The 435,789-nt window shown below is 37.7% G+C and overlaps 1 protein-coding gene across 2 annotated transcripts; it reads right to left on the bottom strand.

The window, feature by feature from the left end:
* Positions 1–12,690: 12,690 nt before the first annotated feature.
* On the bottom strand, positions 12,691–309,027 carry PDE3A (phosphodiesterase 3A). 2 transcript variants are annotated; one of them, XM_064479084.1, is made up of 16 exons: positions 308,958–309,027; positions 128,203–128,253; positions 69,750–70,007; positions 67,483–67,637; positions 63,072–63,196; positions 52,809–53,028; positions 49,432–49,517; positions 46,962–47,116; positions 45,420–45,557; positions 40,870–40,981; positions 34,641–34,754; positions 34,293–34,492; positions 32,438–32,641; positions 31,589–31,744; positions 29,523–29,778; positions 12,691–21,061 (listed from the first exon to the last, which is right to left on the bottom strand). In XM_064479084.1, exons 1-16 carry the CDS (start codon positions 308,958–308,960, stop codon positions 20,820–20,822), a joined length of 2,475 nt encoding a protein of 824 aa, XP_064335154.1. In that variant the 5' UTR covers positions 308,961–309,027; the 3' UTR covers positions 12,691–20,819. The 2 variants fall into 2 exon arrangements, with proteins under 2 accessions (XP_064335154.1, XP_010987140.3); XM_010988838.3 differs by lacking the exon at positions 308,958–309,027 and adding an exon at positions 291,563–292,642.
* Positions 309,028–435,789: the final 126,762 nt, after the last annotated feature.

Here is a 435,789-nt window from a genome sequence, read left to right as displayed (position 1 = left end):
AATAAAAAAAATGCATTGCAAATAACAAAGCACTAAATGACTAAAAGTTATCATGACATAAATAATTGCAGTTCACACAATGGTCAGGATCATTAATTAATAGTCGGTTGTTATAAAACATTTTACAACAAAAGAAAAAAGAAAGATAAATAATAAATCTTATAATGAAGCAATGGTATATCTAGATTCTAAAAGACTGGACGCTTGATTTTGGCAATCAGTCCACTTTGCCATCAGAAATAGTGAGCAAATGTCATAACACGTCCTACACTTTTCAGTGTGTTGGACAGGTGACCACTGGGACAGTAAAGGGGAGATACTATTTACCAGACAAAAAGCACAAAAGACCTACTTTTCCTCACCACGAGGTGCAATTCTCCCCCTGAGGGTGTAATTTGGTCTAGTCCCAATGTTCTCAAATTAACTAACATGATTTCTTTTCTGACCCCTTCAGTCCACAGTTCATGTTTCTATTTTGAATGTGTATCAGACTTATTTAAATGACACCCAGAGTTTCTAGACGGCCTTGCATCGGATTGCATCCTGCTTTCACACTCTAGACCAGGGTTCAGCAAACTTCCTGTACAGGGTCAGATGATTAATATTTTAGGTTTTGCAGGCCATGCAATCTCTGTCACCATCACTCAACTCTGCCACTGTGGTGTGAAATCATCCATCAGTGAGTTAATCATGAATGAATCCGTTTCCTCAGGTTTTGTAATAAAGTACCACAACCTGGGTGGCTTCAAACAATGGAACTTTATTAATTATCCCAGTTCTGGTGGCTGAAGTCCAAAGTCAAGGTGTGAACAGAGCCAGGCTCCCTCTGGAACCTGCAGGGGAAAATCCCTCCTTGCCTCCCCTGCCTTCTGGGATTTGCTGACAGTTGTTGGGATTCCTTGGCTTATGGGTTCATCACTTCAGCCTCCACCTCCATTGTCACACAGTCATCTTCTCCTGGTGTCTCTCTCTCTTCTGTTCTGAAAGGACACCAGTCATATTGAATTAGGATCTATGCTAAGGGCATCATCTTAGCTTCATTATATCTTTAAAGACTAGTTCCAAATAAGGTCATGTCCATTGATTGAAGGGGTTAATATTTCAATACATCTTTTTGAGGGGACACAATTTGACCCATAGCACTTATATTCTCATTTCTTTCCTTTTCTGAATTCATGCAATCATTTTATTTATTTGTGTTGAAGTATAGTTGGTATACAGTATTGTGTTTATATCAAGTGGACAGCAAAGTGACTCAGTTATACATATATATATGTTTCTATCCATATTCTTTTTTTCAATTCTTTTCCATTATATTTTATTACAAGACATTGAATATAGTTCTCTATGCAATACAGTAAATCCTTGTGGTTTATATTGTATATGGTAATGTGCATTTGTTAAACCTATACTCCCAATTTATTCCCCCCACCTTTCCCTTTGGTAACCATAAGTTTGTTTTCTATGTCTGAATTAGTTTGTTTTGTAAACAAGTTCACTTGTACTAATTTTTAGATTCCACACGTAAGTCATATATAATATTAGACTTTCTCTGACTTACTTCTCTTAGTATAATAATCTCTAGATTCATCCATATTGCTGCAAATGACATTATTTTTCTTTTTTATGGCTGAGTAATAGTCCATTATATATATATATATACGTATACTACTTCTATATACATTCATTTGTTGATGGACACTTAACATTGTTCTGTGTCCTGGCTGTTGTCAGTAGTGCCGCTATGAACATTGAGGTGTGTGTATCTTTCAGAATTAGAGCTTTTGTCTTTTCCAAATATAGGCCCAGGAGTGGGATTGCTGGATAATATGGTAATTCTATTTTTAGATTAATTTAATCACTATTGTTTTATAATTACTCCTGAACCACCTCAATTCCATCTAGTTAATCTGTCAATTTGTTGTTCTCCCATAGGAAACTATATTTGGGTAAAATCCAGCTTCCTGTCTACTCTGTTTGCATCTACAATGTTTTAAATAGTTGAAGAAAAACTCATTCACATGCCATCATGTCTTATTTTAAATTTATGACCACTGATCTCACTGGGCCTCAGGGGCATTGTTGTAACTTATTTGTTTAATTTATCAAGCAATTAATTTATTGAAGTCTAGTTGATTTAAAATATTATATTAGTTTCATGAGTACAACATAGTGATTTACTATTTTTATAGATTATACTCCACTACAAGTTACTACAAGAGAATGGCTATGATTCCCTGTAATATGCAGTATATTCTTGTTGTTTATCTACTTTATACATGATAGTTGTATCTCTTAATCACACACACTTAAAGTGGCCCTTCCTCCTTCCCTCTCTCCACTGGTAACCACCACTGGTAGTTTGATAGGAATTGCACTAAATCTTTATATTGTGTTGAGTACTATGGCCATTTTAACAATATTGATTCTTCCAATCCAAGAACACAGTATATCTTTCCACCTGTTGTGTCATCTTCAATTTCTTTCACTAGCATCTTATAGCTCTCAAAGGACAGGACTTTTGTCTCCTTAGGTAGGGTTAGTCCTAGGTATTTTATTTTTTTGATGTGATGGTAAATGGTATTGCTTCTTTAATGACTCTGATAGTTCATTGTTAGTGTATAGACATGTGACATATTTCTCTGTTTTAATTCTGTATCCTGCAACTTTATGGAATTCATTGATGAGCTCTAGTAGTTTTCAGATAGGGTCTTTAGGATTTTCTATGTATACTATTGTATCATATGCAAACAGTGACAGTTTTAATACTACTTTTTCAATTTGGATTTCTTTTATTTCTTTTTCTTCTCTGGTTGCTGTGGCTAGGACTTCCAAAACTTTGTTGAATAAACATGGTGAAGGTGGGCATCCTTGTTTCTTGTCTTGGAGGAAATGCTTTCAGCCTTTTACTGTTGCGTATCATGGTAGCTCTGAGTGTGTCATATATGGCCTTTATTATGTTGAGGTATGCTCCCTCTATGCCCACTTTCTGAAGAGTTTTTATCATAAGTGGATGTTGAATTTTGTCAAAAGCTTTTTCTGCATCTATTGAGATGATCACTGTTTCTATTCTTCTATTTGTTGATGGGGTTTATCACACTGATTGTTTTGCACATATTGAAAAATCCTTGCCTCCCTGGAATAAATCCCACTTGATCTTGTTTACAAACTCTTTAATGTATTGGTGGAGTTGGTTTGCTAGTATTTTGTTGAGAATATTTACAAATATGTCCATCAGTGATATTGGCCTGTAATTTTTGTGTGTGTGTGTGTGTGTGTGATATCTTTGGTTTTTGTTTCAGGGTGATGGTGACATCATAAAATGAGTTTGAAATTGTTCCTTCCCCTGTAATTTTTTGGAATAGTTTCAAAAGGATAAATGTTAACTCTTCTCTAAATGTTGGTAGAATTCACCTGTGAAGCCACCTGGTCCTGGATGTTTGTTGAGAGTTTTTAAATTACTGATTCAGTTTCACTACTGGCAGTTGGTCTGTTCTATTTCTTCCTGGTTTAGTCTTGGGAGATTGTACCTTTTTGAGAATTTGTCCATTGCTTCTAGGTTGTGCATTTTATTAGTGTAGTAACTTCCCCGTTTTTGTTTCTGATTTTTTGGTTTGGATCTTCTCCCGTTTTTCTCTTAATGAGTCTGGCTAAATTTTTATCAATTTTGTTTATCTTTTCAAAGAGCCAGCTTTTAGTTTCAGTGATCTTTTCTATTGTTTTTAAATTTCTTTCATTTATTTCTGCTCTGATTTTTATGATTTCTTTTCTCCTACTAACTTTGGGTTTTGCTTCTACTAACTCTGATTTTTATGATTTCTTTTCTTCTACTAACTTTGGGTTTGGGGTAAAGCAACTAGAGAAAAAATGGCTGCTGAATTTTTTTTTCCACATCTATTGAGATGATCATGTGATTTTTTAATTTTATTTTTTAATTTTGAAAAGGTTTTTGTACAATTTTAAAAGGTTACTTTTTATTAACATTTTTAGAAAATAGTGGCCCCATGGTGTGTAGTACATCCTTGAGCTTGCCTTACACTCCATAGCTTGTGCTTCCCACTCTTCCAACATTATATCAGCCCTCCCCTCCTCCTCACTGGTAACTTCCTGAATGTTCTCAACATCGTGAGTGTTTTTCTTTCTTCTTCTTTTTTAATATTTACTAGTTCCTTGTACTTTTTAGATTCCGCATATAAGGATATTCTACAGTATTTGACTTTATCTAGAATTACTTATTTCACTAGCACAATGCCCTCCAAGTCCATCCATGTTGCTGCAAATGGCAACATTTTGTTCTTTTTTGTGGATGAGTATTATTCCATTGTACATATGTACTACATCTTCTTTACCTATTCATTTATTAATGGATACTTAGGTTGCTTCCTTATCTTGCCTATTGTAAATAATGCTGCTGTGAACATTGGGGTGCATTTTTCTTTTCAAATTAGTGTTTTTGTTCTTTTTGGATATTATCCAAAAGTGGAATTTCTTGGTCATATGGTAGTTCTAGTTTTAGTTTTTTGAGAAAACTCCATACCATTTTCCTGAGTGGCTGCACCAATTTACATGCCCACCAGTAGTGTACAAGGGTTGGCTTTTCTCCACATCCTTGCCAACATTTTGTAATTTGTGGACTTTTTGATGATAATCATTCTGACTGGTGTCAGGAGATACCACAATTTTGTTTTGCATTTCTCTAATAAATAGTGATACTGATCACCTTTTCATGTGCCCCTTAGCCATCTGTTTGTCCTCCTTGGAAAAATTCTATCCAGGTCTTCTATTTTTTGATTGAATTTTTTTCTGATATTGAGTTGTTTATGTATTTTTGACCTTTCCCCTTGTTGATTATATCATTTGTAAATATTTTCTCCTGTTCCACATGTTGTCTTTTCATTTTGTTTATCGTTTCCTTTGCTGAGCAAAAACCTTTCATTTTAATTAGATCCCATTTGCTTATTTTCATTTCCTTTACTTTAGGAGATAAATCCAAAGAAATAACACTGTGATCTATCTCAAACATTGTTTTGTGTATGTTTTTCTCTATGTGTTTTATAGTATCCAGTCTTACATTTAGGTCTTTAACCTTTTTGATTTTACTTTTCTATATGGCGTGATGAGGTTTTCTAATATCATTTTACATGTAGTTGTCCAGTTTTCCTAGCACTTCTTATTGAAGAGACTGTTTTCTCTATTGTGTATTCTTGACTACTTTGTCATAGATCAATCGATCATAGGCATGTGGGTTTATTTCTAGGCTCTGTATGCATTTCCATTTATATCTGTGTCTGTTTTGTGCTTATACCATACTCTTTCAATTACTGTATCTTTGTAGTATATTTTGAAATTAGGAAGTGCCGTTCTTCTGCTGAAATCAGGAAGTGCTATTCTTGCTCTGGTCTTTTTCTAGATTATTTTGGCTCTTGAGCCTTCTTGTGTTTCTATGCAAAAATGTATAAAATTATTCTAGTTCTGTGAAAAAATGCTGTTTGTATAATCATAGTGTTTATATTGAATCTATAGATTTTGGGGGGGTAGTATAACTATTTTAACAATATTTGCTCTTCCAATGAAAAATATGTTATATCTTTCTGTCATCTTTAATTTTTTCCTCAGTGCCTTATTTTCAGAGTATAGGTATTTTTCTTCCTTAGGTAAGTTTATTCCTACATATTTTATAATATATAAGTGGAATTTTTTCCTCAATATCTTTTTTTTTGTTGTTGATATTTTGTCGTTAGTGTATAGAAATGCAGCAGATCTCTGTATGCTTATTTTGTATCTTGCAACTGTACTGAATTCATTGATAGCTCTAGTAGTTTTCTGGTGGCATTTTTAGAATTTTATAAGTATAGTGTCATGTCATCTGCAAACAGTGACATTTACTTCCTCTTTTCTGATTTGGATTCCTCTTATTTCTTTTTCTTCTCTGATTGTTATGGCTAGGACTTCCAAAACTATGTTGAATAAAGTGATTAAAATGAGTATCTTGTTCCTGATCTCAGAGGAAATGCTTTCAGCTTTTCACCATCGCATATGATGTTAGCTTTGGGTTTGTCATATATGGCCTTTATTATGTTAAGGTATGTTTTCTCTTTGCTGGCTTTGTTGAGAGGTTTTACCATATATGAATGTTGAATTTAATATAAGCTTTTTCTGCATCTATTAAGATGATCATATTGTTTTTATTCTTCATTTGTTAGTGTGTTGTATCACATTGTTTGATTGTGGATACTGAAAAATTCTTGCATCCCTGGGATAAATCCTCCTGATCATGGTATATGATATTTTTAATGTATTATTGGCTCTATTTGCTAGTAATTTGTTGAGGGTTTTGTTTCTATGTTTATCAGTGATATGGCCTGTACTTTTCCTTACTTGTGATATCTTTGTCTGGTTTTGGTATCAGGATGATCCTGGCCTCATAGAATGAGTTCAGAAGTGTTTCTCCCTCTGCAGTTTTTTGGACTTGTTTGAGAAGGATAGATACTAACTATTCTCTAAATGTTTGTTGTAATTCACCTGTGAAGTGATCTGGTCCTGGCTTTTTTGTTGTTGGGAGTTTTTGAATTATTGACTCAATTTCATTACTGGTTATTGGAATTCATATATTCTGTTTCTTCCTGGAACTCAATATTGTAAAATAAACTTAAAGAAAAAAACTGCAAAAAACGCAAATATGTGGAGGTGAAACAATATGCTACTAAACAGCCAATGGATCAGTAAAGAAATTAAAGAGGAATCAAAATATACCTAGAGACAAGTGAAAATGAGAACACAATAATCCATTTATTGTGGGACAGAGCAAAAGCATTTCTAAGAAGGAAGTTTCTAGTGATAAAAGCTTATCTCAGGAAACAAGAAAAACCTCAAATAAACAACCTAACTTTACACCTAAAGAACCTACAGAAAGAATAAGAAACAAAATCTAAAGTTAGTTAAAGGAAAGAAATCATAAGGATTGGAAATAAATGAAATAGAGACTAAAAACAATGGAAAAGATCAGTGAAATTAAGAGCAGGTGCTTTTAAGTGAAAAAACTGATAAACTGTTAGCCAGACTCATCAAGAAGAAAAGAGAGGACGATCCAATCAATAAAATCAGAAATGAAAAAAAAGTTACAACTGACAGAACAGAAACACAAAGGATCATATGGGTACCATGAATGACCAAAAGCCAATAAAATGGACAGGCTAGAAGAAGTGTAAAAATTCTTAGAAAGGTACAATCTCCCAACACTGAACCAGGAAGAAATAGAAAATATGATCATGTGATTTTTATTCTCCTTTCTGTTAATGGATTGTATCACATTGATTGAATTTCTAGTGCTGAACTGTCTCTGTGTCCCTGGAACAAATTCAACCTGATCATGGTATATGATCCTTTTTATATATTGTTGGATTTAGTTTGCTAGTATTTTGTTGAGGATTTTTGCATCTATATGGTATGGGGTGGTAATACTAATTTTTTTAGTCTTTGTCTGGTTTTAGTATCAGGGTAATTGGGACCTTGTAGAATGAATTTGGGAGTGTTCCATCCTCTTCAGGTTTTTGGAATAGCTTGAGGATAAGTATTAGCCCTTCTTTATATGTTTGGTAGAATTCCCCTGTGAAGCTATCTTGTCCTGGACTTTTGTTTTCTGTTTTTTTAATTACAAATTCAATTTCTCTACTGTTTATTAGTCTGTTCAGTTTGTACTCATTTCAGTCTTGGCAGGTTGTATATTCCTAGAAATTTTTCCATTTTTTCTAAGTTGTCTACTTTGTTGGCATGTAACTTTTCATAGTATTTTCTTATGATTTTTTGGTATCTCTGTGGTATCAGTTGTTATTTTGTTTATTTTGGTCCTCTGTCTTTTCTTGCTGAGTCTGGTTAAAGGTTGATCATTTTTAACTTTTCAAAAAACAGCTCTTGGTTTCATCAATCTCTTCTAAAGTTTTTTGTTCTCTATTTTATTTATTTTCTCTCTGATCTTTATTTCCTTCCTTCTGCTGATTTTGTTCTTCATTTTCTCTTCTTTTTCTGATTCATCAAGGCGGTAGATTAGGTTGTTTATTTGAGACTTTTATTTTTTGAGGAAGGCCTGTATTGCTATAACTTCTCTCTTTGAAATGCTTTTGTTGCATCCAGTAGATTTTAGAGTGCTGTGTTTCCATTTTTTTTTTATCTTAAGGTATTTTCTGATTTCTTGATTCATTGGGTTTTTTTAGTAGCATGTTATTTAATATCCATGTGTTTGTTCTTTTCCCATATTTCTTTCCATAATTGCTTTCTAGTTTCATGCTGTTATGGTCAGAAAAAATGTTTGATAGAATTTATATCCTCTTAAGTTTTTTGAGACTTGTTTTGTGGTTTAGCATATGATCTATCATGGAGACTATTCCATACGCACTTAAAAAGAATGTATATTCTGCTGTTTTTGGATGTGATGTCCTATAGATATCTGTTAAGTCCACTGGTCTATTGTGCCATTTAAGACCACTGTTGCTTTATTGATTTTCTGTCTGGATGATCTGTTTATTGATGTCAGTGGGGTGTTAAAATCTCCTGTGATTATTATATTATTGTCAATTTTTCCCTTTATGCCTGTTTGTATTTGCTTTAACTATGTGTTCCTGTATTGGATGCATTTGTGTTAACAAGTATAATATCCTCTTTTGTAATGATCTCTTTATCATTATATAATACCTTTCTTTGTCGTTTGTTACAGGCTTTGTTTTAAAGTGTATTTTGTCTGATATGATATTGCTACCCCTCTTTCTTGTCATTTCCATTTGTATGAAATATCTTTTCCATACCCTCACTTTCAGTCTTTTTGTGTCTTTAGCTCTGAAGTGAGTTTCTGGTAAGCAGGATAGAGATGGGTCTTTTTTTTTTTTTTTTTTTTTTTTTATCAGTCAGCCACCCTATGTCTTTTGATTGGAGCTTTTAGTCTGTTGACATTTCAGGTAATTATTGACAGGTATGTGCCTATTGCCATGTTATTACTTGTTTTCTGATTGTTTTTGTAAGTACTTCTCTATTTCTTCTCCTTCTTGTTTCTTCCCTTGTGGTTTAATAATTTTCTTTACTTGTACACCTGTTCCCCTCTAGTTTTTGTGTACCTGTTGTAGGTTTTTGATTTGTGGTTACCATGGGTTCCATACATGTTGACCTGTAACTATATATACTTGTTTTAAACTGGTAGTCCTTTAAGTTCAAACACATTCTAAAGATCTACATTTTTTACTCCCCTCCCCCTCATATTGTGTTTTTGATGTGTATTTTGCATCTTCATGTTTATCCACTAACTGTTTATTGTAGTTGCAGTTATTTTTTTAAATAGTTTTTTCTCTTTTACTCTGTACAGGCTTATTTAAGTGGTTGATCCTCAGTCCTTACTATATATTTGCTTTCCTAGTGGGATTTTTTTTCCCTTTTCTATAGATTCTTCTTTTTCACTTGTGAAGACCCTTACATATTTCTTTTAGGGTTTAGTATTGATGAACTGTTTTAATTTTTGCTTGTCTGAGAAGTCCTTTATCTCTCCTTCTAGTCTAAATGATAAACTTGCTGTGTAGAGTATCTTAGGTTGCAGGTTTCTCCCTTTCAGCACTTTGAATATATCATGCCACACCCTTCTGCAAGGTTTCTGCAGAGAAATATCAGCTGATAGCCTAATGGGGATTCCCTTGTATATTACTCTTTGTTTTTCTCTTGCCACCTTTAGAATTTTCTCTTTAAGTTTTGCGATTTTAATTATGATATGTCTTGATGTAGGTCTGTTTGTGGTCATCATGTTTGGGACCCTCGGTGCTTCTTATACCTGGGTATGTGTTTCTTCCTTTAGGTTTGGCAATAATTTTTTCATATACATTTTCAGTCCCCTTCTGTGTCTCTTCTGCTTCTGCAACCACTGTAATGTGAATGTCTATTAAATTGCTTCATTTAAAAAATTTTTTGCTGTTTTGGTTGCATGAGTTCCATTATTCTATCTTCCAGATCAGTTAAGGGTTCCTCTGTATCACTTAGTCTGCTAGTCACTCCTTCTAGTGTGTTTTATATTTCAGCTATTAAATTCTTTATCTCTAATTGGGTCTTTTATATATTTTCTAGTTAAACTGTTCAGTGTTTACATCAATTATTTTCCCTAATTCAGGTTATATTTTTGCTACCAATGCTTTGAAATCTTTGTCTGGTAAATTGTTTCTTTCTGTTTCATTATTTTTCCAGGTGTTTTCTCTTGCTCCTTCAATTGAGAGTAGTTCTTCCGCCCTTTTATTTTGCTTAACTTTCTCTGCCTCTGAGAATTTAGGTGAAACAGTTACCAGCTAACGATCTTGAAGTGGCATCCTTATGTAGGAATGTCCCTATACAGACTGTGTGTGCCCAGTGCCTTTTGGTTGGAGAGCTAGCTTTCATGTGGATGCAAGTCATATTTTCCTCAGGGTGTGCTGGCAGCTATCACCATGGTAGGGATTGGGGCTGGAGACAGGCTAGAACTGGTGCTGAGTGAGATGTGGGCCTCGGTGGCTGTTGCTGCTCTGTTGTGGCCAGGGTCTGATCCCAGGTTGCTGGAGCAGAAGCCCTGAGGGTTGGGCCCAAGCTGGCTCTGCTCCCTTTAAATGTTTTGTTTTTTTCTCTCCCTGCACCAGGACCCTGTCCCAGAGTAGGGGTGTGCTGAAGCAGGTGGGGACGGTGCACAGATAGAGGTCCAGGGCACTCATTGTATGGGTGCCTAGGCTCCACCCAGTTGCAGCTTTGGGTGCAGTCCGCTTTGTCCCTCACAGCTGGTCACTGCCCAGCCTCCGCCTCCTCTGCCCCCTCGTGGAACCACTCTGCAGGGCACCGGGGACTCTCGGCCTGTACTGAGGGCTGAGCTGTGCTGGAGCAGCAGCTGTCAGAGATCTGGGCTGCTTCCAGGGCGCTGCTTGAGTAAATGCCAACAATGGCTGCTGTCCCCGACCCAGGCCCCACCCAGGACTGGGCTGCCTCTGCGTCTCACAGTCAAGTCTTTTCCCTGGACCTGACCGCCCCAGATCCAATGCCATGTCTCAGGGTGTAAGGAATCATATGCCATTGCTGCTTTGAAGGTGGGATGGGGTTGGGGTGAGAGGAGCAATTCCCTGAGGACTGAGGTGACATTAAGAAGCTGAGAAGGGTTCCCAGAGGATAGCCAACAAAGAAACAGAGCCTCAGCCCTGTAACTGGAAGGAACTGTATTCTGCCAACAAGCTGAATGATTCTAGACTTCAGAAAAGAGACCAGGCTGGCAAATACTTGATTTCAGTCTTGTGAGAGACTCCAAGCAGAGTCCAGCCAAGCCCATCTGAACTTCTGACTGACAGAGCTGCAAGCTAATAAATGTGCATCGTTTCAAGTCACCAAGTTTGTGGTAACTGATTACAGCAGAAACAGAAAATGAATACATCATCTTTACCTACTTTTTGAAGTCCCTGAAGACCAGAGCCCAAGGCTTCAACGAACTCACCTCTGGCATTTGTTGAGGAAAAACCCAGTCAGTTTGACAGTGAAGCAAGGAGTGAGCCCATCTCCTGAATCCTAAACTACAGAGTGTGAGGCAACACCTCCCCTCCCCTGTCCAGCTCTTTCTGGTCCCAGAGCCCAGAGGATCCCAGACAGCATGGGCCGCTCAACTCTTCACGCCTGTCAGATCTCAGCAGGGGTGGGCCTGGGTCTCCTTTCTTAAGCCAGCAACGGTGTCAGAAAAATGATCTGGACACGAAGTTACTTCAGGATAAAAGAAGCAAGAATGTTGTCTAGAGCTATACTAATAAGCAGAAGGTTTCCTAATTATTTAAGAACTGGTCTCATTTTTTTCTTTTCATTGGTCAGGGTGTGATACCCATTTCCCAAGCTCCACCTCATGTGGTTCGTGGGTGTAGGGGTGATCTGCAGAGTTGGACCAAGTGTGGATTAGTGTGACCAAGGACACACTATTCTGATCTCTGAGGCTTTCCAGGCAGTTACCTTGGCCATCCCTTTCTTCTGGCCTGGATCTCAGGCTCCATTAGAACTTAACTGTCATCATGTCTTACACCCTGTCAGGTAAATTAACTTTCCTTAGTTAAGGCCAATTTGATAGCGCCTAACTGAAGGGAAGGTGATTAAGGTTCAGACTGTACCATCTACCGAGTTATTGCCTCCCTTCCACTGAGGACCAGAGCATCACCATAAGAGGAAAGCCCTGGGGGAGGGGCAGAACCCACAATTCAAGAAGACATAGTCAGTCTTGCCCTGTTGTGCTGTGTGTAGTTGGAAGAATTCGTGTGTGTGTGTGTGTGTGTGTGTGTGTATGCATACGTGCATGAAGGGAAAAAAATGTATAGTGTGTAAATACTCCACTAATTTGATTTGCCTAAGATATAGAAATATAAATGATAAATGGCTGGTTCTTTTGATGGGGACATGGTTTGAGGCCAGAGTGAGGGGAGCTTTGAATATATTAGGCTTAGAAGTTAGACTTTTGTCTCATAGGTAATGGAGGAAATCAAACTATATTTGAGTGTTTTCAAATCATTCAGAATTTTATAGTGCTTTTAAATACCCAGAACAAAAACAATTCTGACTTGGTACAACCAACCATCCCATATATTGGGAATCCATAGATAATTTTTATAGGATAAATTGTAGCATTCATGATGTAAATGGCAGCACTATTTCATAGGACTCTGAATTTGAATACCAGAATTCCAGGTATCTTGGTTTTGGTGCTAACTGTTCATTAGAGAAAGGGCACTGCTTAGCTGCAGAAAATTAGATGACAATTAATGCAGCTAAGGATTCATCAGTGATAGAGGGAGGGGTATGACCATGGGAACAGAAACCCCCAGGAGTCCTTGTCTCACTGCGGTGTAGGTGGGAAACAGCCTACTGCATTTGGATATGAGAGCAAAGGATGCCTTCCAAACTGGATGAAGGACTTGGGTTGTACAAATGACTACATCAAACATGATACCACAGAATTATATTTGTTTGATACATTATCTTCACATTATAACATCCACATTGATCATCTGTGACACAATTCTAATAATTTTGAGTTCTGTATTTACCATAACATTAATATATATGTATATATAAAACCAAGAGGCACTTCCAGTAATTCTGGGAAAAAGGAGCATCATTATAGTGTCTAAGCTAAAAAATAATAAAAATAAATACAGTTCATCTAATATTTTTTCTGTACAGATTCTACATTTTACAAAACATTTATCAGCCATTAACTAAGTCACGTAACAAATACTTGTGGCACGATGATAGGCAGTATTGCTATATATAGTAAGTGCAAGATACAGGTGCGAGGGCAGGATTTATTTCCATTGCAAAATGATCACGTGAGTCCAGTGCCTCACTCTTTTGTTTCTAAAAGTCGATGGATTTGGAAACTTATTAACAAACATTCAGGTTTGTTGAGAGTGGTGAGAATTACATTGTTAAAAATGATCATGTACAAATGACGTCCCTTACACTGTTGCTTTGGTTGGCAGTTATTTCAAAATATTGCTTTTTTAGGAATACTAAATTAAATTAATTCAACACTTTCTGGTTTACAAATATCCAACAGGACAAATATTTGGGACATACTAATTTGAACTTTCCAAGGAAAGTTTTTAGCAGGAAGAGGTAATGACTGATCAGAACAACTGCTCCATCGAGAATCAGAAAAAAAAATTTTTAACACCAAAAACCAAATGAGTTTAACTGAACCAACCTAAACCCAAAACACTCTGAATTCAAGTTAAAGTTCTTTCAGTTGCATATCCTAATACTGTTATAGAAAGCTAGGGAGAATCTTGTTTTTATTCTTTTGCATTGAGAGTTTCAGAATATCTATAAAATATAAAAGCACCAATTTTCATTTTGTGATTTGTATGATTAAAAAATTTCTAGGAAGAAATATCAGAAGGTGGTAGGTTCAGTGATATTTATTTCCAGTGCTTGTCAACTAACAAATTATTCTTGTTCAAACCAAAATGGTTTGCTTTCTTCTGTGAGGATGTATTAGGAAATGAACTGAAACTCATAAATGGGAAAAAAATGGAAAAATATACATATGCAAATATAATACGGCAAAAATCCCATGCACATATTTTACAGAGTATTTAAAATAGTGATTTTTTTAAACTAATGAACAAATACATACTTAAAATCAAGCCATTGAAACCCCACTGACAGGTGATAAATAGGTATGTCAGGGTTGTTATTTAAAGATAGCAATACTCGAGTACTGGATTATTATACATAGCTAAATTGAAATATCTGGTATAATATGGGGTTTTGAGTCATAAAAATAATCAGTTCATTTTTAAAGGAAACGTGATGAGAAGTCTATTCACCAACAGCTTATATACACAAAACATCTTTAAACAATTTTAATTTCACATTAAAGCATCTGAATATTTTGCTCTTAGATAGAGAGTAAAATTAATAGAATAAAAAAAAAATCCTTTCCTTCAAAAGTTACTCAAGCAGCAGTTTCCAAGAGCTAAGGGCTAGTTCACAATCCGAATTGTATAAGTGCTGATTGTCATAAAGGAAGTCAGAGTTGAAACAGGGACTCATTTAGTCCCTTTACTCCAGAGTAACTGATAACTAAATTGGTTTGCCAGAAGAAGGACGGCGAGGTGTCCTGGGAAGGCCCTTCATATTTCATGTAGTGTTCACTCCCAATCCACAGCTGTTTTTTCTGCTGTTCAGTACCATGGGCTGCACAATGGAGACTGGGTGTGGGGAGTTAAAACTTGGACTGAAAGGCATCTTTCTCCTTATTTTAGCAGAAGAGAATTTCTGATGAATTTTCCTTTACTAATTTTGAGTTAGAGAAGTAAAATTGGAGAGAAGTCATACTTTGCTCCTGAGTTTAACTTTGTTTTTCCACTTTAAAGAAGAAATAATTCTCTGCTATCCTGTGTTTCATTTGAAATAGGTATTTCTATTGACACCAAAAATTTAAACTGTTTAAGCTTTAAAAACATTTTTTATCCGTTTTCTATTGGTGAATTTCAAATTCCAACCTGCCATTTGACTGCTCTTGGCAGATGAACGTCGTGTGTGTGGTTTATTGGTTGGTCAGTGTTTCCTCTATGAAAGTCAAGATTAAGATTTTTCTTAGTAATGAAGATAAGTATTGGGGTTGTTGCTGGTGTTAGAATATAGTAAAACATAATCTGTATTAACAAAACATTTATTTTGAAATAACCTAATCCACAACAAATCACTGGATAATACATTCCTTTTTAGGGGGGAATAACTCAAGACTATAATCTGTACACTTAATCTAATTTAATTATGGGGACTAAATTTATTTTTACCTATTTCACATATTTATTGGACTCTTCATAAAACATTTTCTTCCCTGAGGCATGAGGGGCATTAGAAAAATAATTAAATATTCTTCTTTCCAGTTTCCTATTACATAATACTTGTGATTATATCAAAATATTTAGTGTCTCTATACAATGAAATGTCATTTTATTGGTTTCATTTTAGCTGATTAAAACATTTTAACAGCTTTGCTTCAAAAAAATAAATTTAAAATTCTTGATAGTACTTCCATAGGATTTAATATTCTTCTCTTTGAAGCATTTTTTATTAGAATTATTAGCATGATCAAAAAACCACTTCTTGATGTGAAATAATGAAGGAATGTGTCTGAACTTGGATATGTTCAGTATTTCTTATCAATAAGAAAGCTTGCCTTTTCTTGGCTCCACAATGCCTCAGGGAAGCAGAAATCCATACCAGTGCCCGTCAAGGTAATCAACTTTAAAAGTAGGATATGGAGAAGAACTAGCTGCCTTTAGATGGGAAATTTGGATTCATAAAAGCTTTCAGCATATGTCAAAAGCCAATTTTGTTTTCCGTCTGTACATCATCACATTATAGCCTATAGTCTTAGCTCTGCTAACACAATTTATACTGATCAGTAGATTTGAATCAGCATATTGAGTTCCACTAACTAAACAATGCCTTAGTCTTCAATTTTGTGTCTTCAAACATACTTAGCAACAAAATGCTCAATTATTTTTTGTCTCCATTGTTAGCCTACTGTTAGAGTGATCTGATTGTGTGAACTTAAGGATCAGTGCAGGTAGGGTAGAAACAGCATCGCACTAACAGATGAAATCTGTTAGGTAATAGGACAGACTGCCCAACGTCCACAGTGCGTACAAAAGATTGAAAAATATGTTCTTGTTCCTCCCTGGCCATGGTTCATCAGTGCAAAACTACAACAGTTATGCAAATCCCAACTTAAGTTCTTTATCGAATGCATTGTTTGTAATTAATTGAGTCAGTGCTTAAAGTTTAATGTACTCCCAAATTTTCAGTAATTTGAATATTTTTCTAGAGAACAAACTGATACTCCTGTAGGACCTAAAACTGGTATATTTCGCTCTGATTAGAAATGCTAAGAATAATTTAACTTTGGAACACTCTTGACCTAAAATGGCGAACTGGTCTCCTAAAGTTCCGTTTTGTTCAGTAGGTTAGAAAAATGGACTGACAGGATCAGAAAGTTCATAGTTTTACTCATAGAAAACTCACGAGAGAGATGAATGACTGGTCGTACACTGTTTTGCTGCTTGCTAGGAGAGAGGGCAAATGAAAGAAACTGTTTGGTTTCAGAGTATATAGATATTTTAGTGCTGAAATGTCTGGAGTTGAGCTGTTAGCATTTCAGATTTTATTTTTTCCCACACCCATTCATTACCTGATCATCTCTAGAGTACAGGGAATTCGATTTCCTCTAGACCCTGGAAGTTGACAGAACCCTGTTTTACTGGAGCCTTCTGCCAGTTGGAAAAGGCAGTTGATTTCCAAAATGGCACATACACCAGGAGAAGCATCAGGTGGGAATCAGACTTAGGATGGAGAGAAGGACAAGACCTTTTCTGTGGTTTTCATTATTATTTTAGAAATGCCCTAAATGACAAGGACAGGGGCGATCCCCACACTGACTTGGAAGCACCAAAAATACCTGCCAAAGTAGAACAGAAATGATGTTTGGATGAGTCACTTCTCATTAGTCAGGAGTTGTTCACCACACAAACAGTTCACTTTTGTAAAGCAGTCAATTCAAACTTTAGACTTTATTTACAATGATAATTTTCATAGCTTTATTACTTAGAAAATAATTTATATTTTTCCATCATTTAAACAACAAAAAAAAATAGGCCTGAGTCTCATGCCTTTTGCACAGCTTTTACCTTCAAAGAAAGTCCTCTGGGAAAGTGACAGGGGGACATTGTAAAATTGCAAATCAAGAGAGGCAGGGACATGAGGAAATTATAATACATACATGTAATATGACGTCTGCATGACATACAGTCCCTTGTCTTTAGCTTTATTGGGACTGCAATGGCTGGGATTCGTTCTGGGATTGCATCAAAACGGAACAGACACAATTGGGGATTCTGTTTTTAGAAAGTGGATATTTTCCTAACCATAATAGGAGGAAATTCCTTCACTGCTCAGATGAAGACCAATATAGATAAATCCCTGTACAAAGCTACCGTATCCATCTTCAACTGAGAGCAAAACCAGGTCTTAACAGAAATGACAAAAAACAAGTAATAGTGTAAAAAATATGCTAAAGTGGTGTTTTCACCAAGCAAACAATATTCTCAAGACTGGCTTAGATAACCAGAAAGACATTCCATTAGCATGCTGGAAATGACATCAATGAGACTCTCAGTCTACCTGGTCTTTTCCTTAACAGAGGAGCAAGGCCACCAGTTCCAGCCTTTCCTACCTTAGTTCCATGGCTGTCTATACAATTACCCTTTTCCCTAAATGGGCGAGACATTCCTTCATTTGAAAGACCTGAGTTTACCTAATGGCACCTATATAATTAGGCTCATATAAAAATGTAGTAAATTGCAACAAATACACTGGCACCACAGGAAGTAAGCTCCAGAGTTGGAAGTGAACACAGTCATATTGCTGTCACCGAGGGCGGGGAGACTATCACTAGCAGAAAATAGGGTTTCATGTCCTGGGGCATCCTTTGCGATGTACCAGGTGTGTATGAAAGTCACACCCTTGATGATTCTCCATTCATTTATTTGAATTGACTTCTAGCTTTAATACGTTGGCAATTTATTTTTGAAGAAAAAAAAATGATTCATCTGCCTAGACTGATGAGGTTCTCACTGCTTTGGCCATCATTATTTCACGTCTTGAAAATAAAACAAAACCAGGCAGTGTGTCCTTAAACTTCTACTCTGGCAGCCAGGCTGGCCCCTATCTGGGGTTGTATAGCTTTGATGAAGCTGCCAGTATACAGTTATGAACCCACAACTATTTACCATTCTACTTGCACACCTAGATTTTCCCTTGACTTTGATTTATTTTAGAGACATATGGCATTTGGAGCAAGGGAAAATACTATTCTTGTTAATTAGATCCAAGAGGTATATGAGTATAAATGCTTTTTTCCCCCCTTCTGTTATTTGCAATGGAAGGAGAATAGTTATGTTCACTGGGGAAATGTGTTTGACTCACAGTAAGTTTTACAAACAGAGACACATAGGCAATACTTAAAAAAAAAAAAAAAAAGGAATAATGAAGACCTGGTGTTAAAAAAAAAAAGAGAAAGGATTTTCATTATTTAGGTAGAGTCTGCATCCATTTGATCCTTTTCATATTTTCCTACTTATTGAGAAATTTGCCTGAAACCACATTTATTTTGATTGTATTATCTTTACCTTATTTAAAAAAATGCCATGGATTATTGTAAAAATCATTGCTTCAGAAGGGAAGCCTATCCATTTATGAGCAATAAAGGCATTTTTTAAATGTAGACATGCTTTTTTCTCTGATTTCAGATGGAATATAAAGTAGAAACCAGCAGCAGGGTTTACTGGAAGCTGAGATTGTTTAGATGATGAGCAGGTCCGGGTGTGGTACTAAAGGAAGAGTTATAATGAAAAAATGCTGGGAAGAAATGGACACCATTTATAAACATTTGATATTAAGAAAGTCTTTCACTTGCGTGACATGGATCCAAAAGTTACTAGCGAAAAAACATTCTTTGCAGCATCCTCATTTAATTGGCATAAAATAACTGTATCAGGTTATCATTTAAATTAGAATATGTAGATGAGTGGCTAGTCATAGACCTCCATGCAAATAAGTCATCACTCTCTTACTGGGCTTGGAGATAGTTACAATGTATCAAAATGGTGATTAAAATAGAACTTTATAAAAGTTTCCCTTTTCCCTTAAAAAAAAAGTTTACTATCTACAGAAACAAAAACAAATCTTGTATATTTACACCAAGATAACTATTCATGACAAATATAATAATTAATATGAAATAAAATATTGAACGTGAGTATCAACTTTTTAAATAGAGGTTTGGCTCACAGCATAAACAAGTGTAGATAAACAAACCAAACAAAACAAAACAAAACAAAAAAGACTTTCCATTATAGGCCCAGTCCCGCCACATCCCTCTGGCGTCTTCCTTGCCACGAGAAGCCACCCCAGCACACCGCGCTTGGAATAAATACCACAGCAGGGCTGTCGCTGCACCCTCGCCACCCAAAAGCCACTTGTCAACAGTGGCCAAGAATCAGGCTTGCACTGTGTCAGAACCACCAGGCCCTAGGTTGAAGCCCTTCACCTTTCACTGCTGATCCCAAAGTGGTTTCTGTTTACCTGCCTGCCTTTTTTCTTCTGTTCTGCAGCCAATTGAGACATGGGAGAGCCCTGTTAAGAGCCATTTCCCAAGTCTTCTCTGGCAACCTTTTAGAACTCTAACCTGATGGGAAGACCCGACTCCAGCTCCTTCCTACGCGTCTCCACGTGAAGAATGCATCCCCTTAACTGGTGACCTGATCTTAGGTGAGTAACAGACATACTCACAGACGAATAGCTCCTTTACATTCATTAGGCGAAGAGACTGGAAAATGCCTGTCTTCCTGGTTTTTAAGGCTGGTGACAGAGAGCCTCCAAGTGGTGCACGGCAGTAGTACCAGTCCCAGGGCCCTCTCCCCCAGCCTGCCCATCCCCTCCCTCCGCAGAGGGGCTTTGCCTGAAGCCAGATGGAAGGTGTTTGCAGTGGCTGTCTGTCAGAGACCCTCCAGAGTGAACTTCATCCTGTTTGTTCACATGTGCTGGGTCGTCGGCTGCAATTCTGTGAACAACTGAAAGCACAAAAATCTCTACATACGCACAGACGTACATACACGCGAGCACCCTTTCCATCTTCTCTATCTCAGACACACGCGCGCAACGTTGGCAGGATGTGTAAGAATTCAAACAATGCTCTGGAGCGTTTATCCCTCAGTACTAAGAGCAAAAGCTGCTTAGTGTAACCCACATTTGCTGCACTGGTTTCCTTCTAAGCCGCACCATCTCCTTTGTGGTTTGTTTCTCCTTCATCTTTCCCTTTATGATTTACTATATCATATCACAGTGACCACTATATATCTTAATATGAGTGTTACTAAACTGTGGCGCCAGTAATCCCGGCTTTCAGTGGGTATGTGTGTGTCTGTGAATATGTTTTACATGTATGTACGTGAGAACTTATATACACACACACATATCTATGTCTTCCTTTGAAAAAAAAAAATCCGTTAGAAGCTGGTGTTACAATGTGAAAGCTTCTCTGAGCAAGAGTTGTTTTTTTTTTTAAACCATTAACCTCACTGTAAAAATAAACACAAAATGCGAAGAATCCCAAAATGCAAATAGCCGTTTGCCCATCTTCATGTATTTCTACAGTGTTGTGTCTAAGTGTTGTGCTGGCTTGAAAGGAGTCTGTGACAAGTCACTCTGTTCGGAAACACAGCTCATCCTATCCACTGTCACTGGTTTGGCTTTGGGGGTGGGGTCTCCTCTCCTCTCAGCTTCCCCTTCTCTTCCTCTTCTTCCCTGATGGCCTGGATCTGTTCTGAGGAATGCGGCTGGGGGCACTGGTCCAGGGACTGATTCTCTACACCCGCCAGCCGCTGTTCCTCTTCAATGACTTTCTTCCACATCTTGTGGTTCTGCAGGAGGTGCTGAGTTATTTGGCAGTAGATTTTTCTCCCTTTGAAAGTTTTCTTTCCTGAGAAAACACCAAATTAGACTACTTATTACATGACAGTTCTCTCTCTTCACATTATTAATAGGAGTTAAGTACCAAATGGATACATGCATTTATCACCTGACTTGTATATTGTGAATAATAATTTTCGAGAGGAGGGAAAAGAAAGGGAAGATGGCTTTATATCACTGAGACGTACTGGGAACAGTATTCAGTATCTGGTAACATCCACTACAGAGTTCTGTTTGTATCTTAGAGTTGTGACTCCCAAGATTTTCTACCTAGATTATTGGAATAACTAACTTCTTGTTATGTCTTCCTTTGCTTTCTCAACCAATTCAACTCACCAAAGTCTACCAGACTAATTTCTTTCTGGGGCACACACACAGTCCTCCTCTGCCTGCAACCTGGCTTCTGTTTATCCTTCTCTGCTCTCCTTTCCACCTATGCAGTGAACTGCCCCTCACGCTGAAATGCTCTTCTCAGCCCAAGACTTCATGTCCATTTATGATTATTCCTCTTCTAAGAAATAATTTGTCTCTTCTAAACTCTCTTGATACTGTTTCTTTTCTTCTTCTTTCTCATGATCATTCTTTCTTTTTCTGGTAACTTTGCACCCAAAGTCAGTCACGTGGGGGAATGCTCACCCTTCCTTTCAGTTACGCATTTCTAGAAGTGGTCAGACTCTAGTTCCTCACCCCTCTCCTGACAACATGACTGTGTCACATAGTGATTGGCCAGTGGGTGGGCATGTGACACAAGTCAGCTGAGATTTTTCCCAGCAGCACAGAACAAGTATGGGGTCAGGAAATGAGGTTTGGGGCTCTTCTCTGCTCGTGTGTCTGGAATGAAGTGAACATAGAGCTGACTATTTAATTCCAGTTTCATGAAAAGAAAGCAAGGTTAAAAGAACATGCTGTCAGGCAGGTAAGTCACAGATAAGAACAGGTTTTACATGAACCAGAACATTGCCCTTTGGTATATACTCATCTGAGTGTTTTTGTTACAAGGGACAGAACTCCAGTGTCCTAAATAATGTATATACTCTAAGGCACCTATCTTGTTCTCATATATTCTAAGAGTCAACTCCTTTACTAGACTGTAGCCTCTTTAAGGGAGTCTTGTAAAGACCTGAACATTTCTTATGCATGACGAGGCTCAGCAAGTATGCACTTAAATAATTATAGTCGTGCGACCATACAGTTTAATGCTTTCGATACGGAAGTTCTAAAGACGATTTTCACAGAATTACAGCTCTTGATTGAGAAAGTGTAATAAAAACCAATTTCAGATTTCTGGTCAAGATGGCGGAGTTGTAGGACCACAAGCTCACCTCTCCTCACTACAACAAAGCCACAACTGACTGCTAAACAACCACTGGAGAAAAAGACGAACCTAGCAAAAAAGATCTTCAACTGGAAACACAAAGAGGGAACCAGAGCTCCAGGATGGTAGGAAGGGCGTGCTTGCAATTTAATTGAGCACCATGCCCCCTGGGGTGGGTGACCCACAAGCTGAAGAATTAAGTTGCAGAGGCCATCCCACAGGAGTGAGTTCAGAGCCCCACATCAGGCTCCCCAGCCCGAGGTGGCATTGGGAGGAGGAGACCCCAGGACATCTGGTTTTGAAGGCCAGCAGGGCTTAACCCCAGGAGCCCCACAGGACTGTGGGAAACAGACTTCATTCTCTTGGGAAGTGTACACAGAAGCGCATGTGCACTGGGTCCAAGGGCAGAGGCAGTGATTTCATAGGAACCTGGGCCAGGCCTGCCTGCTGGTTTTGGAGGGTCTCCTGGGGAGGTAGTGGATGGCTGTGGCTCACCTTGGGGACAAAAAAGCTGGTGGCAGACATTCCAGGAGTGTTCATCTATGTGAGCTTTCCTGGAGGCTGAAATCTTGATTGGATCATTAGCACCAAGACCTAGCCCCACCTATCAACAGATTTCCTGAGCCACAAACACCTCTAGACACAGCCCTACCCACCAGAGGTCCAGGGCCAAGCTTCACCCAGCAGAGGGCAGACAGTGCCTCCTCTTGCACAAGCCTCTAGTCCAGCCTCATCCACCAGGGGGGCAGATACCAGAAATAAGAAAACAATCCCAAAGCCTGTGGAAGGAATCCACACACACACAGACCACACTCTATACTGGGACCAGCTGGATCCTGGCCCTTGAGTGACAAGAGAGGAGTGTACTGCTGGGACGCACAGGATGCCTCCCACAGAGGGCCTCTTCTCCAAGGTCAAGGAACGTAACTAACCTACCTAAGAATACAAACAGAAAGACAATATGAGGCAGCAGAGGAATATCTCCCAGGAAAAGGCACAAGATAAAATCCCAGAAGAAGAAATAAGTGATGAGGAGACAGGCAATCTGAGAAAAAGTTTAGAGTAAGGATGATGTTCCGAAAACTCTAGAGGAGGATACATGCACAGAGCAGAGTTTTTAGCAAAGAGTTGGAAAATATAAAGAATACCCAGAGTTGAAGAATAAGATTACTGAAATGAATGAACCAAGAATAGATTAAATGAGGCAGAAGAACGGATCAGTGAGCTAGAAGATTATTGGAAATCACTGCTGCAGAATAGAAAAAAGAATGAAAAGAAGAGAACTCTGCGACAACATGAAGCACACTAATATTTGCATTATAAGGGCCACAGAAGGACCTGAGAAAATTTTTGAAGAAATGATAACCAAAAACTTCCCAAACTTGGGAAAGGAAACAGTCATCCAAGCCCAGGAAGCACAGAGTTCCACACAGGATCAACCCAAAGAGGAATATACCAAGGGACACAGTAATCAAATTGACAAAATTAAGGATAAGGAGAAAATATTAAAATCTGCAAGACAAGATACTGTAAAACTCCTAGAGGAAAACATAGGCAGAACGCTCCTGGACATAAATCACAGCAGTGGTTTTTTTGGATCTGTCCTCTGGAGTAATGGAAATAAAAGCAAAAATAAATGGGATCTAATTAAACTTGAAAGCTTTTGCACAGCTAAGGATACCATCAACAAAACAAAAAGACAACCTACAGAATGGGAGAAAATATTTGCAAATGATGCGACTGACAAAGGACTAATTTCCAAAGTATACAAACAGCGCATCCGCCGTAATAACAAAAAAACAAGCAACCAAAATATGGGCAGAAGACCTAAATAGACATCTCTCCAAAGACGACAGACAGATGGTCAACAAGCACATGAAAAGATGCTCACCACCACTAACTGTTAGAGAAATGCAAATCAAAACTACAATGAGGTATCACCTCACACCAGCCAGAATGGCCATCATTAAAAAGTCTACAAATGATAAATGCTGGAGAGGGTGTGGAGAGAAAGGAACCCTCCTACGCTGTTGGTGGGAATGTAAACTGGTGCAGCCACTATGGAGGGCAGTATGGAGGTTCCTTAAAAAACTAAAAATAGACTTACCATATGATCCAGCAATCCCACTCGTGGGCCTATATCTAGATAAAACTGTTAACTTGAAAAGATACATGCACCTCGTGTTCATAGCAGCACTATTTACAACAGTCAAGACACGGAAGCAACCTAAATGTCCATCAACAGATGGACTGGAGAAAGAAGATACATAAAATGGAGTATTACTCAGCCATTAAAAAGAATGAAATAATGCCATTTACAGCAACCTGGATGAACCCAGAGATTATCATACTAAGTGAAGTCAGACAGAGAAAGACAATCATACAATATCACTTTTGATACAAATGAACTTATTTACAAAATAGGAAAACACCCACAGATATAGAAAACAAACTTACGGTTACCAAAGGGGAAAGAAAAGAGGTGGGGAGGGATAAATTAGGAATTTGGAATTAACAGACACAAACTACTATATATAAAATAAAGAACAAGGACCTACTGTACAGCATAGGGAACTATCCTCAATATCTTGTAATAACCTATAATGGAAAAGAATCTGAAAAAGAATGTATGTGTACACACACATATATACGTAACTGAATCATTTGCTATACACCTGAAACTAACACTGTATATCAATCATACTTCCAATTAACAAACCCCCCCCAAAACTTGTAATTGCAAGTTCTTTCTCTGCCCTTTTGTAAAGGAGATAAATCTTCTCCTGGCCACTAGCCAGTCTGACAATCCAGGAACATCTTCCCCCAGGACCTGGGAGCCATCCCTTTGAACAGCAATTATTAAGAAAGACAGGGTCCCTATCGCCCTTCTCCGTAGGAGGGTAGGAGCCTAACTTTAATAAGCGCCGGCCAGCAAACACAACTGGCCTAAACACATTGACTAACTCCCCTCTGAGATCCTCCAGTACATTTTCATTAGCTCCCCCCAGGGCTTAAGAACTCTCCTGCCTTTGTTTTAATGGAGTTGAGCCTGATTTCTCTCTCTCCTGTTGCAACAGTCTTGAAGAAAGTCTTCCTTGCCATTTTTAACAGGTGTGCAGTGTAGTTTCTCTTGACAGATCAAAGTGTGGCAACCTAAGAGACTCAACCTGTGAGGGAAGAGAACAGACTTTTTCCAAAGGACAGGACACTTGAGCTGAGATGTAAATGATGAGAATTAAATACACTGGGTGAAGAAGTGGCTGGCAACATCTCTAGCAGTGACCAGAACACGTGCAGGCAGAGGGCATGGGCCCTGGAGCATGACATTAATTTCTTCAACTGAAAGCTTTTTAGCAAGGGCACATAAATGAAAATCTAAAGAAGTCTGAGTTCTTTCCATAAAAATCAATAAAATACATTAGTACATTTGATTTTCAAGAGCAAATCTTTAAAATTACTCTTCCACCAAAGTGATCTACTTGTCTCTTTCTACGTTGTTTTTATTGTAGGTAAGTACAAATCAGCCACTGTTGAGAGATCTTTAAATGTTAATATACTTTTTAACCTAATCCTTTGAGTCCAGAGAGTTACAGATGATCACTGGCTGAAGGATGGACTTGAATCATAGTTATAGGACCTATTCTACGGCTCAAGGTGATTACTCCATCCGAAGGTTATACACATTCATGGCAGTGCATTCCCAGAGAAGAAGCTAACAAAAGCTCAGTTTTTCTTTTTCCTTTCAGGGCAGTCCCCGTGAGAGCAGCTGTTCTCTTATTAGTGCTGCTAAACGTTAGCAATAAACCTCTCTGGAATTAAATTGAATAAGGTGACGTAGAAGAAAGTTTGTACCAAATACATTTGCGTAGATTAGAGTCTGCAGGTGGTCTAAAACATGCCTGTATTGGGAGCCAAATTGTTCAGCACTGGAACCTTTTGAAATGAGAACAAAGAGCCTTTCACTGCTCAAATTCTAAATGCAGCTTAGTACTTCATTAGAAATCTCTTAGTTCGCTGTGGGAATCTTTCAGATTTAATTATGAGGTGGGGAAAAAGCCTTCTTTCCCTAGGATACCATATTGAAACATTTTATTCTGTGTTTCCTGAGAGATCTCCAAGTTTTGCAAATTACTGAAATTATCAGTGCGTACTTAAATTTTTCCCCTGAAATCTAAGCTTCAGGCTAAATCAAGTTAACCGTCTCAGTCAATCTGAATCCTGAAATGAAAATTACTAATGTCAGTAACAATGGAGTTAAAAACCTGGGTTTCCTTTCTGGTCCTGCAGAAACCATCCATACCTTGGGATGTCACTTAACTTGAGCCTCAGTTTAGACTTCTGCCCAATGGAGCAGCTGAACTGAATGATCACCGATTCCCCTTCCATTTCTAGAATTCCACTATGCCATGTGGCCAATTTTTACTGACTACTAACAGTGCCCAGCATTTATCACTGTCTTGGCCATAAAGGGATACTTCAAAGATAATTTTTCAAAAGCTATGGTTATCCAAGCATTGTTGATGGATATTTTAAATTTTAATGTAAGGTGACGAGTTGACTTTTAGATGTCTCTAGTAAACAGAATCCACAGAATTTCCATTCCCGCTTTTGTGAGCTTGATAAAAAATGGGAAGGTCAGGAGAGTCACAGATTGGAACCTGGATGTCACTACGGCAACCCAAACCTTAAAGGACAGACACAAATCAAATATTTGGTTGTTGGTATTTGCTGCTACGGCCAGTGCTGACAAGTTGAGCCTGTTAAATCTCCTGGCCTAGGTTCTCCAATTCCTGATGCCTGGATTATGAGTGTGTAGTTTCAATGTGTTTGAGTCCAAATAGCCATCAGGTAGGACCCATGGGAACAAAGCTCTTCCAGAGGCTAAGCCTACTCTTTCCAATAACAGTCAGTGGAAAAACTGTCCAGTCCTTAGAAAGTTACCTGGCTCTTTGGATGAAAAAAAAAGTTAAAAAAAAAAAAAAAAAACTAATGCATGTTTATTAAATGAGCAAATGAATAAATAATCCATGAAGCCCATCTTGGCTCCTACCTCTGACTCCCCAGATCAGCACAAGGTTTTTAAATAGAAATCTTCTTACAAGCATCGGAGGAATAAAATAAAATTACTTTGATAACAGAATATTGCAGGAAAACAACTCTTGATTTTCCTCCCATTCTCTACAAAAGTTAATATATGGGTTAGAACATAAGCCAAAATCTGACCTGAAGCCAAATTTGCCCGTCTCACCCGCCTATGGTCAATAATGAGTTCTTTATCTCAGCTTATGTGCGCTTACAACAGGGCACTTATATGAGGGCAAAATGCGGTAATACCCGTGGCAGAGTATCTCTTTACTAGATGGCCAAAGAGAACTAAGCGTGCATTTTCCTGACTGCTAACAAATAGAAACAAATGACCATAATGTCTTTCGTTGGTAATATTTTTGGTAAGGGCTTTGAAAATGATCAGTATTACAGCTGTACTTCCTTTAGGAGGGTAGACAGAAACTACACACCATGTTCTCAAGAACACAGGGACAGCATTTGTGCAATGTCAGTATAAGGGTTATTGGTTTTACTAGTTATGCTCCTGGGGCCTTCTCCCTATGGCAGGAGAAACAGCAGAGAATATGTCGAGATGAAGAAAAATAATCTGACTTTATAGTCAATTAAGCTGAATGGAGTAGAATGGGGACATGATGCACTCCAAATCAATGGCCAGATGGGACCATTTCTCATTGTCACTGTGGCCACTAGCCTGGTCCAAAGCCACAGTCGTCTCTCACTTGGATAATTTCAACAGCCTCGTAACAACCCAGGCAAGAGCAGAGTGAGCCCAGCAACTGCTCTTAGACTTCGAGCTTCGTTCCCATTGAACCCGTCTCCTCTGACCATGAATTCACTCCACAGTCTAGCATGTCTCAATCTGGAGTTCCTCAATGAAGTCTGAAAACATGCATTTCTAACTTTGTCTCGACTGCCAGTGAGAGCAAGAAGGAAGTGGACACTAAAGTAAATTTAGGGATTTGTTAAATCTATAAAAGCAGATCAAATGAGAGGTGCTCAGGGGGGCAAATCAGAGCCTGTGCAGCATGAAGAATACAGAATAAGACATCTGTCACTATATTTTGTACCTACTGCTCGGAATAAAAACACTTGGAATATGAAAAAAAATGCCTTGCTTGTACCCTTGCTCCTACCCCAAACTTGACAATATTTTCAATTCAGCAGCTGAAGCAATCCAGTTAAAATGTAAGTTGAATCACTAAGTCTTCTGCTCATAACCGCCAATGGCTTCCCATCTGACTCAGAGGAAAAGCCCGACTCCATGCTGGGACCTACAGAGTTCTACCTTCAAACCCTCCATCATCTGGCTCCCTACCGTCTCCCCCTGCTGTCCCCACCTCCCCACACCTTTCCTCTCCTTCAGCCTCCCCGCGCTCCTGATGCTCCATGAAGGCCCAGCCAACAGCCACCTCAGGACCTTGACGTGGCTTGCTTTCCTCTCTCCTTGGAATTCTTGGTCCGCATCTATTTCCATGGATCATTTCCTTGCTTCTCTCCTTTTTTAAAAAAAACCTATTTAGACCTTCCATGGCTATCTTATCTACAATTTTAATCTTTCTGTGTTATTTCATATTCCCCTTCTTTTTAAAATTTTTATTAAGGAATTTAAGTCTAACAGGGCAAGGATTGATCTCTGCTTTTGTCTATCTTCAGTAGCTGAAGAAATGCTTGGCAGAGTAGGTATTTAATAAATATCAGATGAATGAACGTGTGATTATTACCTCTTACCACTTTAGGGCGCCCCCACCCCCAGTCAAGCCATTAAAAGCCAATGGTTGGTCTAGATGGTATCTGAAAGTCCTTTCATTACTGCATCATTAAGATACTCTGAAGAATAGGTTTTGATTATTGAGTTTTTTTTTGCTTCATGGCTGAGAACGTATCTTTGTATGAACATGATATTATGATGGATTCCATAGTCTGTGATTCCCATTATTATGCTATTGGGGAAGGGGTGGGGGCTCCATAGTAATGCAGCAGATGGTATTTGGACTAGAAACGGTGATTCAAAAGAAGCATCAAATTTATCGGGACCTAAGGAAGAAAATAACCCTAGGAAAAACCCTCAGAGAGAGATTCTGTAACTTACTTGGAGATTCATTGTTTTCGCAGGTTTCCTCTTCATTGGGTGCTTCTTCCTCCTCCTCTTCTTCTGGGTCATCGGTATCTCCTGACTCATCGCTGCCTTCCAGCCACTTCCCTGGCATCAGTCCTGCTGAATCATAGGAGTTGCATAGAGGACCCACAATGTGAGAGATGAAGGATTCCTGAAGGTTGGCCAACTGAGGAGCAGAACGGTCCATGAAGGGGCTTATTGGTAACCCAAGGCTGGCCTCTTCATCACCCTGGAAATAGGAAGGCAGCAGGAACAGTTAACTAGAAAGGCAAAGGAAAAGTTTAAAATCTACATAAAGCTCCCATTCACTTGGCACCCAAAATGTGCAAATATGCAAGAACCCAGACATTGACGTGTGAACGCTCCCCTGACTGCAAGGACACTTCACTCAAATTCCAGGATTCCAATAGGACTGCTTGTTGCCATTGAACACTTTTGTCATCTTGAGGGTTTGGTGGGAAATACAAGAAGTGGCTGAATGTCTCAGGAGATGATCTTTCTTATCACACTAGTCAGTGTTCCTTATACTAGAGTGTAAATTCAAGTATAAATGCATCTTAAAAGGCAGCACTGGATTTCATTATCAAATACATAATCTATCATGTTTTTCTCTTTTTTTTTTTTTTTCGGCCTTGGCTGCCAGAAAGCTTAAAATAATTTATTCCTCAAAGTTGCTATCTAACCCAGCTTTTGGTTGAATTATGTCTTCTGTGATTGTATGATTTCTGATATTCTTATTAATCTATGTTTAACAGTACTACTGTGTAAGTATTTTTATTTTGAACTGACTCATCTTTCTGGGGAAAAAAATACCAGGTTATAAACCAGAAGTTAGCTAGCAAAATAATGAAGAAATTATACCAAAATAACAATAGTTACGCCTAAGTAGTGAAATTATTATAAGTGAATTTTCTCTTCATTTTTTCTGTATTTCATTATTTCAGGATTGCTTATGAATGAATGAATTCCAAGGAAAGGCAATACATTATCTTCTAGAAAGCAAACTCTTAATTTTACAGGACTCCTGTCTATAATACTCAAAAAAAGTTGTTTCTAACCTTTCTTTAAATATGTCCAGTGAAAAGTGATTTCCTAATAATTTCCTAATAAGGTGCCTTATCCTATTTCTGGATGGCTCCAATAATACAAATTTCTCTTTGACATTGACCTAAAATCTATCTCCCTGGAATTGCTATAGACTGGCTATAGTCATGCCCTTCTTAGGGAAACAGAAAGAAATCTAGGATTTTTTTTTTAAATAAATCAAATCCTGTTGTATCTTATATCATTTACTTCCTTGCATCTGTACAACAAGGTCATGATCAACCCAATCCTAAATTTGTACGTCAGTCTTTTAAGTATCTGAAAAGTTATTACATTACCTCTGTCTTTCCTTAAGGTAAGTGTCTTCACTTCTTTCCTGTCCTTCTGTGTCGCTGATGCCTGTCCTTTACTCATCCTCTACCACCCCAAGATTCCTTTTAAGAGAGTGGTTCACAGCACTAAACACAGAGTCTCAGGTGTGATTCGGTCAGGGCAGGATAATGCAGGGAAGACACGCTTGTGCTTACGTTTTTGTGGTTGGTTTGTTGGTAGTGCACTAACTCTTACATTATCATGTCAAAAAATGCCTATTTTTCACCTTTTTCATATACTGCTGTTATGAACTCTATTACAAAAGTAAATGAACTCAATCTGATACACATTCATCCATATAAATTTAAACTAGTCTGCTACTATAACCAAATTAATGAAAGAACAACATTTCAAAGGTCTTCCTAATGTTCCTGGAGGTCATTCCATTATCTCAATACCTTCTTCTCCTAAGACACTTGGAAATAACTTGAAGAGTTTGTATGGTTACAGTTCAGTCCAATTATTGTCATTTTTTAAAGTCCTCTGATTAAAATTGGCCAGTGCATTTTCTGATGGTAGTATGAATATGAAATAGATTGATCACACTTTTACAATTTTGGGGAGTTCTAGGGAATTTATGAGCAGCCTAAATAAGGATTAAGATAAATAGGTAAGTTTGTTACCTGTTCATAAAATTCATTGACAATACCCTCCGTCCACTGAAGATGGAGCTCTTTACTCTTGGCTGGCCCATTGATATCAGCCAGCTTTATACACATTTGACAAACCAGGAGACGATCATTCTCATTGGTCCAGTCTATTCCAACTTCATCATTCACCTGTTCGAGGGGCAAAGTTAAAATGAGTTTTGTCTCAGTGAAAGCAAAAGTTGAGCAGGAGAATAAACAGAAGTAGTATTTATTGTCTTCCTACCATGTGCACATCAGAATGCTAAGTCATGAGAAACATCCCAGCTGTTTAAAATAATGTTATTGGATTGCATAAATTCATAGTAAAATAGTTCATCAAAAAAGCAAAATACTAAATGGTGGATAAAATAATGATTAACTATGGAATTGAAAACAAATGCTACTTGATATTAGCATATATTATCAATTACTATTAAAATAATGTGGCTACAAAGAATAAGAAATTTTCTTGACATTTGGGCATTTATCTTTGCTGTATGAAATTTTGCTTCAGGTGTTTGAAGCCTTTACTACTGTCAGCTAACTTATGTTAGTATCCCACAGAGATGAGAGCAAACTAAAGTGAACAAAAACACAAGGCTAGTTAGAATTTTATTATTCCTCTGCAGTACAAAGTACAATATATACCGATACCATCTCAACTTACTAGGTTTCCAGATTGGGACCAATGCCTTTGTATCTGCCTCTGATTAAATACTTCACTGCATTTCATTTTCACATTTGACATATATGAGGTGACAGCAGTGAGTTTTGTTCAACACTTTGACTCCATGACATCCTTCAATGTGACCATAAAATGAAGACTGGTATAAATGTAGTTACCTTGGCATTAAATTTGGCTATGAAGTCAAAGTGCTTCTTCAGGTCAGTGGCCAAAATTGCTTCAATGACAAGGAAACGGAAATGCTTAAATTCCACATGGTCAAGGTTAACTAAGAAGTTATATTCTGGCCGGGACATGAAAAGGTTCCATGCGGCAGCTGCATGATGATTCTCCAAAACCGAACGATCGTTGTAGAGGACCGCCTGGGCAAATACGAGAGTGAAGAGTCCAACTTTTTAAATTAAAATAAATACATAAAGATAATTGGGAATATGCAAAACTTCTGGAATCCTCTTTTTTCGTGAAACACAGAAACATAATCTTATGACAGCTCATTATTAAGAATCACTGGTTGCTGTACACTGAATTCATTGATTACTTTTCTTGGTGAAATGTTGTTTTTTATAAAATAAAATTCATTTCCTTGGAACTTCATTTCAAATTGTTGCAAGTTAAGGGCTTAGACTTAGCTTTTATCAGGTTACTATAATTATTATTTATTTTTTGCAGGGCACAGGAATTTAACCATAAAAATAGGCAAATATAGTGATACCCCTGAGAGGTAACTCAGTTACTTCCCATCTAGAATAAGAATGACTTCCTTTTAGTTACACACATGCAACTAACACAGAAGAATGGAATCCCTGAGAAGCCCATAATTCAAAACATTCTTCACCCAGAATCAGCCATAGGAAATAGCAACCTCTATTTAGTAATTGAAAATATATATAGTAAGTACCTACTTGCTTGAAATTCTCTAATAATGCTAAGGGAAGCTGCAAAGAAAAGGAAGTCGCCTAAAAAATGCTTGACAACTAGTGTGGCTAGGGGGACGAAGAAGGGACAAAAGGTGCAAGACAAAAAGGAAAGACTAACAAGCACGTGGAAATTAATACTGAAGTAAAACTGCATCACGTGCAGGGAAGTCTGAATGGTAAATGGTGCTGGCAAAAGGATCTGCCCATCTTTAGGGATAACAGATTCTGGTGTATGAAGGAGACGCTGTAAGAAATTAAAATAAGTAGTTAAAAATATCAGGACATTTGTACTGTATCTGGATTAGAAGAAAATTCTAGACTCGTATTTGAGAGAGGCTGTGGAAATGAGGGGGAATGGAGTAAAAGACAAAAAGCAAACAAGGTAAAAAAAAAAAAAAGGTATTGGACCAGATTGGCCTCTAGAGCCTCTAGAAAGCAAAATAAGATCTTGGGTCCAGCTGATTAAACCAAAGAGAGTCTTATTAAGTTTAATTACATAGATGGAGAAGCCTAAATAGTTAGCGATTAGTATTTGACTTAAATTTAAAGACATGCTAAGATGAACTTCTTTAAAGTTACTGATTTTGGAATACTATGTTCAGATAAAAAATTTTCCCTCAAATGAATGAAATAAATTGGTTTTTTATTCCTCCTAACCAATAGAAATGCCATCAGAATCGTAATTACCATAATGAGTATATTTCAAAGGAATGGGATTTACATCCAGAGAAGCCTTTAATTCTTAGTCTTAAATGTATATACGGAGAAGCCTTTAATTCTTAAAGAACCAAGAAGGATTTGGTTCTCTAACCTTTTCAGAAAGAAACTTCTGTATAGGTCAGGTTTTCTTCATTGAGGAAGCTCCTTAACGCGTTTTCTTCTTAAGAAAACTGCGAAGGGGTCCCCATCGTCTATAACATTACATACCCACCATTATGACAGCTTTTCAAAATCAGCATGATCTCTTAAGAATTTTATCTTAGGGCTGAATATAGTTTGGCTCCTATTCACTTGGTGCTTACGTCAGATTTATCAAATTAATTTTCTTCAGAGAAATCTCTGAATTATTTCTCTGGATCAAACGCAGAAGATTTACCTGAGGGGCACTGGTTGCCACCAGGAAAGCGTTGGTCCTTCCTGGGTGGTCGTAGTCGTGCATGGCTGCAGCCACGTACAGAGCCATCAGCTCTAAGGCAGGGATGTTTCCAGACAAACACCCATATTTATCATCTGACAAATTATACATTTTTGAGAACACATATCCCATATGTCCATGTGTAAATCCACTGTCAGAATCTGAGAAGAGAAAATGAAAAGAGAAATTTTTTAAGAAAGTGTTAAACCAGATATCTGTTGTCTTGGCTTCCTTTAAAAAACAACAACAACAAAAACACCCTTCCGTTCCCATCATTTACAAGGGAGCACAGAGGTACTTCATACAGACCCGAATCGCTTGCTGATCCGTGATCATTAATCACAGTTGAGAGGCCTGGAATAGGCTGCGTCGTGAGATACCAGACGGCGTGTAAGACGTCGGTGGCATGGATTCTGTTATGATCTGTAACCGGTGCAAAGCAACAGTCATTCATCTGTGAACTCCGGGGTCTAAGGACTGAGAGTGCCACCTACTGGGTAAACAGCTAGTCCCAACATTTTAACGCTCCAGGGAAAGACAGCCAAACATTCTAGGACAAATACTCCGGGATTACTCCTCCCTTACTCCAGAACTAATTCACTGTAAGAAAAAAAATACCCAACACTTGCAACACTCATTACACAAGCAGATGTTTGAAATGAAAAAAAAAAATCTGCATCCAGAGTCCACCAGACGCTTAACATATTCAGGAAACTCACTATGTGAATCGACTGTAGTATTTATTCTTGCTCTTATTCCCATGTTCCTGTACAAGACTTCACAGAGGACTGGACTAAAACAACCCCCTGACACACTTCAACTAGGTTAGACCAATGGTCTATACCACCCAACATCTTCTCTCTGATAAAAAGAACCCAAATAGCCCCTGGGAACTGAATACAGTATTACTCTTTTCCATCCAACTTAAAACACTGTAATAAAATGAGTAACTTTTATGTATAGATTAAATCTACCAAGCAAAGTCAAAACCAAAATCCATGTTCTCTGATGCAGAAATTCTAATTACAGAATGCTATTCTAGGACCTACCTAGAGGGAAAAAAATTAAAACCTCTTCGTACAATAATTAGGGAATCGAGCCATTTCAAAGAATAACGACGACGGGGGAACCACATCTCCTAGGGATAATGTCATTATCACGGGAACAGGGTCCTACGTGGCAGCTCAGTACCACGGAACCGTGACAAAGGTCCAGTGTGCTCTTGGCCCATTTTCTTTCTCCATGCAATTCTTCCATACTTCCCTCTTTTGTTTACCTGGCCCTTCATAAGACTTCATTGATTGGTATGCTTTATCCTAAATATGCTAACTTTACATATTTTATTTCTAACGACCAGCCACGATACAGGTTCCTTCTCCAATGAAAATCTATCACATCTCTGAGTAATAACTGATGAGGAGAAGCAAAGCAGAAGAGAACAAGCAAGATGATGATGGGAACTAGAGAGAAACACCTGCCCCGGGACTGGGGGAGAAAGAAGACACTGTGACGTCGGTGATGCTGGCAGCGCACCAGAACGCAGAAAGACGTGCCTATTTTCCTGCATTTCGGGCAACTCCTAGGAGTCAGTCTTTAAGTGATGACGCGTAGCTACATCTTGGCTAAATACTCCAGGAATTCAGTGAGGGGCTCTGTGAGGGCTCGAGAAGATTTCTTCAGAAGAGCTTTGAGAAGCAGACCTCCTAGGCTCCCGAGGGGTAAAATCCACTCATGGTATCACTGCAGACGTAAATACTGATACTGCCTAGTCTCCAAAGAACAATTTTATTCAAACTGGAGTCTCTATCCCTGTGTGTGGGAACCATCTCAAATGATTCAAGACGATTACATTTTATGTCTATACCTGTGCCACAAAGTTGATCATGCTAGAAGTTTCTGGATTTAATACAGATCTCATTTTGTCTCTGCTTGGATATTTATTACCTGTGTCACCTTGAGTGAGTCACTTAAAAACTTTAAGTCTCAGATCCTCATCTTAAAAGGACGGAGACAATCATCGTGCCTATTTCAGGGGACAGTTGTGAGAATTACAGAAGGGAACGTATGTCAAAGTGCTTGGTATATCGTAAGTTTGTGATTGATGCGAATATCATTCACATAAAGTAAATGATTGTTCTTAAAAGAAGATGAATAAATGCAGATTTCTGGTCTTCTTTCAAAATTAATGCTGGATTTCTAAGAAGAGAAGTGAGGAGCTAAAATAAAAGTGATGCTAAGCCCCTGGGGAGGGAGAAAACACAGCCTGGTCAGAGAGGGTCACTGTAAGGGGATAAGTCAAGAGAGATCTTCTGGGTTAAGTTCTTTTCTCTTCCTTTGTGGCAAGCTGGGAAGATGCCTGTGTGGATGTAACTACCATTACTGCCGAAGGTCGCAAGTTGGGGAAACCCGCGCATGCGCCCAGCATGACAGGGGTGGGAGGGACAGTACCAGGGTGTTGGTGGAGCCTGTTTGGGGTGAGAAACAGACAACATCAAGTACAGGTGACACAGCGCTTGAGTGATACTGGCTCCTGCCCCGTTCCCCACCCCAAGGTCCAGGTCCAGGAGGCTTTACGGATACTTCTTGCAAACTTTCAACGAACAAGCAATCTATCTAAATAATTTAGTGCTAAAAAGGTAAAAAGAAAAAGCTGCCAAACATATTTTATGAGGTTAGTATAGTCTTGATTTAAAAACTAGGTAAAGGTAATATATAGGAAAAATGAAACCCCTCCTGCTTTGGAGCATAGGTTTGAAAGTAAAAAATAAAACAATAGTTAACCAAATATAACTCCTTAAAAATATATATACAGTGATGCATGTAGATATTTAAATGAATTATGTTGTCATTATCACTTAAGCAGGATGGAAAAATCATTTGCCTTGTAAGCAGTCATTAGCATGTTTTTTAAACAAAAATTGACTTAGCCTGTACTTATGTGCAAATATTGTGCCAAGCGTTGGTATCACTGGTGACCAACTCAGGAGAAAAAGGCACCCAGGAAAGACGCTAGCTAGGGCAACACAGGGGACTGACAATTTTCTGTAGGACATGCAAGTATGCTCAAAGATTGCTCTTCTTCTGGCCATGGTAGGCAACGGACAGGGATAAGCAATGACAACAGAGCTCTCCCGACTTTATCATGATCATTCTCATCCTCTTCCTTCATCTCTGCATTTTGGACAAAGCCCTCAATAATTCTCTCACCACCGGCAACCCCCCTGCCTCTTTGACAGTACGTAAGCCCAGCGTGCGCACACAAATACGTCACCCACTCCACCCCCTCCCAGAGCCTGCCCAGCTCCCTCCTCCGCCTTGACAGAGTTGTTCTCTCACTTCCTCCTTATCCATCAAGCACAGAGGTGAAGCCAGCTGGTATGGAAGGTTGCCGTTGTACGTAAGATTTAGAGAGGTTTTTTTCCACCTAAATTTATAGATGTTTCCATTCAAAATTCTGTCTATGCTCCTGTTCACCAAAAGATAAGGGAAGTACTAAAGACTAGAAAAGAGATTTGAAACATTTTTCTCTCTGGAATACAGCTAATACTGTGATAGTTTTGCCCCTGGAGCTTGCAGCATGTCACATCAGTGCCTGGCTTTAAAATCGGCGGGTACATTGTCATCCAACCGAACTAAACAGAGGTCCAGCAAGACTATTCTAATCTCCGCCATTAGATGGTACGTGGTCACGGGCATCTCTGAGGCATTCTCCCCACTCCTCAAACTTGACATGGAAAATGAGAGGTGTTCGCAAGAATACATTTTAGAGATGAAAGTCTTTGAAAATAGAAAGTACTCTCAAAAGTAACTTTGAATCCATGAATGAAAATGACCTGATGATTTATCATCTTTACTAGCTGAACTGCCCAACTGAAAGGGACTATGAATGATATCAAACATTGTTTTTCCCCTTGGCAATTGACTTTAAAGTGTAATTTATCCTAATCTTTATTGAACAAATATATTTTTGATATCATATTTTTATCAGTGAGTTGCCTCTATGTGTAATCTTACCCACTACAGTTCCATGAACTATCAATCTATTTATGTCTACTTTTTTTAATTGAGATATAGTTGCTGTATAATATTATATGTTTCAGGTGTGCAGCCGAGTGATTCACAATTTTGAAAGGTTATATTCCATTTATAGTTATTATAAAATATTGGCTATATTCCCCGTGTTGTACAATATATCCTTGTAGGTTATTTATTTTACACATAGTAGTTTGAATCTCTAAATCCTCTACCCCATTTATGTCTATTTTTAAATATAGATTCTTCAAATTTTAGTAAGGTTCTGAGTACAAATTTAAAAGCTTGCATTCTTTCCCTCTTCTTTTGGAAGTTTGTAAAGGTGTTCTTAGAACTACAATAAAAATTCTGTTTCTAAAAATTCTAATCTAACCCCATTTTGGTTACTCTTAGGCTTTTTTAATTTTGTTATGGGTTTACTTAAATAGAGCCATTAGAAATACAGTTCTCTAGGAATTAAATGTTAAATAAGCAGACATACTACAAATTTCTGTACATGCTAATTTTAGTTAATGATAAACAAAAGTTTTAATTACTATCCATATTAGTCTAAACTTGCAACCCCACAACATGCAAGGTAGTAATTATTATTTAAAAGTGATCATCAATTAAGCTAAAACTTTTCTGTGAGAAGACGTAAATAAATTCCCTTTATGGACAGCGTTTGGGACTTAAGTAAGGTTAGTAGAACAAATTCTTTTCACATGGAATGAACAACGTATTTCAGGAACAATACCTATTTATACATAAAAATATGTAATAAGAAAATGTGAAAAGGAATACTAAAATTAAGACTCTGAAAACTTCTTTTTACACTTAAAGACTGGTCAACTTTCCCTATGATTTAATGATACACTATCTAGAGCAAAAGTTAGTCGTTATGTCAATTTGAATTCAGTGGAGCTTGGAGAGAGCTGATTATATCACTAAAATATATTTGGAAATATAATATTTATTGGTAAATTTAATCTGATGACTAGCTGTTCCTTAGTGTTTTCAGTGGCTTCCTTTCTATAAAAGCTGGCTCATGTAACTCCTCAGCCTTTGAGAAATCACCAACACTCAGGTCAGTCACTGGCATCCAACCAGGGTGAGCTTTGGGAAAGTATTATTAAGAAAGCAGGGCTTATCTTGAGATCCTTTCAAACTAGCCCTTTTTCCTTTCTCTCTCCTCACTTTCACGGCCCCACGAGCTACTTTCTCACAGCGTCCCAGGCTCCTAAGCCCCCTCTCTACTCCCGCTGTCCTATTTTGTCTGCCTTTGGCCCCATATTCTCCAACAAATCTCAGCTGAAGATTTCATTCTTCATTCTCCTTTTCTGTCACACATTTTACAGACTCAGTAACTCATTCTCCTTTCCTATCACATAGCGTCAACTGTGCATTTTCATTTTCCACTGTTGCACGTGCGTGGCATTTTGGAATCAACAACACGTTAATATCGGATCACCTGCTTAATGCACCACCCCTTTCTGAAAATACCTGTGTTCTTAGTCTCCATATAATTTTTATTTAACTTTAGCTCTTTGCAACTACAATCAGACATGGGGTTCTAAAGTCCAAGGTACATAAAAGCAAATTTAAAACTTAACACAGTTTAAATAATACACACTCCAACCAACATATGATGCTTGATTTGTTTTCTTTTTATACATTTACTTCCTATATGTTTCATGTGATTTCTGTACACGTCTGATTGGATTTACAGGCATTTTTTTCCAGTGCAATATACTTTGTAGCATGGAGCACAATTCTATTTACATGTCCTAATGATATCTGAAATGCTATATATTGAAGATTTAATTCACTATCTCCTCTGTGCTCCAGTTCCTCAAGATCATAAATGACAAACTTATTCTCTCAATATTCAAAGTTCATAAGCTTGAACACTTGGTTGTATCCTTTCCTTTGGTCTTCACATCTATCCGATTTTTAAAATGTTCCTAACACTTTCTCCACAACAAATTCCAGATGTCTCTTCTCTTCTATTTAATTAGACCATCATCCCCTCCTGTCCTTCTTCCCCAGACACATTTATCTTATCCTGAAAAACTTCAACAGTGATTTAACTCTGCAGATACCAGAACAAAGGTTGAGAATTCACCCAATAAAAGGAGCATATTATAACATGAGCAATAAATACAACATTTAATTATTTATTTAACACACATTAAATTGGAGCTATTATGTGCAAGGCACTATTATCACCCCTTTAGAATTTTCACATCATGTTATCCTCATGATAATCTTACGAAGTAGCTACTGTGATCCCCATTTTACAGATGAAGAAATCAGGCATGTGGAGCTTAAATAAGACCCGGGGTCCCCTACAGCTGATGTGTCAAGGGACCAGGATTCTGGCATACACTATTACCTCCTAATCACAATACCATGTAGCCACATGGGGTGTTTCGATGTGTAATGCTGTGCTAGCTGCAAATAATTCAGTATCTGATTATCTATAGCAAATTCAAAGGATTTTAAAAGTATTAATTCTTATACTTACAAGGAATTTCCCTGTAGCCAATTTCCAAAGCATGAAAATAATTCATAAATTCCCTAACTGGAATTTTAAAAGCTTCAAAGAGGCCCATGTCCTCAAAAAGTCTGTATGATACCTGTAAAGGAGAAAGACAGAGTTTACGAAACAGCCCTTGGTGTGGGTTAGACGTAAAGAGAAAAAGGGGGAAAGATTATATATTCCATCAACCGTATTAATTTACTGCCTATAGAGACACTTATTGGGAACAATAAATCAAGCAGATATTGAAGACCTCTATGTCCTACCCCTGAAGTCCCTGATGAGGGGTATAGAATCTGTTTTTAAAGATAGAGACATATGCCTAAGAAACTGCCAATCAAAAAATCCAGTGTCACACTACAGAAACATATCAAGGCACTGAACTATGCGTGATAGCAATAACTAGAGATTAATATTTACTAAATTGCTCATTGTATAATATACACTGTAAGTGCTAAGTAAAGAATGAAGGAAAGCTTTACTGTGGACCAATTTTATAACTAAAAATAAACAAATAAATAAAAGCTTTCTGGAGGATGATGGATGCAGAGTTGTGCCTTGGTGAAAAATAAGGGGACAGAATTATGAGAGAGAAAAAGATTGCCTTGACTGAAACGTATAGAGAAAAAAAAAAAAGATGTGTCCTAATTCAGTATAAATAAAAATGTTTAAAATAATTTTTCCTCACTTGTCTTCCTTCTTTCTCCTCCAAGTATCTATTCCTCTTCTAATTACTTTCATAGCCCATAGACTCAAATCAAGTAAATATCTTTGGATGTAACTGGCATAGTTGATACGCAAATGATGGAGAAAGAAAAGAATGATAAAGGCACAGAAGGAGGTGATGGGAAGAGAAATGGTTATTCTTGAGGCAGAATGGAATACAGCCCCATTCATAACAACAGAGCAGCAACTGTTGACATATATAAATAAATATATATATGTGGCATTTAATAAGTGTGATGCCTGCTCTAAATAGTTTACACATATTAATTATTTACATTTTAATTAATTCACATAGCATTTTATGAGAAAGATACTGCTAATTACCAACATTTGAAAGCAGAGAACACAGAGGCACAGAGAAGTTGACTGACTTGCTGAAGATCACACAGTAAACACATTACGGGACCAGAATTCAAGCCAAGAATTATGGCTTCAGATTGTATACTGCTGCAAATCCTACCACCATTATTTGAGAAGTAATATTGTTAGGATTGCAATGACTTAAGTTTCCTGTTATTTTCTTAAAACATTTGAAAAATGAATTGAAAATTAAGGCAAGATATTTTAGAGTATTATTTTAAAATAGAAGAATTTTCACCAAGAAACTGATAAATCAATGGCCAATCATCTAAACTCACAAATAAAGAAAAGGCACTGTTAACAGGGTAAATATTGGTAACCGAAAAAAAATACTATTCCAAAATCTGAATGATGTCCTTTTAAATTTGTTAAAATAAACACGATAATCATCAAAAAGGCAGGCAGTACACTGAGGCTGAGAAGTCATTTCCATTGCACATATGTCTCTTTAGAAGTCTTTTGAAGTGAGACCTTCTCTATGTGGTCTCAGCCAAAAGGTGATTTCTTGGAATGCTAAAGTTAATTCATTTCAGCTGCCCTGAAGTCTTACTGGGGCGCAAAAAAAATATGCCTTTTACACAGTGAAAATTTCACGATTTTTGTACTTCCAAACTCAAATCAAAGGAAAAAACCATAAAGTTCTACTTAGCAAGGCAAATAAAGTTGCCTTTTCTCAAAGTTCAGTTATATAAATTGGAAAAATAACATAGTGACATAGTAAGAATTATGTAGTTATGTATTTGTTTTTGAAAGATAACTGGGAAAAAAAGATACATTATTGAATTTTGCCAAAATCTAATTGTTAATTCTCTCTAATCTTTCTGTTGTCTATGACTCTTAGAAAATATTTTGCGGCTAAGATGGTCAAGGTCCCCCCCTCCTGCCCCCAGCTCACAGAACTTCAAGGGGACCGAGGTGTGACACTGTCACACCAACTGCTATAATAACCACTGTCTATTTGCTCAGACTCTCTATTCAGAAAGTTTGAAAATATAATACATAAATGCATTTACGAGGGAACTGAAAAGAATTTGCAATGAAGGTAAAAAGTCTGGACTTCCAATATGCACATATCAGGTCCTGGGTCCATGTTTACCACATGGCTTTAGATGAACAGTTATGTTTTCTCTTTTAAGTCTCAGTTTCTTCTTCTGTTATAACTAGAGATTAAAAAAAAAAACCTGCATTAAAGTTGCTCTGAAGATTAAGCTGTCACGTTTCGAGAAGTCTGGGACATATACAGCAAATACAAAACAAGGGAACACAGTGTCCAGTAAAAGAGAAAGTCTGCCTCCTGGCCCACTGTCCCATCTTCTCGTGGCACCGTTGCAGGCAGATTTCCAGGTAAAATCACTCCCTCAGCGTGCTGGTGTGCAGTGGGTTTCAGAGAGTGGGACACAAAAGGTCCCTGGGGGACCCCTGAGGCGTGAGGTGGAGGTGGACTGGGTAAAACGGCTGCCCTTAAACTTGCGCTCAAATCAGTGCATATAAAGATGCTGCTCAGAGGGGAGGGTATAGCGCAGTGGTAGAGTGTATGCCTAGCATGCACGAGGTCCTGGGTTCAATCCCCAGCACCTCCTTTAAGGTAAATAAGTAAATAAATAACCCTAATTACCTCCACCTCCTCCCCACCCCGCCAAAAAAAAAAAAAAAAAAAAAAAAAAAAAAAGATGCTGCTCAGCATTGAGGAGGAAGGGAGAATAAGACTGAGACCACTAATGTGTAAAAACATGCATGGACCTTGAGGATGTCATGCTAAATGAATTAAGTCAGACAGGGAAGGAAAACACCACTGACTTCACTTATACGTAGAATCTAACAAACAAACAAAATTAATGAACAAACCAAACACACACAAACATGTAGACACAGGGCACAGCACAGTGATGGGGGGAGGGCAAGACAGGTAAAGGGGGGTCAACTGCATGGCGACAGATGGAAACTACATATCTGGTGGTAAAGATGCCCTTGGGTACAAAGGAGAAATATAATGCTGTGCACGTGAAACTTGTATAATGTCATAAACCAACATTACTATAATAAATTTTTTTTTAATTAAAAAAAAGAAGGAGTATTAACTCCCAGTAAAAGTACAAGGGTCCCCATCCTAGTTCCCCATGTGTTCGTGGTCAGATCAGAGTCCAGGAGAGGCACCAGCTGCGTGTTAGGGAGACTGTTGATTATTTTGCGCTCCAACAGCCATCCATCATGTTAGCACACTTCTGTACATATCAAGTAGGACTCTCATGATCTTGACACGTATCTAATTTCCCTGTTGGAAAGGGAGTTCCTTTAAGGCAGGGACCCATTTTTCTTCTTGCAGACTAGACTAGCACTTTGTGTCTGAGGGACTAACGAGTGGAGGAAAAGGCCCCTCTATCTTCTTCCTTCAAACCTTCACAGATCAGGGATTCTCAGCTCGAAGTTCCACACTCAAGACACTCGCTCAGAGGTCTGAAGAAAGCCTGCCTCCGATGCACGGAGCGGATATCAGTCTAACAAGTGATTTCTCTTCTAGCGTTTTGCAAGGAAGGGTTACTGGCCCCCCATAAATCTGGGTCCTGAATGCTCACCTTAGTCTTTTATTAACAAATCTGGTTGTCTTTAGTATCTCTGCCGTGATATCTATTCAATCTTTGAGAACTCACCTAAAACATTTTTAAAGAAGCTGAGATTATTACATCTTTCCGATTAATTAAGAGTGTGTATTTTGCTAAGTGCTTGATAACAGCGCAAATCCGTTTCATTTTATTTATTGAAAACAAACATGTCCAAATTCTTAATTTCTGTATGTTTTCTTTCTCCCTCGGAGAAACAAAACATTTCTATATTTAGGAAACCTTGAAAGTAGTCTAGCTTAAGGAAAAAAATACTTAAGGGGGGGGAAATATCTTGTTATTCTGCAGTAGTTCACATTCTATATTTTGTATGATATTATACAGTTGTTTTCCATGTTAAAATACAAAGAACTCTATTTAATATGTTTCTCACCACACTGGGGGAAACATATTTCAGCATATCATCGTATTTTTGATAAGTCCTAAGCACTGTATTAATCAAAAGTTTAAAAAAAAGTCACTGGAAATACAGACAATAGATTGGTGTTTATAAATTGGCAGGTTTCTTCTTTTGAGGGCTTGTATCAGCTTTTCTTTTGCTGAATTCTACGACTTTTAGATCATTTCTCCATCTTGCTTGTGTGTCCCTGCCCCTTCCATTTTGTCTTAAAAAATACACAATATTTCAGTTGCAGAATATGATATTCTAGTCCCTTGACGTTCCGGTTTCTTTTCTGATCCCACCGCCAAGGACTCTACAGAACGCTGGGCATTAAAATTTCCTTTCTCCACCTCATACTCACCACTGACGTTAAGCACATACGGAGCTGTAAACAACCAAGGAATTTTTCCCCCTACATTTAAAGTCATATGTGTGAATGTATTTCTTACCTGACTAAGGATACGGCCACATTTTCTTCCTATTTTTTCCACCAAATCAAAAATTGGAAAATTCCAAGTATTTAGCTGCTGCATGATTGAGTCCAAGTTACCCATGACAAGAGGTTCAGGAGCAAGAATTGGTTTGTCCTGCAATGAAGATACAAATGTTTTAACAACACGTTTAACAGTTTTTCTATAAAGTAATCTGTGCTTCCTTTGGTAAGTTCAGTTCAACAATGGAGTTTACCTGAAGTAAATGACTTAAAACTTCAGGGTGAATGAGTGATCTTCCAAAAAGAAAAATAAAAAAACGATCAAAAGAACAAAACATTGGTCCCAAAGTAAGGAGAAAAGGTCTTAATGCTCTTTGATGCGTTGAAGTTTGCATTATGTCACTGCCTATCGCTGGTTCATACATGCCGCAGCAAAAACAGGATGTTTCTTTCATACATTAAAACAACTGCTTTCTAGTCTTCTGTGGAGTTCTTACATACAGATTCAAGGACTTCAGAACACACTGCAATTGTATGCAAATTTATCTCTTTGTATGTTTATGTAAATTTTGCTGAGATGAGGATTTCTGGCTTACACTGGATTCTCAAAAGAAACCCAAGTGGGAGGGGGAGTTAATCACCCCAACTCTAATTGGTTCAATTTGTGTTACTACTTCAAAATCAGCATTAATCCCGTAGAATTACAATTACCACATTTTTCCCCCAGGGATTTTAATTTAATTCATGCAATGCATGGTTTCTTAAAAAAAAAAAAAATCCACCACATAAATGTAAAGACATTTTATAATTGGTCCCAAATGAAGACCTTCGTAAGAGTTTATTTACCAAAAAAATAGAAAATAAAGATAATGAGGATAAAGAAGCATTTAGGTTATTTTCTCTGACAATCTCTTTGACTTAAAAGTATAAATTAGGTGAAGAAAAATGATAATAGCAACAATTGATAATCACATGACAGTCAACTAGTTCCTACCACTAGCTCCCTCCCCAAATTAGCCAGACTCAAATGGAGGCTTTTATCCTCTCTAAGGGGCTCTCTTTAAACACATAAAATAAGTCATCGTCAAAAGATATTTTAATGGGTAGCAATATAAACCTGGTTTAATATAACAAGGAAAATAAACATTGGTTCCCTTTCTAAATCAAGGAGGCGCTAGAGAAAAAACCAACAGAAGCCCTAAGATAACGAACATGTTTCATTTTGATCAACGGACATCTATAAAACATTGTTTCACTGAATGAAATAATTCATTTCCTTACACACATTCACATTTTCAGCTGGGTTAGGAAATATCTGTAATCAGCTGTGCAGATGGATACTTCTGTTTTTAATCACTACATAACGGAACCATTAAGAGACCAGTAAGACTTGGATAGAGAGAAGTTATACTGCTACATACAGGGAGGGTTACGATACACGTGTAACCCACAGATGGTATCTCTGCAAATCTGATGATTCAGGGATCTGTTTCTAAGCCAATCCCTGCCATAGAAACCAAGTTCTCAAGCAAATGAACGTTATGTCATAGGGAGCTACCAGGAAGATCATGGTCTCAGGAGTGTAGGTGCTGCAAGCTGATGCTTTCCTCAGAGGCTCTCTTGGGCACTCGGTATCGTCTTCATTTTGTACAATATCACTGCTGTCACTGTTGTTATTGGTCTCATAATCAGAGGTAACTTGAGTGGTATCATCTGCAGTTCAAAGAGAACAAATTAGGAAACTTGCAATGGAAAAAGGCATCCCATTTAAGTGTATATTCCTGAAATGCATACAGTAAAGTGTTTAGGGAGTAGTGCTTTTATGAGCTTACACACCACGGATATAGGATCACGGGGTGGCAGAAAGCACACATTTTTTTAACCCAATGAAATAGATGGAATTATGATCTGTGACTTCCATGGCATTTAAGAATTCCTCTATAATCATTCTCAGGTCAGTAGTTCATACCTTCTAAAAATCCCCTGACTTTCTATTTCTTTTTCCTTTCTGCATGCCTCGACCCACTAAACCATGAGTAACTGGCTAAAATCCTAACTCTAGGATGGGCACGGGAGTGGGAGAAATTGAGTTGACACCCGAGAACAAAGTGGTCTGCAGAACACGTGGCAACAGTGTGTGCTAAGATGCGTGGGAGATCCTATCTATCCAATCTCCATCCCTAGGGGTCTGTGGCTTCCTTCTCTCTCTGCCCGTCTCCACTAACTCCCACTGCAGTCAGCACTACACTGTGCTCACCAGAGGGCCAGTCAGGTAGCATCAAGTGTCTGAAGAACATGCTTCTTGGGCAAAGACCTCAAGAAGCTTCTCGTCACTGCAAAGAGTGCCTGAAAGAAGTTTATGGCGTGTTTGTTGAGTGCCAGGTACCACTGAAAGCACTTTATTTGCACTAACGCATTGAATCTTCTCCCCAGTCCTCTGAGGTGGGTATCACTGCATCACTGCATCACTACTGCCCTCACTTTGCAGATAGAAAACTGAGGCACAGAAAGGTTAAGTAAACTGCCCAAGGGCACACAGCTGGTAAATTCTGCCACCAGACTATCCGATATCCTATCCTCTACTTTTGATGAAGTCTAGGTTTTTTTTTTATGGTTATTGCTTTCCATGGCCTAAAAAATCTTTGCCTTTCCCTAAGTCACAAAGATATCTTCTAGTGTTTTCTTTCAGAAGTTTTATTGGCTTAGCTTTTACATCTAGGTCAGGCGCTATCTCAGAATAAAGTTTCATACAATGTGAAGTAGGGGATGAGATTCATTTTTTTCCCAAACCCACTGGACTGGAAAATTGGATCTTTGTTGAAAGTTCAGTGAGTCTGTAGGCTTGGGTCTAGTTTGGGGCTTTCTACTCAACTGCATCTGACCTATTTGCTGGTCCTTACGCCAGCATCATACTCCCTCTATGACGTTTGAGTCTTGAAGTCAGGAAACAGTTCTGCTAACTCTGTTCTCCTTTCTCAAGACTGCTCACCCACCTTTCTCCCATCTTTCCGTGCAACTGCTTCTATGTTAGAATCAGACACCGTGGGGCATAGAGAAGGGACTATTTTGAATCTCCAGAGCTATGATATCAGATAACAGCCACACAGAGAGTTCTCCTTTAGATTTTTCCTTGCCTGTGTCCCTGGAACTTTGTCCGTTACCACAGCACACCACTCTTTAAGGCAAATAATCAATGAATATCAATGAATATTTACTGAGTATCTATCAGGAAATGCTGGTGCAGGTAATTAAGGATCATTCTTAGGTAACTATTGTCCTCAAGGCTGAAGTTCAGGGAAGTTATTTTTCTCCCAACTTGTCAACGCTCAGCACTAACAAAAGCAAGTCCCTAGGGTTACATCAGTAAAAGTAAAATGATAATTATTATAATAATTATGGCAGCAAACACTACTTACAGTGGCCCAGATATTATAATAAGTGCTTTATATGCTTTAATAATTTAATTCTCACAACAGTCCTGTTTGGTAGGTACTATTATGACTTCCATTCTACAGATGAAGGAAGTGGAGCACAGAGATGATAAATGAGTCAGTAGCTGAATCAGGATATAAACCAGGCTCCAAAGCCTGTCTTATGAACCTTTCCATAATACTGCTTCCAGGAAGAACTATGAATTTTTTTTTTAAACAAGCTTACAGTGATCTAAGCAGGGTCATTTCTTAGGGTCTGCAATGGAGATCTCCAGAGAGCACCCTAAAATCGATGCCCCTCTAGTGTGCACGATAAAATAACATTTCTATATAGTGGTATCCATTATATAAAATGGCTTCGCACTTTCAAAAGTGTACATTTGTGTACAGATGTATAGAAACATTTTGGACAGCTCTGCATCAAAATTTAACCTACGAGTAACTCTCGGCCATAGGGATTATGATTTTTATTTCCTTCCTTGGCTTTTTTAAATGTGTAATCTAAAACATCAGAAACATATGTTACCTTTTGGATCAGGAAAAAAAATCAAGTAAAGCAATTTCCATTCTGAGGAACGGAATCCAATAAAGAATTACCTGTTCTGCTGGGTGTCTGGATGGTTGCCCCACTTCTCTCCAGGGGCCCGTCAGCAGGTGTCCCTTGGGAATATGGTCTGCCACAGCTGAGAAATAATGGAACAGCTGTAAGAAGAATTTTTTCTTTTCCAAAGATCCCAGGCATGCACCAGGTATGGATACATTAAGAGAGAGAATAATCATCAAATATTTCCACCTTCTACTTACTCGTTTGATAGAAAAAAGTTCATTGTGTTTTATACACGGATGCTGATATGTGTAAGATAATGTCTTCTTTTTGGGGGAAAGCACATTCGATAAAAAGGATCAGAAACTGTTCAGCTCTCATCTTCCTCCACAGCCTAGGCCACACTTTAGGTCAAACCACCGGCAAAATTGAGCTACACTATTTAGAGAATCCTGGGGTAGTCTGCTACCTACTTCCAGGAGTGATTTTGGAGGCGCCCAAGTGTATTTGATCAAAAATATCTTTCCCAAGAGAATCCTCTGGAGTCTGTTTAACATTATTAGATTTATTTTTATGGCTTAGGAGATTTAATGTCCAAAGAGCCCTTAAGAAAAGACTGCATAAGAAGAGAATGATAGTATGTTAAGTTGTTTTTGGGTTTTTTTTTTTGCCACAAAATGAAAATTACTCTTTTCAGATTGATCAGTTCACCTTTTAAGGCCCTAAGGAAATGAATAAAGTAGACGTACTTTTTGATGAAGAGTTAATGTAACATTGACCACCCAGGATGCTAGCTGAGCAAAACAGGCCAAGGGAGCACACTGTGAGGAACGGAGGACAACGAAGGCACTTGAAAGGTGGGCAGGGCTCTTTGACAGAGGAGGTTAGAGGATGCAGGATGCCTTTGCTTTCTCAACAGTTTTGACCGTTCAATAAATCAAAAAGTAACCCCACAAATGGCCTGGCAAGTTTCCTCTCTCACTTATCTTGTTTAGAGACTTCATGAGTAGGTTTTAACTCTGCATTTCGCTCTGGGTTCTTTCATTTGCCTACTATTACAAAAGGTCTCAGAGGGTTTCTTGTTTATTTGTTATTTAACCACAGACGACTCTAAAAGTAAAAGAGTGGTCATTTACAATTTAACTTATTAAACATCTCATCGCTTTTTCCCCCATGAATCACATTTATACGTGCAGTAGAGATAAACATTTCCCAGTTAAGAGTATTTTCATCCAAAGTAAATTTATTTTTCAAGCCTTGAATGTAAGTGGAAAGCATCACACATACGCTATTTCTAAATATGAAATCCCATCAGTTTGATTTAATGATAGAACCAAAGGAAAAAGACAGTAGATGTAAATGCTGGGTTTATATTCCCGGATGACACTTGGTAGAAGTAAAGTGTGTCACTTTGAAGGTTTTTCACTGCAAGGTAATACTTAAAAGGAACATTTAAATTAGTAGTTCAAATATGCCAAAAAACCAGCTTGTTGCATAGACATTACAGCAGCCAAGAGACTGGGATTCAATGCCAAACCCTTCAAGTTCAGCAGGGGAAACCACAATAATTAGTCGTGTATTTCTGGAGCTCTTTGTGCCTACATGGGTGACTGCCTTGAAGGCAATAATAAAACATGGTTTGAATTATAGATTTAAAAAGCCCAAACACATAAAACACACACTCCTGGATTTATTAACATTACTGAACAAGTAGGCAGTGAAATTCCCTTGTTTTTCTCCCAAACTTCTTAAAAAAAAAAAAAAAGAAATCCCATCACATACTTTCTGCAAAAAATACAAAAATACAGACTGGTGAGAAAAGTTACGTGAATCGTGCATCTTTCCTGAACATCCTTGTTATACCTTCAGGCTACTTATTTCTCGCAAGTCTGGAGCTCACAGTGGGACAGTCTCCCCAGAAACCCCGGGAGCAGATGTCCCCGAGGCTGGTCACTCCACTGGGCTTCATCTTGGCTCAGGACACACAACCACACACAAAAAATGTTCCTCAAAGGTGTTCCGCCAAACACTAGCTCTATGGGCAATTATGGGATGTTAACCTAAAGAAATTGGTTCTGTGGTCAAATAAATTCAGAAAATGCTAGAAGGAACCTAAATCATGATGTCTTCTTTTTTGCAGGACTTCTCAGTGCTTGTAATAAAGTGATCTGTGTTGTGAATCACCAGGAGTAGAATATGAGCCTACTTTTAGCTCAGAGCTTACTTTTTGGTGGGGAGAAAAAGATGGAATTAACCTCCCTCAGAAATTACTGTCAAAAAAAAAAAAAAGAAAGAAAGAAAGAAAGAAATTATTGTATTAAAAAAAGCCATTACAGAGAGGGCAGCAGAAGAACCTTCAGATGGCAGAGTAACTTTTGACTGTAGTCCTGGTCCAACAAACACAAATGATTTTCCCTTTAAAAAATATTTGCAAAGAGAAAGGAAGTAAAAATAAAGATAATTTAAAAGATACTATCATTTAACTTGTAGAGTTTATGAACAAAGGATGGAAAAATGAAATCTGTGAGGCTTAAACGTGAGTTTGTCGATCAGGTCTGGGTCTAACCCAATATTTGATATTAGAAGACCAACATGTAATTAATTTATTCAGTTATCCGCATTAACCTTGTTGGCAGGGGGAGCTTTTTAGTCAAGACACTCTCAGGATTATGCTCAGTTTAAAAACACTCAACTCTTTATTACTTAAAAAAAATGTAATGCTTTAAGATTAGTTATTCACCATGAAGCTATTAGTAAAGAATAATTTGTTGATCAGTAAGAGGAGGTATTTCTTTCAAGTGGATCAAGGTAAGAGAACTGCTCTTACCATGCTAGGCCCTTTTCTGATTCTGTGGTAGACAACACTTTGCCATCCTGTTTCAATACGACAGAGCAGCCCCAGCAACTACTTAATCGCATTCAGAGATCCACTTGGGGAGGTCCTAATGGGCCATGTGTTATCCGCACATTTTTAAAGCTTTAAAATGGGAGTTATAGACTTAAGATAAAATAGTACCTTTCAAATCGATACATAATCCTCCCTGGAGAACAAGTTAAAAAAAAAATCCCAATAAAATATCAACTTATATCAAACTAGTTGGAAGGATTTTTTAAAACTAGAGGTTGTATGCATTCTCCATCAGAAAGCAGACAAAATATACAATGAATTATTTTATATCATCTCCAAAGGGTAGCTGTGTGGACCATATGGCCTCTAAACTTTCTGTTAATGGAAAAAAAAGCACCGAAAAATTAAGTTTCTTTTCTTCTAGCCTAGTCAACACAAATCATATTACCTTGCATTTTCTTGTCAACTACGTGGGCCAGCCCACACAGAGCTGCGTGGACTGCTGGTGAGTGTTCCTAAGCGGAAAACCAGAACGAGTTTTGTTATTAGTGAACCTCCAGTTAACAGTGATCAATTCCTTACCTGCTACAGATAACAGGCGGCGTCAGGATCTGAGGCGAAAGGTCAGGGGCACTCTGCGTGTAAGTTAACACCCGGTGGGAACGCAGGCCTTGTCTGGCGGCTGTGTCGGCCGATTCTGGAAACTGAACTGCAGAAATTTTGCTGACCGGGCTGCTGGCAGGAGTCCCTTGGAGAGGTGAGGAGCAGGGCGATGAAAGAGGTGAGATTTTCACTAGGGAACCTAAGAAAAAGAGGTACGATTAAGTTACTAAATAAATCTTTGGAAGTCAAAACTGCAACTCGTAAACTTCACCTGGGACTCCTTTTAACTCAGTAAGGTGAGGACTCAGGCCACCGGGGGCCGCCTCCGCTGCGTGCTACCATCTGGAGAGAGGATGTACGGGCCGGGGGAGGGTGTCTCTGCAGCATGGAATGGGAACAACGCGTCATCATGAAAAAACTGGTGGCCATGCTGGCAAATTCACTTAAAGCCTCGGTGTCCTGGAGTAACTTCAGGACAGAAGGGTATTATTTTCTGCTCCCATTTTTGTTTCTTCTTGGCATTCTGACCTGATGACAACAGTTAAAAATTTCTCATGCATTTGCCTTCTCTTAGGTTGTGAGGTTTTCAGCAGCAGCAGGACCTGCAGTTGTTTGAAAACTTTAACGTATCTGGAGCGGAGTCTAAGCACGCAACGGCTGCTTGAAATAAGTAAATAAGGAAGATACATTTTTGAGAGGAAACTGACTTAGCTAACCATCCATGTGTTCAGTGAAACTACTTTCTGTGTGTGAAACATTACTTCGATCGGCGTTAATTTCTAAAGGAAACATTTAAAAAAGTTAATATGATCCATTTCAGATCAAACGGTGGGCCTAAAGCTCAAATGAGAAGTGTGGATGTTTATGCCAGACCGTGTTTGCTCTCAGCTGTGAACATTTTCACAAAACACTGGCTTAGATTTCAAAGTGATGATGTCTGAGCACAGGGATAACGTCTTTTGAAGTTCCTCTCTCCAAACACGGAGAAGGCAGCCTGCACTTAAAATTGAAGAAAAGAGAGGAAAAAAACTTCTGAACAACTCCCTGCTTACTGATTTTCATGATTTCAGGCGAAACAATCTACTGTAAGGCAAATGAAATGAAATCTTAAAAGTTGCCTTCTGTTTCTCACCGCTCCGGGGAAATGTGGAACCAGCAACATTTACATCATCGAATAGATTATGTGGTGAACCGGCCACTGGCTTGGTTTGCTCCAATGTCCAATTTTCTCAAAAGTTGTTATTTGTCATATCCAGAGGTTTTCTGGTCCACCAAGAGGAATATTAAGCTTGTTGAAGGGCTTTTGTTGGCACTGTTATGTTTTTATTTTGTTTTGTTTGCTTTAAAAGATGAGAAACTGTACTCTTCCTGTGATTGAATGTGGAGGCCAGCTACCTTCTAGTCTTTTGCTCAATATTTCTACTGATTTCTGGTCACCAGATCAGTCCCCCGCCTTGTACTTGACAAATGGAACCACTCAGACGAAGAGAGATGAAACAGCCTTCCCAGAGTTCCAGTGCAAGTAAACAGGAGACTATGGAGTGAGCCCAGCTATTCTTAGTAAACTGTGCTTTATTCGTCCAGTGTTTGATGGGAGATTGCCCAACGTGGAAGAAAAATTCATTATCTGCTAGGTTGCATTTGTATTCCTCTTTACAATGCCATGCCTTATGGTTTTCATTCTGATTTCTATTTTTATTGAAAAGATTTAGCTGTTTTACCAAAGATCCTGACAAACCTTCACATTACATCATTTCCTGAGCCAAAAGAAAATTAAGTTCTTAACTCAGAGTTCCCCAGCCAACCTATCATTGTGTGCAGCAAGTTAAGTTACAGATGTGCTATAAAGTACCAATGGCTGTAAATCTTTTTCAATAGAAAGATTTTATTTGGACGTCCCAGGCTAAATTTAATTTTTAATATTATCTCTAACATTTTATAATTAGATTTTCTTCTTATAATTTTATAAAATAAAGGAAACACAATTTTCACCAAGCTGTAAATCCCTTCCCATTTCTCCAATGCTATATATAACATTATCGGATTCACACACACGTGCATGTGCTCTCATGTAAGAAAGGTTGGAAAGGACTAGATTAATTTAGACTATTTGATAGATTAAGGATGATGAGCCACCAGATTACCCTAGAAAAGCAGTTTAACCATTAAGGAGCTGGATGCTGGTCTGATGTGGTTTAAAGGTTATCAAGGTGTTTGTTCATTTAACAAATTTTTTTTCTTTTTTTGTTTGTAATAATTTATTCTCAACAGTTGTAGTAATAATATTTTTCTGATTAAGTCCAATGATTATGCTTTTCCAAAGGAAAAACTCAATAAATCTTTTTAGCCTTAGTTGAATCAAAATTATTCTTTATCTGAGGCAATTCCAGATGATTCATTTAGAATTACCAATATTTTATAAATGTGTGTGTGTGTGTGTCTGTGTATGTAAAACACACACTTCCAGAACCCTCACATATTTCATTTTGACTATCACCATTTTATCTGACCACAAACTAATAAGACTTCTAAATTAATCATTGTGCCAGGCTTGTATATTCAAATAATGTTATCACTCAAAGTAAGTACATTCGGAACTTCTTCTTTTTCCATTTTTGTATTAAGGTATAACTGACATACGTCAAGATGACTCCTTTTGGTGTACCGTTCCTGTGAGTTTTGACAAAGGTGTAGAGCCACATCACCACTACCACAATCAGGAGTGGACTGGTTCTCTCACCCCCCAAAATACCCCTTGTACTTTGCAGTCAACCCGTCTCCCCACTCCCAGCACTTAGCAACCACGGATGATTGCCGGACCTGTAGTTTTGTCTTTGAAAGAACATTATGTAACTGGTATCTTAGAATTTGCAGCCCTTTGAGTCTGGCTTCTTTCACTTAGAAATCATTTAACAGATACAGATGGCGTGCCTGATTGCGGGACTAAAGGAGGTGGTCGTGAACAAAATAAAATTCCCTGGTCTCAAGGTCTCCTCTTTCAGGGGAGACAGAAAGTAGGAAGAGAAGAGGAGGAGGAAGAAGAAAGGAGGGGAGGAGGAGGAAGAAAACAAAATCAGATGGTTTTAAGCGATACAAAGAAAAAATATTGCAGAGGACAGGGAAGCACAGAACACACTAAGGTAAAATTTGATCAGAAGTCTGATGATATAAGAAAGACATTTAGACAAGGGCTGGGGAAAGAATGTTCCAGAAAGAGGGACCCACCGGGGGGGGGGGGTGTCAGAGGATCAGTCAGGAGGTCATTGTGGCTGCAGCTTAGCAAAGAGGAAGAAGAGGGGCTGGGAACGGGCTCAGAGGGGTTCCTGGCAAGACGGCGTCGGGCTGGCCAGGTCAAGGCAAGGTTTTAACTGCTGCATCTTAGACTCCTGATGGGCTCTGCTTTAGGCAATTCTTTAATTATTTTGATAAGTAATTCTGAGTTTTCAGATAGTTTCCTACCACTTTTTTTTTTTTTAGAGTAGTTGAAAGTCTATGGGAACATTGCCCATTTCTGTCTTGACACAATCTATCTTCTGAAGGCAAATGATGAGCGGAGTGATTTTCTTCATTGCTAATTTTTAGTAGCGGCCAGCTGATACTCTCCCAAAAAGCCAATTCACTCTTAAAATACAAATGTAAAAATCCACTCAACGATTAGCGTTCTTGGAACTCATGGATTAACTAAACTTAAACAAATAAGCAGAACTTAAGACTCCAGACTTACTGCCTGAGACGAAATTTCACATAAACCTTGAAGCAGAGGAAAAGTGCTTTGCTTCTGCAGTGCTGTTAGTCTACATATTTTGAATGCTACTAACAAGCATGGGTCCTGGCAATATGGTGAAAAGGGGGGGTGGTTTTATTCTGTGGATGAGAAGGCAACGGTCTAATATACACATTTCTTTTCTCCCAAGCCAACTATTTCTCACAGTGTGCCTTATCATAGTTTACTTAAAGTTTTAAAAACAGAAAGGATTAGGAATGCTGTAGGAAATGGGCATTTATTTACATATATTAGTCTTCAAATAGATGGAGAGATGTAAGTAGAGATAATAACCAAATACTCTTTCTTTCTAGAAAGGAGAGACTGAAAAAAATTATTTCACACACAGGAACAGGATATTCTTTTAAGTCTTCAAAACCAAATTATTTTCTAAGATTTTTTTTAAAGTGTAATCATGTTTAAAGTTAGAGGGATGAAGTTTAGGACCTTTGGAAGTCTCATTCAACTTTATGTTGCTTGCATACACACACACACACACACACACACACACACGTAGGGACTCAGAGAAATATGCATGCTCTCAAATATATTTACCTTCATTTTATATTTAAATAATTTTAAGAGACTTCAGGAAAAAGACATAGCTTGTGAAATTCAAAAATCTCTGGATGATTCAAACTGCTGTAACGTGAAATACTTAAAATTAAAACATTTAAAACATGAAAAATGGAACTTTAAAGCATTCTAAAGTACCAAATTACTCCTTTGAGTAATTGAGTCTTTAATTCCTTGCTCCTGAGAACAAGAGAAAATGTGTGTCAAGACACAAGAAACTTTGGGCAATCAAAGGGAGACAATAAACAGTCCTGGAGGGAAAATTAAGTGAATCCATCTGTCTGTGCTGTAAAACTCTCTCCGTTTAATTTTAACTGAACAAAAAAGGAACTAGTATGTCTGATAAATCCAAGCCTCTTTTTCATGCCCACAGGAAATGGACAGCCGTAATATTTTTCCAAAACAAAAGAAGTATCTAAAGTATAGAGAATGCAAAAAAAAAAAAAATCACAATGCTATAACTAAAGTTCTTTCTCATTTCAAATTTTCTATAGGAAAAACTCAGTCTGACTTTTAGGTGCAGAGATATCTGTAATCACCGTAACAGGATTATAAAAATCTTACAAAAATTGTAAGGATCTGGAAAGGAACTGCAGCAGATGTGATAAGGATGAATTAGAAGGATTTTAAAAGCAGAATGACATAAAGGCCTCTGTACATATTCAGTGACTCATAACAGAAAAGCAAGATTGAAAATGCAAATTGTATTTAAATCTCCTGTTTTTATGCTTTCATCAAAGGACTCCTGTGTGATTTCATCCATTTATTTTATACTAGTAACTGCATAATAATTGTTTGTGTTTCAGCTGTTTAAATGAATGCCGACTGACTGAGCTAGAAGGACACACTGTTTACTTGATTTGCGCAAAGAGGAGATTTCATTAGTCCCCTCTGGACACAGGTCATTTATCTTCCAGGGTTTCTGTTCTCTAAATTTACCCCCGTCTCTTTGGCCCACTGCTGCTTACTTCCCTCCTCAGGCTCTTTTTACACTTTGATTCCATTTCCTCATACCCTGCCACACAAAGGGGCTTTCCTCGGCCCCTTTCCACCATTTCTGGCAAACCAGGTGGCATCACTGTCACTTACTTACGTCACACCCACTGAAGCTCAATCAGCCCCAACGTGCCATCTATGCCGGGAAACAAGAGTTTCCAAACGGAAGGGCCCGTCTGGTCCAGGAAGAACAGTAACTGAGCTTCAGCTCTCTGATTCTTGATGGATATTTTTCTCCCTTTTGGCAGACTTTCAGGGATTTGTTTAGTTGAATTCAATAAGCATAGGACACAGGTCATTTCAGAAAGATTTAGTGCTGTGACAGCAGTCTGAAGATGGTACAACGCAAAATCCCTTCCAAAGTAAAGACAATGCAGATACTTCATGTACTTCATGGCAAGAAGGGAGAGGCTCTTACCCCTCCTGGGGCTCTGTTCTCTCCCATCTGCCTGTATGGGATCCTCTGTGGACATTCTGCTCCTTTTACACTTTGCCCTTTCTTCTCGAGCGCAGGCATACAAAGTAGAAAGAAGAAGGCAGATTATGAGGCTGTTCCTCATGTCTGTTTCCATCATTTGCTCTGTTATTTCCAGTGACTGCACTAACCATGACCTTCATTCTTCTTGACTCGATCATATTGGTTACTTTAAGAATTTTAATTTTATTACTTAAATGAAGAAACTGAGAGGCAGAAAACTGAATCATCCCATTATCTTGTCCTCAGCCAAGGACAAGACCCCCCCAAATCCTGATTTCAAATGATCTCAATTTGTTGTCTTCAATTTTTTTCCAAGTCTTTAGGACCAAAGAAAAAATTCTGGATGAATTCTGTGACACTGGGCAAGTTACTCAACATTTCTGTGTCTCAGTTTCCTCATTTGAATCCGTTTCTTGAGCTATACAAGAACACTTAAAGAATGCTTAAATTCATACTTCATCCTGTGAGTTACATATTATTATTGTCTAATATTTTAATTATTTCCCTTAAAAATCTTTAAAAAAAAATAACTACAAATCTGGAAATACTATTATTCATGCATACAATGCTTGTTTGGATGGAATCATGGCTTTCAAATTTATTTGTTTGCCCTTTCAATTAGACCTCAGACTTTTTCTCTGTTTTTACTTTCCCTTCTAGAATACAACCATCACAAATTTCTTTAGTTAAGATTTGGTAGGTGGTAAAGTTTTTATTTAGCTGAAGATGTCATGAATTCATTCCTATTCTTGAGAGACAGATTTGCCAGGCACACAATTTCAGGTTGACTATTACATTCTCTCAGAACTTTGAAGAATTCGAATACTTTCCTGGGTTCCGACACCCTTTATTTCTGACAGTTCTGTTCTCAGACTGATGGCAAGATAATGAGGTGTCTTTTCTGCAGCTAATTTTTCTTTCCTTTTCATCTTTGGTGTTCTGCAGTTTCACTATTAGGTGTCTGCGTGTGATATATATGTATTCTTTTACCCTTATTCTCTTCTCCTCAAATAGTTTATGTTTTCTACCCTCTAATAAAACTATGATTATGGATTTTAGAGCCTCTAACTCCTTCTCCCTATAGTGCTTAAAATCGTTTACGCTTTCAGTTTCTCATCAATGTTTCATTCTGGGTAACTTCTGCACGTTCTCTCCCTTCCAGTTTACTGATTATTCCTTCTGTGGTCTCTTACGCCATTTATCCTATCATATTTCTCTGATTACGCTTCCAAAAGATATTTAACTGCTCTATAATTTTATCTTCTCTCATTGCCATTTTTGTGACCTCATGTTTTTCTTATTTATTTTTAAATTAAATGAAATATTTAAATATTTTAGCACTTAAATATCTCAACCCTTTCAGAGATCTGTAAAGTTGTGTTTTTTCCTGTTTTTTTCCTCATACTGATTTCCTACTCATCCAGTAAGATCTGTAAAGTTGCTTTTCCTGTTTTTTTGTGTTTTTTTTTCCTATTTCCTTGCATGTTTAAAGTGATCTTGGTTATAAGCTCCCGTTTGTCTGAACATGATATGTTGAAGTTGCAGGGACCTTAACTCATGATGCTTTCCTCCAAAAATTATCTATACATATTTTTGTGGGCAACCAAGGGGTCCTCAAGGAGTCCTCAAGGGGTCCTCCTGACCTAGGGCCACTTTAATGCCCCTTTAAAAGCCTCAGGTTTAATGTGGAATCTTCAAATCCAATTCCTCCATCTTGCTGAAGTCCCAGACGAGTGTCTGCATTGTTGAGCTGATCTGTTTTTGCCCTTAGTGTAATCCTGATTTAAGTATTTGCCCACACTGTCCTGTTCCTGACCCTAGTAAAAGCTCAATTCTACTCATCAGACCATTAGTTACTTCTAAGTTACAAAAAGTATATTGAGTGAAGTAAGTCAGAGAAAGACAAATACCATATATCACTTAAATGTGGAATCTAAAGAAAAATGATACAAATATTATTTGCAAACTAAAAACAGATTCACGGACATGGAAAACAAACTAGTGTTACCAGAAAGGAAAGGGTGGGGGGGGGGCATACATTAGGGTCAGGGATTAAGAGACACATATCACTATGAAAGAAAACAAACAACAAGGACCTATTGTACAGCACAGGGAACTATATTCAATTTTTTATAATAACAAATAATGGAAAAGAATCAGAAAAATATATATGTATATATGTAACTGAATTGCTTTGCTGTACACCTGAAACTAACACTGTAAATCAACTACAATTCAATAAAAAATTTTTTAAAAAAGGAATGAATATATCTAAAGAGTAGAGAGAACTAGATTCATTTCTGGAGAACCAGACTACTTTTAGTGATTTCTTCCAGTGATGCAATTTCAATAAAATGGTACCCTGTGCAGGAGGTGGCTTCCTATGCTAAACAGTAAAGATGTAAGCAGAGTCAGTGCTTGAAGTTTCAAGGAATGGTTACCAGTATAAAGTGGGTGATCAAAGGGGAAAGAAAGTACAAAATTTTCTTTCCTAGATGCGAGAAACAACAACAGAAGTGATTCCTTAAGTTGTGCCTCTTGTAATTAAGATTGTATTTCATGGTGGGCTTTTGAACTATTAGTGAAACGTGAGTACTGGTTCCCTAATCCTCACAGAAACACTGCCACTTTGTGGACTTCTGCTTCTGGCTAGGATGCAGTAGTCTGTAGTGTGTCTATGCTTCTCTGGGAACAAATAGCAAAGCTGAGTTAAAAATTAAAAGAGCTATCCAGGCAAGGCAACCCATTCTAAGAGCCTAGGCTTCCAAAGAGAAGAGACCCTCAGAAGGGCGAGCCAAAATCCTGTGAACTGTTCTTCCAACCGGAGCATTATTTATTGACCACTGGCATGTAACAAAAGGCGAAGAATCCAGGCAGACGGACACAGCTATTAGGAAGACAAGCCAACAGAGCTTTTAGTAATGTCATGAGGCTGATGACACAAGTATTGGAGTCTAGGGCTGCCATGGCAGCCAGAACTGAATGTCTAACAGCCCAGTGGGAAGAGGGCAGCTTTCCCCTTGAGCCATTTGGTGAATTCTTTAGCTGCTATTAAGGCAGAAGATTAAGAAGCCAAGCAGAGAGCTACTGAAAATCTCAGCAGAGTTTTCTGCAGTGCTGAGAGGTGAAAACCTGGCGTGAGAACCTTCCAAGAAGGAGAGGTGAGAGTAAATACCCCAGACTCTCCACTGGGATTCCAGGAGGGGGCCCAGCCTGGACGTGGTATCAGACAAAAACTGTATGCAAGTTTTGACTCAGCACAGATTCTGATTCAATGAGGTGATCTTCCCCCAAATCATTTTACTTTCCTTCTCTCCCTGAAACTTCACTGATAGCCAGACTCCTTCCCACAGCTCGCTGTCCTCTGCCCACACACCCGCTTTCATCTCCCTTTCTGCCTTCAGTGCTCTCCCCTTCAGCTGGTTAGCTTTGCCAGCCACATACAATCTTAAGTCCCTGAAGCGTTCCCTCTACATGCTGGGTCTTGTATCTCTTTTCTTCTTTCACTATTTGAAAGTTTTCCTTCACTTCCTTATCATAGCCTTTAACACACTAAGTCTATAGTAATAGCTGGCAATCTGTTTATAGTCCCCACTAGAATGCAGGTGAGTGTTCTGTGAGAGGAGGGGCAGGGAGTGGCTGAATCACCGCCATATTCCCTCAAGCTAGTTCGGTGTCAGAAAGAGTGAACACTCCACACGTATTTATTGAGTAAATGACACTTGAAGGGAAGAAGCTGATGCTTAGAAGCACAAGGGGCGCACTGACACCAACCTGGAAATCATCATGCGAATCCCAGATGGGAGAAATCACATCAAATTTCACTTTGCACCTGTCTGAACAGGAAGGACAACCTCCCACTCACAGTGCTGCTGGGTCTCTTGGTTGCTGATTTGTGGGCTTTCTCAAAGGGCTCTCAAAGATCCTGAATTATATTTTCTTCAAATTGAGAAACCTCTTCCTTTCCATATTTATATATTTGGAGGGAGGTGGTGAGCGACACAGAGTAAGAATTCCTTTGAAAAAATCATAGTATGTATAGTAAATGAAGCATTTCCTAGAATTCATATAAATACCATACTCCTGGGAAATAATTTTCTTTCAACAGACACTAAAAATGAAATTGAAATTTCTTAAGTACTTCATTAGCTTTTATATTATAAGATGATGCTTCCAGAGATTATCCACAATGCTGACACTGACTTCCTACTCATCTAAAAAGTTCACGGTCGGATACTCGGTACAGCAAACATAAAAGACTCTGTGTCATCATACAAAGTGGAAATTTACGTAACTAACTGGTTGTGGAGGTTTTTATTTTCAGGACAGTCAAACCAAACACATCGGAGTGTTTCAACACTTAAGGTTTAGTTCATCCCATGACTGCGCACTCAGTGAATATGAACTGTTTTCCCAATGAGTTACTTACCTGGTCGATTCTGCTTTTTAGCCTTTACATGATTAGCCGCAGAAACAGCATAGGACGAAGTGAAGGACCTGCTTTTGGTGAGAGTCATCATCACCGGGTTTTTCCAAGAATCTGGATTAATAGCACTATAAAGACAGAGCATAAAGAAAAACGAAGAAATTATTCATCAGTTACAGGAGCAGACTGTACCAGAACCCAAGCATCATTTCTGTAATAGACTTGCCAATCTGAGTCATGGCTCAGGTTCAATGACATTTTATCTCCAAATGACAAACTAGGTTAACTAAATTCTATCTCTACTGCAGGGATGTGGCAGTCACTCTTCAAGGACACTGGGTTAACAAAAGGCAAAAGACAGCTTTACTATTTATCCAGTTAATAGGAATCAAATACTTCCTCATTTTACTTCTATAATCATGTTACATTTTCTAAAAACATGGCAAATTAACTGGTTAAGATGCAGGTGAACTTACATTAGGTATGAATATCATGATGCTTCCTTCTATGCTTTTTTTAAAAATTATTCTTTCTATATCTAAACTCAAAAATTAGGTGTTTGTAAAGTCATTCGAAGATAGTATTTTTTGCAGTATTTCCTTGTGAAGGAAAAGGTTAGTAACAGGCTTTTAGCCTACAGTTTCTTTTACTGATGATACCCTGAAAAGAAAAGATTTGATGAGTCAAATCCCCCTGTAGACATACTAATGATGGACCTGTTGCTAAACACACTGATACTATTTACTAGGAGAAAGGTGACGACAGTGAGTCTTCACCTAGGGAATGCTTTTAGCAGGATATCCTTGGTCTGTCTAGGCTGTTACTGTAAATAAATCTGGAATCAATAAATCTCTGGAACGTTGGAGTGGAAAACATTACAAAGCCATGTAATTAATGAGATATAAATTTTGAAGGTGTTCCAAACCAAAATTTACCTGCAGGCATTGCTCAAAACCTTACACGCTGAATCTGAAACAGAATTCATTGTATTTTGAGACAGAAAAGAATTTAGGAAGGTATGTTGACCATCTTGGACGGCGCCAAAGGAAAAGTGCTTGCTTTGTGTTTTGCTAACTAACACCTGTGTGCTTTCAAGCATTAGTCAATTTGGTACTGGTTAAAATCTATCATTTGCATGAGTAAAACTGGACAATATGATCCTTAGCCAATCTCAAGAGTGGCACTGTAAGCAGGATGTACCTGGTCTCTCTGGGTGGCGTACTGTAAATCAACTTGAAACGGATGGAATTATAGGGTCATGAACGGGTGGAGATTGTCATGTAATTAAGTGCTAATGTGGGATAGGACCTGGCAAAGGAAAACACTCTGAGCATGCATGTTGCTACTGCCTGGCCTTAGTAAATGTAGCGATAGGTATGACCTTTAATTTGTGTTGAGTCTGATTTGACATTCTGACACTTGTTACCTCAATTCTTTCCTCTTTTTCTTTTTTGGAGAGCTCTTTCTTCAACTATTGACCTAGGCACTTCATCTTTTCTCCTTACTTCTAATAGAGATTTACAAAATATACCAAAGATATCTGAAATGAGGAATAAGCCCCGGCAATTATCAAACGCAACTAACAAAAGCATACAAAATATTTGTTTCTTATCCTTCTTGGAAATCTCATCCTAGGCATTTCACAAATGCCTGTAATTTTGAAACAATAAAAACAAACAAAAAAACTTTGAATCTTAGATAACTACATCTTATTTCCTTACAACTCCTTTTGCTCAACCGATTGACTGAAAAGACCTACTATGAAAAAATTTTATGTAATGTATATGCAGCCTTGGTGTTTTCTCAGTAATGATACAATAAAAGGTTGTGACTTTTCTATGTAGATTTTAAAAGATGAGATCTGAATAGTAACTATTTTATAACATCTTAAAAAGTTATATTATGAGAGCCAGCTCGAAAACTGCCTACTACTGTTTTATATTTCTTTAATAAAGACATTTATAATATGCATTTGAGAAGTTTTATAACTTAAAGTGCAATAATGGAGTATCTTTAATGTATAGGGAGTTAATGAATTTCAAGATAAATAAAATTCTAGCATATATCCTTTCTTAATATAATAAATATTAATGTATCACAATTTATTATTATATATTATAAATATTAAGTTATTACAATAATTATTAAAATAGAAAACCAATAAATATTAATTTGCTAAAATATATATTATTAATAAATGCAGTTTCAAATGCATTGCTTTGTGTGACCCTTGTAATTGTTTTCAGCCACATATTGACCTTCACCTTGATTCCTGTTTTGATCTCATACATATGTAATGATTCGGATTTGGGAGAGGAAACTAGCTTGGGGAAACCTTTACTTGGTCTTCGCACACTCACACAGCAGGGGAAAACTCCCTGTGGGTCTGCTGTGGAAGGTCTCCCCCCTCCTCCACACAAGTGCGTTTTATAACGTTAGTTTTACCTGTAACAACTTTATTCTGGGTCCTAAAAGTCTTACCAGGTCCTAACAGTTGCTTTTACTAAGTTTACAGCCTTCTTCCTGCCCAATATAACAAGGGAGGGGTCAGTCATTTCCAAGGCCAACGTGGAATGATTAGGGTGATTTATTTCGGACTATTTTATTTCTCTCGATTACTTCTTTGTAAAAAGCACCTACTGCCATTCTTCCACCTAATTTTATTCCAATTGTGCCAAAGTACTCCCTTTCCCTAAGAATTCCTTAGAGTGGGCACCAAAGCTCAAGCTAAGGACCTGCTTCCCAGGACACACATCTCTGAGAGGTAGGGTGAAGACACGCTGATTCTCAGGCCAGTGTCCTTTCTACCCAGCTGGATTGAAAACTACCCAGGAGGTGCAGGACTTCCTTATATATTTTGGATAATAAGCCTTTATCAGATATATTTCAGAGGAAAATATCACCAATGAATTTTAATTTCAAACTTTAGGAAATGTTTATGAAACAGATTGGGGAACATCCTCCAATGGTGACGTTCAGAAGTTTTATGAAAGTCCAGGTAAAAAGACAGGGTGGAATTACACTATGGGAAAGAAAGAATCATTCAGGCTTACTTCTCATTCTATAGGTTTAACAGACTCCCCATAATATGTTACTCTGGAAGAAACCAATTATATTTTTAATCAAGAAAGCAAGAGAAGTCGGCAGTCATTAAATTCTTATGATATGAAAGGTTTCCATTTCTCTGCCAATCTCAGAATGATGCTTTATTTATATTCAAGGTCAAGATCAAGAGAAAAATCACTTCTAATATTGCCTTCATGTAATTCGACAAAGATGTGGTAATTTTTCAGCCATTAGGTCATTGATAAAACTGATGTAAATGTTTCCAAAACCCGAACTCATATGGTAAACGTTCTCATAATTTTTGAATTCATATAAAGTATGCTATGTTTATTCTAAATAGAAATAGACAAACACAACAGCTCCCTCTGAAAGCAGCCCTTTCATGATGTTTTCTCCAAAACTCTCTAGATTTTAGCACCGTCTTTCCCTTTTGCATTGGTGATTCGGACTTGTCAGTCACTTTATAAAATAAGAATTAATATACTAAAGTTTATTCTATTTATTTTTTATTGAGGTACAACTGACATATAACATTATATTGGTTTTAGGTATATAACATAATGATTTGATATTTGTATATATTGTGAAACGATCACCACAGTAAGTCTAGTTAACATCCATCACCACACATAGTTATAAAATTATTTTTTCTTGCGATGAGGACTTTCAGGATCTACACTCTTAGCAACTTCCAAATATACAGTACAGTATTATTAACTATACTCACCATGCTGTACAGTGCATCCCCGGGACTTACTTATTTTATAACTGGAAGTTTGTACCTTTTTGACCTCCTTCACCCATTTTGCCTACCCTTCTCCCCCTGCCTCTGGCAACCACCAATCTTTCCTCTGTCTAAATAAAGTTTAAATTACTGATTGAACATTTCTAGGTGCTCTTAGAATGATAATCTACTTTTTGATCTGATCTTCTGCCTTTCATATAATGCTAGGATAGCTAACCTCGTGGGCTGCGGGAAATCTAACAGTCATTTGCAAATGTCAAGTTGGATACTTTTGATTTAAAGATAAAATGTAGGTCTCCGAAGAGGTGAAATCTAGCCTATGCCTTTGGGCTCAATCCTTCCCATCCAAAGTCACAGTAGCAGGCATCACCTCAAGTGTCACAACCCCCTTTTATATTTAAGGTCATACAACACAGTGTAAGCCTAATTATCTGATGTTAATCTCTGTTCTGCTCTGGATTTAAACCATATACCTTTTTCCTTTTTGAAAATGGCCTGTGACCAACTATAATCGGTTGGGCCTCCCTCCCCCTGTAATTTGTAATTCATTTTTGGTAAGGAACTTCTCCAAGAGTCATGAAACCAACAGGAGCGTTGCCTAACCTGGATGAAGGTGCTTCGTGAGCTTTGATGCTGGCACTCCGATCCCTCCTCACGGGGGCAGGCTCCAAAGTGGGCAGGCCTGTGGCTGAGGTGGTGGTTGTCCAGGTCGATGAGACTCGTCTCAACAATCCAGGAGGCAAACTCCTCCTCAGACGCTAGGAAGAAGGAGCAATGGTTTTATTACCAAGCACATTTTCTATCACTAACTTGTATGTCATATAATGAAAGAAAGTGGGTTTTTAATTGGCAGTAAATTTATTAAACTCTGTTGTTTGAAAATCACTTATCTAAAATGCGGGTGACTCAGAAATTCAGTAAGAAACTCTGGGCAAAATGAATGAATATTATCAAAAGAATATTTTGGGATCTTCATTTCAATGACTATACAAATATGGGATTATGGGAATAGGGTCAACTACCTTGGAGATAATTTTATAGTTGTGTTAGTTCAATAGGGTTTACGCACCTATGCACACATGGTATTAGCTATTATGAGCAGAAGTTTTTCCTCCTAAGACACTTGTTTGAGCTATGGCTTAATTTCTATCACCTTGCACAACAGTCACTACACTGAAGTGTTCACTGATTTAATTTTAATTTCTTGATTTAGAAGTCACAAGAGCTAAGAGTGACACTCACAAACAGTACCACTTCTCTTGTGGTTAACACGACAGACATCTGGCATATGGGTGATGTCATCAGGACCAGCTCCTCTTAATTGAAGACTCTGCTGATCAACCTGGGACCCTCTCTTTGTTAGTTCTTCTCCTGCCATATCCTAAGCAGAGTATGTGGAATCAGCAGCACTGTGGCAAGATTCTGGGCTCACCAGGATGAGCACCAGCCCTCCAAAGAGAGTCTGAACCTTAAAAATGAAAGTGAAGGTGACCTAATACAACTAAAGCAATAGTCTTAAGAGGCAGATGCTCAACCCATTCTTATTTGTGGCCAGTGAGTCCTAGGAGAACAACCGCGTAGACAGAGTTTACAAAGACCCATCTGACTCTTCTGAAGATGGTGAAAAGCCCAAGAAGTAAATATATGGCATCTTGGGATTCAAGAATAGCTCTGATACTAAATAGCTGCCAATTATTTCTTAAAGATCTGGATACGCATCCCAGAAGGTAATTCATTAGGAAGACAAGAAGTCAAGCACTGCACACACCAGGATTACTGTCTGTAAATCTGTCCCTGACCTTATGCTTGTTTTGAGACCTAAAGGAATCAGTTAATCTCTCCCCATTCTTTTACTGTCATATCATGCTTAGCCATATCTTTCTCAGAGAAGTAGATGCAAGAAAGAAACTTAAGTATCTAGCTGACAAAGTTGAGTGAAGGACAAGAGGCAAGAGACTCACAGCCACATGCTACTGGTTGACCATGAGCCCCAGGGGACAGTAGCTTGTCTACTAAATACATAACTGTGCTGCATGTATTGAAAACTCCAGTTTTTTTCAGTCTGTAACATGACTTGTTTTCAACTAATGTTGAGTTCTGAACTAGGTACAGAACCCTATCTCTTACAGCTCATTTCTGTGCAACTCTTATATCTTATGTAAAAGAAGAAATTATATAAATCACTAAGGCCATTGTTTACTTTAAAAATCTAAAATCAACTAAAAGCTTTTCTGAGATCAAAACTTGTTGGGTTTGGGGGGAGGGTGTAGCTCAGTGGTGGAGCGCATGCTTAGCACGCACGAGGTCCTGGGTTCAACCCCCGGTACCTCCACTGAAAAACCAAATAAATAAATAAATAAATAAATAAACCTAATTGCCTTCCCCCTGCAAAAAAAATTAAAAAAAACAAAAACAAAAACAAAACAACTTGGGTTTGAGAAAGACTCGAGGGTACGAGGAAGGCTACCACACTGTGAAATTCAAGAGCAAAGGAATCTTGCGTTTCAGAAGGCAATGCACTTTCAACAGAATCCACAAGAGTGGGACCAGGGATTTTTGCTTTTTTTTTTTTTCCCTACTACTGTATCTTTATCCCATAGAACAAGGCTTGATAGAAAGAAAAAATTTCTTGAACTTCTGAATAAAAAAAGGTAATGTAAAAAGGTAAATGTTTTATTTACAGAAAGCTATCAAGTAGAAGGACGGGTCTTTAGGATTCAATCTGTATGACTTTGGTCACCATGACAGATACATCTTTGCGGAGTCATGGATATGAATCTGCATGTGGGTGTGGGGTGACAAGAAAGAGACCGAGGAGATGATGGAAAGAAAAAGTGGAACCTTTCCAGGAGCATGTTATTAACACCCACCTTGGGAATAGCCAGCTTGTCTTTGTCCGAGCTTTCTTCAGAATCGGAGCAGGTGTAGTTTTCACTGAAGGTGATGGCTGGGTTCACTCTGGGCTTGTGGATGGCCTGGAAGGTGAGCTGTGTGCTGAGCAGGTGGCTCACGGCCCGCAGGGATGTGCACACGTTGGGGGGCAGAGAAGGGTCTGCCAGGAGGTCGGTGATGAGGCCATGAGCCTCACCCATCACGGCAATATCCACAGTGATGCTGGTTCCTGAAGACTGAGACACCACACACAGGCAGGCGGGTGAGAAAGGTCTGAAGCTAAAGGCACAGAGACAAACAGCTTTTTCTGCAAAAATGGACTCAAGTGGTGCTAGGGTGACAGTAAAACAAACTTCGCATCACATTCCTGTTTTAAACTTTCCCAAATTTGCCATGGCTTTTTCCGCATTTGTGTTCAATGCACATTTTTTAATGCTAGAGACTATGGAGGGGCAGGACATATTTGAAGAGATAAAAAGATACACAGTAGTTTTTCAAAGGTAAAAAGTTTCAGGAAACCAATAAAACCCTTCATATCAATCATTCTTTACGAGCAGCAACATGGATGGACCTGGAGATCATCATTCTAACTAAAGTAGCCAGAAAGGGAAAGAAAAATGCCGCATGATATCACTTATACATGGAATCTTAAAAAAAAAAAAAAGGACACAAATGAACTTATTTACAAAACAGAGACAAACTCACAGAAATAGAAAACAAATGTATGCTTACTAAGGGGGCACAGGGGTGGGGAGGGATAAATTGGGAGTTCGGGATTTGCAGATATTAACTACTATATATCAAATAGACAAATAACAAGGTCCTATTGTATAGCACAGGGAACTGTATTCAATCCCTTGTAATGGCCTATAATGAAAAAGAAGATGAAAAGGAATATATATCTATAAGTATAAATGAATTACTATGCTGTACACTAGAAATTAACACAACACTGTGGATCAACTATACTTGCAATTAAAAAATCATTCCTTATGAAGAGCTCAACATTTTAATGTGTATTATTTAGGAAGTGTTCATGAATAGATGGGATAGAAAAAAGATGTGGTATATAGACACACAATGGAATCCTGCTGAGGCATAAAAAAAAAGAAATTTCACCCTGAAAAGTTAACATTAATGTAGTAGAAGATTTTCATTTTAGGAATATTTTAATGCGACGTTTGAGTCTGGTGTGTGGTCATTATTCAAGTAATATTAGAGGTAAGCACAAAAACAACTCAACTTGTGTTCAGATTCACGAAATGTCCCTCTTCTTGCGGTGGGTACGAACTCCAGAATTCAGTTCTGCAAATCTATGGCACACTTGTCATTTTCTGCCAAACTGCCTATCGGATTCAGAGTCATTACTCTCTGTTTGCTAAAGAAATGAAGAGCACCAAAAAACAGAGGACAAGAATGTTCCCAACCCTGCTGGTCAGGCTACAATGTAGGCTGGAAGATATGGGGGCAAGGGCGGGCATGGGCAGAGTCAGGGTTAAGAGAGTAGCTGAAACTTAAATACGGCATGCGGACGACTATTATTACTGGAATGTTGCCACAGTGTGAGGCACCAGGAACTCACATAACACAGTGGGTTTAAATTGCATAACACAGTGATTGGCGTGGTTCTGGAACGGGGCTATTGACATCCAAGTCCTGACCCCTGATCCCAGCACTTTCTCGCTGCATGATCTCTGGCAAGTTAATAAGCTCTCAGTGCTGTGATTTCTCCATCTGTAAGATGGATATAGTGCAGCATCAATCTTAGGAGTTAATGATAAGAATGAAAAGGGATATTATATGTAAAGCACTTAATATTGTGCTGGCAATTATAAGTGTTCAACAATGATATAAATAATAGTACTTATAATTCTGGAATTTTTCAATAAGAGATTATTAGAAGTTTGTATTTGGAAGAAAATACAACTTAATCATTCTCTCACAACAGACTTAAATATAAACTCGAGAGAGATGAAAAATTTAAATATATAAAATTATAAGATCACTAAAAGAAAAAAATGGGGGACTATTTTATAATGGTGAGAGTAGGAAGACTGTTAAAAATAATATGAATGGCATAAGCTGTCAAGAAAACATCTAACAGATCTGACTAAATAAAGACCTAAACTTTTTCATGAGAAAACATGCCACAAGCAAAGGTAAAAAAACAGTCCGTGAGAAAATGCTTACCGCACAGAGAAGATAAAACACATGCAAATAAAAGGCCTCTAAAAATTTTTTAAAAAGTGAAACTTGGATAAAGGCAATGAATAAACAGTTCAAACAAAATGTAAATAATCAAATCTATAAAAAGGGACTTGCCTCCCAAATATTTAAGATGCATATGAATGTAAACAAAATGCTTACTTATCAAAGTGGCAAAGTGATAAAGGACTGACAGCACCAAGTGTTAGCAACGGTCTGGGGAAGTGAGCAGTGAGTAAAAACAATCCAATATCTTTGGAAAGAAATTTCTGCCAAGTCTATTAATTTATAGTTTGAATGTATATATCCTATAATCCAGCAAAAAAAAAAAAAAAAGTAGACATCTAGTCTAAAGAGAAACTACACATACACAGAAATACAAAATCAAGGCCCCAAAGGGTACAGCAGTGCTCTGATAACAAAGAATGTGGGTATAAATGCATTGTAACAGAAATTACTTTTTTTTTAAGTTGTACTATAAATATTAAGTATCGTGTATTTGTTTAAAAGATTTGGGTCGGCCTATAAATGATTATTTGGAAAAATACTCATAAAATATTGTTCAGTGGGAAGGGAAGCACATCACAGCAAGAGGGAACATGTATTTTTTCGTAATCAGAAAAATATGATAATTATGAAAACATCCAACATCTATGAAGGTATCTTGTCTTATAATAACTATACGCAATGGATAAATTATTCTGTAAAGCCGTGATACAGAAGTTACATCCTTCTGTACTAGAATAAAAAGAGTCAAGCAGTAATAATCATGGTGACAGCTGATATTTATTTAGCACAAATGGACAAGGTTGGCACTCTTATTACCTTCATTTTTATGAGTCAAAAATAACTTGCCAAATAACCGAGTCAAAAATAACTCCGAATCAGATAGCTGGAGCGTGGAAACGTCAGGCTGCAAACCCAAATCCATACTCCTTTTCCACAGCTCAAGAGCAGGCTGAAAAAAATGCCGAACTTTCTCATTGTTGGTTACTAAATACATCTGTAATTATTTAATGCTTTATTTCATCATTGTGTCATGTTTTTCTCTGCTTGGAGGTTTAAATATCTTTTATGAATCAACATGAAAGTTTAAGTGCAATCTTAATAGTTCTAGGATATATGATTATGTGTATTTCACATATTTACTTACGTTGTTAACTTCAAAAGTGTTCATGAGAAATGCTACTGAACTGGGTTAATATTCCCTTTTAGAAATGTATTTTCAAGTGCATGTCTAATTATTATGCTTCTGAAAAACTCATCCAGTGTGATCTTCTGAAACAGTACTATGAATTCCTAACCATGTTTTTCTAATAAACTTGAACAAGTAAGTCACTGTACTGTTTCCCTAAAAAAAGTTGAAATTATGTATGCTGGACTTAAAATTTTAAGATGTTTTGACAATGAAATTAACAGTTTATGTTCTAATAGTTAATAATTAAAGAGATTTTTCTCAAAATGTACTCAGTATAAAGGTTATAAAACATAAACCTGAGGAAAAAGTAGAACATGTTTGTTAATAATCATAATTATAATCTTTAAATGAATTATTGGTGAGAGAACAAGTCTTGTAATTCTCTTATTTTATGTCTTTTTATAATACATTTTCTTTTTTTTTTAGTAATGCATGCATTTCTTATATACTCAGAAAGAAACACATAATGAAAAAATTTAAAAAGAACTTTAAAATAGAAACAGAACTGAAAACTCATCCTTATAAGTCAATGTCAGTGTTACATAAGAATTTACAAAATAAGCATATTATGAATTTTAATGCTTCTGGTACTGCAGCTTCTATGAGAGCAAAGGTCTTCAAGTGAAAACAAAAGCAATTTTCAAGCCAATAAAAAGCGAATTATCCACACTGGAATCGGCTAAGAAACCAAACATTTTTACTATTGGAAAAGTCTCCCTACTGCTATGAAGTCAGGCCTTTGTTTTATTAGTTTTTTCTATTGAAAAGTTAAAATTGTATAACACTTAAAAGTTGTACCACACATAAGAAGTTATCATCATTTTTTGGCTCAAATAACTAAAGGCTTCAATGAGGCACGAAATCTAAAACCAACAATCAGACTCGCTTGCCACAAAAACTCACCGAAACTAACCACACGTGAAATGCTGAAAGACTGAAAGAGATGGGCTGCTATTTCAATAAATGGCAGGCAAGTTAAAAAGACTCAGGCATGTCCAGGAATTTCAAGGGAGGGGGGCTTCGGCTGATTGGTAGAGCTTTTTCATCATATGATACAAAATGTGAAACAATGGAGTGACTCACACAGATGGTACTTCCACACCTATTCAACTTTAAAAGTAATCTAATTAAATTTCTAAGTATACCAAATCACGCTCAGAAAAATTTCATCTACCTGGTGAAATCTTAGATAGTGATAATAAATACAATAAATACTACAGGTCAAGTTTATTTTAAAGCTACTTTAAAGGAAAATCTTAAGCTGATAGCCTGAAATCATTTTTGAGTGCAGTAATGAACTACACGGAGCATAAAACCACAAGTTGAGTCTTTTTACGGTGCATATGATCAAACAAATCTTTTCCTTAAAAAGAGTGAGCCAGCAATATAAAAAATTTTCACTTTGCGGGCTCTCCTTATAATGGAAATATTTATATTGAACATTTGAGAAAATGCAAGTATAAGTCTCTGGGTACTATTCAAATGACAACCAAATTTGAATTGCCACCTTTAAACGGAAAATCTGGAATTAAAGTCTAATGAACAGTGGAGTAAAGTGCAGTTTTATATATCAAACCAAAAATAGCCGATTCTTTCGGTAAATCCACCACTTTTCAAAGCACTCCATTCTTTCAACATCTTCTTTTTCCCCTTTATCTCCTTCCAGTCTACTTCCCCATCTCCAGGATGTCCTACGGAATGCTGGTTGCTACGGTAACAATCTAGCTTGCTCCAAGTTACTTTACTCGTTGTGAACCAAAGGCCCAGAAAAGCTGACGTTACAGCTAAGAAGTTAAAGAAATAATAACAAACACACTTAGAATCAACATAAAACGTAACTTGTAGCGTAGGCATGTATCAATCAATTCAATTACAGAACATGTATTTTTACTCTCACTACTTCTGTGCTAAAACTGTGAAATTGCACTGCTGGTATGATAAAGGGGAAAGCCTTGAATATGCAGAGGGGTCAGAAAGTGTTTGCATTCTATGAAGGGCGTCTAAGTTTCTGAACTACCCTAAGTTGCAAATTATGAAAAATTCTAACAGATAAATCCATGTGATCAAATGACTAACAGAACGTAAAACAAAGTTAGCTCTTTAAGTAACATGACACATTGTTTCCTGCAGGCCTGTGTCTGGCTTTCTATCAAACTATTACTCAGAAATGGAGAATCTCTAAAAGAAAAAAAAAATTGTTAGGAAGTCTCAGGAAATAACAACAGGAACAAGGTAAGTGGAAATAAAGAAGTAAACAAACATTATTTCACTTGAAGAAAGTGAAGGTGCCCAGGGGGAAAATCAGAAAAGGATTGGGAAAGTTGACGTGAACAGCAATTAGCTGTTCAAAATGATCAGAGCGATTATCTGGTGTAGGGGGTGGGGTGAAGTGCATAGTGCATCCAATGCTTGACAGATTTTGTTGGGGGCAGCACCAGAATAGTCAAGTTACAGCTCTTCTCCCTACACATTTTGAAGCAAAGATTAAATTGATAACTTCATGAAAAAGGTTAAATACATCCCTGCCCAGAAGCAGAAGATGTAATAATTCTCAAGTCTTCAAGCCCAGAGAATCATTTGTTGTGTCACTTGCTTTGGAGATTAATTTATTCTAACTGGAGGAGAGGAATTGGAAGCAGCACAAAAGTCTCTTTTTATAATTCTACATGAAACTCAAAGATAGTTTACAAATACAAAAGCTCTAGGATTGAGATAATTATCCAGATAACCTAGTTGAGATGCTTTATTCCTCAAATGAGACTTTTTGTTGTTGTTGTTCAATATTTTAAAATTTCTGATGGTTTCCAAAATCAACCATGGATTTTCCCTAGGCAATACTATATCCATTGGAGCACCCAAGCTCTCCTTTTGTAAAATCAGAAAACTAGCCTGGATCTTTCTAAGGTCCCTCCAATTCTGTAAGTCTAAAGCATTTCTTTACATAGCACACACACACACATATATATCAAAGAAGAAAGACAGAAATGATTTAAAAACCTTTTTCTTGGCTCATGAAGCATTTCAAATTTTTTAAAAAAGATTTTAAAGTTATTATGTAGACTGAAAATCCTTGTTTCAGTGATTGCTAACCTCCCGCCGTCTTGACACCCATCGCTAATTGCTAGTCTTATGCAAGCTCCACTTTCTAACTTATTACTGAGTTACTGATGTGGTTTCCTCCCTATGGTAACGTACCTCATGTATGCTGAGGACTTTTCGGGGGATAGACTGTTATCTGGAGCTTCAACCCCCAGTAGCTGAGTTGCACATTTGCCAAGTATCAGCTTTGTTTGGCCCCAAATCCGTCTAGGTCAGTTCTAGTGGTCACTGTAACTTACGTATGCTAATAAAGTACCTATAAACCAGCGATACGCAAGTAAACAATAGAACAGTTTCTTTAAAAGCGAAGTTGAATACATTTAAAGACCTCCTTACAGATTCATAAGGATGAGGCCCTAACATCGATTTCTGCTAAGCAGGTGAGATACAACTGGAAAGTTTCAAGAGGAGAATGATAACGTGCCTTAAAGATTTTCAACTCAGAATGCTTCCAACTGCCTGAGTCATTACTACTGTAAATAAAAAATAAATAAATAAGAAAACAAACAAACAAAAAAACCCCCTGAAACTGGCAGTCATATACAATGAAGTCTGGATATGCTGCATGTAAGAAAGATAACTCTGAACTCCAATTAATATAATGAAAAAATACCCAAAGAGAAACATTCCTGGCTCTTCATCGAAAGATGTGTGAAAGCTTGCATATTTATATGTATCAAGTTAAAATATACTACTAGAGGCATGAAAACCATATATTTTTATGATTCTCTGCTTTAAAAACGTTTTAAATTAATAGACCAACTACTGGTTAAAAGTGCTCCACAGTATTTTAAACCCAACACCTTCTTTCACTTGAAATGAGACAAAATATAATTGCTGTGTCAAAGGTATTCATGACCATTCCTGGAATAAGGGGCAGGAGTGAAGTCTGGTTTACAAATTTAGCATGATGTACAAAAAGGTACAAGTGTACATTTTCATCACGTACATATGGAAGGTTGTATATGTGAGAGGTTGGGAGCAAAGGTACACAAAACTGGGATATAAGCCAGGAAGTTTTATTCACTCATCATATCAAATTTCTATTTTATGGGGTAGTGCATGGGGATTTTAAGAACTCTGGATCTAGAATCAGACTGCCTCTGTTCAAATTTCTGATCTGCTGAGATTTGAGGAGATTCACTTATCTCCTTAGCTCTTATTTCCCCATCTCTAAAAAGGGGGTAGTAATAATAACCTACTTACAGTATTGTTGATGATTAAATGAGATCATGCACACAAAGACCTCAGTAGAGTGCTTGGCCCCACAGTACCTGTTTGAAAAATATTATATAGCGCCACTATCATCATTATTATTATTGCCCTGAAAAAGGGATGCTTACTGTGTGCCTGGGTGTTCACACACACCTGGCCCGGTGGTCTCTCTGTAAATGAAGGCAGCATAGAGATATAATTTCCCTACCAACAAAAACAAAGTAAAACAACAAAAGCAGAAACCTAAACAGTTTCACTTTTCCACTTTTTATTCTAGGTAAATACAGTCTGTATTTCCTCCTCCCATAGACTCAGAGCAGTTCTGAGATTAATTTCAGGCTCTTAGAAAGTAATTGTCCAGAAGTCCTGGTTTCAGTGAATATGGCTGATTGCACCGGTATGATTTATCACAGACCATGTGAAAGGAATTCTAAAAGCAGCCATCTTAGCTCCATTGTTGGAAGTACTCCCCCCTCTTCTTTCTATTTAGTCATCCTGAGAGGCACCCTGGGAGGAAAACACAGCATGGGAAGAACATTCTCAGGGTGGAAAGGGAGCTGGGATAAGGGAGGGATAAACAGTATAAGGGATGACACAGAAGGGGAGCCACTGGGACTTTTCCTACCCAACTTTGGTCCTAATGCTGGGAAAAGATGCCTGATGGGTGTCGGGGCACCGTTTCACCCCACCTCTCTCAAACAGTTTGCCACCCCTCACCCCCACCCCAAATCCTTCTCTGTGCTACCAGGAAGTAGTATCTTGGTCTTGAACGTACTAAATTCATTTAGAAGATGAGCTGGATTCGAGAAATGATCTTTGGTGTATTACTGGTTCTGACCTCAGGGCCAGCAAAATTGCATATGTGTTTATACTTTCATAGGACCCATTTATAATTTTAGACTTGAAGTTGGTTGGGAAATATTTTAAAAATGAAATCATGTGAAAATTTTGCAGTAACTCATTGTAGGCTGAACCTTGGCTAAATGTCATCCTAAGGAAGCAGATGTTTGCTTATTTTAATTTTCTGGCAGGGAATACGAGTTGACATTTGGATTTTCTCCTTAAGATAATATATATGTACAGTAGGAGGAAAACATATAGGGCCCTTCATCAAACTGCGTTCTAAAAACATCACAGTTGGCCAGCCCCATTTGAGATGTGAGACACAGCAAACTCCAGCAGTTACCAGAATTCTTAACCTCCATCTCTTTTGATGTTCAAAGAACATTCCATGTCACCAAATAGGATGTAGTATGCACTCTCGGGTCCTTACATATTGCCCTACAATCTATCTGTAAGTCAGTCCAAAACTGTTAAAACTGTCCCTCTGTTTATTTTAAGATCTTCCAGATCCTAGCAAATTCGCCCAACATCCCCCCAAAATAACAATTATTACAGAATACTGCTTTACTATTTAGGAAATAAAATATACTTATGAAAGCGCTTACTCAAGTAAGCATCCTTATCTCTGAGGAGATAACCTTAGCTGCCTTTGACTTTCAGGCTGGTTCTGTTTCTCCTAATTATAAAAGATGAGGTGGCTGGCAAAGCTTGAGGAATTCAGGTAATGGATGGTTCCCAAGACTGCTCACGCAGATGAAAATGGGAAGGCTTGGTTAAGTATGAGTTGCTATGTAGATACAAAGAATTGTTATTTCTGTTAGTGGGAGAAACTGGATTCTCTGAATCCAGTAAATATTATTAAAAAAATTCAGAATCTCTGAAATAAGTATGAACTCACAAAGGTGATGAATTTTGATGATCTTTTGTTTGTTGAATTGCTTTAAAGCAATGCTATTAAACTTGAACTTGAGGTTTCTGTTTGCTTAGCCTACAAACAATTTTACTGAACAACAGATGGCAGTATTCCACCTTTTAAAAAGAACTCCAATTGTCTGAACATCTTTTTGAATGAGTGCGGCTCCCTCATTAACAGGCAGAGTTTAGTTTCTTTTTTCACAGAAAAAAAGAAAAACACAAAAGCTAAAAACAAAACAAAACACAAAACTCTCACATAAGACTACTGGTAAAAGCAATAAAAAATCTGAAATTGGGTCATATTCCTCAGGATCACTGTTAAAGTGAAACTGTAATTATCATGGGATAATTTCTCTAATCACAAACATTGCAGCTCTGTCACCTTTCTCCATTTTTATAAGCCACTCACTGTAAACATGACCCATTTTTTCATAGGCAATTTGATTTAAATTTTTCCACCTGGAACTTTCTATTGTGATTAAAGTATTCGTAAGACAAAACCATCAAAATGCACATTCCAACAATGGTTTTGTGAGCCTTCATTGGCATTTGCTCTACTCCCACTGTGGGATCACCAGACTCTCACCTCATAAGCAATGGCCACTGTCTATGGTAGTGCTTTGTTTCCACCACTGCTGACCAGGGAGACCCCCCCCGGACCACTGCGGTAAGCATCCAAACTGGCTGCCGTGTGAATGCCTGATGGGGCCCTCCGCTACTTCGTACAGTGGAAGCACCCAAGCCAAAAACAAACAGATGAAAAACCCAGGAGATGTAACTTCTGAAAACCCTTACATCTCTGACCAGTTTTCACGTGTATTCAGAGAGCCTTTCTCACAGCATCTGTGACAAGTGTTCAATTCAACTTTTGGTGTGTGACCATTTGATGAAAGTTTGTCTGCCTCTTCTAGGCTGAAAGTTTCAGCACAAAGGCAATGCTAATTTTCATTCACCAGTTTAACCACAGAGTCTAGTTCAGTGGTATTTTTTAGGAACTTGATGATATCAGAAATAAATGAAGTCATAAGCCAGCATCCTCTAAACCCCCAAAGAGAAGTAAATTTCCTCTCTCCAGTTCTGTGCCTTAAAGACATGTAAAAAAGCCAAGTTACACTGTCCCAAGTTACTTCCTTGAAACAAACAAATGAACTTTCTAAAAGTCATCCTAAAACATTTAACTTTCTAGAACAATTTCATGTTCTAATATTAAAAGTCAAATAAAAATATTGAGAACTGTTAGACTCTAATGTTGAAATCATGAATAAGAATTCTATTTAATAGGCTGATTCTGGAATAACCAGTCCAGAAAATAGTGAAATTGCCAAAGAGAAGAAACAGAGCTGGTAAAAGAAAGCAAGTCTACATTTTTCTATAATCTGGTACCCGTATGACAAGAATGGGGGCACAGGACTGAGGTACATGGATGAGTATTTACTGGGAAAGAGAAAATCTTAAAAGGACTGGACGTAGAGAAAGAATGGCCCTTTGGGGACAAAGTTCAGTGACGTACAGAGGGCTTCAGGTTGAAAAGGACGTGTCTGGGTATGGCATGCTGACTACAGTTAATAATATTGTGTTGTATATTTTAAAGTGGCCAAGACAGTAGCTCTTAAAAGTTTTCATGACGGGGAAAAATGCGTAATGATATATGGTGATGGATGTTAACTAGACTAGTTGTGGTGAGCAATTTGCAACGCACACAAATATTGAACCATTATGTCATAGACCTGAAACTAATATAAAGTTATATGTTGATTATATCTAATTAAAAAAAAAAAAACGAAGAAAAGGATGTGTCTGGCTCGGTTTGAGGGACCATATCAAGACAGGATGATGAGTCAAATTCAGGAGCTTTGGTGAACTGCTAAAGGCCATGAGAAACCCCTGCGGGATGGTAATTTTATCAGTATGGATGGAAGAAAGAGTGAGTCAGGCTGGGCAGATGGGTAGCTAGAATCTTCCCCTAAAGATTCCCTAGGGATCGCTGGAGAAGAAGAAGTTCTGGCGTGGTTGCTGATACTCATCTGTGAGTAACTGTGTGATGTTCACAGGATGATTCAAGCCGCACATCGGGAGGAACGACTGGACTGGAAATACACATTCAGGTATTGATGCCGCAGACACGGCCATTTCGGTAACACTGCCATGGGAGTGCGTAAGGAGAGAGAAGTGGGCCGAGGGCAGAGCCGTCATCAATACCAACTCTTAAGGGCCAGGGAGGAGAGAAACCCACAAAGGAAAATGAGAAGGGAGAACTGAAAACTAAAGAGTGGCAGGGTCAAACGGACCAAGGGAATGCTTTCGTCAAGGGAGGTCGGAGTTGGCAGTGAGAGACCACTTCTGGGAAATATCCATTAGTTTAGTGTATGGAAGAGCACTGGTAACACTGGAGAGAACCGTTTCAGGGGAGTCCTGAGGTTATAAGTCACAATGCAATAGACTGAGCAAGGAAAGGAAGATAGGAGAATGGGGACAAGGGAGACCACTAGCTATACAAGGGGAGATAGAAATATATCTGTATCGAGAGAGGAAAAAAGGTCTAGAGCTGGTGAGAAAGTGAGCAAGCAACACTGTTGAAGAGGTGGGGGGGTCTCACGAGTGTGAGGGATTTAAAATGCAGTAGACACAATGAGACGATAAACAAACCAGGGTCCAAGAGAAGGAAGTAAAGGCTTGGGGTGGGGGGCTACCACTGGGGACCTTTCTCATGGTAACAGTGAGAAAGAAGAATGTTCATAGATTTGCAGGTGAGGAGTTAGGGTCCTTACATTTTGGCTTTTATTCACTCTAGAACTTAGTCATATGTCCCTTGTTGAGAAGCTGAATCAGACAGTGTTGCGGTTAGAGGTACAAAGAGAATGAAGAACGTTTGAAAGAGGAATGAGAGTGAGCTGGCGAGCTGGCTAGATTTTCTGGCAATACTGAAGGTCCAGCTGAGGCTTGAGACCATGAACTCCAATATGTTTTTGTTTTTTGTTTTAATATACTTTCCAGTGGTACTCAGCATGAAATTTTACATGAAAAGGCAATGAACTGAAAACAGGAGGGGTCTGTGAGAGGGAAAAGAAAGGAAACTGGACAACTGGACTAGAGATCCAGGTGGAAGAACTGGTCAGAGGAGGTGAGAGACAGAGGAGAACAGCTCAGAGAAGCATGATGTCAGAGGTGGGTGGAGTGTCTGCACAAGAAAGCCAGATGCGGGATTCCACGAGTAGACTTGTCTCTCAGGCATGAGAAGTTTCTGATTTTTATTAGCAGAAAGTAAGGCTGAAAAGGAAATATGAGGCCAGATTTCAGGTGCTCATGAATGAAAGATGAAGTTTTCTATCAGCTGGTGAGTGAGTGATGAAACATGTCGGAGAAGGAAAATGATGTAACCTAACAGTGCATTGTGCTTGACGAGAGGTAAGGTACGGCAAAGAGGAGGACCGATTTGACCAAGGCTGCCACAAATATCAATGTGTGGAAACTAGGATTCTTGCAGCATGAGTGACCCAGAAGGGAAGAGTTAAGAGTAATATTAAGGAGGATCAATCACACTTGTAAACTGATTCCATATTAGGGCCTGAAAAAAATGCAGCGTATCTGTTCCTGTAACATTTTTCTTTACCCTGTCCAAAATCTTCCCTCAGTTCCTTCTTTCAGAAATGTCTTCAAGTGCTTCTGCCCTCATAAAATAAAATATGGGCATTTCTCTTGTGAATGTATAAATCCGTATTTGGTCTGACCCATTGTCTAAAAAAAAAAGTTCTCTTTTGGGTAGATTATGCAAGTAGGCCCCCACAACGTTAAACAACCACTGGGGGGAGTGGAAACTCTTAAGAACCCCAAATAATTTGGCAAGTAAACACTTCATAAATGGATTTTAAAAACTCAATACATTTCAGTTTCTACAAGTAATCAAAGATACCATAAATTAAGTAATAAGGTTTCCAAACTTTTAACGAAATCAAATTTTAAAAACCCTTACAAGTCAATTTTGGGGGAACTTAGAACTCATTTTTCTGGAGAAGTAATACATAATACTAGAAACAGTGATGAAATCCTAGGCTGGCTCACAAAGGCTTCTACAACCACTTGATAGATAGGATAGTATTTTTTTTTTCATTTTTTCTTGCAAATGCACCCGATTTCAATCCCATTGCAATATTTTTAGAGACAAAATACATTTTATCAATGGTGTGATTCAAAAAGGGAATATGGAGGCACTGGGATATAGCCATTTCTGTCTCATTTATCCAGCAAATATTAATTGAACATTGACCAGGGACCTGGTACTGTCTACACCTGTCCAGGCTTCGGAGATGAATGGGTCTGGGGTGCAGCCCTCAAGCAACTTGTGGTCCAGTGGAAGATGTTCAGGGGACAGAAGGGGATTGGAGGATAAAAGAGGAAACCAGGGGAACCCTGTGGATGTAGGACCACAGCCTCTGAGTGAAAGAAGTTGTTTCTCAAAATGGAAGTAAGTCTCAAAACACCTACGTCCAACCATGTGGCTCTTCTCCACACAAACTCTGAAAACGGCGGCCCTGAACTGAGTTGCCATTACCACCCACACCTCTCCCCCAAGTAGGATCTTAAAAAAAAAAAAAAAAATCAATTCTCCAGAGAAGAGACGAGAGAGAGGGGAGAAGGGCTGCTTACAAAGAGACTTGTCAGTCAGATACGGAAACCTCTGACTTCTTGGCATTTTCCTCAGTATCTTCAGCCCCCGGAACCCTCATAGCTCCAATACCCAAGCCTCAACTTTGAAACACGGATTCCAGGCCTTTCCAGGCTCCCATTCCCCCAATAAAGAGTAGGAAACTTGAAGCCCCCCTTCCTCTCAGGGTATTTGAGGGTCTGCTCCTTGCTAACTGGTTTTAAGGGCTGGGATGAGCTTATGGTGAACATTTTTGCATACAGAGAAGATCCATGTAAATTATTAAAAGTTTGTAATATCATTTCTTGATTTTCCAGAAGGCAACTCTCACAGCTCTACAAATTACCTAATAAAGGGAATGACCCTCAGAGTTTGAAACCAGCGCACAAAGGGTTAAGTCACTTGCCCAAAGTTATACAGATAGTCAGTGGCAAAAGTGGAATTCCAACCCAGGAAGTCTGGACCTACACGATTCATCATAACGTTAAACTGCCTGTCAGTATTTCGGGTAACTGTTCCCACGTACGGTCACCTACTTTTGACGATATGGAAGTTTGTTCCACACTGCTAGCTTTGCAAATTCTTCCTTCAGTTAATTATCAATTTAGGCTCTTGTTAGCAAGGAGAATGTACTGACATCATCAGCAAACTCCAAGAATGCATGGCATACTCCCTTCCTTCACATCTTTTCTGAAAGCCAAATTAGACTCTTCCCAGAACTAAGTCTCAGGGAAGACCCCACCACTGCTATTTCTCCAACAAGAAAAATGCCATTTATCCTTTCTCCCTACTTCCCCTACTTAAAGCCAGATTTCTTATAATATTTGCCTCTGGGAGGAAAACGAGTGGGCTTTTGTGGAGACTTCTGTTGCTAATAGAAAAGCATCTGTCTTCATTTTCCTTTTAGGTGGTAATGAAAATAAAATTTTATAATGTGTCTGTCTACAAGTCTGGGTTAATTACTTCAGTTTAGGAAACTGGTTTCAGTTATAATCTGATTATATTCAGAATGCTACGAGACATTCAGATAATAAATACGATTATCTTTGAGTCAGCAGACTCCGGTAGCTCACCGAGATGTTTACTAGGCAGATGGTGGGCAGGATTATAAAGGTTTGGTATGAGATGCCTTTCAGAATGATCCCCTCCTCCTCACGTTTAGCAACAATGTGTTGCTGAGTACAGGAGGAACTCAGGCAAGAAAATAAGTTACTTGGCCATAATGATGAGTTACTCATCATTAATGTCACAGATTTGTTTTCTTCCTTGTGGACATAATTGCGAGTTCAGTGAATGGTTCCATATGCCATTAATTTAGCCATAATAGCATCCTTAAGACACGTAAGTGACTAACAATTTGTCACAATTCAACACACATTTTTTTTAAGACAAAGACCTATGCAAAGAAGACAAAATAACTTCAAGAATGATCTTTTAAGATTATAACCTTAAAGGACTAATAAAGTTCTGATTAAAAATGTGGGCTACTTTTTTTCCCCTGGGGATCAAGAGGAAGGATTTAGGGATAAATTGCTAGTGAACTCCTCCTCTTTAAATTGTTTCAGTTAATTTTAGATTTCTTTTTTTTTTTTCATCTTAAAATAAGGAGATGAGAATGGAAGTCTGGTACAAGAGCTTTAATTAAAATCTCCCATAGAAACAAATAAGGAAGGCGTTATTAAAGCACACATAGGGCAGAAGCAATAAATGCTTTCACATGCTGATTCTGACAGCAAACTAAAGACTAAAATTAATACAGAGTGAGGTCTAACTAAAAATAGCCTCAAACTGTCTTCCTCCTAGTTTTAATATTTCTACCAAATAATTTTAACGTATATAGTATCTCTATCATCAGCCACAAAGGACAAAAAAATTGTAAGGGCTTCTCAGATGCCCATCAAGCAGGTCTTGGAGCTAATCCATCGACAGGCTTAACAGAAGCTCCACGGACCACAGCAGCACTTTGGCATCAAGGAGAGTGTGTCCAGAGACTTTAAGAAACGCCCCTATTCTGAGCTTTCTCCAAACCATATGCAGTGGATGTTGTAATGACTACACCAGTCATGGTGATTCCACCCTCCAAGGGCAGGAATTTGATCAAGGATGGGAGCCTTTAGTCAACGTAAGTCAGTGAGACAGGAGAGGAACTTTGTTTCGTGTTTTTAGGAAAGGAAATTCTCTCTCTCCAGAAGGAAGTAATGTTGTTGCCAGCAGCCACCTTTGGGTCTTAAGTGATACCGGCTTTAGGATGGGGACAACAGGATAACAGTAGTCAAGTGGAGAGAATTAAAAAACCTACGTCCATCACAAAACATCACTGAGCCATGAATTCACTAATCCTTAAGACTCTTCTCCTCTGACCTTCTTATTATGAGAGACAATAACTTTTCTTTATTACTACAGCTAGTCTGAGTAAGGTTTTTTTTTACTCATAGTTAGAAATAAACTTTATCCAGTGTATACGGAATTAGTCAATAAGTAGTAGGTGGTCATGAAAATAAAATCTTACAATGAATCTGTCTGCAAGTCAGAGTTCATTACTTTGGTTTAAGAAACTGGTTTTAGGTATCTTATTCCATTCAGAAGGTTTTGAGAGAATTAAAAATACGATGAGCCTAGGTTCGGAAGATCTGTCTAACGCCAGCATCCAGCACACGGTCCTCAAATGTGCCTTCCGTGCTTGCCACGTGCCATGGATCTTACATGACTTGTAATAATCAAATACCAGTCTTACAACCTTCCTGTGCAAACACACTCTGCTACACGTGTGTGGATTTGTGAGGTTCTTCAAGAGAAGAATCATTTCGTATTGACTGTCTCCTTCCACAGCGACGTTAACCACACTCAGCAAAGAGATGCCTAATTGGTTTCAATGAACTGTCTTTCTCCAGTTCTTCCTGGCAGAAAACATCACGTTTAGACAATCCTTTGCTGGCAATTTTCATTCGGCTCTATATACGTTTCTAAATATAGGCGGGATTTCCTAATTCTTGATTTTTCTCCCGACTGTTTCAATGAAATATTCTTTCTTCTATTTAATATCAGTTTCCTCCTTCTATGTACTTTTAATCTCATCCTCCTAACATGGACAGCATATTTCTCCTTCTAACTTCGGGTTTTCTTATTTGATCTCTTCTTTCTACCCCTTTCTCTCTCTCTCCTTTCATCCTAAGAAAATGGTTAGCATTTCCCCTGCTTATGAAATTGTTCTCTGACCCCCATCTAAGGTGCTGCTCATTCTTTTTTAAATTCTAATCTATCAACCCCCTGGAAAGAGCCCTCTTTTCTCTTTGGAAAGGCATGAACAGTTTTCCACTCCTGGCAATCTGATTTCTGTCTCTTCCTGGTGAAAGAAAATTCTCTACTCAATGCAATCAATATCTTAATTCAAATATCTCATGGCAACTTTCTTGGCTTTGTCTCCCTCCACAGGGCACTGTGATCTCTTCCCCCAGCCTCGGCTCTGCCCTGGCCTGGCTTTCTAGTCTCTCCAAGAAGGAACTCCCCGGCTGCTTCACTGGCTCTTCCTCCCTCCTTAATGGCTGTTCCTTGTTATTGTTTTATCTCATCCTTCTAGCCCTCACATGGTGTTATAATGAATACCCCACCGCCCTATCGAGAGCTCCAGCACGGACCATTTCTCTGGACCTCAGGCTTGTGTTCTTATCTGCTCCCCGATGCCCCACTCAAAAGATCTCCTGATTATTTCAGACTCAACTTTTCCAAAGAGAATACTTCCTCTCCTCCATCGGAAACTCCTCTTTTCCTTCTTTCTTTCCTTCCTATTTTGGCAAACAGCAAATCACTCACCAAGACTGGATGCCCTGACTTTTTTTTTTTAACTGATTTTTTTTCTTTCTCATCCTTAGTATCAAATAGGTCACTGCATCTGGAATTTTCTACAGAAGAGTCTCTGTCAACTATTTCTTTTAACATCCCTTCATCCTGGGCTTAACTCATCTCTCCCTGTTTCACATGAGTGTGGCTGTGGTTTTTTTTTTCCTCCCAATTTTTTCCTACCATAAACTTGGTTTTCCCTGACACAGAGATAAGAATATGTTGTTATTTTCTTTGATGGTTTCACAAACTTACAGAACAGGATTCAACTTCTTGGCATAGCTTTAAGTGTCTTCAAATTTAACCTTTAACCCTCTTGGTGTGGAGAAAAAGGAACCCTCCTACACTGTTGGTGGGAATGTAAATTGGTGCAGTCACTATGGAGGACAGTATGGAGGTTCCTTAAAAACTAAAAATGAGACTTACCATCTGATCCAGCAATCCCACTCCTGGGCATATATCTGGAGGAAAATATAATGTGAAAAGACACATGCACCCCAATGTTCACAAAAGCACTATTTACAACAGCCAAGACATGGAAACAACCTAAATGCCCATCAACAGATGACTGTATAAAGAAGATGTAGTATATTTATACACAATTGAATGCTGCTCAGCCATAAAAAAGAATAAAATAATGCCGTTTTCAGCAACATGGATAGACCTGGAGATAGTCATTCTAAGTGAAGTAAGTCAGAAAGGGAAAGAAAAATGCCATATGATATCGCTTATATGTGGAATTAAAAATAAAGACACCAATGAACTTATTTACAAAAAATAAACAGACTCACAGACATAGAGAACAAACTTACGGTTACCAGGGGAGAAAGGGGGTGGGAAGGGATAGGTGGGGAGCTTGAAATGTGCACCTCTTGGGGAGTGATGGAAATGTTAGCTATCTTGATTATGGTGGTGGTTCCGTGGGTGTGCACATCTATCAAAATCCAGCAAGTTGAACATCTGAAATATGTGTAGTTTGCTATACAGAAATTATACCACAGTAAAGTTGTTTTAAAAAATTAAAACAAAACAAAAAAATTAAATTAAAAAAAATGTAACCCTTAGCCTCTTTTTCCCAGTCACATTCCCACAGACCCTACTAATGTCTTTCCTCCCAGAAATCCTGGATTTCTCTAAAATATGCTACAAAACCCCTTGCCTGTGCTTATGGTGTTACTTCTGCCCAGAGCTTCATTTCTCTGGTATACTGATATTCATGATCACGATTCAAACGGTAAAACATGAAAACATTTCAGCTTCACTCTCAAACGAACACCACATTCATCACCTCAGCCTCAAAGCCTCCACAGTATGTTATCATCCTCTGCTATTGCTAATCGTTTGCGACTAAAGTCCTTGCCAGATTGTGAGAGCAAGAATGATGTTTATTCCTTTTTTAAATAATCTTAGTATTCAGCAGACTGTAAGAGCTGAACAAACGTGATCATGAAATGAGTTCCGCCTTCGAACGCGACATGCTGCTCTCACAAATGGTTCTCCCAAGTTCGGAGAATCCTCATCATTCAAATCAGTCTGAAGAGTGTGCCCAGCCCTTACAGTCAGACAAGACCCCCTTCCTGTCCTCGTCACCTCCTACTGAGTATCACTTTACCTGGGATGAATGCCTGTCTGCAATAAACACACCCGCCTGACGGGCGAACAGAATCCCAGGAGCGATGGACAGACAGGGAGCGCTGAAGACAGGGCGGCAGCCTGGACAGACGTCCCTCCCATGTTCTCCCTCATTTCCATTACTCTTTGATCCTGTAGCCCACTGCTTATTTTCAGGGCTCCCCGTATCTGTGTGTGTGTGTGTGTGTGTGTTTGTGTGTGTGTGTGTGTGTGTGTGTGTGTGTGTGTGTGTGTGTGTGTGTGTGTGTGTGTGTGTGTGTGTGTGGCTCGAACAACAGAAATTTATTCTCACAGTTCTGGAGGCTGGGAAGTCCAAGATCAAGATGCCAACAGATACGATGTCTGGCGAGAACCCACTTCCTGGCTCACAGACAGCTAGCTTCTCCCTGCTTCCTCACAGGGCGGCAGGGGGGTGAGGGAGCTCTCCAAGGTCCCTCTTATTAGGCCACTAATCCCATTTGGGAGAGCTCCATCCTCATGACCTAATCACCTCCCCAAAACTCTACCTACAAATACCATCACATCAGGGGTTAGGTTTCAACATATGAATTTTAAGGGAACATATTCAGTCCAAGAATACATTCATAGTTATCTTTTTTTGTTGTCGTTTTGAATAGCTGATTTTATGTTTTAATTTTTTTACAATTTAAATCAACAGGAATTTCTTCTATGGTAGCTATTTTCCAGGCCCTGTCCTAGGCCTGATACACAACAGTGAACCAGACAGTTTCATACTCTCAGACCGTTCTCCTGATTTAGTCTCTCATAAACAACATTCATTACAACCTCCTTGGAATAAGTTTTACTGTTTTACTGGTTCAGGTCTCCCTTTTATGATTAGTATTGAAGCTTAGTTGCACACTTGAGAGACAGTGATTTGCTCTGTAGTAACAGCACATTTACATCATCAGAAAATACTGGGAAACAGAAGGAAAAAAATAAGAGTGAACGGATTTTGACTCACTGCTAAAATAGTAGTTTGATACTGTATACAGTGTGTGATTGCATTCGATGACTAAATTCCTTTGACTTAGTGTAGGCTGATCATTTATATTTTTAATGAAAGGGAATTTAATGAAAGGTAGTCAATCTCTCTCCTTCCTTAAAATATGTATATTATCTTTTCAATTTTCCACTCAAATCAGCACATAAGCATCCTGTATGCTCTTTGAAGACAATATTCTTTCTTCCTTCGGATTTGAGAAGTTCAAAAAAAGGCCTCTTAAATCAAATCTATAAAGAGATGAGATCTGCCACCTTTTCACAGTATCATCCAGCTAAATAAGGTGGTGAATGATTGCTTTTCTTCCTGGGAGGCATACTGGTAACTGTGCTGTGACGCTCGGCATAAACTGAAAATGCTATACTGAAAATTCCGTGTGTCATGAGGCATTTACTGTGGTAAACATGTTGGTAAATATTAGTAGTGATAAGGGATATCAGAAAGGAGCAGTTGAAAAGGAAGAACTTGTTTCAATGCCACTCAAATGTTCCTAACCGCCAGCTTGAGTTTTCAAAAGAAGCTGGCAGATCAAGCCCTGACATTGAGAAATACACATTAAGCTCAGGGCAAGATGGCCGTAACCATCAAGATCATTTGAGTTTCTTTACCCTGAAATTGCACTTCCCAGCAAACTTCTGATACCAGTGTCTGCTCCTCAGGCTATAAGTCTACCCAGACAAACTCTCATCTCTCCTTTGCTCGGACGGCCCATCTTCCTCTTTAATCCCATGTTTTTCCACCAGTCTCCATGCCCGCCAACTACCATCCCATCTCTCTACCAAAATTGCTGAAAGATCAGTTAGCATTCACAGTGTCTTCACCTTCTCACCTTCCACATGCCAATCCCCCGGGGCGGGCTTCTAGAACAGAGGTTGTAATGGCTCTTGCTACTACCATGGGTTTTAATCGCCAAATTCAAGGATACTTCTCAGTGTCTGCCTTACTGGACTTCTTCATAGAAGTTTAAGGTCTTGGTGACTCATTCTCTGAAAACCTCTCTTCCTTCAGCGCCCATGTCCTTCTGACTCTTTTCCTGTCTCTCTGAACATTCTTGTTCTGCTTCTTCTGGAATGTTCCCCTCACTTCCCATCCCTCTCAACATCTGAAACGCCACGTCACCAGGTTTCATCTCTCAGCCCCCCTTCTCTTCTAATTCTATCGACTGTTTCTAAGCATGTTCACACTCTTTCTTGGGAGCCATGATCATCTCTTCCCACTAACAACTCCTGAACCATCTCCTGCCCCAAACCTTCAACTGTTCCTGGACTCCTTGGAGACATGCATCATGGCTCCTCAAAGGCCAGCTTCCAAACCCCACCTCACCCAACTCTCCCAATCTGCTTATCTGACTGCAGTTATCTCAGTCAGTGCCTCCCACATCCACCAAATCACGCACGCTAGAAACCTTAGCTCCCCTTCCTCACTTCCTTCATTCCATTAGTCAGAGCTCTGCCATATTTACCTCCTAGATAGCTTGCCACTCTGTTCACAACTACTGCTCCAATAACAATTACTTATGTTTTCCACACGCTAGATTTTAATCATCTCCATCTTGCAAATATAGTTACTTCTGCTCCTTGCCCGACCCCCACCCCTCACCACCATCTTCATTTAATTTATTCCCACAACCCCATTACCATCTAATTCTTCTAAAAACACTTTCTGATTCCCCGCTCTGCCCCAAGCTGGGGTAGGTACCCATCATCTGTACTCCTGCAACACTCTAATTATGTACCAATCACTGAATTTAAGTTGAAATGATTTGTCTGCATTATCTTTCTTCATTACCAGACTGTGTATTTTATTTAACTCTTTTCCTCCAGTGTTTATCACAGCATATGGTACCCACTATGTTTACTGCATTAATAAATGCATTTATTTATTCAGTGACGTGTTTATTCACTGTGTCTCCTACTCTGAAAACAAAATTCTGAACAGCCAACGTGAGTGTTCTAATCTGTCTGGCAATGATATTTCTCAAGAAAAATGAGTACACTAACATTCTGCTTTATTCATCAGCCTCTCATAAGTTAAATTGCTTATGTTCTTTGAAACCTGAATTCCCTTGGTGAAGTCAGTACACAGTTCTTGCGTCTGAGGGAAAAATAACACCTCTACCAGCCCTCAGCTGGACTCATGGGACTCAGCCCAGAATAGCCCGACATCCTCGCTGCCTCTCATCTCTAACGAGACACACATCCTGGCCATCTGCCACAGGTGGAGGACGGTTACGTCTGTGTGTCAGGATGTAGGTACTCCTGTGGTTTCTCCCTGGTAAAATGCAGTTCTGTTTTGGATTTTGGCATGAGCACGGAGAAACCAGGCACTGCAAAGTCATATACAAATGGCTTCTCATTGAGAAATGGTGTTGGTATCATCACAGTAATACTGGATGGTGGCTGGACTCTAAGACAGCTTGACAAACTGATTATTCAATTCTTTGTCCTGACACTATATTCAAAACTGACTAAAATATATATATATTTAACTTCTTTGAGCTGTAGCACTGCCCAATGTATTTAATATATTATATTCCTGAACAATCAAAAACTTATTTCATAATTAAGGGAGGTAAATGAACAGAACAGGATTTTTTGATAGCTGAGACAAATGAATCAATAGCTTGCTGTTTCAGGACTTTTGGGGGGGGGGCCAAGGGTAATATGGCAAAAATGAGGATCACCTAGAGTTACCTTCAGGAGCATATTGTTTTAATTGTAATGTTCGGGCAAACCCTAGCATGTTAGATAAAGGATGATGAATGACAACCATTGTAATATCAACAATTGCAACACTCATGCCTGGGACAAGAGCTCTGTGCTTTCAGAGTGGATGAGGAGCTGGGTCATGCAAAGTAGGACACTGCTATTAACGCTCTAGCTTTCCTAAGGCTTATTCCTGGGGGAATAGGAACATGAACATGACATATAACAGATCTGAACATGATTTGCATCCTCTTGAGATTCAAGACCAAGAATATCCTCTGTGAAATACGTGTTTGTGAATACACTTCTACTCTCAGGTCTACCTGCAAACCACCTTGATGCTGCCTAGGGTGGAAGATGGTGACGTATTTCTACCCCTCCCTTTTGAATTCCCATCAACCTTCCCATTTGGATTGTTTCTCGAGATCTCCTTTTTCCCTCAGAGTTATCCCTTGATGATGGTTTGACATTCCTTGCCTCTGACCTCACACCACCTCTCAGACCTGGATCTGCCCATGGACACATACAAGATATTGATCATGCCCCTCCACGTGCCCATCCCCTGCAGCAGGGGTGGGGGAAGGGATCAGAGGAAGCCGAAAGGTACTGCTTACACTTTCATAATGTTCACCATCACCTCCCAAATCTCCCTAAACCCTGGCAGCAGAACCAGAAAGTGAAATTACAATGAGATGAGTGCACTCCCCAGGAACTCCACTCGTACTGTTTATATGTGGAAAGTATTCCATGGCCGAGCCTGTATATGTGTTTGGAGCCGGGAATGGCAAAAGTGACAGCATTTGTTTCATTTGCAACATAACAGGGCACCTGGAAAGCTGCTTGAGGTCTGTCCGTTACTGGAGCCAGTGGTCTTAACATCCAAGTTACATGTCGCCACTGACAAGACGGCAAAAAGATATTTCACTAAACTGGATGATTAGTCCTATTTTAAGCATCCTATTATCCCTGCCAGTGTGGGCACGAGACCAAAAAATACCTAATCTTTGAGCCTTTCGAGTTCCCAGCCGCCAATTCCTTTGGTACACTAGATGCTTCTCATTTCAGCCCAACACAGACCTACTGTCACCAAAACTCCTGCTTCTGCAGGGTATCAGACTGCTGATCTCAGGTAAGTCAGGAAGAAGGAGACCTGGGTAACACAGCTCAGAACACCCTCACAATATCAAATCATTTACCGTGAGGAATAGGAGTTGCAGCGACAATCGCAGAAACTTCCTCTGGCATAAGCACTTTATCCTTTTTATCGTTCTCAAATTGGCTGTAGAAATCAATTCATCCAATTAACCGCTACAGAAATAGGTACGTTACAAAAAGAAATGCACTCGCTAACCCAGTGGATTAGACATTTGAGAAATGCCAGGCATTAAAATACAGTAAAACATGAAAACTTCTGAAGGTGGGAAGGGATGAGCTAGGAAGAGGACAGGTCAGCCTGGCCCAAGGCAGTGGCCCTGGGATCATTTTCCGAGAGCAGCTCCTGGCATTTCAAGATGCCTCTCTTTCCTCTTTCCTCTATGTTGGGACTCACACATTTTCTACAAGTTCCTATTTTTTTGTTGTTGTTGTTCTCCAGATGGCGTGGGGATGCCACAACAAGGATCATGGGGCAAGACAGTAAAAGCAAAACTGTCTCTACGTATGCACAGGGTCTGGCGTATGTTCGGTATTTGCCAGTACTGGGATCTATTCACAGAAGCTGCGCTCTTGTTCTAAGGCCTGTTTCTGCCATTTCAGACCCTTCAGGTGCTACTGAGTGTGTTTCTGGGGCTGTCAGGATGCACAAAAGACCTTCTGCAGAGAAGATTTTTTTGAATGATCACATTAGAGTCCTAATTGAAGCAGAGTGATCCACGGCCCTCTGAAACTGACAGTGAAACATGCCATCCTCTGAGCACATGTCCCTTATCAGAGCCACTTAAGGTAACAAGGTCCCACAAAAGGCCCTCTAGGTCCCTGAAGGTACACAGCCCTCGTTACTCCTGCAGTTAGGAAAGGCTTCAGACCACTTCTGGGAATGCAAATGAATGAAACCCATGTGACAGCTGTAATAAAAGGCTCCTGTCTTTTTGCAAAACATTCAAATGCCATCTGGCAATTTCGTTGACGTCAGCAGGCACAGAAAAACAACTGCCCCCACTGGCTTCCTCCTCAATGCCTTCCACCCCCAACCTTGCTCTCCCCTCCTCCCTGGCAAAAAGCTCCGACTTCTACTTATAGAGAAGGACAGGAGCAAAGCGCCCTTTTAAACAGATTTTTCTCTAGTTCTTGTTCCACTCCCGTTTTCAGAAACAGCTTCAGCATCAAGGCAGCAGTGGTATCTGGCCCCCAGCTCTCCAAATTCCAGTTAGAGGTTGTACAGATCGTTAGGTTAGACAGAAATCTTAAAGGCTTTTCTCTTTGTGTTTTAGGACTCGAAGGACCTTTGTTCCGAGGCTAGAGGTGTTAAAGAAAACTATTCCTCTGACTTCTGATTCAACACATGCTCCCTCTCTTTGATCACGGTAAATAAACACCCAGTGTTATCCTGAGAACATGTCTGCAGCCGGAGGGTGAAGACATCGGCTTGAGAACTCACACATCATACATATGTGTTTCAACAGTTCGCCTAAATAGACAGATTTTTTTTTTCAATGCTGAAATCATAGGATACAGTTATCAAGCTATTTTGCCTAAGACACATTCCATGAAAACATACTTTTCTAACTTGTTGAACAAAGAGCAAACAGAGCAAGGGAATGTCTGTATACCCCTATCAAAGAAACAGCAGAATTATAGGAAAAAACACCATCTAACATAAATGCTTTCCAGAAATCCTAATTAAAAAAAAAAAAATCCTGCCTTGGTATTTGCACACAATATAGAAGGACATAGAAATTTTAAGTTATTATTGCCTAAAAAAAAGTATGGCTTTTTTTTATTTACAAGGGAGAAGCTGAACACTCACAATACCTAGTCTGTTCCTAGAAAGGAGCAGGCACTATGAACAGTAAAGAGTCAAATGGCCTCATTAAATGAGCCAATTAATCAGCCCCTTTTCAGGCTCCAAATGGTTCACTCCTCAAGGTAAACAAACGCACATTTGAATGAGATCCGATAACGTTAACAACCTTACAGAGAAAATTCAGGGTAAGTCTGTTAAGTAAGATGAACCAGTCTTGGTATTGTTTAGATGCATTAATCCTTTGTCTTTCCTAGAAGTTTTGCTTTATCACTTTTTCAAAAATCTTAAATATACTAATATTGAAAAGTTTTAATTACTCATGCAAATCCATTTATCACAGGAGTTAGCGGTTTTAAAGTACAGATGTGATGATGTTGCTCCCAGACTACATTTTTTTTTTCTCCAGTAGCTCCCTCTTATCCATTAACCCTTTGTCCTGTTCCAACTCACTCGAGGAATTTCCCCCATTGGTGGAAAGAGCAAAGTTAGCATGTGGGCTTCGGGGTTGGGTGGGAAGAAATAACAGGGGGGCTGTATAATTTGAAAATCTGTTCCCACTAACTCTCAAGAGGAGAGTGGCCCCTCAAGTCGAGACCTCGTGTGACTGAGCTCTCCTCTCCCCACATTTTCACCTCAACTCCTGCCATTTTCTCTTTTCATAAAATGTTCGTGGTGTATTCCTCTCAACAGACTGGGGCTTTAGATCATGCTGTTTCCTCTCCATAGAAGACATAACTCCTCCTCAAGCCTTCCTACTCATCCTTAAGGGTTTAGCTCTGCAATTCCTCTCCTCCAGGAGGCCTTGGCTGACCCATGTCTGCCTGCTCTACTTTGCCAAAGCTCCTGCACATATCCTCATGTTAATTCCTACAGGTGATGGTGAGTGTCTATTTTCCCATAAAACTGTGAACTCCATCAGTGGAGGGAGAGAATCATTCACCTTTGTGTTCTCAGTGCCTAGTGTGGTACGATGTGCCCAACGGACAGTGAAGGAAGGGATCAAAGAAAGAAGGTAAGATGAGCAAAGAAATGGAAAGGCAAGGCAGCAACCAAAGTCAAATCTGAAACGCCGTTACTGAAAAAAAAAAAGGGGGAAAGAAAAAGAAATGCAAAAGATAGCTTAGTCTAGTTGAAGGAGAACAGTGAGGATTTACTGACCATTTATCACGTGCCTAGTAGCATGCTAAGCATTTTCACACATTATCCCATTTAATGGTCAACAAAACCTCGGAGGTGGGAACCACTGTCATTTACATAAGAGGAATCAGATTTAGATTTTGTGAATTACTAAACACCCCCTTCCCCCGCCCCGGGTTGGCAAATGGCGGCGGAGAATGGAACGCAGGTATGTGGAAGCTATAACTTTGTAAGATATTTAATACCTTATTGTTGTTTTGCTTAAGGTAGAAGGGGGGATGGGGAAAGAAGGGAAGGAAATGAATAACCTATTGTTGAAGCTGAGGTGAATCTTGGAACAGTCTAAGAATAAATCCATTAGGGCGTGAGATAAAAACTCAAGAAGGTACATTTGGAAAATACCAACTCGAGACTAAGCCTAAACTAAGTTTCAGTTCCAGGACTTCATCTGGGTTTCCAACAGCTCCCTGGAACAAAAGGTCATTACTAGCTGCTGATTTAGAGGTAATGTCTTCACTGAACATATAAACGAAGCAAGTTTTTCAAAAACACCTGTCACTTGGTAACTACTGTTTTTTATGAGCTGTGTGTATCGGTTTAAGGATGGAAAATAAGAAATCCAGAAGGCCCTGGCAGAATCGGGCAAGGGAAAATGTCAATTTAGCAAATGGAGAAAGAATGAGATCAAGGAACTATTAGGAGATCTGTACTTTTAAACTTTCAATAGCGGGCAGAAAGGTCTAACGTTCTTTGTAGAAAGTATTAAATAAAACATAGCAGCAAAGAACGTTCTGAGTGCCTTACCTAATCACAACTGCCTTTAAGTGAGAACTGTTTTTCTTACAATAAGACAACAGAGAAATCAAGAAAACAGATTCTAAAAGTGTCCAGAAAGCAGTTAACATGTTTTTAGAGCAAAGAAAGCAACAACACAAAAGATGAAAATGACGACAAAAAGAAGATACACAGAACTGTAGCCCTGGAACAGGTCTTGTCTAAGAACGAGTCTGAGCTTGAGTCAGTGTAAAACAGCACATATTCAGAGCAATGCTTTTGGGGGTTATTCCTAGGGTTGAGTGGTAACAAAGGACAACAGAACTTACACGGTAAGTTCTTACCATCAGTCTAAAGAAAAGGGTATTTCAATCCAGAGTCGCATTCAACATCAAGTGAGGAATACTGGCTGCTATCAAAGAACAGTCAATACATAAAAAGCCTGTTAAGGTGAAGGAGGCGGTTCTGACTTGGGGGAATAATGCTGCTAAGCTCTACCTAGATGACAACATCCCAGAGATACAAGAAACTGAAGTATATACCACGTGCACGTTGTAATAATTTTATGCTCCACTCCCTCCGATCAGCGATGTGGGATTCTGAGTCGTGTCACGCACTACATGGTGAAATTTCCTGGGCAACTGTCCAGAATCTGTAATTTCCTGACAAATCTATCACATGATTTGAGTTGATAACATTTCATCCCACTCCTATGTAAGTCTCTAATGAGTTCGTGCTTTCAGAGTTTGATTTTCTAGGTGACCTCACAAAAAACGAATTTCTGGAACTGCAGAACAGAGGGCCGTGCTCCTGACGAGACTGCCCATCTGTGTGACCTCGCTGGACAAGAGCAACCAGTCTTTCTTTGGATTCTCTTTTGCTGAGAGCATCAAGGACGTCACCACTTCACAAACCAGTTTCTCATGGTACTTAGAAGGCTGTGGTCCTTAGAGCACTTTTCTGAATCTGAGCTGAGACCGACCTTCACTGATAAGTTCCTGTGGTCTCAGAACTCTCTTGTACCTCACAGATCTTTATAGAAATTAAGCCACTCTCCTGCCCTCTATTATACTAGAATGAACACATATCTCACACCATTTGTGTTTTTTCCGACTCTTTGCAGTCTATAAAAATGAGATCTGCTTTGTTTTGTGGGAATATGATGAGTAGCTTCTTCAAATAATTTCCACTGATCGATTCAAAAAGGCAAACAAAAATAATGGTAGGAAATGAAATCAAAATTAGCACTTACTGAAGGTTTATCTTATGCCAGGGACTAGTCTAAGCACTTCATACACATTATGCCATTTAGTCCTCACATCACTCTGGAAAAAAAAGGTACTAACATTATACATATTTGACAGATGAGCTCATGGCTTAAACAACTTGCCCAAGGTCACGTATGTCGTAAGTGATGGGGCCAGGATGTGATGCCAGGCCGTCTCTGACTCCACCGTCTGAGCTCTGTGAACCATTATCCTCTATACTGCCTCCTTATTAAAAACCCAACGTAAAGAGATTATCATCAATCCTCTCATTCCTAACGAACTCACTTGCAGGAATTAAGGTAGGGCAAAGACTGCAGCTCCCTCAGGATAGTCTGGAAGTCACTGGAAAAATTACATCCCTCCACTTCATGACCTCCTGATTCCCAACTGTTTCTTGAAACCGTAGAAAATGTGGGATATTTAGACTACACATAGCTTCTAGATTCAAGAATTTACACCCTTAATGAAGCAAAGGAGGGGTGAGGGGAGTATCTCCGAACCGAAGTTCTTTGCAGGGGGAGGGCAATTCCAGCCTTCTGGCAGGCCTTGACTCGGTAGAATCTGGGTATGTTACAAGCAAAAACCAGTATGCAGACAGTGAGAGGGGAGGGAAAAAGGGAAGGCCCAAGGAATTAGCCTGCAATTTTGAAACTGTTCGGCAGAGTTCAAGAGTTCCTTAGGGGATAGTTTCTCAAGAACAGTTTAGTTTTAGCAAATGGTCTTTGCTCCCCTCTGCTTAAATTTTTTCTATTATTATTATTATTATTATTATTATTATGTTTTATTCTTTTTTAAATTTATTTTTGGGGGGTAGGGGCAGGAGGTAATAAGGTTTGTTTGTTTATTTATTTAATGGGGATACTGGGGATTGAACCCAGGACCTCATGCATGCTAAGCATGTGCTCTACCACTGAGCTATGCCCTCCCTTCCTAAATGTACTTCTTTTTTATTCTTTTACCTCTGTGTTCCACCATGAACTTCATTCTGCCACGGTGTACTTGTTTTCAAGTGCAATACAGGATCACGGCAGAATAAATAGTCCCACTTACGGACAGGCAAGAGCAAACACAAAAATGAGGAAAGCCTACAGTCCCCCAAATACTGCTCTCAATGTCAATATATACAGCTGCAACAACTGTTGTTTCAGATTCTAGCCCACACCATGGAGCAGTGGTGACAAACCATTCTCAGTTAAATAATTTACCATCTAAGTGTACATATTTGCATTATTATAATTCTATTACTTCTGGAATATAATTTAATAATAATACCGCCAAGTGTATTATTTACAAAATGACTAATTCTTTACATCAAAATCATTTTCTTTTACAACCATTTTTAAAGCAACAGATCATGGAAGGATATTTCCATTAGATCTTAATCTGAAGAGGCAAAGCCTTTTTGTAAAAATGCATCTTTGGAAGTCTCTGACTCAAAGAAGAGAGATGTGCTAAGAGGATGAAAAAATTTTAAATCCCCCAAACTAAACAATCCAAATACATGTTTTTAGAATCAGAATTAAATCTTTGAAAGGAGCTTCTACTTCTTTATCTTATGAGTCAACGAAGCTGTGCTCCATTTTAAAATAGTGGTATTTTACCATTTCTCTGTAGATCTTACATTTAGACACATGCATTACATATGTAAATACTGTATGCTCACTTCCAAAGGAGGAGAAAATTGCAAATAGTGCAGTGTAATGGAGCTTGCAGTCTTTGGATGTGTGTATTTAATGGTTTAGCAACAAAACCTTACATGAGAGAAGAGGCAGCAGGCGAGGCAGAAGTGGACATACCCTACCCCCAGCTATCCAATTCCATCTCCTTAGTTCCTCATAACTTTTTCATACAATGACCTGAATCAATGTTAAGGAGTCACTTGTTGCTTGATGACCCTTTAGGAAAACAAAACAAAAACTAGAGTTTTACTCCAAATAACAAGAGTCTGAAAGTACTGGGCACAAAGCATTCCATTTGGCACTAACTTCGTACCTGCTATTCTGAGTTAAACTTGATACGTTTGTCGTGGTGATACACTATTTCTAATTTGCTTTATTTTATGGGTGATGGAGTCCAACATTCTGAGTGCCTTTCATCATTTTAAAGGGAAATTTAGAAAGCGCTGTCTTCTGCTATTTTTTTCCCAAGCCCAAATTAGTTCATTGTAAGGAAGGTTGTTTGAAAATCTCTGTAATAAACAAACCTAGAGGCTGTAATTTTCTTGACAGTGGAACCCTCCATTTGCTTCTGAGAGCTGCAGGAGGGCACGCTGCTCTTCCTTCTGGTTATTATTCATATTTCACCACTATCTTTCATGTGCCACCATCATTTTGAAAATGACAGAAGCAGACTCAGGTTAATTTATACCATTAAGCTGTCAGTTTTAGGAAATGCTTTCATATTGGCATGTTTGTCAGGGAAGCCACGTGTGAGTGTGGGGAGAGGGCAAGGAGCATTACTTTTCTAGCGGGCTGTGCATTTATTCCTCTGACTTAGCGTTCATCATTGCTCTTGGTGTCACAAAAGATAAATAGCAAAATACAATGTGCAGGAATTTGCCCAGCTACGTGATCAATAGAAACAGAAACAGAGAAGAATCAGAAGGCCCTTGACTGTCAGAACGCACAGTAGCTCACTGATGGCTATGAACACAGTGCTAAGATGACCAAACACTTTTGGACCTTAGAATATTGTGATTATTACCAGGGGGTTCCAGAGTTGAATTTGGAAATGACCCCTTCTGCTCTCCCACACTAATCACCTTTCATTCATCCTTGAAAGCCGCCAGCTTCTATAAAATTATCTCTGAAGACTTCAGCCTATCCTCATCTTTGTCTTTTCCAATTTCCATCTGCTCTGGTTAACATTAGGCTACAGAATATAAACATTATAGTCTGTTGTCTTAACTTTGATGAGTGCCTCTTTTTCTTCTAATCCAAATGTTAAGTTTTGAGAAAATGAGTTCCTCATATCTTTGCTCCCTGCCCCCAACTCCCCATCCCCAAGTCATGGGATTATTAAAACTGGCACAGAAGCCCCCCCACCCCATCCCAAAGGCGGCTTACTACGTAATAAATATGGGTGTAGTGAATTTAATTTAATTGAACAGTTTTCAGTGCTAATTATGCAATTTTAATTAGTCATATTTTGTTTTTATATTATTAACTTTTGATCTAATATGCACAGTCTCATTTCTCCATCCCAAATAGCAAGGTCCTTCTTAAAGCTTTTACAGTTTCCTTTATGAATGAATCAACTCTAAGCCAATCTTTTAAGTAGCTTTTTCTTCCTGTAGAAGATGACTCCACCCACTCCATTTCTACTTGGCTCTTCAGTTATTTCTCTGACCCAATTTGAGCCGAAGATCCTTACTTTGTTTTTCTTTTTAATTTTTTAATGAAGTGTAGTTGATTTACAATGTTAGTTTCAGGTGTACAGTGAAGTGATTCAATTATACATATACATATGTACATATATTTTCTTTTCAGATTGTTTTCCATTATATGTTATTGCAAGAAACTGAATATAGTTCCCTGTGCTATACGGTAGGTCCTTGTTGTTTATCTATTTTCTATATAATAGTGTATGTCCCTTAATCCCCAACCCCTTATTTACCTTTCCCTACCTTTTCCCCTTCGGTAACCATCGTTTGTTTTCTTAACTTTGATTTTTAACAAAGCATCACCTAAGGTGCACCTCCAAACCACTGTATATACACTGCTGACTACATAATAAAAGTCATTCAGGAATTAGCACACAAAAGTGGGAAGTTGCTGTAAAAAAATCACTACTATATAGGAGGTTAGGGACCTGGTGGAAGATGGTGAGGAACCTGCCATGAAGCCTGGAGCGAGGTGGTCCATGTGATGCAGAGAAAGAATACATGGTAACACTGTCCCCTCCAGTATCTCAGAAGGTAGATGTTGGACCTAATGAACTTGTAGCTCTAGTAGAGATGGGAGAACAGGATGTGAATAGCATGCGTTGGTTCCTGTGAGTTGTATCTGACAAGGTAGGACAAGAAACGGATGATCTCAGAAAAGACCAGTATCATTTGTGAGGAAGGGAAAAAAGGGAACAGAAAGGGTCAAGAACAGAAAAGAGACAAGTGCTTCCCATTCTCAAATGGCCAAAAAACAAACTGAAAAGGACACTGAGCTAAAAATACCTGCTAGGACTCAGCCTTGGTAAGAATTAATTGAGAATATGGTCATTACGCCCATAGTTAAAACCTCTGAATGGATGAAGACGTCTTAGAGCAAAATCACATTAAGGTGGTAGGACTCAGTATACCCTTTTGGTGGCATAAGATAACTCAGAGAAGAGGCTGAAGATGCTTTTCTCATTAAAATTCTGCTAAGGTCTCCCAGCAAGTCTGACAGACTCCTACTGTCAGCATCTACATTGGGAGCGAGAAGGACACAGAGAGAGAGCAAATTTGACATATCTCCAGGAAAACAAAAACAAAAACTCTAGATGTAATGATTAGCGTATGAAGCTGGATAGAATCTATTTTAAAATATTTTAAAAGGAACTATGTTTTTGGAAGGGTTATATCACCGAAGGAACCATTTTTTCAGTACTTAACACAACCCTTCAATTCCTAACACTCTACGGGTACTAAGTCATCAAATAAAAGCACTCGGCCCCTAAGGAGGGCATGCTCCCTGATACCCACTTCACAGGTGGTCCCAGGGGATAGCCAGATCAGGGGAACATCTTTGGTTGGAGTCTGGGGCTCAGAGAACAGTGGGTGGGGGCTTCTCCCAGGAAGCAGAACCAAGGTCTAAAAAAACAAGAAATGTATCTCATCCCAGGTTATGGGACCTCAAAACCACTTCCCAACAAGATTTTGGAATGGCTTCAGGTTAGGAATGCTGTGTGACCTCCTTTCTCCCTTTTCCAAATGATAGCATTTATTGTGCTGATCCTGTCTGTCCTCCACCCGAGCGTGAGTGTGTGCGTGTGTATTACTTGGGGTAGGGTGGGAAGGCGTTGGTTTCTTGATCAATAGGAGCTCATCCAAATCTAATACAGAAATGATGATTCAACCCTCCCTGTTATGGGTTAAATTATGTTCCTCCCAAACTTACATGTTGAAGTACTAACCCCTAGGACCCCAGAATGTGACATTATTTGGAGATGAAGTCTTTAGGGTGGCCCTAATCCAATATGACTGACATCCTTATAAAAGGGGGAATTTGGAGACAGACATGCACATAGGGAGAATGCCAATGAACATAAAGGCCGAGATTGAGGTGATGCATATACAGGCCAAGGAAAACCAAAGATGGCCAGAAAGCCACCAGAAACCAGTAAGAGACACATAACAAATTCTCACAGTCTTAGAAGGAACCAGCCCTGTGGATATCTTGACCTTGGACTTACAGCCCCTAGAAGTGTTGTTTAAGCTGCACATTTGTGGTACTTTGTCATGGCAGCTAGAAAACTAACACATTCCCAAATGGGGAAACTACTGTGCACCATGGGGTCATGAACTAGATGCAACTTTCTGGATGTCTCCCTTGAGAAGGACAATTTGCGCATTTTCTTACCCTGGAGAGAATAATTTCTTTTACCCAGTAATGACTAGACAGGCAAACTAAGTGGTGTTTGTAAAATATTTCTAACCCCTGTCTTCTGGACACACGGAGGGATGACAGCTGCCTGATTCCTCTGTGATTAGGTGGGGCCAGGTCACGAGCGATGGCCATCGAGTTACGAAGAGAAGTGATGTGTGCTACTTCCAGGGTGTAGCACTTAATTGCCAAAGTGAGACCTGCTTTCCCTCTGCCACTGTGATCGGCAGTGTCTCCACCGTCTCTGCGTTGAGTTGAGAACAACACGTAAACAGAGCCTCAAGCCACAGCATGACAGACAACACACGACGCGGCAAGCAATGACCCTCATGGTTTGGAGAGCTGGGGTCCGTTGCGTACTGCAGTACCAGTTTGTCTATCCTGACTGATGCTCTCTGTGCGTTAAAAACAAAAATCAGAAGGGATGTAACTTATTTATGGAAACTTCCTTGGGGAGTATAGTGAGATGAAATCCTTCCTTGTTCTTTTTTGAAGTGTGAAACTCCCAGAGGAAGTGAAATCAAGTGAACAAGTCATCTTTAAGAATTCCTTCTGCCTCCGTGAACCCTCAGCTATCCAGTTTCTCCCCCGAACAAGTGATGAAATGGGTGGAATTCTCATAGGGCAGCTCCTCCCCCACTCTGGTCAATGTTCCCGACCTACATTTGCTACAACTTTGTTTCTGATTTCACACCTCCACTTTTGTCCCATCTTTTAAGAACTACTTCTTCGGTTGTCTGTATATTTTTCAACATCTTTTCCTTAATTTTAAAATTAAGGAAACCAAATTTTAGATTAAAAAACTAATTTTAAATTAAAATACTAAAGACATTTCCCCCCATACTTTTGGTAAGTATGACCGTACATTTCCAGTAAATGTCAAATTCTACTTCCAAAGCACATGATACAAGTATAAAATTTTAAAGCAAAGAGGGACATCAGAGATAATCCAGTCAAACTCATTATGAATGACACTGGGCCATAAAGATGCTATTTAATGGATCCAAAATCATGCTGTTAATAGTTAGGAGCTAAGCCAGGAGCTAAGCTAACACAAGTTTGGGTCCTGATTCCCAGTCTTGTGGAAGTTATGCAAAAATAGACACAGACTTGAATATGCACTGATCCAAAAATACAGAGTTCAATGGCTGTGGGAGGAGGAGGGACTGAATGCAGCCAGTTTACCTCCCTTAGAATCCTCTAATGATCTTTATCACCTACTGGCTGCATTCCAAACTCCTTATCAGGTCGAACCAGGTACACCACAGTGGTCCCTAACTAGTTCACTGTTTCCTAACATGCTTGCCCCAAGGATTATGTGCTCTGGCAGGTTGGCCTACCCTCGGCTCTGCCCTATTCCCCGGGCTCGCAAAGACTGCAGTTCACGTCTACTCCTGTAACTTTGCTGTAGCTAGCTCTTTCAAACAGGAAAGCTTTTCTGTGACTCCTTGTTTGCTTGGGCAGTCTGGGTAGTCCTTGTTCCTGTTTCTCCTTGATACCATGGGAAGATTTAATACCTTCTGCCTCTGAAACACGTCTGATACAACGTCAGTGTATGTACTGCAGCTGCGTTGTCTTACGGGGTGCCATCTCCTAGTCTCCTCACTTTATTTGGGCAAACTTACCTGGTTTAGCTCATAAATTTCCAAATCTGTATTTCTAGTGTGGCCCTTTCTCAAGACTCTCACCATCATATATGTGACTGCCTCTTGGATGGTGATGACTTCTAAGTGAAACCATTTCTGTGGGCTAAAACTTGAATCCGTACCCTCAACCCCCACCAAAATCTGCTCCTCCTCCTGGATTTCCCATCTCAATGACTGCTTGAATTTCAACCTATACCTAGGGGCCCCAACTAAAAAAATGACAGGATATCTTTTGCTTGTTCTTTAATTATATCGGTAAATATTTATCAAGCAACTATTATGTGGCAAATATTTTGCTAGGCATTGGGAACACAACTGTGAACAAAGTATATATGGATTCAGTCCATTTACAGGTTATAGCCTAGTGGTGAGATAAATGGGTACATCAAAATTCATTACAAATTAGGATGAATATTAAAAAGGAAACAGAAGCTTGTGTTAATAAATCATGGTTATGTATATGGGGAGGGAGTAGCACCTAATTTAGAGGAGATTGTGAAAAGAAGGTTTCTCTGAGGGCATGCCATGACACAACCTTCCTCTGCATGCCTGCAACACTTGGTCCAGCTTGTATTTTATCTGGATTACTGTCATAGTCCTAACTTGTCTCCTGCCTCAAGTCTCTTGCTTTCAACTAATCTATCACCTGAGTGCTACCAGAGTGACTTTTAAAAGACTTGATCAATCCACCTTCTAGCTAAGCTGCTATCAGAATAATCTTCCTAAATTTAGATCTAATTATGTAACAGAAATGAACAGATCTGACTCCATATTAGATCCGTTCCTTTGGCTTTAACCCTGTGCCCTGTTTCCTAGGCTTACTCTTGCCAGCTCGGCACCTTTTGTAAAAGAATGTCGCCCAGAGCCTGAAATATACAGGAGAGCCCGTTCTCAAGGCTCTGACCTTTAAGGATATTAACACTTTTGCACTTACATAAATATAACAAGTTGCAGAATAGAAAATAACATTTGTTTTGTTGGAGATTTTATGGGGGCACCATGACCTGACCCATGTGGACAGCTGCAAGAACAAAGAATTCCTACACCAAGAAGTATTCAACAACCAACTACACCCCACCCCCCTTTTTAGTATAAAAGGAGCCTGAATTCTGACTTGGGGAAGATGGTTCTCCAGGACATCCATTTGCTGGCTTTCCGAATAAAGTCACTATTCCTTGCTCTAACACCTCGTCTCCTCATTTATTGGCCTGCTGTGTGGCGAGCAGAACGAGTTTGGACTTGGTAACGATTACGTTAGTACCCAATCCAAGGTCCTTCAAAAGCTTCAGAAAATTATCATCTAAAACTACAAGGACTCATAAGATGTGACCTCCCTCAGTCTCAAGCCACTTCCTGCCTGGAAGTTTTTGCCCTGTTTTAGTGAATAACAACTCTACTAAACCTTTACACCCTCTGCCTTTGCCTGGGGAGTCCTCCACACCCCTTCCCTAGTCTGACTCCTAATTAACTTTCAAGAATCAATTCAAATGTAACCTCCTTTCTACCAGGCATTTCTTGACTAGCTAGTTAGTGTATTTATATATCTTTTTATAGGCTTCCATCATTCTCAGACCATACTTCCAACATGGTATCAATCATACTCCATTGTTTGTATTTCATCTATCAGATTCAGAACAGGGCAGTTCCATTTCTGTGTTCCTATTTCCAGTGCCTGCCATGCAGAAGAGACACAATGTTGAATGAATGACTTAATGAAGTGATGAATAATGATGTGTATCTGTTTTTATTTTCAGGCATGCAAGAATCATGCTTACTGAATCTTGTATTAATGCACTTACAACATAGATACTGGAAGGAACACTCCGTTCATCATACAGATGTGTGCTATAATGGGAATGTAAAGAAAGATCTGACAAAAATTACAAATAACTAATTGTAAACTTACGTGTGGCTCTGAAATTCAAAGATCTAAAAGTGGAAACTGGACAGTAGAACGTAAATTTTTGTCAACATATTCTTTCCTTTAGCCTTTGTATAACTTCGTGTGACCCTGGGTTGCTGAATCATATATTCTAACAAATGGACACACTCCATTTGAAAAATGATAAAGTCCATCTGTGCCTATAACAACACATGGCTAAGAAAGAATATATAATATTTTCATTATCAATTAGGTAACTGACAAGAAAACTGTTTTCTGCTAGATGAATTATATTTTTGTGAATTTACATAAATTGAGCATACTTAAAATGAAGACTGTCTAATGTCATTTCCACTGGTAAATGACTTCTTAATGCTCACAGAGTCAGCTCCTCTTTTCTGTTTATTGTTAGTAGAGGATTTAGTCCTTGTACATTATGTAAGACCACGGCAAGCCTTATTTCCTGTTTTCCAGATATCTTAATGCTTCTGCCAAGCTACTCATCTCTGTTTTTAATTAGTTTGTATATAGTACTGTCTTTATTTCAGGATGTTCACATTTTAATTTTAGTCAATTTTGCTATTTCCTGCTGATCTAACATTCAGGAGACAATGTAAAAATTACACTATATGAAATACTGCTCACAATTCAATTAATAAGTGAGACTACTTTGATTCTCAAATTCCTTGCTCAGAATGAAACATAATATTTTACTCCAAACCACATTTTAAAAACTTAAAGACTGGTACTGCTGACATTTAACCAATTCTCTCAGTAAAATTCATTTAATAAATTAATATAATGAAAAGCTCAAATTAAGATGTGGCAATAGTTTCTGGGTGTGAATTCTTAGATTTGTGAATATATGCAAGTTTGCCCTAATTTCTACCATTTTTTTATGCATTTGAGTTTGGCTGAACATAAAAAAATCCTTCTCTTTAATCATCATGTATATAAAAAACTAAATGAGATTTTCAGATGATAATTTGTAATTAGAGCATTTGTCAGGTCAAATCCAGTAATGGGCTTAAAAAATGGAAGGGTGAAAGAAAGGAATAGCTTTCCTAGTGAAAATTGTATAAACTGCTAATTTTTACAGAATCTTAAGCTATAACTCAGAATAGAGTAGAAAAAAAAAAACCTCTTTTCACATGGATGGAAGTCTGTAGATCGCTTCAAACAATCTAGGAGATTAATATATGTCATATATTAAATCATGTAATAAATTATACATAAAATGTAATAAATCATATATAAAACATACACAAAGGATTTCCAAACACTCTCCATCTAGAAGGCCACATTATTACCAGTAAACAGCATCAGGGGACTCTGGAAGTTGCCTGGTTAACCAACTAGTACCCAAGGTGTCTATCAAAATCAACTTGTGGAGTGCTTATAAATTCTGTCTTTGGTTAAAGTTTATTTTTTTTTTGTAGTTGTTTATTTAATCGGAGCTTTATTTTCCTCTCCTGATTTTAACAGGGGCTTTTGTACAGCATTGTCTTAATTTTATAGCTTGATCTTAAATAATATATTAGCCCTAATGAAATGGTTATATAGCTATCAAGGAAGCTAAAATTTACTTATTGTAAGTTCACATGTGGTTTGATGTGAAGTAAAAATAAAAATGATGTCCATTTATAAAGTTAAAATTCAATTTTAGCAAGGACAGCTTTGTCTTCACTTGTTTTGCAAAATATAGGCCAATAGAATTAGCATTCTCATGGAAAATGTCTGAGGAATATTGTCTGGGTGGTATTATATTCATTCCCATAAATTATTTGAGAAGTAGGCATTCCAAATGAGACAAATAATTTATCATCCCCACATAATCAGAGGTGACTCAATAAATAATATGTTAAATGACATTTACAGAAGCGTGGAAGGACGATGTTTCCATTTTGGAGCTGGGTTATAATGTCATTTCTTGTTTATCAAACCAATCTGTGTAATGGTAAACTCAAGCTCATCATCCTTTCAGCGGAATAGGTCATGAGATAGCACCATCTCTCTTTGCCAAAAGACGACTGGGAAGTATCTTTCTCTCTTCGGAAAAGAGAGACAAGGAAAGAAAATGCTACCAATCAATGTATTCAGAACATTTTGACAAAGGTGACCAGGTAAGTTGTTTCTCTGTGGCCTAAGGGAAAGTGAGGAGGATGTATTATGGGGCATCAGATGAGAGAGAAGGCCTGGGTCCTTCATGCCATGCAGTGTTTAAAAAGCTGCAGACAGAGGTGATCGAGGTGGAGGAGGTGGAGGTAGAGGTGATGGTGGTAATGGTGATGGCGGTGGAGGAGGTGGTGATGATGGTGATGGTGGTGGTGATGATGGTGATGATGGTGATGATGACGATGGTGGTGGTGGTGGTGGTGGTAACGGTGATGGCAGTGGAGGAGGTGATGGTAATGGTGATGGTGGTGGAGGAGGTGGTGATGATGGTGATGGTGGTGGTGATGATGGTGATGATGACGATGGTGGTGGTGGTGGTAGTAACGGTGATGGCAGTGGAGGAGGTGATGGTAATGGTGATGGCGGTGGAGGAGGTGCTGATGGTGATGGCGGCGGCAGCAGAAGCAGATGATAATGGTGTTTCACGCTACCATTTAAATGAGCACATTTACTCCAGATACTCTTTATGATTCAATGCTTTTATAATGTGTTACAACCACAGAACAATCCTACAAGGTATTCTCTCATTTTCCAGATGAGAAAAGTATGCCTTCTAGTGGTTAAATATCGCATTTTCATGGTGGAGCCAGGAACATTTATTATGTCAAAGATCACCCACTCTCCTAACCATGACACCAACCTGCCTTTCACTGCAATGAGTGTGGAATTCTGCAGGACTATAGTCTAAAACACGTAGTTCCATGAAATTCCAAGCAAATTTAATTACAACCTTTTGCTTTCACAGATGTGCAGCTTTAAGAAGATGAGTTAGAATAAATTTGACCTCAGTGGGCTGCTGTTGGTTAAATTAGAGGTTGGAGCCCTTTTAGAGGTCTTCCAGAGTTCATATTCAGAAGTGATTTCTACTCCATCATAAATAAACTAACCTCCTTAACAGTCCTGCTGCCTACGTGGTAAGGTGGAAAGGTTAGAGTGCTGTGCAGGTTTGGGGTAGAACTTCTTCATGCGCTGTACATAATAAATCTAATTTATGTAAGGCAGGCTTGGCAGCGGAAAATAGAGTGGTGTATTTCTGTTGGCTGGAACCACCACTTTTTGTCAGAAAAGCAATTCTAAAACGTTTATTCCCTGCACCTTTATTATAAGGCTGTTTGGAAAACCCACCACTCAAAGGTTGACCTTGCTGTTACTGAAATATTTCTGAGACTCTGAATTTATAACCTCCATCACGATACAGGGCTTATGGTTCTAATGAAAATTCAACATTCGTAATTCATTAAATGAAAATGAAAATTATTTTACATGATAGTAATTAGTATTGGCATAAAAAGAACTCAGTTTTTACCTTATCTGGTAGTGTTTCGATGGCCCCATGACAAGTCAGATATTAAATATATCTCGGTGAGAGGTGAGGCAGCACAGGAGAGTTAGAAGCAGCTCTCCTGAGTCAGACAGACATGGGCTGGAACACAACCTGGCCTCTTTCTAGCTCTGCGACTTTTGGCAAGTCATATAAACTGTTTACGTCGGTCTCTTCATTTATAAACGTATAATGCTATCCAGAAGTCTAGGTTACGAGCTTCCTGAAGGACAAAATTCATCTGCCCTGTTTCCATGGCACAGCCTCCCCACCAGCACTGCAGCCACACCAGGAGGTGCTCAAAACCTGAGATGAATCATTATTACCGGCCTTCCAGAATGGTTTCGAAGATTACAATAAATCAGGTGAATGAAGTACCTGGCACAAGATGCAGCAAAAAACAAAAAACAAAAAACAAAAAAACACGTTCAACAAATGTTAGATTCTTTTTCCTGCGGTTAACTCCTGATAGTTTTAATTTTTTTTTCAGATCTTTTCTCTTCTGTCACAGCAAGCAATGAGAAATTACTTATCAAACAGGGAAAAATTCCCATCAAAGTCAACAAAAAAGATGAACCAAGGTTCATCCAGGTTTGGGAAGTCCAGTAAGATCAGAGATGGAGAATCAGCATTTTGACTGGGAACAACTGATTAAAACCAATCAATACAACACTGGGCGATGGTTCCCACACTGACATTTCTGATTTTGTATTTCATGCTTCTTACAAAGATAACTTCTAATTAAAGCAGGAAATACATGCTTGAACTATAAAATTGGAGTTTAACAGCCATGGTGGAGAACAGTCTTGTCCGAAACACTAAAATCAGCCGCATATCTTAAGTATAAATCACCTGTCTGCACAAGTTGTTATTCTTTCAAAAGATATTTATTACTCCTTGTTATGGTGACAGGGTATTATATATTTTTATGTTCTTCCATAAATTTTAACAGAGAACCTTAAAAACTCTAAGTATGCAATCAAGGCAGAAGGAAAGTAGAGAAAAATGCACAAGGAAGGACATTATTAATCTTTAGATAAATGGAGATTTAGTACTAAAGATTATCAAGTTTCACATTTTATTTGGGGGTGAAAAGATTGGGTTTTATTTGGGAGTTTAGTGAAGTGTTCTAAGCTAATAAAATATTCTGTTTAACAATCTAAGATAGTTTTGTAACACCTTAAAAATCATTCTAGAACTTTGGCTTTAAAGTTTTTTTGGTTTGTTTTTTTTTTGCCCCAGGTCATATTTTGGTTAAAAATTAACATTAAAATTAATAAAATACTTAAGAACTAAGGTAAACAAATTTATCATAAACTTGATTTCTGTTACTTTCTGGGTTCCTTGTTTTTAAACGTGTTTTAATTCCCTTTCTCTAATATAACTTCTGTTGAAAATCCTTATAGAACAAAAAGGTAATTCAAACTTTTTTTTTTTTACCTGCAGTAAAACAATCTGGTCAATCCTGTCACCATGTATAATCAATAATAAGATATTTTTTAAGTTCAGCCTCTGTTAGAACAATTTGCATTTCTTCAAAATAAACTTTTCTGAAAACCGACTGGAACTCCAGTTATCCTCAAATTAAAGCAAAGCCACACCAGAGCCAAACTGTGATGCAGATTAAATGAACGTTCTGTGGGCTCAGACTTCACACTGGACACCCCACTTACTCATTCCTTGATTCAGTATTTCTTGCATAACTTCTGAGTGGCAGTCACTGTGGGAGGTTCAAACAAGACACAGTTCCTGAATGTGAGATGTTTGAGTTGGTGGGATATTCTGCATAGTTTTCTAAGTTCTATGATAAATGCATGATGGATGAAAATGTATCATGGGAGCACAGTTAATGTTTAAATAAGAGTTGGTGCTCAACGCTTCAACTGTACTGAAGAAGGATTTAACAAGATAAAAAAGGAAAAAGGTATTTATTACAGGCACAGAAGAGTGGAATAACATAATGCCATCCAAGGTACAGGGAATTAGACCTATTTTGGAGAAAGACAGAAGATGTTCGGAGAGAGCTGGGAGTCAGAAACTCACAAGGCTTGTGTCTTTTCCCTGAGAGTTAATCGGGGTGACACAACCAAGCTAAGTTTTAGAATCATCCTTCTGTTAAGGGTGTCGAAATAGATTTAAAGGTCTGCATAGAATCATGTGTGCAGCTGTGTGTGTTGTACACTGCACAACCCCAGGGAGTATCACTCATGTAACTGCACTGTGAATGGCTCTCCTGGGAGTTGTGTAAATTCCTGCCCTGGTGCCAGAAGAGAAACAGTATTAATCTTCAATGTTGTTTCCCTGTCTTTCAAGTCCACTACCACCATTGCTTTGCCCTTATACCCTCACCAAACATTCTTCTCATTATGCTTCATTCATACTAATAAATGACCAATATCCACTAAAAAATGTAAGCTCCCACCATTTATAGATAAATAAACAAGGAGTAGCAAAGGGATTTAGCTCTAATACTCAAATTTCAGGCAGGCATGAGACAAAGGAGATTCTTTTAGGCACCGAAATCCATTACCATCCATTCCATCTCTCTTAAGTCGATCGTATAATAACATGGGCACTCTTCACATCACCTGGGACACTTCCTAAAAGGAAAATCTCCTAGGTCCATCTAAAACTTGTCAATCAGAATCTCTCAAAAGCTCCCTAGGTGATTCTGAATGGGTATCTTATCATCTACTTTAAAATTGCTCCAAGTGGACGTGACCATTCTACTCTGTACAGAATACAGTCCAGATCTGAGCTTAAAACTTAGGGCTTGCCTAGGCGTGGAAATTTCCATCAAATGAAGACCACAATTAAACGACTCTCTTCTGAGGCACACTAATTTCAGAGATTGAGATTTTAATATCTCGGACTTCTCATCCATCACTGTTCAGAAACAATCAGGAAACATACAGTATGAAGTTAGTCTGTCTACTCTAATAGGAACTCTGCTATGTCACAATCATTTAAACAACTTCATATTCAGGAAAACCATTACTTGACTTCTGTTATCAGTCTGAATTGCCAGAATTGACTTCCACATTTGCAATCGAAATCTTACTGCACTCATGCTTATCCATTTGTCCAAACAGCATCTTACAGGGCTAAGCAGAAAAAAAAAAAAAATCTCACACTTCCTTCTACAATCCAACACTTTGGACAATTCAAGAAAACACACCTTTTCTCCCACATGGTTTCTAAACATGCAGATCTTCTGTGTGAATGAATCCGCTTTTCAATACCCGTCTTGAAATCTGGCATTCACAACACCACAGATGTCATCGGGCCAATACAGGTTTTGCTGAATTAACCTTTTTGCTCTGTTTCCATAACTGTCACTGCTAACGAAGCCTGAGGTTGCACCTGTTGTTAGAAAAGCCTCATGATACTGGGCTTGAAGTCAACCCAGATCTCTAAACCTTTTTCTTCATTTGTTTGTAAACAAATATGCAGGCATGTTCCATACTAGAATTTTAATAAAATTTTATACGCAAAATTTTATTTCCTCCCCTTCAGTTTAATCTCATTAATTCAGCACTTTAACTGGAATGTAATGAGAATACATTCTAGCTACGTCCTTATCTTGTCTTTCACGCATTAGCTACCTACCTCTTTTTTTAATGCCCAACTGTAAACGTGCCTTCTTTTGTCTGCATTAATCACTGGGGAAAATCCTAAAATAGAGTGTTGTCTGAGTAGGTTTTACAATTCTTTTTTTACTCTTTGATTCTACTTTGCAAACACTATTCTACTGTGTATGCAAATATGACAACATATGTGATAAATACACAACCTGTGATCCTAACTCCCAGATCAATGATTAAATAAACTTTTAAAATAAAAATGTAGAGGCCATCTTCCTCTGTGGCTACAATAACCACGAAATATTTATACACCTTGTAGAGAAAGTAACATTTTTAGAAGACATTGTAGCACTAGTTAATCACATCAGTTTTCAGCTTTATAGTTTCTGTACAAGAAGTTGATTTTAAGAAGTCTGATCTGACGATCCAGTCCAGGAATGATTTTCTAAAATAAGATTTTTAAAAATTTTAAGTCTGGTTAAGAAAACTAATCTATTTGGCACAGAATGTTTAATGTTAATAAAATTTCTAGTATTCTTTCCTTAATATCTCCAAAGAGATAATGATTTTATTTTTAATACAGGGCATCCTTATGACTATACTTAGGAATTTACGTTAATGCATTTCTGAATACATATGTATTAATACAGGGGTCACAGACCAGCTTGTGCTAAATGACATTAAAGTAGATATTACTTATATACATATTTATCAATGTACTCTGTTTAAAAAACAAAGAAAAATGCATCCTGTTTGTCTCCTTGAAAAACTAATCTTGTCCATATTTCTTTCCATATTCTCTAATTCTTTTCCCTACTTTTCTTTTTTTCTGTATTATGTTAATTCCCACATGGTCAAATATAGTGAAGTAAATTTATCTAAGCATTTATCTATTAATGAGAAAATACTTATTATGAAAAAGTATTATAAGAAAATTTCTAAGCAGTTATCTATCAATTAAAATTTCTGAATCAAACACAGCATTCAAGGTCAGTGTGGCGCCTTCCTCCCCTCCCCTTTCTTCTCATGATGGACTTTTTAAGTGCAGGAGTGATTATGTCTCATACAGCACAGAGATCTGAAATTTATATAAGGACTTTAATAGAAACTTATGACACAGGCTGTGACCAGGCTTTTCACTATTTTTTGCCATTTCTTTGGCTTAAAACCAATGGAACAAACTGAACTTGGCATTGCTATTTCGGTTCAAAAAGAAGAAAAATACATAATTTTACTATTTCTTATGTTTTGGTCTTGGCACTGCAGCTTTTGTTTATGGAAAAAAGACAGGAGAGGAAAATGCATTAATTTAACTTCACATGATAAATAATCATACCAAACTAAAATTTCCTTAAAAAGCATTTGTTCTTTTTTTCCCTTATTATCACAATGCAGACTGCTACTAATGCAGTGCAGGCTTGAAAAAATAAATAATATTCATACCTTCTTCAAATAACGTTATAGATTTCAATGCATGAGAACGTGGTTTTTGTACATTGTTCACGGTACTTTGCTGCATATTTGAAATATTTTATAATACAAAAAGAGAGAAAGGTTCCAACTATGTGATATTTAATGTAACACAGCATCTCACATGCTCTAGCTATGCACATAATTTGTATAATACACTATTCATTCTGGGAAAATTCTTCACTTCCCTCACTGCATCTACCAATTAAAAATTTCATGACCATGGAGGTGCATAAAAAGGTGAAAACAGAATTTCCTTTAAACACTGGGAAGTGAGAGAGATTACTTATATTCCTATTTTTCCTTATTAACATTTGGCAGAAATTCACTCCAGATAAAAATAGTTAAGGTTTTAAAGTAGCTAATAATATCCATTATCGGGAAGAAAACAAAATTGTCCCCGGACTAGATTTCACAAGCGCACTTGGTACACTGGAATATTTCTTAAAAATCATACAAAGGCCTAAAAATACAATAAACATGCACCACACTGCCATGTTTTTGAAGAAACAGAGAACTCAAACCCCCAAATCATGACATTAAAAACCTAAGGGCTTTTATGTATGTTTCTAACTTTCTCAACTATGGCCTTATCTTGTTTCATGACATGGTCTTTTCTCTACTTGCTAACTCTTCTTCCCTTGGGTCTCTTTTGTATCGTCTTTGATAGACAACTTCTTTCCGTTCCTCTGTTCCCAACAATCATTTGGGAACTAGAGCTTTTACGTCTGGTCCGTTCGCACTTTGTTATCTTCCCAACGGATCGCGCTGGTTTACTTTTGAAATACCTCTTCTAAATCTGTTTGTCTCACCCACAATCTCCTTCTGAGAGTTTTTTTTTGCCCCAATTTTAAAAAAATTGTTCTTCTAAGTGTGTATCACTGACACAATGTAAACAACTTTCTGTAGGCCTGGGGTTAAAATGATTAAAAAAAAAAAAAAAAGAACATGGTTACAAAATGCTAAAATGGAAAGAGTTGTGGAGATCCAAGTGTGAATGGTCACCCAGAAGTATTTAACCATCAGGCCACAGAATCCAGCAAGCAAACTATTTTAATTCAAGTTTGATAACCTGCAGATTTCCAATAAGAACAAGCGTTAACTCGTGACACTCAGAGTTTTTCCAGAAATCGGTCATTGCATAAGCCATTACCACAAAAGCAAAAACAAAACAAAAAACAAAAACTCCTATGATCTTGACAATCAAATGTGACAAGAAGCTTAATTTTTGTGACTTTAGAGATAATTGCAGTTCACTAATGTCTCTCATGTTGTTCCAGGATTTTGCTTTGTAATTATTACCACCAGTGCTTTGAATTTACTTAATTTTACACAACGGGTGCATTCTATACAAAATGGGACAATCATTTAGTGCTGAGGACAGAATGACCACGCAATCTTCACTGTCTGGTGTAAAACAGTGTAAATAATCAGTAGCTTTGATGACATGATAAAATCATGTGGGGAATGCTGTTAAATAACCCTTTAGCTTGTCCCCTAGAATGGAAGCAAAGAAAAATTCCTAGACTATAATTAAGACTGTTACATATCAGAAATATAGATTTTTACATATGACCTGGATATGCACAACAAGGAAATTAAATGAAAACATTTATTCTCTCCAATTTTCTATACATTGTACCAAGAAGATAGTAAAAAACCGGCATCTTGGTGCTTTTTTGTTAGTACACCAGAACAGATGTCCATATTCACCTGAAAAGAGCAACGATTTCCCACAACTATTTCCTTTTTCTGCTGCCTTAATTCACCCCTTCTAGTTAACTGGCGTTTCAACTGTCATATGACCTTCCTCACCTCGCCTCACCGCCACCTCCAGCTCCATCTGATGCTTCGCTGTGGTCACTGTAACCAACTCTCAGATTTTTGTCTCCTATGAAAATCTAATCATACTCAGCACAATCTTTTCCCACCAGTTTTATCTAAAAGTAAAGTAAAAATGTAAAAACCTACCCCCTAAACTTTCCTTTTAGAGAGCATGTTTTCACAATTAATGAAGAACGAGATTTACTCTATGTCAGAGATTGCATAAGATCCCCCAGCGTGCCAGAAAAATGATTTCCCTTTGTCAGGTATTGCAACCAAAAGATAAAAAGGACAGTTCTCAAGTTCACGTATCTTTCTTCTGTTACACCAGCAAGTGTAAGGCAAAACTTTAGAGACGTAAGATTAGTTTCCAAAATGTCTACATTTCCTTTATGGGCACTTACATGAAAAAACATTTGCATTAATTAATTTTCTGAATGTTTACACCAAGATACCTGAAAAAAAAAAAGAATATGATAACAGTTTCAAATGCAAAAGTGGGCAGAAATGGTCTGTAGCTTAAAGTGTTAGGTAATACCGCATTTATCTTTCTCAAAGTATGCTTTTATACATTTAGTAAATCTGACTGCTGCTGAAGCTGTTTACAGCTTCTGCAGATAAACAGCTGTCATCAGTGGTTGCTTACTTCATTTTTTTGTTTTGTTTTGTTTCCTATAATGTACCAGAAGGTTCTGATTTGGCAAAAACAAGGATAAGGCAGTGCGCATGTCATGTGAATGGTGTCCACAGTTCCCAAGAGAAGAGGGTCATTCAGTAAGTATTAAACAGCATGTCTATTGATCTATAAACATGGGAGGAAAAAGCATAAATGCCAGTGGCAATTTCCCCTTTTATTTCTGTGGACTTGTTTGATTCCTGTTCATTGATGTCCTTTTAGAGAGACTGGGGCATTTACTAAAGAGTGACTTACTCAAGGTCACCCATCTGTTCACCAGAAAACACACACTCTGCACAACCACTGCCCGGACAGAGCCATGCTCTCTCAGGCTGCTGCCCTGACACTTGAATGCTTAAGTGTAGAAAGAATGCATTTTTTCCTCCGAGTTTCCTAGCACATGACTCTACTGGGACTATTACTTCACAATGAAATGACTATGATCTTTAAAATTGCTGTTTGGAGGACTTAAAGACAGAACCTGAAAGCTTGAAAGCATCCGTAATTGAAGACGCATCTTCCCATCTTCCTATAGGATATGTTGAAATTAATCAGTAAATACTTATTTATTCTCTTCCATGTGCATGGCAAAGAGATTATGCTATAATCTCAATAGTTCTCAACCAGAAGCAATCCCCCCCCCCAACTCCCCACCAAAGAACACGTGACAATGTCTGGAAGCATTTTTCATGATCACAGCTGGAGGTGGGGAGTTTACCACTGGCATCTATTAGGGAAGAGACCAGAGATGCTGGAGAAGTAATGAACTACTGGGTTTAGTGGTTAAAGAGAAACACTATTTTCCCTTTTCTGAACAAAACCAAAGAGAAATTTTTCTTGCACCCTTTTGACACTGTGGATGTGGTGGACATTTCCAAAAATATCCCCATCGAGACAGGTTTTCTAAGACTGTGTCTTGTAAAGTTTCCCAATGTGAATTAAAGGCACAACACTAAATTGTAACTAGAGAAAAACAATTTCACAGGATGAGGGGGAGGGTAAAAAAGACTATCCAACAGTGTAAATCTAACTAACAGGGAAAATTTTAAACACCTAGAGGAGGTATGAAACACTTACCTTTGTTCTATTTTATATAACGTACCAGAAAGTTCTGATTTAACAAAAAAAAACAAGCATAAGGCAGTGTACGTGGCATACGAATGGGGTCCACAGTCCCCAAGATAAGAGTCATTCAGTAAGTATTAAACAGGCAAGTCCTTTCCTGCCACTATCCTATGCGATGACAAGGCCACACCTAAGATGTGCGTGGCTCTGTCCATATAAACAAAATTGAAACAACTTTCACAACATAATGATTAAAAAAAAAAAACTTTGCCAAAAAATGAAATTATTATTGGAACAATTTCTAAACCAGTGGCAACAGTTATTAGATTAATATAGAGAAAAAAGAAAAAAAGGAAAAGGAAGTGCAAACAAAAAACACTATGACTGCAGAAAAAGTAACCCTGGCAGCCAGCTTTATCTAGGGCATGAATTATCCTTGGTAACTCATCAGGCATTTGGGTGATGTAATAACGAACTCCCAATCTGCTCACGATAATCCCTTGGAATGAATTACATGGGAAATCTGGATGGTAGTCTTTCTAAAATGTATTATACGGAGTTAACTTTAAAAAATTTTTGTAGGATTATTCCAGGTATGCCTAGAAGACATACAAATTACTTTTCACACTCTCTTGTCAAAAACAAATGATTTAGAATATGAGATGGAATATATATATATATATAGATATATATAGATATATAGATATAGATATAGATATAGATATATATCTATATATATATACATAGCTGAATCACTATGCTGTACACCAGAAACTAAGACAACATTGGAAATAGATTATACTTCAATTAAAAATTAAAACTAAAAATTAAAAAAAAAAATGATTTAACCCAGAAAGAACTGACCTGTCACCAAATTAGACCACTAGGAGGCAAATGAATTTGGTTCATCAACTTCAGTAGCTTTACCAAAACATAATAACTTCCAATAAAAATTCATAGCTGAGACTTAAAATATTTCTGCAGAAGTGAAATGATGCAGGTCTATGCTGCTTATGCTAGAAGTTTTATAGTTTGGAGCTTGTAGTGGCAGATAATTAAAGCCATGCTATTAAGGGTTAAATTTATTCCTAGATATTTTATTCTTTTTGATGCAACTATAAGTGAGATTGCTTCCTTTATTTCCTTTCTGATGGTCTGTTATTAGTGCAAAGAAATACAACTTATTTTTGTGTACTGTTTTCATATTCTGCAACTTTAATGAATTTGTTTATTAGTTCTAACAGGTTTTTGATAGTGTTTTCGGAGTTTTCTGTATCTGATGTCATGTCATCTGCAAACAGTAACAGTTTTACTTCTTCCTTTCCAATTTGGATGCCTTTTATTTCTTTTTCTTGCCTAGTTGCTCTGGCTAGGACTTTGAATACTATGTTGAATAAAAATGGAGAGAGTGGGCATCCTTGTCTTGCTCCTGATTATTAGAGGAAAAGCTTTCAGCTTTTCACCACGGAGCATGATGTGTGCCTGTGAGCCTGTCCTAGATGGCCTTTAGTACATTGAGGCATGTTCCGTCTGTACTTACTTTGTTGAGAGGTTTTTATCATAAATGAATATTGAATTTTGTCAAATCCTTTTTCTGCATTTATTGAGATGATCACAAGATTCTCGCCGTTTATTTTGTTAATGTGGTATATCACACTGACTAATTTGCAAATGTTGAACCATCCTTGCTCCCCTGGAATAAATCCCACCTGATCATGGTGTATGATCCTTTTAATGTGCTGCTGAGTTCAGTTTACTAATATTTTGTTTAGAATTGTTGCATCTATGTTCATTAGGGACACTGACTTATAATTTTCTTTTCTTGTAGTGTCCTTGTCTGATTTTTGGTATCTAGGTAATGCTGGCCTGATAAAGTGAGTTCATAAGTGTTCTTACCTCTTCCATTTTTTGGTAGAGTTTGAAAAGGACTGATGGTAACTGGTGCTAATGTTTAGTAGAATTAACCAGTGCAAACTTCTGGTCCTGATCTTTTCCTTTTGGGGAAGTTTTTAATTACATATTAAATCTCCTTACTTATTATTGGTCTGTTCAGATTTTCTATTTCTTCATGATTCAGTTTTTGTAGGTTGCGTATTTCTAGGGATTGAACCATTTCTTCTAAGTTGTCCAATTTGTTGGCATATTATTATTCATAGCAGTCTCTTATGGTCCTTTGTATTTCTGTGGTATCAGCTGTAACATTTTCTCTTTCATTTCTGATTTGATTAATCCGAGCCCTCTCTTTTTTCTTGGTGACCCTACCTAAAGGTTTGTCAATTTTATCTTTTCAAAGAACTAGCTCTTACTTCCACTGATATTTTCTATTGATTTTGTAGTCTCTTTTTCATTTATTTCTGTCTAATCTTTGTCATGTCCTTCCTTGTACTAACTTTAGGCTTTTTTTTTTCTAGTTCCTTGAGATGTAAAGTTAGGTTATTTGAGACTTTTGTTTCTTGAGGCAGGCATTTATCCCTACTAACTTATCTCTTAGAACTGCTTTTGCTACATCCCACAAACTTTGATATGTTCACTTTCTATTTTCATCTCATTTTAAAGTATACCAACTGCCTAATACATCTATTACCTTTTTTTTCCTACCAGAATATTCAGTTATCTTCTTGTATTGCACATAAAATACTCCACTGACTTAGAAACATATAAACTGGCGTCTCATTGTCTAACAAAATACTTCAATTATTTGAAGACTAGATAGATCATACATAAATTGTCTCTTCAATAAGTGGTCTTAAGTGTAATTGATAAAGCTTGGCCAGTAGTATATACACACTAATATATATATTTTATACATATATATATACACACACACACATCATTTAGTATATATATATACACACACACATACACTCACTAAATGATTACAGAAACTGCTAGTCTCTGACTATTGATAAATAAAGGCTTGCTGGTTTCTAGCACATTAAAATGTTAAGAAGTACACAAATGGACAAACAATCTTTCCCACAATGACCCAACGACCCATAGCTAACTGATAAGTAAATTATTGGCTTCTTAAAATCTCCTACCACTTTTAAGCTTTTCAGAGGACAGCAGCTTTCTCTTGTCTCTCTTAAATTCCCACCAAAAACCTTTTCTTCAAGAATTTAGAGGAAAGAAAAAACAAGAAACCTAATTGCCTTCTGAGAATTTTATCCCCTGACTTCGTTTGGTGTTACTGGGAATGCTGCCAGACAAAAGAGCTCTGCACGCTGCTGGAAGTTTATCATTAGCATCTTCCCTAATTTGGATGATCTACTATTTGAAAGCACATGCTTAAAAAAAAAACAAAAACACCAAGAAAAATCAGCCTGAAAGCTTTAAGTGAGCTGACAAATTACGTCACAGAAGTATTGAGAATAAAGTAAATCAATTTTAATGAAATTCTTGCTGAATTTGAAGAGTCATATGCAATTAAGTATTCAAATTTACTTGAAGTAAGACAGGCATTTTTCTACAGAAGTATGTGATATGAAAGGTACATTTTATCATTTATGATAATGCACGTATAATTTTGGAAGACTACGTCAAATTTGAGAAAAACTTTTATTTAGTAAGCACGCAAGAGGAAAACCCGGAGAAATTTAGCTCTATCCTGGTAATGAGTAATGCCCTCAGTACAAGCTGATCATTTTTTACCCTTTGAGCTAAGGCTGACTTTAGATTAAAAACTATATGCTTCTTAAAGGCAAAAGTCATTTAGTTCATTTTTGACACCTCAAAGGCTAAAAAAAAAAATGTGCTGACATATACTGGTGCTTTTTGAATAAATGTAACAAGGTTAAAATTTGTCCTGTAGGCTGCCCACTCACGTCTGTGACAGCCCACTGCTTTCCACCTGATACTTCTTGATGTTTACCCAACAAGTCAGCACCCCCTTTTTTTAGGTATCTAAAACAAATTTACCCCATGTATTTTCTGCCATTCAAGATTTTCCACTATAACTTCCCCCAATTTATGTATCCTTTCTCTGCCAAGAAAACTGAAGTCATTAGGCTCACAATATTTCTTTCATTTTCATTACTATCTGTCCCTATTTCTTCTCTCCTGTTCTGATATAGACATCTCTACTTCCTTTGCAAAACTTCTTCATGTGTGCTTTTTGGTGGATTTATCCCGTAGTTTATTTGAGAACATGGTCAGTTTTTCTGAACTGGGGGAAGAGTGGGGTCTGGGGCAGGAACTGATGGAGTATTAAAAAAAAAAACACATAAACAGGTGTCAAATGGACCTGCCAAAAGGACCACTTGGGGAAAAAGAGCACGCCCTTCCCTGAACTACACTATTTTTCTCAGTCCTTAAACAGGACACTCTTGAGAATTATCAGTGTTGTCTTCTCTACGCTGTTTCTCTTTCTTCCATTAACAGCTATTGAGATATACATCTTGGCATAAAAAGAAATTTTCCTCACTTCCGTTGCCACCTCTGTCTTAATCCTATCTTTACTTTAAAACAAAATTCCTCCAAAAGACCTAATATCTTACACTGTTTTCTTCTAAATGTTTGTATTCTGCTTTCCACCACTTGATCAAAACTGCATTCTCGGAGTTCACTAACGTCCCGCTGCTCACTAAATCCAAAGGCATTTGCCATGTTTTTTGTTTTCTGGAACCTCTGGTTGTGGTCTCAGCTCTCCTCCTTCTAAGTGTAAGCTGATAGCACACTCACTACTTTTGATTCTGCATTAAGTCTCCTTCCACTGGTCTCTAGTGAGACTTCGTGTGCATGCTTTAACTCTCTCCCCAGAATCCTGCCAGCGCTTCTATTGAATCTCCCCCAAGAGTCAGCCTTTCATCTGTCTTCCTCTTTTAATATCTTCTGGGATCTATTGCCTGATGCAGTTCAACTGTCACAGTATGACTGGCGTTCCTAAATTGACATCTTCTGCTCTAATCTGGCTGCAGAGCACCAGAACGTCCCCTCAAGTATTTGTCTGAAATTCCTTTTCGGAACTGTCATCTTCACTTACCACTTAACACGGCTAACACTAAACTCATCATCTTGCCTGTAAACTAGGCTGTGCTACTGGCACTAATTCTTGAAGCCCTGAATTTCAAACTCCTGACCCTCCTTACTTCCTCCTCCTGTCTAATCAATAAAGAATGACGTTCCCTGGATCATTCCTTCACAGCAGTTCCTGCCAAGCCCCTGGCCAGTAAGTGTTTATAAAGCAGTTATAAAGAACATTCACATGTAGCCAAGCATTCTCACACTGTGCCAGCTCAGACTTCTACCCCAGCTTTTCCTGTCCCTCTGTGCCCTTCTGAAACCTTACAACCCCACCTTGAAGGCTCACCCCGGATCACCAAATTTCCCACTTCTACCAGGGATAAACAAATACTCTGTCCCTCCTAAACTCTGATTACAGCTTGTTTATACATTAAATTTTATACCTACCACTCTGCTTTCTATACAAATTATATACTCCATTATTGCTCTATTTCCAACCATAACCGTAACTTGTGAGCTCTTGGGATGCAGAAACACTTGTCACTCAGTTTTTCTTCAGAATGAGACCTCCCACAGTGCTGTACACAGAGTAAGTGCTTAAAAACCTGTTTTCAATTAAACTAAATTGAGATGGGATTTGAGCAAGGCCTTGGAGCACTGGTAAAACATTTAGAGATCTGTGTTCAAATGGAGTCTGTCTGAATTCCTTTTGAATGGTGGACAGACTTTAGACATATTACCCAAGTAAATAACAGCAAGATAAGAAAGGATCAATGATCTAAAACATAAATACAGCGACTTTTTTTTTCCCCTCAGTGGGGAATTAGAATTAGTTAAAGAGTTTTTACTTTGTGCTTACTTTCTTTATCTAGAATTTCCAAAGAATGAAGTATGTTGTTGTAATTGTTATCTTTTTTTTTTTTTTTTTGGTGTGTGCTTTTGCATTTTACATTGACAGCTTTTATCTGAGTTGAGGATCAAAGTGAGACAAAGGTATATACCACGTTTAGAATATTTACTTAGCTGGTTGAGAGGTCCAAGAAAGACCTGGATGCTGATAATGGCAGTTCATGCAAGAACGTTCTAATGCCTTTGCTTTTAAGAATCATCTCAGGCTCTCAAAAATAATCAAACTTTATTTATGAAAATATTTTGCATGTGTGTGTGGAATTCTGAAGTTTCTACCTAGGTGCAGTATCTGGAATTGTAAAAAAAAAAGAAAAATTTCCTTTCTGGGTTTTTTTGTGTGTGTGCTTTAAGTTAACTCAAACAATGCTGTGCTTTTGTGACTCTTATTTTTTTTTCAACTTACCATGACAGAATGATCAATCCAAACTACATAAAATATATCCAAATAGGTCATTTGGGGAGAGTGTTATATATATTTTAAATAATATATTTAAATATTACATAATTTCAAACTTAAAAAAATTAACACTACATTAACTTTGAAGGGACATCTTCTCATCAAGTTGCCTGGCATGTTCTGAACATCAAAACATCTTTGGTGGCCATAATCAGAAACCACAGAATTTCTTACTGGTGTTCCTCTTTGCTTTTTATTGGTCTAGAATTACAAAACATTTTCCTGCATTGATTTCATCATCTCATTACTGACTTTCCAGCAAAATTTTATTTAAAATATTAAATGTGTACAGAGGGAAGGAGAGTTGCCAGAGAAGACAGAGATGGAGATGGGGAAGTGAGAATGATGGAAAGAGAGGCATACACTCTTTCAGATAATCCTAAATGAATCGAACTGGTTGATATTATCTACTAATCAAATTGATAATGGACAAAAATAAAACCACAGCTATTCAACTCTCAACTAAAAACAACTGACTGACTTGGGTTATTTTCCCAGCGACTTAAATTAAATTGTCATCCATGCAAACTTAGTGACAGCACAGATTGGTGTCAGCTTTGTAGAACACTTGGGAGAAACTTGCATTTCATAATGGACTTTCATATACCGCATTTCACATTCAACTCTCTTTCCCTTAGCCATATTTTTTAGTGGCAAATACAAAGTGTGAGACCCACAGAGGTTAAAAATGTTTCACCCACCTGATTTGGCAGGTTTATGGTCAGGTAAACACTGACTGCCAAGAGATAAATGATTTTTTATTTCTTTACAAAATACCCCAGGAGGAGAGAGAATTTTCTTAGTGTAAAACTCAGCCTTTATCCTGTCAGGCAAAGTAATTATGGAAGCAAAACAAATCCACATTGTCTAATTAGGTCATTAAAAAGCATAAATGCGTCACGGAAGCTTTTCTTCTTCCCTAAGACAATGAAAACAGTCTGGTAATATAGAAAGGTTCAGAATTTGTTTCTTTTCCAAAATAATAAGTCCTTTCATCTTTCTTTTTCCCAATGATGAAGACAGTTAATTTAGAGACAAAAATCTGTAATTAGTTCAGGGTTTACTCTGATTATATTTCAAAATATTTAACCAAAAACAGGAAGATAGAGAAAGGAAGAAAATACACAGACAAATTATCAAAGGAAGTGATTAAAATCAAGAGCGTGGGTTGCTGATCAAATGTATTCTGCAGAGACAAGATGAATATAAAATCTACATTCATATAAACACAACCAATCTGGGATACCAGAAAGCCCTTAGGAGGAACACACTGGCATCTGCCCTTGGGATGTGAGACCAGACTTCAATTACAGCTAACTTAAATAAAAGCAAATGGCATGATGATTTTGCCTCTTCTTCTCTTTCCTTATTATTATTTCTTGAGTTTTAGAAAACTCATGGCTCAAGTGGTAAGACACAAAATGCAAAAAAGGCAAAGAAACTTACCTGTGATCCTCTTGGCCCTCGTTTGTGGTCCCATTCTGAATGCCCCATGAGCTGTAAGATAATTTAATAATTACAGTAAATAAAATGATACCTATTTTGCATGACAACTATTTCTACTTTTTCTTTTAAAGAATAATTAGGCTTTTGACATCTATGTTTTAATAGTAATGTATTAAACAGCCCTCATGAATAAATTAACATACTTAAAGTAATATACTTCTGATGTGATAGCTTGTATTTCAACTGCGAGTTGTTTTGAAGATATTTTAATATCACTGTGTGACAAAACGAGTCTGCTGATGTACAGATATAGAGTTCTTTGTCAGGAGCGTGCTAGATAGATGTTAAACTGTGTTAAGCTTTATTTGCATACCATTAGTTTCTAATTTACTAAGAAAATATGCTGAAGAAAAATCTACTGGGGTAGCTTAGTCTACTGTCATGAATGATAAGAACCAGAAGGCCAAAATATTTCAATCATTTAAATTTTGTTTTGATAATATCACAAAAATACGAGCTTTCTAAGGAGGAAAGTTATTTTATGTGAAATACGCCCCCAAAGTCACAAAATGTAGATTTTCATAAAAACAGAGGCTACAAAAAATATCAAGTTATTCCCATAGTTTTAATAGTCCCAACTACTTTGCTTACACAGCATGATATTTATTTATTGAAAACAACATTTAACCAGAGAATATTAAGAAACTGCAAGATATCAACTGAGAGAAATAAAATTCCATTCCTCTGTCCAGTACACTCACCACTCAAGTGTACCAGTGGGAGAAACCCTTACCAGCACACTAACAAGACACTATAAAACATATTTATATACATTAGCTCTTCTATACAACAGCAATGACTCTTTAGTAGATATAAAAAATAAAGAAACTGTTCAGGAAAAAAAGTAAAATAGTTTTGACCATTATCAAGAAATGTTTGATAACCATATGCAGAAAATGATAAAACTTTACTGATGGACATACAATGCTTCTGGTTAAGAAGGCTGAATTCAATAAAATTATTGTGTTCACTTTTACCCCAATATATTTACAGATTTAACTCAATTTCAATCAAAAGCTTTTTGTATTATTTTTCAGAAATTGAAAGAACCTAAATTTTATCTGCGAGAATAAACTTCTAAGAATCAAAATATTAAAACAGATGAAAATACTTTAGTGGTTATTAAAATATACTATAAAATTTAACCCAAAGTTAAGTCTCAAAAGAATGAATAAAAAAAAAATACATATATATATAAAATGTAGTTGACAGTTTTAAAATAAACTCAAGTACATGTAGCAACAAAATATGAAAAAGAAAACATAAAAATCAGTGGGTATTTGATGAATTATTCATTCAACAGATGAAGAGAGAAAAAAATTAGAGCTGAACCTTACAATATACACAAATATAAATTCTAAATAGATAAAAAGAGTTAAATTTTTTAAAGATTAAACTGTAAGTATAAAGTAGGAAAAAATTCAAGCAAATAAACTACCTTGGAATATAAATAGATTTCCCAACTTAAAAAAGAAAACACATAGATCAATTGGTCAAGCTACATGAAGTCTTCAGATGGCTGAACAAATGTCATATTGGAAAAATATCTGCAGTAAATGGCAGCTAAAGGACAGTATCTTCAGTGCCCTGAGAGCTCTACGAATTGGAAAAAAACACAACCCCAGCAGATAACTGGAAAAAAGGATCAGGATAATTTACCTAATAAATATCAAGTCAAGAGGCTCATGGGAAACAATTTTACTAGAATTGAAAGAAATTGGAAGCATAAACAATAACAAGATACTACTATTGCCTATTAAATTATCAAATCGATCATGTTGAGTATTTGGTGAGGATTTAGAGAGGTAAGTACTTACCTCTGTTGCTAGTACACAGCAGATACACATATTGAGATATATATATGTTTATACAAACCTATCACACTTACCACACATAGAGACTCACACCATATACATCAATGGTGTATACATAGTACATATTCCTAAAAAATCATATCCTTTGACTAGTAAATAAAAATGTAAAAATCTAGTAGTTACAATGTGCTAATCACAGTGTTACCCAACAGAAGGGGAACTATTCAATAAATTACAGTATAGAAAACAATATCATACAGCAATTAAAATTAGACTTTCAAAGCCTTCTTAAAAACTTACATGAGAAATGCTCATGGTATAATACATGAAAATACAATAATTTAAAATTACTCATTTTTAATAAGATGGTCAATTATTCCAAGCCTTGGAATTATTATAATGATTTGATTATAGTTTGGCTAGTATGCAATTTTGGATAAATTAGCCCAGATAGTTATTAAATAAAATTGAATGCTTACCTAGTTGACATTTCTTTAATGCTTTAATTTTTTTAATTTCTAGATTTACTGGCAATGTATCTGCTAGTAAATATTCATTACTACTAGTTTAAAGTTGATTATAATAAGGTAAATGAGCACTAATCAACTAATGAAATAGTCTGATTCAGAAGCATAAATTAGGAGTATTTAATTAACTGTTCATTGGAACCACCCCAAACAATTTTTGACATATTTCAGTCATCTCCCTTACTGACACTTTGGAAACACCTCTCATTAATAAATGGAAGATGAGATGCTTGTTTTGGCAACTATAGAGAGAAAGCAAATTTGAGTACTAGCCTCTCAGAGAAAAATGAATTTTAAGCAGAAGGCCTACCTTCTCCTCTCACTGTTTCATCTAAATCTTCTCACGTAAATGGTTTACAAAAGGTTATTATGACTATTATCCCCCTGCTAGTAAACTTTAACAGGGTCACTTGCTGAATTCTACTGTGCATGACTGTCACAATAAAATGAGGTAAATAAATCACCAACATGAATCGTAATCCACCTGTATGAATTTGAGAGGATATCTGATGATGACAAGTCCTACGTCAAGAAGGTAACATTTCTCCAAGATCAGAACTAAAATAAGGAAAACACGAGATTCACTGCCCTCTGCAGTCAAAGAACAAAAACATTCAATATGTAGACTCGTTTGGGTCATCTCTTCCTATAGAAGAGAAGATAATCTGACAATTTACAAACCAGAATTTACAAAATAAACCTCCAAAAGTTTTACTCTCTGGCTTCTTACTTTCATGCATAAAATAGTAAATTTGCTAAATGTGTTATGTATGAGACAGTTATTCCTTAGCAGTATTCAATAGACTAACGAGAGAGATTTACGCTAAAGGAATTCTATTCTGTTGTATTATACGTATTTATATTCTATAGTAATGTCATTATTATAATATATTTGAAAGTCTGAGTTGACCAAGCTTGTGGTAATATTTCAAAATGTATTTTAAAATGATATGACTACCACTTTTTTTCAAAGTAATGAAAAGTTACAGAAATCTACATGCTATGTGAAATGTCTAAAAACTAACAAACTCTGAAATGATGAATGAGAATACTGGGATGTTCTCTATTCAGTAAGAAGAGAGGCAAAGGAAATCAACAAAATTTTTTTTTCCCTTTGGGCTTGACAAAATCATACAATGGCTTCACCATTAAAAGATCTATTTTTAATTAAAATCATCTGAGCCAAAATTTAACATTAATTATTTCAGTGTTGAGTGTATGGGGTTTGTTACAGTATTTTCTTGCATTTATTTTTTAAATGTAGATCAAGTGGGATGGGCTGGATAGGGGGGTCAGAGCTCTGCTTCTTCCCCTGATTATTACATACCTGGCACAGATTGGTGGGGGGAAATGAGTAAGGATCAGTTTCACATTAGCACATGCTAGCATATGAATTTCTACCCTATTTACACATAGAATTTATTTTACTGTCATAAAAGCACTGTCCTCAGCTCACGGATGAAAGCACAGTATTTTCAGGATTCTTTTAAAAAAAACAACCCATAGTACGATAACCTGCCTGACTTCTTGAACAGTACAGATTACTTAAATTAAAATGAAGCATTTAGTCGCAGGTAAGGATCCCTGTTAAAGCAGAACCACGGGGCTAAATGTTTTGGGAAGTACAAAGATAACTAGCCCCACTCTCTTAACTAATGATTGGCTGGGACAAATGAAAAAAACTGGCCAGTTATACTAAATAGTACAGAGGAGAGCTTGCATAGTAAGTCAATGAATTTCAGAATGAAGTGCCAACCGATGTGCATGTATCAATAAGAAAGTCAAAGTATCTTCTGAATCAACAGGGAGGATTAGCGCCGAGTTGCAGATGACCAAAGCAGTCATTTGACGTCATCATGGGATTAGATGAAAGACAGAAGTGGGTCAGGGACAATGAGGAACAGAAGCGGGTACTGCAGAATCTTTTTTTTTTTTTTCTTTTGGCAGTTGAATTCATCTGGACTAGACTTTCAAGATAAATGATCAGCAGCATGATACCTAGGCCACTCTGGGAAAAGAGACAGGAAGTTTATTAACATGATATGATACTCCTTCTGGAGGAGGCATGCTTCTGATTTTATGATCAGTTATATAAAGGTTCTAGGAAAGTAAAACATAGAGCGATTAAAACTAAATGAATAACAAATAGGTAATTCAAATGTATTCTAGTTGATAAAGAGTACCTGGCTTCTTAATTCAGGAAGAAAAAAATATATGTCTTTCATCTTCTAGAGAAAAATACCCTCTTGGCTACTTAACTATGATGACTGCTCTGGGTAAAGACATTTTAATAAACATCCAACCAGAAGGTCTGAGGAGATATAGGTCACCAAGGTTATGCCTACACATGGCAAACAAAATCTTTCCATCTGATGAAGGAATTCTCTTTAAAAATGTTTATTTTTCCTTCTTTTTCAGCTCCCATGAATCAGGATGAGCAAAATGAAGATCCTTAGATTTATTCCTAGGACACAAAATTTATTTCCTTGAAAAGGAACACACTGTTATGCAAAGCATTTTGAGAAGCTAACTTCCTTGACACTAAGTCATTTTCCTCCTTATGGAATAAATTCTTCCCTCTTTTATTTTTAATAATAAATTTCTACATCACAGCCTTCAGCTAACAGTATGTTACACAGTACTCAGTTCCAAGGAAAACAAAACTGCGGCCAAACACCAAATTTAAAAAGTTCACAGGAGAAGCAAAGGAGAAGTTAGCATGGAAACAAAATGGTTCTATCCAAGCAGAGATATTTTTTAATAATAGCCTGAGAAATGCAGATAGTTGCAAGTATGTTTCTGTATGTAACATATTTTCCATTCTTGTTGATATTTTCCCCTGTGCTATGTTCTTCTTTTTGTTTATTTGTTAATATAAACATTGATGCCTTTTTAAGGACTTCTGGGGAAAAAAATTCACCAGAGCTATTACCGAAGGGATGAAAGCTGCAGGAAACCACCAACTAGATGCAAATTCTTTGCATGTACTTAAAGAGCCGAGAGATTTTAAATAGATAGATAGATAGATAGATAGATAAAAATACAAACGAACTTATTTACAAAACAGAAACAGACTCACAAACATAGAAGACAAACTTATGGTTAGCAGCGGAGGAGGTAGGAAGGGATAAATTAGGAGTTCAAGACTTGCAGATACTAACATATATATAATAGATAAATAACAAGTTTATACTGTACAGCACAGGAAAGTACATTCAGTATCTTGTAGTAACTTATGGTGAAAAAGAATATGAAAAGGAATATACGTATCTTTCTATATGACTGAAGTATTGGGCTGCACACCAGAAATTGACACAACATTGTAAACTGACTATACTTCAACAAACATATATAAAAAAAATGAAAGCAAATGCAAAAAAAAAAAGAAGTAATGATGGAGATCAATAGTCACAATGGTATTCCTCACGTTACTCTCAAGTAAACCATTCTTCTACTTCGTTTGTTGAAAATTATTACCATAATATATTTTTGAAAACAATAATATATATACACAATTTATGTATTTATATATGCATATATAGATATACTTATGTATATAGTACATACATGGAAGCTAATATAAAATCCTCTTTTTATTTCATCATTTATTCATTAAACACATATTTACTGTGTACCTATTACATGAAGGAACTGTTCCAGACATAACCTACACATTAGTAAACAAACCAAGACGCATCTCTGTTCTCCTGCTCTGACAATTCTAGTGAAAGGAGACAGAACATAAACACATAAAGATATAATGCTCCAGGAGACGCTAAAGAAGCCTAGAGTAGCGTAAAGGATAGAGATTGAGGGGGAAACGGCGGTCAGGGCTGGGAACAGAGTTAATTTTATGTGAGTAAATCAGGGAAGTCCTTTCTGAAAATGACATTTTATCAGAAATGTATAAAGTGGGAGAGGCGGACACACAGATATCTGGGGAACGGGCGTGCAGGACAGAAGAAACAGAGGGTGCTAAGACCACAGCACGAGAGCAGAAGTGGCACCTTCAATAAACAGAACATCCTTCAGTTAAAACTTTAAAAAGGCTTGGATCTTCTTAAGCATAGGTATATATTGGGTTTTGACTCCCTTCTTCTGGTATGAAACTGTTTAAAAGTTAATCATTAGCTCCATTAATTAAAAATGACAAAAAAATCCACTCTCTAGGGAGATACTATGGACCAGGGGTTCCCACTTCCCTAAACTCCTACTCAATTTTATTCAATACAACAAGAATTTATGAAGCCTATATACCACACTCCACAAAGGCACTCTTGTATTAGTCATAGTATTTAATCTAGTTTTGTTGTCCCTTTACACATGGGTTTTGCTTTTCAAGAGTCATAAAGCAAGAGCTGGGGTGCCTTTTAACTCCAGGTACTGTGAGAAACCTGGGACTTTCCATTTCATAAGCAAATTAAAGGTCTTGCATACCCGTGGCTTTCATTGTAAGGTGGGTAGATCTTTTTCAGTGCCATTTATATTAGGTCCTTCCAGGCCCCAAACCCCAGTGAAGAACTCAGGAGGGCTGGGTGACAGTGTGTGGGAGACTCAGGGATGTTCTTAACACCTTTCACCCAAGGCCCAAATCCCATACAGGCTTCTATCAGCCTCCTCGGAGACTCCACCAGCCTCCTTTGGGCTCACTGGGTACAATCCGCAGCCTCAGTTTCTCATCCACAGCCTACCTGCAGCACCGCCACCTCATCACATCCCCCCGCACGCCGAATCCATCCCACTCTACAAGGCATTATCAAGGGGACGCTACTGAAGATCCAAGGGGAGAAAGGACATGGTTACATTATACAAAACACTGCACACGCCACTAAAATATCCATCAGGTAACTCAGAGGCTGTCACAAAGCATTTTTATTTTATTTTATTTTATTTTTTGTAGTTGTCACTACCTCTTGCCCTTGACTCGTGGCAGGGGTTGGGGGGGAGAGACAAGGGAAAAGACTCTCTTTCAGCTTAAAGGTCTCAACCTTTCATGCCTCAAGGATCTTTCCCAAGATCATAATCTCTTTTTCATCATTCCGAACATCATTTCTCCCCAATTTGAACCTTCAGACTAATTAGTAGAAAAAAGAGATTCTTTAGAAAGGACCCTGCTTCGAAAGGACCGAGCGCCTGAAAACAGTCCAGCACCACATGTGACTGAAATTAAGGGCTACTTTTTCCTTTCCAAGTCGGTGATAACTACCTAAATTCCATTTACTTGGCAGAGAACAAACCCCGGATCCTGACTCTAAGTGTTCCAACTTAGCAGCCAGTATAAATTTTATAAACATGGGGGAATAAGAAAACTTCAAATAGAAATTCAACTACTCTGGACTCTGAAATTCCAGCCTCTCTATTGTAGGTCCTGTATCTCTTTCTGATAATGATGTTCTCATACTTTGGTTTAGAATGTTCCCACAATTCTATTTCTGTCCCTGTTATCACAATGACAATCTGTATCCTAAACCTCTGTGTGGTTATTGATGCTACAAAGATTCCTTTTTCATTTTTCTTTTTTTACTTAACACATCTTGACCATCTTGATTACAGGGGATTTTTGTACTTTTACTGCTGGTTTGCATTTTTGGTACTATACTAGTAATAATGCAATCATATCAGTCCTGTACTTAAACAATGTTCCCTGTGAGATATTTTATAAAGAAATGGCAGTACAGTAAAACTAAATTTGTGAAATTCTGCATAATATAATTACTACTCGAATAGTTCCAACACATATTAGCACTGTTAAAGTTTGGCGAGGTATTAAACAAAGGAACTCAATTCAAGTAACATTTGCAAAGTATTTGATCACAGAACACTTTTACTTCGAAAGTGATTAATTCTGACAAACTTTTTTTTTTTTTTACAGTTTTCTACATGCTTTACTTAAGCATTATTTTCTTTCTTTATTAAAAAAAATAGAGGCATATAATCCCTACGTTATAGATATGGAAGTGAGTAAAGAAAGGTGAAATTAAAATACAATCAGTGGGGAAATATGGATTAAAATTTAGGCCCGCTGACTACAAATTTATACACTTTTTCTACTGTACAACTTTTAACAATAATTATTGAGTTCAAACCATGTATCAGGTCCTGGTCAATTAAATATATTGGCAGGGAAAAAGAAAAAGATATGGGGTTTGATTTGTCTTCATGGAACTCCTAGTGGTAGTTAATGTGATAGACTTACTTCTCCAAAATCCATGTTCTACTCTCTAGTCTCCAGCTCCTTTTAAAAGTACGAAATAAGAGAAAAATGTAATTTCTTGGAAAGTCCTATGTAAATACTATAAATTATATTTTTCAGTGTTGGGTATGGAATTACCTCAAAATGTATAGGAAATGATATATCAGAATTTAAGTTATCCCAAATTCTCTGTTAGCATATCTCACTAGTACATATTATTCACCCCAGCATTCACTCACTCACTCACTCTTTCATTCATACATTCTTTCCACAAATATTTATCGGGTACCCACAATATCTAGCCCTGTGCTCTAGGTACACATAACAAATGTTGCTTTTGCCGATCCCGAGACACCACAGGATCCTGAAGTACCTTCTGAATCAGTTAATAAACTGGAGCATAGTGGTTAAGTATGTGGGTTCTAGAGGCTGGATTTACTGGTTCAAATCCCCCATCAGACATGATGCTCAATCATACTAGATATATAACCTTGGACAATTTAATGTTTCTGTGCCTCAGTTTTCATATCTCTGGAATTCACGATAATAACAGCATCTAACTCATGTGGGTTTGGGGAGTGCTAAATGTGTTATTACATAGGGAAGGCTTAGTATGTAGTATCTGGTGTATTAGTAAGTATACATTAAATGTTAGCTATCATTTTTATCATTTTTAATAATTATACAATTTTCTCTGGGTGTTACTAGATTCTTATTCTTTAAGAAAAGTATAATTCAAATGTCATGTATATGGCTGTCTTTTATTAATCCAGAATGCGAGAAACCCATTCACTGGCCACGTCAAACCACGAATTACAAAATTTGATCAAATTTGTAAGTAAAACAAAACGTCACGCATCATTACTCAGTGTAACATGTAACACATGGAACGTAACTATGAAGTCGACTAAGTGTACTGAATCAGATTCAGATTTATTTTCTGTGTAACATTTGGAAAATCCAAATTTTAACATCACTACGTCCCCTGGGTGACAAGAGGCGTGCAGACACGTGATTTTGGGGTGGCTTAACTTTCCCGGGGCACACAGAGTAGCAGAAGGTTGAGTATCACAAATAAACATTTGATACAAAAACAAATATATGTATGTATATGCGTGACTGGGACATTGTGCTGTACACCAGAGACTGACACATTGTAACTGACTCTACTTCAATAAAAATAAATAAGTAAATAAAGAAATAATAAAATAAAATAAAATAAGAAAAACAATTGAAAAGATCAGCTGGGGAAAAAGCTACTCGAGTCTGTTCAACACAAACAAGACTTGCACCTTCAGGCAGATTATCTATTAGTCTGGAAGCACAACCAAATTTCCAGTGCAAGGAATAGTTAGGCCTGAAAAAAATAAGCAAATTAAACGAGACAAACCTCACGAATCCATGGCAAATGTTTCTATAATCACCACAATAAAAAAGCTTTTAAGTTCTGAGCAGTAAAACAAAAGGTGGTTTTCTTAGGAAACTTTAAACAAGGCATTACGGCTTAAATTTATTAACTCTATCAACTCTACTTCAGGTGAAACCCAAATCTCTGAGCAGCACAGAACGTAACGCTAAATCTGCATTTTACAGCTGGTTAAACTACTGCTCGTATTATTTCTGCCAACTTGGGTAACTGCGTAGAAATCATAAAACAAAGTTTTATTCACTGTTTCTAGCTCTTCATCCGTTGTCTTTAGACCGAATCTTGCTTATACTTCTCAGTTTCCCTATGAATTCTGGTTCCATTTATACAATGCCTCATTCAAGGCAATTTTCCCCAGAAAATTATTACAACTCAGTCAAACCTCGTGGCATGAGGGCAACTTCATGAATCTAATCTATAAAATTGATCTTTCCTTAGAAGAAGAATTTCAAAATTCCAGGGTAAATAATGAGATCCAGACACAGCCTCAGCTGTGGCAGGAGCGTTAACGCACAAGATTCAAGAGGTGTTACATTTGGATGGCTTTAAGTTTCTTTTTTCTCTTTTTTAATCAAACGTTCTCAATACTGCATGTGGCGTAAACAACACACAATTTCTTAAATTGCAGCATTAAAATTAATAATGTGTGCTGAAAAAGGGAGAATGACTTTGAGACCCAACTAGTTTACTTTTGTGGACCTATAGGAGTTCAGATATGTTGTTACCACTTCATTTTCAAGCTGTTATACATAGCGACAAAACTAACGCAATCAGAGGAAAATTCCACTCAAACCATCTTTCTTAGAAATGTCCTTAAAAATCAATAGTAGGAATATTTAAAATAAATCTCAGCAATTCACATTACTTTAAAAAAAATTAAACTCATTTTAAGTCTTATAAAGGACATAAAATACTGAATTCATTTTCACCCAATTTCCTCTTTAAGTTACATTTTTTCAAAAAAGGTCTTTGTAAAAAAAAAAAAAAATTAAAGTCTTATTTTTTTTCAGTGCTTAGCTACATGTTTCATCAGTGCCAGAAAAACTTCAGCAAAATGACAAAATTCCAAACATTTTCCATGCTCCTTCTCTTCCTCAAACAGCATCATGTTGCAGGGGGTGGGGAGAAAATGATAAATGACTAAGTGAATATATACCAGACCCATTACACGTCTTGTGGGCTGAACTTTCTTTTTCGTCTGAACTTGGTATTGCCAAAATAATTTAGTCCTACTTTCTACAATTTGTAAGTTTTCACAAAATATGTGCCTCTTGTCTTTAGCTTCTTAAGTGCTGCTGGAAATAATTTATTAGAAAGCCTGAAGACAATCTCTCAGCTCAAGTTTAAGGTACAGTATATCCACACCCCCAAATCTGACATAGCTCCACAATTCTTGATGGTTCCAAGACTCATTTAATATGCCAAAAGTCATTTCATGGCTTTGTTTATACTACAACCAATGTTCTTTTGCAGAAAGAAAAGATTTTCTTGGAAATTTATTCCCTTTGGGGACTTGGGGATGTAATGTGGCTCCCCAGGGATGAAGGAAAAGTAACTGGAATGCAAGATGATGTAGCAAAGGAAAGGGAGAGGAAGAAGGAAGAGCAGAGTATGATGCATAACTGTTTGTACTTTTTGAACGGAGGTGGGAAGAATTACAAGCTCAAAAAGAATTACAGTGTCTTTCTCTACTCTGTTCTCACCTCAAGTTTCAGAGCTGAGAGACTTCTTGCTTTTACTGTTTTTCTTTTTTTTAAGCAACTACTATGTTTCAGAGTCTATATTAAAGGCCAAACATAAAAAAGGGGAAGAACTTTAACAGCGAATCTGGAGAGGAAAAAAACACAAGGAAACAGACAAATAGCTACCTAACAATGGCTGTTTAAAAAACAAATTGGATTCTGGGTTGTAGAAGAGGAAGCTTGATGAAGGTACCAAATTACCACTGACTTTGTGTATTGGAATCAATAATATATAGTGGATGGGATTCCTGCTTTTTTGAATATTTATCTAAACTGAAAATTCCCTGGACTGTTTTTTCGGGTAAGGGGACATATTAAAGGAAGTATGCAATAAAACATTTTTTCTATTAAGCACATTTTATTTGCTTCCAACCATGGTTGGAAGAATTAAATATTTCACCAAGAAACATATTTCAACATAAACTGTGATCGAGAAAGGGAATTTGACAAATAAAATATCTGTACATTATGGCTGTGTCATAATCAGAGTTTTTCATGAAACTGCCACAGAAAACTCTTTAGTTTCTCATCTTTTGTTGAGGCATTTAAGACTTAGACTTGTGGGATTCAAAAATGATCAGAAAGTCACATTTGAAAATTGAAAATTATTGTCTTTGGTGATTTTCTTCTTTTTTGGAAGTGGTCATGAGGGAGTGAGTGTTCTAACACTGTTTCTGGCTGCAGGGTGTGTACAAAATGCTCAAGATAATATCTTTAGAAGATGATAAATTCAATTTTTCAGAATCAATAAATTGCACATGGTATAGAGTTTTAGAAGTATAGCCAAGTGAACTGTCCAGCCTGAATGTGTAATATTTTCCCTCTTTCAAGCTACTGTTATTCTAAACTTAAAGGAAAATTTATTTTTGCAAGTCCCATATATTCAAAGAGCTCATTAGAATCATAAACTACACTCCTTAGAATAATATAACTTATGATATATTACACAAACACAATTTTGACTTCAAAAGATAAAGTCAATCAGAGGAGGTTCTGAAAGACTTTGCTATATATTCAACTTATAAGTCAATCTAAGAAATGTTTTTTAAAATGCTTGAAAACAGAATCCATTAAATTAGCAGAGATCTTATTTTCAGCCTCTCTCTTTCTTGCTGATTTAAGAACCCAGGTCTTGTTATTCAAGTTACTGTACATATTACAGTATATTTATTGAGTCTTTATAACAATTGCATTGTGGTTAAGAATAGATTCTGGAATCAAATTTCTTGAAATCAAATCCTATTTCACTCTTACTAGCTCCATGAATCTGGGTAAGTTATTGTATCATCTCTAGGTCCAGTTTCCACATTGTAAAATGGGGATAATAGTAAGATTAATAACTTCACATAACTTTGATGAAGATAAGATGAGATCAATGTAAAACCATTCAATGGCTTCTTGTTTCATTTAGAATTAAATTTGAACTCACTGTTATAACCTACTAGGCTTGAATATTGTTTGCTGTGCCTGGAACAGATTTTTCCATTTCTCAGCATTGTTGGCTAATTCTCATCCTTCAGGTATCATTTGAAATAGTGCTGCCTCAGAGATACCTTCAATGACTAACCAGTAACCCGTCCATCCATCCATCCATCCGTCCATCCGTCCATCCATCCATCCAACGTCAACAAATATATACTAAGTACCTACCCTTGGCCAGGCTTGATACTAAATATTATGGTTAGGAAATAAAGAGGCCAGCCTTACCTTCTTCATCCCCCATCACTTTTCAGCACAACCATCTGTTTCCTGTACTTATGGCGATCTGAAGTTATCTTGTCTATTTATTTCAATATTTGCTTTCTATCTGTCTCCCGTTCTAGAAAGTGAGTTTCAGGACAGCAGAAATCTTTCGGTCTTATTTGCTATCTGCACTGTACCTGGCACCAGTTAAGGGATTCAATAAAAATTTATTTAAAGAATGTCTGGTTTGTCCAGAAGAAAATTAAATAAGGGAAGTTACCTAGTTAGGAATTTAAATAATGAGGAGTTGATTAAAAAGTTCTAGAGTTATCAAAATACTTCTTTGTCTTCAATTTCATTCTCCCTAGAGTTCTCTTCCTATAAAAAGCATCTTGTGAAATATGTTGGTCAAATTACAACAAATAAAATGCCTATTATTTTAGTTTTAAGATGCTGTGGTACCTCTTGATGGAAATGCAGACATCGTGAGTTGCTGTGAGCGCAGGATACAAACAAGAGAATACACATAGTAAAGAACTTTGCCCCTTCCCTCTCTAACTCATAATTTTCTTTCATCCCTTGCCTTAGGTGGCTAAAGACGGCTCGTTTCCCACACCACGTATGTCTTTCTCTTCTTCCTTCTTCACAAAACCCCACATTTCGTAGAGATGGCGAAGTTCCCAGCTTAAACACTACATTTCCTGACCTCCCCTCCCTTAAAGATCAAGAAACCCTGGGACACAGTCTTGGCCAATCAGATGTAAGCAGAAGTCACTATGGGAAACCTCCAAGGAAGTGCTTTAAAAGGGCAAAGACCTGGCTCACTTGTCTCTTTTCCCTCTCTCCCTGCCTGGAAGCGGTTTAGGATGCTGGAGGTAAAGCAATGACCGTCTGACGCAGAGTAGGAATGAGGAAAAGATAATTGCCTCTGTCCCAACATTCCAAATCCATAAAAATAACATCAAGTTCGATCTGAGCAGACACGCACAAATGCAAACACACACACACACACACAAACGCACGCGCACACGTACACTCCACATGGAAGAGCAGCGATAATGACAGGCAACCAGTATTTACCAGGAAAGGCTTTGGATGAGAAACAGATCCACACGTTAACTGAATCTGGATTCGCTCCAAAGCAAAATCATAACATTCTAACTATAAGATTGGTACACAGAGGAACCATGTATGTCACTAGTTTGATTGCCATTATGTATACGGAACGTATCAAATTCAACCTCATGAATTAAATAAACACGGTGGAAATAATTTGTGGATGTCTCAGTTTCCTTTGTTGCCATATATGTGGTTCTTAAATAAAAAATGACCATTACGCTTTTTTTTTTTTTTAAAAAAGAACAAATGCCCAGCATGGTGAGAACCACGTGAAACTAGTTTGGAAAAGAGATTAAAACAATGTTTCTGAAGTATGTTTCCTACAACCCGGGCTAGCTGTTTTAGGGGGAAAAATCATTAGTTGTTAATAGTTGTTTGGGGGAAAATCATTTTAAAAGATTGGAAATATTGGTCTAGACACATGTTATTTTTAATATAGAATTTTATATGTCCTTTAATATTATGACCTCAGAGTTAGAAATAAAACAAGTAAATTTCTCAGTAGTCTTGATTTCTCAAATATACCTTACCTCAGAAACTGAACTCATTTCTCATGGGGCACCTGTACATCGTAAAGCACGGTCTGAGAAACAATGAAATGAACTGTGTTTTTCAAAATCTTAAGAGTTGCAATTCCAAACACAAAGAATTTCAGAGAAGAACAATACAAAAGTATGTACATTTCAACATGGGTCATGGAAATGAACATTAATCTAAAATCTCACTTTTAGAATAATTTGTCAGATTTTTGTTTTAAAAATCAAGATGTACAACAACCACATGAAAAAGGTGAAAAGACGACCCAGAGGACGGGAGAAAACACTTGCAAATCACAAATCTGATAGGGGGCCTGTATGCAGAATACTTGTACCCAGAAGACAGAATCCTGAAACAATGAAAAGAAATGAGCCCAGTTAAAAAGTGGGCAGAAGATTAAATAGACATTTCTTCAAAGAAGATATACAAATACCCAACAAGTCCATGGAAAGATACCCAACATCATTAGCTACTGGGAAAAAGCAAACCAAAAGCACAGTGAGAGACCACTTTATAGCCACTACCGTAGCTACAGTAATATTTTAAACACACACACATACACACATGGAGAAATGAAGTATTGGTGAGGATGTGGAGAAATGGGAATCCTCATTGTAAAGTGGTGTAGCCACTCTGAAAAACTATTTGGTAGTTTCTCAAAATGTTAAACATGCAGTTACCTTATGATCCAGCAATTTTACTCCCAACTGTATACCCGAGACAAATTAAAACCTATGTCCATACGAAACTTTGAACATGAATGTCCATAGAAACACTGTTCGTAATGGCTGAAAGGTGGAAATCACTCAAATATCCATTAACTGATCAATGGAGAAATAAAATGCGGTCTTTTCAGTAGTTTAGTGCAGCCATTATGGAAAACAGTATGGAGATTCCTCAAAAAAGTAAAAATAGACCTACTATATGATCTAGCAATCCCACTTCTGGGTATATATATGGAGGGAACTCTAATTCAAAAAGATAACATGCGCCCCAATGTTCATAGCAGCACTATGTACAATAGCCAAGACATGCAAGCAACCTAAATGTCCATTGACAGATGACTGGATAAAGAAGTTGTGGTATATTCATATCATGGAATACTACTCAGCCATAAAAAAAAGAATAAACTAATGCCATTTGCAGCAACATGGATGGACCTAGAGATCATCATTCTAAGTGAAATAGGTCAGAAAGAGAAAGAAAAATACCATATGATATCACTCATATGTGGAATCTAAAAAAAAAAATTCTTTTTAAAAGGACATTATGAACTTATCTACAAAACAGAAACAGACTCGCAGACATAGTAAACAATCTTATGGTTACCAGGGGAAAAGGGGTGGGAAAGGATACATTTGGGAGTTTGAGATTTACAAATGTTAGCCACTATATATAAACATAGATCTTAAAAATTTTCTTCTGTACAGCACAGGGTACTATGTTCAATATCTTGTAATAACCTTTAATGAAAAAATATGAAAATGAATATATGTATGTATATGCATGACTGGGACATTGTGCTGTACACCAGAAGTTGACACATTGTGACTGACTATACTTCAATAAAAGAAAAAAAATGTGATCTATTCATACAATGCAATTTTATTTGGCAATAAAAAGGAATGAAGTACTGAGAGAGACTACAATGTGGACGGACCTTCAGAACATGATACTAAGTGAAAGAGACCAATCACTAGGACCACAAATAGCTGACCCCTTTTATAGGAAAAGTTCAAATTAGGCAAATCTAGAGAAACAGAAAACAGACGAGTGGCTGACCAAGGCTGGAGGTGGCAGAGAGGGAGGAAGAAATGGGAAGCGACCGCTGATGGGTAGAGGGGTTTGGGGTGGGGGGGGATGGTGAAAGTGTCCCGGAACGAGAGAGTGATAATGGCCCCACAACTCTGTGAAATACAAGAAAAACCTCAATGAGTTGTATACTTTAACTGGATACATTTCATGATATGTGGATGACATCTTGATAATAAAGCTGTTTTTAAAAAATAACACACACATTTCATACTCAAGGAGTATCTCCTTAAGGAAAAAAAAATCATAATCATTACATTCACCTTCATTTAAATTTGAGGTGTGCTATCGAAAATATTGTGGCATAGGGGATTACAATGACCTCTTTATGTTCAAGTTATTTTAGCCGTATTGAACAGTGAGTACAGCACGCTCATTTCCAGTACAGTGACAAGGACACGCCTGGTGATGGGTATTCACATTGCTGGCTACTCTGGAATTATTCAGGAAACTTCCCACTAATACTAGTTCTACCTGCAGAATCTAAACCAAAGGGAGAGTTCACAAGTACTGACATTGTTTTTATTTCTAAATTGGCTCCAGGAGTCATTCTCCACTAAAAAGATACAATATCTGACATTTTGGGATTTGTTATTTTAAACTGTGGTTCACATAGTTCCTTTCATTTTCCTTTTCTCTGTGAGCAAAATGCCTCTCAAAATATTTCAGCGTCAACTGCAGCATTAGGATGGGTATTTAAACACTTATTTTAATAATCTTCTTCTAATAATTCTTCTTCAAGTAATTAATGTTTTGACCAACAGCTGACCTTCCATATATATTAACATCAAGAACCATATAAGCCAATATTATAGGTCAAGAGTTGTTGGATGCTTTGTGCACAACGAAGACAGAGATGGGATTCTGGCCATTTCATTTTAAAAAAAGAGAAAGATACATAAGCAAGTTAAAATAAAATGTAAGCACACATTTGTTTTTCCTACTAGTGGCTGTGTCCTTACTGTGTGCCAGGCATGCATTAAGTATTTTCTATGATATTTTGAAAATCCATGAAATAATCCTCCTGGAGTAGTATCATTTCCCCTCTTTTACAAATGATGGGACTGTCACATACAGAGAGCTCCTTACTTTGCGGAATCTGTCAAAGGCAGGAAAGCGTACAGCAAGGTCTGCCCGTGAAACACTAGCTCTTACTTTATTTTACTTCCCACCTATCACGAACGAACAAGGTGCTAATGGAATCACACATATGGAAGCAATGACTTCTTCCTGGAGAGGTAGCAGCAATAGCAAGAGCTGAGCTAAAGACAGGATGTGATGTCTGAGATGTTTTTCTTATTTTATTTTATTCTTTTGGTAAGCACAGGAGATGACCAAGGATTCAAGGTACGCTGGGGTCAAGATATACAGATCTCTGTCCATGAAGTTAAAGGGTTCAGAATGTATTTTAAAGGCAAAAGGAGACTTCAGGCACTTTAAAGTAGGAATTATACGAGCATGTGTGTGCTTTAGAAAGCCAAGTCTATAAACATGGTTGCAGACTGTGTGATCGAGCAACTTGAGGGAGGGAGGTTGGTGGCAAGATCACTAAGAAGACCTCTGCTAAACATAGAATTCAAAGAATATTTTTAATTTAAAGTCCACACCCATTTCTTTCTTATTCCTAGAAGAGAATGTCTCATCACTTCCAGATACATTTGAATTGGGATACCCTTTCAAGGTCAAAGATGGAGGCCATAAAACACGATCTCATCAGTATTTACACCTGACGATGCCGTGGATCAACAGGTATAATTAACCAGAGAAAATCAAAGCCAAATAAATTAGAAACCAAACAAAAGGAAACAGAGAACAAAGGGAGGAAGGGAGAATCTTACTCTTCTTCCTTTAAATAGTTAATTTAAATCTCAACTGCAGCTTGAACACCTTTGAAGGATCCTTGAGCTATAAATTGTGTCCAAGGTCTAGAGCAGCTGACAAGCCCTCAGATCTCCACATCTTTAATTACACAGATTAGCATAAGGGCTCCTCCCACTGAGAACATGCACTTAAAGTATGAATGTGAATACAGATGAGATGATAAAAAAAATTAATCTCATGATACACACCGCCCATCAGAGGTAGATCATACTCACTTTGTCAGTTGGGTAGCTCTGGAAAGAGCAAAGGATGAAGGCCTTCTGAAAGCCAAGGATACGCGTGCCTTGATGAGGAGACCTATATTACATATGTAATACTCACTAATTCAACAATATTAAGTACTTACTACCAGATGCTGGGTTATGTAAGAGCAACAAAAAACTAAATGAGTGTCCACCTCGAAGGAACTTTCGTTCACTAGGGGGTTACAAGACGTGTAAATAAAGAATTAAAATATAATGTTATAACCAGTAAAATATCTGTTCCTCAAAGACAAAAGACTGTATAAACCATGTAATATGTGTTTTGAAGGTTTAAGAGGCTTTTGATAAAAAGAAGGAAAGAAATGGAGGGAGGTCAAGGTGTTTGAAGGGTCATTCCAGGCGGATGGGACACCAGTGGCAAATTTTCAGAATGTGCAAGTACTTGGACTGTTTGTTCTGGGAAAGAAGACTAGTCCACTGATGGCCTCTATTCAGGATGTACTAAAAAAAAGGTAGACAGCAGGGGTCGGGGGTCAAATGTTGAAGGACCTGATATGGCAGGCTAAGGACTTAGAGTATTTACACCATGGGTTTAAGACAGTCCCTGCTTTGTTCAGATTTGTTCTTCAGAAAGATCCCATCTAAAGATCCACCTGGGGTCAGGTGAAGGTGGGAGCCTGCACGAAGACCAGTTAAGAAATCCTTCTATGATCTGGCAAGGGATAAGCAGGACCCAAGCCAACGCAGAGAGAACAGGAAGGGAGGAAATGGGGGAGAGGGAGATTCCAGAGGGGGGACTTTATTTACTTAAAGACCACAAATAAGGGCAGCTTCAGAAAAAGGAACTACTCACCACCTATGCACTTTCCATACTGTACTATAAACACCTCCCTTAAAAAATGCGAGCTCCTTGACGGCAGGTCCGTCTGCCACGCACTGAGCCTAACCCTGTGCTTGTCCCCGAATGAGATGTTCCAGAGCTGACAGATTAATTACTTAAATGCTGAAATATCAAGGTACTCACAGAACATGGACAAGAGAGTAATAAGAATCCGGTGAAAACAGTGGTACAGCTTGAGTTCTAATATCTAGTGAATACCCCGACTGAGCTGTTTTGGAAGTTCCCTTGATACAGCATGGGACCCGTAATCCATCCTTGCAGATTGTTTCGAGGGAGCTTCCATAAAGAAGTAACTGATACACGGAAACCTGCCATCCATGTGCCTGTTCAACCCAAATGTTTGCTTCTCACATCAGCACTGCTCATGTTTGCACGGAATGCTAGTCACTTACCTGTCACATCCAACCACATCAATGTGTCAATTTCGGTTTGGAAACTCAAGAGATCAGAGACCGCCTAACTCACTTGACACATAAAGCGGCACTGTTAGCTTTTAATAAATGCTACTGATTATGTTTCTTTAAAAGAATTTCCAAAGCAAAATGAAAAAAATTTTTCAAATATCTAGACAGCATATCTACTAACCACTCAGGGTTAAATGAGAATGTGACAAATGTCTGGCATTCATAGCTGCAAAGTCCTTATCACAGATTTTGCCTTCCTGTCCAAAGCACCTATCATTACTTCCATTTATAGCACATCATAGGCTTTTGATAACGATGACCCTAGATGCATAATTACATAGTCATTCAGAGATCCTATTAGTAAGTAAACCAATTAAAAATAAAATTCCCTAAACTGTCCAATGTATTTGCTTCATATTTTGCTGTTTGCTATCTGTATCTCTGAGGGCGGAAGCTGGAACTTCAAGGTACAAATCTATCCATTTTGCAACCACAGGATACAAATCTATCAGATTTCGACATGGGCATAAAATTAAAAACAACAACAAAACAAGCTCTTGCGGGGAGGGTATAGTTCCGTGCATGCTCGGCATGCACAAGGTCCTAGGTTCAATCCCCAGTACCTCCTCTAAAAGTAAACAAACCTAATCATCCCCCCGGCCCCTCGCCAAATAAAACACTCCCCCAAATTAAAAAAAATTTTTAAAAAAAGCTCTTATTTCATAGTTTATAAAACTGAATTAAAAAATAGAAGCCTAAGACACAGAATGAACGATTTAAAGATCACTCAAAACTTTCCAAGTAAAACAAGTCTTCTGAGAACAGTCTCTCTGAGTGTCCACTTAACCTCTTAGGTCTTTTAGAAAGTCTTCCTTCTGTTAAAAGAGTGGTGCCGTTTATTTAATAATGGCCCGATACCACAAGTGACAATAATTGTCTAATGAGACTACGCCACTCCAAGTTCACATAAACTGTTACAGTGCTTTTATTCCCCCGAAGGACAAACTTCGCATTAACGTTTAATTCTAAGCTTCACTATGTAAGAGAACTTCAGAAAGTCATTCCACTTTTTTGAGCTTCAATGTCCACGTAAACAGGGGCACTGCTGTCTTACCCATTTCACAGGAATTCTATGAAGGGGCGAATGAGAGGATGAATATAAAAGTGCTTTCTCACCCAGTGTAATAATTGTGAGTAAAATACATCTCCTTAAATTGTGAAGGAATTCCTAAAACCACTGACCACGTGTTTTGTAAATTTAATAGGTGATCAAGCATCAGAAATACAGAATCATCTTTTAGATGACTCCTCTCCACATCAAACAAACGTCATCTCACTCTGTCATGATGCATAAAAAATGACTATGTTACAAACTATCCTGCAAGAACAAACATGGGATGTATGCTCACACAGATGTGGTTTTGGAACAGAAGAGGCACTGATTTTGCTGAAATTAGTAGAACAAATGGTGCACTTCTGTTTTGGGATGTCAAAATAAACAGAAAGTGGTCTAACAGGATGAAGTTAAGAGGAGAGCTGTGTGGGTATCAGAAATATGTCCTGATAAGGAAAAACGCTGTTAGCCTTTGGGAACTTCAAGCAGCCTCCCTGTGGGTAATTTTCTAAGGATCAGACCTCTGGATTGTCACAAGAAACAAGTGTTTTTCTTGGCTGAAATCTGAACCAGACAACAATAAATCTCTTCATTCTCAGGATCCTGATTTTGATACTATAAGGGTTTAATTAAGCCCAGTCCCAACTCAGACTGAATGGAGGTGTTTAAAAACGTGGTCACTTTCTACAAAATGAACAGAGCAGTATTCCAAATTACGTACCCAAGATAAAAAGGCCTGGGCGAGGACTTGACTGCTCCATGCTGCATTTTTTAATTCGTTGAGTTTAAAGAGGCATGCATATTTCTCTTCTTAATTTACTAATTAATTTTAACTTGAAAAGAAAGGGGGGACTGTAATGGGATTTTCCATGATGCCAAGTCTTAATAAAATGTATTTTATAGTCATTAATATTGACTTTTAGACTCAAATCCAATCCTTGAAAAATTACATTTGCATCTATTATCTGGCAGCCCTATTAGATTTAGCTCATGAAACGTACACGCTGAGTCTCACGAGCACTTTCTGAAGAACTGTGTGCCTGTGAGATATAGGAAGCCGAGTTCAGCTGACTCTAATTCCTTGACCACTATGGATCGTGACGTATTTTACAAACTATGGTTTCAGTGTTCACACTAAGTAAAGAAAAGACATAGTCACGATGGCGTTCTCTGGATTTCCCTGCTTGACTGTGAAAAATGGAAGGAATGACCAAAACCTTTTACCTCCTCAAGCGTAATTTTTCAATTTTCATACATAAAACCCCATCCTGAAATGGTTACATTTCAAGAACTTGTTATAAATATAATCAATTCACGTACAAAGATAACAAAAAATGGGCAGTAGGACAATGACAGCCCCTTCCTAACGACTGGTTAAGGACACTCTGTTCACCTTCACAGGAAGAGAAATGAAACGTTTTATTTCTAGAGGCAGGCACTGAGCACCAAACCCGGGACACACAGAATGGATTCCAGACTTGACTATCTTACTAATTCATTCCCTATGAGCCTATGACAAGTACTTTCTATGATGTATTAGTTTCCTAGGGTGACCGCAACAAGGTCCCACAAATTGAGTGGCTTAGAACAGCAGAAATTCATTGTCTCAGATTTCTGAAAGCTTGAAGTCTGAAATCAAGGTGTCAGAGGGCCACCACCCTGTGACACCTACAGGGGACGACTCCTTGCCTCGTCCTAGTTCTGATGGCTTACTAGCAACTTTTCATGGTCCTTAGCCTACAGATACATCATTCTAATCCTCCGTCTTCACACGACTGCCTTCCCTGTGTGTGTGTCTGTTTCTGTGTCCAAATTCCTATTTTTTATGAGGTCACCAGTCATATGGGACTAGGTCCCTCCTAATGACCTCATGCTAATTTGATTATTCCTTTAAAGACCTAACTTCCAAATGAAGCCACATTCTGAGATCCTGGGGGTTAGGATGTCAACATATCTTTGCTGGGAGACACAATTCAACTCATAACAAATGAATCTTAGTTTTCTCAAATATAAAACTGGGACGACTGATGACCTAACAGGGTTCTCAACCATTTATGGATGAAGCAATTTTTATTTCCTCAAAATAAAGTATCTATTTGATGAGTGGTTTTGATAGGCCATGTCAAATGGAGGATCCTCATAAGAGCTGGGCTGCCTTCTGCACTCTCTAGAAAAACCTGAGTAGGATCAGTTACGTTCAGTGATTGACTATATAATTCCTCTGGTAGACTCGATTTAGAGATTGAGGACTCTTGGATTACATCATCTCCAAGTCCTCTCTAGCCATGACTTTTATAACTCTAGAACAGTTTTTAGACTCACATTCTTTTTACACAGATGAAATGAACAAGACAAACATATTGGTCTTACCCAAGAATTTTTAACACAAAAACTGAAAAAATTAGGAAAAAATCATTCTCGTAATTCAGAGCACTTTTAATACTATGCTTATTAACACCCTTTCTAATGTTCTCCAAGTTTTCAAAACTATAGTTCATTCTCTGCATATACTGTTTCTTCTACAAATATGCACTTCTCAGGATACACACACTTTAGTAAATCAGAAGTGTCAGCGGACACCTACTTACTAGGTGTTCCAGTCCCAGCTCAGCCTGCCTCTGCTCTGGGAAGGTCGTGGACCACTCCCTGTCTCACTTTTCTCAGTTGTCAAATGGGAATGTTAATAAAAATGCTATCAGGTACGTAGCGTGAGCACACCTTACTGAGCAAGAACTTATCGCTAAGTTATTCTGGGTGCAATAAGAACGAGGAAGATAAGAGCCAAAGATTTTGAATACTAGAAATATCATCAAGGTTACAAAGAGTCAATAATAAAAGGAGATGGATAATCCCAGTAGGAGCAGCAGCTTCATTCATTTACCTTGGTTGGCCACGAGACAGAACTTGTCAGTTCCCGTGCGTGTAATTCAAAGTGTCATCGTACCTCCCGGGGCAATGGCACAACTGCCACCACGAGAAAATTTCACTATCTATTATTCAGCACCAGTGTGCTCGTGCAGATCGTGAAACGTGACCACGTTCTCCTTAACGCTAGCAGCTGGGGTTATGAAATGAAAGCAGGGCTGCAATGGAAAGACTGCGATACAGCACATCAAGTGAAAACCAGTGTGACAACCTCCGAGGGGACAAACTATTCTCAGCCTCAATTTTGAGCAACTGAGGGCTACTACCCCCAGTCTGAAGAACAACAACACTGACCGGAGGAAACCGCTGCAGTTGTCAGGGCATTCCGAAGCCTGCAGACCTTCTGGTGGCTGGCTTTAGTCCTGCTCAGAAGGACCTGGGCCATTCTCGCAAATTCCCCTACTCGCCATCTGAGCTCCGGCCGCAGAGAATAGACCATTTCCAGCTGGGCAGACAGAGCCTGAGAAAGTTTTCTGGGGCTGATTTTTTTTTTTTCTTTTAAAGTTATATAGGCACACATAAAATGTCTGCTTCTACATTTGAGCCAGCTCAGCATATGAAACGATGGGGTTTAAACAGTAAAGTAACAATATAATGGGGGGGGGAGCAGTCTTGCCCCTGGCATCAGGTATTATAAACATCAAGGGGTGTCAATGTAAACCTTTATTCAAGAGACTGGCTTCTTTGTCAAGCGATGCCTTTCTTCCAAAACATCCTCGCTGCCATATGTCTGCACCCAGCCAGCTGCGGATCTAATAAGAACGTTCTTATTCATGTTGTATAATGTTTTACAGGTTTGCCACAGGGGTCACTCGCTGTGAGTTCTTTACGTCAGAGTCGGAGCTCTAACAAACAGAGAGGGGAAAGATGCCAAGAAATGTAGGTTGGGAGGAGGGGAGGAGCAGAAGAAAGGAAACAGCACATCAAGCTCACAGCCCTTCTCTTTCTCTTGCCCTCATTTAATGCCAGAAGCAATGTCTTCATTATTAGGAAAGAAGAGACGAAAAGGGGCGACTATTAGGTTATATAAATACGATCATCAAATACAAGACTAGAAATGTTTAACTAACACTCTCCTGGCTATCTAATTTGGAAAGGGGAGATGCATTAGTTGTTTCAGATGTTGGGTAGCTATTTAATTATGCTCCTGCTGTTGCATTCATCATGTTAAAAAATACAAAGAAAAAAAATGTTTCCTAATGGCCCTAAAACATGCACATCTTATTAGCTTCATAATTTACTTCACTGAGGGACTTGGAAAAATCATTAATTACAAATACTACATTATCAGTATAAACTCACGTTGATATGAAATGAGATCCAACAATCAACAAAAAAAAATCAGTTTCAGACTGGCAGTAAATGTCTTCAAAAAGCAAATGGATGATAGTTTTGACTGAGTGTTCACTACCCCAAGGACCACGCGCCTTGTTGTGAACTCATTAAGTAGATTTGTGGGATCATTCACGAAACACAGATTTCTTTGCCAGATGCTTCAAGGTTGAGAAGGCACATTGCACACGCCTGTATGACTTGTCTTTCCAATGTTGACTTGCTTTAATTGTAACATTTTTTTCCTTAGCAAGGGTGATTGGAAAGCCAATTTTCAAGCAAACTTTTAGATCCTGGATACAGTTTAAAAACTTAATCACAAGTGAGTTCCTTGAAAAAAAGATACAATACAATCTCAATTTAAAAAAGAAATAATACTAGCTCATTAAAATACAGAATCTAAAAGTTAAGAGGCAGGTGCCTATAGAGTTGCTGATTACAAGTCAACTTGAGAATAATAAATATCATTAAAGGGAAAAGTAATTTTGTTGGGAAAAAAATTGCATGAACTAAGAAGAATTTAAGAAGTTTCTATGGGGTGTCTAAGCAGGGTGTAAGGGCAGGGAAGGTATGAATCAATCATCAAGTGATGTTCAGGTCACAATAAAGACCTCAGGCAATAATCACTGCATGAAATGAGAGGGGAAGGAAAAGTGGCACCAAGAATTTCCAAATATCTTATTGGTGAATTTTATATTAGTGTTCACAGCCTCACCAACTTCTAAATAAAGTCCTAGAGTAGAAGGTCAGTTTCTATTGCTTCAAAAACTTCTTATTTTTCATCCTGATTATTTATAAATACTCAGAGAAAAAGCAAAAATGTCCAAGTGGGAAACTTTTCTTGGGCTCTTGATACGCGTAAGATAGCAATTTTTAGTAACTCATTCCATTTTACAGTCTTCTTATCTTGCCCGCTCTCCTCTTGTCTCTTTTCTAATCATTAATTCTCTCATGCTCTCAGAAAGACTCTTTAGTATTTCACGCTAAGTAAAGGAAAAGATACAGTCATGATAAACGTTCTCTAGATTTCAGATCAACTGTGAAAAATGGAAGCTCACTGGCTATCCCTGCAGCTCGGATGGTTGACCAGCTGCCTGTAGCACATGAATGTCAAGAACGATTGTGTGGGCACCAAAGTCACAGAGAAAAATGGCAAATTTAAGAAAGATGTTGAACTTGGGCATGAGGCAGGATGCTGCCACTTTAATGTATCGACCTCAAAACAGGAGAGCAGATGATCATTTTTCATTCGTTGAAGTATCACTATCTGTGCCGTATCCCTCTTCCCCCCCAGCGCTGGTGTACCCTGGGTCTTCAGAACACTTTCCTTCTCTATATACATTCAGTCCCTTGCTGATCCCATGGTAGCTCATTTGTCTGAATACTGTTCATAAGACTCTCCAGTTGGTAATCCCAGCCCCAACCGTCCCTCTGAATGGTCAGCTCATACACAGCTTCACAGATCACGAAGCAGCTTCTGAAACTCCACATTTCTGAAATCAAACGTTATTCCTTCCCCCAACATCTTCTTTCCCCTGCCCCACCCCGTGTCCTTGTCTCCCATCTTACCAGGAGGTACTTACTGTCAGCCGATCACAAGCGGCTGAGGCCAACAACCTTATCACCATCCTGTAAGCTCACATCCCCTTTCCAATTAATTCAACAGTAAATTCTAGAACCTCTACCTTGAAAATACATCACAGTTTCAACCACACCTCAATTCACTGAAATCTCTAACCTGGATTAGTGCAAAGCCTGCAGCCGGGATATTCTCACAGTTTGCTTCCTCGCATGATCCCAGAGCTCAGATAGCACCTCAGAGAGGCCTCCCCTGACCATGCCACGTGACATTCTACCCTGTCCTGCTTTATCTTCTTTCCCTGCTTGCTTTTCTTCCTAGGAGTCAGCGTTTCCTGGTGCACGTAATCATCTGTTTCTTATCTGGCTTTTGTTGTAGCTCTCAAACTCTCACCATCACCAGGACAGCTTGTTAAAAGGCAGATGACTGGGTCCCGCCCTGCAGAGTTTCAGATTCAGGAGGTCTGGGTGGGGCCTGACAATCTCCATTCCTAAGGATTCCCAGGTAACACTGGTACTGCTGGTCCGGGGATCACACTTTGAAAAACACTGTTTTACAGAGTGTAAGCTCCTCCAGAGCAGGGCCATTGTGGTTTTGTTGTTGTTTCGTTTTTAAGAAATTTATTCTATTTAATCCACGAGCTTCAGATAGCTTATTAAGATAAAAGGAAACAAACAGAGTTGAAAACAAGGCACTTTCAAAGTCTGGGCCCTTCCAGCCTTCCAAACACAAGAGCTCTGAAAGCTGTGTATACCAATTGGAAGAGCAGAACAAAATCATGCATGGAGCCCCGACGTTTCATAAAAGGAACCATCACCACGTCCCCAGCACATGGAAGGGCATCTGGCCTCGGACAGATGGACGATGTCCATTAACAGTGGTTGAACAAATGAATGAGTAATTCTAGAATAAACCTGTTTTAATGTAATAGACATTTCCATGGACATCAGACCCTAAACAGTTCATACCAAAGCATTCCTAAAACCAAGTGAGGTAGAAATACACACGTAACATCTTTTTTTAAACAGGCTATTCATCCAATGGGAAATCTGGGTATTACCGATCATTATCACACACACTGATAATCAAGACAGTGATACACGTTCAATAATCACTAATTCGTAACTGAGGACTCAATTTACTTAACCTCATTCACTTCTCAAAATGATGAGCTAAAATGCCTGACTGCGTTCCTAGCATCTATAGTTTTCCAGACTTTTAAAATAATGTCCCTATTACTCATGTCATCAACTCTTCTTTCCTAACATAAGTTCTTATCCCAGAGCAGCGAGATTGTACCATGGTTCCCGGCTCCCAAAGATGTGCACATATTTAAAAACCAGGTCTGCCTGTTTCCCTCCTGTCCAGGTAGCCTGCTTCTAGAAACCTGCAGGTTAACCGGATGCTTATGAGCCCAAGAAAAGAAGAAAGGTCCTAGAGAGACAGTCAGGAGTTGGGCAAGGAACGGATCTGAAGCAGAAGGAGAAGGAATACAGCAAGCAAATGGAAAGGAAAAACATGCTTCTACACTTGGAACAAAGTATGTGCTCATCTGTGTGAGGAGCAGGGGTCTTGCTCGAGTCCCTACTGCAGGTGGGCATGAAGAATGTTCCAGCAGAGGGGTGGGGGAGGGGCTGTGCCATGAGTCAAGCTTTCCTCCCTGGTTCTTCTCCACCAGTCTTGGCTCATGACCCGCGCTTGTAGCATGAGTCTCACGAGGGTCACCACCAAGAACAAAGCAGAGAACCCCCAGAACGACACTTGGCTCTGGTGTCTGCTTGCCTGACTCTGATCATATAACTCGTTCTGCCTCAGGGCTGTGAACGGACGGAGGGTGGTCCTGAGCCCATGAAGCCAGGAAGCAGCAGAGGGATCATCCAACTTTGGGCCAAATCTGAGAAATGACTTGGCAAGTTGATGAGATATCTGTTGCCCTGTTACTTTATGTTTTCATAAACACACATTAAAACAAACCAACAATTTAAAAAGAACACACAATACAGCAAAAGCTTTCCATTCCATTGGCAGACATACGCAAAGCAATGAAAATCATTTTTAAATTAAGTATCCACATGGGTCTCTGGGATGATGGTGGATGGTGAATTTTTACCTCGCTGTTTGGCTGTTAGCACACACACGAGGAGACCTCAACCACTTCCCAGCAAAACTGTCCCATTCAGGAAATAATAAAGCCAATTAAAATAGAAATTCAAGTCAAACAATTAGCCAAATCTGATGCTGATTTTAGCTCCCGAATTTTGGGGGGAACCATGATGTCATTGACTCATCTAAAAATAACCCATCCAAGCGTCTACATTACTTACAGAAAAAATCCCAATGTGTTTATCACGGCACTGAGGGTTTTCCATGACCTCAGGCCTCTGCCCTACCTCCTCGGCCGCTTCTCCCTGTATCCTGCGCTTCAGTGGTACCGCACTTCTGAGTTCTCCAAACATCTGGGTTGTTCATTACCGATCCCAATGACTTCGGGCGCAAGGCATGGGATTTGGCGCTGAGAAGACCTAGGTCCAGGGCTTGGCTCCTTCACTGAATAATGTAATTACCTTGGGCAAGTGTCTTAAACTCTGAGTCTTAGCTATCAATCAAGCAATGATAAGGACACCGACCTCGGGGGGAATACTGGGAAAACTGAAGTGAGATCATGTCTCTACAGTTCTTAGCAAAATCTCTGGACCACAGCCTGATTGCCCTTAGTCATCACCAGACCTGCTCCTGCACATCTTTCAGAGTCTGCCTCAAAAGTCACTTGCCTGATGCAGCCTTCTCTGCCTGTGTCCCCTCCATTCTGCCCTCAGTCAGAAAAAAAATCACTTCCTCTTCCTCTGCTCTCCGAAACCACACTGTGCCCAGACCTCAGCCGCGGCACTGGTTCTTTCTGACAACGCAGCACGTTTATTTCAGTCTCATCTTCATTAATCAGCAGTAGATTCATAAAGGCACGTATGTGTCCACATTATCTTTGTGTTCCATAATACTTAAAATTAACACTTGCTACAAAGTAAGCTCTCTATAAATGCAGAACAAATCAATGAACATAGAGAATCAAAGAGAAAATTCAGACAATGGGCTCTACCAGCACATAGTAAAAGATGGATTTCACACCATATGTCACTATCTTTTCATATCATATGTATTTCAAATTGCAATATGCATTTCTGTTTTACGTGAACAAAGATTTATCAGGAACCAAGTGCATGCCAGGTATGGTAGATTTCAAAGTCAATGAGGCATTTCCTTGAGCAGTGGCACAGCTTACAGGGTGCTCACGGATGCTGGGTGCATGATTCCAGGGGCGGCATTCATAACGTGGTCACTCCAGGTGTTGTGTACCACCAATCTCCTGACTCACTCTAGAACATCTCCTTGCTTTAAGAGAGGGACTTTCAAAATAAAAGTGGGAAATAGTAACTGTCTCTCTAAAGAAGTCAAAGGACTGCTCTGTTAAGAAGCCACCTTTACATACTACAAATGCTAAACATTCATTGAGCTCTCGACTCTCTACAGAAGTCAGTGAGAACCCCTAGAGTTATGAAATGTGCATATTCCACTTTCTTCTAGAACAGTACGGTAGGTACTTGCCACAGGTGGCAATTTACATTAAATTAATTAAAATTAAATAAAATTAAAAATGTAATTTCTCAGTTGCATCTCACACGTTCCATAGCCATATGTAACTAGAGGCTTCCAGACTGAACAACATAGATATAAAACATCTTGATCATCACAGGAAGTTCTATTGAAATGTGCTGCGTCTAGAGAATTAAAATGATAATCTATCTTTTAAAAATCTGATTATGCCCCTCTATTCATTTAATCCATTATTAAATTGGGTTATTTACTGTCCATTACAAAAAATAATCGGTCACCATCATCTTTTACTTGAAGAGGAAAAAAAAAAAAGACAGGGTTAAAAAGTCTCAGGGGTGTTAATCTTTGTTTACAAACACAGGAACACTCCAATCCACTATTAGATTTTTCTTGATGACAGCAGTTTGCTTAAATTTTAAAAAGCAGTCCTCTATTCATACTCGGTTGCTCTTGCTTTTTTTGTCAGTTATTTTCTTAGTAATAAGCAAAGGGCTAAAGGTTGATATACTTCGAGATCTTCTCCCAAGTGGATCTCAATTTTTCTAGTGTTAGTCATCCCTAGGAGCTTTAAGTTTGAACACGCTAAAAGTTCAGTCATAGTCATAAGCAAGGATTAGGAAACTCTGAAAAAGTGTCCTATAAAAATCAACTGATTCATAGTCTTCATAAAAATTTCTGTGCCCATAATATATTTAAATACTGACAAGATAGATCTCTCTTTGCAAGCAGTCTTTGATGAATAAATAACCAGTCCTTTCTGGGACACTGGAGAATTTTGCCTGCAATTTACCCTTCTGGGCAAATGTATTGTATCTCCCAATTCTTAGGGAGACATAAATATTTAGATATTCAAATAGTGCATAGGAACTGCCCATGCCAAGGACAGAGAAAGGTAAGTTCTTGTTCATCTTCAGAAAAGAACATGGTAGAGTTGGCATTTCTTAAAATGTGGTCTTGGACCACCCATGTTAGGAGTCCTCTTATCAGGAGGGTATTATTAAATATAGATACCTGCAGGCCACTGTCTAGAATCCCAGGTCTAAAATTTAGGTATAATCCTAAGGTTGGGGCCTGGGATTCTGCATTGACAAGTTAGCAAGAGATCGATGTGCACATTGCAGTGTGATGACCTCTGCCATACTGGCAGGGCCAAGAGGAAAGGATCCTATACTACATATCCCTGACCTACCAAGCTTGAAGAGTGAAGAACCTGCTATTTCAGGCAATTTGCAAAGGTTTGCAACACCAGACTCACAAATTACACCCCAATGACTGAATATATATACACACCACACATACACATTTATATGTAGTTAAATATAAGATATACATTTTTCTCCAAGGATATTCATTAAAACTAGGGCATAATGTTTAGTTTGCTGCAGTGAGGGAGCTAGAAGAAACAGAGGAGAAAATCAGTAAAGAAGCTAATTTATGTCATCATGGTCCCTTATCATATGATTGAGAAAAGCATGGCAAATATGAGCACTTGTAGTCACACATTTGTGAAACCAAGCAATCCAAACACACTCCGAGTACAAATTTACCCTCCTTTCCCCACTGTTCAGAGTCACTATAACCTCCAGCCTCCAACCCTTCCTTCACAGTATCTATTGGCCAGGAACCGGGGCCAAGTCTTATTTTGTTAAGTCCTGCTCTATTCCTGAACCACTTTAGTTATTAAACTAAAACCTGTCGAATAGATGGATAGCAGCATCAGTGATAAACAGGAACAATAAATGGCACTGATGCTCTGAAAGAAATCAAACAACTTTCAAAATTACTTGTCATTCCTAGTACTGCATTACGACATATGAAACAGAAGAAAACGCCTGTCACTGATGGAGTCAAAAATTCCTGGTGGTCAGAATTCCTACTAGATCTTTGTAACTACTTAAGCTTAACTACATACAGCAAAATGTAACTCAACAACTCAGAAAATAAAAGCACTGGATGTTGCAAACAGCTCCCCATTCTAGTAGCTGTAAAGACCAGCATTAGACTCACAGCTTCTAGAAAAGGGCAGAAACAGATGTCATTTTTACTCTCATTCTATTTGTTTCTAAATTTTCGAAGCGGCACTAAAAAGAAGAAAAGACATTTAACAATCAAAAGGAGAACATGAAATGCCATCTGGTAACAAAATAATCAGAAGAAACAGTACCGTTAAGTTCAGGATCAGACATTCTACAAGGATGGAGTGGGCTGACATACCTGTGGGGACTGCCGTAGTGCCAAAAATCCCTCTCAGAATATTTCTACCAACTTATTCAGATCCAGCTTCTTAATGGGAAAAAAAAGACTATTTATTTCATTGAAAATTAGGCTGTCAAAGCAAATACTGTCAGGATAAATAGTTCACACAAAGACCTAAATGATAGATTGTTTCTGGAAAAGAGGTTTTTAATGAGAGAAACAGAAGGCCAGTAGGTACCCCAAAAACCAAAGTGGGCACTCTGTTAGGGGGAGACAGATGGTTAACCAGAGGCCGAGAACACTAAACACAGGCTTTGCCTGATACCTCAAATTATGTTTTATGTACAGACTCTTTACAAAGCCCTTGTCCGGAATATTATGCTATGGTTCTTGCCTGAAAGGAAGCAGCTGTGGACACAGATGTGGTCGTGCTCTGTTATCCAAGCCCCCGCTGGACGAAAGCAGGTTAACAGAGATTTAATGGCGGCAGATTAGATATTTGGCCTGTTTGTTCAACGTAATTGAATCTGCGTTTTTGAGAAGAGCTCTTGATGACGCACAGCGTCACAAATCCAATGTAAGACGGGCAATTTAAGATCTGGTGACAGAATGCATGGGTACTAACACAAAATAGACAAAACTGCTGGGTACATATCAGAAAAGACCTATGTAGATAAATTATGGTGGAATTTCTGTTTTGACTTCAAGCTATAATTCCTTTATCTTGAAAAGATGGCGTCTTCAAAGAATAAAATGAATGTCCACCATGTATGGATTTTGGATGCTTAAGAAAAACAAGTACTGGGTTAAAAATATTTTTTTTAAATCAAAATTTTTGAGGGGGACTAGCAACTACATGGCTCATTACTTTCAGGTATCCAGATTGATAAGAGAATCAGAGAGCTAACCATTCCAATGAGCTTTTTATGTAGCAGAAACCGGAATCAATCTCAGGGAGTCCAGTTCCAATTCCAGAGCTACCACCATATCCTAACTGCTTGAGCGATGCTGCCTTTCCAGGTGTTTTCCAAATTGCAGACTGGCTATTCTAATTGTTATTCTGTCTTAATGGGTTCCTTTTAAACAAACAGTATGAGATAAAATGTAAAGAACACTAGGAATGCATTTTTAATCTAATTATTGTTTACCCAATTCATTCCACCAGTTTTTACTGAGCATCTATTATGCACCAGACACTGTTCTAGATGCTTGGGAAGTACTAGTGAACAACCCCGCCCCCAAAAAAGTAGCTTGACAATGGTGCTTTCTAGTGAAAGAGGCAAAAGTCAACAATTCCACCCCCGACCCCCTGCCCCGGTCCAGGACCTTTAACACAGCACCTGCAAGGCTGGCGTTGCCATCAACTGAGATTAGGAAGGCTGCTGATAGAGCAGGTTTAAAGGCAATGACTGGGATTTCCACTTGGGACACATGGAATTTGAGATGTTTCGACGTCCAAGTCAAGAGGTCAGTTACTGCAGCTGGATATATGAGTCTGGAATTCAAGAGATAGGTCCAAGCTGGAGATATAAATTTAACAGTTGTAAGTCTGAAACTTAATTTCCAGTTAACAGAACAAGGGAAGCAAAGCACTTGTTGGTCACTTAACGCACGCCATGCACTACACCATAAACTTTCACGTTCCTTGTGTCACTGAATCCTTGTAACTCCCGTTTTTCAGACTAGACCATTTTACAGGCTAGTAAATTAAATTGAGAAAATCTAAGTAACTCCTTGAGACTAACCAATTTTCCTTAGAGCAATGAATTTTGGAAAAGGCAGAACGTGGACTCATATATACACTTTTCCGTTAGCTTTATAATCTCTCAGTGGCCCAATACAAACAGAAATGTGCCTTACATTTGGGCTGTCATAAAGAAAAAGAGGAATCCAAAAAGCGGATACAAAACAGTGTACAGATACCCCTTAGTATCATAATAAATGCCCTTCATGATACGAATTAAGTGTAATAATCGTTTATAAAGGAAGAATAAAAATAGACAAAGTCTTTCAAGATTTGAATCAAAATGTTTAAAACATTTTACAGTTTTGTTTCTCAAATAAGTAAACTGTTTTCAGGAAAAATCACGTTTCTCACAAGTCACTTTGATATATCAACATGAGACCAATTATATACACATATGTGGAACATTAAGTAACTCATTTCTTCAAAACAGAAATAAAAATAATGGCTTATTCATTTGATATCTATATATTTTAAAATTGTAATGTTCCCTCCCTTTTCCAATCATTTGGTTTTAAAAGTTTCATGCTGTTTCTCTTTTACTTTTTAAGTATATTCAATTATCCAAGAAACAGATCCTCTCAGACAATGAATTAGGTAAGAGTTTCAAATGTCATTTCTGAAGATGTTTATGAGCCAAATTATAAATTCTACTGTAAAATTATAAATGTGACTATAGAAAACACAGACAAGGAGAAAACAAATAGAACTATAAGATCCGTTATTATAAACTAGATCGGCTATTCTGACAGAAACTCAGTTTTCCACTGAAAAGATGATCAGTAAACATTAAATACCCAAGAGCAAAAGCTGTCACGTCATGCCCTCTATTTCCGCTGTTCACGGTGGCTAGATGCAGAAATAGAACTTTCAAATTTATAGAGATTATATTTTTCAATTATATACATATACACATACACAGTGTGCATACTAAAATACAAATAATATATAGACATAGTTTATGAATTTACAATGTAACTTTCAAGAAAATAATTTTAAATATAAATACTCACGTGGGTTATAGGAGAGGTTAACTCAGAGAACAAACATTGACTTAGCATTAGCATTTACAAAATAAACTTGTGGAGAACTGATATTTATTTAAGCTACTCTACATACACACCCACACACACACACAGAGTCCCCATAGCTTCTTGACCTGAACGTACTATTTATTATCTTGTACAGCTTAGAACTTACTGAATACTTGACAAATAAATAACCATTGGTCATTGAAACCCACAGAGGATGCCTTAGCAGACATTGGAATGTGTATCTGTGGGGGCACAAACCAATGGACTTGATGCTTCTCATCTTCTTGTTCAACGAGAGCTCCACGTGGAGTTACTTTGCATATGGCAGCGCCATGTAATATTTTGCTGCAGAAAGGCTTCTGATACTCATAAAGTAACTTGGAAAACCACTGTCCTAGAGAGCTCTTAATTAAAAGTGTATTTAGAACTATTGAGGCATCAATGTTTCATCTTTATGCAAGAGAACTACAGAAAGAAAAGTGGGACCATCCACAGATTCACATTACTTTTCCAAAAGAAACATGGCAAAATAAATCTGCTTTGTATAATCTGAAAGTTTACCATTTGAAGCCATACCAAATACTGGTTTTACAAAACGCTGAGTTACTTTCAGTAATATGCTAAGATTCACCGTTGTGTCTGTTTACATCAATGTAAATAAAACAGTTCAGTACCAAAGGGGCCTTCGATAAGGCCTCAGAGAAATACTGTATATGTAGAAAGAGAGCTCTACACTTTTTACCACATGTTTCATTGAGATCTCATTGGTTCTGGGAATTAAGAGAGGTCAAGTTATCATATGCAATCTATACATAAGCAAATGAAGTTCAGTAACAAAAAATTGATCACACAAGGTTGCAAAGTTACCAGGAGGAGTGAAGGAGTCCTCTAAGTCCAGTTCCAAGAAATTAGCCATCTACCACGCAGAACTGTCATTGTGAGGAACTGAAGTGTTAGGAATTTACAGTATTCTGAACTTAAGTGACAGTCCATCAATACAGGGTTACAGAAAATTACTGCTGACTATACACTTGAAATCTAAAACTAAAGAATGGAGCTCTTTTTACTGAGCTAAAACCTCAGGCAGGCTGGGTCAAAGCACTTGCATTTGTTAACCAGGAAACAGGTTCCCTGTGTGGTTACAAGGAGATGAACTCTGGTACTTAAGCCTCTGACATACACTCAGTGTACAGAATAATGGCCCCCAAAGATGTTCACAGCCTCATCTCCAGAAACTCTGAAGGCATTACCTTTTCCATGGCAAAAGCTCTGTAAATGTGATTAAGGACCTTGAGGTAGGGAGATTATCCTGGATTATCTGGCAGATTCAATATAATCACAAGGGTCTTTATAAAAGAGAGGCAGAAGGATCATTTAGTAGGACATGTGAAGATGGAAGAGGTCAGAGTGACGTGATGTAAGAAGGACTTGGTTCATCTTTGCTAGCTTTCAAAGTGGAGAAAGGAGGCCACAAGCCAAGGACACTGGGAAGATTCTTGAAGTTAAAGGAAGGAAATGGATTCTACCCAGAGCCTAGAGAAAGGAAAGCAGTCCTGCCAACATCAGGATTTTAGCCCAGTGGGATCTGGGTCAGATTTCTGACCTACAGAACTGTAAAATAATACATGTGTGTTTAATGCCCTTGTAGTAATTTGTTATAGCAGCAATAGAAAACGTATACACTCAGTTTATAAAGATACGTTTTCTTGACGAGTAAAGAGCTTTATTAAAATTCATTCAAGAAGCATTCACTGAAAGAATGAAGATGTGCCCAGGTGAAGGACCTGGGACTGAAAGAAGACTTAGATACACTCTTTGGAGTTAGGAGTGAATAACTCTTCCACGTGTATGAATTGGCTTGTATGGACACATTACTGCGGGTACACAGGTGTTTCTATCTCTACACAGAATGACAACAGAATGACTAAGAAGAATATTTTAGAAATCACCTTAAGCCAGTTGTACAAATGAGGAAACTGCAATACAGTTGGGCATTCATAAAGTTTGGCATCTACTTTCTCAGATCCAACTAGCACTTCTTTTGCTCAATTTATAGGGCGGAAGCAATCTGAAGACTTTCTCCTAAGATTCTGATATGAACAGTCCTTAAGTCTCAACTATGAATCAATCAGCCAAAGACTATTCTGAAGACAATCAGCTATGGTAGCATTTTCCTCTTGAGCAAAAATGTCCAAGCTAAGGAACTGTTTTATCTTTTCTAATGGTAACAATAAATTATTACAGATCCACTACATTTGAGAAACTGCAATTTAAAGATAGTGGACCTCGGGAACAATCTATAAACTCTAATCAATATCAAAAATGATGTCTCTTTTAAAATTAGAACCTAAAAGGTGCAAAGCTACCATGCATGGAAACTTATTGATATGATAATTACGACACCTTAAAAAATATGCACCTTAAAAACTTAGTTTCTTAATAGTATCAATTATTCCACATGACTCCATGCTCAAAAAATAGAAATTCAAATCAGATGACACTTTTAGATAGAGAATGATCCAATAAGTATCTTTATAATTTATCTGTCTAAAACATCATCCATGCCTTCTCTTAATTGATTCCTGACTGATAGAAATTTTTCCATTTTAGACAGGAAAGTGGTAAGGAGACAAAAGGATTTTCTCTTGAATTATATTTTTCAGAGTTTCAACCTCTGAATGTACTACCTGAACTTACATCCTGCCTGTTTCTAAAATCCACTGGCATAAGAGAACAGTCTGTGGAAGATCTATAGCAGCCCCAGGAATCAAAAACACTGGACTCATGAATATTTAATGTTAATTAGTATTAGAGACTAGTAACTAAATGTTATAGTAATATCATTTAGTATTCAAAACCAGTATCTCAACCTATTAAACTGCATACATCATCTCTGATAAACTAAGGCGCTCCAGGCATATGAAGTTCAGGGAGAAATAATATAGTAATAGTCTAGGAAGTAACAGACTAAACATCTCTAAGATGTTTATGATAATGACTAAACGGTGATGATGACGACGACGACGTGAGCTTCAAGCCAGTTGAGGAAAATGACTTAGAAGGATTAAGGACCTTTCACAAAGTCACAAAACCAGTTAAGTGGGAGAGCTAGGACTCAAATTCTGACAAAAGCCAGGTCCGTCTGGCTCCCAAACGTCAGCTCTTAACCCTCTCCTATGCTGACTCTCCCAGGCAGAAGTGAACGTCACAGAATGAAGCACTGAACTGGGATTCTGTTATTTCTTCAATCTTGAGCTACAGAACACGGAGGAAAGCCGTTAACCAATCAACCCTAGGCTTAGTTTACTTCATATAAATTTGAAAGATGAGACAAGACCATGTCAGCAGTTCTTTTTAGTTCCATAATTCATTCCTTCCTAAAAGCCTTTCGTTGGCCAGACCTCTAGGGACGAAGGATACCACAGTGAGCACAGCAGAAGGAGGTCCTCACTGATCCCGCTCTGGTGAGAAAGACGAACAACAGACAAACCCGCTTTGGGCGGGCTGCCTCAGGGGAGGGATTTTCAGTGAGGGATATTGGAGTTGTGACCTGAATAAAATGAGAAATTAAGCCATAGGCATATCCCAGGGAAAGGGCTTTCTAGGCAGGAAGACTCATTCCAAAGATCCCTTCAAAGTCTAACCAGGTTGGGCACCCTTTCGACTAGACATTTTTTCTGTATGAGTGCTGGACTCTCACTTCAAGTGACAAATTTAAAATGATTCTTTTAGAAAGTGGAAGTGATTAGTAGCATTCAGCTGGTCCTAACTGTTTCCCAGATCCCTTCATCTATAAACTGAAAACACGGCAATGGAGCTGGTGGTGTGATTCAGTAGAACATATCAAATTGATCATCATAATTCCTACAAAAACATGAAATTATATATTATATATACACAGGCATATACATATGTATACACACATGCACACATAACCTCTCAAGATCCATGTGAGGATAATCTTAGATTAATATTACTTTGTAAAGTTTTGTTTACAAATAGGTGAGCAATTATTTGTATTCTCTGGTTTCTTAAAGTTCACTCCATACAAACAGCCTAGTGTTACAAAACAGAGTTTACTGAAGTCAGAACAGAGGCTATAATACTGTAAGAGGATGAGCTGCATGAAGCGAGGTGAATTACTTAGCTTAAGACTGGAATAATGACAGCTTAATGAGCTAAATTTGATACGTCAAAAGCAATAATGCTTTCATTTCTATCACCATTATGTTCTCAAAAGTCGAGCACCCTTTTTCAATTTTAGTACCATGGCGTTAAAGGAACTTGGATTTTGTAAAATAGTCTGGAATGATCATTTAGAATACTTAAGAGCACTACAAAATTGCTTCATTTTTGGAAGAGCTCAATGGATGAAGAGGAAGCAACTCCTTTGGTATAATTTTCTAGGAAAATAAGAATGATAAAATTTAACTACTTCATTCTATGAACAGGTTCAAATCACTTCCACTGAACTTAACAGAAAGTCTTACGCCATTTAAAAACCCCCAAGTTGATGTAAACAGATTGTGAGAATAATTTTACATCTCTTTAGAGTAGTAGCATTGCTCACAGCTGGTTAAAGTAATAAATCTTTTACTCCTTCATTAATTGAATTTCACAGATATTTTCTTAGCACTTTCCTGACAATAAACAAACCCCTGACGTGGCGCTGAGGTTACACAGACCATAGAACTGTAGACATTTAAATTTAACTAGAAAAAGAAAATATTGCCTTTGACTCCATGAAGAGCTGCTCGTTTCTGATTTAATTATTCCACCTTACTGTTTCAGGATGCTCATACACCCCAAGGCAGAGCAAAGTATTGAAACTTCCTGCTCACAAAATTGTCAGAACACAGTATTAATTAAGGAGGAAATTCCTATGCTTGGTCATAATTCCATACTAATATTCTACTTTTCTCTTGTACCTATAATACTTGTAAATTCTCTACAATGAAAGAGTTAAAGCCTTTTTCATTTTAATCACTTTTTTTTTAAAATCAGAGAAATAAGCCCCTCCAAGTAAGATACAATATGCATATTTTTAAAGACCATGAGGACACCCACTTGAACAAATAACTTGTTATATTCTTCTGCTTAGCAAACTGGCTGAAGAACAGTCCAAATAACAAACAGAAAAAAAAAAAATCCTGAAAAAAGAAAGGAAAAAAGAATTTCAGATTATATTAATCAGAAAAAAAAATTCACAGTCTGAATGAGAAATGGTTAGGGGAGCAATTTTAGATTATGGACTATTTTTTCAGCAATATGGGTAAGTACTCTATTCATAGCATAAAAATTAATCATTTTCTTCTTTTAAACAATGTATTAAAGTTTCCTTCTTGTTATTTGAGTATCAAAACATATCGCCATCAATCAATGGCAATTTGCCATCAGGCAAAAATAGCAGATAATGCAGACTATAAATGAAGTAAATAAACTGCATTAAATTCTAATTAGAATATTTCACTCATGATACATTCCACTATATATATATAATATGGTTTACGTTTTCAAGAGGTCCCTTCACTTACAAGAATACTGTTCAATGTCTCTCTATATATTGGTTCCCATTTTGATTAAAATATGTTTATAAAACAGAAAGACTAAGAATAGTTACAAGAAAATTAGTGTCAATTTCATTAGCATGAAAAGAAATCGTGGTCCGGCTTCTACAAGAGTGATAGAGAGATGGTGGTCAAAGGCACAAGCTTATGGTCTAAGGCAGGCTCTGTGACTTAAGCACAGGCAGTGACCTCAGGCAAGTCATTTCACCCTGCTCAAATCAGTTCTTATATAAAAAACGGGACTAACAGTAGCTTCAAACAGGGAGCATTGTCAGGAGGACTGATGAAGACATCAGTAAAAGGTTCCATGTATACCCGACACTGGGTGTCACTCAGCGGGTGCTGCATGCTGTTAATGACGGTCAAGAAAATGATGAAATGATGGTCTGAGCAGAAAGAAAACCTGCACGTTGTATGCATTTGTCCCATTCCTTGAAATACACACGTAAGATCTGTGCACCTTACAGCATATAAATCGCACATCAATAAAATGACTAAAGAAAAACACAACACGCATAAAGGTAGGAAAACAGAAAAGATAAAGACTACTTGATTCTATCAAACTGAACAAGTCTAGTCAGAGTGACTGGTCTGAAAATGGCTTTGCATTCTTAGTCTAGTTATATAAACACTAGCATCGACTCTTCAATCTGTTTAATATAATCAAAAATCAGTTTGTTAATCTCATGTTTTGTCACTATAAATTCTGAAATGGACATAGGAAAAAGTTCAAGAATATTCCACAGTCAATTCGTAATTGCTTGTGGAAGTCTTTATCTTTAATTGCTTATCTCCAGGCATTTTGTAAGGGGTGGGTGAATGATACACTAACAAAGATGACTAAGGATTAATAACTTAAAGTGCATGGCAGCCACTGAGAAGCTACTGCCCATTAAAACCAAAAATTCTACAGAAGTATGTTCTGCAATCTACCAACAAATATGAAGCTGCAGGATAGTCAGGCTAAGTAAAGTGCCCAGGGTTTCCAAGGTTCTGGTGCTGAGAGCATGGATTGGAACCCAAGCCCAACTCCGCAGGCTGGGATTTTAATCACTACTTTCCACAGGGCCAGAAGTGCCAAAACACACCCAATGTGCCAATTTTCTACCCGTCCCTCTAACACAAGCACGATGGACTGAAGTCCATCTCTTTCTTGTGTCAGCAGGAGGGGGCAATCAGATACTTCAGATTCTTGTTTTTATTGCTGCTGCTTTTTTGTGTCTACATTTAAAAGGAAGAGAGGGAGACAGGGATGGGGGAGAGAGAAAGGGGAAGAGACAAGAGACAAGCAGAGAGAGAGAAAGAGAGGCAAAAAAAAAAATTCTGTTTTCCATCATGCTGTTCTGTCTCAGACATATAAAGTTGAGTCCTATTGGTTCTAAGTACAAGAGATAAAGAAAAATTAAACATGATGAAGTCAAGTAAAAGCTTTGTTTTTTAAACTTTTGATTTTGAAATCAATCTGGATACAGAGTTCCAGAGTACTTCAGTCAGGGATGCCTCATATTTTCATCTACAGACTTCACAGTGCCCACCAATCTAGGAGATTTGGATCTTAGATGATTTAATGTTAGGGTAAATTTGGTTTTAACAGAATAGGTATAGTAACAGACATTATAACAGAAATTGCTTACTAAGGATTTATTGGAAAACTAGAAAACATAGGTTATGATTTCCTTTTGTCCAATTTTCCTTTTAGTTAACCATACAACCTTAGTAAGTCTTTCCTGCTACACTGCATGCTTCTGTATAGTTCATCAGCTCACACACAATTAATTGCTAAAAAGGGGACCAGCAAAAGATGTATGGCTCATGTGAGGTTTTCTTCCCCGGCAGGTTAATGTGTAACTACCAAGTCACAGCAGCAAAACACGAGGTATACTAACTAGCACAACGAACAGGACAACACACTCCCAAACAAGATGCCCACTGGCCACACCCCATTCTTCTCTGTTCAGTCTGATTCCCGGTTCTCTCTTGGAAGCAAGCAACGTGTGTTTCCCAAGTCTCCATGTATTTTGCCCTCGCCTCTACTTCTAAGAAGCCGCAACTTTTCTTTTCATCTCCTTCCAACAATCTACCTTCACCTTTTCTTACATTAAGGTAAGGTTTTATATTTAATGTGCCATTTCTTTAGTTATCTGTACTAGCACATCTTCCTAACGGCACTAGGGCAGTGCTCGGAATTATTGTTTCTGTTAGTACTCCGGTTACAAAGTTGTGTAAATTTTGAGTGGTCTGTCCAATATCTGTTTTTCTCATGGTCCCCGTTTTGCTTTAGGGCACAATTTGCAAAACCTAGGTTTTTCAGGGACTCATACATAATATTAGAGCAGAAATACCGGCTCATGACTTTAACTTGTTAGCAAGAACACTGAAGTACACAAATCTCTTAAAATTCCCTTATCCAGTTAAGAAATTAGAAAGAATCCATTACATTTCAAACAATCACATATATACATATATTAAATATATATTATATATATAAAATATATATATACACACACACACACACACACACATATATTTAAATCAAGACAAGTTATGTTTCTGGGATTGGCAGGTATAAAGTACTTTATCAATTGTAGCAGAATCACATTAAGTTTTCTTTTTTTGATTTTATGAAGATGGTTCCTAAGTAAGCACATTTTCTTCAGGGAACTACCATTGGCAGCTTCTGTCATAGGTCTCTTGAGAAGAAGGATCTAACGACTACTTTCCATTATGGAATAAATGCCCATCTCAAAATGTAAAATAAACAACTATGATAACACTGAGACCGTCAGATCACACGGACAGCAGAATTCAAGTACAACGCTTCTTCATGAACTTCTCTTTCATTTCCTGGGCCCATCCTCTTCCACGTGGCAAGAGTGGTATTCAGGGTATAGCTGTTAACATGAATGACTCTCTCTTCAAACCCATCAGCCTCCTCTGTCACTTCCATAACCATAGATATGTAATACGTGTGTGTGTGTGTGTGCGCGCACACACACATGCGTGGTGGGTGGTTATGTGACCTGAAAGGCCATGATGTTCTAACAAGCATAATTCTGATTGGCTAAACATGTTTTCATCAGCAGTAAAGAGAGCTGACCATCTATACTACCTGCAAATGACAAAGGATGGCTCTCGGCTTTGGATGTCAGCAGGTTTGTGAGTTTATCACTGCACCACTTCATTCATTCATCCATTATGCATCCATTTATCTGCTGAATATATCGAGGGTCAGACACTCAGCTACTGCCTCCCTCTCCACTGAAAAGGCAAACACTGTGGGCCAGCCCAGCACAGCTGTCTTCCATAACTTAGAATCAGTCCCCACTTCTCACCACTGACTCCAGTCCAAAGCAAAGGGGTCAGAACCCTGGCACATTACTTTTTAACCTCTGCTGACTTTTATAGACATTAAAAGTCCCAAAGAGGGAGAAGTAGAATCAAAGTCAATGTATTACTGCAGTCAGATGACCTAATGAGGCTAAAAATGATATAAAATTTATTTTAACACACAGAATTCCTTCAATTCATAACAGAAATCCAGCAGACTGAAATGCTCATCTTGATAGCAAAATGCCTGTAGAATTACGCTCTCATTTTTGTTTTTCAGGATCAGTTAAATATTGTCCATTTGGCTTTTTAGCAAACATAACCAATTAAAAACTTACCAAGTGCTGTCCTACACTGCTGGTGGGAGCGTAAATTGGTACAACCTTCTTGGAAAGCAATTTGGCAAAACATACAGGAAGTTTTAAAGTGTTCATACCATTTAGCCTAGTAATTCCACTTCTAGGAATATTCGTAAAAAGATCTGTAACTTGAGGGTTTTTTATACAGTTTTTTAAATCTCATTGTTTGTAATAGGGAAAATGAGGAAACAACACACAATATCCAACAAAGAAGAAGTCATATCATAGCCATAGAGTAAAATGGCACATGACCATTAAAGATGTTTCTGAACATTAATATCAGAAAAAAATGCTTATGAAATAGACTTAAGTTTGAAAAGAATGTTCAAAATTAAACGCACTGTATTGCTGCACCTACGTCAAATATACAAAGTGATACATTGAAAATATTAACTGTTTATCTCAGAGTCGTAAGATCATGACAGTTTTCTTTTCTTCTTTATACGATCCTAACGTTCTAACACTGAGCTTGTGGTTACAAATGAAAGAAATCCAAAATCCGAAAGCATTCCAAGTTTGGTTGGATGTTACACTAAGAGCCAGGGATAAAGGGTCAAGGCTGAGCCCAGAGGCAGAGATGATCAGATCATGTGTTCAAGTCCACAAGAAGAATAGCAAAATGGGCAGGGGAGGCAGGGACCGGACCACAGAACCCCGAGTGGCATCGAATCAACACACTTCCCACCGGTAGAGTTAGGGCAAAAGAAAACTGCATAGAAATTCATGAAACATTTCCTTTTCCACTGTCTGTTTTTCTGAAATTGAATGGTTTTAGACAGAAGGTATATTTAAATAAATAAATATTGTAGAATTCCTTTTTTACAACAATCTCAAGGGTGTTAAATCACTTAAGTGATGAAATCGAGTCGCATCGTACTTAGAACCGCTTGCTACCAGTGCCACCAAAGCGTAGTTTGTTTGTTTGTTTGTTTTGGGTTTTTTTTTTTTTTTTGCAGTGTTGTATAAAATCTCACTTGTTCCAATCCTCTTCAGTGTATTCTTAATAAACACTAAGTAGAAACTCTTTTTCTTCTTGGTTGAAATTCTCCACTACAGGGCAGAATATACTTAACGACTTCAATACAGAATGACATGTATTGCTATCCCTGTTAAGTAGGGAAAGTAAATAAATGTCACTTTTCTTCATACTTGGTCAACTGAATTTTAGAAAAATATACTCCACAGTAAAGGGAAAATTTACTTCATAATTTGTCCCGTAAGGATAAAAAAGTCCTAGGGCAAAATTTTATATATATATAACATATATAATGTGTATATATATGTAATATATATACATACACAAATACTTATATAAATATATAAATACTTATATACATATATTTACATATGTGCATACATACATATACTTGTATACATATGTGCACACACACACATATACACATACATATATATAAACCACAATCATAAGATACATCATCACAGTAAAAAAGTACATACACCGCATGAGGTTCCAGTTAATCACCCATAACTGTGCTTCTCTGACCTCATTACAATGAAATCAACTAGATCAAAAATTTGCCTCTGAATTTGTTAACACAATCATCAACATTCTGATAAAACATACGAAACCTGAGTGTATGAAGGATCACAGTATCAGGAAAATAATATTTAAAAAGTTGCCCTACAATAAAGTTAAAGGTCACTTAAAAATCTGTAAACCTTTTTTTTCCTCCTCTATAAAACTGAATGAGCTGAGGACCTAGAAAAATAAAAGGCTTCAGCCACTTCCGGAACAGCTGTCCTAAAGTCACTCATTTATATCCCTTCTCATCAGAGACTGGCCTGAAGAGGATTTAATCGAGATGGCTCAAGGGCACAAAACTCACTTGCTTCTCTAGAATCCAAAATTAGCAGTTAAAACGCGAAATGTGAGAACAGCATTTTGCATAACAGTGAAATGAAGCTGTCTAAATCTCCATCTAAAGAGAAAAGTTTAAATATATCAGGGCATACCCATACAATGGAGCACTCTGAAGCCAATAAAAAGTAGAGTTCATGAGCGTGTGAGTGAGGGGGCAAAAGAGAGAGAGGAAAGAAGTAGCTGTGCACTTGTGTATGTTCATGCGTGCATGTGTGCGCGCATATGGATACACAGTGTACGTGTGTATGCATGTCTGTATATATAGAGACGATCAAGATATATTTCTGAAGTTAAAGTCACAAGTTTCTGAACAGTGCATAAAAAATTAATTCATAAATAATGGTGCTGTTAATAATACCTGCTGATCAATTTCTCTCCATGTGGTACTCACCTACACACTTTGTATGTAGTAATCATTAAACCCTCACAATAACCCCGTATTACTGGCTCTGTCATTCTCTCCATTAAACTGACGAGGAAACTGCAGCCCAGAGTTACTCGTCCACACTGTTTCTTAGATCATACAGCTCGGAAATATTTTTGTTTGTAATTCTCCATTAACTTCGTCCCCACCAACCTTTCTCCTCTGCCCTAGGGAGGCGGATTTCTATGCATTGGAACACTTGGATTTCTGAGTCCCTGGATTCTGTCTGGATTCCAAAAGCTAGAGGGACCCTCAAAGGTGGGGGTAGAGAAAGGCGGCAGAAGTGGGGGATGTATCCCCACCCCCCACCCCCGCGGCCCTCCCCTGCCCTGCTTACTGCCATGCACTGATCCAACAGGGGCTGCCTTCCTCCCACTCGCAGCCACAGCTTCGGCTCAGTAACCCCTTTCCTACAGCTTCTACCCCCACTGGATTCCAGTAACAACTCCCTTTCTCCTTGTGCCTTCGCGTCCAGGGCTGGGAAGAGCAGCTCCCTCTCACTAACCCAGGTGGCCTCACCATCCCTTGTTTCCCTTCATTTCTCCGCAACTAGTCTCCTCCTCAAAGTTTTCAGTGGCCCCTTTGATGGGGTCTATTTCCTGCCAGGACCCTGGCTCCTACAGCAGCAGAGACAGGATTCAAATCCAGGCAGCCCTGTGCTAGAATCTGTGCTCCACCTCTACCCACCATGCAATATGGCCTCCTCACTAAGCTAGTCCACATGCCTTTTGTCGTATTGAGAGACTACACACTAAATTATCAATAGGAATTTTATCTGGAAAGTGGGATCACAGGGGAATATGAAACTTCTGTATTTTATAGTCCTACGAAATTGACATTTTATTTTATATTTTTCCAGTAGAGTATTATATATGAATCATTAATGAGATGACCACAATAGGATTTGATACCACTTACCACTACTGACTACGCCTTTAAAGCAATTTGGTACATGTAGAATAACCCTTTTAGGACAGATACCCACTTTGTAGTTGAAATTTTATTTTACAATTTTGACTACAAGCTTTTTTATAAAGTATGGAAAACCATTCCGTAGCACAGAGGTCTAGACAATGTGCTATGTATCGACACTCCTGGGTTGCAAAAACAAAAAAATCTTGACTAGGAAAATAGTAAAGTATTATTTCTCCTACTGATAATGTGCCAGAGAGATATTGGCTCTTCTGATGAGATGAGAACCAAAAGAGAGAAACATTTAATATTGTACATTTCACATTATACTCCAGAATTTAATAATGATGGAATCTTATAGCTACCTCTGGGGCATTGTTAATATACAATAGAGGAAACTTGCTTCAGATTTCATCAAATCTGCATGATCAAACTATAGAAGCACAGTTTTACAAGGAACTGGAGTCGCAGTCACATTCCAAGCTCATTATGCATGCACGGCTCGGCTTAGCCACAATGCAGAGAAGCCCTCTACCTTCTCTTTTCCAGGCTGCAAATACAACATTCCCACACAACCTCGTCAGTGCTCGTGCAGTTTCCCACAGTACGACAGCCTCGAGGAAAAAAACGGATTTCAGCTACTAATAACTTCACCTCACAGCCAGATCCTTCTGAACACCTCCTTTCTGAACACTCAAGAATAACTGCTCTAATTTTCCGATAGCTTAAAAAAAAACCCTCAGTCTTCACTTTCAGATTGTAATGATTGTAATTAATAACAGATATGTATTCCTGACACTGACATAGCTCAAGCAATGTTTTCTATTAGCACTTAACATCAAATTAATTCCATTCGATGGAAGAAATCATAAAAGACCAATGTTTCTCCTTCCACTCTTCTGATCTTTCAGCTCCTCTCAATGCTAAATGTTAAATCCATCAACTGCTCTTGTGGTATTCCCTAGAAGCCAAATCTATCTTACCAGAAAAACATGCAAACCCAGAATTCCCCCCACATCAGGGTACAGAAAGCCTCCAGATGTCACTCAAATCCAACTCTCCCACCAAGGATTTACTAATGAGTGACTGCCAGCAGCGGATACACCACAGCCCCAAATCCTTGAGCCTCTGTGACGTCAAGACCTCAAACATGAGAAAAATCCAGGTCATTCATTATTAGAGCGTAAATGTTAACAATCAATGTCTCCAAGCCATAGACGTTATCCTGCCCTAAGACCCATCTGTCATCAACATCTAAATCAGTGAACATGACTTTCAGGCTTGTTTTTACTGGACTAGCACTATGTGGTCAATGGGTGAGGCAAGAATTGGAATTAAACTATAAATTTTAAGTAAATGCTGTATCTTATGATCACATATGATTGTATATAAAATAGTTCAGTTAAACATTCATACATTTAGGCACAAATTATTTCCTTTCCTCTATAGAGATTGGTAGAGAGCTACACATTAACTTCCCATTCTGCTAATTATATGGAATATACATAAGAGAAAACAAACAGTTAGTCTGTCTTATTTGCATGGCTACAGTAGTATATTTATACTCAAAACAACATTTTTTGAATCAAAATGGTAGTAAGGCACAAAGATGGTCATCATTTTTCATGCCCACCTCAAGGCTGGCTAGTATTGTTAGGGTTTGACTGCCAAGTTTGCTAGTTATGTTACTCTGACTACAGACTACAGCCAGATGAAATTCTCAGTAGAAACTGTCTATTAATAATTTAGTATTAATTGCTAGAAAAGACAAAAATGAATGCCCTTTTCTCTTCTCTTGCCCATGCACTGAAATGAAAATGAAATAGAAAAATCATTAATGAAGGGGAAAAAAAATGACCAGGAGAAATAACTGTTAGTAAAAATCTATGCTTAAAAGCAAACAGAAAGTAAGTTCATTTTGAGATAGCCATAGTCAAATTCAGAATGTGTGTACCGCATTTGCAAGAGAATCTTTTTGATGATTCTTGAATTTTTAGCCCCTGAAGAAGTTAAAAATATTCTTTTTTATTAAAAAAAAGTTATTAGTTAAAAATATCTACTAAAATATGAGATATGTCGTTGACCCTGAATACTTTAGACAAAATAATGGGATTAAACACTGGGAATGCCATTTCTTGCATTCAGTGCTAACGAAGCTAATTGTCTTAAAAGCCTGCTCATTTAGAAAGAGATTTATTTCATGGGAATAACAACGAAGATGAATTTTTGATAAGGTGAGTGAAGATTGGGCTAATTTGACAATATAACTGCAGTTAAATAGAAGCTTTTTAAAGGTCAATGTTAAGAATTCATGTCAACAACAAACAATATTCTTGTATGCGTTTCTCAGATGGTGTGACTGGTATCATCCACTGAAGCAAGAAAACCTACACACTCCAGAATCAGGACTGGACTGATCAGGCGGCCCACGTGTCTGGGGAATGGGACAAACTGCACAGAAGGAGGGCAGGGTGACTGGGAGAGAGCACAGGGGAGGGGTGATGCACGGCCCTCTCCCAGAGCAAAGAAAAGGGAGGGGAAGGGGGGAGTGTTTTTGTTTGCTTTTGTTTCCTTGTTTTTGTGTTTGGTTGTGCATTTCACAATGCTCACTGGCAACCAAGTGGAGAGCAGTGATGTCAATGGGAAGAAATACACGTTTTATTTTCCATTGTATTAGATTTAGGTGGAAAAAATGTAAAGCTGTAACTCCAACTGGTGAAAATAAACATTAACATAATGATCATGGAAAAACTGTGAAAGGCTATGAAATGGGTAAAACAAAATAAATCAGTGGGCGTCCTGACCAACTCACACATCTGGATAGCTCTGGCTTTCACTGTCTGTGAGCCATCTGAGGACTCTGGAAGTTAGAAGAAGCAGAGAGCAATGCAGAATGCTGTCAGAACCCGGATCCTAATGGAAATGCACGCTGTGTCCACTGGAGTGAGAATGTTTCTTGCCCTACAGATAATGATCAGCTTTGCATATTTTTAAAATCCATTCCATTGTCCTTTATCTGATGATAAATATGTGACACATAAGATTTCTCTGAATCAGTTGCACTATCTTATCTCTTCCCTCAATAGTTAATCAGTTAAATAAAATATCTGGCATGTATTCATTTTATACTTATATAAGTCATGATTTACTTTTTAAACAAATTATCCTTTAGCTCCACACATAGGAATGTGCACACACATTCACAGACAGATACACACACCAGAAAGATTTAAGATTATCTACATTGTGGTTGAACTGCAAGTCCTTTTCCCCATATACTCTTCTGCACTTCACAAAATGTATTTAATAAGCATGGATCACTTCAAATAATTAGAAAAAAATATTGTTAAAACATAAAACCCGCAAAACCTACAGTCATCCCCTGAGAGTGTCTACACTCCTCTCTAGTGCTCAAACATATTTTTAATATCTATGATTAGGTGACCCCCTTGAAAGCAGCCAGTTGTAAGCACTATACTGATCACGTTTTCATTTTTAAAAACATGAGGAATATATACACCAGGAACCAAGAATTACTGATCCCAATGAATGTGTATCAGTATATTAATATAGATGTCAGAGCAGTGTACTTTAATAGGCCTATCAGAAATATGCCAAAATGAGAACTTATACTGTCTGGTTAGTATTTTAAAAAGAACTATAAACTGACTGCACTTCTATAAAAAAAATAATAATCAGAAAAGAACTATAGCTTGGGTTTTATTTTGAGAAACAATGAAATACCCATAGAACCACTAGCTGTGGTGTCCAGGTATTAGGTAAAATCCTTAACGTGGTTGTGCAGGCCACAATCTCCCCAGTTATTTCCAAGTGCTCATCAAAATTTCTCAGATTATTTATTTTTTGCTAACCTAGAAAAACAAATAAATCTTTGTACTCCATAACCTGTCACATCATAAAAGAAGAAAGATGTACTGAAGTCAGTATGGTAATGAGTAATAACGCTGAAAGATAAAGCAAATAAGTAAGTACATAGAAGTAAATATCACAGGGTATGAAACACTGATTCCATAGCGAGTGGAGAGAGGTGAATCCTTTTATTTTACTAGTTTTCAGAAAATACCAGTATCAGCACAAAGGTGCAGAAAATAGGTAATTTCACTTTGTAACATTATGAAACGTCAAGCTGTTTTCCCACTATATAAATCAATAAACTTGGATGGATTTTTTGTCTGATTCTGAGCTCTCAGAATAAAAACAAAATGCACTCTGAAAATTTATCAAAGATGAATCACAAAGGAACAAAGCAGTATTTTAAGAACTGTTATGGGTTGAATTGTGCTCCTCCCCTGTCCTGCAAAAAAAAAAAAAAAAATTTAAGTCCTAACCCCAGTGCCTTTGAACATGACCTTATTTGGAAATAGGGTCTTTGCAGACGACCAAGTTAAGACAAGGTCATTAGGGTGGGCCCTCATCCAATATGACAGCATCCTTAAAAATGGAGCAAATTTGGACTCAAGGACAGATGAACACAGAGTGAAGATGATGTGAAGACACAAGGAGGACACCACCTACAAGCCAAGGGACACCTGAGACCACCACAAGCTAGGAGAGAGACAGAATTAGACCGTGCCCTCAAAACTCTCTGAAGAAACCAAACTTGCTGACACTGGTCTCCAGCTTCTAGCCTCCAGGACTGTGAGACAATACATTTCTGTGGTTTAAGCCATTCAGACTGTGGTGCTTTGCTACAGCAGAAAACTAATGCAAGAACTGACATTTCATTGCCCAAGTTCACATGCTACTTATGCTCTCAACATAATATGCTGAATCTTTGCCATCACGTTAATAATGACTGATCAAGACATTTTCTGAGTACTCAGTACTTTCTCCCCAACTCATCCTCCACACACACACACACCACACACACACACACCAAGGAAAAGAGAAACATAAAAAAATTTTGAAAGGACAACAGTAATTTTTAAAATACAACTTAAAGTGACTGGTCATTGTAACATCAATTATTATTATTAATGATGTTCGACTAACACCAATTGTCTCACATTTTGCTACCATACTTTTAAATATTAAGAATATGTCAAATTTTATTTTAGTTTAGATATCATTAAAAATAAAACTGGGATAATGGGATAAAGAACAAAGGGTTACAGATAAGGCAGAGAGTTAAAAGTAAATCAAGTTTTCTGAAATGTTTATTAAACTTAATGGAGTTCATTATTCATTAATAGATACTAATACTAAAATGAGAAAGAACAAATCTACTGCCTTCTACAGAGAAAGCCCTTTCTCACAGAGATCATAGGTAAGCTAAAAATCGTATTTTCCTTTATCCTCAAAGATTGGAAACTATAAATAAAAGTATCATTGATTTGGAGGGAGCATACAGAGCTGTATCTACCTCAGTTAACTATGCCTGGCTTACTCTTTAATAAGCAAAAATTAAAATGTTAAAGAAAATATTATATAAAAATTAGGACAGATTTTGCTTCTGACTTACATACTATGCCACTAGCATTAAGCATAAAATACTTCTGAGAAACGAAAAGCTTCAAGGTTATCACAGTAACTAGTTCTTCATTAATTTTAAACCTGGGCAATAACCAGATAACTAAGAGGGACTAGGATTTAGGCTGGGGAAATACAAATTCACATCTATTACAGACTTCTGCCCACATTACCTACTGTACAAAGAAATTAAGAAGTACCTAGGTAACATTTCAAAAGATTCTAATACACACAAGTAGATCTTTGAAAAAATTTCATAAAGAAGGTGTAACAACAACAACAAAAAAGGCTCTATAACTAAACCACAAATCGAGTGGGTATGTGAGCAGTAAAAAACAAAGTCTAGGAGGTTTTACCTAGCAGACCTATACACCTAGAACTCGCCAGCCAAGACTTGAAAGATTAAAGAGTGTTACATATTTTTCAAATCAGGTTTTTAATTTCTATACATCTGTGCTCCTAGTTCTATCTCAAAGCTGAAAGACTTTGAGAAATAAAAGATGTTGAAACTGAGATAAACTGAAAATACTGTAACATGAATGTTTACCTTTTCTTGAATTTTTTTTCTAGGCTTAAAAACGATTGAATTTTAAGGCACATAAAAGGATGAATTCTCCATAGCAACTAAGCCAGAAAGCAGATTTTTAAACGTTATAAGAGAAACAGAACAACATAAAGAGATGGAGGAGAATGACATTTTTACATTTTTATTTAATTAAACACATAGAGATAAAAGTATCTCTGTGTTGAAAAGTTAAGGTTCTAATTCAAGCAATAAATATGTGGTGATGGGTAATTCTCTAGTAATCCCACTCCTGGGCATGTATCTGGAGGAAATTCTAATTTGAAAAGATACATGCACCCCAATATTCATAACAGTACTATTTATAATAGCCAACACATGGAAGCAACCTAAATGTCCACTGACAGATGACTGGATAAAGAAGTTGTGGTATATTTACACCACGGAATACTACTCAGCCATGAAAAAGAATAAAATAATGCCATTTGCAGCAACACGGATAGACCTACAAATCATCATACTAAGTGAAGTAAGCCAGAAAGAGAAAGAAAAATACCAGATATCACTTATATGTGGAATCTTAAAAAAAAAATACAAATAAACTTATTTACAAAACACAGACAGACTCACAGAGATAAAAAACAAATTTATGGTTACCAGAGGGGAAAGGGCGTGGGGAGAGAGAAATTGGGAATTTGGGATTTGTAAATACTATTATATATAAAATAGATAAACAAGGTCCTACTGAATAGCACAGGGAACCATATTCAATACCTTATAATGGCCTAAAATAAAAAAGAATATGAAAATGTACAAACGAATCACTGTGCTGTATACCAGAAATTAGCACAACATTGTAAACTGACTAACTTTGATTAAAAAAAAAAACTAATGGATATCATTTTTTTCTCATTTTCAGGTCATTTGCCAGAATTTTCTCTAGCTTACAGTGTTTTAGGAGCTTTCAGATGAAGATGGACGTGTGGACATCCTATCTCTTTGTTAATGTGATACGAAAAAGATGGCAAGGAAAATTAGTGCCAGAAATATAGGAAATATCACTTTCATGTTTTCAAAAAAAAAAAAAAAAACCAAGCAGAAATTTTTATTTGCCTCATTCCCCTTCATATTGTACTTTCTAGGAAAAAGAAATCAAGGCTTTCCCTTCCATGGAAATACTGCTTTTGAAAGACTGGAAGCAACTGACTAAAAATTAAGCAATTGTTGCCAATTAAATCTGTAGTACAGCTGCACCCATTTATAAAAAGAGCAGCTGTTGAAGAAATAAAAGTACATTCTCCGCATCAAGCTACAAATCATTAAAAAAAAAAACATAGTGACATTTGATTAAATGGATATTTATTAGAGACAGCTCCATATGGCTCTTTACATAGATTCTTCTACATAAACACCAGCTTCTCCTTTTACACTGAAAGTTGAGAAATGCTTATCTCTGAAACAGACTCACTAAGCTCCAATTTTGGCCTTTGAGAAGACAACTTTTATTTTATTTTAATGCATATTATAGCCAGGCCAGCTCAAGTATGCATAACTGGGCTCTAATATTTTTGCATTTTTCAGCTCGGTGTGCCAGAATCTGCTTCTCTTCACCCAAAACTCAGTTTTCTCATCCTCAATGTGCACTTGATTTTTTCTCTCCCACATGCTCCAAAGGAAAGTATTATGTGGTCATTTCAGAAAATGCCCACCCACAGGAAGAGAGGGAATTTCTCTAGGCCATAGCTTTCTAGTCAGTTATTTTGGAACAAAAAGATTTTTTGCTTCTGTATGGGTTAGAAATATTCTTCTATATCAGGTTTGCTAGAGCACAGGAAAAAAAAAACATGTGCAATGCATAATTTTAGTCATTAACACAGTATTTTTCATTTTCTAGCTAAGTGATCAATTACATAGTTCTAAGAGTCAGAGCAGCAAGGAGAAATAATGTGCTTTCCTTATTTGACAGAAAAGAAGTCATTTGAGGAGCTTGTTAAAAATACGTATTTACCAGGTCACTTCCCTGGAGTTTCTGAATCAATTGTTTAAATCAAGACTCTGGGTAGAATTTGGGGAATTTGAGAAGAGATGCTGTGAGCAATAAATGGGATTCTCTTAATGTTTTTAAAAGTACAAATAAAGATTAAAATGCTTCATATATTTATTTTTTTTTCAAGCTGCTTCATCGTGTTACTTTATATGCGATTCACAAAGACTGGCTTCAGGGTTAGATTTGGTCAGGGCTAGATTTCACATGGCAAAAGTCATCTTATCCCGATGACCAGCACAGGTAGTTGGTAAACAAAAAATCAGTCAAGGCAGCTGAGTCATGTGGAACAGAAAAATCCCTTAACCAAATTCAATGTACATATAATAAATATTTGGTTTTTAACTTGAAATGCTCATTATTCATACACTCATTCACCAATCTTTCTATGAAGGACAAGACCTTACAAGGTTTAGGTCTACTTGGTACTCCAGGTCACTTTTAAAAGGAAGATAACAAACATCTGGAATGCAACAAGGTTATCTGAGCTTTACAGTTCTCCAAATATTCTACAATTATGTCACCTACACTTAATTTAATAATATATATGTTATATCCAGTTGGCCTTCATCAAGTCTCAAAAAAAGCATTTAACCAAGGTTTCATAAAAACAGCCACAATATTTTTCTGATTCTATTTCAAGAGTTAATACAATTTTTTAAACATTTTTAATTGAGTTATAGTTATTTTACAATGTTGTATCAAATTCCAGTGTACAGCAGAATTTTTCAGTTATACATGAACATACATATACTCATTGTCACATTTTCTTTTAACTGTGAGCTACCACAGGATCTTGGTATATGCTTCCCTGTGCAAGAGTTAATATAATTTTTAATTATCTAATTATACTAGTCAGCTTAAGTGGGGAAAAAACACAATTGATGGAGCAGTCAGTGTAAGCTTGGGAGCAAACACGGGCGATGGTCATCAGCTGGTATTTCCAACAGAGACTGCAGAGCGCTGGCTGGTTAGGTAAGCTGGTTAATTAACAGGAGGTCAGTGAAGGGAATTTTTCCTATGGTTTCATTTCATAACTTGAAATGGGTTCTGCCTTCACTGCCAGTGTCAGTTTGGTTTTGACTTTCTTTGATTAGCTTCTCCCCCTCTAGAACTTATCTTTGTGAAAACATGGTGGGAAACGTTATTCGCAAATAGTCTTCTCTTTACTGTCCTATGGTTTTTTAAGCTGAATGGAATAGCTTCTGGGCAAATCATCGTCCTTTTTTTTTTTTTTTTTAAATAAAGGAAGTTGTGCAATCCAAAGCAAATATTAAAAACTTCCTTCCATGGGATGAAAATGGTCAATAGACCAAGTTACAGAAATGCATTCTTAAAAGACTTGGCAATTAATCAAGGCATTTCTTTAATAATACAATTCTGTTAGTTTTGTAAATGCTCTTATTTCTTTGAGAAGTAACACTTTTAGAAGATGGAATGTATCATATTAAATTATGCAATGCCTAGCATATACAGCAGCTCATCCATAAGCAAGACAATTTTAAATCCTAGATGCTCTGCTATGTGACTGATAAAGAAGTTTAGAAAATAATTGTAAAAGAGTTGAAGTCAGAGGGCCTCTGTTACACAGCTAACAAATATTATACAAGCAAGATGTTTTATCATTTTGATTTGGCTTTCTACTCTGTAATTTTCTACTATTAACTGTGTCATTTTACAGCAGTGACCCTAATTGCCAATCCATTTTACTGCCTGGCCACTGACACAACTCCGAGAAGACCCAAACTGCACATTCTCTTCGAAGATGGTGGAGGATTTGGCCTCACAGCTATTAAAATGAGGCCAGAAAGCAAAAGCAAGAACTTCATGGACAGACAAACTCATCTTTCTTGCCAGCCCTGTTGCCAAAAGAAAACATTTCCTCAGATACTTGCTGTTGTCAACATTGATAAAAAGAACTCAGAAATGATGATTAAATCTTGACAAACTGAGCCACTGAATCATCCAGGGACTTCAGGTTTAGAGAGTCTACTTTCTTGGTTTTGCTCTCTCGCCTCCCAGCTTCTTTGCTGTGTTAGCACTAATCAACTTAAAATCGTTTTAAGGTTTTATTATACCATGTTCAACTATTAACATACAAAAAAGAGTTCAAGTAAATGGCGAGAATCTTCTAAGCAATTCCAGCTGCAGAAGTCTCTGATCCAAGTGTCCTCAGTGTAATCTGAATCACTTTCTAACCACAGCTTTTGCCATGCTGGCCCCAGGAAAGCATTTTATAAGTGTGCTCATGTTTGATCACAAGCTCAAAGGACCAAGATTTGGCTAATATGATGAGCAACCAAAATATTTTTCTGCAGAGATTCCTTTTCCTTAACTTTTACTCCCAAACCAGGGTAATTTTTCAATTCTGACCCTCAACAACAGACACGAGCTATGTCATGGTATAAAGCACAGGAGAGTAAACTGAAAGGAATTTAAGTCGAAAGATATGTGAACTTTGGCACTGATCAAGAATGGGGACTTGTGACAGTATAATCACATTACACCCATCAAAAGAGGGGAGCCCATCAGTACCCACTGCAATGAACCTTTTAGAGCACACGGCATTCAGTAACACTTCATATAAAGGAAAAATAATCATTTCAGTGTTTTTCAACTTCTGTTGACTGTGTTGGTTATCTTAAGAGAACTCTGTAAGAGGGAAGAATATTTAGAAGTAACAGAAACCATAGCTCGGCTGTTATTCCTCTAACAAGTATTACAGCACTACCTCAAAAATCGTAAGTCAACCCCAGACAACTGCCATTTTTCCAAGAGAAAGTATAGGTAACAAACCTGGCTGTGAGAAGCTGGGAGTTTAAGTAAATGCTGAAAATTCACAAATGAATGTTTTCAAATTGGCATAATTACTTTCGGCTCTTTTATTAAGATCGTGAGGAAAATGCATGAGAAAATTCAGAAGGGCTGAAAGACTTTTCAACTATCCAAAAACCTGGGCAAAAATGCACATGCCTGAACTTGGACCTGGACATGATTTGAGATCCATCAGAAGAGGAACTTTTAACATCAGTATTAACAATATTGAAATACAACCCCATAAAATCCTGGCATTCTCCTGGTGCTTAGAAGGATTTTGTCATATGTAATATTCCATCAGATTTTGTTCTGGTTACAAAGGAGAAACGTCACTTCAATTGTATTTCAAAATAGGTAGTACATTTAGATGAAAAGTATTCTCTCCTGGAAATTTTTACAGTTACAATAAACATTTATGCAATCCATGTACAGGCAATTTTTAATTTTGCAGACTACATCCAGTATTTACTGAGCTCTTACTGACTGGCACACCCTGAACTAGGTACTGAAAATGCAAAAAAAAAAAAAAAAAAAAAAGAAAGAAAGAGCGTATACACCCATCAGGGGCTCACCGAAGGCAGAATGTGTAGTGGGCAGAGTTACGGGCTCTGGATCCAACACTTATTATATGACATAACCTAGGTGTTTCCAAAGCTTGATCAGATGAAGCTATATAAACTGCAAATGGCGACCTAGGGTACTTAGGTCTGATTACAACCATCATTCTACCCATTTTCTCAGTATCCTCTTTGGAATCACCGCTCCTTCCAATTTAGCAGGCTGCCTCCAAACGTGGCTCCCCTATTTGTTCCCAAGGACCAAGCTGTCAAGAGGAATAAACCATTTCTATTCCTCAAGCTCATTAAAATAAAAGCTTAACCTGAAAAAAAAAAAAAAAGACTCCTACAGTTAATTAGCCCTCTCTCACAATTATTATTCTGAACACTGCAATTGCTGACAGACTATTCTGGAAGAACACGCGTCATCTGCAGACTCTTAAAACCTTCAACATTTCATTCATTTGCTTTTATTTGGGAAACAAGCACTTCCGAGATTTCAAGAAGTCAAATCTGTGGCTTCTGGCAGAAGACCAGATCTGGGGAGAAATCCTTGCTCCGGTGACAAAGGAGAAAGGCAAGCTGATGGAGAAGATGAACCACGAAAAGGCTTTTCAAGCTCCATCTTTGGCTGTTTTATAAAGGAAGGGTGGGCGCTAAGAAGTTCCTCAAAAACGGAAGGAGTTGCTGTTTCAGGGTCTCACGCCCGAGGCTAACATACTCAAGGACGGAGAAAAGGAAATCTTCCAAGGTTTCTCCCTCTTATACTTCAGAGTGTTTCTTTAAGTCAAGAATATTTTAATGACTTTAAAATACACAACTCTTTCACTCCCTTTAAAATTCTCTAGCACACTGAGTTACATAAGGAAGGATATGTAATTCTGCACAGATTGTGTATCACATGCACAGGCTGTAAGGTAGGGCGGGCTTGAGAATGAGGGAACATGCACTCTCTAAACGTGAAACAAATGCACGCTCATTTTTTCGGCTAAACGTTTTTAAATGAGGCCTTTGGATGACTCAACAGTGCATGGCATTTCTTCAGGTAGGATTTAGTTGACCTAACTCTACCTGGCACCTTAATTCGTAACATGTTGAAGGACATTAGCTCCATAAGCATAATTACATATTAATGTGTTAAGAACTAGTTCCCCACACCCCCCTCTCCAAAAAAGGCTGCAAGCTGTGTTAGAAGTCTCTCTGCTAGAATTCAGTACAACAAAGCTTACATCTGAAATAAATTCTCTCAGTGGAAATTAAACTGTTTCTCCTATTGAACCTCAGAGTTAAGTAAAGGAAATGCTGATAACAAAATTTAATGATCTTTTTATTAAAAAAAAGCATTTTTTTTCCAGTTTAATACAATCAGTGTTTCCCTTAGGGATACTTATAGCTAAAAAAAGGTATATTAATTAATATTCATAATAATAATTGAATGCATCAATCCTAACCTCAGATTCTGAACAGCATTTAAAAACAGATGTAACTAAAATAGAAACAGATTCACAGACACAGAAAACAAACTTACGGTTACCAGGGGGGAATGGGAGTGGGAAGGGGTAAATTGAGAATTTGAGATTTGCAGATACTAACTACTATACATAAAATAGATAAACAAGTTTCTTCTGTATGCACAGGAAACTCTATTCCATACACTGTAGCAACCTATAATGGAAAAGAATATGAAAACCAATATATGTATGTACATGTGTGACTGCACTACTATGCTTTACACCAGAAACTGACACACTGTAAACTGACTCTATCTCGATTAAAAAATGTTTTTAAATAAAATAAAGGCAAATACAAGTTCCATCATTTCAAAAAAAAAGATGTAACTTAAGTGTGTGTGTATGTGTGTGTGCACATACATATAAAATCAAAAAGGAAAAATTAAGATATTAGAAATGAGCATACTTCTGAATCAATGGTATACTAGAAATAATCCCTTTAAGAGAAAATTGTCAGGTTTCAACATTTATAGTAGAAATTAGCTTTCATGTAATGTCAAATAGTTTAGTATCAGCCTATAAACAACAGAAAAAAACAGAGGCACAAATTAATTGAGAGTGCTGTTATTTCTATCTACTGCAAGATGACGGAGAAGTTTAGAGAAAATGTTTTTTTCTAAGTGTCGTATCCACAACTGGAAGTAAACAGAGGTTCCCCTTGGGTAATTTTGAAAGGATGCCATATATTTTGAGGATATCTTTACAGAAACATAGGGAGTATCTCAATTTTTTTCATTATCAAGAGGCTGGTTTTAAAAAAGAAACACACATAAAAAGACACAAAGTCCAACACATGTGGATGTAAATTCCAGCCTTGCTGTATACCCTGGACAAGCGATTTAACTCTATAAACCTCCATTTTCTTATAAAGAACACAAAGATAATAAAACAAATTTATACGGTTGTGAGGATCAAATCAAATAGTATATATAAAGAGCTTAGCATGGTAAGAATAATTGAAAGCTGTTATTAAAACAAACAAACAAACAAACAAAAAACCCTGCTCTTTTCTGGTCAAATCTCAACTGCTCTTATTTTTGGCAGGTTTTTCTCCCCACAGGTTCTTTATTCAGCCAAGCAGCTTTAGACGAGTTAAGTTTAAAACATAACTATTTGTAAACACAAATTGAATTCTACGTAATGATATGTATGCTGATAGATTTCAGGGAAGTGTGTCCATATTTGCAACTTACTTTGAAATTCATCAAAAAATGTAGATGCACTGGTGCACTGCTAAGGGATTGAAGAGATGGATGGATATGTGATTAAGCAAACACTATAAAACGTTACTGGTAGAATCTAGCTGATTGTACATGGGTGTTCAACATCAAGTTCTTTCAACTTTTCAGTATGTTCGACATTTTCCATATTCAAAGTTGGGGTGGGGGGCATAACTACTCATCACACCTCACTGAAACCTCTGGATCTTGAGAAATTCCAAGGTTCCATTCCAGATAAAGGAATGGTGGGGAGGAATGTACTGCCTTCAAGTCAAAAATAATGTTTGGACGTTGTTATTAAGATGTTTAGAATTTTAAGCACAACACTGGAAACCTGAGTTGTCTGGCTAGGTATGAATCACAGACATGAAATCAATAATTGTTTTCCTTTTTCTCATAATGTAAAATATCATGTCAGCTGGTCATAAGATGCCCTCTAACTTAAACTAACCCTGCTGAACAACAAACCAATACTTGATGGCACTAGAGAGCATGTATTATAGAAAAATGAGCCTTTGTACCTTCTATCTTAACCTTTAGGAACAAAGCCATGTGTCTGGAACTCTGGAAATCACATCTCCACTGCCTTCCACCCTACTTTCCTTCCTCTAAGCCCAGGTCAGCAAGTGTCGGACACCATCACTTGTTTTATGTTAAAGAGAGAAGATTCTAGCAGAAACTCAGGGCTCCTTTTTTTCCCCTCCTGGTTATCTAGCTAGATATTGAATTATTTCTTTTGGCTTGTGGCCTTAATAATTTGCATATGAGGTAGGAGTATTCTTTTTGACTTCGTAAAAATAAAGCATTTGTTTAACAATGGGTGCATTATTTCTGATCAGAAACTGGAAGGCTACTTACTTGCAAACTGCATGATAATTATCATGATAATTATGGGTATAAATCTGCCAGCATACAGTATTTGTTTTTCGCTATGGTATTTTTTAAAATGGGGAAAAGAGGTATTTATGAAGAAATATTTAACTCACGCTTCTAGCAGTTCCAAATGTCACAGGCAATCAAACGTATAGTACGTTTTCTGCTCCAGAAAATTATACAATGGACTTTGAAATTCTTGAAAATGTCAGGAATACATCTTTCCTTTTTTGTACTCTGCTGCTGAGGAAGGGCCGAGTGTTTGCTGAAGAAAGGGATTTCCTCAAAAGGTAACTCACCGGTGAGGATGTGGGTGGAATAAGGGGGTGTCCCACCTGCACTAAATTCCTGGACAGCATTTCTAGGAGACAAGGCAATTTCTCCATGTTCTGTTCTGTTTTTTTTTTTTTTTGTTTGTTTGTTTTTTTTAAACTCACAACCAACAGTGACCTTATAGCAAAGAAAGCTCAGCTCAGCTGCCACTGCATTGCTAATGGCAGAAAGGAATACAGGGCACTCAGCAATCATATTCTTAGTAAATTTCAATGTATAGTTTAATAAGTACTGACATTTTCAGCCCACAGATTCAAAACAATTTGATGGAATTTGCCAACGGTCATAATCTTGTTGACGTATCTTTTTGCTCTTTGGGGAAGGACTTTCCATCTAAACCTCAAGGCACTGGTTTGAATCCCTGTGGACCCAAGCATATGTTCAAGAGACTCAGAGTCCAACCTTCTTGGATAATTTAGATAATTCCATGTAACGAGTTCCCCTTCGATGCCAACTCTATTCCCCTCTATCAGATTCAAAAGACATACGATGCCACAAGATGGAACAGGACAGGCAATGATCAAAACAGACTAATGATATGAAATTTGCCTTTAAGTTCCCATCTTGAGGGCAGAAATATCATTGAACTACTCATTAGGCTCAGTCGACTTTCCTAGAATGCTTCTTGAAATTTTATTTCGTTTTAACCCAAGCCCCTACAAAAACATGTAGGATCAGAAATAGTTTCTAAGTAATTGATATGCTTTTATCTAATAATTATAAATTGATACACTGGGTCCTGTTTTTCACAGTGCCTACTAGGAAATTTAGAGCAAATTTAGGCTACCCATGGAAACTAAGTAGGTTTTGATAATTTTTATTAATGTTCCTGTTATTCTTAAAATTTTTGCTTCTGGCTCCATTTTTACACCTCTTAGTACATACTTTTAATTTCTACACTGTCTTGTTATACTGTATATGTTCATATAAGCAGAGATATGGTTGTGAATGTTTTGACAATGGACTCTCCAGAGAGAAGGGGCATGTATGTGTATAATACTGATACAAGGATATGTAGCACATATTTTGTAAGTACTAAAATTATATATACCATACTTTTTATTGTAGACTTCATATACTCAGTTGATTCTCAGAGAATATTTTTGTTGATTTTTCCCTAACTTTTGTATCCTTAAACACCTAAGGCTGTATTTTCCTTTTTCTAATTTTACTTTTTCATTAGCATGTATCTTCCCTAGCCCAATGCTGTAAGATTCAGTCATGTACATCCTCCTTCAAGATTGTATGGAGCTTTGCTCACTGTTGGAACCCTCCTAGGCAGATCTTCAAAAATTATAAATGAATAAGTAAAAGAATGAAGCCACGATTTATATAGACACACACACACACACACGTGCTGGGTCAAAAATACAGATTTCATTTTTAAAAAATTTTACTTCTCCCATGTCCCATCCCTTGCCTCTGGTAACCACCGATCTGTTCTATGTATGTGTTGTTTTTTTTTTTTTTTAAGATTCCATATATAAGGGCAGTCATACAGTTTTGTATTTATCATTCTGTTTGACTTCTTTCACTTAGCATAATGCCCTCGAGGTCCACCTGGGTTGTCATAAATTGTAAGATTTCCTTCTTTTTGTGGCTGAGTAATATTCCACTATATACACATATACACCACATCTTCTTTATCTGTTCATCCATCAATGGACACCTAAGTTGGTTCTTTTTTTTTTTTTTTAACAAGGAACTGGGTTTTTGTTTTTGTTTTTTAAATTTTTTCAAATGGAGGTAGTGAACTTGGGACCCTGTGTATGCTAAGCATGCTCTCTACCACTGAGCTATTTCCCTCCACCCTAGTTGGTTCTATTATCTTGGCTATTGTAAAAATGCTGAAATGAACACAGAGGTGCAGATATCTCTTCAAGAAAATGATTTCATTTCCTCTGGATATATATCCAGAAGTGGAATTGCTGAATTGTAAAGCAGTTCTATTTTAAAAAAATTTTTTTTGAGGAACCTCCATACTGTTTCCCATTGTGTCTGCACCAATTTATATTCCCACCAGTAGTGCACAGCTTTCCCTTTTCTCCACATTCTCACTAAAACCTATTGTTTCTTGCCTTTTTATTACAGTAGCTATTCTAACAGGCATGAAGTGATACTTCATTGTGGTTTTGATTTGTATCTCCCCAAAAAGATTCTAAACATCATTAATCATCAGGAAAATATAAATCAAAACCATACACTGTATACTGTATGACTGCTCTTATATATGGAATCTTAAAGCACACACACACATAGAAGGCAAGGAATGGGGCATGAGAGAAATAAAAATTTTGGTAGCATAGACATTTTAACAATATTGATTCTTCCAATCCATAAGCACAGAACATCTTTCCATTTCTTTGTGTCTTCTTCAATTTCCTTTATTAATGTCTTACAACTTTCAACACACAGGTCTTTTACTTCCTTGGTTAAATTAAATTTATTCCCAGATATTTTATGCTTTTTTGACACAGCTGAAAAATGGAATTGCTTTATTTCTCTTTCTGATAGTTCATACTTACCGTATAGAAATGCAACAGATTTATGCATACTGACTTTTGTATCCTGCAATTTTACTGAACTTATTTATTAGTTCTAACAGTTTTTGATAGGGTCTTTAGGGTTATCTATATATACTACCACGTTATCTGCAAATGGTGACATGTTTTATTTTTTCCTTTCCAATTTGGATGACTCTTACTTCTTTCTTCTAGCCTAACTGCTCTGGATAGGACTTTTACTATTATGTCGAATAAAAGTGGTAAGAGTGATCATTCTTGTCTTGTTCCTCATCTTAGAGGAAAGACTTTCAGTTTTCCATCATTGAGTATGATGTTGGCTTGGCATATGTGCCCTTTATTATGTTAGGGCATACTCATTTTTTCAGAATTATCATGAATCAATGCTGAATTTTATAAAAGTTTTTTGTATCTATTGAGATGATGATGATTTTTATCCTTCATTTTGTTAATGTGATGTATCATTGACTGATTTGTGGATACTGAACCATCCTTGAATTATTTTTTATATTCCTATCAGAGAAGAATTGATAATAAGTGAAGATTAGGATCACAACACTCATAAAATCCATTTCACAAAATTCAAATGTCATAAAATCAAATATTACATACACAAACTATATATCAGACTTGTCTCCCCTTTACCACCCTGCATAGACATTACCAAGGTACAGATTTTCCTAGTCTAAAGGCATTATAAATTGATTAGAAGTTTGTGACATTAGTATTTTGCTTGCTAATAATAGCAATGCTGTGCTAGTAATTTTGTAAATATTGCCAGTCTTCAAAATAAGAATAAAAACCAGAACAAAATCTTTCTAGCTCAAAAGAAAGAATAAGTTATATAAAATGCAAATGATTCAAGCAAAGAGATTTAAGTTTAAAAAGCTGCCTGATTTTTTTAAACTCCATTACTTCTATCATGAGCTAAAATACAAACTGAAGTATTTAAACATTTCTTGTGCTTATGGTGTCTTGTCTCCAACTCACTCCACTCCTGTTTATCTACTTCAATGCTTATCTAGCACGAGTCTCTTGCATTTCTCATCAATGGTTCCAAGGAACACCTGCTTTTCAATTTCTTCCTTTATTAGAATAGCCTGTGTTTTCAGTCCATTTAAATTTCAGTGTATTTCCAGACACACAGAACCCAAAGCATTTACTCTTTATCTATTTACCAAGCATGCTTAGAATTAATACATCATTTAATTAGGCAAAAAGGTTCCAAAACATTTTTGCATCATTTTTCTCACTCTTTAGATTTTTCCATAGGACAGAACTCACATGGAAAAATAAGTGTGAGCTCATGGAGGACACTCAGCCCAAAGATTTGGACAACTTACTGATTTCAATGTGAGAGAATGGAGAGGAGTTCAGGAATTTGAAACTAATACTTATTTTTCCCTACATTTAGCACCAAAAGTAGATGATAAGAGGAAACTTCCCTCATAATTAAACAACAGAACTGTTTTTGTTTTTTTTTTTAACAATGTTTCAGGTGTACAGCAAAGTCATTGTTGTTGTTTGATTTTTGATACTGAGTTATTGAGTTGTATGAGCTGTTTGCATATTTTGAAAATTAATCCCTTGTCAGTTGCATCATTTGCAAATATTTTCTCCCATTCCATAGGATGTCTTTTTTGTTTGTTTATGCTGTCCTTTGCTGTGCAAAAGCTTTCCAGTTTAATTCGGTCCCATTTGTTTTTGCTTTTGTTTCTACTCTAGGAGATGGAGCCAAAAAAACTGCTGTGATTTATGTCAAACAGTGTCAACAGAACTATTTTGTCACTCATTTCTGATCAACAGTGATCTAAAGAGATTAATTAACAAATCATTCAGCTAATCTGGCCTGTGAAGAGTCAACAATCAGCACACTCCCATCTACACCAAAAATAAGAAAAAAAAGAAAAAAGAAAAACATAACTTTCTCTGCTATAGTAAACTGAATAATGGCCCCAAAGACATCACATCCTAATCCTTGGAACCTGTGAATGTTATCTTATATGGTAAAAGGGACTTTGCAGATGTGATTAAATTAAGAATCTTGAGATGATGAGATTATCCTGGATTATCTGGGTGGTCCTGAATGTATGTCATCGCAAGGTTCCTTGTAAGAGGGAGGCAGAGGGAAATCTAAGAACAGAAGCAGAAGGCAATGTGGGGACTGAAACAAGATGTTAAGCTGCTGGCTTTGCACACGGAGGAAAAGGCCAAGAGCCAAGAAATGCAACTCTAGAAGCTGGAAAAGGAAGAGAAAGAATTTTCCCCCTAGAATCTCTGGAGAGAGCAAGGCCTGCTGAAACCTTGATTTTTGCACCAGTGAAACTGATTTTATACTTCTTACCTCCAGAATTGTAAGAGAATAAATGTGTGTGTTATTTTAAGCCACTGAGTTTGTGACCATTTGCTCTAGAAGCCACAGGAAACTAGTACAACTACATTAAAACATGATGTTTGTCACCAAAATCAACTTAGAATGAAAATTCAAGACAATACTGAGAAAGACACTCTCAATATGTATAACTGACATAAGATATGCATCTAAAATAATTTTAAAATCTAATAAGTAAGACAAACCACCCACAATAAAGTAGGCAAAAAACACAAAGAGGCATTTCATGAATGCCTCTAAATATATGAAAAGTTCAGCCTCACTAAGAATCGGGAACGTGACAATGAAAACCACAGTAAGTTTCATTTTACACACATGAAATTTGTTAAAGTGCAGAATAACCGGAATTCACTCTATCTGCTAGGGAAAATGTACTGTTACACCCACTTCGGAGTGCAGTTTGGTTCTGTCAGGAAAACTGAGCATGCACATGTAATACGACCCAGCAACTCACTCCAAGGTGCACACGTGGAAAGAATACTTGTACGTGTGCCCCAGAAGCCACATATAATTTTATTCGCACTGTGAGACTGTAATATACTAAACATATTGGGAACCATCTAAAAGTCCATTACTACTAATAAATAGTGGGTAAGTGAGTGAACTACAGTTAAAGACATCAACATAGTCGAATCTCAGTTACAACACTGGTGAAAAAAGAAAGCCATAGAAACATACACATAGTATGATTCCAATATTATAACTTTCAAAAACAGAACTAAACATTTTTCAAGAATTCAGACTGTAAAGAGAAGCAAGATGACTATTTTTACAAAGCTCAGGATACAGATCAACCCTGCGAGGAGGAGGGGAGGATGGATTAGGGTAGAGCCCCAAGGGAGATATAAAACCACGAGTGATGTTTTATTTCTTAAGCTGAACAGTAGCATACGAGTGCTATTCTTCAAACCGAACACATACACTCTTTCAGGTGCATGATACTCACAATTAAAAGTTTTACCTATAAAAATTCAATGATACAAAGTGGGGAAGGGTATAGCTCAAGTGGTAGAGCAGATGCCTCGCACACACAAGGTCCTGGGTTCAATCCCCAGTACTACCTTTAAACATAAATAAATAACCTAATTACCACTCCCCCAAACTAAATCAATCAATCAATAGGACAAGTCACCAGAACAATTATAACAGCAAATCGGATTCCATTCCTAAGATCTACCTGTTTGAATTGTTCATTATTGATTGTTGAAAAAGCAAAAGGTCTTACAACTTAACTACATGTAAGATCACATACAAGAAGCTTGCACTGAGTTTCACTCATTTTAATATGTTAATTGCAAGACATTTAAAAAGATTTACCCTATTCGTAAGTCATGATTTAATTGATTTAAAATGTGGATCTGAAAATATACACTCTTCAGTATCTCTGGATAGTAGGCTGCTTATGTGCCCAAATATTTTGCTCTTCAATCCAAGCCAATTTTTAAAAATTCCCCCAACAAGATTCAAAGCTACACATTCCAACATCTTAAAAATTTCAGAGGAAACCATGATAAGATTTAGACTTTAAACCGTTCTTTATTTTTGTACAGGGCACAGAAAGTCACTAGCTACTTACTGGTTTTCTGAGACACAGTTCTTGAGATGAGTTGCAGCTGAGATAACGTGGTCATTTCAATTAATAAAACCCCTGAGGGGTGACTGGATTCAGAGAGAGATTTAAGAACTGAAGAGTGGAGGATTTTACATATAACTGAAGAGTTGTACCTTTAGGAGAAAAAGGAAAGAAATGGTCTCTCCAAGTTTCCAAATTTCCCACTGATTAGGGTTTGGAGTGGGAGTGAAAGGAGGAGCTGAAGTTGCTGGAATGTACAGAAGCTTCCCCCCTCCCCCCATAAAACTGACATCAAAGATGTCGACCATCAGGCAGCAAAGATTTTGCACTAAAGACCCTGAAAGAAATAGAAGACAAATACATGATATTGACTAGCATTTGTTAAAGACGCTTTGAATTCCTTTCCAGCTGTCTTTTCTTATCCATTCTCTCAAGAAATATGCTTAAAAAAATGCAGATTCCTAAGGCCCACTTCTGATCTCCTGAATCAGAATCTCTGGGATTTCTACCCAAGAATTGCCTGAATTACACTAATACATATTAAAATGAAAGACTCTGCAAGGGTCTTTTCTTTTTAAACTAGCTTGAGAGTATGTATTTAAATGAAGCTATATTCACTTGCTTTTCTGTTTTATTTATTTATTTAGGTCAGCTTTTTGAATCAAATTGAATTAGGCACAAGAATAATTCAGTGAAAATTCATGTTCAAGTACCAGTGACCTTTTTAATGCATATTTTTAAGGTATTCTTTTATCTGTTTCTAATTGGGGCAGTCACTTAATGTTTTAATAATCTACTTGGAAAGTGAAGTACTGATACTTCTAGAAAAATAATTGTACTCCTTTGTTTATTTGAAAAGGCTATTAAAACATGTCTCCTGCAGTAACACTTGTAAATAAGGAACTATCCCATATTCAGTAGCTGTTTAATGGGGCTTTTTTTCTGGGGGTGGTATTAATAAACTTTAACGTCTTTCTGGAAAAAAAAAAAGGGGGAGGCAGAGACGTATCTGTCCCTTTCAGTGTTAAATTTGGGGCCAATGCTCACCTGTAGGAACATAAGGGCTGTTTATGTTCCACGTCCTTTCTGACTAATCATGTCAGCAACACACTGGTAAAATATATATATATATATTCTAAATGTTACCTTCTCCCTTACAACCTGAGTGCCAAATATAGTAGCTAGCAGACTTATAAAAGATACTCAGTAAGTATTTTTTGAATGAGAAGACCAGAAAAATAGTCTTAAGAAGAAATAAATATTAGTTTGGTAGAAAATCTAAAATGCATTACTTTTTTGAACTGTGCAGCTTTAAGTAATTAATACCAACTTTCAGAACCCAAAATCCTACAAAATGCATACACATATTTTTTTTTACTTCTTCAGTCATGATTCTGGGATTTTCAACTACTGATGAACTTGAGGCAATAGAAAAGAGATGGCTTTTGGAACTGGGATTTGCTGCTCAGAAAATCAGAAAATAGTAGCACTGTGGCTCTGAGATGTAGAAAAAGGGGAAAGAGACTATGATCAGACTTGACCTCTAGAAACCTGAATCTGTGGAGCAAAAGCACAGGGGAAAGGGGGTTAATTTAGCGGTCCTCTCTGACTGCAGATTAAACTCACTTGGGATGCCCCTCAGAACGCCAGCCCTGACCCCACCTTGGGGTTCACTGACCTGGGCGGGAAGCTTGCCTGAGTCATATTTCAAAAGCACCTAAGGAAGGGGCTGAGCCAAGATGGCGGAGCAGGGAGACTCACAGCTCACTCTCTTCCACAGATACACTGAGAATCACATCTACAAACCCGCTGAATCGCACAGCAGAGTGTCTCTCACGTTGAAATACAGGAGGATTCTCACAAAATCCGATAAACAAGTTTATACTGCATAGCACAGCAAACTATATTCAATATCTTCTAGGAACTTATGGTGAAAAAGAATATGAAAACGAATATATGTATGTTCCTATATGACTGAAGTATTGTGCTGTACACCAGAAATTGACACAACATTGTACACTGAATATATTTCAATAAAAATATATTAAAAAAAAAAAAAAAGCTCCTAAGATTTTAATGTTCAGGCTGATGGCTGAAAACCATCTGCAGGCAAATTAAAGCTTAGATTTTTCCCTACCTGAAATGTACACTACAAAATTCTATGGAGATCTTGAAGAGTTCCAATGCCAGACTGCTCTCCAGATCTGCTGACTCAATCTCCAGGATAAAGCCTAGGAATCTGGGATTAGTCGACGCAAGCTGTCATAACAAAATCCCGTACTGGTGGCCTGAACAACAGGAATTCATTGTCTCACAGTTCTGAAGACTAGAAACCCAAGATCAAGGTGCCAGCATGGTCAGATTCTGGTAAGAGCTCTTTCCTTGGGTTACAGGTGGCCACAGGCCCTACTCCCATCTAATATACTTTTAAGTGCAAAAAGACTGTAAGCTACAACATACTTTCCTGCCCGTTTATATACTGTTATGAGAGGCAATAGAGACTAGCTATTTAATAATTTGAGCTTTGTAGTCAGATGGTTCTAGGTTCATCTCCCAATAACAGTAGTCATACTTGAAAGCAGGAAAGGCCCCTGGGACACCACCCTCTTTCTGAATGTCTGCCAGCTCAGACATCATTTTAATTCTTACCTCCTTCTTTCCCACTGAGCCTCAGAGCCCTTCTTAACACTGCATTCCAACTCAAATAGAAACAATGCTCAAGATGAAACTTATTTTCGAAGGCTACTCTAAAAACTCCTATTTTATGCCACAAAGTCCATCAACAATTTTTTTCTTTCATTAGACAAGCCTTTGTGTGTATATATATATAAATTTAATATTTAATAAACCTAAAAATAAATAAATATTATATGTATTTAATTATCTAAAAGTTAAGAAAAATAATGGATGATTCCTGTTATGCAAGTCAGAAAAAACAATCTTTTTGCAAACCCTTCTAGCAGGGATAGAACAAAGCAGGAAAGAGATTGATTTTTGTCCAGCTTTCCTGAGATATAATTGACATACAACATTGTATAAGTTTAAGGTGTAAAACATACTGACTTGATATATTTATATATTGTGAAACGTGTACCACCGTAGCATTGGTTAACACCTCCATCCCCTCAGAAAATTACCTTTTCTTTTTTGTGGTGAGAACATTTAAGATCTACTCTCTTGGCAACTTTCAAGAATTATTAACTATAATCACCAGGCTGTACATTAGATCCCCAGAACTTATTCATCTTATAACTGGAACTTTGCACCATTTGACCAGCATCTCCCCAGTTCCCGTGGTGACCACCATTCACTCTGCTCTCTGTGAGTTTGACTTTTTTAGATTCCACATATAAGTGGTATCACACAGTATCTGTCTTTCCGTCTGACTTATTTCACTTAGCGTAAAGCCCTCAAGGTCTATCCATGTTGTTGCTAATGGTAGAATTTCCTTCTCCCACATGGCTGAATAATAGTCCGTTGTACACATCAGGTCTTTATACAGTCATTCTTAGACACTTAAGTTGCTCCCCTATTGCAAACACTGTGAATAATGCTGCAGTGAACACGGGAGTGCAGCTATCTCTTCAAGATCCTGACTTCATCGCCTTTGGATAAATACTCAAAAGGGGAACTGCTGGATCATACGGTAGTCCTATTTTCAACTCTTTTGAGGAAACTCTGTACTGTCTTCCACAGTGGCTGCACCATTTTACATTCCCATCAACAGTGCACAAGAGTTCCCTTTGCTCCACATCCTCGCCAACACTTGTCATCTCTTTTCCTTTTAGTGACAGTCATTCTAAAAGGTGTGAGTTGATAGCTCATTGTGGTTTTAATTTGCAGTTCCCTTGTGATGAGTGATGTTGAGCACCTTTGCATCTATCTGTCCACCACATCAATGTCTTCTCTGGAAAAAGGGTCTGTTCAGTTCCCCTGCTCATTTTTAAAAATTTTACTGTTTGTTTGCTTTGCTATTGAGTTGTGTGACTTCTGCATGTATTTTGGATATAACTCCTTTTCACATAGATGATTTGCAACTATTTCCTCCCATTCTGGAGGGTGCTTTTCTCATTTTGTTGACGGTTTCTTTGGCTGTGCAGAAGCTTTTCAGTTTAACGTAGTCCCATTTAAAAAATTTTTGCTTTTGTTGCCTTGCTTTCAGAGTCATATCCAAAAGACTGTCGCCAAGAGAAAGAGATTAGATTTAAGATATGATTTCCAAGAAGAGGTGGAGATGGAAGCAAATTTAGAAAAGAAGACACAACTTTCCAAAGTCATTCTTGGCACAGAATGTCACTTAGAGGTCCCCAAAATCCCATAAAAGAACAGTTCTGCCATGGAAATATCTATTTTGTCTGTCTTCATTCTTCAAACTGAAGTTTCACTTCAAAATTTAGACATTATTTACAAGTGCAGCACAGTTAAGTGGTTTTAAATAATTTACTCTGTTTTGACTTTCTAAATAACTATTTCCTTACTTCTTCCTCATAAATATTTCCTTTCAGATGTCATCAAAAACATATGCTGTGCTTAAAACTATTAAGCTTCTCTAGATATTATTCAGTATGTGTCATTGAAAAATATAAAAGAATTTGTGTTTATTGGACGAGAATTTTCGGTGTTTTTAAACCCCAATCGTTTCTAAATAATTATTACTAATGACACAGTATTTGAATTCATTTATCAAGTTTAGAAAGAGCCCATCAGTTTCTATGCTGAATAAGTATCCAGCAGCTGTGTATTTTAGGAAAGTGACCATGAAAGCAATATCAAAGACTGATGGGGTGGCGGGGCATCAGAGGCTGGAAACAAAAGACCATGACCACCAGCTGGCTGGGAGGTGATTAATCTGGGCTAACATCGCAGGAATAGACAGGAGCTGACAGGTATAAAATTGACAGGACATTACAACATATTAAAAATGAGGAGAGGCATTCAGAGGGCAGGCAAAAAAATGGATCCTGGAGGGCACACCCAGGGAAGTCGAAGGATACTAATTGCTAGGTTACTGATTTCCTAGCTACTTGGAAACTCGGAACATTTCAGCCACTCCGAGGCTTAAAGGATGACTTAGAAGTCTTTCAGGGTTAAACATGAACATATGTCTCAAAATCTGCCAAGGAAATAAAAATGAAAAATAACCATGAGAGTGGAGTGGAGTGATCTCTGCCTTCTCCTACTTGATGAATGGTTTTTAAGCAGAGCATCACTGGGTTCTGAGGCACCTGGCCCACGAGTGCCATGGGTCTGGATTCACTTCCCAGTTCAGCGTGGCAGTGTGAGGGCTCAGATCCTCAGATCGTGTTAATGATACACTTAGTGACAAAGCGGCAGCCTCACAGTGTGCAAAATAAGCTATTTAGTAACCTCTCCTCTGGGGTCATTGAACAAAGTAACTCCTGCCAGTAAAGACTTCTGAAACTTTGAGACGGTGTTTAGTGGTCTTTCCATCCTTTGTGTATAGAAATCACAAAATCCAATCACGGTGTGTGCCAATCCACCACTAATGTGCATCGAACAAATACTTGTTAAGGACTCATTTCTAATTTCCCTCAGTGGTAGTTAGGTTAAAAGTCGTAACAATAACAACAGTGAAGTAATTCTCTTAAATCTGGCATGCTAGAAGCTGTGTGATGGTGGAAGAGGTTGTGCAGGGCAAGATTATCTGTAACCTGAGATGTCAGGCAGACCTTTGCCTAGCATCCGTGTCAGGAGACTTCCCTGCATAACTATGATTAGCAAGAACTTACTGGGTTTCTGATGCCATGCCAGGTAATTTATCTTTATCATTTCATTTAATCTTTCCAATCCATCTTACAGATCCATATGACTGAGGCAATTTTACAGATGATAAAATAAGATCCAGAGATTTTAAATAACTTGCCCCAGACCACAGGCTAGCACTGAACTTAATCTTATCTGCCTTTGTAATTTCCAAACAAAAGGTTAATGATAGTAAGTGACAGATACAAAGGCAAAATATATGCGTAGTATGCAAAATGTAATTAAAATGCAAGAAGACAAGATTCTGAGACAGTTCAGAATACTCAGAAATCAACTGCAAATGGAAAAACAAATACCAAAATGAATTCACAAATAGATCCTAGTAGAACAGTGTTGCTATTTTAAAATCTAAACAGTACGATTTACTTTGCTTGAGCTTAAAGGACGAAAATCACAAAGCTGGCTACAAAAGGCAGACTTGTTATTAAGTTTAAGTGAATGTTGCAAGAAATGTTCTTATCTACTGACCAACATTCCACTGTTTAATTAGCCCAAATATTCAGAGTAAAGTGGATGTCCTAACAACGTAAGAAAGTTCAAAACCTAGTAAAAGATGTCAGAAGGCATGTTTCCAGTGCATTTGAGAGTAGCACACACTTAGAAAAAGAAAATCAAAATGAGAGATTTTTAAAATTCTCTTATATAATCAAGAATAACAATTCATTTTTATAAAACATTTAATCTAGGTCTTTAGGTTATTGGAGAGAATGCCAGGCAGGAACACAGGACATCATTATACAAAGCTCTGGGGGTCTGGATGTCCTCCTGCATTTAAAAAGGAGGTTGGGCCAAACCATATTTATGATTCATTTCAGAATTAAAGATTCCCAAATACAAAGTAAGAGTGGAATGACCAGTGACCTCTTATCTGCTTCCTTAACAAATCTCTTCTAGAGATTTCACGTAGTCTATCGTTTTCACCAAGTCTGTCTGCTATTTCTCAAACCAGAATTTTCTGAAAGACGAAAACAACCAACAACTTAGAATTTATGTTTACCAGCTGTCTTCTTTTACTCCCAATTAGATAAAAATTGAGTGTACTTGTTAAAAATAACATGCAGGTCAAGTAGTTCAACAACCAAGAAAAAAACTCCGGGAGGCACATTTAACAAAAGCTGCCCACTCAACAATGAGAACAACAAAGAAGTCTCCAAAAAGCTAATGAAATGTGTGCTTATTTTGGCAAATTTTGAACTCAACTCTGGAGTTCAAATGAGCTTGAACAGCCACAGGATGAGAAGCAAACACTGAAGACCTCATTCCATCAGTGATGGAGAAAGACAGGTCCCTTCAGTAACTGGAGCAGGTGGTGACCGTTAAGAAGGAGAAAAAGGGAGAAACATTCCATCCTAAAATTCAGACTTCATCTGTCACAAAGCCACAATCAGGTGATCATTAAGATACTGTGATTTCTATATTCTGACTGGATTTGTTACTAAAAAACAGAGCTGGAAACACAAAAATAAACAAAATGGCCTCACTGTGAGACATGTTTAAATAATGTAGTCATAATTTAATCTTAAAATAATTTCTTTAAAGATACGCTCAGAATAAAAAAGCATTTGGATTCAATGCATTACTCAGGACCACTCACGCTGTCACGTTATAGTCACCTGAACACAACTCCAAAGCCCCATTTAAGATGATCTGCCAAATGATACCTTTTCATGTCTTCACTACCCCTTCACCGCATTGAAATGCAGAATTATTGCTTCTCACTCAGCAAGAATTCTTAACTATACAAGTTTTTAGTTTGGTTGATAGGCTTCATAAAATTAAATCTTAAACCACCCCCACCAACTTATTTGTTCATTAAAAAAAAAAAAAAAATCACTTCATTCACAGATCGTAACTGTCCGTGCAAAGTGTTTGGGTTTCACAGAAGCATCCTGCTGCTTAGCTGGACTTCCAAGGGTCTGGCTGTCAAAACTGGGGCAGGAGCAATGTCCCTGCTGTTGCACAACACAGTTCAGTGTACTGGACAAAGGGTGGGGCTTCAGGACTCCCTGTGACTGTTTGGACGGATCTCTAGGGAACATGCTTTTCAAGAGGCAGAAAGGAGAAAAATAAATGGGCCAGGAGGTCAGGTTTTAATTTAACCTGCTGACTTAGTTCACTGCTCCCCACACGCAGCAATGGCCTCTCCACAACTCCCACTTAAACACGGTTTCTTCATGATCTAAGATATCAGAGAGGGAGATCTCAGATGAGTAATATTTTTTGCACATGTTTGTACTATTTATAATGTTTTCTTCTTCTGGAACATTCCTTTCTATACAGTCTCTCAAGTTCTAAGAAGTAGGAGCCACTTGTCCTCTGTTTTCCCACTTTATCCGCCTCCAGGACTTTCGACTTCAGTTTCTGTTTTATTCAAGCCATGCTGCCAATTTAAAAATTTATAAATAAAAGAAGTAAAGGTACTCAATGTTCTAGAACATGTAAGGACTGTTCCGGGGAGGGGGGAGATCAGTGTAAAGGGAATCATATCAGAGGTGTAGGTATGTGTAATGTTACGACTTGGTATGAACTCCTGTAAAGGCCCTTCTGGGCTTGATATACACACACTGTAGAAATGGAAAATGACATACTAATGATGAGAAGTGTGGAGAGCAACTTCCAATTTTATTGACTTCTAGCTCCATAAAGGAAGGTTTGATCAACTAAGAAAAACACTTAGAATTTTTATAAAATATATGTAACTTCAAATCTTCAAAAAAAAAAAAAAGATTAAATAAATGGGACATCATGCATCTAAGAAGACAGAAGTCAACAATCATGCACAAAGAACCTAAATGTCACAGGTAAGCTAATTTCTTCTAGGGTTCTTCTATATTCTTGTATGTTTTTAACTGCTTGTTAATACAACTGAGATTTGCTTAATGGTATAACTGGAGCGTGATATTTAATAGGTTCATAATGTGGTGAGAGTACTTCTCTGAAAATATCTGATTTACTCCCTATAAGATTAGGTTTGAAGGTAGGAAGTCAGGGATGTCTGGGAAGTTTTGGGTAAACCATTTCAAAGACCAGAATTTATTCACACATGAGAAACTAACGTCTGTGCCCCAGTGTCTCATTTCATTCAATGCCGTTCAGTCATTCACAGTCCTCGAGTCGAGTCTTCAAGAAGAAAGAAAATTCACATCACACACTATGCTGGTATGGGCTTAGAGCCTACACAAAAACAACTAGGTTTTGAAAGTAATTATAATTCAACTCACGGTAGACATCTTACAACTACAAACATCCAAAATAAAATCTTACATAGATAGTATACCTTAGTATACTAAGTATACTTAGTATACCATAGATAGTATACCTTACAGGCTTACAGAATCACAGACTCACTATAATAAAGAATAGAAGGGAAAATTGTGATGAAAATTAACTGATTAATGGACAAAATGATGATACACTCAACACTATACTTAACAGATTTAAAGAACAGACCCCAAAATAATATTCCAGAAATTGGTCTACCAATTGCCAGTAGACTTTATTAGGTGAATAACATTGTTTTCTAAGTATATAAATCCCCATTTTTAAGAGGGTATATTAAATTTGTGGCTCGACTGAAATACTATTTAAAATATCACAAGCCTACTTCAATGAACTATTATGCAATTCCACTTGTGTATGTTTAATATAATGCTGATAAGGCCAATGAAATTTCTCATCACTTCAACATAATTAATACAGGGCACACTCCAAAAACAGAGCCATCTAGTGGCCAGTGCAGAACCATGATTATTACATCAAATTACCAAAGAACATAAAAGCTTGAGTGAATATCATTAACAACTTAAACTAGGCAGAAACAAATTTTAAATGGTTCTGCTGTTCAGAAGAAAAAAAGAACTAAGCGGAAAACTCAGCTACAAAACATGTACATACTCTTTATTGAGTAAGGTCCTCATTTTGTAAAATCAAAAAAAGCCTGAAAGAACTACACAAAGGTGCTCACATGCACTGACATGCACACACGATGGAAGAAATTATACCAGAATATGAACAGTGTTTAGTCCTGGGTAGTGGGATTAAGTGTGATGTTTAATCTCCCTCTTGATACCTTTCTGCATTTTTGTCAGTGAATACACATTACTTTTATAATTAGATAATATAATATTTCAAAATACTCTGGGTAGGTACTGAAACAAATGTAGAAAGGAAAAACAAGAGTAAACTGAGTCACCTTTGAGAACATGTGATCTTTCCTGTTTCTTAATTCTGTATCTTTTCTAGTCTCTTCAGCAAGTGGTGTTGGGAAAACGGGACAGCAGCACGTAAATCAATGAAGTTAGAACACTCCCTCACACCATACACAAAAATAAACTCAAAATGGCTTAAAGACTTAAATATAAGACAACACACGATAAACCTCCTAGAAGTAAACACAGGCAAAACACTCTCTGACCTAAATCTCAGCAATGTTCTCCTAGGGCAGTCTAGCCAGGCAATAGAAATAAAAGCAAAAATTAACAAATGGGACCTAATGAAACTTTTAAGCTTTTGCACAGCAAAAGAAACTATAAGCAAAACAAAATGACAATCTACAGAATGGGAGAAAATATTTGCAAATGATACAACTGACAAAGGTTTAATTTCCAGAATATATAAACAGCTCATACAACTTAATAACAAAAAAAAATAAACCAATCCAAAAATGTGCAGACCTAAACAAGCCATTCTCCAATGAAGCCATACAAATTGCCAATAGGCACATGAAAAAATGCTCAATATCACTAACTATCAGAGAAATGCAAATCGAAACTACAGTGAGGTAGCACCTCACACTAGTCAGAATGGCCATCAAAAGTCCACAAATGATAAATGCTGGGGAGGGTGTGGAGAAAAGGGAACCCTCCTACACTGCTGGTGGGAATGTAGGTTGTTGCAGCCATTATGGAAAACACTATGGAGATTCCTCAAAAAACTAAAAATAGACTTACCATATGATCCAGCAATCCCACTCCTGAGCATTTATCTGGAGGGAACTCTAATTCGAAAAGCCACATGCACCCCAATGTTCACAGCAGCACTATTTACAACAGCTAAGACATGGAAACAACCTAAATGTCCACTGACAAATGACTGGATAAAGTTGTGGTATATTTATACAATGGAATACTACTCAGCCATAAAAAGAATAAAATATTGCCATTTGCAGCAACAAGGATGGACTTGGAGATTGTCATTCTAAGTGAAGTAAGCCAGAAAGAGAAAGAAAAATACTATATGGTATCACTCATACAGGGAATCTAATTCTACATCTTTGTAGCTTCAGAGTTTGTTTGCTATAATCTAAATGAACTACTGCCTCTTGATATATTTATCATAGGCTTAGCTGATTCTTTATCTGAGCATAAATTACAATATTCTTACATATTAGGCACACAGTTATAAGCCAAGATTTAATTGAGCAAGATTAAAAATGCAACATTAATGTGGAGTTTTAAAAACACATATAAATTACTTACCAACATACTTAATACTGCAAATAGCAGAGGTAGAACAGGAAAAGATAATTATTTTCACTTTACAGATGTTGAAATGGAGACTGAGAGAGATCACATATTTGTATCCAGCTCTGCCATCAAGAAGCTAAAAGTCTTCTTTTCTGACTCCTGGTCTATTGCTGTTCATACTGTAATAATGATGATGCCTGGAACTTAAATTTCCTGTTAACTACTTTCGTATTTATTCTCAAAAGGTCTGGTTGGAGGCAGCAGCAACTCTTTTTATTCCTAATTTAGATGGACATAGACAAAGTACTATCACTGAGAAAATTTATCTTGGGTATAATAAAAATATAGATTTTACTCTCCTATCATATGTTGGTATTTCACCAGAGCTTTTTAACTAAATGAATACTGAATTGTAAGAAACTTGCAGTAAATGTTTAATAAATTGAGAATAAAAAGGAAAACACTGAAATACTGAGACATTGAAAATAAATTTTTTAGCAATTTTTAAATACATTTTTAAAAACCCAAACTAAGATTAAGAATGAACCAAATTTGGGGAGGGATGTAGCTCAGTGGTAGAGCACATGCTTAGCATGCATGAAGTCCTGGGTTCAATCCTTAGTACCTCCATTATAATTAATAAATTAAACAAATAAATAAATAAAATTGGGACTTTCTTTTTTTTTTTTTTTTAAAGGAATGAGCCAACCAATTCAGAATGTTGTAGAGGGCAACCCCAAGGAGAAGGATACAATTCTGATCAGAGACCGAACCCTAACCCTAATTCTTCATAAACAACCAAGTAATAGTTTAGTTCTTAACCTTTTCGATGTTCAAAATTGATATGGAAATTCTGGGGTTAAGCCTTGTCAAATAATACTTTTAATATATTTTCTAACTAAAATTACAAGTTATAGGTAAGATCCAGGACTGGTAATAAGTCCTGCTTAGTGGTGTTTTGGACTGTTATCTATATATTCTATACACAGCATCCAAAACAGAGAAATTCAGCAGTGAGGAGACCAAAAGAAGTACTTTATCTCTCCCCTTCTTCCTTTAGCATCCCTTTTACTCCTATTCTGATTGCTATTTTTAAAAAATCTTCCGATATTATCTGTATTTTGATATACCATCTATCAAGTAAATAATAATAAATCACTTTTGGAATAAGGCTACCACAACTTGTCATTTGACATTTTGACACATATCTGCTCTTATTCATTTGATGAACAAAGTGGTCAAAATTTGTTTAAATTTGCAAAGTTATTTTAATAGGAACTGTGGTTTTAAAAAACCAGTAATCAATAATCAGCATCCCTTTTAATTCTTGGGTTAAATCCAAAGTTTAACACAGATTACCTAGGAAGATAATAGATGAAATGATTAGTTTAATCTAACTCTTCAAGATGTCTATCATTTTATGCTTTATATCTTTATGTAAATATAACTAGAAAGAAGGAAAAGATGCAAGTAAATGTACTCTATATCACTCTTTTCAAAATTTAAATTATTCACGTAGCAATCACCTTCATGATTCTACCATATCAAAGGTCAACTATCCATAATATAGTGTACTTAGGTTGGAATTTTCTTCAATTGAATTTATTTTCTTTTAACCTTTTATCACTACTTAAATGGAAACTCAATAACATTTTATATAAGTAGAAAGCTGCCATACAATTAAACTCAGTGAGAAACAATGCCACCCCATTTCACTCCAGCAAGATGCTCTTCCCTGACAAATACTCTGAGACCAAGGCTCTCTGTTACAAAGGAGTGCTGGAGGGACATGAAAGGCATGCTAATGCCAAACCGAGATCTGCTCCCCTTTCTTCCATCAGCAAGATGTGAACAGAACTGAAACGCAAGTAACTTATGAAACACATATTATCTATAAGCATTCCTAGTTACATCTAGAACAATCTTTCACACGACCACCGATAAGAACTTGACATTTCAAGAAATACCGCAGTATATCATACTAAACACGCATTACTTAAATAAAAAGTTAAAGTCATATTTTATCAAGAGTGATGGTAGTTCAGCTAATAACAGACTGGCATTCATCTGTGATCTGAGTGCCTGAGGGAGGGTAGCGCTGGATTACATGAAAGGGAGCAGTGAGCCCAAAAAGGAGGGGAATCTAAACACCACTGAGATCATCAACTCCCATGACCCTACTTCAACTGATGGACAATGCAGTCTTGAAACTAACTGAGCCAAAGTCATGTTTTCAGGTAGCAAATGTTTTAAAGAGGTGTTGCTAATAATCCTGAGAAGACTACTAAAATTATTTTCCATGTCGAAAGATGAAAATGGCATTGTCTTTGTTCTAACAGATGAGTTATGTGAATTCTACCCTAATATTGACAATTTTCGTGTTCCTCCAAAAGCTTAAAAAGATCTCATTTACCAGGATTTAAATTCTTCTGTAATGCATTCTTCTTATAAACTATGCATGAGGAGCTTCAGAGCAGTACATCTCCCTTTCTTTGCTAGCATTCTATTTCTCTAACCATTCATTTCCTAATTTAATAAATAATTCTGCCAAACGGAGGCACTGGTTAGGGATCCGAAGGTGGAAGGAAGGAAAAGCTTTTTATTTTTTTTCCCCCTATTTCTAAGCAAGGAAACAGCAGCAGAGCTCTGAGAACCACTGCAGGTGACTGTGGTATCCAGTCTCCTTGTTTCAGAAATTTTAGCAGTTTTGGCTCCTGGGAGTCTACTCGGTAGCACCAGTACTGTTCCCACAGTGGCAGCCACGGTGGCCCCCCCGGCCCCCCACCTCCAGAAACTCAGTGCCAAGTGTACTTTCCTGGCCTCCAGCCCTGGGTGGTGGCAGCTTTCTGACTTGGGGGGCAGCAACTCTTCACTCCCTTTTGGCACCTCTAGTTCTTTTGTTATCAATGTAATTGATTCTTTTCATTCAGTTTCTTGCTGCTTGTATTACAGTGGTTTTTGATTTTCTGAACAGACACTACTGATACACAATAAAACCAGTATAACTCAAAAACATATTCTGGCATTCAATTGGACTGCCATTAAATTGGAACATTTTGATGTATACATTTCAGGTTAAGGCTACAAAATCTTAGAAACAGATACATGTTTACATAACAATATACATACCTACCACATTCAACACAAATACAAAGAAGTTAAGCAATTTCCTTACAGTCAAATTATACTTGATTTTTTCCTTATATGCTATTTCACTAAAAAGAAAACATTAAAGGGTATACAAAAATTTTGAAAGAAATTATGTTACTAACTTCAAAAATGTCTTTAACATTTTTACTCCACAAAGAAAATATTAAGTGTAGACAAAAAATTTTAAAGATATAAATTATGAGGGGGAGGGTATAGCTCAGTGGTAGAGAGCGTGCTTAGCATGCACGAGGTCCTGGGTTCGATCCCCAGTACCTCCATTTAAAAAATAAATAAACCTAATTACCTTCCCCTCCCCTCAAAAAAATTTTTTTTAAGAAAAAAAGAAATTATGTTAATAACCTTAAAAAGCCTTTAAAATTTTCACTCTAAGTATCCTTTAGTATATTTCCTACCTTTGAAATTTTCCATTCAGACGATATTGTTTGCAACAAGGTGCAATGGAAGAAGCATGGTGTTTGGGGTCAGACTGCACTATTATCCTAGTTTGACCAGTTGACCACTTCTTAATTGTGCAATGTTGATAAAAGTCCACCTCACAGAAATGTTGACAATTTTACACCAAGTCACATATGCAAAAAAATGAGGGTACCCTCAAAATTTCTATTTCTTTTTTTGTTCGTTTAAATAGCAACTCGATGCACACTCAATGGTCATAAAATTACGAGTAACAAATGTTCATTATAAAAATGTTGAGAAATGACAAAGAAACATTACATAGGGAAAAAAGACATTCCTAACTCCTCCATCTGACATGGAATCACCGTGAACATTTGAGGTATTTCCTTCACCTTACAACTATGCACTGTTATTTTCACATGTTTTATTCCCTTCCATACTCATTTTTTAAAAATCCACCCTTTTCCCCTTAAGGTTTCACCATAAGCATTTTTCAATCACTCTGTGAATCACTGTAAATACCATATGATTGACTGTAATAATAGAGTGGGAGGTATCTCGGTGGCCTCAGAAGGCTGAAGCCACGTAAAAGATGAGCAGCATCCTCACGTGTGTCTTTGATTTTTACTGCAAGAGCTCTGTTTCTGAATCTTTGTAAAGACAGATAGTATTCTTATTTACCTTCAGAGAAGTAGAACAAGGCTGGGGGAAGGACTATGAGTTTCATTCTGCTTCTATCTTCCTGACAGTTAGTGAAAATGCCTCCCAGATCCAGGCCAGAGGCTGAAGGTCAATGGCAGTTTTCTGCAAGTATCTTTTCCTTTGTTTCTCTGGGCACATCAGCAGGAAAGTGGGAGAAGGCTAAGGACCAGATGCCATTTCTGGACTATTATCCAGTTCACTCAAGTCTATACAAAAAAATTTTCCCAACATTATATATTCACCCCAAAATAGGTTTTTGGAAGTTAATATTTATACTAATTGATGAAATTCAGGATAAATAAAAGGACTGTTTTTGAAGAAAATGAAAACAGTGGCAACAAATTCAATACGACATTGAACAGAAATGGGAAATCTCAGGTGGGCTCTCTCTGTAAGAAGCCACCAACAGAAGCGCCTCAGGAAATATTAACAACCTTGAAACAAATCTACAAAGTCAGCAGGCACCGCCCTTCAGACTTTCGTGGTAGCACACCTAACTGGTCTATAAATAATAAACCATCCACATGAAGATAATCACACACAGGAAGATGGAAATTCACGAACAGACTGAAGTACCCAAGTTCCTGAAATCCAGGAGGAAAAAAATATCTGGAAATATTTTTTAAGAAAAAGATGTCAAAGATCACATCTGCGAGTTAGTAAAGTAAATATCTAACAGAATCACCAGAATAATCATAATGCCCAACTGTATAAATGAAGAATACTGTGAAAACTTGTGGAGAAGATGGGGTCAAGATGCAGCAATTTTAGGGAAATGAGAGTAACTCTTTTCAATGGTCATTTATCTGACATGTTTACTCATTTAATCAGGGCATAGTTTAGAAGTTCTTCTTTTTTTTTTTTCAATTTTACAGCATTGCCATAAACCAACTATGACAAATTTAATGACATTGCAAGTTATTTTTTAACAGATATAAGAACTCAGATAATAAAATGTCCTAACTTCTAACCTGCCAGAAGTAGATTAACCTTTAAGATACCTTTGAATAGAGAAATTACACCCTTTTCTACCAATTGAGTTGTGCGTTTATGAAACCAGTATTCCATTCTGGATCTACCACTTAAATATTATAGAGGATAATGCTATATTATAATAATTTATATACAAAACATATGTATATAGAATTATAATATTTCCTAAATGGATAAAACATACAAGAATTAAGGTGTGTATATATATTCTTGACACGTGTTGTGTGTTCACATGTATGTATGTGCTCAAACTCATATATATATACCCTTAATTCATATATGCTTTATTTTAACAAGTGAAATACTGTAAGTATAATACTATTAGGAGTCTCAGAGAAATCCAGGATGCCTGTATAAATCTAAGGTCTGAGTACATTATTATTATTTAAAAACAAAAGAAATCAAAACATTTTCTCCTTAGAATTAGAAAACAGATTCCTTCCCTTGTAAGTGCTTCCATATTAGGAGGGAGATTATTTCTCAATTCAGTCTCAATCAGAATTTACTTGAGATCTTGATCTCTCTATGAATTTCTAGATTTGTTTTTTGTTTTATGGTTTTTGGGGTTTTGTTGAAAGTAGATGCATCTCTGGGAAGGAAGTGATTGATGAGCCTTTATAGAAGGGATTAAAAAGATGCCCTGGAAGGAGGCTTTGGCAGACATAACTCAGGCCAAGGGAGGACAAAGCAAAAATTAAGGTTAACTGACAAAAGCATCTCCATGCCCAGTCAGGGAGGGAGAGCTCTTTCACAATGGTCCTCAACTGAAAACTCATCTAAACGCATAAATCCTTTGCTTGATTCTAGTGGGCAAATCCATACCTGTGACTCAATGTGACACTGTAAAGAAGGGAACTACAAAGGATCATTAAAATTGTATACTAATAAACCAAAAAAAACCCCAGCACCTTAGTTGTTCAACTGCCGTGCAATGCGTAGCAACTCTACCCGTGGACACACACATATATGCCTAATTGGATTTCCAGCTAAATTTTTGGTAAAAATTCTTTAGTACCAATATCTCAAGAGTATTGTCCTACACTTGTCATAATTTTAATTGCTCTAACTCGGACCTGTTATTTATAAATTGGCTTAGCTTTGGAAAGCTGAGGAAAACTGGAGCAGAGACTTCAAGGAAGTAAAAGAATAAACCACGTGGATATTGAAAGGAAGGACAGTCCAGGCAGAGGAAACAGGAAGTGCAAAAACCCTGAGTCAAGGACAGGCTCACCAAGTTCAAACAAGAGCCATGAGCTAACGTGACAAGAGGAGAAATGAGGTAAGTGTGGGGTGATGAGGTGAAGGACAGAGCAGGCAGGCAGCTCACAGCCGCGCTCATTGGCTGTGTTAAGAACTTTGACTTCCATTCTGAATGAGTGGTGAGGCAATCGTGAGATTGCAGAGGAATGACATCATTGGACTCATCTTTCAGAGGATGTGTTCTGGTGCTGTGTGATGAATAAACTACAAGGAGGCAAGGGCAGAAGCAGGAACCTTATAGAAGGCTATCCCAGTAACACAGGTAACAGATGATGCTGGCTCAGACTGGGATGGTAACTACTCAGGTGGTAACGAGTGGTCAGACTCCAGATAGCCTTTGAAGTTGGATGAGACAGGCTTTGCAGAGAAATCAGATATGGGATGTAAGAGTAACAGAGCTAGGAAGGATGACTCCGAAGTATGCACCCTGAGCAACTGGACAGGCACAAATGGATAATCAATATATCAGCAATACAATTTCCCGAACAGGATCCCTATTTAAATTCAAAACAAGGGCAGAAGGTATCTAACATTTTACAGGCTGTCCTCTCTGGCCTCTCTAAACGAAAGTTGAATTTTCTAATTTACTTAGTTCTTAGATACTCTGACAAATCAAGATTCTCTCTTTCCATAGTTTTTGCTGCCTATATACTTTTACTTTAAGCAAAAAGGTGGGTGGGTGGATTGATGGATGGATGGATGGAAGGACATACAGAGAGAGAGATATCTATATTTACAAATCTGAGAAACAAAAGCCCATAAGCCTTCTACCCAACTTTCTTCAGGCTGGCTTTTTTAAATCCCTTGCACCTGCTGATTCAAACCAATGATGTAGGCAGGCAGTAAATAAGAACACCGCAGCATTTTTTCTGAAGATACCTGAAGACAGAAGATGTCAACTCTTCAAAATCTTACCAAGGCAGCATCAAGGAAGGCAAGCAGTCCACAGCACCGTGAGAAGAAACAGAAGGGTCTTGAGCAGGAGAATAAGGTATGTACTTCCCCTATTTGGAGCTCATCACTTAAGCCAGATAAACTGGTACAAGGTGCGAGGGTGTGTAAGGTCAGGGGTCATCAATGGCTGGGATCTGGTATCCTTTCTTTTTATGTGTTTGCTGTCGATGGCTGATGACTGTCATTAAGTTACAGCCGAACGATCCTCAGCCCTTGATGAGCAGTTTGCTCCTCCGCAACCTCCGCCAGCAATTCCCCAGGTAAGTTCTGCAGCTCATTAACCACATCAGATGCTGGGAGACTGAAGACAACTCTCTGATGGAATATATGGAGGAAAAGCTCTGACCCATATTCCTCCTGTAGAAATGGACCATGCTCCTTCATTAAAGGTTTCATCAAGCCCCGCAGTAACTCAACCATGGGCTGCTTAACCAGCATTCGCCAACCTTATTTTACCCACAGGTAAAGAATACAAGGACCTTAATTAGGACAATGAGGACACTGAGAGACACACTGTGAAGGAAAGGGGTCAAAACTTGGTGTATGATTAAATGAATGGGTGACAAAGAGGCAGTTATCAAAGGTGACTTCAATTCTAATATGATCTAATTGATGACCGGGAACAGTGCAGGGGAACAAACAGATTAAAACAACTGACTGCCAAATTTAAAGAACTATTTTGATTCAGTTATACTCACAGGCATGTATGGATTGCTGCGTTCCATACACTCAACCAGGCACCAAGAACAAGAATAATGAACAAGATAGAGACAATCCTTGCCTCTGCACAACTTAGTCTCCCTGGGTCCTTACAGCTCCACATAAGAACAGCCTGATAAGCACAGAGGACACCCATGACTCGGGAGCAGCAACACTCAACATGAGTTTGGGAATGTGCGACACACTCCAAGAGGAAGCAGTATCTCAGCTGAGACTTGAAGGAGCATTGCATGTTAACAGGGGATGAGAGAGAAGACTGTTCACACACAGGGAGGGACAAGGCAGATTCAGCAGGTGTAGGGCCGGGCGAGTCACGTTGGAGCAAGGTAACAAAAAGACATCTATGAGGAAGGGATGGGACACAGGGTTAAACAGTCTCTGTGTTATATTCAATGGCTCATGTATCACAGGCACAGATATTTCTAAATAAAGTTTGAATATTTCCAAAAGAAGTCCAGCACTCTCTTTTTGTATGTGAGGAAAGCCCTTGAGGCACCAGGGGGTCATGGGATGTGATGAAATGAGAGAGAGAAATGAATCCCCTTTTGCTTCAGGATCTATTGACAGCCAGAAGATCACTCGTCCTTTCCTTAAAAAAAAAAAAAAAACAAAAAGACAAAAAAACCCACAAAAACTTAAAAGCCACAAGTGAATTAGAAACCATGAAGAGTGACCAGGAAAGCTGTGAACACACTGAGGTTGAAAGTTTCCTGGACTGGAGGTCTGAACTACATTCTTAAATACCTGATATTTTACAATGACTCCTGCCCTCTACAGCCTTTTTCAAGGGATCAAGGCAGACTTCCAAATACTGAATTTTTGTTGACATATCTGAAGGGATACAAAGGTTAGATTTAAATTCTAGATTTAAACAGCAAGCTTTGTTAAGAAAAAAAAAAAGTGACACACCTCCCTGCAAGGAACTGGGCTCTGCACCTCCATACTCTGGCTCAGCCTGAGTTAAAAAGCCTATACTGGGGGGAGGGTACAGCTCAGTGGTAGAGCGCGTGTTTAGCATGCACAAGGTCCTGGGTTCAATCCCCAGTACCTCCATTAAAATAAATAAATAAACCTAATTACCTCCCCCCATATAAATAAATAAACACAAATTTTAAATTGTTAAAAAAATGAATTTTAAAAAAGTGAAACTTAAAAAAAAAGTATACTGCCTTGAACATGTTCTCAGCATCACAAGGCAGATGCTCATGCACCCAAGTAAATACTCTTTCTCTGGTGCCAACTTGCTGTTACTACACTTCTTACCGTCCAGCAAGACCTGATCAGCTCTGAATTTTGACATGCCTCTTCCTCTGAAATAAAAATACGTTTGATGTATTCATCAAACTACCAGCACATGCCTGTCTCTGCCCATCAACAGTCTACGTTCCACGTTCCTCTTCTGAAGAGCATATCAGATCACGCCACCCCTCTGAGATGGCACATCTGGGCCAGAATACAGTCCCAAGACCTCAACAGGGCCTCCAAGGGCCTCCGTGGGCATCCTACGTCCTCTGTGACCTCTTGTCACAACCCCTCTCTCGCCCTCTCTCCATTGTATCCTCACCTGTGAGATTCACACCTGCCATTCTGTCTGCCTGGAACCCATCTCCCCCCGGCGTGCACACGGCTTGTTCCCCTGAGAGAAGCAGCTGTCCCCCTCTCAGTTCGCTCTTCCTTGAGCAACCAATAGAAGACAACACACACGTTCCATCAGCACCTGTCGACAAAACTCAGCCTGCTTGATTTTTCCTCACCACCCTCATTCCGCCTAAGACATGACCTATTGGAATGAAATTTAAAGTAAACAGAAGATTGGTTTACTTGTTAATTGGTATTCTAAATGCTTAGAATAGTCTGGTACATAGTAGGCATTCGATAAATATTTACTCAAAGAGAGACTTAATGGTCACTCAAAAGTTTTGATAGACTGAGAACCAAGCAACGAATGGTTGAGATGCAAGACACAACTCTTGGATGACAGGCACTGCCTCTGCTACTTGCCAACCTCATTCCCAGCCTTCCCCAAAAGTGAGATGATCTCTAGCAATTAACCCTCTTGGGGTGGACTCGAGATCACAGTTTACAAGGAAAGTGAAGAAGCTGAAGTCGAGAACACAGAACGATGTTCCTCCCACATCCCATCTCAAAACACCCAATACACTGTCCCCCACACGGTAGCCACTCAGCAATAAATGACTGTCTGGAAGCATGACCATGTTTCTGTTACTGGAGAAGAAAGAGGAATGAGGGAGATGAAATTTTCTCACGATGTGAGCTGCTATGATTGAACAAAGAGAGAAAGCAGAGACGTACTGTACTGGGGGATGGCGCCGGCTCTTCAAATTCTCCCAAAGCACTCTTGAATGGGAAGGGCTTCATTTCAGGCGTGTAGGGGAGCAGGAGTGATGGGGAAGATGTTATTTTTAAGCTATTTGGTAGGAATGGCTGTTTTTGCCTCTGCTATTCTCGTGTCACTCAAATGTCACATTTCCACGCACTGCCGTCTGGATGCTATCAAAGGCACTGCTTTGAGGTGAGAGGAAGGGGTCATATGTTCAACTCCTCACATGCTGCTACTGCGGCTGATTTTTTTTAAAAAGCGTTGTGACCTAGAAAGGAGATGTACGATATGAATGATGCTCATGCTGCAGGGCGCGTTGGGCGTCATCAGTCTATTTATACCTCCAGGAAGGAAAAAAAATGAGTCCAGGCCAGTAACTCTAGTCCATAGACTCAGGATGCAAAGATTATCCGGAAGAAACAATAAATAACACAGCAAGAGAGGCACGAAGGCTGTCAGTGAGAAATAAAAGGTGAGGCCACGTTTGCATTTTCCTTGGTCTTTCCAAACTTCTGTTTGCTTCCAAAGAATTTCAAGTTGACCCCTATGGTGGAAAGCATGCTGAGTCCTCATTAAAGACACTGCCACCCACATTTTAAAAACTGGCTTCACTCCATAAGTGTGCACGTGTTCGTATCTGGCTGTAATCGGCAGCCATTTGGACACGCCGTAAGTTTGGGGAAAACGTTTCTCAGGCCTAACAATTTGCAAAAGCCCTACAGATACTTGTGTGACTTAACTCTGAAAAGAGTAGGGGGAAATGAGAAGATGGACATGGATTTGCACAATATGGTAGAGGAATTGTTTTTCCCCCAAGGTATAGTCAGTTCCTCTTAAATGGTGAAACATTTGCAGGACAAAGCAGGGGGAAAAGCACCCAGGCACAAATCTTAACACTCACTCCAGCATCAGCGGAGAATTTAATGCCAGGCTTTACCTCACGACTTCTCATCATTTCTGAAGTAAGCAGTGGAGTGTGGGGCCCCATGGAGATGATGCCGTAAAACTCACCCATTTCGATCTTTTGTCACTCATTTATTTGTGCAATTTCTGCCAGCTGGATTTGCTTTTGGAGTTCTTTTACTAGCTGTGGTGATGGGTTCGTTGACAACTCGTGAGAGTAGGAGATGGTTTCTAAGACTCAAGATTAGGTACTTCTTAGTGTGAAATTTATTGATACACACAGGCTCAAACCTGGAGCCTGGATTCCTTCTTAGAATGCGAACTGATTTACTCTGAGTACACCCAAGGTTCATAATAAAACACTTCCTGTTTCTATTAGTGTCCAAATCTCCTCCCCATCTCCGAGGCAGACAATTTAAGGCACGCTTCACCCTTTCCCTTCATTTGCTGAAATCACATTTGGTTTTTATATCACCGAGCACACATTTACATCTTAACACATTCACTTTTTCCACAGCTTCACCCATAAAATGAGGTGAGGCTGTGTCTTGAATGGTTCAGATTGAAAGAGGATTAATGCTTTAATTCTTTAATTTCAAAAACTCACAAAACAACATTTGAGCTTGAAATGTCAGTCATCTGTGGTTGAGTCAATGATACGCTTACACCCGCTGCTACATACAGGACACAGTGACTGATGGATAAAGTCAATGAATTCAGACAGAATAACAGACTTCTCTGATCGATGAGATTCCTCAGAACATAAATGGGCTGATAAAAAACAATACAACTAACTGGTTTTGTTTTGTGTGTGTGTGTGTGTGTTTTGGTTTTTGCACAAGCTTGCAAGTTTAAGAGGCACTGCTACTAGTTGTTCATGGGTCTTTGGTGTCAGGAAGGAAAAGCGAGCGGCGTGAGGCCAATTAGAGAGAAGACACTTACTGCACATGCAAAACTGATATTTATGATGGGAGAGACGGAGCTGCTGAGGGAGACAGGACAGAGGAAGTGTGGCAGAAATAAAAACTTAGCCACTGGTATCTTAAATTAAGAAGCACTTGATAAATAGTTGCTGGTTGATCATACAATACAGGGGAAAGGAATTATGGGATGTAGCATCTTTGAAATCTCCCCTACTGCACCACTACCGAGAACAGGAACTTAATTTTCACATGCTCAATAATTTAAATTTTTCTTGTCCTTTAACTTGCCACTGCATAAACCAACACTGCAAGGTTCTCCCTCCTTTTTCTTCCCTCATATTGTCACAATATGGAGACAGACATGGTTCACCCAAAATCAGATGTTCTTTTCAGACGATATGGAAATACAAACATTCAGCGGGAGTTTTGAACAATTAGGCAAATTTTCTGTGAGGCAGAAGAATGATGTTCCATAAGAAGATTGGCTAAATGAAAAAAAAAAAAAAACAGACCAACAATTAATGCCTATTTCCCTTTTAAAAAAATAAATTTTGTTTTCATGGACTAGGGTATTTTATGATTTCCATATTGAATCTTTTATGCCATGGCATCTCCTGATAATGTTCAGCACAATTACTGTGAGAAAAAGGAAGCTAAGAGATCTCCTCACACATACTGAACTTACACACAAGAAATGGAAGGTGATACTCTTGTTGTGCAATAAAAACAGAACACAGGAAAAAGCAACTACTGGTCAAATTCTATGGATCACACAGATACTGCTTTTAGATTTCCTCATTTTATGTGTGTATACTTGATCATACAGTCATTCTTCATCCCAGAAAACAATGAGGTACTTCCTGCGAAGCTTATATTCATTAGTAATTCTGGTATAACTCAATTCTTAATTTCTCCCCTCACCCACATCCTCTCACATGCCTGTGCAGGTGAGGATGCCAGTGATGTAATTTAACAATATCCATACATAAGAAAGATTCCTCTCCATGTTAAGTGCCCAACAAATCAATGTCTATGTAACTTCTTGTAAAAGGAAATAAAGATCAATGAGTGTTGACAATTGCTGGTTGTCATTCGTGCTGACAACTGAAAATACACCAAAGGAGAATAAATATTAAGAAAAATGTTGTTTTTGTACATTCAACAAATCTACACAGTACTTTAATGTGGAATTTTGACTCATTCAAACTCTGCTCAGTGCCTTTGACTGATAAATTCTGAATGATGACCATGGTCTCTCCTGGAAAAGAGGATCCTTCAAGATGATATATACTCAAGGATAACTCAACCTATTTGCTGGGACACTGCCCTTTTCTTTGACATTATCAGTGGACAAGATTGGTTTAGCATCCATTTTTGTGCACCAGCCATTAAGTGTTTACATTTATTAAAGTGTAAGCATATACATCGAATTCAGTATTTCCCACTGAAATGATTTTGAAAGATGCATAATCATGCGTCTAAGGGTTTTCAAGTTTTAATTTCCAAACTGCTAGGTTTGACTACATTTTTTTCAAATTGCTAATGAACATAAACTTCAAAAGAATTGGCACGAAATTTTTAATCTTTTAACACACTGCAGTGCTGTTGACAAAATATTTCCATTTGTCCTCCAACTTTTCCACCACTTGGTGGGACTGTAGTTCCCGTCTCCCGGATGTTCAGTGAGGCCGTGTGAGGTCAGTGAAATGGATTCATAAGTGGCATGAATCACTACCAGGCTGAAGTGCTATGAGCCAATACTTGACTTACCCGGTTCTCTTGCCCTATGATTAGGGAAGCACATGTCAGGTGGAGCTTTCTTTGGAAGTAACCATGATAAGCATAGCCTTCCTGCCAAGCCACATGAATGTAAAAGTCTTTTTTGCTATAAGTCATTACGATTTTTGTGATTGTTGTTACTGCAACCCAACTTTGCCTACCCTGACTAATACACATACCTGGTTGTGATTCTACAGCACACGCTGGAAGTTTGAAAAAATAAATAAAAAAGAGAAACAACCTACATTAAATAATTTAAGGAGCCATTTTAATATGGAATCTGGAACGTCAGCAGTTAAATTCCATTTTGATTGAGAACTGCATGTCTGGAAATTTTCAAATGTCATATGAACTAAAGAATTAACAAGTGGTTTAATATTTAACAATAAATGAGAACAGTGGGAAGGGGGATGGGGGACCCAGAAGTGAGAAAGGCATCCCAATGGAGGCGCCAACCTAGGAAAAGTAAAGAAATGAGAAGACAATATTTCAGAGAATGGAAAATAGTTCCAAATGAAGCTACAGAGATTGGGAGGGCCTTGTACACAGTATCACATGGGAAGGGACAGGAAACACATGCTGTGAGACCTGGAAACACTAAATGCACTAAATGATCAGATCTAGAATTCTAAAAGGTTTCTCTCTGTAGTTTGATGGCAGGATTTGAAGAGAGGAATGAGTAGAAATAGGAGGGTGAGACGAGGTAAAAAGAAAAACTGGGAGGAACACATCATTCAACCTGAGTGACCACAGCTTACAGAATAAAATGCACCTCATTCTCTGTGGTACCAAAGGTCTTCCAACATCAAGGAATAGAGGCTAATTTTCAAGGCACCAGTCTCCAGCTTCAAGTTCAACTTCTGCCAAACACCAGTTGTACGATGTCCTGGTTTCTTTATCCACAAAATTCTACTTCTTAGGCTAATCTTCAAGATTTAAATAAAATAATAATATATGTAAATGCTTATTTTAGCAAAGTATCTGGCTCTCAGTAAGGGTTAACCAGTTAACCCAGTGCATTTTATGACTGGAACATAAGTAAGCCATTATTGCCTGATACCATATTTTTTCATTCTTCCTCTATTAAAGATGTTGCTTTTGACTGTCTTTCCCCAATATCCACCTCCTCAAATTCCACTCACCCTTCAGGATCCAACTCAAATACTATCCACTCCACAAAGATTTTTCTAAGTGAATGCTCCCCACCTCCCAGGAAATAATCTTTTCCAATTCTGAACTGTAACATATTTTGTAACTGCTCATGACACTTAAGTATAAACTATCTGCTGGATAAAAGGTAAATAAAATAAAGCTTATTTTTCTCAGCTACATTGTATCTTCCTCTAGCCAGCATTACTTCTTATCTATCTACGTATAGTTCCAATGGTATGTAGTTGTAATGCCTTGAATGTATGGACCTTCAGCGTTGAGTAATTTAAGGAATTAGATTCAGTTCTAACAAAACCTGATTAAATGTATTAGTATGATGTAGAATATTTTCACTCATAAAGTTCAGAAACAACAACTATTTCACAAAACTGGTAATTTTTCCCTTCATCTATAAATAATCAAAGATTAGACAGTCTGAGTGACTATTCTAAATTCCCATGGGATGTTGATGATAAAACCTAAAGGAAAATTCAAATCTCTGATGGAAAACCCCTAACTCCTATATTCCTGGAGCAGAAAGGGAAGAAAGTAAGTCTTCCACAGCTGGTCCAAGAGCATCCTTCACTCCCTTAGCCCTCAAGATGTCACCAGGTAGACAGGGATCCTTGTAAACAACTGGCCATCAAAAAACAGCTTCCCCCGCCCCAGATTTCACCAACAAATAAGCCTAGTGTTCCTTGATACCCTTTGTGTCTGCGTAGTAAACAAGCATTCAAGAAGTGTTGTGTAAGTGATGGGACTTATTGAGAAATAGGTTTGAACTTGAAAAGCAACCAGCCCAGTAGTTTGATCATTACATCCTGAAAAATACATGGCCTGGCCCAGGTCTCTTTGGTTAAGTGAGCAAATAAAAACCCAAAGGAACTCAGGGAACAGTTCCTACTAACTGCAACTTTTCTAAAACAGACTCTGACTTGTGAACTTTTTAATCTCCACCCCGTGAACTTTTGTAGAGCCGGCCCAAGCAACCTGTAGGATGATAGAGCCATCTCACCAATTTTTTTTTCCATTACAAATTACTCTGGAATGTAAGTCTTTTGGAAAGTAAAGCTTAAAAATGAAATCCTAAATAATCCCTGCAAAACACAAAAACCAGGCAGCATGACCGACACGACACATCACTTTAACTTTCCATACCTCACCACACACATTAACTCTTTCAAACGTCCCTCGTGTGGATTGTCCCCGGGACTCATGAGAGTCAAACCTTAGTCAGGTTTCTTGGGATCTGACACTGCACTACAGTTTTAAAAATTTTTCTTATTTGTATAGAGTGTCCAAATAACAACAATCAGAAACAACTAAGCAAACAAAAATTGATTTTGAAAGTATGTCCGAATAGGAAAATTATAGCTTACGTATAATTCTTTCAGCAAAAAAAAAAAAAAAAAAAATGTTGTCACAAAGCAAAGTTCTATGAGATGATAGTGCTAGCTGTCTATCCAGATCTTTTCCAGGCTGACTTATGCAACATCCTGATGGTTAAAACTATTCTGTCATGGAAAATCTGTCTCTAGGGTCGGGGGTGGAGGAAGGGAGTCCCATTTTCTTTTTAAAGTTATAATTTGAAACAGACAGTTAAACAATACAATAAACTTCGTGTACTTTGCAAACACTTTGAATTATGTGCTGCAAGACTACAAGGTAAAGACAGAAATATGCATTTGAAAGTAAAAACTCAGCAGACGCCCCTTCTGCCCCACAGCACTTACCATACTGTAATATCAAAATATTTTGCTTTGCAAAATAAGCAGTCAACAATATTCAGTGATCTGAATATTTCCCAGTGTAATATATATACATCAAATAGAGTTTTTCTTTGGTTTTCTTCCAATGTTACTGGAAAAATTTAATAATTATTAAGAGATGAAGAAAAGAATCTGCCCTTTCATTAATGTAAAGACTCAATACCACTGGTCTAAGAAAACTTCATTCATGTTTCTCCTCTATTGACTAGAAGATAAGTTGATACAAACAGATGAAATTCATATTGCATGTCATACATGAATGATTTTTTTTAAACCCTCAGCACTTAATGATCTGATTCTGGGTGTGCATATATGAATGTTAGGACAAAAATAAATGTAGAATACTAACTACTATATATAAAATAGATGAACAAAAAGGTCCTACTGTACAGCACAGGGAACTATATTCAATATCTTGTAATGGCCTATAATGAAAAAGAATATGAAAAGGAATATATATATATATATAAATGAATCACTAGAAATTAATAATCATTGTAAATCGACTATACTTCAATAAATAAATAAATAAATATAAATTTTAAAAATAAGTGTAGAATATTTTTCCAATTTAGTCTTAAAACTTACTACTCTCAACCCCTTCCTTCCAAAACTACCCAAGATGGGCAAGGCTGTTAAAGTCCTATTATCATTTTAGGGGTGATTACAGAAAAATGACATTTTGAAACTACGGGAAGATTTCAAGTTTTTAACTTTTGAAGCAGACCTAAAGACAAAACATATTAAGTGACAAAAGAACCCAAGAATCAGGGGTCTGGCTCAGTGATTAAAAGCAGTTACTGAATTAGAACCAAAGCACATCATGTCTGGACTGTAGCTGCATTAACAGGAAACAGGCTGACTCAGAACACAGCACACTGCATGTCCTATGTCACGAAGATATGACAGAAGGCTAAGTCACTCTAACATTTCTACATCATAATAGATGTCCGAATGCACACTGCATTTATCTGCACTGCTTTTTAGATGAATGACTTTTGAACCAAATTTTCAAGCGCTAAGTGCAACATTAACATCTGAAAACAATTATTTCTGTGTATTCATATAACCTTGGAATGCTGAGAAATGTATTTGGCTTAAGACACAGAATAACAGCCACGACAACGCCGCCTTAACATTATATACAGCAGACCTCTTCAAGGGAGAAATTACTATGCGGTTAAAGCCTTATAGTAAACACTCAAAAGCAGGTTGTGCTGAAGATAAACTGACACTTTAGGAGGCCGAACACCCGTGGATAGTTAGCAGCTTCCTTATAAGAGAAATCTGAGTAACTTGCTGAACTCTGGAGAAAATGAAACAAATTCCTTCTCACAACTTGCTCTGCTTCCCAGAGCAGGAAGCCTTCTTTGCTGATGGAATCAGCTGTAGGAGAACTTGAGGAAAGTCTCCATGTGAGCAATACCCTTGTGCGGGTCCACTTTGCAAGACAGTTATGATAAAGTAATTACCTGTTTGACTGGTAGTCTTATTGGCAAAAACAGTCCTTTTTCTTTACATAAAAGGGGGTTAGCTAAGACCGAAAAAAAAAAAAGCTTTAATCAAAGCAACAGGGTGCTCGTCCTCAATTTAGTTCATTTCAAATGTCCACCCTGATAAAATGGGAGCTGTGTGAATGAGTTCAAATCTCTAGTCTCTACAGTAAGCCAACCACCTATACAGTTAGCAGCATATGCTGAGGACACAATCAATATCTGTTGAATAAATGAGTGAAGGCTGAGTCAAGTACAACACTGGCTGGGACAAAATTTCTCTACTTCATAGCAAAATTGGAAAAATAAGGCCGGAAATTTCATCACGAGCCACCCATCCATTTGCAGTATTAAAGCCAATTTCCCTTGCCTCGCCCAACACTCTCCATCTCTGTTCACAAAGTCCAGACCTAGAGTCAACACACAAAGGAATCACATAACCTCCAGCTCAAAAAAAAAAAAAAAAAAAAAAAAAAAGAAAGAAAGAAAGAAAAAAAAGTCATATATTTCATCCAGCACCCCAGGCAGAAAAGAAAGAAAAAGGAGAAAAGAGTAAAGTTGCAAGAACTGTAATTACAAGAGGAAAGATTAAAAATGATTTCATCCATCCTGCAAAGAAAAGCACTGTTCTAAGGGAAAAGCTTCCTCAATTGTGTTTAATCCTAAATCTTGCTAGGGCTGGAAGTGAGGGTTAACTTGTAATTATATACAAAAAGTTTGGGTACTGCATATAGAATCTGGAGAACCAGTTGTCTTCAAATATGTACGGGATCTTTACTGAGAATTTAAGCCACTCTTGGTCTCAACCGACTTCATTCTTCCCTTTATGATAGAAAAAGATATTTTTTGCAAAATGCCCTGAGCCCCTACGATGTGTGTGTCGCGGAACTCAGAACAAGCAGAGTACGGAGGCACTTACCATCCTCGGAGAACAAAGGTGACTAGAAACCAAATCCCAGAGATGAAATCACACAGCTCTCCTGATAAATTCTCAGCTCCTCTGACTAAATATTTCCCTCCTTAATCCAAGACACTATAACTGTCAGTCATTTTTGGTCTGTTTTTTCAATATGAAAAGTCTGACTTCAGCACCATAAAAGTCTTGGGAAAAAACATTTTTGAACACTGGTGGGCTCAGGGGACTGATGATGGACTATGAACCTTTCAACCCTAAAACGGTTTCTTGGGAACAGAAAGGAGCCTATTTTTTTCCGTCTAACCCTCCTGCGCGCCCCCATTCTCCCAGGTGGTGCTGAAGCATCCGGCAGGGGCTGGCTGTCGGCATCTCTCTGTGCAACATCCCAGAGAGTCTTCTGAAGGATCAGGGCAGACCAAGCGAGAAATCTGTCCAACCCAAGGCTTAAGAAAATTTGCATAGAATTCCCTGGGGATTTGGTTAAAATGCAGATTTTGATTCAGTCATGGAGTGTGGGAACCCGGAGTCTGTATTTCTACCAGCTCCCAGGTAATTCTGATGCTGCCGCTGACCCACAGATCTACCTCTGAGGAGCCAGGTTCTAACCCACTTTCACTGATGTCATTTTATTGGAGGGACACCACGAAAATTCCTCTGCACTAAAAAACCCCAATCTTGCCCAATACCAGAAATACACACAAACACACACACACACAAAGTGGGAGGAAACATTCCAGGTTCCCTTCTTTCACTCATTTGCCCAGATCCAGCACTGCATTGTACCAAGAGTGGGTACCCCACTGCTGGGGTCTGAAATCTGCCCCTTTCTAGCTTTGCACCTTCACTACGATATAAAAGCACCTGCACGGTTCTCATGTGATCCTTACAACAGCTGTGAGCGGAGCGGAGAAGATGAATACAATGGCTATGTCAGAAAAGGAGAAAACAGATGGGTCAAGTTAAGCAACCTATTCATGGCATCTCATAACTAGTAGGAGTCAGATCCAGGAATCATATTCAGATCTGGGGACCCAACCACCACGTCTAGAGTCTCTCCACTGTAATATACCATCTAGCTGTTTCAGTTACCTTTCATATCACACATCCCCACCCCGACTCCCCACTGCCTACCAGACAACTTTCCTTTGATGTTTATTTCCCTACTGTTCCCCTACTTGTAGAACAAACAAACAAACAAAGGAGTGTCAATATCATATGGGCTGGTTTGGAGTTTGCTGTTTCAGAATAAGTCACATCGTAAATGATTTGTTATCATCTGGAAGAGATGCCTGGATTCTGCTGGGTGACAGAGCTGAATCGAAGAGAAGAATTAGGATTCTCAAGGTTTGATTCAACAGCAGGGTGATGTTTTTGATCAACCTGATACAACCACTAGTCACAGATCATCAGTGTCAATACCTGAAAATGCCCCACCATCAGGGCTCTCACACTGACTTACCGGTAACAGGGAATGCAAATGGGATATTGCTCTGGCAGAGTGAGAAGTGAGCGAGCGGTACCGCCTGCCTATCAGGCAATTCTCACACGGAAGTTCTCCCTGGAGCATGTGTCCAACAGCCCAGGCCCTTTCTGTTCTGTTTGCTACTGCACCCCACCCAGCACCCAGAGGAGTCCCCTGTGTGTGTAGCAGGTGCTCCATAAACATTCTTTAAATCAAATGAAGAACCTGAAGTCTTATTATAATACACAGTATTATAAATGTTCAATGTTAAGACAATACACAGTGTAATAAATGTGACAAAATGTTAAAATACTCTTCTCTCTTTGCCATTAATGTGAACTAATAATTGCTGTAAAAATTTTCATCCTTTGGACAACTTTTAATTTCTGATGTTCCTTTAGATCTTGGCTCAATCAGAATTTCATGAACAAAGTCTATTATAGGCTCTTCATAACACAATGTACCTCCCCTTCTTAAACATCATATTTTATATGTACTTGCTTTACCCGTGTTTACCACCGGGCTACACTCTCTCGGAACAGGGGTTGAGTCTGTTTTTGCTCACAACTGTATCCGTTGTCCCCGCCTGCTCATGAGCCTTACCAGGTCTAGGAGTTACTAAAAACTAGCAAATATTTTCTAAACACCATTCTAAACAGCCTCTCTGGCCCTCCTCCCACCCCATAAAGAGAGGAGTAGAGGCTTCTTCAATACTTCCTACGGAGGCACAATACACCACACCAATTCAAAGCTTACAGGGAATTTCGATGGTAACAAATTATAAACTCACAACATTACAAATCCATGCTCCCCTCCTGGTCCACAGACGATTTGGGGCACACGCCTTAGTCATGAGCAAGAATGGGTAACAGATAGTAAAGGCTAGAATAAGAGATAAACTCAGCTGAAATGTACAAAAAGGAAAAGGTCACTTCAACATTCAATAGTCCTTCGCCGATTTAACAAATCAACAAAGATTATGTACTTTCTTGATATTTTACAAGAATATCAATGTTGTACATCATTTTTACCAACGAGGGAAACTTGAACCCCCTGCATGAGACACAATGAGTCTAGGGAAGAATAAATCAAATTTGGGTTAAATGAGAACTAAGCCCAGTGTGAAAAAAAAACTGACCACTCCATTTTTCTACAAGCAATTCTTACTCAGTGCTGGTCAGAGTGGAGGAAGACAATGGTACTTACAGCATCTCGACCATCTAGGAATTTTACCTATGCGTGCTCTGTCCCCAAAACCCATCAACGAAAACTTTGATTATCTGTTAGATCAGAAAACAGGAAACAGTCTATAAACAATGAATTGAAGGCAAAAATTGTGACAGAGAAGGCATAGATTTTATCTATGTAGATTCAGAAACCTTTCTTTCCAGGAGCCACTCACCTAAATCTCTTTCCAGTACCCCCTACTTTTCTCAATCTTACTAAAATTACACTTTGTGCATTTATTTTCTTTGATTTTTAATGCTGTTCCTAGAATTCTGACATTGAAATATGGTACAGTATTTATTAAAAGTTTGCTTAATTGGGTTTTAAAAACCAAATAATTAAACAATTTAAATAATTAGAAACTAAATAAATTGGAAATAAACAGCTATCTTGAGAAAGCCATGTTGTTTGTCAGAATTTTCATAATATAATTTTGTAAGTCATCCTTCATATAGAGACCTCCCCCCAAGCAGAACCAGAAGGTAATAGCACATATCACCACAACTGATAAAATCTCTAAGGCTGTACACCACTTTCGCATCCTATATATTTCAACCTTTCTTTCCTACTTCATCATGGATCCTCAGAATTGCATGCTTGCCTCTTCTAATATTAAGAATACAAAATCTCCAGTTTTCCTAAGGCCCAAGGTTTCTGGTCTATCAACTGTGGCCCCCACTCTCTCCTCCTCCTTAATAAGAGTCCCAATTTGTTGCAGCATCTACACCTCTCTCATGTAACCCAAGTGTCACAGGTCATCTGTGTCCTGCCAAAGGTCAGACTGGTCAGGGAGCCATCCCGTTGCCCTTTGCACAGAATGTTTCAAAGAACATTATCCAAACCAGTAAGATAAAAGGATGACTTCTGGGGGCTGCTGGGAAAGTTCCACCTCATCCTCCCCCATCCTCATGATGTGTGGATATGAGGCCCAGAAACGCTTCAGCTACCTGGCTACCCACCAGAGGGGGGCAAAGTCAGGGAATTCCAGGGAAAATGGAACCAGAGCTCCTGGATGAAGCCAACCCTGAGAACTTCCAGACTTCCATCTGTGACATAATATATATTTCTGTTAATATCCCATATATCATTTTTGCGTTTTCTACCTCCTGTACACAAAAGCATACGAAAAGATACATTTTAATTCTTTCATAACCTTTCACCTAAATTTCAAAAACAATTTTAACTAGCAAACAGCATAGTACCAAACTGAATATTGCTTTCAAAACATACTGTAGGGTTTTTTTTTTTAATGTCGTTTAGAAAAGTAGGTTAAATAAACCAAGGAATTGGCCATCTGAATTTTTATAACATGGAAAAAGGGAAGAAGAGAAAATAATTTGAGCTCTTCCCCTTTTTTTAAAGAAATTTCCCACCATTCTTTTTTAAAGAATTCCCACACAGTGAGAATTCAATAAATGTTTGCAGAGTAAATTTTTGGCTTTTTGTCACAGAAAAAAAGTACCTAAGTATCTGGTGTGCTGGGAAATTGGATAAATCCACATTTGTATTTAACCACCTTAGGCCTTAGCTTGCACATCTGTAAATTAAAACAACTTTTCTAGGTTCAAATGCTTTATCAACATTGGCGCTCATCACTGCTTTTCACAAAAAAAAAAATTTGCCAAAAAAAAAAAAGATAACGATGCTCCTAAATGACTATGATATTGTTTTATTTTGGGGGGAGGAGGTAATTTGGTTTATTTTTAGAGGAAGTACTGGGGATTGAACCCAGGACCTTGTGCATGCTAAGCATGTGCTCTACCACTTTGCTATACCCACCCCTGCCTAAGTGATTATGTATTTTTAAAGTGCTTATAGATTAAAAAATATCTGAAGTCAGATTACCAGGACACATAATTTCATTTGTCTTAAAATTTTGCTTTAATTCTCAGCAGACAGCAAGTTATGAATGCCACAGCCACTGCATAACGTATATTAAACTACTGTATAAAATGGAAACATTTTCTTTCAAAAGATGTATATACAACGGAAAAGATAAGCCACATAGATTATCTCTGATTTCATGATTTCCCTTAGTTTATGTTCTTCAATTAAATTTCAAGGAATTGAAATATAATCTAACATCATGGAAAATTTAGGCATATTATAGCTACCTGTATGTGTTCTGTTTTATTTTTCCCTGACCAGTCACTATCCGACTGGCACAGTGTCCTAACACTTAGCTTATGTGATTTAAAATCAGCCTCACAGCAACTCAAATATCCTCATCTTAAACAGAAAGAAATATTTTCAGAAAGACTAAATTACTTTATGGTCATGGAGGGAGAAAAAAAATCTTTCCCCTCCAACACTGTATACAAAATCCTCATCCTCTCAGATGATAAGATCTTTTTTACCCCATAAGAACCAACATGGCAGAATAAGATTTCCATGAACCACAAAAATATCATCTATCACCCTACATGGAGAAACTATTTTCAGAAATTAAAACTTGTGGTTCACTTATTTTGTTTATAGGAGCCTGGTGCCTTATGCGTGCAGAGCTAGTCTTAGCTCTATAGAGAATCCCCCAGTAGCCTCATTTTATTTTCAAAACGTAAAATCAATCTACCTGTTTTAGATGAAATCAGAGAATGGCCAACAAACAAATAAGCAAACTTTTATATGAGGGTTGGTAATGCAGATGGGCAGACGTTTCCCTCCACGCGTGAGACAGTCCAAGGGAGATATTATTACTGAGAACTAAAAAGATAGAATAGAGATGCAAAAAAAAAAAAATCTTCCAATGAATCCAGAATATTTAAGTGTTGCGGGACAAGCACAGCACAGGATGAGCGCTTGGAGTCAGGGAGTAAAATCTGCTTCTGTCCTGGACAAAAACATCAGTATAAGGTAGTTTTCCCACTAAGCTTAACCCGCTCTTACAGCAACAATACCAGAACGGCCAGAAATATTACCTTCACTGCAACATAATTCTTTCAAGAAAATGTATGTATGTATCAATGCATGCATGTATCTACCTACCTACCTACCTACCTGCCTCTATAAAGTAGGGAATGGAGGTGCCCAAGGACTCAAAGCAGCCAGTGTTTATATATATATATGTATGTGTGTGTGTGTGTGTGTGTGTGTGTGTGTGTATATATATATATATATATATATATATATATATATATGGCAGGGACCTATTTATTTCAAAATATGATATTTTATTTTATTTTTTTAATGGAGGTCCTGAGGATAGAACCCAGGACCTTACGCATGCAAAGCACAAGCTCTACCACTGAGCTATTAACCCTCCACACACTCAAAATACCCCAAATGAGAGTAAAATGTGAAGTTGCTCTGAGTAGCCCACTTCATGGTTTTGCAGGTCCTCCTTTCAGGGTTTGACTTTTGCTCTCATGTAGTAAAATAACGCACCCTGACGCCAAAACAAAGGATGACAAATTTGAGTCATTTATCTCTAAAACAAAATGGACAATTTTTCTTTCCAACAAAAGAATATCTTGCTAAAATGCAGAAGCTCATGTGAGGCACGGTGTGTGTTAAGAACTAGGGGATTATGTCAATTTAGGATGAACAAAAACTTCCTTGATTCAAAAAAAAATCTGCTTAAAGGATCTAGTTTGTGAATTTGCTACACCAAGAACCAGGAGCGCTTCCTTCCTCCCAGAAGAGGTACCTGAAGAAGCATTTACCTGACACGCTCAAAGTGTTGCTGAATAGAGACATCTTTGTAGGGGTCCCAGCGTATGTGGGCATGAACTGATGCGTTAGGAGAGGCAGCAAAAACACAAACCAGATAAGGATCTTCTCATTGTGCATCTAAATGTTAGTAGTAAAAGTTTCCAATTATATTCTTTTTAGTCATTAATCATTGGTAATAAGTAGCATCTTCTAAATTTGAAGCAAGAGCACCCGCTTCTATTTTATATATTTTAAAGAAGTTTTGGGGTTTTTTTTCATTTTTATATTCTTTTTCATTATAGGTTACTATAAGATATTGAATATAGTTTGCCTGTGCTATACAGTATAAATGTGTTCATCTATTTTATATATAGTAATTCGTATCTGCAGATCTTGAACTCCCAATTTATTCCTCCCCCTATTCCCCTCCCCCAAACCGTAAGTTTGTTTTCTGTGTCTTTGAGTCTGTTTCTGTTTTGTAAATAAGTTCATTTGTGTCATTTTTCTGGATTCCACATGTAAGTGATACAGTATTTTTGTTTCTCTTTCTAGCTTACTTCACTTAGAATGACAGTCTCCAAGTCCATCCATGTTGCTGCAAATGGCATTAGTTTATTCTTTTTTATGGCTGAGTAGTATTCCACCATATATATATACTACAACTTCTTTATCCACTCATTTGTCAATGGACATTTAGATTATTTCCATGCCTTGGCTATTGAATATAGTGCTGCTATGAACACTGAGATGTGTGTATCTTTCAAATTAGAGTTCCCTCCAGATATATGCCCACAAGTAGGATTGCTGGATCATATTAAAGAAGTTTTCAGAACCTTTGCCCAAGGTAACAGAGTAACTACATGGTATCAGTGTCAGGTTTACCTTCAGGCCATTTTCCCCGAGCATCAGGACAATAAGGTGTCCCAAATTCCTCTCAGTGTATTTTTACAGTCCTTTAAACAGTAACACATAAGTGTTTTCTGTTCCTTTTCAGATAATTTTCTCTTTTCATAAAGAAGAAATAAAAGCAGGTGTGGAGAGTAGCTTGGCAGTTAACTACACTTGGAATTAACAGGCCCTGTTACTGTTTATCTCTGGGACAGACATGGAAATTTCCCAGACTATAATGATGGTCAGGCCCATTAGAGGGAGCTACATGGTATATTAGTTTCAGGACATGGGATTCAGATGAGCCACTGACAGAAAACGCAAGTGATCCAAGGATACTAATGCAGCGTATGGAATACTTCAAGCCTCTTGGATCTTGACTCCAAAGCACCAGTCGATCACAGTATCACCTGCATGGCCAAAAGCCATTTGTGCCCACTATTCTTTGTTAGAGCTTAAACAGGAGACGACTCTCGGGGCATCCGTTCTTACGAAAGCAGCGCTGTAAATAATTTATCAGGTTTGGAACACCTGGATGTTCACTGACGGTTTCCTGGCAGCTTCTGCTGCTCTTCCAACTATGCAAGAAGATGCCCCCAGGTTAAGTGTACACAGAAGGAATCCAAAGTGATGTGGGAATGAGTGGCGTGAGCAGTCCAAATCTTGATATACAAGAATTATATTAGTAAGCAGTTCAACCTGTATGAAATGTTTAAATATCTAGAAAACAAATTTCTTAAACTAGTAGCTTTTTTTTGTTTCCATATTTGAAATGATTTAATCCCATTCTGCTCTCCAAACCCTGAAATCAGACTTTGTGTTAAAGATTAAATACATGCTCACATCAGCTTCCAAAGCAATCAGATTCTGCTTTTTCCTGAAGACAGTTAGTTGGTGTTTAAGCAAAATAACATCTTCCTAAACATCACATAAACTTTTCCATTTAGGGAAAAAAATAGATTCTTGATACTAGCCAAGGCATTGTATTAAAAATTTCAAAATGAATCACACTATCACTTCTCCAAAGGTTTTAGTAATCTCTAGTTTTCTGTTTCTTTAACTTTCTTGAAGGTGAAAGTTGCCCAGTTTAAAAATAAGTAGCTGGAGGACAAATAAATTGTCCACGGAGTCCTCATTATCGTATATACGCATGCTAAAATTATCTTGTGATTCCATCAGAATTTTAACTAACGACTTAACATATTGTGATGATTTAAATAACCACTTCCTTTTACCCTTTGAGGACAAGCTGTTGTTGACATCACTTTTTAAAAAATAATTTATCCTGCACCATGCACTATGCTACATACTTTTCATTCAGCATCTCTAATTCTTACCCAAAGACTGCAGTAAAGACATTATAACCGTGTTACGTTTTATAAATGAAGAAACCAGGGCTTTGGGAGTTTAAATGATTTGCTCCAAGGCCACAATTCTAGTAACAAGTAGAGCCAAGATTGAGTCCAGTTCTGTCTCAATCCAAGGCCACGTGAAAACCCACACCTCAGCCATGCTACCATCCCACTATGCATTTATATAGGCACAAACATGAACATTACCCCTCATCATTTGAGTCCCTAAACTGGAGTCACAAATACTAACAATGATATGTCCTTCTCCAAGTTTTGAAATTTTTGTCTTATAGACTTTTTAATGGCTGATTAGATCAGAGGTTGCCAACTTGCTTGATTACTGCACACGGGGTATGATCACCCGATTTTCTGGGAAAAGCACCAGACCACACCACTAAAAAAGCTGGACCATGACCCGGCCACTGAGTATCTGAATGTTCTGGAGCAAGTCACCCAGTTACTCTACGACAGATGTCTCTGATTCACAAACGACATCTATAATCACCCTCGAGGTGTCCGCAGCTGTGTTCATGATCCGGAAAGCACACCTCACACTTCACACAACAGCCCTCTCAGAAGCCACCATCAGGACAGAGAACATGCATTCCAATATTAGCATGGTGTGTTGTTGCAGGTCCCACAGAACTGAAAAATGCTAGAGGCCCTTTGTGACAATGCGGATGAGGATAAAATATGTGAGAATTCAGTGGCTTGTTTTAAAAAATGAAAAATGACACTAAGGGCATCGTTTATGGAAAGCCATTCATAGCCTCTGAGGTCAGAAAATTCCAATCTTAGATTTATGTTTGACTATGTTTTCAAACCACATGCAATAGATGGGTTTTTAAAAATGCAGGGTCAATACTGGTTGGCTGCAATGTCAACTGATTTGATTTTCTTCTGTCAGGGGCAAATACTTCAGGATAAAATGTCAGAAAACTTATTTTGGTTTCAAAAGTTGTAAATGCTTATTCTTTCCCAAAGGTCAGATATTGTAATGAAACTTGAAAGATAATGAAACAGCACGCTAAGCCACATATATTTTAATTTTCAAACCCTGTCTAAGCAGTCGAGTCATCTTAGAGGAGTTCCTCTTATTAAGTGTAATGTTCTCTTGAAATGTTTTTGTACAAATATGTTTACTGGAGGAAAGTGATACTAGCGAACGGTTAAATACCATATGCTACAAGTCATGGAAAAAAGAAGAGTTTAACTACAGTTCACATAAAACTGAGACCTCAAAGGAAGGTTATTTTGAAAATGTACACAAATAAAATTTAAAAACATTTGGGGGCATCTTGGAGTTCAAGTCTACAACATAAGCCAAGATGCAGCAGGGCTGGTATTTGGATGCTGTGCGGATGCTGGAATAACAGATAATCAACATCCAGGATACAGAGAGATGGACTGGATGCTTCAGCATTTCAGGCAAAATGAGAAACTGAACCAATGGAGATAAGGAAAAAAAAAAAAAGTCAACAACAACACGAGAAAGTAAACACAAGAGAAATGACAACCAGCACCATAGAAATACAAAATACTACAAGAAAATGTTATGAACTGTTATATGCCAACAAAATGGACAACCTAGAAGAAATGGACAAGTTTCTAGAAACATACAGCCTGCCAAGACTGAATCAAGAAGAAACAGATAACTTGAACAGATCAATTCCTAGAAGGGAAACAGAATTTGTAATGAAAACAAACAAACAAAAAACAAACAAAACCTCCCTGCAAACAAAAGTCCAGGGCTGGATGGCTTCACTGGGGAATTTTAGCAAATACACAAAGAACTTACACCTGTCCTCAAATCCACTGGCCAAATATATCAACTCCCTCTTTCACAGTCCTTCCCTCCTAAAGCGTCTTGAGCACAGCAGGTGCTCAGTAAAGTGTTCATTCAGCAATGCCTATCTTCTCATTTAATGTGAGCCTGCTATATTACTCAGGATAGTCTGCTTACCCGCCAGGGTTAGGTGGCTGAAAATTGCTCTTGGCTTAGAAGTGCACTACAAATACACAGATGTGACCAATACAGCATTTACAACTAAATCGTCTTACGTTCAAATTACATTCAAATTGATCTTCATCTCAAAAGGCCCTTACCTCTATTCTCAAATTTTTAACTATTAAAAAAAGGGGGGAGGGGGCTGTTAAGTTGCAGCATTTTGCCAAGAAATAATTTGAGACAAGGGTTAAAAATAAGATAACACAGCCCCAAAAGTAACCAATTAAAGAAAAAAGGGGAAAAAAAAGTTAAGAAATCACAAATCAAACCTACATATGCTATTTTTCTGACCTATATTCATCAAAGGCAATATCAAGAAACAGAACTTAACTATACTCACAACCATTACTTAATGAAACACTTTTTCGTACTATCATCTAAAGTTATTTTCCTCCAAGGTCCTAATGGAGAATTCAAGTGGCAGAATTATAATCGGAGAGGAAAGGAAAGGTTTCTTTCATCAATGTTATTTAGAGTCAATATATTCATTCCACAAATCCCACTTATGATATTGGCCTATCAATCTTTCCATTTTATACACGAGATTACACTTTTTTTTAAGTTTTTTCTTAACTGAAGTATAGTTGATTTACAATGTTGTGTTAGTTTCCGGGTACAGCATAGTGGGTGATTCAGTTATACATAACGATGTGTTCTTTTTCATATACATTTTAAATTTTTTTTAAAGAAAATATTCCAGTAATTAAACCGCTTTTGATGGTGTTCATTATACTACTTTTGAAGCGGAGGAACAGGGGAAACCGCAGTCTGAACTCTCGAATGCACAATAACTCAATACTTTGGTACAAATCCAGTCCCATGCTCTGGAACATCCAGAAAACCTTCCAAAATGTATGGGTTGCAAATAATACACATATAAATAATAGCTACCTCTCATTTTCTCATGTACATTAAAAAATAAAATATGTATCTAAATTAAAATATTAAACATTCAAACAAGATGGTTTAATTTATGGTGTTTCTTCACAATTTAACAGATTACAACAAGAAGCAAAAATTCTATAGGAGATGACATGGTCCATCACCCAGTCCCAGTAATTCAGTTTAGGATAAAAGTAGATGGGACTGGGACCACCTAAAGGGTGTGCAAACAATTCCTCAGATGTATCCATTTCTGCTTCAAAGAAGATGAAGAAATTCATTTAAATAGTTTGTGAGAGGATTATAGAATATTCTAGATGATAAAAAACTCATGTTTTCTAACATTGCAAAAGAAAAGTATATAAATGTGCCTTTTAATCTCCTAGTTGGATAATCCCTCTTTACTTTTTACTTATCCCATGTGGAAATACACACATTGTACGGTTAAATCTATTACATGAAAATTTTAAATGCTTGTCTTCCATGAGAAACATGTAGAATTACAAAGTCTATTTTATCACTTTTTCAAAGAAATTTAATTGCTGAAACTGAACAATCTAATGTCTGAAATTTGGTAGGATTTGATGAGTTTAAAGGAATGCTGACATCGAGGACATACCTAACCAGAAGACAAGCAAACATTTGAAGACAAAAGAATGACAATATCTCAAGAGAAACATTCCTATAAAATACAAAGTCAGTTCCCAAAGCTACACCATAGCTATCTTCCATATTTTTCAGTTACACACTTTCATGTCACTCAATCCTTAAAAGAGAACCTTTAGTGGACAGGTATGAACCTCAGATACTGCTCATATGAAGGGACACAACATTTCCACCCACCTAGAGATCAGGGACGAGATGATGGGTTTTTTCTGATCAGATCCCCAAAACATACAAGACTCAACCAGTCTTTCTCAATTCTTTTTGCTGGCACACATATAAAGAATTCTTAATGACCTACTAAAACTTAGAAGAATTTATGAAATTTGGGAAAATACCGTATCATCCAGTGTTCCTTAAACCCACACTTAAGTGATTTCAAAACCAGCCTGAATAAAACTAAACCAGTTTATTTATATTTATATATAATACACACACACTTTTTATTCTTTGCACTGTGAGAAATAGCCAATAGTGCCACTGAGGCTAATCTTAACCATCCATGCAGTCACGTAACAGCCTTAAAATCTTAATAAATTTTCCAGGGATCTTCACTGCCCAAGCCCTGTGAGGATATGAATGCATAAAGTTGATTTTTGTGAATGTGAGTGATGGAAGCTAATCTTTGACCACATACAGTAATTCTTCGTACAGCATCCATGCAAGACCTTGCATGAGACCCTGCGTGAGTAGAGCAGTGACCCTACTCACTAATGAGAACAAACTACAGCAGAGCCTTGAACACGGGGGTTAGGGGCACCCACCCTCTGTACAGATGAGAAGTCTGTGTATAACTTATAGCCAGCCCTCTGCACCAGCCATTCCTCCACAGATTCAACCAACTGCAGATCATGTAATACTGTAGTATTTACTACTGAAAAAAATCCTTGTGTAAGTGAATACACACAGTTCAAACCTGTGTTGCTCAAGGGTCAACTGCACTCCCATTACTGGACTAACTGTTACAAAGTTTTCCCCCTTAACACTTGAGTTAATGTGACTTTCATTATATTGATTGCTTTCAAGAGAAATACACAAATGTGTCCCTTTTTATTCTTCAATGGCAACCTTGTAAATAAATGGAGACAGGTGTTTTAGTTCCCATTAGTCTTCTCTTCTCTGGGCTACATAGTCCCACTTCCTCTGTCTTCTACATGATTTCCAGGCTCCTGGCTCCCCAGTGTGCCAACGTCTTTCCTAAAATTATTGTGTCTTGGACAGAAAACAGTATTCCAACTGTGACCCAGCCAGTGTTAAGGACATCAAGGATATGACTTTCCATGAGGTAGACACTCTTTTTCTATTTATACTGCCTAAAGGAGGATTTCTTTTTCTTTTTCTTTTTTTCTATTAAGCAACTGTACCATACAGTTGGCTCATATTAAATTTGTAGTCAAGTGAAACCTCCAGATGTTTTTCACAAACTGAAAATTTTCATATTCAGTTCTCACTTGGAGCCAGCAACCATATACACCAGTAACAGGCAGGGTAGAGCTGCCTGAGGGAGGGATAAATTTCCGGATAATCCACTATATTCTGTTATAAAACCTCTTCCAGCTGCCATTCTCATTGCTTAAGTTTTTATCAACTAAATTAAGTATTTTCCCTTTGTGGAAATCTGGAGCATTCAAATATATTTATGTATATTATTTATGTTGTATTTAACATGTGCTGGACACTGTTCTAAGTACTTTAAATATATTAATTCATCTGGATAATAACTCTCTCAAAGTTGGTACTATTACTATAAACATTTAACAAATGAAGAAACTGAAGGACAGACAATTTAAGTAACTTGTCCCAAATCACATAGCCAGTAAGAAGCAGAGCTGGGATTCAAAACCAGGTAGTTTAGAACCAGATTATATATAATACAATAATATTATGCTGCCTCCTGATCCTTAATAAATACTTAGAAAAACAGGCACTGTATCAGACACTTGGGAAGCAAACAAAATAATATACCATGATATTTCTATGTTTGTCTTAGTTCCATTATGCAGATGATAAATATATAGAACCACAATGAGCAACACAGAAATAGGTCACAGACATTCTGAGCATAATTTTATACTGAATCCAAAATATGAAGGTCTCTTTTTAGGGCTGTTGAAAGGTTTACATAAATTAATATTGTAAGGCACTTAGAGGAATGTCTGGCCCAACCTGATTGTTAGCTCTATTTAAATATCAATTTTATAAACGCATTTATTAATACAACTATGCATACATATAAATTCATACTTATAAGTTACAAAGTTCCTTAGGGCAAGAAAAAATAAACTTAATTAAATCATAATGAGACTACTTTTTTATTTAAAAAGTGAAATATTCTCTTAAAATATAGAAGAGAAGCATGGTGAAAACAGAAGCAGGCAGAACTATCAGAAACACTGCATGATGAAAAAAAAATCACTTAACTTCTTTAGCACTCATCTGCCAGTGGAAAGAACCCCACTAGCTTCATGTATGTCACCAACTTGTTTGAAGTTTAAAGATAAAACTACTCTAAAAAAACACGCATTACCACCAGACTTTATGGGTCACCTAAGTCAATCTAGGAGCTTGCCTCTTTTAAGTAGGGTAAATTGGTATTTTTTTGGCAACTCCTGTGTGTTCCTGCTAATGCAAGGTTATCTAAGACATGTTCTTTTGTTAGTGCTTTCAGATCAATGACACTAGATTCCACAGACTATCATTTTTGCCTAAGACTAAGGGCTACATACCGGTAAAACCTGAAGCTTCTCATCGCTAGGATTTCCTGAGCAAACTAGTCCTCAGCTGGCTTTGAAGTGTGGTTGCAGTGCTGTGCAGAGCAGAATGCGGATGCCATGACAGACAGAATTCAGCGTGAAATTCTACTGTCATTACATTGTGATCCACTGTCTTGTTATGGCTGTTCTCTTGTTGATACTCTGGGTTTTTTAAAATTATAATCATTGCTAATATTTATCAAGGTTTGTCACTGGCTGTTTGGTTTACTCCATAGTGTGAATGATGAAAACTTGCTTATTTTTTCTGTGATTCTCCAATAAACAGATTATTCCAGTAAATGTGATACATGCACGGCAGTTTCAATGTAAATCACCCATAAGGCAGCTGTAAACAGTATTCCACACCACCTCCCAAACAATTTTTGTTTCAGCATGGTTGGGAGAACGTCATTGTTCATTCACCTGTGAATTTATGTTAATTTGCAACAATAGGGTTTTTAAATAAAACTTACAAGCATGTGTTCAAATTCTTAGCTTAGAAATCCAGCCAGTTATACATGCTTCTCCATATCTACTTGTACTTATTGAATTATTTTCTTATGGAAACTTGCGATCAGGGAAATCAATCAAAAGGGGAAAGGAGGGAGAAAACCAGACAGAGACAGTGAAAGGTCTACGATGTAAGTTATCCCCCCAAGTACAAAAGGGACAAGATGCTTTGTTCCGCTCATGCCTCCACCATCACTATGTTTCCCTTTCTATCCTCATCCTTGCCATTCCTCATCACTGAGAACTGACCGCTTTATTTTACAGCAATTTACAGCAAGAACTAATACGATTACTATAATATTTAACTATTTCAAGCAAAGGAAATATATACACAAAGTCTTGTGGTAGCTCACAGAGAAAAAAATGTGACAATGAGTGTGTGTATGTCCATGTATGACTGAAAAATTGTGCTGAACACTGGAATTTGACACAACATTGTAAAATGATTATAAATCAATAAAAAATGTTTAAAAAAATTTCAAGCAAAGAATGATTTATCCTTTCAAAGTTTTACTTTGGTAATATCTCTTAATTCTGTATTTATAATCATGCTATTTAAAAAAAAGGCAAAAACTTAACACATTCTACTTCTAGTTTGTATCATCTCTCACCAGCATCCCCCTCACTGAAAGACACTGCCATTTCTTCATCCTCCCACACACAGTGAGTCCACTATTTCTTACTAGGTTATTACTATCTGTACTATCTACTTATTGTACATCTATAGCACCCAAAGGAATAAAAAAACCCATCTTTTACCCCTGACCTTGACCACCACTAGCCTTACCTTGGCATGTGTTTGGGCAGAAGTGCTTCTGATCTCAACCAGTGGGTCCAGCATACCACCAGGAAGTTACAGAAGGCTGGAGGGCTGGCTTTGGCCCACTTGCTACAGGTGGAATCAAACTTCAAGAGACAACCCAGTCAGGGAGGTGTCGTAGGGAAGATGAAAGCAAGGGAGCAGCAAAACACACACTGGCCACTCACCAGCACTAAAACCTTACACATGAGAGTCCACTTAACCTTTATAATTATTTCTAAACTGGAATTAATGATTCTGAAAGTGTGTTTTTGAAGGAACACCTTTGTTTGTCCAGGTGCATGAGGTTGTTTCCCTCTGCCATAGAAAAACAAGTTCAAGGCATTATGAAGAGTGTGCACTTAAAAGGAACACTTTCATCTCAGCTGTATGTGTACTAGGAAATGTCTCAGGATTAAAGTTCCAAGAAAGGAGTCAATTAAGACGGGTATAAGCGTATAAGTGCGTACATTGTTATCTATGGGAGCAAGGGAAGGAGGACTATTTAGTAAGGGAAATGGAGTTCCTGAGAGAGATGTAGTATCTACCTGCCATTATTTTTTGTAACTTTCATATTTATGATTGTACAAAGATTCATAGGGCTCTATTTCAAATGTGTGTATATTTTATAATTATTGAACATTTGGTAAATATGTATAAATACATTTTTATAAATGAAAAGCCACATTTTTTTTTTTTTTTACAGAATAGCGTGCGGCATTAGACTGTGGTACTGTACAAAACCAAACATAACTAAAATCAACTCAGGCTTCAATGGCTACACACTCCAGTGATTTCTAGCATTCCAAGTCCAATTATCATGCAACAGAAATTTTAAACTATTACTGTTACATAATTATTATACCAAGTTAAAGATATCAGTATACTGTTTATATGTATTTACATGCAATATAACATGTATGTGCAGTCAAACTGTAATAATTCTACCTAATAAATCTGAAAAAGGAAAAAAAATAAAGATATCAGTATTGCAAAATGAGGTTCTCTAAAAAATGAGTGTTATACTCTGACAATCTTAACTATAAAAGACAGGAAAGTTTTAAAAAGCACACACTAAAATATTAAATCAGATTTCAAAAATCTACAGTAATTTTAACTGAATCATCTCTCCAGTTTTAAGAACTGTTTCCAAGGCAGGAGATAAATACGCTAGTAACTCAGACTGCCTTTTAAAATTCATACATTCCTAAATATATAAAAATATTCGTATCTGTCTTCCCTTTGGGATGGCTTAGCAAATTTAGCCTGTTTTTATTTCCTTAGAGGGAGGGGACAATATAACATTAGTAAATGAGGTATTCTCCAGTAATCACCTAAGTCTAGCTGGCCTTCCATATATATACATACATACACACACACACACACACATATATATATATAGAACATGACCTTGGTGAGAGTCTTTATTAAATTATGTGGGTTTTCTTCTAACAGAAAATGTTTTCTAAAACAGGACACTGTATGTATTATAACGGACACCCTCATCAATAACATGCAATTGGATACAAGGTTTATTTTGGGGACGGGGGAGGGTGTAGCTCAGTGGTAGAGTGCGTACTGAACAAGCACCAAGTCATGGGCTTAACCTCCAGTATCTCCATTAAAATAAATAAATAAACAACAAACCTAATTAGCCCCTCCTTAAAAAAAAAAACTGGACAAAAAATTTATTTTAAGTTTAAAAAACTAAATAAAAGGTTGACTTTTATTCAAAAGTATTAGTTCAGTATTTAACCAAAAACTTCCATTAGAATTCTTTCTTCTAATACCATGCCTAATTACAAAAAAAAAAAAAAAAAAAAAGCACTCGGGCTGGATTGTCATTTTAACACACTGGCCAGCAAGTTAGTGCTGCCCTAAAATTTAAAAAGAAATACAATAATTGCTCTATCTAAAAACACAAGTGAAGTTGAGACTTTTCAATGATTGCTATTTAAGAAATCTATGCTATTATATTAGTAAAACTTTATAATTTAGGTGGGAAAGGGAAACACAGTTATTGCACAGTCCGAGCCAAATTATCCTAGACTGGCTATTCTCAGAGCCTGGATTTTCCAAATATTTGCCCGCTCTCGACTTGACGTTGCTCATTACCAATCTATGTTTTCAGGACTTCAAAGGCCAGCTATTCCAAGGAGCAACAAGCTAGACAGACATGAGACTTGAATGCCACGCTTCGGAACACAGAGTGCTCTGGCCCAGCCACAAAGCCAGGCCTTGTTTCACCTCTCCCATTTCCCGTTCATAGCAAAGGTTAGAAACAGATTCTGTTCCCAAGCACAAAAGTCAGTACGTCTTTTTTTATTACCAATAAAACTATGAGCAGCACACACAGGTACAAGTGTTTTACGCTATTTGCTTATTCTCTGCCAGAGTTATAAACCCTTAAGACAGATGGCAGTATAATTGTTAAATTCTACAGATTAACTCGGCTGCAATTAAAGCCACAAGCCTCACAGCCAACTGGATATTCTCACAGTGTTCAGTGGTTATCTGGCGTAAACACAGATTTATATCTGATAGAAATAGGTATAAAAAATATTCACTAATTTGATCATCTAAGTTAGAGCTACTATTAGTATAAAATGTTTCCTCAACAGCAAAACATCAGAGTTACATTTACACAAAGGCAAAATAAATGGCAGAAAGGTCAACTTTGGGGTGGGCTGGGGAAAAACACAAATACATGTGGCCTAAAATTTAATGCCCTAATATTCTAAGGTGAGTAATTTAATGCTTTGATAATTTCTGGACCAGTGGAACACGTAAGTTTATCTAAAATAACTATTTTATTTAACTTATCGTTACTATTATGGTTTTACCATTTCAACATCCTCTGTATTCTATCCCAACCAAACTGTATTTCCACTCAGGCTTAAACACCTCCCATGATCAGAAAAGCATTTATTTTTGGCCTTAGTCATAGTACTTGGGACAATATGAAACAAGCCTGTCACTCATAAACCTGCCCTCCCCTATTCCTATTCAAGTACAGTCCAAACGCCTGTCAGATTAAGGACATATGAATCAAGGGCAAGACAGTCATCCTTTTACTAGCCGATAACTTATCTGGAATCTGATAGCAAAGTGGAATGACTAAACCTTAACCCAGAAGCATCCAGAAGTTTCTATCTCTAGAGATAAACCTGAAGTGCATCCAGCGAGGGGACCTCAGTGAGCCCCAGGCAGCCCATCTTCAGGGACTCTGCTCCACACGACAGTGAAAAGCAGAGCTTGTGCTATGACCTTGGCAGAGCCTGAAAAACTCCTGTAACTCAGCCTTCACTGGGGATCTCTCAGGATACAAGAAAAAAAAATGCCTTGGATGCCCCCAAATTCCAGTCGGTGAAAGTTCCCGACCTGACCTTTACTCTCGGCCAAGATTGCAGCTACTGTCATTAGCAGTTGATTTTTCCATCTTCTTGGGACACTAGTTTATTCTAGGGTTGCCTCTACCCCACATCATGTCAACCTCAGCATGAAGCTCGGCTCATTCTCACAGGTTTAAAATCATGTAAAACTTGCAAGCAAGCGTTCATGGGAGGATGAGGATATGGGGGGATTTACACACTGCAATTTACTGTCAACGCCTGGTCCCCTGTATTTCCTCCTTCCCTTACTCTTTTACAAGTTGCCAAGAAGATTCCAAAATATTCTCTGTCACACAGTTTTTCCTCTCCTCCGTGAAGCCCTGGCTGCATCTGACATCCAAGCCCTTTGGGAATGGGTAGAATGAGAAGAGAGTGATATTTTCCCCATATTTGCAAAAATATCTAAATATGTTTCCATACTTTTTTCCTAAGAGAAATTTTGATGACAGTTGTAGAATCAGTAAGACAGTCTTCACTTGATGAAAAAGAAGTTCCTAAAACTACCTTCATGCCACTGTCTTTCTTCATTAATATTAAATCTAATCAGAGGGTTGAAATTTAATTTCAAGTAAATTATTTATTAAATATTGTATTTAGTACATAATAATGAGTATTCAAAAGAAATAAATCTTTTATATTTCATTATAAAATGAAACAGATTCATATGACTTTAATTTCTGTCAATTCGGACATTTTGAAATGCATCCTTATTACTAAGTAACAAAAGTTTCACTTAGTATAAATAAGACATGAAAAAAGTTACTTTCAGTGTATGGCCCTTTCCTCTCAATTGCAAACCCAAAGGCAATGTCTCAGAGTACTTTAAAAACCTCTGCTCTACGATTTTTAAGAGAAATTTTCTTCCAGTTTTAGTTATGACATTGTAAACCACTGCTTTAAAATACAGAATGCTTAGTTTCCTTAATCCATAATCTCATATATGGAAATGTACCTGGAAGAAATAATCAGAAAAGCAAACCAGGGTTTATAAAGATACTTACATCAGTATTACTTATACTGACAAAACTTGGAGATAATTGACCAGTCCAACAAGAGAGAAAAGCTTAAATAAATTATGACACATTCATACATTGACTGTTAAGAAGCATACATGTGATTAAAGTGCTGCAAAGTGACACAAGTTAAAAAGTGATAAAGTTCTCGTACTTTTAATGTTGTAGAAAATATATTAATTTAAAAATACAGAAAACCAATCAATATACATACTATAATTCTAATTATATAAACTATAAAAACACTGAAAAAAGTAACGAGAAGAACTGATAAAATACTAAGAATAAGATTTTCATTCTGTCGTTGTCTATTTCAGAAAGGATTTAAGCTAATGAATCTTTTAAGAATATAACTACATTAAATAAAATATAAGCAAAATGGGGCAGGAAACTGGACTGCCAGAAAACGAGAAGAGGAATGCTAAGTTACTGCCAAGGGTGAGGTTAGTTCACAAAAGTGTACCATCAAGTCTGGTGCATGGGACTCAGTGAGACCGTAGCTGGAGCACTCACAGCGGATACAATCAGTCACATCACATGATGCCCTCGAAGCAACAAGAACAGATAACTTTTATTGGGTGCCCACTCTGTGCCAAGCTCTGTGCTAGCAATTTGTGTGCATTACCTCATTTAATCCTCCCAACACCTTAGAGTAGTTATTATAATCATCCCCACTGTGCAGAAGAAGATATTCTGGAGGATTTTTAAGACAGGCTATCGGGGAGGGAACAGCTCAGTGGGAGAGCGCATGCTTAGCCACACAAGGTCCTGGGTTCAATCTCCAGGACCTCCATTAAATAAATTAATTGATTTTTAAAAAGACAGGCTATTGATCTTATCAGCAATCCTGTAAGGCATGATCTTTAGGATCAAAAAGATCTATGACATGAATAGAGTTTGTGGAAGATGGAATTAGATATATATCAAGATTCTTGAAAGAAAAAAAAAAAACTAAAGAATTAAGTTGCTTTATATAGCATGTGTAAGAGTACCTCTAAATCGGGAAGAAAACCTGCAACTTTAGAAAATGTTATTTATTCTACTGTGCTTGGTACACATTGGCTTCTTAATAAATGGTTTTTCAATGTTTAATTCTGTCCTTATTTTAAATCATGACCATTTAGTCATACACACACAAACACACACATTCACACACTCAACACACAAAAGTGGGATGTATGCACTCATTCTTAAATTTCTGAATTTGCCTTAAACTCATTATTTCATTTATTGATTGAACCATTACAGACTCTTCCCTGAACACTTAAAATGTATAAAATAGCTCTTGGGAACAAGGACAACAAAGACAGCTCATAAGAAAGCAACTCAATTTAGTTGTCAATTATTCCACATAGGAAAATGAACCTATGGCAGTTTTTTTTTAAAACATAGTTTAGAACACATACTATCAGATCCTTAAATTCAAAAGAGCTGATGTTTCTGGCAAGACTTTTAATCGAAGTCCCTCACTCCTTCTATATCCCCCCAGGATTTCACATAAATCCACCAGCAACCTGGGAAATGTTTCTGCAACCAAAATTCATATTGTGCTATCACTGAACCATGGATGTGCACCTTAGAATCAGCAACCATGATTTTTATATTTCTTAATGAAATAATGAGGGTGGCCCCATCACGCACTGGTTTGAAATGCACCCAAATGACTCCTTTTGGAGCAGAGTTTCCAAACAGAGGCAGTTATTGGTTCATTTTATGCATGAGGAGGTTAAAACTCACATATACTGAATATTACATCCGGAGTCACAAGCTAGGATGCATCCGAGTTTGGACCACACCCCACCGCTGTCGAATGCTGACGGCCACCCCAGGCTGCCTCTTTGTGTCCCCAGCTCTCATCTCATCTCATGAGCTTCACTCACACTGAGTTTACAGAACCTCAGAGTCATCTGTCAGTAAGTTACCAAGGAATGAGGAATTCAGTGAGGAGACAGAAGGCTTATTCAGGGTAAACTGAACACTATATCATAAAAGGACAGCCTTGCTTGGGGAGTAAAATAAGAATAATCACCCCTATGGGAAACCCGATGGATTGTAGCTTGGCCATTAACTACAACACAAACACGTGTTTTATCTGTCAAACGAAGGATCAATGCCAAGGGAGAGCCAAAAGAGGAGTGTGGGAAAGTCTGTGGGTTGGGGTGAGGGCTAGGGAAACAGCTGCTGTGGGCATGATACAAAAAAAAAAAAAAAAAAGGAAAAAATAGCAAGAGAGAAATTAGGAATAAATAGAATCTAACTATCTCTATATTATGTGGTTTAAAGAGAAGGTCTTTAAATAAAAGGTATTTTGGCGGGTTAAAAAAATATGCTGTTAACCATATCAGCGATCCTGGAAGGGCTGATTGTCAGGATTAAAAAGTAATGACTCACAGACACAGAAAACAAACTTACGGTTACCAGGGGAGAAGGGGGGATGGGAGTGGACGGATAATTTGGGAGTTTGAGATTTGCAGATACTAACTACTATATATAAAACAGATACTCAACAAGGTCCTACTGTATAGTACAGGGAACTAGATTCAGTACCTTGTAATAGCCTATACTGAAAAGATCTAAGAAGAAATATATAGTATAACTGAATCACTATGCTGCACACCAGAAACTAACAACATTGTAAACCAACTATACTTCAATTAAAAATAAAGGTAATGAGTATTTTATGATCAGAATTTCATGATGTTTGACATACTTTTATGTCTAATAATGGTTTATATTTGTTTATGAGACTTAAAAAAAATCATCCTTATGCTCTTAAAAATAACAATTGCTGCCCTCAGTTCAAACCATGAGAAAAGATAGCTACTGGAAAGAAAGAACATTAATGCAACAGACTTGTGTTTCTGCTATATTCAAATATCTATGCTTGGCCCAAAAGAAAAAAGACTGATAAGTGAGTCTCTACCTTTAAAAAATATGCAGCCTCTGAAATCTGCATATTTCATTCATTCAGCAAATCTTCCCCGTTTTCTTTCTGCCAGGCACTGTGTTTCTCTGGATTCAATGAATGAAAGAGAACGTCCATGGGGAACCTAGAGTCTAGACCAGTAAGGCTTATGAAAGCAAGTGCCTCCTAGTCCAAGCTCATGGAAGAACTAGACTGAGCAACTGGGGAAAATGACCTAGAAGTAATATCCAAGGAATTATTTTATTTGATAATTTTTCATAAGCAGGGACAACGTATATATACTGAAACAAATCTGATTACTCAAGAGAGATCTTAAATACTGCTGCCACTCAATGGTGTTAACACAGGGAAGAAATCCTCACCCTTCCACAAGGTATAATTCAATGCAGACAAAACACCAACAGGAGGCTGAATTGGATTTTAAAAACCTGCACTAAAAGGTAAATTTGAGACGTCTATGCCATGACTTACAGAAACCGTAACGCTGAAGCTAACAGGACCCCACTGACTCATCTTTATTTTGAACTATATCAGATTAGAAGATGTGCGAGGTATTTCCAATTATGTGATTTTAAAACTCTACTTGTCTGCCCTAAACGCACCTCTCCTCTCTTCCTAGACAGTCATGTTTTCAAGAGTGCCTCTTTTCTACAAACTCCCAGGAAATTGTGTCTCGTTCCTTGGCCTAACTGGCCATCTGTAGAAGGATAATTCCAAAATCTGTATTCTAGCCCAAATTTGTGTCTCATCTACAGCCTACATTCCAGTGATTTTATGAATTGTTACTCAGTATCATAGGCATACAATTTTATGAATATACAGTTGACCATTGAAGAATGCCAGGGGTAGGGGAATGTCCCCAACGCAGCCAGATATCGACTCAAAATCAAAGGAATTGATAAAGGACTCACCCAAGAACAAGAAGCTCAAAGAGTTTGGAGAACATTAGGACTCAAGCCCTAGTTTCTTTGATCCCACATATTTTGATCTCTAACCAAATACAAACTTTTCCCCACACTTGGTTAATTTAAAGATGTGCAAAATGAAAATACAGGTACTACATTTAATGGAAAGAAAACCTGAATATAAGTGGACCTGCACAGTTCAAACCCATGTTGTTCAAGGGTCAACTGCACATACCTTCAGAGCTTTCAGTAGCTCAGCAGGTTTCGCTGCTGCACTCATCACTCTTACTCTGGGATGTCTGCTATCAGCCCAGGTTTCCCCACGCATCACTTTTAAACCATCAAGTTAGAACACTACTTGTGTGAGATACCATTATACCATAATGAATGGGCTGGATCTAGACGGTGGTTTGTGCTACAAAATGAAGAAACCAACTGTCCTTGCCTCCTCCTGGGTTTCTGTTAATAAAGCATCTACAAAATGAGAAAGCCTGGGGCAGGTGTGAAAACGAAACTAAATTCAAACAGAAGCAGTATTTGGGGCTTACAATTTGCACTCTGCTCCATACTCCTGGACTGCACTTCTAGGCCTTATTTTATGTTGTTTTCTTCATACCAGGAAGGAGACCTGGTATGGTTTTGGACTATGAATGCTGAAATATATTCCCTTGGGACAAGAAGTACAGGAAATGCACGTTCATCTGGAATAAATTGGACTTTCAATGTTCTAGTTTCACTGACATTTTTACACACAGCAGAACATCTTACGAGCTGTGTTTGGCAAGGCAGGAATTATTTTCCCCATTAGACAGATCAAGAAACCAAAGTCAAGAGAATTTCTGAAACTGCCCAAGGCTTCAGCGTGGGTTGCTTTGTGACTTTGAACCCAAGTTCTGTACAAAGCCATGGTGTCTTCCTCTCACTGTAATACACACTCATGCATCCCAGATGACCTAGTGTTATTTTCTGATGATTTCCCAAGTATAACACATTAAAAAGCTTGTAGTAAGTGTTTATTGTGAACCGAACTGAAATGAAGTAAAGGACCCCTATATCTGTAAAAACAGAAACAAAAACAAAAACAAAAACAAATTTAATGTGTACAATAAAGGACACTTTCTCAAAGGCTTGCACTGATCCCATAGACAAGGTGTAACTCCCCAGCTATCTTCTCCACAGCAATCAGTATCCTACAGAACTTTAACCATATTCACACACTTGTAATTACTTAATACATTCCTACTACACTGTAAAGTCCACAAAAGCAGCATGGTGTTACTTTTTTCATCATTTTATTCCTAGTACAAGATGCAACTGGTGTTTCAATTTCCTATTACTGAATTGTGTAATACTGCCTTTATGCCACATATGAAGTATGAGCTAAAATGCGTACGGACTTTAAACAGATACTCCCCAACCCCAATTACAGTATTTGCTTTTTACAGCTAGTATGATGTTTAATATTAACAGAAAGAAGGAAAATCAGGCCAAACTGATAAATCCCATTTACGTGAGTTGGAGGAAAAGGATGGGTAACATTCCTCCTTCCCACTCAACTCTGAAGCTTGAGTTTAAGCTTCAGAAAAGGACTAAGAGGTAAGGAAGACAGAGTAGTTCTAAAGAAACAAAAAACAGAAAAACTAAATAAGATTCTTTATCCAATACCCCATTTACCACCTACATAGAAGGCCCAGCATTCAGATGCCCTAAGAGCCGATGATGTCATAGCGCCAACATGACTACTCAGATAGGTTTTTGTTTGTTTTTTCCCTTTCTTGGATCTGTATCTCCTACAGGTAAATCAAATACTTCTCATATTAAAAGAATGCTAGGCTAAACACAGATTCAATCAAATAGGTTGCCTGTGTGCTTCTCAGGAGAAAAAAAAACACACACACTGATCATTTTCTTAAATGTTTTCAAACTTAAAAGCTCTTCCAAGTAAATTAAGGGTTGGTGATTTAGAAACAATAGAGCTATGAAAAACAAGCATCAGGCTTCAAGCTGAAATCTAGTTAGGACACTACTAACCAGTGAAATACAATCCATAGCAATATGTTTTAAGAGTAAAACTAAAAAGCAGCGAACTACTTACTTATAGGGTTGTAACGGTTCTGTAGTTTTCATGAAGAAGATAAGCCACACAGAACCCAGAGTATTTGGATAGGTCATGAAAGTAAATTGAAATTTTCATCTGAGAGGCATTAAAGGCAAAAAGAAGAAGAGATACGTATAACCACTGAATTCTGTATGGAAAGTTACGTGATTACCTGATTGAAATGAAGGTCCTTGCGAATAATGGTGGTATGTAAACAAAGCACAGGGTAAGGAGATAATGTAAGAGTCCAGCTAGATAATGAAGGACTCAAAAATGAAGTACGAAGTGCTAGAGTAGATGGGGAATGTCAGGAGAGAAAGGGTAATGTTTTTAGCAAGCTGGGCTACGCAGAGACTCTGGGTTGCACCAGCCATCCATGGGGCTCCACTCATGGGAATCCTGGGGTCAACAACCAGGTGAAAACCACGTTCTTAAAGACTCCTCATACGTCATAGATTATGGCTGTAAGCAGCAGGGGTGGATAATGTTAAGACATTATTTCAGGAACTCAGGTGCAAAGTGACAAAGGCTTAGACCCTTGGTTGTCAAAGAGGAAAGAAGAAAGCCGAAGAGTAAGTGGAAGAATAATGTCGACATGAGAAATGCCGAATTTCTGACACACGCTACAACGTGGATGAACCTTGAGGACACTATGCAAAAAGAAATAAGCCAGTCATGAAAAGACAAATACTGTATGATCCCACTTATATGAGCTATCTAGAGTAGTCAAATTCATAGACACAGCAAGTAGATGGTGGTTATCAGGGGCTGGGGTGGGAAGATGGGGAGTTATTATGTAATGGATACAGTTTCTGCCTTTCAAATGCAAAGAGTTATGGAGATGGGATGGTGGTGGTGGTTGCTCAACAACATGAATACACTTAATACCGTGAAAATGTGCTTTTAGAAACGGTCGAGATGGTAAATCTTGTGTTATGTATATTATACTTCAGTTTAAAGTAATAATTAAAAGAAAAAAATGTTCCAAAATTTTGTGTCAGACTGAAATTGAGGGAGGAAGGAGAAAAGAATTCCAAATTATGCTTAGATCACTACTTTAGAAGAGGGAGGAAAACTGTAATAAAATAAGGGGATCCAGCCTGCCAGAGGGGAAGAGAATCAACTGTCAAATATGTTTGATAGGAACATCTAAATAGAAATGTTTCACGGACAGCTGGAAACAGTGGATAAGGTTCTGTGGACAGAACAGGAAATATGCTGGTTTTTATTTTAGTGTCACCATTTTGGCTGGGGAGGAGGCAGGGGGTTTGAGTTAATCATCATGTTCCATTCTGAGTCCTAGATGTTAACAGAGATGCTTTTAAAATATGTTAAAATATTTTTTTCACATCTTGGTATCTCTGAATTGCGGTGATCTTACAATGAACAGTGTCTTTTGATGAAAAACAGTAGTTGCCACAACAGACACAAACCTGATACAGCTTAGGGCAGAGTTATTCACAGAAGAGGGGATCGGTCCGGCGGGGCACACAGTGCAGCCTCAGGGAAGGAGAAGCAGAGTCAGCAAAGCCCTGAGGAGACTCAGATCCCTCTCCCTTACCCCCACTCTCTGCATCTGCTTCTTCCTTCTGCAGATTGACTTTCCTCTGCTCGTTAGCCTTGCAGGGGTTTTGGAAAGGGGTGGTGCATTTTGGTAAAGACTGATTTAATTTACACTTGGTCCCAATACCAAATTACTGGATCAGAATGTCATTGCTCAGCTTGAACCCAGTCAAGTACAGTCAAGATACCAAGGTCATGCCCAACAAGTGTGGCTTCCAGAGGATGACTACTGCCAAGTACAGCCCAACCCTCCAGTAGGCATCAAGTACCACTACATCCCAGGGAAGAAAGATGTTAATGTACAACCGAATTATATGGACATCTTCAGCCAGGAGGGAAGATGTGAAAGTCCTAGGAGGCAAAAGACAATGGTCTTTCACTATTTAAGTTGATTACATAGAATAGAAAATAAATATTAACAAAAAGGGGTCAAAGTTACAACAGGGCAGTTTTTGACTCAATATAACCATCCTATAGCAATGTTTTACTGATTGTTTTATATACAACATAATCTGTTTATGTTACCAGTCAACAAACCTGCAGAACTAGCATTTAATTTTGCATTTAACAGATGAAAAATCAAAGCTAAGAAATTCACTAACTTGCCCACAATTTGCACCAATGTTCCTTTGGATCCAAAGCACTTCTTTTTTTTTTTTTCTTCCCCAGCTTTATTAGAGTATGATTAAGAAATAAAAATTGTATCTACTTAAAGTATACAATGTGATTTTTGATATATATATATACATTGTGAAATGATTACTATAATTAAATTCATCAAAAATCTATCACCTACCATTTTTTCCCTTCTCTTTCTATTACACCCTTTGTGTATGTATGTGTGTGTATATATATATATACACCTCCATCTCTGCATTGATTTGAACGTGGTGTGCTCTCTTTCATTCGAGGTATTCAAGTAGTGGTTAAATAAACATTTGCCACAAAAATACTACAAGAATAATTACTGTTTGGGGTGGGAAACTTATCTGGTGATTTCCAACTGGAATGCTTCATAAGTTTACTCTTTTGGATTCAGTGACTTCATTTTGAAAGCATTTCATTATAAGCAAAGATCAACACCTCTCCCATCTATTAAGGTTTCACAATCTTGCTAATTTCCAAAAAGAAAACATACTGGATCTATTGCATTAGAATTGTCGGTAAGCATTTTTTAAGGAAAAGAGATCTGGTTCATCTTTAAACAGGAGAGCTAGTAATAGTAAATAGATCCAAATCTGACAAACAATTTTTTCTAGGAGGAATTGTAGAAGTGACCGCAGTTGGTGAAATATAGAATTTTTTAAAAATACAAACTATTCAAGGTAGAATGCTGCTGGTAGCTTCAATCTGGGTCACTGACTTACAAACATGACAACCATTTTTAGACTTCAAATGATCTAGTACATGTTGCTTTCAAGCTCCAGATTTCAGATACAGCAGCCTCAGAAGCTAGGGTAGGCTAGGAGGAATTCAGGCAGAGATGATGAGAAAAAGTTTGGTGATCTCTGCATCCCTACATCCTTCCATGGTTGGATCTAGTTAGTTAGTTTTAGTCTATCATTCATCGGATTTGAAAAGGATTTCATAAGAAACAAATGTTCCATTTCCAGAAGGAGAAAGGAAGAGAGAGAGGAAGTGGGGAGGGAGAAGGGGCAAGCGAGAAGGGAGAGCAGGAAGGGAGAAGGGGAAGGAAGGAAAATATATGTCACTTTTTTTATAAATTTCCAGGGTCCTCATTCTCAGTGGAGTCATCATTTCACTTTGAGAAACTAGGCAGCAGAAATAACGTATGTAAAGATAATTAACATTCTCAAAGATTTTAAATTTTGCATGGCATTTAGAAAAGTCTTTTCTAAATGTAGAATGCAAAATGTATTTAATGAAAAGAATATTGTGGTAAGAGAAAGAATGGCAATAAATTATATAATTATTCAGGATTATGTATTTTCCTTTAAAACTCATTTGTGTAGCTTACAGAATATAAACATGACATACTTCAGGAAAAAATCTAAATGGGGAAAAATAAGAGCAGATGTTACATCTAAATAATTATTTATAAATCCACTTAAGCTTTGAAATAAGAAAAATGACCCTTATGAAAAGAAACTCTTTAATAAAAGCTATCTACAAATTAAAGCCAGCTTGAGCCAATTTTCCACAAAGAAAAATGTGCCCTTAATAATGAGTGTTTTCTCACACCTATAGAGCTACACAACAGCGTAAATACCAGAGTAATAAATCTCACTTAAGAATATCAACTTTTTAGCTATTAGTTTTCATTTAAGGTATATATGTAGGTGCTAAACTAGTATTTTATAAAGGGAGCCAGATATACATGTTTAATGTTTTAAAATTTTATCCATACTTCTATAGATTCCTAAAATATTTTTTAATGAAGTGTAGTCAGTTACAATGTGTCGATTTCTGGTGCACAGCATAATGTCCCAGTCATGCATATATGTACATGTATTTGTTTTCATACTCTTTTTCATTAAAGGTTATTACAAGATACTGAATATAGTTCCCTGTGCTGTACAGAAGAAATTAGTTTTTTGTCTATTTTTGTATGTAGTGGTTAACATCTGCAAATCTCAAACTCCCAAATTTATCCCTTCCCACTCCCTTTCCCGAGTAACCATAACACTGTTTACTACGTCTGCCAGTCTGTTTCTTTTGTAGATGAGTTCATTAGTGTCCTCTTTTTCTCTTCTAAAATATTGCTATAGATGTGATTTTTCTAATAAAGTTCTACTTGTAAGAAAACATATTTCACTACACTTTAGTACAGGAAGAGTCAGAAACATAATGAAATTCCATAAAAAATTAAAATATTTTTATATATACCAGCTGCTTTTCTTCATGCAGTTACTAAGAGTAAAGATAAAATGCTACACACCTGGAAATCAAGTGGAAGCAATTTTTAAACAACTGTAGTTTTACAAAAACTAACTTAAACCCTAAAATTAGGTACTCCAAAAGCAATTAAAAATTTAATTCCAAGTAATAGAATCTTTGAATTGAAAGAAAATGAGGAGTGTTGGAATATCTTCCTGCAACTATCCAATCTAAAAAATCAGGCTCAAAAACCCAACAACCCCTTTCCTTATCTAGGAACGTTGGTAACATTCCCAGGTACATGATATAAATTGTTACAGTGTTAGATTCAGGGCTACTACCTTTACAGGCTAAGAATATCTGCTATCTTTATAGACTAAGAATATAAACTATTTCTATGTCCTGCTTCTATTGCCTTTTTAAAAATTCAGCCATTTAATTGGAGTATAATTAGCTGCCAAAAAAAAGTTTTTACTGAATACCTAAACTCAATCTTATGTATGAATTTTTAATTTTAATTTTTGAATTTAATTTTAAATTTTAATTTCCATTCAACAGATGAAGAAAAAGGCTCAGAGTTGCCGAGTAACTTCCCTCAAGCAACACAGCTGACAATCAACAACCGCCTCGACCCCAAGCCTGGGGTTGTAGTGGCTGTGACTCCTGACACCAGTAAGGCAAAGAAACAGCTTAAGGCAGGATACCGCTGCCGTGATCAGGGAAATAAGACACGCAACAGGGGGAGAAAACAGCTGCTGACCTGTGAGGGGCTAGGAAGGGGAGTTTTAAGGAAATGAGGTTGAGCTGCACAGGTTCAGAAGGTTCTGTGAAAGAGATGGGTCTGGAAATAGGGCATGAAGGACGAACAGGATTTCAGTAAGTGAGGACTAGAAGTTAGGTCATCCTGAGGACTGGCAGAGGGAAAGGGGGGAAGGAAGCTGGCGGGCTCCCAGGAAATGGGGTGTACGCTGACCAGAGCAAGGAAAAGATGTGCACAAAGCGTACACAAAGAGATCACATGAGGTCTGAACAATCCCCAGAAGTAGACCCTCACATAACAGAACAGATGTAACAAAGACAGAGAGAAAATTCCCGCAGGAACAGGGAAGGATTAGTAAATTGTGGTTTCAGGAGCAGGACTCATTAATTCCTCTTCCTCCTCTTCTCCCATTTCCTCTATCATTTCTCTTGCCTTCACGCCAAATTCAAAGCTTTACACAGACAACCTGATTTTAGGTTCCTCCCCTGAATAAAAGTTGATCAGAATAAGAACAAATATGGGGGGGGGGGGACCAGCAGAAAGCTAGGTCTGTGAATCACCAAGCAGTAGGAGACCATTAACAATTCTTTGTCAGGCATTAGCCAGCAGACAGATGTGTTTTTTTCGAAAAGGATTTTTTATGTGCCAGTTTCAGCTCCCACCTCTCCCTCCCCAAAAATGTATAAGCTACACAGAGGTGGATGTGCAGTGGTGTTTGGCAGGTAGCCAACAGCTCAAGGACTATGAATCATGCCTCTTAAGGAAAATAATTTAGATACACACAAATAAAGTGGTCTGAGGCTGACAGGTCAAAGAGTTAAACCAACCAGAATGGCTATTTCCATAAAAGAAATACTAGTTAAGTCAGATTAGTATTTCTCCAGACGAGATACAGTACTATTCAATGTATTTATTTTGTAACCAATAAATCAATAAAAATTATTTAATGCCTGTCTATTATGTATACAGTACTTTATTAGGTTCAAGTCAGAATAAAGAAAAAAATTCAGAGATGTGGCTCCTACCTCAAGGAACTCACAGCATTATATTTTTAACTTGGAAATGACCCAAGTTGTCTCATTCCTTTTCTAGACCTACGATTATATGGCTTCCTACATAAGCATGATTTTATGAAGTCCAGGACCCAATTAGTCTTAAGCAGGATGCAGTTCTAAAATTATAATTAAGTCACTTTTGCCAAAACTCAACTCAGTAAAAGACGGGGAGAAAGTATTTCCCCTCTGAAATAAAGTTATAAACTTAATGAACTTATTAAAGGAAACAAAAATGTTATTATCAGTAGAGTTTCATAAAATAACATATTCCTATAAATACGGCATACGATTTCTTTGTTTTAATTTCTCCCCAAATTCTAACACTAGAATGCTCAAAAGCCAGCTTACATTTTTCTGTCTTTTAAATTATTCTTTTTCAGGAATCCAGCCAAAGGATGTCATGTTAGATATGCAGATTTATCTGCCAAAAAGAGTGTAATTCCAGGAAAAGTCTTTGAAAGGAAATAATTCATTAGGAACTTCAGGGAGAAAGCTAAATATTGAACTTTGACTAAATTATTAACTTTCAGGGGTGGATAATTAAAATAAAAATTAGAGTGCCTGCCATGTATATATGGTCTCTCTCGAAATAGATATATATATACAGTTTTACATGCAGATATATATATAATCGAGATTAAATGGCTGATTACCCCTAAAGAATCTAATTAAAAATTCATTATACTTGATAGTCCTCACTTTGTTTAAATTTAAAGCTTAGATTTGAAGTAGCCCTGAAATAAAAATGGAAAGTGATATAATTTTTTTTCTTATAAAAGAAGACAAAATTGAGGTTGTTGTACTTCTCATTTCCTTATTGTGAACTATCATCCTGAGCACTCTGATGTTAAGTGTCTTCATTTCCTTTAGGAAGCAATTCCAACAAACTCTTCCATTCATGACACAGTTGTAAATCCAGCAATAATGGAGAAAAGGCCCCTGAATGGTAAATACAACTGTGGTCACAAATCCTATGTCTGACACAGGAAAGACAGACACACTGTCATCCTCAGGCCTCCATCTAGAACTCACTGACTCCAACTGCGAATAAAGAAGACCATTAAACTTAACAAGTGTGGTTAAGTGCTCTCTCTGCAAACATACAGTTGTTCCTTGCAGCAGAATCAAAGGTATCTGCTAAACACTGAACCGCTATCTCTAAGGGAGGGAATAAAAGTTTATAAAGAGGCACACAGAACAATATAGAAGCACAGAAGGTTAAGTCATTCGGCGTTAAGAAAATACCTCTATAAACATTTTAATGGTTTCTGAGGATGTGATTGTACTGCTGTATTTTAAAATAATTCAAGTTGACAATGAAGACCTTGAGCGTGCAAGAAGAAATTTAATTAAACTCAGTGTGTACTAGGTACACACCCACACACTAAGAAAATAAAATAAATTTGGTTAATAATTTACAACAACAATAAAAATCCATGTGATGGCATTCCTTAAGAAGAGAGAAAAATAACATGTTACTCTACAATGAGTAGGAGTTACATGCTATTTCTCTATTTCTATACAATGAGTAGGAGTTTGAATGACTGAAAAATTGTGCTGAACACTGGAATTTGACACAACATTGTAAAATGATTATAAATCAATAAAAAATGTTAAAAAAAAAAAGAAGAGAGAAAAATAACATGTTACTCTACAATGAGTAGGAGTTACATGCTATTTCTCTATTTCTATATAACTTCCTCTCAACTAATGATTCTCCTTAACATATAAAATTTTCTTCCTTTTTTTGACTTTAAAATGTAATATTTACTGGTACCCAAGCTTGTGTTTTCCAAAAACATTTGCTGACCCAAAGTATCACAGGATAACGTGTTTAACTCTAATAGCTCAGAGGTAGGATTATATCAACATAAATCTGTGCCTCTGAAGAGTTATTATCTTCCAGCTGGGATATAGACCTATTTTTCAAACTAGCATCACAAAACACTGAATTTTTACATCCATAAAAAGCAAAATCTCTAATTCGAAAAGATACATGCACCCCAATGTTCACAGAAATACTATTTACAATTATCAAGACATGGAAGCAACCTAAATGTCCATCAACAGATGAATGAAGAAAATGTGTTATATATACATACAAAGGAATATTACTCAGCTATAAAAAAGAATGAAATACTGTCATTTGCAGCAACATAGGTGGACCTACAGATTATCACATTAAGTGAAATAAGTCAGACAGAGAAGACAAACATTATTAAGATGTAACTTACATGTGGAATCTAAAAAATTATACAAATCAATCTATATACAAAAAAGAAACAGACTCACAGACATAGAAAACAAACTTATGGCTACCAAAGGGGAGAGGAAGGGAGGTACAAATTAGGAGTATGGGATTAACAGATACAAACTACTATACATAAAATAGATAAGCAACAAGGATCTACTGTATAGCACAGGGAACTATTTCCAGTATCTTGTAATAACATATAATGGAATATAATCTGAAAAATACATGATATATCTATATCTATATATCAACTATACTTCAATTTTGAAAATACTGTGGAAATAAAGAAAAATGGAATTTTCATTTTATAAAAATAAAAAATAGCCTAAATGTGAATGACTGGGTCAAAAATTTTTAGTGTGTTTATAACAGAAATTATAAATCTCCATTCATAAATTTCTTCCATAAATTTGGAATGATGAAATACTTTTCAAAATCATCACACTTAAAAATAACCAGTATCTGGGTACCACCTCAGACCATCAAATCAGAATTTTTAGGGGTAGGACTTGCTTGGTAAATAACTTATCATTAATTTCCTGCAGATGAGTCCAAGGCACAAATAAGGTTCAGAAAGTATGAATTCAATTGCCCTGGAGATCCTTCTGGCCCCAAACTGCTTAACTCACAGTCCCATCACACCACTCTCCCAGGAGCAGACAGCCACAAAGCTCCATAGACATTTCTTGAGCCTATCTCTGTAAACTTCCAAACGCCCTCCATGAAATGGGGATAACCACCAAATGCCACACTATGGTTGCCAAATTTAATAAGGAAAATGTACACATAAGATATTCTCTAAATTTCCAAGCACTACCTACATGTAAGTTATGATACTGTCTCACTTGTTGACCATCTATGTGGCACAACAACCAACAGGGTGGCGCACATGACAGGTGGGCTCAACTGTACACAGACCAACCTCCCCCCCAGCAAGGACCTCAGTCTCACTTACAAAAACATTCATAGTCTAAGGTGCAAAACATAAGTGCCATGAGGAAGGCACAATGCTATAGAGACTTAGAAAGGAGAAAAAATCCCCAACTAGGATGATCAGCAAATGCATCATGAGGCAGGCAGAAGATGGGTAAATTTTTTTATTGACATTAGTTGGAGATCAAGTTAGAGAGATGGGCATTAGAAGCAGGGGGCAAAATATGATAGCAGAAATAGGAAATCAACAAGGAGACAGAAATCTATCTACCTATGGGGGCAGGGGAGAGGGGGAGAAGCAGGTGGGGGGGAGGGGGAGGGAAAGAGCCACCACGCTATAGGCAATTCAAATTAGTTAGAAAACCGATGTGACAAAGGAAGCAGCAGTTTGAAAATGTTGACAGGTAGGAAGGGCAGATGAGAGAGGGTCATGAATCCCAAATTAAGAGACGCTCATTTTATCTGAAAGGCAACTAAGAACCACCAACTACGTTTCATCAAAGCAGTGACATGATTTTATATTAGCATTCAACAAAACCACTGTCATGATTAGAACCAACCTTTGGAAAGATCTAGTACCTTAGTGCAAGGGATGAATTAATACTCAGAGAGTATGGGGGCAGGAAGATCAGTTCAGAAGTTCCCACAAGAGTCCATGCCAGTATGACGTGCCCTTAAACTAGGACAGCAAGAATAGAAAAGGAAGGGAAGGGCTTGACATAATGATTATCACTTTGGAGAAAGTTATATCCTGGAAATTCCGGTGATGCCTTTGCCGTCTAGTGCAATGGAAACAGGAAGCCTTCAGAGCCAGACAGACCTGGACTCAAACCAGGCGCAGCACCTGATAAATAATAAAATCTTGGGTAAGGTACTCAACCTTTGTGGGATTCAGACAGGAATGGTGATATAGATCTCTAATGCTGTTATGAGAATTAGTGGTGATATCTGCAAAATGCTTAGCATATTGGGCGAAAATTAACAACAGGGAAAAAAGAGCAAACTCCAAGTTTCTCTTACTAAGAGAAACAAAAGTGTGGATTAAAAATATTAACAATGTTAAGGAGCCAGTGAACTTTTATAACAAAGAGTTCAGCTGCTGTTCTCCACATTCACCAGGGTCTGGTTGTCCCTTTCCTTCAGACAGCAGGAGACCAAGGTTTCTCATCCTCCAGCATCTCCCTGGTTTTGGGTACCAACTCCTTATTTTAAAAATAGAGTTCAGTTGGACACATGCCAGAACACAGACACCGACTTCCAGAAGGTAAAATGATACCTAGAACCCTGCTCCTGATTTCACACGTGTTTGGGGCAGAAAAGGATGAGTGTTAAAAGTATCTACTAATGGATGTCTCAAAGCAGAAGTGGACACGACAGGACTCAGGGAGAACTGTGCAGACACCAAGAGCAAAGGAGTCTTACAAAGCTTTTAAACCACAATCTTAATGTGCTCTTCCCTCTGTCCAATTCAATCATTCTTAAAATTTTGCCTCATTTGGAATGACTACATTGAAAATTAAGATGAATACACAATTGAGTGTTTAAAGCAACATTTAAAAAATATTCGTAAAAGATTTGCCAAATACAGTGAAGACATCTTTCCAAGTTATGAACTCAGAATACTGGTATGATGATTTTATAGATGAAAAAATTAATCTCCTTGTTGAAAAAAAAATAGAGAAAAGTAAAGCACTGAATGCTCTTAAAAGAACTGTTATTTCTGCCCACTGTTATATTTAAGTGAGGTTTCCTTGCCTCTCTAGTAGAAAATACTTAAAATCAGCATTTTTCAGCTTTCCCAGTCAATTGTTTAATAGTCTGAATCCTACATAAAATGACCAGTCAAGCAATAAAATTTGTTTTAACCCCAAGTTTATAGGTCTTAATTAATGTGCTAAAACTGTCTTCTGTATGCATTTTACTCTCTTCCTATAAACTTTCATCTTTCCATGAGGATCAGGATAAGTTTAAGGAAAGTGTCCTAGTTAAATAAATGCACTTAAGTCACCCATATTGGCTACAGTTCCTTTGACAGCTTGGTGATTTTATATAAAAGATTTAGGTTAGTGCCTTTTTTTTAAGGGAGGCACTGGGGAAAGAACCCAGGACTTCATGCGTGCTAACCACGCACTCTACCACTGAGTTATTACCCACCCCAATTGAAATTTTAAGTAATATAAAAATCTTATCTGTACACCCACCTTCACAGCAGCATTATTCATATAGTCAAAAAGTGGAAGTAACCCAACTATCCATCAATGAATAAACAAAATGAAATCTATGCATACAATGAAACATCATTCAGCCTTAAAAAAGAATGAAATTCTGACACACACTACAACATAAATGAACCCTGAAGACTATATACTTAGTGAAACAAGCCATTTCAAAAAAAGAAAAGATACAAATACTGTATAACTCCACTTGTATGAAGTAGCTAGAGTAGTCAAATGCACAGACACAGAAAGAATGGTGGTTACCGGGGGCGAGAGAGAGCTGGGAATGGGAAAGAGTTATCATTTTATGGGTACAGAGTTTCCATAAACTTGGGAAGTTTGGGAAGATGAAAAAGTTCTGGACATGCATGGTGGTGACGGTTGCACAACATTGTGAATATATTTAATGACCCTGAGAACAGTATAATTATAAATGTTTAAAATGGTAAATTTGTGTTACGTCTATATTACCACAATTCTTAAAAACACAGTAAAAACTTCCTCTAGCAACTGAAACTTCTTAGAGATACTGGAGTTCTAGGAAAAAAATGAGTCAGGAGAAGTTTTGATTCCAGAATAATATATCCAATCACTGGTGCTAAACAAACTTGTCCCGTGTCTACTTTTATTCATTTAATTTATGCATTTAAGAATCATTGTTCTCACAAAGACTGGAATGAAAGCCACTAAAACAAATGGCTTCTAGCAGCCTATACCATTTTAGGGAAGACAGAGAAACCTACGTTAAAATGTAAGTACAGTTCTTTCGATGGCCTGCTTTCTTTTTCATAAAAACATTAGGCTTTTTATAACTCAGAGTCTCAGTACAGGTTTTCAAAACAGTACTGGCAGAGTTATCAGGACAAAAGTTTTGGAGGTAGGCGTAAACCCATCAATTGATGACACAGAATAAGACATCTGAGATGCCTAAATTGAGAAAATAAAATAAAGTATCTTTATTACCACATTATCGCTAAGGATTAAAAAAAAGTGAAATAACAGGAAAAATTTTGCAAATTGGCCCTACTGTTTCTCCTCCAGAATAACACTAAGTTCCTCTCCTCCCCAGACACCTCCTCCTCTTCCTTTACCGATAGACTACTGGGTATTTTCCCCCTAAATTAGTTTAGCCTTAGTAATTACTCGTTTGGAAATAAAGGTCAGAAAAAAAAAAAAAAGAGAGAGAGAGAGAAAGGTTGTTAGGATGAACTGGATAGAGATGGCCAGCACTCCTGGAAAAAAGGGCACTCTCATGGACAAATGGATGTCATTAAGTTTCCATAGAAGGAATTAGAGAATTGACTAAAGTTCAGTATGTATTCACCAAATCCTCTACTTGTTTTAAACCTGCCCATATTTCATCAATACTCCTGTGAACAACCTTCCTTTACTATCGTTCATTTACAAACTCATCTTTTTCAGAATTCTTAAAATGAGCTTTGTTGGCACTTAAGAAAATGGGTTGATATCACTTTTGACTGAGCTACCTATTTTAATAATTCTGAATTAATCAATACAGTTTATAGGCCATCTTTAAAATAAACACCCAACACACAATTATCATCCCAGTCAATTCGTTTTGGTTTGTTTGTTTGTTTGTTTTAATATATATAACAAACCTAAATTTTAGAGAGTAAGCATTATAATTTACTCAAAGCCACACAGTGGGTACATGGTAGAGCAGGGATTTTACTAATTCCAGGCTTTCTGACCACTGTATAGCGGTCTATATGCCTCAAACTACGGCAAGCAAAACCGGTCAAAATGTTACAAATCCAAGAGCAGAATTCTGGAATCCATGCTACCAAAACCACATCTAACAAGACAGCTCATAAGAGAGAGAAAACTCAACGAACTTGCAGGCATCCAACCCTAAGTATTTATCCTTTATTTAAACAAGAATTAGATAATGTTCTAAACTCCCTCTCACAAAATTATACAGTTATTTGTAAAACCAAATTTATCACAGCTTATATTTTCTCCGTTAAATTTAACATTCTTACTTTTTGCCCAATGACTGACTCCAGCACGGTTTGAAATTTATGTCCAACCATGCAAACTATGACCCATACCTTCCAGTTTCGGACAATTGGAAATTTAATCAATATGCTTCCTGTGTTTTTATTCAAGTCCTTAATACACTGCTGAAGAGGACCCAGGCAAGGAAAGCATCCTGGCTTTGGAGAGTCAAGCTATAAATTCTCCTGTCCTCTTTTTCTCTCACCACCCAGACCCAATTTCACTGGCTTCAGCGACAGCACCACATGCCAAAACAGAAGATAAAGGCATCGATACGAGCGGCTTTATCACGCCAGTAAAATTTTAATGGGTCCTACAGCTCACTACTTTTAGAAAGGTGACTAAAGAGGAAAACCAAGTAACAGAGATAAATCAGCCAAAGGGTAACTCTATAAATTAAAAGAGGAATGTTTCAACAAGTATCACATTTTTCGTTTATATTGGGAAACCCTGAGGGGTTTTGTTGTTGTTATAAATGTTTGTTAATATTTGTTTTCTTAATTACAAAAGGAATATAATAAGCTTTTTTTTTTAGAAAACCTTTAATCAATAGAGAAAATGTAAATTTTTTTAAAAAGAGAAAATATTGCTTTATTTTTTTAACCAAACCCACTGGTAATTCATGTTAATAATTTGGCATTTTAAAATACTGACTTCCAGTCTTGAATATTGCATTCATAGAGATCTCCCTAGGTTGTCAAATTTTCTTATCTTTCAGATGCAAATAAAGATATGTACAAATACACATTTAAAGACTATACTGCTTCATTCAATTGAAAAGAAATCCTTATGATTCATTCCAAAAAAACTCTTTTGATAATATTTCTACTACCTCATTCCATATAAAACCAAATGAAGACTACACTATCAATCCCAAATTACATTCTAAACATAATAAACAGTGGCTACAATTTATTGAACGTGTAATATCTTCCAGTTTGCAAACATCATTTTATTTACCAGAGCAAGCCTGTAAGGTAGTTTTAATTATCCATATTTCATAAATGAATATATTCAATCTCAGAGCGATTAATCACTTTATGATTAATTATAAATATTTAAGGCCAGAGAGCTCATAAGTGGCTGGAGTGAATACTGGAACTCATATATGCTAAGAAATCTTGCATCTTAATCACTGCCCTGTACTTGAATCTCTCCATTAATAGACCTTGCTATCTGGCTATTTTCACACTTAGAATAAAAAGAAAATTTAATTCCCATTTATTTCATTCTCCTGTCCATATGGCATATTAATAAGAATATATGCACAATACTCTAAAGTTTTCCTCAATCCGAGCACTACGGACATCTTGGGTTAGGTAATTCTTTGTCTGGGGGACTGTCCTGGGCATTGTAGGATGTTTAACAACATTCTGGCCTCCACCTACCACAGGCACCTTGACAGCACCCCCTCAAGTCCTGACAACTAGAAACACCTTCAGACTTGGGGGCAAAACTAACCCCAGTTGATAACCGATGCAATACTCTATTTAAGAAAACAGAATTAGCAGAAATAACTGACTCAAGCTCTGGTATATTTTATTTACACTTTAAAATCACATTTTCCCCCATGGATATGACAAATTATAGACTTTGGCACACCACTGGAGGAATATGTAGAGTTCTACACAATTGCTTTTCCAATAGCTCAAATATTACACAAATCAATATTGAACTAAACTAGATCAAAAAAAAGTATTTCAGGTGCAACCCTTTAGCAGTTCATTTCATTCCAACGTTAAATAAAGTAAACATTCATCTATTGCCCAAAGCGGCACAAAGAGGTATATTATTTATCCCAACTCATGAAAAAGTAATTCATACCATCTTTAATGCAGCACTATCCTTTTAGAACGTTCAGTGTTCTAGCTACTCTGCCCCGTTTTTTTATGATTTCCCTGTAAGTTATAAGCATGAACTCATAAACTATAGAAACTAAATAATGAAGCATAACTTTATGAGGAAACAAAAATTATGAAACAGCCTGCCATTGAAGGTTAGAAAACCAGTAATTAAAGTCAAAAGTAAAACCAAATGACCTGTAAAAATTGAGGCAAATATTGCCTCTTGCAAGAATATTTCACCAATGTCAAATGAAACTGCCGAAAAGGCCCTTCCTCTAAGCTATATTTATTTAAATGTCTCCTAACAGGAATTTTGTACAGGAAAGTCAATGCTCACTTGGTCCACAAATTAGGTTCATGCCCTTCTTGGATTAAGTTTATAGAGCTGTGACTTGCAAACTTGTTTTTTCTCACTTCAACATACCTGATGGATGTGACACACAATCAGTAACTGGCTCACTACAGCATTGATTCAGGCTGGGGGGAGGTCTCCCTGGAGAGAACATATCAGAATCAAAGGCAGGCTTGACTCTGAAAAAGCCTACCACATGATATGCACCTTTGTAGAAGACAAAGGGCCATTGTTCCTGCCATCCCAAAGCTCACCTGGGATGAGAAGTTCATTTCACCATTGACTGTACCACCTTATGCGGATAGTACTTCCAAAAGCACCCATAATTTGATGCTTTGAATCTCAAGCCTTTCTTTTCCAGCGACTTTTAGACCTATATGGGGTGATAGTTAGCAATCTCTCAAATTGTTGTAATATTTGTGTTAAGTATTATGTACAAAATCATGGACAAAATGTCACAGGGCCATACTGGTTCTTTTGCTGGCTATGGTTTTGTACCATTATTCAACTCGCTACAGATTTCTATTAGTTTTAACATCTACTTCGAATGAAGAGGAAGTAGATAAATGGAACTATTTAATTCCCTAAAATGTAACCACGTTTTATCTACAGGGCTTCTGTCTCCCACTTCCCACTCTTCCAGCCACACAGAAATCACCAAAAGGTATTTAATACATCAGAAATCTTGACTTTTTTCCTGTTTTCATCTGAATCAAACAAGAACAGAAGGTCCAAAGTATCAATGCAATACAGATAAAGCTTAGTGTTAATTCGTGATGGTCTTCGAAGTTTTAGCTGTCCAAAAATTAAATACATAGATGATTGTACTGACCCAAAAAAACAGTGCAGTCTTAGTATGTGTTAAGGGTCTTACTATCTAGATGAGTGGTGTGTAAGTAGGTCTGTGACAGAATCACACAGCCTCCTGCCTCATCACCCACATTTTGATAGGGTTTAAGTTTAGGATTGGTGCTTAGGTAAGTATATGCTGATAAAAGTGCATAAATGATTTTGATACCAAAAAAGGTGACAGTCAAACTCTGCTTGGTTCCAGTTAGACCACATCTAAACTACTGTACCAGATTCTGGATTTCTCGAGAAAGAAAAGAGAGAAGGAAAGGGAGAGGGGAGATGGTATGGAAGGGAACTTGGCTCCTGTCATGGTAGTAACTAAGGAAAAGCTTACTGAGGACCGTTTGTTTGGAATTTCATTAATTTGGCTCTACCTTTACTTCCCTCCAACCCTGTAACAGCAGCAACACTTTCTAGGAAAAGGAATACACATAATAACAAAATAATTTCTCCAAAAATCCACTATGATATATAAGGACAAGTTTAGAAGAATACCGAAAGCCAGATTTTACCAGGCGGCAATCTCCACCAAGTGGGCAAAGAAGAGAAATCACACTGGACTTACAGAAACTTGACCTAGAGTGTGTAGCCTAATTCGTACATGTGTAATTACATAGAGAAGCCACTGACTAACCCTGCCAATTATACAGTTTTTCATGTTTTTCTTCAATCACCTTTCCTTTCTATGCTACTGTCCAAAGAAATCTTCAATGGCTATAACCTGGACTTTTATAATAGCCTCTTAACTGTCTCCTGTGTCCACTGTGCCCCTCATCTGATCCACTGCTATCAAAATTATGTTTAATCTGTCCACATCATTCTCTGGCTAAAATTCTTGTAATAGCTTTCAGTGCAGACAATCATGTTCATACTCCTCAGTCTAATTCTGAATGCTTTCTCTTTCTCATTCCCCACTCCCAACTTATCCATCTTATCTTTTCCTTTTTTTTTTTTAATTTTTTTTTCAGGGGAAGAGGTAACTAGGTTTATTTATTCACTTATTTTTTAAGTGGAGGTACTGGGGATTGAACCCAGGACCTTGTGCATGCTATAGGCAGGCACTCTACCACTGAGCTATCTCCTCCCCCCATCTTATCTCTTAAAGATGTCCCACACCCCACCTCTCCTCCCACTGCAAAGGCTGGACTACTGGTTCCACCTGTCGTTTCTGGAACACAGCATGGCTCCACACTTGGCATCCAGCTCCAAAACCGGTTTTATCCTCTCCCTCCTTCCTTCCCTCTGAACCTCATGCCCACAAGAGAAATACAGCAAAACATTCTTTGAAAGATACATTCTTTTTTTTTCTTTTTTAGATATATTTTTATATTGTACCAAAGTTTATGACAGTTAGCTTACTATTAACATAAACACATGAAAAAAGTTAAACATAAATCAAAAAGAGAAGTCGGAAAGGAAAGGAAGATAGAATATTACCAGAAATCCACGTTAAGAGGGTGATGGTATTCAAGCAATAAATTTAGCTGTGACCTTTCTGGACTTTCTGTATTTCAAAGCATTTATCACTTGCACTGTAATCATCCATTAATGTAGTGTCTTTATTATAAGCTTGGAGGTGGGTGGGCAGGGGCAGTCCATTCAGAACCCTCCCCCGACAGTCCTGCCCTCTCCAGCAGGTTGTGGGCACTCTTCAAATGTTCTGGAATAAAACACCTGAAGAGTGTAGGTTTTCCAAGGAGAACTCCCATAAGCCAGAGAGCCGCGGTCCCAGTCTAGGAGCTAACCATGCTAAAGGTGACCTTCCCACTAGGAACAAGAAGCACGTACCAGTTTGGCATTCTGGTCTTCCTTACAACTAAATTCCCCAGTGTAAATTAATAATCTGACATTCTGATTGATGAGTTAGAGTTTTATTATTAGTGTGTCTCAGCAATGGATAACCCCTGGTTCTATGGAAAAAGTGCATCTCTGACCTGTGAGGCAGAGATATGGACTCCTGCCAAATGCGAACTCCAGTCTCCACACTCCCACCCCCCGCCCGCCAGCATCCACCAACCCACAGAGAAATGCCTGCCAGTTTCTGTCACCTTAACCATCTCAAACATAATCAGCCAGTACTAATCTGCTAACTCTCCTGGGACAGAACAGTAAAAAGAGGGTGCAATACTTCAGTAAAGGTTTTTTTTTTTTCGGTTTAACTACCTTCTGTGATTCTATCCTATTTATTTCTGGCAAAAAATTTTGGAGAGGTTAAGCGAGACCCCAGTCTCTTTATTTTTTCAAGACAGTTATATAAACTGGTTTAATAGTCTCAACATTATTTCCACAGAAATTGATAGTTCTTCAAACAAGAAAACATGTTAATAATCCCAGACATGGAAGTTAATTTGTGAAATACTGCTTTCTTTTCCTATTCATTTATTGGAACAAGCAAAACTAAATGGAAACACACAAAGTTCCTTAGTCTTAGACAGGAAATGCAAAGAATAATAATAAAAAAAAAAAAACCCTGACAAGCAAAACGGAAATTAATCAATATTATACACAGAGTAACTCAGCTGCAGAAAAAGCAACATCCAGAAAGAACTCATAATATTTCTGCATAGGAGTTATGGATGACATTTTAAAATATTATAAAATTAAAATGCTTATATTTTATTTATGGACTATGCATAAACTATTACAAAAATCATACTATGTATTAGTAAGTACTTTGGTACACAGAATCCTTTCAGGCCAAAAACAATTTTTTTTAATGTTTATTACTTTGAAAAACAGTCATTATGAAGTTGAGCCTTACTGGCCTAATAATCAGCAAGGCAAGCTCAATACTTTCTTTATATATGTTTTATAATGAATTTTCCCTTCTTAGGGGGAGGGTGTAGCTCAGTGGTAGAGTGCGTGCTTAGCATGCATGAGGTTCTGGGTTCAATCCCCAGCACCTCCGTTAAAATCAAACAAATAAATAAATGCAATAAACCTACCCCCAGCAAAACAAACAAACAAAAAGAATTATCGCTTCTTAATAGAACATAATTCACTTTCACTTGCATCTCAACACATTACAGTCACGGTGTTAGTTTTGCTACCACCTTTTAAGCAAAAATAGGCCGAAAATCCATTGTAAAAACTGAAGCATGCTTCAATACACGTGTATGCATTTCAGCACACATCTATGTATATTTTTCCATAAAACCATACTTTCAGGCGAAGTTACAAAAATTGTGCACATGCCAATCAATAATTTCAAGGACCCAATTTGCAGGATCACATACTCAGTGAACCTCCAATCTTACAAGAAACTTATGCCTTTCCAGCCGTCTGGGTGAAGACTTGGGAATGCAGAAGGATTTTACTTCTGAACATGCTTTACACCCAGGACTGAAGAGCATAGTACTGTTCATAAAAGCCCCCGGAGTTCCTATCTCCACGTCTAAGTCCAACAGCCAGTATTAGGTAAGTGGTCCTAAGAGCACCCTGGGAACACATCCAGAGGAACAACACAAAATGAAGTTTCCTTATAAAGTTTTAAATGTTTTTCTGATTATAAAGTAAGCATGCAGGGCTGAAAACTTAGAAAATCAGACATAGAAAAATAAATAAAATTCACCTGCGATACCCTCATACAAGCAACAGCAAACATTTTGACAATTTTCTCCTCTGCTATGCATCTGGTTGTGTAGCATCCTGCATCCTCCATTTTATTTCCCAATTTCCCTCTCCATTCATCAAAGTATTTTCCCATGTGATTTAAAAACTCTTCATTTCACAGGTTTTTAAATTCCTTCTCTTTTGTTGCTCCCAAGCAGTATGGGAAATATTTCATAATCAGATAGTAACCACTATGTAGAGTTAGCAAACTCTGAAAAGTTACAGTGCAATCAAGCTATCGTAATTTAAATATTTATATAACACCTATCACTGAAGTGTTCTGTAGGTTGACAAATGATCTGAGTTAATATGAAAACAAAATAGAAGCATTTCCTCTATAGGAAGGTCTGGGGAACACTGGCAACATGCCTTTAGATAAAAATGGGATTTGTCAGACTATTGAAAGACTAATAAAAAGAGAAAGGCTTGCATTTTCTTGAAGAGTCCAATTTTTTTTTTTTTGCTATATTATAGCTTAGGATTTTAGAGCATGAGTTATAAAAGTATCTGCTGAAGAGAGAGGAGAATGACACTTAAATGTCTTAAACATTGATTTTCTTCAAATTGATTTTAAAATTTAAAAAACACTTATGTAAGAATAAAATTTCAAAGCTAACTTTTATCTGACCGAATGCTATAATTTGGTCCAACAAATGTTAACACTTTACAAAGAGTTTAAGATACTTGATTAGAGCTGCAAAAGAAGGCAATATGATGGCTTTCTTCATAATTTGTACATCTTCTGGAAGCCAAAGGCAGGAGATAAAATTGAAAAGAAGAAAAAGAAAGTCAACCCAGTCAGATTTTTTAAAAGCAAGAAATGACTATATATATCTCCTTAATATTAGGCCCCAAAATAAAAGAGAAAACATTAAAGGAACTCTCTCTCTCTACCTTCCAAGAGATCAGCCAGTCAGTACCAACCTTGCTGGCATCACTTTCTGTATATCCTTACAATTTTCCCACAGACACTACCTCTTGTACAACTCTCTGTCCTCCCTGGATTGTGGCAAGTCCTCTAACCTCCCCTCTTCCATCCTACCACCTATTTTCACTCAGCACACAGAGCCTATCGATTGTAAGTTTGATCACATCCTTGCTCTACTTAAAGCCCTGCCTTCGATGGCTCCCCATTACTCTTGGAGTACCAGTCTTGCAGTGACCCCTCCAAGGCCTGTTGATCTGCTGGTCTTCCCCCTCACCTCTCTGACATCTCCTACATCAAGAAGTGAAAAACCAAAGAACTTTCCATGACCAAGTTGGAGAATAAGAGGACTACCCCAGGCAGAAGGTCTAAGTGGAAACCCACGGTGATAGAATGGGATGACACAGGATTCCTGCTCCCACTGAAGTCCAACCAAAACAACCACCTCACTCTAGACTGAAAAATCCCTCAATAGGTGGGAAAATCTGGAAGAAAAGTGGTCTGTGTATCGGGGTCCTGTGGAAGCTGGTAAGAAGAGGGAACAGCTAGAGGAATATTCTTATATGATGACATAAACAACCACTATCTTCTACTGAGGGCCATAGTGGTGAACTAGCTCCTTTCCATAGATTGTAAGCAGGAAGTTCTTGTTATTTGAGAATAATGGTCTCATTGGCAAATAATGAGAAAAAGGGAGGTTATGACGAGAACTTTACCACAAAAAATTAAACTAACAATTCTGGAAAAAAAGAAAACATTTTGTTTTTCAAAAACAAAGCACAGATTGTAACAGCAGCAAGAGCAGAAATAAAGTTTCCGATGGGGTTATATGACACATAACTGCACAACTGAGTCAACACTCACCAGCCATTTTCACAAACACGTTCAAAGACTCCAATCAATTTTCCTCAATATCCTCCTCTCCTTCACCGTTTTTCACTCACATCATTTTCTTCTGAAGCACCTGTCACCATCGTTGTCACATTTTTCTCTTTCCACTGTTAACCTGTCTGACTCTCAGGGCTCTTCAACTGTAATTAAAGCAACTCTCTAGTATCATCTTAATTAACTTCAGAAGACCTGCATCTTTTGCTAGACCCTGCAACTCTGTTTTCTCTTTTTTATCAAGTGCAAAATTGTTTGCATTATTTCACACTGTCCTTTCTGATATTTACCTGCCATCTTCAATGATGGGGCCCTAACGGGTAGGAATAGATACTACTCCTGTTCAGTGGGGAGGGATGTTTGACAAGAATCGATGGCCATCGATTCCATTGATTTAATCTTCACACCCCAAGAAGTATTCCTGTGTTATAGATAGGATTATTCAAGTCGATAGATGGGATTAAGAAAGTTGAAGGAACTTGTATACTACAAAGCCTTTACTTGTCTCAGCCCAGTGCATATACTCTTTCTACTTAACATCTGTAGAACAATTTGTTTTTATTTAAGCTCGTAACAGCCTATGAAATGGGTAAAGAATCTATCGCTCTTATCTCCCAGAAGACATTGACCTGCAGAGTGGTCAAGTAACTTCTCTGAGGTATTCTCAATGGGGAAATCAAAGCAAAAACTTTCTGACTGTCATAGGTTGATAAACTATAATCTCTCTCTCTATGGGTATGTATGTATGAATGTGCATGTATGTGTGTATAAATAATATATCAGTTTTCCCCATGCTACTGAGCCAAGTGCTTTTTAACTATTTGCTTAATCAGACTGCAAAAGTCTAAAACTTTCTGTCCAGTTTTAGTGGACAAAAGTTTGTGTGGGGGAGGGGGGATAATTAGGTGGTTTGTTTTTTTTTTTAATGGAAGTACTGGGGATTGAACCCAGGACCTTGTACATGCTAAGCACATGCTCTACCACTGACCTATACCCTCCCTCCCTTAGTAGACAAAAGTTTGAAGCCCTGTGTTTCTCTGCTGAGGCAACCAAAATGCTCCTTACATCCTTAGATTTCTGGACCCCACTCTACACATATCTAAATCAGAATATCTGACCATAGGACCTCAGAATTTGCATTTTAATAGGCTTTCCAGATAATTTTTATTTACAGCAAAAATTGAGAACTATAGCATTGAGAACACAGAGCAGCTCGATTTAGAAAGTGCCAGATAGTGTAATCAAAAGAAGGTGAGGTCAAGTGATCTCACAAATTCTGAAAGCATCCAAAGGAAATCTATTAATCTATGAATGAGAGACATTTACTATTAGAATTCATAAACAATGGTTTGATTAACAGGGCATTATAATTATATAAGGTTAGTTAGCACCAGGGAAAAAGAAGTAAGAGTATAGGCATATTGAAATACTTAGTAACAAAGAGTCAATGTGAAATAGAGTCGATCTTAAATAAGATATATTTACTTGCTGACGTTTCTAATCAATCTGGTCACATAAGAGGTAAAAGTTCACAGAAGATTACCATAAGGGTCCATTTATAATTCAATGTAATAAATGTGCTATAGAACTAAAAAATAAGAGTCAATGTCTTGGAAAGTCACGGATGTCAGGAAAGTTCATGCACAGCATTATGACCTCTGAAAAATAATGTAAGTGCTTTTGGTCCAAAGACAGGTCCTAAGCCAGTGCATGGCTGGACTTCCTACCCAGCATCCAGAAGCAGCCCCACTCAGGGTCTCCTCTTTCCAAATCATAAAGAGTTCTAGATTTTAAGTGCAACAACAGTATGTTCCCAAAAGACCATACAATAAACATCTATGTTTTAAACTGAGGAACCCTTATTTTGATTTTCATCTAGTCTTCTCTCTGCACAAGCAAGATACTAGCATTAATTTCTTTCACTCATTTATGATGGGCAGTTTCCATTTCTAAATGCCACTTGATTTTTTAGATAACTTACTTAATCAGTGTTCAGTTATATCTGGACCCAACGTTCCCAACTGAATTCTCACAGTTGATGGCTTACAGCACTGAAAACACTTAGAAGCTCCCATTGTCATTCTCCAAAGGGCTTAAGAAGAGCCAATTCAATTATTATTCAAGTCAAAATGAACAAGAAGTGGACAAAATGAGGCTACTGTCTTAATAACTGCTACAATGTAGGTCCTGTTTGTCTAGCAAAAACAATTTCAGTCGTAACAAAAACAAATCATTGAGAGTAAAAACAGACAACGTTCAACTCTATTCAAGATGGTAGAGACATACAGTTAGCTTCCTGTCCCAAAATGAAGACAGAGTTAAAGGTATTGCTTCTAAATTTTTTAATAAAAATGTCAAATTAATTTAGAAATGGCTCATTTAACCTTAAGAATATATTTTGATTATTTCAAAAAATGAATTATTTATAACTAAATTCTCAGTTTGGAATTTATGCTTTCAAATAGAAACAACATTCAGATTTTTTTAAAAAAAATAGTATATTCAAAGATATATTAAACTCTGAAAGTTTTCAGTAATGGCAACCATTCTAAACAATCTTATCTATGAGACCATTTTACATCCACAAACTGAAAGAAACTTGTCCGCATAGGAGAAAGTTGGAAATAACTTTTTTCCTACATAATACTCCTCGTGTATTTTAAGGCATGATAATCTGCTTAGCATACTCAAAAGAGAAGCCTCTAATTTCAGTGAGAGGAGATGACAATATCTGTATTAAATATTAAAACTACAGACACAAGAGATTCTTATTTAACTAAAACTTTCTATTTTAACAAATTCTAATAAAAACTAGATGGATCAGGAAAAAAATGACTGGATAAACTAAAAACTTGTCATTCAATAAAACCTTGTGAACTGGTGATTTTTCAGTTTCCTCTGGACTCTGAAATTATGCTACCAAACTTCTAGATTATTCAGCACAATTGGACTAGCAGTACTGTTGGATGACATTTTAAGTAAAAAAAAAAAGCTAATTTTACCAAGTCAGATATTTTGTAATTGAGTGCAATTGAAAGATAACATAGAGACAGTATTTACATTAGACTTTGCAGAAAATACAGCGACTCAGTAAGAACATTTAATAAGAATACAGACCAAGAGAGGGTAAAAAGGTGGTGGCTGAACACCAGCCAACACTTTGTAGAAAGTGATGGCAACAGAGTGAGATTATTCTTCTTCAATTAATTTATTAGCTCAACATGAAAAAGACTTGAATTTTTATTTCTCTAAAAAATGTATCCTATTTCAGAGCTCTTTCTAAAGTTCTACACACGGTGATCACAGTGATAATAGCTTTGGTTATTTTCAGTTGGAACTGAGCTAAAAAATAAATATCTAGGACTCATGCTGAAGGTGGGCTTTCCTACCACTAAGAGCCCAGGTAAATGCAGTCCCTTACCTGACATATGTCAGAGAATACTTTTTAAGTAATAAAAATAGATTAAAAATGGAAGTTCCTAGACTAGTTCATAAGCTATTTCTTCTCTTCTCTCTCCAGAAGTTTACTTAAATCGGTTTAATCACTAGCTCAATCTCAGGAGACTGGGGAGATAAGTGTTTCAGACTAAATCATTTCTTTCTTTTTCATCCTTTTATCCCACCAACCAGCACCCACAACAAGCAAGGCAGCAGGCTGGAATTTTCTAAAGGAAATATTTACAGCTGAGTCAGGGAGGCTAAAAAGTTTGATTCCTTCTATAATGAAAACTGTTGTGACGTGAATCTGACTTTTTCAGTTCTTAAGCCTAGAAAGCAAATTTTCAAGGTAGCCGAGGCAACTCTGGTTGCCTTTCCAAACTTCCTCAGAAACCGGTGCTGAGTCAGGACCCAAAATACTAACTCCCGAACAAGGGAATGTTTCTTATCACAATTCGCACTGCGTCCTGAGGAGCACTTCCTAAGTGCACTTGTTAATTTGATCCTCTAAAATTCTTAGTTTAAAAATAAGAACTATATTAGGATTAACAGACACATGCTACTGTATATAAAACAGATAAACAACAAGGACCTACCGTATAGCACAGTAATATCTTGTAATAACCTATAATGGAAAAGAACCTGAAAACAAATATATATATATATATATATATATAAATGAATTATATATATATATATATATATAAATGAATCACTCTGCTGTACACCTGAAACTAACACAACACTGTAAATCAACTATATTTCAATTAAAAAAACTAGATCTATTTCCTTTATCTGTACTCAAGCTAGTTTAAAAATGTTCAAAGGACACTGATTTCACATGGGTTGCCACAAAATAAAACATTCCCCCCAAAATAATATTTCAGACTTACACTAGGTTTCTTTAAGAGGATTATACCTGGAGAGGAGGAAACACTTGCCACAGACTAGCATAAATATTCAGTTATTTAAACTGACTTCAGAAGATGGAAAATTTCTATTAAAATCCTATTAAATCAAAACCACAAGCATCTTGCATAAAATTATTTCAATATTCTGACAAGGGATTGTTGGGTGTGGGACACAGAAAGGGATTCCTTATATTTTTTTTAACACACTCTGAGAAGAATCTATAGGCTGACAAAAATATGAAATAAAATGCATTTCTTGGGAAAAAATATTTACACATGCACACATACATATCTACACACATATATAGAGTACATTGTTGGAAAAGAAGACTGGCCAAAAAAGAAAATTTACAAGACCAACCTCTACATTATTTTAAAGCAATTTCAAAATTAGGGCAAATGAGTAGTTACATTCAAATACAAACTCTTTCAAATAACAGTTATGATTATTATGTCACTTTATTCCTCAGCTAACTACTTCAAGAAGTCTAAATTAAGCCGGCTCCACCAGGAGTGAGACTGAGTCCACATTATTTCTTTTAGCCAAATGGGCTTCTTTGTATATCACGATTCTGTTACTTTTTGTTCTTTTTAGATTATTTCCTAAATTCTATGTGAAAATCTACATATCTCACTATTGTTATTCTCTAATGCGAAGATAAATAATATTTCTATGCTTTAAAAAGGGGGGCAATTTATAAATCAAAAGTCACGATAAACATCTCACACAGCAGTGAGGGTAATAGCTCAGCGGTAGAGCACATGCTTACCATGCACGAGGTCCTGGGTTCAATCCCCAGTGCCTCCAATTAAAAAAAAAAAAATCACACACAGATAAAAAGCAATATATACAAAATAAATGAATACTTTAAAAAATAACCCTATATATCTATGCACGTCAAGGAACATGCATATATAAATAGTCATTTTCCCACTAATTCTACAAGTAAAACTCTAGTTTTAGAGTTAATGAATTCACAGAGGTTGAGGAAAGGAGACGGAAGGAAAGTGACATTTAAAAGTTAGTCGATAAACAAGATTATACTGTATAGCACAGGGAAATATATACACGATCTTATGGTAGCTCACAGGGAAAAAAAATGTGAGAATGAATATATATATGTTCATGTATAAATGAAAAATTGTGCTCTACTCTGGAATTTGACACAACATTGTAAAATGATTATAAATCAATAAAAAATGTTTAAAAAAAAAGTCTTTCACATATGACTGAAACACTGTGCTGTACACCAGAAACTGACACAACATTGTAAACTGACGATACTTTGATTTTAAAAAAGAAGAAAAAAAGTTAGTCTTTTCCATCTGTACGTTTTTCTGAGATCACCCTGCAGCCTGAAATCACAGACCAAAAGCCATCTAATCTCAACTCCTAGCTTAGAAATTCCACACTATTAAAATCTCCAATCCTCTCTATACACAGAACGAAACGGTTTTCGTTTTGTGTATCCACGAGAGTGGGGTTTACATAAGCAACAGTGAGGAACCATCAGCCCTTCAGAGATACTGTTATGATTTTCATGCATTAAAGCTACTAGCAGGTTTGTCACTTTAGTTTCCTAAGTTACTGAGATAACGACCTACATTATAAACACAAGCACTTTCATTTCTAAAGAGACGGCAGATAACCCCACTACAGACTAATCACCATGAACACGACTGACCACGTGTTCGCACTGTACACAACAGCCCTGCCTGGGATGAATCAAACTCTGGGAGGCGAAATCATCATCAGCTGGAAATTCTGATTCTGTGTTATAAATCAGGTTAAAAAAATGCTTCTCTATGAGGGACTGTTCAACTCCCCATCCAACTAAAATCAACATAGTTTAAAATACATGCAATAATGTGAAATGAAGAAAAGAGGGAAAACAGACATGCGCTAAGTATCAGAGCAGTGAGTGGTACAAAAATGAGCTATCAAGATTACATATAAATGTGAATGTCTATATATTAACTGCTCTCAATAAATCTACGTGGACTTTCCAGTATAATGGAAGAGATGACATTAGTATTCAAGTATTTCACCTCTTAAAAAATGTCTCAAAGGTAGCCATTAGCCACACGTGTCTATCAAGTACCTGAAACGTGGCTACACCAAACTGAGACCTGCTGTAAACATAAAACACACACCACCTATTTAGACTTCAGCACAACAAAACAGAAAGCAACATATCTTGATTTTGTATGTTGATTTTATATTGACCCGAGACAACGGATTAAACAGGATAATCATGGATTTCACATTTTTTTAATTTTTATGAGGCTACTGGAAAATATGAAACTCAGTGTGTGGCTCCTGTTGTATTTCTATTGGACAGCGCTTATCTATAATGTTTACAGGGCTGTTTTCATCAAAGCCACTGGGTGACACTGTTTCTTCACCGAATTGATGCAACCAAAGCAATTTCCTGGCAGAGGAAAAAAGTCGCCCATACACAGGCATACACATACATGCACGCACGTACACATGCCCCCACTAACAGGCATCACGCATTCCTTAAAACTGTTCATATTCTCAGGAATACACCGAAGTTGTTTTACTACTATCTTAGCAGGACTGGCAACACAAAATCTGTAATAACCATTCAGATTCCTCAGTAATAAATGACAGCTCTCATCAAATCAAACAGGCAGAAGTTTAGTTTGTGACTTTTTCCAAATAGCTTTCCACCTTCTAAATGGTCATATCCTTCAGGACCTCCTCTAATATTACATCCTATTTACTTACATTTTAATGGGTTCCTAAGAAAACCGTGCAAAATAAGTTGGTGAACAAAACCCACCAGCTGTTTTTGCTAACAAAGAAGTGCTTTACAGACGTGCAGATTACTTTCTGCCTGGAATTTGGAAACCTTGAACATTTTAAAATCAATTTATTGGAAAACTAAAAATGAAAACAAAAATCACTATTTAAACCACCATTGCACACTCTTCTCTGATGAGATAAAGACTCCACAAGTTAGACCTTGTGATGCAACTAACATTCACTTATGGGACAAAGTCCTAAGTAAGATATTCCAAAGGCTGCCCGGTGCAATCTGATGACCAGAAAATTCACTGTAAGGGCTCAAAGGAGTTTTGTGTTCCCTGTAACACTCAACGGGTTTTACTCAGTCTTCTGATTCTGAATGAGAATTTAGTTGACTCCGAGTGTAAAACCACAAATGATACGTAGACTTAAAATGATCTGCCTGACTCCTTTCCTGCTCAGTTCCCCCAGCAGCAGATTCAAGTCCAAGAGAGAACTGGATAAAAGCCAACATTTTGCCTCAGGCTGACTACACACATTTAGCAGACTCCCCCCCTCAGCTTTCTTCTCTCTAAAATCAGACTAATTCTAGTCTCCAAACTACAGCCTGTACAGAATTAAGCATGTTAAGATCTCACTGCAACAGGCTACGTACAGTCATATACCACCTCAAGACAGAAAAACAATCATTGTGCTATCTTGTGTATAACGTGTCCTAAATTCTGTAATGTTCTGACTTTTATTTCAGAAGTCCTATCAATGTATAGTAATTTCCATTGCAAAGAAAAAATTCTCCCTTGACTTCAAAGCATAAACCTGCCCAAAGTCTAAGACATTTATGTTTAACCATCATGTGTTGAGGACCTTCTGAAAATCTGTGACACTTTTTCCCCAGAAAAATGAACTGATGAAGTTTTGCATAAAATTTCAGAGAAAAGATGAATGCCCTGGAGCGAGATTTAAACCCTGCTCTACATTATTATACGCATTCCTTCAACAATGATCTAAGAGGTTACTCAGGTATTTCTTACTGCGATTTCCCATTTTCTTATGTTGATGTCTCATTACCTAACTAGACTCTAGGCTCTGGAGAGTCAAGGTGCTACATCACACCTGTATATAATTTGTAGGGTTTTTAGCAGATGGCTTAATGCCCAAAGTATGTTAACATGACATGTTATAGGTTCACAGATCAAAAACCTTCAGAAATACTATTTGCTAAGGATAGTATCTTCTTTTATACATTCCTGGTGAACACATACAGCCAGCTAAGATTTTTGACAACTGTTATCTGACAGAGCTTTCTCTGAACTACAATTTATGCACATCTTTTAAGATTTTTTTTCACCCAGAGATCAAACCCATGTATTTTATGTTGACAACAGGGCAAACAGACATTCGCAGTGCAAATTTAAGACAATGCCTTAGGATAGCCTTACTGAAAACAAAAACAAGAACTCTTTTAAAAAATACTTCCAATTTTTTTTCCAAAAAAATACTTCCACTAGTAAAAGTTTATACATATTGGTAACTCCTAAAAGAATTTAAATTTCCATGTAAAGGAAATATTGTTCATTTGAATATTAAGAGAACACATCTTTAGGTGCCAAGAACATGGTGTCTGAACTTTCTGAGGTTCATTCTGAATTACTTGATAGAGTTTCACTGATAACATGAATGGAGAAAGTAAAGACAAATTTGAGGGCTTTTTTTAAAAGATACAATTATAAATATCACACCCAGAAGAGAAAAGGGAGGCGGAGACTCCGTGGGGTAGGAGACCCATGGTCAACTAAAACAATCCACCAGAAACATGCGGGATTATGCATCATCTCACAAAGCTAAAGAAGCTCACCCTATGCAAAAAGGTTTTCTGAAAAATCCAACTTCCACCCCTTAGCCCCAAATAAACTCATTCTTTTGACAGATTACATAACACAAGTTTTCACTGAAGTCTGGATCGACTCTCCTGGGCTGCTGGTGGCACAAACCATGTTAACTGAAAACCTTAAAAATCCAACATATAGGCATCGGCATATTCCTAATTTTGAAGCTCATAAATATCCTACTTCAACATAATAAAAGGGAACTTATTTTAAAAAGAAGTGAAGTGAAATTTGATAAAGCCTTTATGGACCCAGAGTCCTGAAGAGATTCTGCTCAGAGCTGTATTTCCTAACAGAATACAACAAATTCACACAAATGTCACTACAGATATAACGAATGTTTTTTCATGCCAGTGTCACTCACCCTGGCCTGACTGCACCCCCTCTCCCCTGGCTTTTCAAAATGTATTTCATACACAGAGTCACTGTTCTGCTTGTTTATTTAATTAACACGACAGCTCAGCATACACAGCATTTCTTTCAGCTCTACAGTTTTAACTTTTTTACACTTTCAACTCAATACAGAAAGAGTAAAATTCCTGTTTGACTCCTTCCCACCTCTGTAAATTTATATAGATTCACTGACTATTTCTGTCAGTTAAAACAGTTTTTCAGTATGCTTTAAATATCTGTATTCACAAAGTAAAATCACAATTTTGTTCCCTACACAGAAAAAAAATTTCTTCTCCCTACCTTTCCCGAGGGAGAAGAAAATCGTGTTTTTCCTTTTTAGTGTTTTCAGAAGTTGGCATTAATTCATTTTAATTCTGTCAGCAGGTCATAAATAATCAATATTGTTCTTTGTATCTCTGGAAGCTGAGTTATACTACTAAAATATGATGGAAGCTACAACTAAATAAGGAACCCATGATGGTTTCTGAAATTTATTCAATTTGAGAAATATGTTGTGCTGAAATGTGTTTAGGAATTTAAAGGACATTATACTCTATATTTTCAGAAGACATACTTCTGTATTTTATATTTGCACTGTAAATGCAAGTAATTATGTTTTTACTAAAGATGTAAGAAGGCCTACTATATGCCTACCATTGAAAACTATACCTATTTCTCCTATTTTTGTTTTGTTTTTGTTGTTGGCTTTTTTTGCTGGAAAACATTTTTCTTCCAACAGCAATGAAAAACTTGATTCTACTTTTGATAACTAACCACCAGACTCCTACCAAAATTATTATACTCCTACAAAAATCTATTTTTGCTAAAGGTATTTAATGAAGAGCTTTAGGGAATTAGGCATGGGAAATAATTTTGATTTTTAATTACACAATGTGCAGTCTATGGCTGTACCTGATGGATATTGAACCCATCATAAAGAATTCTGTCAGGAAGTGGTACCGATGCATGAATGGTGAGAGGTGTATGGCTTGTGTTTATGTGCAACCATAGGCCAGAATATTAAATTCTTTTCTTGTGTATTTAAAATAAAATGGTGTTGGTTTGGAATCTTTCAAAAATGAATGTGCAAGGTGGTCACAATAATCAGAGGGGACTAACTGGCTAAGTGTGTTCTCTGTTGTGTAGAGAAGTGAGAGAGACACCCCTTCAAATACAATTTCCAAGTAATCAAAATTGCTTAGTTGAAATTTTGTTGAAAAATAACATATTTGCTCATCATTCATAATATCTAATAATTCAATAAATTCTAAGGACCTTAGTGTTCAGAGGGGACAGTGGTAACTTGACAGACACATACCTGCCCTGAGATGTGAACAGCCCCCCTTGGGAAAGATACATACACCTTAATGGAAACATCTGCCTTAACACTGCCAACTAAAAAAAAAGTATAGTTTGACACACTGATCTACAAAATCTTGAAGATACTGGGCCAGTAGGACTGAACTAAAAGCCAGGCAAATATTGCAAACTCGGTCTGTTCTTTAATGAGAGTAGATTAATTTCACTTGCATCCCAAACATACACCCAGTGGCCAATTCACTCTGTGACTGACCACTAGGATCCATGTCTCCTTTCTTTGGTTGAAGCCATCTTTACTATCTATGCTGCAAAACTGAACTCTATATGTAATAGCCAATCTCTTGTTTTAATTATGGTTAGGGAAGGAAGGAAGGGCAGAAGGGAGGGAAATATATAGGTCATTTGGTTGGCCTTATGAAAATTTTATCACCTCTTCTCCTTGACCTTTTAGAATTGAGTCATTGAAGAGAGTGTTCCTAAGCAAGTGGCGACTGTCATTCACGTGGAGAAGAAAAGGCTGAAATTCTCTCACCTTTAAACCTCACAAGGAGCAAGGTCCAAATGAATTCTCAAGAGGCCTCTGCCAGACTCTCTGTGCTTTATGTCCTTACACCTCTATTTAAAATTCACTTGTTGCCTGAATTGTCTTGAGAGGAGATGTTCTTTAAAAAAAAAAAACAAAAAACTTCTAATCAGGTAGCATTTAGGGCAGTGGGATACATGGTGGTTTTATAATTATTTTGATTCTTGACTTCATAAAGTATGCAGATGACAGTGGTACACTTTGCACCCTTAATCAGAAGTTTGTTTCCTTGTGATAAAACAGATAAGCCATTTACTATATAGCTCCTGAACTTTTCACACAGTTAAACTAACGTATGAGATATTGCCCTGTCTTATAAGATACTAGTCCTTGTTAATTCCCACCCCCCCACACACACAATTATGCTCAGCAACAACTTTAATGGGTCACGTATAAAAACTAGTATTAAGTAACACCCACACACTCACTCAAGCCCTCATTAAAACTTCAAGTATCTAAATTTCTGCTAAATGTAACCTTGTTTTTCCATCAACCATCAGAGATAGCCTCTCACTTTAGAAATCATATTCATAAACACAGCCTTTAAAAAAATAGCAACTGACCATGATAGATTGCAAATATACATTGTCAACAGTCTTAATCAGCAAAACATTTAAAAATGCAATGCTCAGTCATTTTCTTATAAACGCACAGATGATTCAAATCCTCCATCAATTAAAACCAGAGAAAACCAATAAAAATCTACGTGTTCATTAACACTGCTAGTTAATTCACCTGAACACTTATCTTAACTCTACCCTTAACTCCTTAACTTTCAAATGTTAGTATGAAATTTCAGAAATTTAATCTCACGGGCTAAATGATATTAATTTTAGAGTCACATTAGGTATGATTTAATCACAGGATTGCCTTAGAAATTAGGGTTCAATTTTGCAACAATCATATCACATTTCCCTGTAAGTTAAAGAAGAGTGTGTTCTAAACATATTTAAACTAGCAGTGTTTTCATTTAAAAGATATTTGAAAAGAAATTAAACTGTGTTTTTTCCGTCTAATTGGATTACCCTTAATAGACAGCTCACTTTATTCTGGTGATTTCCAAATTTCTACCAAAACTGAGCATCATCAGTCAGCGGCCTGTTTTTAACTTCATTCACTCTTAAGAGTAAGCTCAAACCCAAGAAATATTTGCTTTATCTAAACGAGAAGCTAAGTAAGTACATTTGTTTTAAAATAAACACTGAGACTATGATACTGTCATCCATTCTGCTAAATAATGTCAAACAACCAGTCTGTGTAATCAACTCCATTTCAGAAACAAACTGGCCACCACACCATATGGTGACTGCTATTCCTTAGAAATACCCAGATGATTATCCACAGAATAACCTAAAGAGAAAAAGCTTTCTATGTTTTAGGAGATTTTCTCCCTAAAGTTGTCCGAATAGCACCACAGGTAGGCAAAAATTTAAATGGTGTAAATTTCCACTTGCTGGTCATAACCAGCTCTCTACACACACCCAACCAAGTGTCAAACACATTTGGAGCAGAGAAATGAACACTTAGGTACTCCTGTTCAGAAACAATTTGCATTTAAAGTTGGGACTTGTTCATTTGTGCCTTTTATAGCAACTATACCCCACAATCTCAAAACACTTAATGATAAGGAGATTGGTCTCCAAAATTCAGTAAACTCTTATCTAGGATAACGTCACTCACAATTCTAGATTCCTCCACCTCCTCTCTGAAAGATTTGTAACACCAGCAACTTAGAAATATTCTCCTGAATTAATATTTCCTGTATAAATCCATATGAATTTCTAAATATTCACCTATGTAGATTCAAGAGAATTTTTTTAGTTGACACTAACAGCGTAGTCCACGATTTTGACAAGTTCTGAAGTTCAGACATATTGTTCCCCAAATTGAAGCTTAATGATTATTTAATACAAAATATATTTGCACGTAATAACCTATGTCCCCAAGTTACATTTAAAAACAAACTGGGCCCCACCAAATGCATTAAAAGTTCAAGTAAAACTTACTGCAGAACCATCAAGTGTGTATCAGTACCTCCCCTTCAAGCTTTCCTTGCTTTTACTCTAGAATATTTTTACTGACTTCCATAAACGTTTACTTGTCACTTCAGAAGAGATTTTATACGAAGAAACAAAGAAATCTAGCAAAATTCACGTTTAAAAAAAATCACATTACTAAAAAGAAAATTGAAAAAACTTAATTCGAACATTTCTGCTAAAGGAGGAAAGCATGAGGGCACTTAAAAGTGTAGGGAAGCCAGACGCCAGGTGTAGCAGATCTAAAAAGTTGGCCCAGCTGGGGAAGACCGTGCAAATGCCATCTAGTTTTATGACTTACTCGCGTTCCTATTGTTCAGTTTATAAAATACTGTGTGAGAGGGGGAGAAAAACTCGCTAGTTTTCCAACTAAGTCTGAAGTTCGAGCACTTTTCTAGGCTCTCTTTCCTTCAGTTCCCAGCGCTCGAATTCCCTCCACTTTGTGACGGATCCCAAGGGTTTCAAGTTTTCCCAAGGCGAGAGAGAGGGGCTGCGGGTGCTTACCTGTTCCCTCGGGATGCAGGGCAGGGAGGTCCTCCGATGGGACTTGCTGCTGCAGCCGGACATCTCGGCGGACACCACGGAGCTGGACCGCCTCCTCCTCTTAAACACTGGGATATCTTCCTTGGTCCCAGCGATCAGCTGGGACCCGAAATGCTCCCTCGGAGCCGCCCCCGCGGACTGCGGCAAGATTTGCTCCACGTACCTGGCCAGGAGGATCCCAAGCACGCCGGCCAAGTATGCCAGGTAAGGTCTCCAGGCGACCTTGAACCTCTCTAAGGAAATGAGGGACACGGTCCTGACCGCGCTAGTCAAGGCGATCATGAGGACGCCCAGCCTCAGCCTCAGCACCAGCCATGTCGCGGCGGCCAAGCAGCTGAGCACCACCCCCGCGGCGGGGAGCGAGAGTAAATGATCCTCCCCGACGCCCAGCCCAATCTGGACGAGCGCTTCCCCCCCGCAGCAGGCGGCCAGCAGCGCGACGGCCAGAGGCAGGCGCACCCCGGCGCGCAGGAGGTACAAGCCCATCCAGAAGAAGGCACACAGGAGACTGAAGAGCAGCGCGGAGGGCTGCAGCCAGGGGCCGAGCGGCGCGCCGCCCCCGGGAGCACCTCCCCGAGGCCCCGGGAAGACGCCCCCTTCTGCTCCCGGGGCAGCTTCCTCCTCCTCCTCCGCCGCCGCCTCCTTCCTCCGCTCCAGATCACAGCCGATCTCCCCGCGGACCAGCCTCACCAGCAGCGCCAGCAGAAAGGACAGGGAGCCCGCGCACAGCGCAGAGGAAAGTTTCCGGGAGCGCCGGAGCGGCTGCAGCACCAGGTCGCCCCAGCAGCCGCGGCAGCCCGAGTCCCGGGACGATGGGGAGCCCGCGCGACAGTGGCAGTCCGGGCCCGCCGCGGGGGCCGCCCTCGCCTCCCCGGGCCCGGGCTGGGCCCTGATTCTGGCGGCCTCGCCCGGCACTGCCATGGTGCGCCCTCTTCACGGAGTCCTGGAGGTCCCCCCGGCGCCCCCGCCCCGCCACCCACACAGACACGCACCCACGCCCGCCGGTTCGCTCGCCCTCCTCCCAATCCCACCCTCGGAATCCCTCCTTCTCCCAGGCCCGCGAGCCCTTAAAGTTTCAGCTTTCGAATAACTCCTGGAGAAGACTAGATGCTCCAAAGAGACGCCTTCAAGTGGCAAGCTAGCACAGGCAGAAACGATCAGACTTCCTCTTTTTCTCTCTTGGAAAAGCTTTTCAAAATTCTCCGCTCCACCCCCACCCCCGACTTCGGTCCTCTGGGGGTCTCTTCCTACTTCAGGATTTTAAAGATTGCCCGAGGCGGCCGGCGCACGGGGGCCGCAGCCGCTGGAAGAGCTGGGGGCGCAGGGCGAGCTCGGGGCCATCCCGGGCGCAGCTTGGCGCGGCGCTGCTGCGCGCGGGTCCCCGCGGCCGACGGAGGTCCCCCTTCTCTTCCTTCCTGCGGCTCTTTCTCTATCACTCTTTCTTTCTCCTCGGCCGATCCTCCCCGGCACGGCCCCAGGAAGCGAACCGCCATTCCCTGAGGCAGAAAGCACAGCCACCCCTGCGTCTGTCGGTCCAGTTCATGGCAAAGGGTGGAAAAAATGGAAAAGGGGCTAAGAAATAACCAAGAAGTTGCTAAGTCCCGTCGGAGAGAGGCACAGTCCGAGAGACGAGAGGCTGCCGCAAGAGAAGGGAGGGAGGGCGAGCGAGCTGGAGTGGAAGGGAGGGTGAAAGGAAAGGGAGGGTGAGAAGGGAGATGGAGATTTGCTCTTTTTTCCCCCCTTCTTTTTGGTGCGAGGTTGGTGGCGATCTGCAATTTTGCAGAAGGGAAGCGAGTGGAGACGACTGGTTAAAACTGTGTTTAAAAAAAAAAAAAAAAAAAAAACCAAGCAGCTGGATCGATCTTCAATCCCGCTTGCTTTCTTTAAGGCAACTCCCTAGGAAAGCTCTCGCAGCCCAGCTCCCGCCCCTCCCCCGGGGGAGGCGCTGCTCTCAGCTCCGGTCCTCCTCTCCCCCGAGCCCGGCCGATGGGGAAGGGGTTGCGGAGACCCGTCCACCGCCCAGCTCTCCACAGCCCGGGGTGGGGGGCGAGGGTCTTCGACTGGCCCTCTGGCTGAGCCGTCCAGAACTTTGAAAAAACGGATTTGCTGGGAGATTTGGCAGGCGATAGGAGCCAACAGACTTCTCACTGTCATTAAAAATGACAGCCACATCTGCTATCTGAGTAATTCAAAGATGCTTAAAGGTTCCCAAGTCAGGTAGAACAGCAAACCAGCTTCAGGTGGCATTATTTTAAGGCCTTGACTGCTCCTGCTCGATGGTCTGTTTTCAGAGAACCCAAGCTTTTCCTGTCGGTCCAAATAATGGAGAATCTCAACAAGTTACCTAGCCCATAACAGCATTAAAGAGAAGGGGGGGAGAGCATTTTTTAAAAAATTTTTACTTAACAATGTATGAATATTAGTCAACAGCTGTTGACGGTGGATGGTAAATTACATTGAGATTAAGGGACCCTAGCCTCAAGAAGGTTTACAAAGCCCAGTCAAACAGAAAGTAATATAAAGAAATCTCAAGGGAGGGGGTGAGGACAAGTAGGTTAACACTAAAGATCTTAGAAGACAGTCTATGCTTTTGAAATACTATGTCTCCCGTGAATAAAGCTTATGAGAAAAAAATCAGGACCCTAGTTATTAATGTTTACAAGGTACACATTTCACGTACTCTAATAATGTAGTATTTGAGAAACTAAAAGAAAATTTTTAAAGCTAACTTTCTGGGCAGATTATGAAAACATAATTCAGTATCTGTTCAATGGACTTTTTAAAGTCCATCGATGTTGGGAGCCAGTTTCTTTTTACACCCAGCACAGGAACATGATAGTCTACTCTTGTTCACTTTTAATATGACTACCTTAGATGTTGTTTGCCCTCACTAATAATATTAATAATAATCCAATTTTGTCTTCATTATCTTGACATTCCAGGTTAAAGTGTGTTTACAGCCCGGAGTATTTGGATGATTGGCTCAAGATGCCACTGTATTTTGTGTGTGGAGATGAAGCAACAAAGAAAAGGTAAAGGAGATATTTGAGATGAAATTAATTCATGGGGGGTAGGGGAGGAAATGGCTTAAGTGTTAAGCTTAGCTTCATGGGAAACAGCCTGCTCTCATTCATGGCAGGTATAGGATTAATGTTAATATTATGACATAAATGGATGTGAGGAGCTATGATGATACAGCTCCTCTCCATCAGATGCCCAGAACCATGCTACCACATGGAAAACACGTTGGGCAGCTAGTCAGCGGCAGTGAGCACCATCTGTTTAATAATTAAGGGAACAGGAGCAGCAATGCCTTTGCCAAAGACAAATGAGCCCCCTAGCATGCACACATACTTTCCTGAGTTTCCTTTTTCGACATATGATTCATAAGCCAGAGCCTACCTGAAGCACTGCAGAGTGAAAAGCCTTGATTGGAATATCGTGCTAATATCCACTGGCATCAAAAACAGCGTATTAAAATGAAAAATGGTGCAAATCTGGGCATGTATCAAGGTTAGGAAGGAATAGTGAGAATTTCAGAACGTTTCCAGTTTCTCTGTACCCTACTCCCATAATGATCTCAGTTGTTTAGAAAAAAAAAAACAATAAATCACTATCAAAACTGAACTAAAGAGATGGAACGTTGTTATTAAAACAACACTGTGACCAAAAAATATAAGAATGGCATCTGTTAATGGCAGCAAAACAAAAACACTAGGTCTGTAGGTTAAACAATGACATTCTCCAGGGATTCAATAGTATTACAGAGTCAATGTCCTGGTATCTCCTAATTCTCAACAAATATTGCAACCAGAAAGCTATTTGTCCCCTGAAAGGAAAGAAGATCAATTCCACACCTTACTGGCACTACCATCCAGAACGTGGAGAAATGAAAAACAACCAAATACTCACTAGACAGACACTGAAAGCTGCAGGGGTGCTAACCGAAAGAAGTGACCAACACTGGGCGGAACGTATTAAATAAAGTCAGTCCCAATACGTCCAGTGGACATTGAGCAATCACAGAGAAATATAAACTGCCCATTTTCTGCAGACAGTGATGAGTTCTAATTCAAGAAAGTGACAACAGAGCCAAAGGACTAGGAAAATGTGGTACACAAAGAAAAACAGAATATGGAAAATGGAAGGAAAAATTCAAACTTGCCTTGAAAAAGCTCTTCACTTAGCCAAATCCAGGGAACGTGTTTTCCCTAGTACTTTGTGAAGAGAATTCAGAAATGAACCCCACTGCATACTGTTTACACTTTGCCAACTATGGTATGATTAAGGGAATGATGTTAAATTCGAAACGTTTACAGCCCACAGGAGGAGTTCACTCATTTTCTGCTACCCGCTTGACCTCTACGCAGGTATATCCAGTGGGTATCTAAAATGTGATGCATCCAAAACACAACGCTTAACTTACAGCTCCCTCACCTCCCTTCCATCACCAACCCCCACACACCCAACCTATTTCTCCTCGGTCCTTCCCCACCACAAGACAAAACATAGCCACCTACCTAGTTATCACCCTCCATTCCTTCCTCTGTTTACCTTGCTCTCCCTTCCAGTCTATTAGCAAGTCCACTTGATTCTTTCTCTAAAATATACCCTGAACCCACCTGCTTTTCACTGTCCCTCTTACAATAACCAGCCAAAGACCCCGCATCTTCCCTGCGAGCACAACTGTGATACTTCTCTAACTGCTGTTGCCCTCCTACCACTTATTTTCTACACGGTCGCCAAAGCAATCATTCAAAAATGTCAGTCCAATGACGTCACTCCCTGCTTCTGTGCATCCAAAGGCTTCCCAGGGTACTTGCAGAATCAAAGCCCCCACAACAGCCTGCAAGGATCTTTATGATCTTTCCAAGCCATTCTCTGTGACCATTCATCCTATGCCAAGCCTCCTACTTCACTCGTGCAACACTGCCCATTGGAAAGTTCTTCCAACCAATGGAGGATGGAGACATCCTCTGCACATCAAATATGGCAGCCGTTAGCCACATGTGGCTGTTGCACCCTTGAAATATAGCTAGTGCCACTGAGGAACTGAGTTTTTGGATTTTATTTTATTTTAATTTAAATTTTAATAGCCTCACGTGGCTAGCGGCTTCTAATGGAGAGCGCATCTCTCACCCCTCAAGCCATTTTTCTGCTCTTTATCATGTCAACTCAGGACCTTGGAATCTACAGATCTTCTCATAGCTGGCTCCTTCTGCCGCATCAGTTCTCACCTCAAATGTTACCTGTTCAGAAAGGCTTTTTTCCAACACATCTTATCAGAAAGTCTCGGGACTCCATGTGCACACACGCTACCCCCGTTTCGCTATATTTGTAGCACTTATCACTATACAAAATGGTCTTGTTCATTGATTTGTTTTCTTGTTCATTGTTATTGTGAAAGACAGTCTCCGTATATTTTAACATATGATTGTTCAGGTGGACAGATGCCTCAAAATCTAAACTGAAGGTTCAAGCTGCCCAATTGGACTGATAGGCAAAGTCATGTAAGCAGCACTTTTCATAGAAAGTTGCTTTAAAAAACAAAAATTGCTCGATAAATCACTCATTTATCAGAGAAATAGGGAATAGTCAAAGTTTTGAAAACCTTGCATTGCTTCTCAGCTGAAATGTCCATAATCTGTAGCAGTTTTCTGGCAGGCACAGGGAAAAAGCCATTTAAATATATGCATCTGGTTAGCAAGTCAGCTGAAAAATCCAGAATTAGGAGATGTCTGAATATCAGTTACTGCCTAAAGAGTCATAGCTCACATCATAATCCATGGCCTAGCCTCCATTAGCACTACTTTAGGGATTGGATTTAAGTTTAAAAAATCAAACATTTTGGAAAGACAGAGCTTATTAACACTTATTCCACATCTAATCAGGGAAAAAAGGTAGAAACCTTGCATTTGGGAACGCATCACCTCCCTCCCCGCTCTGGAGTGCTGCCCCTCTTTTTAATTCCCGAAGAATTTAAGTAACAGCTTTGGATATACAAGTGTGAACTGGTCTAAAAACCCTGAAGAGAAAAATCAAGGTGAGAACAGATTGCTCCCCACAACACTGTTACTCACAGAGTCAGCCTGTCACCAGCACAAACCACCAGGACAGCTTACTTGGCCTCCGTGTCCTGTGTACCCCTGTCGTCTGAGAGCTGACCTTCCCTACATCACATTCTGGGTATCAGAGGCTGGCTCTACCTTTTCTAAACAGAAAGTTAAGGAAAATCAGAATGCTTTCAGTACAAGGATTCCCAGCCTTGTTCACTTTATGGCACGTGCAGAAAATGGTAACGTTTTGTTGTCACATTGGATTAAAGGGACAAAGGCTTTTGCAGACAAAGGCTTCAGGCATGGTGCCTGAGAGATTGTAATCTCAGGCACACCTCTAACCTTTGGCACTTCAGCTGAAAATTTTTGAGACACCTAGTATTTGACTCACTAATATACTAAAATGTGTATTTCAACCATACTCTTTACGAAGGCTGTTAAAATAAACACAGGGTAATGGGGGGAGGGTATAGCTCAAGTGGTAGAATGCGTGCTTAGCATGCGTGAGGTCCTGGGTTCAAGCCCCAGTACCTTCTCTAAAAAATCAATAAACCTAGTTATCTCCCCCCCAAATAAAAAATAACTAATTCAAGAATAAATAAATAAAATATTTTTTAAAAAACACAGGGTAAATTCCAAGATCTTAGTAGCTTGCCAACTACAAGAGTCAGTTCTTAGGACTTCTTTTGTATCACTTACCCATAAATTCTTTCAGTTGGTCGTAATATAAATGCATCATTTTTATCTAGTTTTAAAATTTGGAAATGAGACACACTAAGTTTGCTTTATATAATAGATGTGATCATGATCAGACCTAGAATCCAAGTCTCTCCTACCATACGTTGATGTATTCTCCATCACAGCCACATCAGGTACCCTTGTTGATAATACAGTAACTCACCAGTAACATCAGGAACTCTCTCCTCTGGACCCGCAAGCGCTGTAACTCTTTCAAAAGGGAGTTATTATGTCCTAATACAAATATATATTCTGCTAAAGTCCTCCAAACAATGATGATTTGTGTTTGTGTGTGAAATGAGCATGTTTTTCACTTAAGAGTCTCATACAGATATATATCAAAGGGTGATGTTCTGTATAAAAGGGAAGGCTTACGCTTTCTTGTATAGAATTCTTTACAGCTTGTTTCAATGCCAGTGGATTATAAGATTACTAAGAAGGAACTCACAGGCCATTAGAGAATGTTACAGAGTACCTGAGTCAAACAAAAGAACGTGAATGCCCCTATTGTATGTCTGTTTTTATACAAACAGCAAAATGCTCTAACTAGTATGAATAATAAGAGCTTTAAGATTGCTTATATTATTATTTTAAAGTTTTATTGAAATCAGTGATTCCACTTCTCTGCTTTAGCACCATCAGCACAGCAAATTTAATGGAATCTTTCTATGATGATTCAGAATCTTGTAATGTCTCAAATCCATCATTATGGATAGTGATTTTCAACTGTATCTGTGAAAGTAAATGGTGGTGGAAGGGACTGAATGAGAACTGATTTCTGTTCAGTAATAATTACTTTAAAAAAAATCCTAATCTCAAAATACAAGAAATATGTCAGGAAAAGCCTGAGAGTAATGTTCACTCTTGTGTCTTACTCTTTAAGATCATTCACTTTAATTTAAAAATAAAATAAAAATCCTCTTCTACTGGACTCTGAATACAGCCATACAAGAATATGTATAAAAAAATCAAAGAAATTAATTATTGTTTTTTAGATGGGGCAAAGAGTGGGCAGAGAGCATGTTACTGAAGAAAAGTTAGCAGGAATTTTCAATAACACCATCTTCATGAGTGCATCACAGCCCATATTTACTCTAGTCTACAAAAATGAACCTTTCTATTAAAGGAACACCTCAAATACTATTTTATGAAGAATACATTTTACTAAAATTTAAAAGAAATGTGTAATAATATGAAAAAATTATTTTTCCAGGGGAGAGGTAGAAGAAAATAGTGATTGCCAAGTAAGTTACTAATAAATTGACATCATACCTCAGTTCTACAGCCTCCACTGATGTGCAAACCATCCTAAAATGCTGTAACTTTTTAACGATGGCCATTCTGACTGCTATAAGTTGATGTCTCATTGTACTGATAAGTGCTAGAGAGGCTGTGGAGAAAAAGGAACCCTCCTACACTGCTGGTGGGAATGTAAATTGATGCAGCCACTATGGAGGACAGGATGCAGGTTACTAAAAAAAAACTAAAAATAGACCTTCCATCTGATCTAGCAATCCCACTCCTGGGCATATATCCAGAGGAAAATATAATTCGAAAAGACACACGTACCCCAATGTTCACAGCAGCACTATTTACAATAGCCAAGACATGGAAGCAACCTAGATGTCCATCGACAGATGACTGGATAAAGAGGTTGTGGTATATTTATACAATGGAATACTATTCAGCTATAAAAAAAAAAGACTAAAATAATGCAATTTGAAGTAACATGCATGGACCTGGAGATTGTCATTGAAATTCTTTTGGTGTTTGATTAATTTGTTTTGAAACAATTGTTATATATCATTACAGTAAAATAAATGTATAACTTAAAAAATAGAAAATATAATAGTTTACTCTTTTGACTATTACAGATCAGTTTATCCTAAAACGAAATACAAGTACTTAAGTATAGTTTTATCCTTCGCTTTCAAAGATGATGTATTAACATTGTTCACTATGAAATATACAAAATAGATGGTGATGGTAAGAGCATCCTAATTGGATAAATGCAGAAACAGGCCTCAGATTTCAGATGCTTCAGATGCTCCACAATTCCGTTTGGATTCCAGGTCTGGTGATGCCACAACCCAGGAACTACGTAATTTTCATCTTAAAGTCAAAGTAGCTAAAGAATATGGAACTTGATTGGTTATCCTACACTCCTTACATTTACATAACTCATAGCTGTATTGGACCTCACAGCATTTAGGGCTAGTTGTTACACTGTCTCTTAAATTCTTGCCTCCCCCAAAGCATTAGCCCCAAAAGGATCATCTCATTTATGACTCTGGCCTGTCTGATTGGCTTGAACACAATCGCTATGTTGTAAGGGTGCAGCAAAAGTATCAACATGCAGCATTTAAACAATAATCACCTGTAGAAACTGTAGAAAAGAAGTAACCAGTGCCTTACTCTTAAAGATTTAAACTCAAATACAAAAAGGAAATTGCTGGAGTCTACTATTTCCCCCACTACTATGGAATTCTGAAGAGACGGCATCATCCGGGCTTCTCAATATAGTCAGTATCTCACATTCAGGCCCTGAGAGGGAATTACTGTGTTAATTAATCTGAGTTGTTCTCTGCCTGAAACTGAGGCATTTTTTTCATCCTCCTGGAACCACAGAGCTATGGTAACTTTCCACAGAAATGACAAATTACATACAGAGCTTAGGCTCAATGATTTCCTCTAACCAAAATCTGGAAATGGGGCATTTTGAGCTCAGTAAGAATAGTTAAGTGATTGTGGAAGAAAGCAGTGTGGTTCATCTCCCATTCCAGAAAAGGAAGACTCTAGAAAAACCTAGGAATGTGTAAGCTTTCCCTCATAATCATTCTCTTCTCCTTTACCTAATCTTTATACTGATGTTATTTTTTTCTCTCTCTCTTTTTTTCTTTTCTTTTCTAAGGACCTTAGTCCATTTACTATTAGGAATAAATTGTACATTCTTGCTCCGATTTTTGTAGTTATAATGCATTAATTATCATGTAAAATTAAGGGTGACAACATGCAAGAGTTCTCAAAGTTATGGGTGACACACCGCTAAACAGGGTCAGGAACAGCTTTCAGATTATTCTAAATTAAAACAATTATTATCATTCACTATGTATCTTATTCCATTTCCTATCCTAAATATCAGTTATTCTAGGGACTAAAGAAAAGCCCAGAAAAAACCCTGAAAACACAGATCACTTCATCAGCATATATAAATTCTGGACATATTCCTTAAATTAACCCTTATTACATGAACTTAATAAGAAAAAGAGATTTAGCTCTCATCTACAAATACAGTTATAAGAAAGTTTACTCAAACAGGTGTTTTGTTTTGCTACTTCATAAAAGAAGAGTTCAGTATACAATTTTGAATCAATTCATCAGAATAGTCTCCCATAGAAATGCTAATTATCCTCCTGAAATTTCCACACGTATTCTTTTTTTCTAGAACTTACTAAGTAGCCAATTCTGCCACCCAACTGGAACCAGATTGTAGAACACAAGGATGCCTCCTTAACCTTATAAAAATGCCCTGGAATTTTTAATGAGCAGAAGTGGTCAGAACCTCAGTCTTACATCCCATCCAATGGCTGGTTCTCCTGCAGCACAGGACTCCGAAACTCCACGCTGGGAGTTGGCTCTGGACCACCTTGGGATGGAAGAAGGCCACCTACTGAATCACCGCCACCACATCCTGCAGCATCTTCCATCCAAGTCTTCCCTGGGCCCACCCCTGCTGAACTCCCAAGGTCAGAAGAGATCACAGCTTTAGAGCATTTCATTGCAAGTTTTAAATTTCCAGTCTCTGGCTTTCATATTGCATTTCAAGATCAACATCCTTATTAGGAGAAGTATATTTTTTGCTTTAAAATTTTATGACACCTTTCCCACTGAGAAATTCAAAGCAGGCTACTGAACTTCATCACCACACAGGCAGAAATTCTCACAACACCTCTACAAAGGAGGTGTTAAATGAGAGAGAAATAGAGGGCAGGGTCACCATCACCTCCTCTTACAAAAGCCCAATCCCCAATAATTAATGAATGAAAAGACATCTTGAATGCAGGGGTCACTGGGAGTAATTGGCATATATTTTCTCAGCTGCTCTAAATTAAAATGGTAATAATTTAACCAATATATCTGGGCTGAAGGCTAAAATAAGTTTCCTCTTGCACCCAAGCAGTAGGACTAAGTGGGATCTGAACAGACGATTTTCTGTTACTATTTGCAGAAAACTCACAAGTTATGCTCAGTAACTGAGGACTTCAAGTCCTGCTCACACTTACAACTGCCTTTCTCTGTCCTCACTGAAGAGGTCCTGAAAGTTGGGAGGACACGGGTTGTATCTGTTTTGCTTTATTTCCTTTCCTCTGTCTTCAGGTTTACCTGACTTAAAAAAATGCTTGTGTCCCAATGATGGCATAAAGTACAGGGTAAAATAAAAGAAGGGGTACTTTGAGTGATAAAAGCAACAGAATGCAGCTATCAAGACGAAATTATATGATATGATGTACAGTTCATAGTATGGCACAGGAGCTTCCAGTCTCACAGTTAATGACCCTCCAGTGTGTGGCTTTTTCCCCACACGACCCAGCAAGTAATTCTCAGACATCACTGGGTGTCCTACAATTCAGCTCAGTTGACACTATCTACCTGAAGATAGCATTAAATCCCACAGGTTAAGGTCTAAATTGCCTTCCCTCCCATACCCCACACCCAAGCCCACCTTATCACCATTTCAGAACCAGTCAAAAAGCCCAGGTGATCACCTGTGCTCATGACCAACCAGCTGTAGGTGAGAGTTCCAATGACCACCTCAGGTTCAGTTAATTTGCTAGAGCAGCTCACAGAACTCAAACGTTTTACCTACCAGATTACCACTTCACCATAAAAGGATATAACTCAGGAGCAGCCAGGTGGATAGATGCAAAAGGGAAGGCGTGGGGAAAAGCCCTGGAGCTCCCAGGCTCTCACTGAGCCACCACTCTCCCCGAATCTACACATCTTCACCGACCTGGAAGCTCTCCAAACCTTCTCCTTTAGGGTTTTCATGGAGGCTTCATTACATACACATAACTAATTAAATGATTCAACCTCCCACCCCAACCCCCTTCCTGGAGGTCTGGGGTGGGACTGAAAGTGTCAATCTTCTAATCACATGGTTGGTTCTGGCAACCAGCCTCCATCCATAGGTGAGGTCCAAAAGTCAACCTGTTAACATAATAAAACACCTTGATGGCTCTCATCATTTAAGATACTCCAAGAGTTTTAGAAGCCCTGTGCCAGAAATAGGGGTGAAATCCAAATATATATTTCTTATTACAAATCACAATATCACAGCCCCCTTTAGCACGTAGCAGACACTGTCGGTTCCCCTCCCATATCTTTGGTTGTGCACACCAGCGACCTCTTATTGCTGATCTGTGACTGGGGACTTTTTCTGGTTGCAGAGAGTGCTTACAGACATCGTGGCAGGCTAGAAGATGCTAGCCTGAAAGAATATTTCAGTCATCTCACAAGGTGCAGAAAACTGTGGAGGGGAGGGTGGATGGGGCACAGCCTCCACCTGGGGACACAATTAGGGCTTCATTACACCTAAAACTTTGGGCTGCTGCCCAGACATCGTGGGCATCTCATGCCAGGAGACCAGAAAGCAACAAAAGGAGTCACTATGCTGATTGTCATGAGAAGAGGGTCGCTTCTGCATCATGGGAACAGAGAGTAGTGTGGCTGGAACTCAAGGAACTCAAAGAACTCACTGCCAAGCCTCTTGGTACTTTCCATCCCAGGGGATAATCTGATACGATCGAGGCAGTTTAGGGCTCAGAGCCCTCACGGATGTAGGTCTGTGATCCATCAGGTAAGAAACTTAGGCCAGTGAAAGTGCTGAATGGGTGGTAGAAAAGGGAGCTTTGTTGTAGGAAGAGTGTGTGTGTGTGCGCACACATGTGCGGAGAGAGAAGGAGAGATAGAGAACATCTACCCCTTCGTAGAATCCGAAACAGAGCAGATTACCTTCCAGCCAGGCCTGAGCGGGCCCGAGTGGTCCAAGGAAGGGGTGGACTGTAGCAGACGTTAGTGTCCCACCAATCAGCACTCACTTTCCCTGAAAATGACTACAGCCATGCCTCCCTGCCTGGATTCTTTCTTTAGCCGTAGGCTCATGCCTGAGCCACACGTGAGACAGGCCTGAAGGCATCGAGCTCTACGCAGTCTCCCAGGGGCTCCCAGTCAGCGTGTGCTTCAATTGCCCATTGATGAAAAATGGTAACCTGCTTTTTAATGCAACTGATTTCCTTTTCCTTTCTTGTCTCACTTCTTCACTCCCAACCAATGCATCCTGGGAATTACTTCCCAAACAAACTACTTCCATTCAAATCGTTGTCTCAGGGTCTCCTGCTAAAACAATCACCTTTACTAGAATAAAATTAATAGACACTCACCTAGATTATTTCAAAAATCTATATAATCTCCCAGTTTTAATATAAGGGAGACACCTCATACTGGTATGATTATTATTAAAAAGATAAGAGATAACAAATGTGGTGAGGATGTGGAGAAAAGGGAATCCTTGTGCACTGTTGGTGGAAACATAAACTGGTGAAGCCACTATGGAAAACAGTAAGGAGGTTCCTCAAGAAATTAAAAATAGAACTACCATACGACCCTGATTATATATCTGAAGAATTTGAAACAATTATCTCAAAGAGATATCTGCACTCCCAAGTTCACTGCAACATTATTCACAATAACCAAGGTATGGAGACAACCTAAATGTCTATTAATGGAGAAATGGATTAAGAAAGTGTGGTGATATTTGGAATAAGTGGAATATTATTCAGCCTTAAAAAGAACTCAATTCTGTCATTTGCGACGGCATGGATGAGCCTGGAGGACATTATGCTAAGTGAAATAAGCCAGACACAGAAAGACAAATACTGCATGGTGTCACTTACTTACATGTGAAACCTAAAAAAATGTTTTAAAAATTGAACTCATAGAAATAGAAGTAGTTGCCAGGAGGATGGGAGAAGAAGGGAGAGGATGATCAAAGGGCACAAACATTCAGTTACAAGATGAATAAGCTCTGAGGATCTAACACATAACACAGTGATTAGAGGCGATAACACTGTGCTGTGTTATTGTACAGTTGCAATTTGCTAAAAGAGCAGCACTTAAATGTTCTCACCAAAAAAGGGGCAGGGAGTACAAATATATGAGGTGATGGATGTATTAATTAGCTCAGTGGGAGGATCTTTTCACAACATACACAAAGATCAAATCATCAGGTTGTGCACTTTAAACATATTAGAATCTTATTTCTCAGTCATACCTCAATCAAGTGAAAAAGTATAAAGGAGAAAAGTTTATGATAAATTAATACATATTTCAATATGTAAATTAGCAAGCATTATTAAAGAAGACGTAATGAAATTTTACCGATGATATCAATTGACTTGACCCCAAGAGAGCTAAAAGCAGACTGACACGGCGGTGATTTACTGGCTGCTCAAATACTCAAGAAATAGTTTCCTAAAATGGTAGATAATATAATTTGTTAAATGCACAAAATATAATCTTCCCTGAATACACACTGCAGTTGATGTTAAACTGGAATAAAAGAGGGGAAAAGAAATTTTAATATCTCTTTAGGCTACCAATTGAGGGAAGCTAGAAGGTTCAGATCACGGACACTACTACAGGGAGTCCACTGCTTGACCAATGAGCTCTAGTCCAGGGCAGTCGTGTACTGGAACAGGCTGCCACTGGCTTCCAGGAGCCAACGATGTGCATCTCTCCTCAATTCATTTAAAGTCATCTTTTGGTAGCTTGAAATCAGCAACACCTGGAGTACTTACCCTATGGACATCTGCAACACCACAAATCAGTTTTCTTCCCCCAAAGGGCCAGTGGTTAAACATTTATCAGCACACCCTGGCCATTAGGCTTCTAGCCTGGTGTAGGGGACAGTTATTAGAGAAAAAAACACCTCATTCTCAGGGGTCATGGGAAGAAGGGAGACAAAATAAAGCAAGTGGATGAGACACCAGCATCCATTTCTCTTCTCAATTTGTTGCTGAGCTTTAAGTGGAATGACTGAGAATGGAGGTGGATGTTAGCCAACAGGGACAGTTTTCTCCCCACGTAGCTTGGAGGCTTCAGGCCCCAAGGAGGGTGACAGGCTCAGGGCCCCACCCAGCACAGCTAAGGAGGAATATCTCAGAGGCACTTGCGGATATCAGGTCTCTGTCAAGCTGAGGCCAGGTTTCTGGTTTCCGTTGGCCTGTGACTGGTGTCTGGGGCCCCAGTATTTCCCACATGTCCCGGGGAAGGGTTGCAGATGTGACGAAGACACCAGTAGATGAACAGATACCTGATATCAAACTGAGTGGGCTCTTTGTGGGCGGGCTCTTCCATTCTGTAGGTAAAATTGTGAAGCTCATGGGTGGCAGTGTTGACTGCGTCCATATTTGCCTAAAATAGTACATGGGACCACTCACCCCTCAGAATTCTCCAGTCTAAGAGGTAGATTGGATGGCACTTCTCAAGGATCTCAGAGAACAGATGACCTGGAGGGCACCACGTGGGTCTGCAGAAACTTATTCTCCAGTGACAAGAAAATACACTGAGCAGGTCTCATACATCTAGGCACCACCTTAGGGGAAGAAAGCGACCAGGATGAAATCTGAAATACTGAGCAATTACCTAAGAAAACACAGCCATCAAAAATGAAACCAGACATCAAAGGGAGTTGAAATTTGGAAAGAATAAAGATTCTGCTTTGAACTGAAAGAGAGGGAAATAATGTCCATTGGGAAGTCTTCAATGTCCACACTCTCCAGTTTGCCTGTGTGTGGAGTGGGCAGGTGAGAACAAGGTCAGTGCAGAAACTGACACAGCAAAGGAGCTACATTTCTCCTGCACAACCATGCTGCAGAGTAAATGCATTCGTGCTCTGCCTATAGAAGGAAGAACTGGCTCCCAATGAAAGCCATTTGAAAATGAAAAGATCAACAACTTTGGTGATGTTCCTTCGCCAAAGGTGTTTTAGCCGAGGACAGACAATCCCTTGGTAAGATTTAGGGTGAAGTTTGCAGTCAAATGCAACACAGAGAGAAGCATCCGGCAGATGAAAGAAAAAAGGTTAAAATAAAGGAATGAAGGGTCCATTCATGTTGAACAAAACTGAATTCAATGGACGTAAAGCCCTAATACCCAAAGTCAAGTCTACAGAGGCTCCCAATCTCCAAATAATGGAAAGGAAAGCAAAATACTGCTCATGTGGGTCTGGGAAAGCTCTTACTACAAAGCTGGATGAGCCTGTGACTCCTTTTATGCACAAAGGGACGAACTGTTGCAGACACATGGTGAGTTTGTGGTCCTCTGTGTGCTTCTGAATCTCCCTCTGACCCACTGGACTCTTTAATGTCTACGGATCCCATTCTTCGACCAATATATTTTGGCTCCTTCCCCATTGCTGTGCTCCATCCAGTAAAATATCTTGGATCCTGACCTTCTTATAAAAGTTTCTTCATTTGGGTCACTACACTCCTCCCTGGATTTTTGGGCGCTGTCTTAGCCACTTTGGGTTGCTATAACAATAATACCATAGAGGGGATGGCTTATACAGAATTTACTTCTCGCAGTCCCAGAGGCTGCGAGTCCAAAACCAAGGCACCAGCTAATTTGGTATCCAGTGAGAGCCCACTTCCTGGTGGCAGATGGCAGGCTTCTTGCTGTGTCCTCACATGGCAAAGGGCTGGAGAGAGCTGTCTGCGGTCCTATTCATGAGAGCTCCACCCTCACGACCTAACTAACTCCCCAAGGTCTCACCTCCTAATACTATCAACTTGGAGTTAGGATTTCCACATGTGAATTTGGGGGAACACAAACATTTAGTCCATAACAGACACCAATAATCAAGTTAAGAGGTCACCAGAGCACAGTCTTAGGACTCTTACTCCCAAAGCTAACTCAGCATCGCCCTTCTCTGGATCCCAGAAAGGCTGACCTAGATAATGACTCCTGAAATTACATAAGTGATATTCTCTAAACAAAAAACTTTATTTCTATATATTCTCAGAGTAATAATGGAAGGGCCTCAATTTGCTACAAAGGTGGACACCTCTAGCTCCATTTAAGAGGGTTGGCTAGGATGATATTTTTGAAAGTCATAATCATCCTCATGAGAATGGCAGTAGCAGAATACGCTGGGTTTCCATTTTTTTTTTTTAAAAAAGCATTTACACAAAAATAGTGACCTCTTTCCCTCTCAGGCATCACGTAAGATTGAACAGAGGCTCATACGTGGTAGAACTGTTTTTGAACTTGAGTTGGAGCACACTGGGAATTACAGGGGAAGAAAGCAGCAAAATAATGTCTTCTGGGAAAGCCCTCAGGAAACTTAGGCCAGATTCTTTGGGAAAAGGAGGCTGTAAGAGACTAAATCCATAAATCAAATAGAAAAGGAAAAAAGAAAGTGCTACTGTGGGAAGAGAGGGAGTAAGTCTGTACAGCTTAATCTAACCGTGGGAAGGTATTTCTCTTTATTTCACCATACATACCATTGAAACAGAAATGAAGGCCACGCTGTGTCGTAATATGGTGATGTCACAAGGGGAATGTCATCATTAGAGATGTGAACAGAGAGCCACGTGACAAGCACTGGGATAACTGAGGAAGACAGAGAGAAATGCCAAGAGATGATGCAGCAGCTCTGATAGTTTCTAAGAAATACATTTTTATCATTATCATTATTTTGTCCCATATCCCTTGATTGTAACATCCTGTCCATCTATTCCCTGAGACTGACACATTCTGGAAAAATCAGATTATAAATATAAATTTTTTAAAGGTATCCATTGTTCTTTTTTCATGGTAATTATCAATATATCACCATATCTTTATGCCCTGCCCCCACCCCACCCCGTTAATACTCTCTTCTAAAGAAAGAAACTATGTAAAATGTTACAGTGGCTAGGCAAAAACCCACAGGCAAACAGCTAAATGCATAAATTACAAACGTTTCAAAGAAGAAAAGCATAAGACTTAGCATAAAATTTTCAATTATAGAAGTCATCCTCTTATTTGGAAAAAATAACATGGTTTAAAATAGACAAATGTTTTCCTTAAGAATCTACAAAAATACCCACATATTGAGAAACATTCATCAAAATAACAATGGTAGATTCAGTGCATATACATAAAGAACTATAGATTACTAACATAAATAAAGAACTATAGATTATTAAAGAGGGATTTCTCCCAAAATGATCTGAAGATCGCAAACTGGCTGGAAATGAAGCATTATACAATCATCCAATCCCCAATTTTGGTGAACTCCCCAATTCCCGCTAAAGCTTTATTTTTAATCATATTTCTCTGATCTTACATCAAGCCTTCTTAGGAAAGATCTTTTACACATTCTACAAGAAATGAACAATTCTTCACCTGAGTGCTTATTTGTCTCTTTTGGGACCGTGGCCTGAATTTGGTTTGGGAAAGAGGCAGAGTTCAGATTTTTCCACAGGCCTTCTTGACCTACACAAGTCAGCTTGCTGTAAACCAAACCCCTGAAGCTCTCCTACTCTGGCAGAGCTGGGAAAGCCATAAATATTTTTGGCAAAGCAGACCCTAAAATAAGACAAGGTTTTTTATTTCAAGATCACATAACATTGGTCAAAGTGGCATAGTGAGGCAAATAGCTAAAACATATTTTTAAAGCAAATATGCGGTGATATAGAAATATTTCTCACACTAATCTATGTCAGCGATCCAGCTGAAGGTTTAGAACACGAGGCTGCCCAGGATACGTTGTTTCAGGTGGAGGTTATAAATGGCACGGGATTCTGTTGGATGAACGGAAAAGGCGCTAATGGGCTCTGAGCCACTCAGAAACCGAGCTCCCACTTCATCAGGCTGGAAGTCCCAGAGGCTTAAGAACAGCCTCCCACTAGTGGTTTCCAAACATCAGCGCATTTCGGAATCAACTGGAGGATTGGCTGGGTCTTAGTGCCAGAGTTTCCAGTTCCTTAGGTCAAAAGGTGGGCCCCCAAATTTCTATTTCTAGCAAATCCCCTAGTCCTGCTGATTCTGCTTCTGCTGGCTCCTGGAACACACTTTGAGAAGTACTAGGATGTCATAGCAACCCTTCAGAGGAAAGGCAACCTCAAGTCCCCATCAATACTGCAATTTCATATAATGTTTACTTGTGCTCAATCAACTAGAAGCTTGCAACTGTCACTTGGTGAATATTTGATACTCAGTTTGCTGAGTGTTAATCATTTGTGCCACCCAGGTTCAGACTATGAAAGGTAACTGGAAGAAGAAGTCAGAGTAAAAAGTAAATCACAAACCCAGAAGTCATACTTACTGTTTCCTCTCCACAGGTTTTATTACCACCCCAAAATCTACTGACTTGCAAAGAACCGCAACTGATCATTAGCTTGCACTGAAAAGATTTGGTTCTCACTGACATTCTTTTTTCTCAGGGTGGTCCCATATTCTTAGCTTGGAAATGTAAAACAGTATGGAGATTCCTTTAAAAGCTGAAAATAAAATTACCCTATGACCCAGCAATCTCATTCCTGGACATACATTTAGAAGAAACTAATTCAAAAACATACATGCACCCCAATGTTCACAGCAGCACTATTTACAATAGCCAAGACATGGAAGCAACCTAAATGTCTATCAACAGATGACTGGATAAAGAAGATCTGGTACATATTGGGATATATAATGGAATACTACTCAGTCATGAAAAAGAATAAATTAATGCCATTTGTAGCAACATGAGTGGAACTGGAGATTGTCATAAAGCCAGAAAGAGAAAGAATCATATATGATATCACTCATATGAGGAATCTCAAAAAAAAAAAAAGAACACAAATGAACTTATTTACAAAACAGACAGACTCACAGACATAGAAAACAAACTTGTGGTTATCAGAAGGGAAGGGGGTTTGGCAGGGATAAATTGGGAGGTCAGGATTTGCAGATGCTAACTACTATGTATAAAGTAGATAAACAACAAGGTCCTACTGTATAGCACAGAGAACTATATTCAATACTTTGTAATGGACTATAATGAAAAAGAATATGAGAAGGGATACACACACACACACACACACATGAATCACTATTCTGTATGCCAGAAATTAACACAATATTGTAAACTGACTATACTTCAATTTAAAAAAAGAATAATGATTATCTCTGCAGATGAATCCAGCATGAGGAGGGAAATCAATCCAAGACAGAGAACCAGGTCATTGTGATACTATTTGAGACTCATTATCAAGGCAACCAAACCTCAAAGCTCAAAACATTTTTGGTTATTTAAAGTGATAAATTCCTTTTGTGCTCAAGCCAGCTCGACATTGGGGTTTTTGTCAGTTAAGCTCAAGAGCTCTAAGTTATAATATATTAAGAAAGTTGGCATTTTTCAGTCTCTTATGAGTTTGGAAAATGCAAGTTAGCCTCCCTGACATTCACAAACTCTGGGTGACTGACAAGATTATTTTGTCTGGGATGTCAAACTCTGAGCCTCGGTAAACTGACCAAGGTAAATGTCACCTCTAAGGCTTATTAACAGCCAGCTGTTGGTTTTTTTTGGGGGGTTTTTTTTTTCCTCTTTCATTTCAAGATTATCAAGCATCCAATCTCATCTTGCTTTTTTTCTTTTCACTGTATGGACACTACTGGGCGGTTTTATCCTGTTTCATTTTAGGAATAAACCCAAAAGAAGAAATTCCGATAGTCATGCTATTTGGGGTTAAACCAACACGTACTAGCAAACAGCCATGTTTGCTCAACCAGGTGTCACTGCAATGTGTCCTGGTAAGAATAACTTTTCTTCTAGCATTTCTTCTAGCATTCTTCAACAAAGAATGCTGCCCTGGTACCTCCAACATAAGGGCCAGAATCATGCTTGCAAACTATTAGGTTCAGATTCTATCATTAATGGTACCTAGAGGGTTTCTTTATCTCAAGGCTCTATGAAGAAAACTATCATAAGAGTGACATTAGAGTTTACTTCCATTTAAAGACAAGTATATGTAACAAACTAGAAATAACATTGAGTGGAGTTTGGGAAATCTTTTCCCATTCTGTATTATTAGTGCAGTGAAACTAGTAAAGTATCTCTATTCAGGTCCAGCAGAGAGGAATTTTCTTCATCTGTAGTCAATTTGTCATCCATATCCTCTTCTTAACCCCCTGGCTCTTCTGTACTGAGATCATCGTGTCTTTGTATCAAATTCTTTATTGCTAATAGTAGAAAATTCTTAGTTTCCATCTTTGGTTGCTTTTCAGACGTTAACGTAGATCTACTCTTCATAAACTGTACACAGTACAATATGAAAGCAGTTTCTCTCCTTGCTGTCAGCTAACTGGCTACTGCTGGTACTCATTATACAGGGGCTGGCTTCTGTCTGTATTTGAGCAGCCCAGCAACTTTCTGTCTTCTCTGAATGCTCTTTGTCTGCAGCCTCTGTGTTCTGCCAGCGCCGTAGCTGTTGCAAGGACGGGGTGTATATTCTACTGCTTTTGGCTGGGAGAATAAATTCCAGCTCAGGTCCAAGTTGAAAATGGATCCCCCACTCAGCAAAAATATGGACTCTAGTATACTTCCTGTGTACCCCATTAAAAACCCCTTTGGCCACAGAGCCTGGAGTTTCACAGTGGAACTGTTTCATGCTTAATAACATGTCCTATACCAGGCACCATGGGAAATGCAAAGGCAAGAGGCCATGCTCCCCTGGTGGAGAAGTATAAACTCTGGCCTGGGAGACGAGAATTGTCTGCGCATGGAAACACACACACGTATGCATGCACACACACGTGCACACACCCTGAAACTAACACAACATAGCATACAAGACGATGATACTGACTTCCTATTGAAGGATCAAGGTAGTCTCATCAGTTAGAAAGGCTTCACGGAGAAAGCCAAACTTGAACTGTGCTTTGGGCACCAGGGAGGATTCAAAATGTTATGCGAAGTCTGCACTGGCCAAAAGCAGGATTCTCTACGTAAGTTCAGTACTATTAACAACCTAGTTAAAACACCAGGCCCCACAACTGCTTGTCGTGATGTAGGCCACGTGTGTATACACCAAATTCTTCCCCTTGAAATTGCTTATTTTGGCCCTGGAAATATCCAGCCTCTATCTTTTTTGGCTTTCATTTGGGGATGTATATTTAAACAAATTTCTTAGGTTGCGTTTGTTCTGACAGAAGAGTGGCCTGTATTTTAAATCTGACTGTCCTTGTGTGAAAAAACACTAAAGCTTTTTAAAAGTTTCCAAAAATATTCCATGTTTCAGAATCATCAGCTAAGCAATTCTATCAGTTTTCTAAGTGAATACATACGGGTGGAGTTTTGCTGGTTTATTAACCGATCTGTTTGTTAGAAGCCTTTATTATAAACCCCATCATTCTGCAAATATTTCTCTAATGCATTTCAAATAAATAAAACCCAAACTTTGCCTTTAAGCACCAATAAAATCAGGAATGCATCAACGCAAGAAATTCAAAGTACAACTCAATGCGGCCATGAGAGAGTTCCACTGTTTAAAGGCAATGGAAAATGATCCTGGAAAGGTGTAATATTCACGTGTCAAGTCTATCTGACCACAGCTTAAGATCACATTTGAAAAAAAAAAAAAATTCCAGCCAGTTGCCTTTGATTTTTTGCAGCGTGCGCATTCCCTTTACTTGTTCCTTGGACTTATTTATAAATATTTTCTGCATCAAACAAGGTTACTTTTAAAAGTGAGACTATCTCAAGGGTTTGTTTTATGTAGCAGTGCAAATAAAACAAGCACAATTTATACAACCCACTTAAATACAAGTATTCTGCCTGTGAAGTCTAAAAGTATTCCTTATAGTTCATGATTTTAACACAACAGCTCGATCCTTCTTGGCCAAATGCCTTGATGAATAAAACAGCATGGTGAGAGGGGTAAAGGTGAATTTGCTACTCACCGAATCTAGAAATGACTAATTCATCATGCTGAAGGCTATCTCCCACAAGTCTATAGTATAAGTTTATTTTACTCATTTAGTGCTGATTTCAGCATCAACCTCCTTCTTTCTCACGGATGCAAAACTGTAAATGAGCCACGAAAGGACGCTTCCTATGAGAATTATTTTTTCTCAGTGAGAATGAAGGCCAAGCACAACCTTATGCTTTCCTTCTAGAGTTCACAAAGCTTTTAACTAAGATCCTCTTGCTGAATAAGTTACTTTTTATTGACTCTAATTTAAGACATTTGTTTTTTTTTAAACATACTTTCTAGAAAGCATCTGGTGTATTACTGCTGGCGTCTCATAGAATACACAGTCAGAAACAAAGTAAAGCAACTTTAAGTATCTTTCTTTCTTGTCTTTCCTTAGTTAAAGCATTGTTCTTATGTACAAAGAGAATCTCTAAGGATATAGTCTACCTCGTTAGAGATTATTTGTAGCAAACTGAAACGCTGGTTTCGGGTCCTGATTACCATTCAAACACCAACATTTGTCTATGTTTTATCATTGTAGTTCATTATAATCTGATATTTGAAAACAAATAGAGAAAAATGTTTGTATAAAACTTACTAAGTTCAGAATGCTGGGCCTGTCATAACTGGTAAGTATAATCAATTGTGCAATAGACCTGGGTATCTTTTAGGGAGACATATAAATATACCAGTTAAGTTAACTGATGGACCCATTCTTTGTAAAATTTCCTTTTTTATTGAGGTATAACTGATACATAACACTATGTAAGTGTCAGGTATACAACATAATGATTCAATATTTGAAAATATTTGTATATAATAAGTCTAGCTAACATCCATCATGCACAGTTACAATTTCTTTTTCTTGTGATAAGAACTTTTAGATTTACTCTCTTAGCAACTTTCAAATATGCAATAAGTATTATTAACTATAGTCACCATGCTCTACATTATATCCCCAGGACTTATTTATTTTATAGCTAGAAGTTTGTACCTTTGGACTACCTTCACCCACCTGCTCACCTCCCATACCCTGCCATTGGTAACCACCAATCTGTTCTCTGTTTCTGTGAGTTCAGTTTTTGTTTGTTTGTGGCTTTTATTCATTTAGAGAAAACTCAAGGTCATTTTTGTATTTCTGTTACTAAATATACATACTCAATACTCTCTCCTTCTGAAAAAAATACACATGAAGTTGTTGGAATTGAGACAATTTTTTAAATAACTTCTTTAACGTATCAGCAGAAAACTTCACTTGAAATAGTAAATGCCTTTTCCACTCAACTATTCCCTTCATTTCTAGGATATTTTTTTCAATTTTCTAAGGACCAAGCTTCTTAGCATCTTATCTAAGATTGTGCCTGGGTACTAATGAGCTTCTTGAGTACTAATACAACAAATATCGTTAAAGGACCGATTTTTTTTCATAAAAAAGTAAAAGTATAATGTATATAAATATAAAATGAACGCAAGTCAAATATGTTGTTTCATTTAATATTTAATGTGGGAACTAGTAAGATGTTACAACGAAGTCAAAGGAGAGTTTAAAGAACCATATGTATACAGGCAATAGGGAATGCTAAAACAAGTTTACAAATAGATGCAAAAGTAGCCCACAGAGCAACAATCAGTTGCATTCTACCAGGCACATTTCAGTTGTATTTCTATGGATAAGAATCACTTGCATAGTAATCAGTGTCCTAGAATTTACAGTTATGAAGTAGTTTAGAGACAATAAAATGTGGCAATGACCAGGAAGGGTAAGCTAAATAGACACCCACTGTGGCAGGCAGAATTCTAAGATGGCCCTCATAATTCCCACCCACTGGTGTTATACCTGTGATTATGTTATGTTACCTGGCAACAGGGTTTTTGCAGATGTAATTAAGGTTACTAATCAGTTGACTTTAAGATAGGAAGATTATCCAGATGGACCTAACTAAATACATGAGCCCTTTAAGAGTAGTTTTTCTCCAGCTGGTAGCAGAAGGGGAAGTCAGAGATTTGACGTACAAGAAGGATCTGACATGTCATTGCTGACTTGAAGATGGAGGGAGCTATGTGGAAATGATTTGAGTGGATCCTTTAGTTGCTGAAAGTGATCTCCAGCTAACAGCTGGAAAGAAAAACGGAAACCTCAGCCACGCAACTGTAAGGAACTATTTTCTGTCAACAACCCAAATGAGCTTGGAAGCGAATTTTCCCCCAGAGCTTTGAGACGAGTACTCAGCACAATTGACACACTGATTTTAGCCTTGTGATACCCTAAGTAGGGAACCCAGTCTCACTGTGCTGGGTTTCAGATCTACAGAACTGTGAGATAAAAAATGACTGCTATATTAAACTGCTAAGTTTGTGGTGATTCATTATGCAGCCACAGAAAATGAATATACAGAGGAATCTTCTTTGCCTGTTTCACAGATACTTGTCAAAGTAATAAGAATTGTTAAGGATATAAAAAGAAAACAATTATCCATGCCTTGGAGATTTGCCCCTTGAAGTTGGTATCAAGTTTTACTAATAGAAAGCTTCAAAGATTTGAGAGAGAAATAGAAAGTGAAGAACCTCTAATTTTATTAGATGTACTTGTATCTGGAAAGCACAAAGGAAGCTATACCCAGAGTCTACATTCCTCTTTATTTTCTGGTCATGGTTTAAAATGAAAAAGCACTGCTTTCAAGAGTAGCTAACTACTAGTTTTTCTAAGCACTGCCCTGCATTAATACTTTTTTTCCTAAAAGAAAAGCACTTGTGAATATACTGACAGCAGTCCTCTCCTGGAGAGAAGGCAGCTTCCTTTCTATCACCTGCAGAGGCACTGGAATGAAAGCATAATCATTTGTATTGAGATTCTGAATCCTAGGTGCCAGGCTTGAGGGTTCTCACCCTGGATTGGCTGGCCTTTGGGAGCAGGAAAACAGAGAGAGGAAATGTCCATGTTTGCACTGGCACATGCCATGCAATCTTTCTCCAGCACTAAGTCCCTGCTGTTGGAAACCTGCAGAAACTGTGCAATTTGTCTGTGAATATTACCAAAGGCCAAGTAAGTATGCTGTATGCCTAGGGAATATTAAGGAACAGAGAACAGATGAAAGTCTACAAATACACATATGCACATTCTTTTTTTTATTCAAGTATAGCTGGTTTACAATGTTGTGTTAATTTCCAGTGTACAGCATACTGTTTCAGTTAGACATATGTGTATATATAGATTCTTTTTCATTATAGGCTATTACAAGATATTGAGTATAGTTCCCTGTGCTATTCAGTAGGACCTTGTTGTTTATCTCTTATATGTAGTAGTTAGTGGGTGGAGGGATAAATTGGGAGTTTGTGATCTGCAGATACTAACCACAAATACATATTTTTAAAATTCAGTGTGTCTTATTCTGATTTGACCCCTGAAGCTATGATATAATATATGTTTTAAAAAATCAAGTGGATATTTAAATTCATCTTTAAATTTTGTTATTACATTGCCGTATGTCAGGGCATCATGTGGCTATCTTTTAAAGACGATTGCCTGTTTACTTTCCTTTCAGACAAACAGAATTAAATAAAGGTAAAACTCATTTTACTAACTCATTAGAGCCTCCCTCTCATGTTCCTTCTTTCTTTCTTCTTTCTTTCCTTTCCTTCTTTCCTTCCTTCCTTGTGTGTCTTCCATAAGTATAAAGCAAGGTACATGAGATCAAAGTAACTATGAGTAAGCATTTGGTGCCTCAACACAGCAGTTTCAGCCTTTTGAAACAAAATTAACCCAGGGAATTGCTCTACTTTTTAAATGGCATGTTTTGAAATGCATGCACTATGGTTGATGTATGGAAACGTGCCCAGTTACAGACACTATATACACACAGATGCTCCTCACTTTGTGGGACAATTGTGCTCAAGAAAAGCTGTGAATAAATCACACACTTATAAAATTGAAATGTTAAGAAATGCCCTAGGGGAGGTCTCTATTTCAAGAAACCCTGTACTCATTCATTTTAGAAAACAAATGATCATTCCCAGAAATTATCTCTTTTGAAAGTACTGTGCCTGGCATAGAATAATTATTAAATCAGTAGAGAGAGGTAAAGTCAAACTTGAGAAATGGAATTTTGAAAGCAGAAAGAGGTTTTAGCTATTTTTTTAAAGCAGAGGGAAAATTACTCTCAATAATAATAGCACAGTGTAATTATTTTTACTTTTTCATTAAGACATACATATTTTTTCTTCACTGACCTGAGGAAATATATATTATGTGTGTGTGTATGTGTGTGTGTGTCTATACATTATTTTAACTGACATATCCTTCCACTTCACAAAATCTAATTTAAAACTTGGGATTCTTAGCAGAACCCCCAGTTCTTGTCAGTTGTAATGATGCTGAATTGAAAGATAATCAAGGAAGAGGGTATAATGTGTTCATCTGGGCCTAGCCAGAGAGTTAGAGCAGAAATACTTCTAAATTATTTGTGTGATGAAAACCAAAATTAACTCTGTTTTTTGGGAAACATGTTTGCAACACATTTCTGTGTACTGAATTATAATTTTTCCATTTTAGAACTTTGCTTTGCCTGAAAAAGAAAAAAAAAATCAGGCCAAGCTGTGTGTATTACCTATTGCTGCTCTAACCAATGACCACAAATTCAGTGCCCTAAAACAACACAAATTTGTTATCTTATAGTTCTGGAGGTCAGAAGTCCAGAATCATTTGTACTGGGCTAAAATCAAGATGTCAGCAGGGCTGGTTCCCTCTGAAGTCTCTAGGGGTGAATCCCTTTCCCATCCTTTGCCAGCACTGGAGGCTGCCTGCATCCCTTGGCTCATGGTCTCCTTCTAGCATCACCTTTCTCCAATCTCAGCTCCTTCCATCACTACATCTCTTTCTTTTCACTCTGATCATTCTTATGATGACCCTTGTGATTATACTGGGCCCACCTGTATAATCCAGAATAATCCTGGATGACTTTTCAGAGTGGGGGTGACTTCGTAAAGCATTTTGCTGGTCTCAAAGAAAGAAAGAAAAGAAAAAATTTTAACCTTGGGGTTAAAAAAAAAAAGGCTTTGTGGGGAAGTGGGGCAGAAGGGGAAAACAGCGCTGAATCCCCATTAAAAAGACCTACATTTGATATAACAGTATGGTAACTGTTTGGTTTTCCTCCACATTGAATGGTAAGCAAATTAAGGGCACAGCTTTTGTCTTTTATCTTTGAAATTCAGCATTTAGTAGGTATTTAACAAATGGGTCATGGTGAAAATGGAGGAGGGCCATGGTGGAAATAAACCAGACAAGATGGGCAACAGAAGCTCTGAGGAGCAGCTACCTAGTGGAGTTCATCAGGGTAGTCAGAACAGAGAATCGATGCTTGGCCCAAGTCTGGTAAGAGAGGTTTCCCAGGCTAAGAAAGAGGAAGGAAGTTCTTCTCAGATGATGGAGACTGTGCAAGGGACGGAAGGCTTGCCAGAACATGGAGAATTCTGAGAACTACACGTAATTGAGCATGCAGGAAGTAAATACGAGGATGTGGCTGGACGGGTGAGAAGTGACAAGGAAGAGGCTGAAGCTGACGGAGTTTGAGTTATCCTGGCTAAAATCACTGGGGGAAGACTTAAGGTTAATTAGGCAGCCCACATGGCTGGATCACTTACCCCAGCTGGGGAGCCACTGAATTGTGAGGCGGCTCGGGATGGCGATTCTTTGAGTTTGAGAGGTTTATAATCATTTTGGTGGAAAAAAAAATCATGAGCACGCAAGTCAACATACTTCCATGGAGAACTCAGAGGAGAGGATGGTGGTTACGCTGAAAGGTCAGAGGCACCAATGTCTCCCAGGATTCAGACTAGAGGGGCCAGGTGATGTCACTCATCATATCAGGGAGAAAGAGCCGAAGGAGACGGGAATGTGGCTGAGTGAGTAAGGAGTGTAGCTCGAACACACTGAGCTTGAGGCCCCGCTGAAGACAAAAGCAAACAGCATTCTTAACTGCTAGCTTGGTGCCGGACTATCTTCTCAGTTTTACATTTAATTGTAAACTCCAAGTGATGTGATGTGTACAAACACACCTGGGGGAAGCATCAAGTGCAACATCATTGTGTGGCTTAGTGTTTGCATCCTCTTTTCTATTTTCACTGTATTTAGGAGGGTGAGGCACTAGGATTTCCCCCCTTTTTTCCTCTTCTGTTTTCTAAACCAAGAAAATTGCCCTGAAAAGATACTACATCAGCAAAATGTCATTTATTACTTTTTTTTAAAAAACCGACTTAATGGGACTGTATTTTAAAACGCTTCTAAAATAATGCCTTCCTAGATAGTCTCATGAATTGAAAATGTGTTATTTTAAAATATTTCATTCATTCAATAGGCAAAATATTTGAATAGAAATCCTACATTATGACCTCCTACTCTTGTTTATTTCTCCTACGCCTGAATCTCTTCACTGGTACACAGGTGACTAAGAGTGGTACTCCAGACATTACCCCACTATAAAAATCACCGTCTTTGTACAGCATCAATATTCATCATTTCATCAGTTCACATTTGCAGGTTTTTATGTTTTCTGGTTTATACCACAGGATAAGTAGCTTTCAGTGCTGCAGGACAGCATCTTGTTCTAGGACTTCTGGGTTTCACGTGTTTCTGATAAACTACTCATTGGAGTTACACTGGCATATTGGGGTAACTGTTAACCATGGAGTGAGAAGCTCTACAGTAGAAAATAACTGCTGAATTATCAATGAGATACTAAAGATGAAAAATAATGCATACAACATTTTTCTCATCTGACGGCAAAGATAATGAAAGTCCACTAATGCAGCAAATGAAATTATCTTGTGCAACCTGGCCCTCAGGAATGAAAATTAAAAAACAAACAAACAAAGAAAAGGCTAGTAATATGTATTTAAGAATTAAGAAACTGCAAAGTATAGCCAATTAAATATGTTATTATTTGGGTAGTTTAGAGTCCAGTGCAGAGAATTCTGAATTTAGAATCAAGGACCTAGGTTTGAGTGCTGCTGTGTTGCTGGTTTGACTTTGTACATCTCTGTAGTCCTCAATTTCCCAATCAATATCCTGTGACATTTCTGTATTTTGAATGCATTAAATATGCTTTTTAAAGTTATCAGCATTATTATTATGAACACTGAAAATCAGTATGATGTATATCATATAGTATAGCAGTAATTTTCAGTTACTCTTGATTAGATGACTTTATATAAATTTTTTTCTCACTGAAAATGACTAAAATGAGAGCATGTTTTCTTACTGCATTAGTGAATAATCAAAAATACATGTCTCTACTCTAATTTTTTTAGCATAATAGCAATGACATACCCAATGCAAGCTCTTACTTCTTAACATAATAAATTTTAAAGAAATTAATTATGACATGGCATTGACACTCCGTATTTATGAAGTGCTGTTTGTCAGATGAATTACCTTGGGCGGAAAAATGAATCTTGTCAGACAAGACTTTCTTGGCCATCTTAAGTAAAACAGGACCCCCAACATTCTCTCTGCCAAAATTAATTTCATTGTTAGCAATTTTCACTACCTTAAGCACTATATTTAACAGTTTATTTGTACATTTTCTGTCTCTCTCCACTAGTGTGCAAATCCCAGGGAAGCAGAGACTTTAATTCAATATTGTGTCCCCAGTATCTAGAGGAAGCCCTCAATAAATATTATTTAATGAATTTCTATCAGATATTGTGTTATTTTAATGTGTGTTTTCTCATTAGATTCTCATATTAACCCTGTGGATTAGATAATAGTAGAAAAATACATAAATAATGCTTTCTAGATGCCAGGCAATATTCTCAGGACATCACTCTGATACATTAATTTCATTCTCATAGGACCTAAAAAGGATCCTCATTTTACAGATAAGGCAGTGGAGGCACAGAGAAGTTAAATGACTTGCCCAAAGTCATTCATCTAGAGTGGCTGGACCCAGATCTGGACCTTGCTGGCGTGGTTTTAGTTTCCATACTGATCACTGTTACCTTATGGGTCTTTCCATTTACTCTCACATTCTGGATAGCTAAGGCTTACAGTACTGGATGGAAACCGTGCTGTTTCCGTAGGCATGTTTTGTATTTACGGCTACCACCGATTAAAGGAGGTCCATTCATCATCAGTGACTGCTGTAATAGAAAACGAACATGGAAAAATATTGCAGAAGTGTGCTTGAAACTAGCCACGTTTGGAGTTGCTGGACTGCAGGGAGGTAGAGCTAAAGAAGACCTTAAATGTCATTCGTTTTCAAATGTGTCATCTCACAAATGAGAAACTGAGGCTCAGACAGTAAAGTGACAGTTCTATAGTCACTGAGGACGTTCGTTGTCACTCCCGTTTGAGGATCTTTCTCTTGAGCAGAATGCGTTCAAATGAGTAATTCAGAGGGCATACTTTTTCAACCCCTCCTTTCCTGCTTACTTTTTTTTTTTTTTTTTTTTTTTACTATTGAGGCATAGATTGCTATGGTGATAGCACCATGTAAATAATAAATGGAACAGAAAATAAACCATGCAGAAGGGAGGAGGGCAACGGTCTCTTTACCTCCTAGTGTTCAGTGACTAAGCTGTGATCTTCATGGAGGCAGACACAATGGCAGGAGGCAGACACAATGGCAGAAGCCATCTCACCGTCATTTATCCATAGATGTTTTCAGATTTTAAGATTATTGAACTTCTTGTATTAGCTACTGCTGTGCCATTTGAAGAAAGAAAGAAACTCTACCTGTCCTAGTAATTTTTTATTGAAGTATATTTGATATAAAATATTGTGTTAGTTTCCGATGTACAGCATAGTGATTCAGTTATACATATACATACATATATTCTTTTCCACATTCTTTTTTATTATAGGTTGTTATAAGATACTGAATATAGTTCCCTGTGCTATGCAGTAGGACCTTGTTGTTTATCTGTTTTATAAACTATAGTAGTGATTTTACTTTTTGCTTTTTTGGTTGTTGTTTAGCTTGAAATAGATGACAAAAGTAGACAACACATTTAATATCCACGTCAGCTTGAATAACAGACATCATTGTTTCATGCATTCACCCAACGGGTTATTTATCCCCTTCCTGCCAAGGCCAAGGACTGGTCCACGTGCCAGGCAGAGTGGTGAACAAGTCAGACAAATAAATATAGAGCATCCTCTCAGGAGGTAAGAAGCATCCGGAAAGATAAAGCAGGCCTGAGGGGCTAGAGGAACTTCCTTTCATAGCGAGGTGTGACCAGGCCCCTCTGGAGAGGAGACACGCAACAGAGAGTTGGGTAGATTAAGGACCTGATCTGTAAGAACATGTGGGAACGTATGTGGAGTGTAGGAGAGACGGGAAAAAGCTCGCCAAATCTGAGAAACGTCAGGAGGGCCAGTGTGACCGAAGGGACGGAGAGAGCAGGAAAAAGAAGGCAGTCACTGAGGTGTCCAGGAGCTAGACTGGAGAGAGCCTTGCAGGCAACTGTAAGAATTCAGGAGTTTCTTATAAAATGGGAGTTATCCATTTTGGTCCAGTAGCAGGCAGAGCAAGATTAACCTGGCTTCAGATTTTACAAGTGATTTTACAAGTGATTTTACTCACTTGTAATGTACAAGAAAGGATCCCACCAGCTGCCCCAAATAATGAAGAATTCCTGAAGGCAGAAAACAAATGGCCGCTGACTGATACAGCAACCTGAAAAGGCAAAGAGGATGAGATCTCCCAGACAGAGATGTCAGAAAGGAAGTAAATAAACAAAACCGTTGGAACATTTGGAGCAAGAGCAGTCACTTGGGAGCCCGGAAAGGGCTCTTGTCTCAGAATCAACAAATGCAAAGAGAAGTCGACCATAGAAATTAATTCAGCAGCTGCTTTCAGATCACCTGAGGGAACTGTCCCCCTTACCCTCTGTACTGCCTGTGTATTCAGCGTAGCTGGCACTGACTGCTTTGGGCTTAGGCTAAAACTTTAAGAATGTCTCTAAATTAAGCAAGATTACAACTCCTAGACTTCGGGTCTGAGAGAGATACAAAGGGGAACTTACGGTATGTCAGAGCTCCCACAAGAGATGCAAAGGAAAGAAAAAGACACCAAGAAACGCAGGCATAAATACATTAAACTCCCCACTGTCCACATAAAGCTCTCCTTATACAGAACACTGTAGGGGTAATCAGCCAACCTGCCTCCTCTCTGCTCATATATCCTTAAGCACGTCTTCATTTTTGACATGGATCATTTATTTATACAAAGCTCTCTAGTCAGTCTCCCATCCATAACTCTGAAGGATGATGGACAGAGGTCAGAGGACAGAGAAATGCTAAAATATTTCAGAGAAAAGAAACCAATAAGGACTTTGAATTAAATTAACATCACACTTCTCATCAGCAATCCTTTATGCTAGAAGATAATGGAATGATGCCTTCAAAACTGTGACAGAAAAATTACTGAGAGTCTTAATAGACTGAGTCTAATGGGCTGAGGCTGAGAGTTCCAACCAAAGTGTCAATTATTGGTTAATGCAACATAAAGGCCTTTTGTTTATATGCAAGTACTGAAAACGCTTCACTTATTTACCCTATATGAAAAAAAGCAAAGTATCTGTTCAAGCAGAATAATAAGGGGCCTTAGGAAAGAAGATGATATGGGTTGCAAAAAGACTGACAAGTGGATATGCCCAGAAAAAGCTAAGATGGTAGGAAAAAAGAAATGCCCTGGCTTTGATGAATAATCTTTGTCAAGTGGCCCATATTTAAAGCTATGGAGTCCTATCTTCTTTTCTCTGAGTCCGATCGTGGTAATAAATTCTGTTGTGAATCTACATACACACAGACCTCAGAGACACTGCGGGTTCAGTCCCAGATCACTGCTGGAAAGTCAGTATCGCAACAAAGCGAGTCACATGAATTTATTGCTTTCCCAATGCATATAAAAAAGTTATGCTTACACTATACTGTAGTCTATTAAGTGTGCAAAGAATTATGTCTAAAAAATCAATGTACATACATTAATTTAAAAAGACTTTATTGCTAAAAATGCTAGCCATCATCTGAGCCTTCAGAGAGTTGTAATCTTTGTGTAACAGTAACAAAAGATCAAAATGTTATCACAGATCATCATAATATAATAATAAAAAAGTTTGAAATATGGCGAGAATTACCAAAATGTGACACGTAGACACCAAGTGAGCAAATGATGTTGGAAGAATGGCGCAGACAGATGTCAGATTGCCACAAACCTTGAATTTGTTTAAAAAAAAAATGCCTGTGATCATAATACTAAAAATGGTATTTATTAACTTAAAATCAACTTATAGGAAAATAATTATAATTACTAAATGCGGACTTACAAACTTTTATAATGAAATAAGAAGCTAACAAAAATCAGCAGGTGAAAAAATGTCAAGCAGGGGAAACAAAGATGGATTTCATTATCTTTTGTTCCAGGGATTCAAATAAAATTTAATATCAAAATTGATGGATCAAAAAAGAGAAGAAAAGTAATAAAATTAGACCAGAAGAACGTATTGTTGATCATGCTAAACTCTGGGAAGATAAACGGTCAGTAGTAGAATATTTGTCTGCATGTTACTATGTGTGATCACTATTTTAGAAGATATACAAGCTATTTTAAGAGTTTAGCTATTTGTATTATTTATTTGTAGTCCTTTTGTAACAAATCTCAAAGGGAAAATGACAACTGCTTTACCAGCTCTTCATCTTCTCAAGAAGAACCCCATGGTTCTTGAATATTTACTAGTGTAAGAAATGTTGGTAAAAGCAAGGTGTGCTGACAGCATTCTCTCTTTTAACAAATGTTCACAACCAGAAATTTTAAAAGCTGGCATCCCAGAGAAGGTTTGGTGTGCAAAAATGTTTTCTTTAGCCATCACAGATTTTGCTTGCTTATTTGTTTTTAACCGAAATGTCACAAACATTTAAAAACTGACATACAATTCCGTATGTCTGGCATATCTTGCAAACTCAGAAAGCTTTACAGAAGTTGTTTTCCGGCTCCTCCTGGCCACACGTGACTGGAACCTATAGATTCAAACCCATTGGTTTGGTTGGGGGTGGTGACATTTAGTGTAAGCATTCATCAGAATCACTTGCAGGGCCAGTTATAGACTGCTGGAGCCCACCCTCCAACTGGTTTCTGATTCACTAGGGCTGGGCTGGGGGGACCAAAGAGTTAAACATATTCCTAACAAGTTCCCAAGTGATGTTGCATGTCAAGGGACCACACTTTGAGAACCACTGAATTAGGTCATGTTTCCCCATCACCACTGCTCTTAACCTTTCTGAGTCACTCCCTTGTATTACCTAGCTGGCCACTAAGTTTGTGATTCCTGCTTCAACTCTCGCAATCATTTTTCTAATGAACAGGCAGTATTCATTTGCAAAAAGCCCTTCCTTCACAACTAAGGGGATCCACCAAATATTTGGTCTTAGTTGAGCATACGGGGTATTATTAACCTTTGGGTTTTTTTTTTAATGCGTTTGTATTTTTTAAAAAGTTATTTTAAAGAATAAAAACATTCTACTGACCTTCTTTTATATCTCCTGGCCTATCTTCATTTATGGAAAGCTGCATATTCTATGCTCCAGCTGCCAATACACCTGGATTCAGTACCCAATCCTCCTCTTACTAGAAACAGTGCCTTGGATGACAAACTACATTTGTTTATGCCTCAGCTTCCTTACCAACAAAAATGAGGATGGAATATTAATACTATGACGTCAGTGAGGATTAATTGAGCTGATGGCCATAGAGCTCCTAGCTGAATGCTTGGTACCCATCACAGTAACCATGAAATTGATGATTCTGATAAAGGTCATGTTGTTTAATTTCTATTCTTTTGACTTCGGACATGTTAGCAAATGTGCATTTTTCTGTCTATATAATAATATTACCAAGTATTTTTTAACTTGTTTTGTATAAAAGGATTCCTGGGCTTCTTGGTTTGCCAGAGACAAATTTAACACTTCATTGAATCACTCTAATAATGGTGGGGAACTCAAGTATTGCATAATAGAGGGCACATTTTTAAAGAATTGAGGGGAGAAAGGAAACAGTGGAAATAACAAACAGAGACTGGCATAAAGCAATGACAATAAATTTGATGAGTGCCCTTTTGTATAATTGAGACCAAACTGTACAAACAACGGAATTTCTCTCCCTCTTATGACCGGGAGCAGAAATGTGGTGGAGAAAGCAAATCTGACAGCAAACCTCTTGGATGTTCAGTAAGTGACCAGGATATTTCAACGATGTGATAACAAACATTGGAACAATTAGTATTTTCCCAGACATTTGAATTGTTTTCTAGGCACAGATATGTCGTATGAAAAGAAATGCAAAAAAAAAAAAAAAAAAAAACCAAAACAACAAAAAAAAAACAGTGGAAGGGAGCAGGAACACAGAAAAGATGGGGAAATATCTAAAGTATTTGAGGTCACGATGCAATAAATAGGAGTTCCATTCTAATATGAGGGTGTGACTTTTCAGTTTTACTTTATTCTTACTTTTGTTGAGACTAGCAATTTATACAGATGAAGGGAATATGCTAAATAGTAACCTTAATAGATCACCTTTCTTAAAGACCATTAAAGGTACTTAAATAGCATTATGCATGTAGGTCTTCTGGTAGAGATGCTACATTTGGGTACCAAATGGCATTTTATAAAACAAAAGTCATACTAATAAAAGTCTCCTTAGAATTTGCTCATTTTCCCGTGCTGCTAAGTTTAGAAAAGCTACATTTCAAGCTTATTCAGCAAAATATTCATGTTTAGTATTTTAGCAATATAATTATCTGGGTTGTGTGGAATGATGAAAGAACACACTATTCCAGGGATGTTTCCCTCTTTCTGGATTTGAATGGTATTTGAGAAGGACACAAAGAACATTAGAATCCACTTTGTGATTCATCTATTCACCCTTAGAGAAATTTGCTAAGTGTTTATTTTTATTTTTTTAAATATTTTTTACTGAGTTATAGTCATTTTACAATGTTGTGTCAAATTCCAGTGTAGAGCACAATTTTTCAGTTATACATGAACATACCATATATTCACTGTCACATTTATTTCCGCTGTGAGCTACCATAAGATCTTGTATATATTTCTCTGTGCTATACAGTATGATCTTGCTAAGTGTTTATTTTTACCCAGTGCTGAACACAGACTGTAAACGAGAAGCTTCCTTATTATATACATTGAAACAAACGAAGAGCATGTAAGACTACTCGCTGATGTATCAGAAGACTTGAATTGTAGACTTGGCTCCAGTATGCAATACTGTGACCTCAGTCAGTCACTTTCTCTCTATGGACCTTACTTTTCTCATCAAGGAAATGTGGGTTTTAAAATAAATGATTTCTAAAGGCCCTTCCAGTGATAATATTTTTGATATTCAGAGGACATCAGTTATTTTCCACAATATTTCATCAATTATTTTCAAGGCACTGCAAGTATGTAATGACGATTGTAAAAGAATGTAAGCTGACTTCCCTAACACTAGGCTATTTACTTGAGGGGGAAAAAAATGTTAATGTTCCTGTTTGCAATCCTAACTTAAGAGGACAGAGTTACCTTTAAATGACAACAAATGTTATGGAAGATGAGTAAGCTCTAGAAATTTGCTGTACAACACTGTGCCTACAGTAAGCAATACTGTATTGTATACTTAAAGATTTATTAAGAGAGTAGTTATCATGTTGTGTTCTTTCCACAAGAAAACTTTTTTAATGATAGCAAATGCTGACGGTTTTCATCAAGGTACAGATCTTTCACCATTTAAAATAGCGAATGGGACAGAGATTATGGTAAAAAGAACTGCAAAAGCCTCACCCACTGTGCTGGCTTATTAACATAGCATACAGAATTGCTGCTCTCAGCTCAGTGCTTTTTCTTCCGGGGCTTGTGTTATGTATACAGCATCCCGATTAGCAGGGACTTCAAGTGTACCTGCTGGGTCACAGGGACCTAATAGTGGGTCATCTGCATTGCAGGCGGGCTAATGGAGAGTCTTCTCTTGCTCTGAGCATTGCTGAAAGCTGGCAGCAGCTTTTCTGGCCACCTGGTAAAAAGGTCAAAGCAGGACACCAAATGTGGCAGAAATTGACTCCAGCCTCTAAAGCGCCTCGCCGATAAAATTTTCTTTTTCCAGTTTTGCTGCGTCTTTGTGTTTTAAGCATGTCTCTCATAAACAGTAAACAGATGGAATTTTAATAATCTACTCTAACAACTGCTCTCCTTTAAAAGGCAGATTTATATATGTATATCCATTTGCATATTTCAATTATCTCTACCATCTTATGTTTTTGTTCATTTCTTGGATTTCGTTTTCATTTATTGGTCATTGTTGAATGAAATCTGTATTAGTCCACCCAGCAAACTGTCAGAAGCTAGGTTTTCCAGTATGTGCATCATTTATGGCTAATTGATCTAAAGTTGTGTTTCTTCATACTCTGAGTACTCTGAAACTTAATTTTCATACATATTCCCGAGGCTGTTTCTAACGCATATTAAAAGAGTGCTGTAATTCTTTGGTGCGGGCATTTCTCCTCCAGGTTTGGACTTGACTCCTAAGGGCATGCTGAGATATAAATGTATTCGATTTTGATAAAATGGGAGGTTGAACTGCAGCCCTGTCTTCCCTTTGGAAAGTAATTATCCCAGGTGAGGAAATGATAGTTTCCTAAAACCAGAAGAGGAACTAGTAAGGCAAAGGGGAGACAAAAGTGAGAGGGAAGGAGGAGGAGCCACTTTCTTAGGTAGAGAAGACTCTGAAGGTGGGTAATTTGAGTTCTGTACTTAGTCCTCCCATTTTTCTTGTAATCCTGATTTTAATTCTCAGAGCCCCATTTGTTCCAGACCAATCCCCTATTACAGAAGAAATCTCTCCAGGTAAACTGTGAACTTGATTTTGAGCTTTTTCCCTTTAGCTCTTTAGTTAGAAGAGTTAAGAAATTCTTTCACCACGATAGTAGAAATTCTCCTAGAAATATTTCCTCTATTTCTGGCGATGTACTGATGGTGTAGCTTCCTGAAGTCACACTCTCCGTATAGAACAGGAAAAAAGACTGGATCAAGCAAACATACACACATAGACCCACATGCACACATGTACACATTCACAATCACCTTTCTGTAAGCATTCATAAGCTAATTGGAAAGTAAGGTGAATTCTTAGACGCCAGCTACACAGGTGTTTGCCTTTGGGGTATCTGAAAATTCTTGACAGGGTAGAGCTTGAATTTTAATGTCCTGTGTAACAGGCAAGGGACAAAACTAGAGCACCCCCAATGTCTGAAGTCAAAACAGAGATGCCATTATATAAACCAGGGCCCCCAAAGCAATCCCTTCAATGAGTTAACTAAAAACATTCTTGCTGAAAAAAAGCATTTTGCCTGCCACAGTCTTCACTCTGGATGGTAGTGGTGGAGGAAGGCAGGGAGGTGAGGGGAAGTTCCTAATCATAGGGCAGCCATCACGTGGATTTAGGGCAGAACATCTGATGGATTCAAAAAGCCTTAAGCTGAATATTGAAATTATCCTGCTAGTGCCTTCAACTGCCCCAAAAAACCAAAAACAAGCCAATTAATTTCAACCTCAGACTTCAAAGAACTCCAATAGATAAAGGTCCAAGAAACATAAGCCTATGACTAAAAAAAAAAATCATAAAATAATCCAAGAAGTGAGCTTCTTAGAGAAAGTCAGATGAATGTGAAAATTTCAGAACAAAACAAAAATTTATAGAATTATCATATAGAAATATAAGATAACTATGTTTAGTACATTCCAAAACCCAACTGTGACAAAAGAACTAACAATTATAAAAAATGGCAAGGAGCATTTTTTAAAACTGCACAGAATTTCTAGAAATAGAAAATATTATAACACATATTGGGAATTTAGAATGTGTTAAAGTCAATGAATTTGTTAAGAATACACAGAAGGTGTTAAGTAGCAGATTAGACACAAGTAAAAATGAAACCGATAAGCAGGAAGATGAAACTGAAGACTAGACTGAATGTACTGCAGAGAATCAAAAAGACAAAAAATACGAAGGTGAGGTTAACTTTTATGGGAACATAGTAAATTGGACTGGTAATTATCTTATTGGAGTTTCAGGATGAGAAACTGTAAAGAATGGTAGGGAAGTAATAATCAAAGACACTAAGGCTGAGAATTTCCAAAATTGATAAAACACGTATGAAATTAGTTTTAGGAAACCCAGTGAATCCCAAGAAGGATAAACAAACACAAAATTTTGTCATCACATTATAGAATTTCAGAATAACAGGAAGAAAAAAGATCTTAAAGACATCCAGAAAGAAATTACTGATAAAATAATAAGGATTAGAACTAACCATTAAGTTCTACAAAGCAACAAGCAAGCTAGAAGATTGAGAGATAATGTCTATAAATGTTAAGAGAAAGTAACTATCACTCTAGAATTATATTCGAAGGGAAACACTTTTCCAAGACTGAGAGTTATATAAAAACAATTTTATACAAACAAAACCTGAGAATTTTAATACTAATTTACATTGCTAAGGGAACTGCCAAAGAATGAATATTAGAACTATGAAAAATGATTTATGAAGGAAGGTATAAGATGCAGGGTCTGGTGAGCTGGGAAAACGGAAACACGTGGGTAAACCTGACCAAACGTTGACTATAGAGAACAATAATAATACCTAATTTGGGGACTAAACAAACAAAATATGACTAAAATCCTGGAGGGCTGAAAATATGGGCTAAATGGGCCAAATAGCAACTGCAAATAAATCTATTTTGAACAAATGCAAACAGACCGAAGTTTTCAGAAAAAGGCAAAGATGGGCAGGATGCATTTAAATATCCAGATATTTTATTTCACTTAATCTGTCATTCAGTTAAAGAGGCACTATTATTTTACAGCCTACTAAATTAAGAAAAATGAAACATTACCCATTAAACTATGACATTGTGTTTTAATGTTAATCCTTTGTAATGAAAGTTCTCTATAACTCATGAATTAGCCACACCTGCCTCATTGCTTTGAAATATTTTTTATTTGTTCTGATAGATTTGGGGTTGTTTCCACTTTCAGCTGCATTTATTAATGTGATGTATAACCCCTTTGCATGTATTTAAGAAACAACACATAAGAGCTTTGTATTCTTGTATCTTTCCAAAGCTATTTCTTATTGACAAAACATTTGATGTCAGTAATTCTAAATTGGTAAGTATGTCATAAAATATTTTCAAAATACACAAAAGAAGGTGATATTGATGCATTTACTATCATATTAGAAAATTAATTGTTTCAATAACTGATAGATCAATCAGAAAAGAAATTAATAAGGATTGAGATGATATGAAAAATACAATTATAAAGTTTGCTCAAATGAAGATACACACACACACTCACACACATAAAATTAATTATATCGCCAAACTGCAAAGTGTATGTACTTTCAAGGATTCCTGGAACATTTGCAGAAACTGATTGAGCGATGTATAATAAATCAACCATCAACAAATTTCAAAGAATCAATATTTTAGAGAACATATTCTGTTTTTATAAATACACTTAATAAGATGACAAAAAAGATAACTTAAAAAGTCATTCAGATAAAATTTAAAAATCACTAATTCATAACTCACAGTTCAAAAGATAAAAATAAAAACTAGAAAATATTGAGCATCAAAGAATAATAATTATCTTACCTATCATTAACCTGTATGTGCCTGACAACAGAGCATCAAACTACACGAGGCAAAAACGAACAGTATTACAAAGAGAAATAGATAAATCTGCTTTTATTGTTGAGACTTCAAAACTCCTCTCTCAGAAATGGATAGTTTCAGCAGGTAGAAAGTTAGTAAGGACACAGTTAAATGCCATCAATCAACCAGTTATAATCAATATTTATAGACTACTTTGAGCTCACATAGAATATTTACCATGACAGACCCATAAAACACACCTCAACAAAATTAAAAGAATAGAAATCATAGTTTGCATGAGATTAAACAAATACATGTCTAAATAATACATGGGTCAAAGAAGAAATATCAAGAAAAAATTTTAAATATTTTGGACTAAATTAAAATGGAAATACATCTTATCAAGTTTGTGGGATGCAGCAAAAGCAATGCTTACAGGGAAATTTATAGCACTGAATGATATATTAGGAAAAAGTGAAGATCTTAAATCAATAGCCTAAGCTTCCACCTTAGGACACTAGAAAAAAAAGAGCAACTGAATTCCAAAATACACAGAAGAAAAATAAATAATAAAAGTGAGAGCAGAAACAAATAAAATTATCTACAGGAGATCAACAGGAAAAAAATCAGCAAAACCAAAAACTGTTATTTTTATAAGATCAATATAATTTATAAACCTCTAGTGAGGCTAATTAAGAATAAAAAGAAAAGACACAAATTACTAATATCAGAAATAAAAGAGGGAACATCGTTACAGATCCCATGGACATTAAAAGGATAATTAAAGAACACTATGAAGAACTCTATGCCTACAAATTTGATAGCCTGGATGAACAGACCAATTCCTTGAAAGACATAATCTGTCAAAACTCATGCAACAAGAAACAGAGATCAGAATAGTCCTGTGTCTATTGAAGAAATTGAATCATAATTAATAGCCTTCCAAAACAGAAAGCACCAGGCCCAGATGGGCTTACTGATGAATTCTACCAAACGTTTAAGGAAGAATTTATATGAATTTTCTACAAGCTTCCAGAAGTTAGAAACAGAGAGACTACTTTATAATTAACTCTATGAGGCCACTATTTTTACCTTAATACCAAAACCAGACAAAATCATTAAAAGGAAAGATAACTGCAAATCAATATCTCTCATGAACATAGATGCAAAAGTCCTCAATAAAATATAAGCAAATCAACCCAAAACCATGTGTAGAGAGAATTATACACTATGACTAAGTGAGATTTATCCCAGGTACTCAAGTCTGTTTCATCGTTCAAAAATCAATTAATATATTACATCATATATTGGCTAAGAAAGAAGAGTCACACAGTTACATCAATAGATGCAGAAAAACATTTGACAAAATCCAACACCTTTTCACGATAAAAATTCTCATGGTCCTTCAGTAGGTGAATAGATAAATACACTGTAGTCCATCCATACAATGAAACTTTACTTAGCACTAAAAAGAAATGAGCTATCAAGCTATATAAAAAGACATGGAGGAACTTAAATGAGTATTACAAAGTGAAAGTACCAATTTGAAAAGACTACATAATGCATGATGCCAACTATATGTCATTCTGGAAAAAGCAAAGTAATGTAGACAGCAAAAATACCAGCGGTTGCCAGGGCTTTGGTGGGGAGATGAGTAGACGGAGCACAAAGGATTTTTAGGGCAGTGAGAATACTCTGTATGATACTTTTATGACAGATACTATCATTTTATATTTATCCAAACTTTCAGAATGTGCAACACCAAGAGTGAACCCTAATGGAAACTCTGGCCTTTGGGTGATTATGATATGTCAGTGTAGGTTCATCAGTTGTAAGAAATGTACCACCCTGGAGGGGATATGACAGAGGAGGTTATGTATGTGTGGAAGCAAGAAGTAATATAGCAAATCTCTGTATCTTCCCCTCAATTTTGCTGTGAACCGTAACTGCTCTAACATTTTTAAATCTTACATGAAAATGTAATCCTGGGGGCGGGGTGGGTATAGCTCAAGCAGTAGAGTGCATGCTTGGCATGCACAAGGTCCTGGGTTTCATCCCCAGTACCTCTTCTATAAATAACCAAGTAAGTAAATAAATAAATAAACAAACAAACAAACCTAATTACCACCCACGGCCAAAAAAAGTTTTTTAAAGAAAAGTAATCCTATCTATTATAGTTTGAGGCACAGAGCTAAGGTAATATTACCCAAAAAAGTATAAAAATACTACAAAATCTGACAATTCATTAATTATCTAGTTATAGATTAAAAAAAGAACCATACTTTCATAGAAATCAGAAGGGTAATCTTAAAGATAAGAGCAAAAGTTAAGGAGATAGAAAACAAATAGAATCAACAAAGCCAAAAGATAGTTCTTTGAACAGATTATTGCATATACTAAGTTTAGAACTTAAAAAAATCTTTTATGAAAGTATAGGAGAACACATCAGAGTAGGGAAAGAGTTCTTAAATAAGACATAGAAAATCCAAGCTATAAAGGACAGGATTAATACATTCAAATACATTAAACTGAAGAACTTATTATTAAAAGACATTGAGAAAAGACAAATAACAAACTCAGTTAGGAAAATATTTCAAAATACATGACCAAGAAAATCTTATACCCGGAATATATAAGAATTCCAAAAAAAAAAAACCCAAAACCATAAAACCCAATATGTAAAGTACAGGTGAGGGTTTAAGTTGGTACAACCAATGGAAAATAATTAGGCATCACCTAGTAAAGTTGAGGTTATGCTTGCATTAAACCCAGCAATTCTATTCCAAGGAAAATAACATAGAGAATTATTTCTATATGCTTATCAAGTACTATACACAAAAATGTCAATAGAGGTAGCATTTGACATAGACAAAAACCAGAAATAATCCAAATGTACATTGATGGGAGACTACATAAGCAAATTATCTTAAATTCATATGCAGTTGATCCTTGAACAACACTTGTTTAGACTGCCTGGGTCCACTTATACCCAGATATTTTTATACCTATGTTTTTAATAAATATATTAGAAAAAAAAAATTGTGGTTTGTGACAATTTAAAAAAATTCACAGATGAACCACTTAGCCTAGAAATATCAAACAATTAGAATGAATGCAAAAAATAGATATAGACATATAGTCTATTTTATCATTTACTACCATAAAATATAAACAAATCTATAATAAATAAAAGTTGAAATTTATCAAAACACATGCACACACTTACAGACCCTACGTGGTGCCATTTCAAGTAGAGAGAAATGGAAACAAATTGAAGATGCAGTATTACATCATTACTGCATAAAAGTAACTGTAGCACACACTGTGCTACTGGAGTAATTCCTCAGCCACCTCCTGTCACTATTGGGCTGAACTCAAGTGTTGCGGGTATCTGCTTCAAAGGCCGCCTGCGGCTAATCACGTCCATGTGAGCAGCTGGTCTCTGCACTAAACTGTTGTATCAGTAACTAGTGATCTCTCGAGGTTGAGTATTTTTCATCGTGTTTAGTGCAACAGTATAAATCTCGAATAACACCATGGGACCCACAGGAAGTGCTCCTAGTGATGCTGGAAGTACTCCCAAGAAGCAAAGAAAAGTCACGACATTACAAGAAAAATTAAATTGCTTGCTGTGTACCATCAATTGAGGTCTGCAGCTACGGTTGCCCACCATTTCAAGATAAATGAATCCAGCATAAGGACGATTTTCCAAAAAGAAAATTCATGAAGCCATCGCTGCAGCTACCCCAGCAGGTGTGAAAACTTCGCACTTTTTTTGTATAATACCTTTTATTTAAATCTCACATTGAAAACGTAGGTTTTATGTGGGTGCAGGGTTGCTATAGGAAAGGCTTTACCTATAGGCACTAATACGATTTGAGAAAAAGTGAAGTCATTATATGACAACTTAAAGCAAAAAGAAGGTGAAGGCTCTAAATCTGGAGAATTTAATGACAGCAAAGAATGGTTTGATAATTTTAGAAAGAGGTTTGGTTTTTAGAGATGTCAAGATAACAGGAGAAGCAGCTTTGCTGACCAAGAGGCAGCAGAAGATTTTCCAGATGCCATTAAGAAGGAAGAGAAGGGAGATCTGCCTGAACAGGTTTTTAACGCAGACAAAAATGCACCACTCTGGAAAAAAAAAAAAAAAAAAAGCCACAAGTAAAGACATTCATCAGTTAGGAAGAGAAGTGAGCACTGCGATTTAAGGCAGGAAGGGGTACGCTACTCTACTGTTCTGTGCAAATACAGTTGGGTGTTTGATCAGGACAGTCCTTATCTATAAAGCTGCTAGCCTCCAAGCCTTGAAGGGAAAGATAAATACCAGCCCCCAGTCTTTCGCTTGTACAAGAAGGCCGGGACAAGGAGAGATTCCTTCCATTAATGCTTTGTCCCTGAAGACAGGAAGCACCTTGGCAGTAAGAGACTGCCTTTAAAAGTTCTTTTGATATTAGAGAATGTCCCTGGCCACCTAGAACCCCATGAGTTCACTACTGAAAGTGTCCGAGTGGTCTATTTGTCCCCAGTACAACATCTCTAATTCAGCCTTTATCTCGATCAGAGGTCATAAAGATCTTTAAGGCTCATTACACATGGTACTCTATGCAAAGGATGGTCAGTGCTACAGAGAGACCCCTACAGAGACGACATCATTAAAGTATGGAAGGATTGCACCACCGAAGATGCCATCATGGTGTTATAGAAAAACCTGAGGAAGCCATCCAGCCAGAAACAACAATTTCTGCTGAAGAAAACTGTGTCCAGATGTTGTGCATGACTTCCCAGGATTACAACAGAGCCAATCAAGGAAATCATGAAAGAGTCTGTGGATATGGCAATAAATAAATAAATAAATAAATAAATAAATAAATAAATAAATAAATAAATAAATAAATAAATAAATAAATGAGGGGTAAAGGCTTTCAAGATAGGGATCTTGGAGAAATCCAAGAGCTAACAGACATCACTCCAAGAGGAATGAACAGAAGATGACTTGATGGAGATGAGTTCTTTCCAACCAGTGCCAGACAAAGAGGAAGGAGACAGAGAAGCAGCAGTACTAGACAGCAAACTGACATCAGACAGCCTGGCAGCAGAGTTCCAGTTATTCAAGACTGCTTTTGATTTCTTTTATGACATGGACTCTTCTACGATACAGGCACCGAAGCTCAGGCACATGGTGGAAGGACGACTGGTACCATATAGAAACATTTTTGGAGAGCTCAAAAAGCAAAAAGGTCAGAAAGAAATTAGGAGCATTTCTGTAAAGTTAAACTGAGTGTGCCCACCCCTCTTGCCCCCCCACCTCCTCCACCTCTGTCATCCCTGACACAACAAGACCAACACCTCCCCTTCCTCCTCAGCCTACTCAGAGTGAAGATGAGGACGAAGACCCTCATGATGATCCACTTCCACGTAATCAATGTAACATAACCATCACACCGCACAGTCAATAAGCTTACCTCTTATGTATGTGTGTATGCCATCATGTGAAAATCTAATCTATACCACAAGAACCATGTGAGAATTTTTGTGTCATCATCCTCCTCATCGCCTAAGTATTCGTCCTGTGAAGGACTTGTACCGAAGTGGATAGCGTATCTTTACACAGACATAAGGTGAGTGATATTTAATATAAAATTAATAATGTTTCAGCTTTCTTAACTTTGCTTTTCAAAAAATTATGTTACCGTACATTACGCCTCTCTCACAATTGCAGAAACTGCGTATCAGCCTACCATCACAGGTGTCTTCTAATGTGACAATGTTTCCAACACTGTATTATAAATATGACTGTAACATATGCCATAAAAATTTTATACTGATTCGTTCATTAGCATATAAGCTAGGCTACTGTGAAGCGACCGTATTGATTATACTAGGCTACCATAAAGCAGTCCTATGGCTGCTGCTTCGTTATCAATGCATGAATCATTACACCCACAAATAAATATGAGTTTCTTTTTTATGCTGTCTTTTCATTTCTGATGTCCAGTGTTACTAATACATATAACATCCACAGTGTTTTGTATCATATAAGACAATATTGATGTAGCTACTGACAGATGATTTATCCTGCAAACAGACAATGCTGGTATCAATAAATACAGGACAGTACTGTAAATGGATTTTCTCCCCGTTGCGGTTTTCATAATAACATTATCTTTTCTGTAGCTTACTTTATTATAAGAACACAGCATATTATATATATATATTTATATATATATAATATAAGATATAATATATAACATATAAAAATATATAAATATATAAAATATTATATATATATATATATATATATATATATATATAAAACATACAAAATATGTATTCATTGACTACGTTATCACTAAGGCTTTTGGTTACCAATAGGCTATTAGTAGTTAAGTGTTAGGGCAGTCAGAAGTTACACATGAATTTTCAACTGCAGGGGAGGGTCGGCGCCCCAGCCCCAAAATTGTTCAAGGGTTAACTGTAGTTGTATATCATACATTTTTGAAAATAGATGAACCAGGGTATCAAGGATGACACTCAAAATATAATATTTTGGGGAAAAAAAGTCACTGAAGGGCACTTAAAAGAATGAGTTATTATCAGCATACAAAAGTAAAAAGCAGTCGAAACTAGCCAGTAGTTTTAGGACACACATATGTGCTAAAGTCATAAACAATATTATGGGAATGGTTAATGAAAGTTTTGGAGCACTGACTCCCAAAAAGGATGCACAGGAAAGGAAATATACCTGATTTGCAGCTAATTTTCCAATTTTTAAGGCAGGTGGTTTGCACATGCCTCTTTATCTTATTGCTCTTTGTAAAATTGTACATATATGTCATTCAGATGGTCCTTTTTAATGTATATTTCATAATAAAACATATTTAAATACCCTAATTTTGATTTTATGTCTAAGTCAAAAATATAAGAACTTGAGCTTGATTTTTTTCTATATGATATTGTCAAAATAGTCACCCTCCCCTACAGCTCATCACTAAACAAACTAGTTTTTCCTAAATAATTCATCACCTTTTAGGAGTAGCAGCCATTATGTGCTGCTTGGAGGTAATCACTGCATACAATTCGCTAGCCTTTCACTGCCTCATGCAAGGGGCTGACATTCTAGAACATTTATGGGATTGTCACTGGCTTCCACTGCATCTTAGACTTAATCAACCCAAATTCCTCGAATTTCCTGAAGTTTTGTTTGAAACCTAGTCTTAAGTATCAACTTCCATATCATTCCAGGTTCTAACTAACCTGACATAATTTTTCTTACTTAAACGTGCTGATGTTTTTCAACCATAGCAAGAAACCACAGGAAAATAACAACATATTTTGAAGAGATGATAGACAAATGATCTTCTAAAGACCCAAAAGAAATTTTAGAAATGGTATTAACTTCAAATAGGCCCTGGCAGAAACAGGGAAATTAGAAAGTCATAAACAACTGTAGATAAACATCTGCCAAAGCGAAAGACTATTAAATACGGTTGACAAATTTAATAGCCCTTATAGATTTCTATCCTAATGGACTTACTCTGACACCTCAAATACACTGTAAACCACAATTCCTGAAGCAGCTGTGTCTCCTTGAAGTTATATTTTAAAAGCAGGCATATCCAACGATGGCCAGAAACTTACTTTAAACAGTGAAAAGAGAGCCTAAGGACAATTCACTTAGTTTAGACAAAGAAAGGGCCATCTCAGCGTTATCTGAAACACATAAAGCTTCAGTTAACCATTTAATGGATTTTTTTTAAGATGAAATTTTATTGTTTGTTTTTGTTGGGGTTTTGGGGGGAGGAGGGGGGATCAGGTTTATTTATTTATTTATTTTAGAGAAGGTACTGGGGGTTGAACCCAGGACCTTGTGCATGCTAAGCATGCGCTCTACCACTTGAGCTATACCCTCCCCCGTTTTCTTTCTTATTGTTGATCACAGGAAAACTGGCCCACAGAGGAGACAGAATCACTGATACCCTGCTGTCTCTCTCCTCGCAGCAGAAAGAAAAATCAGAAAGATCTTTCCAATTCCGATGTCCTCTGTCTCCTTGTAGCTACGGGACACTGCCCATCTCAGACAAGTCCTGACTACTGCTCTGCAGCACTGGTTCCAAAGGGCTGGTCCCTCCTCTGGGCAGGTGCAGATACAATTAGCCCACATCAGCTGAAGATAAAAGGAACAGCTTTTTGAAATGGATCAAAAGAAAGAGATAATCATTGCAAATGAGTGAGGCCTGGTTGAAAGGCTAATCTCAAAATATTCCCAGACTGAGGTTTCTTATTGTTTTTATTTTTTGACTGAGAGAACAGGGCCACGGTGAAACTTTAATTTTTAATATTGTAAATTTAAAAACTTCAAAAATAAAGTGTTGCCAAAGTAGCTGTTGTAATCACTTCCCAACATTCTCTACGCAGAGCTGAGAACGCCTGGTCAGTCACTTACTGGGGGTCTTTTCCTACGAGGTGCTCTGAGCCGACACGTGTATGTACGTATCAGTGTCTGAAGGCGGCATTTCATTATTCTTCATGCTGATCGGCTCTTTTCTATTTTGCATTAAAACAACAGCCTGAGTAAATCTTATTTAGCTATGAACATTATACGATTAAGTCCTCAACCTGGTTTCTTTTTTTGTTTTTAGTTTTTTATTGAACTGTAGTTGATTTACAATGCTAGTTTCAGGTGTACAGCAAAATGATTCAGTTATACATACATATATACTTTTTCTTTTCAGATTATTTTCCATTATATGTTATGGCAAGAAATTGAATATAGTTCCCTGTACTGTATAGTAACAGCCTGGTCTCTGTATGTAACAGCCATGGATGTAGAGAACTGTCGATGCTTAGTAAGTCATCCTTACCCTTGAATGGACTATTCTGCTTCCGGTTTCCAAGACTGTTTACTGTCTGTTGGGACTGAACCTTTTCTTCCCTTTCATCCTTCCCCCAGCTCAGATTCAATTTACTGCACATCAGAAGTCTGCTCGGTGCTTTATGCATTACCTCATGTGGTCTCTGGCAACGCTCTGAGTTAAGTTCACCCTCCACTTCGTATTTGAGGCCACTAAAGCTTACTTGTCACGGGGCGGAGTCAAAGCTACTTCTGATTCAAGCAAGAGGCAGAGCTACTTCTGATTAGCTACTTCTTTTTTTTTTTTTTTCATTTTCTTTTTCTTATTATTTTTATTGATTTATAATCATTTTACAATGTTGTATCAAATTCCAGTGTAGAGCACAATTTTTCAGTTATACATGAACATATATATATATTCACTGTCACATTTTTTTTCCTCTGTGAGCTACCATAAGATCTTGTGTATATTTCCCTGTGCTATATACACAGTATAATCTTGTTTGCTACTTCTGATTTAAGCAACAGGCTTAAACTTCAAAGCATTTCTCTGTGACATTTGACAGGATTCAGTAATCATCTGGATCTGGGATTGAGAGGCAGGGAGTAATCAAGGGTAACTGGAAGCTTCTGATGTGATATCACTAATGACTAAGAGCAAATAAGAGCTCTTGAAGCCAGCCTGGTGAGAAATGGAGTGAGTTCAGTTTGGACAGGCTGAGATCTAGGTGCCTGTGGGACACCCACGTGGTATTTCCTTGTGACTTAAGCAAGATAACACTGTAGTCCTGAAATAAAATATAGTGAAGATTATGAAGGAGGAATTTAGGATGTAAAGTGCAATAAAAAAAATTAGGGTAAAAAAATTCTTTTGGCTCTAAAAACAGTACAACTATATACACGCATATATAATAAATCAAAAATTTAGCCACATAAAAGAAATATGCCTAGTTTTCTAATCAGAACAAGAGTTAACATTATAACAAACAAAAATCTTCCAATTTAGTTCACTTATTTAACAAGTTGCTTTCATGTTTTGTAAAAATCCAATAGCCCAAATACACAAAACTGAATTTGGAAAGCAAATGCTATGTTGACCTTAGGCTGAAATGAAATAGAATGTTTGGTTATGCGAAGTTTCTCAGAATTCAAATTTGTTGTACATTGTGAAGTCCCTACCAAATCTCGTTTGGTTCAGAAGTTTTAAGTGGGTGCTACAGCCACTATTTAAGATGAGAGAGAAGAATCAACAGGAATTTAAGAGGTGCTATCAATTTTTTTTCTCTGTTTCTCAGTCTTAAGACTGCCATATATATTTTACTTGCTGGTATTCATTTTTTAGAATGGTGTTTTGTTCTTTTTATTGAGAGGATTTCCATAAAAGCTTTTATAGGGCTTTATAAAAATGTTCCATTCTTTTTATCTCATACACACTTAGAGAAAGAAAGAGAGACAGAAAAGAAAGCATAAAAGGAAAGAATAAAATCTGACTTAATTTAAGCTCTGGCTAAACTTTCAAAATGACAAGGCACTAAAGGTGATTATTAAATTAAATAAAAATGTTAAAACTTCTTGATTTATTCCACTAGGCCATATGTGCTAATCTACTTAATTGTTCCCAGCTAGACATCAATTTTTTTTAAAGAGTTAAAAAAAAAAAAGAAGAAGAATGGAAAATTCTTAACCTGGCTAGGTAATAATCTGCCTGCAAATGGCTCATTTATGTCACCAAAGAGACAGGGGATCTCACATTAATACTGCATTCTAATGTGCTTTCTTCAATTTATCCCACATACTTTAACCCAAATTGCTCATCTTACTCCATAGAAATGTCACAGAATGTCTGTGCAAGCTCATTTTTATAGATTTGCATGAAAAGCTTGGGAAACACAGTGAGAAAATGGTCTCCCCATCACATTCACTCACTAGATTACTTTCAGAACTCTTTGGCTATGAAAAGAAACCCCATCATTGCTTTTTTAAAAAAAACTTGTGTGTGTGTGTGTGTGTGTGTGTGTGTGTGTGTGTGTGTGTGTCAATGGAGGTGCTATTACCCTTCCCCATCATTGCTTTTGAACATCTAACTGCCAACCTCACCATGGCTCTTTGTTGACTGGAGTAAAAGGTATCAGCTGGTTTTGTTCCTAAAATACATACGTGATCTAAAAATGCTCTGCTGCTTTTAGTTGTGTGTGGAGTGAATTTAAAATAAATCTCTCCTCTCTAATGGCTATTTTACTTACACGAGACACGTTCAAAATAACTACTGAAACACACAGTCTGTCCACTAAATACATGGGCCAGATTCTTAGCTTTAAACAGATTCTGAAGTTTGTTAGCCCTTAGAGTGTTTGTTTCATAGAGTTTAAGAGGCACAAGAGTATTTAAAGATTGAGTCATTTCACAGATGCGGAAAACTGAGGCCAGTGAAGGGCAGTAACTGGCCCTTGGTCCTGGAGCTTATGAAGTAACAAGAGCCAGAACTTTACCCCCAGTTCACAGCCTCCCAGTTCAATGATCTTCCTCCCGGTCTGAGTTCTTTATGAACGGTGAACATACAGGAAGCTAAAACTCTCACCCTGAGCATTGGTAATGACAGTCAAAGGTGTTTAATCCCCCAGCTGCTATTTCTCTAAGAAAACAAAGTGTTTCCACCAGAATTGAAAGTTTGAAAAGAAAAAAAATATATATATATACATATACACACACACATACATGCATACATGATATATATATATATTGTTTACACATCTGCTTCCAACAGAACAATCCTGGAAAGGAAAGACACACCACAGTCCTGGTCCAGGAGAAGAGCATCAACAAGGCTAATTTTCAGTGACTAAATGGACACATAGAAATGAGGACAATTAATTTTGTTTCTGAAGACACCATTTTGTGCATGTGACTCGTGCTTTGGCAACGACTGAGTTACTTTGGGATGTGACTACTGGGCCTGCTCCTCTCCTGAGTTACCAACAAGTGTAACACAAATGTCATCACGTGTGTGTGAAAGCATTTCTCTGCTGTTTTTCTCGCCTACTAGGTTGTCAGCTCCGTGAGCAGAGATGCATGTTTGTCCCATTTACCATCATTACCCCAGTACCATGCAGTGCCCTGTGCGCGATGCATACTCCTTAAAATTGTGTTAAATGCATGAATAGAGAGATCTGTGTTGTAACAGGAAGAGAACCATAGATTATGGCTGCTCCCTCCCCATTCCCGCAAGCCCAAATTCCTGAATCCGTTTACTCAATTTTAATCCGGAAATTAGGCGTAAATTTATACAGTGGAATACTCACTGGATTAGCAGTTCCTAGACTCTGCTGAATACCTGGATGCTGTAACTAATATCTCTGGGCCTTAGTTTTCTCACTTGTAAAATGGGGTTGGTACCTGCCATAGTTTCCTCTCAGGGTTTCTGTGAGGATTCGATAAAACAAAGCCATGTAGAAATTACATTCAGCTATTTAGCCAAAAGGTCTACCACTCCCACGCCACCATCACCATCGTGGGAGTCCCTCTGGGAAGCTAACTCTTCCCCCTCCTCTGCGTATATATTTGTCCCACGCACAGAAGGCTCTTATCAGGAGCCATTTCAATTGTAATGGCAGCGCCTAATTGAGTCTCCTGGGAAAATAAATTGTTAAGAAGGAAAGTAAGTATGTTCCTAAAACATTTTCTAAGGATAGAAACTTCCAATACTGCATTGTTGATTCATTGCCTTTTAGGGGATTTTATTTCTAGCAACGCTAGTTTTTGTTGATGACGACAATGGAGTCTGAATCTTTGAGCCTCACTCTGTGGTAATTCTTTTGAACATAAATTAACATTCTCAGAGGAAACACGTTTTGTCTTATTTTTACAGAGGCCATGGAGTTTTTTCAGGAGCTGAGTCATTTTGAGAACTTTTGAACACAGAAATTTGTTTAAAAATTATGCTAAAGGATTTGAAATTATGTTTCTTTTATTACAGAGATGTTTCCCCTTTCACTGTATATCAGTTACCTCTAATAAAAACACACTGCCAAAGATGTTAATGACTGAGTTTATCATAATTCTTTGGTATGTGGAAACAAAACAAAAAGCACTTTTATATTAAATTCTCCAATGGCGTGTTTAAATTTGGCTTTGATAGCTTCTCTTTTTTTCCTATGCAGTAAATAATTACTTTTCTCGGCAAGTTAAAAAAAAAAAAAGGGAATACATCTAAAAACTTGAATTTTCTGTTTGAAAGGTACTGAGGTGAGAGTGTGTTCTGTTTTGGTTTTTTATTGTATGTATGTATGTATGTACGTATGTATTTATTTATTTATTTATGGCTTATTTGAACCTACAGCATGAAGCTTGAAGACTGACTCAGCAAGCAAAAAATTGGGGCTCTTAATATCAAGAAATTCTGCAGGAGAGTAAGCTCACTATTTTTAAAAATACAATTGAAACACATCTCCAAGCTAGCTAAGATTTTCTAAGCCCACTTTGGAAGAAGCCTCTTGGAAATGGCCATCATCACCTACAAAACACTTTTTTGGATGACTGCCCTGCACAGGACACACTGTGAGAGTTATTTTTAAAAAATTGTACAAGACATGGTTTGCTCAAGAAGCTTCTCACCCTGTTGGCATTCAGTACATATAGGGTTAAAGTTAAACAGCAATACAAGTGACAGAGTAATTTCTATGAAAAGACCAGATTTTGCATCAGGAAGGTCTCAGATCTTCTGATTTTAAGAACTTGGACAGACTGCTCAATCTCACTCAATCTCTATTTCCTCAACTGTAAAATAGGGTTATTGATACATTTATAGGATTTTTATGGATTCAAACGTGTGTTTTTGGATGTGAAAGCATTTTCTAAATTGTGCAATTACAGATTTGTACAAATGGCAGGTTTTATTTATAGACAATATATGCTAGGACCATGAACACGGTTTACACAATAAATGAAACAGCAGTTCAGAGGAGTAAACTAACAGTTTATACTGGAAGGACATGTTTTTAAAGAAGTATATTTAAGGTTCACTTTAAGCCTAAAATTAAGTTAGGCAAATTACAGAAAAGCATTGCTTTGATTATGCCTATGAGAAAAATCTCTTTCTCATCAAGGTGACGGTACAGCTTTTCTTTTTCTTCTCTATATTTGTGCTAACTGAATCATGCCTAGATTTGAAAAATGGCTTGAAATTCAGCATCATTTAAAATGTATTTTCCTCGCTAGAGATATCTGTGTTAATTTCAGCAGGAAGTGTGGTGCAGACACGTGATCAGCAGGGAGATGGAGAGTGTGACCAGTCGCTGATTGGATCTGAGAGCAGCCATCAGATATTAACTACTCTGAGTCACAATCTTCAGTGGAATGCATCTGAACGGGTCATCTAGTTTCCTGTCATCCCGTCAGCTCAGTTCCCTTACATGGACAGTTCCATTTAAGTTCTCTTCTGTTTTATAAAGTTCTTGATCAAAATATCTAAATTAGAACTGAAATGGTTAAACTGACAGATCTGAAAAGGGTTCTATTGCCAATCTCATTTAGACTTTTATTTTTCATGTATACATTTTAATTTTCTTGTAGGCATTTTCTCTTGTGCAGTTATTATCCCTTCCCAAATAGTAATGCTCTTTTATTATTCCACTACCACTTCTCGGATTCTTTTCACGTGATGAAAAGCAAATCTATATTTTTCTTCCATCTTTTAGGCATACATTTTGATGGGGAAAAAAGGGAAAGATACAAAGGAGCTTTCACAAATCCCTTAATTTTTTAAAAGAGGAGCTTTACAGAATATTTTAACATGATATTCAAAAGTAGATGTTGAGTCATGCCCTCAGTGACAGTAAGATAAAATAAGGAAAGCTGAAAATTAATCAGCATATATCAGGTTTTTAGAATATCTCTTACATGCAGTAGCTGTGGCCAATAACCAATGTGACTAGCCTAGTTTTATTTTTTGGCAGAAAGTACTTTTATTTTAGTTTCCCTCAAGTAGTCAAAAAAGGCAAAAGTTTTGGAGCCTGATAGACCTGGATTTGAATCCCAGTACCACTATATACTGTGTATCCTTGAACAATTAATTTCTGTAAACCTCATTTTCCGTGTACAGCCATGGAGACGCTCATGAACACCTTGTGAAGATTAAAATGACAGTACATGTAAAGATCACGGCAGTGCACTTAGGACATAGGTGCTCAGCGGTGATGAGTATCTGACTCCTTTTTCAAAGTCCTAAGTCTTTGTTACCACAGGTCACTAAAATTGTAAGATTAGTTACTGGAGCATAACCTAGCTTTTCCAAAATGCTACTGGACGTAGTACCTAGAAACGGGATGACAGGTACTCAGTAAGCTGTAATATGTGGATTGACTAGGAGGCTGCCAGTAAGGAAACTGACATTTCAGGGTGGAAAGACAGCAGTCTGTGACATGCGCAACTGAAATAGCTTGGAAGGTGAACGAAGTATCTGATGAACGTGGAGCTCTAGCAGAATGTGGAGAATAGAATGTCAGTGCCGTTGTTAGTTGCCACTGTCTGCGTATGGCAAGATACAAGAAAGACATGACCTTAGAAAAGAGCCAACTGATCTGCAAAAAGGAGTGAAGGGACATGGAAGGAGGCCATAACTGTGGAGTCTTAGATAAATGGAAAAGGCAACTATGCTCCTCAAACCTAAACAGTGAAAAAATAAAATTAAGAAGTGCTTGAAGGATAAAGGCTGCTTAAAAACTTAGCTTTGTGGTACAAATCAAAACAAGGCTATACTTACTCATTTTTAAAACTTTTGAATAGGTTAAGATGGTGCCCAAGAAATTCTTAAAATTGGACAAAATGACTCTGTGACTAGAGACTAAAGTTGCAGCTCTCTCACCAAAGTCTGAGATTTCCGTTACTTGTAATAAGTCAAGGAAGAGAAGCATGAGGGAAAGAAACAAACAAAAACGTGTGTGTGTGTATAATATATATTTACATGTATGAATACATGCATACACATGCATTTCTTAGATTTGTTTATGTATAATTATATATATAATTATAAATATATATATAAAATATATAAAAAATATATAAAACTTAAGAAGCATGTCTAGAAAAGAACAAAGAACCATGGCTTAGGGTACATGGAGCTAACTGAAATTTGATAGATAAGAAGTCAATCATTTTAAGAGAGTTTATAGATAGAGATATCATGAGTCTGGGCTAAGAAAGTGTTTTTCAAAACACAAAATTGTCCTCCAGTCTCTGTGCTTCTACAGGCTGAGAGAATCCTTCTAGCTTCCAAGAAGAGAATATTTTCCAATGCTCACTTCAGATGGGACCAAGGAGGGTAATGAGAAAAATAAAAACAATCATACAGAGAGAGGAAACAAAGGCCACCAGAGACCAATGGACTGGAGAGCCCCTCCCAGGGAACAGAACTGGGCAAAGTCAAGAATTCCCAACCTGACAGCCTAGAGGAATTTCAGAAACAAGCACATTCGGGTGTAAGAAATTTTTCCAGTAGGTTTGTAACTAATTCTAGGTCATCATAACAAGTATAAGAAGCAGACATGACCACATTTTGCCTAGAAACCTGCCTGAATTACATTTGAAATGCACTTGTGGAATCTTACAAAAATGCTAATTCTGATTCCTCTTCATACCAGTACTCACCACCGCCACCCACATGCACGCAACAACAGAAGGGCGAGCATGATGATGATGAAAGGTGGTCCATAAGATGGAATGATCTAGCCTCATTGCAAGGCCGATGATAAAGTTTTGATAAGTGAGTGCTTGCCACACTGATTATCTATTCTTCATAAATGAATAATGAAAACAGTCCCCAATTTAGTCTTCTTATAACTTAAGTTCCGCTTGTCACGAACATCACTAGCTGTGCCATTATCATTTCTGCTGATTTTCTTAAAGTTCAGCTGCAATCATATGGCCTCCCTATTACCTTCCAAATCACAGAGCAACTCCTCACTCTGGCATTCTAGGCTCTTCCTCATGGGACCCTCTATAATCTTCCCAGGTTTATTTTTTGCCTCTAGCATAACTGCACGTAACAACCACAAAGGCAGGCGAGTAGAGTGAGTGGTGCTTCCTGCCCCAGAGTGGAGAGCAATTCCATCTGCCAACAGGTAACACTGAAGGTTTTTATGCCACAAATCCTCTTTGGGCTCTTAGAAATAACCACACCCTCTGCCTTACACTGTCAAGACAACTTGACTCTCATTGATTTCCTTTTCTGGCCAATCAAGTCTTTGTTTTAAACCCTGCTCCTGATGGTACTCACCCAGAGCTTTCAAACCCAGCTGGGCTACTGGACTTTTGCCTTTGGAAATTTGCCCTGCCCTGTGTTGACACCATGGCATTCATCCATTTCTGACTCCTGGTCTGCGCTCTCAGATTTCGTTTTGGCAATTGTGTTGTGCGTCCAGCCTCAGCAGATCCTGACATCACTCTTCATGTGACTCTGCCCCATCTGTCATTCAGTCATCCATCCTTCACGCCCTTCTTGGCTTCAGCTGCTATTAACCCAGGTTCATGCCCTCAGGTGGGGGTTAGAAACACCCTCCTCTGGGAGTTTGCAGCCAGTCCTCACACTACACCATATGCTGTAGCCCAGCTAGCCTGGGCATCTAGTCTGGTGTCTGCCTAGAATTTCCATCCTCCTGCTAGGGCTTTGAAGGGTGGGAGATACTGTCTGTCTTTCTAGCTCTACCTTAAATGTCATGTCTTCTGTGAAGCTTTCTTTATCTGACTCCCCTGGACAAAATCAAGCAGTTCTCTCTCTACACTCCCATAGCACTCTTTGTTTCTTCTACTTTGTATTAATCTTATTTCAAAATTCCAAATAAAGCCAGCGCTTCACTGGCCTTTAGGGCCCAGCTCAAATGCTACCTTCTGTATCTCTCTTTGACTTTCTCCCTGTTTACAGCAGAAGGAAACAATTCCTTCTCCTGTTTCCTTGACATTCATGGCAGACTGAAGTTTCTCAAAGGCAGGACTGTATTTTATTCCTCCTTTTATTCTTTATGCCCAGCTCAGGGAGTTGTTGGTAGGTTTCTGTAAGACCTCACTGATAGCATGGACTTTTAACTACGTTATTTCATTCCATCCTTACAATGACAAACAAGGAAAAAAGAACAGCTGTTATCTTCATGAGAAGAGGAAACAAAAGGTCAGAGTAGCTAATCAATTTAGTCTAATCTCACACAGGTATAACCAGAACCAGGTCTTAAACAGACTTTAAGTCTAGTTAACTTACTATTATTCATTCATTCATTATCTAGATGTCAGCATTTCAAAGGCAAATAAAACATGGTGTTACTGTAAAAGACTCACCTAATGGTGAAGATTTAAAAAAAATCTAATAAAGTACAGTAGAAAAATCCTAGAATTGTATCATAACACATATATGGCTATCTACCTAGCTTAGATGGGGGTAGAGAAGGGCCTGGAAGCATTTTTAGATGGGCTAAATCCTAAACTGGATCTTAGAGGATAAGGAGCTATAAGTCAAATGAATAAATGGGGGTAAGAAATTTCTAGACGTGAAGAAAGCACGTACAATGTCATGGACTTGTGAGAGGACATGGCCCTTCCAGGGACCGGCACGCACACAGGAAGAGCAGCTGTGCAAAGTATGAAGAATGGGAAGACAGGTTGTTGACACATTTCTTGGAAGAAGTGTCCAAATACCAAAGACAGTGTCAAAGCAGAATTACTCAGCTCTTATTTGGCTCCCCTGTTGTCCATGAAGGATACTGACATTTTTTAGTGAAGCGAAACCATCTTGGTCATCGTTAAGATTTAAAACTGCAAGTATGGTAGTAGTGGTTTCCTTCCCACAGTGAATATATATATATATATATATATATATCACATATCACATATATTGATACCTATAAACTGTATAGCATATATATTGTATAATACATCATTTTATAAAATACACATATCTTGTTTTTTGAGTTATTCTTGGCAAGAGTATTGTTCTGTCACAAAATAACTCCACCATCAACTGAAGGTGGAAGTCATTATCTGACTTATATTTGATATCAATATATGAAGTGAGGGACAAAATACAATTTGGCTAAAGAGACAGTCTTACATGAGATTCTTGGAAAGAATTTACACATGTTACTTTCTAATATTGTCAGATCTCTGCAGAATTATAAAAAAAAAAAAAAGGTAGTAGTGACTAGAACATAGGAAGTATTCTCTCGTGGTCAGAAAGAACACAAAAATAATTCCCCAAAATACAGATCACTGAGCTTTAATTTTGATCCTCTTTAAAATTTGAATATGGATTATACATTGTTTTCTGGCTCTTATAAAGGCAATGCCTGGAATCCAGCATGGGTTCACTAAGAGGAGGCTATGCACTGAAAACTCATTAGCTTTTTAGTAGCCTGACCACACAGGTGGAAAATAGAAGTTCTCTGTTAACGCTATGGTGTTCAAATACCTAGATTCAATCAGAACAATTGGAATAGACTCTATAATGACTTTTTGGACATGCATGATATAATTAAGTATAAAATAATTTGTCCTGATTGAATTCTAGCCAGAGTGTTTATTAATAGAGCTGAATATCAATTTATACTGTAGTATCCAGAGACATGACTTTGCCCTATCCTGTTCGACAAGCTTAGTTCACTTAACATCTTAGAAGGCACACTTACTACATTTTTCAGCAATATAAAGCTGAGAAATCTTAATTCAGCCCGAGAAAATCAGGATTCTAAAAGTCGTCTGAAGAATATAGACTATAAGTCCAAATACTTAATAAGAATAAATATAAATAAAAATGTGAACCTATGTTTTTAAAAAGTAATTGAGTACGTGGAAAAAGATATTTGTGTAAGAATGAGCATTCTTCATTTTATAACTCCCCAATAATTTGGAATACACTGGCAGAACTGTAATGTAAAGCCAGGATAATGAGATTTATATATCACATGGGTCTGCCCTCACCTGCTCTAATGCGGCTTTCAGATTTTAACAGTAATACTAGCAAAAGGGGATACATCTAGAGAAGGATGACTGAGACGGTGGTCAGGAATTGTTGAAAAATCTGGCACTTTTTCACTGAGTTAACTTGGAATTACAAATCCTATTTTTCCATCTGTAGTTCTTCTACATGAAGATTGAGGAGAGAACACAAGAGAACTGTTGGAGGAAATAAACTTGTTTTGATAGGAAAATGAGTATGTAGAAACTATGTTTTTAACTTGCTGCAAGGCACCATTTTTTTTCCTAATTACAGATCTTGAACACTAAATGGACTATCTTGTGATGGTGAACATGGATTTATTCACTTTTAATTCATTTACTCATTTATAGCTATTGAATGTCTATCCCACATCAAGCCTATCCTGTGCTATGTATTAAAGAGACAAAGAAGAATCAGAAATAGGACCTGTTCTCAAGGAGCTCATAACTTAGTAGGAATGGAATGAGAGTGGGAGATGAAATGATAGATAGAAAAATAAATAATTATAATAGAATGTAAAAGATGCTATAGTAATTGTGTTCCACAAGCCATAGGAGTGGCTAGAATTACCAATTCTGTCCCAGGAAGAAGGGAATATCGAGGAAAACTTCATTACAATAAAAAAAAATTAGCTAACAATCATTAACAGTTTCTACGTGTGATGTTCCATACTAAACACTTTGTACCCACTATCTGAGACAACCCATAAGACCACCCTATCTTCCCTATATTCTATCTTTTTTTTTTTTTTTCATTTTACAGATTAGGAAACCAACACACAGTCAGGCTGTGTAACTTTGCCAGGGTTACCCAACTCCTAAGTGGTAGAACTGAGTTATAAAGCCAGGAAATTTCATTCCAGGGGCTATATTCTGAAACAATGTTTTCCAAACTCTTTGTTACAACAAACTGGTGAGTCATCAATTTAGTGTCCCTAAAATGACCTTTAAAAATTAATAGGATAGAAAATATCTAAGCTCATTATACATAGTAAGAAACTCTTGCTTTTAGCCAGGGAACCGTGCATACAGGTGTCTGTATGTTAAGCCACAATGTAGAATGTATTTCTTACAGTGTGCATTAGTTATCTATTGCTGAATAACAAATAACCCCAAATCTTAGCAGACTAAAAGAGCATTATTTATTATCTCACAGTTTCTGTGACTCAGAAATTCATGTGTGACTTGACTAGGTCCCCTGACTGGGTCTCTCCCAAGGCCACAGCTCCCTCACTTCCTACTTCACTCCCTTGGTTGTTGGCAGGATTCCATTTCTCCCAGGCTGTTGGACTGAGGCCTCAGTTCCTCACCCATTGTTGGCTGGAGGCCTCCTTCAACTTCTTGCCACATGGCCTCTGGCTTCACAGATCAAGCGAGAGAGCAAGAGGGCAAGGGAGAGTGTTAGCACAAAAGAGGACCAGCAAGATGGAAGGTGTAGTCTTTCGTAACCTAATCACAGACACGACATCCTACTACTTCTGCCATGTTGTCTGTGTTAAAACCCAGTTAGTAGGTCCAGCCCACACTCTGAGGAGGGGAGTCCACACAGGCATGGATTCCAGGAGGTGAGTATCGATGGAAGTCATGTTGGAAGCTGCCTAACATTAGAAGGCTGGAGGTACTAAGAATTGCATACCTTACTTCCCTTAAACTTGCATAACTGAACTTACAGAGCTCTAGGGGAGAGGCTTTTTCAGTAACAGAAAGTTGGCACACAGAAATTTCATGCTCCTCTCCTTTTAAAACACTTAATAGCTGAGTCCTTTCCCCACAGCTTGGACAACGATCACTTCTAACGTGCAATGGTGTATGCAACGTGGCAGGCGCTGTTCTAAACGCCTCACAAAAATTTTAGCTTATTCGTCTTCAGAAGTCCCATAGGAGTTAGGCAGCATTACTGTCACCTTCATCTTTCAGAAGAAGAAACCAATGCACAGGGAGGACACAGAGTTACTGAGTGTCAGAGCTTAGACTTGAACATAAGCAGCTTGATTCGAGAGAAAAGGCTCTTCATCACTATGTGTAATACAAAGCCTCTTATTGACTCTCCTAGAAGCTAAGCCTGGTGCCTCTTCTCCACCTTATCTTCTTTTACTTTATTTGTTTTGTTGACAACCCGAAGTTTCTTGGCACTTTCATTTCTCTTGGCTTTCAGAACACTACAATATCATAACAACAGATCAATTCCTTCCACTGGTCTCAGGTCATGCTACGTATACACTTTATCTCCTCTATTAGATTTAAAGCCATTTACAGGTACAGATCAGTTAAAATTATCCATGAACTTGGTAGAGTGAGTGCATAATAGTAACTGATTAGCCAACTCTGTTACCATAGAGCAGGTTCTTGACTCATGCAGGAAGAGTGAGCCATAATAAAGTGAAAGCAAGTTTATTTAGAGAGATACATGCTCCATAGACAGAATGTGGTCCGTCTCAGAAGGGAAAGTGGCCCCAGGATGTGAGGATGGTTAGTTTTTATGGGTTGGGTAATTTCATAGCCTAACAAGTGGGAGGATTATTCCAACTGTTTTGGCAAAGGGGCGGGAATTTCCAGGAATTGAGCCCTGTCCACTTTTTTGCCTTTTATGGTCAGCCTGAGAACTGTCATGGCACCTGTGAGTGTGTCATTTAGCGCACTAATATATTTTAATGAGCATATAATGAAGCTCAAGTCTACTGGAATTCGAATCTTCTGCCATCTTGGGCCAGCTTGGTTCTAACCAGTTTATGTCGTATTCTCAATGACTGCGTCATTCTTTTAATGGTTGTTTCCTGTTGCCATCCCTCCTGTCTCAACTTTAGAGACTTTCTATCTACACTGAACATAGGGATTATGCCCTCACTGTACGTATTCACACGACAGATAGGTGTGGAACAGCCCCTCCATCTCAGGCACTGTTCTAAGTGCTGCGTAAATAGCAGAGAACAGACCAGACAAAACTTAGCTCTCATGGAGCTTATATTCTACTCATATGACTTTAAAAGAAACAAATACAAGAAACAGATTCTGATTTGCTCATCTCAATGTACATCCAAACACTAGGAAGCCATACACACACACATCCCCAAAGATACGGTTGCCAGAGTAAACTGAACAGATTTTGTTGGCTTTCTTTACCTTTAAAACCATGAAATCCTTCCCCAGTAAAATTCTGTGCCTCTACAGAACATTAAAAAATGCTGCAGACATTGATATAACAAATACCAAAAGGAAACAAAAAGAGGTTCTCATTTTTATCCTTGGCTCAAAGTGCTTCTATTCCCTGCCTTTTCAAGGAATAAAAGATAGAGCTTAATGTAATACTTTTCTTTCCAGAAGAATTCAGAGCCTGTTTTCTTATTCAGCCTCTCACTTTCTCGGGTTTCCTGACTTCCCCAAGCATTATTTTCATATGTAATGCTTAGCTTCTGGACAATCCATGTTTTCCCCAGCCAACACCCCCCACCACCTCCCTTTTTTAAATTTCACTAACTCTTAAGGCCACCCTGTTGCCTCACTCAGCTGCTCTCAGTTTCAACCACTACAGCACATTCTGGAAATATCTCATTATAATGGACCAGATATATGTCATAAATTAGGATTCTAGCATGGTTTAATAATTAGCTGCAACCAGAAAAAGAATTTCACACCAGATGAGGAAAAGCATTTTGATCCTGCCAGGGGGCCTACTTCCTTATTCGCTTGCAAATTTCCCAGTTCTTTTCTGAAAGGTGGTTTCCAAATCCTACCAGGTCCAGCCTACACAGCTAAGTGATTTGTTTCTTTGTCGTAATCCTTGCCAAGTAATACTTCTGGGACATCAGAAGTACCAAAGTTATCCAGGTCCTTTTTAAATTAAAAAAGAATCTGTGTTGCCACCCACTAACAACTTTGTGAATATGGCTTTGATGAAGCCTGCCAAGTTTTTCAAATAAAATATACTCCCAACGATCATGTCCTATTTTGGATGACAAATGCTTCCTAAGGCATTGGGGAGGTCAGTCTGGAGACAGTCACTGGTTTTTTTGTTTGTTTGTCTGTTTACAGTCATTCAGATAATGGAATATATTAACAGGGAGAGAAGAACATTTTAATGGGAACTGTACTCAACTCTAGAGCAATGATCAAAATGTCTGCATTGTGTACATGGGGCAGATGATGAGATTTGCTTTTAATGGTTTATTTACAAAAGAAAGACCTGCAGCACTTGAAATATTAAAGAAGTTGATACGAGAGTTACTTTTTAGACGTATCTGTTCTCTTTTCATGTTTACATCCAATTATTTTGCCATATGTGAATATTTCCTTGTTAAGGCAGATCTGTATTCAAGATAATCTTAATCTTAAATACTTTCTAGATTGAGGATTTTAAGTATCGAACTTGTACTTTAAAGATGTTTTAACTTGTCAAATATATTTTAGGTATCTCAAGTCCATTTCAATTCAGTTGAGATTATACATTACAAACATAAAAGCAACTGCTAATCATATATAAATGCATCTATATTTTTATAAACTGACTATTTTATTTCTGAGAATAAGAAATGTTTTATTCTATAAGCACAGATGAAGTTAATGAGAAACTATGGTTAAGTCTGATATATTTACTTTTCCTAACCCCTAAAATCACTTAAAATTTAGACAAGCTAACTCTACTGAAAAACATGACCTGGAAATACTGTATGATTTAGTGTGTAGCATTCAAAGAAGAGACAAGAGATTTTGATCGAGTGTTATAAAAATATTTTTTCCACTTATTTTGCTCAAAGTACTATATTCTTTTGAAAGATGTGTAATAAAAATGGATTTATGAATTTATATAAACTTACACTGTTTGATAATCTTTATCAGACCTTTATTTCAAACATATTTTAGAGAATATGCAAATAAATCTTTGATTATAGCAAGTAAATCTGATCTCTCTTCCTTTTCGGTTTCCCATGTCATTAGGTTTCTCTGTATTTATTGCTGCTCCTTCAGGCTTCTTTGAAAATCCCTCCCTCTCTACTGCCCTTTTTTTTTAAACTAAACAAAAAAGTAGGCAACATCTTCCAGAAAAGAGATTTATGGGCAGGAAGTTTCCAGATTTCTATGATTACAAGAATTTTCCCATCTTTTTCTCAGGGTTCTACTGCCAGTGGTGTCCACAGAGCACAGTAGTAAGAGAAACCAGGGAAGAGAAAGAATATTTCTTCACAGGCTTCAGAAAACTTTTCCTTGTGTTTATTTTGCCTTTTACTGGTTGTGATCTGGAAAACATAACTATTATTTCTCTGTACGTTTCAGATTTGAATTGTTGCTTCCCCTAACATTAAATTAAAAGTCTCTTTATGTCAGGCTAAGGAAACAAGAGGCTGAACCCAAGAGGTTAAGAAAGCTGTCACAGCTCAAAAACCAACCCAAAATGGACTAGCCAGCTGCCTATGAGGTGCCTCGCTGTTGGGCATCCGACGATCATCACTACACAAAATCTAAGTATTAAAGCTTCAGTCCAGAATTGATAAGGATTTGGAAGGATGGACTCATAATAACCAAATCCCAAAGAGACTGATTTATACACAAAAAGACCACAATAAATTCATTAGAGTATAAATATTAGGGAAAAAAGGCTATTTTTCTCCCCTCTTTATCTTGTCAAAATGAAGTTCCTATATTTCTCTTTATAAAAGTAATACATGAACATTTATTGTTATCAGCTGAATCATGCCCTCCAGCCAAATTTGTATGTTAAAGTCTGAATCCTAATACTGCAGAATGTAAGTGTACTTGGAGATAGCGTCTGTAAAAGGCAATTCAGTTAGAATGAGTTCATTCCAGTGGGCCCTAATCCAGTCTGACTGGTGACTCTATAAGAAGAGGAAATTTGGACACAGACCCTCAGAGGGAAGACCATGGGAAGATACTAGGGAGAAGGCAGCCATCTACAAACCAAAGAGTGGGGCTTCTGAAGACACCAACTCTGTGACACCTTGATTTCAGACAGCTGACCTCCAGGATGGTGAGAACATCAGTTTCCACAGTTCAAGCCATCCAGCTTGTGATGTTTTCTTATGGTAGCCCTAGCGAACTAATTCAGTTGTTAAAAAAAAAAAATCAGAACTTTAAAAAAGAAATAGGCAAAAATAATAAAGAATATAAATAATTCACCTTAAAGCTGTGGTTACAATATTGAAGGATGCCCTTTTTATATTTTCTGGCGCATATATGGCTGCTTTGTAAAATTTAGTTTTACTAGATACAATTTATAACTTGCATTCCTACTACTTGTATCTGCAGAATGACTTTAATAGCTGGAAAATATTTCATTGTATGATTTTATCTTTTATTACTGGGTCAAGCCTTTGGAACTGGACTTCTAGGTTGCTTTCAACATTTTTACTCTTACATAAACAGTCTTGGGTTGAAAGCCCAGTTCCACAACTCTATGACTATGTGGATTTAAATAATTTAATTAGCGATAAATTGGGGGAAAAAAGCCAACTTCATTAAAAAGCTGAACTATCAGTTCTGAAATATATGAACGAAATCACGTAACTTGAGTTTAGCATTTTTCTCTTAGAAATATTTTCCTTTTTTGGTTGATTAAAATCTTTCACACCACATCACGCATCTGGGTCATGTTGATAATATTCTTTGCCAAAGTCTGGTTGCTTGCACGTTACGTCAGGATTTATATCCTGCTTTGTATTTCAGAGTCTTCATCACTCAAAAAATTTAAAAAAGGCAGTTGATAAATTATTAATTCCCTTTTTCAGTGTAGGATTAATTTAAAAAGTTTTCCTTGGATCCAGCATTCTAATAATACATGAACAATCATACAACTTAACCTTGAAATGTGGGCTGGGATCACAGGCATCTACTCAGACATAAATTAAATATGTTCAAGTTCTTTTTTACATTGGTTAAAAAAAAAAAAGAGTTTGGCCAATAAAGGAGGGAATGAGAAATGAAGAAAAATTACAAGTATTTAAATACCCAGTGTTGGGCTTATATTAAAAACTGTCATCACATTCTTATGTAGCTTTAGCTCAGCAATTATAAAATTGAAACGTTTTTCAGTTTATCTTATTTCAGATTTGGAGATTGCTTGAAATCAGGTGACATTCTGTCTCATTCTCCTAGAGCAAAATTATGCTTTAGTTACATTTCTAGTAACTAGGAAAAGGAAAAAAAAATCAGTGTATTTTGTGATGTATATGAAAGATATGAATGATTCATTTCTGTATATTTTCTTTTTTGAGGATAAAAAAAGTCACTGAAATTAAAACAAGCAATACAAAATTTGACTTGTAATACTGTAAAACAAGGCAACTTGAACGGTCTTACGCAGTTCACTCAGTACAAACAAAATTGATGCAAAGACTACTCTTCCTGGGCCCCCCTACTTACAAGAGAAGAATTAGTAGTAAGTGTTTGTAGGACTTAAGGCATTAAACTGGAATTTACAAATATAAATTAAGTGTACTTTACATATTTTCCTTGTTTAAAAAAATTTAGCTTTTCAGTCTTACTTGAAAGAGATAAAAGCAAGTACTCAGAGGGCTCACCTTCTTCAGCTATTTAGGAATAGTGAGGGGTTTAGTCACACTGAGAGCAAAGGAATCCCTTGAAATTAAGGGATTAATTAAGTTTGAAAATTTCATAACTGCCAGGTGAATGAGCAGGTGCTCATGAACTTGGGACTGAGGTTTTGATTGGGCTTGAAAAACTAAGAGAAACAAGTACATAGCACAGACTTCTCCCCAATACATTTTGCCTAAAATATAACGAATTACATTAATAGAATTTATTTTGATAAATTTCTAATTTCTACATAACAAACCATGCTAGGAAAGTCTGAGCGAGGTTCACACAGTATAATACAAAAGTTCAGGCTAATCACGCTTGTCACTAGATGCCACCTACCATAAAGAGCTTCACTCAGCTTTGTTCTGGCCTACAGATTTACGCTGGGATTTTTCTTTTTCTTTTTTCAGTTATGACAGATTTTTTTCTCATTTGTTTTTTAAAAAGCACACGGTTCAAAAATGGAAGGAAAAGAAAAAAATCATGAAAATCCCACCTCTTAGAGGTAATCTCTATTCAGACACTGGGGAGAATCCTTCTATGCGTGTATGTGGTTAGCAGACATCTGGTCCTGTCCAAAACGTCCATGAGCTTCTTTGCTCCGTGACAAATGGTTTCAGACAAACCAATTATCAAAAACCTTTTGGCGTAGGCCAGATATTTTATGGACATTTTGGACAGGACCAAATGTCCTGTAAGGATATATATAAATACATAAATAGGCATGTAATCTTACATGAATGGGATATAGCCTAGGGGTTAAAAATATAGACTTTGCAGAGTATCCATTTCACGGGGTATTAGAAGAAATAAATGAATTAATAAACAAAGAATTGTGCCTGGAACATAAAAGATTTGCTATTATTTGCTCTAAAAGATTTGCTAGGTTTGTTCTAAAAGATTTGCTATTATTCTGTAAAGATACATAAAGGCTAAGAGTCGTAAGTTTGCAACCCCCAGAGCAAATCTTCAGAAGAAACCTTAAAAAATGTGTAAATGACATTTAAAATGGTCTATTAACAAATATGAGTATGATACAAGATAATACTTACCTGAGTCAAAGGAGAAAAGATTGATGAGAAGAATCATCTAGATACATGATGGTCAGGGTGCTAGCTTTTTTTAGGTGGGAGGGGGGCTGTGTACATTCTTGGGTGCACATTTCATTAAAAAAAATTACACAAATTAAAAACAAAACAAAACAAAACATTGCTGGCACCTTACCTTCAAGGTCTGTGCTTTTAACCTACCTCTACCCTATCGACTGGTAATCACAATGATAATCAATACAACAATTAATAGTAACAATCATCAATAGGTAATACTACTTGGTCCTTTTCTCTGCAGCAGGCACTGTTCTAAGTGCATTAGCACACTACGTGTATTATCTAATTTAATTCTCACAAGAACCCCATGAAACAGGAAGCATCAACTCCATTTTAAAAACGGGGCAACTCTGACATGACCAAGTGAAGAGCTTCACAGAGCGACTCCCCATTTTAAGAAAATGACATAAAAATACAACCATTTAAAGCCTCTGGAAATGGTCCTAAAAGAATACAGCAGATGAATAAACAATTACGGAAGAAACTTTATAAAATTCTGTAAGAAAAGCAAAAATCTGGGGTGTCTGAACCAAGATCGCTCCCCGACACCTCCCTCCCACCTCAGCAAGGCCAAGACACCACTTCATCCTGGTGCAGCCAACAGCACGGGGCTGCTGCCCTCTACCGCCTCCAGCAGGGGGCCTTCCTCCCGGGGAGGACCAGGATGTCAGCCTCTCTCCTCCCGCCCCCAGCTACCGGCCACTGAGGCCCAGTTCCAGGTGAGTGTCGTCATGAGGTGGCTCCTGTCTAGCCCCTCTCCTGATGAAGGCTCTGTCACTAACTGCTGGAGCCCGATCACCCTTACCTGGGTTCATAGTTGTGGTTCCAGGACAGAAGAGGCAAGCTAAGAAGACCTCGGGTACTGCCTCCCCTCCACCTAGAGCTCAGGAACTAAAGCAAGGGAATCAGCCACTTTCTCAGCTCCCAGATCCGGAGCCCTGGCTCATATACTTTGCCTGGGGGAGAAGCAAGCCATCAAATAGCTAGCTCTAATCTCTTTCCAAAGGAACTGACTTCATTTACAACAATCTGAAAATAAAATTTAAAAAACAACCCCATTTAGATTTTATGTTACCATCGTAAGGAACAAAATACTTCAATAATTAAACCAAGAAATGCAAATTCAAGGCAATTTCTGTCAGAATCCCATATGACTTTTTTGTAGAAACTGACAAGCTGATTCTAAAATTCATATGGAATTGCAAGGGACCCAGAAAAGCAAAAGTAACCTGAAAAAGAAGAACGAAGTAGGAGGACTCACTAGTGCCTATTCTAAAACTTGCTAAGAAAGCAACAGTAATCAAAACAGTGTGGCACTGACACAGGACCGAGAGATCAATGGAATGGAATTCACAGTCCAGAAATAAAACCATGCATCAATGGTCCAATTGACTTTTGAAAAGAGTGCCAAGACCACCTCAAAGGAAAAAGAATAATTTTTTTAACAAATGGCGCTGGGAATAACTAGATGGCTGTATCCAAAAGAATGAAGCTGGATCCTTATTTTATACCATCTACAGGAGCAAACTTAAAAATGTGTCATGGAATTAGATGTAGGATCTAAAGCTATAAAGCTCAGAAGAAAACAGAGGGGTAACTCTTCATGACTTCAGATTTGGCAAAGGACTCACAGATATGATACCAAAAGGCTGACCAACAACAATAACAAAAAATAGATAATTCAGACTTCATCCAAATTTAAAACATTTGTGCTTCAAAGGACACTATCAAGAAAGTGGAAAGACAAACCACAAAATGGCAGACCAAAAAATATTTGCAAATTATAAATTTAATAAGAGACATATCCAAAATGTATAAAGAACTCTTATAACTCAATAATAAGAAGAATATCCAACTGAAAATTGGGCATAGGAGCTAAGTAGACACTGCTCCAAGGAAGATATACAAATAATCAATAAGCACATGAAAATATGCTCCACCTCATTGGTCACTAGGATAATACAAATCAAAACCATGATGAGAGATAAGACTTCACACCCACTACAATGTCTAGATTAGAAAAATCATATAATAAGTATTAGAAAGGACATGGAGAAATCAGAACCTGGGAATGTAAAATGATGCAACTGCTTTGGGAAATAGCCTGGCAGATCCTTGAGTGAGTAAACATAGAATTATCATGTGACCTGGCAATTCCACTCCTAGGCATACGTGCAGGAGAAATAAAAACATATGTTCACACAAAAACTTCTTTATAGCAGCGTTATTCCTAATAATGTTTATAGCAGGGATATTCATGATAGCCCCAAATGTAAATAACCCAAATATCCATCAACAGGTGACTGGGTAAACACAAAGTGCTATATTCATATAATAGAATATTACTCAGTCATAAAAGGAATGAGGAACTGATACATGCTACCACATGGATAAATCTTGAAAACATCATGCTAAGGGAAAGCAGCCAATCACAAAAGGCCACATATTGTATGATTCCATTCATATGACATGTCCAGAACAGGCAAATCTATAGAGTCACAAAGAAGATTAAAGGTTGCTTGGAGCTGGGGGGGGTTGGGGAGCTAGGTGGGTGACATCTAAAAGGTACAAGGTTTCTTTTTGAGGCTGATGAAACGTTCTAAGGTTGACTGTGATGAGTATTGCGACCTGTGAATATATTAAAAACCACTGGATTAGATACTTTAGATCAGTGAATTGTATGGTATGAGGGTTAATTTTACATGTCAACTTTGCTAGGCCATGGTACCCAAATACTTGGTCAAACATTCTAGACACTTCTGTGAAGGTATTATGTAAACGAGATTAACATTTGAATTAGTAGATTTTGAGTAAAGCAGTTTCCTGCCCATAATGTGGGTGGGCCACGTCTAATCAGTTGAAGGCCTTAATAGAAAAAGACTGACCTCAGAAAGCAAGAAGGAATTCCGCAGTACAGTGCCGTTCAATTGAACTGAAGCTCTTCCCTGGGCCTTGGGCCCTGCATATTTTGGACTTGCCAAGCGTTCACAATCACATGAGCCAATTTCTTAGAATCAACCACTCTCTCTCCCTACACACACACATCCTGTCGGTTCTTTTCTCTGCAGGAATCTAACACATATGGTATGTGAATGTATCTCAACAAAGCTGTTTTAAAAATGAGGATACTCAGAAAAAGTGAGGCCAATTAGCTGCCCAAGTTTCCACAGCTTGAAAGCCTCTGTTTAGTACAACATGTCCCACAAGGTGTTATTTGCGTTCTGGTTAACTTTGGACCAACTCTGGAATGTGGTTGAGAAGTCTGAGCTCAGTGTAGGATGGAAGTATCGTTAGCACAGCCACGCGGGATGCTGTAAAAGGAATACTGAACAGAAGGAACCTGGCTCTGTGGCAGGGATGATATTCAACATGTTTGGTGACTGGCATAGTAAGGACATTCGCCGATTAGAATGGACCCCGGCGGTAAAAGGAATACTGAACAGAAGGAACCTGGCTCTGCGGCAGGGATGATATTCAACATGTTTGGTGACTGGCATGGTAAGGACATTCGCCGATTAGAATGGACCCTGGCGGTGTCCAACTGGGAATGGAAAGGAGTTCACATCAGTTTAAGATCAGCCCTGACCTTTAAAGTGTTATTATTAGCGGCATCCTCCTTTGAGCAAGTATTTATCATGTGGTAGCTTTAGTACTTAGTCCTTCCCTCACCAAAGCACTGCAGGGTGCCAGGTCACAGTGAAATGATTTTGCAATTGACTGTGGAAATACACATTCTTATCATAGTAAGAAAACATTGTTCTAACAATGAGAAACACTGAACTACTTTATGTTTTAACCACTTTATGAAAATTAACACATTTTCTGCTTTTTTGAACAAAGTAAACAGAATAGACTATTTTCATGCACCATCATTATGATCAGAATGACAGCAGAATTCTTTGATGAGGCGGGAATCCCCTCAGCGGCCATTGAAATATCCTAGGCTTGTTGCTTATATACTAAATGGCCCTGTTGCCTTTGGAGTTGTTATGCCTGGTTTCAAAAAAATAAGTTTTCAATATCTCACGCATTTTTTAGACTGTTACCTTTTCAGCTGTTACACTTTTTTGTTTTTGCTATGTTCTTCCTCCATTGAGGACTAAGAGATTAGAAAACTATGATTTTGATTAATGGGCCTTAACTTGAGTGTATGTTTACGTTGTCCACTCAAGTGCCTTTGCCCTCTTTTCCAGAATTCCTCCTGCAGTTGTTTTTTTAAATTTTTATTTTTTTCACTATTTATTTTACTGGAGGTACTAGGAATTGAACTCAGGACCTCAGGCACTCTAAGCATGTGCTCTACCACTGAGCTACTTCCCTTCCCTCCTCCAGCTTTTGATAGACAAGACTTTCAAATAAGATGAACTTTGCTGGTGGGTCTGTAGCGACGCTCAGCTACGTTTCAGGTAGAGCCTCACAGGGCAGCAATCACTTGTTAGAGGCCCTTCTGATCAGAGTCTAGTTGTACACATCTTGTAACTCAGTTTTCAGCCACTTACAAGTTATTAGCCTGTGGGGGACTGATTACCATTAACCAAACCCTCAAACACCTGATATAATTATTTCCTAGATTTATTCGAGACAGTTTACGGAATACCGCAAAGCCTAAGACAACGTGGGAGTCATGGGGGATCAGTGCTCTCCTGAAATCCACAGAAAAGAAGGGGGAGAAGACAGCCATTTATGAATCTACAGAATGCAGCCCTACAGCGGCCACACTTAGGCTGGCCTTGTAGGACTCCAGGACCAGGGCAGCTGCAAACCACACGACGCATCAGGAGGTTTTCTGACGTTGCTGAACCAGGGGAAAGTGATCTCTATGGTCTTCTGGGGCCACTTATCTTGACAAAAACATCCTAATATGGCTTCTTTCTAGAAACGATAAAACAATCAGAAAGCCCTGATTTTTTCTTTTCCCTATTTTTTTTCATTTGCTTATTAATTTATTCCACACAGGCCACCATATACTGATGTATAATTTTTATAACCGCCAAAGGTGCTGGGACAAAATACAATTAGGGCCTAAAATCTGGCCTGTACTTTGTTCACCAAGCTGTTCCCCGTGGGACTGAGATCCCTGATTGGGGCCCCTTGGTTCAATTCATCTGCCCAGAGGGGAGGCCTTTTTTAAAACCTGTCTACTCAGGTCTGTTTGTGCAATCCCCAGTCCTGTCCTTGAGCTTAGATATAAATAAGATATGGTCTTACCCTTAAATGAGCTTTAAATGTAGCAACGCTTGATGCATTCTATCCCTTATTTACATAGTGTTGAATAAACCCTGATAGAGCTGTTCTAATTCAGCTCCTTTTTCTTTAATACTCCTTATCAATTGTAAAAACTTTCAGTCATCCCATGAGCTCATAAATTTTAATAGGTTGCAGATAGATGACAACGTGTTTTATCAGAGTCCCATTCTGCACTGATGTTTTAAGGAGATTTATATCCTTAACTGAGCCCTTTGGGAGAGGCCATAATCGATAAGACATTTCTAATATAATTTAATGTCACGGATCACTTCTCAGAAGGCGTAAGTATAAAGCGGACTTCAACTTCAGAAGGAAGCTGTGTCCCTAAATTTTGGAGTCTAGTTGAAGCTGCTAGTTTCCTATCCTTGACAAATCACCCACTCCACACCAAAGCCCCACGAAGGGGAAAAAATATTAGGTCTTTCTGCACCATCTCTGCTGACTGATGGCCTAGCTGCTGTAACAGCTTCACTCCTGGAAGATTTTGCATTTAGAAGCAGACTGTTCCATCTTCTAAATTGTCTCTTAGGATCTTTTTTCCCTTAAAACATGCCATTATCTGCCTACTTCTTGTGTCTATTTATATGGGTCCTGGACCTATTTCGTGGGGTATGCACAGGACAGGTCAAACTGCAAATCAACTTGAAATGCCTGCCAGTATTGAACAATTTGAATATACCCATCCAGACATATTCTTTCCTCCAAATTTCTTTCAATAGATGTTAAAATTCATAGGTAATTTAAAAATACTGGCTTTGGAGCATATTCCATTAAACTTTATGAATTAAACAAACATATTTCCTTAAGATGAGGCATTTCAATAATTTGAATTGTTAGGCAAAAAAATAAAAAAGTAAAAGGAGAGTCAACAAGTTCTTGTCTAAGTTATTGAGATTATGACAATTTAAATGACAAAATTAGTTCTATATATTAGCTCTACACATATACATAAATGCTTTGGTGTTATTCATTGGGCCACTATAAACAAGGCACTAAAAAGATCATGCGGATTCTTGTATTTCTTGCCTACAAAATGTACTGAGGCTTATACAGACAACTGATGGTAAGAGAATATATTTGAAACTTTATTTCTTCTCTGTGAATTAGCAATTCATGTACACCCCTCATAGAAATAGACAAGTTCTTTTTTGAACTCTTTAAGAAACCTTCTCCATTTCCATCACTAGAAAACTTTATCTTTAAAACTCTGTCCGTGCCTTTCATCTTATGATACTGTGGAGAGAAAGATCACATTATACTTCAAAATAATTACACTGAAAGCGATGTTTATGATTTGGATCAACCTACATCCTTTTACTTTTGTTGGTACAGCACGTTTAACACCTTGTCAATACGACAAGGGCCTTATTGAACAAGATCCTGGCTTATTAAGTTAGTCCACATTGTCATTTGACTTTATCATCAACATGGCATAATCAGTTATTAACCCAGGTCACACTCAGCAGGGTTCTTGTTCAGTCTCATGCGTTCTGTAGCTTAGCAGAACTTAGCAACACACTAGAGCTATTTAGGGAGAAAAACCTCCTGCACAAGAATCTATTAGAAAATGAGAAATGTGTTGTAAGAGAAGATGCAATTGTACTATTTTACTTTTAAAACATTTCTTTTCATTACAAAGATTGATTCTATATTGTGAAAGTAAAGAGGTGATATATTTTGGGTCTGCCTTCCAAAATACAATATGAATTCTATTTTTCAGTTATTTGGTATCATTTGTTAAGACTGTTGCTAAAGCACAGGAAACTATATTCAATATCTTGTAATAACTTTTAATGGAAAATAATATGAAAAAGAATATATATATGCATATGCATGACTGAGACAGTGTGCTGTGCACCAGAAATTGACACACTGTAACTGACTATACTTCAATTTTTAAAAAGTAAATAATGAGAAAAAGATTAATGTATTAAAAAAAAAGATTGTTGTTAAATGATTATATGCACAAAAAGATGTTGCAAATAAATTTGACCATGTAGTCATACTCCCCAGTGGAAAGTTACACTTTTTTTTTTTTAAACTAAGGCTTTGGCTCCATGTGTATAAATATTTGGATATGTTCTTCTATCACGCCTTTCAAGCCAAGATTGCAATCACCACCATATTAAAATAATTAATCCCCAAATCCTGTAAGGTTGTCAAAACCTTTCTGGATAGCTAAAAGGCTTTTCTTTGGGATACACTCTTTGTTTTCATTGCAAAAGTCCTAGTTTCCATTTATAGTGCTTGGAGTATCCCAGAATTTGGTCTGTCAGTTTTCACGCCTTCTGTGGTCTTGTAGCAGGAGCAAATAAATTGTGCCTTCATCAGTGTCGCTGTACCTTTGGTCACAAAGTCTATGGGAGACCGGTACCAGATGTTTGATGTTTTAGGGTCCAGTTCCTCTGTCATTGGAGTCCAGTATTTCATATTGGACAATGTGACATATTTTAACAGATGCTGTTTTTTTCCTTCTGCATATGCTTCTGATTTAATTCATGTATTAGGATAAGCCTATATTTGCTGTCCTAACAGTGAGGATGTCAGAAATTCTTTCTGAAGTTAGGAGATGAAAGCCTGAAAGAATGGTTTTAATCTCTAGGTTTGTTTACCCAAGGAGAATATTATGGGAAAATACATTCCACTCATCATCTTCACACCCTATATATTCTTGGGAAATGGAAGGAGAAAACACTCTCAGTTTTGCTAACATCCTAATTCTATTCTTAGATGTTAACAAGCAAGATGTGGAATATAAATGCCATGGCAGAGCTGCTAACAAAAACAGGGACAAGGTCCTTAATAGCAAGAGAGTAACTGGAACAAAGCTCGCTCAGCCATGTTTATTCAACTTTGGAATCTTCCAGTACACACAGCACCTTCTTGTAGGGTCATCTGCACCCCAGATGCCGGAGTAGTTAACATCTCAGAGCAGATCCGCCCCTGGGATTCTGACAAACTCTTCGATACGTGTGAAGCACAAGTACTGTTGTTCTCTGCTTTCGCAAATTGGCAAGGAGGGAGTGTATACACCACCTCTGGTTGCAAAATAAGATTTTCTATAAGAAGAGGAGATGGAGATCGGAGAGATGTAAAGAGGTCAGCCAATGTCAGGGACAGGGACGAGACTGACTGACGCTTACCCATCTCTCTGTCCCATCCTATAGCTGCAACCTAAAGGAGGAACTGAACTTCATACACACAAATAAATGTAGATGGACTACGTGCGATTGGGACCCAGTTCTGCAACTTACTGTCTGTGTCACCATAGGAAAGTCACTCAAATCCACACAGACTGAGGCTCCCAATATCAATTTTTAAAATTTGGAAATAAATACATTAAAATCAATGCATTCTATTGGTTTCTCTTTTTTTTTTTTCATTTTTTAAATTGGTTTTTTGTCGTTTTTTGTTTATTTGTTCTGTTTTGTGGGGAGGTACTTAGGTTTGTTTATTTATTTATTATTAATTTTAACGGAGGTACTAGGGGTTGAACCCTGGACCTTGTGTGCGCTAAGCTCACCCTCTACCACTGAGCTACACCCTTCCTCAATCAACACTTTCTAATTATTTTAAAAATTACATAAGTGAATAAAATAAGAAAGTCCAGGAGCATCCACAGACGCACACACATCTAACTTTCCCAAGAGGTAGCTTCTGCTGAGTTGGGTATATTTCATTTCTGCATTGATAAATTGGAGATGAAAATAAGTGTATCACAGTATTTGTGAGAAAAAAAGGTGATAAAATGTGGACAATGCCTAGAACATTGAGTTTTCTCTGTGTTTTCCTTTCTCTCTGCTTCCCTTTCTTTCTACTTTTACTTATTTTACTTAATCTAATGCTTGTTCATAACCAGACCAATTTTTAAGTCCATCGGCTACTGTATTAGCCAGATATTGCCAAACACAACTCAGTCGTTCAGTGCCCTATCACTGCAAACTTTCATTTCTAGCTCGTGGGTCTGTGGCTGATATTCTGCTCAAGGGTCTGCAGGTTGGCCGGTCTCAGGCTACAGCTGGGTCAGGTCAGCTCTGCACTTCACTTATTGCAGGACCCAGGTTACGTAGCAAAAATCGCATGGGCATCATCTCTGATGGGGGATGACAGAGGCTCAACGTGGGGCAAGTGAAAGCATGGGATGCCCAATCCTGAGAAATATAAGGATATTTAATGAAAGTTTTTTTAAAAATAAGTTTTGTTGTGTAGTGAAGGGAGTCCGTCTACCCGTTCTTTCCCCTCACCCGCTGAGAAAACGTAATGTGCTGTTTCCTACTTCTCTACGAGGCTCTGTTCCTGGATCCTCTTTAAGAGAGCAATGGAAGTGCTAAGAGCCATTCCAAGACCGATGTCACTGGACAAGTGAAGCTGCCTGGGAGGACAAGCAGCAAATGAGTTAAACAAGACAGATGAGTAAGATGGTGTCAAGGATGACAAGGAGGTTTCTGCCATGGGAAGACTGCCACTGAGCAAAAGAAAAGATCTGAGGGGAGTGGTGTTAAGGGGAAGATGAACCACCATTTCCCAATTTTATGAACAGTTTAATCTGTTACATTATTTCCTCCCACACTTTCAGAGAAATGAGCAAGGGAAACAAGCAGGTCTCTTCCACTGGCTTCGGCTGCCTGGTGACTGCGTGGCCACCATGACTGAAAACGAGGACTCTAAGCTGTGTGACCAAGACAGTAACTATGGCGACCTTTTTTTTTCTTCCAAAATTGTCAGTAATAATGGTAAAAACATCTAAGTATCTCACTTAAAACATGCCTTTCCCCCTATTTGACCAATTCCTAGTAGCCTGGGAAAGTCGGTTTCGTCTTGGCATATTTTATGTAATCAACAGTCTGCAAATAATATTCCAAGGAAGCTTGCTCTGAATTACATTTTTTAAGTAAATTCCAGGTATATGTTATATATACACACACACACTCCTTAATTCTGCAATTTCAATTTTTAAAAAAGGTACAAATAAATTAATAGTTTGGATATTACATAGCTGGTCCCTTCCAGAATAACGTTAGGTCTACTTAAAGGAAATCTGAAATCATTCTTGGCATTACAACGGGGCTTATTCTAGCACAGCTGTCACTCTTCCACTGTATCATGAAGGCCTGCCTTATTCAAGATATTTCTTCTAGCATTATAAATTTACTGGAACTTTCTCTAATTCTCTTCTCTGTATTCCTTCATCTCAGTTTCTCACATTTAGTCAGGTAATCTTAATGATTATAGTCAAGGTTATCTTAAAAAAAAAAAAGACTACACAGTGAAAGTGTAAAATAATCATTTGCTTTTTCTTTGTTTTTTTATACACATGCATGGATATGACCATATTGCTCACAAAACCGACTCAAAGGAAAACCCTTCTTTTCTGGTTCAGAAATCTCTGTAGGTACATTTTAAAGCACACAGAATCTAGTGTGGGGAAAGTCAAATTGCTCTGTCTAGGGTAGGAAAATTTTTCAGTCTTATTCATTCCACTCATCTTATTTCCACTTAAAACAACTTCGATTGTCTACCTAGTTGAAAGACAAACTTAAGATTCAGCATTATAAGCAAATATCTTTCAAAGGACTTAAATCCCATTCCACTTCTTTAGATGAAAGGAATACCAGAGGAGGTGATATGAAGGGAGGAGAAGTCATAAATATGTCTCAGATTTAATTATTTCAAATACAATTTTGCATTTTTTACTTATAGAGAACACCTTTAAAACAGACCTTTACTGAATTTTCACCTACAGTACTTGAAGTCGCAGTTTCCTACTGAATTAGAAGTTACTTTTAAGATGAATTTAGTACGTTTTCCAGCCAATCAGATAACTTTAAGGGTTACCTAAAGTTATCAGTAGTAAGAGGTTATCAGTAGTGAGCATTCAAAAATTATTCAGAGAGATGGTGTCCCAACATGAGAAGGGGAAAATATAATCCATTAATTCATCTTCAAATTAGGTAAACTGTTAGGGGCAAAACTCCAACTAGAGTAGATGCTGTGAGTCTGACTGATGAAAACAAGAAATTGATTAATCATCTTGATTACCTGCACCACCAACGTGAAAATATTCAGGAAAATGAAGACAGTACTTCAGAAGGAAAATCCCCTGATGGTAATTCCAAAACTCCATCAACAGTACAATCGCAGTTAAAAATGTTCCTGAAAACTTAACGCCAAGTAGAAAAATATTTCTAATGAACATTGCTGAACGTGGGCATTTTTACCTCATTAGACAGTCATTGGAAGCTAAAAACTATACCTGGTTCCAATCTTTTGACTTCAGGGAGAGGAGGATATGTTGGTGAAAATTTGATTGGAGGAAAGTGGGAGGTGGTTTTAACCCTGTACGTTTAAGGAAACATGACTGAGTCTGTTATATGCTACATGTGTCACGGAAAGTGCTCTAAGTTAGGAGACAGGAGAGGAAGAGGAAAAGTCTAAGTCAGTAATTGTTTCAACTCCCTTGTCTTTACTTGGGGCACCCAGAGTACAAGAGGTGAGACCAGCTTTTCTTTCTTTTCATCTAACTCTAGAATATTATGCCTTTTTTTTTTTTATTTCAGTTTAGCAGGAAAAAAAAAAAAGGAAGACTATCTAAAAATTAACCAGATAAAACAGGTTTTAGTTAGGAGCATAATAAAGAAATAAAGGTATTTCTTTTCAAAAAGTCAAAATACAGTAGGAAAACCAAAATTAAAACAATTTGGGGTTGCAAATTAAATCACTGTTTAAAAAAAATCTGAGATGTCTTCAGCCTTGTCACTCAAAGTGTGGTTTTTCTTTTTTGTGTTTTTTTTTAAATTTTATTTATTTATTTTTTAAATTTCGTGGGGGGGGGGTTCGGGGGGAGGTAATTAGGTTTATTTATTTTTTAATGGAGGTACTGGGGATTGAACCCAAGACCTCATGCATGCTAAGCGCTCTACCACTGAGCTATAATCTCCCCTCAAAGTGTGGTCTTTGAACAACATCATTCGAATTACCTAGAAGCTTATTAGAACTGTAGGCTCTCAGGCCTCAACCAAGATGCTGCATTAGGATTTACGTTTTAAAAAGATCGGTAAACAATTCTTATGCCCATTGAAGTTTGAGAAGTTACAGAAAGGCCTGTTGCATGCCAGAACTCCAGTGAATGGTTTCTACCACATAGCTTAGGAAATTAAGTTAGCCAAAGTCCACTGTCAAAGTCAGAACACTTCTTTTTTTTTTTTAGATAGCCAAAGCAAGTGTATATTTGCTTGCTTGTACATATTTAGTTTTTTTCAAGTTTCTATCATATTAATACCTTTACTTAGAGACTAATTTTGTTTTGTCAAATAAAACGAATCCAATCAGCTGATTTGAGGAAAAGGATTTCTAGAAATAAACACCATATTTAGAAAGCACCTTTAAAAATGGAAAGTTCCATTCTCATTGCTGAGACCTAGCCCGTGTGCTAGAATGAAAGAGAGTTTTCTTTTTGCCAACGTGCATGTTTTTCATTTGGGCTGAGTTAGAACAAGAACCATTAACTCGCCTTTATTATTCTTTACCTCTTTCTTTTGCCTTCAGGGAACTGCTCCGAGGTGCAGGAAGACCTGTTGAGGAGGGGATGGTCTGTTTGCCCTCTGTTATTTCAAAGACTTAGGAAAAACGTTAAGAATCACGCAGGAGAGACGGGGTGATAAGGCAAAGAAGAGGAAAGTATGGAACAAGAAAGGTGAAATTCGAAATGTCTAAAAATGCACATTGCGAACAAACTCAGATGCATACAGGTGCTTAAAAATTAAGCTTACTCTGGGTTTTCCTATTGCTACACCATCTTATATGTTTTACTAAAGAATTTTTATTTGGGATGGTGGCTTTATGGTTACAAATTCAAGAAATAGAGATGGCATTATAACTTTTGATTATTAAGAGTATTGTGACAGTTAGCTTTTAAAATGCCAGTGGTCTTATTCACTGTTGTTTATTCAGTCATACATTTGCTTCTGCAGTAAATCTCTAGTGAGTAAACCATCTTCTAAGGACCATTCCAGATGCTCAGAATACATCAGTGAATCAAACACAGGCCCCCCACCCTTGAGTTTGTGCTCTGACAGGAGGCGGAGGGAGACAGAAATAACCTGTAAACAAAATACATAAATAATTGCTGGAAGATTCCATTAGAAACCAAATTGGCAATTCACATCCTGTCTACTCCACATGCACTGAGAATAAGTACGTCTCTGGAGTGAAGGAAATAAAGTGCACAGAGCACTATGTCATGAGGAAACTAAGAGTTGTTCTTCAGACTTTAGTAACTGAATAAATGAGATGCAACAGGAATGTAAGTCGATACTACAAAAGGCAGATGATTCCACGTGGTAAAAAAACAAAACAAAACAAAAACATTATAAAGGGTTTCAGGGGACTCAGGGGACTCAGGGGAAGAAATTTTTTATTTAAATAAATGAGACGACAAGAAAAGAGGAAATGGAATATTCCACCAGAGAAAGGAAGTGCTAATTTTAAAGAGCTTAAATAATAGATGTGACAGGCTGTACTTAAAGAAAATATTTCAACTGTGTAATAAAAATACATTTCCCAAGTTGAAAAATATATTTTAAAAATCTGGCTGATTTCAAACTTCAAAGAATGGACACGCTAAGCTTTGACTAATCCAAACTGAATATTTATGTAAGGTTTTATAAAGGGCCAGCATCCTTGTTTTGAGACTATTTCTTTTCCATTACATTAGTAGAAAGTATTTCCTTCTACTTTCACTGTTGGTATCACTCACTCGGCAACCGTGTTTTTTTGTAAAGTATAAATTAAGATTCAAATTTAATTATCTTAGTCGGCATAGAAGTTGCTTCATTTTTTGGCGAAACCACTTTTGAAATATAGAGCACTATTAAGTAAAGGTGGAGACTGTGTTAAAACTGCCAGTCAAGCAGAAAACCAAGGTCAAAGAGGATAAATCATCAATAAAACACCCCAACAATATAGGCCTCCATTGCTGAGTGGGTGTTCTCTTAAGGACACCGTGAAAAGATGAATTCACTCTGATTCTCTCAAGAAATGGGTCATACCTGATTCTTTTCTTTTTCTTTTTGTTTTTTTTTTTCCTAAGTAACCGATGGACAAACAAGGAAAGCCACTGGTGACCATGGAGTAAACCGAATATTCACAGGAAGGGTATAGAAAGACTTTTTGAATTCCAGGAGGCAACGAATGAGGCAATAAATATTAGGCCAATATAAAAATGGTACTGAGTATTAACAGTTATGCTCATAGCTTACAAACGTTCATGTATTATGCTCACAGCTTACAAACGTTCTTCACATACCATAAGTCATTTCACTCAAAACAACTCTTTGCTTTCATCAATCATTAATTATCTATTAGTCACTATTACTCATGAAACAGACTCAGCTTAATCCCACTGTCGCCTGTGGCTAAGCCTTGAACTGCGGTTGTTTTGAGCTCTTTCTTGGGGTGGAAGGATGGAAAGAAACCTCTGAAATGCCTCGTCCATAAAATCCAATACCATTCAGTGATGGGGGGGCAGTGAAACAAATGGATATACAAAACTTCTTCCACTTGCAGGAAAACTAGCCCAAAACGAGTTCAACAAAAATGTATCCAAGGTAATTGACGTGAAGCTTGATTCAGGGCAATACAAAATGTCACCGAGATCCATCCCTTGGCTTCACATGCTCTGGATTATCTTTATTTTCAAGCTGCGCTGAGAGGGTCAGCCCCAGGCTCCCATCATTCCAATAGCAACTCCATCAGCACACAATCTGCTTTCTGGCTGATTTAAAACTAAGTCCAGAGTTGAGTTTAATTGGCTAGTTCCCTTGCCTTGGGCCACTGTTCCTCCCAGAACCAGTAACTGCAGTCAGGGCAAGAGGACAGAATATCCTAATTGTCTAGGCTAAAGCAAGGTCAGATGTTCCATCCCCAGAGCTAAAAGGGAAGATGTTACACTAGGACTCTGTTGCTACAACAATGGAGGCTAACTGGCAAAAGTGACAAATATCTTTTACTTCTAAGAAGCAAAATGTTGCAAAGAAAAGTATTTCCCATCTGGCTGTTAATGTATTCTCTCCAGCACTGCTCTATTCCCTCTCCAACCCATTGTACTTACTGCTCCCAGATTAATTGTTCTAAAGGACAGTCTTTTTCAGGTCACACCTCTGTCCAGAAACCTCAAAGGCTCCCTGTGATTGATGAAACAAATTTCATACCCCTTAGCCTGATGTTTAAGGTCCTCCACAATCTGGTCAGGCTCAAACTTACCTTAATTACCTTTCCTATCTCCAGCCAAACAGAGTCTCTCCAGGCCTTTGTTTCTGCCGCCCTCTTTAAAAAAGGCCTTTTTTCCTTTATATCTCTGCTTGTCTAAAGTGTACTGATAGGTTAATAATTGAAGCAAATGCCATGTGTTTTTATGAAGCTGAAAGTGATTTAGTTTTCCTCTCAACTTCCAGAAAATACCCGAGTTACGGTGATTTCCAGATCTGGTTGCCAGCCTACTCCTCACTGAAGGTGGGTTTAGATCTCAAAGATCTTTGCTACTTTTGAAACAACAAAGTACCTTATATTCAATAATATGAGTATTTTTTAATAAACAAATAACTACGGAGGACTCAGGGAAGTAATTCACCCGATGTCTTCTCTATTTAGAATTTTCTTTTTTTTACATTGGAAACAAAGTGAAAAATCAATCATTCACTTGTTCACTCAGTCTTTCATTTGTTCAAACTTTGTCAGCTGTAAACTCTGTGCCAGGTCCTGTACAAGGTGATGGAGACAGAAAATTAAAAGGTTTGGGTCCCTGTTGTACACCAGAAATCGCCACAACATTGTAAACTGACTATACTTGAATGAAAAAACATATATACAAAAAGGTTTGGTTCTCATCCTCAAGGAACTCATGGTTTAAGCAGAAAGACACACTAGCAGTTACAGTACAATGGAACGAGATGATGTGAGAACATGGAGGAGGAGACGAATGCTGTCACAAAAATTCTTAAGCATTTTTACAGGAAAAGAATTATCTGAATTGGAAAAAAAGGGGCAGAAGAACAGCAGGCATACAGCCAAAGAAACAAGTTGTGTTTGGGAACTGTGAGCATTCAACGTCATCAGTGTTGAAAGGTATTTTCGGGTACCGGGAAAATGAAGTTGGGAAAACATATCAGCATCAGCTAATAAAGGGCTTTATATTGCTTTAAAAGCAGTTTCTATTTCATCTTGGAGGTATCTGTGCATTAGCCAACATTTTGAGGCTTGGGACTGGGATCAGATTTACAGTCTAGAAAGTAACGTAGAGAATGGATTGGGGGTATGGGGGGGGGGCAGGGAAGGGGCGTAGGAAAGAGAGACCAGAAGATGGTTAGAAAGTGAGCTTAGTGCATAATTTTGAAGATTCTAGCCTGGAAAGCAGGATATATTTTAAAGTCATTAATTGAGTCAGGGAATATAACGGATTTGGGGGACAGGGCAAAAATGACTGTGTTGAATTTGAGATTCATTGACGGTGGAGGTATCTAACAGGTGAAATGAAAATCTAGATGCCATTATTACCTTATTCATTTTACCAGTGGTTGTGGAATTAATAAAAATGAAGATATAAAACATGTAAAACTTTTACTTTTAAAAGTAAAACAAAAAGTATGTAGTCTTATATATAGCATAGAATACTTTTGTACAGTGAAACTTACCATACAGCATCAAGGTAGATAAAAATATAATTTGCCATCTGATTTATTTGGTTTATTTCACAGATGGGAAAGGTGAGTAATAAACTGATGACTAAATTTGTAACTTTTCACGTAAGTTTGATCTAAGTTGTTCACGATGGTGACTTCAAGTTCCTGGCCTGGACTCCTACCCAATTTGTAAAGCCCAGAGGACTGGACTGGCTGGGCATTGGGCAAAACATTTTCCAGTCCTTTCTGTTTTATCATGTTTTTCTTTGCCTTTACTCTCTGGAATTTTATTTCAACTACTGCCATTTTCTGTGTACCACAAACACTTACTCAGTACTTTGGTTGTTTAAAAGGGTTACATTAGTGTTAAGATATTTTCAGTTATTTCATCAAAAGCCATTGAAACCACACAAAAAAAAGATAAATGGAAAGTTAAGAATTCTTTTGGTTTCTTTGAAGGAATTAACATTAATCTTGTCAACTATATGGTGAAAAAGTTATATACACAGGTTAAGTATCAGTCACCTACAAAGTTAGAATGATGAGCTCTTATTTGATTGCTTACAGACCCTTGGGGAAATAATCTTCTTATTTGTTTAAAATACATTCTTGAATACCTGAGCTGTTGGCAACCTTGAATACTGGACTCTCGACTCTTCACTACATCACAGAGGAAACTGTGACAGCAGCTGGAATGGAAGTCTCATGTGGATATTTCTGAGTCTGTCAAGTTCATTAAATTTAACCAAAAAGATTCCTAAGACAAAATCCCAACTTCCTGGACATTACACTCAAGTATAACATTTAATTAAATATGATATACATTTAAGAGAATGAAAAGACAAACCACGGACTGGGAGAAAATATTTGTAACAATTATTTGATGAAGACTTGTAACCAGATACACAAAGGACTCTTAAAACTCTACAATAAGAAGACAACCCAATTAAAAAGTGGGCAGAAGATCTGAACAGACACTTCACCAGAGAAGATATACAGGCGGCAGTAAGCATATGAAAAGATGCTCAGCACCATCTCTTGTTAGGGAATTTCAAACTGAAACAATGAGATACCACTGCACACCTATTAGATACAATGGCTAAAATCCAAAATACTGACAATGACAAATGCTAGTGGGGATGTGGAGCAACAGGAGCTCTCATTCCTTGTTGGTGGAAAGGCAAAATGATGGAGCCATTGTGAAAAGCATTTTGGCAACTTCTTACAAAGCTAAACTCATTCTTATCATACAATCCAGCAATCACACTCCTAGGTACTTATCCAAGTGAGTGGAAAGTTTGTGTCCATGTGAAAACCTGCACGTGGGCGTTTGTAGCAGCTTTATTCCTAGTTGCTCAAACCTGGAAGCAACCAAGATGCCTTCAATAGCTGAATGGATAAGCTGTGGCTTAGCTGCCCAATAGAACATTATTCATTGGTAAAAAGAAATGAACTATTACGACACAAAAAGCCTCAAAAAGGGATCTTAAATGCATACTGCAACATAAAGGAAGCCAGGGTGAGAAGGATATATACTATATGATTCCAACTACATGACATTCCGGAAAAGGCAGGGACTGGGGGGAGGATGACTGCCAGGGGCTATGGGAGAGGGAAGAATGAAGAGGTGGTGCACAGGAGATTTTAGGGCAGTGAAGCCATCTGTACAGCACTGTAATGGCGAATACATGACAAGACGCATTTAGCAAAACTCACAGAACGAGTTTTGTGTGAATATGAAGTATTTTCCTACTCCAGAGGGCACCGTATTAACATATTAGATACAAGTTTCTAAAAATAAATGTCCGTTCTGATACAGACACTAAGAATCAGACATAATTCTAATATTTCTAGAAAATAAAGACATACAAACTTCTAATATTTTTTAATGTGCTATCTTTTTAAGAGGAAAAAAACAGAAGAATCTTTCTCACCAAAACTGCTAGCTCAGAGGCATTTTTTTTTTTCTGTGAGAAATCAAGTTAGTATAAACAAGGTGAATCTTGAACAAATCAGACCAGTTTGATAATTCTGGATTAAGAAATCCCCAGTAATACATCACTTTCCTGACGATCAGCACACAGTAAGACTTTAAAATGTTTTCATCACATTTGGATTTGTTTTGTCTTGAAAAGACTGGTTAATCTGAGTTTCTTGAGCATCTTTTAGTGGTTTATTAAGTCAGGAAAACTAAAATTATTCCCAGAAAATCTTTTTAAAGTTTGTCTGTTCGGAGGTCCATTTGTGCAACCTGCAGCTGCAGCCCCGAATATTCTCAAAGATGGACTAAAACGCTGGTTACCAAACAGTTAATTTTGTGTGTGGATAAATTATCATTCATATAAATGTGTTTTAGGGACCGTACACCCTGCAGGAAGGCCCTGGAGATTTACAGTGCTCCTACTGTGAAGAATATTTTCTCATCTTTTTTTTTGAAGACAAGCTCCCTATGAAATGCAAAGCAAAGGCACTAGCTGCCTTGTTCTGGATTCTGTTTTCAAGGACAGATGCATGGCAAACAGGCTTGGAGGACAGAGTTTCTCTCTCCAGAGCTGGGGGCAGGTTGGTTTACAGGCCAGCAGAATAATGTCCCCTCTGAAGTAAATTTCATTTCCTTGCATCCCAATAGAAAAGATTTGGGTTTGCTAAACTCCACGTTCCTCAGCTGTGATCAAAGCCGCCGTAAGCGCAGCATCCTCCTGGGCCCCTTCACCTTGGTCCCTCCAGACTGGGGAGGGTGGGGACAGCCGATGGGAAATGAAGAGCAGACTGCTTGCTTTGCTGCGAGTCATAAACAGCTCCTGGTCTCTGACCCGGGGGTGGGGTGTGTTCTGCCAGCATCCATGCAACTGTGGCAGGCTAACCTTTTAGCTAGCAAGTGGAACCTAGTACCTCATAGGATAACATCACCACTCCTGAAAATTCTTAGGGAACCAACAAAACATCCTCCATACCAATATTGAAGAGACAGAGAAAACAAAATGTTTTAGTCAATAAGCATTTCAGACTGGCACACATGTAAAGGCAGCCTGAAAGTGTGTGCAAAGTCTGGACAGCATTTGACACCTATTTATCAGTGCAGTGGGGAAAGAACAATGCAAACATCTCATATATTCTTGGGAGATGAAATAAAGCACACGGGATTACCTCCTGCATCCGCTGAGAGAGACCCCAGAGCTAATTCTCTGGGTGAGCATTTTCAGTTCCATGGGTGAGAAGTCCTAAGACCTTGCACTGTCAAATCAAAAGGTTGGGCCTTTTATCAAGCCAGTAATGTTTCAAGGACACGTCTTAAGGAGAGGAGGTGGGGAGGCAGGCGCCTCTCTCCTCTTTATTAAAAAGAGAAAGCTTGATTATCTCATCTTTACACAACCCTCAGGGGGAAACACTGGTCAAATCCTCATGTCACAGCAATGCATGAACCACCATGGAGAACACTACCCTTCTCCATTCAGATGCTGTCGGTTACTGCAATCAGTCAACCACAGCTGTTGACTGAAAGCATCAATAGGCAATTTTTGTCTCCTTTTGCGCTTAGGTGAAGGCTCTGCTATGGATCAGAAATTTGGTCTTCAGCAAAGAAAAAGTCTCCGTGTCAACAGGAAAGAAGTTGCAGCAGGTGATTTGCATTAAGTATTTATACTTGAAGAAATAGATTCATCAGTACTGACATCAGAGCTTAAGGTGACAACACTCAGATGACTGTGAAGATTGTATCTGAGGATTGACTCAGAGTTTTTCCTTATTCCAGAAGCAGACAACCTCATGAAAGCAAACTGCTGATGTAAGATCACAGAGGACGGAATGAACTAATGAGGGAATCTATTCGTGCGGTTTATGTGTGTTTTGTTTATAGTATTTGTTGAGATTTTCTGTGGGGATATGAAGAAGCCTCTTAGCATTCTTCTGTCTCTAACCTTCAATTATTTAGAATAGGGTTTTGCATACTGAAAAACCTATTCTCTAAATGGTTATCTTTTTTATTTCTATAAGAAATCTATAAGGCTGATTCTTACACTTTTGTTTTTAATTTTTTTAATTTCAGTGGCAACGTAATTATTTTCATAGGTTCACAGGAATCTCTTTTTTAAAAACTGGGATATCATTGCACAAATCAATTGTGCATCCAAGACCATGTATAGGGTCTCCTATTTGAGAACAAACTCAGTTTAATGAGAACTATAAGGCCACCAAAAAAGAAGGGATGTAATTCAGGTCTGAAAACAACAACCACAAAGTGCTCCAGGAAACTGGTTTTGTGCCCCTCTATGAATTACAAGATCACGGCCTCATGGGCAGTGTAACAACGGATCAATTAATTCCTCACTGGTAGAGTCTGTTAGCAGATGTCATGAACCTTAAAAAAGTAAAATCCACACATATACATAGATACTGCACGTGTAACCTGAGGGAGATAAATTCCTCTTTTTTCTTTTCCTACCCTGAAATAGAAGAACAAATTAGAGTTATTTAAAACACAACTCAACCAAAGTAAAACTTGTGTGTGGGATCAAGAATAATCTCTGGAGTTTAGGATCACAAGGAGAGACTCTCATAGCGAAGCACTATCCAGGGATGATCTGATTTTGGACCTTTGTTCAAATTTGTTACTTACTATCAGTTAGAGTATCACACTACACTCTAAGGGTAGCTGCTACCTTGTCTAATACTGATACCTATTTTAACGAATTTCGTCCCACAGAGATGCAGATGGTGTCTGAAACCCAAGATTAATTACTCTTTTCTATTTCTCCACATAAGACGCTATTCACTTTTCTTTATGATTTCATGGTCCTCTCCTACCATTTCTTTATTCAGTCACTATAAACACTTCTGTTTCTTCTAAATTTTTTTTGGAAACAGCTTTGCCCTCTTGTTTACTCAATAATGTGTTAAATACACCTTTGATGGGTGCTCATTTTCATATGAAAGTCATGTACTTAATCTGTAAAAACTGTATTTTGACAAAATTTTAGGGGTAAAACAGTAATGTATAAATATAACTTTTGATTTATATATATTATAAATATATACATTTAATATTAATATACTGATATATTTGATATAGATATGTTCTTTGATATATGTGCTTTAATAAATGTAAATAATCTATTTACCTGCCTATGCGAATTCTTGTGGGATATTCTAGTATGTTGGGTTTTAACTTATTCATAAGCTATAAATAAAGGAAACTATTTCATTTTGTCTTTAGGACTTTAGTTTGGTAATTCACCGGGCTCTGCATTTTACGGCAGTAACGTGATGTATTTTGCAATGTTGGTACTCAAAGATTCCTGAGATATATAATTTCCTCAATTCATGCTCTCCACTAAAAAATGAGATTTACCACCTGAAGTTCTTTCAAAGATTGCTATAGTTTTGATGCCCTAAAGAACCCTAAAATAATTAGTAGTTATGTATATTATGCAATTAATTGCATATAAGACTTAGATATTACCATTATAATCCCTGTTAAAAATAGCCATTTTTAATTTTTTAAGTGTAATTTTAAAAAATCACTTTAGATACTTATTATTTTTTAAGGTTTAATTGGCATTAAAAAGTTGGTCTGTTATTTGATTACACTCATTTTATACACAAACTTTTTAGAACTTTATTTTTGTAACTTGATAGCTATGGTGGTTAATCAATTTGAAGAATTATTGACTATTTAAAAATTGTATTTGAGTTTATGTGATCTAAAAAAAATGTACCAATGAAAGTAGCAAATCCTCTTAAAGAAAACAATGAGTTATATAATTTTAACTGAGGATGGGAGTTTAGTGGCAAATTTCAAGAATTTTAAAATTTATATCTAAATCCAATCATCAGATGTTAAAATTAATTGGCTGAAGGAAGTCTGGCAAGATACACAGAAATTTCCCTCTCAGCTTTGGAGGGTTGTCCTAGTAAGAATAGGGCTGGCTCATAGGTCAACTTAGAATTAAAAATAATTTTTGGCCCTTTAATGTGTAAATATGTTGTGCACATGTTTTAAAAGTAATGCTGATGAGCCAAAAAGTGAATTTATCATAAATATTTTGATGACTTTTTCTAATTCAGGTTCTGTTTAAAAGGGAAATACATTTTTTAAAATAGCCTCTCATGGCATTTTAAAATAGAGTTTTCCAAAGCAATCCTGAGAAAGGGGAACAGAGCTGGAGGTATCATACTCCCTGACTTCAGACCATATTACAAAGCTAAAGTAATCCAAACAGTATGATACTGGCACAAAAAAAGACACATGGATCAAGGGAACAGAACAGAGAGCCTGGAAATAAACCCATGCACACTTATGGTCAACTAATCTATGACAAAGGAGGCAAGAATATATAACAGGGTAAAGACAGTCTCTTCAGTAAGTGGTGCTGGGAAAACTAGACAGCTACATGTAAAAGAACGAGATCAGAACATTCTCTCACACCATATACAAAAATAAACTCAACGTGGATTAAGGACCTAAATTTAAGACTGAAAACCATAAAACTCCTAGAGGAAACACAAGCAGAACACTGACATAAATCATAGCAACATTTTTTGGATCTGTCTCCTAAGGCAAAGGAAACAGAAACAAAAATAAATAAGTGGGGTCTAATTAAACTTAAGAGCTTTTGCACAGCAAAGGAAACAATTCTCAGGATGAAAAGACAACCAACTGAATGGGGAAAATATCTGCAAATGATATGACCAATAGGAGTTTAATATCCAAAATATATAAGCAGCTCATAAAACTCAATATAAAAAAACCCCCAATTATAGAATACGTAGAAGATCTGAACAGATATTTTTCGAAGGAAGACATACAGATGGCCAACAGGCACATGAAAAGATGCTCAACATCGTTAATCATCAGAGAAATACAAATCAAAACTACGAGTTATCATCTCACACCTGTTAGAGTGGCTACCATCAAAAAGACTACAAATAAATGTTGGTGAGGATGTGGAGAAAAGGGAACCCTTGTACACTGTTGGTGGGAATGTAAACTGGTGCAACAGAAAACAGTATAGAGGTTCCTCAAAAAACTATAAACAGAACTACCAAATGATCCAGCAATTCTACTGCTGAGTATATTCCTACGAAAACAGAAATACTAATTTCAAAAGATACATGCAACCAGTTCACAGCAGCATTATTTGTAATAGCCAAGACACGGAAGCAACCTAAGTGTCCACCAACAGATGAATGGATAAAGTGAATGTGGTGTACATTATACACACACACCACTGGGATATTACTCAGCCATAAAAAAAAAAATGCAGTTTTGCCATTTGCAACAACATGAACAGACCTGGAGGGTATTACGCTTAGTGAAATAAGTCAGAGAAAGACAAATACCTTATGTTATTGCTTACATGTGGAATCTAAAAAATAAAACAATGAATGAATGTAACAAAACTGAAACAGACTCATAAATATAGAGACCTAGTGGTTACCAGTGGGGAGAGGGCAAAGGGGAGGGGCAAGATAGAGGTAGGGGATTAAGAGGTACAGATGTATATAGTAAATAAGCTACAAGAATACACTGTACAGCACAGGGAATATAACCAATATTTTATACTAACTTTAAGTGGAATATAATCTGTAAAAGATCTGAATCACTATGTTGTACATCTGAAACTAACGAGCATCAACTATACTCCAATAAAAAAAAAGCAACTGCTCTGAAACAAGAGTTTTAATAATTCCCATATGCTTATTTATTCTGTTTAATCAACTATGATTTTCCATTTATATACTGTAATTTACACGTTCATGCATTAAATCTTAAACAATTTCTAAACAATTGTGTGATACGAAACCTGTCCTAACCACTTTGTGAAGTTTTTTTTTTTTTAATAAAAAGGGATAAAAGTTGGAGAAGGAAGAATATTTTGCAAAGGTGTAATTAAGCTGGATTTTGCTATGTAGTCCTAGAAGGCATCTTTTATTTTCTCCCCTTTTGAATATAAAATGAGTTGAAGGTTTAAGATTCTCTACCCTGTAGGAATTTGATTAGAATTTTCTATGGTCTCTAAAGAGAAAAGGGATAATTTGGGTCTTTTGTCTTCAGTTGTCACATTCTGTTGGTGAGAAGCCCAGATCATACCGTGTATACTTGCTTTTAAAAGACACAGAGCAAAAATACAGCTAACACCCTCAGAAACACAAAAAAGGAAACTGCCGTGTTCCTCATTACTCAGATTCACGATCAACAAGCAGATGGATCACACGTTGATGCTGCAGACTGCAAAACCTACCGAGTTTTCTCTTCCAAATCTATTACGCTTACTACATTTCCGTATGCATTTAATATAGCTTAAAATTACGATCTAGGAAAATCAAAAGTTTAAAAAAAATTGTAGTATATGGTTTTTGGGATAAATACTTAAAATGTATTAATTATCTGATGTCTAATAAAAACTTACCATTTATGTTTAGTATTTTTCTTAATCTGCTCGAGCTGCCACAAAATATCACAAAATGCCACAAAATACCAAGACTGTGTGACTGAACAATAGAAATATATTTCTCACCATTCTGGAGGCTGGAAAGTTCAAGATCAAGGTGCTAGCAATGCAGGTTTTATTCTGAGGCCTCCTCTCATCTTGCAGGCGGCCACTAGCTCACTGTGTCACATGACCTCTTCCTTGTGCACTGGAGGAGAGAGAGAGAATTCTTGTCTCTCTTACTCTTCTTATAAGGACATCAATCTTATTAGATGAGGGCCCCACCCTTTTGACCTTATTTAACTTTAATTACCTCCTTAAAGGACCCATCTCCAAATACAGTCACACTGGGGTTAGGGCTTCAATATACAAAGTTGGGGTGGACACAATCAGTCCCTTAAAGCACTTTTATTATGCCACTGTTCATTAATTCCAAGAGAAATTCTGTTTTGCATGGGTACTATTGAGCAGGTTATAAGAGAATGCTCTGCAGAAAAGTACATCTATATTCATCTGTGGGGAATTCTCATGTACAAATTCAATAGCAAATCTTCTGCTCTGTAATCCAAAACTCCGTTCAAATTCAAGGGTTTACACTGAAAAATGTTGGTATGGCATACCTCCTACTGCTGCTAATCCAATACCGATGTCTACTAGCTATCTTTATTTAATATTATGTAATTTCAGAAAAGACATCAAAAGTTGTTGACCATGAGTTATTCAAATGATGGGAAAACAACTCTCTAAAAAAAAAGTGTGCAATATCTAGGCATAAACATACAATAAAAAGACTGTCCCTTTTGTTCCTCTCTCCCTCCACTCTATTTTTATTATTATTTTTTTTTATTTTGGGGGGTAATTAGGTTTATTTATTTGTTTGTTCATTTATTTTTATTGGAGGTACTGGGGATTGAACCCAGGACCTCGTGCATGCTGACCACACAGTCTACCACTGAGCTGTACCCTCCCCAACCCTAATTTTAAACTCGCTGTCCCCTCCCCACATTTTCATTCTGAATTTGACCGAAGTGTAGATGCAACTTAAGTATTAGATTTGCAATGAAGGAAAGAGTATTAGTCAAGTTTCCAGAAGACAAGCAGGACCAGAAGCAGTAGGGGATTATCTCTACCAGCAAGCAGAAATCTATTTGCTTAGGTAACTGCAGGGCTGGCTAGGCAAGCGGGAAGGGTGTCAGGCAGGCAGGCAGGCAGGCAGAAAGGGAGGGTCAGGAACCAGCTGGGACCCAGAGGGAAGGAGCCAACCAAGTCCACAGGTGGGAAGCCTCCACTCAGAGAAGCCCTGAGCATATTTTAAAGGCCTTCCAATCTAATTCAGGTCCAGACAAAATAATCTCCTGTCTGATTAATTTCATCGATTAGAGTCTTTAATGACATCTGCAAAATTCCTTCACAGAAGAATCTAGATTTAGAGTCTGACTGACTAACTGGGAGCAGCTATGTGTCTGCTACAACATGGACTTAGCTCCTGACTCTTCCACTTATATGCTGTAAACTTAAGCTGGTTAATCAAGCTCTGACTTTTAATTTCCATACCTGTGAAAGGGGAACAAGATCTGTATCACCAAATTGCTGTGAGGATTAGGAACTTATTATAAATGATAATTATTATTATCAATTCATGGTTAATTCAAATGATACTTATTACTGTTAATAGTTACTGTTATTAATTCAAAGAAATGTTGACATATGTTAACTAATTTAATTCTTATTATAATCCTGAAAAATATAGAGCTTAATATACACTCTTTCCTATTGAGGGTGGGAAAAGATAGCAATTATACAGCAATAAAATATCAATCAATGAATACATAGAAATAAAAATCAATAATTGCCAAAGAGAAAAACCTCTAAAAATGCATATTTATAAGATACAGAACTTGAGGAACTATTTAAGTACATAAAACACAGATTCACAGCAAATAATTTTTAACTTTGAAAATGACTCGAGTTCAGATTTTTAGAAGTGTAATGTTAACTGTGTACTTATAATACAGCTTCCTTTGTAAAGCATACATTCAGAAAGATTTCAAGGACACCCTCTCTCTTTGATGCTTTTCTTTTTTAATATATTTGCTACTATTGTAAAAACATGTCGTTTTTCATATAAGAAAAGAAATCAGAGAAACAGTAGATTTGATGTAATGAAAACCATAGTTTCAGTGAAATGTTCCAGGAACTGCTCATGAAGACTTTAACTAAGGAACAAGCCACTTCCACAACCCTTCCCCCTGGCCTCCTTCAGACACACATACATACTCATAGTTTTATTCATGCTTTAAAATATCACACCTGATGCCCAGCCTCATGTGAAGACATCTGAATGACCACATTTTAAAATTGCAACGTCTATCTTATTTTAAGATAAAAGAAGTCTAGGAGGGAGGGGACAGCTCAGTGGGAGAGCGCGTGCTCAGCATGCACGAGGTCCTGGGCTCGATCCCCAGTGTCTCCATTAAAAATAAATAAACCTGATCCCCCCCCAAAGAAATTTTAAAATAAAAACAGTTGGAAAAAAGTTTTTTTTTAAGATAAAAGCAGCACAGTATAGCAGGGACATGAGGCCCTGGTGTGAAAAACACTGTAGAGAATGTATTTTCTCTTTAGGAAGAAAATGTTAACTTGCTTTTGTCTGGGTGAATCTAAATGCTAAGGGTTGAGGGCAGTGGCTCTCCAAGGGGCAAAGGATAAGAATTCATATTTTTTAAAACTGAATACTCTATGACAGGTCTATGACGGTGTTGTTGATATCAGACTAAATTTGCCCTTAAGAATCACTCAGAAAGCTCGATAAAACACAGACCATGAATGGGGGCATCAGAGAGCACGCAGGCAGCCAGAACCTAAAGGGCTCAGCCCCTTGGTCACTAGGAAGGTGTCAAGATGAGCTTGTTTTTAGTGCTACCTTCTTCCATCAGGCTCTTAGCCAGTACATGGGAAGAGGGTAAACCAAGTGCGACCTGGAGCTGGCAGCAGTCTCTCTGATGCGAGGCAGTAAAAATTGGTACTTAGAGCTACCAAAGCAGCTAGGACCAGAGAGGACACTAACTTGAAGGAAAGTGAGTAAAAGAGACATGAACCCAACGTTCTGAGCACAGTTTCTCCTCGGTGTCTGCACTGATTTCTAAGCTCCCCACATTCCACGTGTAAGTGATGCCATGCGGTGTCTGGCTGGCTGGCTTACTTCACTCAGCATAATGCTCTCAAGATGCATCCACGTTGCTGCAAGTGGCAAGAATTCCTCCCTCCTCATAGCTGAATTATATCCCATTCAAAAATGCTTTTCCCACCCCACCAAGCATCTATGTCTCTCTCACCTCCTCCATGTCTTTGGTCACATACCATCTTATGTGTGAGACCTCCCGGAGCACTGTATTTAAAACTGCATGTGCACACACGCACAGACAAGCACACACACATGCGCATGCCATAAGCCACTCTTTTTTCATCGTTACAATCCACATTTCATGTAACATACATTTAACTTCTTGTTGATTCTCTCTTCTTACACTAGAATACACAGTATAGGAGGGAAGAATTTTTCTCATTTTGTTTACTGCTACATCTCCAGTATTAGAACCATGATTAACACATCACAGGCACTCAAGAAAATTTAATTATTGATCAAATGAATTAACAAAACCTCAGAACTATAAGGCCATTTTGAGTGTATCCAGAGAGATACAACATTGGTAAGCCTAGTGGAATTTTCAGTCTGTAGATGAATTTGGTATGATGTCTAGAGTCAAATTGAAAGTACTTCTCAGAACATAATTTCCAGTGAAGCCTTTTGGGAAGGAGTACATATACTTTCTTTTTTCTTTTTTATCAGTGAGCCTCACAGACCAGCTGAAAAGTTACAGCTTTGCAATTCTAACTACAAACCAATGTCATCTACTCAGTTTTTATGAGTTTGTCCTCATTAATAAGCCCTCTCAATCTCTAAATGTTATTAAGTTATTCTTCACTCAACAGCAACCATTTATTGAGTGCCTACTATTTGGAAGTCAGTGTGCTAGTTGCTGGGCATACACGGTTTATGCTTCCAGGAAACTTACAATTGCATTTTTTATCCACAATGGGCAATAGCACCTCTTACCTGCAGCCTTAGTAATGTCCTGTAAAGCTAGATGCTTATTTGTAGAGTGAATGAGAAATATTGCCAGCCATATCAGTAAACAAAGGAAGCTGTGGCCATCAAGTCATCAGCCGCTACAGCCACCCCCCTGACAGAGAGGGGACGGAACTCAGGATGCAGACAAGCAGGCAACCCACAGCTGCAGCCATTGCCAGCCGTGCACCCTGAGGGGACTCAGGATGTGAAAGAACAGAATACTGGCCCTAGACAGTTAGGTGCTTATCAAAGGAATGATTTCAATGAGCCCACACATTTGCACCTTCCCACACATAGAAAGGCACAGAATTCCTTAACTTGAGGTCTGTGGTTGTCTTTAATTAACAGTAATCTTTTCCTGTTCCAAATACCTGGTCTTTGTTGCAAAAACGCATATATCCTGGCTTCTACCTTGCCACTTTGTAACAGTCTCTTAGATCAATCTGAGATGCTGTGTCCCGGGCTCACGTCCTAAGAAAACCCGCTGAGGAAAACATAACTCTCAGGCTTTAGGCTGTACATTTTATTTCAGCCGACAGTGGAAATCCTGACACATAGATCATAGACCTTAACTGCTTTGCATCCATCCCAAAATAAACACTCAAACATAGATGGTGTGATCTAAGGTAAATGACATAGTCTTTCAACACAGAAGGCCTGAACTCCAATTCCAATAACATGATTAATCCTTGTAGCAGGTTAGAAGGTTTCTACCTCAGTTTCTTCGTCTGTGAGGAAAAGTTAGTCATCCCTGCTCAATGCAATGGATTCTTGTGAGGATAGGGTAACAGTTAATAAAATGCTTTTGAGAACTTAATGTACTACTTAAATATGTAGTAATGTTAACTCAATTGGGAGGTAAAGCTGTGTGCTGTGACAAAGACCAAGCTTTGGAAGGAGACAGGCTTGGAGTCAAATCTGAGCCCTGGGACTTAACAGCGAATGGAAACAATGCCGTGTAATTTACAAAGTGAACGTGGGAATTCGAATCGACGTATTCACAAAGCCAAGCACCTAATACAGGATTCGGCACAGGGTTGCCACTGTCAACTCTTCTATTTATTGTAATATTGTGGCACCTGACCATTAGAATTGCTGTTTTCTTCCTCTTTTTTTTTTTTTTTTTTTAATACACCTGCTTCTGAGTCTGGAGAATGGGGAAAATATATCGTAATGGACTTTTTCAAAGAGCCTCCTCAGAAGGCCTGCGTTAATAATAGATCGTGAACCCCAAGCAAATGTCACTCTTATCACACCCTTGAGGGCAGCGCTTTGACGTTCTTTATTAGATTTCTGCATGGTCAGCTCTGAAGACAGAGACAGAAAAATCACATTCAGGAAAAGCTCTTCAGGGCAGGACACCAGAGGAAAATAAGAATAATGAGGTAATACACATTTGTAAAGTAAACCAGGCAAAGGGCCAAGACTTTTCATGCAAAGGGAGACTGGAGACCATCAGCCCTCACGTACCTACAGCTTCCAGCTCCTTTCAAACAGCAGGAGACAAAGAACACTCTTCTCTGGCAGGCTGTCAAAGTCAAAGCCAAACAAGCCCCTTCAACTTCCACCGCCCTGGAGGACACCCTTTCACTGCGTACCGCTGGCCTCAGACCACGGGCTCTGCTCACATCATCCTAGTCACATGGCGGAGACGCTGACAGTCTGTGGAAACTTCGATTCGATTCCACAGTAACCTAGTCTTAAGGTCATTCTCCCAAGCAAATGAAAGTGGAATAACAAAATGTTCAAGTCATTTTACCACCATGGGGTTGTACAGGTTTGTGCCTTCCCCTGAAGTTCCCAGAACGAGGAAGGTTCTCTCCCTCTTCCCCTAGAGCACTTTTGGTCTTTTCAAATGGAAAAAGTAAGCTTTACAGAGTAACAGCTGGAAATGAGCTGCCGTTCTGGCAGGCGCTGAGGCTGTGCTCTGACGTCCTTGCTCAACGCCCCCTGTACCTGCCCTCTGTCTCTGTCTCCGTTCTGGACGGCCTGACACCAATTCTGTTTCTCGATTTTTCAATGCTTTCAAAACATGTGATACCTTAGGAACCAACAGACACATTCAGTTGCGGTCTCTACTACAAAATTATAATGATTTCATGGCACTTCCCTTGAAACACCACTCTGTGGGAATTTAGGTCACATTTTGATCATTCAGCCTGCAAACGCCTAACATTCTCTGGCCAGTCTGAACATTCAAGAGTGTAACAAAGGGTTTTATTATTCTCCAAATGCAATTCATCCTTGTAACACTGGAATTTTACTACTGCGGTTCAAAGGTCTATGATTACCATGAAACAGTACAACAGACAGAGCAGGAGAGGAGCTGTTACTTATGTATATAGATATTTATATTTGTTTATTCACATTTATTTTAATATTATTGCCAAAAGATAGCTCAGACCTGCTCAAGGCATTAAATATTGAACAGCCTTCTACCACAAGAAATGGGAACTTTTGATTTTTTTTTCTTTTTTTTTTTTTCCTTGAAGTATAGTCAGTTTACAATGTTGTGTCAATTTCTGGTGTACAGCAGAGTGTTTCAGTCATACATACACATACATATATTCCTTTTCATCTTCTGGAACATGGCATTTGGTATTTAAAATGTTGTTCAATGGGTAAGTTTAATATTTAAATTTGGTATTGTTCTTTGCCTGGGTTATTATTTTAGGATTTGTCTATATGCTTATCATTTGCTGTCAAGTCAGATGCTTACTTGTTTTTTGTTGACTGATTCAGAGCTAAACCAACTGGATTCTTCTCTCTCATCCATCTCTCACCCAGTCTCTCTCAAGCTAATTAATTTTGTGGCCCAGATGACCTTTGATTAATCTTTTCAAGAGTTATGTTTTTATCTAGCTACCATATTTAAAATCTGCGTTATCTACTTTGGGTCAAGATAAAGTTCTCTAAAAAGTAAGGCTTGGGAACTGTTTTCTCACTAGAACAGAAGGGCTGTGGTTTTCCACCCAACACAGAGGCACGAGAAGCGAGGATACTTTCCTCCGCTGGTTCCAGAAAGAACGTCTAAGGCTCTCAGGGTTTCCTTGTCAGGCTGTGATCACACATATTGCTAATGGCCCAAGGCACTCACACATGTCCGGGAGCTCTCCAGCCTTCTCTTGAACTAATTCCTTCCAGAGCGTCTGTTCAAGTGTGACTCATCACTTTACAAAGCCACTGCCTCCCTGCACGCCTCCTGCCAAATGCGGAGGGCATGTCTTTCCCATTGGATTCCTGCCATGTCTTTCATACATTTGACGTAAGCCTCTTTCCCATTGTTTTTGTGCACTGGCTTGTGCAAAATTGCAGGCAAAAAAGTAGAGCAGAACCTAAAAACCTACAAAATGACCCTGCTGGGATTCCTCCAGTTATTCTGGGGTATCCTCTGGCTGTGAAGATCCCCATCAGTTTGAATAGGGAGTTTTCATTTAGTTCTGTTTGTTTTGCGTGGGAGAGTGGGGCCTTACAAGACTTTATGTGATTTAGGAAAGTAGGAGAGATTCGAGAAATACATGAAAAATATAGACATGCTGAAGAAGTTTAAAAAAATTTTTTTAATAAAAAAATTGAACATATTTAGTCAAACTGACCATCTGAGCAGAACTAGAACTGACTAGAGATTTCACGGCAACAGAAATATTCATCATATCCTGTGTCTGCCTGGACTTTCCTCCATTAATTATCTCGTCTCTTCTCAGTACTGTCAACCTTTTCCTTTCCACTGGCATCTTTCCCTTAGTCTATAAACATGCTCAAGTCTCTCCCATCTTAGGAATGAATCCTTCCTCAACTCTGCCTCCACTGTAACTACTGCATCTTCTCCTTTAAAAAAAATTTTTAATAGCTCAGCTTCTAGAATAAATGATCTATATGAATTGCCTCTACTTCCTAATATTTAGTCCATTCCCTTATTGATAAAAACCCCACCCATCCCTGCATTACTGCTGTTCCCAATGTAGCTTCTATGTTGCTAATTCCAATTTTATTATTCGGAATTCTTGGAGACAAGTGACTGAACACTCAATTCAAGCTGAGTGAAGCCAAAAGAAAAGTTCTTTTTATTATTGTGATGATTAATATTACTAAGCTCCTTTGCCTAAAAAAATTTCATAGTCAAAGAGCTAACTTCACACAAGTCCAGCTGAACCAGGACTTACTGTCACTTTCTTAACTCTGCCTCCTTTATTTTGGCTTTACTTCTTGGCTAGGTCATGCTCCATGGTGGCAAAAGAGGACAAGGATTTCCAGTTTTACATTCTCATTGCTCTAAATCCATCAGATGAATGTTTGACCTTATCTTCCATATAATTCTCAAGGTTAACTGGTGGACTCAGAAACCAGTAGTCCAAGGGGCTGCAACATTCTGATTAATTCAGGTTTGTGTCATACGTATTTTTTAATCAATTTTTTTTTCAATGGAGATACTGGGAATTGAACCCAGGACCTCATGCATGCTAAGCACATGCTCTACCACTGAGCTATACCCTCCCCCTGTGTCATATATATTCTTCAGAATAAGCTTGGTTTGAATTTTAGCTCTAATAGTATTTATTAGTAGTAATAACTACACCTACTATGTCATATGCTTTATAGCTAACATCTGTTCTTTGTAACAACAATACAAATTACGTGTTAAACATTTTGGGGATGATATATATTTGTGGAACTTGAGTAACTGGCCCAACTCTTAAAATTAATAAAGAAGATCTAGGATCTGAACTCAAGTTTGTTTAGTTTTAAAATTGTGCTCGTCCCACTCTTCATAAGGCCCTCATCATAGTCCCAGCACACATTTGACTAACGCCAGTTCTTTTTCTTTTCTCTGGGCATGCAGCTCTGATCACGTCATAACTCTTGCATTTTTCTGTCTTGCAGGGCCCTCCATAACCGGCCCCCTGTCTGCTGTAAGTGGTTTCATCTCTTACCATTTTCCCTCAGGTCATTCTGAAACATTTGTTCTTCCTTGGCTTATATGTCTGAAATTTTGAATATAAAACGTATTCATTCTGTCTGGCTTCCTCTCCCCATGGCAAACTATTCATTTTTCAAATCTAACCTCAAGCATTTGTTCCTGTTCCTCTGAAATTCATACATATCTCCCTTATGGAAATTATTTTATTATAAAGTAATGGTTCCTATATGTTCTCCCCATTATGTGTGAAATCTTAAACTCAAGGTCGTGGATCAGATCACCTTCTTTTCATGTCCCCAGGGACATAGGGCAGGTGATATGTAAACGTTTGTTTTATGAATGCATATACATACAGAGAAATCAATTCTTTTTTCATAAATTGGCCCAACCTCCCTTTTCCCAGAATAAATTTTGGTAGATACAAACAGCAACAAGAAAAAGTGAAAGAAAAAGAGAGGGAAAAAAAAGAACCACCACCTAAAGGTACTCTGCCATACAGAGGAAGCAGAGAGAAAAGCTCTTCTGTCTTTTAAATAAACGAATGATCACTGACCCCCAAGCAATTATTATAAAAAAGCAGAGAATTCAGGCTACTCGCCTTCTAGTCTGGGTGGATGTAGGGAAAAACAGTTCCCAGCAGCCCTTTCGCCTTCCAGCTGATGCTGACAGAGTTCCCTAAATAATCTTCACATTGTGCTTAGTTCTCAACCTCTATTGCTTTAGCGAATGCCTTAGTCTAAAACTTCATCTTTGCTTGAATTATTTAGAGTCTCTCTCCTCCCCCTTCCTTCTGCATGGACCTCTCTGCAAACTGGCTTCCACTTGGCTACAAGAATGATACCACTAAAATAAGCAAGAAATCTTTCTATAGGTTTCTTTTCCCTTTAGCACAAGCTCCAGACTTCTAAAACAACAAAGCTGTTCAAAACTGTCCTCGTCTATCTCTTTGGTGCCTTTCTCTTTATTATTCCCATCTTCACGTCTTCTATTCCAGCTATACCAAAGCTATTTAAACCATCCTGCAGGCACCCATCATTTCGAGTCTTTTGCTCCTCTTGTGCTGCTGACTTTATTTGGAACATCTCACTTTGTCCATTTGGCAAGTACAAGCTCATGATCATCACAACCATCATTGTATCTGTAGACTTGTCAGAGCCTCCTACATATAACTGCTTCTTTCCTTTTCCCTGGAGGCACGTACTTTTATCAAAAAGCCTACAGCACTTTATTTCTTGTATGTATTTATTCTATATTTCCCACTAGATGGTAAAGCCCTTCATACCAGGGACTGTATCTTACTCATCTCTTATTCCCTGGCACCTAACCCAGTGGTCAGAACATAAATATTTGGTGCTTGGGCTGAAAAGAAGGAAAAAAGAAGAGACAGAAACACAGAAAGCAGTCAGTCTGTTTTACTTTTGCTTCAGATTTCTGACTATAAAAACTCCACAGAGAAAAATCTCTGAAAGAATAAAGGAGAGAAGAATTTTGTCTATATCAAAACTGCTTTTGCCAATAATAGAGTGTAACAGAGTGAAGTATATACACGCATGGATTATTTGGTCTGGAGTTCTCGTTTGCAAGATTTAAATTCTACCAGGAATGGTCTTTTTTTTTTTAGCTGGCTTTAAAAACCCATTGATAATTGCTGGGGAATAAAATCCGAGTTTACATTCTTATTCTGTGTGCTAACAATAAAATTGAATAAATGAATTATTTTTATCTTACGTGTATTTCTTTCCCCAATAGTTGACTTGATTCTTAATGAGAAACAAGTATCAACAAATCAAAAATATTTTCTGGCTTAAAGTAGACACTAATTATTTTACTATTTCTTCCATTTATATTTTATTTCTGCATCTAGTAAGTGCTCATTAAATGAACCTCCTGTCTTTGTCAGCTGTTCTATCTTCCTTCCTTTTCTTCAAAACTTCTTAAACAAACAGTTCAACAAATATTTCTAATTTCTATCCACCAAGTATCTTTCTAATGCCTTGCTATCAGTGTAATTTTTGCTACTCTATTCTACTGAAATTGCAGCAGCAAACTAAACAAAACCCTTTTATAATACATATTATTGAAAAATCATTACTCTGGAAGATTCACGGAAGTCTTACAAATGACCTTCAAGTCAGCAAGTTGTGTGGATTTTCTTCTTTGTCCTTTATCTCTTCACTGTTTGACACGATGGACTTCTCTCTTCTAGAAAATCTTCTGTCTTTTAGCATCTGTGACGCTACTTTTCTGGTTAATGAAGACTGGGGGGGATGACCATGAGGACTGATTCTATTCCCCCTGGCCTAAAGAATTTAATCTGACCATTAATGCTAAGCCCAGAGTCCCAGGGACCAGAGAGATGAAGGATGAAGTCAATTCCTTTGGAAGGCTACCCAAGGAAGTAGAGCCCACTACTTAGATACTGAACTCTGGAGCATCAGAAAGTCACCCAGATATCTGGGGACTAAGAACCACAGTACTGACCAGAAACTTAATTCTCTTCTCCCTCGTCCTCCTTTTGATAAGAGATCATGAGGAAGACATATAAACTCACTGTGTCTTATTTCAAAAGTGAACCTAACACATATTCAATGAATTGAATGATAGTTTAGAGTTTTTTAAAAAATGATGCTTCTTAGAAGTAAATTTAACTTGGTTTTATATATTTATATATATTTTTGATAGGAAACCCTGTGAGACAAAGCATATATATTACATGTATCTAAACATGTATGTAATTCCATAATCATCAAAGTCATCAAAATCATAGTCATCAAAACACATATTTGAAAACTATGTTTCCTGAAGTCGGATCAAGATGGCAAAGTAGGAAGATCCTGGGCATACCTCCTCCCACAGACACATCAAAACTACAACTACAACTACATATAGAACAGCCATCTCTGAGAACAACCTGAAGATGAGCAGAACAGAGTTTCTGCAACTAAGAATATAAAGAAAAGGGCAAATCAAGATACGAAGGCGAGACAGAGACATAGTCCAGTGAGAATCCATACCCCAGGCATGGTGACCCACAAGTGGGAGGGTCATCACAACCAAGCAGGTCCCTGCTGAGGAGCGAGGGGTCCAAGTCCTTTGCTGGGCTCCCCAACCTAGGGGACCTGCACGAACTCTCATAACGTCTGGTTTTGACAATCAGTAAGGCTCAGGTCCCAGAAAGCCAGAGGGCTGTGGGCAACCAAGATTCTGCTCTTGGAGGGCTCATGAACAAACTCATTTGCTTGGAGTACCAGGACAGAGGCAGCAGCTTCAAAAGTGCCTGGCTCACATGAGAAAGAGATTCACTGACTAACTTTAGGGTATGTGCTAAAGGGGCAGGGATCTGGCAGAACTTTCCCTGGGGATGAAAGGGCTGGCAGGTGCTTTTTTCTTTTTTTTAATCCTCCTTCCATATAGCTGGCCCAGGGTTGGCAGGTGCAATTTCTGTTGCTCTCCACTAACGTAGCTAACACTGTGTGCTCTACCCCAGTGTTTCCCTGAGGATCCACCCCACCTGCCTCCTCTGGCCAGCCCCTCCAAAGTGGCTCCTGCTCTGCCCCACCTGGTGGCAGCCCCAGCCAGCACAAGTGCCCCTTCAAAGTAGCTTCCACTCCAGGGGCTGGCCCCACACCTCAGCCTGCCTGCAGTAATCACAGCCCAACCACAACAAAAGGGCACATGTAGGCTGCATGGGGAATACCCCTGGAGCACCTGGTTCTGGTGGCAAGGGGATTGTGCCATTGGGCCCCATAGGACAGCTACATAAGGACACTCTTTTTAAGCCTGGGAGATGTGGCTGATATATCTAATACACAGACACACATACAGAGAGTTAGGCAAAATAAGAGGCAAAGGAATACCTTTAAAACAAAAGAACATGATAAAACCTCAGAAAGAGAACTAAATTAAATGACGCCAAACAGCTGAAGCAATCTTAAGACAGAAGTGCAAAGCTGGAGATACTACACCACCTGATTTCAAACTAGACTACAAAGCGACAATAACCGAAACAGAATGGTACTTGCACAAAAATAGACAGACTAATAGCATAGAATAGAGGGCACAGAAATAAATCCATGCTCATATGATCAATTATCAATGATGAAGGAGGCAAAAGTATACAATAAGGGAAAGGCAGCCTCTTCAATAAATGGTGTTGGTAAAACTGGACAGCTTCACACAAAAGAATGGAACTGGACTATCTTCTCACACCATATTGAAAAAATCGATTAAAGTATTAAATGTAAAGACATGAAACCATAAAACTCCCAGAAGAAAAGAGGTAGTATGCTGTCTGGCATCAGTCTTAGCAATAGTCTTTTATCTGTGTCCTCGGGCAAGTGCAGCAAAAGCAGAAACAAACAAACGGGACTACCTCAAAGTAGAAAGCTTTTGCACAACAAAGAGAAAAGGCAACCTACTGAGCAACAGAAGACGTTTGCAAATGATACACCCTATGAGGGGTTACTACCTAAAATATATAAAGAATTCACACAACCCAATGTCAAAAAACCAAACAATCCTATTAAAAATGGGCAGAGGACCTTCACAGACATTTTTCTAAGGAAGACATACAGGCACATGAAAAGATACTCAACATCACTAATAATGAGGGGAATGCAAATTAAAACCCAATGAGATATCACCTCACACCTGTCAGACTAGCTACTATCACGAAGACAACAAAAACCGAGTATTGGTGAGGATGTGGAGAAAAGGGAACCCTTGTACACTGTTGGTGGGAATGTAAATTGGTGCAACCACTATGGAAAACAATATGGGGATTCCTCAAAAAATTAAAAATGGAACTATCAATATGATTTAGCAATTCCACTTGTGGATATTTATTCAAAAACAACCCCAAAATACTAATTCAAAAAGATTATATGCACTCCAATGATTACACAGCATTATTTACAACAGCCAAGATATGGAAGCAGCCTAAGTGTCTATTGATAGATATATGGCTAAGGAAGATGTATAATGGAATAATACTCAGCCATAAAAAAGAATGAAATCTTGACATTTACAACATGAATGGACCTAGACAGTACTATGCTAAGTGAAATAAATCAGACTGAGAAAGACAAATACCATACTGTTTCAATTATATGTGGAATCTAAAGAACAAAATAAAACAAAACAAAACAAAACAGAAGCAGACTTACAGATACAGAGAACAGACAGGCGGTTGCCAGGAGGGAGAGGTGTAGGCGCATGGGCAAAATTGGTGAAGGGGATTAAGAGGTATAAACTTTCAGTTACAAAATAAATAAGTCATGAGGATATAATGTGTAACATAGGGAATACAGTCAATAATGTTGTAATAACTTTGTATAGTGACAGATGGTTACTAGTCTGTTCATAGTGATTAATCAGCAATGTACATAAATGCTGAATCAGTATGTTGAAACTTGAAAATATATAGTAATGTATGTCAACTATACTTGAATAAAAAATAGAAAAGGAAATTTAACTTTTAGAAAATTAAACTTTCTGAATTGATTTTCAAAATGACCAATCAAGAGACATGTTATGTTTACGTTAAATTACATAATATACACACAGTATACATGTACATACCACACACACACAAATATTTATTTATGCCAAAATGATCTTAGGACAGATTAATGTTAACATATAATATCCAAAGTATATCAGCTATTATAGCTACTAAATATATCCCTGAGTATGCATAAATGATTCAGAATGGAAAATCAGAAATACCTATCTCACTAGCATTTCTAATCACTCTGGTTTGGTGCTGCCTGATTTGAATCAATTTTACTTAAATAAACTCTTTAAAAAAGAGAGAGAGAGAGAGAAATGTAATAGGGAAGAACAAGTCTGATTTAATATTATATCTGTTTCTTTTCCTTTGATCTTTGAATCATATTGCTTTTGCTACAAGTTAATCACTAAAGGATGTTGCCTACAGCTTAAAGTATAAATAATGGCCCATCTCCAGGAACCCTGGCTCCCATGTCTGAACATTAAAATACCTTTGTTTAAGCTCACAGGAAACATCCTGACCAGACCCACCTATGAATGGCTGCAGGAAGGAAGAAATTCACACATCCCCTCTGGAGTCTGGCCAGGCCAGAACCAGGAAATTTTTGCAACAAAACCTATCACCTTTTTTCACTTCACCTCCTCACTCTTCTTCCCCTTTGGTTCTATAAAAGAACCTAACATCCAAACCTGGGCAAGATGGTTCTTTGGGACACTAGTCCTCCATCTTCTCGGTCTCCTGGCTTTCTGAATAAAGTCACTATTCCTTGTCCCAACAACTTGTCTCTAGATTTACTGGCCTGTTGTGTGGTGAGCAGAACAAGCTTGGACTCGGTAACAGAAATACTTTTCCCTTATTCAAATTTCTAACGTATATTCAATTTTCTAAACTTCAGAAGTAATATTTCTGATTCCCTGCTTTTTTTTGCTACATAAACATTGGAGAAAAACAAGAGGTAATTTGTTCACCAGACTATCTGGTATTCTGTAGACTGAAAAAGTCAATTAAATTCAATTTAAACATTTTGAAACCTTATTTATGTTAAACTGATTTACCACTGAGGTTTTCTGTGTTCTTATCTCTCAGGGTTCCTCCAGCAAAGCAAGTCCTTTGACTTAAGCCTGATGTTGGAAATGCAGATGTAAGACTTCTTTTAAAAGTGCTTTCACATATTCAGTATCTTGTAATAACTTATAATGAAAAAGAATATATGTATGTATAACTAAATCACTAAACTGTACACCAGAAACTAACACAACACTGTAAATCAACTACACTTCATTTTTTTAAAGTCCTTCCAAACATAGTTAATCTTAAAATTAACTTTTCAGGTAGTTCGACTTCAAATGCTAACAAAAGAGACTGCTTTCTGCTGGAAGCTCTTGGCTTGAAACTCTAGTTAGTAACTTCGAGTACGAGTAAGTCATTATGTGATCAATCTTACAAAGAAAAAGCAGAGGCAGGAAGAATTATCTACATGAAACTGGCACTAATTTTTTCTTTGAAACGTTGCTAGTTTCCTGTGAAAATCTACTTCTAAAATCAAGGTAACAACAGCAGCCGAATCCACACATTAATATGAATAAACACTGAAATGACTATCCATTGACAGGACGTATTCCCAATTTAGCTTTAAAGGAACCATGGGGAACACTTTATAGGCACAGGAGGGAAGGCAATAGATAGGACAGTTTATTATTTTGTAGCAGGTAGTACATAATCTGGAATTGCAGTGTTTTCATGATTTCAGCAAAGACAAAGTGTGCCCTATATGTATCTCATGGTGACTTGGAGTGACGCCAGAGTACACAGCACTAGAGTTCTGAGGGTTAAATCATCATATACTATCAACTTGAACAACACAGCGATTCAAGTCATTCGCCCTGAAAGCAACTTAGAAAGAAATTCAAGTAAGGCTAGTTAGAACAAGTCCATCACTGTTTTTAGGAAAGTAAAAAATGTGCGAATTGAGTTTTTCAGAGGGACTCTGCTGTATACATGCAAACAAATGCAGTGTCTAATTATTAAAAATAGGCTTCTTTAATAATAGATCATTTAGGTCCTTTAGAGGTAGGTTTTTCTACCATATATTTAAAACACTTATTTCTAACTTAGTAAAAAAGCAACAGAACAAACCATCCAAGTTAGAGTCAATGCTTAGCTCCAAAATAAGCTGAATGCTGAAAACATAATTTAGTATTTTTTAAATACTTTACAAATTTGAATTTATATTTAAACAGAAGTCAGTCTTGCTCAGAAAATCTGAGAAGTTTTGGCTTAGTAACTATTTTTTTAAGTCAGTTAACGGGGAGCAACTGGAACATACTACAAATGGCTGATGGTAATCAAATACATGTACCTATTAAAAATACATGTACCCATACCTCTGAGGAATTTTGTTATTCATCAGTGAAAACCCTTTTTACCAACTACATTTGATTCCCCACAATCATTCATGTTCACAAACATCCAAACCAAAAGTGGACAAATATTTTCATCCTGTATTAAACGATATTATAAAGGCCTGGGCATGATAATGAAGTGAGAAACATTTACTGGCATACCAGGGTGGTATAAAAATAGTAATAACCTTTGGCAACAAAAAGCTTAGTCAACCCACAGCGACGGTCGTTTTCTGCACTGAAGATGAAACAGACATTACATTAAAAATCATCAGAAGATGCTACAACCTAAAATGATATCCACCCTGAAGTTGATTAAATAGAACTTCATAAAATAGCATTTCTCGTGAGAAGAATTTAATCCTTTTCAAATGCATAATGGCATAATACTTGAAACTCCAGGCATACTGAAATATTCAACTCTGTTTAACTGCTAAAACCGTACTTCTGAAGGAGCTAAATATACAAATATTTATTGGAATTTATGGCATTTAACTAGTTTAAACTACACAGTTAGCCATTAGATAGTATTCATTTTCATTTATCTTTTTTCTCTGGAAAAAAACTAACATTGTAGTAAAACAATTAGAAAGATACAACCTGTATCAATACCTCTAAAACCAACTACTAGTCCTCAGGGCTATAACCTTGAGCTCTGCTCTTTGCTGAGTAATATGGTGATTGTTACAGGCTTTTTGTATGTTAACCTCTGAGAACCAGTGAAAAGAAAAATCTGACTTTACGGCGCTTGAACTGAAAAACAAGTATGAGTCTCACTTATTACGGTGCAAACAGAACACACTGACCTAAAGGGCTTTGACCTGCAGACATTCATGCTTAGCCCTTGTGCCTGTCAACTATTCTTTCCACTCAGTATTGATACAGTCTTCAGAAATCTTGTTTTATTTTCTAAAATAATGGCTATATGGATATAGAAAATTGATTAAAGCCCTACTTCATGGATCTTTTAAAAATGGGGGAAAAATCAAAGTTAATTTACTGGAATATAATCAGAGGTCCTATAATTCAAAGACATGGGTATCATACCTCCGCACTTTCCTTTATTAATGACTCGTGAACCTGGAACAGTGGTTGAACCATTTAAGAAAATGGTTACTCTGTTTGGAAAAGGACATATTGACAGATATATTTTTAAAACCATAGAAATACTTCTACAAATTATGCATTTCAACCAAATAGAACATATTTTCAAAGAAATATGGGAAAATGTTTAAGGTTTTGATAGTGGTACTGTGACCTTGTTTTCTTCAGCACTATTTGGTACAGACAAAAAATGAATCCCTGGACTCTGAAAACTAAAATAAAAAACACTGCTGAGTAAAAGTCCTAATATACCTAGTTCTTGGGTCAGAGGGCTTGATGTTACTAAGATGTCAGTTCTTCCCAAATTGATCTATAACTCCATGCAGTCATGTTAAAAACCTCAAAAGGATTTTCCTTTAGTTTTATTTTTTGTCAAGATTTGACAAACATTATAAAACTCACATGGAAATATAAAGATCATTAAATTGCTAAAACAATTTTAAAAAGAATATAATTGAAGGACACACTATGTGATTTCAAAACTTATCATAAAGCTATTATGGTAACCTAAGACAGTGTGACACTGGCACTGCAAGACAGACAAACATATGAATGGAGTAGAACAGATTGTCCAGAAACAGACCCATGCTTATATAAACAAACGTTTTGTGACAAAGACGCAAAGGTAATTCAATGCAGAAAGGATAAGTCTCAAAATCATTCTGAGTGAAAGAAGCCAGACCCCCCCCCAAAAAAAAAAAAAGTACATACATACCGCAAGATCCTATTTAAACAGAACCACAGAAAATTAAAACTAATCAACAGTGACAGAAAGCACAGAAGTGGTTGCTGGCAGGAAGGTACAGGAAGGACAGAGGGAGGAGAAACCAAGGTGCAGGAGGAAACTCTGGGGATGACAGACGGTTCCACAGTGTACACACATGAAAAAGTTCACCAAATTGTACCTATATGCAGCTTACATTTATTGTATATCAGTTAGACTTCAATAAAACTATTTAAATGAATAAATAAAAGTGTATTTTTGATTATCTATGTTCAATCTAGGAGATGGATCTAAATTCCACATTCAGACTGGTAATGTTGAGGGCATTTATTTTTACAGAGCATGTAAGACCTCCAAAAGCTTGTAGATGTCTAAACTTCACTGATTTGTTTTGTAGCCAAGTTGGCAATATTATATATTATGTCTTAGTGAGCATTTCTTCCATTATGAAACAATATCCTTTTATATATAACATCTACTTAATAATATGTAATATTTAGTTTTCCAAGTCAATAGAACTACCTGAGGGAGGGGGGAATAGTTCAATAGAAAAAGAGGGTATGAGTTATATTATCTACAAGGTGCCTAGCATATGAGTAATTTATAGAACTGTAGTAAATAAAGAGGTAAAGGCCTAAGGAAATTTAATATAAAATATAATTCTGTAAAATATTTAAGCATATAAAAACGAGTAACTTGTTTTCTATTCCACTCTAAATTCTAGTATTTCTATACTATCTTTATTTTTTAAGTTATTTATAAAAAAATTTTATGGAGTATCAACACATGTTTAAACATAGATTTTGTGTATAAGTCCTTAAAGATAAATAAGAAAGTCCCTGACCTAAATAAAGAAGTTGACAGATTAGGAAGTGAGATGGACAACTTAAGAAAAAAGTTAAAAGATGACCTAGACCATGAATAAATGCTGTGACAGCTACACAGAAGGACTTGCTGAGGGTAAAGGAGTTATGGGATGGGTAATAAAAATGGGAGTCATGATTAAAGCTCACTCATTGGGTTAATTTAAACCAAACTGAATTTTCTTGCTTATTATGTCATATAATAACAAAATGAAATATTGAAAGGAACCACCTCTCTATTTCTTCTTATCTCTCTTAGTGTAATGTTTTCTCCAACACAGGTAGAATCTAGAATCCAGATGCCTAATTGATGTGGCCAGGTCATGGCTGCCCATTGTATAAAAAGCTGCTGGGTTTCAAACCAAATCCACAGTTTAAAAACATTCTTTTATCATGAACATTAAGCATGTACTTCAAACACTTAAACCATTTCTACTGATCCACTTTTCCAACAGCAAGCTCAATACCAACATTCATCACAGGGTTCAAATGAGAGAAAACAAAAACCATTCTCATTCTGCATTTCCTTTGTCAAAATGCTTCACCAAACACTATTCTAACCATAACTTCAAAACAATCTATTTAGAATTTATAAACCCACTAACACATTTCAGAAATCATTACAAAATTTCCTGCCAAGAGTATAACCTGTCTTCACAGGGACTTTCCTGCATTGACCATGTGAAATAATGAATGTCTAACTTAGGCAAAGCTAATGTGTCCCTTGCCAGAAAATTTCAATAACCAAGTAATCAAAATTGAGGTTAATTTTAACTTGGTGGCTGAGGTCTTACAATAAAAGTCTTGAGCTTTTCCCCAATTTTCCCACCATGAGAATAAGAATAGTGAGAGAATAAGGATGACCTGGTGTGGGAAGCAAAGTCATCAGTGAGAAGGAAGGCCTGATCATCACTTTATTAGTTTCCCTTGTTCTTTTTTTTTATATTGATCCAACTATATCAATAATAACTTTTTTATTGACATATAGTCGATTTACAATGTTGTGTTAATTTCTGGTGTATAGCATGGTGATTTACTTGCATATATATGTATATATACATGTATATATGTGTGTGTATATATATATATGTACATCTATTTCTTTTCATATTCTTTTTCACTATAGGCCATTAAGGACATTACAAGGTATTTAATATAGTTCCCTGTACTACACAGTAGGTTCTTGTTGTTTATCTATTTTATATATAGTAGTCAGTATCTGGAAATCCCTAACTCCCAATTTATCCCTCCCCACTCCCTTCTCCCACAGTAACTGTAAGTTTCTCTGTCTGCAAGTCTGTTTCTGTTTTGTAAATAAGTTCATCTCATTTTTTAAAATCCCACATATGAGTGATATCAGACGGTATTTTTTTCTCTTTCTGGCTTACTTCACTTAGTATGACAATCTCCAAGTCCACCCATGTTGCTGTAAATGGCATTATTTTATTCTTTTTTATGGCTGAGTAGTATTCCATTGTACATATACATATCACAACTTCTTTATCCGTTCATCTGCCAATGGACATTTAGGTTGATTCCATGTCTTGGCTACTATAAATTAAGACTTCTCAAAGCAAAGTTGCCAAAACTTTCTTGGCTTCCATGGGCTTAAGCTTTTTACTCAAGCTAATTTGAGGTGCAATTTAAAACTGCAACATTTTTGCAAAATTAAGTTTAAAAAACCTACTATGAAAGGAAAGATGCATTAATAATCATTATTTCTCTAAGGTATTAAAATACCACATAGTTACAATAACTAAAGCAGTATGATTCTGAGAGTGGAATAAAGAAAAAGATTAATATTGGAATAAAGAGTATTCAAAAACCAGAGTCATACCAAGGACGCATATATTAATGAGAAAAGAGAAAATTTTCTTCAAAAATTGCTATCAGGTCAATTGTCTCCCTAACTGGAAAAAAGTATGTTCAGATATTTTCTTGGCATCTCACACTAAAGTAAGTTTCATACGTATAAACATTCTTAACTATGAAAAACAAACTATAAAAGTCCTAGAAGAAAATATAGCTGAGTACTTACATTAGGATGCAGCAAGTTTTTTTTTTTAAACATAAGGCCACAACTATGAACAAGGAAAGTTTGGTTTTAAATTTGAAAATTCAGATTTTAAAAGTTTGACTTAAAATATGAACTTTCATGTAAAAATGGTGAAAGAGGTAATACATAAATTAAGACAAAGAATAAATGTTTTTGATATATAAAATACTGTTTTTAAAAATGACAAAAATACACATAGAGAACAATTTTATGAACACACAAAAAAGAAAAGAAATCTTAAAAACATACATGGCAAAATAGTCAATTTTGCTAGTAATAAAACAAAAATTTGAAAAGGGAACCTAATTTTCAACTATGAGATTGACAGAGATGAATAAATTATTAAATGCAATATTGGTGATGGTATAGAACAGTCTCATATATCCCTGTCTTAGACACAAATTTACATTGCTTTCCTGGAAAGCAAGTTGGTAACTTAAAATATATTTAGACTCTTTGACTCAACTATTCAACTGCTAGGAACTTAATATAAAGAAGTAATTGTGTAAGTCCACAGGCTTAAAGGGACTAGGAGATTCACCAAAGACTTTTTAAAAAATACAAAACCCAAAAAATATTGTAAATGCTCAAATGAAGATTTGTTAAATGAATTATGACAAAAACTCATAGAGTACAAGTAGTCATTAAAAGTGATCATTTAGACATTTATTTACTGACATAGAAAGACATAAGTTATATATTGTTAACTGAAAATGGAAATTTATAGAATGGTATACTCTCTCTCTTTGAAAGGTTTATGCATATGTATGCATAATTCTTGATATCCTAAGAATTGAAAGAAGAAAGAAAAGCACTTTTTCAGGCTATAAGCTGCATGGCAAATATCCAGTGGTCTCAATTCCTGCTTACAGCGCATGCTAACTGTTTTATTAGTCACTTTTTACTACAAAGAGAAGTACACCTGTTCATTCCGCTTAATTCTGATGAATGAGTTGCTGACCTAAAAGATGTTAAGCTCTGTGTTAAAATTAAGACTCTAGAGAGCTGGCATTTCTTGTATGTGAGAACACAAACCCTTTCTCCATTAACCCATCAGCTCTGACAGCCTCTGTTAAGTCTCAGATTTAAATCTTTCCAAGTCAGCTAAGAGCATTAAAATTTGAACACAGGAACATTAGCACCTAGTCCTGAGTTTAAATATCGTGACCAAGATTCATGGCTCATTTGCAGTTGCTCAGTGCTGCCACTTTTTCAGATCAGGAGGAAATCGAAGGTGCAAATCCACAAACAACTTCCACAACTCCCTTTAGGCAGAAACTAGAACCAGTGTGGCCAGATGGTTTAAAGCCTGTGGGGACAGACAACACTCCTTATTTCTATTTTTTGCATCATCTTCCAAACTGTAAACCTCTCCACTTATCTATCCTCTCTTCTGTTCTAACACCCATCATATTCTGGACTTCCCTTTTCCTGACTCAAATTTCCACTCCATTCCTTCTCCCAGACCTTGCTTTTATCCTCTTGAACTTTGAATTTGTGGGAAGAAAAATCGTGTCTTCATCAGCTTCATCAAACTTTCCCTTTTCTTCCTCTACACAAAAGAAACCTTTCCCTGCCCACCACAGCTGCAGCAGAGGCAGATACACACCATCAGAACCCTTCCAGGAAAACTTTCTGACCAGCTGTAGAGAGAGTGGTGAACAACCTCCTACAGTGGCCAGCTCTCTCCCAGTGGCCACAGCTGAAGAGTCTCCTCATCTAAAGTCACCCTTTACTGGGGACAGGCTGCTTCTGGTAACTGAGTGAGGTAGGAGTATAAATGCCAGCTATTTTGACCCAAATATGGGACACTCCGATGGGCTGTCCTCACCTAAACACTCCTTGCAGAGTTAGTAAGATTGAGTCAGCTCTGCCTTTCAATTTCTTCCTCTGCCAAATTCAGCTTCTTCCTTTTCCCCTTCACAGAACCTAATTCCTAGTTTAAAAAAACAAACAAACAAACAAACAAAAAAAACACCTTTGCCTTTTAAACTCCATCTCTGTCTGCTTCCAGAGACCCCAGTCTGTGAGCCTTGATATCAGTAGCCATCCAACAAGCAATCAATAAGACAGGATTTGGAATCTGATCATTCATCTGGTTGACGATGAGAAGCCCTGATGGCAGATGGAACACAGACAGCCCCTGGCACAAGGTGGCCATCCAACTGTTAAAACTCACTGGTTGTAAATAGGGAGGGTATATCAGTGGAAGGGGCAGTGAATCTGGGAATGAATGAACAACTGAATGAATGAATGAATGCTCACTCATGGGGAGTGATGAATGTCCTGGCCACTTGTTCAGGGGCATAGAAAGGAAAAGACCTGAAAATCAGGACACGAAGGTATGGGATTGAGGCACAAGGATGGAAATATGGGGGTCAGCATGAAGTAGAAAGATTTTCATATGACATGTTAATGCCCCAAAGGGAGCATCGACCATGGAGGAAGCAATAAACAAGTAAGCAGACAAAATGACCCAGTCAATAGACATCATGGCTGATGTCGTAAGCGCTGGCATGATTCACACACAAAGTGCGCACAGCGGTAGAGCCGAAACTCTACACGGACGCTATAGCATGGACTCCTACTAACCCAAGCTGATTTATCTACTTAACCATTTATCATGGCTGGATGTCCCATCTGCCAGAAAGAGCGACCAATGCTAAGCATCTAATGTGGACCATTTCTTAAGGAGGATAACTGGACACTTGGTGACAACAGAACAACACTGAACTGCTACCATCCTGGAAGAGCCAGCTCTTCGTCCTCATAGGGACAGAGGCTTATTCTGAGCATGCTTTTGCCTTTCTTCCCCCCAGGCCCCCAACCTGTACTACTAAGTGTTCAACCCACTGGCATGAGATCCCTCATAACATCATTGTCGGGCCAGGAAACTCACTTTATAGCAACATAGATGTGGGAATGGGCACATGACAACATGACATAGCACACACTGGAATGCATTTTCCACGATGCAGTGTATGTATATTGAATCAAAGACTTTTAAATAGAGCTGTGCTCTCGACAGGAAGGACACATGGGTCTAAGAGCCAAGGAGGTAAAAACAGAAGTGGACTTGCTTATCACCACTTCCAAAGACCCACAGAGGAAGTTTGAGCTTCCTATCCCTGCACACCTGGGCTCTGCATAGTCAAAATTCCTCATTCGTGGAAGGGGCATACTTTTGCCAAAAGACACAGCAGGCGTCTCACTGAATTATGTTTTGGTTGCTGCCTGAACATTTCAGACTCTTTGTTTCCAGAGACTAGTGGGCAAGTAGGTGATCTCCAACTTGGCAAAGGTAGTTGACGCTGATCATGAGAAGGAGCAAGGGGAGAGGAAGGAGGAATGTGTGTAGAGTCCAGGTGATCCACGTGGGGCCTCTTCACTCTCCTTTGTCCAATTTTGAATGAAAATGGACAAATCCAGTGAACCCAACCTTGGAAGAGCTTAGTGACAAGAGGCTCAGGCCCCTGAGAGAAGGGTCTGGGTCATGCTACCAGGTAAGCCAGCAAGGACAAGCGGAGGGTGAGGAAAATGTAGAATGGGTAATGGAAGAGAAAATGACTGTTAATTGCAGCCCTGTAAGCAAATGTAGCAGCAAGGACTATAGTTTGTCTCACTAATCTCCCTCCCCTTGGAAGAGCTGTCCACTGGAAACTGGAGGAGCTGCTCCTTGAACTTACACGGAGAACTAGATTTAAACAGCACAAAGGATGCTGTGGTAGACCAGATGGGCCACCCAGATTCCCCTTCAAGGAAGTTCTTATTGCTCTGTTGGAAAGGGCGTGAGCAGCAGTCTTCAATTTCAACTCCTTTGGCATTAGCTTCAGCTGAAGGGCTGACGTGCCTAGGCCATACCTTTCCAGGATTTCCTACCTTTGGTGACAGTGAGGCTGGGTGAGACCTGGCCATTTCAGGGCATACACCAATGGGCAAGTCATTGCAGACTTCCTTACTGGGCTGGGCAGAGGTTTTGTTGGACCTGTGTCTAAGTTCAGTTTCTCTGCCCAGTCTTGCTTCCTCCCCTTTCCCTTCACAGGTGTGGATCCCTAACTCCAACAAACTGTATCTTGCACCCCAAACTCCATCTCCATGTTTGGTCCACCTCCAAACCTACTCCACCTTTGGACATTCAAGTGGAGGCCCTCTATTCTGACTGTAACGTCCCTGTGCACCAGGTACCAGTATCCTGGCGGCATCTACAAGGTAGAGAACGTTACTGGCCAAAAATTAGGAGAGTTACCTGTTTACATGATTGTACTCAGAGTAAGGGAAAAACTACATTTTGCAAGGTTGGGAAGTGCTGTCAGGAGGAGGATGAGACAGGGACAGCGGAACCCTGAATGTAATGCTGTGCTTCTGCTCATGTGGAAAATGCAGAGGTGAATGCAGGTATCTGCATGGTGGGCAGGGAGAAAGAGTTTTTTCCTGGTTTATTTGAGAGGGAAAATTAAAGTCGGGGTTGGGTGGTGTCTAAATGACTTTGTCTATGTGGAATGTTAATTGTTTCCTTAAAAATTCTGCCTTGAAGACTGACATTATTCTTCAAGGATTCTGGAATTAATTTGTGTTTCTTTTTAACATGACTCCGTTTATAAGCTGGACAATGAGAGTGTCTAGTTTTATTCAGGTTACCCTTGAGGAATTAGCATCCGAGATTTCAGACCTGCAGTTAAGTATTTAGCTATATCTCATGTTAAAACATTAATACTAAGTTGGATCCAGGAGTACATTTTCACACTGATTATCAAGCTGAAGGAAAATCGTGTGAATAAATGTGGTCAAATAGACACAAACCATCATGGTTCCTGGAATACACAGAAAATCATTAAGGAGGTCTTGCCACAATCCGAGTTACAATTTCATAATTCCTAGTTCCGAACTGGTTCTTACAGAGGAAAAACTAGACATATAGAATTATAATTTAATAAATTGAGGAAGTATTAAAAATTTCCTCATTACATCATCAAGAAATTGACAGTCTAAATGCAACAACCTCCCAAATTCCTCAGAAATTATTTTTCCATCCAGAAAGAAAGAAGAGGTTGATAAAAGATGTGCTGAAAAATTGATCTTTCTCAATTGAAAGTCAAAATATGCAGGAGTTTTGACTGTTACTGTAGGCTTTTCAATTATGCAAGCTTCGGTACATTCAACATACTGTCTCTCTAACTCTGGAGGAATGCATGGAGGGTCCTGTTCCGGGGTTGATGCAACAATGACTATGATTAGAGCAAGCTGCTAAAACAGAATAGGGGTGCAAGTCCTCAGCCCCAGCTACTACCCACAAGGACAGCTGTTCAAGCTACCTAGATAACAAGTCCCTGATTCTACACAGACAGGCAATATACTAAGTCCTAGACAATGAATATTGCTCGATTAAAGCCAATTATGACAATCCCATTAACCTTCCCAAGTGCCCGATTTCCCAGCCTGCCCTGCAGCTGAGGCGGTCATGGGTCTCAGTTATGGACGATGAAATGAAAAGGGACATGAGGCAGGAGGGAAGCAGACGTAACCAGGTTTGTAGGTTTGGTAGTAGAAAACTGAAGGCATTCTCCCATGAAATGGCTCCTGTTTACTGCACACTAAATCATAAGTGCCAATGGTGAGTACTCAGACATCCGAAAAACTGAAAAAAAAAATTTTTTTTCTCTGTGAAGTAAGAAGTAAAAATCCATCTGCTGAACATAATGGGGGTGAAGAGAGGGTCATGTATCTGAGCGAAGTAGAAAGCTTCAATATAACCCTTTGTAAATTTTTTGCCCCATATTGGTCCAAGTTCAGTCCGTTCCGTGGAGCATTAACTTCTCTGCATTTCCCACTGAGTGTGCCTGGCTGCTCTGGGAAGCCAGATCCCACTCCCGGCACTGATGTGCTTCACTTGCATTGGAAAGTGCTGTGACGAGGCAGAGACACGTGGGACCAGTTTGGTTAGACTCAGGTGCCAAAGGCAGTCTGGCTCCTCCCTCAGTGGGCATGAAGGAGGCTGTGGCAAAGCCCAGACCTCACTGGGAGAGGCTGAAACAGGTGACAGCACTGTGGGATGAGGCAAAGAGGAAGGCAGCTGGAGCTCTCCACTGAGCAAGCAGCTAGGGCTCAGGTGACAATGGGTCACAGCAAATCTGGGGAGATGCAAAACCAGATCTACAACATCCTCTTTTGTTTAACCCAGCCATTCAGCCAAGTCTGATACAACCACACAACCTCATCTAGAGTTGTTATAAAGAAAGTAAAAGGCAGGGCCATTAAAAGAAGGGAAGCTTGCCACGTGATTGGTCCTGTTCCACAGATGCCCTCATGCAGGTGGAGCACAGAAATAGTTGCAACTAGGAGCTCAGCTGTTCATTAATTTAGGACAAGATCAGGAGTCAAGTCAATCGTGATCTGGTCCCTAGGAGTGGGAGCGAGGAGGAGAGAACATGTTAATTAGAGGACCAGTACTCAAAGGTGAATTTAGACAGTCTCCCAACTTCTTCCCAAATGGTAGGTGAAGGAGGGAGGATGATAATGCTTGGTTTACAATTAATAACCCATAAAAATAACACAATAAATGAACTCAAGTACACTCCATCTCCAAAGGGACAAACAAGGTACCAACTTTGTAATCACCCTCTGGATTTCATGGGGAATCTCTCACCCACAGGTCTGCAGAACGCTCCTAGTCCTAACTTATTTTTCCTCTGGACTCTTCCGCTTCCTTGCAGCTGAGAGTCTATAACATGGGGAGAGAGGAAGTAAAAAAAAAGTCCTGTTCTCCACTTCATACTCCATTAGGTAGCGTCATTCGAACATATAAGCTAAATTTATGGCATTTTGTTCTCCCTGGTGGACTGACTGTCTCTAAAGCAGTAGACGATCATTCATTTCCCTGCCAGGATGGGAGCACGAGTGGCTGCCTTAGGTCGGGCAGGAGCCAGCAAATAAATTCATACTCTGAACATGACCACAGTACAAGAGCTGATCCAGCCACCATCTTTCTTCCCTGAACCTTGTTATTTCTCTCCACTCTGGTTTCACAGCTTCTACAGGTGCAATTGAGATTTGAAGTAAAATACAGAGGTTATTTATTCCTATTAATTTCATCTTTCTCCTGCAAATAGAGCATCTCCATGTCTTGAATATTGTCTTAAAACGTAATCATATTGACAAGATCACTCAGCCTTGTGTCATCTGCAGATCTTAATCTAGACACATTCTCTTCTAAAGAAAGATTTACAAGAAGCCGGCCCAGAGGAAGTGAGATGCTCCAGATGACCCCCTGAAAGTCCCTGCCAGGCTTATGTTTTGAATTTTCCATAACATTTCATTATGTAAAACAGACCCATTAGCTGTGTTTACTCAGGCACATGGAAGGAGATTGAGACAATTACCTAAAAAATCCACTGTGACTTTTCAGTAAATGTTATTAAAGAAAAAAGTGGGAAGTGGGGTTTGAATTATCCAGGGTGTTTATTTCCAATGATCAAAGTCACAAAATAATTACTTCATTTCACTTGGCCGGATTAGTCATAATCATGACAGGTTTTATCTTTGGACATACTGAAAGGGAAATATGGTGAAACTCTATAAAAACCAACATAGCAAAAAGCTGTCCATTAAGGTTCGCTTATTTAAAGTGAAATAATACCTCCATGAAGTCAGAATTGTTTATAAGTTAGATTATTGAGGATAAAAGAACTATTATATAATCAGTGAATACTGACGAAGAAATGATCTTCAAAAGATAACATTTCATACCAAAATCTTGCTAACTTTACACCATAAAATAATGAAATGGCTTTTGTTAGTCTTAGTGAGGATCATTTTCATAATGCAGACGTTCACAGAAGATCATGAAACAAGGGGCAAATAATGTAGGAGATACTCTTTCTAGTAGATGCTACATGATCTGAAGAAAGAGACACTATAAAAACATTGCTTAGAATGATTAAAAACTTACTCATGAATTTAAAATTCACCAAGGGAAACACAAACTAAGTCTCATAATGGGAATAAAGAAAATAAAGTAAATAGCAAAAAAAAAAAAATTGAACTATTATGATTCAAGAAAGTGATTTAAAACAGAATCTAATTTTTCTTCTTCCACGGCTGACAAAGTATCAAGTCACAAACCCTGTTCATCATAATTTTCTATATATGGTACTGGTGAGGCTATTTACTTTCAGCCGAAGATCAGGAAACATTCCATAGCAATGAGATCTCTTAATCCATGAAACATTATCTCAGGGAAAATGGCAGAATCCCCTTCACTGGTCACTCACTGTTTATTTAAAAAGTAGAGTGGACAAAATATGATCAGACAAATCATGGGAAATAAATCCATTTTAAAGGGCGAGGTAAGAAGAGATACAAAAGATAAAAAAGGAAATAAATTCTGCTCAGTGCTCACTCTGTGAACAAAGCATTTTTACACACTTAATATTTGCAGCCACCCTGGGGAAGGACGTTATGAACATTTTACAGAGGAGAAAACTGAAGCTAAGAGTAGCTTGCCGAAGTCACGAGTAGCGGGCGCCAGGGCTGGGGACCTGATCCAGGTCTGTCTTACACTGTGATGGCTGATGTTACGGGTTGACTTGACTAGGGCATGGGATGGCCACATAATTTGGTTAAACGTTATTCAGGGTGGGTCTGTGAGGATGTTTCTGGATAAGACCAACATTTTCTTTGATAGGCTGAATAACTCAGATTGTTCTCTCCAGTGTGGGTGGGTCTCATCCAACCTGTTTGAAGGCTGAATAGAACAAAAGATGGAGAAAGAATTCATTCTGTTTTTCAGCTGGGATCCTGGTCTTTTCCTGCACTTGAACTGTAACTTACACCAACAGCTCTCCTGGGTCTTCAACTTACAAGAGGCAGACTGCAGAATTTCTTAGTTTCCATAATCATATGCTCCAGTTTCTCAAAATAAATCTCATTGTTGTATGTAAATAAATGTAAACATTACACATATAGTCGTATTGGTTCCATCTCCCTGGAGAACATGCCCTTAGACTTTCGCTCCTTCTGTTCTGAGAAAGAAGTATGTTAAAGTGAACATCACAAAAAAGTCAAGTGCAGCAAAATTTAAATCTCTACTTGATTAGGCAGGTTTTTCCATCTTTATCATGTGTGATTACACATTATGTCCAGACACGAACCTGTAAGGGTAGGAAAAATCAGCACACAATAGCAAAACAAGACAATCTTCTCATCACTGGGTTTGCAAATTAGGAGATTCATGAAAACTATCAAGAGTCTAGTGACAATAAAGTTATAGGAATGAAGGCCAGATTGCTGGAGACTTAAGGACGGGTGACAGAAAACCAAGGCAACCATCATCAACTCATCCAATCTGTGCACTGTTGTCAGAATTCTCTTTCAGTGGCAGCAGGAAACGGAAATCACTCTTTTAAGGAGAAAAAAAGAGCAAGAGTTATGGTGGAAAAGAAAGATTATGAGGAGAAGTATTCTTTTCAAACAAAATGATACTTCCATATGTTTATAGGTTGAGGAGAAGAATCAAGAAAAAAAGGAAATGAAAGATTCAAAGATGAGATTAGATAATAGTGAACAATAATAATATTATTCATTAGAATTACTGAGACTATTTGAAGGGATGGAAATTAAAGGAAGTAGAAATGATTCATTCTGGGAAAAGAATGGAAGAAGGGGAAGAGTAAACACAGAGCCATATAAGGCTTTGTAGTTGTTCTCTCTAGGAAATCAAGAAAATATCAGCTGTGAATAAAGTTTAGGGACTTGAATAAAGTAGAAAAGACTGGAATACGTAATAAAGGCATGGAAAAAGGGACAGGAATGGCAAAAGGAACTGGAAAGGATGGTTGAGCAGCCCTAAGGGATTGGCGATGGAACTAAGTTCCTGCTTAGGTGACGCTGGTCACCAACCATCAGCACCTTGGAAACAGAAAGAAGGTAGTTTGGTTTTTCCTAGGTTGATGAGTCAGAGGGCAAGAGATATGATCAAAATAACAAGGATGCAGGTAAGAAGAGAGTTGAAATGGAAAGTCCAGGAGCCCCAGTTGGGAGGAAGAAAAGTGAATAAAGTGGGGACTGATACACTTGGAAAAGACATGCGAAGTCAAGGCCCTGGGGGTTGACATGAAATGCAGAGAAACTCGGTGAAAGGAGAGTCATGGCGAAGGCAGGAACGCGAGAGGCCAGGAAAATTTTAAATGTTAAAAGTTGTTCTAAATTACTTTTTTGAAAAAATTACTTTTGGATGACAGTGAGTTCTAAGGCAAAGCCAAATGTGGGAATTACTAGTATGGAGAGGAAGCAATGACCACTACATGGGAGGAGGTTCACAGGAGTGAGAGGTTTGGGGATTGAATGGATCGGTTGCTGACCCGCTGAAAGCTACCCTGAATCACGGGGCAGAGAGGAGAGCACCTGTTTGTGTCCTTGAGAACAGAAAGGAAGCACCTGCATCACCGTGATAAAATGAGGACAGGAGATGGCAGTTGTCATCAAATGGCATGGATTTTACAGACTGATGAATGATCAAGGGCGGGAGCAGTCCTCCAAAGGTGGTATAATCAGGTGAAGTCCAAGCAGCAGATTAATGAAAAAAGTGGAAAGATTTGAAGAGAAAATAAAGACTGAAGTGGAAGAAAAAAATTGATTGTCAGCAACATGGAGGTTTCCAAAAGTGCTGGGAAAGATGGCTAAAGGGCTCGGTGTGAGAAACCACCGGAGAAGGAGTAAGACTGAGGCTAATTGCAATAAAGCTGTGGGCGAGCAGGGAGCTGGCGACAGGGGTGGACTACGTATTGGGAATAGAGACCAAGAAGAATGCCAAGGGCCCGGAAGTAAAACATCCTGATAGGGAAAAACGTTTTGCATCCAGCTGCAAAGCAGAAATAATTAACTAGTATTAAATCACATTGCTGTACTTTGAAAATTTGTGATTTCTGTCTCAGAGTGGCCAAAAGATGGATACCAAGGTCTGGGAATGATTAGGAAAAAAAAAAAATCATTCTTCAGTTTGTCGCCCCAGGTACAACTTAGCTTAACTCTCACAAACACCAATGGAAATCAGTATTTTAAAAACCTAATCAATATATTTCTTTTCCAAAACATCACACACACACACACACACACACACACACAAACACAACAGCTTCCTTCTCTTAATGCACCATTGTCAATAAATATACCTGCATTCTCCAATTCTGAAAATATAAAAAACAAAAACAAAACCTCTTTTTTTAAGAAAATCCTTAACCTGAGAGACAGTATAGACCAGTGACCATGAGCTCAGGGACTTGGATTCTGATCTTGACTTATTTATTTATTGGCCTCACAGCACCTGATATCATATTATTTCTCAGTTTCTTGTCAAGAACATTGCCATCATTCCCTTAATGTAACTGACATTTACAGACTATTCCAATCAACCACAGCAGAATATATGTTCTTCTTAAACTCACGTGGAACATTTGCAAAGATGATCACATTCTTGGTTATAAAATACGCTTAAATTCAAAAGCACAGAAATCAAACAATATATATTCTCAGACCTCAATGGAATTAAACAAACAAACAAAAAACAATAACCAAAAGACAGCTCGGAAAAAAAAACCCAAAACTTTCTGAAATTAATCAGTAGACTTCTACGTAACCCATGGGTTAAAGATTTCTCAAGAGAAGTTTTTTAAATATTTTGAAAGTAAATAAAAATAAAAATATAATTGAACAGAATTTGTGAGATGCAGCAAAAGCAGTGCTTAGAAGGAAATTTATGTCATTAAAGGCACATCTTTAAAATAAAGAACAACAGAAAAGTCAATAATCTAAGCTCCTACTTCAGGAAACTGGAGAAAGAAGAGCAATATAAGCTTGAATCAAGCAGAATAAAAGAAATAATAAAAAAAAAAACTAGAGCAGAAATTGATGGATTTGAAAAAAAGGAAAAAATAGAGAATGTCCACAAAACCAAAACCTGACTCTCTAATAAGATCAATAAAATTGATAAAACTCTAACCAGGCTAACCAAAAAGAACGACAGAGAGAGATACACATGTGGAAGACACAAATGATCAGTATCAGAAATGAAAGAGGGATCTTCACTACTGACCTCAGACGTTAAAACGATCATAAACAAGTACTATGAACAATTCTATGCAAATTATTTTGATAACTTAGACAAAGTGGACTAATTCCTTGAAAGCCAAACTACCGAAACTCACATAAGGTAAAATAAATAACCTAGAAGCCCTTTATCTATTCAACATACTGAGTCAATAATTAATTTTCCAAACATATTTTTTGGATGCCAAAATAAATTTTCCAAAAAATAAAGCACAAGTATCCAGATGGTTTCAGTAGTAAATTCTCCTGAACATTTAAATAAGAAATAACATCAATCGTCCACAATCTTTTCCATAAAATAGAAGCAGAGGAAAGACTTCCTAACTCATTTTATGAGGTCGGCCATTTACCACAAAGAACAAAGCCAGGTAAAGACGTTACAAGAAAACTACAGACTAATATAGCTCATAAACATAGATGTAAAAATTCTGAACAAAATATTAGCAAATCAAATGCAGCACTGTATAAAAACAATTATATACCCCAACCAAGTGGGCTTTACTCCAGGTAGGAAGGCTGGTTTAACATGATAATACCAATTTATGCAATCTACCATGTTAACAAGTTAAAGAGGAAAGAACCTATGGCCATGCCAATTCAGACAGAAAAAGCATCAAATAAATCCAAACAATTCATGATCAAACTCTGAGCAAACTAAGAAGAGAGGAAGAACTCCTCAACTTGATAAAGAACAGCTACAAAATCATACAGCTAGTATCATACTTAATGGTCAGAAACTAGATGCTTTCCCCCTAAGATAAAGAATAAGGCAAGGATCCCCCAACCACTTCTATTTAACATCATCCTAGAAGACCCAGCAGTGCAATCAGATCAGAAAAAAAGATTTTTTAAATACATGACCAATGTTTAATATTCTGAGGATTAAGGAACAAAATCAAAAACGTTTTTCTCCTTGAATAGGTTCATTTCCTCTGAATTCTTCTAAGAGTTAAAAGCAAACTATCCTATATGGTAAGGTAATTATCAATACATATGTTCTTACTGCCATTTTGGTAATTGTTTTGGATTTGTTTTTGTAGGTCTTTTTTTCCCCTTCCTTTTTTTTTTTTTTTTTTTGTTCTCTTCTCTTGTGATTTGATAACTATAGCATTATATTTGGATTCCTCTATCTTTTGTGTGTGTGTATCTGTTATAGATGTTTGGTTTGCAGTTACTATGAGTTAGCACAGGGAACTATATTCAATATCTTATAGTAACATATAATAAAAAAGAATATGAAAAGGAATATATGTATGTATATGTATGACTGAAACATTGTCCTGTACACCAGAAATTGACACAACATTGTAAATCGACTATACTTCAATAAAGGAAAATAGTTTAAAGAAATGAAACTATCATATTTATTGATTTAGAACCATCAGATTTTATGTCAGGAAAATACAATACCTTTCAAAAAGTTGTAATTTTAATGTTAACACAATATGATATATAGAAGTATTTATAGATACGTGTGTACCCACGGGTTAGTGTTGTACACATATTTCCTTGCTCTCTTATCAATGAAACCAGGGCTCCTTGGAGAAATGGCTGATTCTAAGACTGAGGCAAGAAACAAACAGCGTGAGCCTGGGACATCTTATAGTGCCAGAAAGTAAAGAAGTACTTAAAAAAAGTAAAAAAATCAGTGATGTGGGTATGTCAATGGGATACAAGTGCCAACTGGAAGAGCTTCCAATGGCCAAAGCAAGAACAATTTGACCAAAAAATAAAATACAATAAAATAAAGCATCTAAGGGTTATTATGGGATCACACTATACATAAAATAGATAAACAACAAAGGCCTACTGTACAGCACAGGGAACTATACTTGATTTTTTGTAATAACCTATACTGGAAAATAATCTAAAATAAATACATATAACTGAAAAACAAATTAACCAAGATGTTACAAATGATCAGAAATGAGGAAAATTGGCAAAGCCTCCATTAGCAACCTTAGGGAGATAATTTCAGTAGAGAGTTGCATCACAATTCTATGGGGTTTCCTTTAAGGTCAACTGGCAGACTATGTTTTAGAAACTGGCGACTTAGTCCTACATGATAGATTACATAATAACTTGAACTCTCCAATCAATTAAAAACACAAATTATACTCCCATTCCCAAAATGCCTAGGTAGGCTGAATGGTAATGACTGGAATTCAGGTCTGTCTACAACAGTTGTGATTCATTAGAACTGGCAGTGGTGGTTACTCTACATAAAGACTTTGAACAAAATAAAAGCTCTATGGGACACTTCAGAATAATCTTTCAAGTGAATCATTAATTTTAATAACACTGGTAGCTTTTAATAAGATAACGTTAATTTCCTTGATGTCAATGATGGTGACATCACATCAAATTATAACCAAAGTAGTATATGTTAGAAGTGAGAGGCAAAAATCCAAAATGTAAATTAAGGGAATATATGAAATTGTAGCGATTAAGTTCCTAGGGGCATGATCAGTGAAACATCACTTTCCCTCCACAGATGTGGAAAATCTCTTCCCAGTGTGACTGAGCCCTTGTGAGCCCATCAACTTGGCTACCAATTATTTCTCGATATCCACCAATGCCAGCCACTCATAATTTTCTCCATTGTATTTTCAGAGTAATCCTAAGGATAAAGTGGAATGGAAATGAATCATTTGCTCTTGCCCTAACAATTGGCCAATTCAAAACATTAAGTTCCGGCTCTGAGTGTTACTATGAATATCACATTAAATACATCAGCTGCCAAATCTGATTATGTTGATACACTCACAGATGAAGTTAAAATTTGCAGAATTTCAGAAATTTGAAGTGCTAGGATTACCTATGCATATAATTAGCTTTGCAGTCATGTATTCCATCAATCAATCACACACCATTTACTGAGCATCTACTATGTATCAGGTCCCATTCCAGGTACAGGGAGTAAAGTGAACAAAAAGCAGACAAAATCAGGTCCTCAGTGATCATCTTAGTGTTGCTCTCTCTAAGTATCCATTTCCAAAATTAAAAAATTCATTATGTGTGACATCTTGAAGAGATGTGTGTACTATGACAGCTTTAGAGATGCGTCTGTGACATATTTCGTCCCTTCTTCCCAAATACATTTAAAATATTTACCATCTCTCTCTGACAAAAAATGAAGTAATACATCTCTCTTGAAGGCAAAGAAAAAGGGTCTGTAATAAACTCTGCTTTCTGCTCGTGAGAAAGAATGCTAATAACAGCACAGAATTTTTTTCAAAAAAAGCATTTTAAAGAAATTATAATTTTAAATTTGGACTCTGTCAGCCAAATACTTGACTCACCAGTTCCCTGCATGTTGGAAGACTCAATAACCTCCAGATGCGTCTCAGTCACACCAGTAGTGTAAGATGAAGGGCATGTCAACCCATGTTTCATAGCTTTCATGTCAACTTTCATAGCTCACGTCTAATGCTTTTGTTCTGCTTACATATCTTGAAAAACTATTCATCTTTTTGTATATTCATGAGTGGTATTATATAAAGACATAACAGAACTGAGAGCTTTTCACAATGTTTTTACTTTACTCACAAAACATTATCACTTATAAAATCAAACAGCATGCGTAACGACAACTGCATATACTTCTGTTTTTTTTAAAATTCTGCAGGCACTTCATTAAATTTCCCACAATTTCATGACTGTTACAGGCCAGGTCATATATTTTACTATGAGTTGCTGCAGAAAAAATTTTACACTCTATATAAGTTGATCCCCATCATTTTTTCTACTTTGATGAAATTTAGGAGCTTTTAAATTCAGATATATTTTGACATTTTTGGTGGGTCTTGTACACACTGAAAATGTTCTTTCTTTACAGTTTTCTCATAATATATTCTTAAAGAAGCTGAGGAAAAACTCATCTCATTTTACTACGTTGATATTTTTATTTTTTTTAACTTAGTATTGAATATACCTTTTTCATAGGAATCAACTTGTAATTCATGTCAAAGTATTTCTTGTCTTTCATTCTAATTTAATCAGTCAATCTGTGATAAAGCAACGCACATTTATTTAACCCCTACTTTGAGGCATTTTTCTAGGTGCCAAGAGTGTAACAGCAAACAAAATATAAATAAATTTCTGCTCACAAAGAGTTATCATGCCCTTCTCAAACTAAACAATGCTGTTTTAAGAAATGCAATCTTTTAAAGATAAAACGTAGTTGCACTCTTTTGTTCAACCTCTTCTGAGTAGTTTCAGTTCTTTATGAACACAGTTTTTCCACAAAATATACTTGAAAATCACAATACTGGGACAGTGTGCTGTACATCAGAAACTGAGACATTGTAATTGACTGTACTTCAATTTAAAAAAAGAAAGAAATCACAATAATTTAAAGTACATTTCATTTCTTTCTTGAATTTTATTTGTCCAGGGTTTTCTTTGCAATTTTTCCTTTCCAACACCTTGCGTTATAAATGTCTCTTCTTATATCTAAATTGTTTGGTAAAATAGTTGTCACAAATAGCAGAAAGCTCTATAGTTTTACCACTGAAAATATTACTATATTCAGGCTCATAGACATAGACCAGGCAGGCAAAAGGCACTATTAGAGTGTTGATAAGTTGCCCATAACCTTTACATGTTTTTAGCAGATAGACTGTTGAAAAATGTTCACTTTATAAAATCATCAAAAGGAAAGTATGACTTCTGTTTCACAATTCATGTAACTGACTTCATGTAATTGTTGCCATTTTATCACTTTTCTCAGAGATAAATTTTGCCTCCCCTCCCTTTTCTGGGAACTCAGGAGCCCCATATTCCCCAGTCTTCCTTTTTCCCTCTCTCTGTTAATTCAGTCTCAGGCAGGAAATTGTCTAGAGAGCTCACTTTCATTTTCTAAGCCAGCTCTCATAGATTAAAAATCAGATCATCATATGCCAACCAGCTATCATATGACACTGATGATTTTTCCAAATTCCAGTGATTTACAACCACTGCTTAACTGAGCAAGAGCATTTTTAATCCAGAGTGGTTAACATTACTTGAATGGTGGTATCATTTAACTGGTAACACTATGGGTTTACAAGCAAAAGCAAGCCTTGCATCAGAGACAGCAAGTCCCCCAAAAAATACATAAAAGAGAACGAAACTATCAAGTTTTAAAAGCTCATGTCAAAACTGTCTCATTTAATTCAAATTAATGACTACAACATAATCCTTTAAAACATGTAAATTAAGAGCCAACCACCTAAAAGTGAAGATAACATCTAGATGAGAGAGACGGATGGTGGGATTAAATAACACGAAGATTCAAAATATACCTACATATAAAACGTCTGGTTCCCAAAGCAATTTTGAAATATTTACACCATCTCCAAGGGAATGACTGGAATACAAACAAGGTACCCTATTTGAAAGAGCTTCAGAGAGCATTTCTGTTGTTGCAATTAATTTTCTTTCAGAAATGCTGAAGAAATTACAAATCTATGCAGAAGCTGATAGTACCTGATAAGCCAAGACTAGAAATTATATTATCGTTTGTGATTATCAATAATAAAAAAAAAACTGTCCAAGAGATGCACATGAGAAGAAAAAAATGCTTTTAGTTTGGATGCAACTGAGCAAAAGTGCAGCTCAAACTTTCTTTTAGCAAGACAACATAGAAGTTCAAGTTCCATATTACATCTTCATTTCAACCAAAATTTTAAGATTTTAACAGGCTGCGAAATCAATACAGCAAGTGTCATACCCTGATACCACATTAACTAATGATATGATCAGAAACTTAACTTATTTCATAAATGCAAAGTATTAAAATTTTTACTGACTTTATTTTCACTACTTTAAATAGCGTTGTTTTTTTTTAAAGTCTGTGCACAACGCAGTAAACAGAGGGAGTACAGAATTACCTACTGGCAGCATGGTGTTGTTAAGAATGGTTTAGTAAAACTGTCCTGGGTTCAAATCCAGATCTTTGCCATCTGTATGATCTCGAGCAAATTGCTCATCTCCACTTGCCTAAATTTTTCAAATGAAAAGAATAATAATATTTCTTTCATCAAGTTAAGTGAAGAGTAGCTTACAAGGTTTAGAGTCTCAAATGAGAAGTGGGCACAGAAGTAAATTCTGGGCCTCATTCACTCTCACTTGTTTACTCTCTTTTAGGTCTCTGAGAAGCAGCCCTAGGCTGAAAAAAATAAGAACACACATTTCTGGCTAATTGCTAACCTCTAAACTCTCTTCATCCACCAGTATTCTTGATACACTGAAAGGAAATACACTTAAAGAATTTGAAAAATCTTACTTTCCACGTCAGAAGCTATTATAGCATACTAGTTGGAATAACACATCTTAATCCTCTCCAGGTTTGATGGCTTCTTGGGCCAACTAGAATAAATGTCCTATACTTGGAAAGCTAGAAAAGAATGCATATTTAAAATTTTCAAACTATTACCCCCATCACAATGGGAAAGAAGGAAGAGCAGAGTGATTGAGTTGGGAGGACAGGAGGTAACGTTGCTATGCTTCTGAAAGGATACCCAGTCAAACCATGGGTAGGAAATAGTATTATCTGGATCCAAAGCCCTTGCCAAGCAGACCTCGGCAGATGCAGTAAATCAGTTTCCTCCCAATACATTGGAAGAGTGTCTACAAGTAAGTTGCTTTTTTCTTAAATTTAAAAAATGAATTCCACATTAGGTTCTGTGTTACTAGAAGCTTTACTACTATTCATGGGAGAATTAACATCCAGTTACTAAGAGCAGCCTTACTGGTTTAACCTCCTATGGCCTGAAATGATGGACAGGAGATTGGTTTATACCAATACTTTATTGTGTTTGAGGATTATCAAAGATCAATGAATTCAATTTAGAAAATTTCCATCTCTAACCACACTTTTTAAACATCTTCCAAAAATCAACTACCTCATTTTTAATTAATCAAACCAATTAAACCATGAAAAACATTAATCCTGATCCTATGTCAGCAATTAACACACTTCAATAAGTTAATTTTTTTGGCTTCCACATGTCTTCTACTATATGTATAACATTCATTTCTATCTTGCTGTTCTAGGTATTAATACTCATACTTAAAAGTAGAGGCCCAGACACTACATCTTAAAATGTATTTTAAAATTTAAGTTGTGAGATCAAGGTTTTAAAAAATTAAATTATGTCACTGTAAAATGTTTATTTTGCCCATGGAACAGTTCCAGTGTGACACTGAGAGCACTTAGCATTTGAGCAAACCAAGTCTTGTAAGGAATGCTAATATTGTCTTCAACCTTCCTAGAAAGTGTAGGGCTTCAGCCTCCCTTTTCAGATTTAAGTGATAGCTTGTTAAGCATTATTCTTTGAGAAATGATTTTCTTGGCTCATTTTTTGATCCCAGCTCTGGAGACATAAAGATGCATCTTACCCGAGCATACAGTGGGTCATACCTTCACCAGCTCACAAAGCCCAGGTAAGACCCAGATATGTGCCATTGTGTTACCTTCCATCTAAAGAACCAGATATCACCCCTCCGTCCTCGATGTGCTTCTCCTGGGGGAATAAAAGGCAAGGGTGACCCATGCTGAATGCTCTAAATGGGCAACTGACCTCCAACAGGTTACAGTAGCAGAAAAGAATGCTGGACTAGCACTAGAAGGAGCAGGAAACCTAAATTCTCCCAACGACATTTATTCCCTAGCTACGTGACTCTTCTAGTCTCAATCTGTTCTTATGCAAGGACAGGAAGCCAAATCAGTATAGATTATACACTAAAAGCATATGGAAGGGCAATGATTCAGAATGGGCAGAGGAATGTACTCAAAGATGTCTTTAATCTGGAAGAGCTGAGTCCAACAGGACTCAGTTGGCTGATGAATCTGTTGAGACAGACAGAAGAGATGGTATATGTGCAGGGGTACTGTGAGGATTAACAAGCTGACATCCAAAACACTTACCCCAGTGCTTGGTGCTCAACAGTCACTTCTTCTCTCCTTAGTCTAACAAGACAGAGTTTGCTTTTGATAAATGTGCTACCAATCCTATTCTTAGCACACAAAGGAAGATCACCTTAGAATTATGGAAAAGCATGGTCAAGGCTGGCTTCTTGTGCATACAACCTGTACCGCTGAAAAGAACCCTACACTCAGGAGGGTTCTGAGCTTGGTTTAATACTCTGTTGTCCTCGCCTTGAAATGCTAAATAATTCTGAACAAGGTGCCCCACATTTTCATTTTGCATTGGGTCCCATAAATTATGTAGCCAGTCCTGGGTACAGTGTTAGACCATCCAGATTTGTGTTGATCAGACTGACTGACATCCTGGTTTTCTTACTTCCTAGCCTCAAGAAATTCTTGAGTTTGTTTTTCTAAGCTTTAAAATGGAAGTATCAACAAAACCTTTTCCTCTGTGAGGATCAAATGAATTATGACTGTAAAACTAATTTTTAGTCTGTAAAGTATTGTAGAAACAGAACAGCAGGTGGTTAGCTACTGAGACCCTTGTGTATGAAGTTACTATTTGGAATGGCTTTAAATATCCAGAAATTAGTACATGACTTCGGCCCTTTCTTCTCTCTTTTCCTTCCTTCTCCTTCTTTCCTTTGGAATTAACCTCATACTATATGCCAAATACTTCACACAGTGCTGAAAGTGTAGGTCCAAGAAGACACAGGTCCTTCCCTCAATGAGTTTATACTTATATGGAGGAAACAGAAACAGAAACTAACAATTGTAGTGAATTATAATAGGTGCTTAATAGAAGCAGCATGGGGTACAATGAGAACAGTGACTCAGAGATGGGGAGGTGATATGGGTGGAAATGGCTCAGGGAAATCTTTCCCAAGAGAACTGATGCTTTATGAGAGGGGTGGGATTTAGACAACGGGAGGAGGAATTGGGAGGAAGATGTTTTAGGCAAAAGAGAAAATGTACGTGCCGTCATGAAAGCTTGAAATACATGTTGATTATGAAGTAGCTAAAGTAATAAAATCTGTGCGAAAGATGTACGTGGAGAAGTGGAGGACAGTAAACAAAACAGACAAAGGCTGGATGCCAACATATTAAGGGCTAAATCAGAATTTTCACTTCACTCTGAACTCTCCTTAAAAACTATAGGAAGGTAATTAAAGTAGAGAAATGATATGGTCAGATAAATGTTTAGAAAGATGTGTGGAGATGAATGACAATGGAGGCTGAAGGGCACACCTATCCTAGGACAGCTCATGTCTTGGGCAAAGGGAAGAGCGACGTGCGGAAGCACAGTTGACTCGGCTGACCCTGCAGAGCGGAAATCCAGAGCGAGCTGCAGGCCCTCAAGAAACACTTCATTGAACAACTCTTCCGGAGCAGGTACCCTGTAATGTTCAGGAAACGTAGACATCACGGAGAGGCTCCCTCTTCTCCAGAAGGGTAGAAGGCAATGGGTTGGGCGCAGTGAGAGTGCTTATACTCGCGATATCGAGAACGGGAGAGGGGCCTCTAAGCTTCCCAGGGACCTGGGTCGTCTTTCCGGAAGAGCTGACACTAAGTCCCAGAGGAATCTCCTGAGTTGAGACTTACAGAATCAAAGGGATTAGTCAGACACAGGATAAGGTTAATCTGGAGGAAGAAGATGTTCTAAACAAAGAAGGTAACACATGAGACATAAGGATGTATATTGACTGAGCATGGTCTCATCTAGGGGAGGATAAGGAAAGGAACCAAGACAGTGATCGCCGGGATAGAAAATAAAAAGAAAAGCGTGATTTATGAGAAGTTTAGGAAGTACCGGCAGGACTTGGTTACTATTGGGATGTGTGCAGTGGTGACAACTCACAACACTTCCGACACCAGAAGTGCAGGGTTTTTCCCATGCCAATCAGTTCTTCAACTCTCTGAATACCAACTGGGTGTCCTATAATTTAATTCTGACACCTGGAGTTAATGCAGGCCCCACAGGTTGAAGGCTCAGTCCCACAAGGCTGTCCCCCACTGCAGACACCAGTCACAAGTTCAAGCCTGCCATATTTCTGACTGACCAGCTATAAATCAAGGTTTCTCAAGACCCCCTCCCAATATTTGATAATTTGCTCACAGAACTCTGGAGAAGTTTACTTACTACTACGTGTTTATTATAAAGCACACAAGTCAGGAACAGCCAAATAAGTGAGATGCACAGGCAAGGCGTGGGGGTAAGAACACAGAGCGGAACAGTCTACCCTCTCAACACCACGATATGTTCACCAAACTGAGAGCTGTCTGAACCTTGTTGGCTAGAGGTTTTATGGAGGTTCCATTACATAGGCATGACTGATCAAATCATTAGCTGTGTGTTATTAGCTCAATCTCTGGCCCCTCTCCCCTCCCAGAGGTTGGGGAGGAGGTGGGGACGCTGAGTGTTCCAATCCTCTAATCATGCAATTGGTTCCTCTGTCGACCAACACCCATCTGGATGCTACCTAGTCGCCTACTTTCATAGACTCAGGTGTGGCTGAAAAAGCTTGTTATAAATGTTATAAATAACAAAGATGCTCCTTTCATCCTTCTCAGGAAATTCCAAGAGTTTTAAGAGCTCTGGACAAGGAACGACCAAATAGGTATTTCTTATTATATCACAGTGTCACAGGCCAGGGTGGGGTGGGGGGGTTTCCATCTTGCCTCTTCCACCCGCTAATGTCAACAACCACAAATAATCTCCTATTCTATCCAGCTTAGCTAAGTTACTCTTCTTCCCTGGGTTGTACTTTTGGAAGAGGATCTATGATTTAAATCTACAACCACTGCAAGTTTATACATCTACAGTCACATTTATATTGAAATCCAACATAACCTTGGTTGTTCAAAGATAGCTCTAGACACAATTGTGGTCAAACACGTCCCCTTGTTAAACAAGTACTCCCTGTTAACTTGAGACATCCCATGGAAGGCCTGAAGATATCTCCTTTCTCAGAACAATTTCAAGGGGTTCCATTGTGGAACTGCAGAATTTCTGGACTGGAAAGCATTTTTTTTTTTAATTGAAGTATAGTTGATTCACAATGCTGTATTAGTTTCTGGTGTACAGCACCGTGATTCAGTGTGATATATATTCTTTTTCATATTCTTTCTCATTATGGGTTATTACAAGCTATTGAATATAGGCCCCTGTGCTGTACAGTAGGTCCTTGTGGTTTATCTATTCTGTATATAGTAATTTGTATCTGCTAATCCCAAACTAATTTATCCCTCCTGCCTTTTCCCCTTGAGTAACCATAAGTTTGTTTTCTATATTTGCGAGTCTATTTCTGTCTTGTAAATAAGTTCATTTGCATTATTTTTTTACGTTCTATAAATACGTGATACCATATGATATTTGTCTTCCTCTGACTGACTTGCTTTTACTCAGTATGATAATCTCTAGGTCCATCCATGTTGCTGTAAATGGCATTATTTCATTCTGTTTTGTGGCTCACTAGTATTCAGTTGTATATATATACCACAACTCCTTCATCCAATCATCTGTCGATGGACATTGGGGTTGCTTCCATGTCTTGGCTATTGCAAACTGTGCTGCTGTGAACATTGGGGTGTATGTATCTTTCCAAATTGGAGTTTTCTCCAGATATATGCCCAGGAGTGGGATTACTGGATCATAGAGTAAGTCTATTTTCAGTTTTTTAAGGAATTTCCATACTGTTTGGGACTGGAAAGCATCTGAATTGTTACAGAACCCAAATATTTGAGACATTCTCTGCAATTTAAGCTCATCCACATTTTCATGAGAGCAACAGGCTAAGCAGAGGGCCACTTGCTTTGACAAGTCCACCTTCAATTCCTGTTTCTGAAAAAGAAGATTTTGAGAAGCCGGAAACCAAAAAAATACGTGACAACTGATTTCACAGCCCCATGCACTTTCAAATTAACTTTCCTATTTTGTCGAACAACTGCCAAATCAAGGTGGATTTTTTTCCCTTCATTTAAATGTCTCTCATGCTTTCTGATATGAGAATCATGCTAAAATGAAATTAGTCACTGTTGTTTTCATTTTGCCCAGCTTTTTTGACAGGAAAGAGTAATACAACCTACTAGGAATATACTCGCAAATGAATGGGCGAAGTGGGAAATCGTTTCAGGGAATGACACTGTTCTATCGGAAACAAGAAGAATGCCTGTTATGTAGCTTACAAACTGGAAATCTAAATGTTACCTTATTAAATTTCATTTTTAATACTGAGAACATTCAATGTGGAGATGATACAATATTTAAAAGCCCTAACTCCAGAGGTAGAATCAGTGTGATTTAAAAAAAAAAAAACTATTTGACAAAACATAATTAATCAGTTACATATAGGACAGACCAAAACCTCCTTTTGTCTCCTAGAAAATGAGTTCTCTTCCTAGAAGATGATTGCTTAGAACATTCCTTCTTTAAGAGTCCAAAGGACTCTCTAAATTTAGAAATATACATGGACTTACTCAACCTAGAAAACACACACATTCATTCCACTCGCATATACACCCATTTCAGACCGAATGTACAGACTTTACCATTAGGAGCGTGGAAAAAGGAGGGAAAAGCCTTTACACATTGAAACAGGAAAATGCTAAGTCATTTCTAGTATCTGATAAGCTAATCATAGATTTCTGACATAAATGCACGATTGTGAATGCAAGGTGTCTTTCATAATTATGCGTCATCCTGGACACACTGTGAGCTCTGAAACATGAGATCAACCAATGAGTAAGGTCTGGATAGAAATCATGACTGAATACATGGGATGACAGCCAAAGAACAGACTCCTGTGAATAAATAATACTTCAACACCACATGTTAAGCTTAAGTTAATGTTGCACTTTAACTATTTTCTAAAATTTTGCATTCATTCAATGAGTATGTGAAGACCTACTATGTGCTAGACTTATTCTTCTGTTTGTAGCAAGTTTACAGTCAGAAGTTGGTGCCGAAAAAAAGTCTCTTCCCTAAGACATTCTGTTGCATTCACTGCTGATCTTGGGCTCCTTGGGGGATGACTCTGAAACTGATAAATGTTCACCACATTCAGTAACATTTTCCAGACTTCCAGACAAATGAATTCATAGTGGACACATTCACTTCCCCTTGAAAACACAGTTCTAGCTTTTGTTTCCAGAGAATACAGAGTAAGTTTATTTTTAAGAAGAATTAATGAAATAGGAAAACAATTGCTTCACTGAGGAGTCTAGCCTCAAAGCCACGGATAATCCAGAGAACCTCAGTGACGTACTTCTTTTTCCACAGGGGCCTGTTCCAATTAAAACGAATCCACTCTCCTGTAAAGCTCTTTCTCCAGCTACCACGAACTTAACGAGAACTTCACTACCTGCTTGAGCCTGGGCCAACAGGCTTTCAGAACAAACTCTTACAGGTTTGCTGTTTTAAATGTTGACTTTATAATAACTTTTTGTGTAAATATTTTTAAATGATAGTCTCATTTCTTTTTACCTGTTCTACTACAGTTTACTGGAAAAGGGGAAAATCATTTCAAGAATGTAATTTCCTGGTTTCCTTGTATCATTCCGTGTGGGTATCTGTTTTTTGTTCATCTGCCTTGTCCTCACTTGAGGTCAAAGGTCAGATTTGTAGTTTTTACGTTGCACTAAAACTCAAATATCTTTTAAAACCATAATTCATTTGTTTACTACTCCTCTAGAGATTATGTACATTTATTTAGATATGTTTATATCCACTAGTATTCCACTAGTATTAACGAAGACATTAGTGATTTTACAATGTGCCAAATAGCTAATTAATTAAGGCTTCCAAACATTACAATCTGGAGTTGGAATTCTCTAACTTATAGTCTACAGAGAGAGTTTGTGAAATTAGATTGTGGACATATACTAACTAATGTTAAAGGTTCAACAAAAGAATCTTGTTCGTGTTAATTATTCACCAATTATTAAATGTTTCATTACATAACTTGATTACTGCATCTATTCCTAAAGAGGCTCATTTGATCTCTCTCTCAATTCGACTTGATTCTTCAACAACTTGTCCAAGGTCACACAGCCAATGACAACCTAGAGGTGGGCTTGAATCTGTATATCTAAAAAGCTTGTGGGGTGGGGTATAAGCTATGTGGTAAAGCATGTGTTTAGCCTGTGGAAGGTCCAGTTCAATCCCCAGTCCTCCACTAAAAAAAGAAATAAAATAAAAAATATAAAGCTTGTACTTTACACACTAGACAGAATTACAATCAGTGCTTTGTTCCTCTACCTCCATCCAGGACCTCCTTCTTTTCTTGCATTTTAAACATAAGTGAACAGCAACATACCCTACCAAGTCACCAAGTCAGAAATTCAGAGGCTGCTCCCTCTTCCTCAGAGACCATTTATAACCAGCCCCAAAGGGCAGCAGAGTTGACCTCGTCAACACTCCCGAAACCTGACCATTTTTCTACTTCTACTACATTAGATAAATTCCCATCGTTCTCTCAAATTAACGTTCTCTTTCACCTGGTCTCCTCTATCAAACCCCCTTATCATAAGCAGATTTTCTATAAGGCAAAACTAACTTCCCATATACACACACACCACACCGCACCATAAAATCCAGGGTAAAGTTCAACTTCATGAGTATCCCTTATATTGTTCTCCATGACCCAGTCCCTGCCCATCTCCCTCTGGCTCCTCCTGACATATCACACCCTATGCTTTATTCTCCACTCATATTAAATCACCCCTTCTCTCCTGAACATGTCAAGGGTTTTTATGTTTCCGCAACTGTGTTCAGCTACTCCAGTTATCTAATGCATTAGACCAGATGGGCTTAACAGATCTTCACAGAACATTCCATGTAAAAGCAACAGAATATACATTCTCCTCAAGTGTACATGGAACATTTTTCAAGATAGATCATACATTAGGCCACAAAATGAGTCCACAAATTTAAGAGGATTGAAATTATATGAAGCATCTTTTCCAACCACAATGATATAAAACTAGAAATTAATGACATGATGAAAACTGGAAAATTAATAAATATGTGGAGATTAAACATCCTAATTATCAAGAAGTGCATCAAAGAATAAATCAAAAGAGAAATTTTAAAATATCTTGAGACAAATGAAAATGTGACATAACAAATTTATAGCATGCAGCAAAAGCA

Source organism: Camelus dromedarius, chromosome 25 (genome assembly GCF_036321535.1).
Source record: "Camelus dromedarius isolate mCamDro1 chromosome 25, mCamDro1.pat, whole genome shotgun sequence".
NCBI lineage: Eukaryota > Metazoa > Chordata > Mammalia > Artiodactyla > Camelidae > Camelus > Camelus dromedarius.
The sequence above is the reverse complement of the archived record's forward strand: the minus strand, read 5'-3'. Positions and strand labels throughout refer to the sequence as shown.

Coding starts and splice junctions, on each gene's coding strand:
- PDE3A (XM_010988838.3), bottom strand. CDS start 292,522: ATGGCAGTGCCGGGCGAGGCCGCCAGAATCAGGGCCCAGCCCGGGCCC. Junction 32,642..34,292: donor TGGCAACCAGTGCCCCTCAG/GTAAATCTTCTG, acceptor GTATTTGCCCAG/GCGGTCCTCTACAACGATCG. Junction 21,062..29,522: donor CGAAAACAATGAATCTCCAA/GTAAGTTACAGA, acceptor GTGTTTTCTCAG/GAAAGAAAACTTTCAAAGGG.